The sequence below is a fragment of the Ahaetulla prasina genome, chromosome 14, assembly GCF_028640845.1.
Source record: "Ahaetulla prasina isolate Xishuangbanna chromosome 14, ASM2864084v1, whole genome shotgun sequence".
Taxonomy (NCBI): domain Eukaryota; kingdom Metazoa; phylum Chordata; class Lepidosauria; order Squamata; family Colubridae; genus Ahaetulla; species Ahaetulla prasina.
The window spans coordinates 4,606,331-5,183,046 of record NC_080552.1 but is presented as its reverse complement, the minus strand read 5'-3'; the positions used below and the strand labels follow the sequence as shown (position 1 = coordinate 5,183,046).

Genomic DNA, 576,716 nt, shown 5'->3' with positions numbered 1-576,716 from the left:
ATGTATTTTTAAAAGGTACACAAAGAAATGGAAGGTGCAGCTAGTCCTGGAAGAATTGAGAGTTGTTTTTACACTGAAATTCAAATTTTATTGAAAACAGAGTCCTTGCTCTTCCACTGGAAGGTTTGCAAAACCACTGCAGACTTTTACATTTCAAAAACTACTTAGCAGGCAAAATGGAAGAAGAGAAACTATGCCTCATTTTCAAACCATGTTTGCACTCTCTCAGAAGAAGAGGAGACATGGGAAATAGCTTTTATCAGACAAAAGACCTTGTTAGCTTGTGATAAGAAAAGATATTCCTCTACTGTACATGACAGTGGGAACCCATGAATATGCAGCATTTTCCAATTTTGTCCCTGGTGTATTCCTGTGCTTAGCTTTCCTGAATAAATTCACTTCAATATCGGTTCTGCAAGTTGCAAGCTGCCTCATAAAACTGGGGGGGGGGGGAATGTTGATCTCGTTGGACAAAGTTGTCAATCAGTCAGAATAGAGCTAGTGGACCTTGGAGGTCTTCTAGTCCAACCCCCTGCTCAAGTAGGAGGATTTCAAGATCCCTCTTGCAGCTACTGTTACTAAGCCAAGCTTCACCTATTCTATACCTGTACTGTACATTTGTAGCGGTGGCTTAGTGGGTAAGGTCGGCAATTCAGCGGTTTGAATCCCTAGTGCCACATAACGGGGTGAGCTCCTGTGACTTGTCCCAGCTTCTGCCAACCTAGCAGTTCGAAAATGCAAGTAGAAAAATAGGGGCCACCTTTGGTGGGAAGGGAACAGCATTCTGTGTGCCTTTGGCATTGAGTCATGCCAGCCATATGACCATGGAGACGTCTTCGGACAGCGCTGGCTCTTCGGATTTGAAATGGAGATGAGCACCAGCCCCTAGAGTCAGGAACGACTAGCACGTATGTGCAAGGGGAACCTTTGCCTTTTACTGTACATTTGTTTTTTTCTTGCCTAAGTGTAAAACCTTACTTTTCTCACCATTAAATTTCATTTTGTTAAATAGGGCTCAGTGTTCAAGTCTGTCAAGTACAAAGGTGAGTTTCACATAAATTTTTCCACCGGTTCGCCGCACACCAAAAATGTGAGTGCGCGTGGCTTGCACGCATGCTTAGAAAACTAAATAGGATGGCATAGCGTCAGAGTGGGTGGGTCAGGTCGCCACTACCAGACTCCCAAACCGGTCTGAACTAGCTGAATAGCACCACTGGTTAAGATCCACCTGGATCTTGAGTCTATCATCTGGGGTGGTAGCTATTCCTGCCAGCTTGGTGTCATTTGAAAATCTGATGAGTTCCCCTTCTCTTCTCTCATCTAAATCATTTTAGATTTTCGTTTTGGATTTACAGCAAGCCACTGTAGATTCCGCCCAGTGGCTGAGTACCTGACATGAGGTCATATGATCATGGGGGAGCGGCTGTCAGGGCCTCTGGTGGCTCAGCAGACTAGGTCTGTCTGTTATTAACACAGCTGCTTGCAATTACTGCAAGTTCAAGTCCCACCAGCCCAAGGTTGACTCAGCCTTCCATCCTTTATAAGGTAGGTAAAATGAGGACCCAGATTGTTGGGGGCAATAAAAGTTGACTTTGTATATAATATACAAATGGATGAAGACTATTGCTTAACACAGTGTAAGCCGCCCTGAGTCTTCGGAGAAGGGCGGGATATAAATTCAAATAAAATTAAAAAAACCTTCGAATTGGGGTGATAAGTATCTTTAGGAAAGACTGCCGTAATGTTTCATGGCTGATAAGTGACTATCTGTAATAAATCTAGTTTATTCATTTTTATTTTTAAGATGGAGGAGAGGGCAGGAAGCCTGGTGTAGGACGTTAGCACCCAACCTCTCTCCTAGAAAAATGCAATATTCTAGGAAATATTAAAAAGGCAGGATATTATATTTCCCTGAATAAGAAGTGGAGAAACGTGTTTTTTAAGGCAGGAAGCACACTCACTCTTAATAGCCCCCACCCTCCTCAATAGCCCACAGCAGATGTCCGCACTTAAGAGATAGCTAGGTCTATTCAATTTTTTTAATAAAAGTTTTTTATTTTTTTTAAACATACAAACAAACAATACATCTTTAAATCATTCAGTGTTTCATCTGAGTGCATATTTTGTGTCTTCTACTCCCTCCTCCATCATTTTCATTTTATCATATCTTTCAACTCCTACCCTCAAAACGACGCTATAGAGCACTGCACACCAGAACAACTAGACACAGAACAGGTTTTTCCCGAAGGCCATTACTCTGCTAAACAAATAAGTCCCTCAACACTGTCAAACTATTTATTAAATCTACACTACTATTAATCTTTTCATCGTTTTCATCACCCATCTCCTTCCATTTATGACTGTATGACTATAAGTTTTTGTTGCTATCATTAAGGGTTAAACTGCAACCTATGACCATCATTTTTGTTGTAAATGTTGTACCTTTGATGAAGGTATTTTTTTTCTTTTTCTTTTATGTACACTGAGAGCATATGCACCAAAACAAATTCCTTGTGTGTCCAATCACACTTGGCCAATAAATTCTATTCTATTCTATTCTATTCTATTCTATTCTATTCTATTCTATTCTATTCTATTCTATTCTATTATTTCTGTCTAAGTCTATTCATAAGCAAATGCCCTCCAACAAAAGTAGGATTAGCCCTCTAACCATCTAGCAACAGAACTCACCGCATGGCACCTGGGGAGATTGCATTACCCAGTAAGGCTCAACCAAGCGTGGGACTCAAAGGCAACCTACAAAGTTACCCCTGCATGGCCCCTCGGGAGTAATAATAATAATAATAATAATAATAATAATAATAATAATAATAATAATAATAATAACAACAACAGCAACAACAACAGAGTTGGAAGGGACCTTGGAGGTCTTCTAGTCCAACCCCCTGCCCAGGCAGGAAACCCTACACCATTTCAGACAAATGGTTATCCAACATTTTCTTAAAAATTTCCAGTGTTGGAGCATTCACAACTTCTGCACGAAAGTTGTTCCACTTATTAATTGTTCTAACTGTCAGGAAATTCCTCCTTAGTTCTAAGTTGCTTTTCTCCTTGATTAGTTTCCACCCATTGCTTCTTGTTCTACCCTCAGGTGCTTTGGAGAACAGCCCGACTCCCTCTTCTTTGTGGCAACCCCTGAGATATTGGAACACTGCTATCATGTCTCCCCTAGTCCTTCTTTTCATTAAACTAGACATTCCAAGTTCTTGCAACCGTTCTTCATATGTTTTAGCCTCAAGTCCCCTAATCATCTTTGTTGCTTTTCTCTGAGTCTGACAACCAATCAGAATACAAGCTAAAATTCAAAGCCCAACAGAGGATATAAATATCTCTCTCTCTCTCTCTTTTTCACCCATGTGCCTTTTTTGCCCAGGACCTCAAAAACCATGTGGTCCGACAGAAACAAAAACTAGAGGAAATGACAGGATTTGAGGTGGTAAAAAAGGTTAAATACTTAGGGGTTTATATTAGCTCATCGAACAAGAAACTTTATAAGAATAATTATGACTTGCTATGGCAAAAAGTTCAGAATGATATGAGTGTCTGGAAAAAATTGCAGTTATCGCTATTGGGAAGGATTGCGGCTATTAAAATGAATGTGTTACCTAGATTTTTGTTTCTGTTCCAGATGATACCAATAATTAAAAAGGATAAAAATTTGGAAGATTGGCAGATTGGGATTAATAAATTTATATGGCAGGGTAAAAAGGCGAGGGTTAAAATGAAAATAATACAGGACTCACGGGAAAGAGGTGGCTTAAAAATGCCTAACTTTAAACTATATTATGAAGCAGTAGCCCTTTCAGTAATAAGTGACTGGTTTAATTTAACGGAGGAAAGAATTTTGAATATAGAAGGTTATGACTTGTTATATGGATGGCATGCGTATTTATTTTATGAAAAAAAAGTGGATAGGGCTTTTAAGAATCATGTGTTGAGAAGTGCTCTTTTGCGGGTCTGGAAAAAATATTCTTATAAATTAGATTACAAGATTCCTATATGGGCGAGCCCCAGACATGCAATAGAGAATATAAATATAGAACAGAAACAGGAAACAGGAAAAAGTGGATAGGGCTTTTAAGAATCATGTGTTGAGAAGTGCTCTTTTGCGGGTCTGGAAAAAATATTCTTATAAATTAGATTACAAGATTCCTATATGGGCGAGCCCCAGACATGCAACAGAGAATATAAATATAGAACAGAAACAGGAAATGATTACTTATAAAGAACTTTTGTATGCTGAAGGAGGTAGATTGCAATTAAAATCATTACAGGTATTAAATGAAGAAGGGAGGAATTATACTTGGTTTCAATATGGGCAAATAAGTGCTAGATGGAAAGAAGATCAAAAAATTGCTATAATGCAAAGGGAGGAAAATTTAATAAAGCAAATTAGAAATCAGACCCAGGAGCATATAAAGAGATTGTATAATGTGGAAAAGGATTTGGTAAAGGACTGTATGATAAAATGGGCACAGAATATTCAGGAACCAATAATGTTGGAAACATGGGAGAAAATCTGGGTTAGAAATGTTAAGTTTACACAAGCACAGAATTTAAGGGAAAATTTTTATAAGATGTTTTATAGATGGCACTTAGATCCCAAAAAATTATCACGTATGTATCCTAATATCCAAGCGAAATGTTGGAGGTGTGATTGTGATGACGCTACATATTTTCATATTTGGTGGACTTGCAAGAAAATTAAGGTCTTTTGGATAAGAATTTGGTGGATTATTCAAAATGTACTGAAGAAGAAGATAAAGTTCCTGCCACAATTTTTCCTTTTGGGAATTATAACGGATTGTACAGGGATTGAGACTAAACTGATTCTGAATTTAATAACAGCAGCAAGACTGTTGATTGGACAATACTGGAAGAAAGAAGAGATACCTACAATAGAAGAATGGATACTGAAAGTTATTAATTTGGCTGAGATGGCTAAAATCTCAGCGTTTTTAAAAGACAATACGCAGGAAAGATATTTAATTGAATGGGAAAAATGGATTGATTATCTACAAAACAGATATCAGATTAAGAAATATCAGATTGCCTTTGAATAATTAGAAAGTTATTTTATGTAATGGGGAGGGGGTTGGGAGATGAAAAGCTTTGGATGTGGTTAATTGGATTGGAAGGGAAAATTTTATTCTATGTTTGGTTTATGTATAACAATACCTTGTGATTGACCGGGAAGCCGGGGAAGGAGGGGAAGGGGTTTTGGGAGGAGGGGAAAAGGAAATGTCTTTGTTTTTTTTAAAACTCTTTCAATTAAAAAAAAACAAGATATAAAAAAAAAAACCATGTGGTCCTGTCCACCATTAAATCATCTTTCCACACAGTGTCCATGTTTCCAGTGTCTTTCTCTCCACTTGGAACTGAACCCAGATGGACATTTCTTCCAACACTGGGGAAAGCCTGCAGGTTCTTGGACTCATGGTCTCACAGATCTCAGTTGCAAAATCAATTTATTTGTTGGCAGGAAAAAGAATCATAAAACCTTTTGGTCACCATCCAACGGTCAATTTTGGCAGCCCTGGGAGGTTATATATTGAAGATCAAGCGCACAGCTAAAAGAACTCAAACCCTGCTGCACCCCTAGAAGAATTTGGGCAACTCTCCATGGATAAAACCAATCATTTTGTTTGGGATGGACTAAAAAAATAAGGAGAACGTTCTTTGCAATTAATTTTATCCTGTGTTTCACAAATACTCAAATGCCGCATGATGATAACTGCTACGTTTGCAAGCAAATGAAAGGGAAGCTTACAGCAAATGTTGATTTATTCACACAGTGTTTGGGCATGGCTGACCAGGTTTGGAAAGAAATGGCCCCTCTCCTCTTTTAAGTTGCTCTCCATTCCTCCAGATTAACAAACCAGCAGAATGACAGAGTTGGAAGGAACCTTGGAGGTCTTCTAGTCCAACCCCCTACTCGATCAGGAAACCCTCTACCATTTCAGACAAGTGGTTGTCCACTCTCTTCTTCAAAACCTCCAGTGATGGAGCACCCACAACTTCTCAAGTCAAACTGTACCATTGATTAATTGTTCTCACTGTCAGGGAATTTCTCCTGAGTTCTAGATTGCTCCTCTCCAATGGTGAAATCTGAACCGGCTTGCTACCGGTTCGCTGGCCGCACATGTGCGCTGCGCGTCAAGCATGTGCTTCATGCACATGCACAGTGTGCACCAAAAGGAGGCTTGGGAAGGTAAGCAGGACAGTGAGGGGGGATCAGCTCTGCCGTGCGATTTAGCTTCGTTAGAAAGCAGGATTTCCTGCTTTCTAGCAAAGCACAGCTGATTGCCAGAAATACCGGTTCGTAGGAACCGGTAGCTTCTTTTAACTACCCAATTGACCGAATCAGTAGCTTTTTTTAACTATTGATTCTCCCAACCAGAGCAAATCGGTAGCATTTCACCCCTGCTTCTTTCCTTGATTAGTTTCCATCTCTTGCTTCTTTTCCTGCCTTCAGGTGCTTTGGAGAATAGGTTCCTCCCTCTTCTTTGTGGCAGCCCCCTCAAATATTGGAAGTGTTATCATGTCACTCCTAGTCCTTCTTTTTCACTAACTAGCCATACCCAGTTCCTGCAACTGGTCTTCGTATGTTTTACTGTCCAGTTTCCTTTGTTGCTTTTTTTCTGTACTCTTTCTAGAGTCTAAACATCTTTTTTACATCATGGTGACCAAAAAGTCTCCAGACCTTCAGATCTGAGTGTCCCCTACCTTAAGACAGACATAGAACAACTCGATAAACAGAAAGAAGTTAGCCAAAACAGATATGCACAAACTGTACATACGCTTCTAAATAAGAATCTGGAGTTCTTCCTGCCTATGCCTGTGTCCTTAATAAACCCTGCCTTATTTTTAAATGTGAAAAATTTGATTTTGCTAGAGTGTGGATGTCGGCGCTGTGTGTGCCAAAGCATCTGTCAAAGACATTACTGAGGAACCAAGCAGCCACTAGACTCGTGATGGCGAACCTATGGCACGCGCACGGTGGCCAGCTGCTCTTCTGGGTTTTGTCGCACACCTGCATGCTAGGCAGCTGGTCTGGCACTCATGCGCACTGGCAGGCTGCTCTCTTCCGGGCTCCGACACATGCATGCGCAAGCGCGCACCAGAACCTGAAAGAGAGCAGCTGGCTGGTGCGCATGCACACAACAGAACCCAGAAGGGCAGATGGCTGCCACGCACATGCACGCCGCCCAACTGCTCTCTTCTGGGTTCCATGCGTGCTGTGTGGCATGCATGTACACAACAGAACCCAGAAGAGCAGATGGCTGCCACGCACATGCATGCTGCCCTACTGTCAGCCTCCACTCCAATCCTCACATATTTTTTGTACAATTTATATTCAGTAGTTAGAATGTAAAAGGGTTCTTTCTGTAATGTAAAATAGTTAAGGATGTAAGATGTATCATTGCCCCATACAGGGTAAGGGAAGAGGGCCCTTTAAGAGTGTCGTCTGACATAACAGTGGGGGAGAGGTGATTAACGGCTGAATGTTAAGAGCGCGGGCTTTTTCAACAGACACTGCATTCCTGAGATGATCGACAGCTAGAGACCATCGGAAGAAGATTACCACGGGGCCCGAGAAGGAGCTGGCATTGGACCAGACCAGCCTGACCTCCTGAGGAGAGGAGGGACAAATGGGGGGATATGAATTGTTAGCCATATTTTGTCTCAGATCCAACTTTATACTGCTGCAATCAAGATGTACCTAGTAAATGTACTTTTCTTTATTTTCAAATGAAGTCAAGGTGTATTCTTTCCTAGATATAATCAGAGGCAGCCTGACACCTACTGGGTTCCGGCAGTCCGGCCCGCGTGCATGTATGCAAGATTAACCATCTCTGCACTAGACAATCTCTTCAGGAAACCGATATCTCCTATACCCGCTGATGCAAAAGTTCTATAAAAAATCCCAGACAGACAACAGAAGACCCTCTTTCTTTGTCCAAGGTGCCCCTGGCTTAATCCACCTCAGACTCCGCTCCTTCCTGTATCTTTGACAGGCAGAATCAGGGTCACATGACGCTGTTCCCCAATTTGAGTCTTCCAAAATAAGGCTTAAGGATCTCGACCAGTGGTGGGATTCAAAAAAAATTTTATTGTCAGTTCTGTAGGCATGGCTTGGTGGGCATAACATGGCGTGGCGTGGCTTGGTGGGTGTGGCTTGGTGGGCGTGGCTTGGTGGGCGTGGCAGGGGAAGGTATACTGTAAAATCTCCATACCCTCCCAATCCATTGGCTGTTGTCAGACTCCTGTAGGGGTCAGGTAGGGGTCACAGCTGGCTCTATAGGCAAAAGAGGAAAAGCAAATCCTAGGTCTTTGTCTAAGTTAATTTTGTCAACCTTTTGTTTGTTGCTTATCTGAGTTTCTGTCTTGACCCAGTCTTTCTGAACGGATTACCAAATCTGCATTTCTAAAAGCTGGCCTCCTTGGTTTCTGCTTGGGGCAGGGAAACTGGGGCTGGTTTCTGAATAGGCTGGCCCAATCTTTCTCAGTGGGCACAGAAAATCTTCTGGGAGCTATTAAGAAAGACTGAGTCTGTTTTCTGTCTTTTACGAGCACGTTTCTCCATTTCTCCTTTGGGGAAATATAACATCTTTCCTTTTTAATACCCCTCAAAATATTTCATTCTTCTAGGAGGGGGAGGGGGCTTCCCACATTTCTTTTTGAAAAGTTGCCTTCCTGCTTTGTGGCATTAACCTTTTGCAAAGCCTCTGCACTCTTGTAGCTTGCCAGTTGCCTGGCAGGACTCTAATCTCATCAAGCCCCATTTTTCTAGCAAGCACTACAAGCAAGAGGGGGGGGGAGGGTTAACCCTGCTAGGAACTGAGGTGATTAATAAAATTGATGAGAAGCTGCTGTACAATGTTTGCAGGTAATACTTTCCCTCAAGTGCACCGAGCCCGAGAACGAAAGGCCTGCTGGAAAGTGATCTCTCTGCATTTATTTATGACATGTAGATTAACCCAGTTGCCATGGCCAAACCCAATGAATTAAAGCTGCAAAGGAAAGGTTTTCCAGTATTTAAACAGAGGGGGGGGTGGTATTTTGAGAACCCCGCTGATTGCTTCTTTCTGGCCTGGATTTTTCACCCGCGGCTGGTCGAAAAAGTGAAAACTGGAACCCGACGCATTCAGTCAAAGCTCTTTCCCTCTTACAGATTAACGAAGTTGGAAGGGACCTTGTAGATCATCTAGTCCAACCTGCCGCCCAAACAGGAGACCCTACACCAGTGGTTCCCAACCAGTGTGCCGCGGCACTAAGGGGTGCCGTGAGATCTTTTGAGGGTGCCGGGAACTTTTGAGCTACGGAGATTTTAAATATCTATTTTCTTATAAGGGTGCCGGGAACTTTTGAAAGGCTTTCCAAGGGTGCCTCAAACAAGAAAAGGTTGGGAACCACTGCCCTACACCATTTCTGACAGATGGCAGTCCAGTCTCTTCTTGAAAGCTTCCAGTGATGAAGCTTCAACAATTTCTGAAGGCAACTTCTGTTTCATTGGTTGATTGTTCTCACTGTCAGAAAATTCCTCCTTATTTCCAGGTTGAATCTCTCCTTGTTCAGTTTCCATTTATTATTCCTTGTCTGGCCTTTGGGTGCTTTGGAAAATAGCTTGACCCCCTCCTCTCTGTGGCAGCCCTTCAAATATTGGAAGACTGCTATCCTGTCTCCCCTGGTCCTTCTCTTCACTAGACTAGTCATGGCCAGTTCCTGCAAATGTTCTTCGTATGTCTTAGCCTCCAGTCCCCTAATCCTCTTGGTTGCTCTTCTCTGCACTCTTTCTAGAGTCTCAGCATCTTTTTTACAGTGTGGGGACCAAAACTAGATGCAGTATTCTAGGTGTGGCCTTCCTAAGGCTTTATAGAGTGGTATTAGTACCTCTCTTGATCTTGATTTTATCCCTTTGTTAATGCATTTTAGGATTGCATTGCCATGGCTGCCATCTTGAGTTTTTTGACTTTCCTTGCAGGCAGCCCAATATCCTGTTCTGTCCTGCATATCTTTCTGCAGCATGAGAGACAATGCAGCGGGCCTGTTTAAATCAGCGTTTCCGAACCTTGGCAATTTTAAGGTGTCCCAGAATTCCCCAGCCCAGCCACGAATTCCGAGAGGGAATTCTGAGAGTTGACGTTCACCAGCCTTAAAGTTGCCAAAGTTCAGAAACTCTGATTTAAATATTAGCCAATGGGCAAATGAATTATTATTATTATTATTATTATTATTATTATTATTATTATTATTATTATTATTATTATTATTATTATTATTATTATTATTATTATTATTATTATTATTATTTGCATTTATATCCCGCCCTTCTCCGAAGACTCAGGGTGGCTTACACTATGTCAGGCAATAGTCTTCATCCATTTGTATATTTATATACAAAGTCAACTTATTGCCCCCCAACAATCTGGGTCCTCATTTTACCTACCTTATAAAGGATGGAAGGCTGAGTCAACCTTTTAAATCAAACCCAACCGTTTGCTGGTACACTTCCTCTATCCATTCCAGATCAATTGACATTCCCATTCCAGTGTCTTAGCATGATAGTGGCTTGAGACACTAAACGGATAGTCCTTAACTTACGACCATAATTGAGCTCCAAATTTCTGTTGCTAAGTGAAACATTTATTAAGTGGGTTTTGCCACCCTTCTTGGTGCAGTTGTTAAGTTAGTAACACGGTTGTTAAGTGAATCCGGCTTCCCCATTGCTTATTGGAAAGTCACCAAAAGGGATCACATGACCCCAGGATACTGCAACCGTCGTAAGTATGAGTCAGTTGCCACACGTCTGAATTTTGATCACGTGACCAATGGGGATGCTGCAAATGTGGAAAAATGTCAAAAGTGACTTTTTTTTTAATGCCACTGTAACTCCGAACGGTCACTAAATGAATGGTTGTAAGTGGAGGACTAATGCTTTGGGGAATTCCCTCGCAGTCTGGCCAAAAAAGCTTTCCAAAGCACCAGAAGGCAGGACAAGAAACAATGGAGGGAAACCAACGAAGGAAAGACACAACCTAGAACTAAGGAGAAATTCCCTGACAGTTGGGAACCATTAACCAGTGGAACAACTTGCCACCAGAGATTGCGGGTGCTCCATCACTGCAGGCTTTTATGAAGAGACTGGAAAACCATTTGTCTGAAATGGGACAGGGCAGTGATGGTTAACCTTTTCGGTGCCGAGTGCCCAAAGCGCGTGCCTGGACCCCCAAAATGCAATGCGAGCGCCCCCCACGCATGCGCCCCAGTGGCGAAATCCAAATTTTTTTACTACCAGTTCTGTGGGTGTGGCTTGGTGGGCGTGGCAGGGGAAGGATACTGCAAAATCCCCATTCCCTCCCCACTCCTGGGGGAAGGATATTGCAAAATCTCCATTCCCTCCCCACTCCTGGGGGAACGATCCTGTAAAATCCCCATTCCCTCCCCACTCTGGGACCAGCCAAAGGTGGTATTTGCTGGTTCTCCGAACTGCTCAAAATTTCCGCTGCCGGCTCTCCAGAACCTGTCAAAACCTGCTGGATTTCACCCATGATGCGCCCCACCCCCAAGCATGTGTGCACATCCCCTGCACAGGTGCATGCATGTGAACCCCCAAAATGCAATGTGAGCACCCCGCACATGCACCCCATGCCCCACCCCCATCCCCCACCATGCATGTGTGCACATGTGCCCCACATGTCCCCCACCCCCCTCGCATGCGTGGCAGAGACCCTAAGACCAGTTGGCCAGCAGGAGGTGTTATGTCCTGCACTGGCAGTGGCGGCCCCTAGTGGTGGAGATGGTTTCTTGTTCTGTTCTGATTGGCTCCCGCTTTGACAGCCGAGTATAAAAGGGCTGTCAAAGCAGGTGCGCTGTTCTTGTGTTGTTGCTGGTCTCTGTGAGTTAAAAATAAACACTATGTGTGAACATCTGTGGAGCCTCAATTATTACGGAACCCACAGAATATAATAGGAGGCATATGCGTATGCATGGTGGAGCTAGGCAGGACTCCATGTGCTACTTTGGGCATGAGTGCCATAAATTCCCCATCATGGGTATAAGGTTTCGTACCTGAATAAGGAGTTGTACTAGATGACCTCCAAGGTCCCTTCCAATTCTGTTATTCTACATTCTATGTTCTAAGCTGGGGTGTTGTGTCTGTGCCCCCCCCCCCGAGCTGGGCCCCCTGCCAGAAAGTGACTTGGAAAGTGAGGGTGAAGGGCCATCAGGGCTTACCTCGGGAGCACCGGCTTCCCTGGCTCAGCTCCAGGAGCCAGAGGCAGGCCAGGTGGAAGAGACAATGAGGCCTCCGTCCCCTGATTCTTCCCCCCCCCCCCAGGCTACGCCTTCAGACCCAGCTGATGGCAATCAGACCTGACTGGACCCTAGGTTTCGTAGGCAGGAGAGGCGGGAACAACAGAAGCAGGGGTGGGGCAGGCCTAGGAAGTGCTGAGTCATGGAGCCACACCCCACAGGATATAAAGGCAGCAAGAGCTGCTGTGCCTCTCCGTAGCAGGCAAATCAACTGCTTAACTAAGAGCTGAAGTACAGTTTGTTCCTGGGTGACTCATCGGCGTCGAGGGAGATAACAGAGACACTTGGCAGACGCTCGCTAGTTTGCTGCCAGAGCTGATAGTGCCGGCTAATTAAGCCATCGCTCGGATGGAGACAAGGGGGGACAGAACAAGGGGTCTCCAACCTTGGCAACTTTAAGCCTGGAGGACTTCAACTCCCAGAATTCTGGGAGTTGAAGTCCTCCAGGCTTAAAGTTGCCAAGGTTGGAGACCTCTGTTCTAAGGGAGACCCTAATTTAAGTATCAGCAGTGGGTAATAAGAGCATGTGCTGGCTTGGAAACCAGGCGACGGTGAATTCTAATCCTGCCTTAGGCATGAAAAACATGGCTGGGTGACCTTGGGCCTTGGGCCAGTCACTCTCAGCCTAACCTGCCTACAAGGTGGTTGTTGTGGGGGAAACAAAGGAAAGGAGTATTAGGTATGCTCACTGCCTTGAATTATTCATGGAAAATAATAAAGATGGGACCAAAAAAAAAATCAAATAAATAAAAATGAGCTCAACAAAGCACAGGAACCCTCTGCATTATTTACATGCTTCTCCCACTGTTACATTTGGATGCAAACATGTTTCTATGAACTGTGAATATTTATCTGCTTTTTTATATTCCACAAGCACTTCAGAAGATTCTTTGTTCTTTTGGGAGACCAGAAGGGAGCCTATGGCTATTTTTTTGTTTGTTTGGGTGTTGTTGTTTTTTTGCAAATACACAGCATATTTTAAAAAGAGAAAAAAATTGAAGACGGCACCAATTAATAACGTCTCCAAAAGGCGCTGCTTAAATCAGAAGCAAGCAACCTGATAGGTTCCAGGTGTTTGGGAATTCTGTTCTCACCAGGGACGTCTATAGGGTTATGGTCAAAAGAGCCAAGATGGCGGCCGGGATGTGCGACTGGCACGCCGCCCATTTTTCATGGGCATCCGAAACAGTTTAGACCACACTGGTTGAAACTAACCAAAGAGAGAAGCAACCTGGAATTAAAGAGAAACTTCCTAACAGTGAGGACAATTAAACAGTGGACCAGTTTTGCCTTCAGAAGCTGTGGGAGCTCCATCACTGGAGGATTTTAAGAAGAAATTGGAGAGCCAATTGTCTGAAATAGTACAGGTTCTCCTGCTTGAGCAGGGGGCTGGACTAGAAGACCTCCAAGGTCCCTTCCAGCTCTATTCTATTCTGAATAGAATAGAATAGAATAGAATAGAATAGAATAGAATAGAATAGAATAGAATAGAATAGAATAGAATATTTGGAATGGAGTGGAGTGGAGTGGAATGGAATGGAATAGAATAGAATAGAATAGAATAGAATAGAATAGAATAGAATAGAATAGAATAGAATAGAATATTTGGAATGGAGCGGAGTGGAATAGAATAGAATAGAATAGAATAGAATAGTAGAATAGAATAGAATAGAATAGAATAGAATAGAATAGAATAGAATAGAATAGAATAGAATAGAATAGAATATTTGGAATGGAGTGGAGTGGAGTGGAATGGAATGGAATGGAATAGAATAGAATAGAATAGAATAGAATAGAATAGAATAGAATAGAATAGAATAGAATATTTGGAATGGAGTGGAGTGGAGTGGAATGGAATGGAATGGAATAGAATAGAATAGAATAGAATAGAATAGAATAGAATAGAATAGAATAGAATAGAATAGAATAGAATAGAATAGAATAGAATAGAATTAGAATAAGATGTCTTTGTGGCTGGGTGGGATTTATTCATGTTAACAAAAAGTTTTGTTAAGGAAAGTCACATAGAGATAGCCTGTTGGTCTGACTCATTTGGAGAGAAAGGGGGATTCCTGTCCCTTAATCCAGTGGTGAAATCTAATTTTTTTTACTACTGGTTCCATGGGAGTGGCTTGGTGGGCGTGGCAGGGGAAGAATACTGCAAAATTCCCATTCCCTCCCCACTCTGGGGCCAGCCAGAGGTGGTATTTGCCGGTTCTCCGAACTGCTCAAAATTTCCACTACCAGTTCTCCAGGACCTGTCAGAACCTGCTGGATTTCACCCCTGCCTTAATCCAAGGGTCCCCAACCCCTGAGCAACAGCCAACTACTACTATGTGGCCTATTCAGAATTGGGCTGCCTGAGTGGCTGGCCAGAGCGCACATACACACGTGTGCAACTCAACTTGTGTAAGCGGTGGGCTGTGAGGCACTCTCGCTCGTACGGCAGCCCACCGCTCGTGCAAGTCGAGCTGCGTGTGTGCGCAACGGCCCTCCACTCACACACACAAGGGCTGTGCGTGCGTGCACTAGCGCAGGGGTCTCCAACCTTAGCAACTTTAAGCCTGGTGGACTTCAACTCCTAGAATTCTGGGAGTTGAAGTCCTCCAGGCTTAAAGTTGCCAACATTGGAGACCCCTGCCCTAGAGTGCTTGCCCCAGTTCCCCTCTCCCCCACCCCTCACCCCGAGCGAGGCTGCCAAGCTGCAAAGGTGGGGCAACATTATCCTGAGCACCAAAAAAGGTTGAAATATCATCAACCAAGCTAGAGAAGCCTGTTTTGGAAGAAGATGGAAGAGACTGAAATGAAACCTCCGAGGAGTTAAATTCTTTTCTTTTGGCACCAAGAACACATTGCTTCCACAAGTCTGTATGACAACCTCACACACCTGCAGACATTCTCATTCCAGCTGGTTAGCCGTCAGTTTTTGGGGGGAGGGTCTAATTCTCATGGCACAGACATTCAGTTTTGAGTGGATGTTTATAGGTTGCAGGTTCAGTGAGTCACCACAGGACGATAATTAATTACCTCCTTGATGGATCGCTCCCCTCTTGACTGACAGGCATCATGGGGGGAGCTCCTAACATTCAGCTTACATTCCCCAAATGTGTGTGCATGCACAGTTTGCAAGAAAAACGTGTCCTTTTTCCAGATGCTGTGCACAACTGGGAAAAAAAAGAGTTGGAAGGGAGAAAGACAAAGTTGCGAGGGGGGAGGGAGAGAGAGAGAAACCAGATCAATAGCCAGGAGGTAAGGAACTTCCAAGTTCATGGCCAAGAGCTAGTTAGAACTAAATGTTGCTTTAAGCCCACTCGGACTCCGAGACCCAGAAGGCAGCTGAGATAGGAGAAGAGAAACTGCTATAACCCTCACCTTCATTCATCCTGTCGTTGCATCCCACATATTCTCGCTTCTGAACTGGGTCCCTGGGTGAGTGGGGGATAGTGCATGTGAGCTTCACTTTATTGCTCCTATGTCAGGGTTCCAAGTCACATACCCGCAGCAAACCAAACTCTGAGGCAGGTAGATTCATCAAAGGATAAGGTGGTTTTTTTTGGATATGTCATATTGGCACAGGCTGGTGAAAACCGGCTCTGAGTATTCCTGCGGTTTTCACCTAATTTAAAAGTACAAGTTCTTCGCTTTCTCAAAACAATCAATCGCCTGGTCCAATCAGGATATTATCCCGTTGCTAGGTGATTCCAGTCCCCTCCTTCCGAGCACTTGCAGGAACATCCTTGATTCCCAAGAGAAAGTATTTTGTTTTGGCTACAACACAGGGGTGAAATCCAGCAAGTTCTGACAGGTTCTAGAGAACCAGTAGCGGAAATTTAGAGTAGTTCAGAGAACTGGCAAATACCACCTCTGGCTGACCCCCGATTGGGGTGGGAATGGAGATTTTGCAGTATCCTTCGCCTGCAGTGGGGTGGGAATGGAGATTTTGCAATATCCTTCCTCCAGGAGTTGGGAGGGAATGGGGATTTTGCAGTATCCTTGCCCTGGAGTTGGTTAGAGCAGTGATTCCCAAACTGTGAGCCGCGGCTCCCCAGGGAGCCGCGCTATCGTCATGGGGGCGCCGCGGAATATCTGCGCCCGCTGGGTCCGGCGCTGATGCGCCATTTCTGGGGCGTCTGGTGCGCATGCGCAGTTGCAGGTCGGATTTCCGGGGAGCCGCGGGCGCGTCTGGTGCGCATGCGCAGTTGCAGGTCGGATTTCCGGGGGAGCCGCGGGCGAAAAAGATTGGGAACCTCTGGGTTAGGGGTTAGGGGTTGGGGTTAGGGGTTAGGATTAGGGTTTATTTATTTATTTTATTTTATTCAATTTTTATACCGCCCTTCTCCCGAAGGAGAAGGAGGTTAGGATTAGGGTTAGGGTTAGCCCACCAAGCCACACCCACCAAGCCACACCACGCCCACCAAGTCACGCCCACAGAACTGGTAGTAAAAAAATTGGATTTCATCACCGCTACAACACCCCAACTATCTCTATTCCCGCCCCCCCCCCACCTTTTCCTCTTCATCGGTGTGTCAGCGCTGAAGTCTCAAAATGGCCTCAGTCAGGCCAGCTTCAGGACTGACCTCCTGTTTAGTCGGCTCCACCAGGAGTTTTTTGGCCCATTCTCAGCAAAGTGCATCCTGCAGCAAGAGAAGGGCTTTCTGGTCTTATGGCTGATGTGCAGAACCTCAGAACACCTTTGGTAGAAGCTGCTGCTCACACGCTTGCCCTTTAGCGGAAGACTTCTTGGGTTGTGTTATAATTCAGCAATTAACTTCCCCATAAATTGCTTCATTGAAATTCTTCTCAGATGGACCTGCAATGTTCTTAAATCTAACCAACTGACCAAGGTCACCGGAGGCAGAGACAGGAGAAGAATCTGTTTCCGCGGCCCAGAGGAGTTTTGCAAAATTGCTAAGCAAGCAAGCTTCTTCTACCAGGTAGATCTAGAGAAATAGGGACTACGCCTCCCACCATCCACTCTTCCCCAGGGTGGGAAGCATTGAACTTGCAGTCCTTCACTTCAAAGGAGGACTGACACTTCTCCAAATGGTGAAGTCCAGTGTAACCACGATTTCTACAAATTGCCCACAGGATCATCCATTATTTTCAAGGTCTATAAAAGGGACACGTGGTCGCAGCTGCCATTTTGACTTTTTTAACCTGCCAGCAGATGCTTCCATCCATATAGTATGGCAGGACAGCAGAGGGTCCCATTGAGATGACCACGAAAGGGATATTCAGAAGCCACTGCAGAAACAAGAGGGGCAAAAGCTTATTCAGTCCTGGGAAAGTACAATAGAATGGAATAAGAAAAAGAAAAAGAGAATAAGAATAAGAATAAGAATAAGAATAAGAATAAGAATAAGAATAAGAATGCTGAAAGGGAGGTTGGAGGTCTTCTAGTCCAGAGCTATTGTGTCTCGCTCGCTTTCCCCGCAGCCGGGCCCCTCTTATCTCCTTCCGAACGCTGAGGAATGTCCTGGCATGCCTCCAGGCCCCAGCCCTGGCACCATGCCCAGACAGACCGAGCAAGAAGAGGAGCCTGACGTGCCTCCAGCCCCCAGTCCTGGCTCCATGCCCAGGCAAACGGAGCAACTAGACCCCTCCCCCTCCCCCACAGCATGTGAGCCTGAGGAATGTGAATTGCCAACAGCTGGAGCCTGGAGAGATCCTCGCTTCAGGAGAGTTGAGAGGCGACGTCAGCAAAAGGAAGGGAGGGGCAGGCCTGGATAAGTGCTGAGTCATGGAGCCACACCCCATGGCCTATATAAAGGATCTGCTTTCTGGCATTCTCTAAGTCAGGCAAAGTCTACCTTGGATTGCTGAAGTCACTTCCTGGTCTCCTGCCTGCCTTGAGAACTCTGATAGGACTTTGGCAGAGCTGCAGAGGCACGCCTGATACGGACTTCCCCAACCCGGCCGTCAGCGGAGGAGTGGGACATGACAAGAGCTTATACCAGTGATGGCTAACCTTTTCTGGACCAAGTGCCCAAAGCGTGCACCAAATGTATGCATGTGTGCACCCCCACATTTGCCCCCACCACCACACACACACACACATGCATGCGCGGGGCCCCCCCGCATGTGCTCCAACCCCCATGCATGCGTGCAGAGGCCTGAAGACCAGCTGGCTTGCGGGAGGCGCACACGCATGCACGGCGAAGCCGAGCTGGGGCAACAGCTTGCGTGCCCACAGAGAGGGCACTATATGCCCACCTCTCGCATGCGTACCATAGGTTCGCCATCATGGACCTATACTGTTGTAGAAAACTTACGTCTTAAAGCGAGGAGAGAAGACCACAAAGGATTTGAGAAACAAGAATTGATTTATTATTTGCGCAAATAGGACACAGACCCCCACTCGGGTGGAAAACAAAGGTCTGAGCATCGAGCATGGCTTAAACATAATCTTTTATACTTTTTGGTTACAGACATTGCCATAAGAAAAAAAGAAGAAGTTATCCTAATTGGTTGAAACAAACAAAAGCCCATATATGGACTACTCTTATCATACACCTTCTGGATACACGTGTTACTCCCGATGCCCCCTCCTCTTTGCCACATAGTTACTGGAACAGGTCACAAAGAACAGTTTGTAGAAATATTTCTGCACTTTCCCGAAAGCTTGCAATACCACGTACCTGCCCAATGGTATACTTCTGCTTTGTTAAGTGACACATTGACTTTTATACACGTTGGTAATATCTGATCTTGGGGTTATCTATATTGGGGTTTCTCTTTCAATACCATTTTAGATAAATGACTATCTAGTCTCTTCTTGGAGTGCCCACTATTTCTGGTGGCAAGCTGTTCCATTGGTTGATTGTTGTCCCTGTTAGGAAGTTTCTCCTTAATTCCAGGTTGCTTCTCTCTTTGGTTAGTTTCCATCCATTGTTTCCTGCCTTGCCTTCCTGGTGCTTTGGAGAATAATTTGACCCCCCACTTCTTTGTGGCAGCCCCTCAAATGCTTTCATGTTACCCTTAATTCTTCTTTTCTTTAGACCAGCCAAACCCAAATCCTGCAGCCGTTCTTCGCATGTTTTAGTCTCCAGGCCTTTGTATGAAGTAGTATTCAGAAGAGGCTCAATCTGGCCCTGGCCCTGATTCAAGGAAGTATAAGAGGAAGGGCAAGTAGAAAGCAAGCAGAGTTGCAAAATTCTCCAGCTCAATGTCTCCCAACTTTTAAGATGTGTGGACTTCAGCTCCCAGAATTCTCCAGCAGCATCCTGGCTGGGGAATTGTGGGAGTTGAAGTCTATCCTTAAAAAAAAAAATTCCAGTGTTGGAGCATTTACAACTTCTGCAGGAAAGTTGTTCCACTGATTAATTGTTCTAACTGTCAGGAAATTTCTCCTTAGTTCTAGGTTGCTTCTCTCCTTGATTAGTTTCCACCCATTGCTTCTTGTTTTACCCTCAGGTGCTTTGGAGAACAGCCCGACTCCCTCTTCTTTGTGGCAGCCCCTGAGATATTGGAACACTACTATCATGTCTCCCCTAGTCCTTCTTTTTATTAAACTAGACATACCCAGTTCTTGCAACCATTCTTCATATGTTTTAGCCTCCAGTCTCCTAATCATTCCTGTCTAGGGAATTCTAGAAGTTGAAGTCCGCACATCTTAAAAGTTGCCAAGGTTGGGAGACTCTGCCATAAAGAATTGCTCCAATATTCCTGTGAAGACTTTTTCCTGGTCTGGTCCAACCTTGCAAGAGTTGGGCAGCTGCAAAATGGTCTCCTTGTAGGTAACTCCACCCGTTAGCCAACAGTTTGCTACTTTGACTGTGCTCTTTTTGAAACTCGAAAAGAAGCATTGATGTTCTAGATCAGGGGTGTCAAACTCAAGGCCCGCGAGCTGGATCGGGCCCACAGGGTGCTTAGATCTGACCCATGGGACTGCCTTGGGGAACAGTGAAGGACCAGCCTGCAATGCCTCTGCCAGCAAAAACAGAGTTCAGGAGGGCCGCACGCTGCCCTTCCAAGCTCCATTTTTGCTGGCAGAGCCCTCAGGCCACCACAGACGCCGACACAAGTGATATTGAGCTGGACACACACCCCCCAGCCCCCCCCAAGGTCAAACACAACCCTGATGTGGCCCTCGATGAAATCGAGTTTGACACCCCTGTTCTAGACAGCAGCATTGGCTTTAGTTCAACCTAATTTCTTTGTGCATTGCGTTTACTTTACTGTTGTTTTTCTTTTCTTTTGTGAAGCAAATCAGGAATGTCCAAATTCACAGACCACCTTGCTGGAAATGAATTCAGCCAACAAGCATGGGTCGATGAAAACAAAGAGACTGTCAGTTTTGGAAGGCAATATTCTTTTTGCTTCTTAACTGCCACATATTTTAGCTGGGGAAGTTGGGAGGGGGTTGTTGTTGGAGCGGTAGAAAGTTAGTCATAACAACATTCCGTATTCAAGGACATCCTGCGTCTGACAGAGACTGCCTGAAGATTGTATCCAATTGAGTGTGAAGAGTTGATTGGACAATGTGATGAACTTGCGGGTGTGGGGCAGGGCTGTGAACTGTCAACTGGGTGTGGAAAACTTGGAAGCTTTCAGTTTCGGATTTTCCCAGCTGTGTCAACATGACATCTCTAATAAATTGGAACTTTGAGGAACCTCAAGCCTCAGAGCTTTATTTGGTTGAGGGTGTTCCTTGGAACCCTGACAGAGACTTTATTAAAATCTATTTTGCAAAATAGGGTGGTATCCCAGCAGATCTCAACAAGGAGTTTGAGCCAGGAAGCCACACCTGAAGTTTCAAAAGCATCACATTTTATAGTTCCCTATCCCTATGCCCCCCATGCCCCTCCTACATCGGATCCAGTGACCGATCACAGCTAATCCGGAGCACCTTCAGAGACAACCTCATCTCCTTCTCTAATTTCATGTTCTTCAACACCTCCCTATTACTACCAATACCTCCCTTTTTCTACCAGTAAAATATTTTGCAAGCATGGCTCTTCCTTATCTCTATTGCCATTAAGGAATGTCCCCATAGCTGGGCCACTTTCTAATGGGCCTCAAACAAAGAAGATTTATTCTAACACAACATTGTTACATTATCAGCATGTCTCTTCTCCACTATCTTAAAGCAGAACCATGTCTAACAAATTAACAGAATAGCAGAGCTGGAAGGGACCTTGCAGGTCATCCAGTCCAACCCTCCTACTTAAGCAAAATTGAATCTCCACTTATGTCATTTCTAACCTATATACCTACATAGTATTTTATTTTTGAATTTTCTCATATCCTACAACCTCGACTGTAAATGCATCTGCAGTGGCCCTAGGCTGGGCTGTGTCTTCATGAGAGGGTCTCCTGCAGGTTCCCACCCCTCCTTCACTCCGCTAGTAGATCTTTCTCAGAGATGAATCCAAACCAATGGATCTTTTTCTTCTTCTTTCTGGGAACACAGGCTAATATTAATTTTTTTTTCTCTTCGCATCAAGGATGCTTGAGAATTTCTTTCAAATTCCTCCTAGGAGCAGTTACCAGTAATGGAGATGGCGTAGTGTTCTTTTATCGCAGGTGAAGAGTGTGAGAACCAGGAGACTAAAAAAAAAACGTAATAAAAAGATTGGCCTTGGTGCTCCACTGTGCTCTTCGGTACAAATCACTCATCTGTTGGACTTCATTTAAAACCTTTTGAGAGCTGTTATCTGTAATTATATAATTGCTTCCCTTAATAAAGGTTGATAGGTTTTGATTCCTTTTTAAAAAAGCAGGTCACAGCTACCTCTCCAGCTTTTACCGTCATATGCTGTCCCCCACTACGCTAATGAGATTTGCAATAAAAGCCAGTCCATTTTCTTAGCGTAAGCAGGACAGGGGCTAGGCAGCATCTGATCAAGCAGCCCTTCGTTCGCTTCTCAAGACAACATTTATTTGTTTTATTTATTTATTTTGTCCATCATATACGAGTTAACAGGTAAAAGTATAAATCTAATTTGGATACATGAAAAGAGTAAGTAAAAAAAGGAATATTAGGACAGGGACGGTAGGCATGTAGTCCGCTTATGCACACCTCTTACAGACCTCTTAGGAATGGGGTGAGGTCAACAGTAGACTGTTTAAGCTTAAAGTTTTGAGGGTTTGGGGAAGAAACTACAGCCAGGTAGTGCATTCCAGGCATTGACCATTCTGTAGCTGAAGTCGTATTTTCTGCAATCGAGTTTGGAGTGGCTTACCTTGAGTTTGTAACTATTATTTGCTCGTGTATTGTTGTGGTTGAAGCGGAAGTAGTCATTGACAGGTAGGACATTGTGGTAGATAATGTTATGTACTATGCTTAGGTCAGACTGAAGTTGGCGTAGTTCTAAGTTGTCTAAGACCAAAATTTGCACATGCACTAAAGATGTGGTGACTTTGCTAACCTGGAGAATTAAATAAATAACCTGGAGAGTTAAATAAATTCATATAAATTAAATAAATTCATATAAATTAAATAAATTCATATAAATTAAATAAATTCATGACAACTGGAAGGAAGGAATTCCTTCCTACTCTCAAAGATTGAGGTGGTGCAATATCCTAAGTTGCAACTCATGTTCATCAAACCATGAAGGTGGGATATTTGGGAAGCTGGAACCCATTTAGCATATTGGGAGCATTTTAGGTGTAAGTGAAACCTTTTGACTGGCCTCATCACATCCAAGGGTACCTTACATGGCAGGTTAAAACGTGGCTAGCAAGTGGGAATGGTGTGGCAAACCTCTCTAGTCTGTAAACTAGGAAGATGAGAAAAAAATAAAAAGCAGGAAGGAGGGAGGGAGGGAGGGAAGGAGGGATGGCTATAAGGAGGGATGGATAGATAGATGAGGAAGAGGGAAAGAGGGAAAGGGAGAGATAGGATAGATAACTATAGAGAGAGAGAGATGGATGGATAGATAGATAGATAGATAGATAGATAGATAGATAGATAGATAGATAGATAGATAGATAGATAGATAGATAGATAGATAGAGGCATGCATAGATGATAGAGAGAGATGATGGATAGATAGATAGATAGATATGGATGGATGGATGGATGGATGGATGGATGGATGGATGGATGGAGAGAGAGAGAGAGAGAGATGCATAGATGATAGAGAGAGATGATGGATAGATAGATGGATATAGATGGAGAGAGAGAGAGAGAGAGAGAGAGGCATGCATAGATGATAGAGAGAGATGATGGATAGATAGATGGATATAGATGGAGGGATGGAGGGATGGATGGATGGATAGATGGATGGATAGAGAGATAGAGAGATGCATAGATGATAGAGAGAGATGATGGATAGATGGATATAGATGGATGGAAAGAGAGAGAGAGGCATGCATAGATGATAGAGAGAGATGATGGATAGATATTTATTTATTTTTATTAATTATTAAGTTGATTTTTATACCGCCCTTCTCCCGAAGGACTCAGGGCGGTGTACAGGCAAAATAAAACAGGTAATACAATGTACAATTTAAAATACAATTAAGAAACTTATTTTATAGTTAGCCTAAGAAGTTAAAATATATAATAGATTAAAACCCCATTTAAAATTATTAATAAAAAATTTAAAATTGATAAAATTCAAGCCAGCCCCGCGCGAATGAACAGATGTGTCTTCAGTTCGCGACGAAAGGTCCGAAGGTCAGGAATTTGGCGTAAACCTGGGGGAAGCTTGTTCCAGAGTGTGGGATGGATATAGATGGATGGATGGATGGAAAGAGAGAGAGAGAAAGAGAGAGAGGGGGGCATGCATAGATGATAGAGAGAGATGATGGATAGATAGATGGATGGATGGATAGACACACAGATAGAGAATGATATACTGTATGCTGGGAGTCTGGGTGCCCAAAGTAAATGGCCACTGGCATGCTACAAATCAGGGACGTTGTGTGGTTGATCTTTGTTGTGAACCTGCAATGATCTGATGTTGGCATTTCACAGAGCCCCACAGAAGAACTTCTAAGGAGTTTACAAACTGAAAGAGCCAAGGGTTCGGAAAGAAAAATATGGCAAGTGATGCAGAGCTGGGCAATCTGTTTATGTCCCTTATCTGAGCTGTTATTGCAATAGGCCTTTACGGAGCTCTGCCTCTCAAATGGCTGGCTGAAACCATCGCCCGCTAAACCCACCACCACCACCCCATAAATTCTATGTAGAGAAGTGGACTTCCCCGATTGGCGGATCAACTTTGTTCACTGAGTTAGAACTGATGATGACCCATCATCCCTGCATAATTTCTAAGCAAGCAGGGCAGGCCTTCTAGCAAAACAGAAGAGCACCTGAGGTTTTGCTCCTCTCTGAAGTTGCTGAGAAGTTGCCTCCATAATATGAAATATTATATTTCATATTATAATAACTCCAGAAATACTATAATATTATAACTCCAGAAATATGACTTCAGTAACAGAGTTGTTAATGCCTGGAATGCACTACCAGACTCTGTGGTCTCTTACCAAAATCCCCAAAGCTTTAACCAAAGACTATCTACTATTGACCTCACCCAGTGATGGGAGTCAAGTAATTTAACAACCGGTTCTGTGCCCTAACAATTTCTTCCAACAACCAGTTTACCAAACTGCTCAGAAAGTTAACAACCGGTGGTGCGAACTGGCTGAATCCCACCACTGACCTCACCCCATTCCTAAGAGGTCTGTAAGGGGCGTGCATAAGAGCACCAACGTGCCTACCGTCCCTGTCCTAATGTTCCCCTTGATCGTATCCAACTCGTATAATTATTTCATGCTTATACTTATATATATGCTTATATATCGTATAGTTATTTCATGCTTATGCTTATATATACCGTTATGACAAAATAAATAAATAAATAAATAAAAATCTGTCAAATACTATAGCAGGAGTAGCCTTGGAAAGAACCTGGCCCCTGAATTTGGGCGGGGGGGGGATGTACAACAGCTGCTTGGGAATGGCTCCAGTCCACCCAGAGGTTTGGCTGGTCAAAAATTTTAGCAAAGGGTTTTCTGCCCGGTTGCTGGGTGGGCATGGCCTAGTCAGCCTCCTGCCACGGGGGAGGGGGTGTTTGCCCTCCCCAGGTTCTGGAGGCCCTCTGGAGGCTGGAAACAGGCCTGTATATAGCCTTCCCGAACTTCTGGTGGGCCCATTTTTTGCCCTCCCCAAGCCCCCGTGCGCCCCCTGCACTTACCTGCATCCAAAACAGGCTGCGTGGAGACTCCTGGGAGGGGCAGGGGTTGGGGCCAGCCAGGAGTGGGATTTGGGGAGTTCTACGAACTGCTCAGAATCTTAGCTAGAGGTTCTCCTGAACCCCTGAGAACCCCCAGCAGCCCAGCCCTGAGTCCACCAGAGCCAACCACTGGAGTAGACTTCCCCTGAGATCCAGATCCTGTCCTTGCTATCAGATGCTATCGACATCTGCCTTTTTAAAAAAAAAAAAAAACCAGACCTTAGGGAAATCTTGTGATAAAGTCTTATTCCAAGCTGGACAAAGAAAGCCATAGAAACGGCAGGAGACATCCACAGCTGAGTAATTGAATGGCAATGACTTGTTTTATCCAGACTCTGGTGGATGCTGAACTTGATTGCCTCAATTCAGAGGGATCCCATCCGCGCTCGTTAGTGTGCGAAAATTGCTTTCTTCTTATTGTCTTTCCGCTCGCCTTTCCACAGCAGGGTGCATTCGGGGAGCAGAACGTACCTGCATTTCTCCACTCCGCTCATGAAGGAAGTGCTGCTAGAAGTTAGACCAGGTGAAGAAGAAAGAATGTTACTGCTACAGCTTTCTTTTACCAAGAGATGGTCCTCCCTGAAAAAGGTAAATGTAAAGGTCTCCCTATCCAGTCATGTCTGACTCTAGGGCACGAAGCTCATCTCCATTCCTTGGCCAGAGTTATCTGAAGACGTTTTCTGGGGTCATCTGGCCAGCATTCCTATAACCAAAGGTGCACAGAATGCTGTTACCTTCCCACCGAAGTGGTACCTATTAATCTACTCACGTTTGCATGCTTTTGAACTGCTGGAAAGAGCTGGAGCTAGTAATGGGAGCTCACCCCATTGCACGGTGGCTTGGGTTTCACACCTGGACTTTCAGCTGCCCAGTCATTGCGCCCTCCTCCTCCATCTTTCTCCTTCTGTCCTGGCCACTTTTTACAGAGGCCCAATTGAGAGTGTTTTAACAAACTGCATCACTGTTTGGATTGGTGGTGAGGAGAGCCGAGAAGATTATAGGAAGCTCGCTTCCTGTTATTCCGGATGCTGCTTATAAGCACTATATGGTTAGAGCTCAAAGCATTGTGACAGACCACACACACCCATTTTGTGATCTGTTTCTGTTGCTCCGCTCTGGGAGGAGGTTTCGAAGTATTTCTAGCAGGACTCCCCGATTCGGTAATAGCTTTGTTCCCTATGCGCCATCGGTCTGGTAAACTCGCGAGATTCGTTTTTCTTGCCATGTACATGTATACATCTGAACTAGACTGTGTTGTTTCTCTGTGTCATATATGCGGGTATGTACATAATTTTGTATTCATTTATTTGATCATGTTTATGTAGTGTGGTGTATTGGAGGTGGTATCCCTTTGTGAGCTGTATCAAACGCAATTTCATTTTAATGTATGCTGATTAGTGTACATTTAAACTGACAATAAAGTTGTCTTCCCTGAAGAAAAGCAGTTGAAAATCTGAGCATGGACATGACTTCCTGGGCTGACTTCCCTCCCATGTCATGTTTAGGACACCCTCAGATAGTTGTCCAAGTTAGCAGAGATACCTTTTAAGAAGAGCTAACACTGAAAGCTAACATTTTAAAAATTGCACCGGAAAGTTGGGGATTTTAAAGTGTGAAAATGTGTGTGTTGTAAGGTTATTGTGAAATCCACATTATGAATAACATAAATAAATGCGGGACGGCTAGAAAGCCTGTGTACTATACGGTGCAGAAATATATGAGGATATAAATTTCAAAAGCATGTATAATTTTTTTTAAAAAACCCATGGGCAAAGAAAAGCCATTCCACTAAGGTATTGTCCTTCTAATGCAAACAATAAATTAGTTCACGTGTTAGCAGTCGGCAGATCTCTGGAGAAGTCGAAATCTCCTGGTTCAGAGACCAAAGATTACAGCCAGAAGGGTGTGTGGAATTTTATTGTTGTGCTAATTGTGTTTTCTTTGCAGAAGCTTAATGTCTTCTGAGGTTAGTACCTTGTTTTTTTATTAGCCGATGAATTGAGAAGAGTGGACATTCCAGCTTAGGCTGCAGTTCATTAATTCTGCTTCAACATCTGGCAGGCTTATATTTTATGCATCGTTTTACCAACAGTGCTTTGTTTTGCTGAGTTCATTGGCAGACTGGAAAGTGAGCGGAGTGGAGGTGGGTACGTGTGAGAAGATAGTCATGTCAATTAGCAAAAAAAAAAAGGGCCTCTGGTGGCTCAACAGACTAATGCAGTCTGTTATTAACAGCAGCTGCTTGCAATTACTGCAGGTTCAAGCCCCACCAGGCCCAAGGTTGACTCAGCCTTCCATCCTTTATAAGGTAGGTAAAATGAGGACCCAGATTGTTGGGGGCAATAAGTTGACTTTGTATATAATATACAAATGGATGAAGACTATTGCTTGACACATTGTAAGCCGCCCTGAGTCTTCGGAGAACGGCGGGATATAAATGCAAATTTAAAAAAAAAATGAGAGAGCAGCCTCTCGGACTCTTGAGCTGACCTTTCCCAAAACAAGGAATGTGGGGCTTCCTCGTAAAAGGAAAAAAGTGGAAAAGTGGAAAGTTAAACTTGTCCTTGTCGAGGACAAGACCGGTGTTTAACACACAGAATCATCTATTGCAATGTCCTTCCTGTCAAAGACTACTTCAGCTTCAATCGCAATAAATACAAGAGCAAACAATAAATTCAAACTTAATGTTAACCGCTTCAATCTTGATTGCAGAAAATATGACTTTTGTAACAGTTAACGCTTGGAACTCACTACCTGACTCTGTGGTCTCTTCTCAAACTCCCAAAAGCTTTAACCAAAAACTGTCTACTATTAACCTCACCCCATTCCTGAGAGGACTATAAGGGGCGAGCATAAGAGCACAAAAGTGCCTACCGTTCCTGTCCTATTGTTTCCTTTCACTGTATGTGCTTGTATATAATGTTGTGACAAAATAAAATAAAATAAAATAAAAAGTGATCTGTGGCTAATACTAAACCTCTGTAGGCATGTGAGCCATTGCCCCAGTTCAGCTCTGCCATACATGCACACACCAGAGGTGGATTTCAGCTGGTTCTGACCAGTTCTGGAGAACCGGGAGCGGAAATTTTGAGTAGTTCGGAGAACCGGTAGTAAAAATTCTGACTGGCCCCACACGCATCTATTCTCTGCCTCCCGAGTCCCAGCTGATTGGGAGGGAATGGAGATTTTACAGTATCCTTCCCCTACCACACCCACCAAGTCACACCCACAGAACCGGTAGTAAAAAATTTTGAAACCCACCACTGGCGCACACACCTCCTGCTGGCCAGCTGGTCATCGGGTCTCTGCCATGCATAAGTTCAGGATGGGGGCGTGCCGATGTGCGGGGTGTGGGGTACGTGTGGGGGCCACGTGCGCATGCGTGGAGGGTGGGGGGCATGCGAGGGGGCTGCACACACATGCACAGGAGGTGCATGAGGGGGGCACATGCATGTGGGGGCCACGCACACATGTGCAGGGGCAGGCACATGTGTAGAGAATGCACACATGCAGGGGGCGCACACATGGGGTACATGCGGGGGTGGACACATGCGTGGGCCCTGCACGCCCGTTGCATTTTGGGACCTCGGGGGCCCGCACGCGCTTTGGGCACTCTGTCTGGAAACGGTTCACCCTCACAGCCCTATACCATTTCAGACAAGTAACTGTCCAGTCTCTCCTTAAAAGCCTCCGTTGACGGAGCACTCACAATTTCTGGTGGCAAGCTGTTCCACTGGTTAATTGTCCTCACTGTTAGGAAGTTTCTCCTTAATCCCAGGTTGCTTTTTTTCCTTGATTGGTTTCCATCCATTGTTTCTTGTCTTGCTTTTTGGTGCTTTAGACAATAGGTCGACCCCCTCTTCTTCAGGACAGCCCTTCAAATATTGGAATGTTGACATTTTTATTTTATTTTTTGCATTTATATCCCGCCCTTCTCCGAAGACTCAGGGCAGCTTACACTATGTTAGCAATAGTCTTCATCCTATTTGTATATTTATATACAAAGTCAACTTATTGCCCCCCCCAACAATCTGGGTCTTCATTTTACCTACCTTATAAAGGATGGAAGGCTGAGTCTGGTGGGACTTGAACCTGCAGTAATTGCAGGCAGCTGTGTTAATAACAGACTGTCTTACCAGTCTGAGCCACCAGAGGCCCCTATTGTCTATATTCACGAAGTGCACAAGACATCATTCATGCTAAGCTATAATAAATTCTCCATAACGTAAAATGGCTAAGTTTACACAATGTGCTAAGCCACGGAGGGGCACACTGCTTGGGTTCTCCGATGGGTGAGTTCAGTTTGCCATGACTGATCTATGAATGGGCTGGGAGAAAGACTCTGAGTGAGGAAGAGGAAGCAGGACAAGGAGCATGGCACAAGGTAACTACAGGTGAATCTGTTTTGATTGAAGCCAAAGAAAAATGAAGGCTTCTTTGAGTCAAGCTCAAGTAGCAATTTACGTTTAATTGCATGAAGACTAAGACCTCAAATAAGTCGTGTCCTCCATGATGGAATGGGAATGGGAATGGGAATGGGAACGGAATAGAATAGAATAGAATAGAATAGAATAGAATAGAATAGAATAGAATAGAATTTTATTGGCCAAGTGTGATTGGACACACAAGGAATTTGTCTTGGTGCATATGCTCTCAGTGTACATAAAAGAAAAGATACGTTCATCAAGGTACAACATTTACAACACAATATATATATCAATATATATTGTATATCAATATAAATCAGGTGATATTGGTGATGGGAACTATGAGAAGATTAATAGTAGTGCAGATTCAGTAAATAGTTTAATAATAATAATAATAATATTTTAATTTGTATACCGCCCTTCTCCCGAAGGACTCAGGGCGGTGCACAGCCAGAATAAAATACAAAAACTACACATACAATACTAAGAACAACCCTTAAAAAACTTATTCAATTGGCCACATTTAAATAAAATATCTCCCTATAAAATTTACAGAAATTTAAAACCCATAAAATCAATTTAAAATTTTAAAAATTCAAGCCAGTCCAGCAAGACAGAATAAATAAGTTTTAAGTTCGCGGCGAAAGGTCCTGAGGTCAGGTAATTGTCAAAGTCCAGGGGGAAGTTCGTTCCACAGGGTAGGAGCCCCCACAGAGAAGGCCCTCCCCCTGGGGGCCGCCAGTCGACATTGCTTGGCTGATGGCACCCTAAGGAGTCCCTCTCTGTGAGAACGCACCGGTCACTGGGAGATAGAGGATGGCAGTAGACGGTCCCGTAGGTATCCCGGTCCTAAGCCATGGAGCGCTTTAAAGATAGTAACCAACACCTTGAAGCGCACCCGGAAGACAACAGGCAGCCAGTGCAGTCTGCGCAGGATAGGTGTTACATGGGAGCTCCGAACTGCTCCCTCAATAACCCGCGCAGCTGCATTCTGGACTAACTGGAGTCTCCGGGTGCTCTTCAAGGGGAACCCCATGTAGAGAGCATTGCAATAGTCCAAGCGAGAGGTAACGAGAGCATGAGTGACCGTGCATAGGGCATCCCGGTCCAGGAAGGGACGCAACTGGCGGATCAGGCGAACCTGATAAAAAGCTCTCCTGGAGACGGTCGTCAAATGGTCTTCGAAAGACAACCGCCCATCCAGAAGCACGCCCAAGTTGCACACCCTTTCCATCGGGGCCAATGACTCGCCCCCAACAGACAGCCGCAACTGCAGCTGACTGTACCGGGGTGCCGGCATCCACAGCCACTCCGTCTTGGAGGGATTAAGCTTGAGCCTGTGTCTCCCCATCCAGACCCGTACAGCTTCCAAACACCGGGACAGTACTTCGATAGCTTCGTTGGGGTGGCCTGGGGTGGAAAAGTACAGCTGCGTGTCATCAGCGTACAGTTGGTATCTCACCCCAAAACCACTGATGATCTCACCCAGCGGCTTCATATAGATGTTGAAGCGGAGAGGCGAGAGAATCGATCCCTGCGGTACCCCCTACATGAGGCGCCTCGGAGTCAATCTCTGCCCCCCTGTCAACACCGTCTGCGTCCGGTCAGAGAGGTAGGAGGAGAACCACCAATAAACAGTGCCTCCCACTCCCAAACCCTCCAACCGGCGCAGCAGGATACCATGGTCGATGGTATCGAAAGCCGCTGAGAGGTCTAATAGGACCAGGGCAGAGGAATAACCCTTATCCCTGGCCCTCCAGAGATCATCCACCAATGCGACCAAAGCCGTCTCCGTACTGTATCCGGGCCGAAAGCTGGACTGGAACGGGTCTAGATAGACAGTTTCATCCAGGTACTGGGGTAGCTGACATGCCACCGCACTCTCTACAACCTTCGCCGTAAAGCGAAGGTTGGAGACTGGACGATAATTTCCTAAAACAGCTGGGTCCAGGGAAGGCTTCTTGAGGAGGGGTCTCACCACCACCTTTTTCAAGGCAGCGGGAAAGTCCCCCTCCCACAAAGAAGCATTTGTAATCCCCTGGAGCCAGCCTCGTGTCACCTCCTGCGTGGCCAGCACCAACCAGGAGGGGCACAGGTCCAGTAAACATGTGGTGGCATTCAGCCTTCCCAGCAACCTGTCCATGTCCTCAAGAGTCACAGAGTCAAAACTATCCCAAACGGTCTCAACAAGACGGGTCTCGAAACTCTCACCTGGATCTACCCAATTTTGATCCAATCCGTCCCAAAGCTGAACGATTTTATCGTATAGATAACCATTAAACTCCTCGGCACGCTCTTGTAATGGGTCCTCCCGTCCCTCCTGTTGAAGGAGAGAGCGGGTCACCCGAAACAGGGTAGCCGAGCGGTTATCTGCCGACGCAATGAGGGAGGAAACGTAAAAACGTTTTGCGTCCCTCAAAGCCACTAGGTAGGTCCTACTACATGACCTAACTAGTGTCCGGTCAGACTCAGAACGGCTGGATCTCCAGGCACTCTCTAGGCGTCTTCTCTGGCGTTTCATCTCCCTCAGCTCCTCGGAAAACCAAGGAGCTGGTTGAGACCGACGCCGGGTCAGAGGCCGCAAAGGCACGACACGGTCCAAAGCTCCAGCCGCGGCCTGTTCCCAGGCCGCGACTAGCTCTTCAGTCGTGCCATGGGCCAGATTCTCAGGAAATGGCCCAAGCTCCATCAGGAACCTCTCTGGGTCCATCAGGCGCCTGGGACGGAACCAATGTATTGGTTCCGTCTCCCTGCGGTGGTGGGTAGCGGTCTGAAAGTCCAGACGAAGGAGAAAATGATCTGACCATGACAAAGGTTCGACAACTAAATCATTTAAAATCAGATCATTCAACCACTGGCCAGAGATAAAAATCAAGTCTAGGGTGCCTCCCCCGATGTGGGTAGGGCCATCAACTAATTGAGTCAGGTCCATGGCCGTCATGGAAGCCATGAACTCCCGAGCAGTCGAGGATGCCGCGCCAGTTGATGGCAGATTGAAATCCCCCATGACCAACAGTCTGGGGGTTTCAATTGCCAACCCAGCCAGCAACTCCAACAGCTCGGGCAGGGCTGTTGTCACGCAGCAAGGAACAGCCTGGTGTTAAATTAGCTGTAGGACTTTGGAAGCGCTGAAAACAAATCAGTTGGTTCTGTTTCCCTAAAGTTACTTAGAAAAGAGAATGCAGAGAAGAATTAATTAATGATCAATTTCAGGTTTAATTTCTTCCCCACATTCTTTAGACACTTTAATAAAATAGTTATTGAACCCTAAGGCAAGACGGTAACATTATTTCAGAAAGATGGACGTTCGTGTCAATATTTCTTTCGCATGAATACAAGTCTAGCCACTGAAGTTAGAAACTAGATTATCTTCGCCAGCCTTGCTGAATCGGAAAATCCTCCAAAGACGTTGCATCTCTCTAACGCTTCAGCTGTCTAAGTTGAACAAAAATTGCCTAAATTTTAATGTGGAGAGAATAAAGGACTTTATTTAAAGCAGCATTTCCATCCTGCATTTATGCCCACCAACCTCATGGGCCTCACATATGATCGGCAAACCTGGGTTACACTAAACTACAGATAGTCCTCAATTTACGACAATTGAGCCCAACATTTCTGTTGCTAACCGAGACATCTCTTAAGTGAGTTTTGCCCCATTTTATGACCCTTCCTGCCACAGTTGTTAAGTGAATCCCTACAGTTGTTAAGTTAGTAACACCGTTGCTAAGTGAATCTGGTTTCCCCATTGACTTTGCTTGCCAGAAGATTGCAAAAGGGGAATCACGTGAACCCCCCCCACCCCCAGGGTATCGCGACCGTCATAAATGTGAGTCAGTTGCCAAGCATCTGAATTTTGATCACGTGACCATGCACGATGCAGCAATGGTCGTAAGGGTGAAAAATGGTCATAAGTCAGTGCCGTTTTTACAGTGCCGTTTCAACAGTCACTAAATGAACTGTTTTAAGTCGGAGACTACCTTTAAATCTTTATTTTAAAAAAACTTTAAAAGAAAAATAAAAACGAATACAAACTAACATACCAGATTTATGATCTGAAACACATAACCCCCAAAAGGAAAAAGAGGAAAAAATAATAAATTTCCCAAGGATCTGGGATAAGCAAATGTGGATTGTTTGATGTTGTGACAGATGGATGTCAGTGAAGCTGCCTTTTGCAATTGACCAATGGTAAATTTGTCAATGCCGATGGTGTTCAAGGGATGCTCCAATTGTTTTGGGATTGCACCGAAGTCACCTGTTACTACTGGTAGTGCCTGGCTACCTTACAGCAGGCTACAGTTGTTACTAAAGGCCTGTTGCTTTTGTACAAAGCTTAGAGTTGCCTTTGACTGAAACATTTCATAAATAAACAAAGCATGGCTGCATGCAAACATTAAGAATCATTTTTTAAAAAAACAAAAAAACCAAAACCTGATGGCTCATCGTGTGTGATGCGCATGAGCTCTTGTGGACAGAAAAGCAGGATGGAAATGCTCCTTTAAATAAATTCCCTTATTCTCTCCACATTAAAATTTAGGCAATATTTGTTCAATTTAGACAGCTGAAGGGTTAGAGAGATGCGAAGTCTTTGCAGTATGGGGGATTGATTGTTTCTGTGCGGCTTAGCATGTAAACCTTGCACAGATCATATGTTTGGCGGTAGGGCTGTTGTGGTCCGCCAGCAGCCTGCAGAGCTGGCAACAGAGTCGGACAGCGATAAGGCTGAGGTGGGGCCAGAGCCATCGGGGAGTGATGTGCGGACTCCAGAGCCTCCAGAGATTGACAGTAGTGAGGCAGAGGAACAGAAGGAGCCTGTTCCTAATGCACGCATGAGAAGAGCTGCCAGAAGGCAAGAACAGCTCAAACAAAGACGACGATGACTCAGGAGTAGGGCTAAGAGATGATTGGCCCCTCCCATAAGGCTTAAAAGACCAGCAACGGCGTTTGAGCTTTGCCGGAAAACAACGTTGGCAGCTTCGTCTTCTTGCATTTATTTTGTATCGGTGTCTTCTGAACTTTTGCCAAGAAAGGCGTTTGGCAGTTTGGCTAATTGGACCAAGGTTGGTGATAGGGTTGGGAGGAATTTGCTTTAATTTAGTTGAACTATGCTGAAAATGAAGTAATTTTCAGCTGTTCAAATAAAGTTTGTTTGTTTTTTCATGGACTGAGTTTCCTACTACCTACTGGGGCCTGAGTCACAACAACAGCAGTGAAATCCTCTGAAGTCTGCTACCAGTTCTGTGGGCCTACTACCGAGCGTGCACTAAGAAAGGAACATTTTGAAGCCTTACGAGTCTGCAAAGGTAAGTAGAACAGTGGGGGGGGGAGGAGTATCTGCTGTACCACGCAATTTAGATTAGCTAGTAAGCAGGAAATCCGACGATTCTAGCGAATATAAATGCACATCACAGCTGATCGTCACCTAGCTGATCATTGGAAATACCGATTCAGCCGAACCGGTAGCATTTTTTACTACCGGTTCGCCCAAACCAGTTCAAACCAGTTCAAACCAATAGCATTTCACCCCTGTGGTAGGGGATGGTTTACCCCATTGCCCAAAGAGTCTGAGTCTTCGGTGTACGAGCTGAGCCAGAATCCTGGAGAAACGGACATGAATTTGATCATAAAACACAGTAAGAAGCAGACCACAAGAAAGGGAAAAGCAGAGATGATAGACTCAAGGAGTGTCTCCCAACATCAACAATTAAAACAAAGCAAGCAAACAAAAACAGGTGCAATAGAGGTATAACGATGTTTGAAGAAAGAGCTGCTTGACCTTCCATCCCTTCCCCTGCCCTCCCCTTCCTTCCCTGCCTTCCCCTCCCCTGGTTATCTAAAAGGCAGAGATTGCCACCATTTACTTTTAGTCTCAAGATGAAGTTGATTTGCATTTTTTTAAAAAAAAACACCATGAAATGTGTTTGAATATTAGTTGCGCGGATTGGTGGGTAGGCTGTTGGTTGAGCTCCGAGCTTATCAATTTGGTTGCAAAGGTTTCATCAACATTTGAGGAGACATCGTCTGTATGCTTTGAGTTGTGCTCGTCTGTCAGAATACAGGCCTTTAAATCCCTTTTTATGAGGTGCAAATTGGTCTGAATGTTGTTTCTTTGGATATTTTCCACCAATAAGTCAATAAACAGACACATTGATATCGAGCCAGTCTACCAATCGCTGAGAATGAAAGAACCACATCAACCATGATCCCAAAGGTAGCATTGAAAACGAACAAACAGACACCCCACTATGCAGCAACAAAATTATAACCCATAGTTATAACCAGTGGTGGGATTCAAGTAATTTAACAACCGGTTCTCTACCCTAATGATTTCTTCCAACAACCAGTTTGCCAGACTGCTCAGAAAGTTAACAACCGGTTCTCCCGAAGTGGTGCGAACTGGCTGAATCCCACCACTGGTTATAACCCATTTTAAATCACACAAAACTGGACCATGTCTCAGTAACAACAGCCAGCCACTCAAATTATCAAACAAGTCAAACCAGACCATAACTCAGAAGCACCCAGATAACAACTCTAATCCTAATCTGCATCACACAGATGGTACTTAACTACAGCTCAGGAGCAACAGCCAACCAATCAAACAGTCGGAAATCAGACCATGACTCAGAAATATCCAAAAAAACAACATTCAGACTAACTTGCATCTCATAAACAGATATTAAAAGGCCTGTGTTTCTGACAGACGAGCACAACTCAAAGCAAATTGACGATGTCTCCTCAAATGGTTGACGAAAAGTTTGCAACCAAATTGCCAAGCTCGGCGCTCAAACCAACAGCCTAACAACCCATTTTTGTGTGACTTAGTTGTTACATCTATATCTCACTTTTATTTCCTGCACTGTGTAGGAAACTGGTCTAGATTATCTCCCTCCATGAACAATTCAGCCTTTATCAACCAATCACTAATCAAGATGGATCACTAGGGATCCCCAAATTCACCCAGCTCTGGGCTGATGGACAGGGTTAGAGGTGTTACTTGCTTTGCAAACTCCATAGAAACAGCTACTCAACTATGGAAACCAGAATAATATGGTGACTTAAGACCAGCTGATAATGAATAGGAGATTTTAGCTGCATCTTTACAGTTTACAGGTCTTTTTTTCAGAATTTTAAGAGCATTTCAGGAACTTTAGGAACACTATGAACAAGTCTGGGGCCCTGGGAATGGGATAGAGCCTATATCTTGGCTGGGTGGAAGGTTGGAGGGACAATATCCAGCCGCTATGTCTTTTGTTTTTATTTTAGATTGTGCATTGTATATACTTTATATCAGGGGTCCCCAACCTTGGCAACTTTAAGACTTGTGGACTTCAACTCCCAGAGTTCCTCAGCCAGCCCTGCTCTGGGAGTTGAAGTCCACAAGTCTTAAAGTTGCCAAGGTTGGAGACCCCCGCTTTATATTATTGTTAGCTGTCTAGAATCATGTAAAAGTGAGAGGGGTGGCTATATGAATCAGTTAAATCTATGTAAACCAGTTTCCGAGGCGTGGACCTCAACTCCCAGAATTCCCCAGCCAGCCTTATTGGCTGGGGAATTCTGGGAGTTGAAGTCCACGCCTCAGAAACCGGTCCAGGTTGAGAAACACCGTGTTAAATAAATAAATAAAATTGGCACCAACCAACTATATCTTCCACAACAATTCTATATTTTAATTTATCCCAGAAGGGTTAAACATTTACAAGACTACAGAATGGCACCTTCAAGCCACGAACAACGTTTTTAGGAAAGTAGAGCTTTCGGAGACCAAAACTGGTTCCTCACTTCACTTCCAGTGACAACCCCTTACTGATAGCCTGCCAGTTTCAGGATAGTTGGGTATTTGGTACGATGGGCCATGCATTTCTGCCGGTCGATAAAAAGGCTATTGGTTTTCACGGCGATCTCCTTCTCCAGGTGCATCCGGCTGTCTTCCAGATTCCGGAGGCTTTGCTCGGATTCCAGAAGCTTCTTTTTGAGGGAGTCGATGGATTCAGTCAGTTCTTCCACTTCGCTGACGAGCCTGAATGGAGGACAAAAGATGGGAACATGTTGGTGGTGATGGATTGAGACCTCCCCCCACAGGGAACGAGAAGGTGGGGGTGGAACTGGCCTGGAGATAACATTTTCTAGGAAATGTACATCAATACTGGCCTCTGTGGCTTAGACTGGTATGACAGTCTGTTACTAACAGCAGCTGCTTGCAATTACTGCAGGTTCAAGACCCATTAGGCCCAAGGTTGACTCAGCCTTCCATCCTTTATAAGGTAGGTAAAATGAGGACCCAGATTGTTGGGGGCAATAAGTTGACTTTGTATATAATATACAAATGGATGAAGACTATTGCTTAACACATTGTAAGCCGCTGTGAGTCTTCGGAGAAGAGCGGGATATAAATTCAAATTTTAAAAAAAAATACGTCTAAAACAGGAATGCAGATGGATCTGTCTCACAGCGGTCTCAATAATAATAAGAGAATAAAAGAATTCTTTGTCAGCCAAGTGTGGTTGGACACACAAAGAATTTGACTCCGGTGCATAAACTCTCAGTGTACATACAAGCAGCAAGTGATAAATCATGATCATAATCATAAAATACGATCAGGGCTGGGCTGCTGGGGGTTCGCAGGGGTTCGAGAGAACCTCTAGCTAAGGTCATGTGCAGTTTGCAGAACCCCCAAATCCCACTCCTGGCTGGCCCCGCCCACCCCACCCCTCCCAGGAGTCCCCATCTGGTCTGTTTTGGATGCAGGTAAGTACAGGGCATGTGCGGAGGCTTGTGTGGGGGGGCGAAAAATGGGCCTACTGGAAGTTCAGAGCCTGGAGAGGTTCAAGGAAAGCCTCCAGAGCCCGGGGAGGGCAAAAACATCCCCCCCCCACGTCATGGTGCAGGAGGCCGACCCAGCAACCAGCCAGATAACCCCTTGCTAAAATTTTTGAAGCCCACCCCTGAATACGGTCATCATAAATCATAAGATACAACACTCAGTCATAGTCACAGGATACTAAATAAGCCAGGGGTATCAAAGTCATGTCGGCGGCGTCATGTGACATATTGCAACTTTTCTCCCCTTCGCTAAACTGGGTGTGGGCGTGGCCAGCGGATGACGCATCCGCCCTGCGGGCTGCGAGTTTGACAGCCCTGAAATAAGCAATCAACACAAATCACAATAGGATACTAAATAAAAGCAATCAACATAAAGCACAGGGATACAAATGATATTGTAGTTTAAATCCAGTTTAAACGTTACAGAAATGAGAGTAACATGTCTCTGCCATGTATGCGCAGGGAGTGGGGAGCATGCAGGAGGGCTGCGTGCGCATACATGGGGAGCATGCACAATGGGGCAGGCCATGTGCAGGAGGTATGCACACATGCGTGGGGGGCAGGTCATATGCGCAGGAGCCACACACGCATTGCATTTTGGGCACGCGGTCTGGAAAAGGTTAGCCATCACTGATCTATATTAATAGGTAAAGGTGAAAGTTCCCCTCGCACAGATGTGCTAGAGGTTCCCGACTCTAGGGGGCGGTGCTTATCTCTGTTTCAAAGTGAAGAGCCAGCGCTGTCCGAAGAAGTCTCCGTGGTCATGTGGCCGGCATGACTCAACGCCAAAGGCGCACGGAACGCTGTTCCCTTCCCACCAAAGGTGGTTCTTATTTTTCTACCTGCATTTTTTACATGCTTTCGAACTGCTAGGTTGGCAGAAGCTGGGACAAGTAACGGGAGCTCATCCTGTCACGCGGCACTAGGGACTCGAACTGCAGAACTGCCAACCTTTCGATCAACAAGCTCAGCTCTTAGCCCCTGAACCACTATTCTATACTAATACTCCTTCCCAAAAAAATCAAGTTCTCGAATGTAAAAAAAGAAAGAGGTGAATAAAAAGAAAAAAAGCATTTTCAATTTTCAAAGAGAGAGAAACAGATGTTTTTGTCAGCTTTGGAAGCCATGTTAGGCCGGAAGCTTCCACGCTGCTACCTTCTCCTGTGTGGGAAAGTAGGAGGGTGGGTTTTCGTAGAGGGATTGGTTTTAGACAAAATGTCATTCTTCCTTTCGGTCAAGGTCAGGAAGATCCTGCATCTGGAGGAGGAGTGGTCAGAGTGCTGTCTCGAGATGAGATGGATGGTGAGTGGAGCACAGGGTGAAATGCTCTCAGTTCGGACCGGATCGCCCGATCCAGTAGCAATGGCGGCGGGTGGTTCGGAGAACCGGTAGCAAAAATCCCTGGCCTCGCCTTGCCCCCACATGCCCAGCGGAGCTGCACCATCATCCGAGGCTTTTTTTTTTTACTTTTAAAAGCATTTTTCTTCAGCCAAAAAAATGCTTTTAAAAGTAAAAAAAAAAGCCTCTGATGATCGCGCAGCTCAGCTGGGATTGTCAGAACCCTTTCAAAGCATTTTTTCCACAAGCTCTTTGGCCAAAGAGGCTGTAAAAAAAAACGCTTTTGAAGGGTTCTGACGATCCCAGCTGAGTGCCTAATTGCCAGAACCCTTTAAAAGCTTTTTTTTTTGTTTCAGCCTCTTCGGCTGAAGAGGTTGTAGAAAAAATGCTTTTAAAAGTTTTTTAAAAATCTAGGGAGAAATTGAGGGATGAAGGAAGAAATTATACATGGTTCCAGTATGGACAATTGCAATCTAGATGGAAAATAGATCAGAAAATTGGTATAAGGCAAAGTGATGATAATCTGGTAAAACAAATAAAAGATCAAGGTCAACAGCATATAAAGAGATTATATAATGTATTGGTTGAAATTGATTCAGAAATGGAGTTGGTTAAAGATTGTATGGTAAAATGGGCACAAAATTTTCAACAACCTATAATGTTAGAAACATGGGGAAAAATTTGGGTGAGGAATGTTAAATTCACGCAAGCACAAAATTTAAGAGAAAATTTTTATAAAATGTTTTATAGATGGCATTTAGATCCTAAAAAACTGTCATGTATGTATCCAAATGTGAAAGCAAAATGTTGGAGATGTGATTGTGAGGATGCTACCTATTATCATATATGGTGGACTTGCAAAAAAGTTAAAGCCTTTTGGATTAAAATATGGTGGATTATGCAGAACATTTTGAAAAAGAAGATCAAGTTTGTTCCACAGTTCTTTTATTAGGAATAATCTCAGATTGCACTGTTATAGAGACAAAACTGATTCTGAATTTAATAACTGCTGCAAGATTATTGATTGCACAATATTGGAAGAAAGAAGACTTACCTACAATTGGAGAATGGATTAGTAAAGTATCAAATTTAGCAGAAATGGCAAAAATTTCTGCCTACTTGAAAGACTGTACACAAGAAAAATATATTTTGGAATGGAGGAAGTGGATTGATTATATTCAAAATAAGTATCAGATTAAAAAATATCAATTAGTTTTTGAGTGAAGTTAGGAATTATTATGTATTAGTTTAAGAAAGAAGGGAATTGATAGTGTGATGGTGTGAAATGGAATATGTTTTATGTTATATTTTAGATTATGTTTGTTAGTTACAATACCCTGTATTCTGTTCTGGGAAGTCTCGGGGGGGGGGAAGGAGGCGGGGAAGGGGAAGACTATAAATTGATTGGTTGCCATTGTACAGGAATAATGGTAGAATTAAACAAGTTGGAATGGTGTAATGTCGGGACTGCTCAGCAAACACTCCCGAAGGGAAAGGGTAAGGAAAGAGGAGTAAAGAAGGAAGAAAGTAGGTAGGTAGGTGGGTAGGGAGGAAAGAAGGGAGGGAGAAGAAAGGATAGGAGGAGGAGAAGAAGGAGAAGATAGAGGGTTAGAAAGGATGGTAGTGAGAAGTGGGAAAGAGGAGGGGAAGTAGGAAAGCGAGGAGAAGGTGGTGGGGGAAGTTTAAGAAGGATGAGAAGGGAAGAAAGGATTAAAGGGGGGAGTGGCAGTCGAGCAGCCCTGATTGAGTATAATTTGAGTATAGGACTGATTGTTGGATAAGTGATTGTATTGTACACTGGTCAAATTGTGGGAATTATTATGGAAAAAAAAAAAATTGCAAACAAAAAAAAAAGTTTTTTAAAAAGTGTTGGCCACGCCCACCCAGTCACATTAACCCCCCCAACACCAAGCCACGCCCACAGAACCGGTTGGAACAAATTTTACATTTCACCCCTGGTGGAGCCTGTGATTGACAGAGGAGTCAGGGGATGGTTTTGGGGGTTCTGATTTACTGAGGGAAAACCCGGAACTCTCAGATTCGGGTTTCCCCAGATGTGCCAGTATACCTACTCAATTAAAAAGAACTTTTGAGAAATGCTTGCTTCATAATTTTTAATTGGAGACAAGTTGTTTCTGGAATGCTGACAGTTTTTCTGGCTGATTATAGAAATGGTAAATTGATTTTATCCAGAGGAGAAAAAAAAAGAAATTAGAAAATCGCACCTAATTAAAAAGCGTAATTGGGGAGAATAAGTATTATTACGCCTCTGTATCTATGCCTCTCTGGAATAATCTGTGGCTGGTCTTTCCGATACAGCCTCTTCCCACTTATGGGTACCCACAAAGCTATTTTTCCATCTTTTTTAAAAGACCAAATTGAATCTCAAGTGCTTTTTCTAAAGGCAACTGGACTTTTGTTTTTCTGCGTAAACATTTTGCTTTTCATCATTCTCAGGACTGAGGAAGCTTCTTGGATGAGAAGCGAAACATCTTCAAAAGAAAAAAACAAGAAAGTCCAGTTGCCTTTTAAAAAAGCTCCTTTGGGACAGCCAGGACCTGGATGGCTGAGAATCTCCATAGATAGATTAAACAAACAGATTAATAAATTTGGAAGGGACCTTGGAGGTCATCTAGTCCAACCCCCACCACCCAAGCAGGAGACCCTACACCATGCCTGACAGATGGCAGTCCAGTCTCTTCTTGAAAGCTTCCAGGGATGAAGCTCCCACAACTTCTGAAGGCAACGTCTGTTCCATGGATTGATTGCTCTCACTGTCAGAAAATGTCTCCTTATTTCCAGGTTGAATCTCTCCCTGTCAGTTTCCATCCATTATTCCTTGTCTGGCCTTCGAGTGCTTTGGAAAACAGCTTGACCCCTTCCTCTCTGTAACAGCCCCTCAAATATTGGAAGACTGCTATCCTGTCTCCCCCGGTCCTTCTCTTCACTAGACTAGCCATACCCAGTTCCTGCAACCATTCTTCATATGTTTTAGCCTCCAGTCCCCTAATCATCCTGGTTGCTCTTCTCTGCATTCTTTCCAGAGTCTCAACATCTTTTTTATGGTGCGGTGACCAAAACTGGATGCAGCATTCTAGGTGTGATCTTACTAAGGCTTTATAGAGTGGTATTAGTACCTCGCTTGAACTTGATTGTATCCCTCTGTTAATGCAATTTAGGATTGCATTGGCTTTTTTTGGCTACCGCTGCACACTGTTGGCTGTTAGACACATTGTTAGGCACTCAAGAGTGTTAGGAGGCATTCATCTATTACAGATCCAAGATGTTAAATTATTTCATTCTTTAATGTCCCCCAAGGCTACCTAAAAGGGCCAAATCCTCACTCTGTAAATTTATGATATCATAACATCATCCCGCCCTCCCACTGGTATTTGAAGACTCCAAATTATTATTATTATTATTATTATTATTATTATTATTATTATTATTATTATTATTATTATTATTACTAATTATTATTATTACTAATAATAATCAGAAAGCCCTGCTCCTCACTCACACACACACACAAAAAACCTACAAGGGAATTTTACCCATTTGTGAATTGTACAGACAGAACAACACAAAGTATTTGGGGGCAATTGAGGAAACCAGTAATATTTGATGAGCGAAATGACAAATGTGTCCAATTCACCCGGCAAAAATTCTTCTGTCTTGACATTTAAGAACAGAATTAACCTGAGTTGCCAGAGCACACAACTTAATGGCTGTTTGTTATAGAATAAAAAGGTAAGACTCATAAATTCTGGCATTCAAAAAAAAAAATTCCACTCTCATCTAAAAGACTGGAAGAACGATTATTTCTGCTCCTTGGGATTAATTTCAGTCCTTTGATTTTATGGTATTGTGGAAGAGAAAAATCAGGGGTGAAATCCAGCAGGTTCTGGAGAACCGGTAGCGGAGATTTTGAGTAATTTGGAGAACCAGCAAATACCACCTCTGGCTGGCCTCAAAGTGGGGAGGGAATGAAAATTTTGCAATATCCTTCCCCTAGGAGTGGGGAGGGAATGGGGATTTTGCAGTATCCTTCCCCCGCCATGCCCACCAAGCCATGCCCACAGAACTGGTAGTAAAAAAAATTGGATTTCACCACTAAGAATGATGTGCAAAGGCATTCAACATTCAACAGAGACCAATCCAGGAGAGAAGCAACCTAGAACAAAGGAGAAATTTCCTAACACTGAGAACAATTAATCCACGGAATGGCTCGCCTTCAGACTTTGTGGGTGCTCCCATTGGAGGTTTTTAAAAAGAGACTAGACAGCCACATGAATCAGGGAAATAGCCAGACTGAGCTTCTTCTTAATACTACTTGGCCTGGAGACTAAAACATACGAAGAACAGCTGCAGGATTTGGGTCTGGCTAGTCTAAAGAAAAGAAAAACTACGTGGAGACAGTAGATAACAGTCTTCCAATATTTGAGAGGCTGCCACAAAGAAGAGGACGGTCAACTTATTTTCCAAAGCACCTGAAGGCAGGACAAGAAGCAACGGATGGAAACTAACCAAGGAGAGAAACAACCTGGAATTAAGGAGAAACTTCCTAACAATGAGGACAACTAACCGGTGGAAAGGACGGCCTCCAGAAATCGTGGGCGCTCCATCACTGGAGGTTTTTAAGAAGAGACTAGACAGTCACTTATCTGAAATGGTATAGGTCAGTGATGGCTTTTTGCCATCGCGTGCCTGGAGGGCAACTGAATGGAGCTAGCCGAGCATTTAATGGCCGGTTCCCCTTCCTATCGCCAATGCAGAGTTTTGTTCAGCAGATATATTCTCATTGTGCCCAGAGAGAGAAATATCCACCTCTACCTAGGATCGAACTCACAGCCTCCAGATTGTAAGGCGAGAGCTCCACCTCTAGGCCACCGCACCACTCAGGTTGAGAAACAGTGATGTACTGTACATTATCATCTTCATCATTATCATCATCCTTTAAATTAATATACTGCCCAGTGACTTACCTGAACTGCGCAGTGTCTCTGCAGAGATCCACGTTGGGCCTGAAGGAGCGATCATACAGCCTTGTTTGGGCTACTTTGAGGGGTGTTTCTTTATCCTTAATCGCTTGTTTCAGTGCCTCAATGTTGTGCTCTTGGTGCCCGATCTCCTGCAGGGTCTGATCAAAAGAGGATATGAAAGATAGTGGTATAAATAAACAAACAAACAAACAAACGGTAACTGATCACCGGTGGTGTATGGATCGACCACAATTTGCAAAGAATTGAATCAAGGTAACTGGAGGTTAAGGGACACAGTGGCTCAGGGGCTAGGACGTTGAGCTTGTCGATCGAAAGGTCAGAAGTTCAGCGATTCAAATCCCTGGTGCCCCCGTGACTTGTCCCAGCTTCTGCCAACCTAGAAGTTCGAAAGCAGGTAAAAAATGCAGGTAGAAAAATAGGGACCACCTTTGATGGGAAAGTAACAGCGTTCCATGTGCCTTTGGCGTTGAGTCATGCTGGCCACATGACCATGGAGACGTCTTCGGACAGTGCTGGCTCTTCAACTTTGAAACAAAGATGAGCACCGCCCCCTAGAGTCAGGAACGACTAGCACATATGTGCGAGGGGAACCTTTACCTTTACCTTATGTGGAGGTTAAGATTCAATTATTTCCAAGAAGATATTCCATCGATCAATCAGAATGGAGCTGGAAGGGACCTTGGAGGTCTTCTAGACCAAACCCCTGCTCAAGCAGGAGACCTATACTATTTCAAACAAATGGTCGTCCAATCTCTTGAAAACCTCCAGTGATTGCACATCCACAACTTCTGAAGGCAACTTCTGTTCTACTGGTTAATTGTCCTCACTGTTAGGACGTTTCTCCTTAGTTCTAGCTTGCTTCTCTCCTTGGTTAGTTTCCATCCATTGTTTCTCATCTTTCTTTTTGGTGCTTTGGAACAGGGGTCTCCAATTTTGGCAACTTTAAGACTAGTGGACTTCAACTCCCAGAATACCTCAGCCAGCAAAGCTAGCTGAGGAATTCTGTGAGTTGAAGTCCATAAGTCTTAAAGTTGTCAAGGTTGCAGACCCTCGCTTTGGAAAATAGCTTGACCCCTTCCTCTCTCTGGCAGCCCCTCCAATATTGGAAGACTGCTATCCTGTCTCCCCTGGTCCTTCTCTTCACTAGACTAGCCAGGCCCAGTTCCTGCAACCGTTCTTCCTATGTTTTAGCTTCCAGCCCCCTAATCATCCTGGTTACTCTTCTCTGCACTCTTTCCAAAGTCTCAACATCGTTTTTGTGATGTGGTGACCAAAACTGTATGCAGTATTCCTGTTGTGTTCTTACTAAGGCTTTATAAAGCAGTACTAATACTGTTCACACGATTTTGACTGTATGCCTCTGTTTATACAACCAAGGATTGTATTAGCGCTTTTGACTGCCGCCACACACTACTGACTCATGTTTAAGTAATCGTCCACTAGGACTCCAAGGTCTCTCTCACAGTGACTGTTTTTGAGCTAGGTTTCGCCTAATCTGTACTTGAACCTTTGGGTTTTTTTCTAGGTGTAAAACCATGCTTTTCTCCACATTAAATTTCATGTTGTTGGATAGAGCTCATTGTTCAAGTCTGTCAAGATCTTTTTGGATCTTGGGTATTGGCTTTTCCTCCCAGCTTAGTATCATCTGCAAATTTGCAAAATCATGTTGCAAATATTCTAGAAAGTGAGCTGTGCTGAGATGTTTCAAGGAAAACTTCAGTAGGGTTTTGATGTAGCAAAAGGCTGCTGTTGATTAAATTCTGCACCAGATGAGAAGAATCTAACCCATGAAAAACAACTTGGTGTCATAATAACAAACAAGTACTTTTTTAAAGCTACCAGCAGAAGTTTGAATTTGCTCTTAACAGTAAGCCAAACAGTTCTGGACACTTTTATTATGGTATTATACCAAAATTATATAGTATTATACCATACATATAAAGAACAATTGCTGGACAGTTCCAATATCTCAGGGGTTGCCACAAAGAAGAGAGAGTCAGGCTGTTCTCCAAAGCACCTGAGGGTAGAACAAGAAGCAATGGGTGGAAACTAATCAAGGAGAGAAGCAACTTAGAACTAAGGAGAAATTTCCTCACAGTGAGAACAATTAATCAGTGGAACAACTTGCCTCCAGAGGTTGTGAATGCTCCAACACTGGAAGTTTTTAAGAAGAGGTTGGATAACCATTTGTCTGAAATGCTATAGAGTTTCCTGCCTAAGCAGGGGGTTGGACTAGAAGACCTCCAAGGTCCCTTCCAACTCTGGTATTCTATTCTATTCTATTCTATTCTATTCTATTCTATTCTATTCTATTCTATTCTATTAAATTGCACTAAAAGCAAGATCCTTCTGGTGCTAAATCATCCACCCCCTTTGGACCAACTGTGCTTTTACCAAAAAACATTGGAATGGTCTCATCCCTAACCTGCAGCAGACACGTCTTGTTCTGTAGCTGCAAGAGACCAGGTTCCTTCTAAAGCCCGAAGCTGCAGATCAACTGAATTTGCTGTTCAAAGGAGGATTGAGGTCAACAAAGACCACCCTTCTTGGCTTCATCCTCTGTGGCTACTTCTCACAAACACATGAGCCTTTCCCACCCCCCACCCCCAAAAATGTTTATGGGCTTTAACTCAAACTCTCCTCCCCATCTTTTAACAGCTGCTCCCATGTTTTTCTCAAGAGTTGGACTTCAAGCATAACCATTGCGGTCAGCTACTCCACAACGGGAGGAGAATGGGACAACTCACCACGGACAACTCACTGCGGCCAACTCATCACGGTCAATTTATCGAGGGACAACTGGCTTGCGGGACAATTTAGCAATTCTATTTAATTATTCAAAATAAATAAAAATTATTTTAATTTTTGCCATTCACATTTCATTCTGTCCCCCCTTTTGCATCCTTTCTTTCTTCTTCTTCTTGTACTCTATCTGTCATCGGACGTTGGCGATCATGTGGTGGGATGAAACTGACAAATGGAACATACAGCTAGAGGGATATAAATTATTTAAAAGAAATAGACCAAATAAAAGAGGAGGTGGAGTTGCACTATATATAAGAAATAACTACATCTCTACAGAAATAGAGCACAACAATGATGAAAGTCATCTTGAATGTATTTGGGTCAATATAAAAGGGGTGAAAAACGATATTGCCATAGGTCTATACTATAGGCCACCCAACCAAACAGAGGAAGTAGATGAACTTTTTGCTAGTCAGCTAACTAAGGTATGTAGGAAGCACATCACAGTAGTAATGGGGGATTTTAACTACCCTGACATCAACTGGGAAACAAACTCTGCACCAAGTGGAAGATCCAACAGGTTCCTAACAAACCTAGCAGACAACTTTGTTTCCCAAAAAATAGAGAAGGCGACAAGGGATCAGCCATATTGGACTTAATTCTCACTAACAGAGATGAAATGATAGAAGGTGTTGAAGCTACAGGAACCTTGGGGCAAGTGACCACGCAATATTGGAATTCAACATTAAGCAAATACAAGTAGTAGAACAAAGTCAAACTAGAGTCTTGGACTTTAAGAGAGCTAATTTCAATAAACTTAGAGATCTTGAGAAGGATTCAATGGATGAGAATCCTCAGGGGAAAACAACTCAAGAAGCTTGGGAAATTTTGAAAAGTGAGATTATAAAAGCACAGTCTAACACAATACCAATGAAGAAGAAAATAGTAGATCACAAAAGAAACCAGCATGGATGCATAAAGAACTATCTGACAAATTGAAAGACAAAAGGACAAATATAAAAAGTGGAAAGAGGGCAAATAACTAAGGCAGAATATCAGCAAATAGCCGAGCCTGTAAAGATGAAGTGAGGAAAGCTAAGGCTCACAATGAACAAAGGCTAGCGACAAAAGTAAAAATAATAAAAAGCTTCTTCCAACATGTTAAAAACAAGAAAAAAGTCAAGGAAACAATTGGCCCATTGCTGGGAGAAAGTGGCAAGAAGATGACAAGCAACAGGGAGAAAGCAGATCTACTTAACTCATATTTTGCATCTGTCTTTACACAAAAGGAAAAACAATCCAACCTATCAAAACAGCACTACAAAAACAGATTAGAAACACAAGTTAAAATAGGGAAGAAAATGGTAAGTGAACACCTGTCTACCCTAGACGAGTTCAAATCACCAGGACCGGATGGATTACACCCCAAGGTTCTGAAGGAACTGGCAGACGTGATCTCAGAACCACTGAACTATATCTTTCAAAGATCCTGGAGCACAGGGGAGCTGCCAGAGGACTGGAAAAGAGCTGATGTAGTTCCCATCTTCAAAAAAGGAAAAAAAACAGATCCAGGAAACTACAGACCTATCAGTCTGACCTCAATACCGGGAAAGATTCTGGAAAAGATAATCAAGCAACGAATCACCGAACACCTAGAAGCAAACAAAGTAATAACCAAAAGCCAACATGGGTTTGTCAAAAACAGATCATGCCAGACTAATCTTATCGCATTCTTTGACAAAATGACAAAATTAGTAGACCAGAAGAATGCTGTTGATATAATTTACTTGGACTTCAGTAAAGCATTTGATAAAGTAGACCATAACCTACTACTAGATAAAGTAGAAAAATGTGGGTTAGACAGCACCACCACCAGATGGATTCGTAACTGGCTGACCAACCACACTCAACGTGTAGTCCTCAACGGAACTACATCCACATGGAGGGAAGTATGCAGTGGAGTACCCCAAGGCTCTGTTTTAGGCCCAGTACTCTTCAACATCTTCATCAATGACTTGGACGAGGGATAGATGGGGAACTCATCAAATCTGCAGATGACACCAAGCTGGCAGGAATAGCCAATACTCCAGAAGATAGGCTCAAGTTACAGAAAGATCTTGACAGACTTGAACATTGGGCGCTATCTAACAAAATGAAATTCAACAGTGAAAAAGTAAGGTTCTACATTTAGGCCAAAAACAAAATGCACCAGTACCGTATATGTGGTACCTTGCTCAATAGTAGTACCTGTGAGAGGGCTCTTGGAGTCCTAGTGGATAACCATCTAGCTATGAGCCAGCAGTGTGCAGCAGCTGTTAAAAAAGCCAACACAGTTCTGGGCTGCATAAACAGAGGATAGAATCAAGATCACGTGAAGTGCTAGTACCACTTTATAATGCCTTGGTAAGGCCACACTTGGAATATTGCATCCAGTTTTGGTCGCCACGATGTAAAAAAGATGTTGAGACTCTAGAAAGAGTGCAGAGAAGAGCAACAAAGATGATTAGGGACTGGAGGATAAAACATATGAAGAACGGTTGCAGGAACTGGGTATGTCTAGTTTAACAAAAAGAAGGACTAGGGGAGACATGATAGCAGTGTTCCAATATCTCAGGGGCTGCCACAGAGAAGTGGGAGTTGGGCTGTTCTCCAAAGCACCTGAGGGTAGAACAAGAAGCAATGGGTGGAAACTGATCAAGGAAAGAAGCAACTTAGAACTAAGGAGAAATTTCCTGACAGTTAGAACAATTAATCAGTGGAACGACTTGCCTGCAGAAGTTGTGAATGCTCCAACACTGGAAATTTTTAAGAAAATGTTGGATAACCATCTGACTGAGATGGTGTAGGGTTTCCTGCCTGGGCAGGGGGTTGGACTAGAAGGCCTCCAAGGTCCCTTCCAACTGTGATGTTATGTTATGTTGGCAATCCTGTTTTTATCAACAGCTGCACAAAAAAGGGCTGCTGAGTTTTGTCCAAACTCCAAACCCTTAGATTTTGAAGCCATAGTGTTCTTCTTCTGCCTGGACCTCGTTTGCCTTCCATCTTTCCCTGGAGGATTAAGTGAAATGTGCTGTATTTTTCTGGGTATGAGTGTAGCTCTTGTCCGGCAGCGAGCTGTCCTGACATGATGGCTGTGGCAAGTTGTCCTGCAGCGAGTTGGCCATGGCGAGTTAGTCTTGATGAGTTGGCCATGGCGAGTTAGTCTTGGTGAGTTGGGTATGGTGAGTTAGCCGTGGTGAGTTAGCTATGGTGAGTTAGTCTTGATGAGTTGGCCATGGTGAGTTAGTCTTGGTGAGTTGGGGATGGTGAGTTAGCCGTGGTGAGTTGGCCATGGTGAGTTAGTCTTGGTGAGTTGGCCATGGTGAGTTAACCATGGTGAGTTGGCTGTGGCGAGTTGTCATAGACCCCAGTGGGAGGACTAGAGGAGGTGGGCCCATACTTTTTGTAAACTGTGCTCCATCTTGTGCTTGGCATCTTCCAGCTCCTCACAGCGCTTGGCAAAGGCCTGGTTCACCACGTCAAACTGCATGCGCAGATCCTCGGCTGTGTCGTGGAGGATGTTGTCAACCAGGGCACGGAGGTTGACAGAAGCCAGCCTTTCTCGCTCAGCCCTGTAGATGTTGTCATGGCTGTGCTTGGCCCACGTCTCTGGGGTGGAAGCACTGCAGGGAAGATACAGACGAGGGTGGGGGCGGAGGGGAAAGGATGTAAATCGTATGGTCAGAACCTCAACCTGTGGCCTAAAGTTATAGGACAGTCTTCATTCGTATGGAACCCATCTCCAAAGAAATGTAAGAAATGTTACAGTAGAGTTGTTGTGCCTTGCCCACCCACCTCTCCTCAGCCAGGCCCCTCCCTCCTCCTGCCGGACCTGCTATCAGATTCAGAGTCTGATAATGAAGAGGAACGGCCTGGAATGCCTCCAGCCCCCAGCCCTGGCACCATGCCCGGACAGAATGTCAGGAATGAACAAACAAACCTCACTCCTACAGCGTGTGAGCACGAAGCAGCCACATTTGCTGGCAGCAGATCTGGAGGAAGGGAATTTATAGTGGACGGATCCCCGCTTCCGGAGAATTGAGAGGCGACGTCAGCAGAAGGAAGGGAGGGGCAGGCCTGGATAAGTGCTGAGTCATGGAGCCACACCCCATGGCCTATATAAAGGATCTGCTTTTTGGCATTCCTTGAGTCAGGCAAAGTCTCATCTGGTTTGCTGAAGTCACACCTTAGATTCCTGCCTGCCTGAGAAATCTGAAAGGAATTTGGCAAAGCTGCAGAGGCTTCGTGGCCAGGCTTGATACAGACTTCCCAGACCCGGTCATCGGAGGGGGAGGGGGACATGACAAGAGTGTGGAAAATCTGCGTCAAAGCTACTTGGCCATGAAGCTCATTGGTCAGCCTCCTCCTCTCTCACTCTCTGCCTCTGTCTCTGGATTAAATGATTATGTGCCATCGAGTCATTTTCAACCCCTAGCAACCACATAGATGGATTCTCCCCTCTCTTAGCCGTATTATTAAGGATTGTTCTTCTAATGCCAACAAAAGGAGAGAACTTCTACCAGTAATACCATTCAAAGCTACCTGGGGTGATAATGGGAATGTCAGGATTGAGTTACTGAACAGAACAGAACACAGGTGGAAGGGACCTTGGAGGTTGTCCAGTCCGGCCCCCTGCTCAAGCAGGAGAACCCACACCATCTCAGATAAGTGACTGTCTAGTCTTTTCTTTAAAACCTTCAGTGATGGAGCGCCCACGATTTCTGGAGGCCAGCTGTTCCACTGGTTAATTGTCCTCACTGTTAGGAAGTTTCTCCTTAATTCCAGGTGGCTTCTCTCCTTGGTTAGTTTCCAATCATTATTTCTTGTCCTGCCCTCTGATTCTTTGGAGAATAATTTGACCCCCTCTTCTTTGTGGCAGCCCCTCAAATATTGGAATACTGCTATCATGTCACCCTAATTTATTATGAAACATGGAATAGATGGTATAATTGGCTGGAAAAGAAATCTAGAATTAATGTATAATGTATAGTATAAGAGAAGATATTATAGCAAAATGCAATATTTAAAGTATAGTAGGTATGCATATAATGTAGTGATTATAGGAACGAGTAAGTAACAAACAAAATGTATATGTATATAGATGGTGGAAAGATAAAATGGATATTACTAAAGATGCCAGTATCGGAAAGTCGTAAAAATGTAACGAAGATTTTAAAGAGGTAAATGTTGAATAAAAATAATTAAAAAGAAAAAAGAAACATCTGCAAGAAAACAAGCAAGCTCAGAGAGCACCAAGGACTGAGCTACAAACATTCTCCTTTAAGATAAACATTTGCAGAAGTGCAGAACTGCGGATTGGAAAAGAGAAAAGAGGGAATGAGGACCAGGTCAAATGTGCATTGAAAAGCGAGGGACGAAAATGGAAGAGGGAGACTAAGGAAGATGGATCAACAATGCAATCATTGGTGACCTTGATCCATCCGCAACGAGGACTTTGTCTCACCTGTCCTCAAACTTGGAGGAGCTGGGATGGAACTGAATGTTGGTGCTCTGGTTGCTGTACCGCCCACATTTCTCATCGATGTTGTAGGTTTCCACCTTGTCCGACCAATCCATCTCGCAGATTTGCTTGTGGTCTCGATTCAACCTGGAGAGGCGACGGACCACAAAGTTCAGTGCCCAACCTTCGCTGAAAGTGAGGTGAGGTGACCCCCCCCCCCCGCCCACCCTGCTGGCCTTCCGTGAAGGCGTAAACACGTAATTTGTTTTGTTTTCCTTTTGAGACCTCAGAATTTCATTTTTTTTAATGTGTGCCGGTGTGTTCACTGAAAAAAAGGTGACCATAACGGTTATCGTCTTACCTTATGTCTGTAGAGATTCTCAGCCATTCGGGTCCTGGTTATCCCAAAGGTGTTTTTTTCTTTTCCCAAGAGCAACTGGACTTTCTGGTTTTTCTTTGAAGACGTTTCGCTTCTTATCCAAGAAGCCACAAAATGGTGAATGGGATGAACACCTTTTGAATGGTGTGGGATGGATTTCCAGAGGGGGAAAAAATTGCAGACTACAGGAAACCTGTCAGGGTTCCAAGGAACACTCCCAACGAAATATGTCTTCCACGTCTTCCAAAACTGACAGAACCATTTGCACCACTCAGGTGACCCTGAGGACACAGGTAAACCTCCAAGTGGCTTCAACGACCCTGTAAAACAGGGGTCTCCAACCTTGGCAACTTTAAGCCTGGAGGACTTCAACTCCCAGAACCCCCCAGCCAGCTGGCTGGGGGATTCTGGGAGTTGAAGTCCTCCAGGCTTAAAGTTGCCAAGGTTGGAGACCCCTGCTCTAAAGCAGGGGTCACCAACCTTTCAGACTTCAGGGACCACTAAATTCATAATTTTAAATCCCGTGGACCACTAATATGATCTGCTGGGTAGGCGTGGCAAGGTGGTCATGTGACTGGGTGGGTGTGGCCAACTCAATGTTATTAACGTTGAGGGGTGCCTTGCCAGCCTCTACTCGCTACTCCTCGCCTGCCCGCTGGGGCTCTTTAGGGCCCCATGGGAAGCAGTTGCTGGAGCTAAGCAGCCACCATGAGAAAGAGTGGGCAAAAGAGCTCAGTTCAAATTGGATCTGACTGAGAAGGAGGCTCAGCAGAAGCACCTCACTGAGGACTAGGAGCATAGACTTTCCAACCAAAGGAAAGCTTTGTGGGAATGCAAGGCCAGGTACCGGCATCTGGAGGCTCAGCGAGCTGAGATAGTCAGCCAGTTCCAGGCCATGATGCAATCCCACTGGAACGAGGCCCTCTGGGTCTTCACCACCAGCCGCTCTTCCCTCCAGCCTTCGCCCAAAGCCGCACATCAGGAGGCTGAAGCAGACCCCAAGTTGGAATTTCTGCATCCCTCTGACCCACACAAGAAGACCCCGAAGGGGGAGACTCTCTGCAGCAACACAAACGTTCATTGCACGTATCTGTAGTGCAACGTCCTGAACATAGTTTCAGGGCCCCTGATATAGTGCAATATAAAAAATGCAAGTAATTTTTCTGGGGACCACCAAAAATTTCTCAGGGACCACCAGTGGTCCACGGACCACCAGTTGGTGACCGCTGCTCTAAAGGATGCAAATGACCGGCTGGCTGCAAGGAATATAAATTCTTCCATTCCCCACTATCCTGTCAGAGATGAAGAAGCTTCTTGGATGAGAAGTGAAACGTCTTCAATTTATTTATATATTTAATTTAATTTTATTATTAATTTAATTTATTTATATATTTTCTGGAAATCTTGTACAGTACCGCGCTTACATAGAAGGATATACCAAATAAAAAATATTAAAATACTAACAAATAGTGACACTATTTCTGAACGTTAGTTTTGCTTTCATGGGACACTTATTTGAAAACTGGAAACGTTCACAAACCTAACATTCATTAATTTCAGAATAGCTTTCCATATATATTTTTTTTAAAAAAACATGCTGTATTTCCAGTAAAAGCACCAAGTTTCAAACAGGATACATGACAGAAAAGTTCTTGTTCTACGTGTCACCTGCTAGCAATTTAAACTGAAAAATAAGAAAGCTTGACGGGATGTAATGTCATGCTAAGAACATCTCAAGAGTGCAATTAAAAATAATTGGAATATAATTTGAGGAATCATCTCCCTCAAATCACTCCATGATAATCACCCGTAAGAATTAAACAGGGATGGGTTTTGTAAAGAATTTAAGAGCTGCCAGGCAGTGCAAGCACACACAAGGAAATATTGGCAGGGACTTAGAAGGTTATTTTGGTTGTTGTACTTTTAAAAAAAAAATCTGTAATTTACAAATGAAAAGAGCCATAAAATAATGCATACCATATTATCCATATAAACCTAAATAATTTAACTTGCTTTCAGATCTCCAGACTCTTTTTGGTTTTCCTGTATTTGGCTACAAAAATAAAGCATAGGGGAGATTTTAAACAAAAACAAAACCACAGGCTCTAGTCTTCTCTCTGATTTACCATATTTTGTCTACCAAAAAAATTTTTTTTTAAATCAGCCCATTTAATAACTTCCACAACGTGAGTGTCTGTCTCCTTGTTTCCTATATTATACCGCCATCTGGTGGAGAAACAGGAAATGAACCAAATAATAATAATAATCTTTTTCTTGAGTAAAAAAAACGAAAATTACTGGGTTGTTTCACTAGGCTCAGTTTTCTTCCCTGCAAAAGAGATTTCTTTCTTTTCTTTTTTTTCCTAGCATGTTAGCCTATTGCTGTTGTTGATATTTTGGGGTTGGCTTTCTTGGAGGTACTAATTGAGATAACCACGGGAGTTCTGGCTTTTTTTTTTTTTAATGCTTCACAAGACCTCGACGTAGGACCACAATTGAGTTCAAAATTTCTGTTGCTGAGCGAGACAATTGTCAGGTGAGTTTTGCCCTGTTTTGCAAACTTTTCTTGCCCCGATTGTTAAGCCAATGGTTGGAGTTGCTGAGTTAGTAATCCCACTGAGTTCGCTTGTTAAACCGTCAAACCTTGGGACAAGTTAGTACATAGGTGTGAAGTAAGCCAAGGATTTTGCAGTCTCTGCAGGCCAGTTTGTTTCATTTTGACACTGATATTACATTAACAACCCTGGCAATCTAAAGTATGGATCCTACACAGATAAGACCTTGATTTATGATCATTTAACAACCATTTGATATTACGACCATGCTGAAAAAAAATGGCTTATGTCCAGTGGTGATATCCAATTTTTTTTACTACTGGTTCTGTGGGCGTGGCTTGGTGGGCGTGGTATGGCTTTGTGGGCGTGGCAGGGAAGGATACTGCAAAATCTCCATTCCCACCACACTCCAGGGGAAGGATATTGCAAAATCCCCATTCCCAATCCACTCTGGGGCCAGCCAGAGGTAGCATTTGCCGGTTCTCCCAACTACCCAAAATTTCCGCTACTGGTTCTCCAGGATCTGTCAGAACTTGCTGGATTTCACCCCAGCTTATGTCTCTTCCTCATACTTAAAACAGAAGTGGTGGCACAGTGGTTAGAATGCAGGATTGCAGGTTAACTTTGCCCATAGCCTGGAGTTCAATCCTGACTGGCTCAAGTTGACTACACCTCCCATCCTTCTGAGGTTGGTACAATGAGGACCCAGATTACTGGGGGAAAGAGGCTAACTCTGTAAACAGCTTAGAGAGGGCTGTAAATCCCTATGAAGTGGTATATAAGTGCTAGTGCTATTGTTCCACCTTTTCCCCTCCCTCTCTCTCTCTTTCTCTTCCTTCCTTCCCTCCCTCCCTCCCTCCCTCCCTCCTAAGGGTTAGATTACAGTATTGCAGGCAAATTCTGCCCACAGCCAGCAGTTTGATCCTGATCCTGACCAGTTCAAGCCTTCCATCCTTCCGAGGTCGGTAAAATAAGGACTCAGATTGTTGGGGGCAATGTGCTGACTATGTAAACCGCTTAGAGAGGGCTGTAAAGCCCTGTGAAGTGGTATATAAGTTAAGTGCTAACGACCGTGATCATTTACTTAAAGACTGCTGCAAAAAAAGGTTGCAAAAGTAACGACCGTCTTACTTAGTGATGGAAGTTCCAATCCTAATTGTGATTGTAAGTTGAGATGACCTGCATTTTTAACCACATCTTTTTAAACAAGAACTTGACGATGCGAGGCAGGACCAGAACTTCATCCAGACAAAATCAGACACGCTCTTTGTTTAGTTGTGCAAAGAGGTTGGGAACAGTGGTGGGTTGACCCCGGTTTGGTCCGGTTATTGCGAACTGGTAGTAAAACTGGGGGCAGGCTCCGCCCACCCACCCGGATGTCGTCATAGACGATCTGCGTTGCAAACCAGTAGTAAAGGTAAGTAGAACCCACCCACCCCGGTTGGGAACCAGATAGGTAAAGATGGGGAAGATGAGTTACATGAATTTCATTTGAGAAAGCGGACACTCGGGTCAGTTCAAGGCATGTCGCCACCCCACCCCACCCCGCACCAAAACGTAGAAGTTGGTCATGACCAAATACTGAATAGAGGCCTTACTGCATCTGGTTAACCGCTTGCTTCACTGTTCTTTTCAGGAGCTCTTGGATATTTCGGATGAGCTCGGTCTCCTAAACGAAAACGGTAAAAATATGAGTACATCAGGGAACTGCATGCAAAGGCGACGAAGGGAAACCTTTAAAAGGATGGGTGCACCTTGCATCCCCTTGGGCCTGTCTGCCTCTTGTGGATTTCAAAACAGAAGCAAAATACAGCACAGCATTTTGTTTAAATGGCAAAGTTCCTAGCCCTCGTGGTTTCATACCTCTTGAAGAGCTAGATCTAACATAAAAAACTGTTGGCTTGGGCAGGTTAGGTCATCCTATTTCCACGATTGGAGCTTTTTATAGGATCTGAGACTTCCTGTCATACTGGGTCCCCCGCACCACTCCCTGAACTGCCTTCCTTTAGAAAATAGCCCCTTCCCATCTGGAACAGGGCCTTCATTCAGATTCAGTATAGATGAATAGATGAATAGATGATGGATAGATGGATAAATGGATAGATGGATAGACAGACAGATGGGTGAGTGGGTGGGTGGGTGGGTGGGTGGTGGATAGAGGTAGATAGATAGATAGATAGATAGATAGATAGATAGATAGATAGATAGATAGATAGATAGATAGATAGATAGATAGATAGATAGATGATAGATAGATAGATAGATAGATAGATAGATAGATAGATAGATAGATAGATAGATAGATAGATAGATAAGACAGACAGATAGACAGATAGATAGATGTGATGCGACACCCAGAAAAATACAGCATCCTTCACTTAATCCTCCAGGGAAAGATGGAAGGCAAACGAGGTCCAGGCAGACGAAGAACATCATGGCTTCAAAATCTAAGGGATTAATTCTGACAAAACTCAGCAGCACTTTTTTGTGCAGCTGTTGATAAAAATAGAATCGCTAACATGATGGCCAACGTCCAATGACGGATAGGGCACAAGAAGAAGAGAAGAAGGAGACCTTGTTTTTGACCACAATTTGTCACCCAAGTCCCACCTGCCTTGAGATCACACCCTCTGCCATAATGTGATTAGCTTTTTGTGCAAACCTGACTGTGGGCTGGTTTGGGTTCTCCAGGGTTCCAGGCAAAAGATCTGTTGTAGTATGACGGAGATACCAGAGTAGAAACTGGGAACCTTCTGTGCTATCAAACAGAACCTCCAGTCTTGGGTCAAGTTCTTCCCTGACTCCAAGAGACTCCACGTCTGCCAGTTCCTTCAGAACCTTGGGGTGTAATCCATCCAAGGTTCTGAAGGAACTGGCAGACGTGATCTCAGAACCACTGAACTATATCTTTCAAAGATCCTGGAGCACAGGGGAGCTGCCAGAGGACTGGAAAAGAGCTGATGTAGTTCCCATCTTCAAAAAAGGAAAAAAAACAGATCCAGGAAACTACAGACCTATCAGTCTGACCTCAATACCGGGGAAGATTCTGGAAAAGATAATCAAGCAACGAATCACCGAACACCTAGAAGCAAACAAAGTAATAACCAAAAGCCAACATGGGTTTGTCAAAAACAGATCATGCCAGACTAATCTTATCGCATTCTTTGACAAAATGACAAAATTAGTAGACCAGAGGAATGCTGTCGATATAATTTACTTGGACTTCAGTAAAGCATTTGATAAAGTAGACCATAACCTACTACTAGATAAAGTAGAAAAATGTGGGTTAGACAGCACCACCACCAGATGGATTCGTAACTGGCTGACCAACCGCACTCAACGTGTAGTCCTCAACGGAACTACATCCACATGGAGGAAGTATGCAGTGGAGTACCCCAAGGCTCTGTTTTAGGCCCAGTACTCTTCAACATCTTCATCAATGACTTGGACGAGGGATAGATGGGAACTCATCAAATTTGCAGATGACACCAAGCTGGCAGGAATAGCCAACACTCCAGAAGATAGGCTCAAGTTACAGAAAGATCTTGACAGACTTGAACATTGGGCTATCTAACAAAATGAAATTCAACAGTGAAAAAGTAAGGTTCTACATTTAGGCCAAAAACAAATTGCACCAGTACCGTTTATGTGGTACCTTGCTCAATAGTAGTACCTGTGAGAGGGATCTTGGAGTCCTAGTGGATAACCATCTAGATATGAGCCAGCAGTGTGCAGCAGCTGTTAAAAAAGCCAACACAGTTCTGGGCTGCATAAACAGAGGATAGAATCAAGATCACGTGAAGTGTTAGTACCACTTTATAATGCCTTGGTAAGGCCACACTTGGAATATTGCATCCAGTTTTGGTCGCCACGATGTAAAAAGATGTTGAGACTCTAGAAAGAGTGCAGAGAAGAGCAACAAAGATGATTAGGGACTGGAGGATAAAACATATGAAGAACGGTTGCAGGAACTGGGTATGTCTAGTTTAACAAAAAGAAGGACTAGGGGAGACATGATAGCAGTGTTCCAATATCTCAGGGGCTGCCACAGAGAAGTGGGAGTCGGGCTGTTCTCCAAAGCACCTGAGGGTAGAACAAGAAGCAATGGGTGGAAACTGATCAAGGAAAGAAGCAACTTAGAACTAAGGAGAAATTTCCTGACAGTTAGAACAATTAATCAGTGGAACGACTTGCCTGCAGAAGTTGTGAATGCTCCAACACTGGAAATTTTTAAGAAAATGTTGGATAACCATCTGACTGAGATGGTGTAGGGTTTCCTGCCTGGGCAGGGGGTTGGACTAGAAGGCCTCCAAGGTCCCTTCCAACTCTGATGTTATGTTATATGTTAAGAACATGCAAATAGCCATGCGCCCTACCTTGAGCAGCTCTAGCTCCACCTGGTCCCTCACCAGGTCAGGATGCTGTCGGCGCTCCCGGCACTGCAGGTTGTCGGTGGCGATGCTGTAGGGGACCTCCGTGGCATCGATGGCTCGCTCCAGCCGCAGCTTCTGAGCTGCCAGCTGGTCAGTCTCAGCCACCAGGTCCTCAATCTCCCTCTGGAGCTCCGACTTCCAGAAGTGGATGTCCTGGAGCCTCTGGCCCACTTTAGCCGTGGAGTCCTCCTGGGTGCGCTGGGCCAACTCGGCCGTATAATTGGCCAGGTTCTGGGACTCATGGCGGCAGCGCTCGGAGTGATCGCGGTCAGCGAAGGCCTCGTGGTACCGGGTGTAGTTGTTCTGGTGCCATTCTTCGGGCAGGAACTTGGCGGTGCGGAAGCCAGCCGTGGCCAAGCCGCTGGATGAATCGGGACCGGTATTCAGAGCCGGCTCGTAAACCTTCATGGGTAGCTCAGAAACAGGGATGCTCTGCGGAGCAGGCTCCTGGGTGAGAAGCACGGCAGGCTGAGACATGGTGGCAGCTTTGCCAGGCCAGGAAATTCCCCGGCTCCCTCCAAGGCCTCGAGGAGGATGCTCGCCTGCCACAAAAGCAGCTCCGATCAGCGTCTTCCCGTTGCTATAGGCAACGCTCCTAGCCAATGAGCAAGCTGATCTCTGCTGTAAAGAAACGGACCAGCCTCTTCGGTTTGGTGTTCTCTCGTTGCCCGGGCGATGCCTGAAAGCCAATGAACTGCAGGGGAAAGTCACAACACGAGGTGAAGGAATCCCTCATCACTCAGGGAGATGGAAGGGACAAAGAGCTGGGAACACACACACACACACACACACACACACACAAGGCCCCAGCGGGTGTGGCAAGAAACTGGGGCACTAGGGCAACCGAGCTGTGCTTTGTCATGATAATAAAAAATAATTCCACAGTGATAAAGTAAATGTAGACATTGACCTGGTTGTACTGAAAACTGAAGGATAACAAGCGCCTCCTTCCACCACACTACCATTTAAAGAGAATGTAATGTTATTAAAGTAATAACACGCTCAAGGCCAGAACTGGGGGGGAAAAAATCATCGGATGATTCAAAGTTCGGATTGTGCAAAAAAAAAGCAGAAGAAACAGTCCATCCTGCAAGATGATTGCACAAACTGATGATAAACAAAGACATCATACGGTCATCCATACTGGAACATCTGCAAAAATTATCGTGTGCCCGTAATGAAAACTGGGTGGAGACATAGACTTGGAAGAAGAAAAAAAGGAAAATGAGCAAGTTCAAATACTGTAGGATTTCCAAATTCAGACTGATAAAAAGTCTTGGTTCATAACACACGGGAATTTTACTGTGGTTGGAAAGAAGAAAGTGTGGACAATTGAAGGAGCAGTATCAGGGCGTAGCAGAATAACAGACACAGGACTGGAGAAGATCAGACTGTGTCAAGATCTGAAAATGAAAGTTGAAAAGTTACGGCATAAATCATAATTTATGGTGATCTCGGTGGTTACCGCCACACTGATCGAAACATTAAAAACTCTTGGACATAAAAACATTTCCATCTGTCAACTGCGACCATGTGATACGGTAGGAATAACCCAAAGAATTGCAAAAGGCATGGACCGACACATTTTTGTTGTTAGTTGCGAAGTTATGTCCGACCCATCACGACCCCATGGGCAACATTCCTCCAGACCTTCCTGATCTCTACCATCCTCTGGAGTCCATTTAAGCTCACGCCGACTGCTTCAGTTACTCCATCCAGCCACCTCGTTTTCTGTCGTCCCCTTCTTCTTTTGCCCTCCATCTTTCCCAGCATGAGGCTCTTCTCCAGTGAGTCTTTCTTTCTCATTAGGTGGTCAAAGTATTTCAGTTTCATCATCAGGATCGGATCTCCTGTAGGACTGACCGGTTGGATCGCCTTGCAGTCCAAGGGACTCGCAGGAGTCTTCTCCAGCACCAGAATTCAAACCCCTCAATTTTTTGACGCTCAGCCTTCCTTATGGTCCAAATTTCACAGCCGTACATTGCAACTGGGAAAACCATAGCCTTGACTAGACGCACTTTGGTTGGCAGGGTGATGTCTCTGCCTTTTAGTACGTTGTCTAGCTTTGCCATAGCTTTCCTCCCCAGGAGCAAGCGTCTTTTAATTTCTTGGCTGCAGTCCCCATGTGTGGTGATCTTGGAGCCCAGGAAAATAAAATCTGTCACTACCTCCATTTCTTCCCCATCTATCTGCCAGGAATTGAGAGGGCCGGATGCCATGATCTTAGTTTTCTTAATGTTGCGTTTCAAGCCAACTTTTGCACTCTCCTTCTTCACCCGCATCAAGACCCACACATATACTATGCCAATAATTATGAAATCCTAGCTTCTTAGAAAGAACTCGGTGCTTATGGAGGCCGAGAGCAGTTGAAGAACCGGCAGCTGTGATTTTTACATTGTTCTCAACAGATAATATCTTTACTTTTACGTTTGCCTGTCAAGTTTCTAGACAAGCCAGTGTCGTCCAAACAACACCTTCAAACAGCTTTGTCCAAGATGCTCATTACAAAGCCCTGTGGTAGTTGCAAATATTTAGACATTTCATTTGCTGGCAATTCTATTTATTTATTTTATTTATTTATTTGTCACAACAAATAAGTATATACAACAAGTATATATAGGTATAAGCATGTAATAACTATACAAGTTGGATACAATGAAAGGGAACATTAGGACAGGAACGGTAGGCACGCTGGTGCTCTTATGCACGCCCCTTACAGACCTCTTAGGAATGGGGTGAGGTCAACACTAGATAGCCTTTGGTTGAAGCTTTGGGGATTTTGGGAAGAGACCACAGAGTCTGGTAGTGCATTCCAGGCATTAACAACTGTTACTGAAGTCATATTTTCTTATATATAATTCCCTTAACATCTTCAGTACTGTAAAATCAAAAACAGCTATAGGGAAGCAGATTTCCTTAGGTTCAGCCTAGAAATTTTGAGTACCTGAGAATAATGCCTATTCTTACTAATAAGCAGACGGTAAAATAAGAAACAGCATTAAATATTATTGAAAGTAGGTCCCAAAGCAGCGGTGAACTCCTCCGCCGGTCACCACTGGTTTGCTGCCTGCGCATGCGCAGTGCATGCCAGATGCACACTGCATGTGCACGCGCAGTACGCAACAAACACACGCTGCATGCGTGCGCATGCAGTGTGCACCAACGCGTGCTTCGTGTGGAAAAAGGAGCCGTTTGAAGGGAAGTAGAACAGCGATGTGGGTGGGGGGACAGCTGTGCCGTGCTATTTAGATTTGCTAGAAAACAGGATTTCTAGCGAATATAAATCACGCGGCACAGCTAATCGTCGGAAATACCAGTTTGGACCAACTGGTAGCTTTTTTTTTTACTACCAGTTCACCCGAACCGGAGTGAACCGGTAGCATTTCACACCTGTCCCAAAGGTGTTTTTTTCAAGAAGCAACTGGACTTTTTTATTTGAAGACATTTTGCTTCTCATCCAAAAAGCTTCTTTAGCTCTGACTGGATGGTGGGGAATAAATCTTTCCATCCTCCATCATTCCGTCAGAGCTGAAGAAGCTTCTTGGATGAGAAGCGAAATGTCTTCAAATAAAAACAAGGAAGTCCAGTTGCCTCTTGAAAAAAGCACCTTTGGGACAACCGTGACCTGAATGGCTGACAATCTCTACAGACTATTATTGAAAGTAGGTGTTTATTCATTAAATGTATATAAGTGCTGACTTGTCCCAGCTTCTGCCAACCTAGCAGTTTCGAAAGCACGTAAAAATGCAAGTAGAAAAAATAGGGACCACCTTGGTGGGAAGGAAACAGCGTTCTGTGTGCCTTTGGCATTGAGTCATGCCGGCCACATGACCACGGAGACGTCTTCGGACAGCGCTGGCTCTTCGGCTTTGAAACGGAGATGAGCACCGCCCCCTAGAGTCTGCAACGACTAGCATGTATGTGCGAGGGGAACCTTTACCTTTACCACTGCACTGGCTACCGGTGGTTTTCCGAGTGCACTTCAAGGTGCTGGTTACCACCTTTAAAGCGCTCCATGGCTTAGGACCGGGATATCTTCGGGACCGCCTTCTGTTACCACATGCCTCCCACTGACCAGTACGCTCCCATAGAGAGGGTCTTCTCAGGGTGCCGTCAGCCAAACAGTGTCGGCTGGTGACCTCCAGGGGGAGAGCCTTCTCAGTGGGGGCACCTACCCTCTGGAACGAGCTTCCCCCAGGACTTCGACAGCTTCCTGACCTCCGGACCTTTCGCCGCAAGCTGAAGACATATCTATTCTTCTGAGCAGGACTGGCTTAAATAGGGTTTTTAAACATGGATTTTATTGGGGTTTATTTTATATTTTGTATTGTATTTTAAATTTAGGCCATATTGAATAAGTTTTTTAAATAGTGTTTTTATTGTAATATATTGTATTATTTTATCTGCCTGTTCACCGCCCTGAGTCCTTCGGGAGAAGGGCGGTATAAAAATTTAATAATAATAATAATAATAATAATAATAATAATAATAATAATAATAATAATAATAATAATAATAATAATTATTATTATTATTATTATTATTATTATTATTATGTGTGTGTGTGTGTGTGTGTGTGTGTGTGTGTGTGTGTTACCTTTAAGCCATCTTTAAAAGCTATCTTCCTAAAATAAGTCAGCATAATCAAGCTACATACCCTACGTAGTCCTTGACTCACAGGCTTGTTTAGTGACCGTTCACATGTACAATGGCACCGAAAAAAAGTGACTGATGATTGTTTTTCACACTTATGATCTTTGCAGCATCCCATTGGTCATGTGATCAAAATTGAGACGCTTGGCAACTGACTCATATTTAGGACAGCCGAAGCGTCCCAGGGTCATGTGGATCCCTTTTTGCAACCTTCCAATAAGCAAAGTGGGTAAGCCAAATTAACGACCATGTTCCTAACTTAACCACTGCGGTGGTTCACTTAACAACTGTGGCAAGAAAGGCCGTTAACAGGAGGCAAAAATCACTTAACAAATGTCTCGCTTAGCAATAGAAATTTGGGGGTCCATTGTGGTTGTATGTGGAGGACTTCCTGTATTTCTCTTTGCACAACTAGAGAAAACCCAAAAGCGAGGAAATGTTGAAAAGCCACACATGTAGTAGCATTAGTATTAATATCCACATAATTTGCAACTGCCTGTAAAATCTCTGCAGGGTTCAGTAGGGACTTTTTTTTTAATTTTGCCAAAAAGTTTGAGATTGTTCCAAGAGGTCCCACCCTCATTCAGCCGTCTCCATCCTCATTCAAGCGTCTACTCAATGTCTTGTGTTTTCATCTATCTACTTCAGCTACCAGAGTTTTATGGCTGGTTCTAAAGACTTGTGAATATATAGGCTGTTGGTTTGAGCTCCCAGCGTAGCAATTTGGTTGCCAATGTTTCGTCACCTTTTATGGAGACATTGTCGGTGTGCTCTGAATTGTGCTCATCTGTTTCAGACTAATTTGCATCTTATGAAAAGGTATTTAAAGGCCCATGTTCTTAAAAATATTTTTAAGTTAAAAGGTAAAATCTATAGTTATGAATATTGTTACAATATATAGAATAGATATGTATTTAAATCAGGGGTCTCCAACCTTGGCAACTTTAAGACTTATGGACTTCAACTCCCAGAATTGCTAAGATTGGAGACCCCTGATTTAAAGAGTAAGGAAGAACAACGTAAATAACTGTTAAGTACTTATGAGTGATACTGGTACTGGAGCGCTGTAAAGATTGAAAACTGATATAAAATGAAGAAAACATATAATAAAAACTTGGAAAATAATAATAATAAAGGCCTGTGTTCTGACAGACGAGCACAACTCAAAATGCACGGACGATGTCTCCTCGAATGGTGACAAAACATTTGCAACCAAATGGACAAGCTCGAAGCTCAAACTAATAGCCTACTTAGCTACTACTAACTTGTGAATGTCTGTTGTCTGCATTTGTGTGTGTATAAAATATATACCACATGCAGGTTATATCTCTCCGGAGCAGTGTATGTCAACTGTAGCAACTTTAAGATATGCGGACTTCAAACCCCCTCCCCCAGAGTTCCACAGTCAACATGCCATTCAGGCACCTACAGCTCCCCCTTCGCTTAGCTTCTGGAGGTCTGTTAAGGATGTTGCAATCACAATAGCTGTAGCACTTAGATTTATATACCACTTCAGTGCTTTACAGCCCCCTCTAAGCAGTTTACAGCAGGGGTCTACCAACCTTGGCAACTTGAAGACTTGTGGACTTCAATTCCCAGAGCTTTGCTGGCTGAGGAACTCTGGAGTTGAAGTCCACAAGTCTTCAAGTTGCCAAGGTTGGAGACCCCTGGTTTACAGAGTCAGCCTCTTGCCCCCAACAGTCTGGGGTCCTCATTTTACTCACCTCAGAAGGCTGAACGCTTAAGCCAATCTTGAGCCAGTGGGAATTGAACTGCTGGCAGTCGGCCGAATTAGGCTGCAATACTGCATTCTAACCACTGCGCCACCGTGGCTCTATCCTAGCAATTGTCATAACAAGCCCATTTGATATGGCTCACATTCCCACTTTCAGAAGCAACCGTTACATTGCCCCAAAGTTAAGGTCGCTGTGAAACGTGACTGCTCTTTTAAAAAAAAAAGGCAAGTTCACATCCGTGCAAGTTCTGAGAACTGCCCAAAGGCACTGAAGGTGGACCTTTGAGCTGCCGTTCCAGGTTAGGTTTCTCGTTCTTATTGCCACCTAGCTTATAATGCAATTCACCCGGTTTGTGAAAACCAGATATTCCACCTGTTTTAAAACGTCTTGATCCAGGATGGCTGCTGGGTTTCTGAGCTAGGCCAACGTAATTCCTAGAAACACCAAGGTTGCCTCCCACAGCACCTCCGTTTGCTCCATGAACAGTAAAATATATAGGACCACAAGCCTCCGTTCCTCCATTGGCCCTGCTTGGGTTGGCCAAGGCTACCTTCGTACAGGTAATCCTCGACTTAACAAGTGAGCCAAAAACGTCTGTCGCCGAGACGTTTGTTGAATGAATTTTGCCCCATTTTACGACTTGTGGCTTCTCCATTGACTTTGCTCATCGGGTTGCAAAATGTGATCACATGACATGCTCCGCCCCGGGGGGGGGCACTGCCACCTGTCATGCGTCACATGCCAAGTGTCTGGATTTTGATCACGTGACCATGGGGGTGGTTCAATGGATGTGTAAAAAAACGGTCATAAGTTACTTCTCTCAGTGCCATTTTAACTTTTGAACTGTCGTTAAGTCGAGGACTACCTGTACTCCAGAGAGAGATTTGCAGGCTGTCAAGATTGAAAAAAAAAATTTAAGATCCATTCCAACTGGATTTTTCCCCAGGATCAAGTTGGCACCACTGAGAATGTATCTCCTGAACAAAACTCTGCATTGGCGACAGGAAGGGCATCCGGCCATTAAAATACTCTGCTAGCTCCAATCAGTTGCCCTGACTCCACCTTGCAAGGGATTATGGGGTTGTTAAATGGAAGATGATGATCAAGTTGGCACTTGATTTGCCACCCAAACGAAGTCTATAATCCCACCAACCCAGGAAAAACATGTAAAATGCCAGCATATGATGTGACCCTCACCCACCCATTGCAGCTCCCAGCCCCTCCCCCCAAATATTACCCCAGATCTCAAATGACCGTCCCCTTCTGACTAGCTCAAACAATAAAGAAAGTAAACAAGCAGGCAGTGTCGATTTATTTTATTTTATTTTATTACGGTTTTAAAAAGTTATCTATTTCTCCAGCAGAGCAAGGTCACATTTGAAGATTTGCAGGAATTCCATTTCAAACAAAGGAAGGGAGAGGGGAGAAGAATCAGCTTTGCATTACTTCACTATAGCTCAAGTGTTTTAATATTTAAAATTGAATTTTAGTCATATGCAAGCCAAGCTCAGCTTCAATGCAGGATACACTATATGTAAAATCTGCCCCACATTCATGTTAAGTTTGGTTTACAAGGAAAAACAGAATGAGACGAGTATCACCGGAAGGGCATCCAATCATGTCAGATAATAATAATAATAAAAAAAGCTGAACTGCAATAGACTATTTCTCTACTCCACCTTAAGTACTAGACAGGTCTGTGTTCAAAGAGTTAATAGTCTTCCCAAAGTCACCTACCAAGGAGAGACCTCTGGGGCTATTCCATGGCCGAGGGTTAAAGAAATTTGCTTGTGACACAAGCCACTTCTCTAATGAGGGCCATCATGCAATTGAGATGATGATTATTTTGGCAGGAGGGTGAATGTTTTTGACAGCAAATAGTTTGGTTGGTTGGTTTTTTTTTTTAAAAAAGCAGTAAAGTAAAAAGTTGAAGCTTTACAAGCACACAGACTATAAAGGGCAGCTGGCTTATCCAAGCCTGTTTTTTTTTTCTCTTTTTGCCAAAACAAAAAGATGGCACCAATTTTTTTTTTAAATGCTCAAATAATTTTGTTCAGAGGAGCTAGACTGAAAGCAAAGCTTCGAAGCACAGAAGAGTTACTCTAGTCTAATTGGTATAAGAGGAAGGGAGGAAAGGGAATCAATTCCACACACGGAGAGCTACAGGCTCCGTCCGTTCTTTGGGAAGCCATCTCAATCTCTTCTGCCTAGCATTTTGGGCTGGGCTCCTAACTCCTTTGGAGAAACCCCTCTCCCTGGACCAAAAACCCTCAGCAAAGCTCCATTCTCATTCAGGGCACCGATGTGCATTCATCAGTGGCCCCCAAGTCTTCATTTCCTATTTCTCCACTCCAGGCCAATTCTTTCTTTCTGAGTATTTATTAGATGGCTCTTGCTCACTAGTTGAGTTTTTCAGTTACAATTTCATTCGAAGTACTTACTTTGTGATTTTGGGGTGGGGTTTTGTTTTGTTTTTTGGCAGAATATATATATTTTTTAAAAATCATTTTGCAACCAGTCTTTCTTAATCCTGCACCCACAAACATTTTAAGTGCTTTGAAATCTCCAGAGAGAAGATGCTTGTTTAAACCAGAAAGAACCACGTCACACCGACACCCTGCAGCCTGGATTCGCTCATTAAGTCAAGAAAGCCATCCATGAGCTGCACTTCCAACACTGGCAATCTTTCAAAAGAACATCTAAAACAGGGGTCTCCAACCTTGGCAACTTTAAGACTTGTGGACTTCAACCCCCCAGCTTTGCTGGCTGAGGGATTCTGGGGAGTTGAAGTCCACAAGTCTTAAAAGTTGCCAAGGTTGGAGACCCCTGATCTAAAAGATAACGCAACCTGAGACTGGAAATTAATTTTAAATTCTCATAGTTTCATGACAGGCCATTTTTAAAACTGTTTTAAGATGCAATTAGCAGTGGCTGGTTTTTTTTTTAAGTCCACGAAGTAAACGAGAATACTTCTGCTTCTCCCAGAGAACCTCCGTGGCCTTTTAAGTTGGGGTGCCCTGTGCTTCACACTGCTTTTTTTTTCCCCCAAAGGCAAAAACAAGGGTGTGCAATTCCGCAAGTGCCCTTACTGTTGCCTGAATCCCTCCTGAAATCAGCCCCCCCCCACGCACGCACGCACACACACCTAACTGCAAGGACTTTTGGTGCTTAGACAGGTCTCCATGGATCTGACACCACCGTTCCCAAATTAAGAGAAATAGGAAGCCTCGGGAAGAGAGGAGAGAAAAACATTTGACCGAAGGGGCATGAAGAGGCTTCTAAACTAAGAATCCTACGGTGTATTTAGCTGCCCAGTCAAGCAACCTTCAAGGGGAATCTGGTTCCAAGGCTATTTTGAAACACTGCAAACTGCCCTTCTGCAATCAAGGCAGACTAGAGCGCCCATCATCCTCAGCCAGAAGGCAAGGGACGAAAGGGCTGTAGCCAAAAACACCCAGTGGGCACCAGGACAGAGAAGACTAACTTACCATTTTCAAACTCCCAGTGCTGCCGGGCGAGTTATTACAATCCTTTCCTTTGATAAAAATGCAACAGATCTCTGGAGGACACAGAAAGGAGGGTCTGTGTGCCAAGACTGGAGGAGAGGGGAGGGGAATTTCAACCCAGGTAGAGCAGTTCAGCCCTTATGTCCTGGCCCTCTTCCCTTTTACCTTTCTCAAGGTAGCTCAGTGGGTGGGCTGTACCTGACTCGAAATGGTGGTTCCCTTTTGCTATACCAACATTACCCTCCGCGGGCGTCGGAAGGCTTGGCCAGCTGAACCCCAACTCTGGGGGCCGGCTTAGCTTTGCAGTCCTGGGCACTAAAGCCACCCAAAACGGGAACGAGAGGTTCTCCATCTCGCCCAAATGTCAAAGAAAACGACTGTGCCCGAGACACAGGTGTTCCTGCTTTTTAAAAGCAGCTCAAACCTCACCCCCACAGCATGATGGGAAGACACAAAGGCCAAACCCCCTAAAAAAAAATATACATTTCCTACCCACCCAGTTTTCTCCCCACACACTGAGGAAGGGTATGATACGTATCTGTATTACCCAAAATCACATGTCCTCCCCAGTGACCAAACACATCCATCCCTGACGCTCAAAATACTCCGCTGGCTGACTTAAGCAAATCAATTCAAAACCTTCCAGGTGGACATTTCTGGGGCAGGTGGAAGAGGAGGGCCTGGGGGCAGCTGCTTTAGAGCTCTCTCACTCACACACACACACACAAAACAGCCTTTTCGTAATGACTTAAGTCTCTGCCGCATTACCACCAGGGAACCTGTTTATATCACCTCCCGGCTGTCAACTGCTTTGTAATTTTTTTATAAAAAAAATGGACACAAGCCAATGTTTATAATGTGCGCACTTATTTAAATAGAAAATTATGTGTCTAGTAGGCTTTAAAAGGAAAATATTAATATATTTAAGAATGAATATTCCTATATATATATATAGGAAGCATGTGGGTCTTACTTGCCAAGTCATGGTGTTGACACTGTTGTCTAAAGTGGCAATACTGTTGAAGCAAATATTGAAACACGGCAAGAAATAAAGGACAAAAAGCAATCTATAACCAAATAAAACGTCTTGATATTTCCTTTCTTCCCTTTAAGAGTACACGTAAGGTCACTTTTAGCCTTGGAATGGATGTGTGATCTAACCTGCGATGAGCTTGCTAGCTACTACACAACGTTGGAAATCCTCTTGCTAAAGAATCTACTCTGAGGAAAGCCATAGAGGAGGTTCGAGAGGAATCTACCCTCCGGATGTATTCTTTCGTTTATGGCAATTTTTTTGTGTGGCTCGCGAAGAGAGAGCCTCAAGTTTGTTTTCCCAGTGGGCGGATGAGCACCAGTGGGGGGTTTTTTCGAGCAAAGGGGCGGGGGAGGGGGGAAGGGGGAGGGTGAAAACAATTGTTGCCATTTAGATCATACGGTTGCGTTTATGGGTCGGGGAGTCCGTAATGCCGTCACCGCACTGGGCTGAGGTACGCTTTCTAGTTCCACCATTGTCCAAGTGGAGTGCCATTTCTTCAGATATGAAAGTGTTCAAATCAACATCATGGAGTCCGTTTCTCCTTCGACTCCCGTTGGAGCCACTGCTCACGTGGGTGGGGGAGCCCGGGGTGCTCGAGCGGACGCTGATGCTGGCCATTGCGCCACTGAGACCTGCAAGCGGGGAGGGAAAAGGAAAGAAGGAATTAGATGCTCTGGGAGCCATGGTGTCGTGTCCCACTCCTCCGCTGACGGCTGGGTCCGGGAAACCCGAATCAGGCTTGCCTCTGCAGCTCTGCCCAAAGTCCTAGCAAAGTCCTCAGAGCAGGCAGGAGACCAGTAAGTGACTTCAGCAAGATAAGTTCGACTTTTGCCTGACTCAGAGACTGCCAGAAAGCAGATCCTTTATATAGGCCATGGGGTGTGGCTCCATGACTCAGCACTCATTAAGGCCTGCCCCTCCCTTCCCTCTGTTGCCTCCGCCTCTCCAATCTTCTGATGCGAGGGTCACTCCAATCAGCTGTTCTTGGGAGTAAACCCTCCTCAGGCTCACCTGCTGTGGAGGAGGGGGAGGGGTCTAGCTGCTCCGTTTGCCTGGGCATGGAGTCAGGGCTGGGGCAGGGAGATTCTCCTTCTTCTGCAGTTTGTGGGGGCATGGAGCCAGGACTTGGGCCGGAAGGCATACATTCCTCAGTGTTGGGGAGCAGGTAAGAAGGCCCCGGCTGCTCTGAGGGCGGGCAAGACACAACACATGGTTCTCCATGAAGTTGGACGGACACACTGGGGGGGGGGGAGGCTAAAACAGGGAAGAGGCCCGTTTTCCCTCAACATCCACATTAATGTCAATCCACAAACTGCTTTGGGCAAGGTAAAATAGCGAATCATTTACAGTTTGCCAGCGCACCTAACCGGCCGCAAAACTCAGAAGAGAGAAACCTTCTGAAAAGCCAATAATCAGCAGCCTCCGTGGGATCAAAAAGCCGCCACTTCAATAGCGCCTCTCAGCTGATCGGCGCAATGCCGGGGGGGAGCACCTCGAAGCCGCAGACTCTCAAATGTATATTGAAGAATTTTCTAATAAAAGCCAATTTTCTAGTAAAAGCCAATTAGAAAGTCCAAGCAGTGGAGCTCAAAAGAAATAAATCTCTCTTGGCCGACAGAGTTAACCAACTGGAGCTCCAAAGGAGGATGGAGGCGTGTTTATGCAAATTTAACTCAGTCTCTGGCCAATCAGATGAGATTAAACCCACTGCTTGGACTCTCTAAAGCAGCGCACCAGAGAATGCAGCTCTTCCTATTGGGAGGCCACACAACACAAAAAGCGGGCCTGGATTCCTCACGAGGGGACACCGGACTTCCTCGGAGCTTTTGGGTGCTGAGGAAAAGGTCAATTATAGCAGGGGTCCCTAACCCCTGGTCCGTGGACCGGCACTGGGCCGCAACATGTTAGAAACCGGGTGTTCTGTCCCCCCTCGCCTCTGTCCGAGTGATGGCTTAATTAGCCGGCACTATCAGCTCTGACAGCAAAATAGCGAGCATTGCCAAGTGTCTCTGTTATCTCCCTCGACGCCGATGAGTCACCCAGGAACAAACAGTACTTCAGCTCTCAGTTAAGCAGTTGATTTGCCTGCTACAAAGAGGCACAGAAGCTCTTGCTGCTTTTATATCCTATGGGGTGTGGCTCCATGACTCAGCACTTCCTAGGCCTGCCCCACCCCTGCTTCTGTTGTTCCCGCCTCTCCTGCCTACGAAACCTAGGGTCCAGCCAGGCCTGATTGCTGTCAGCTGGGTCTGGAGGCGTAGCCTGGGGGGGAAAGAGTTAGGGGACGGAGGCCTCGTTATCTCCTCCACCTGGCCTGCCTCTGACTCCTGGAGCTGAGCCAGGGAAGCCAGTGCTCCCGAGGTAAGTCCTGATGGCCCTTCCCCCTCACTTTCCAAGTCACTTTCTGGCAGGAGGCCCAGCTCAGGGGGCGCAGACACAACACCGGGCCGCGCAAGCAAGCGAAACCCCATCTGTGGGATGCAGGCAGCATGAAAAACCATGCCCCTCCCCCCCACCAGTCCGCAGACAAACCTCTCTCCATGGTGCCCAAAAGGTTGGGGGCCCACTGAATTATTAGAATTCAGGCACACAGCTGGAAAGGGTTATGGAAGTGCCCCACAGATTCCCGGGGGATCTGTTCAGAAGGGCCTCCTCCTGTCATCAAGCCAACCTTCTCTATAGCATGAAGATACAGGTGGTCCTCAACGTACGGCCACAATTGAGCACAAACTCTCTGCTGCTAAGCAACAGCTGCTAAGTGAATTTTGCCCCGTTGTATCATCTTTCTTGGCAGAGTTGTTAAGTTAGTGGCCTGATTGTTCGATGAATCTGGCTCCCCCCTTGACTTTGCTAGCCAGGAGGTCGCAAAAGGGGATCACGTGACTTTGAGACACTGCAACAGTCATAAATATGAACCAGTTGCCAAGCGTCTGAATTTTGGGTCACGCGATCGTGGGGATGCTGCAAAGGTTGTTAACTGTGAAAAATGGCCATAAGTCACGTTTTTCAGTGCCATTGTAACTTTGAACGGTCACTAAATTTTGTAAGTCGAGGACTACCTGTACTCTAAACTGATGACCACAAAAAGACAAAATCGGGGAAGTCATCCTTCTAAATGTCTTTCTTTTTTTCCCATTTTTCTGGTTTTCCCATTCAGTAAGCTAGTTCAGGGAAAACTGGAGGGAAAAGCCAGTTTCTCTCTTGGCCAGTGGTGAAATCTGAACCGGTTTGCCACCGGTTCGCTGGCCACGGATGCATGCCACACACCAAAAGCACGCTGCAAGAGCATGCACAGCACACACCAAAAGCACGCTTTGTGTGGAAAAAGACTTCCGTAGGTAAGTAGAACAGCGAGGGGGGGAACAGCTGTGCAGCGCGATTTAGCTTCACTAGAAAGCAGGATCTCCTGCTTTCTAGCGTAGGGGTTTTCAACCTTAGTAACTTTAAGGCTTGTGGCTTTGCTGGCTGAGGAACTCTGGGAGTTGAAGTCCACCAACCTTAAAGTTACTAAGGTTGGAGACACCTGTTCTAGCGAATATAAGCTGCATGGTACAGCTGATCATCGGAAATACCAGTTCAGATGAACTGGTAGTTTTTATCACTACCAGTTCGCATTTCACCCCTGCTTTTGTCTACGTAAGATATTGAGAATAGAAGTGTATTTCACTAGCTCTTCAGCTGGGACATTTGCACAAATATACAGCTCCTAAATGCACATGTGAAAAAGGGGAAGGAGGCAACTTTTGTCACCCTTCTTAGCAAACTTTGTCATCCGGTTAACTGGACATGGTTATACAATCTGCGATACCTTCACAACAGAATTTAACCAGACTTAGGTTCTCTACATGTCGGGGTGTGTTGTGCTCCCCCCAAAAGCGAAAGGGTTGGCTTAGCTGTGGAAATACCCTCCCTCCAGCCTTCCCTCCCTCCCCCCATCCCAAAGGTTAGCAAGCGGTGTGAATAAAACCAGATGCTTCAGAATATCCCTCCACCTCCAACTAAGCTCAACCTCTCCAAGAAATTTGCCAGGTAGCCAGCAGAAGCCCTTCAGTCGTCTGATCACTTGCAAGTCCCAAAGATGCTTTTTTTTCCAAAAAGGCAACAGGACTTTTAAAAAAAAGAAGTTTTGCTTCTCATGCAAGAAGCTTCTTCAGTTCTTGGATGAGAAGCAAAACATTTTCAAAGGAAAAAAACCAAGAAAGTCCAGTTGCCTTTGGGGGGAAAAAATGCACCTTTGGGACAACCATGGCCTGGGTGATTGAAGATCTCCAAGATCACTTGCAACAGCAAACAAAACAAATAGAACTTAATCCTTGCAAAGTCCTTTCCAGAAGTCCCAATTTTGGAATGGGAGGCTCTTGGCAGACTCGGCTTTCCTACACCATTTGGAAACCAACTAATAAGAAAGGCATGTAGAATTCCAGCAAATAGCCCAAATCTGCAATGATGGAATCAGGAAAATGAACGCTCAGAATGAACTAAGACAGTGATGGCGAACCTTTGACTCCCCGCGTGCCGAAGTGGCACGTGAAACCAGGTATGTGCGGTCCTGCTGGCCTTCTCGTGTGTGGGAACCCCGATACCCGGAAAAGCAGCGGTCCATCACGCATGCGTGAGCTGGCACCCCAACACCTGGATATTGGCATGGAAGCACACCCGACGAACAGCTGGCCATTGCACATGTGCGCAACATCAACCCAGAAGGACGGGTGCCGGCTTGCACGTGTGCCGGAACGCCGCTCTTCCAGGTTCTGCCGCTCCCGCACGCACGACGGCTAGCTGACTGGCATGTGTGTGATCACAGGAACACAGAATAGGAGCCCGCGCATTCTTTGCGGGATGATTTCGCATGCCATAGGTTCGCCGACACTGAACTAAGAAATGCAAGAAATACCAAAAATAACCCCCCCAAAAAAGTTTTTTCCCCCAATATGTAGGGAACAAGAAAAAGTCAAAAGATATGAGAGGTCCACTAATGGGAGAAGAGGACAAGGTGGTGACAGGCAGCAGGGAGAAAGAGGAACTGCTTAATTTCTTCTTTGCATTTGTCTTCACAAATGCAAATGGGGGGGAAAAAATAGCCCAACATACTGAAAGCAGCACAGTTAAGAGACAGAGCAGGAATGCAGGTCAAAAAAAACCAAAAAATAGGTAACAAAACACCTCTCCATAACCACAAGGATTACATCCCACAGTTCTGAAGGAGATAGCAGGCTTGATCTCGGAACTAGGGAACAGAATTGTTCAAAGCTCCTGGAACACACAGGAGAACTGCCAAAGGGCTGAAGAAGAACTGATGGGGTTCCAATCTACAAAAGAGGGGGGGGAGTGGATCCAAGAAATACAGACCAATCACCTTCACATCAATACCTGGGAAAACTCTGGAAAAGAGGATCGAGCAATGGATCTCTGAGTGTCTAGAAATGAACAAAGCAATTACAAGAAGCTAGCATGGGTTTGTTAAAAACAGATCACACCAGACATATCTTACTGCCTTCTTTGATAAAAGTGACTAAATTAGCGGATCGGGGAAATGCTGTGGACATATTATACTTGGTCTTCAGTAAGGGATTTGAAAGTAGACCACAGTCTACTTCTTGGTAAGAGAGAACAAGGTGACATAGACAGTCCCACCACCAGATGGATTGGCCATTGGCTGACAAGCCATCTTCAGTGTGTAGTCCTTAACGGAACTGCATCCTACAAGGAGGAAACCATGCAGTGGGGTACCTCAAGGTTCCGTTTTGGGGCAGGGGCTCTTTAATACCTTCCTAAATTCTACCTAGATCTAGATGAGGGGTAGAAGGAGAGCTCATCAATTTTGCAGATGACCTCAATTTAGGGGGGGAACTGCTAACACTTTGGAGAATAGACTCAAGATTCAGAAGGCTCTTCATAGACTTGAGCACTGGGCCCTCTCCAACAAGATGGGAGTTCAATGGTGAGAAAAGTTAAGGTCCTGCACCTAGAAGGGAAGAATCAAGTGCACAGGTATAGAATAGATGGTATCTGGCTCAATAGCAGCTAACTGAGAGGGAGCTCGGTGTCCTACTGCAAAGGTCCACAACCCCCCCGCCCCCCGAGTCACAGGCCGTCGAGAACCAGACCCTACAAGCAGCAGGCAAGCGTGTAAAGCTCCATTTGCACAAGCGGAGGGCACGTTTGAGAAACCATCCCCTCTACTCTCTTCATCCCACCCCACTCCCCAGTGCCAGTTCAGAGCAGGAAAGGCTGGGGACAGCTGCCCTAGTGGACCACCAAATAAGTACCGTATTTTTTGCAGTGTAAGATGCACCTTTTTCCCCCCGAAAAAGAGGGTGAAAATCTGGGTGTGTCTTATACTCCGAATGTAGCCCCGCCCTGCTTCTCAAACTGAGGTTTAAGAGGTTGAAAAAAAGCATCAGAAACGGAGCTTCAGAAAAAAAGCCCCAAATGGAGCTTCAGAAAAGACTTCAGAGACTTTTTTTTTGAAGTTCTTTTTTTTTTTTTTGAAGTTCTGTTTTGGAGGCTTTCAGAGGCAGAAAAAGGTTTTTTCTGAAACAGAGTTTCAGAGGCAGAAAAAAAAGCAAAAAAAAAAAAAAAAAGCAAGGCACAGAGGTCACAACCAAGGAACCTGTTGCTAAAATTCACCTCTGGGAACAGCTGATTGGGGGTATTCTGGGAGGCCGATCCACCTGCCAATCAGCTTTTTTCTTATTTTCCTCCCCAAAAACTAAGGCGCGCCTTATACTCTGAAAAATATGGTATGTGCCAACAGTGTACTTCAGCTCCCTGCCCCCAGAAAAAATCAATACAATCCTAAACTGCATGAACAGAGCGACAGCATCAAGATCATGAGAAGTGATGGAACCACTTTATACTGCACTAGTGAGGTCATATTTGCAACCCTGCATCCAGTTCTCGTCCCCACGGTACAAAAAAAAATGCCGAGACCCTAGAAAGAGTACGAAGAGCAACTAAGATGACAAAAGGGCCATGGTGGCTCAGGCTGTAAGATAGCCTGTTATTAGAACACAGCAGCCTGCAATTACTGCAGGTTCTAGTCCCACCAGGTTGACTCAGCCTTCCATCCTTTATAAGGTAGGTAAAATGAGGACCCAGACTGTTGGGGGGGCAATAAGTTGACTTTGTAAATATACAAATGGATGAGACTATTGCCTTACACACTGTAAGCCGCCCTGAGTCTTCGGAGAAGGGCGGGATATAAATGTAAATAATTTTTTTAAAAAAAGGGGGGGGGGGTTCTGGCAGGATGGAAAATACAAGGCATGGTTAAAGGAACGTAGTATGTCTCTATTGGAGAAGGCAGAAAAGAATCAGGGATAATATGACAGCTGTCTTCCAGCACTTGAGGGGCCGTCAGAGAGAGGAGAGGGTTGACTTGCTCTTCAAAGGACCTAAGGGTAGGACACGAAGCAATGGGGGGACCCAGGGGTGAAATGTAAAAATTTGTAACAAGGGCTTGGCTTGGGGGGGGGGAAGGTAATGTGACTGGGTGGACGTGGCCAACTTTTTTTTTACTTTTAAAAGCATTTTTTCTACAACCTCTTTGGCTGAAAAGGTTGTAAAAAATGCTTTTAAAAGGCTCTGACGATCCCAGCTGAGCCATGCGATCATCAGAGGCTTTATTTAACTTTTAAAAGCATTTTTTTTGCCAAAGAAAAAATGCTTTTAAAAGTAAAAAAAAAAACTTCTGATGATCGCGCGGCTCAGCTGGGCATGGGCGGGGGTGGGGAGGCAGGGATTTCTGCTACCGGTTCTCCGAACTACCCGCCGCCATCGCTACTGGATTGGGCGATCCGTTCTGAACCGGGAGCATGTCACCCCTGGTGGGACCTCTAACCTAGAACTAAGGAGAAATTTCCTGCCAGGGAGAGGAAGCGGCTTATTTCTGGGTGCTTCATCACTGGAGGTTTTTCAGGGAAGATTCCCACACGTCCCTCACAAGCTCCGTTTGTGCTGGGAGGGGGAAGGCTTTTTACAAGGGCTGGCAAAGCCCATTTTGCTGCCCAAAAGCATCCCATCGCCTCCAAACTCTTTGTGGGCGAGTCTGAAAGCCTCCGAGTGTCATGAGGGGACAGCTCGCTAGATTTTTCAGGAGGTAAGTGACAGGATGGAGGGGAAAAGCAATTATGGGGAGCATGAGGTATTTCAGTGGGTCAGGAAGGCCTTGGGTGGTCTTACAACAGGTGGCCTGTTCCATCACTAGCCCCCCCACCCTTCCCTACTCTATACCTGGCATGCAGTTTAACAACCCACTCATTCGATTAGCAAATGCATGGGCAAAAGCAGGGAGTGTTCGTGCTCCAAGTTACGCGATTCACTCCTACGAATCCTCGGGTTACAAATGAAACTGGCAGGCTCCATTGGCACTCAGGGACTACCTGTAAACGTGTCCTAATCCAGTGTTGGGAATTCTGGGAGTTGAAGTCCACAGGTATTACAATTGCCAAGGTTCAAAAACACTGGTCCAGGCAGACCCCACTTGTCTTTTGGACTTGTAAAAAATTAGTGAACCCGGGTGCGGTGACTGAATCAGGATGCTTCAGGATTTGACGTGTGAAGTCTAGCTAGCCGGCCCTGCTATTGGGAGAGCTACAGGGAGTAAACAAGAGTTCGTGGGCTCTTGACTGGTTAATGCATGTAAGAAGCAAGAGCATCCAGTACATTTCTTTGGTCAAAGGTTGCTGGAGACCAAGGCGACCAGCCTTCTGGGTTTCAATCCATGTTTCATGATCGACCAACAGCAGCAGTAGGCCATTCTTGATTCAATATGCTCAGCCATCAAGAATTCAACTTGTGATTATGAAGGTCATCTTCTTCAGCACTGCGTTCTATTATGAAGTAAAGTCCCAATGGCTTCTGCTATTATAAAGGACTCAAAAGTAGTAAAAAAAAAAACTAATTCAGATTCAGCAAATGAGGCTGATTAGAAAGTATTTCATGTGGATGTCAGTGCTTTCTCGTATCTATTTGACTCATTGGAGGATGGAGTTCAAACTGTACTTCTATTACATACTGAGGCTTCTATTTCACAATCTAACTTTTTGCCTGCTTACTATTCCTAACAGAAACGAAGATACGGTATACTCCTTAAGGCTCAAGAACGCATACTCCATTTTGAGCAACTGAATTGTTTTAAATTAAAATCAATAAATGTATAATTTAAGGTCTCCCAAAGGACCTCTTCCCTGTTTCTTCAAAAGATGGAAAACATTGTGCTTTTACACAAATTAAACACCTTTGCTTTTTAAGGCTTACTAAGTAATAAATTGCACTTACAAAACAATAAATCTTATTTGTAAAAAAATTAGGACATACTTATCAGCAAATATGCATAGAAATGCATTGTTAATTTAAAAAACTTATTTTTTTTTTCAATTTCAAGAAACGCAAGGCAGTTCACTTCCCCACAAATTATTCTCACATTCTTGACACAAGTAAGCCTGCCAAAAGCTTTAGCCTCCCTCCAGTGCCTCCCGTAACACCTCTGGCTACAGAAATGATTTCTAAAGAAAAAAGATATTCCACTTGCCAGACACAAATTATGTTCATTTGGAACATCTCACCATCGTTCTATCGTTTAAATTTAGCTATTTAATTAACACTTTTTTTTTCGTCCGATAGCCTGGAAGGTCTTAAGTTTGAAGCAAGCTTGTCAGATGTCTGTGACTTGGAGCAGCCAGTTCTGCTTTTCCAAAATTCTACTTTTTTTTTTAGTTCAGCGAATTTAAGAGAGAGAAATATACCTGAGTGCAATCACAGGTAAGCCACCTAATGCCCCAGGATGTACCGTGTTTCCCCGAAAATAAAATAGGGTCTTATTTTCTTATGAGCCCCAAAATAAGAGCTTGGCCTTATTATCGGGGGGAGGGTCCGGCAGAGAGAGGCTTCCTCCATGCGCCATCAAGCCCCGCCCTCCTACAGGGGGGGGAGAATGCAAGCAGCCCGAAGGCACCAAGCCATGCGAGCACCTGTTCCCTCCCCTGCTTGCACACCTCCCAGGCCTCACCACCTCGATGTGGGAGCACCAGCCGCCTGCTGCCAAGTCTTCCTGGAACCGGGGCAGAGAGGCAGTGAAGGGCAAAGTGAGCTGCAGCCCCGCATGGGGAGACCGCACCGCTGCCATCCGAGCACTGAGGATGGCTTCTTCTGCGGCTTCCAAACCTCGGCTGGAAGCCGCTGGAAGCGGAGGAAGTCAGTTGGGCCAGCCACTCCTGTTGTGTCTTCTGGGAGCTGGGAAAGCCACATGGAGGTGGAACCATAGAGCGGGAAGCGCACTCCCAGAACGGCCACTGCCAACGAGTCTTCCAGCCGCGGCCGCTCTGGGAGTGCGCCTCCCGCTGTATGGTCTCAATTCCATGTGGCTGCCCCGGCTCCCGGAAGACTCAACAGCAGCAGCTGGTCCAACCAGCTTCTTCTCCGCTTCCCGCGGCTTCCAGGTGGGGTTTGGAAACCGCAGAGGAAGCCATCTTCAGTGCTGCGTGGGCACCACGTGGCAAGAAGTGATGGGCGGCTGTTCTCTTGTGAGCGGAGCAGGAGTTTGCAGGTGAGGGGGATGGATGGGTGGATGAATGGATGGGAGGCGGGTGAGCGCCAAGAATGCTGGGGGGAGAGAGAACAAGAGGCAGCTCCCAATCAGCTCAGTTGATCTGCAGGTCACGATTAAGGGGCCCAGCTGCCATTAGCTGACCAGGGAACCGAAGGGCTGCCTCCGGTGCTGGCCACGCCCATCCTTCACTAGGGCTTATTTTCGGGGGAGGGGGGTATATTTACGCCCACCCCAAAAATCAGGCTTGGCCTTATTTTCAGGACATGTCTTATTTTCAGGGAAACACAGTAAGAAGTTCAGAAAACGGTCACTTTGAAGAGAACAACACACAATGAGATCCTAAAATAGACTGAATGGTTTTAAAACAAAATTATACTCCATTCACCATTAGGAAATTATTGCCCGGTCTACTGAGGCTCTTATCCATCCAAAAACATAAAAAGCCCCATTTCTGCCCACCAGAAAGTTGCCAGGCCCTACATTTGCTACCTGAAACCAAATCATGTGCTCCTCTTCCAAGCCAGGAAGTTCAGGCCCACAAAAAAAATTTATTTGCTAAATTTTAATTGCGGCCAAATTGAATAAGTTTTTTAGTGGTATTTTAATAGTATTTATTTTGTAATAGGACTGTTTATTTTATCTGGCTGTAAACCGCCCTGAGTCCTTCGGGAGAAGGGCGGTATAAAAATTTAAATAATAAATAAAATAAATAAATAAAAAACACCATGCTAAATCCAAAGAAGTTGCTTTAAGATGGGCAACCAGTGAGACTTGGCATTTCTCGCTGACTAAAAACTGTAACATGACCCATCGGGTTTTTCTACAAGGTCCTTTGGACAGGTTTCACTACAGCCCTGGACTGCTCTCAAATCTGGTACTGCGAGGCAAACCAACTCTGCATAAGGAGACCCTGTCGAGCAATCGGTAATATTCTGCTTCATGGTTCTGTCTCAATCGTTATGAAAGCAAACTTCTGGGCAGCCAAGAGTTGTTGTTGCAAAGTCCATAATGGTTAAGCACTTTGGGAATTTTTCCTTTTATTGGCTATGAATACTATTCACCTTTAGCAATGAGGCACAAGTAAATATCTTTGAAAAATTCCCCATGTAATGATGTGATGTTATGTGATTTCTACTCTACTCTACTCTACTCTACTCTACTCTACTCTACTCTACTCTACTCTACTCTACTCTATTCTATTCTATTCTATTCTATATATTTTATTTCTATTCTATTTCTATTATATGTTACGCAACTTTACAGTTTAGTATTAAAAAATGTTGGCATTAAGAACTTGCCTTTTTTGTTATGAGACTTCACAAGCCTTCATTGGCTGAACACTTTAATTGTTGCTACGTTCAGGATGGGGGAAAAAAGTCTTGATTTATGAAGATTCTGGTGAATTTCATTACATTCTCATGAACAGGCTGAAATTCGCACAAAGTCATTTGAAAAAACTTCTTGCACTGAATTTATACATCTTTCTAGCTCAGGGGTCTCCAACCTTAGCAACTTTGTGGACTTCAACTCCTAGAGTTCCTCAAGGAATTCTGGGAGTTGAAGTCCACAAGTCTTAAAGTTGCCAAGGTTGGAGACCCTGCTCTAGCTGAAGGTTTCACAGAGGCCAAAGGACACCCTAAACCATTTCAAATTCAGGCTGTGCAGCATTTGCCAGGAAAGCATAAAGAAGGGAACGTTCACATCCAGAAATCAAAGTTTAAGCGGTCAGGACTGGACGGCAAACTCTCTTGGCAGCACTTGAATCGAAGTGAACTAGTTGCTACAACCCATGTTCAGATGTTGGCCATTGCAATGCAATGACCGTCCTGTATTCATTCACTGAAAATCCTGACGCACAAGAGCACCCAAGTCAAATGTGTAAACATATTGTTACTTTAACTCCCTCGCCCCATGACAGGCAAGCAAACTTGTAAAACTTGAAAACTAAGCAATGCCAGCCTGCTGCGGGTCACTCCAGCCAGTCAACTACCTAGCAACGGCACTGCCTATCCTGCCTAGCAAGCCGGTCTGGAGGACCGGAGCCAAGCTTCAGCACTTTGACAACTAGGGTTGTGGAAACTCAAGCATGGATGCCTTGTGCAGCTGAAGCATAAATCACACCTCTCTTCTCTCCTCTGCCAGTTTTCCTGGCAAGGAGGGAGCAGAAACCTCAAGAGAACCAGGATATTGTCAGCCATTTTGATTACTTCCAAAAGCAAAACAATATGAAAGCCATTGGGGGCAAAATGCCACCTTAGCACTCAGAATAGGTTTGCCCACCGAACTAACGAGAGAAAAACAATCAGGGTTTTTTTTTCCCACATGAGATAGTTTTCTAATCCCAATGAGTTACATGCTTACCTACAGATTTAAACCAATTAAAAAGGTGTCCAATTGCGATTTGAATTACCCCTGCTGCAGCAACATCGGCGCACTGAGCAGGATATGAAGCCAGCCACTTATCGAGCTGCAAACAAAATCTCTACTACAGGCTTGCAGGCAGCATGGCACGAGCAGATGTTTTAAAAGCTTCTATTTCATTTCTAGAGATCCGAGACAGAAAATTCTCCCTGACATGCTTCCTCAGCAGTCTTCACCATTGCGATGGCAGAGAATTATGAAATTTACAGTCCCAAGTATTAAGAGTGCCGGAAAAACTACAAAGATTTTTTCCTAAACTTCTGTACTTTTTTCCTAACTTCTATACTTCTATATAGGGGAGGCGGTGGCTCAGTGGCTAAGACAGTGAGCTTGTCGATCGAAAGGTCAGCTGTTCAGCAGTTCGAATCCCTAGTGCTGCCATGTAACGGGATGACTTGTCCCAGCTTCTGCCAATCTAGCAGTTCGAAAGCATGTAAAAAATGAAAGTAGAAAAATAGGGACCACCTTTGGTGAAAAGGGAACAGTGTTCCGTGCGCCTTTGGCGTTGAGTTATGCCAGCCACATGACCACGGAGACATCTTTGGGCAGCGCTGGCTCTTCGGCTTTGAAACAGAGATGAATACCATCCTCTAGAGTTGGGAAACGATGAGCACATATGTGCAAGGGGAACCTTTACCTTATACTTCCATATCCATCAATTCTGCATAATTTTCAAGCAAGATATTTAAATTCTGTATAGAGGTAGCCTTATGACTAGAACTAAGTCCAGAATTCCCACTGCTAAGCAAGGCAATGAGTCATGTCCAATTTTACCTTTTTAACCCCACTCCCCCATTGTTAAGCAGGTCATGTCAGAAGTTAAGCGAATCACTCGGTTCTTAAGCAAATCTGGCTTCCCCCATTGATTAAACAATAAAAGCATCCACAAATGATGCATCCACTCTTCCAACTGTATCAGGCTATATCCTCCATCTGGATATCTCTACCCAACTGGTGTGTTTTGAAAGGCAAATACCCAATTGAAGTATTTTCAAAGGAAGTATCTTGTTTCTTTAGGACAGAGGTGGGGATGCTACAGTCCCTTTATAGGACTTGTGGACTTCAACTCCCAGAATTCCTGAGCCAGCATGGCTGGTTCATAAAGTCATAAAAGGGCCATAGTTCCTCACCCCTGCTTTAGAAGAATGAATCTAAGTGCCCCCCCATCAGAAAACATTTTTCCTTCTGCCCAAAGGGTTTTCTGAAGCAACCAAACAACTAATAACCAACCAGAAGCCGAACCTGCAGTCATGCAAACCATGAACGCTCACAGAGCATATTATAAATATGCCTGCTTTCATGCTTCACACAGCAAGAGCAGCCTCTGAACAAAACCTTATCAAACTAGTTATTTCTCTCCCTCCAACCACAAAAAACAACAACAACCTTCCTCTTTGGCAAAAGCCCAAAGAAAAGAGGATTGAAACTGAACCTAAAACAGGGGTCTCCAACCTTGGCAACTTTTAAGACTTGTGGACTTCAGCTCCCAGAATTCCTCAGCCAGCTTTGAGACCCCTGACCTAAAGAACCCCAGAAACTAAACTGTTCTGCCAAACTTTAATAAGCTTTTCAAGGCACTGAAGGTTCAGCCCTACAAGGTAGACCAGCTCAAGAAAGCCGCTCCCCAAGTAGTCTCTAGCTGTATTTTAGGCTATCTTAACAAAGCACTGTTGTTTGCATTTTACTTTTTCTTCTCTGAATCTGGGAGAAGCCAGACTTAGCTCCCTTAATGCAATGGCCTTTCCCGGGTCCTGAGCCATGTGTTGGCCTTCAGTTTCCATAGCAGCATCTGAAAACTCTCTTCAAGGCCATCTCCTGGGCTTTTCTACACCACCCAAGCTGTCTCCTCCAAAAGACTCAGGATAATAAAAATTGCTTCTCGGTTATGTTCCAGTTCTCCCCCTAACCTATTAGGCTGGTAAGAAACATCTGGGGTTTTTTTCCCAGAGCATTCAAGGTCACAAGGAGGAGGAAAAACCCTGAGTCATCCCTGCAAGAGGCCCACATCTGCAAGGAGTTGCCAGGCCTGGAAAGGAGAACCCATCAGCCCCACCTCGGTTGCTAACATACCGAGAACCAGTTTGACGTTTTACTGATTGTATTACTGGCCATCAAAAAAAAAAAAAACATGAGCTATGAAACGGTCTTTAAGAGAGGCAGGTGTTTCTTTCCAATTTTTTTTTTTTAAAAAGATTGGGAAGGGGGAGGGGGGAGAGGAAGAGGCAGTAACCATTATTACCATGAAGAGCTATGGCTTCCCGGAAGGGCTGCAAGTCCGTCTCGACAGAAGAACTAGTTTCCGTGGATGTCGCTCGGTTAGGGGATACTACAGTCAGTCTTGGGGGAGCTCTAGAGTTTCGTGGAGGAGGAGCTTTTCCACACAGGAAGCTGATTAAGTCTTCTCTGCGAATAGTTCTTCTGCGCTTTTTAACCCAAGCCAAGACATCCTTATTACGACGCTGGTAGCCAATATGGATTCCTACGTCAAAACTCCGCTGATGGGCATCCACACTTTCTGGAAGAAAAGAAATAGGTGTTAGGTGTTTGCCCAACTACGGGCGGGAGCAGTTTCAGATATATCTGGTCTTCTAGAAAAGGGGTCTCCAACCTTGGCAACTTTAAGACTGGTGGACCTCAACTCCCAGAATTCTGGGAGTTGAGGTCCACCAGTCTTAAAGTTGCCAAGGTTGGAGACCCCTGTTCTAGAAGCAAAGCCGAACTGAACTGGAATCCCTGAAATGCATTTTGAGCTTCCCCCTGTGGATAGGATGAATGAATGAAAGATCCAATATTATTTTAATCCAATATTTAAAACTAATTAACAAATTGCAAGTATTTCCACACCGTTTTCCCCGCTGGAGGGAAAAAACTGCACAAATCCAACCCAGCCAGCTCGTTAGTAAGTTCGACAATCATAAATAGAAACGCAGTAAATACATTTGCTTAGCCCTACCTAAACTTTAGACTCGACTTGGAGCCATGTGCTAATATCGGATACCAGCTGATAATGCTTCAGATGGTCCTCGACTTATGGCTGCAATTGAGCCCAACGTTTCTGTTGTTAAACGAGATAGTTGCCAAGTGAGTTTTGCCCCATTTTGCGACCTTTCTTGCGTCAGTTGTTAGGTTAGTAACACGGTTGTTAAGGTGATCACGGGATCCCAGGATGCTGCGACCGTCATAAGTATGAACCAGTTTGCCAAACGTCTGAAATTTGATCACATGTTCATGGGGATACTGCAAAGGTCGTAACTGTGAAAAAATGGTCCCAAGTCAGTCTCTTCAGTGCCGTTGTAACTTTGAACGGTCACTAAACAAACTGTTGTAAGTCAAGGACTACCAGTACTTGCATTTGAACTCGGGGCTCACTTCTTTCAAAATGACTCCTCATCCGGATGAAATGGCTTTACCACCTAATCTTTGAAACAAAGAAATTTGGGGCTAACCTTGATTCCTCCCACTTGGTACAACAGCACTCCCACAAAAGCAGGGAAGAAGACCTATAAAAGCAGCAAACTGTTCATGCAATCAAGCAAAAAGGGCACTTTAAAAAAAAATAGATAGTGCTGCTTAAGAGCCAAGCAAGAGGTTACGTTTTCTAAGCATCTGTTTTTATCCCACATGTTGTAAGTCTTGTTGTAAGGGAAATGACAGGACCTCCAGCACTGATTGAGAGTTTATCATCTCCACCTAGGTCAAATTCTTCCTCTTAGGTTGTAAATCTCAATTTGTCTTGCCTAACAACTAAATTTTGGGCTCAATTTTGGCCGTAGATCAAGGACTACCTAATGCAAGGCTAAAAGGGGTATGTTACCTTCAGTAACCCTTAATGGACTTTTGCTGACAAGGATTCCAATGATAAAATTTCAGGATTTGTTTATAAATAAAGAGATAGGATATAGATATATATATATATAGATATTTTAGGAGGAGGTGATCAGTTACTAAAAATAACTGATGAAAAGTTATTTTTGTGTATTTTTTATGTAAGGTCATAAAATGGGGCAAAATTCAAATGCCTCACTTAACAACAGAAATTTTGGGCTCAATTGTGGTCGTAAGTCAAGGATTACCTGTGCTGGAAGGCTCTGGCACACAGACTATCTAGGTAAACCCTTCCCAATGCCCTGCCACACCACTGTAGATTTTTATTTGGGCAAAAACCCAGAATATCCACTTTCAATCCTGCTAATAGTATTAATGGTACTAATAGTACCACTTTGGGGGGAAGGTAATGGGGCTCCATAACATCATGCTGGGAAATGTTTTCTGACAGCACTGGCTCAATGAGATGAGCACTGCCTGCTAGAGTCAAAAATGACTAGCAAAGTAAAATCCACCGGGTGACTCCTATAAATAAATAACAAAGCAACCGTAAACCTGCCTAGATTTCACTACTTCCATCCACTAACGGGGGCGGCCAAGGACCCAAACCTTCTCTTGAGCATATCTGCTCAAGCTGCCAAACGACAAGGGCAGCATCAGATTTAAAGGTAGTAATCAAGTGATCCTTTGGCTCTTTGATTTGCAAGAGGTTTGGGTGTAGGGAATACTTGAGTCCTGATGTAAAATAAAGAGGGCAATAAAGAGGTAGGTAGGAGTGGTGCGGTGGCCTAGAGGCGGAGGCTGTGAGTTTGATCCTAGGTAGAGGCAGATATTTCTCTCTCTGGGAACAAATCTCCACATTGGCATCAGGAAGGGCCTCCGGCCAGTAATCACCCTGCTAGCTCCATTCCGTTGGCCAGACTCCACCTCGCAAGGGATTATGGGGTCCTTAAACAAAGATGATGAATAAAGAGGTAGGTGGAATAGGAGAGGAAAAAATATTTGCCCAACAAATGCAGCATCACATATTTGCCATATAGTTTCTAAAGGTACTTTCTTTTAAATCCAATGCGTATTTACATCAGGCAGAATGACAACCTCACAAATCTCACTCTAGTGCTATTTTTCTATTAACTCCACATCTACAGATACTGGTAGAACTGGCATCTACTCCAAAAAACTTACGACAGCAGATGTCAAGAATGAAAAGGGGGAAGAGACAAAAGCAGAGCAACGATATGATTTCAGTTGCACACACATAGCTTAGAGCCGTTTCTACCATAAGAACCAAGTGGGTTTTTTAACACGGACGGCATCTTGAGGGAACAGGCAGGCAGGTAGCCTAGAGGCATTTCCACGCAAGCAAAGGAACACATAAGTTGGCAAAGCAACATGAGAAGCCAAGCAAGGAGAGAGCATTGAAAACAAGGCCAAGCTTTCTCAGAGTCCAGATGTGGAGCCCATGCCATGCAGAGGCTGAGGCAGAGGCACCTCAGCTGCAATGTTAGAATAGAATAGAATAGAATAGAATAGAATAGAATAGAATAGAATAGAATAGAATAGAATAGAATAGAATAGAATTTTATTGGCCAAGTGTGATTGGACACACAAGGAATTTGTCTTGGTGCATATGCTCTCAGTGTACATAAAAGAAAAGATACCTTCATCAAGGTACAACATTTACAACACAAATGATGGTCAATATATCAATATCAATATATTTTATATTCTATTCTATAAATCATAAGGATTGCCAGCAACAAGTTATAGTCATACAGTCATAAGTGGAAAGAGAAGGTTCTGGGTGAGCATGAAGAAAATCGCAACAGAGAAAAGTGAGAAGGGAATGGATCTGCTTTATTCTCTTTATTAGGTATTTTTCTTTTGTCCAACCTTATTTTTTTACAAATAACTCAAACATGCCAATAAAGGAGAATGTTTCTAGCCCAGGGTTGAAATGGGCTTGCTTGTGTTTTCTTGCACGTTTCATTACCACCCACATAGATGTTACTTACTTAATTTGGGTAATAGGCAAGCAAGCTCAGAGAGCTCCAAGGACACCCTCTCCCTGCTAACTACTCTTTCCCCTCTTTTCCCCACAACCACCCCCCTGTGAAGTGGGTTGAGGTGACAGAGAGGGACTGACCCAGAATCATCCAGTCATGTTTTTCATGCATAAGGATGGACTCAATCTCCTGGTTGCTAACCACTAGACCAAAATCAGCGTTATATAGAGAAGTCCTAATCTGTTGACCGGAAGAGGAAGGTTGGGAAGGAAAAAGAGTACATAAAAAGCATTTGATTGACAGGCAGATGTTACCAATGGTCAAGAAATGCAAACTAAGAGACTGGACCCTTGGAAAAATATAGGATCAGCTCAACCTCAAGAGATATTAAGCCCGAGATAATACCGAGGCTCCAAAACAGAACTACTAGAAAAATACCATGTTTCCCCAAAAATAAGACCGTCTTATATTTTTTTGAATCCCAAAATAAGCACTTGGCCTTATTTTCGGGGAGGTCTTATTATTTTGGGGCGCCTGGAGCAAGATGGGGCTCCTCTTGCCGTCTTACCTGATTTCCAGTTCTGCGTTCAAGTATTTTCGGGCGGGGAGGGCTTATTTTCAGGGGGAATCTTATTTTTAACGCATGCGCTCAAAAGCCCGATTAGGCTTATTATCAGGGGATGTCTTATTTTCAGGGAAAAGGGGTACTTAGAGGCTGGATGGATAAAACGGACTTAGACAAAATCAAGAGTATATTTAGATGGTAGGCAATACTGATGGGCATAGGAGGAATTGATGAAACTGTTAAATTGGGAAGTCACCCAGAATGGCCAATGGAGCATCAGCTGCAGAGCCCTGCCAAGATGGGGGGGGGGGAAGGGAAGGGAGAGAACAGAGAGACAACAAAATTATGAAAGGGAAAACAAGTCAGCAGGATGAAGAGTTATGGCATTTGGGGATTTAAATAGGAGAGTGCAATCAAATGGATTTAAGATGGTAGAAAGGAAAATTGAATAAAGACTATCTCAAGGGCAGTTTCAGTGAAGTGAAGGTGATCGAAAATAGAATCAGAAATTAGACTGCAATGAATTTAGAAGACAGTAGAATTAATTTGTGCTTCAGAAGGAAAAGTGGGATAAATTAATCCCCCTTTAGGTGAGGGAAGCTGTTTCTCAAGAGTATGGGAACTTTAATTGCCGGGTATTTGGCCACATCAAGCTGGCGATGGTAACAATTTATTTCTATTCCTGAATTTGACTATCACATCCAACCAAGACCCAAATCTCCCTGAAAGTAATATTTCTATCCAGCTTCATTCATTGGAAACAATCTATTCCACTGCCAAGGCACAACTGCTATTAATACTTACACATCACATATTTGTGCTGGGCATCAGTATTTTTTTTTTCAACGAAAGAGATGGCTTCCACAGATTGCATGAAGAAATGTTCTGCAGAACCTTGAAAATGTAATCAGCAGGTTCAAACTGTACTTTCCAAAACTACTCACCAACACTTTGTGCCTAAGAATGCCATCCACACTGCAGCCTCAGCTGATGGGAGAGTAAGCTACCTTCCAAAATAGACTCTTGAGAATATGATACCGCATTCCACAACATTAAGCGCAAGTAAAACTTAACACTATTACGACAGTCAAATTGTCACATGTTGCACTGAACTGAAAACAAGTCTTTGTTTTCAACAGACATTACTGGGACATTTTGTAAATGAAGACATCATCCTTTGACCCACCTATGCACAAACTACGTTGACAACTTCCTTAGCCAATGCTATGCTTATAAATGGAGCATTTCTAATAAATGGTCAACTTGCGTAATTTTGTAACAAACAGAAATTGCTGGGCACAATTAAAAATGTGTTACCGATCACATTACACTGCTTCAGCTTTGGGGTCCTTAGTGTGCCAAGCCCTACATGTATTCCAAGTTCAAAAATTATGATCTAATACATTATTAAGTAATACAGTTGGTCACACATGTTCCTATTGTGATGAGTGATATAGTCATATGTCATTAGTATGGTCCATTGTGGAACTTTTCTCCATGGGTGTTACTCAAATAACTGTGGGTCTCGGTGAATCATTCGGATCCTCACGAGAGCTAAGCCAGGCTAAGAAAGCAATCTGTTTAATTTAAAAAGCTCCAGGCCAAAACTTCAGTTCCTGAATACTTTTATCCAAGGACAGCATTATTAAGAATTCATAAAGGTTGACAATTCTCATATGACTCTCATTACGTTACTATATCATGTGTATTGTATATTCACACTGAGCAGAAACATCTGGCATAAAGCAAAACCCTGCCATAAAAAAAAACCACTGGCAGTTAAATTTGACATTGTTCTTACTCTTAATTCATCTTTACAATGATATTTTTTTCTTTACTCATCAGTTCTGATAGGTTTAAAGCAAGACTTTTTGCCACAAATGCTGTTGAACTTCCACTGAAACATAAACTGTCTAAATGAGTCCACAGTAAACCCAGAGATCTGACAAAACCTGTGACAATACCAGGAAGGCCAGATCCCTTGCAAGCAGATCCACCTCATAGCTCTTCCAACAAAATGTTAAGGTGATTTATAGGTTATAGGAAGGACCCACGGACTGGGGAAACCCAAGTTCTGCTATCCAAGCTTTTGGAGAGAATTTGGACCAGCCATCCTTCCAGCTAAACCAGCCTCAAAAGATTATTAGGGGATAAAACTGGAGGGGGAGCACTGTATGTTTACACCTGTCTTTCAAGTGGGATTAAATTTAAGAAAGAGAGTGCTACGTGTCCCATAGCAATTTCATCACTGCAAACACAATCAATACTTGATCATCCATATCAGTTCACAGAAACATGGGATCTACCAGTATCAGGGAATTCACATGATGGTAGGTTGATTTTCAAAATTAAGTTAAAATTATATATACATATTCAAGTATACAGAAAACAAAAACAGTATAAATGTATAGTAAAACAATGCTTGTTCTTAGAGAGGCAGTCAATCTCATCCTCTTTGGAATATTTATTCTTCCCAAAACATATGTAAAGGTTAACTCTTTTTTAGTTAAAGATGGGAGAGCTTGGAGTGGAAGCTTATAAAACCTTCTACTGAGTAAATTGGTATTACAGAATTCTGAGTTTATTGTCTGTACTTCCATACAAGCTGTTTTTTTACAACTAAAAGTCAAGGTGGCTGAACTTTTTAGCAAAGATGCCTTTTCCTTCTTTACTGAAAATAGCGCTGCCATATAAACACCTGAACAATATGGTCAGGTAAGACCAAAAGCCCATTGCAAGGGCAACATTCTGGTCCTACAAGGGCCAACTGGATGCCAACAGGAAGTCAAAAGGGAACATGTGCAATCTCTCATACCTACCGGTTGCAGCAGCTTGGTTGACATGTCGTATTAAGTCATAGACTTCGTACTACTGTTCTTTAATTGGACAAAAAGGATTCCTTTCATATAATATGTAAATCTTCAAGCAAGCAATTACCACTTAGTTTGACTTATCAATCCGAGAGAGAGAGAGAGAGAGAGAGAGAGAGAGAGAGAGATATGGGGGGAGAGAAAGGAAAAGAGAGAGAATAGGGAGAGAATGAGCCCTCATTTCAGTAGACTAGATCAGGGGTCTCCAACCTTGGCAACTTTCAGACTTGTGGACTTCAACTCCCAAAGTCTGAAAGTTGCCAAGGTTGGAGACCCCTGGACTAGATTTTTAAGACCAAGAGAAGAGAAGGAAAAACTAATATGTACATTTTGGTACCAGGACTGTGTTAGCTATGGAGCAATTTATGCCCCAATGTCTTGCAGAGACTTTCTAATTTTGGACATGTCATTCCTGCAGTTCTAAGATGTATTATAAATATAGGTAAGGTTGGGATACGCAGAAGACTCTGATTCTCCTCTTTACTTTCACAAGATTATAAAAGTGCAGAGTCAGGAGACCCTTGTCCTTCTGCAAGACTAGATTACTAGTACATTCTTTCCCGGCTAATTCCATGCACTGCTTGGATTTCTAGCAAGAGGCACAGGCTGCAGACAAACCCATCTGGCTTTGACCCAGCAACTGCCAAGCGATAAACCAACAAAATGGCAGCTGGTGCCAATTAGGGAAAGAGAGCTGACTAATACTATTGGCTGGGCTGGCAAATACCTCCCTCGATGACTAAATGGTGGCTGTTTTCAGCACTACATTCCATTTGGCCACTTCAGACGGCATCATCTAATTACATCAATTGCTTCTAAAGTAAGTTATTCACATGGTATAGGAATGGCTAAGTCCAACAAAAATATTGTTGCCTTTATTTATTTATTGGGTCACCAAACTTGTTATCAAGGCAACTCAGTTTTAGCTGAACCAGCATTTGCCAGTTAGTGCTCTAGTAATGTATGAGTAACTGGAAGCCCTTTAGGATATTTAAGGTCAAGCCAGTAACATATTCTGGAGTCTTCTTTTTTCCTCCATGAGCTGAAAGAAATCTCTGAGCACTGGTGGAGTTTTTAGAAGTATGAACCACCCAATAGTCCTTTTCCAGATGTTTAGAATATTTATAGAGTTGACAGAATGAGTCTTTTCTTAGGCTATCAAAAACACTAATTGTTAAAGGGTAGAAAAAAATAATTGAAAGTTAACATAACATCTAAATCCAACAAAATTTCTTTCTCTGCCTCTCTACTCCAGTTAGCAATAATTACATTTCTACCATTCTCTCTCTCTCCAAGATGAGAAATGAAGATCTAACCTTATTTAAAAGTCAGTATAAATAGTACAAGGTTATAACCACAAAAGTATCTCTAATATCAAACCATGCTCAACCAAACAATGAAGACAACCATTTTATTCCATGGGAAACTACATCATTTCTCCCATGAGAAGCTGGATTATGTCAAGCTTACCTAGAAATTGAAGATTCCAAAAATTCACTGAGTTAAGGGACTTGATCAACTACTTTGTAGTACATAATGATATAGAAGACGTATGGCAATGAACCACAGATAATGTGTTTAGTACTGTATGCTTTGTACATAGGAGTAGAATCTGTTCAATTTAAATGTCACTTGACTATCAGTATTCGAGACAAATCATTTAAACAAAATCACATTAGAAGTCCCAGCTTGAATCTGGCTTATAAGCATAGTTCGTTCTAAGCTACTTTGTTATTTCTGAAATAAGGATCCTATACTATTCCTATATCCTGTGCAAACCTCTTGCAAATCCAGAGAGCTTAAGGGCAAACAGCAGATAAAGGAACACCCCTTACTCTTTTTTTTTTTTGTCCTCGGGATGCATTCCACAAGCCCCACACACACACACATATATCCAGAAACCACAAAACCCTCCCAAATACATAAGCACTTGCCTCCACATACCCTACAATGAACACTCAGCACAGAATTTTAAAAAAACAACCCAGCACCATGGAATAAATGGAGACAACTATGCATACCAGGGGTCTCCAACCTTGGCTACTTTAAGTCTGGTGGACTTCAACTCCCAGAATTCCTCAGCCAGCAAAGCAAAGCTGGCTGGGGAATTCTGGGAGTTGAAGTCCACCAGACTTAAAGTAGCCAAGGTTGGAGACCCTTGCCCTATACCATTGGATCTACAGGGTCTCCTATGCCATTGGCAACTAGATATGTCCCTTTCAACTCCGTTATCCTATAATACTCTCCCGATGGGATTAGAAGATTGCTCACTCAGAAATTATGCTCTTGTTCCGTCACAAAAGTTCTATAGTTTCTCCTAACTCTCAATTTCTATTAACATATTTCTATTGAGTTATAAAATATTATAAAATACAAAGTAAATAGAAAAGCAGTGGGGAGAGAGAAGTGAGGAAAGAAAAAAAAAAGAAAAAGCATTCACTTCCAACTCTGTTATAGTAAAAGGCATTAACGTCAAATCACAACTTTTTGCTTTTTCATAATAATATGAACAAGACATTTCTATAAAGATCTATCAGTTTAATCGGTAAACCCCAAAATCAGAGTTTCATTCTTTCCACATCAAGCACAAAGTTCAGAAGCGGGTCTCCAACAACACTCAATTTCTAAAGAAGTCTCATAAAAGATCCCCGAGGAAGGTTTACTAAAACCTTTTAGTGCCAGTAGCCCCAGCAGGAGCCTAGCCTTGGGTGAGTGAAGTCACATACAGACCACAGCTTGAAGTTGTCTGGCACCATCAAACAATTCTAACCACTCCTTCCTCTCTCAGGCCCTGGAGAAGAGCTAGCTTTGCCCCTGATATTCACTCCCTAGAGGCTGTCAAGGAGACCCTGAAGGGTCACCTTGCAAGAGACACTTGACCCCTCAAGGCAGAGTCAGAGAGGAGCCAGATTGCAGTTTCGGGGGTTTCCTGAGGCTCCCAGGATCCCCACTGAACACAGAGAGCTGGGTTTCCCTACAGAACCAGTGGAACCGCTTGCCTTCAAGTGGGGGGGGGGGAGGCTTCCTCACTGGAGACTTTCAAGAAGAGACTGGAGACTTGTCTGGAATGGCATAGGGTCTTCTACTTGAGCAGGGGGCTGGACTAGAAAACCTCCAAGATCCCTTCCAACTGTTATTCTGTTATTACTTCACATGATCTTGATACTTGTTACTTATGATCACTTCCCCTGATCTTGATACTGACCCTGTTATTCTGGAATGGTAGCGGGTCCTCTTCTTGAGCATGGGGTTGGACTAGAAGACCTCCAGGGTCCCTTTCAACCCTGTTATTCTGGAATGGCAGAGGGTCCCCTGCTTGAGCATGGGGTTGGACTAGAAGACCTCCAAGGTCCCTTCCAACTGTTATTCTGCTATTACTTCGCATGATCTTGATACTTATTACTTATGATCACTTCCCGGTGATCTTGATACTGACCCTGTTGTTCTGGAATGGCAAAGGGTCCCCTGCTTGAGCAGAGGGGGGTTGGAGTAGAACAGGGGTCTCCAACCTTGGTCCCTTTTAAGACTTGTGGACTTCAACTCCCAGAGTCACTCTCAGAACTTTGCTCTGAGTCAACTCTCAGAGCTTTGCTGCCTGAGGGACTCTGGGCGTTGAAGTCCACAAGTCTTAAAGGGACCAAGGTTGGAGACCCCTGCTCTAGGTGACCTCCAGGGTCCCTTTCAACCCTGTTGTTCTGGGAACGGCAGAAGGGCTGAAGCCCCTTGCAAGGTCCCTTTCCAGCTCTATTCTGACCCACTGAAAAAAAGCCCAAATGCTGCTTCTGTCCAGCTCCCCACCTAGGCAACCCTACTACACCCAGGAACGAGGGTCTCTCCCCCCTCGGACCTACCCCAAAGCCTACGAAGACGAAGCTCGCCCTTCTTGCAGCCCTGCAAAGACCCCAGGGTTGGGTTGCGTTGGGCTGAGACACCCCCGCCCCACCCCGAAGGCAACCCCCGCCCAGGACGTCTCGCCCCCCCCCCACGCTCCTCCTCCTCCCCCACTCCGGATCTCCCCCAAATCCCCGCTCACCTTTGTAGAGGTTGGTGACGGCGGTGGCCGCGTTCTGGAAGGGCACCCAGAGGGAGAGGCCGGGCTGCTGGCACACGCGGTCTGCGCAGGGGGGGGAAGGGGGGAGAGCAAAGGGGAGAAGTGAGCGTCGCCATGACCGCCTAAACGACCCCCCCCACCTCCTCCTCAAGGCCCGGCCATGTTGCGCTTCGCCATTTTGTTCAGGCGCCGCCGCCGCCGGGACGGAAGCGGCAGGAAATGGGAGGAGGGCGGGGGAAGGAAGGTGTGTGGTGGGGGAGAAGAGGCCCAGCAGGACGGAAGCCGCTTGGAAGCGTCCAAGTCCGCCCCGGGGGTGGGGGTGGGGGTTAGGAAAAAGAGAGCGGTGCGGAATCTTCCATTTCCCCCCCCCTCCCATGGGTGGAGAAAAGAGGGGCGCCTCTTCTTGAAAAAGGGAACGGACGTCTGGCTCCATTAGCGGCGGCGGCGCCCCCCCACCCCCTAATTAAGGCCCTTCCCACCCCGCGTATTCGACCCCCCCCTCAACGGCCATTTTGTTGGTGGGAGGGGCCAAGGGCCCGGGCGAGCCCACCCTCCCCCTCAGGGACGGGGGCCCGGGCGAATCCATTGTGCCGCCCCCCCCCCAAGGGGAGCCGCTTTCTTCACCGGCTGAGAGGGAAGAAAGAGAAGCGGCGGCGGCGATGAGGCCTCCCGCCATCTTGAGCGCGCCCGGCGGGGGAACCGGGCCGGGCCTCGGACGACCACTCCCAAAGATTCCCACCCGGGTGAGGGGAGGGTAAGGGGGGGGAAATACAGGCCCTCCCGTGGGGGGGGGGTACCTCCCACCCGGCGTCGACACGTGTCAGGGCGTCCACACGTGCGGTGGGGCCTCCGCTCACCCTTGTAGAGCTGCGCCACGGCGGTGGCCGAGTTCTGGAAGAGGTGCCAGAGCTTCTGCTGCTTGGGCTCCGGCTGCGGGGTGGCGGCGGCGGCCGCCTCGTCGTCGCCCTGCAGCTGGGGCGGCAGAGGGCCGCCCCCGCCTCCGCCTAGGCCGCCGCCGTCGTCCTGCTCGGCCTCGGCCAGGCACTGCCGCTCCCACTGGCTGAACCAGTGCTCGGGTCCGTGCAGCTCCTGGATCTCGGCCTCGCCTTCCTCCTGCGCCGCCTGATCCTCCATCGCTGGCTGGCTCGCTCGCTCCTTCGCCCGCCTGCCTGCCCGGGCCGCCTAGGCGCGGCTCCGGCTACCTCCGTCCGGCCGCGCCCGGCAGCTGCGGCGACGCCATCAAGAAGAGCCGCTGCCGCCGCCTCATCCCCGGCCGCTGCCGCCGCCCACACTGAGCCCGAGACGCCGCCCCGAGCGCCCCAAAAGGCCTCACCCGAACATGCTAGGGGGAGGGGACAGAAAACGACAAGCCCACCCGCGGCAGAGCCCCGCCTCCTTCCCTTCGCCGTCGCCGCTGCCCAGCGACTCTTCGGCGCCTGCCGCGCGCCCATTGGGCGGCTGACGCGCCCATCAATGTCATAAAGGAGGAGGCGGCGAAGACGAGGTCATCAAGGTTGGTTACGCCGGCAAAAATGGAAAGGAGGAAGACGGGGAGGAGAAGCGGTGGAGGCGGGGGGGAGTGAGGCGGAGGAGCCGTTCGCGCAGGCGCGGCCGAGGAAGGGAAGGTATGCGCGCGCAAATCGGGCTCGCTGCGCCTTCGCGCACGCGCGGGTTTTCCTGCGCGTTCTGGCTGCTGAGTTCGCCGCCGGGCGTGGCTCAGCTTCACCCTTGTGGCTTTCAATCAAGCCCCGTTTGCAACAGCAGGAGAGCCCGAATGCAAAGGTTTGGTGCTTTGGAGCATCATGCATGGGCCGCGTAGGTTCCTCTAGGAAACCGTAGTTCAACCATGACGCCTAGATTTAAACCATGCACTGTGCAGGCTGTGCTAAGCTGCAGAAGCTAAAATCTCGATTTCGGTTCAATAGTCTGTAACACACCTGGCATGCTTTCTCAACTCCATCCCCAGCAACAAATGTCATTGCAAAAATTTGGCACAGATTCTCAGTCATCCAGATCCTGGTTGTCCCAAAAGGTGCTTTTTCAAGAGGTAGCTGGACTTTCCTGTTTTTCCTTTTGAAGACGTTTCGCTTCTCATCCAAGAAGCTTCTTCAGCTCTGACTAGATGATTTTATTTATTTATTTATTTATTTTGTCACAACAGTATATATATAAAAGCATAAGCATGAAAGTAACTATATAATATATAAGCATATATATATATAAGCATAAGTATGCAATAACTATATTAATTGGATATATTGAAAGAAAACAATAAGACAGGAACGGTAGGCACGTTTGTGCTCTTAGGAATGGGGTGAGATCAATAGTAGACAGCTTTTGGTTAAAGCTTTGGGGATTTTGAGAAGAGACCACAGAGTCAGGTAGTGTGTTCATTAAAAACTCTGTTAGAGAAGTCATATTTTCTGCAATCAAGATTGAAGCGGTTAACATTAAGTTTGAATTTATTGTTTGCTCTTGTATTATTGCGATTGAAGCTGAAGTAGTCTTTAACAGGAAGGACATTGCAATAGATGATTCTATGAGTTAAACACAGGTCCTGTCGAGAAGGCGGAGTGATGGGGAATGGAAGGATTCCTGTCAAAGATTAGAAAGAAAAAAGATATAGGGCAGCCATAAGTACAATTACATTTTTACCTCTCTTATCTAAAGTTACATCATAATTCTTTTTTCTATCATTATCTAAGGTCTTCAAAAGAAAAAAACAAAGTCTAGTTGTCGCTTGAATAGCTCCTTGGGCTCAACCAAGACCTGGATGACTGAGAATCTCTACTGACTTTTAGCTGTATAATTTGGGATGAACGCCCTTGGAATGGTGTGGGAGGAGGAATGGATTTCCAGAGAGAGAAAAATTGCAGACTAAGGAACCATTTGCATCACTCAGGTGACCCTGAGGACACAGATAAACCTCCAAGTGCTTCAATGACCCTCCAAAAGGATGCAAATGAATACAAATGTCTGCAAGGAATAGAAATCTTTCCGTTCCCCACCATCCTGTCAGAGCTGAAGAAGCTTCTTGGATGAAAAGTGAAATGTCTTCAAAAGAAAAAAAAAACAAAGTCCAGTTGCCTCCTGAAATTAAGCACCTTTGGAAATGTCATTGCAGTCATTCCTGACTGCTGTGATGCACTTTGACAAGAGGGAAGGTAAAGCAAGGATTGCCTGCACAGGTAGTCAGTCCTCAACCACAATTGAGCCCAAAATTTCTGTTGCTAAGTCAAACATTTGTGAAGTGAGTTTGTCCCATTTTGTGACCTTCCTTGCCACAGTTGTTCAGTGAATCACTACAGTTGTTAAATTACTCACACGAACTAATTTGACCATTTTTCCATAGTTACAACCATTGCAACATCCCCATAGAATAGAATAGAATAGAATAGAATAGAATAGAATAGAATAGAATAGAATAGAATAGAATAGAATAGAATAGAATAGAATTTTATTGGCCAAGTGTGATTGGACACACAAGGAATTTGTCTTGGTGCAGATGCTCTCAGTGTACATAAAAGAAAAGATACGTTCATCAAGGTACAACATTTACAACACAATTGATGGTCAATATATCAATATAAATCATAAGGATTGCCAGCAACAAGTTATAGTCATACAGTCATAAGTGGAAAGAGATTGGTGATGGGAACTATGAAACGATTAATAGTAGTGCAGATTCGGTAAATAGTCTGACAGTGTTGAGGGAATTATTTGTTTAGCAGAGTGATGGCCTTCGGGAAAAAACTGTTCTTGTGTCTAGTTGTTCTGGTGTGCAGTGCTCTATAGCGTCGTTTTGAGGGTAGGAGTTGAAACAGTTTATGTCCAGGATGCGAGGGATCTGCAAATATTTTCACGGCCCTCTTCTTGATTCGTGCAGTATACAGGTCCTCAATGGAAGGCAGGTTGGTAGCAATTATTTTTTCTGCAGTTCTAATTATCCTCTGAACCATTGCAACATCCCCATGGTCACATGATTTACATTCAGATGCTTGGCAACTCACATTTGTGACGGTTGCAGTGTCCCAGGGTCACAGGATCCCCTGTTGCGACCTTCGGGCAAGCAAAGTCAATGGAGAAGCCAGATTCACTTAACAATGAGGTTACTAATTTAACAACTGCAGTGATTCAAATGTGGCAAGGAAAGTCACAAAATGGGCCAAAACTCAATATCTCACTTAGCAACAGAAATTTTGGGCTCAATTATGGTCATAAGTCAAGGACTTTATGTATTTTGTTTTATGAGCAAAAATAAAATACAAAACAATAAACAGAAAAATATACATCCAACACTAATGACAAAAAAGAAAAAATGTGTACAAAAAGAAAGGAGGGGAATGACCCAATTAAATTAAATGTCAATTAAAAAAACATACCCACTCTGGATGGATGCTGACAATATAAAAAAAATCTGATAGATTCTGCTCCACTTACTTAGGTCCACAAATCGTTATAAGCTGCCCCATCCTTATTTAATAAAAACTACTATATTAAATAAACAAGTATTGCAGATGGGAAAGTACTAATCAAATCAAATCAAAATGTAATAATATATATGTGAAAAATAATGGGGGAGGAAGCAATTAACAGGTTTACCCAAACATTGCAGTAATCTTCAAATCCCTGTTAACCATCTAATATTGCATTTAACACATAAAAAGTCCATAAATTGTATTTTTACCTTTAAGATTAAAGAATCTGAAAGAATACAATGAATTTTGTTAATATAAATGGTGATAGTTTATCAAGTTAATTAAGTGCAAACAGAAATACATATTTTCACAGAAAGGAAGATAAAGCAGAAATGATTAAATTGATTTATATATTTAATTATGTTTTGGATTTGGATATCACTTCTGGATTTTGTTCTTGTGATGAAAAAAACCTGAAACTTTAACTTTGTTTTTGCCGGTTAGATAGATTTGTTGTTGTAGAAATGACTAGTTATATACTAATGTCTAAAAAAGTAAAAAGTTGAGGTTGTAATGTTATCTTCAGTCAGTGCTGTTTCCCCGCCCCACTCCTTGTACCTGGTATTTTCTTTCCCCCTCTCTTTTCCTTCCCTTAATTTCCTATTTTTATTTTTCTCTGTATTTTATACATTGATAAAACAATAAAAGTCCTGAATCAAAAAAAAAAAAAAAGTCCACAAATAGCTTCCAGTCTTTTATAAAGTTGTCCAGTCCATGCCGGCAGTTATTCCTGAAACAGAGTGAAACTGGGTACAAGTAATCCTCGACTTACGACCTTAATTAAGCCCAACATTACTGTTGTTCAGACATTTGTTAAGCAAGTTGTGTCACATTTTACTGTCTAAGTGAATCACTACTGTTATGTTTGGGTATTGACGAGGCAGGAGACCAGGTTAGTGACAACAGCTCTTTAATATAGTGTGACCCAGCAAAACTCTGGAGAAAACCCTCTCCTTATATACACTTCAGCCTGAGGCTGCATCCAATCAGAGACGAGATATTTCCCGCCTAAAACTCCCGCCAAAACTTACAGTAATACATTACACTCCTTCCCTCCCAGAAGGCACTTTGCCCATATTTGCATACTACTTCTCTACGTAGTCCTGCAGGTACGTGGGGCGTCTCCTGACTCTCCCGGACCTGCGCAGTTCACTTTCTGGAGTTGAGTCGAGCGTGCCGGAGGGACTTTTCGTTCCTCTGAGCTCCTCCTCCCGGCCATCCGGCCCTGGATTATTCGCCGGCTCGGGCCTGCTGTCCTCTAGAGGGACCGGAGGGTGTCGCTGGACCTCGCCTGACTCAGATAAGTCTCTGTTTGGTTCTTTGCTTACGATCTCTGTTTGTTCTCGGCTCCAGTCAGCTGTGGGGTTAATTAAATCAAAGTCAGGGCTGGTCTCGCCTAATTCCGTCTTATCGCTCACTCTATTTCTTAATTGATCTATGTGGCGTCGCCAGATTCGGCCATCGTCTAGCTCCACTAGATAGGATTTAGGGCCCGTTTGGTCTATGTTTCTCCCCTCCTCCAGCTAGGGCCGCGCTGTAATTCGAGCCCATACTGTGTCTCCTATGGCTATTTCTCTGAGTTTCTCCGGTTTAGTTCTGAACCCGCCTTGTATGTAGCTTGGGTGCAGCCGGTCTAGTGGGCATCTTAGCTTCGCCCCATTAGCAGCTCGGCTGGGCTGCGGCCAGTGGCTACACAGGGGGTCCTATGTTGGACAGTTAGGAATGCGTCGATTTGTGACTGCCAATCCCCGGGGCTACTTCGTGACAGCGCCTCTTTCGCACTCCGAACAAATCGTTCAGCAAGGCCGTTCGACGCAGGGTGGAACGGCGCTGAGAGGGCATGTCGGATGCCCTCTTCGGCCAGGTACCCTTCAAATAGCGCTGCGGTGAACTGTGGACCGTTATCGGACACGATGGTGTCCGGTAGCCCATGTGTGGCGAAAAGGTGTTTTAGGGCTGCAGTGACAGCTCCCGCGGTTGTGGATTTCATTAGAATGATCTCCAGCCATTTGGAGAATGCATCTACCACAATTAGAAATGTTTGGCCGTGGAATGGGCCGGCAAAGTCAATATGTATGCGGGACCAAGGGCCCTGGGGTTTCTCCCACTCGAACACTGGGGCCGTGGGAGGTAAGGGTCTGGATTCCTGACAGACTTGGCATCGGCCTACCTTGTCACTGATTTCCCTGTCCATTTGGGGCCACCAGACATAGCTCCTCGCTAACCCCTTCATCCTCACAATTCCTGGGTGACCCTCATGCAGGAGTTCCAGGACTTTTTTCCTTAGTTTTTCGGGGACCACTACCCTATCCCCCCAGAGCAGGCACCCCCCTTGTACAGACAATTCCCCTTTTTTCTTTACAAACTCTTTAAAACGCTCGCCCCGGGCCATCCCCTTTGAACCCATCCAATCACAGTTCTTAATACAACGTCCCGGTATGAGGCCCAAGCCACTTCCTGAGATGTGGCTGGGCCAGAGTCCAAAGAGTCAATTAGTAGAACGGGTGCGCCCGGGGTGGGGTCCTCGATTTTCCCTGGCAATGGGCATCTGCTCAGTGCGTCTGCATGCCCCAACTCCTTTCCAGGCCGATGTTGTAGTTTGTAGGAGTAGGCGGCCAGAAAAATAGTCCATCTGGTCAGTCTAGGTGAGAGTGCTACTGGCGTTGGGCGGTCGCCAGCCAGTAACCCCAATAGCGGTCTGTGATCCGTCACAATTTCAAAGTCTCGCCCAAAAACGTATTCGTGAAATTTCTTCACGCCTGACACTATTAGAGCCTCCCTATCTAGTTGGCTGTAATTTCTTTCAGCCGGGGACATCGTTCGTGAATAGAACGCTATAGGGGCTTCAGTGCCGTTTGGGAGTCTGTGGCTAAGTACAGCTCCTACTCCATAGGGGGATGCATCGCAGACCAGTACTAACGGCAGCCTGCTACTGTACTGGACTAACAGGCTTTCGCTTGATAGCAAGTTTTTGACTGCCTCAAATGCTCTGGTTTCTGTCTTTCCCCAAGACCAAACAGCGTTTTCCTAACAACTTGTGCAACGGTTCCGCACCGGTTGCTTTGTTTCTTAAAAATACAGCATAAAAGTTTACCAGACCCAGGAAAGCCTGAAGCTCTGTCTTGTTTTTGGGTGCTGGGGCTCTCTTTATCGCTTTGACCTTACTCTCGGTGGGGTGAATTCCATTCTTATCTATCCTATATCCCAAAAATACCACTGACTCGACCCCACCTGGCATTTTTTTGCTTTAACTTTCAGGCCGGCTGACCGGAAAATGGCCAAAACTTTCCTCAGCCGCTCCCCCAGTTCTTCCAAATTCTTCCCCGATACCAACACGTCATCGAAATAGGGCACGACTCCTGGTAGCCCCTGTAGGAGTCGTTCCATCAGATTTTGGAATAGCCCAGGGGCTACGCTTACCCCAAACTGTAACCGAGTGCATTTAAAGGCACCTCGGTGCGTTACAATGGTCTGGGCTTCAGCTGTGCTAGCATCTACGGGTAGCTGCTGGTACGCTTGTGCCAAGTCTAATTTGGCGAAAACTTGTCCGTGCCCTAGTGAGTGCAATAAGTGTTGCACTACTGGAACTGGGTAGGCGCTCTTTTGCAATGCTTTGTTCAAGGTAGCCTTGTAATCAGCGCAAATTCTTATGGACCCGTCTGGTTTTACAGGGGTGACGATTGGCGTCTCCCATTTGGCATGGTCAACTGGCACTAGTATCCCCTGGCTGACTAATTTATCTAACTCTTTGTCAATCTTAGGTTTGAGTGCAAAAGGAACCCTCCTTGCCTTTAACCTAATGGGAGCTATTTGGGGTCTAAATTGAAGGAGATAGGGGTCCCTTGTACTTGCCTAAACGGTCCTCGAATCGTCTGCGAATTCCTCCATTAGGGTGTTTTGCAGGTTGCATCCGGTCCGGTGGACGCCAGTCACCCCCATTCCCAACGCCCGGAACCAGTCTAGCCCCAACAAGCTTGGCAAAGTTCCTTCGACTAACGTGATGGGCAGGGTCTTTTCGTATGTCCCGTGCCTTGACCTCGGACGGTCGTTGTCCCTCGAACAGGGATGCGGTTGCCCTGGTAATCCTGCACCGGGCCGTTGTTTCTGTAGCTTGCGCTTTGCGATGTGTGGCAAGGCTTTCACAAAAGTGTCCCAGGACATGATTGAGATAGCTGATCCTGTGTCTACTTCCAGTCGGCACGGTACGCCTTCAATCGTCGGGTTTGTGAAGATCTTTTCTTCGATGCGGGTAGCTGCGTGGTCTATGGTAACAGTCATTCGGTTTGACTTCGCGCTCTTTCTTTCCTGGCCAATCGCGGGTCGCCTCGCCGATCTCGCGCTCTGATTGGCTGGTTTGAAATTTCGGCGGGAATGTGGGGTTTGCATCTCTGACTCAGAGCCGCTCTGATTGGACGATTTGAATTTTCGGCGGGAGGGAAGGGGTGCTCGGCAGACTTGAGCCAGGTGCCCCTTCCTTTCACACCGCCGGCAAATGGCGTCCCTGAACTTACATCTTTGGCGCTGATGTCGCCCCCCGCAACTTCCGCATTCCTCCGGGTCTTCCCTTGTCGATTTTCCGGTGTAGTGGACTTCTTCCTCCTCTTCGCTGGTTGACTCACGATAGGTTTCTTCGTGGTGGACTGTGCTCGGCTTTGCGCCCGCCATCGGCGTGAGTCGCTTTTGTAAGGTGTCTGCTGCATGGTTGGACATCTCATGGGCTCTGGCTTCGTCCAGAGCGTTTGCCAATGTCAGGTTGCTCTTGGCTAGCAACCGTCTCCTCAAACGGATGTCTCTGACCCCCCGTATAAGTTGTTCCAGCAGCTCTTCGTCCAGATCGCGGTACTCGCAATGCTTGGAGGCTTGTCTCAGGGCGGCCACGTAGTCGCTGATAGACTCGCCTTCTTGTTGCCTGCGCTCCCCAAACTCGTACCGTCGAACGTATTTGGACGGGGCTGGTGCGTAGTGATTCTTCAGGAGGGTCTGAAGGGTCTGCCACGATACGGAGTGTAGCGGTGTTGGCTCCGCTAGGGCTTCTGCGACGGCGATGACTGCGGACCCACAGTGGCTTATGAAGTAAGCCCGTTTACGGTTGTCGGAGACTCCCTGTAGCTCGTTGGCCTCCAGGAAACTCTCGAAACGGGTCATATATATTCCCCATGTCTCCTGGGCAGGGTCAAACGGAGTGGGTGGCGTGTAGCCGGTCATCGCTGCATTCGCCGTCACCTTGCTGGGTTTGAGTCTCGTAGTGAGTTCAGCTCTGTTCTGGTGCTCTGCCTCAAGATCCCATCCTCGTCGCCAAATGTTATGTTTGGGTATTGACGAGGCAGGAGACCAGGTTAGTGACAACAGCTCTTTAATATAGTGTGACCCAGCAAAACTCTGGAGAAAACCCTCTCCTTATATACACTTCAGCCTGAGGCTGCATCCAATCAGAGACGAGATATTTCCCGCCTAAAACTCCCGCCAAAACTTACAGTAATACATTACAACTACCGTTAATAAGTTAGTAACACAATTGTTTGTTTATTTATTTATTTATTTATTATTTAACTTTCTAGACCACCTTTCTCCCGAAGGACTCAGGGCGGTTTACAGCCATATAAAAAACATTACATAAACATTAAAATAATTTAAAACGAAATATTTAAATTTAGGCTACTCCTTAAAACCCGTTAAAAATTCCCAATTAAAACTATCAGGCTAGTCCTGCGCGATGAAACAACCATGTTTTCAGCTCGCGTCGGAAAGTCCGGAGATTGGGGAATTGGCGAATACCAGGTGGTAATTCATTCCAGAGGGTTGGAGCCCCCACAGAGAAGGCCCTCCCCCTGGGGGTCGCCAGCCAACATTGTCTAGCTGACGGTACCCCAAGGAGGCCCACCCTGTGGGAGCGCACTGGTCGCTGGGAGGCCGTCGGTCGCAGTAGGCGGTCCCGTAAATAACCAGGTCCCATGCCATGGAGCACTTTAAAGGTGGTAACCAATACCTGAATTGCACCCGGAAGATCACTGGAAGCCAGTGAAGCCAGTGAAGCCTACGCAGGAGTGGTGTTATATGGGAGCCTGGACTTGCTCCCTCTATCATCCGCGCGGCTGCATTCTGGACCAGTTGAAGCCTCCAGGTGCTCTTCAAGGGGAGTAGTCCAGACGGGAGGTAACAAGGGCATGAGTGACCGTGCATAGGGCATCCCGGTCTAAGAAGGGACGCAACTGGCGAATCAGGCGAACCTGATGAAAAGCTCCTCTGGCGACAGCCGTCGTTTGATCTTCCAATGACAGCCATGCATCCAGAAGAACGCTGAGATTGCGAACCTTCACCGTGGGGGCCATTGACTTGCCTCCCACAGTCAGCGATAGAATCAGCTGATTATACCAGGACGCCGGCATCCACAGCCACTCGGTCTTGGAAGGGTTGAGCCGGAGCCTGTTTCTCCCCATCCAGACCCGCACGGCCTCCAGACACTGGGACATCACTTTGACGGCTTCGTTGGGGTGGTTTGGGGTGGAAATGTACAGCTGCGTATCATCAGCGTACAGCTGGTATCTCACCCCAAAACCACGGATGATCTCGCCCAGCGACTTCATATAGATATTGAACAAGACAGGCGAGAGGACCGACCCCTGTGGCACTCCACATAGGAGACGCCTCGCGGTCGACCTCTGCCCCCCTGCCAATACCGTCTGCGAACGACCCGAGAGGAAGGAGGAGAACCACCGAAAAACGGTGCCTCCCACCCCTAACCCCTCTAGCCGCCGCAGCAGGATACCATGGTCAATGGTATCAAAAGCCGCTGAGAGATCCAATAGGACGAGGGCAGAGGAACAACCCCTGTCCCGGGCCCTCCAGAGATCATCCACCAACGCGACCAAAGCCGTCTCTGTGCTGTACCCAGGTTGGAAACCGGACTGGAACGGGTCCAGATAGACAGTTTTATCCAGGTACAGGTACAATTGTTAAGTGAATCTGGCTTCCCTATTGACTTTGTTTGCCAGAAGGTCGCAAAATAGCAAAAGCTTAGCTTAGTCTATGCTTTTAGCACTTAGACTTTAGCACTTAGACTTATATACCGCTTCACAAAGCTTCACAGTCCTCTCTAAGTGGTTTACACAGTCAGCCTCTTGCCCCCAACAATCTGGGTCCTCATTTTACCCACTTCGGAAGGCTGAGTCAACCTTCAGCCTGGTGAGATTCGAACTGCCAAATTGCAGGCAGCCGGAAGTCGGTAGACATAGCCTGCAGTACTGCACTCTAACAACTGCACCACCGTGGCTCATGACCTTAGGACACTGCAATGATGATAAATGTGAACCAGTTGCCAAGCATCCGAATTTTGATCACATGATCCATCCACTGCAAAAGTTGTAACTCTGAAAAACGGTGCTAAGTCCCTTTTCAGTGCCATTTTACCTTTGAACGGTCACTAAATGGACTCTTGTTAAACCGGGGACTACCTGTGATTTGAATAGCAGATGCTGGAGAAACGGGGGAAGCAGTAGAGGGGGAGTTGTGAAGAATATTCAGTCCCCATTCCTGGCGGCATTTTCAAGGCAACATGGCTTGGCTTTTGCCCACCCAGCTTCGCTGACAGTCACCTTCTAACACATCACAGGCAATGCCTGTTGGGAAGGGAACTTGCTACAGTCAACTTGCTGCGGGACAATTTAATAATTCTGTTTAATTGCCATAATTTTCAGACTATGAGACGCTCCAAAGTATAAGATGCACCTAGCTTTTGGGGAGGAAAACAAGGGGGGAAAAATCTGCCTCTGTCTCCCAGCAATTTACCTCCTTGCAGCAAATAGCAAACACCCTGGTCAGCTTCAGCACAGCCTGATTTAGCACAAGCAGCTGATTGACGGTTGGATCGGTCTCCCGGAATACCGCCTATCAGCTGTTCCAGGCTGCAGGGATTGGACCGCTCATTGTCGCCGTCGCCGCCCATCACTGCTGCTGCCTAATCGCTGCCTCTGCACGCCCCGTTTTCAGCTTCTGCGCATCCCATTTTTGGCCCGTTCCAGGCGGCGGAGATCGCTGCCACTGCCACCTATCCCTACCACCTGGAATGGGCCAAAAACAGGGTGTGTGGAAGCCGAAAATGGGGCGTGCAGAGGCAGTGATGGGCAGTGACGGGAGCAACGGGCGGTGGTGAGCCCTGCAGCCTGGAACAGCTTATAGGCGGTATTCTGGGAGGCCGATCCAACTGCCAATCAACTGCTTGTGCTAAATCAGGCTGTGCTGAAGTTGACCAAGCTGTTTGCTGCAAGGAGGTAAATTGCTGGGAGGCAGAGGCCGAAAGATGGGGGCTGGCAGGTTGGCAGGGCTTCACCAACATTTGCTGTATAAGACGCACAGACATTTCCACCCCCTTTGGTCTTATACACCAAAAAATATGGTATTTAAAATAAATAAAAAATATTGTAATTTTTAACATTCACATTTCATTCTGTCCCTCCTTTTGCATGCTTTCTTTAACGATTCTGTTCCACCGTTTCTTTGATATTAGTGTAACTTTTGTCCCACAGTGAGTTGTCCTGTGGCGAGAGGCCATGGTGAGCTGGCCGTGGCCAATTGTCATAGACCCGTTGGGAATGGCCATGGCTAAGTCACTAGGCAGAGGAAAAGGAGAGAGTGAACTTGGTTTGATTTGTACTGTAGTGTGAATTTACTTAGTTCATGTTTTTCAAACCACAGCACAAACTGAAACACATTTAAGGTTGACTCAGCCTTCCATCCTTTATAAGGTAGGTAAAATGAGGACCCAGATTGTTGGGGGCAATATAATATACAAATGGATGAGGACTATTGCTTGACATAGTGTAAGCCGCCCTGAGTCTTCGGAGAAGGGCGGGATATAAATGCAAATATATATAAAATATATTTACCCTTCAAAATCTGGACTTTTCTCTCCATTTTTCAAGGCAGCTCTCCAGTGGAAAACAGTTACATTCCTGAAGCTCCTACAGTTAAAACATACAATGAGAACTAACAAAACTGAATTGGGAAACGTATGCATTTAATAAATTGTTATAATATTAGCGAAAGTGCTTGCAAAAACAAAACAAACTCCCTGCAATTTTTGCAATTAATCAGAAGAAACACATAGGTAAATTTTAGAACTTTTTTTAAAATACGAAGGAGTAGAAAAGTGGGACAAACTACACCCCACGGGAGGCCTGTCCCTGTCCCCAGCACCTAACAACTCATGCAGTTGCTTAACAACTGCAACTAGAATAACCAGGATTGAATCATTAACTGAAGTAGCCATGTGACATCTCGCCTAACTGTCACTTTGCTCAATGACCAAGATTCCCGGCCTAATAGTGGCTGTTAAGTAGAGGACTATTTGCATAGTACAACTTATTGATAAATATTTCTGATATATTTTTGTCTGGATTAAACAAGCACACAGAGTTGTAAAGCAGCTTTGGAAGACCAGAGTTCCCTATATCATATTAACAAACTTGAGAACTGCTTTAGTTTATCTTTATTTTACATTTAATTTAATTTATTTTAAAATATAAAATATTTTAGTTTATTTCATCTATTACAATGTCCTTCCTGTCAAAGACTACTTCAGCTTCAATGGCAACAATACACGAGCACACAATAGATTTAAGCTTAATGTGAACCGCTCCAATCTTGATTGCAGAAAATATGACTTCAGTAACAGAGTTGTTAATGCCTGGAATGCACTACCTGACTCTGTGGTCTCTTCCCAAAATCCCAAAATCCTCAACCAAAAACTGTCTACTATTGACCTCACCCCATTCCTAAGAGGTCTGTAAGAGGCGTGCATAAGAGCACAAAAGTGCCTACCGTTCCTGTCCTATTGTTTCCTTTCATTATATCCAATTAATATAGTTATTACATACTCATACTTATATATATACTTATGTATTGTATAGTTATTTCATGCTTACGCTTATATATACTGTGTGACATAAATAAAAAATAAAATAAAATAAAATAATAAAATAAAATCTTTTTGGAGCCTGAGCTTGTCTTCTGGGGTGTTGGTTGTTCCTGCCAGTTTAGTGTCATTTGCAAATTTGATGAGTTCCCCTTCTATTCCCTCATGTAAGTCATTTATGAAGATATTGAAGAATACTGGGCCTAAGACGGAACCTTGTAGTACCCCACTGCTTCCTTCCCTCCATGTTGAGTATGGTTTGCCAGCCAGCTACAATCCAGCTGGTTTTTCTAGCTTACCAAGAAGTAGGTTGCGGTTTACTTTGTCAAATGCCTTACTGAAATCTAAGTATACTATGTCCACAGCATTTAGAATAGAATAGAATAGAATAGAATAGAATAGAATAGAATAGAATAGAATAGAATAGAATAGAATTTTATTGGCCAAGTGTGATTGGACACACAGGGAATTTGTCTTGGTGCATATGCTCTCAGTGTACATAAAAGAAAAGATACGTTCATCAAGGTACAACATTTACAACACAATTGATGATCAATATATCAATATAAATCATAAGGATTGCCAGCAACAAGTTACAGTCATACAGTCATAAGTGGAAAGAGATTGGTGATGGGAACGATGAAACGATTAATAGTAGTGCAGATTTCGCTGATCTACTAATTTACTCACTTTATCAAAGAATGAAATAAGATCAGTTTAGCGTGATCTGTTTTTAACAAATCCATGCTGGCTACTAGTTATAATTTTAATTGTTTCTAGTTCGCAGATTTTTTTAAAATTTTCTTTTATAGGTTCTTCCCAGGTATTGATGTTAGACTGATTGGTCTGTAGTTTCCTGGGTCTGTTCCCCACCGCACCCCATTTCTTGAAGATGGGAACCACATCAGCCCTTTTCTAATCCTCAGGTACTCCTCCGGTGCTCCAGGATTTTTGAAAGATGTGGTTCAATGGTTCTGAGATAACATCTGCCAGCTCCTTTAGAACTCTGGGATGTAATCTGTCAGGACCCGGGGATTTATATTTGTCAAGGTCAGATAGGTGTTCTCTTACCATTTTCTTTCTAACTTTCAATTTTTAATTCTAGTCTATCTTTTACAGTAGTTATTTTGGTTAAGTTGAACTATAGTTTCTTTTTGCATGAAGACCGATGCAAAGAATGAGTTAAGCAGCTCTGCTTTCTCCAGGCTGCCTGTTACTTCCTTGCCATCTTCTCTCTTTGGTGGACCAACCGTTTCCTTGACTTTTTTCTTGTTATTAATATGTTGAAAGAAACTTCTTTCTTTCTGAGGGAGATGAAACGCCGGAGAAGACGCCTAGAGAGCACCTGGAGGTCTAGCCGTTCTGAGGCTGATCGGACATTAGTGATGTCTTTTACCACGACCTATCTAGTGGCAATGAGGGAGGCGAAACGTTCTTACGTTTCCACCCTCATTGCATCGGCAGATAACCGCCCGGCCGCCCTGTTTCGGGTGGTCCGTTCCCTCCTTCATCAGGAGGGACGGGATGACCCCTTACAAGGACGTGCCGAGGAGTTTAATGGTTATCTATACGATAAAATCGTTCAGCTCCGGGATGGTCTGGACCAAAATTGCGATGATCCAAGCGGGATGACGGAGCCTCGTCTTGTTGAGGTTATTTGGGATGAGTTTGATTCTGTGGCTCTCGAGGACATGGACAGGTTGCTGGGGAGGTTACATGCAACCACATGTTTACTGGACCCGTGTCCCTCCTGGTTAGTACTGGCTACTTGGGAGGTGACACAAGGCTGGCTCCAGGGAATTATAAATGCTTCTTTGGTGGAAGGGATTTTCCCTGCCGCCTTGAAAGAGGCGGTGGTGAGACCCCTCCTCAAGAAGCTTTCCCTGGATCCAGCTATTTTGGGGAATTACCGTCCAGTCTCCAACCTTCGCTTTGTGGCGAAGGTTGTAGAGAGTGTGGTTGCATGGCAGCTTCCCCAGTACCTGATGAAGCTGTCTATCTAGACCTGTTTCAGTCCGGTTTCCGGCCCGGTCATAGTACAGAGACAGCTTTGGTTGCGTTGGTGGATGACCTCTGGAGGGCCAGAGACAGGGGTTGTTCCTCTGCCCTGGTCCTATTAGATCTCTCAGCGGCTTTCGATACCATCGACCATGGTATCTTGCTGCACCGGTTGGAGGGCTTGGGAGTGGGAGGCACCGTTTATCGGTGGTTCTCCTCCTATCTCTCCGACCGGTCGCAGACGATGTTGATAGGGGGGCAGAGATCGACCGCGAGGCGCCTCACTTGTGGGGTGCCGCAGGGGTCGATTCTCTCGCCTCTCCTGTTCAACATCTATATGAAGCCGTTGGGTGAGGTCATTAGTGGTTTCGGGGTGAGTTACCACCTGAACGCTGATGATACGCAGCTGTACTTTTCCACCTCGGACCACCCCAACAAAGCTGTCGAAGTGCTGTCCCGGTGTCTGGAAGCCGTATGGGTCTGGATGGGGAGAAACAGACTCAAGCTCAATCCCTCCAAGACGGAGTGGCTGTGGATGCCGGCACCCCGGTACAGCCAGTCGGGGGCAAGTTATTGGCCCCAATGGAAAGGGTGCGCAACTTGGGCGTCCTCCTGGATGGGCGGCTGTCGTTTGATGATCATTTGGCGGCCGTCTCCAGGAGGGCTTTTTACCAAGTACGCTTGGTCCGCCAGTTGCGCCCCTTCCTTGATCGGGATGCCTTATGCACGGTCACTCATGCTCTTGTCACTTCCCGTTTGGATTATTGCAATGCTCTCTACATGGGGCTGCCCTTGAAGTGCACCCGGAGGCTGCAGCTAGTCCAGAATGCAGCTGCGCGGGTAATAGTGGGAGCAACTCGTTGCTCCCATGTAACACCAATCCTGCGCGGCTTGCACTGGCTTACTGTGGTCTTTCGGGTGCGCTTTAAGATTTTGGTCACCACCTTCAAAGCGCTCCATGGCTTAGGGCCCGGGTACTTACGGGACCGCCTGCTGTTACCTCATGCCTCCCACCGACCCGTACGCTCTCACAGAGAGGGTCTTCTCAGGGTGCCGTCCGCCAAACAATGTCGGCTGGCGGCCCCCAGGGGCAGGGCCTTCTCTGTGGGAGCTCCTACGCTCTGGAACGAACTTCCTCCTGGACTACGTCAAGTGCCTGATCTTCGGACCTTTCGCCGTGAGCTGAAAACGCACTTATTTATTCAAGCGGGACTGGCATAATATTTTTAATATTTTTAATATTTCTAAATTTTTAACTGGGGTTTTATCATTTTAGGGTTTATAATTTTAAATTTTTAAATGTTGGCCATTTTTTCTAATATGCTCGGTTTTAAATTGTTGTTTTAATTGTATATTTTTGTGTTTTTTTTATCTTTTGGCTGTACACCGCCCTGAGTCCTTTGGGAGAAGGGCGGTATAAAAATTTAATAAATAAATAAATAAAAATTCTTTAAAAATTATCTTTGACTTTTGTTGCAAGTCTTTGTTCATTCTCAGCCTTTGCTTTCCTGACGATCTTTGCAGGTTCTGGCTATCTGATGATATTCTGCCTTAGTTATGTGTCCCTCTTTCCATTTTTTTGTACTTGTCCTTTTCGTCTTTCAGTTTATCATAGAAATCTTTGTGCACCCATGCTGGGTTTTTTCTTTAATTTCTTGTTTTTCTTTTTCAGTGGTATTTTGCCGGACTGGGCTTTTATGATTGCATTTTTCAGAGTTTCCCACGCTTCTTCAGTTGTTTTCCCCTTTAAGATTTTCATCCATGGAATCTTTCCTCAGGTCTCTCTGAGTTTGTTTAAATCAGCTTTTTTAAAGTTTAAGACATAGGTTGGATTATTTTCCACTGCTTGTTCACTTTTGACCACTTGTGTCGTGGTCACTTTCGCCCAAGTTTCCAGCAACATCAACTCCCTCTATCACTTTTTCTCTATTAGTACGAATTAGGTCCAGTATAGCTTTACTTCTAGTTCCCTCCTCTACCTTTGGGCTGACAAAGTCATCAGCTAGGTTGGTTAGGAATCTGTTTGATCTCCCACTCGCTGCAGAGTTTGTCTCCCAGTTGATAACTGATTATGTCACCCACTGAAGCATATAGAAACCATAAAGATGAATACAACACCCTGGGCTATAATGTGTTCAGTACATAACACCAACTGGACAATTGACTTAGTTCAGTAAACAGTTGTCCAGGAACAATGAGTTTGCATTTGTTGATACAAACCTGAGAATTTCTTTAAGAGGAGGGAAAGCAGAAAAAAATATATTTTCATATGCTGTGCTTGCCAGAAGAGGTTTTACCTTTACAAGCTAAAACCAGACAAGATTGCCAATTATCTGTTATACAGGTAGTCCTCAACTTATGAGTTACGACCACAACTGAGCCCAAAATGTATGTTGCTATGTGTGAAATTTGTTAAATTTGCTCCATTCTATGACTTTTCTTACCACATTTGTTAAGTGAATTGCTGCAGTTTTTAAGTTAGTCACATGGTTGTTAAGTGAACCTGGCTTTCCCCATTGACTTTGCTTGTCAGAAGGTCGCAAAAGGGATCACTTGACCCAGGGACACTGCAAACCATCAGAAAGGTGAGTCAGTAGCTAAGCATCTGAATTTTGATCCTGTATCCATGGGGGATGCTGCAACGGTCAAAAGTGTGAAAAACGGTCATATGTTTTTCATTGCCGTTGTAACTTTGAATGGACATTAAGCAAACTGTTGTAAGTCTAGGATTACCTTAATTTATGTTCAGAGAGGTTGAAAACGGGTGAAAATCCAGCAGGTTCTGACAGGTTCTGGAGAACCCATAGCGGAAATTTTGAGTAGTTCAGAGAACCGGCAAATACCACCTTTGGCTGGCCCCAGAGTGGGGTGGGAATGGGGATTTTGCAGTATCCTTCCCCTGCCACGCCCACCAAGCCACGCTCACCCAGCCACACCACACCCACCCAGCCACGCCCACAGAACTAGTAGTAAAAAAACTTGGATTTCACCACAGGTTGAAAACAATCCTATCAATTCACATATTTTATCTGGGGGCGGAATCACCTACAGCCTTTTTCATGTTTAATTCAGTGTGTTTAGGGGTGAAATGTAAAATTTTTTACTACCGGTGTAGGCGTGGCTTGGGAGGGTAATGTGACTGGGTGGGCGTGGCCAACTTTTTTCTTTTACTTTTAAAAGCATTTTTTTTACAACCTCTTCGGCCGAAAAAGTTGTAGAAAAAAAGTTTTTAAGGGTTCTGACGATCCCAGCTGAGCCGCGCGATCATCAGAGGGTTTTTTTTTTTTACTTTTAAAAGCATTTTTTGGGCCGAAGAAAAAATGCTTTTAAAAGTAAAAAAAAAAACCTCTGATGATCACGCGGCTCGGTTGGGGTGGGAGAAGGGGGCAGGGATTTTTGCTACCAGTTCTCCGAACCGCCCGCCACTATCTCTACCGGATCAGGTGATCCGGTCCGAACCATTTCACCCCTGAGTGTGTATAAAATTTGTAAGCATAGAACACTGCACTGTCATTCTGAAACCTCCCAAAATTTTAATCCACTACAGTATTTTTGAATCTTAGCAAGTTTAAGATGTGTGGATTTCAACACCCAGAATTTCATAGCAGGCATGCTTGATAACTATAATATTTATTTTAAACAGTTTCTTATTTGAGGTCTTTCCTTTTATTTATTCCTATGTTCTAAATTTAAAGTCTCAATTGTATTTTTAGTGTTGCCGTGGATGATGATCATATATGATGGTCAAAGACTAATAATGTGATTCTTATTAAAGTGTTGCTTATTATTTCCTGCAAAATTGAAAGAAAGGAATTAAAGTTACGAAGATTTTCAGCACCGCACCTGTTAGATCAGGTCAGGAATCCTGTTAGAACTGGAGACATTTGTATTTGAATCTTCATTTAACACTTGTTAGAATTCTACACAATATGGAAGAAGTGGTACGACTAGATTGAGAATAGAAAAATGAAAAAGAAATAGACAAAATAGAAATAGAATTAAATGTACAGTAAAAATGTATAGAGTGTATTTGAATTGGAATGTTATGGTATGTAAATGGTTGCAGTTATGCCTACGATGTAAGATTTGTTTAATTATAAAAATACCTGTTAGAATTTGGAATTTGGAAACAGTAAATTTCTCAGCCTATTTTCCCTTGGTGAGATATTAGTATAAAGTAACATAGAAGAAAGAACATTTATATCTTGGAATAGGCATCTTCTCTTCTTTTCTAAAAACAAAAAAGAGAGAGAGAGAGACAATTCCACAATTTATTTATTTAGAATATTTGTACTTCATGGATTCTATATGGAGTCTCAGCAGTTTTCAAGGACATACAAAAAAACCCTCCTATGACTCCTCCAAGCCTCCAAAATATCATATTTAAATTTTCTTCCACTTCAGAAGGGCTACTTTGAAGTGGAAAAGGTCCAGGGAAAGATTGTTAAGGGCAGTTCCCCACCATTATCCTTCCCACTCTGACAAATTAGCCTTCAATAGACCCCCCCAGACATAAGCAATACCTGCAGACTATGCAAAAGAGACAATCAACAAGACCAAAAGGGAAGACCAAAACACCTCCCCACCAGCAATCAGCACCCAGAGGAGCAGAGATTAATTCCAAGATTAACATCAGACCAACAATCAAGTCAACATCCCCCAAAACAAGGAACTGCCAGACAAGCCATCAGTAAACAGCCCAACCAAAGAACCTCCTTTGGCACAGTGGTGAGAGTGCAATATCGCAGGCTAATTCAGCTGACTGCCAGCAGTTCGATCCTGACTGGTTCAAAGGTGGACTCAGCCTTCCATCCTTCCAAAGCCAATAAAATGAGGACCCAGACTGTTGGGGGCAGGAGGTTGACTCTGCAAACCGCTTAGAGGGGGCTGTAAAGCTCTATGAAGCGGTATATAAGTCTAGTGCTATTGCCCTTCCTTCCTTCCTTCCTTCCTTCCTTCCATCCTTCCATCCTTCCATCCATCCTTCCCTTCCTTTCCCTTCCCTTCCCTCCCTCCCTCCCAGTGATTAGAATGCAGTATTGCAGGCTAATTCTCCCCACTGCCAGCAGTTAGATCCTGACCGGTTCAAGGTGGACTAAGCCAATAAAATGAGGACCCAGATTGTTGGGGGCAAGAGGATGACTCTGCAAACTATCTAGAGAGATCTGTGAAGCGCTTTATAAGTCTTATTGCTATTGCTATTCCATGGAATGAGTGGCCACTGCAGAAAAGGCTCTCCTGCACCCTGCCCAGCATGGCAACCGGGTTGCCAAAACTCTGACCAACGGGGTCCACTGCTTGCCCCTTTTGCCAGATCGAGCGGGAGAGGCCAGGGAGATGCAGAAGAATTACAAAGGGACGACTGGTTTTAGCAGGCAGCATAAAGTTATGTGAATGCAGTATTTATTTTACAATAAGGGCCTCCTCCCTCTCAAATATCAAACATGAAAGGAAGGAAAATTCAGCACTGGCGAATGATAAAACATTCAATATATCGAAGTAACATCTGAAAGGCCCAATCCATGTTCCAGACTAAGCAATGATTTGTGAATAAATCACAGTTGGCAGGGCTTAAAACCATGATTTACACACCTGAGTGAATTCACGCATAGAGGCAAGTGTAGGAAGGACATAAAAAGTCACAATGACAGCCAGAAGCATGCAGCTCAAGCCCGGCCCTTTCGGTACAATAAGGCGCAGAAAAATAAGTGGAATTTTTATTGCTGAATTGCCTCTTCCCTCTTGCCTTTTTCTCCTTTTGGACACCTCCCACAGGTATAGAGATGGGAAGGCCTGGAAAAAAAACAGGAAAAATTGGGGACAAAACAATTTTTTCCTTTTTTCCCAAAGCCGTTTTTTTCTCCCTCCAGAAAAATTGGGGAAAATAGGAATGTGAAATACGTTCTTTTCCCATGATAAATAATATATATGTGACATGGCGTTGAAACTATACAACGTGAAGACCTTAATGAAAGATTTGCAGATCCCTCGCATCCTGGACATAAACTGTTTCAACTCCTACCCTCAAAACGACGCTATAGAGCACTGCACACCAGAACAACTAGACACAAGAACAGTTTTTTCCCGAAGGCCATCACTCTGCTAAACAAATAATTCCCTCAACACTGTCAGACTATTTACTGAATCTGCACTACTATTAATCGTTTCATAGTTCCCATCACCAATCTCTTTCCACTTATGACTGTATGACTATAACTTGTTGCTGGCAATCCTTATGATTTATATTGATATATTGATCATCAATTGTGTTGTAAATGTTGTACCTTGATGAACGTATCTTTTCTTTTATGTGCACTGAGAGCATATGCACCAAGACAAATTCCTTGTGTGTCCAATCACACTTGGCCAATAAAAAATTCTATTCTATTCTAAGACTTTTTTTAAAGTCTTAAATTATTACTTCTTCTCTCAGCTGAATCCTGAAATATAATTCAAGTTAACACTGTACTTCTCAAGGCAGTTCTTAAACAAGAGAAATATGCATTTGTGCCACTAGGGGGCACTGCAGGGAAAAGGCTCCAATTTAGTTTGCTTGTGTAGGGTACCTCGGTATAGGAGGAAGAAATGGAAAATGATAGAAGCAGTTCAGAAAACCAGATAGAATAAAGTGCATGCATATGTTGTGTCTTCTGTTTCTTTTTTTTTTAAAGCACCACTCAAAAGGTAAACCTTCTATGGCGCTTACATATTGAGGTGGACCTTAATTTTATTTGCTATTGGTGCTACGGGGAAAATAAATCTGATTATTATTTTTTTATGTTGATGGTTTCTTGATTTGGTTTGTTGCTTTTGAGGGAAAGGGGGATGGTTACCTGTTGTATTGCAAGCAGAATACTTTTATATGCACTGCATTTCGCACAATTTGTAAAATTACTGCACACTGAACTTTTATTTTTTTCCAATTTTTCCAAAATTTCTATTTTTTCTGGAAAAAACAGGGAGAAAGATTTTTTTTTCTCCTTATGGCTTCAAAATTTCTGGACATTTTACATCTCTACACAGCTGTCCCTCTTCACACAGCACACTAGGCCAAAACCATCCAAATCCTAACGTCGGACCAACATCTAAGTTCTTTGGGACAGGGGTCTCCAACCGCGGCAACGTTAAGACTTGGGGACTTCAACTCCCAGAATTCCCCAGACAGCAGAATTCTGGGAGTTGAAGTCCACCAGCCTTAACGTTGCCAGGGCTGGAGATCCCTGCTTTGGGGTATTCCGTAGAAGTCTCTTTCTTCCAGCTCTGCACTCGTGCCCTTGCCAACAGCCCAGCTCCCTCCGTGTGCCAACCAGGTTGCCACGCTGGGCATTCTGTTGACGGAACTTTCTCTTCCTTAGCTGAAACCTCGGCCAATGGGGAGCCAGGCTCAGATCTGCACATTCCATCCCATTTGTGCAGGTTCTCCTTTTGGAACATTGGTACCTCACACCCCCGGGCACCCATGCCAATGTGCTTGGCCTGGCTCGGAGAGACCAACAGCGAGGAACGGAGGAGTTCATTTCCTGAGAGCCTTGTGCCAGATATATCCCAGGTATGCCGCCATCACCAAGCCCCAACCCCAGAGGGGCATCAGAGTTTTTGCTAGGCAGGGAAAAATGTTGAATGAAAGGGGTGTTTTCTTTAGAAATTTCTTCTTAAAGAGAGGTTCAGGGACTTCTGCTGGGTGCAGTAGGGTGTTCTCCCACTAATTTAGATTTAGATATGAGCCAGCAGTGTGTGCAGCAGCTGCTAAAAAAGCCAACACAGTTCTGGGCTGCATAAACAGAGGGACAGAATCAAGATCATGTGAAGTGTTAGTGCCACTTTATAATGCCTTGGTAAGGCCACACTTGGAATCTGGCATCCAGGTTTGGTCGCCACGATGTAAAAAAGATGCTGAGACTCTAGAAAGAGTGCAGAGAAGAGCAACAAAGATGATTAGGGGACTGGAGGCTAAAACTTATGAAGAACGGTTGCAGGAACTGGGTATGTCTAGTTTAATAAAAAGAAGGATTAGGGGAAACATGATAGCTGTGTTCCAATATCTCAGGGGCTGCCACAAAGAAGAGGGAGTCGGGCTGTTCTCCAAAGCACCTGAGGGTAGAACAAGAAGCAATGGATGGAAATTAATCAAGGAAAGAAGCAACTTAGAACTAAGGAGAAATTTCCTGACAGTTAGAACAATTAATAAGTGGAACAATTTGCCTGCAGAAGTTGTGAATGCTCCAACACTGGAAGTTTTTAAGAAAATGTTGGATAACCATCTGTCTGAGATGGTGTAGGGTTTCCTGCCTGGGCAGGGGGTTGGACTAGAAGGCCTTCAAGGTCCCTTCCAACTCTGTTGTTGTTGTTGTTGTTGTTGTTGTTGTTGTTGTTGTTATCATCAAAGGATGGTGGCCAAGACGACATTTTGAGTGGCCTTTCCTTTATTGCATAATGTTCGCTGCAGCCTCAGTGGCTTCCCACCTTTCCATGCTGGTCCCATGTGACTCCTTCCAAAGAGTTTCTTCAGGTGTGCCATTCCTGGATTGTGTACACCAGGGGTCTCCAACCTTGGTCCCTTTAAGACTTGTGGACTTCAACTCCCAGCAAAGCTGGCTGAGGAACTCTGGGAGTTGAAGTCCACAAGTCTTAAAGGGACCAAGGTTGGAGACCCCCGGTCTACACTCAACACCAACCGAGTCAAATGGTCGTCCAGTCTATTTTTTTGAAAACCTTCAGCGATGGGAGCACCCAAAACTCCAGGAGGCAAGCCTGTCCATTGATCAATTGTTCTCACTGTAAGTAAAGTTCTCCCTACTTCTAGTTGGATATCTCTTTGGTAATCTTCCACCTATTACTTCTCATCCTGCCCTCGGGGGCTTTGGGGAATAAGTCAATTCTCTTCTCTCCACGACAGCCCTTCAGACTACTTGGAAGACTGTCATTGTGAACCCCTTGATCTTTCTCCTTGATAGGGTAGATATACCTACCCCGTTTCCCTGAAAATAAGACCTCCCCTGATAATAAGCCCAGTTGGGCTTTACGCTAAAATAAGCCCCCCTGAAAATAAGCCCTCCCCAAAAATCTTTAACCGCATGTGCAGCCGGTGATCCCTGCCATTTCCTCTGGTTAGGGTTAGGGAGACAGAACTGGAAATCAGGTAAGATAGCAAGAGGAGCCCCGCCTTGCTCAATGTGCCCCAAAATAGTAAGACCTCCCCCAAAATAAGGCCAAGCGCTTATTTCGGGTTCAAAAAATATAAGGCCGGGTCTTTATTAGGGAAACACTCCCTCAACCATTCATCATACAATTTAACCAGACCTCTTATCATCTTTATTGCTGTCTTTGCACACTTTCTAGGGAGTCAAGTTTTTTTTGTGATGACCAGAACTGGACACAGTATTCCAAGTGTGGGCCTCTGGGCCTCACTAGTACTTATAAAGTGGTATTATCACGTCTTATGATCTTGATACTATCTGTTGATGCAGCCCAAGTCCACACTGGTTGTTTTGGTAGCTGCAGCCCGCTGCTGGTTCATATTTAAGTATTTGTCCGCTAGGACTGCTAGATCCCTTTCACAGGTCCTGCTTTTGAGCCAGGTATCACCTATTCCACACCTGTGCATTTGGTTTTTCCTGCTTAAATATAGGGCAAAGCTGGCTGAGGAACTCTGGGAGTTGAAGTCCACAAGTTTTAAAAGAGCCAAGTTTGCAGACCCCTGGTATAGGGCCTTACTTTTTCAACACTGGAATTGGAGAATCCAATTTCATTTTAAATCATATTTTATTCCTGTTTCATTTTAAATCGTGTTTTATCCAATTCCATTTTAAACTGTTTTTATCAGATTTTAGTAATAATTTGTATCTGGAACGCTGCACTTTGATATGGCTCAACGGCTAATCAGTAAAGTAAGGTAAAGTTAGTAAAGGAAAGGAAAGAAGGAAAGGAAAGGAAAGGAAAGGAAAGGAAAGGAAAGGAAAGGAAAGGAAAGGAAAGGAAAGGAAAGGAAAGGAAAGGAAAGGTCCACTGAATTGCATATTGTTGGATATGGCTCAATGCTCAAGTCTGTCAAGATGTCAAAATAGTATAGGATCTCCTACTTGAGCAAGGGATAGGATAGAAGACTTCCAAGGTCCCTTCCAGCTCTAATCTGATTGATTGATTGATTGAAGATTGTTCTGGATCTTAAGCCTATTTGCTGAAACTATTCCCCCAGTTTAGTGTCATCTGCAAATTTGACCAGTTCTTCTTCTATCCCCTCATCTAAATTATTTAGGATGATGTTGAAAGTACTGGGCCAAAGACCAAACCTTGTGGCATCCCACTGCACGCTTCCTTCCATGGAAGTATACTGTAGGTCCATTGAGGACTTACCCATTGAGTGCAGTTGGTCAGCCACCTGCAAATCCATCTAAGGGTGCCTGCCTACTCCATATTGTTCTACCTTACCAAGTAATAGGTTGTGGTCTACTATGTCAAATCACTCATCCATATTCTCCCCTTGAGTATGTGGTGGAAATTTGAGTCCAGTTCTGTTCCAAAAAATTCTGCATAATCAAGAATTTCTTTGCTAGCTTCTTGGAACTTCCTGAGTGATAGCCGGAAAACTATTTGGTGTTTTCTTACCAGGATTACTTTCCTGGTCAACCCTACTTGTTGTTGTTTTTTTGTTGTTTTTTATATTTGAATTTATATCCCGCCCTTCTCCGAAGACTCAGGGCAGCTTACATTGTGTAAGGCAATAGTCTCATCCATTTGTATATTATATACAAAGCCAACTTGTATTGCCCCCCGCAACAATCTGGGTCCTCATTTTACCTACCTTATAAAGGATGGAAGGCTGAGTCAACCTTGGGCCTGGTGGGACTCGAGCCTGCAGTAATTGTAATTGCAGGCAGCTGTGTGTTAATAACAGACTGCATTAGCCTGTTGAGCCACTTCCCAGCCCTTGTTACTTACTGTGTTGTTGTTGTTGTTATTATTATTATTATTATTATTATTATTATTATTATTATTATTATTATTATTTAATTTTTATACCGCCCTTCTCCCGAAGGACTCAGGGCGGTGAACAGCCAGATAAAACAATACAATATATTACAATAAAAACTATTTAAAAAACTTATTCAATATGGCCTAAATTTAGATATAAAATGTATAATATAAAATAAACCCCATTTAAAATCGAATTAAAAAAACCCTATTAAGCCAGTCCTGCTCGAAAGAATAGATACGTCTTCAGCTCGCGGCGAAAGGTCCGGAGGTCAGGAAGCTGTCGAAGTCCTTGGGGAAGCTCGTTCCAGAGGGTAGGAGCCCCCACCGAGAAGGCTCTCCCCCGGGGGTCGCCAGCCGACACTGTTTGGCTGACGGCACCCTGAGAAGACCCTCTCTATGGGAGCGCACCGGTCGGTGGGAGGCATGTGGTAACAGAAAGCGGTCCCGAAGATATCCCGGTCCTATGCCATGGAGCGCTTTAAAGGTGGTAACCAGCACCTTGAAGTGCACCCGGAAGACCACAGGTAGCCAGTGCAGCCTGCGCAGGATTGGTGTTATATGGGAGCCACGAGTGGCTCCCTCTATCACCCGCGCAGCTGCATTCTGGACCAACTGAAGCCTCCGGGTGCTCCTCAAGGGGAGCCCCATGTAGAGAGCATTGCAGTAGTCCAGGCGAGAAGTAGTTCCGGAGTTCCACATATCAAATGCATCCATCGTAGGCTGTGGCAGGCAACAGCATCAGCCAATTCATTTTAAGGCTATGAAAAATCAAAATATTTGCTGCTCCGTTTTAAACTTTATTCAGTTGGGGGGGTTTTGCAGCATATCTGCTTCACAACATCATTTGGCAAAACAAAACAAAACTAGCTTTATTACAAAACCACAAAACACTTACAACTTATACAAATTTCTTTTTGAAAAGAATGGAATGGCCTCTGCTTCTGTAGGGATGGAGCCTCCGTGACCTCAGATAAGAGGCTGCTGGCCTTCAGGGATGGTTCAAACATTATGCTAAAGCCACAGCTGGGCCTTGCACTTAAAACATTGTGGTTTGTGTTTTCATGTGGGAATGAGGGCACACATTAAGTACTGTGTTCTGATTCACACATTAAAACATGAATCAGCACACACACAAAATGCTGATGATAGGGATCACATGTGTGTGCTTCATCATATAGCGGCGTTCCCCAAGGCAGTGTTCTTGGACCAACACTCTACATATTATATACATTAATATGTATATAATATGTAGGGGCCTCTGGTGGCGCAACAGGCTAATGCAGCCTATTATTAACAGCAACTGCTTGCAATATTGCAGGTTCAAGTCTCACCAGGCCCAAGGTTGACTCATCCTTTATAAGGTAGGATGAGGACCCAGATTGTTGGGGGCAATAAAAGTTGACTTTGTATATAATATACAAATGGATGAAGACTATTAGTGTAAGCCGCCCTGAGTCTTCGGAGAAGGGCGGGATATAAATTCAAAAAAAAAAAATTAACGATCTCTGTGACCATATTACAAGCAATTGTGTTCTCTTCGCTGATGATGTTAAACTATTCAACACTACCAACAATACAGCTACCCTTCAAAAAGACCTTGACTTTGTGTCGGAATGGTCAGAAACTTGGCAACTCCAAATCTCAACCAGCAAATGCTCAATCTTACACATTGGAAAAAATAATCTGAATACTAACTACAAGCTTAATGGTCATTACCTTGTAGATGACCCCCACCCCGTTAAAGACCTTGGAGTTTTCATATCAAATGATCTAATTGCCAAAGCCCACTACAACTACATCGCAAAAAAGTCTTTAAGAGTTGTAAACTTAATATTACGTAGTTTCTTCTCCAGAAACATTACACTACTAACCAGAGCATATAAAACATTTGCTAGACCAATTCATGAATACAGCTCGCCTGTCTGGAACCCATACCTCATTTCGGACATTAACGCAATTGAGCGTGTCCAGAAATATTTTACAAGAAGAGTTCTCCACTCCTCTGATTACAACAAAATACCTTATACCATCAGACTTGAAATCCTGGGTTTAGAAAATTTAGAACTCCACCGCCTTCGACATACCCTGAGTTTAACTCAGAATCATCTGTTACAACGTCCTTCCAGTTGAAGACTACTTCAGCTTCAATCACAACAATACACGAGCACACAATAGATTTAAGCTTAATGTGAACCGCTCCAATCTTGATTGCAGAAAATATGACTTCAGTAACAGAGTTTTTAATGCCTGGAATGCACTACCAGCCTCTGTGGTCTCTTCCCAAAATCCCCAAAGCTTTAACCAAAAACTATCTACTATTGACCTCACCCCATTCCTAAGAAGTCTGTAAGGGGCGTGCATAAGAGCACCAGCATGCCTACCGTTCCTGTCCTAATGTTCCCTTTGATAGTATCCAATTTCATATAGTTATTACATACTTATGATTATATATATGCTTTATATAGTATAGTTATTTCATGCTTATACTTATATATACTGTTGTGACAAATAAATAAAATAAAAATATAAAAATATAAACAAAAAAAAATAGTAACAATGCTGCAAAGAAAATCTAAATTTTACCTTTTGCATGTAAATATTGGAATCACAGAGCTGGCAGGGACCTTCTGGTTCAACCTCCCACCCATGGCAAGAGAGCTAATGTCATCCCAGGTTAATGGTTGTCCAATCGTTTCTTAAAGACCTCCAGGGATAGAGAGCATCAGTGGTGAAATCCAATTTTTTTTACTACCGATTCTGTGGGTGTGGCTTGTTGGGCATGGAGTGGCCTGGTGGGCGTGGCCTGGTGGGCATGGCAGGGAAAGGATACTGCAAAATCTCCATTCCCACCCCACTCCCAGAGAAGGATACTGCAAAATCTTCACTCCCTCCCCACGCCAGGGGAAGGATACTGCAAAATCTCCATTCCCACCCCACTCCAGGAGAAGGATACTGCAAAACCTCCACTCCCTCCCCACTCTGGGGCCAGCCAGAGGTGTTATTTGCCGCTTCTCCGAACTACTCAAGATTTCCGATGCTGGTTCTCCAAACTGCTCAAAATTTCCACTTTCGATTCTCCAGAACCTCTCAGAACCTGCTGGATTTCACCCCTAGAGAGCACCCACAACTTTGAGAGGCAAGCTGTCCCATGGATTGTTCTCACTGTCAGAAAAGTAAATTAGGCAGGAAAACCCAATGCACACGTACAAAATAGGTGGTACCTGACTCAACAGTAGTGCCTGTGAAATGGATTCTAGGTGTCCTAGTGCAAGGGTCTCCACGGGTGTCAACTCCCAGAATTGAGGTCCATACGTCTTAAAGTTGCCAAGGTTGGAGACCCCCGTCCTAGTTGAGCAGCATTTAAGTATGAGCCAGCACGGTTGCTAATGCAGTCCTGGGCTTCATCAACAGAGGTTAGCATCAAGATCACGTGAAGTGATAATAACAGCATAACAGAGTTGGGAGGGACTTTGGAGGTCTTCTAGTCCAACCCCCTGCTCAGGCAGGAAAGCCTATTGCATTCCAGACAAATGCTTGTCCAAGTCTCTTCTTGAAAACCTCCAGTGTTGGAACCCCTACAATTTCTGGAGACAAGTTGTTCCACTGATCAATTGTTCTCACTGTCAGGAAATTCCTCCTTAGTTCCAGGTTGCTTCTCTCCTTGATTAGTTTCCATCCATTGCTTCTTGTCCTGCCCTCAGGTGCTTCGGAAAACAGGTTGACCCCCCCCCCTCTTCTTTGTGGCAACCCTTCAAATATTGGAACATTGCTATCATGTCACCCCTAGTCCCTCATTTCATGCTCTATACTGCACTAGTGAGGTTACACTAGGAATACTGTATTTCCAATTTTTGTGCTAGAGAAATGCTCAACTCCAGATAATGCTCAGAACAGATAAGCCAAGGTAATGATCTGTATTACCCCAGCCCATTGGAGCACCTACCCAATTTCTTCTTCCGGTCTAAATACAGGTAGTCCTTGACTTATGGCAGTTCATTTAGTGACCATTCAAAGTTACCACGGGACTGAAAAAAATATGACTTAAGACTGTTTCTCAAATGATTGTTGCCGCATCTCCCTGGTCACGTGATCAAAATTTGGATGCTTGGCAACTGACTCATATTTATGACGGTTGCAGTGTCTTGGGGTTATGTGATCCCCTTTTCCGACCTTCTGACAAGCAAAGTTCACTTAATAACCGTGTTACTACCATAACAACAGCAGTGATTCACTTAACAACGGTGGGAAGAAAGGTCATAAAACGGGGGCAAAACTCACTTACCAGATGTCTCATTTAGCAACGGAAATGTTGGATTTCAGTTATGGTTGTAAGTTGAGGACTACCTGTATGGGTAAAAAAGTACCTACATCTGTACATCAACTGCTTTTTATTTCCTTTGTTTCATGTAGACTTGGATTTTAATAATAAATAATAATAATAATGTTTTAATTTGTATACCGCCCTTCTCCCGAAGGACTCAGGGTGGTGAACAGGCAAATAAAATACAAACAGAAACATACACAATAATTAAAACAACCCTTAAAAAACTGATTCGAATTTGCCAAAAAATTTAAAATAACATTACACCCCATAATAATTACAAAAATTTAAAACCTATCGAAATTCAATTAAAAATTTAAGATTTAAAATTTAAAATCAGGCCAGGCCAGCCATACGAAATAGATAAGTTTTAAGTTCACGGCGAAAGATCCTAAGGTCAGGTAGTTGTCGAAGCCCCAGGGGAAGCTCGTTCACAGGGTAGGAGCCCCCACAGAGAAGGCCCTCCCCCTGGGGGCCGCCAGTCGACATTGTTTGGCTGATGGCACCCTGAGGAGTCCCTCTCTGTGGGAACGCACCGGGCGCTGGGAGATAGAGGCCGGCAGTAGGCGGTCCCGTAAGTAGCCCGGTCCTAAGCCATGGAGCGCTTTAAAGGTGGTAACCAATACCTTGAAGCGCACCCGGAAAACAACAGGTAGCCAGTGCAGTCTGCGCAGGATAGGTGTTACGTGTGAGCTCCGAGACGCTCCCTCAATAACCCGCGCAGCCGCATTCTGGACTAGCTGAAGTCTCCGGGTGCTCTTCAAGGGGAGCCCCATGTAGAGAGCATTGCAGTAGTCCAGACGAGAGGTAACGAGAGCATGAGTGACCGTGCATAGACATTTTGCAGATGACATGCTTTTCAAACAGCCAGCAATAATATAAATAATAGGAAAGAGGGGGAAAAAATCATCGAAATTGTTAAAATTAGTTTTCGTATTATTCTAAGTCAATAAACTGTTTTCAGTTTATTGAAAGCATTTGGCATGGAGGTCAGTTCCCCCATAAGTGAAGGGGAAGTATTTAAGTATTTTGCGGGGGTCAGAAAGTCTGTAGTGTCAGTAGCTACAAAAGTGGTCAAAAGGAAATAAAGTATTTGACTGCCAGCTATCATGTCACCACTAGTTCTTCTGTTCTTCGTTAGACTAGACATACCTAGATAACGCAATCATTCATTGTATGTTTTAGTATGCCATCCAGTGGTGGGATTCAAGTAACTTAACAACCGGTTCTCTGCCCTAATGATTTCTTCCAACAACCAGTTTGCCAAACTGCTCAGAAAGTTAACAACCGGTTCTCCTGAAGTGGTGCGAACTGGCCAAATCCCACCACTGATGCCATCTCCTAGTCATCTTTGTTGCTCTTCTCTACAGTTTTTCTACTATGGTGGGAAAAGTGGTTTATTGTATCGGGGTTGACCAAAAGTGGACACAGTATTTGAAGTGTGGTCTCATCAGTGCAGTATAAATTGGCACGAACGCTTCATTTGATCTTAAAGTTATCCCTCTGTCAATGCAGCCTAGGCCAGGGGTCTCCAACCTTGGCAACTTTAAGCCTGGAGAACTTCAACTCTCAAAATTCCCCAGCCAGCAAAGCTCCAGGCTAAATTCTGGGAGTTGAAGTCCTCCAGGCTTAAAGTTGCCAAGGTTGGAGACACCTGGCCTAGGATCATATTAACTCTTTTGGCAGCTGCAACACACTGCTGGCTCATATTTAAGTGGTTTTCCACTAGGACTTCTAGGTCCCTTTCACAGTTGCTGCTCTTGAGCCAGGTGCTACCTATTGTACACCTGTGCGTTGCTTTTTTTTCTTGCCTAAGTATAAAACCTTACTCTTCTCACCACTAAATTGCATCTTGTAGGATAGGGCCCAGTGCTCAAGTTTATCAAAATCCTTTCAAATCTTGCATCTGTATAAGTCTACCTAGTCTTACGACTGTACTTTGGGGCTCAATTATACCAGACATGAGTTTCAGCAGGTTCTGACCACTTCTGGAGAACCGGTAGCAGAAATTTTGAGTAGTTCGGAGAACCAATAGAAAAAATTCTGACTGACCCCGCCCCCATCTATTCTCTGCCTCCCGAGTCCCAGCTGATTGGGAGGGAATGGAGATTTTGCAGTATCTTTCCCCCAGAACCCGTAGTAAAATATTTTTAAACCCCCCACAGGCTCGGGGGCTGGTGTCACAACACCACCACTGAATTATATGGTAGTTGTACTTCAAGGACTGCTTGTACTGTATTCATCATGATAAAGCCAGAACAAAGAGGCTCAAGTTTATAGCATTCACTACTGAAGTAGCAGTCTTCCCTTGCTCTAAATTTAAACCAAGAGATAAATCTAAATGAGTGAAATTGAAGTTAAGGCAGCAAAAACCACTAGGAAAGTTTTCTTCCCTAAGTCCAACCCTAACTACAGGAATATCCCTGGGGTGAAGTTCCTAGAACGGTGGTCCCCAAACTCTTCAGTTCATCAACCCCTTCATGAGGTTTCAGATTGTTCACAGACTCCAAATATATGTTCTATGAAAATAAGGTAATAAACTTTTTAAGTAATAGTACCGTATTTCCCCCAAAATAAGACCCAGTCTGATTTTCTTTTCAGACCCAAAATAAGCGCCAGGTCTTATTTTGGGGGGACATTTTATCCGCTTACCTTAGGACCGATGCAGCCAGGCTTCCCACGCCCTGATACCTTTCACACCACTGCCCGACTTCTTCTGCAGCCGCTGGTGGCCGCTTGCAGCCAGACACCGCATGGCTCGTTGGGCTGGTGCCGCCGCTCGTGGCAGGAGGCTGTGTAGGGCATTGTGCCGTACCGTGTGCGAGCAGCGGCACCGGCATGATGCACCACATGACGTCTGGCTGCAAGTAGCCACCAGCGGCCACAGAAGAAGTCGGGCAATGGCGCGACAGCTATCGGGGTATTGGAGGCCTGGCTGTGGCGGTCCTAAGGTAAGCGGGTGTGGGGCGCATGGGGCACTACCCACCCCCGCCCTAGCTTGATTTTTATGCATGCGTCTTGCCGCACCTCGTACAACCAGACGGTGGGTGGGACTTAACTAGGGCTTATTCTGAGGGTAGGGCTTATACTGGCTCAGGCATGAAAATCAGGCTAGGCTAAGATGTTTTACAGCATCTACCCCCGATGAGAATTGCCAGAATGTTTAAGAACAAATCTGAAAAATGTTGGAAATGTCATCAGATACCCAGCCCATATTACCATATGTGGTGGACGTGTGTAGAAGCTAAAAGATACTGGACTAAAATCCACACATGGTTAGAAAAAATGATAAAAAAACATATAGACTTTAAACCAGAGGTTTTTTTTATTGGGGATCATACCTGAAATTTATAATAGAGAAATGAGGTATTTGATTGTGAATGTATTAACAGTGGCTAGAATTGTGTTTGCTAGAAATTGGAAAAATGAGGTAATACCAAAGCAAGATGAAATTATCAAGAAAATAATGGAATGTGCAGAAATGAGTAAATTGACATTTGAAATTAGAGAACAGGAAGATAAACAATACTATAAGATATGGGATTTATTTTATCAATGGCTAGATAAAAAAATAGGTTGAAGTTTATAATGTAAGAATTGTTGAAATAAATAAAGCATAACGTAATGTCATTGGTTTGAATTAAGAAAAGGAAATGAATGATACAAATATAATTAATGTAAAATCTAGTACATTTTATATGAGGCAAGGGAAGAAACATTTAGAGCCAAACAAAAGATTAATTAATTAAAATATTTGGATGCATATTAGACTGGAAAAATGTAAAATAAGATAAATTACATTTTATGAAGATGGTGAACTTACACTAAAGCTTTGTAACCAACCAACCGACACATTGTTTGTATTTTGATTGAAGATGTTTTTATGTATGTCTGTTTAGAAAAAAAAATTCAAAAAAAAAAGAAAAGAAAATCAGGCTAGGGCTTGTTTTGGGGGTAAGTCATATTTTCGGGGAAACACAATATTATAAATAATAGTTATTAGTAGTAATATAGTTGATAATTTATTAAAATCTGCACATAGACAAAATTTCCATCAACAATTATAAAAGGATCCTCACATATGCTAGGGCGATATATTACGACAGCCTATGTTCTTGAAAAGCACATAATGCGCCTGAAGGTCAATACCAGCTAAAAAAACTGGCAGCCTTGAGGTCACATTTTAGCACATGTAATAAAAAAACTATCATAGGCCAGCAAAGAAAAGTTGGTGGGAATATAGAGTTGAAAAAAAAAACAGTCGAAAATCAGCGTATTAAAATATTGTGGGAGTTTCAAACGCAGCAGACTGATAATCTTGGCTCATAATAGACCAGATACAACATTGGTGGGAAAGAAGAATTTGTGGATAATTGATGCCAGGAGAATACAAGACAAAGAATTGAAGGTCACAAAATCTTAAGATCTGAAAATTTAAATTGACATATGATTATGGCATAAACCAACTGTGGTGGTTCCAGTGGTGGGACACATTGATTGGGTGCTATATCATAACACTTTACAATAGAATAGAACAGAATAGCATAGCATAGCATAGCATAGCATAGCATAGCATAGCATAGAACAGAACAGAACAGAACAGAACAGAACAGAACAGAACAGAACAGAATAGAATAGAATAGAATAGAATAGAATAGAATAGAATTTTTAATTGGCCAAGTATGATTGGACACACAAGGAATTTGTTTTGGTGCAGATGCTCTCAGGGTACATAAAAGACAAGATACATTCGTTAAGAATCATGAATAGAATAGAATATTATAGAATAGAATAGAATAGAATAGAATTTTTTATTGGCCAAGTATGATTGGACACACAAGGAATTTGTCTTAGTGCATGTGCTCTGAGTGTATATAAAAGAAAAGATACGTTCATTAAGAATCATAAGGTATAACACTTAACGATGGTCATAGGGTACAAATAAGCAATCAGGAAACAATATCAATATAGATCGTAAGGATACAAGCAACAAAATTACAGTCATACAGTCATAGGTGGAAGGAGATGGGTGATGAGAAGATGAGAAGATGTGTCGAGTCCCACTCCTCCTCTGACGGCCGGGTCGGGGAAGTCCGTATCAAGCGTGGCTGCAAAGCCTCTGCAGCTTTGCCAAAGTTCTGTCAGAGTTCTCAGGGCAGGCAGGAGACCAGGATGTGACTTCAGCAATCCAAGTTAGACTTTGCCTGACTCAAAGAATGCCAGAAAGCAGATCCTTTATATAGGCCATGGGGTGTGGCTCCATGACTCAGCACTTATCCAGGCCTGCCCCTCTCTTCCTTTTGCTGACGTCGCCTCTCCATTCTCCGGAAGCGTGGATCTCTCCAGCCTCCAGCTGTTGGTAATATTAGCTCATGACTGGCTTCACATTCTTCAGGCTCACATGCTGTGGGGGAGGGGTTTAGTTGCTTCGTTTGTCTGGGCATGGTGCCAGGACTGGGGGCTGGAGGCACGTCAGGCCATTCATCTTGCTCGGCCTGTCCGGGCATGGTGCCAGGGCTGGGGGCTGGAGGCATGCCAGGACATTCTTCCGCACTATCAGCGTCTGGCAGGAGATAAGAGGGGCCCGGCTGCGGCGGGGGGAGCGAGCGAGGCACAACAAGATGAATAGTAGTGCAGACTTAGTACATAGTTTGACAGTGCTGAGGGAATTATTTGTTTAGCAGAGTGATGGCATTCGGGAAAAAACTATTCTTGAGTCTAGCTGTGCCTTGACAAAATTTCCATCAGACAATTACAAAAGGTCACACACTGCTTGGATTCACCTCTTTACTATGCTGATAGATTATGACATTCTAGGTTCTTGAGAAGAACTGGATAGATATGAAGGCCAACAGAAGAACTGGCAGCTGTTCTGTATATAGAAATTCCAAACGCAGTCAAAACATCTGGATATGACAAGAAACCATAATTACAATAATCCCCCAGTGAGGCCCTACCTTGATGTGATTGTGGGGTTTGTTGCTCCCCTAAACAATATGGTGAGAAGTAATTTACCTATCAGATTGGTCATCCAGTTTCTGGACATCTTGGGGCAAATGGGATGCAGAATTCAGGACTGTTATTACAAATTAAATCCAACGAGAAGAAGATAACTGAAAAGAATGCTTTTTATTTCTGGAAAGAACAACATTCAGAACCAGAAATAACAGAACAGAGGCTAGCAGATAAATGTCAATTTATAACATGAAATAAAAGTATCCCCAGAAGCAGAATTGGGAGACTTGCAAAGGTCTACCCAGGACGAAGAGATCAAAGTCTCGCCAGAAGTCTCTCAGAAGGGAGAGGCAAACCGGGAAGAATCAGAAACTGAAGAAGTCAGCATAGCAATTGACCCATTTTTCCTCCCAAAACAGGGACCCTCCACCCTGCCTTTTCGTCAGAAACAACAAACTAATTAGAAGCATTTAGATCCTAAGAAACTATCGTGTACGTATCCAGATATGCAAGCAAAATGTTGGAGAAGTAATTGTGATGATGCTACATATTTTCATATTTGGTGGACTTGCAAGAATATTAAGGCTTTTTGGATAAGAATTTAGTGGATTCTACAAAATGTTTTGAAAAAGAAGATAAAGTTCCTGCCGCAATTTTTTTTACTGGGAATTATCACGGATTGTAAAGTAAATGAGACTAAATTGATTTTAAATCTAATAACAGCGGCAAGATTACTGATAGGACAGTATTGGAAGAAAAAAGAAGTACCCACAATAGAAGAATGGATATTGAAGATTGCTAATTTGGCTGAGATGGCAAAAATCTCAGCCTTTTTGAAAGACAATATGCAAGAAAGATACTTAAATGTTGTACCTTGATGAACGTATCTTTTATGTACACTGAGAGCATATGCACCAAGACAAATTCCTTGTGTGTCCAATCACACTTGGCCAATAAAATTCTATTCTATTCTATTCTATTCTATTCTATTCTATTCTATTCTATTCTATTCTATTCTAAATGAACGGAAAAAATGGATTGACTATATCCAAAACAGATATCAGACTAAGAGATATCAGACTGCCTTTGAACAATTAGGATGTATTATTTCTGATTGCTATGGGGGAGGTTAGGATTTGATGAGAATTGCAGGAGTATAACTGAGTTAGGAGGGAAAATTTTTAGCATATGTTTGTTTTATTTTTAAACTATACCTTGTGTTTGTTCCGGGAAGTCGGGGGAGGGGAGGGGGTTTTTGAAGGAGGGGAAGGAGGTAGAGATGGGAAAGGGAAGCTTTTTTGTAAAAACTTTTTCAATTAAACAAAAAACAAAAAAATCAAACTAATTAGAAAAGAAGAATTGAAACAAAGACTAATTGAGCATCTAAAGCAGGAGTGTCAAACTCAAAGCCTGGGGCCCTGATGTGGCCCACGGGGTGCTTAGATCTGACCCGTGGGGCTACCCTGGAAACAGCGAAGGATCGGCCCACAGCGCCTCTGCCAGCAATAACAGAGTTCAGGAGGGCTGCCCGAGCTCAGTTTTCACAGGCAGAAGGTTGCAGGAGGCCATTGCAGCCGAAAACGGAGCTTGGGAGCCCATTTTTGCTGGCGGAGCGCTCGGGTCACCACAGGCACCTTTGATACGAGTGACATTGAGCTGGCCACACCCACCCTGACCACGCCCACTCCAGGGCCCCGAAGTCAAACACAAGCGTGATGAGGCCCTCAATGAAATCAAGTTTGACACCCATGATCTAAAACAACCGCGCAAGAGCAACAGAATGCGGCTGCCTGACGTGAAGCTTGTTCCAAAGTAACAGCTAGCAGAACTATTAAAAGTATGCCAATATTTTACTATCAAATATAAGCACCAGCTCACTGTAAGAAACAAGTCAACTAACGTACAGCACCGCTGCAGAAATATCTGAATACCTGGGACGCAAAATCAACAAAGAAGGAAAAAAGGCATACACTGCACCCCCAAGATAGAAGATAAGATCAGCATGCTAAGGACAGACGCAAGCAAGCTAGAACGGATGAAACAGAAGAAGCTGAAGAACAAAAAGACCAAAGAACACCTGGTCAAGAAATGTCAAGTGGAAGCAAGGAAGATCAAGGAAGCACCAGAAATAATAAAGCGGCAAATGACAGGTATAGCCAAGAAGATCAGCAGATGCCAAGCTCACATTGAACACAATGGACAGAAATGTCCAATTTCAATCCAATCATAAATATTTCTACAAATCTATTAATGGAGAAACTGCAGAGAACCAGTTAATGCTTGACCAGGAAGACACCAGGTGAAGATGAAGGCCACAGTTTTGGTTGAAACATCTGACTGGTTTACACCCACTCATGGCCTTCCTGTTGAAGACTACTTCAGCTTCAATCACAACAATACACGAGCACACAATAGATTTAAGCTTAATGTGAACTGCTCCAATCTTGATTGCAGAAAATATGACTTCAGTAACAGAGTTGTTAATGCCTGGAATGCACTCCAGACTCCGTGGTCTCTTCCCAAAATCCCCAAAGCTTTAACCAAAAACTATCTACTATTGACCTCACCCCATTCCTAAGAGGTCTGTAAGGGGCGTGCATAAGAGCACCAACGTGCCTACCATTCCTGTCCTAATGTTCCCTTTGATTGTATCCAATTTCATATAGTTATTACATAAAGGTAAAGGTAAAGGTTCCCCTTGCACATACGTACTAGTCATTACCGACTCTAGGGGGCGGTGCTCATCTCCGTTTCAAAGCCGAAGAGCCAGCGCTGTCCAAAGACTTCTCCATGGTCATGTGGCCAGCATGATTCAACGCCAAAGGCGCACAGAACACTGTTACCTTCCCACCAAAGGTGGTCCCTATTTTTTCTACTTACATTTTTACGTGCTTTCGAAACTGCTAGGTTGGCAGAAGCTGGGACAAGTAATGGGAGCTCACTCCATTACAGTTATTACATACTTATGGTTATATATATGTTTATATATCGTATAGTTATTTCATGCTTATGCTTATATATAATGTTGTGACAAATAAATAAAATAAAATAAATAAATAAATAGATGTTCATTTCAAGCTGATAACATCAAGCACTGAAGTCAAGAAGAAGGTTAGAAGTATATCATGGGAGTGAAGAAGATACTCGAAATTTAGAAGATGTGGAGAAATTCCTAGTGGTGAGAGCCATCAACCAATGGAACAGTTTGCCTTCCGAAGTTGTGCGTGTTCCATCACTGGAAGCTTTCAAGAAGAGACTGGATTGTGTCGGCTCTCCTGCTCAGGCAGGGGGTTGGACTAGAAGTCCCTTCCAACTCTTATTATTCTATGTTCTCTGTTGTATATTAAAGTCCAAACTCTGGAGAAAATACCATCCAGACAATGAATGCCTGGGTAATTCCAGATGTTTGATACACAGCTGCAATATTGGACTGGACTCAAGTAGAATTAAATGTCCTGAATAGGTAAACCAAAAAAATTAGGATAGTGAATCATCCCAAAGATGCTTGTTTTTTCAAAGGCAACTGGACATATTTGATTTTTTTTCCTTTGAAAATGTTTTGCTTGTCATCCAAGAAGCTTCTTCGGTTCTAACTAAAGATTTAGATTCTTTGCAATCATCCTGTTCAATGACTCTGAAAGTCACTGAGTTTACTTGGTGGGGAGTTATCTGTGTCCTCAGGGTCACCTGAGTGGTGCAAATGGGTGTGGAGCCTTCTTGGAACTGCTGAAAGGACTGTATTGTAGACTGGAGATAGATGATGTTGTATCCCTCCTCCTCTGCTGAGGTGGGGGGGGGGCTGTTCAATTTCAATATAGACGGCAATAGTGGGTTTCAAAACCCATCACTACCGGTTTGCTCGTGGGCGCATGTGCACTGGCACATGCATGCACAGAAGTGTCTGGGCAGGTGGGCGGAGCCTCCTGCCACCCTTGCTACAGGTTTGCCCGATCCACCCACCACTGACAGACGGCCTCTTTGACTCCTCTTTCAAACCAGTGGTCCTCTCTATCTAGAACAGGGGCCCCCAACCAGGGGTGAAATGCTACCGGTTCAGACCGGTTCACCCGAACCGGTAACAATGGTGGCGGGTGGTTCGGAGAACCTGTAGCGATGGCAGCGCGAGCCTCCGCCCGGTCGTCATTACTTCCTGGTTTTAACACAGCTGGTTAGGAAGAGCTGAATACAAAATCCAGTTTAAGCAACTGCAGGAAAGGCAGAAAAATCCTCTTTTCTGGAAGTCTGTGGAGATATTTTATTGATCAAGACCTGTGTTCGGTCCCAAACCAGCTATTGTACCTCCAAGGCTGTGGAGTGGGTTAAATCTATAAATATATATCTTGGTTAACAGCAACATCTTGTGCAAGTAGACAAGATTGGAGTTCAGAGGGAGCCCGAATTCCGAGTTTGCAAAATACAGCTGTCGATGCTTTAGATGTGCATTTGATGTGCAGCTTAATCCTTGGTGGTACAAAAACATGGGCTGATTTCAGTGGTGGGATTCAGTCACTTTGCACCTATTCGGGAAAACCGGTTGTTAACTTTCTAAGCAGTTCGGAGAAATGGTTGTTGGAAGAAATCTTATTTTGGTTTTTTTCCCACTTTACAGGGCTAATCCTGTAAGGAAGGCAGGAAGGAAACATTCTGGTGTTGTTTCTAGCCTCATCTTTATTGCCCCGCTTACAGAAACTGCCTCTCTGGTTAACCCTTATTACATTGTAGCAGCTAAGGCGAAGCGCCCATCGACATGAGTGATGTTGAGTTGGCCACGCCCACACAGTCACATGACTACCGAGCCATGCCTAACCAGCTAGTCACTAGGGCAGAAAACCGGTTGCTAAATTATTTGAATCCCACACTGGCTGATTTTAGGGGTGCGATGACAGGGTTGTTAAACCTGAAGGATTCCATTAGAACATTGACTGCTAGAATGAATTCAGTGCCGGGGACTTTTTGAAGAACACAATGCTGAGGGACCCATGGCATGGTCATGGCCAAATCCCAGGTTTTCTGGGTTCGGTGGGAGGGAAGAGGTGAGTTTCGGAATGGGACAACTGACCGCTGCCAACTCATTGCAGACAACTCACCATGGTCAACCTGCCATGGGGCATCTTGACGCAGGACAATTCAATAATTCAATTTAATTATTTAAAACAATTTTAAAAAATAACTTAATTTTTGTCATTTCATTTTGTCCCTCCTTTGGCGTCTTTTTTTAAATTATTCTATTCTACCATTTCTTCGATGTTAGTGTAATACTTGTCCCACGGCGAATTGTCCCGTGGCGAGTTGGTGGTTGCAAGTTGGCCATGGAGAGTTGTCCTACCTAGACCCCGTGAGTTTAGATTTGTCTTTCTTTATTTTAAAACAATCAGAAGTATTAGCAAGGCTCAACTTGCATTCAGAATAGAGGCAAGGAAGGGGCAAGAGAGTTTTCAGCAATTAGGGAGGCAGAAGCTTGGAAATGAAGGGGGGCAAACCACAATCAAATCATGATCCCTCAGTTAGATTACAGCTATTCCTACTGGAACCACGGTGGCACAGTGGTTAGAATGCAGTATTGCAGGCTGACTCTGCCCACTGCCAGGAGTTCGATCCTGACCGGCTTAAGGTTGACTCAGCCTTCCATCCTTTATAAGGTAGGTAAAATGAGGACCCAGATTGTTGGGGGGGGGCAATAAGTTGACTTTGTAAATATACAAATAGAATGAGACTATTGCCTTATACACTGTAAGCCGCCCTGAGTCTTCGGAGAAGGGCGGGATATAAATGTAAAAAAAAACAAAAAAAAACAAAAAACAAAACAAAACAAAAACACATTCACATAAAACCATTACATTGCGCTGACGGGGTGCTTACATATCTTCTTGTGCAAATTCAAAATACATATCTCTTTCATACATGTGTCTTCAATATCTTATTCTAACGAATTTTCCTTTCTAACCAATTGTAGAATAAGTCCCATGTTTTATAATATTGCTTATCTTCTTGATCTCTAATTTCAAATGTCAATTTACTCATCTCTGCACATTCCATCATCTTCCTAATTATTAGAATAGAATAGAATAGAATAGAATAGAATAGAATAGAATAGAATAGAATAGAATAGAATTTATTGGCCTTGTGGACACACAAGGAATTTGTTTTGGTGCATATGCTCTCAGTGTACATAAAAGAAAAGAAAAAGAAAAAGAAAGGAAAAAAAACCCTTCATCAAAGGTACATTTACAACACAAATGACGGTCATAGGTTGCAATTTAACCCTTAGTGATAGCAACAAAAAGTTACAGTCATACAGTCTTAAGTGGAAAGAGATGGGTAATGAAAACGATGAGAAGATTAATAGTAGCATAGATTTAGTAAATAGCTTGACATTGTTGAGGGAATTATTTGTTTAGCAGAGTGATGGCCTTCGGGAAAAAAACTGTTCTTGTGTCTAGTTGTGCAATGCTCTATAGCGTCATTTTGATGGTAGGAGTTGAAACAGTTTATGTCCAGGATGTGAGGGATCTGTAAATATTTTCACAGCCCTCTTCTTGATTTGTGCAGTATACAGGTCTTCAATGGAAGGCAAGAAATAATTCCTAATTATTTCACCTTGCAAAGGTAATTTCTCATTTTTCCAATTTTTAGCAAACACAATCCTAGCTGCTGTAATAATATTCACAATCAAATATTTTACATCTCTAGTATAAATCTCTGGAATAATTCCTAACAAGAAGACTTCTGGCTTAAAGTCTATGTGTTTTTTAATCATTTTCTCCAATCACGTGTGTATCTTAGTCCAATATCTTTTCGCTTCAACACATGTCCATCACATATGGTAATATGATCCAGGTGTCTGATGACAAAATGAGGACCCAGATTGTTTGGAAGGTGACATGCTGACATTGTAAACTGCTTAGAGAATGCTGTAGAAGTACAGTGAAGCGGTATATAAGTCTAAGTGCTATTGGTATTGCTATTGGAAGGAATGTGAAATGGAAGAGAACAGCTTGGTTTTAGCTCAAAGCGTGACCTGGTTTATATTTCTAACCTTTTGCAGGTGAATCCATTCCTGGAGAATAAAGTGATACTTTACTCATGTTTGGGAAGCTAATCCACACGGCGCTCTCTGCAGATGACTGGGACTTTACAAGGATACTCTCAAGTAATTCTTTCTTTTAAAAAAAATAGCCTGGAAAAAAGTAACATTTAAATTGTATTAGAAAAGACACTTATTATCTTTTAAATTTCAAGGATACTTCATCAGAATCCTGAGAACTGTGGCTTTGTATGTAACAACTAGACCAGGGGTGTCCAAAGTTTTTTGAGTGAGGGCCAAATACAGAAGAATAAGCAAAGGCCCCGGGCCACCCGGGGGGGGGGGCGCTAAAAAATTTTGTACCAGTTCTATGGGCGTGGCTTATTTTGGGGTGTGGCTTGGTGGTCATGTGACTGGTGGGCGTGGCTAACTCCTCATGTGACTGAGTGGATGTGGCTATGGGCATAGAAACCTAAATACATAGAGACCTAAATACTGACAGCGGCTACCAGTAATCCTCGGCTTGCAACCACTCATTTAGCGACCAATACAACAGCACTGAAAAAAGTGACTTACCACCAGTCTTTGCATTTATGACCTTCGCAGCATCCCCAGTTACATCAAAAGTCAAGCTTTTGGCAACCAGCATGTATTTACTGGGGATTTTCCGCCGTCCGTCGCGAACTCTCTTCCCACTGAGGGAGACACAGCAGCCAATGGAGGGACTCCGGGGAGGCCCAGGCGAGGCCCGCACCGCTTCCTCGCAGCCACTCAGGTGTGCCACGCGGCTCCCACCCAGGCCAGAAAGGGACGGGGCTAACTAGGGGGCGAGAGTGGGCGGGCACCGGCCCCTCCTCCGAACGCCGAGTGGCGGCGCGGAGCGGCAGGCGCGGCGGCCAATGGGAGCGGGCGAGCTCGGCCGCGTCACGGGCCGGCACACGGGCCCGCGGCTGAGGTAAGCGGGCGTGTGGCGGGCGCCGCGGGCGGCTGCTTCGGGCGGCGCATGGAGGCGATGCCTTGCCGCGACCGCGCGTGGTGGCCCGGCGGGGCAGAGGCCGGGATGCCGGCGGCGGCGGCGGCGGGCCTCGGCAGCTGCGCCGCCGACCCCGCCCGGCAGCGGTGACAGCCTGAGCCCGACAGCAGCAGCAGCAGCGCCGACGGCAGCCGATGCTGCTGCGCTGGCGGGAACGGCTGCTGTGCGGGCGACGGGGGCGCCGAGGAGGCCACGGCCACGTCGGCGACGCGTCACGACTGGCCGGGATCGGCGGCGGCCCAGCTCAAACTCCTGCCCATGAACGGCCAGATCCCGGAGCTGCAGACCATCCTCCACCACAAGGAAGCGCCCCTGAGCGTGCAGAGCGCCGCGCCCGGAGAGGATCCCGCGCGGGGCTGGGAAGCAGAGCGCCTCGCCCGCCTGGCTTCCGGGGCTGCAGCCCCGCGTGGGGACGATGGGCGTCGCCGCCCGCCTCTTCCTCTGTCTGGTGGGCCGGGCTGGAGCCATGGGCGTCCTGGGCGCCCCCTACAGCCCAGTGGCGGAATGGCCGCCCGCAGCCCCGGTGGGCGGGATCGCCTCAGCGGAGCCACTCCGCATCTGCAACCGGGCGAGCGGCGGCTTCCTTGGGGGCCAGGACGGGGGCCGCACCCCACTGTCCACCGAGAATTTGCTGCGGGCCAATAAAAACTGACCCGCGGGCCGCAGTTGGCCCGCGGGCCGTAGTTTGGACACCTCTGAACTAGACCAAGCCCCAACCAATCGAAGTTCATAATGTGGTTTTTGCTTCATGTTTTGTGTGCCTGCTCACACCCTGGTTTAGCAATCAGGGTTTATGATGAGACCCAGAACATCAGAGCAATCCAAGAAGTTAGAGAGAGAAAAACTGATTCCAGAAAATCTACTGGCTTGTGAAATATCAGATTTTTCAGGTTTTGGGGGTGGGGAGGGAAATTAACTTTATCTCTGGTTCCACCTACACTTATAACAAGCGTTGCAGAATTGACAACTATCTCAGTTCAAATAATTGTTCCAGGAACAGGTGTTTAAGCGACAAAAATGCTCAGCTTTCAAGATGTGTGGGCTTCAACTCCCAGAATCCCCTAGCCAGCATGGCCTAAACATGGCTGGCTGGGGAATTCTGGGAGTTGAAGTTCACACATCTTAAAGTTGCCCAGGTTGAGAAACACTGCTCTAGGCAATATAATGGAGAGATGAAGATTTTGGATTGTGACTAGGAAGACGATATTTATAGTATGTATTTTTATTTAGTAGATTTATATCCCACCTTTATTCTGTACAACTCAAGGTTGAGTCCTTCGGGAGATAGGGCGGTATATAAATATGATTAATAAATAAATAAATAAATAAGGTGGCACGGATCATGTTCTCAACTCTTTTATTTTCCTCATGATAACTATCTTGTGAGATAGATTGGGCTGAGAGACAAAGCTGCCTTTGGTCTCTGAGGGAAACTTTGATTGCATAACCTTCGATGATGAGACTTTTGGGGGGATTTTGGGCTCAATCATCAGCCCAATCAATTTCACAAGATGATTATTTTGGGATCCTATTGAATTGAATTGAACTCTATCGACAGCCGTTGCCGTCAGAGAAAAGAAATAAAAACAAGCACTTTAATCTGCAGATTCTCTCTTATATGTCAAATTAAGGTTTACTGACTAACAATACCACCTCTTGCAGAAACAGAAAACCTCCTCTCAAATATTTGGAAGCTCATCGAGGGAGGCAAATCCATTTGGAGGTTCATTAGAACAGGGGTCTCCAATCTTGGCAACTTTAAGACTTGTGGACTTCAACTCCCAGAATTCTCAGCCAGCAAAGCTGGCTGAGGAATTCTGGGAGTTGAAGTCCATAAGTCTTAAAGTTGCCAAGGTTGAGAAACACTGCTCTAGGCAATATAATGGAGAGATGAAGATTTTGGATTGTGACTAGGAAGACGATATTTATAGTATGTATTTTTATTTAGTAGATTTATATCCCACCTTTATTCTGTACAACTCAAGGTGGCACGGATCATGTTCTCAACTCTTTTATTTTCCTCATGATAACTATCTTGTGAGATAGATTGGGCTGAGAGACAAAGCTGCCTTTGGTCTCTGAGGGAAACTTTGATTGCATAACCTTCGATGATGAGACTTTTGGGGGGATTTTGGGCTCAATCATCAGCCCAATCAATTTCACAAGATGATTATTTTGGGATCCTATTGAATTGAATTGAACTCTATCGACAGCCGTTGCCGTCAGAGAAAAGAAATAAAAACAAGCACTTTAATCTGCAGATTCTCTCTTATATGTCAAATTAAGGTTTACTGACTAACAATACCACCTCTTGCAGAAACAGAAAACCTCCTCTCAAATATTGGAAGCTCATCGAGGAGGCAAATCCATTTGGAGGTTCATTAGAACAGGGTCTCAATCTTGGCAACTTAAAGGCATCTGGACTTCAAGTCCCAGAATTCTCCAGCCAGGCACATTGGCAGAGGAATTCTGGGAGTTAAAGTCCTCAGGTCTTAAAGTTGCCAAGGTTGAGAAACACTGCTCTAGGCAATATAATGGAGAGATGAAGATTTTGGATTGTGACTAGGAAGACGATATTTATAGTATGTATTTTTATTTAGTAGATTTATATCCCACCTTTATTCTGTACAACTCAAGGTGGCACGGATCATGTTCTCAACTCTTTTATTTTCCTCATGATAACTATCTTGTGAGATAGATTGGGCTGAGAGACAAAGCTGCCTTTGGTCTCTGAGGGAAACTTTGATTGCATAACCTTCGATGATGAGACTTTTGGGGGGATTTTGGGCTCAATCATCAGCCCAATCAATTTCACAGGATGATTATTTTGGGATCCTATTGAATTGAATTGAACTCTATCGACAGCTGTTGCCGTCAGAGAAAAGAAATAAAAACAAGCACTTTAATCTGCAGATTCTCTGTTATATGTCAAATTAAGGTTTACTGACTAACATTACCACCTCTTGCAGAAACAGAAAACCTCCTCTCAAATATTTGGAAGCTCATCGAGGGAGGCAAATCCATTTGGAGGTTCATTAGAACAGGGGTCTCCAATCTTGGCAACTTTAAGACTTGTGGACTTCAACTCCCAGAATTCTCAGCCAGCAAAGCTGGCTGAGGAATTCTGGGAGTTGAAGTCCACAAGTCTTAAAAGTTGCCAAGGTTGGTGACCCCTGCATTAGAATACAGAATAACAAGAGTTGGAAAAGACATTGGAGGTCATCTAGTCTGATCTCCTTCTTAAGTAGGAGAGTCTAGAGACCATTTCTGACAGATAGCTGGTCAGTCTCTTCTTGAAAGCCTCCAGTGATGAAACCCCCACAACTTCCGAAGGAAACTTCTGTTCCACTGGTTTATTCCTCTCACTGTCAGGAAATATCTCCTTAATTCTAGCTTGCTTCTCTCCTGGATTAGCTTCCATCCATTGTTTCTCATCTTTCTTTTTGGTGCTTTGGATAATAATTTGTCCCCCTCTTCTTTGTGGCATCCCCTCAAATATTGGAAGACTGCTGTCATGTCTCCCCTAGTCCTTCTTTTCATTAGACTAGACATACCCAATTCCTGCAACTGTTCACGTTTTAGCCTCCAGCCCTCTAATCATCTTTGATGCTCTTCTCTGCACTTTTTTTTTTCAGATTCTCAACATCTAATTTATATTGTGGTGACCAAAACTGGATAGTGTATTCCAAATGTGGTCCTACTAAGGTTTTATAAAGTGACCTTGATTCTATCCCTCTGTTAATGCAGCCTAGGATTATATTAGCTCTGCTTTCTGATGAATGAATTTAATACCTGCTTTTTAATGGATTCATTTTAACTGGATTTACCTTTGGCCAAAATTTCAGTAGAACCACCTCATTACTGTGAGATGATCAAGTGAATCAGTCAGAGCTAATGCACTATACAGATATCTGTGCATGTAAACCGTGCTATTTTTAAACTGTGTTATAATACAGGTAGTTCTCAACTTACAATCATTCATTTAGTGACTTTTCAAAGTTGCAACGGCACGGAAAAAGTGACTTACGACCATTTTACAGACTTAACAACCGTTGCAGCATCCCTGTGGCCACATGACCAAAATTCAGAGACTTGGCAATTGACATATATTTATGATGGTTTGCAGTGTCCCTGGGTCACGTGATCCCCTTTTGTGACTTTCTGACAAGCAAAGTATCAACGCGGAAGCCAGATTTGTTAAGTGAATCTGGCTTCCGCGTTGACTTTGCTTGTCAGAAGGTCAAGAAAGGTCGCAGAATGGGTGAAAACTCACTTAAGAACAGAAACTTTGGGCTCAGTTGTGGTCATAAGTTGAGGACTCCCTGTAAGGTACCAGTCTGATTTATTGAAATGATCAACCAGGCTGGGTTCATACACCATGCTATCCAGTAAACAAATTATCTTGACTACTTGGCCTCGCTCAGGCATGAAAGCTAGCTTGGTGGCTAGGAGACAAGGAGTTCTAGTTCTGCTTTAGGCATGAATGACAGCTGGGGGATTTGGGACCAGTCCCTCTCTCTCAGCCTAACCCACTTCACAGGGTTGTTGTTGTTGGGAAAATATGAGGAAGGAAGAGTATTAGATATCTTCACTGCCAGAGTTGATTGTCTTTCTGCAAATAAAAGGTGCAATAAAAATCTAATAATTTTAAATAGCACCCTTGTATAATTTGTTCCCTCCCACACAATTCTTATCAGCACCCTCAAATTGCTTATCTTCTTGCATTTCTCCAATTATAAATGTTCTTGATTTTTTTTCGCCACAACTCCTCTCCTGGATCTTTGCCTCATTCCCATGGAAAAGCCCAGCAAAGTGCTGCTCTAATGCATCTCCACAATGTTAAGTTGTGCCAAACACAGCATCTAAGAAAAAGCATGAAGAAATTCTTGATGATCGCTGCTTTAAAAAAATGATACAAACTCTCTATCTTTATAAGCAGGTAATTGTTTTCTGCTGAGTAATTATTATACAGGCAAATGAAAAATGTGCCATACAGTATTCTCAGAATAGGTAACTCTGTAGCAGTGAACAATAAATCCAAATTCCCATCTCCACATTCCCAATATTTACATAAGAGGTGCAAAAAATCCTTAACTGCTATAGATGCTAAAGAGGTGGATAAGTCAATGCTTAAATCTACATGGCTGCAGAGGCTGGAAAGGTTTGTTCTCTTATATTTGGGTTACTCAATTGTTTGCAGAGTTCAGCAATGTACCGATGAATCGTTTATCAATGTAGATTAGCGAGGGCTGATTATAGTGAAATATGGTTATTATTCACCGAAACCCTTATCTAGAATGTTTACATATGTACTGTATCCATATGTCCTGTTTTTTAAAAAAATGTAATAGTTTTTCTTTCTTTGCAACTCTGTGCGCTAGTTTTCTTTCTCGTTTCTTGTATTCAAATAACGAGTAGCCATCTTCCACTAGAAAAAGGGGTACCAGATTTGAGCTACAAAAATTCCAGATGATTATTAAACGGTAGTGATTTAAGTTTTGGAATGTCTAATGGTAGTGCATATTTTTGCAGCCCAATTCTGAGAGCCAATTCTTGCTTTTTGAAAAATATCACCTAATTTTTTTAAAATTTTTTTGCTCCTTTGGCCTAAACATAGCTGGCTGGGGAATTATGGGAGTTGAAGTCCAACATCTTATATAGTAGTTGCCAAGGTTGAGAAACAATGCTCAAGAAATCTGTTTCACAGACAATCTCACTGGTTAAATTCTCAGAACCAGCCACTCCAGAATATATGGTGCACATCTCCAGGTTAAGCCACCTTTATGGGTGTGTTGCGAACAGTCTATTTGTACTGTATTTGCGTAGACACACATGCAAGGCGGTAACAGATTTTGAACTGGATTTGGGTGGGAAAGCAATTGAAGAGTAATTGGTGGGGTGCAAAGGACAGTTTAAACCTGATCCAGGATGACTCAACAGGGAAATTAATTTGCTTTCTCTTTGTAACCCAGCAATTTATTTTATGTTGGCACCGTGTTTTGCATTACATAAATTAACGGAGGAGTTATCACACCAATGCCCGCCCCCCCAAAAAAAAATGCAAGAGGGAACTGAAAGAGGCCCAGAGTGAACCAGTGATAGTGGTACAGGTAGCGCGTGATTTACAATTCATTTAGTGACGATTTGAAGTTACAGCGGCACTGAAAAAGTGACTTATGACCATGTTTCACACTTTTACAACCACGATCCTCACGATCCCGTGATCAAAATTCAGTTACTTGGCAACTGGCACGTACTTATGACGGTTGCAGTGTCCCGGGGTCACATCATCCCCTGTTGCGAACTTTCCGAAAAGCAAAAGTCAAATGAGGAAGCCGGATTGACTTAACGATTGCGTTACTCACTTAAGAAGTGCGGTGGATTCACTTAAGAACTGTGTCAGGAAACGTTGTAAAATGAAGCAAACTCACTTAAGAAATTGCCTCCCTTAGAAATTTGGGGCTCCAAATGTCGGCAATCATTAAGTTGAGGGCTTCCTAAAATAGTTCTATCCCCAAAGACCAATAACCTAGGAAGGGGGCAAGGGTGGGTGGGTGGGTGGCGTGGATGAAACGAGAGGAATGGGGTCCCCCACTCACCCTCCCTCCCTCCCTCCCTCCCTTCTCCCCCTGGGTTCCTCTTCCCCCCCACCCACCCCCACCCCAATCATGCCTGCCATCCTTCCCTCCCCATCTGCGGGGGTCCCACTGATTGGGGAGGGGGGAGAGAAAAGGGGAGGGGGCCATCCTCCCCCATCGCTCGGCCCGTTCCCACCCAGCCCAGTCTTTTTTCCCTTCGTCGCAAACTGGGGGAGGGGGGATGCCAGGGTACTGGGGGGGGGGGGTAAGGACCCTTCCTCTGGCCATTGCACAGGCCCCCTGAGGGGGGGGAGGGCGCAAATCCCCCTCCCCCGACTGACTGACACACACACACCCCAGAGGCTGTGGGGGGTGGGGGAGAGACCCTCGCGCAGGTCGGGGGGCGAAGTCCAGCCGCGGGGGCGCGCGCATGTGAGGGGGGGGTGTTGCCAGCCCGCCTCGCCCCTGCCTCCCCTCACGGGGGCGCGCACGGCCCTCCCCCTCGGCTCCTCCTCCTCCTCCTCCTCCACGGCGGCGGCAGCGGCGGCGGTTGCTGTTCCCGGGGCGGCCGCGGCGCTGCTGCTGGTGCTCCTTCCTGGCTGCTCCCTCCGCGCCTTCACCGCTCCCGCTGCCCGGCCGAGCGAGAGGCAGGCAGGCAGGCAGGCAAGCAGGCCAAGGCAGGCAGGCAGGCGAGTCCGCGGCGCGCGCGGCGTGAGGCCCGGGCCCTGAGGGCCGGCGGGCCTCCTTGGAGTGTCGTGGCGGCGTTGGCGAGGGCCCGGCCCGGCCCGGCTCGGCCGGGGCGCCCATGCGGATGTGACACTCGGCGTCGGCCATTTTGAGAGCGCGAGGAGGAGGAGGAGGAGGCGGAGGAGCCGCGGCCGAGCCAGGCGGGCGCGCAGAGGGCCGCTCCCCCGCCGGAGCCGGCAGCCCTCGCCGGGTGGGCCTCGGCCTCCCTCGGCCTCGCCCGCCGCCATTGGGCGCATCGCCAGCAAATACGTGCGCGTCTCCCTGCCGCCGCCGCCGCCGCCGCCGCCCCTGCCCGCCGCGGGAGGCCGCGCGGGAGCCCCCCCCCCGCCGCTCCCCCCGCCGCCCGAGGGGCCCCGGGCGCCCGCCATGAACCACCACCACCACCCGCCGCCGCCCCGCAGCAGCAGCCGCCGCCGCCGCCGCCGCAGAAGCCGGGCGAGCAGCAGCTCAGCGAGCCGGAGGACATGGAGATGGAAGGTAGGCACGCCAAGCCCCCTCGCCTCTCGCCCACCCCCAAAAATACACCCCCAATCGGCCTCCCGCGCTCGCCTCCACCTGCGCAGGTGAAGCGGGCGCATCCCCTTTTTCCCTCCTCGCTTTGGCACCGCGCATCCCGGGCGCTGCTCCGACCCCCTCCTCCCTCCCTCCCGCTAAGCGGCTGATCGCCCTAATCTGGAGCCTCCAGCATCGCCTGCTGCAGCGCTGGGGCTGCATCCCCTGGTTAGGAAAAGTGGGAGGCTGATCGCCTGGCAGGAGGAGGAGGTCCCTCCCTCCTGGACCCCTTCCTGCTGTGCGGGGTGGGGTCCGCCATTCCCCCCTCCCTCCCTCCCTCCCTTTGCCCGGTGGCCCCCTCCCCCCGCCTGGGGAGGGGGGGAGAGCAGCCCCTCTGCAACGAGGGCCCGGGGCTTCTTCCCGCTGCGCCCCCCTCCCTCCTGGGCCACGTGCGGCTCGCTTGGCGGAGGTGGGGGAAGGGTCTCCGGGCAAAGCAACCCCCCCTTTCCTCCCCCCCTCCCGTGTGTGTGTGTGTGTGTGTGCGGCATCTGGGAAGCCCTTCCCGAGCGCCCCCCTTCCGGGGGGAGGCGCCTGCCGTCTCGCGCGAGGCCGAAGTTTAAAAGTTTGGCAGCGCTGGGGGGCGGAGGCTTCCCCGCTTGGCGGGCGGAGGGCCCGCAGGCTTCTTCCTTGCAGGGGTTGGGGGGGGTCCTGGGGACGGGGGGATCGCCGCCTGCAAAGGGGGAATTGCAGGGTTGTGGGGGTTGGGGAGAGAGGAGGCTGCTGCCCCTGCAGGAATGCACGGCGCTCGGGCACCGCGGAGGCGCCGGCCAGCCAGCCAACCAACCCACCCAGCCGCTCGGCGTTTGCTGGGGGGGTTTTGTTTTAAAAAGCCTCCTCCGGCCCCCTTCCCATTGTAGCCTGCTTTGCACGCAGCCAGCCACGCGAGATGCTCGCCATTTTTAATTGGGGCACGGCGGCGGCTGCTGCTGCTGATGCACGGAGGGGTTATTTACAGAGAGCGCCCCGGCTTTCGGGGCGGGGAAGCAAGCAAGCAAGCGGGCGGAAGGAAGCGAGCAAGCAAAGCTGGCGCTGCGCTGCTCGCCCGGAGCCAGCAGGCCCCTGTCCCTGCCCAGTCATGCTGGCTGGCTGGAGGAGGGGAGGAGAGAGGAGGAGGAGGAGGAAGAGGAAGCCTTCCCCCCCCCCACCCCGTCCCCCTAGAAGATGCTGCTCCTGACCTCCCAGACCAGACCTTCCCCCTTCCCCGAAGTCCTTCTGATTTCCTTTGCTGCCGCTTTCCTCTTTCAAATAAGATCAGAATAAAACCTGGAAGGGACCTCGGAGGTCTTCTAGCCCAGGGGTCTCCAACCTTGGTCCCTTTCAGACTTGTGGACTTCAACTCCCAGAGTTCCTCAGCCAGCTTTGCTGGCTGAGGGACTCTGGGAGTTGAAGTCCACAAGTCTTGAAAGGGACCAAGGTTGGAGACCCCTGTTCTAGCCAGCCCCACTGCTCAAGCAGGAGACCCTGTGTTGCCAATCTCTTCTCGAAAGCCTCCAGTGATGGGACTTCTGAAGGCAACCCCTTCTCACTGTTAGGAGGTTTCCTCCTAACAGCGGGGATCTTAAAAAGTTGCGTGTTTTAGGGATCAGAAATCAGAAGCATCTTTTTATAAAAAAAAAGAAAAGAAAAAAAAGTAGGTGGTTTTTCCTGCCTTAAAATAATAAAAGAGTGTTTGGGCTGTTTTGGATGCTGTGTGTAAAAACACACTTAAATCTTCTACGCGTAGGAATTAGCCCCACGCCAGAAGAAGTAGGATGGATGCGGAAGTGGTCAGTCATGCAGTCCAAAATCATACAGTTCAGACATGCGGGGGTTCAGACTTGCGCAAAGGCTAGAATGTTACTTTGTGACAGCTGAGAAAGAGGCACAAGTTGTGGAATAAAAGGTGTCCTGACCCACATGTCACGGGGCACGAACTTTATTGGTTAATCTTGTTTCCTCATTTTAAGACTTGCTTGAACCCCAGTGGGTCATTCTTATTTCCTTCCCATTTATGTAGAACTTAAGGATCGCTCTCCTTTGACGTCCTAGTTATTATTTCAATATTTAAAGAACTGAGTACTTCTTGTAAAATGAAATGAATTTAGGTATAATTCTCTCAGCTTGTTTTCCCCCAGCTTAGCTTATAGGTCTTCTGTCCAAATTGTTCTCACTTTATTATCTTGTCCAGTTAAACAACAGTAACAAAAATATTATGAGGTACATTCGGGTCTTCTCGGTGTGTATATGTTTTGCTTCGGATGAATTAAAAGCTGTATTTTAAACTCTCTCAGCTGTTAATTCACTTTTTTTTTGTAATCACCATAAACCATTTGCTGAATGCAAGGTAACACTTTCTTAGAAGTAAATTTATTTTGAGGAGATAACAAATACTTAGAAAGCCAGTTATTTCACCGTCCCTGAACTGAAATAATAATAGAAAAGTACAGTATTTTGAGATTTTGTCCAGGTTTTTCTGATTCTTTATCCCATCGACAACAAAATCCATCTGTGCCTAGCAGATGATGCTTCTAGGCCTAGGGCATGTAATGAAAGTGGCAAGGACTCCTTACTCTTTGTTTGCATAATCCAGTATTCAGTGGTATACTGCCACTGTCCATGGAGGTTTCTGTATTGAGCTTTAATGACTCTAATAGCCATAGATAAACCTATTTGCCAGGAATTTACCTAATCCTTTTTCAAAGCTGCCTGAGCTAGTGGATTTCATGCATGATGATGAATTATTGCTTGTTAATGTGTCCCATGTCTCTCTTGAGCCAGGCAACAATAAGTTGTATATTTTGAGAAAACTTTTGGCTTACCCACTGTTTTCATGCTGTTTATTCCTTTCCTTATTTATCATCCTATTAGTTGCCTTATAAACCAAGAACAGGTTAGAGTTCTCGGATTTATTTATGGGATGATTACACAAATATAAATAGGATGCTTGAGCCCTAGTTAATGAAACTGTGGTATATGAAAGTTGTGTTCGTGTTTTGGAGTTATTTTTTTAAAAAAAAGAACAACTGTGTTTGGGCAGCAAATCTTTCCTACAAGAAAAGGAATGAACAAAATTCTTATAGTCCATATAGTAAATAAAAATGATTGTTTAAACTTATTTAGTAAATATTTTGTCGGCTCTCATTCTGCATAATTAGAACTTCAGTGGCATGTAGATGATGATAGCAATAACAATAGCACTTAGATTTATATACTGCCCCCATAGTACTGTACAGTCCTCTCTAAGCAGTTTACAGAGTCAGCATATTTGGCTCTTCATTTTACCAACCTGAGTCAAGGATGATGAAGGGGGATGATATCCATTCAGTCGTGCCTGGCTCTTGATGATTCTTTGGGCCAGGTCTCTCCACATCTTCCAAGCTTTCTGTATGGTCAGCTTTGATAGTGTCCAGCCACCGTGTTCTTTGATTACCTGGTTTCCTTTTGCCGCTCATACATGCATAATTGTTTTCGCCAGTGAATTCCCCTGCATGACACGGCCAAAATAAGTAATATGTATGATATTGGACCATTTTCATATCTTGTTCTTTGAAGGAACCCTAATCTGGAATCCTAGTTTTTTTGTTGCTGGCAATCCTTATGATTTATATTGATATATTGATCATCAATTGTGTTGTAAATGTTGTACCTTGATGAATGTATCTTTTCTTTTATGTACACTGAGAGCATATGCACCAAGAAAAATTCCTTGTGTGTCCAATCACACTTGGCCAATAAAAATTCTATTTCTATTTCTATTTCTAGTGTGAAAGTAACATTTCATTTATCCCACATACCATTTGGATGCTGTTGTACTCAGCTTGCTGTCAATTAAAGCCAACCATATACCCCACATTTTTACAAAGAATGATATTGATAGTCCTCGATTTACAACCACAATTGCGCTCAAAAGTCGTTAAGTGGATCATTGCAGTTGTTAAGTGAATAACATGGTTGTTAAGTGAATCTGGCTTCCCACTGATTTTTCTTGTCAGAAGGTTGCAAAAAGTTATCATGTGATTCCGGGGTACTGCAACCGTCCTAAATGTGAGTCAGTTGCTGAGCGTCTGAATCTTGACCACGTGGCCATGGGGAATGCTGCAATAGTTGTCGGTGTGAAAAACGATCACAAGTCATTTTTTTCAGTGCTGTTGTAACTGGGGTCACTAAATGAACTGTTGTTACCTATATATGCTTATTGTCCAAAAGGATTCAGAGTTCAGTGGAAGGAACAGATTTGAGCACAGGCAGAATGAGAAAAGTATGGAGTTACTTCAGTTGTATAAACTTTAGGGTAATTACAGTAAGAGATCAAGGGTTGTGGGGTAATTTTGTTTTGCTTTTGCCAAAGGCTCCACATTAAATTTAGATTTGAGGAGGCATTTTAAAGGTAAGAAACCTTTATGAGGCAATTCCAGCAATATAGGACAGCAGGAGAAAGAGGGAGAATTGAGGAAGTAGAAAAAGTTTGCATAATTGCAAGTGGAGAAACTGGATAGGCGAAGGATAAGGCCACAGGATTGTGAAAGGAAAGAAGGATAAACAGGAAGGGAGTTTAAACAGATGCCTTGTAGTCTGACTGAAGGCAGGTGATGAATACATTTGGTAGAGAATTTTGGATTGAGCGTTTGAGGTTTTTTCTTTTTAACAGTAGATAAGTTGAAAGATGACCAGGATGTAGAGCTCTTTTTTTTAGACTAAAGGAAAGAGAGATTTTGCAATGTTGTCAAAGGAGAAATGATGTGATTTGAAATAGTAAATTCCATCAGATTTGGGATTATTGGGGAGATAGGTGGGACATTGGAAGCTGTGAGCTGAGCCAGGAAGAAGACTGTGTGGAAAAAGGAATGATAGCTGTTCAACAAAGTCTGGAAGACACACCCACACCCACACACAAAAAAATACAACTTTACTCACAACCATAATTGAGGTCAGAATATCCATTTTTAGTCATGAGGGTCATGAGATACCCACATGACGACCAGATTTTATGATGATGATTATTTTTTGCAATGGTCATTAAGCGATGGACGGTAACTGTAAAGTGAACACTACACTCACAAAGCAAGTCAGTGGATTGCTATGGGCGGTTTTTTGTTTGTTTGTTTGTTTTTGTTGTGAGGAAGACTGGAAATCAGCAAAAAGCACCATAAATCAGGAACTGGTGATTTATTTATTTTTTATTTTATTATTTGCATTTATATCCCGCCCTTCTCCGAAGACTCAGGGCGGCTTACACTATGTCAAGCAATAGTCTTCATCCATCTGTATATTATATACAAAGTCAACTTTATTGCCCCCAAAAATCTGGGTCCTCATTTTACCTACCTTATAAAGGATGGAAGGCTGAGTCAACCTTGGGCCTGGTGGGACTTGAACCTGCAGTAATTGCAAGCAGCTGTGTTAATAGCAGACTGTCTTACCAATTGGCTGTAAAATTGTACAATCCCCAGTCTCCAAAATGCAATCATGTGATTGTGAGGGGTATTTTCATCAGTATTCTGGAACGGGATGGTAAGCACCTTTTAGGGAAGGGTCTCTCTCAACCTCAATTAGCTGCTTAAGCAAGGGCTACTAGTCATAGATTTTTTTTGCTTCAAATTTTGGGAACAATGAGTAGAGAGGCAGGAAGAGAGCAAACCTGAGAGTAAACTACAAGCCTTCCATTGAGGACCTGTATACTGCACAAATCAAGAAAAGGGCTGTGAAAATATCTACAGATCCCTCACATCCTGGACATAAACTGTTTCAACTCCTACCCTCAAAACGACGCTATAGAGCACTGCACACCAGAACAACTAGACACAAGAACAGTTTTTTCCCGAAGGCCATCACTCTGCTAAACAAATAATTCCATCAACACTGTCAAACTATTTACTGAATCTGCACTACTATTAATTGTCTCATAGTTCCCATCACCAATCTCCTTCCACTTATGACTGTATGACTATAACTTGTTGCTGGCAATCCTTATGATTTATATTGATATATTGACCATCAATTGTGTTGTAAATGTTGTACCTTGATGAACGTATCTTTTCTTTTATGTACACTGAGAGAGTATGCACCAAGACAAATTCCTTGTGTGTCCAATCATACTTGGCCAATAAAAAATTCTATTCTATTCTATTCAAAATGCAAGTAACAAAACAGGAAAGCAATCATCATATAGAGATTAAAGAGAAAAACTGCAGTAGACTGTCAAAAGCACCAGTATTCTGAACTTGGACTTCATTACAGGGGTACCAGTTGTGATTGTATTAGATATAAATAGACATTCTTGTACTGGCATTCTAACCAGCATAATAAATGAAAATGCTGACATAATTTCCCAGCAGATACTGCTTGAAGGCTTAAGTGATATTTTCTTTTTCTTGAATTCTGAGAATGTGACCAGTACATTTTTTAAAAACATTGGTCAGATGTCCATTTGAACATTTCTGGAAGGGTGTTTTTCATTTTGTTGTTGACGCTCATGTTAACTTGTACTTTGATTAACTCATGTTAATCAAGGTACAAGTCAAATCCCTGATTGCTTCAATGTTGTCCTTAATTCCTGCTCTTTGAAGTAAACTTCAGTTTAGAAAACAAATCCACTTAAGTGCAGTGTAGCTATTTGGTTTTACTTTGCCATTTCTTATACTTTGATTCTTGAAGGATAAATAACTTTGAACGTGTAGCAATGGACCGACTATTAATAAAACTTCAGATATTTTTTGTTTTGTTGAGTTGGTCAGAGGCAGGATTTGTGTTCATAGAAACGACACCATTTAAATAAAAGGGTAAATTTGTTGCTGATGTGAGACGAGCAAAGCAACCTAAATTGCATAAGGTGAAAAAAGGTAGCATTTTTGCATAGCTTGAACAGATCAAAGAGATGTCAGCGAGAAATAGTCTCAATTTTTTCTAGGGACTAAAATGTATGGTAATTTCTCTGAGATGAAACTATTCACAAGACTAATTTAACTGAAATTCAACCTTTTTGCCATCTTGTAAGAATATCAGAGATATCCCTCTATCATGTAGATCACGGGTGTCCAACGTTGGCAAGTTTAAGACTTGTGGACTTCCAAAATTGCTGGCCGGGGAATTCTAGGCGCTGAAGTCCACAAGTCTTAAACTTGCCAAGGTTGGACAGCCTGACACAGATGCTGATTATAGCCTTTTACCCCGACTATCTGCACCTTGAAAATGGACCAGACAGAATGCAGGACACCGCAAGCATTCTGTTTGGTTTTTGACAAGCTACATTATCTACCCAAGACTGAGTTGATTATTGATGTGAAAATATTTGAAAAGGGCTGGCGTTTTGTTCCTATTTCTGTTTCTATTAATTAGTGAATGAGGTACAATACTTGATGCAGAAGGGGAGGCTTGCTTTATTAATTTTTCAGGTGTCTAAATCTGACATGGGTCAATAAATTATCCCGTAGCATTATTTTTGCAGGTTCTGAACACGAAGTAAAACCTCAATAGGTTTTAGTTTGTCTCATAGCTCAGCAGATTTAATTGAGATTGTTGAAAGTGTCAGTGTAAGGCACGGGTGTCTAACTCAATGCCCAGGGGCCAGATCCGGCCCGCAGGGTGCTTCGATTTGGCCCTTGGGGCTGCCCTGGAAACGGAAAAGGACTGGCCCATAGTGTCTCTGCCAGTGAAAACGGAGCTCAGCAGAGCTGTGGGTGGCCCTCCCGAGCTCCGTTTTTGCTGGAAGCCATTGCAGCCAAAAACGGAGGTCAGGAGCCCCTTTTCGCTGGCAGAGTAATCTGGCCCCCACAGGCGCCCTCCACATGAGTTATGTCGAGTTGGCCATGCCCCCCCAGGTCAAACACAAACCTGATGCGGCCCTCAATGAAATAGAGTTTGACACCCCCGATGTAAGGGTTCCCCCCCTTTTCATATTTCTACTAAACCTCATTTCCCCTTCATGTTATTGTCCCCCAAATAATAATAATGGACGGAATCACCATTAGTCAATTACAAAAGGCAGTTTTACTTGGAACGGCTTAAATCCTGTGGCAATTTCTTTAATGCCACCAAACAACAACATCTGCCTGTCCCAGCTCCTTGGGGAAGACTGTAGGTGGGTGAAAATGCCAAATCCAATCAAAACATCTGACTGACCAACTGTAACTGTTAATCAGAAAGATAAAAAAATATGGATAGTGGATGTGACTGGAGACATCAGAAGAAAAAAGGAACTGGGGAAAACACAAAGAGCAGCATATACAAATAGAATGATTGTGCCGAAAGAAAGCAAAGATAGCCCGAATAGTAATAGGTGAAATTCCAAAACATCTGGAAAAGCACTTGAACACCATCAAAACAGACAAAATCTCTAACAGTCAATTGCAAAAGACAGTTTGACTTGGAACCACTCACATCCTACAAGGGTATCTTTTTAACATCATCAAACAATAACATTTGCCTATCCCAAGTTTTGGGAAGGTTTCAATTAGTGGATAAAAATGCCAAATCCTGTCTTAAACATCTGTGTGACAAACCATGATAAATTCTTTGAAAGTTAAGAGCCCATCACTTGGATTTGACGTGTCTTTTTTATTTTCGGCCATTGGCTGCTATTTCTGAACTTTAACAAATCGGTTGATTTAAGAATAACTTATAGCATCATTTCGCAAAACAAAGTCTGTTTGGTTCAGGCATGAATAGGTTTTTTAATAAAAACATTTTTTAATGTTTTGTGTGTTTGATCTGTGGTGGTATATTTTTTGATAAATGAACCGACTTCTTTCCTACGTTTAAAGGTTGGTTTATTATATCATAGGTAACTAGCCATAGTTTGTGCACATATGAGTAGACTAAAATTCATTGAAATGGGAGCCGTTGACTCCTAAAATTGCTTCAGAAGAGCCTCTCTTGAGCCTGAGGCTCAGGAGATTTGATAACCCTTCAAGGATATGAACCCAACCATATTGTAGCTGCAAGTAAGTTTTGTTGGGTGTCGTCATAATGTGTCATTGCTAAACCTTAGGAGAAACCACTAGGAGGAGAGGGAGGATGGGTGGCTCTGAATCTCCCACTTAGATAAACAGAAAATGGTGAGGCATTTTCATTGATAAGATGCTCTTAACATAACAACAGAGTTGGAAGGGACCTTGGAGGCCTTCTAGTCCAACCCCCTGCCCAGGCAGGAAACCCTACACCATCTCAGTCAGATGGTTATCCAACATTTTCTTAAAAATTTCCAGTGTTGGAGCATTCACAACTTCTGAAGGCAAGTCGTTCCACTTATTAATTGTTCTAACTGTCAGGAAATTTCTCCTTAGTTCTAAGTTGCTTCTTTCTTTGATCAGTTTCCACCCATTGCTTCTTGTTCTACCCTCAGGTGCTTTGGAGAACAGCCCGACTCCCTCTTCTTTGTGGCAGCCCCTGAGATATTGGAACACAGCTATCATGTCTCCCCTAGTCCTTCTTTTTGTTAAATTAGACATACCCAGTTCCTGCAACCTCTTGCTTGGGCACACGCAACGTTTATTTAGATTTTGTTCATTTTGTGTTAACCTTTGTGCTGGTTTATATTTTGATTATGACCATTGTTTGGTACAACGCTGGAAAACCTTATCATTATTGTGTCCTTTTTCTGGCTTTATCTTCTCTACATTAACTCAGTGCAAAGGAAACAGAATAGCTATTTGTTTTTCATAACATGCTGTGGATTTGATTAGCCCAATTACGTACTTTTATCTACGTAACCTGTGGAAGATCCAAAGCCAAGAGGGTTATCAGAGTTGTGTATGGCAACGGGCATCTCCTAGGACCAACTGCCGGCTGGTTATAAGGACATGAGCATGTTGTGTTAAATTCCTTTCTCTTGGGGAACTATTGGTGTGTGTGTGGTGGTGGGGAAAGGTACTGACCAGAAGAAACCGGGATGGGGGAGAGGAGGAAAGTTCTCTGTGTGTGTGTGTCTGAGGAAATACTTCATATGAAAGAGCTCATCCAGGGAAGAAGTGGGGCATTCCTTCAGGAGATGGAAACCGGGGTAATGGGTTATTTAATCGTTAGAAATTGTTACTTGCAAACAGGTGGAGTCTGCCCGGAAATGGCCTGCATAGTGAATGCTGGAGGTGGAGACTAGTTGTGACTCTTGTGGCCACCAAGTGACATGAGGAAATGTGAGGTCCTGCAGTCCAGTTTGTGGCTTGGAGGTTGTTGAGATCTAGGATCTTCCGGTCTGGAATTCTTTCTTCCACATGAAAACATCAGGTAGACGAAACTAAGGCTCTTAATGGCAGCATAAAGGGAAAGGGTTTAAATTATTTGGGGGTGGGGGGATTGGATTCATTGAGGGCCACACGGGACCTGCGTAAAAAGGCATATAAGGATGAAGCAGGAACCTAATGGGATGGGTTCATGTTGATATTGGAGGGAGTTTGTCTCGACAGAAGAGGCAAAATGGTAAGCTTAAAAGCCCGAGAATGTCAATTTTCAGCACCATCACTTTATGCTAGCATAAATGCGAAGTCTAAAAGTTAGTTTTGGTACTTAGACACGTTATATTGACCCACCAAAATATTCAGTGAAATATTTAGAAGGTGAATGAAGTCAGAAGATTCCCATAACGGAAGGGCAATAATAATGGTGGTTTTCATTTATTGTTCCATATACTGTACTGGATAAATGTGTGTTACAAATAGATAACATGTTTAGATAACTTGAACGAGAATAGCCCATGAAACTGAACAGGGGAGCATGAAATCTAGCACTGATGGCTTTCAAAAGTAGGTGTTATCAAATATTAAGTGAAAAATTGCCATGCGAAGCCCAAAACAAAAACGTTAGAATCTTCAAATGAAGGCATTGGGAACATCTAGAAATGATTGAAGAACATATTTTTGGAGGGTGTCTGAGTTGGATTATCTGCAGACATCTAAAACAAAGTTCTGAATTTTTTAAAAAATTAGGTGGAATGATTCAATGTGGCTTTTTAATTATCTGAACCAGAAGCAAAAGATACATGTTAGGTGGGAGGGAGCCAGTAAGTGTGGAAAAATAGGAATGATCTTTGCCTGGGTGAGTCCTCTCCTTAGACTATATGATTATCCTTTTCAAATGACCTCATGTAAGTAGTACTTTATTTGATATTAAAACAGTACTGCAGTGTTGTGATATTTTCAGGATATTGCACAAAGATGTAACAATTATTTTGAAGAGTTCTTGAGGTGGCTTAGTTGAAATAACTTTCAGGTTATTATCCCAGGAAAATGATGCTGTGTATATAAAGTGCAGAAGAGAAACCAGTTTGACCTGTACTACTTTGAATGTCAAAACAATGTTTGGAAGTGGCTGTCAAGGTGTGGAGGCAGGAGTCACTTGGTTGATGAGCTCCAACTTGCCCCAAATCCTTGGATTGTTATAGATTCATATAGATAATAGTTAGGAAGATGGGGACAAGGACAACAAGGTTGGGAAGCCTCATAGCTTGTCTGCCACTTGCCCGAAACTTGTAAAATGGAATAAAAGGAATTAAAAGCATTGAAAGAATTTCCTAAGGCACATCTCTTTCCTCACTGAAATTTTACTGATAGTTACATTGAGCATGCCCTCCACTGCGTTTATATTTTGACAAGAACAACAGTGGCAAGTTGTGCATAATGTTAATTTATTAGTTTTATTCTCATTATCAAGTTAGAAATCAGCTAGGTTGCCAGTTCATTGGTTTATTTATTCATGGCCCTTTTGGTATTTATTTGTTTAGAGACCCATGAACTCTGCGTGGCTTACATGGTAAAAGACCAAAAGAAAGGGGCGGGGGAAATCCTGAACATTTGGAAGCGATAAATAAAACAACCTAAAGAAAATTGACAGCAGTACTTAACTGCTGACGTTCCCCAAACCTGGAGCAAAGCCAAACTTTCAGTGACTTGTGGAAAACCCTCAGATTGGGAACCATTTGGATATCTGAGGACAGGGAAGATATGTTTCCTGTGTGACGCTGTGCATTTGAAGGGTCCTGGAACGCACTCAGTGTCCCATCTTACTAGGTGGGCAGGCAGTATTGGAGATCAGTAGCCCTCAAGTAGCTAGGACATGGGTGTCAAACTCGCCACGTCATGTTGCCATCATGTGACGTTTCATGACATTTTCCCCCACTCACGGAGCTGGGTGGGCGTGGCCTGTGCATGACGCATTCAGCCTAGAGACCGCCAGTTTGACACCCCTGAGCTAGGCCATTTCCCATGAAGGGCTTTATAGGTGATAACCTGCACCTTGAAATACAACCAGAAGGCAACTAATAACCAGCATAAATCATAAAACAACAATGAAACATGGGCGTACTATGGTATATGTAACTGTAAGCCACCCAGAGTTATCCAGTGGTAAGATGGGCAGCCAATAAATTTAAATAATTAAAAATTAATAAATACATAAATAAATAAAACACATACATTTTGTTGTTGTTAGTTGCGAAGTTGTGTCCGACCCATCGCAACTCCATGGACAAGATTCCTCCAGGCCTTCCTATCTTCTACCATCCTCTGGAGTCCATTTAAGCTCAAGCTGTCTGCTTCAGTGACTCCATCCAGCCACCTCATTCTCCGCCATCCCCTTCTTCTTTTGCCCTCAGTCTTTCCCAGCATGAGGCTCTTCTCCAGGGAGTCCTTCCTTCTCATTAGGTGGCCAAAATATTTGCATTTCCTCTTCAGGATCTGGCCTTCTAAAGAGCAGTCAGGGTTGATCTCCTCTAGGACTGACTGGTTGGATCGCCTTGCAGTCCAAGGGACTCACAGGAGTCTTCTCCAGCACCAGAATTCAAAGGCCTCAATTCTTTGGTGCTCAGCCTTTCTTATGGTCCAACTTTCACAGCCAGACATTGCAACTGGGAAAACCATAGCACTTTTGTTGGCAGGGTGATGTCTCTGCTTTTTTGTATGCTGTCTAAATTTGCCATAGCTTTCCTCCCCAGGAGCAAGCATCTTTTAATTTCTTGGCTGCAATCCCCATCTGCTGTGATCTTGGAGCCCAGGAAACTAAAATCTGTCACTACCTCCATTTCTTCCCCTGATCTTAGTTTTCTTAATGTTGAGTTTCAAACCAACTTTTGCACTCTCCTTCTTCACCTGCATCAAGAGGCTCTTTAGTTCCTCTTCACTTTCTGCCATTAGAGTGGTATCATCTGCATATCTGAGGTTGTTGATATTTGTCCCAGCAATCTTAATTCCAACTTTTGATTCATCTAGCCCCGCTTTTCTCGTGATGTGCTCTGCCTAGAAGTTAAATAGTATACAGTCTTGCCAGACTCCTTTCCCAATTTTGAACCAATCAGTGGTTCCGTGTACAGTTCTCACTGTCATACTTACATACACGCTCACTGCCAGATTCTGGACTGGTTGTCACTTCTAACTGATCTTCAAGAACAACCTTATGTGTAGCATGTTGCAGTAGTCCACTCTTCAGGTGAACAAATAATGCCACCTTTTTATAGTCTGAGGGCAACATTTGTGTGGGACAAAAACTACATTTAATTTGGACTTTATTTATACAGTTAAATTAGGAGGGTTTTTTCCCCCTATCGTGTCTGATTCCTGAAGACTACCAGGGCAAGATGTTGCAGTTTTCTTTGGCAAAATTTTCCAGGAGTGCTTTGTCATTGCCTCCTTCCCAGGGCTGAGAGAGAGTAGCCAAGACAACCCAGCTGGCTTTGTGCCCAAGGCAAGATCAGAACTCATGATCTCCCTGTTTCTAGCGGGATGCCTTCGCCCGTTGAAGCTTGTGTTTAGACCTATTTGATTTGGATGCACAATCAAACCAGAATTAGCCATAACAAAATTTTCATTTGGTATAATGTGTGAACTATGCGTATTTTCTCAAATATGCATTTTACTGTGTTTGGATTGTGCAATTAATATGCATTGAAATCCACAAATTCTAACTCGATATGCTTGCGTTTATACAAAGAGGGCACAATCTCTCTTTTTCTTCTACTTTGATTAAAATGGTCTGTGGGATATATTCTCAAAAGTTTTTAGATTATGCTGGAAGTGGTATGAAAAGGCTCACTTATAAACGTTTATTTGCATTAATAGTCATTTACTATGTTCAGAAAATGTATACATTTCAGAAACGAAACGAAATGTTTTGTTACTAGGTAGCAGGCCACGGAAGCAGGAAAGCTCTGAGTTCAAGTCCTGCCTTAGCCATGAAATCCAGCTGCCCTACTTTGGGCAAGCCATTCTCCCTCAAAGGGTTGTTTTTGTGGGGAAAATAGGAAGAGAAAGGTGTTGGATATGTTCGCTGCCTTGAGTTATTTGTAAAATCAATAAAGGCAGGAAATAAACAAATAAATACATTTAAATGGGTAGGTTCAGAATCAATTCCCCCTGTATCCAATCATATCTGTATGTCTAAAAGAGCTTTTTAGATACTGGGATAGATAATGGGATAATTTTGAAGGTTAGATGTGGAGGGTTGAAAGTTAACTTTAAAGAATAGTTTTTACTATATTACAGAGTAGTAATATGGCATTATTTAATCTATTTAAAACCCCAGAGGTCATAGGCAAGCTTTTAGCTATAGCTACGGAAATGTTTTAGATTTCCATAAGCACCTGTTGGGCTGCTATTGATATTGTCTACAAGGAAGCAGATAATTGTATGGCTAATAAAAATAAAATACTTTTATAAATCGAAGTGAGGAAGTAGTAGGCCACAGGATTGCATTTTTGGCTAGATGACTGGAATTGTAATTGAGCAACACATTCTTGCTCACATCTACTATCTAGCCTGCTCATTAGGTAAATTATTCTTATTCTTAAGACAATTTCATTGATGAAAAATAAAATAAAAAAAATAAAATAAAAGAAGGAACTGAAACTGAAGGCCTGACCTATTTAACTTTCTTATCAAAAGATCACAACATTGATAAAGACTGAGGTTTGAGATAAGACCTCTTCACCAACCATCAAGAAACTCAAACAACCGGAGGCATTGTGTAGGGCTTGGTTAACTTTGTGCTTTGGGCATAATATATCCAATTCAGTTTGGCCCTGGATGGTGCCCTGATTTAAATAGGTTTTTTTTAAAAATAATAAATGGAGTAAAGGGATCTTCCATTCTTGTTTACCTGGAATACTGCATGGGTTTCTTCCTGGAGTAATTAATACCAGCCAGTGTAGCAGGAACAAGCAAGCCCAAAACATTGGAGGTAGTTTTGGTTTGCTCTTCCTGCTACGCTGGCTGATACTACTTATAAGGTGAAAAACCCCACATAGCTCTAAAGCAGGGGTCTCCAACCTTGGTCCCTTTAAGACAATGGTTCTCAACCTGTGGGTTGCGACCCCGTTGGGGGTCGAATGACGATTTGCCAGGGGTCGCCTAAGACCATCGGAAATATGGGAAGTATACTTGCGAGTTGAAGAATCGCGAATTCGGCTTCAGGCGCGATGAATTAAAAAAGAGAGAAATCTTTGCTCTGATGTCTCCCTCTCAAGCCAGCTGCAATCACTCCCAATCGCTAGCCTAATCTGGCTTCAGGTGCGATAAACTTAATAGGGGAGGAGTCTCTGCTTTAATGCCTCCGTCCTCAAGGCAATCGCAAGCAGTTCAGATCGCTAGCCAATACGGCTTCAGGCATGATAAATTCAAAAAAACAGTTTGCCGCTTTTTTCCCCCTTCTGCGGCTGCTGAGGCGTGCTGAGATCGCTGCCTAAAAAAAATAATTTTACGGTTGGGGGTCGCCACATCGTGGGGAATTGTATTAAAGGGGTCGCAGCACTATAGATGGTTGAGAACCACTGCTTTAAGACTTGTGGACTTCAACTCCCAGACTCTGGGAGTTGAAGTCCACAAGTCTTAAAGGGACCAGTTGGAGACTCCTGCTCTAAAGGGAGTTCAGTATTCCAGGTAAACAAGAATGGAAGATCTAGTCATCTGAATGGCATGTCGTTTGGTCTTCTGTTCTCCTCAGTCTATGAAACGTTCAGAAGGGGAGGGAGACGAAGGAGTGTTGGCTTTTTAACCTGACTGAAAAACAAGAGATTGGAATAACGTTTTCTGGAATGTGATTTTATGGCGATAGCTTGAGACCATAGTAGAAGCCATCTCTTCATTTATGGTACATCATTATCATTGTACTTTTGTTTCTTAAACTGTCAAAGGGTGCTAATCGGTTGTGAAAGGTGCGTGACTTATAAACCGGCCACTCAACTGTTCAAAATTATGATGGACTCAAAAAAAGATGGTGTAGTTTTATTTCAGAATAAATGGCATCTTATCTGAAGTTGGAGGACATTGTACACAGTTTTGCCCTAAGTAGATTGTTTCTTGATCAGCACAGCTCCACTACTGAATTCCAGAAGAAGGTAGAACCAAATCAGACATTCCATCTCAGTTGCTACAACCATCGATCTATAACAATATCACTTAAACTTATATATTGCTTCGTAGTGCTTTCCTGCCCTCTCAGCAGTTTACAGAGTCAACCTCTTGCCCCCGAAAATCTGGGTCCTCATTTTACCGACCTCGGAAAGAGGGAAGGCTGAGTCAACCTTGAGCCGGTCAGGAATGCAGACCAAGTTAGGGTGTTCAAGTAAGATTCTCCCTAAAATAGCGTCTCACTGTTTAGAAGCCCCAAGGATCTCTATGGTTTACTAGAAACTCCAAGAAAGGAAGCATTGATGCATGGAACGATCGTGGCAGAAGGCAAGGAATAAGCCACAAGGGCATGAAGATGTGCACTTACAGATTAACAGAGTTGGAAGAGACCCTGTAGGTCATCTAGTCCAATCCCCCGCTCAAGCAGGAGACCCTACTACAACATTTCTGACAAATGGCAGTCCAGTCCCTTCTTGAAAGTCTCAAGTGATGAAGCTCCCACAACTTCCGAAGGCAACTTCTGTTCCATTGGTTAATTGTTCTCACTGGCAGAAAATTCCTCCTTATTTCCAGGTTGAATCTCTTCTTGTTCAGTTTCCATCCATGTTTCCTTGTCTGGCCTTCAGGTGCTTTGGAAAATAGTGTGACCCTCTCCCCTCTTTGGCAGCCCCTCAAATATTGGAAAACTGCTATCCTGTCTCCCCTGGTCCTTCTCTTCACTAGACTAGCCAGGCCCGGTTCCTGCAACCGTTCATCATATGTTTTAGCTTCCAGCCCCCTCATCATCCTGGTTGTTCTCCTCTGCACTTTTTCTAGAGTCTCAACATCTTTTTTATAGTGTGGGGACCAAAACTGGATGCAGTACTCTAGTTGTGGTCTTACCAAGGCTTTATAGAGTGGTATTAGTACCTCACTTGGAAGAGCTTACACCAGGGGTATCAAACTTAATGCCCTGGGGCCGGATCTGGCCCGTGGAGTACTTAGATCTGGCCAGCAGAGCCGCCCTGGAAACAGCAAAGAACAGGCCCACGGTGCCTCTGCCAGCAAAAGTGGAGCTCACGATGGCTGTGGGCGGCCCTCCCGAGCTCCGTTTTTGCTGGCAGAGGATTGCAGGAGGCCGTCGCAGTTGAAAACGGAGCTCGGGAGCCTGTTTCCGCTGGCAGAATGCTTGGGCGACCACAGGCACTGACATGAGCCTCGCCCCCTGGCCCCACCTCCTCCCCCCAAGGTCAAACACAACCCTGATGCGGCCCTCAATGAAATTGAGTTTGACACCCCTAGTCTAGACTTTTCTGCTCATATTGACTCAACCAGATGTTATCAAGCAACTGTATTCAGGGTCATTTGTACCTTTCTGCGGAAGGAGAAGCTGAAAGACCTCGAGGAGCCCGTTCAGCTCTTTACGCTGCTGTGACTAGTTAGCTGTCTTATTTCACGGGCTGCATTGCAAAGGAAGCTTTGGGATTACCGTCCTGCACGGTGTCCCTCGATGGCTTTTGAGTTTGTGGATGGTGATGAAGCGGAGAGGTTCCTCTGCAGCATCCGCTCAACTGCTTCCCAACCAGGTCTTGGCTCCACTTGGCTCCTTTGAGCAGCCAGACAATGCGGGTGAGGCGCTGGGCTTCGAAAGGAAATCAATGCGTCATTGAGGGAGGAGGGAGCGGTGCCTGCCTCCTTGAAAAAGGAAGCACTGATATGCAGCTGCTTGAAGGGGCTCTTTCTGGATCCAGCTGTGTTAAACGGCTGTCACCCCGTGCCCATCCTTCCTTTTTAGGGAACATTTTATAGGAGAGAGTTGCCCGGCTGTTTCATAGAAAGCTGATCGTTTGTGCTGAGGGGGTCCAGATATGACATTGGTTTCCCTTAGTCCTAATCAGAACAGAACTAGAAGGGACCTTGGAGGTCTTCTAGTCCAACCCCCTGCTCAAGCAGGAGGTCTCTTTTTAAGAACCTCCAGTGATGAAGGTCCCATGGTTTCTGAAGGCAACTTCTGTTCCTCTGGTTAATTATTTTCATTGTCAGGAAGTTTCTCCTTAGTTCTAGGTTGCTTCTCTCCTTGCTTAATTTCCATCCATTGTTTCTTGTCTTGACTTCAGGTGCTTTGGAAGATAGGTTGACCCCCCTCTTCTTTGGGGCAGCCCCTCAAATACTGGAATACAGCTATCTGACCTCTCCTAGTCCTTCTTTTCATTAGATTAGACATCTTCAGTTCCTGCAACTGTTCTTCATATTTTTGTCTCCAGACCTTCAATCATCCTAGTTGCTCTTCTCTGCACTTTTCTCCCCTCTGAAATCATCTTGTGGGTTATTTCTGAGGGGAGCAGGATGGAGAGGAAGAGGAGTCGTTCTGGTCCTTTTAGAGGTCTCAGCACATTTGATGGTATCAGCTGTTGGGGTTGACCATAGTTTGGGTCAGAACCACCTCTTCAGTGTTTCTGCTGCTTTTTAAGAGGGCATTTCCGGTCATTATTAGTGGGGAACGGCTATTGAAGCCCCCGGCCATTCCAGTATCGGGTACCACAGGGGTTATCAGTCTTATGTTTTATACCATCTGATGAAACCACTAAGAAGGGTCATCCATCAGAAACCAAACAAGCCAGGTGCTCCAATCATCTGCTTCTCTAATGGTCCCTACACTTTCTTTGGATGGGATAACTCTTATGAGTCAAGGGGTAGGCCCATCACTGCTTCTTCAGTCATTAATTTTGTCTGCACAGATTCTTGACTTTGAATTAATACAGGCTTGGCAGGTTTCAATTTTAGACATTAAAAACATGAGGACTGCAATGTCATGATGGAGAAGGGAGGGATCCACAATTTGCAATTTTCACACGGGGATAAACAAAGCGCAGAAGAAACAGTGAAACTTGTAGCTTCTCCAGGGATTGGAAGAACCAAATGTATTTAGTAACATCTAACAAATATGTTGCTTATATACATATATTTATATATTTACCCAGAATTCTCTGAAATTCTGGCTTACTGCAGCAAAAGAACATAATGTATTCATTTCAGAGTGTCTGGGTTTAACTTTGCACAGAAAGATGTAAAAGATAGGTACGGGTATTTTTTTTTTAAAATAAGTAGAATAAATTCTTCTAAGCTCTTTCTTCTGACACAATACTTTTGAAGAACGTTGTCCTTTAATTCCCATTAGGAATATTTTAATAGTAAATAACAAATTTATAATTGATTGATTTGCACTCGTTGCGTTGTTCTTAACATCTTTAAAATGGATAGAACGATGCTTAATGCTTGTAACTGGATAGAGATTGAATCTTGTGCTGTGGTTTGTTAGACTTGTATTCTAGTTTTTTAATATTTACATCATGGAGCTGCAAAGCTCTGATGCAGTGACACTTTCTTGACTAAACTGGAAGCAAAGGCAATGGCTGGGACTGATCGCTCCCCAGCAGCTGTTTATTCCTAGGCTTACTGTGAAGGTTTTAGGGTTAAATGGTAGCACAGAATAAGAAACTGTATATAGAAAGATGGAACGGAACAAATATAATGCTTTATCAAGAGCCTAGAATAGATTGCCTTACTTATTTAGCTTCTGGATGTCTGGACAAACTTGCAAAGATGGGCCAGCGATCAGAACAAACCAACTTAATGGTAATAAACTAATCACTGAGTGAAGCCACTATGAAGATCTGGGCATCTGCTAATACAGTCATCCCAATGTCACATTTTTTTTAAAAAAAAGTTTTATTTAAAGAATTTATAATAGAAAAACTCAAGGCAGCGAACAATGCAGAGATGAAAAACGATGTGAAATAAGAACAGTGTGATGCAGCTGAGGTGCGTAGGAAAATTCTTCCATCATGCATCATCGTGCATCTAGACATGGCTCCAGTAACATCCTGGCCCTAAAGCCTGAGGGGAAAAAACAGACCTTCGGTGCCTTGCAAAAGCTGACAGGGTGGGTGCCATTGAGATCTCAGGCTGTTCCAAAAGACGGTTGCCATAACAACGAAGGCCCACCTCCGGGGTCCCGTGAGATCATCCTGTTTCACAGGAGGAAGACGGGACAAAATGCCTGCTCCGCCAGATCTGGTAGGATGAGCGGAAACAACCAGAGACAGGTGGTCTCGCTGGAAGCATGGATGTTACTATGCAGGGTCTTATAGACGTCACCCAAAACCTGGTATGGCATCCAAAGGTTACTGGAAGTTAATACAATGATATTAATGCTTCCATATTCTTTTCAAGACAACTCTTACCTTGAGCACATTGCCTAGTCCAACTGGGAGATAATGCATGAGTAAATGCAAATATAGATGGTCCTTGGTTGAGGACCACTCGTTCTATGACCAGAATCGGTTTTTGAAGTTCTTGTGGGGGCAGCACCTGCACGGCCCTGTGATTGCAGCCTGATTGCTTGGCAACTGGCCCAGATTTCCATCTGCGGCAGTGTCCCCCATGGTCATGTGTTCATCATTTGTCACCTTCTCCATTGTGGCGGGGAAGATCATCCAGGAATGGTAATACTCTGCTTCTCTGCTTGGAGACCGAGTTAATTTTTTTTCTTGGCCACGCCCCCCTTGCCTGGGTGCTCCAGTTTGACTCGGCCTTCCACGAGTAGAGACTGAGAATAAGAGGCTCACCCATTCCTGGATTTCTTCGACAGGTAGTCAGAAGTTGTGGTCACATGAGGTCCTTGCTTAACGACCTGCAGTGATTTGTTTTAACAGTGGTAACCAGGATCTGCCAGAACTGCTGTCAGTACTTGTAACGCTTTCCACCCCATTGCTCAGCAATAGAAATTCCGGTCCCAGTTATCATTTTTAAGCAAGAGTCATCCAGTCCAGGAACGTAGCACCTCCTCCAGAATCAGTAATGGGAAATATCCAGATCCTACACTACAGGGAATCCTCGACTTACAACAGTTCATTTAGTGACTGTTCAAAGTTAGGGCAGCACTGAAAAAAAGCGACTCATGACCGTTTTTCACACTTAACCACCATTGCAGCGTTCCCGTCGTCACGTGATCACAATTCAGACCCTTGGCAACTGACAAAATAGTGACAATTTGCAGTGTCCCAAGGTCACTTAACCCACTTTTGCGACCTCCCGATAAGCAAAATCAGTGGGGAAACCAGATTCGCTTAACAACCCAGTTACTAACTTATCCGTGGCGGCGATTCACTTATGGCAAATGTGGCAAGAAATGTCATTAAAAACGGGGCAGACCCCCACTTAACAAACGTTTCCCTTAGCGAAATAAATTTTGGACTGCAGCAGCGGTCGCGAGGGCCCACCTGTACTTGGTCTTTCTAGGGTTGAGTCATTTCTTCTTCGTTCATCCGAGGACCTCGACAGCGTTGCTTGGACAAGGCAGGGGCAGATACGTCCAGCCATTACTCAGCGCGCCGCTGATTTTTTCTTCCTGTGCCAATGAATGACCTCACCCAGCGGCTCCGTGTAGATACTAAATAGGAGCCGGGAGAAAGTGAAGTCCAGAGGCAGACTGCAGTGCAGGAGACAGGAGCCCTCTCCTCTACCAACACTAATTGGAACCAGCCTTAGCGGAGAAAGAGCCACAGCGAAACCCTGCCCTCACCCCCAGACACACACACACACACACACACTCCTCACCCCCCCTAAGCTGATCCAGGAACTAATCCATTGCGGTCATTTGTTAGGTTTTAATTTTTTAAAAGCAACACAACGGTACGAGCCTGATCAGCACCATTGAACTCTCCTTCACCCTAATCCTTCGATCCCTAAGGATTTCCCACTCCAGGTGGAACTCTTCTTGGAGTTGTCATTCGACCGGCTGCTAAAGCAATGCGCAGCTGTGCAGGACGTGCCCAGATGTCTTTTTGACACCCCCAACTTCCCCCTCCCCTCCTTTGGCCAAGGCAGTTTCTGTGCTTCACAACAAACCTCTTGGTAGCAGACACAGGCAGGGTAAATCTCACTTCACTTCTTAGGACAGGGGTCTCCAACCTTGGCCGCTTTAAGACTGGTGGACTTCAACTCCCACAGTTCCTCAGCCAGCAAAGCAAAGCTAGCTGGGGAACTCTGGGGGTTGAAGTCGCCCAGTGTTATAAAGCGGCCAAGGTTGAGACCCTCCTTGAACAGGGTCTCAACCTTGGTCCCTTTAAGACTTGTGGACTTCAACTCCCAGAGTTCCTCAGCCAGCTTTGGTGGCTGAGGGACTCTGGGAGTTGAAGTCCACAAGTCTTAAAGGGACCAAGGTTGGAGACCCCTGCCTTAGAAGGTTCTCAGGGAACCTGTAGGAACAGCTGGTCTCCAGGGATGGCTCTGGAGATATGTCCTGGCTGAAGCGTGGGTGATAAGCAAACCCTCCTCACATTTGTCAGGCCTTGCGCTGAAGGAGTAACGAATGCATTGTATGCACCACAGTAACATTCTTTTCCAGCAGAAGGTTCTGGTTGCTGAAGTGGGTGGCTCAGGTTCAGGAAAGGCGATTAGGAGCAGCTGGCTGAGCTGTACAGCAAATACTGCATCTCAGGTAATCCCAGGGAACTGCAAAGCCAGCAGATAAATGCAGTTAGAATATATTTGCACACTCATGCTTGCACTAACGTGCTTCATATACAAATGCTGCTAACTTGGCTGAACTTAACAGAAGTTGTAAATGCAAAGAGCCATTACGGGGCTAATGTTTTAATTGGGTTTCTAAACTTCACGCACTTCTATTTGTAGTCTTACATTTGGTAGATACCTGGGTGACATGCTACTGGATCGGACCGGATCGAGCGAGTAGGTAGCGGAGATTGGGGCTGGTTCGCCGAACTGGGAGCAATGGCTGGCTGGCCACGCCCCCGAACCAGTCCATGGCCCGCCATCCTGCCATGCTTGCCTGCCTTCTACACTGCCTTCCCGGCGTCCCAGTGGCTAGCTTGCAAAGGCAGGCAAGCAGAAGCCCATGTGGAAGGTAGATAAGCATGGCAGGGCTTTGGGGGAGGAGCTAGCAGCTTACTCCCTTTCCTGAAGCTCTGCCATGCTTGCCTGCCTTTCACGTGGGCTTCCGGTTGCCTGCCTTTGCAAGCTGGACACCGGGAAGGCAGCTCGCCACCCATTCGCCCTTCGCCTTAGATCGGGGGCCAGGACCCAGAGACGCGCCATTCCCCAAAGCTCCGGAGCTGCCGCACACTCTCCCTTCGCCATGCGGCATGTACTTACCTTCCTCTAGCAGCTGGCTGCCAGGAAAGGCAAGCATCTGAAAGTTACCGGAGCCGCTCTCCTCCTTGAATGTGCCACCGCCATCGCCGCCTTGTTCCATGCAGCGGCTGCGCAAGCGCACACCGTTTATTTCATTCATCAGCGGCAGGTTGGGTGTGCACTTGCACAGCCGGCGCATGGAGCAGGGCGGCGATGATGGCGGCACATTCAAGAAGGAGAGCAGCAGTTGTGCACCCCCCACCCCACATATGCTCACATCCCCCCTGCAGCCCCATTTTGGGCCTAGCAAGCCTCCCCGAAGCCTATGGAGGCTGGAAACAGCCCATTTCCGGACTTCCAGTAGGCCCACTGTTTTGCCCTCCCCAGGCTCCGGAGACTTTCCTGGAGCTTGGGGAAGGTGAAAACAGCCTCCCCCCTCCCGGAGGCCGGAAATGGCCCATTTCCAGACTTCTGGGAGGCCCATTTTTCACCCTTCCAGAGCCTCCACGTGAGCCCCGTACTTACCTGGCATCCAAAACGGGCTACATGGAGACTCCTGGGAGGGGCGGTGTGGGCAGGTCATCCGAAAATCAGCTGGCCAGCTTGCTGGAGCTAACTTAGGATAACGGTTCATGTGCCATACGTTTACCATCATGGGTATATAGGTTACAATGTCCTTCCTGTTGAAGAGTACTTCAGCTTCAGTCGCAACAATACACGAGCATACAGTAGATTTAAGCTTAATGTTAACCACTCCAATCTTGATTGCAGAAAATATGACTTCAGAAACAGAGTTGTTAATGCCTGGAATGCACTATCTGACTCTGTGGTCTGTTCCCAAAATCCCCAAAGTTTTAACCAAAAACTATCTACTGTTGACCTCACCCCATTCCTAAGAGGTCTGTAAGGGGCGTGCATAAGAGCACCAGCGTGCCTACCGTTCCTGTCCTAATGTTCCCTTTGATTGTATCCAATTCGTATAGTTATTATATACTTATGCTTATATATATGCTTATATATCATATAGTTATTTCATGCTTATATATACTGTTGTGACAAATAAATAAAATAAAAAATAAATAAATGTGTATGAAATAATCTTGCCTTGTGATACTGAGAAATGGAGAGAGAGAGGACTCAAACTACAGATAGGTTAAACGCCTGTATTGCACAAGAGATTAGAATAAGTGCATGTCTGTGAGAATTTTGAAAGCAATCCTGTTGTTCAGGAGTAAGTGTGACTTTGATAAGAACAAATCTTGTCAGACTCACCTTATCTCCTTTATTACAGAATGATTTCTTTGATACACCAAGGGAATGCTAAGAATGTGTGGTATATCTTGAATATAGCATTTGAAAAGGTCTCTCCTAATCGCCCTAAAGTCAGACAAATGTTAATGGGTTCGTTCTGTGATATAGTTGAACCGCGTTGAAGGTTGTTCGCAAATGGTTTTGCGTCATCCAGTAAGGCTGTTTTGAATGGAGACCAGTGCTGTTGAGCATGAAGTACGGAATATATTGGTTTAACTGCAAGGCCAAATCACGCTGCAAATGAAGCTCGAACATTGAGCCAGATCCAAAGACAATTCAGCAGTGAAAACATTTTGTTCACTTTACCTGTGAAGAAAGTATCAAGTAGAGGTTTCAGATTGTAGAATCTAAGATAGGTAATAGTGCACGAGATCAGGATCTAGGAGTCCTGGTGGCCCCCAGTCTGAACTTAAGCAAACAGCTGAAAATTTCCGTGCAGTCAAACTGCTTTAACAGAAGAACGCAGGGAGATCATAGGTCCAATTGTCCTCTGCCCTGACTAGCTTGTACTGAGAATACTGAGCTTAGTTATGGACAATGCCATTCAGAGGGAACATGGCAAAACTGGAGTGGGTTCACAGGAGAAAGGCATAATAACAAGTGTTAACTGGGAGACAAGCCCTCTGTGTGTGTAATCGTTAAAAGAGGAGCAAAAGATTGGTGGGACAAATATTTTAAAAGATTGCCGTGTGAAAAAGAAGGCATAAACTGTCATGTGTTGAAAGCGATAAGAGGGATAAAAGATGAAAACTGATGCAGCCTCCAGCCTTTTCCACATGCCACGAACCGGTGCCAGTCCAGGAGTTGGGAACCCCTATTTTAGAGCTTAGAAAAGCAGAATATAAAATACTTTTAAATAAATCCTGGCAAAAATTAAGAGGGTGAAATATACCTAAATTTTATTTTTATCTAAGATTAAAGAATTTCCCCCCCCCCAAGGTTGCTTATGAAGTTAAAATCACATGGAATAAAACGTGGTAATGAAATGCGATAATCACTCTTCAATACATGCAGCAAACCAGCAGTTAAAACTTTTTTTCACAATAGTTAAGACCAGAGCATTAAAACTCCAGGGAAGTTGTGATCAAATTAATAGGTTTATAAAAAGGCAAACATTTATACTTGACACTTTTAAAAACTCTGCTATACATTTTTACATCTATGATTTGCTGACTAAATGAGCCACGGTGGCACAGTAGTAAAAATGCAGTACTGCAGGCTACTTCTGCTGACTGCCAGCTGACTGCAGTTTGGCAGTTCAAGCCTCACCAGGTTCAAGGTTGACTCAGCCTTCCATCCTTCCGAGGTGGGTAAAATGAGGACCCAGATTGGTGGGTGCAAGAGGCTGACTCTGTAAACCACTTAGAGAGGGCTGTAAAGTGATATGTAAGTCTAAGGGCTATTGCTATCTATGCCATGGTGGCACAATGGTTAGAATGCAGTATAGAAGGCTGACTCTGCCCACAGCCAGGAGTTCGATCCTCACTGGCTCCCAAGGTTGACTCAGGTTTCCATCCTTCCAAGGTGGGTAAAATGAGGATCCAGATTGTTGGGGGCAAGAGGCTGACTTGGTAAACCACTTAGAGAGGGCTGTAAAGCACTGTGAAGCGGTATATAAGTCTAAGTGCTATTGCTAACTCAAATTTGATATGTTCAAATCAAGGATCTCTCTATTTGCTTTCCCTCTTTCAGGGTGAGAAGAAAAACCTTGGCTTGTAAAATCCCACCTGGTTGTAATCAGCTTTTTAAAATAGCATCACATTGAACACCCCCCCCCCCCGCTTTTAGTTCAGTTTCCGTTTAATTTCAACTCGCTAAGGAGGAGACCAATTAACGTTTTAATAGGACTGTTTATTACCTGCCGTTGCCTTGTTTTGTTCACAGAAGTTATTTTGGGGGTTTGTTTTTCTCCTTTCTTTCCTATCCTGTCCTGTCCATGTGGACGAAGCTAAGAACCCTTCAGAATTTGTCTGCGATCATGAGTAATAATTGTGAAGGTGTTGGCTTCTGAATCAGCAGCAATGGAATGTAAAGATTATGGTTTGCATCTGGTAATGGCATTTTGTAGGCTGCTGAATAGAATATGGGGTTTGGTTGCCTAGGAAGGGCATTGAGGAAAGCTGCTTCCTTTGCCTTAGCCATGCTGGAGCAACGCCTTTGCCCGACTTTGACCTGTATCCAAAGAATCTGCATTGACAGGTTATAGGGCTGGTCGGGGCAGCTCTCCTCCTGCCTCTGGATGAATGCAAAATAAGGCATGCTTGTGTAATGATGATACAGCTTGAAGCCCTTTCTGCGCATAATATTCAAACAATGCTAATTCATGTTTGCTGCTTGCCTAGCGAGGGAAGTATTTAGAGTTGACTTCAAACCTCTTAATCATATACAACATAGATGAAGATTTGGTAACCCAGGGAGCATGGCTGCGGGTGCTTCTTCTGGGGAATATTTTAAACATGGATCATTGCTACTGTTTGTCTCGAGCTCCGGACACCTTCTTCACAATCAGTGGCTTTTCTTAAAACACTATTATGCCTAATGGAATGAAAAGTATTCACCTCCTTTTTTTAAAAATAAAATTGCACCAATAGAGTAATTACTACCAGACATACAACTTTTAATGTATTTTGTGCCGTTCATTGAAATTACGATCTCGGGGAATTTAGCTTTTGTAGTCAGTATTTGGCTGACTTCTGCTTGTTTCTGGATAGAAATATCTTTTTAATTTTTATTGCATGGTTTTATATATTGCCCATTTTCATTGAAACTCGATGTGGTTTTCAAAATAAAACAAAGCTATCTACAATTAACAAAGCAAAAACTGTGATTAAAATCTGCAAAACGATTGCACAACTAAAAGGCAACCATGCACCATTAGGTCCACGTATTTGGTACAACCACTAGGTTTTCAGTGGCAGGAAGGCAGGAAGACTGACACGCCCTGTCTCTCTCAAGAGGTTACGTGTTCCATTGCACGGGGGCAGTTCCAGAGAAGGGCCCCCCTCCCCAGACATCCTGGGGTCCTCATGTATGTCTCCAGGTCAAGTAAGACAGCTCTTAAAGAGAGGAAGGTCCTGTACACACGAGAAGTCAAAGTCCCAGGGCTTTCAATTGGAGCCAAAATAATTCAGCAGCCCTATATGATGAACAGTGTTCTGCCCCTCCAAATATTCTAGACGTGTTCTGGTAGATCAATGATGGCGAACCTATGGCACGTGTGCCAGAAGTGGCATGTAGAGCCATCTCTCCAGGCATGCCAGCCATTGCCTGTTGCTCTTCTTGGTTCTAGCATGCACATGCGCGCCAGCCAGCTGGTCTTCATGTGTGCAAGATTTCCGGAAACTAGGAGAGCAGCTTCCTGGCACAGGTGCATGTGCCGGGAAGCTGAGCTTCCGGTTTCCAGCACACGCATGGGCATGCATGCCAGCCAGCTGATCTTCACGTGTACATGCGTGCCAGAAACCGGAAGACCAGGTGACCAGTGGTGTGTGCATGCCGGAAACCGGAAGCTCAGCTCCCTCGCACGTGCGCAAGCTCCCGTTTCGGCACTCGGTGCCGAAAAGGTTCGCCAACACTGGTAGGTTCACTTTCTCTAAGAGGCCAGCTCTAGTTCCTGAATCAACCCATATCTCCTAGGGAGTGGGGCGGGGAGAGAACAAACCTGCAAAAAGAAAAAAAAATATGGAACAGAATTTCCAATAATGTAGTTCTGTGACCCAAACTTTTATGTTAGCAGTTGTTATCTCGCTCTTCTTTGTAGCACAGGATGCTTCTGTAGGAAATCTCTCTTGTTATGGGATTAATCCAGGATGTGTGTGTGTGTGATCATGGAACAAGTCTCATTTAATTCAGTGGACCTTCTCACTAAACAGACACGTGTGAGAGGGCTACGAATATACTGTATCCTCCCGTCTCTGCTCTTTTGATGTGGCCAGGATACTAAATTACATTATGTTTTCTCCTTAGAGAATGAATATATTGCATAATATATCAAAGCTGGAAAAGCGCTGTTTTCCGATGAGCATTTGGATGTTTTGATTATTCTTTTTCTGGTGTTTTTTTTTTTATTTACTGCAGATAAGAGCTTTTTTTCTTTTTTTTCTTTCTTTCTTTCTTTCTTTTTTTTTTGGAAACCTGGTCTCCAGCCATTGGCTGATGCAAAGATTCAGCCACAGCAACTGCCATGGAATTCTCAGTCTCAGCATTCTGCTTTTCCCCCCACAAAAGGATTTTGCATAGCAGCTACCCTGCCTTTCTTTCCTCTCAGTATTTAAAAAAAAAGAAAAAAAGTTACTTTCAGCAGGCTAAGGGAACCGGAAGGTTACCATTTATAAAAATCAAACTTAATTTGTAAGATCCGTAGCATGTCGCAGAATGAGAAAGTGTGAGCCTTTTTTTCCCCGTGTTCCTCCATAGCTACCAGCAGCTCAGCTAACTCCGGTTTCATGTTGTCTTGGATTCGAGTTTGGTCGGGTATAATCATTGAAATCCTAGATTTAAGTCAATCAACACAGAGAAAGTTATGTTGTTATTTTTTTTTTAAAGCAGGTCTAAGCATGAGTTCAATCTGTAGTTTTGAGTTCTTTGAGGGATTCTTGTATTTTATTTTCAGTTGCAGTTGCTTGCAAACAAGTTTGGAATGATAGTTTTGAAAAATGGCAAAATAAACAGGAACAGTATTACTAATAGATATTTTCCCCTCTCATATTGCTCTCTTTTAGATTAGTTATTTGGCTTTTTCAGAATTGTACAAAAGCTTCCTTTTTTAATAGGAATTATTTCTAGATTTGATAATTAGACTGCTACATTTTTCCAATAATTACATTCTTTACTTGTAACAATCATGTAAATGTATTCAGCCTAATCTCTATATTACATGACAAAGGTGTATTATTTTAGGGAGGGGAGAAATACTTATCAATTGACTTGGGTGATGCAAAATTCTCTCCCCCACCTTCTTTCCTTTTAATTAACAGTCATTTTCCCTTAGGCCAGCAAACTCCACACACACACAAAAAAAACAACCCTCAGCATCTCATAGAAGGGTCTTATAGAACAGTTGTATTACTAAAGTTACTAAGAGCCATTTTCAGGATCATACCAGCTGTTAGGCAGCAATGCCGCCTAGGATACTGTTGACATAAAATTGCTTGTTGGAGTTCTTTCCCCCCCCCCCATTGTCTTAACTTTTGCAGCTGCTGGCTGTTAAAGAGAAAATGGGTCAGTCACAAATATATCCCCACAGCACTGTTCACTTTGCTTGTCAAACTTAGCGGAACCGTGTCTTGGAAGGTCTGTTTGCTCCTTCTAGCAAAGCAGCCAGTAAAGACTAAAAGAAATGAATGGTTGAAGCGCTTCTGCCTTGCATTCACCAGCCGGCCAGAACTTACACTCCCCCATTGACAAAGATGTTTATGCTTTTTATATCTCCTCTGAAACAGTTCTTGCGTAGGAAGAACCTTATCTGGTGTCTGAGAACTACTGGACAATGCCCGGGTGGGTTAATCCCTTCTCTTGCAACTCTCTAGGTGATGTAACTGATCTTCAAGCTGGTTGGACACAATAGATAGATGTTAGGCCACCTTTTACGTTTCTGCGCTGGTAGGAAGGACTTCTACCTGCCGCCACTTTTAAACCAACATGAGCCTGCTTGAACTCTATGTCTTCAACCCAGGTGAGATCTTAATATCGAGGCTAAGTTTCACTCATGAGTCAGATATTTCTCAGGGTTCACAGAAACGTTCGTCAGGTACAGTTGCCTGCGGATGCTGTTTCCGTCAGAATCCTTAGCTCTGGAATAGGGTTAACCACAAATGCACCCCAAATGTGATGGTGGCTGTTTCCTCTTGTGAGCAGCTGGAGATGTGGTGCTGGCAACTGTATTTTTCAACGTTCAGACTGGTTTGACTGTGAATACCATAAGCCAGTGAGGGCTAACCTTTTTCTTGTTACGTGCTGTCGTGTGCCGGCACCCATAATGCAATGCAGGCCCCACTGCACCTCCCTCACGCCCCATTTTGGGCCTAGCAGGCCTCTGTACAGCCTCCTGGGCCCAAAAATGGGCCATGGGGAGGGCTGCGCCGCACCTCACCATGTCCCGTTTTGAACCTAGCAGGCCTCCCTGCAGCCTCCTGGGCCCAAAAATGAGCCGCAGGTGGTGCGTGCCCCTGCCCCTCATACATGTGTGCGCAACCCCCCTGCGCAGGCATGTGCATCTCCCGCACGCGCCTCATCCCCCGCGCATCCCAAAAATTAGCTGGCTGTCAGGAGGCGCGCGCATGCGCAGTGCAGCTGAGCTGGGTGATGGGTCGCGTGCCTGCAGAGAGCGTTCTGCGTGCCAGCTGTGGTACATGTGCCATAGGTTCACCATCACAGCTATAGGCTGTTACTTCCAGCAAATTGATTTAATCTTCTGTTTGCACCACGCCCGCACAGTGCTCAGAGTAGTCGGTTGTCACAGAGATTGACTTTGTGTTTATCAAATCCGTTTTTCGGTAAATAAGATTTGTTTTTATTAAAACATCAGTCATTCTCACTAGAAAACGTAATTTTCATTCTTCGACAGCAGCGGCTTTTTATACGCTGAGATTGATCAGGGATGAGTTTTGTTTTTAGCCATATTAGAGACTTGCTTCGGGAGATGAGAGTGTGTGTGTGTGTGTGGATTTTTTTTTTCTGCCAGAAAAATCTGAAATCTTTTTTTTTTTTCTACTGTTACTCCTCTCATAACTACTTTTGTACTTAAGACAGCTATTTTGAGATATTGCAAATTTATCCGGAGGTGTTAACAAACATGTTTGTGGAAGTTTGGCCTTGATGCAGCTATATTTACTACTTATATTAAGCAAGCTTATGCAAATTTAATGGGCTTTAGGTTTTTTTTTAGTGAAATAAGAAAAGCGTGCCTTTTGCACAGGTGCAGATTGCAACAATTAGGTTGTCAGTGTGTGAATGGTCTGGAGATTTTAACTTCTTTGTATATTGCTCTTCTAAGGTTTTCTGAGCCATGATGTTAGTTCATCTTTCCCATCATGGCCAACTTAGATCTCCAAGGGAGGGGTCCTACTATCAAGATTTCAACGTCTCAAATCACTGATATTGCATTTTAGGTATCTCAGTGATTTCTGTAAATCAATTCTACATAAAAGGACTTTCCTTGTGCCAGATCAAATGTGAAATAAGCACTCTTCTGAAGTCATCTTTAGATCCTATTCCCCTTGGTTTTTATATCCTTTAACCTTAGTTCTTGAAATGGCTTTCTGATTGTGTAGGTTGTGGAGTCCTGTAATCATTTTGTTGCTTTCACTTGATGTATTGTTTTATTTTCATTTATTTACTAGTACTGTAGATTAAATGCAGAAAGCATTGCTTTTTTGGACAGTCAGTTTTGGAGTTGTAGTCCAACAAATGTTTATTTAGTTGACTTAACATAAAACTGTAAGGGATAGTTAATGTCTTAAGATTTTTTTAAAAACAAAGGTAATAAACTTGGGAAGTAGGCTAAAATAACAGAATGAATTTAATGGAGGCAGTGAAGACTTCTCACTTAGGTTAAGGATATAACATTTTGGTGGCTGTCTTTCACCTACATTTTTGAGAAGTTGGGCTACAGTAACTAGGGTTGTGATGTATAGTTGTTCTTTTCCCCTTTGGTGTTTAGGGGGGAGGTTACTATTAACACTTTATTAGGCCTAGTGTGGCATTTCACTTACATCTTGGGGCTTTTAAATCTCAGAATTAGGAGATTTTATTCCAGCACTTTTTAGGGCCAGAATAGAGACTACATGCTACCTTTAGGAAAAAGAAATAACAGTTTTAATTACACAGCATGAAGTATCTGGCTTGCTAATAATGTGGGCAAAAAGAATGTTGAAAAAGCAACTGATGGTAAAAGGTGCATTAGAACCTGGAGGACTTCAACTCCCAGAATACTCCAGCCAACCAAAGCTGGCTGGGGAATTCTGGGAGTTGCAGTCTTCCAGGCTTAAAGTTGCCAAGGTTGGAGACCCCTGCATTAGAATGGTTAGAATGCATTTGAAAGGGAGGGATTCTCCAAAATGAAAAAACAAAGCAAAAACCACAATGCAAGAGAAAAAGAAAAAACAAGATAAAGTTATGATTATGTGACGTGGTACTTAGACAAGAAAGAGAGAAAAAAGAGAAAGAGAAGAAGAAAATTATCAGTGTAGGCATTTTTAAGAGACTATATTCACTCTGGCAAACTGCCCTGGCAAAAGCAACAGGTTAATTTTTCAGGCCAGCCGTGTTTTCAGACACTGGCAGCTCTCTGCTCATTTGTCTTCTCTTCTCATCAGTGTAAGGTGACTTCTCCCCCAATTATTTGGGAGGGGGAAAAACATCACGTCTTCCCATGTGAGATGCTCTTTTGACCACATTTTGCATGGAGTTGGGTTCCAATTACCGCATTTGACAAAGGATTGTGACAAACTGGAATGGATTGTAAAGATGACTGACAAGGATGGGCAAAAGACTGGCTCTAAGGATGGGCAAATTCCACTTGATTTGGGAGTGGGCTATTTTCCATCCCCAAGACGGTTTGGCACATTTCAGAGCTGGGACTCTGGAATACTCCATCACCAAATCAGTAAGTTTAGCATATCCTTATAAGAAGCCCTATAAGAAGGCTAAGATGCTGAGCTTGTCGATCGAAAGTTCGGCAGTTCAGCGATTCGAATCCCTAGTGCTGCCGTGTAATGGGGTGAGCTCCCGTTACTTGTCCCAGCTTCTGCCAACCTAGCAGTTCGAAAGCAGGTAAAAAATGCAAGTAGAAAAAATATGGACCAACGTTGGTGGGAAGGGAACAGTGTTCCGTGCGCCTTTGGCATTGAGTCATGCCGGCCACATGACCACGGAGACGTCTTTGGACAGCACTGGCTCTTGGCTTTGAAACAGAGATGAGCACCACCTCCTAGAGTTGGGAACAACTAGCACGTATGTGCGAGGGGAACCTTTACCTTTTTATCAGAGGCCAAGAGTTGCAAAGGGACAGCAAAGTTGCTGGGTGTGTCTACCCTTGAGAAGACTGAGAAAGGATACCATAATACCCGTAAGCTACCAGAAGTGATCAGAGCTAGTTTCCCTTACAGCTAATCCTCAATTTACAGCCATTTCTTTAGTGCAGAGGTCAGCAACCTGCTGTTCTGGAGCCGCATGTGGCTCTTTCACCCCTCTGCTGCATCTCCCTGTCACTCAAAATATGCGTCGCAACCGCCAATGTGCAACACCCGCCCGGCACATGATTTATTGAGTTTTTCAACTCCTGGTAGGCCAACCGTGGATAAATCCAAGAAAAGAAAAGTTTCAGAAGAAAACAGAATATTTAATTCAACTACATATGCTAGTTTTGTGGCCGCTCAAGAAATAGTCAGGCACAGGAAGGGTTTTGTGGCTCCCGGTGTTTCCTTTTCTGTGGGAAACGGGTCCAAATGGCTCTTTAAGTGTTTAAGGTTGCAGACCCCTGCTTTAGTGACTGCTTGAAGTTACAGCTTTATGACTATTTTTCACAATTACGATTATTGCAGCTTCCCCATGATTATGTGATCAAAATTCAGATGCCTGGCTCGTAGTTTTGAGGGCTACACTGTCCCCGGGTCATATTGGTGACCTTCTGACAAGCAAAGTCGATGGGGAAGCCAGATTCACTTAACAACCATGTTACTGATTTAACATCTGTAGTGATTCATTTAACAACTCTGGCAAGAAGGGCCATAAAATGGGACAAAAACTCAAGTCAACCACTGTCTCGCTTAGCAGTAAAGAATTTGGGGCTCAATTGTGGTTGTAAGACAAGGACTGGCTGTCGTGATAAAGTGGCCCTGAGCCCATGGAGGAGCTTAAGAAAGTGACCCCCTCATCTGGCTGCTTCAAAGAAAGTATGCCCAATCATCATCATACTTCCCCAACTATTTAATTATTTCAAGATAATTCTGGCACAAATTTGTGTAAAATCTGTGAGTTTAATTTTGTTAAAGGAAATGCCTGTGCAACTGATCATATTCCCAATGTATCTCCCCCCACACAAAAAAAAAATAATAATGGAAAAGTCTACTGATTTGTGATTTTAGTACTAAAAGGGTTGTTAAATTTCCCTCTTTTCCTGTCTTCTGCTCATGGTGGATTTGATTTAAATCAAGTTGATTTAAATCACAATGCTAAATCATGATTTAAATCACCGGTAAAAAGACTTGATTAAAATCAATTTAAATCAATTTTTAATAAAGAGCAGCTGTCATCTCAGTACCTCAGTACCTGGATGAAACTGTCTATCTGGACCCGTCCCAGTCCAGTTTCCGGCCTGAGTACAGCACGGAGACGGCACTGGTCGCATTGGTGGATGATCTTTGGAGGGCCCGGGACAGGGGTTGTTCCTCTGCCCTGGTCCTATTAGATCTCTCAGCGGCTTTTGATACCATCAGCCATGGTATCTTGCTGCGACGGCTGGAGGGGTTAGGAGTGGGGGGCACCGTTTTTCGGTGGTTCTCCTCCTTCCTTTCTGACCGGTCGCAGATGGTGCTGGCGGGGGGGGCAGAGATCGGCCGCGAGGCGCCTCTTATGTGGGGTGCCACAGGGGTCGGTTCTCTCGCCTCTCCTGTTCAACATCTATATGAAGCCGCTGGGGGAGATCATCCGTGGTTTTGGGGTGCGGTGTCACCTGTACGCTGATGATATACAGCTGTACATTTCCACCCCTAACCAACCCAACGAAGCCGTTGAAGTGATGTCCTGGTGCCTGGAGGCCGTGCGGGTCTGGATGGGGAAAAACAGGCTCCGACTCAACCCTTCCAAGACCAAGTGGCTGTGGATGCTGGCATCCCGGTACAATCAGTTGATTCCATCGCTGACTGTAGGGGGCGAGTCATTGGCCCCCACGGAGAGGGCTCGCAATCTAGGTGTCCTTCTGGATGCACGGCTGTTGTTAGAAGAGCATATGACGGCTGTCGCCAGAGGAGCTTTTTATCAGGTTCACCTGATACGCCAGTTGTGTCCCTTCTTGGACCGGGATTCCCTATGCACAGTCACTCACACCCTCGTCACTTCCCGCTTGGACTACTGCAACGCTCTCTACATGGGGCTCCCCTTGAAGAGCACCCGGAGGCTCCAACTGATCCAGAATGCGGCCGCGCGGGTGATAGAGGGAGCAACTCGAGGCTCCCATATAATACCTCTCTTGCGCAAGCTGCACTGGCTTCCGGTGGTCTTCCGGGTGCAATTCAAGGTGTTAGTTACCACCTTTAAAGCGCTCCATGGCATAGGACCGGGTTATTTATGGAACCGCCTGCTGCTACTGGTGGCCTCCCATCGACCAGTGCGCTCCCATAGGGAGGGCCTCCTCAGGGTGCCGTCGGCCAGACAATGTCGACTGGCGACCCCCAGGGGGAGGGCCTTCTCTGTGGGGGCTCCAGCCCTCTGGAACGAGCTACCTCCAGGGATACGGCAGCTCCCTGACCTCCGGACCTTCCGACGCGAGCTGAATACGTTTTTATTCCATCGCGCAGGACTGGCCTAATAGTTTTTAATGGTTTTTTTAAATTAGTTTTTTAGTATTTTCAGCCAATTTTGAATCAGTCTTTTAAATTTGTTTTTAATTTTTGTACCTGCTGTTTTATCTGGCTAAACCGCCCTGAGTCCTTTGGGAGAAGGGCGGTATAGAAATTGAAATAATCAATCAATCAATCAATCTCTGTCCCACAGCGGCTCCTCCTCTGACCCGCTGTTGACTCACCGACAGTCCCAATACTGCAGAATAAATGTATATTCTGCAATATTGGGACTGTTGGTGAGTACAGCCTCATGCTACATAACTAAGCTCCATTTCATGATGAATAAACTCAATTATTAATGTATCTTAAATAGAAAACTATCTTCAAATTTTACTCCAAAAGCATTTTATTAAAATAAATTTGATAAAAATAAAAAAAATCTGATTTAAATAAAAAAAACTGATTTAAATTTTAAAAATCCCATTTTTTAATTTATTTTTTTTAAATCATCAATTTTTATCCACCCTGTTTCTGTTGTTTCAGAGAGCAGGTATGAAAAGGTGTTTCTATTTTACAAGATGTTTTAACATTTTAAGCCACCCAGAGCCAACTTGTGGTGAGATGGGCAGCAAACAAAAAGAAAGAAAGAAAAGAAAGAGAAGGAAGGAAGGAAAGAAGGATTGGTCCAAAGTTAGGAAAATATTCCTTATAAAAAGTATCTTGACAGTTTGAGCAAAGCTAGATAATCATCTGGCATGGATGCTTTAATTCATTGTCATCGTTGATGATGATGTTACCTAGCTGCAAGAAATCTGAGCTCAGAGAGTCCCATGGACCCCATGGTTCAACCCTGAGCTATAAATATTCTCTTCTATTGAATGCTGTAATTTGGAGTCTTAATTGGACTTGATAGACTGAGTGCCCCCTTCCTACAGTGTGATTATTTGAAATCTGCAGGGCGCCAGGTTGGGAAAGAATTTCTCTGCGTAACCGTATCATATGAACAAGTCTTATAATTTCATAAAAGTAAACGGAACCTCTTGTTGGTAAGTTCAGGCATATATCCTCGAGGGAACGAGGCATGCTATTGAGCAGGAAAAGGTTTTAATCAGATTTGAACAGACGCTGTCCAACTAAGTCTCTTAGGTAGGCTTCTGTGATAATTGTGATGTTTCAATTTATGGTGCCAATTTGGATATTTAATAGAAATCTGGAAGTAAAAGCTCCTTAAACCACGAGTCTCCAACCTTATAACTTTAAGCCTCGAGGACTTCAATTCCCAGAATCCCCCAGTCAGCAAAGCAAAGCTGGCTGGGGAATTCTGGGAGTTGAAGTCCTCCAGGCTTAAAGTTGCCAAGGTTGGAGACCCCTGCCTTAAACTCTATTTTATTGCGAATTAAAAATTGTACCCGGTCACGTCTAAAAAAACAAAGACACCCGTCCCATAGATTTTAGACCGTTTTAACCAATTTGTTTGTCCGACAGTTAATCGAGAAGGTATAGATACAGGTCACCCAAGTATCCAGTTCATAAGCTGTGTGTTGGCAATTTAGATAGTCATCGACCTGCAAAGTTCATTTGATCACGCGATCAGATTCAGATGCTTGGCAAGTGACTCATCTTTATGACGGTTGCATTGTCTCTGGGTCTCGTAATCACATTTTGTGACCTTTTGACTTCTGCAAAGTCAATGTGGTAGCCAGATTCTCTTTTTTTTTTATAAAAAAGTTTTATTTTAACATTCATATCCAATAACATATTTAGTGTACCATCATATACAATTAATCGGACCTGCCCGGTCACCACCCCCTTCCTTTAACTCTCTTCCCTTCTCTACCTTCTTCTACTTTCCACGACCATCCTCCCCTTCTCTTATCTACATCCTCTCCTCCTTCCTCCCTACTCCTTTCTTCTCCCTCTTCTATCCCTCTTCCTTCCTTTCCTCTTCCTCCTCTTCTCTTTCCTACCTCCTTCTCTCTTCTACTTCCTTCTTTCCCATCATTCTGAAATGGTAGCCAGGCAGCTCCGATCTTACATTAATTATACATCTTCAATCATCTTTGTACATTAACTATCAATCCATTTTCTACCCTCATCCCCCCTCCCCCTCCCTTCCCCTTCCTCCCCCCACCCCCCCGGGACTTCCCAGAACCGAATACAGGGTATAAAACTAACAGCAAAAATTAAAATATAACACAAATCATAATCCATAGTTAAAACCCATAGTTAAAACCTTAAAACCTCAACTCCCCTTCCAGAAACAAAGAAAATACATTTCGTCCAATCCATTATATATCAGACCATTCCACTCCTAGAGTTCTCAGAAATTTCCGATTGAGTTGGTGTTTGTTCTTCAATGAAGTACATAGTTTTTAATATCCAACCTTCATCAATCAATACCAAAACAACGTTCCATCTTCCAATATTCACCAAGGGTTCTTCTAAAATGTCTTTCTTCCTTGAGCAGTTTCTCAAGAATAGTTCATATTTCCAACTTAATTTCTTAAATTTTTCTGTCCAACCTTCAAGAATAAACAATAATCCATCTTTTCATATCTTTGATATCATTTATATACATCAAATGATATTACAAATATTATTATTAATCTTATATTATCTCCCCAATATATCAATTGTAATAATTAAAATCTTCACTTTACCTTGCTTATATCAAATAACATTATTAAAATTACACCTATAACTTATCCAAAATATATCTGTTATAACAATTAAATTCTAGTTAGCCATATAACAACATTACATCCATCTCTTAAATATAATATTTAATCCAAATTCCTAAATTTTACTATCTATCCTCTAAAGTTAAACAATATTCCATCTCCTATTCCTTTATACCTCAAATATATCTTTAATACATTAGTGTAGAAATCTCATGCTTTAAAAACTGTATTGAGAAAATACTTTCTTCCTTTATAATTCACTGTTAAACCAGCTGGAACCTCCCATCTAAAATATATCTGATGTTTCTTAAGCTCATCCACTAAAAAGGCAAATTCTTTTCTCTTTCTTAACATTTTAGGAGGAATTTCCTTCATCATTATTATATCTTGTCCTAATATTTGAAATTTATTTTTATAAAATGCTTGCAAAATTCCATACCTAATCTTCTTATTTGTAAAATAAATAACATGGTAGCCAGATTATCTTAACAACTATATTACTAACTGAACAACTGCAGCGATTCACTTAGCAACTGTGGCAAAAAAGATCGCAAAATGAGGCAAAAATTCACTTAACAAATGTCTCTCAGGAATAGAAATTTGGGGGTCAATTGCAATATATACGTAGTCAAAAGACTACATGTAATAATAAGCTAGCTTTAAATTGAAGAGCCTTTCCTATTAACCTTCAGGTATGGTGGGCAGTTTCTATGGCAGCTAGGAATGATAAGAGTTGTAGTGAAAGCCACAGGGTTGGAATTCTTATCCTAAACAAACACTGCCAAGGGTATTCCTTCGTAAGGATAATGAAAAATTAGCTACTGCCTAACAATGTTATGAATTAAAAATGAAACCCATTGCTTCCATTACTGCAAGCAAAATAAGGCTTTGCATTTTGGAAATACTACATCCAAGAATAAAATTTTATAGCATTACCAAGTAACTTGGAAAACTTTTTGAAGCAGAAAAAAAACAGTAGGTCAGTGGTGGAAAACAGAATATTAATGATACAGCCAGAGTACTAAAGGGCCAAACTATAATTTAGGTACAGCTGGCTCTTCTATTTTTCTGGCGGAGGGCGGGAATAACTGTTAATCTGGCAATGCTAAAATATGAACGGTTTAATTCTTTATGCCGTCTTCCTGCTAAATATGACTCTTGTGCTAGTTAGCATGTTTGGCTGGAGGGATAATGAAGGGTTCCACATCATTACAACGCAGAGGCCTCAACTGTGCCTTGCATTTTCCAACTCATTTTAAACGCGTAAAATATGTGCTGAGCAAGTTTTACAGTTTTCCCATAAGACATTAGCATGCTTTCGGAAGCCAACTTTTGCTTTTTGGAATTTTTTTACACTCGGCGCCGTGTTTTTCCCTAAGATCACTGAGGACAGCACCTGCAGTGATAAAACTAGTGGTAAATACTGTGTAATGAAGGCTACCGAAGTTCTGTCCTGGGTGCTGAATACTTTTTGAAGGCCAGATGCTTGACATGTAATTGGGGATGGGAGGGGGGAAGAGCATACTAGTTTTAACATTGATTTCCAGATCATGCTGTGAGTGAAAAGCAATGAAAACCTATGATTTGACAACTTTTAACACTAATAATAATTCTGTGTTGTTTTTGCAAGAATAAGCTGGGGCTGTTGTAGAATAAAATGAGAAGCAGCAGGCTGTCATCAGACAGTTGTGACAATTTTTCTTCTTCGGGATTACTTTCCAGAAAAATGAGCTGAAGTATTTTATTAATACAAACAGAAATGTTATTGGTGGAGGGGAATGAGAGAGATGATAAAGGTAGAAGTGTAATTTGCAGAGCTAGAAGGGCAATATTTTTCAAACATTATTTATCTGCTGATAAATTGTTCTGTCCGCCATCTTTTATGTACACAGAGGCAGTTCAAGATGAATACTGATTGTGTGTTACCATTGTGGAGCTGTTTAATGCTATTTTTATCTTTTGAATTTACATATAAAGTTTCCCTAACTATTGCCCCCTGCCCTGCCCCCTCATGCCACTGCCAACATGGTAACATTAGGACTGCCAACCCAACATATCGGGACCTTGCCATATTGAGAGAAACTGTTTTATCCATTCCTTGGCTATATTGGTCCGCACTGCTGGCACAGTCCACGTTTATCGATGTGTTTCTGTTTTCTTTGTCCTCAAAAGCTGGAGATGCCGATGATCCACCAAGAATTACCCCAAATCCAGTCATCAATGGGAATGTAGCCATGGCTGATGGTCACAATAACACAGAAGAAGACATGGAAGATGGTGAGTTAACTTGCTCTCAGGTTGGTGGTGATGTGGAAAGTTGGCTTTGTTTTCTTCAGCAAGTAGTCCCCGAGGGTTTGATATGCTAGTTACGGAGACCTATCTAGGGAAGAAAACTTCTGAAACATTTGAGACGAAGCTTCTAGTGGATAAAACAGATAAAGAACGTTTTCTTCCTTTTTTGTAATCTAGAATTCTTAAATTAAATTAAATTAATGGTAGATACAGGACAGAGAAAGCAAAATACTTCCCTGCAATGCTAATTGTCATGGGCTGTGTGGAGAATTGCTTCATTTTAATCTGCTCTGAATCTCTCCCTATTTATCTTCAATGGATGAACCCAGATTCTAGGATTATATGGGAAGGAAAAAACTGTCTTTCTAACACCCCCACTCTATAGAGAGTATTGTTTTAGATAGTTCTGTCAATGTTTTTTTTTTAATTTAACAAGTCCCAAATATTGTGAACTTTTGTTACATTTGTGTTCATATAGCCCTTGATTTTTACTATTTTCTACTTCTTTTCCACTTAGTGAAAAAACATTACACAGGTTTTTTAATAGACTGAATTTTATAGACTGAATCCATCAAGTGGTTGTGCAGATAGATGAGCCCAAACAGAGAATAGGTATTCTACACAGGGAACAGATTTCAAGTTTTCCAAACCAAAAATGTTTGCTAATAATTTCCTAGGAATCATTGATCAAATAGAATATAATCAGATGTACTGAATGAACTCTTGAATGGCTTGCAATTAACTAATAATTGATAGGATTGGCCAAAAACAATATTTTATACAATGTTTCATATGCCTAGAAGTAGAATTATGAAGTAGAGGTAAGAGCTGTGGTGGCTCAGTGGTTGGAATGCAGTATTGCAGGCTGACTCTGCCCATAGCCAGGAGTTCAATTGTGACCAGCTCAAGGTTGACTCAACACTCCATCCTTCCAAGGTCAGTAAAATGAGGCCCTAGATTGTTGGGGGCAATATGCTAAATCTGTAAACTGCTTATAGAGGGCAGTAAAGCACTATGAGTGTGTGTGTGTGTGTGTGTGTGTGTGTGTGTGTGTGTGTGTGTGAGAGAGAGAGAGGGAGGTGTCTATTGCTAAGTGCTACATTTTATTTTATTGACAAAATTTTCATGTTTTTTCAAGAAGTCGAGTCTCTTTAGTTGTTTGCAGCTTTGATTTGATAAACTAAAGAAATATACAACTTAAAAATAAAATATTTATTTAAAAAGAACCAAATTATGCTATTTTTAAAGGAAAATATAGCAGTAGTAGCACACGGTATCTGTATTTGTACAAGTAGTTTATTTTAGTAAGTATATTTTGTGCCATAGAATGAAAAAAGAATACAGTTTATTTGTTAAACTGTTTGTTACCTTATCATTAGTAAGATATGTATAACAGTTCAAAATAAATGATATAAACCCAACAAACTAAAGTACATTAAGCAACACAAATTAAGATTGAAATATTTGTATAAATAACTAAATATTACTGTTTATTGTTGTTATAAGTACCTGCAAGAAGGAGTCCTTTTTGTTTATTAAATAATATAAGAATGACAAGATAACTTTAGATTAAATCCCAGGAGTTTTCAAACACTGTAATACAACTTTTTTTTTTAAAAAAAAGAATATAATCCCTCATAAAATCTAGTATCTCATTAGTATTTGGATTTGGCAGGAAATAAATATTGCCACTAATAAATAAATAATTTTCATCAGATTTACTGGACCATTTTGGCTTTTCTCTTGTCACCCAGCAACCCACCCCCCCTTTTCATTTCAAAAGGGTCTGCTGTGTGCTTTGCCCCTCTGACGTGTACCATGAACATGCTCAGGCAAAGCAGGAGTGAGTTTTGACAACATTCATGTTCCTTATGCCATCCATCTGGTAAACTCTCAAGATTAGATTTTCTCACCATGTACATGTATACATCTGAACTTGATTGACTGACTGTCTTTATCTATCTTTCTATCATCTTTCTATCTATCTGTCTGTCTGTCTGTCTACCTACCAACCAACCAACCTATCTATCTATCTATCTATCTATCTATCTATCTATCTATCTATCTATCTATCTATCTATCTATCTATCTACCTACCTACCTACCTACCTACCTACCTACCTACCTACCTACCTACCTACCTACCTACCCACCCACCCTATCTATCCATCCTATCTATCTATCTATCTATCTATCTATCTATCTATCTATCTATCTATCTATCTATCTACCTACCTACCTATGTATCTATCTATATCTATCTATCTACCTACCTACCTACCTACCTACCTACCTACCTACCTACCTACCTACCTATCTATCCATCCATCCATCCATCCATCCATCCATCCATCCATCCATCCATCCATCCATCCAATCTACCTATTTATCTCTCTCTCTCTCTCTCTCTCTCTCTCTCTCATCTATCTATCCACAGTATCTATCTATCTATCTATCTATCTATCTATCTATCTATCTATCTATCTATCTACCTGCCTGCCTGCCTGCCTGCCTGCCTGCCTATCTATCTATCTATCTATCTATCTATCTATCTATCTATCTATCTATCTATCTATCTATCTATCTACCTACCTACCTACCTACCTACCTACCTACCCACCCACCCACCCTATCTATCCATCCTATCTATCTATCTATCTATCTATCTATCTATCTATCTATCTATCTATCTATCTATCTATCTATCTATCTATCTATCTTAGATACTGCCCATCTGGCTCTTAGAGTGACTCTCAGCTAAAGACATAAAAAACCCATATAAAAGTGCAACAAAAGAGCCAATTTTAAAATAATCAAGATGTGGTTTTTTTATCAAAAGCAGAGGAATATTAAGTAATTTATTTAATTCCGTGAAGGATCCTTGAAGTGGGAGCTGGCTCGAATTGCCTTGGCCTGAATTTATCTGCACTGCCCTGCATCCTCTGGGAACGATCAGGCTGAGGAATGTGAAACTTAAATCACCAGAGGTGAACAGTTCCCAGTCATCTTTCTGCTCATTTCTTCTGCATGTTATTTGATAATGTTTATAACTTGATCTGTTATTTGGACAGGAGGTGATGGGGCTGGGACCTCAGGCACTTGAAACAGCTTTCTACTAAAATGAAAGTCTGTGGGAAATCACCTTTGGGCCTTTGTCACAGGTTTTCTAAAAACATAAATTACCCTCCGGAGCAACAGTTGACTGCAAACGATGCACTGAGCAGATTTTAGTCAGAATAGCACCTTTGACTCCCGAAAGGAGAAACCTGAGCAAAAGAAGCAGCCGCATCCTTTCTTGTTAAAATTCACTTCAACTTGGGCTCACATGTCGTACTAAGCCAAATCGTGTTTTGTTGGATCTGGGTTAGAGCAACGTGTGGATTCTCTTGTGCTTTGTAGATTGTAGTTTATGGTTTAATGTTATGTGTGAGCCTGGCTTGTCCAACAAAACAGTTACTGTAAATCAAAATTGGCTTAGCATGGTGAATCCTTAGCGTGTGAATTCAAGCTGAGAAATGGAGATGTGCTGCAAACCCTTTTTGTGTGCATTATGTGCCTTCAAGTCAGTCAGTTTTAATTCCTACCAACTGCCCGGACAGATGCCAAGTAGTTTTCTTGGCAGCATTTTGAAAGAGGCTCTTCCTAGGATGGAGACCATGACTGTCAAGTCATCCATCTGGCTTTGTGTCTAAGTCAGGACTAGAACTCACAGCCTTCCAGTTTCTAGCCTGGTCTCTTATACTACAGGTAGTCTCATACCTGGAAGCCTCAACTTACGACCACAGTTCAGCCCAACGTTTCTGTTGCTAAGTGAGACATGTAAGGGAATTTTGCCCCACACGTTACCACCTTTCTTGCCACCGTTGTTAAAGGAATCACTGCGGTTATTAAGTTAGGTTGCTAAGTGAATCTGGCTTCCCCATTGTCAGAAGGTCTCAAAAGGGGATCGCGTCACCCCAGGAGCGCTACAACCGTCGTGAATATGATGAACCAGTTGCCAAGCATCTCAGTTTTGATCACATGACTATGGGGATGCTGCAGGGGTCTCCAACCTTGGCAACTTTAAGCTTGGAGGACTTCAACTCCCAGAATGCCCCAGCCAGCTTTGCTGGCTGAATCTGAGTTGAAATCCTCAACAAAGTTGCCAGGTTGAGACAGTCATAAGTGTGAAAAACTGTTATGGTTTTTCAGTTGTAACTAAACGGAACATTGTTAAGTCGATTACCTTTTAAGCAAAGTGGCTTAACATCTTTTTGGCAGAATATCTCAATAATAAACTGAATTAGCTATTAATACATTTATTCAGGTTTGCTTCATGGTCAGCTACTGTATTTCCGAAGGAAGTGGCGCTGAGTTCAAGTGAAAATGACTCAGGATTTACCTTAAAAAAATATGGATGATGTTTTGGACGTGAAGCTGACTCATGTCCTCCCACTTTTTGGTAGCCTTCCATGAGTGCACATAAATCCTGGCAGGAAAGAAGACTGAACTAGCAGCTGTATTACTGTACAAGTGTATGTTATTTTTAAAAAAATCATATTTAGCCTAGAAAGCTTATAATGTCCGTAATGACGCAGCAGGATAAAAATCTACAATTGTGGTTGCAAACCTATGGCATGTGTGCCAGAGGTGGCACGCAGAGCCCTCTCTGTGGGCACATGTGCTCTGGCATCGCCAGCTCTTCTGGTCTCCGGCGCAGGCTGGTCTTCGCAAGTACCTGAAAATGGCTAAAAACCAGGCTGTTTTCTGGCCCGTTTTTTAATGCCTTCTGAATTCTGCAGCCAACTTCTAAAGTTCACTTTCATATTTGGATAGTAATGGAAATGCAGCAGAAAATTGGTCGCCACAGGCTAATTGAAAACTTCACCATAGGGCGGGGGTGTCAAACTCAAGGCCCGTGGGCTGGAGCCAGCCCACGGGGCTGCCCTGGAAACCGTGAAGGACTGGCCCACAGTGCCTCTGCCAGCAAAAACGGAGCTTGCGTGGGCTGCCTTCCCAAGCTTCATTTTTGCTGGCAGAGGATCGCATGAGTCCGTCGCAACCCAAAATGGAGCATGATAGCCCATTTCTCTGGGAAAGCGCTTTGGCCACCACTGGTGCCCCCGACACAAGTGATGTTGAGCTGGTCCACCCACCTGGCCCCTAAGGTCAAACACAGCCCTGATGCGCCTCTCAATGAAATTGAGTTTGACACGCCTGTTATTGATTAATTGATTGATGAAATGTATAGGCCACCCATCTTACCTCAGGTAAGCTTACAATCATGCTTGAGAAGCTTTGTGAAACAATTCATTTTACAATTGTTTTGTGATAGGAGGGATCCTTATATGAATAAGTATTCATCAGTGGAGTCAAGCTAAAGAGAAGGCAATTTTTTGCCTCCCCTACTATATAACAGTAGTGATCAAAATTGTGGAAACCTTTTAGGAAAAGTGTATTTTCTAAAGCTAGCTAATTTATTTATTTATTATTATTTATTTATTTTGTCATAACAGTATATATAAGCATTAACATGAAATAACTATATAATATATAAGCATATATATGAGCATAAGTATGTAATAACTATATTAATTGGATATAATGAAGAGGAACAATAGGACAGAGAACAGTAGGCACGTTTGTGCTCTTATGCACGCCCCTTATAGACCCCTTAGGAATTAATAACACCACCTTTTTTTAGTAGTATCGTAAAATTATATATCAACAGAAAGATAATTTAATCAAGAATGTAATGCAATAACTTTTATGAAGGAGTTGCTATTAGAATAGCAGTTAACAGTATAAAGAAGAAAAGTGAAACACGTAGAAAAAACGAGATATGCAAAAATTATCACCATGTCAGTTAATCCTTAGTTGGGTAACCTTTAGCATGAATTACGGCCTTACAACGTCTTCCCGTGGAGTGAACCAAATGTTCTAGCTCTGCAGCTGTTATAATGTGAAACCTAGATTGAAGGATGGCTTCTGTTAACTGGGTTTTATTGCTGGGTCGCTTCTGACAAGTTTCTTTAGTTGGCTCCATAGATTTTCAATTGGGTGAAGGTCTGGGCTATTCCCAGGCCATTCCAGCAGTGGAAGACTCTTATCTTGAAACTCCAAAAACAAGTGGTGTTATTAGCCATCAAACCTCAAAAATATACTTCCCAAAAGGTTTCCACAATTTTGGCCACTACTGTATTGTGGGTCTCTTTTTCTGTACAGATAGTCCTTGACTTACATTGGGCATCCCATGGGTGACTTCATCTTATGACATTTTTTGCAATGGTAGTTAAGTGAATTACTATGGTAAATTCTCAGTCATTAAGCCGACCCATTGTCTGCAGTAGACATTTTGTGCCGGGAAACAGAAGCTGATGTTTTTCTGACCAAAAAAATATTGTTTGTCATTGTAAGTCACATGACCATGGGATGTGACAAATGGCTGCTGTGAAAATAGGCCAGTTGCTGAGCGCCCAAAATAAGATCACGTGATTGCAGGGGTCCCCAGCCAATCAGAACTTTGAATCCCGGTTATAGCAATAGCACTTAGAGTTATATACCACTTCACAGTGCTTACAGTCCTCTAAGTGGTTTACAGAGTCAGTATGTTTCCCCCAACAATTTGGGTCCTCATTTTACCGACTTCGGAAGGATGGAAGGCTGAGTCCAACTTGAGCTGGTCAGGATTGAACTCCTGGTAGTCATCAGAGTCAGCCCGCAATACTGCAATCTAACCACTGAACCACCATGGCCAAAGACAGAGAGAGAAGTACATAGATAGAGGGATGCTAGATAGAGAGCTGATAGACAGATAAATAGAATAGAATAGAATAGAATAGAATAGAATAGAATAGAATAGAATAGAATAGAATTTTTTATTGGCCAAGTGTGATTGGACACACAAGGAATTTGTCTTTGGTGCATATGCTCTCAGTGTACATAAAAGAAAAGATACCTTCATCAAGGTACAACACTTATAACACAAATGATGGTCAATATATCAATATAAATCATAAGGATTGCCAGCAACAAGTTATAGTCATACAGTCATAAGTGGAAAGAGATTGGTGATGGGAACTATGAGAAGATTAGTAGTAGTGCAGATTTAGTAAATAGTCTGACAGTGTTGAGGGAATTATTTGTTCAGCAGAATGATGGCCTTCGGGAAAAACTGTCCTTGTGTCTAGTTGTTCTGGTGTGCAGTGCTCTATAGCGTCGTTTTGAGGGTAGGAGTTGAAACAGTTTATGTCCTAGATATGAGGGATCTGTAAATATTTTCACGGCCCTCTTCTTGATTCGTGCAGTATACAGGCCCTCAATGGAAGGCAGGTTGGTAGCAATTATTTTTTCTGCAGTTCTAATTATCCTCTGAAGTCTGTGTCTTTCTTGTTGGGTTGCAGAACCGAACCAGACAATTATAGAGGTGCAAATGACAGACTCAATAATTCCTCTGTAGAACTGAATCAGCAGCTCCTTGGGCAATTTGAGCTTACTGAGTTGGCGCAGAAAGAACATTCTTTGTTGTCCTTTTTTGATGATGTTTTTCATGTTAGCTGTCCATTCTATATCGTGCGATATGATAGAACCTGGAAATTTAAAGGTTTAATTTAAATTATTTTATTTTATTTAATTTAATTTAAAGCAATAGCACTTAGACTTATATACCACTCTATAGTGTTTTACAGCCCTCTCTAAGCGTTTTACAGAGTCAGCCTATTGCCCCCAACAATCTGGGTCCTCAATTTACCGACTTCGGAAGGATGGAAGGCTGAGTGAGTCAACCTTGAGCTGGTCAGGATCAAAATGCCGGCAGTCGGCAGAATTAGCCTGCAGTACTGCCTTCTAGCCACTGCGCCACTACAGCTCGTTATACATACCTTTTAAACGTAACTTTTGGATGGTCACAAGCGACAAGTCATAATTCATGGGCTACTGTACCAGTCTTCTCTCATCGGAGACCCGCAGACCAGACTGCAGACTCCCTGAATTGTTGTTTCCTTATTTTGCAGACACAAGCTGGCGGTCAGAAGCGACCTTTCAGTTCACAGTTGAGCGTTTCAACCGGCTGAGTGAATCGGTCCTAAGCCCCCCTTGTTTTGTGCGGAACCTGCCCTGGAAGATTATGGTGATGCCGCGGCTTTATCCAGACAGACCTCACCAAAAAAGCGTAGGGTTCTTCCTTCAGTGCAACGCTGAGTCCGATTCCACGTAAGTCCCGCTACGAATTGATACACAGCACCTCTCTTGAATGCAGCGCCTTGAAATTTTCCACGTGGGGGTATGTTGTCCGGTAGGAGATAATGCATCCACCCTGCGGCATCAGCAAGCAGAGGCCGTATCGGAACAGTACTGTAGATATGCATATATTCAGAAGACGCATGTCGATGATGAAGATTCACAGCCATACAGGTAGAGTTTGTCTAGAAGTTGAGTCACGGCAATCGGTGTTCTTTTCTATTTGGCTTGAAATGTTTCCCTGCTTTATCCAATTGGATCCAAGAAGAAGCTACTTTGATAAGCCGTGAAACGTTTCCAACTAAAAAGACATCGGGTTGCCATGATTCAACTTCCAGGCACACAAAGGCCTTGTTTCAGTGGTGAAATCCAAAAATTTTCCCTACCGGTTCTGTGGGTGTAGCTTAGTGGGCGTGGCTTGGTGGAGGGGGTCATGTGACTGGGTTGGCATGACCAACTTTTTTTTTTTGCCTTTTTAAGCATTTTTTTTACTACCTATTTGCCTGAATCGGTAGTAAAAAATGCTTTAAAAAAGTTTTTTAAAAGGTTCCAACGATCAGACAATCAGCTGTGCCGTGCGATCCTCGGAACCTTTTTTAAAACTTTTTTTAAAGCATTTTTTTTACTACCAGTTTGGGCGAATAGATAGTTAAAAATGCTTTAAAAGAGTTTTTAAAAAAGGTTCTGACAATCACGCAGCATAGCTGATTGTCACACCTAATCGTCAGAACCTTTTAAAAATCTTTTTAAAAGCATTTATTTACTACCGGTCCGGGCAAACCGGCCCAAACCGGTAGCATTTGACCCCTGACTTGTTTGTCACTTCTGAAAGTCGGATGTTGGCTACAGTGCTGGTAGCCTCAGACAACATAATGAGAACAGTGACTTGTTTCAGTCCAGGCCATGGGTCTCCAACCGTGGCAACTTTACGACTTGTGGACTTTAATTCCCAGAATTCCAGCATATGCTGGCTGAGGAATTCTGGGAGTTGAAGTCCACAAGTCGTAAAGTTGCCAAGGTTGGAGACCCCTGGTCCAGACCGTGGTTTCTCAACCTTGGTAACTTGAAGATGTGTGGACTTCCAACCTCCCAGAATTCCCCAGCCGGATTTCGAGGAGTTTTGGAAAGTTTTCGAAAAGTTATGTTACTGTTTGAAAGGAGTAACATTTTCAACCAACTCTAGAAGAAAATAAAAGAAATGGAAAATTTATGTGGGAAACAACATTTTAAAAAATGAAATAATCAGATTTGTTAAAAGGAGAAGCTTTTCATAAATTGCTTCCAGGATATTAATAATGGCTACCACTCCTTGGAGGCTACCTAAGGAAAGTTTTAAATCCAGGAGTGACAAAAAATGAAGAAGCTTGCTCAGTAAAATGTAATTTCTGAGTAGAGGTTTTTCTGCAACAGTGTGTCAAAGTGTTATCTCTCTAATTGTTGCAGGTCATGGTCTTGTCATGCACAGGCAGTGCTCAAGATAATAAATTACAAGGATGATGAGAAATCTTTCAGTCGCCGCATCAGCCACTTATTCTTTCATAAGGAAAACGATTGGGGCTTTTCCAATTTTATGTCCTGGAGTGTAAGTAGCTGTTTGCCACTAGGGAGGAGGGAGAGGGGGCGTGGCATGTTGGATGGGGTCTAGGACAATTCGCCATAGCCAACTTGCCATGGGACAAGAGTTCTAATATCAAAGAAATGGTGGGATAGAATCATTTAAAAAAAGGGTGCCAAAGAAGGGACAAAATGAAATGTGAACGACAAAAATTAAAGAAATATTTTAATTAAATTTAATTAAAACAATTACATTATTTTAAATAATGTCTGTGGTGAGTTGTCCCATTCCTTGTTGGATGGACTAGAACACATCACAACCCAGGTTGAAGTGGAGTTGTGGATAGTTTGGCCACCTTATCTTCTCTCCCTCCCCTCTTTGCCTAAAGTAATTTTTTCAGAACTTTTTTGTGAGTGTGAAACCTTCATAATCCGAAATCCTTTGAGTCAAATTGCAGGACAACCGAGCGGATCTTTTGAGTCTCATTAAGGCAGGGGTCTCCAATCTTGGTGACTTTAAGCCTGGAGGACTTCAACTCCCATAATGCCCCAGCCAGCAAAGCTGCTTTAAGGCATCCCGAGATGCAGAGCTCAAAAGCTAATTTTGTGTTCACCAATAACCTTCTCAGCTCTCTAGATCAGGAAGGGGCAAGAAGCAGCTTACAGGTGGTGTAATAGAAGACGTGGCTCTGTACCCCACCTCTATCAGTCCCCTTCGCCTCCCAGTTAATCGAGTTTGTCGTTGTCAAAGCTGTCAGTGGCTTCTATTGATTTCTAGAAACGGCCATCTGTTGACAGCTTGAGACATCCCCGTATCATTTGAGCTCAGTGGTAAAAATTGATGTCTGTTTATATTGACTTGAGCTTCAGATTGAAACCTGACCTTTCAAGAATGGTAGAGCCCAAAAGGTTATTGCTTCTGGTTTTGATGTTCTTGGTTCAATCCTTTCCTCCTCTCCTCTTCTTTTTGGTAGGAAGTTACTGATCCAGATAAAGGCTACATAGAAGATGACAAAGTCACTTTTGAAGTTTATGTTCAAGCTGATGCTCCTCACGGTGTGGCGTAAGTAGCCTTTGCTCTTTCTGCTTTCTTGGAGGGGGGGAAATAGCTCGCTCCCCTTTTTCCATTGCAGTTTTTTTTTCCTTTTCAGGCTTATGAGCTATTTCTAAGAAACGTTACAATTTCTTTAATTGTGGAATTAAGAGAGGAAAAACTCATATTTTTCTACCTTAAATCGCTTTCACCAAGTCAAGGACCTACTCCTTCTCACATGTAATCCTTGCTTAATACATTAGTTAGCAAGTTTAACGAACAATCCCTACTATGTTTACAGTTTTCTTCTAAGGAAGTGATATAAAATGGAAGAAGGAGGGATTATAATGACAGGATCTTTCTTCAAGTGGAGTCGTTTTCTTGGAAAGACCTCCAAGTTCTTCTAGGACACACGGGGACACACACACACCAGTGCAGAAATCCGCATACCATCTAGACCTGTGATGGGGAACCTATGGCACGCAGGCCGGAAGTGGCACACAGAGCTATCTCCCCAGGCACGCTAGTTGATGCGCATTCCTCTTTCAGATTCCGGCATGCGTATGCGCGCCAGCCAGCTAGTCTTCACATGCACGGGAGCACCGGAAACCGGAAGAGCAGCTCCCTGGCCTGCATGCGCACGTCGGCAAGCTGAGCTTCTGGTTTCCGGCAAGCCACTTGGTCTTTGTGGGCACGTGCGTGCCAGAAACCGGAACACCAGATGACCGGTGCACATGCACATGCCGAGGAATTTCTCTTCCGGTTTCTGGCGCTCCCGCACTTGCGCGCCAGGGAGCTACTCTTCCGAAAAGGTTCGCCAACACTGATCTAGACAAATGGCCGTCAAAACCTCCAGTGATGAAACTCCCCCAACTTTAGAAAGCAGGTTTTCTTGAGGAAAAAGGTTCTCGACTTGGTCCCTCCCTGACAGGGTTCTTTGTTCATCTTGAAGGAAAGGACCATCTTCAGAAAGTAGAGAATCCTTTCCTTAATTGCTTTTAACATCACAAAATGAGCCCTTTTGATCTTCCCAGGGTTCTAGTGAACAGGGTCTTGGGTGGAGAAAGTGATTCCTCTATGCAGGTAGTCCTCGACATACGACACCAAACTGAGCCCAAAGTTTCTGTTGCTAAGCGAGACTTTTGTTTAAATGAATTTTGCTCCATTTTGCGACCTTTCTTGTCACTGTTAATTGAATCGCTGCAGTTGTTAAGTCAGGAAGATGGTTGTTAAGTGAATGGCTTCCCCATTGACTTTGTTCATCGGAAGGTTGCAAAAGGAGATCAAATGACTCCGGAACACCGCAACGGTCGCAAAAATCTGACAAGCAGCTGGATGTTGCTCATGTGACCATGGGGATGCTGCGATGGTCATAAGTGTGAAAAACGGCCGTCACTCCCTCTTTTCAGTGCCATTGTAACTTTGAACAGTCACTAAACTTGCAAGTCAAGCACTGTCTGTATAACATTTGTACCAATAGTGCAGACCTGGAAGGTGATAAAAGTTTTGTAAATCTGGTACCTTTAGTACCTTCTATTTTTTTCCTATTCATGTTGAAAAATTTGCATTGTACTCCAAGACAGTTAGAAGTTCTAAACTGAGAGCTTTAAAACACTGCAGTGTCTGCTCCCCTCCCCTCAAATCTTTGCCAAGTTATTTTTAAGAAAGCCAGTAGAAGTTGCACTGAACTGAACAATGAAATTCTTGAGCATGGTTCTTATGCTAATCAGAATGGAATCGAATCAAATCAAATCAAATCAAAAATGGGATGGGATAGGATAGGATAGGATAGGATAGGAAGAGACCTTGGAGGTCTTCTAGTCCAACCCCCTGCTCAAGCAGGAGAATCTATACCAAGTGACTGACTGCAGACTCTTCTTAAAATCCTCCAGTGATGGAGCATCCACGATTTCTGAAGGCCAGCTGTTCCACTGCTTAATTGTCCTCACTGTTAGGAAGTTTCTCCTTAATGCCAGGTTGCTTCTCTCCTTGATTAGTTTCCATCCATAGTTTCTTGTCCTGCCTTCCGGTGCTTTGGAGAATAATTCAACCCCCTCTTCTTTGTGGCAGCCCCTCAAATATTAGAATACTGCTATCATGTCGCCCCGATTCCTCTTTTCTCTAGACTAGCCAAGCCCAAATCCTGCAGCCCTTTTTCGTTTTCTCCCCAATTTCCCTTGCAACTGAGATGTGCATGTCCTTTCACCTGTCATCCTTGCTGATCTCGAGAGATGTCAGTATCCCACACTGTGCCATTTTTCTCTGCTTGTTTGGAGAGGCTGATATAACCGAGTTCAAAGTACCCTGTGAAAACGGACTTATGTCCATTTTTCATAGCAATAGCACTTAGACTTATCCACCGCTTCACAGTGCTTTACAGCCCTCTCTGAGCAGTTTACAAGGTCAGCCTCTTTCCCCCAACAATCTGGGTCCTCATTTTACCCACCTCAGGAGGATAGAAGGCTGAGTCAACCTTGAGGGTCAGGATCGAACTGCCGAACTGCTGGCAGTCGGCAGTCAGCAGAAGTAGCCTGCAGTACTGCATTCTTAACTACTGCGCCACCACGGCACTTACGACCATTGCAGCATCCCCATGGTCACGTGGTCAACATTCAGATGCTTGGCAGCTGGTTCATACTTACGACGGTTGCAGTGTCCCAGGGTCATGCAATCCCTTTTTGTGACCTGACACGCAAAGTCAGTGGGGAGACCAGATTCATTTTACAACCATGTGACTAACTTAACAACTGCAGTGATTCACTTAACAAATGTCTCACTTAGCAACAGACATTGTGGTCGTAAGTCGAGGACTAACTGTATTGTGGAATTGGTATAGACTTGTTTGCTTATCATAAATTTGAGCAGTATGGTCAATAATTCATTTTCGGACAAATCATTTCACAGGGGCCTAGCTTCTAAGCAGCTTTCATTTTTCAGACACACGATTTTTTCTTTGGAAATTGCTACATCTTTGTTTTTAATTTCTCTCTCTGTTATTGTTGCTTTGTTCCAAGTCTTGAACAGATTTCAGAATTCTGAACATGTGTACTGTTATCCTAATTGCTTCATAACAGATGCGCGATTTGCTGACAGTTAAAATTTGAACCAGCTGGATTTCAGTGATGGAAACCAAGCTTCTAGCTTGATTTCAGTGTGTGTGTGTGTGTGTGTGTGTGTGTGTGTGTGTGTGTGTGTGTAAAAGATGTGTAAAATGTGTGTATGCCCAGTTCTTGTATCCCAATTCTAACATGCCAATTCTTTGAATATTGCAGATGGGACTCCAAGAAGCACACAGGATATGTGGGGCTGAAGAACCAGGGTGCAACCTGCTACATGAACAGTTTGTTACAGACATTATTTTTCACAAACCAACTACGAAAGGTAAATAAATATGTATGCAAAATGGACTGTGGTTAAGAGATAGATAGATAGATAGATAGATAGATAGATAGATAGATAGATAGATAGATAGATAGATAGATAGATAGATAGATAGATACACCCTGTTTCCCCCAAAATAAGACAACCCCTGATAATAAGCCCAATCATGCTTTTGAGCGTATGGCAATAAGGCCAAGTGCTTATTTCAGGGTTCAAAAATAATATAAGACAGGGTCTTATTTTCGGGGAAACATCGTAGGTATGCATGTGTGTATGTATAGCATATGTATATGTGGATATAGATATGGGTATGGGTACATGTGTGTATCAAGGTTATCTTAAAGACTTTTGCTGCCGGCCAATATTGGTATATTTTGCATCGGAGAAGAAAACTTTAGGACCACTCCCCTGGGTTTATTTCTGTGTTTGAATTTCAGACACATCGTGATACTTACAAGATGCCATATTTGTGGTTACCTCCCATCGGAATCTTAATTTGCAGCTCCTGTTTGTTTTGTGCCGGAGTATCCCGACCGATAGCGTTCTCTTTATGTAATGGAGACAGCCCTGCTATTAAGAGGAGTGTGATTGTGCACAGTCATCATAGATTTTAGTCTTGTGACTCGTGCACACAAGCAAGGCTTTCCAAGCACCATGAAGCAGCGTTTGTTCGCAGCAGTAGCAGCAAAGATAGTGGAGATTCAAATAAGTTGAAAGAAAGGAAAGGGCCAGGGCCATTTTATCCCTGATTGCCGGTTGTAAAACGGAGCTGCCCAGTGCCATTGTCTTCACAAGCTCCCGCGTTCCCTATTCAGAAAAACGGGGTTAACTGGGCCTTGCTGTTTGTATTTTGTTCCATTTTGAATTTTGTTGTTAGATATCTTCCTTGAGCCAAAAGTCTCTTCCAGAGTTTTTCCCTGCTCAGTGTTTTAAGTTTTCATCGGGCTTGAGAGAAAGGATAAATGCGGATGGCTGGGAACAGCCATCTTTGATCGTAAAAACTTGTCTGAGGTGTTCTTTTTTTTTTTCTGTGAGGAACTCCTGAAAGGAATGTCCATCCACCCCTTATAGGGGGGTCCTTGACTTACAATTGAGCCCAAAATTTCCATTGCTAAATGAGACATATGTTAAGTGAGTTTTGCCCCATTTTTATGAGCTTTCTTTGCCACAGTTGTTAAGTGAATCATAAGTTAGTAACCCGATTGTTATTTTATTATTTATTTATTTATTTATTTTATTTTGTCCATATTAGATAATATATATATAAGTATAAGCTTGAATTGAATACATAAAATACATAAAATGAATACAATTAAAGGGATCATTGGGACAGGGACGGTAGGCATGCTGGTGTGCTTATGCACGCCCCTTACAGACCTCTTAGGAATGGGGTGAGGTCAACAGTAGACAGTCTAAGGTTAAAGTTTTGGGATGAGACCACATAGTCTGGAAGAGCATTCCAGGCATTAACAACTCTGTTACTGAAGTCATGTTTTCTGCCATCAAATTTGGAGCTGTTCACTTTAAGTTTGTATCATGTACTGTTGTGTACTCATGTACTGTTGTGGTTGAAGCTGAAGTAGTCATTGACAGGTGAAGTGAATCCGGCTTCCCCATTGACTTTGCGTGTCAGAAGGTTGCAAAAGGGGAGAACACATGACCCCAGGACACTGCAACCATCATAAATGTGAGACAGTTGCCTGAATGTGTGAATCCTGATCACATGACCGTGGGGTTGCTGTGGCAGTCGTAAGTGTGAAAAAGGTTACAAGTCAACTTTTTTCAGTGCCGTCGTAACTTTGAACGGTCACTAGATGAATGGTTGTAAGCTGAGGGATACCTGTGTTTGGAGATGAGAAGGAATTTTCCATGTTATTGATTTTTTTTTCCTATGCCCCTACCCCATCCATGCTCCCATGATTGAGTTTACAAAGTTACTGTGGCAAATGCAGCCAGATCTCCACATTTGAAAGAAAAGAGGTAATGAAGCACCCAAAAAGTGGAGATGAGAGAGGCAGAATTATCAGGGAGCTCACGGACCTCTCTGTGAGGCGAGGCAAGAAAATTTGAAGGTCTTTATAGGCAGTCCTCAACCTACGACCACGATTGAGGCCAAAATTTATCTTGCTAAGTGAACCTTGTCCCCATTTTACAACTTGTCTCACCACGTTCGTTAAAACAGACCCCTGCAGTTCTTCAATTAGTGACACGGTTGTTAAGTGAACCTGTTTTCCCCATTGGCTTGGCTTGTCAGAAGGTCGTAAAAGGGGATGAGGTGAAGCCATGAGGCTGCAACTGAGGCGATTGAGGCATTTTAAAATCACTGTAATGTAAAGAAAGTGGGACAGATAGAATAGAATAGAATAGAATTTTTTATTGGCCAAGTGTGATTGGACACACAAGGAATTTGTCTTGGTGCAGATGCTCTCAGTGTACATAAAAGAAAAGATACCTTCATCAAGGTACAACATTTACAACACAAATGATGGTCAATATATCAATACAAATCATAAGGATTGCCAGCAACAAAGTTACAGTCATACAGTCATAAGTGGAAAGAGATTGGTGATGGGAACTATGAAACGATTAATAGTAGTGAAGATTTAGTAAATAGTTTGACAGTGTTGAGGGAATTAATTGTTTAGCAGAGTGATGGCCTTCGGGAAAAAACTGTTCTTGTGTCTAGTTGTTCTGGTGTGCAGTGCTCTATAGCGTCGTTTTGAGGGTAGGAGTTGAAACAGTTTATGTCCAGGATGCGAGGGATCTGCAAATATAGAAGTCCTTTTGGACCTTTCCAGACATTAGACCCAAAACCTGACTACAGTAGAAGAATTGGCGTAGATAAAAAGCAAGCATAACTTCACACAAGCTCTTTTATCCTGTGAGACTCTTCACCACAAATCGTGGCCATTAGCTTGAGTGGCTTTTAAAACCTTGTTGGAATAAATTTTACGGAGGATGAGTCTTTGAGCGCTTTTGATCTCGAAGACCCCCCTGTGAATGTCTGAGGTAGCAGGAAATGCTGTCATAAACCAATTTCAGGAACTTGGAAGGATTCTTTCAGTCCAAGAGGCTTTGATCCTTCAGAAGCACAATAAGGAAAAAAGTGCTTGGATTTTCATGGTTGCTCCACTCACACGCTTGAGGAAAGCAAGCAAGCTAAATTATTTTCTCCCACTCAGCTGTCCTATTTCCTTATGTCTAGTTACTTTGGTTGAGCAAATAATATGTTTTTCTTGGGTTTTTATGGCCCTAAAAAATGCCAAATTACCTTACCCCTTTTTTTTTCAACTTGTCCACATTTTTTTGTAACCAGAAAGCTTCATATTTTGGTTTGTTATCATCTTTCTGGTTAATAACGAGGGTCCTTTGTTGTTTAGGCTTTGTGCCAAAAGAGAGCCACCTGCCCCGATATTTTTGCTTCTCATTTTTAGAGCACTTTATTTTCCATCTCTAGTACTTTGATCTTTGATAGGAAACCACAAAGTCAACCTCTTGGATAGCTCTGCAAAAACTAATTACCCCAGATAGTTCCTTTGGCCTTTTTGGCTGTGGGTGGTTGGAACTAGAGTCCAATGCTTTGAAAGTGTTAGATGGCAGACAGCAGTTCCTGAGAATTGAGAAGGAAATCAACCTGGAATTCCTGGGACCTTGGGAGAAAAAAAGGAGAGTTTTTGGCAATCTTAACTGGGGCTTATTTTGGGGGTAGGGCTCATATTACGAACATCCTGAAAAATCATGCTAGGATTTATTTTCTGGTTGGGTCTTATTTTCAGGAAAACGGGGTATATTATCTATCTCTGTCTATCTATCCGTCCATCTAGCCATTTATTTATCCATCCATCCATCCTCATAAACAGTTTTTAAATACCAACCCAGAATTTTTTTTAAAAAAGGGCTGCCTTTTTTTTTTTTTCTGGAAGAAATATTTTGTTCAACAGCCAAACCTGAGCCTGGCTGATCTTCTTTTGACCCGTTTAGATTTACTTAGTAGCCTAGCAGCGGTTCTCTATGATGCTATGGTCAGAATTATTGGGTTCTGTTCTCCCGTTCATCAATTAAGTCAATCAAAATTTTGCTTTTTGTAGTCTCACTTATTAATCTCCTTAGGGCCCTTGGCTCGGTCCATGGTTGTTCTCATCGCTTCCCAGAAGTGTTGATGCCTTCTGTCGGTAGACTTTCTCAACCTCTTTCATCGGAGGTGTCATCTTACATCGCAGGTGTCACAAAAGGAATCAGGGCTGTTCAGTACACTGTTCAGAGCGAGTGGTCAGTCAGTGAGTGCCATTCATTCTCCAAAGTTGACTCACAGTGTTTGTTGAAACCAGGCCAATAAGATACAATTCTGGCTAATATAAATATCTCCTACCTCGGCAGCAGCTCTAGAAACCCGTTGACTATCGAATTCTTGCAGACAGAAATTTTCCATTTTATTTTGTGGAGCAGAGTTAGGAGATTGCAAAGCATACTTATCCTACTCATAATACCTTGTATTGCCTTATGTAAGAGGGAAGAAGGACAGCATAATCTATTGCAAATATTATCCTAAATTTTGACCCAATTCAACCTGCTATATAAAGCAAAATGCGAGTGTGATAGGATAAAAGAGCACATCGGCCAGTGTGAGAGCAAGCGCTGCCCTGGATTTTAATTTTACCTCACAGACTTGAAAGGGCATCCCATAGAAATCCCCTCTTCAGCATACTGCTACAAGCATTTGACCAAGAGTTTGTTGGGGGTATTGGTGGCGTGTCTGTGAGTTTGATATTCAGAACTCTTCTGGAGATTTAGGTAGGTTAGAAGTTGGACAGCTCCCATTTGAGGCTCCCAGGATTGAAATTTGCTTGATAAGGGAGTTAGTGCCAAAACAAGCACCTCTGCGGAATAGATAGACGAGGTCTACCAGGTGCCTTGAGCTGCAGGAACCCTGCCTGAGACACTGCCTCAGCTGGAATTTGGCACAGCTGTATTTCTTAGTGTCCTTCAGATGCATTTGGACTCCTCCATTAGAACTGTGCAGGGCAGGAAAGCTGGCAGCCCCGGTTTGAGACCCAAACGCCACATGAAGGGGTGAGCTCCTGTCCTTGCCCCAGCTCCTGGCAGTTCGCAAGCATGCAAATGTGAGTAGATAAATAGGTACCACTTGGGTGGGAAAGTACCAGCATTCCATGATGTCATGCTGGCCACATGACCGCTGAAATGTCTTCAGACAGAGTTGGCTTAATGGCCTTGAAGCGGAGATGGGCATTGCCCTCTAGAGTCGGCAGCAGCTAGCCGAGTAAAATCCTTCTACCTTTTATTACAACTGTGCAATTGAGAGTGTTGTGGCCTTAGCGGAAGTGAGTGTTCTCATTCTAGCTAGAAATTGCATTTCTCTCTGGGTTTTTTTGGGGGGGGGCATCAGATGGCTGGTTTTGTTTAACAGTGGACCTTGGTCCTGTTTGAAATGTGTGAACCCATGTGAGTTTGGATGATCCATCTTTACAACAACATTCTAGAATCGTATATATGTGAGGGTAAAGACGGGATATAAGTAAAGCAATATGAAAAGACTGTCTTGTTTAGAAACTGCTTCTCTCCACTCCCCCATCCCTAATCCCATGTCATATATCATAAGAGCTCAGTGAAATCTAGATGCCATTTTCCCAGACTGGTTTGGTGGCAGTTTGGGTCTCAAAGACCAACCTGTTGTCTGATGTAAACAACCTTTCACTGTCAGCAGCCTGGGTTGTGGTTGGATATCGCAAAGCAGGTTGTTCAGGAGTATTTAATTGAATTGGCCAGCAAATCACCAATTCAGACGTTAGATGAAAAAAACATAGATGAAAAAACAAAAAAGTGTCTATGGAGATTCTCAGTCATCCAGGTCATGGCTGCCCCAAAGGTGCTTTCCCCCCCAATAACTGGACTTTCTGTAACTGGCTATCAGCAGCTAGACTATTGGTAGCGTAATATTGGAAGAAGGAATATCTGCCTACCATGGAAGAGTGGATATTAAAAGTAGCGAATTTAGCGGAGATGGCAAAAATCTCAGCGTATCTGAAAGACTATTCGCAAGAAAGACATATACTGGAATGAAGAAGATGGATTGATTATATTCAAAACAAATATCGGACCAAGAAGTACCAAATAGCTTATGAATGAATAGAAAGTAAAAACTGTATTTGTATATTTTTCTTTATGTAAAAGGGGAGTTAAGGCTCTAGGGGAGGGATGGGAGTTTATGGATAGTTAGCGTATTCTAGCTTATGATTGTTAGATGTTATACCCTGTATTTTGCTCTGGGAAGTCCGGGGGGGGGGATTGGGGGGGTGGAGGGAGTGGGGGAGAGGGGAGGCATTTTTAGAAATTTTCTGTAAAACTTTTTAATAAAAAAAAAAGCAAAAGGATTGGGACAGTGGTGAAATCCAAATTTTTTTACTACCGGTTCTGTAGGCGTGGCTTGGTGGGCGTGGCAGGAGAAGGATACTGCAAAATCCTCATTCCCTCCCCACTCTTGGGGGACGGATATTGCAAAATTTCCATTCCCACCCCACTCTGGGGCCAGTCAGAGGTGGTATTTGTCAGTTCTCTAAACTACTCAAAATTTCTACTACTGGTTCTCTAGAACCTGCTGGATTTCACCCCTGGATTGGGACCTCTTTTCAGGGTTTAAATTCAATTTACATGTGCTTTTTAGGCTGTATATATGATGCCTACCGAAGGAGACGACTCTTCCAAAAGTGTTCCTTTAGCGTTGCAGAGAGTCTTCTATGAACTTCAACATAGTGACAAACCAGTAGGAACTAAGAAGCTAACGAAATCTTTTGGGTAAGTGCTGGAAAGGTTTCCAAGAGCTCTTCAACAGCTAAGTGATGAACAGAAGTTTCTGGGACTCTTCCTAAGTGGTTTTTCTGGTCTCTTAAATTGTGTACCTTTTGTGAGTGCAAATGGTACCTTATTAGGGCTGCAACAAAATTAAAGCATGTTTAACCGATTAACCCCACAAATCTTAATCTGTGTATTGATTGAACTTGACATACCGGCAGAAACAATGGTGGTTGTTTTTTTTTTAAAAAAAAGCTTGCTGGTATAATTAAGAGGCATGTGCTTAATCACAACAATTAAACCTCTTTTAATCAATTAAATATCGCAGCGCTACTTAGGTGCAGCACCTAGCGTACTCTGGCACTGAATACATGTGGCTGTGCCCTGGGGCCTGATGGAAGTGAGTAACTTAGGTTAGTTTCGCTGCATCTTAAAACAAGGCCTACTACAGCAACGAAAACCCCTCATTCGAAGTCCTGAATAGCCTGCTACGAATACCCTGTCATTTGTGAGCATCACGTGAAGGCAGAAATGAGCAGGTCTGGTTCACAGGGGAAAGAAGTTGGCATTCATTACTTTAAAGCAGGAGTAGGGAATATGCAGTGATGGGATCCTCCCAGTTTCCCGGTTTAACAACCGTTTCGGGGGTCACGCACAACCGCAGTTTGAAGAAATCTTCACTTTTGTGTTTCTTCGGAGGAGAAGCACAGCTGAGGGGTGGCAATCTGCCACATAAATCAGCTGAGAAGATAAAAGTAGGAAAATAGCGCGGGCAAACAGGTGGGCCCATCTGATCATCGGGATGAACCGGTTTGCTCCCAACTGATAGTCGGAGCTACCGGTTCATCCAAACCGGTAGAATCCTATCCCTGGAATATGGCTATTTTATGACTTGTGGACTTCAACTCCCAGAATTCCTGAGCCAGCCATGCTGGCTCAGGAATTCTGGGATTTGAAGTCCAGAAGTCATGGCCCTTTTATGACCTCAGGAATTCTGGGAATTGAAGTCCACAAGTCAAAAAAGGCCATGATTCCCCACCCCCTGCTTTAAAGTAACAATGAACTTGAGGCTTAGGACATTCTTATAGCCAAGGGAGGGTAGCCATCGGTAGCCTTTTTCCCTTGGCTGTGCATGACCTTGCTTGATGGAAGGGATCCCAACACCGTACATGCGACCTCATGTTGAAGACAGCATGTTTCCCAGGACTTCCTGGAGAAAATTCCTTAACTAGAATTGTTGTCCGATTCTTAAACCAAGCCAGTCTTGTAATGCATGCAGTCAGAGGAGATTCTGCCAAGTATTTTCACACAAGAACATTCGCAAGATTAATACAGACTCTTGTTTGTGGTCCACTCTTTATGTTCCTTGGATTTTATTTAGCATCATAGATCAACATTTGCCTTTTATTTTTGTGTTTATTGCAGCACGCTGTTTTGCTAGATAGCTTTCTTCTTCTTTCATTTAAAACCACATTTTTTAAAAAAATTTACATTTATATCCCGCCCTTCTCCGAAGACTCAGGGCGGCTTACAGTGTGTAAGGCAATAGTCTCATTCTATTTGTATATTTACAAAGTCAACTTATTGCCCCCCCAACAGTCTGGGTCCTCATTTTACCTACCTTATAAAGGATGGAAGGCTGAGTCAACCTTGGGCCTGGTGGGATTTGAACCTGCAGTAATTGCAGGCTGCTGTGTTTTAATAACAGGCTATCTTACAGCCTGAGCCACCACGGCCCTGCCACCACATTGAGGCAGCTGCCCGGCTTCCTCGGTGTAAGGTTAAGCTACCGTTGTGATTTTCTTTCCAACAGAAAGAACAATGTGCATACATGTGGCCAGCAGCCATTCAGAAGAGAGCAAAATGCAGCCTTTGATGATTCATTAAGAGATTAACTAAATTCCCAAATGCTTCAAAGCTAATTTCATTTTAATATGTCATTTTTTGCTTGTGGATCGAATCAGATATATTTGATGCTTTCGGGTTGCTTTCAAATGTTACCGTTTTATAAGTGGCACTTTTTGTTTTTGTTTTTTGTTTTAATAAAGATGGGAGACTTTAGACAGCTTCATGCAACATGACGTTCAGGAATTATGTCGAGTGGTATGTATCGTTTCTCTCTTATTTTCACTCCGCAGTATTCAGGCTGAGATTCCTGTCCTTTTATGCAGCCTCTCCATGAGGAATAATCACATTAAGGGCCTGCTTTTATTAATTTGCACTTCATTCCACTTCCGTTGGATGGATGGATTTTAAATTTTGTCCTGGCCCCGTCCATTTTCTTAACCTGGCTTCACCTTCTTTTTAAGGTGCAAACTCTGGCATGTCACTCAAAACCAAAAGTGGTCCAATGCCTGAAAAACAGGCCTTTGTCTAGTTTGTAAAGTTTGATGGGCCTTAGGCAGTCACCTTCAGCAGGGCTGAACTCAGATTTTTACAATCATAGCAGATGATAGCATTTCCGCTGATCCCAAGAAGCTTAAGTTAATATTTCAGTGAGAGACCCCTGAAAAATACAAGTTAGACCGGGAAGAGAATGACACCCCTCCCACCTCTGCCCTAGAAAGAAAAAAAAAAGCAGCGGCAAACATTTCCATATTGTTACCCAGGGAACTATATGGAAATGGTTATGAGGTCACTTGGAGTGCAGGTTGGCTCAAAGGAAGCTTTGCTTTGACAAAGTGAGGAACCTATTTGATGAGTGAAAGATCTGAAGGACCATGTAAATTTGTTTTCCTGCTGGTAATGGCCATCTATGCCTTTCTTAAATTGAGAAGTTGCCATTTTGAAGTCTTTAGAACCTGCAATCGGACTTGAGATGAAAACCAAATAATTACCTGGCTGGGCCTGCATGAGAGATAGCTGAGCACACACACACACACACACACATACATACCTCCCTTCTTCTTCTTCTTCTCTCTCTCCCTCTCTTCCCCCCTCTCCTTCTCCTTCTCCCTCTCCTGAGTTGTCCGAGACCATAAAATTCTAATGGCTGCTCATTATTAATTCAGGCGTTCTGGTTTTTTTTTTTTCTTCAGTTGCTTGATAATGTCGAAAACAAAATGAAAGGCACCTGCGTGGAAGGCACTATCCCTAAATTGTTCAGAGGGAAGATGGTGGTATGTATTGGACTTGGGGGGGGTGGGGGTGGGAGGACAAATGATCACATTGTTCACCTGTCTCGATGTCCTACTGCCTGATTTTTATTTGCAGTCCTATATCCAGTGCAAACACGTAGACTATCGGTCTGAACGAATAGAGGATTATTACGATATTCAACTTAGTATAAAAGGAAAGAAAAATAGTAAGTATGTGTGTGTTCTCTTAAGTAAGAATTCATGTGCCTCAAATAAGTCCTTCTTTATGAAGAGAATATATAGGGTTGTACTGTGGAGTCTGTGATGTTCTCTGAGCTTGGTTGTTCGCTTGGAGACATTTCATTACCCTATTAAGTAACAGCATCAGTGATGATGATGATGGGGTCAGGATTAAGCTCAGGGCAGAAGTGTGGCGCCCTTAATGCTCTCTGAGCTTGGTTGTTTCCTTGCAGATGTTTCATTGCCCAGCTAGGTGACATCATCCGTGTAGAAGGGAGTGGGGTTTGCTCCCTGTGTGTAAGCAAACAACCAAACTGAAGAGGGCACCAAGAACTCCTAAATCATTCTTCTAAGAAATTCAGTGTCTGATTTGTGTTATTGGAAACTAGCGCCCTAACTTTATATTTAGTTTCAAAATACTATGGTTCAGTTGGGAGGGAGGGAAAAGAGTTGTGCCCACTGAAATATTTCATCCATTTTTAATATGGAGTTTCTACATAACGCCCTTCTTCCTTGTCTCTTGTCTCTTTCAGTCTTTGAGTCTTTCATAGATTATGTTGCAGTGGAACAGCTGGATGGAGACAATAAATATGATGCAGGGGAACATGGTTTGCAGGTACGCTTAGCCTTCAGCTGGCTCTGTGGAATTGCAAAAGTGCCAGAGAAACCATAGCTTGCCAAAGAGCATGTTTGTTTGTTCGTTGAAGGGTGTTTGTTTATTAACAGTCCTACCCCAGAAGGACTCTGGGTGACACACAGCAGCATAGCCAACCACCCCAAGAACAAGCACGAGAGTGGAATCCCAAATCTAGAAGCCAAGATAGCCAAGAAATTTAACTAACTTGCAGAATGTCAGTCAGGTCATGCTTCAAGGGGGAGCCATCACAGACAAAGCTACATGCCTTTTGCCTCACCCTGAGCTTTGCTGGCTGAGGAACTCTGAGAGTTGAAGTCCACAAGTCTTCAAGTTGCCAGGGTTGGAGACATCTGATCTAGTTCAGCCCCCTGCTCAAGCAGGAGAACCTATATAGCATTTCAGATATGTGGCTGTCTAGTCTCTTCTTAAAAACATCCATGACGCGCCCACAATTTCTGGTGGCAAGCTGTTCCACTGGTTAATTTTCCTCACTGTTAAGGAAGTTTCTCCTCAATTCCAGGTTGCTTCTCTCTGGTTAGTTTCCATCCATTGTTTCTTGTCCTGCCCTCCTGCACTTTGGAGACTAGGTTCCTCATCGGGCTTTAAGGAGAAGGCCATCATTTTGGTCCGGGAGCCCATCGGCAGCCAGTGCTGCAGCTTGAACCCGGGCGCTATTCTACCACAGCTGGTTTGCCCTACCAGCAGTTTGACTACTGTACAGGTAGTCCTCAACTTATGACCACAACCGGGTCCCAAATTTCTGTTGCTAAGTGAGACAGCCATTAAGCGAATTTTACCCCATCTTAAAACGACTTTTCTTGCCACACTTGTTAAGGGAATCGCTGTAGCCATTAAGTTAATAGCCCGGTTGTTAAGCAATCTTTTTTTTTTTTTTTTGCATTTATATCCCGTCCTTCTCCGAAGACTCAGGGCGGCTTACACTATGTCAAGCAATAGTCTTCATCCATATACAAAGTCAACTTTTATTGCCCCCAACAATCTGGGTCCTCATTTTACCTACCTTATAAAGGATGGAAGGCGGAGTCAACCTTGGGCCTGGCGGGACTTGAACCTGCAGTAATTGCAAGCAGCTGTGTTAATAACAGAAGACTGTCTTACCAGTCTGAGCCACAGGGGCCCTGGAATCTGGCTTCCCTACTGACTTTGCTGGTCAGAAGGTAGCAAAAGGGGATCACGCGACTCCAGGTCATAGCAACGGTCGTAAATATGAATCGGTGACCGTGGGGATGCTGCAGTGGTCATAAGCGTGATGAACAGTTGTAAATTGAGGATTACCCGTATTGTGCCAAGCTGGGCCCCACTTCACCGTTCTGGTTGAAAACCGGTTTTTTAGCGGACATTGTGTAACTCAATTGTTCATTTGTGTGTCGTATCTTTGTTCAACACACAGGAGGCAGAAAAAGGGGTCAAGTTTCTAACGTTGCCACCCGTGCTGCACCTACAGCTCATGCGTTTCATGTACGATCCCCAGACGGACCAGAACATCAAAATAAACGACAAGTAATGTATTTCTGAGTGATGCTCGGGATTCTAACGGGGTTGTGTGCATTTCAGTTGCTACTGAGTAGATGAGGATAACAAGGACTCAGGGGCTAAGACGCTGAGCTTGTCGATCGAAAGGTCGGCAGTTCAGCGGTTCGAATCCCTAGTGGGGTGAGCTCCCGTTACTTGTCCCAGCTTCTGCCAACCTAGCAGTTCGAAAGCATGTAAAAAATGCAAGTAGAAAAATAGGGATCACCTTTGGTGGGAAGGGAACAGCGTTCCTTGCACCTTTGGCATTGAGTCACTCTGGCCACATCACCACAGAGACGTCTTCGGGCAGGGCTGGCTCTTCAGCTTTGAAACGGAGATGAGCACCACCACCTAGAGTCAAGAACAACTAGCACATATGTGCAAGGGGAATTTTGATCTTTACCTTAAATGAGGATAACTGCACTATGGCTACTCGCTGCATGTCAGAGGCATGGCCCCTGGATCAGGGGTGAAATGCTTCCAGTTCAGACTGGATCGCCCGATCCGGTAGCAATGGCGGCGGGTGGTTCGGAGAACCGGTAGCAAAAATCCCTGCCTCCCATCCCTGCCCCAGCTGATCCGCGCGATCATCAGGTTTTTTTTTTTACTTTTAAAAGCATTTTTTTCTTCAGCCGAAACTTCAGGGAGGGGAACTGCTTTCTCTCTTTCCCCCTACTCCCCCCTCCCCAGTTTTTAAGAAGAGCCCCCTCACATTTTCCAGAAATGCTTTCGGCAATAGATGGTCTCTGTCTCCGCCAAGTAGAGTTGGGAAAATCATGAGCAATTGGTTTTTTTTTAAAAAAAACAGAGGTTAGCAGGTGATGTGACTTGGCAGAAGCCCATTCCTCTTCCTGTTGTCCTTTTGGTAAATGATGTAGAAATACTCAGCTTCATTTGTAGTCTCTTTAGCTTTTGCAACAGGGCTAAAATTGATGAGATAGCTGCAAATACATTCTAACCTCAGTCTTCATAGAATTAGGAAGATGGGGAAAAGATAAAACTGAAATTTGTCTGCATTTGGCGGGCTGATTTCAAAACCTGCAACAGGAAAACTTCTAGCAAATATCCCTCTCTCCCCCCCTTTCTTCTTCCTCCCTCCCTCCCTTTCTTCCTCCCTCCCTCTCCCAGAACCTGCAGCAGGAAAACTTCTAGTAATTATCCCTCTCTCCCCCCCCCCTTTCTCCTTCCTCCCTCCCTTCCTTCCTTCCTCCCTCCCTCTCCCAGAACCTGCAGCAAAAAAACTTATAGCAGTTCTCCCTCTCTCCCCTCCTTTGTCCTGCCTTCTTCCCTCCCTCCTCTTTTCAACTCTAGGCACTTAACAATCATAGACAGCACAAAAATTCTGTAGTAGAGATAAAAATTTTATGGTGCCTATACTTAATAAGAAACCTAGCAATGCAACTGATCTCTCAAAGATGATGCTCTTAAGTGTTGCACAGAACTTGATTACTGCATGCATTTCCAAACCCCGTGTAACTCATCCTCTTCTTCTTTTTTTCTATTCTTGTAAAAGGTTTGAGTTTCCAGATCAGTTGCCTCTGGATGAATTCTTGCAAAAAACTGATCCTAAAGATGCTGCAAATTATATCCTTCACGCAGTGCTCGTACACAGTGGTGACAACCATGGGGGGCATTATGTTGTTTACTTGAACCCAAAAGGGGATGGAAAAGTAAGTCATAGAAAAACCATCAGGTATTTAACTGGAAATCCTTTAAATGAAGCACCTGTTAGCCATTTTAGCATCATGAGTGAGATAGATAGATAGATAGATAGATAGATAGATAGATAGATAGATAGATAGATAGATAGATAGATAGATAGATAGATAGATATCTCCCCACATATAATAACTTGGAAATTGTGGACGGTTAACTGAGATTTTAGAAAAGTTATCAGTCTGTTTTATCAGATGTCTGTTTGCATAACTTGAATAATGTATAATAGTTTCTATTTAAGTGCTGCACCACCAAATACTTTTAATCTGCTAGATGTTAAGTTGTATTTTTAAGAAATAGCCATGCAGTCTTCTTTCTGTATGCTATATTTAACACTCGAGGGATTTGAAATAATTTCAGTACAAAGGAACAAGCAAGGAGAAACTGGATCAGTTCTGGCTTGCACAGTCTAAAACAGTGATGGTTAAACTTTTCGGCACCAAGCAACTGCGCCACACCTGCCAGCTACTCTTCCGGGTTCCATAGTGTGCATGCATGCACGCACGCCAGCTGATCTTCACACGAAGACCAGCTGGCCAGAGCACATGCACATGAAGGGCCTCTGGTGGCTCAGCAGACTAAGTCAGTCTGTTATTAACACAGCTGCTTGCAATTACTGCAAGTTCTAGTCCCAGCAAGCCCAAGGTTGACTCAGCCTTCCATCCTTTATAAGGTAGGTAAAATGAGGACCCAGATTGTTGGCGGGGGCAATAAGTTGACTTTGTATATAATATACAAATGGATGAAGACTATTGCTTGACATAGTGTAAGCTGCCCTGAGTCTTCGGAGAAGGGCGGGATATAAATGCAAATTAAAAAAAAAAGGAACCCGGAAGAACAGCTGACAACCGTGTGCGTGCCCACAGAGTGGGCTCTGCGTGCCACCTCTAGCACACGTGCCATAGGTTCACCATCACGGGTCTACAATCAGTCTTAGCAACTCAGGAAAGCTCTGGTGTCAAACGTAAAGCTTGTCAGTTCTGAGCTACATAGTTTGGTCTGCTTGCTACAGGGCAGTTTGCAGTGCTTAGATAAAATTAGAGTAATTTTAAGTTTTAAGTTTCTAAAATTTAGAACATGAACGTTTTATTGAATACTTTCTGCCTGCTGCAGTTTTTAAATTCATTGTTTTATTTTCACAGTGGTGTAAATTTGATGATGACGTTGTATCTAGATGTACAAAAGAAGAAGCAATTGAGCATAACTATGGAGGCCATGATGATGACCTATCTGTGCGACACTGTACCAATGCATACATGTTGGTTTATATCAGGGAGTCAAAACTAAGTAGGTGTACCAGTTCTACACGCTGTTAAAATGTAAATGTTGTCTTTCTCCATGCTGTATTTAAGAACCGTCTCACATTTCTAGACCCGTTCCAGTCCGGCTTCCGACCCGGGTACAGCACGGAGACAGCTTTGGTCGCGTTGGTGGATGATCTCTGGAGGGCCAGAGACAGGGGTCATTCCTCTGCCCTGGTCCTATTAGATCTCTCAGCGGCTTTCGATACCATCGACCATGGTATCCTGCTGCGCCGGTTGGGGGGGTTGGGAGTGGGAGGCACCGTTTACCGGTGGTTCTCCTCCTATCTCTCCGACCGGTCGCAGACGGTGTTGACAGGGGGGCAGAGGTCGACCGCGAGGCACCTCACCTGTGGGGTGCCGCAGGGGTCGATTCTCTCGCCCCTCCTGTTCAACATCTATATGAAGCCGTTGGGTGAGATCATCAGTGGCTTCGGGGTGAGATATCAGCTGTACGCTGATGATACTCAGCTGTACTTTTCCACCCCGGGCCACCCCAACGAAGCTGTCGAAGTGCTGTCCCGGTGTTTGGAAGCCGTACGGGTCTGGATGGGGAGGAACAGGCTCAAGCTCAATCCCTCCAAGACGGAGTGGCTGTGGATGCCGGCACCCTGATACAGTCAGCTGCAGCCGCAGCTGACTGTTGGGGGCGAGTTATTGGCCCCAAAGGAGGGAGTGCGCAACTTGGGTGTTCTCCTGGATGCACGGCTGTCGTTTGAAGATCATTTGGCGGCCGTCTCCAGGAGAGCCTTTCACCAGGTTCGCCTGGTTCGCCAGTTGCGCCCCTTCCTTGATCGGGATGCCCTATGCACAGTCACTCATGCTCTTGTTACCTCCCGCCTGGATTATTGCAATGCTCTCTACATGGGGCTCTCCTTGAGATGCACTCGGAGGCTTCAGTTGGTCCAGAATGCAGCTGCGCGGGGGGTAGAGGGGGTCTCACGTAGGTCCCAAATGACACCTCTCCTGCGCAGACTGCACTGGCTTCCTGTTGCCTTTCGGGTGCATTTCAAGGTTTTGGTTACCACCTTTAAAGCGCTCCATGGCTTGGGGCCTGGGTACTTACGGGACCGCCTGCTGTTACCTCATGCCTCCCACCGACCCGTACGCTCGCACAGAGAGGGCCTTCTCAGGGTGCCGTCCGCCAGACAATGTCGGCTGGCGGCCCCCAGGGGAAGATCCTTCTCTGTGGGGGCTCCTACTCTTTGGAATGAACTTCCCCCTGGTTTACGTCAAATACCTGACCTTCGGACCTTTCGCCGCGAACTGAAAACATATCTGTTTGTTCGCGCGGGGCTTTCTTAAATTGTCTAGATTTTAAATTTTAAATTTCATTTAGTTTTAATTTGGGGTCTTTTAGATTTTTAACTATTTTAATTTCGGCCACACTGTATAATAAGTTTTTTAATTTACTTTTAACTGTACATTGTTTCTTTTTTACCTTGGCTGTACACCGCCCTGAGTCCTTCGGGAGAAGGGCGGTTTATAAATCTAATAAAATAAATAAATAAAATAAAATTTTGCACTTCTGAGACCACACTTGCAAAACTGTGATGTTACAATGAAGAGAAAGCAAATGAGGTTTACAGTTATAAGGAGAGCTTTAATTGTTTCTCTAATTACTTAAAATATATATTTTAATGTGGTATCTGCCAGGTTTCTTGTTATGAAAAAGGAAGAAACTTGAGTATTTAAGAAGCCTGATTTCCTGGACACTCACTTTCAAAAAGGGATTGAAAAAAACTGCTAGATACCACATGGTCTCCATCTGGAGGATCATATTGGACATCTTTTCTATAGCAAATCCTACAGTTTGGAATATTTCATAATGCAAGGGTTTGACATTTAAAATTTGGCCATTGCACTCCATTTTAGAGCACTTTAAAAAGCTGAAAATCCAAGTAAACTGCTTCTAAACAAACAATAAATAAATAAATACAAGGCTTAAGCTATTGGCAGCTCAAGGATCCAGAATGAACTTATCTGAAGCACTGCTTGTTGTTTTAAATTTATCTCTTTCTTCAGATGAAGACATGCACAAATAATGTACGTGGCATACTGAGTACAGAAACATTTCTAAAATCCCACTGAAGAAAATGCTGACCTTCAGAGATGCAGTCATTTGTATTACTCTGTTTTTAAAAGGATGACGTCTGCTTAGCAGTCTTCCTGATGTCAGTTTGGGCAGCACTTGGTGGAATTTGCAATCCAGACAGCTGTTAAGAAACTGTGTTGTTAAAAAGCTTAATGTTACAAAGGAATATTGTGTCCCGTAGTATTTAAAAAATTGCTAGCTGTATAAATAAATAGTCTAAGTGGAAGAGTGACATTTCAGATCCTAAAGTTCTTCCTAGCAGTTCACCAATGCAAATGGAGGTCCATTGTTTCTGATAGAAAACTGACTCTGAAGGATTGCCGACAATCCCTCTGTTGCCATACAGTTTGTATTATGAGAGAGAGAGACTAATAAATTATGCTGTCTTGTAGAACATACAAAGGTAGCTTAGGCAGGAATCAGGTCCATTGTTCACCTAATTAATTAATCTCTGTGCACCCAACTCACTAATATGGCAAGGCCAGGCAACTTATAATGTTATACAAAGTGTCAAAAGCTCTAAAAACAATTTAAAAGATTAAAAATTAAGAACCAAGGTGATGGACAGCTTGGGGTAGAGAATCTTCTCTACCCATCATCCACCCCCAATGTAGCAGGCCCCTGTCAGGGCCCAGGCCAAGCAACAGAGCCAAGATTTTAGGCTCTTCCAAAAGACCAAGAATGCAGGGAGATAGGACTCAGTTCTGCTGAGAGACTATTTCAGAGGATGGGTGCTGGAACAGAAGAGGTCTCCTCCTGTGTCCCATCAGATGACATGCCTTCTTGGACAGTGCCCACCACATTCAGAATAACAGAATAAATGAGTTGGAAGGGACCTTGGAGATCTTCCAGTCCAACCCCCTGCCCAAGCAGAAGACTTTTGGACAAATGTCCAATCTCTTGAAAACCACCAGTGTTGGGGAGCACCCACAACTTCTTGAGGGAAGCCTTTCCACTGGTTGATCGTTCTCATTGTCAGGAAATTTCTCCTTAGTTCTTGGTTGCTTCTCTCCTTGATTAGTTTCCATCCATTGCTTCCTGTCTTGCCTTCTGGTGCTTTGGAAAACAGGTTGACCCCCTCTTCCCGTCTTGCTGGACCAGATGGGATGGGTAGATATGTTTGATGAGAGGCAGTCCCTCAAATACCATGGATGGATGGATGGACCAATGGACCAAATGATCGTCTTCAAGTCATTGGCTGCTTTGTTCTGCCTTTAAAACTCCCTTAATGCCAATGTTATATTTCTTGCAGGTGAGGTTTTGCAAGCAGTCACAGATCATGATATTCCTCAGCAGCTGGTGGAACGATTGCAGGAAGAAAAAAGAATAGAGGCCCAAAAGAGAAAGGAGAGGCAAGAAGCCCATCTCTATATGCAAGTACAGGTGAGCTTGGAGAAGGAGCTGCCTTGGGTTCCCTGCGTCGTTTCTGCTCATTTTCTTTGGACCTCTTTCTCACCCTTTCCATCTGGATGCAGGTCATTCTAACTTGTCCTAATAACAGAACTGTGAACCAGCCAAGGATAAAAGATCATCGCTAACTCTAGTTGAGTTTGTGGCTCAAGGGACTCTTGACATTCCCAGCCCAAATCTTTGTGATGTCGGGCAAGGTCTCCCTGTAAGACTTTAGTATAAGCCATGGAAGTTGATTTGATATACAGTGGTAATTCGGTGCTCATCGTTAATTGGTTCTGGGAGGTGCGATGAGTACCAAACAGTTTTTCCCCACAGGGAATAATGTAGTGAGTCATAAGGCAGCCGATACTGACAAGTTCTAGCTCGTGCGTTGAGTACCAAACAAATGATGGACAAAATTTTCGTGTCAAAAGATGTTGAGCATCAAATTCAATGAGTTTCAAAGCAGTTGAGTATCAAGGTACAGGTAGTTCTCCGCTTAACAAGAGTTCATTTAGGGACAGTTCAAAGTTACAACAGCACTGAAAAAAGTGACTTACGGTTTTTCACACAACCATTGCAACATCCCTGTAGTCCTACATGATCCAAATTCAGATACTCGGCAACCGGTTCATACTTACGACGGTTGCAGTGTCCCGGGATCACGTGATCCCCTTTTGCGACCTTCTGACAAGCAAAGTCAATGGGGAATCCGGCAACCATGTCGCTAACTTTTACCAGTGCAATGATTCACTTAACAATTATGTCAAGAAAGGTCATAAAATGGGGCTAAGTTCACTTAACAAATGAAGAAATGTTAGCCATAGAAATGTTGGGCTCAATTGTGGTCATAACTCGAGGACTACCAACTCTACCTTTATCCACGTTGGTGTTTTACAGCTTTTCTTCTCTCCAGCAAATTTGGAGACCAGCAAATCTCAAGGCAGACTTTATGCGGTTTGATCGTTGTCTTCTCTTCCGTGGTAGCTAGTCAGTTGAAAATTTTTCAGCAGTGCTTCCTGTGGTAGAAGCTTAAGCATCTTGGCTTTATTGTTTTATATTTACAGTATTTCAGAATTTATTTATTGATTATAGTCATAGACCAGGGACCAGAACGAATAAAAACAATAAATATACAATTAAAAATTCTAGAATAAAAGAATCAATAACAGATAAAACTTACGATAAAATCCAGCCTGTCAGTTGTACATGGTCTAACTATACTAAAATCACAATCTATAAACTTGTGTGGCCCATAGTCAGTTTAGTGCCAGAAGGGAAAGGAAAAACCAGTGCAAAAAATTTGTCACATTTATTGTATACAATAGTGAGAGTGAGTTTGACACCTGTTTCCGACGAATCCCCAGTGCTGCTGTGCAGAATCTAAGCCGTCTGCGCTATAATTTTGGACTGTTCGTCCTTAAGCACCCACTGGAGATAAGCAGTGTCAGAATGGCCAGGATACCTAGCAGTTATTGGAAAAGTATATTTTTTCCGAATCTCTCTGTAAAAGGAACATCTAAGGAGTATGTGACCCACAGTCCCCACCTCTCCTGATCCACAGGAACAGAAAAGTTTATTTACAGACGTAATTACCCTTAATATTTTTTTCCAACTTCTCAAAGTAGCTCCCCTCCACTTGCATTTGATGCTAAAAGGAACATAGTTAATATAGAACTAAGACCGGGTCAACCAGGAGAGTTAAAGCTACTGGATGGGTTTCAGTCAAAACTTGACAGGTAATAGTAAAGTTCCTCTCATTGTAGCTACTGTAGGAGGAGAACTAAGTTCGCCAACGATGGCCTAATATCAAGAGGAGACGGGAAGGCTCTCATATCCGTTACTCTGAAACGGGTTTTAGTTTTAGTAAATTTTAGTAAAGTCGATGTATTCTGCACGAAATGTTTTTGCTGTGCATTAGTTTGTCCAGAGCTATGGACATGGCTCTGGTAAACTTGATGCAGAATCCCTTTCCTTTGCATTTATGGAGGATGACCTTATGACTCTTGACGAAGGTTATCTTTTCTTTTATGTAGTCCGAGAGCATATGCGCCAAGACAAATTCCTTGTGTGTCCAATCACACTTGGCCAATAAAGAATTCTATTCTATTCTGTTCTATGGTGGCAGTTAGACCTCTTTCTCCCTGCCTCAGTGAGCCCTCTTGTGTCCAGGTGTTGCAAGTGTCTGCAAAGGGCAGCCCCAATTCATTTGCATCTGCCTTACCCTGTAACAGCCAGGCAGTTATCAGAAATTACAGGTAGTCCTCGATGTATGACCCACAATTGAGGCCAAAATTAGTATTTTTATTTTATTTACATTTATATCCCCCCCTTCTCCGAAGACTCAGGGCGGCTTACAGTGTATAAGGCAATAGTCTCATTCTATTTGTATATTTACAAAGTCAACTTATTGACCCCCCAACAATCTGGGTCCTCATTTTACCTACCTTATAAAGGATAGAAGGCTGAGTCAACCTGGTGGGACTAGAACCTGCAGTAATTGCAGGCTGCTGTGTTTTAATAACAGGCTATCTTACAGCCTGAGCCACACCGCAGCCCATAGTATTGCTATGCGAGGCATTTCTTAAGTGAGTTTTCGCTCCCATTTTTACGACCTTTCTTGCCACATTTGTTAAGGGAATCACTGCAGTTGTAAAGCTAGTAAGACAATTGTTACGTGAATCTGGCTTCTCCATGAACTTTGCTTGTCAGAAGGTTCACAAGATCCCGGGACACTGCAACGGTCATCAATAGGAACCAGTTGCCGAGCATCTGAATTTTGGTCATGTGACGATGGGGATGCTGCAACAGTCATAAGTATGACAAACGGTTGTAAGTCATAACCTGCTTTCAGTCAATTCTGCTGAATGTAACTGAGTTACATGCCTGTTTAACTAAGCCATCATAAACAACCTTTTAAGGACATAGTTTTCAAATACAATTGTTCACCACGCTATCAGCACACTTCTTGCCCTTAGATATCAACTGTTTTCTTAAAAACTGATAACGTGTAATAATATATAGTGTGCTGATCAATTGTGTTTGAAAAATATGTTTTTAAAGGTTGTTTATGATGGCTTAATTAAACAGGCATGTAACTCAGTTCCATTCAGCAGAATTGATGGTCAGAAGTCACTTGTGCCCTTGTAATTATGATCTCTAAACAAACTGTTGTAACGCGAGGAATATCTGTATGCCTTGCTAGGCAGAAGTTAATAAAAGGTGTTAGCTCTGTAATGGGTCTGAATCTGGGTTAGATTTTAGAATTCCCCCCCCCCCTCCAAAAAAAAGTAGTTGAGAGGAACTAAAAGCCAAAACATGAATGCTCGATTTGTAAGGTCCCCATCCTTAGGCAAATAGAGAAGACTCCCATTGTGATCCACGTGGTTTCAATAACCAAACGCTTGTGTAATTTCAGATAGTAACAGAGGACCAGTTCTGTGGCCATCAAGGCAACGACATGTACGATGAAGAAAAAGTGAAGTACACAGTGTTCAAAGTCTTGAAGAATTCCACACTGACAGAATTTGTTCAAAACCTTTCCCAAACAATGGTGAGCCTCTGCGGGAGGAGGTAGCGGTTGATAATTTCGTCATTTGGACATTAAAAACCTGACACTGATCTGATAAGGATGTATCTTTTTTCCAGTAAGCATGTTTGTTTGCTTTTTTAAAAAATTTCATAGGGCTTCCCGCAAGATCAGATAAGGTTGTGGCCGATGCAAGCACGAAGCAATGGGACAAAAAGACCAGCCATGTTAGACAATGAAGCTGATGGCAATAAAACTGTGAGTGCACATCAGGGGGGAAATGTCACTTCTGAAGTCTTGCCCAATTCCAAATGAGTTAATTTCACCTATTCTACGGGAGGCATGATAGCAGTCTTCCAATATCTCAGGGGCTGCCCCAAAGAAGAGGGAGTCAAGCTATTCTCTAAAGCACCTGAGGGCAGGACAAGAAGCAATGGGTGGAAACTAATCAAGGAAAGAAGCAACTTAGAACTAAGGAGAAATTTCCTGACAGTGAGAACAATTCATCAGTGGAACAACTTGCCTCCAGAAGTTGTGAATGCTCCAACACTGGAAGTTTTTAAGAAGATGTTGGATAACCATTTGTTTGAAATGGTATAGTGTTTCCTGTTTGAGCAGGGGGTTGGACTAGGTGACCTACAAGGTCCCTTCCAACTTTGCTATTCTCTTCTCTTCTCTTCTCTTCTCTTCTGTTGTATTCTCTTCTCTTCTATTCTATTCTATTCTATTCTCCACAGTCGTCTAAGATAGATGCATAACATTTTGCACATGTAAAATTCTGTTGCATTGAAAAGTGCATGACAAAACTTTGCACGATTCCCCCCCCCAAGGAATCTAAATAATATTTTAAATTTGCATATGCCCTAGATTGAGAGCCACTATAGCTAAGACATGAGTCTAGAAATAAAGAGATTGTGAGCTCTAGTCCTGTCTTAAGTGTAAAATTATCTGGGCCTAGGAAGAAGGCCAGGATTTAAATACTTGAACGTATTTAAAAACAAAAATTCAAAACCCAGAGTCCTAGATTAGACTAGCTGATCAAGGTTATCCTCCCTCCAAGTTATAGCAAAACGTTGAGTCCAGGTTTCTACTAATCCAGTGCAACATTGAATTATTAAAAATGCTTCAAAGCTGCTTTTTCTTCACTGATGCAGACGTAATATTTACCTGTTCCTTCCTCTGACTGTGTTGTGCTTACTGCTTTTTTCCCTCTCCTGTATTAACTGCTCACAGATGATTGAGCTCAGTGACAATGAAAACCCATGGACAATATTCCTTGAAACAGTAGATCCAGAAATGGCTGCTACGGGAGCAACATTACCCAAGTTCGACAAAGACCGTAAGTCCCATGACCGGCAAGTTTCATGCCGAAGTGAGTAAAATCTTCCATTCCATAGAAAAGTCAACATTTTGGATTGTTGGATTGCATTGATGAAATGATGATTTCCTTGTAGTATTGTATGAATTGTTTCTTCTCCAACTAGGGCGAACCAGGTTATCTAGAAGTCTTCTCATCTAATTAAAAAAAAAAAGGTTGGCCAATCCATTGAAGTCCTGGGAAATCTAAAGCAGCATTTCTTAACCTTAAAATGCTTGGACTTCAACTCCCAGAATTCCCCAGTCAGCCATGTTGGAAGTCCATACATCCTTAATTTGGCTGGGGAATTCTGGGAATTGAAGTCTGTACATTTTAAAGCTGCCATGGTTGAGAAATACTGGTCGAAAGGAGCAGTCTTGTGGTTAGCCCCCTTTTGACCCCCAGTTCTAGGTTGGCAGCCTCTGAAGACTTCTCCTCCCCCCACCCAAAATGTATGCTGAACATTAGTGGAACAGTTTCATGCCCCTTTAAAACAAGAATTAGAATAGGGGTCCTCAAGCTGCAGCTCATTGACCACCTTCATGAAGTTTGAAATTATTCATCCCCCAAACCATTTAAGCAGTGGTGAGTTTCACATTATGTTACTACCGGTTTGTCCCATGCTCTCATGCTTGCTTCGTGCGTGCCCGGTTCGCATGCACCCGGTCTCAAAAACATGCCTAAATAGGATAGCATAGAGCTGGAGCCCACCCACAATTTCCGCTACCAGTTCAGGCGAACCAATCCAAATGCAGAGGTGGCTGAATTCCACCTCTGCATTCAAGGCTGCTCTTGCTGGTAACTGGGCAATGCAACCCTGGCTGGGGAATTCTGGGAGTTGTAGTTGCCATTAGGCACGTCACCTTCAGGACTAAGAGATGGTGCAGAGCTATACAGAGACACTCTTAATTCAGGGGTCTCCAACCTTGGCAACTTTAAGACTTGTGGACTTCAGCTCCCAGAATTCTTCAGCCAGCTATCCAACCTTGGTAACTTTAAGACTTGTGGACTTCAGCTTCGAGAATTCTGGGAGTTGAAGTCCACAAGTCTTAAAGTTGCCAAGGTTGGAGACCCCTGCTCTAAATGACCCTAAATGGCTTTTCATCGTTTTGATCATCGGCCATCTATCAACCTCTTGGATTGTCCCGCTGATCCCTTGGGGAGCCCTGACCTAGATTAATAGTGTGATGTAATCCCCAAAAAACCCAGCTTAAACCAGTTTTATTTTCTTTTTAAGATGAGAGGTTGAAGAGAAAAAAGAAAGGAAATTCTTAAATCGATTATTTAATTGAATTATAGTACCTATGAACCGGAAACAGTTCAGAAAAAAGAAAAGATATTAAAAGTTGGATTTTGGTCAGTCAACCAACTAGTCCTGGCTTTTGTCTCCGTCTGTCGCAGCATGATTTGTTTTTTTAAAATTGTTTTAAGATTGAGTAAATTCACTGTATTCGATTGAAAGTACAATTAAGATTGGCTGTATAGTTGATGTATCAATCACTTGAGAAGGATAAAACCACGATCCGAATGATTAAATACCAAACATTTCTCTTATTATATTTTTACTCTACACAAATTATAACTGGTTGAGATATATACAAAAAAAAGCTTGGGCACAAATGGAGATTTTGTTCTTCTCTGAAAATTGTCTTTGCTTTTCTTGTAGACGATGTGATGCTGTTCCTGAAAATGTATGATCCAAAGACACGAAGTTTGAATTATTGTGGACATATCTACACACCTATATCCTGCAAAATACGTACGTTTTTGGTGTTTTTGTCACTCATAAAAAGTCTCCTAAGAATTGTGTTAAGCGAAAAGAAAATATTCCACCCCCCATATTATGCCTTGCATAATAAAATTCTGAAGTTTCAGATCATATATTTGTCTGAACTCGTTAAATGTAGGATAGCAAACATTACCTCTAACTGCTGAATCTGAGAGAGAAGCTAATTTTGAGCTATATTTTTAATTTCTGAGCTAAACCATAACATTAGGTAATTAAAGTGATTTCTAGACGCAGTATTTTTCCATAGAAGCAGAAGTTGCAATATGTAAATATTTTTTTCTGTTCTGTTGTTCTTCCAAAGGTGACTTGCTGCCAGTTATGTGTGAAAGAGCAGGATTTCCCCAAGAATCTAATCTTATCCTCTATGAGGTTTGGGCCATTTATTTATTTTTTCCTTAAAAGTAGAATTATTCTTTGAGACATTTATCGGGGGGGGAATAAATGTTATGGCTGAATGTTATGAAATATTGTCAGAGTGAATGAATGTCTTTACAGCAAAATAAACTTTTAAACAATCCAAATATGAACACATTTCTTTAAAATGTGTCTTCATTTTTCTAAATAGTTGGATCGAATTGCAACTTTTCCAAATTATATTCCAATCAACGATTTAAAATTTTTACAAGGAGAGGGTTGTTTTTTTTAAAAAAAATAACAACATAATGAAATGCATCTTGTAACAATTCATTTGAAAAATTGGTCATTCTACCTAGTGAAACTTGGCATTGAGATTAGTGCATTTGAACTTTTAGGGCTGTTAGAAAAATCGGGCATAGCAAATCATTTGAGTTTGAAATGGGTTGCTGTGGCCTCGGGAAAGCATTTCAGTACTTCCAGATCCCTGTGGACAAGAGACCATTGAAACGACAACTGATGTCCTGCTATACTGCATCTCCTATAACAGGGCTCTCCAACCTTGGCCACTTTAAGACTTGTGGACTTCAACTCCCAGAATTCCCCAGCCAGTCATGCTTGAAGTCCACAAGTCTTAAAGTGGCCAAGGTTGGAGAGCCCTGTTCTATAAGGACTCACAGACTCAATTTATAGCACCTCACCTAATTAAATACCCAGGAAATACTGATCTCTTTTATCTAAAATTGCTGTTATCAGATCAGAACGAAGTAGTTTCTCTGAATGTGGCCAACTTTTGTTACACTGCGTGCAGAATTAGGTTGACTCTTAACTGCCCACTAATCCACCACTAATAGTAATAAATTATTTTGTCTGTTTTTTTTTATTGTTATTATTTTTTTTAATGCTTTCATTTGTAATGCTGGTCTATGACCGTAATAAAAATTCCATTGATAGTTCCACATCCTGGAAGTATTCATGACCCTCTCCACAGACCAGTAAGGTTAGGAAACTGCTGTACTACTCCCTGTGAAATTGAAATAGCCACTTTGAACTCTGAACAACTATTTTGCATCCAAAAGATTTTACGCGCCCCTAGAAAAGTTGTCATTTGTGTCTGTTGTGCTAGAACTAGTGTGCTAACACATAACAAGAGCTCTATCACTACACATGCACTGCTTTCCTGTTGTTATGAATGCTGCCTGTGGACAGTAGATTCTCTTCATGATTGCATGTGAAATTTTATCTCCAAATTGGCATACGGGACTGGCCTTAGTAACTTACACACTGTTCATTTCAAGACCTGCATTGTTAGGCTGTCTTTGGAATGGGCTACAGCTGGTGTAAAACACATGGCTGGTTGCTGTAGTGTGGCTTTAAGGCAGAGGTGGGGAACAGTGGCCCTTTTATGACTTGTGGACTTCAATTCCCGTGCTGGCTCAGGAATTCTGGGAGTTAAAGTCCAAAAGTCATAAAGGGGCCACCGTTTCCCCACCTTTGCTTTAAGGAAACCGCAATGCCAAGCTAAATTTAAGTTCCTTATATTCGTCCTCCAAGGAATTAAGACCTCCTTGAAGGTGCCATAAGTGCTGTGCCCAAATTTTATAAGCATCTGGTGCAAACTCAGCTACAGCTGTTCACCCGGCCATCAGTTAAATTAGGGCTGCTAATAACTGATGATCTGGGTTAAGTGTCACTTTTCTTCAGAGGTTGGAAAAATTATAAATAGTCCTATTGCAAATAGTTGCAGCGTGCTGTTACAAACATAGTACATATACATCTAAATATAAAGAAAAGAAAAAAAAGGGGGAAACAAATATTACAGTGCACCCTTCCCCTCCCCCCCCCCCATACCATTTTTTCCCCTTATATTTCTTCATCTATAAGAGCAGTCAGCAACCTGTGGCTTTGGAGCCGCATGTGGCTCTTCCATCCCTCTGCTGCGGCTCCCTGCCACTCAAAATATGCGTCACAACTGCCAATGTGCGACACCCACCGGCACGTGATTGATTGAGCTTTTCGACCCTTTTTTTTTTTTTTTTTTGAGTTCAAAATGTGTTTGTTGCATTCAGAAATAAAAAAAATGTTTTCCCTGTATCAAGTCATTGATTTCATAAATGCAACACACTATAGTTTTTTTATACATAGCATAAAGCTAAAAAACAATATATGCAGTGTTATCTTCATTTTAGATGTCAAAAGGGTTTTGTGGCTCCCGGTGTTTTCTTTTCTGTGGGAAACGGGTCCAAATGGCTCTTTGAGTGTTTAAGGTTGCCGACCCCTGGTCTATAACAACTAAAAGATTTACAATATATTCCAATTGTGCCCTTATCCCCTCCAAAACAACATATATTCTTGAGTAGGTTTATTCCCTTTACCTTCCACCAACACTGATTTTATAAAGTCTTAGTTGGTTCTAATGAAGCAGAATAACAGGTAAACCTCTAAAAATGAATCACACCCCCAGTAGCTACTTAGAACTCAAAATAAAAATGTTCAGTCTTCCTTTATCAGATTTATTGAAAGGGAGAGAGGAATTCGGTTACAGAAATTCTTGCTGACTATCTTTGCTTTGTAAATGCTGCACAAATGCCCATTTCTTTTTCTAGGCTGTGAGAAGCCTATCATAAAATATTATTAAAAGAGAATTCCGGAACCGCAGAAGCTAATCATTTTTCTTTTGATCTTTCCAAAATAGAAATCAGATAGATCTCTAAGAGCTAATGCCAGGATACATTTTTAGTGTTCATAACTCAGAAGTTATCTTCAGGGCATGGCTTAAAGTACATTTTTATCCTTAAGGAATAGTACTGTAGGATATAGAATAGTGATGTATGTGTACTATGGTTACCTATGCAAAAGCATATACAATTTTTATGTAGGATTGAAAATGAACTATTTTAACTTATCCCTTAATTTCTTGGGTTTTTTTCCCCCCTAGGAAGTTAAACCGAATTTAACAGAGAGAATTCAAGACTATGATGTTTCCCTCGACAAAGCTCTTGATGAACTCATGGACGGTGACATCATTGTATTTCAAAAGTAGGTTTGCCACTGTTTTTGTGCAAGGGGCTCTGAAAATTTCAATCCCAGGTTCTCGCAATAGAATGCCCTTTGGCTGTGTATGACTTCAGCTTCCATAACCTTCCAGCAGTCCAAATCAATCTGGGTTCCAATACATCTGAATCCACCACTAGCTTAAGAGAAAACTGGGTTAAATCTGTGATGGGATATGCAAAACATTTTACAATAGAAACCTTCCAAATTCAAAACAACCATTTTCCAGGCTGGAATGCGGGGGGGTGGGGAAGGACATGGCACCTCATATCCCATGTGATTTAGAACAGGGGTCTCCAACCTTGGCAACTTTAAGACTTGTGGACTTCAACTCCCAGAATTCCTCAGCCAACTTTGCTGGCTGAGGATCTCTGGGAGTTGAAGTCCACAAGTCTTAAGTTGCCAAGGTTGGAGACCCCTGATTTAGAATGTTCCATTGGAGGGGGAAAAAGGGGTACCAGAAAGAAGCCTTTATACCCTTAGTTTTTGTCATTCAACAAATGTAGGATAAGTGTGAGTGCTGTCTACCATCCAATGTAATTCCTTATAGCAAACAGTGGAAACAACAGCTATAACATCAGAGGGCTGGAAGGACCTTGGAGGTCTTATAGTCCAACCCCCCTACTCAAGACAGGAGACTTGAGTCAAATGATTGTCCAATCTTTTCTTGTAAACCTCCACCAATGGAGCACCCACAACTCAGGGAGGAAAGCCGTTCCATTGGTTAATTGTTCTCTCTGTCAGGAAATTTCTTAGACCCAGATTGGATCTCTCTTTTTAACAATCTAGGCATGTGTTTGTTTGTTTTTTGCCCCCTGCTTATTCAAAGTTTAATAACATTTTAAAAAGATCTCCGTTGTCAGTCTTTTAACACTTAAGTAATGGAGGCAGCAAAGGTAAACTAGTACTGCTTTTAATATTGTGACTTTAGTTGCAATACTACTGAAGGAATAATGGATTTGTTTCAAATTCTTACCTATTATGTAGTGAAACACTCAACATTTTTCAAATTTCATTCTAGTGGGATGCAGTTCACAGGAAATACTCTGGTAGAGCATTCTAAGTGAGGTCTTTACTTAAAATGTTCAACCCTTTTTGCTTATAATCTGCTGGAGTTTTAGTTGAGTAATCTGCTTCATTGGCTGGCTATAGTTTTTAATTGCAATTATTTTTTGTGAAATTATTTCAAAAACAGTTCACTCTCGTTTTTGTTCTTTTTAGCATGTGTGCATTATTTTAGTAGTTCATTGTTAGAAATTAGGGTTAGCTCTTGTTCACTTAGACGGAATAATTTCTAAAGGTTGACCAACAGATTTTGATCGTCCTTTCAGTGTTTCAGCAATTTTTGTGTAATTAGGTTTTTTTTTTCTTGCTTACAAGGGATGACCCTGAAAACGACAACAGTGAATTAGCGACAGCAAAAGAATACTTTCGAGATCTCTACTACCGAGTTGACGTCATCTTCTGTGATAAAACTATCCCTAACGATCCTGGTTTTGTTGTCACATTATCCAACAGAATGAATTATTTTCAGGTATTTACTCCTTTCTCATAATGTGTATGGAGTAAAATCATAATTTTTAAACCCACAACTCTGGGTGGGGAAGCTGTTCCATTGTTTACCAAAATTCAGCTCACTTTCTCTTCTTCTTCTTTTTTTAATCTTCTCAGGTTGCAAAGACAGTGGCTCAAAGGCTTAATACGGATCCTATGCTGTTGCAGTTTTTCAAGTCCCAAGGGTAAGAGATGTTGATCAAATATATCCTCTGGTTCGCGTTGTAATGTAGATGCTGAACACGGCAAATGCGAGAGAATGACACCTCTCCTATATGCCTGATGCCAGAAATCTCCAGGGTAGAATCCTGGATTTGGGAAGGGAAAGACAATTGTGCACAGAAGATAACTTGCAGCATTTTGCATAGCTGGAAATTTCCCATCAGATTCATTGGATTTTGGTTCATGCTGCACATAAGTCAGTGTTTTAGATCCTGGTCCAATTGACATTCTGGTTAAACATTCCGTCCAAGTTGGTCATCTTCATCATGGACCAACGTGCATGCTTTTTAAGTAGCAGGTTTTTTAAAATATGTTTTCCACAAGGTGGTAAACCTCTGTAGATCTGTGAAACTATATAGCAATAGCACTGAGACTTATATACCGCTTCACAGTGCTTTACAGCCCTCTCTAAGCAGTTTACAAAGCCAGCATCTTGCTTCCTCAACTATTTGAGTCCTCATTTTGCTGGCTTCAGAAGGATGGAAAGCTGAGTCAACTTTGAGCCGGTCAGGATCGAACTCCTGGCAGTCGGCAGAGGTTGCCTGCAATCCTGCATTCTAACCACTGCGCAACCACAGCTCCCCCTCTTTATTCTAAGGGCAGGGAAAAATCATAGTGGATATCAAACAGTATATAAAATATTAAACACTGATTACAGGGAACAAAATCCAATTAAAATGGAAAAAAAATCCAATTAAAATGCTATATTTTAAAGTGAGATTTCTTTCCTCCCTCCCCCTTGTCTCTCTGTCTGTCTGTCTCTGTCTGTCTGTCTGCCTGTGTCTCGTTTTTAGTTACAGGGATGGTCCTGGTAACCCTCTTAGGCATAATTATGATGGAACTTTAAGAGATCTCCTGCAATTCTTTAAACCCAGACAACCTAAGAAACTTTATTATCAGCAGGTAGGGGCTTCTGTTACTTCTGCAAGAAGGAACAATTGACTTGTCTTTTCAGTATGATTAAACGGCTGCCTTTTCCCCCCCAAACTCTCCGTAGCTGAAAATGAAAATCACAGACTTTGAAAACAGGAGAAGTTTTAAGTGCATATGGCTAAACAGCCAATTTAGAGAAGAGGTAAGCCCTTTCATCTGTTGTAATGTTCAGAATGATCAAATAGCAAGTTTTATTCGGTTTTTAAATTCATGTTACTCACCTATTTGTCTTACAAATTACAAAAGGTTTACTCATTCCAGAATTTCAGTAATAGTAAAGTATTTGAGGAACAAATCAGAATTTTTATCTACGGGCAGGGATTTGTTGTTGTTACTTAGCTTTTCAGCTCCATACATGAACTAACTGAATAATTGCTCAGTAGCATTCTAATTTCACAAGGCTTTTTATTCGCACAAAGGTGCAATCAATTAATGAGCTGTTTGTTTGTTTGTTTGTTAAATGTATTATTATCCAAAGCTTTTCTTTTTTGATATAGCACTTTTTCTTCTCCAAACCCTATTGAAGACATAGAACAGCATTTGTATGCAATGTAGCCTACTTTCATATTAGTGACTCTTTTGTAGTATCGAAAAACCTGATCGGTTTTAGCATTTGTAGATAATTCAAGAGCTTGTTCCTTCTAACTTAATTTCCTTTTGCATCTTATAGCAGTTAATTATTGGCTTCTGCTTTTCTCTCCCTCTCTCTTCCCCCCTCCCCTTTAACTTTTTTAGGAAATAACACTATATCCAGATAAACATGGATGTGTGCGAGACTTGCTAGATGAATGTAAAAAAGCTGTAGAACTTGCTGAAAGAGGTTCAGGGAAATTAAGGCAAGTGTTTTCTTTATTTAATTAAAAGTTTTTTTCCCCCCTGCCCCCAGGGATCTACAGAAAGTGGAAAGTATACTTAAACAAATTAGGAAAGCCAAACCTTAATTTGATTACCAATTTGAAATGTTTTTTACTGGGCTCCGTTTATCAGTTGTAAAAATGTATGTTAAGCCAGATTTGAATGCACCTTCTTAAGTCATCTAGACTCCTGCGCCAAGTAGTTCTGTCAAAAGAAACAGGAGTTCAGTGGTGAGTTTTCGAATGTTCTTACACCGTCTTTCTCTTGTTAAGGCTGCTAGAAATTGTAAGCTACAAAATCATTGGTGTCCATCAGGAGGATGAATTATTAGAGTGCTTATCGCCAGCAACCAGTCGGACATTTCGAATAGAGGTCAGTGTTGCGACAATGTTCAAACATGAGTCTCTTGACATGAGTCAAGTCTCCAGACCTTTGATGGGGCCACGGGCCCAAGCGGCTTTCATGACTGGGTCCCTCCTTTGAATTAAACCACAGTGTGCTTTGTTTGATGTTTGGTTTAATGCACAATCCAGGCTGTTACGGCTTGTTCAATAAACCATAGTTAGGTGAATCACCCATTTCCTCATGCTGCAGTTGAGAAAATCCATTAATTCCCAATGGGTCCTACCACATTTACGGGGTCCTGAGGCCCATGTACGCAAAGAGGCAAGATGGGAAATTACTTTTATTAGGAAACATTGGGATTGGGTGAGGTCTAGGATAAGCCTCACAACAATCTTCTTCTGCAGGCCTCACTGAAATGATCAACTGCAATAAAGTTGCTTCAGGAGCATTATTGTCAGACCCGTGTTGCTCGACCTCAACTTCAAGATGTATGGACTTCATCATCCAGAATTCCCCAGCCAGCCCAGCATGGTGGCTGGGGAATTCTGGGAGTTGTACTCCATACACCGGTGTGTTTTGTATTAATTTGGTTTCAGGAGCAGGGCCATTGGTTTGATTTATCTGCCTCAAGGACCAAAATCCTTTGACCAGATCTGAACTGATCCAATAGATCTGACATTGCAACACAGGAGCCCTTTAAACACAAAAGGAGGAGTTTCCCCTCTTAAAGTGGGGAAGGGGTGAGGAGGAAATGCTGGCAAGGTTTTTTTCCAGGAGTCAGCAGCCCCCAAACTCTAGTATAATCACTCTCTCCAGTCCATTTGATTGATTGGATGAAGCAAGTAAGCTTTTGATACCATCATCTTCATCAGGCTAGAGATTACCAGAATTCATAAATATTGTAAAGGGTGTGGTTAAAAGGGAGCTTTTAAGCCTATCAGAAACCCCTAATCAGTTGTTCAAAATGGACAAATTATGCCACAAAGATATATTTTGCAGACTTGACAAAGCTAGGCCACACAGGGGAGAGCCTTACAGTTTGATTTTTATCCCCATCACAACTTCCCAACTTCTATTTCACATTTAAAGGTTGATAAAAGTTCTGATAAAAGAGAATATTTGTAGCTCAGGGTTGAAACGATGGGTCCTTGGCGCTCTCTGAGCTTGGTGGGTTTTTTTACAGATGTTTCATTTTCAGCTCTGATGATGTTACTTAGTTTGGGTAATGAAAAGTCTGCAAGAAAACCACCAAGCTCAGAGAGTGCCAAGGGCTGATGAAGTGCCTGAAGGGGCTTTAGCTCTGCTCACCTTGAGATCCCGTAGCTGCTTCCTAATCAAATGTCGGTGTCTTGGTTACTTCCTTTTTTCAGAAGTTTGATTTCAGAAGTCCTGATTCTATGACTGCCATGCTTTTCAACTAAATAACTAATGCTAATGCTGGGCAGTCTTCCTAATCAGCATATCGCATTGCTCTTTCTTGCCGTAGGAAATTCCTTTGGACCAGGTAGAGCTCGATAAGGAGAATGAGATGCTAATTACAGTGGCTCATTTCCAGAAAGAGGTTTTTGGAACATTTGGCACCCCTTTCTTGCTAAGGATACACCAGGTGGGTTCCGTATAGACTGTTGTTGCGTTAAGTCCATGTGTCAGGCTGCCTCTGATTATATCTAGGAAAGAATACACCTTGACTTCATTTGAAAATAAAGAAAAGTACTTTTACTAGGTACATCTTGATTGCAGCAGTATAAAGTTGAATCTGAGACAAAATATGGCTAACAATCTATATCCCCCCTATTCCTCCCTCCTCTTCCCCAAGAGGTCATCAGGTCTGGTCCAATGCCAGCTCCTTCCCGGGGTCCCATGGTAATCTTCTTCCGCAGGTCTCTGGCTGTCAATCATATCAGGAATGCAATGTCCGTTAGAGTTCGCTCTCAAACATTCCTGTTGAATTCAAAACATTAATCTCCCCTCCCCCCTTAATTATGTCAGACCGACACTCTTAAAGGGCCCTCTCTACTTAACTTGAATCCAAGAGCTATTTACATTAGAAATAAAATCCCATGCTATCTAACAACTGAATATAAGGAGTACAAAAAGATATGAAGATTGGGGTGGAGGCTGACACCATGTTACCAAAAGAGGAATTTTGCTGCACTGGAGACCAAAACTGATGGATGGTCTTCCCAATCAAGTCTCATAAATTTAACATTATTGTTCACTCCAAGGCACCCATCACAATTTTTGGTCAACATGCTTGGGTGGTAAACTTAATCGGTGTGCAAGCATGGGTGTACGTGAATGTTTATAAATGTGTACATACAGCTGTTCAACTTCTATACAGTACATGCACACAAAACAGACGTTTAGCATCATCAAGCATCATCTCAGGTGTATGAAATAGACCTAAAATTACATGTTACTAGCAGAATATATGCCTGATAGACTTTTAACGTGCTAGAATTAATGTCATGTATTTCTGGAATTCTGATGCTTTTAGGGAGAGCATTTTCGAGAAGTGATGAAGAGGATTCAGACAGTCCTGGACATCCAAGAGAAGGAATTTGAAAAGGTATTAATGTGAAGTAGAATATCTGTTACTCTACAAAGGGTGGTGGGTGTTAGAATTGGCATGACAATGAGGTAGAAAAAAAGGGTGTTCTTTCTTTCAATTGACTTCATTAAATCTGTAACGACCTCACCTTCCTCCTCCACAAAGTTCTCGCTTACATTCTTCTGAATAAAACTGCCTAGAATTGCTTTGTACATGTAAATACTTAAATATTCTATGTTTAAAATGTTGGATTTTATATTGGAGATGTAAAATACAATCAGGTTTAATACAAAGGAAAACATGGATAGAGGCCAGAATTATAACCATAAGTCATTGTCGGCTGGAAAGCCGGCAGCCCAGGTTCGAGACCCCAACGGCACGTGATGGGGTGAGCTCCCATCCTCGCCTCAGCTCCTGCCCATCTAGCAGTTCGAAAGCATGCAGATGCAAGAAGATCAATAGGTACCACATTAGTGGGAAGGTAACAGCGCTCCGTGACATAATGCTGCCACATGACCACGGAAATGTCTTTGGACAGCGCTGGCTCAATCGCCTTGAAATGGAAATGAGCACCGCCCCCTAAAGTTGGCAACAGCTAGTGCAATAAAATCTGCAGGGACTCTTCCTAATGACACCACGGTCATTAAGCAAATCATTTTTCCCCAAATGGGCATTTTTTGCTGGAAACCACAGAAAAAAACCATTGCAAATCGCAGTCATATAACTCTGGGATGCGGCAAATGGGCATAAGGGTGAGCCGGTTGCCAAACACTCACAATGCGGCCACAGAAGGGGTCTCCAGCTGTCAATAATTTTAAAAATGGGTAATAAGTAGCTTGGGGGTGGGGCGGGCAGGGGCAGAGGAATCTGTAATGACTTTGAATGTTAATTAAGGTCTACCTGTATTTCTATTTCTTCTGATCCCCCCCATTCAGAAGAAAAGAAAGATGAAAGCAGATACTTCTTGGGGGCTTCCAAATGCTTTGCCTCCAACTTTTGGGGGTTGGGAGGGCAAAGGTCACAACCGGACTGTCAGCTGTAGGATGCTTGAGAGTCTCCACTGCCAGACCAACCTGGGACACTGCGACCATCATAAATATGATTCAGGTGCCAAACATCTGAATTTTGATCACATAACCACGGGCACGCTGCAGCAGTCATGTCGGTCACTTTTTTCAGTGCCGTTGTAACCTCAAACGGTCACTAAATGAACTGTGGTAAGTCAGGGACCACCTGTACTTGCTTAAAGTCACAACCTTGCAGACGCAGGGCGGTAGTTTTTTCCCCTGCTTTTTCTTCCCTTTGCCGACTTCTCTCCGGCCCTACTTCCCACAGAGCCGGTGATTGTGGGAAATATCTTTCTCAAGGTCTAAGGAGATTCTCAATCATCCAGGTCACGGTTTTCCCAATGGTGCTTTTAAAAAAAAAAAATTCCCAAGAGCCAACTGGACTTTCTGGTTTTTCTTTGAAGACGTTTCCCTTCTCATCCAAGGAGCTTCTTCAGCTCTGGATGAGAAGGACATTTGGCTTCTCATGGATGAAAAGCAAAACGTCTTCAAAGAAAAAACAGAAAGTCCAGTTGCCTCTTGGAAGGGGTGGGGGTGGGGGAAGCATCTTTGGGACATCTTTCTAAAGGTTTTCTCTCATCTTGTACTCATGCCCAGTTTTTGTTGCAGTCTAGTCACTGAAGTGTGCTAAAGAAATCATCTGTTGTTTTTGTTTTTCTCTTTGAAGTTTAAGTTTGCTATTGTAATGATGGGCCGGCACCAGTATCTTAATGAAGACGAATATGAAGTGAACTTGAAAGATTTTGAGCCCCAACCCGGTGAGGGTCCATTTATCTTCCATTTGGTGGCGGGCTGGGGCTGGGGCTGGGGTGTGTGTGTTTTGTATATGAGTGTGTGTGTGTGTTGTGTTGTGTTGTGTGTGTTCTTCAAAGTAAGTGGGAGTTTCTTCAGGTTGAAGGTGGGGCGGGTTCTGTGTCACAATCCTTCGGGACTTGTTGGGTGTCACAGCAAATTCTCTAGAACAGGGTGTCAATTTCAATTTCATTGAGGACTGCATCAGGGTTCTGTTTGACCCAGTGGTGAAATCCAAAAATTTTTTTACTACCAGTTCAGTGGGCGTGGCTTGGTGGGTGTGGCAGGGGAAGGATACTGCAAGATCCTCCCCACTCCTGGGGGAAGGATATTGCAAAATCTCCATTCCCACCCCACTCTGGGGCCAGCCAGAGGTGGTGTTTGCCGGTTCTCTGAACTACTCAAAATTTCTCCTGCCGGTTCTCCATAACCTGTTAGAACCTGCTGGATTTCACCCCTGGTTCTGCAGGGGGCTGGGGTGGGGGCTGGGGTGGGCATGGCCTGTGGTGGTCCGAGCGCTCTGCCAGCAAAAAAGGGCTCCTGAGCTCCGTTTCGGCTGCAACGGGCTCCTGCAACCCTCTGCCAGCAAAAACAGAGCTCGGGTGGGCACTGAGGCACTGAGGGCCAGTCCTTTGCTGTTTCCGGGGCAGCCCTGCGGGCCAGATCTAAGCACCCTGTAGGCCAAATTCTCTCCCCCGGCCCTTGAGTTTGGCACCCCTGCTCTAGAAACTCACTCACCTTTTCTCTTTCTTCCTCCAGGCAACATGTCTCATCCCAGGCCATGGCTCGGGCTCGATCATTTCAACAAAGCCCCAAAGAGAAGCCGCTACACGTACCTTGAAAAAGCTATTAAAATCCATAACTGACTTACCCTCTCCAGTTTGTTCGAGGCAAAAGGGGCAACGATAAGTGTGTGTGTGTGTGTGCGTGTGTGTGTGTGTGTGTGCGTGCGCGCACCTTTTTAACAACTGTAGGACTTTTGGTACACGTGCACTTGAGATCGGAAGTCTCCAGCAAGACAATTTGCTGCAGATTTATTAATTTTATTTTGAGGCTGTTCAGTTTGGCTTCTCTGTATATCTATTATTGACCGCCCTCTATTTTTTTTTTTTTTATTTGAGCAAAAAAAAAAAAAAATGAAGGTGTTTTATAAAAAAATAAAATAAAGCTCGGGTGCCAATGAGAGTTTTTATGGGGAACGTAAACCAGGCAAGACGGTCAGTGTAAAAGAAGGGAAGGGTTGAATAGGACAGGTGACATTGGCAAACTCTTTGTCTGTAGTACCTTTAAGGGCGTAGTCTGTGCGGGCTGCCCTCCCCCTCCCTCCTTTCTCCCTTCCCTCCCCGCCCAATCCTCTCCCCCCCCCTCTCCCCCCTCCCCCCAATGCGTGGTACCTGCCATCACTGCAGCTAGCTGGCACTATGGTTAGGCTCACGTTTGAATTTCTTTCCTTCAGTTATATATTTTAAATGAAATTTTTGTGCATTTGTAAATGCGAAGAGAAACTCACATCATCAATAAATAGCAATCTCTACTTCATTGTGTACACTGTTGGCACTTATTCGGGGGAGAAACGTCTTTTCAATCAGCCTAGGAATTCTCTTTTTATTATTATTATTATTATCATCATCATCCTATTATTATTATTATTATTATTGTTTTAAATAAAAGACTTTTGTGTCAGAGTCCCTCCCCTCCACTACTCCCCCTCGTTGCTTTTTGCCAAGGAAGACTCAAAATCTTCGAAAGAGCCGCGGCATCTTTAGATTTCCTTTCAGAGACTGCTCAGAAGGAGGAAAGCCTTTGATTATGAATTAATATCCAAGAATGGCAGCGGGCATCTCAATGGGATTGCAGAAAAGGGGAGAGGGAAAGAAAAAAATCACCTGATTTATACTGAATTTTAGCTAATCCGGGAAGTCGAGCAAAGTCGCTTTTTCGCACTGAGGGCACGTTCACTAGCATTTAGTAAGCTGTTGACTTTGTAAAAAGGGGCAGGGGAGCTTGGGAGGGGGCAAAAAAATATGGAATTGTATATTTAACAAAGGAACATGTACAATTTAACACTTGGGAGATTTCTCTTTTTGGTGGGGGGTGGGGAGCAGGGGGCGTCTGCCAGTGAATTCCTCAGATGTCAATATTCATTGTGTGTAGTTTTATTTCGGTCCCAGCCTCCTTTTCCTGTTTTAGTTTGGAGCTAATGGCAACCTTTGTGGAATATCTACTTTTTATCTTCTTTTTGAGTGAATAAAACTAGAATCTGCCATTTACACTCCCTTCACTTTTTTTTCTCCTTTAATTTCGTATTCTTTATCTTCACCCCTTCCTCCGTTCTTATCTCCTCTCCCTTCTCTTTTCCCCCCTCCCCTCCCCTCCCTTCCCCTCCCCTCCCCTCCCCTCCCCTTCCCTGTTTTTGTTTTTGTTTTATTTTGTTTCTGTAGCTACAGTGTGCAATGATTCTTCCTGTATATTGCCTTTTTTGGCTGGAAAAAAAAATGTTGTATGTTGAATAAAAATTTTCTATAAAATTTTACTTCAGTGAGTCGAAGAGGACTTCTCCTTACAAGTATAGTTTTGGGAGATGTTATTTAAGACGGAATTTTTGTTTTATCGAAGAGCCAAAAGTTTTTGAAATTGGCTTGAATTTTAAAAAGTGAGATGTTGGTATCAATATGTAGAGTTGCAATTGCAGCATGAAAGTACATAAATACAGCAAAGTGCAGCGAAGACCTAAATTGGAATAGGAGTTTATGAGAGATCGATATGTTACAATTTTTCCTACAGCAACCAAAAAAATAATACTTAATTTCTGTGGGTATGTTCTGCTTCACTTCGGCCCAGAACAACCAATATTTTTTCCATAAAGGTGTACCTTCTTCAAGTGTGTATTGATTCCCAGTTAAAAATTGATCCTAAAAGCTTGACTAGTTAGATTTTTCAGGGACATCACATCCTTTATAGAAAGTTTGAAGGAAAACGTAACTAGTTTACCAAATAAACTGGATTTGCACAACTTAAACCATGATGCTGTGGTAGGTTGGTTTTTTTGCTTCTTGCATTAGTGAACTGTAAATCGTGGTTTATAATTTCTCATGGTTCAATGTGGGCCAATTACTACTTTTTCAGCAAACTCTGATTAATCCTGGCTTAGTGCAAGACGGGTAGTGGGAGACTACCTGAATCTTTCCTGCACATCCCTGAAGAGACAGGTGCATCCTGAACACACTTCTAGGTTCAAGCTTTGTCTGCGGAGCAAATAGTCCCTTCCAGTTCAGTAGAAAAGATGTTAATTAAGTTTGTGGCCTGGGAAATTTTAAGGGAAATGAATCCTTGAAAAATTAAAAAGTATGTTAAAATTAGGCCTGCAACATTCCTGGTAAGGGATCGGCCTTCTCCTGAAACTGCTGGACTACAGTTCCCATTGCTCTGGACTACAGTTCCCAGTTCACTGAAGTGAAGGGAAGGGAATTATCAAAGCTCAGATTGTAATATGGCCTTTGAAAGACTGTTGCTTTATCATTAAAAGAAAAAATCAGGAGGAGGCTTAGCATCATTTTAGAGTTGTGATTCTCAGCCTTGCCAATGTTAAGTGTGGACTTCAACTCCCAGAATTCCTCAAATAGCAATGCTGGCTGGGGAATTCTGGGAGTTGAAGTCCACACCTCAAAGTTGCCCAGACCAAATAAACTCTTGTTTTAGAGTGACAATTTTTTATTGAAAGGCATAAGCTACAGCTCACAAAAGCTTACAGTTCCTAATAAAGTTTACTAGTGTTAAAAAGATATTACCAGGCGCTCTGATTTTTGGCTACTGTGGACTAAAATGACTCTTCCCCTGCAATTATTTGATCATTTCAATTACCAGAAGAATTTGCTGATCACCCCGAGATTTCTCTGCTTCCAATGCCTTGAAATGCTGCAATGTGAATTTTGCTGTCTGAAACAAAAGGATTGGTCCTGCTTTGTAGTGATAAGAATTTAGGCAATTTGCAACCCTTTCAATATCTTGTAATATTTTTTCCTGATTTTGCCATGCCAAACATTTGTAATGGAACACCGAAGTGATGTAAAAAGTCTGCTGTTTTCATTTTGAACAATTTTCTTTTACTGGGATGCTTTAATTTTTTCAAAAGCAAATTTGAAGGAAAGACTTTACTTTGGCAAGCCGTACTTTTTAAGAGTTGGTGTGTGTTTTCAACAGTGAATTAAGATATTCTGTAATCAGGTCAGCTTTGGAGGCTACAAAGCTTGCTTGGTAATCACTAGTCTAAAACTAAAAATGTGTCTGCCAAATTAGGCTGTCTGGTTTATAAAGCTACTATTTTTACTTTATTTTTTGTTTTGCACTGAAAAAGAAACAAAAGGAAACTAAGTACAGAGAAACTCCAGTTTTTAAGCACCATTACATATTATTGCTCAAGATTTCTGTTTTATTAATAAAGAATCGGTTTAAAATAAAGTGAAGATACTTCTACAGGATTTCAAATATGGTTTGCGCTGTGGTTCTAAGTTTGAAAAATTGAAACATCTGTGCCTTGTACTATGTAAAGCCCTACTGACAAATTCCAGATTTCTGGATTCAAATGTAAAGCTACAGTTACATGTTTAAATCAGATTAATCTTCACAACATAAGGAAGTTAAAACCAGATGGGCCAATCTTATTTGCTGTGTCCTCTTCTATTTCACCCATTCAGGACAATGTGGTTGACAACCTACTATAAACCTACTATAAATTCAGAGGAACTATATAATTCCCTAATTATTCGTTTGCAGTTACTTAGCCTGAGACTACTTTTCCTTTTTAGATTTCTTTATTATATTGCCCTCCCACTCCATCTCATGGAAGGCAGCCTTTTTAATATTTGTGACATTGGTTTAGCAATAGCACTTAGACTTATATGCCGCTTACAGCCCTCTAAACCAGGGGTCTCCAACCTTGGCAACTTTAAGCCTGGAGGACTTCAACTCCCAGATTTCCCCAGCCAGCATTCTGGGAGTTAAGAGTCTTCCAGGCTTAAAGTTGTCAAGGTTGAAGACCCCTGCTCTAAACAGTTTAGAGTCAGCCTATTGCCCCCAATAATCTGGGTCCTCATTTTACTGACCTGGGAAGACTGAGTCAACCTTGAGCTGGTGAGGTGAGGATTGAACCCCTGGCAGTCAGCAGAATTAAATTGGAGATCTATGGCCTTCAGCATATCTAAAAGTGCATAGAAGCTTTGCTATGTGGTGGCCCAATCGTCATGCCACTTTCCAGTATAGAACATAGAAGGTAGAATAACAGTTGGAAAAGATTTTGGAGGTCTTCTAGTCCAGCCCCTTGCTCCAGCAGGAGACCTATATTATTCTGGACAAACGGTTGTCTAACCTATTCTGGAAAACCTGTGAAGGAGCATCGAAACAATTTCTGGAGTCAAGTTGTTCCACTTATTAATAAGCAATAGCACCTAGACTTATATACCACTTCACAGTGCTTTACAGCCCTTTAAGCAGTTTACCAAGTCAGCCTCTTGCCCCCGACAATCTGGGTCCTCATTTTTACCAACCTTGGAAGGATGAGTCAACCTTGATTATTTCCTGATAATTCTTACTATCAAGGAATTTCTCCTTAATTCTAGGTTGGATCTTTAATGATTTTGCCACCCACTACTTCTTGTTCTGGCTTCGTGTGTTTTGGAGAAAGGCTTGACCTAGCCTTCTCTGTGGCAGCCCCTCTATTTAAAGACTGCTATCATGTCATTGTCGTCCCCAAATCCTCTTTATAGAGTCCCACAACATTCATTGTACAGTTTAGTTTCCAGATCACTCGTTGTCATCGCTCTCCTCTGCACTCTATCTAAAGTCTCAGCATTTCATTTGTATTGTGAGTAGAACTGGACGCCGTATTCCAAGTGTGGCCTTTCTGTGCAATTAAAAGCAGCACCATCGTGTTGTCGTAATATTGAAGCTGTCCCTCTGCTGATGAACATCAGGACTGGATTGGCTTTTTGTCTACACCAGGGGTCTCCAATCTTGGCAACTTTGAGACTTGTGGACTTCAACTTCCAGAATTGAAGTCCACAAGTTTCAAAGTTGCCAAAGTTGGAGACCCCTGCTCTACACCTCCCTTCTTGCCAGTCTGTGTTCAGGGCAGAAGTTTCTCTACTATGGCAGTTTTAAGGTGGGTGGACCTCAACTCCCAGAGAGTTTTTGGTTTTTTAACGTGTCAATTTGGTGGGAGGAAGTTGCACTCCACAATTTTTGAATGGAGGTGGTAGTGATAGGGAGGTAGTCCTTGATTTACAACAGTAATTGGGACCGTGATGCCATCACTAAGCAGCACAATCACAAAAGTGTGACATCACATGACCATGCTGACTTACAATGGCAGTGGAGATGGTTCCAGTTGCCATTATTAGGTGACTCCCATGAGGTTGCAGTTCCTCACAGTCAGTAAGAGCCATCTACAATCTCTTGCTGGCTTGCCCATTGAAATGACATCTGAGAATGGCCTGGGCGGGGGGGGGGGGACATTTATAGATTAACAGAGTTGGGAGGGACCTTGTAGGTCATCTAGTCCAACACCACCACCCCCCGCCCAAGCAGGAGACCCTGTCATTTCTGACAGATGGCAGTCCAGTCTTTTCTTGAAAGCTTCCAGTGATGAAGCTCCCACAACTTGTGAATGCAGCTTCTGTTCCATTGGTTGATTGTTCTCACTGTCAAAAAATTTCTCCTTTTTTCTAGGTTGAATCTCTCCTTGTTCCTTATTCCTTGTCTGGCCTTTGGGTGCTTTGGAAAATAGCTTGACCCCCTCCTCTCTGTAGCAGCCCCTCAAATATTGGAAGACTGCTATCCTGTCTCCCCTGGTCCTTCTCTTCACTAGACTAGCCAGGCCCAGTTCCTGCAACCGTTCATCGTATGTTTTAATCTCCAGTCCCTTAATCATCTTGGTTGTTCGTCTCTGCACTTTTTCTAGAGTCTCAACATCTTTTTTATAGTTTGGTGACCAAAACTGGAGGCAGTATTCTAGGTGTGGTCCTACTAAGGCTTTATAGAGTGGTATTAGTACCTCCCTTGATCTTGATTGAATCTCTCTATTAATGCAATTTAGAATTGCATTGGCTTTTTTGGCAGCTGCTGCACAGTGCTGACTCATATTTAATTGGTTGTCCACTAAGACTCTTAAGATCCCTCTCACAATTATTGCTATTAAGCCTGGTTTCACCCAATTTATATGTGTATTTTTGGTTCTTGTTGCCTAAGAAAATGAGCTGTGGTGGCACAGTGGTTACGGTGCAGTACTGCAAGCTACTCCTGCTGACTGCCGGCTGACTGCAATTTGGCAGTTCAAATCTCACCAGGCTCAGCCTTCCATCCTTCCGAGGTGGGTAAAATGAGGACCCAGATTGGTGGGGGCAAGAGGCTGACTCTCAACCGCTTAGAGGGGGCTGTAAAGCACTTTAAAGTGGTATATAAGTCTAAGCGCTATTGCTAAGAAGAGATTCTGCCTAAGAGAATGGGTAAAAGACAACATAGCTCACAGCTCCACAATGGGGGGAAAAAGTGGCTCAGAAAGGATCCTCCTTAACTTCTCCAGCTATAAATGAGAGGGTAGGAAATGTTTACTTTTAGACTTGCAAGATTCTGTTAATGCAATTTTACAGTAAAGCAGAATTAATCTATGTGGCCGTGTTTCCTGTCTGGTCTACCTGGGAAGTATTGTCCCCTGTGGACTGCTGGTAGGAAATCAGAGGGAACCCCGCAAACCACAATTTTTGATTGCAGGGCACTCTGCCATTGCAATTGCAAACCGGTTGGCAAGCACCCAATCTGCAATCACAGGACTGTGGGGGCGCTGCGGTGGCGACAACTACCAGGACCCATCATAAGCTCCCCTCGTTCATCACCACTGTGACTTTGAAGCATCACTGAATGAATGGACATAAAGTGAGGAGTAGCTGTATTATATTTTGAACCCCAGGCTGTAGAAGAGCAGACTGAGGCAGAGGGCGGAGTTGAACATGTCATTAGTTTGGAATCATTGTGTGCTCCCACAAGAGACCTCTTAAGTCCAGCCCCCCCATGAATTCCATTGACCCTTATCTAGAGCCATGGTAACTTTGACTGTTCAGATTCTTGTGTAATAAACTCTTCTGTGCTTTGAACTCAGTGAATGCTCCTGGTTATTGGAATCTGACACAGTAGCAAAAGCAATAGCATTTAGACTTATATACCACCCCATAGTTCTTTACATGGTTCTCTGTGTGGTTTACAATGTTGAGGCATTATTTGCCTATTGCCCCTAACAATCTGGATCCTCATTTTACCAACGTCAGAAGGATGAAAGGCTGAGTCAACCTTGAGCTCCGTCAGCATCAAACTCCAGGCTGTGGGCAGAGTTTGCCTGCAATACTGCACTTTAACCACTGCGCCACCAGGGCTCCCATAAATTTAACCGCTGTGCCAAGCGGTCCAATTAATTATGGATGTTCTAGATGAATGTTCCACTTTTATTAAATTGTAGCCTTCTGAACTGGTCCCTCCGACCTACCTTTCGGAGGCATGGCTGATCTACTTTTTATTTTAGAAGCTACTGAGAAACTCCTTTCTTACCTGATCATCAAATTTCCTCTGCTTTCTTTCTCAACCTCCTCCCAATCCCTCACAGGGATCAAGTGAGAACCAGGATTAGTTCTCATGAGGTTCCCACCAAACAATTCTATTAAAGTCTAGATCGGCATTTCCCAATATTGACAACTTTAAGATGTATAGATGTCAACTTCCAGAATTTTCCAGTCAGCAGGCCAAGAACAGGGACTAAGATCCATAGAAACACAGGACCAGTCTATCATACAAGACGGGACTTGGAGGGCAGATTGCAGGAGGTCCCAGAGAGAGTCCAACACATAGTGGTAGAGTGTAGGATGCAGGAAAAATCAATATACTCTTGAGCGGCACAACCAAGAACATAGTTGGAACTGTGTACAGGAACATCTGCGCAATGTATGGACTAGACCAGTGGTGGGTTTCTAATGGTTCGCCCCAGTTCGGGCGAACTGATAGCAGCGGGAGGCTCCACCCATCCATTCAGATGTCACCATAGACACGAAGGTAAGTGAAACCCACTACTAGACCCTCCCAAAGTCAGATGGGAGATTGCACAGAAGATCATGACAAATATAGGCCTAAGATCTTACGGGACTTCTAGATCCAGACATACAGGAAATCAACCACACATTGTGGTAGTAGACAAGGGCCAGAAGACAAATGTTGGTGATAAGCCGTAGCACTGCCAAGTGACAGCAACCTCAAAAAAGAGTAGGAGAAGCGGGAGAAGGACCAGGACCTGAAGAAGGAACTAGAGAGGATGTGGGAAGTATGGGCCAAAGCATTCCCAGGGATGGTAGGAGCCCTCAAGAGTTGTGATTCCTAAACTAGGAAAGTGACTCCAACAGATCCCAGGAAGAACATTGGAGCTCTCTGTCCAAACGAGTACAGTTCTAGGAACAGCTAAGATGTTCTGCAGAACCTCAAATTCTCATGCTTCTGGTAGAGCAAGGGTCTCCAATCTTGGCAACTTTAAGACTTGTGGACTTCAACTCCCAGAATTCTCTGGGAGTTGAAGTCCACAAGTCTTAAAGTTGCCAAGACCCCAGTGATAAAGAACTCAAGATTGAGGAAGGACAGGTCCCCATAGGGTGAGATGAGATTTTATACCTCATACTTTTAAAATTACTTATTCAATTTGTATGGCCATCTCTATACACGTGGTTGAAATTTGGTAGGGGCAGGAAAACCTTTTCTTCAGATGCTCCTTGCTAAAGTACTAAGAAATCAATTTACAGCAAGCCTTAGTCTATCTTTAGCTCCAGCTCACTGGTCAATTGCAAAACTCAGAACTTTAAAACCGGCTAGAGGACTTTGAAATATAAACTCTGAATTACGTGGCCGTTGACTCAGCATTTCCATCTCTCTTGCCTAACCTTTCCCTACAATAACATTTGTAATCGTTCTTTCAATCTGGACTTTGAGCTTTGACTCACTTGTTTTGATTAGTGGGACTGCACAGCCTTTCAAGTTTAGCTCTGAAAATGATGCGTCAAACCAGATTGGCTTGTAAGTGGCTGATAGCTCACTGTGTACTGCATAGCCAATCATTTGCGATGGAATCAGTAAATTGTGGTTCAACTCAACTAAACAAAATTAACCAAATGAAAATCATTAAAAATGTCCTTCAAGCAGTATTTAAAAACAATTTTTGGGGAAATCAAAACAACAAATGGTTATTCCACATATACCAGTTCAAGCGGTGCTGCATTTAAGTCCCTGATTTTACTTAGGTGGAGAAAAGGTCCGGGCCAGGACTCTCTTGGAGGCCATGATAGCATAATGGGCCATTCAACCAATGAGGGTGATGCCAGAGACTCTGGGTTGCTATCCTTCTAAATGCAAGGATTTCAAATTTGATGGTGCGTTTGAAGACAGAGATCCTTAAATACATATGAGATCTCACCTGAGTTGAGAAACAAGTCCGGCATGGTCATGTCTTCTTCAAAATCTGGTTCAGATGACTGTTTTTATTTATTTATTTGGTCACTAGAGTAGTGTTTCTTGGTCTTGGCAACTTTAAGATGTATGAACTTCAATTTCCAGAATTTCCCAGCCAACTTTGAGTTCTGTAGACCTCGGCTTCCAGAATTCCTTGGCCAATTTTAGGATGTGTGGACTTTGACTCCCAGAATTCCCCAACCAATTTTAAGTTATATGGACTTCGACTCTCAGAATTCCCCAACCAACTTTCAGTTGTGTGGACTTCGACTTCCAGAATATCCCTAAGATATATGGACTTTGACTCCCAGAATTCCCCAGCCAGCATACTGAATTCTGAAGTCCACATGTCTTTAAGCTGCTGAAGTGGAAGAATAGGGACCAAGGACCACCAGCTGCTGACAGCATACTCCGGGGTGTCAAACTTGATTTCATTGAGGGCCGCATCAGGGTTGTGTTTGACCTGGGGAGGGGGGGACGAGGTGAGCATGGCGAGCGGGGGTCTGGCCAGCTCGACATCACTTGTGTCAAAGGTGCCTGTGGTGACCCAAATGCTCTGCCAGTGAAAAGGGGGCTCCCAAGCCCCATTTTTGGCTGCAACCTCCTGCAACCCTTTGCCAGGGAAACGGAGCTTGTGAGGGCCATGTTTTCACTGGCAGAGGCACCATGGACCAGTCCTTCGCTGTTTCCAAGTCGACCCCATGGGTGAGATATAAGCCTCCCACAGGCTGTATTCGGCCCACAGGCCTTGAGTTTGATACTCCTGGTATTCCGCCTCCTCCTTTGCTCTTTTTCTCCCTCCCACCTTCAGCTGCCAGTGTCCTCCATCTTCCTTACCAAAGAAAATACAACACTGGGACACGACACGGGAACCATTTCTTTAACCAGTGCAACAAAATAAGAGCATCATCCAAGGAACGTGTCCCGCTCTCCCATTCTAACGAGAAAGCTTCATCATTACCCTGTCCACATAAAGAATCAACATCTTAACACTTAAATCCCCTAAAACAAGAGCTGGATCAACTAGCTGTTCAACATTCTGCATCAAATATAGGGGCAGGCAGGATAGTCTACGTCAGGGGTGTCAAACTCGATTTCATTTCATTCATTCTGTCATCAAGGTTTGTTTGACCTCGCGGGGGGCAGGGGTGTGTGGCTAGGGTGGGCATGGGCAGCTTGATGTCATTCGTGTCAGGGGCGCCGATGGTGGTCCGAATGTTCTGCCAGCAAAAACAGGCTCCCAATCTCTATTTTCGGTTAAGAAGGCCAGTGTTGTGGCTCCAGCCCCCGAACCTGGCCCCATGCCCAAAAGTGACTCTGAGAGTGAGGGGGAAGGGCCGGTAAGGCTTACCTCCGGAGCACCGATTCCTTTGGCCCAGCTCCAGGAGCCAGAACCAGGACAGTCGGAGGACATAATGAGGCCGACATCCCCTGATTCCTCCCTTCCTCAAGCTACGCCTACAGACGCAGCTGATAACCATACTAATCAAACCTGGACCGACCTGCGCTTCAGAAGATTAGAGAGGCGGCATCATCAAAGGGAAGGGTGAGACAGGAGCCCCACCCCACAGGATATATAAGGAGCTTTAGGACTGCTCTCAGTTCCATGGGAAGCAAATTAACTGAACCGTGTTGAAGTGAGCTGAAGTCTTAATCTGTTTGAACTTTTTGGCAGGCAGCTGCGTTTTCTCAGCCAGGACTGATAGGAGCCATGTAACCACTGGCTGTAGGCCAGCTCGTTACTCCAAAGTGAGGACGGAGACAGAACAGCCTCGTGCAACCCTCGGCCAGCGAAAATGGAGCTCGGGAGGGCTGCACACGTCCCTCCTGAGCTCCGTTTTCACTGGCCGAGGGTTGCAGGAGGCTGTCCCAGCCGAAAATAGAGATTGGGAGCCCATTTTCGCTGGCAGAGGCACCAGCAGCTGGTCCTTCACTGTTTCCAGGGAGGCTCTGCTGACCAGATCTAAGCAGCCCGCGGGCCAGATCCAGCCTGCGGGCTTTGAGTTTGAAACCCCTGTTCTACGTAGAGAAGTCAAGATGGCAACCACCACCATGCAACCAAAGCCCCGCCCTCTTTTTAAATGCATATTAAAATGGGCATGTGTTGTGGTCCCTCAGCAGCCTACGGAGTTGGCAACGGAGTTGGACAGTGATGAGGCTGAGGTGGGGCCAGGGCCATCAGGAAGTGAGGTGCGAACTCCAGAGCCTCCAGAGACTGATAGTAGTGAGGCAGAGGAACATGAGGAGCCTGTTCCTAATGCACGCATGAGAAGAGCTGCCAGAAGGCAAGAGCAGCTCAAGCAGAGAGGATAACTCGGGAGTAGGGCCAAGAGATGATTGGCCCCTCCCACAAGGCTTAAAGCAGACCAGCAACAGCATTTGGGCTTTGCCGGAAAACAACGTTGTAGCTGCGTCTTCTGCTTCATCTTCTATTTCATATACGTCTTTGTTTTTGTGGCTTCTGGACGTTTGCCAGGAAGGGCCTTTGGCAGTTTGCCTAATTAGACTAAGGTTTGTTAGATAACTGAGGAATTTGTGTTGGGAGGCATTTGTTTTACTTTGAGTTGAACAACGCTGGGAATGAAGTAATTCCCAGCTGTTCGAATAAAGTTTATTTTTCCACGGACTGAGTTTATTACTACCTACTTGGGCCTGGGTCACAACAGCATGGCTCTGATGACCTGGCCTTGGACTTCACTGTTTGGGGACCCCCTTCAGGCCAAGCAATGGAGAGATTTCTCAGAAGTTTCCTTTTATCCAACTGAGTGAAAATTGGGCCAGGAGGAAAATGAAGGATTTCTCAGTCCAGCGTGAAGTAAGAAGCATGTAAAAGTGGCCTCTGGCAAGCCAGCAGGCCAGGAGATGCTTGGTAGGACATAAATGGTGCATTGTTGACAGTGGTGGGTTTAAAAATTTTTTTACTACTGGTTCTGTGGGCGTGGCTTGGTGGGTGTGGCATGGCTTGGTGGGCATGGCTTGTTTGGCATGGCAAGGGAAGGATACTGTAAAAGTATCCTGAAGGATACTCCATTCCCGCCCCCCACTCCAGGGGAAAGTTACTGCAAAATCCCCATTCTCTCCCGATCAGCTGGGACTCGGGAGGCAGAGAATAGATGGGGGTGGGGCCAGTCAGAATTTTATTTTTACCACCGGTTCTCCGAGCTACTCAAAATTTCCGCTACTGGTTCTCCAGAACTGGTCAGAACCTGCTGAAACCCACTTCTGTTCATTGATATGGTCCTCAGAGGAGATACGTGGGGACTGAAGCACAGATGGATTTGAGCAGCCTTGAGAAGGAAGCGTACCAAAAGATTCACAAAAGAAAAACCAAAAACAAGAGTTAATTCACAGACCTCCAAATACCAGGAAAGTAATACAGAAAATCCTAGAGCAGATCTTTGACCGGCTGCAAGCCACTTCCCTGCTGAGGAGGCTGAAGGAGGCCAATGTTGACCGGAGCTCAGCCAGCTTCACCGCAGATTAGGGAGCCCATCCTGCATAAATGCAATCCAGTTCCAAACATAAGAACACTCCAGGATGGAGAGTGTGAATCCATCCAAGTTGGAAACACCTTTGCTCCCATTTGATTTCCAAGGAGACAGCTGGGTGGGCTGTTCATCTAAGCAGCTAGATCCTTTTATACCGGTAGATGTGATATCTGCAACAGGGACAATAATGATCGACGTCCTTACAGCATTTGGACATGAAGGGGATGAGACAGCAGCCCAGGCAGCACCTGAAAGCCACGTAAGAAAATAAAAAGATGAGAGAGATTTTACTTTTTTTTCCGATAGGCACCAATCTTTCTCACGTATTGATTTTATTTTAAACTGATTCTGAATTTAATAACAGCAGCAAGACTGTTGATTGGACAATACTGGAAGAAAGAAGAGGTACCTACAATAGAAGAATGGATACTGAAAGTCATTAATTTGGCTGAGATGGCTAAAATCTCAGCTTTTTAAAAAGACAATACGCAGGAAAGATATTTAATTGAATGGAAAAAATGGATTGATTATCTACAAAACAGATATCAGATTAAGAAATATCAGATTGCCTTTGAATAATTAGGAAGTTATTTTATGTAATGGGGAGGGGGTTGGGAGATGAAAAGCTTTGGATGAGGTTAATTGGATTGGAAGGGAAAATTTTATTCTATGTTTGGTTTATGTATAACAATACCTTGTGATTGACCCGGGAAACCGGGGAGAGGGGGGGAAGGGAGGGGGGAAGGGGGTTTTCTGGGAGGGAGGGGGGGGAAAAGGGGGGGAAATGTCTTTGTTTTTTTTTTAAACTTTTTCAATTAAAAAATAAATAAATAAATAAAAAGACAGACCATGACTTGAAAAGGGTTTTCTTGTGGCTTGATGTTATGCCAAGAAATTACACCAAGACATCAAATTTCAAAATTGCATAGACCAACCATTAACCATTCAGGCTCAGGCCATTCCTGATGATGCAGCAGTATGAGAGTGGAAAATACCCCCAAAAATGTCAAACTAGAAATACAGAATTATTGGCCGTCAACCAACCCCAACCACTCTAGACCAGGGGTCTCCAAACTTGGCAATTTCCTTGCGAACTTCGGCTCCCAGAATTCCTCAAACGGCCATGCTGACTATGGAATTCTGGGAGTTGAAGTCCACAAATCTTAAAGTAGCCAAGTTTGGAAGCCCCTGCTCTAGACCTTAGGCAGCCTACTGTAGGTCAATGGATCCTCGGATTCCAAGTTTCCAGTCTTTGATTGCAGTCCAAGTCCTGGTTGAAGAAGGCAGTCTGAGATTTTATTGTAAAAATATGTCAAAATATGTCCCTCTTGAAGAACTACCCATTTTGTCAGCTTTATCCCTTATAGGTCAGTCAACGTTAAGATAGGAACATTTGAAATGAAAATGTTAAAAGACAGATGGACTTCTACTCCCAGGATTCCCCAGCCAGCATGGCAGGCTGGGGAATTCTGGGAGTTGGAGTCCCCCTATAATAATGTTGCCAAGCTTGAGAAACACTGCTAAGGATAGTAAGCTTCTTACACCAGGAGTCTTCGTAAGGTTACACAAGAGCAAAAAGTGTTTCTCAACCTCAATCAACTCCCAGAGTTCCCCAGCCAACTTTAAGACATGTGGCTGAGGCGGAAAAACACTGAGCCAGGAGGACTAAAGTCGGGCCAAAGACATCTCCAGGATCCAGTAGTTCCTGCAATGGGACCAAAATAGCTCCGCCCCCTTAGTACCTGTATGCAAATGTCACTGTGCAGGTTCCAAAGGGGCGGAGCTTGCCTCAAAATGGCGCACTGTTGCTTTTATTTGCACTATCTCTCGGTTACCTGCAATGAGCCCCCCACACAAACCCTGAAAAGCCAAAAGAAAGCCCCAAGTCTATCCCACTGTGCCAGCCCCCTACCCGTGGCATCCCTAGCCTCCCCCTAAGGGAACTTCAGGATAACACTCAGCTCCCCAAATGTTCCCATCTCTGGCCCGAGGTCTCCATTTTACCCAGTGGTGAGTTTCAATTTTTTTTACTACCGATTCTGGGTGTGGCTTGGTGGGCGTGGCTTGGTGGGCGTGGCAGGGGAAAGATATTGTAAAATCTCCATTCCCTCCCCAATCCAGGGGAAGGCTACTGCAAAATCCCTATTTCCTCCCGATCAGCTGGGACTCGGGAGGCAGAAGCAGCTTACTATCTACTGGTTCTGTGGGTGTGGCTTGGTGGGTGTGGCATGGGCTGGTGGGCGTGGCTTGGTGGGCATGGCAGGGGAAGGATACCGCAAAATTTCCATGCCCCCCCCTCCAGTCCCTCCCCCAGCTGGGACATGGGAGGCAGAGAATAGATGGGGGTGGGGCCAGTCAGAATTTTTACTACCGGTTCCCTGAACTACTCAAAATTTCCGCTACCGATTCTCCAGAACTGGTCAGAACCTGCTGAAACCCACCTCTGGTTTTATCCCTGAAGCCGTTTCTGAAGGCTGGAGGGGATTTAAAAGAAAAAAAATCAAGGGGGCAGCCAGCATGATAGATGTGAGAAAGAATGGGTCTAAGAGTGCATGGGTGTGGATGTCATATTGAATTTTTTGACCCTCCAGCCTGCCAACTCAACAGGGGAGAAAATGTTGGGTCTGAGTTTGTCTACTCTGATCTACTAATGCAGGGGTCTCCAACCTTGGTTACTTTAAGACTTGTGGACTTCCACTCCCAGAATTCCTCAGCCAGCTATCCAACCTTGGCCACTTTAAGACTTGTGGACTTCAACTCCCAGAGTTCCTCAGCCAGCTTTCCAACCTTGGCCACTTTAAGACTTGTGGACTTCAACTCCCAGAGTTCCTCAGCCAGCTATCCAACCTTGGCCACTTTAAGACTTGTGGACTTCAACTCCCAGAGTTCCTCAGCCAGCTATCCAACCTTGGCCACTTTAAGACTTGTGGACTTCAACTCCCAGAGTTCCTCAGCCAGCTATCCAACCTTGGCCACTTTAAGACTTGTGGACTTCAACTCCCAGAGTTCCTCAGCCAGCTTTCCAACCTTGGCCACTTTAAGACTTGTGGACTTCAACTCCCAGAGTTCCTCAGCCAGCTATCCAACCTTGGCCACTTTAAGACTTGTGGACTTCAACTCCCAGAGTTCCTCAGCCAGCTTTCCAACCTTGGCCACTTTAAGACTTGTGGACTTCAACTCCCAGAATTCTGGGAGTTGAAGTCCACAAGTCTTAAAGTGGTCAAGGTTGGACAACCCTGTACTAATGAATTCCATGAATGTGTAGGAGGACAAATTGGGCAGTGGGACTGGACTAGATGACTTACGAGATCCCTTCCAACTCTTGTTAATCTATTAAAAATATAAAGTCACAAAGCATGCGACACTCACCCCACCAAGCACAGGCAGGTCGAGACGGCATAGGTTAGGCACCCCACTCGGAAGACCACTTCGGTGGTGATGATCTGTCGGCAACAGGGGCAGATGGTGGACGCAGGTTTACTGGAGAAGATCCCGGCCACCACAACAGGTGGGGATGAGTCCATGCAAACTGTGGGGCAGAGAGAGAGGAGAGACATCAATGCTCATTTCATCTCTTACATCCAGAGCTTTTATGTGTGGGCAGAAATCTCTTCTGGACAGCCATTTGCCTGCAATTTGGCAGTTTGAATCTCACCAGGCTCAAGGTTGACTCAGCTTTCCATCCTTTCCAAGGTGGATAAAATGAGGACCCAGATTGTTGGGGGCAAGAGGCTGACTCTGTCAACCTCTTAGAGAGGGCTGTGAAGCACTGTAAAGCGGTATATAAGTCTAAGCTATTGGAATCGTTAGGCAGTTGGTCAGGCAGCCTTGACTATTCAGCCGGTTCACAGAACTCCACAAAGTTTAACAAACAGTTCTCCTGAACCGGTGCGAACCGGTTGAATCCCACCACTGCACCAGCCCATATGTCGAGACAGCTCAGCAAACTCCAGGAAGAATCAAAAACAAGCAAAAAGCTTTGAAAGATTCTCCCGGGGATGAGGTTGAAAGCTTCTTCTTTTTTTCCCTGGGAAAGATGGCTTTGTGAAAAGATCTCCTGGGAAGAAGCTTTTTCTCCGTCCCTTTCCCCATCTTTTATCTTAGTCGGCCAATTTAAAGTAGGGGTCTCCAACCTTGGCAACCTTACGACTCGTGGACTTCAACTCCTAGAATTCCTCAGCCAGCGCATGCTGGCTGAGGAATTCTGGAAGTTGAAGTCCTCAAGTCAGTAAAGTTGCCAAGGTGGGGGAGACCCCAACCATCTCTGTCCTTGGGACCTGACTTTGATGTCCTTGGGTCCTTGTTCCAGGTAGACGCTGTGCTGTATCTGCCCTTAAATACTTTCATGAAAGGCTTTTGATTAAAAAGAGCAAGTGTAATGCATCACTTTTGTTTAGGCAAATGCTTCTGGGCCTCCCCAGAGACTCTACCAGCACTCTTAAAACAGAAATACCTTGAAGGAGTTCAGTCCAGGAGTTTCTTGGAACACCAATAAAGAGAACAACTTTGTCTCAGACATGTCCTTGTAATTAAATGGGCACCCTGTCATTTGCTACACTCCTATCATTAATATTTGCTGAGACTCTTCCTGGTCTATGGTCAGCATTCCAGTCCTCACCCTTGGGTCCTCTGGCTTTCAGCTTTAGATCCTTGAGGAGAATCTTCTTAAGAACCTTAAGCAGGAAATTCAGGGAAACATGGATATTTTTTTCTCCCCAGGCATTGGTCTAGTGTCCAGAATAAGCCATGATTGCATCATAAACATAGATGTAAATACTGGCAACCCACTTTGTCTATCTACAAATGGCCATAAATGAGACCTCTTATATTTCTAGCATTCTGGACTATCCGTCTGTCAATCTGAGTCTGTCTGTCTGTCTGTCTGTCTATCCATCTTCTCTCTCACATACATATCCATCCGTCCATCAGTCCATCCGTCCGTCTATCCATCCATCCATCCATCATCCATCTATCTATCGTCTCTTTCTCTCATCTACCTGTCTCTCTATATATCTATTATCCATCCATCCATCCATCCATCCATTCATCCATCTTTTCTCTCTATCTCACCTACCTGTCTCTCTATGTATCTTATCCAGCCAGCCAGCCAGCCAGCTTCTCTCTCTCTCACCTACCTGTCTCTCTCTATATCTATTATCCATCCATCCACCCATCCACCCATCCACCCATCCATCTAGCTATCTAGCTAGCTAACTAGCTATCTAGCTATCCGAAAGCCACTCAGTGTTATCATGGTTCAGTTCAAACCTGTTGTTCCTTATTGCACCCCCACATAAACAGCGTCACTTAACTCACCAAGAGTTGAGATCTACAACTATCAGCATTCTGTTCACTATTTTGTGCAAAGCCTAGCAGAAACCTTATCGCTTGGTTTCTCCGGACCACCGATTGGTGACCACTGCTGTAGGTCGAGGACTGTCTGTATATGACTCAGTCTTCAGCCTATAAGTTTCTGGTGCATACCTGGTCCTAGAGTGTCACAAGGCACTTCTTCACAGCTATATGGAGGTGGAGTAGAAATCTCATAGCAGCAAGCACCTGCATTGAGGAGGAAAGAAGGAAGGAAGAGAAGCCTTGCAGAGGGTTTGAATCAAGCCCCAAACCAAACCCTCTTTCTCCTTTGATCCAAACCTCACCCTTGGAAATGCACCCGGCACATACCTGTGACGCGATAATGCTCAGTTTCCGAAACATTAACTGCATATGGATCTGATGCGTATTGTGTATAGCTCTGTGATTCTGAGCCGTAGGTTTGTGGGGCATACATCTGTGGATTGTAGGGCTGTGATGTGTAGGCCTCCGGGGTGTAGGAAGCAGAGTATCCTGGAGCATAAGGTTCCTGGGGTACAGACAACGTCACCATAGGTACGGAGCTCTTCTCCTTCTCCTGGGACATCTTTATTCCAGACATCTGAAGGAGATGGGGGGTGGGGTTTCAAAAATATGATGGACAGGGGGACAGAAAAACAAACAAACCCATAAATCTCTTCCTACAAAGGAGAAAGAGCAAGTCAGAGGGCAAATATCTTGTTTTTCACCGGTTAGCCATCTCTGGCAGTGGTGGGTTGCCCCCTGTTCTGTCTCCTTCCCCACTTCGGATCAACGAGCTGGCCTTCAGCCAGTGGATTCACGGCTCTGATCAATCCTGGCAGAGAAATCGCAGATGCTTGCCAAAGTTCAAACAAATGACTCACGTAGCAAGACTTTCAGCTCTTTTTGAAACGGATCAGCTAAACCTTGCTTCCCGTGGAGTGAGAGCAATCTCAAAGCTCCTTATATAGCCTGTGGGGTAGGGCTCCTGCCCCATCCTTCCCTTTGATGACGCCGCCTCTCTAATCTTTCTGAAGCGCGGGTCGATCCAAGCTTGATTATTATTATTATCAGCTGGGTCTGAAGGCGTAGCCTGGGGAAGGGAGGAATCAGGGGATGACGGCCTCATTATGTCCTCCGACTGGTCTGGTTCTGGCTCCTGGAGCCGGGCCAAAGGAATCGGTGCTCCCGAGGTAAGACTTACCAGCCCTTCCCCCTCACTCTCGGAGTCACTTTTGGGCATGGGGCCAGGTTAGGGGGCTGGAGTCACAACATCCCCGGTTCGGACCGGTTCTATAGAACTGGTAGTAAAACCGGTGGGAGGCTCCGCCCACTGACCCAAATGTCATCAAAACATTTCTGCGCATGCGCAGAAGAGAGAGAGTGTACGCGAGTGGAACAAGCACGCATGGGCGGGCACGATGCGAATCGGTAGTAAAGGTAAATAGAACCCACCCCTGATCTCTGGTGTTGGAAGCAATAAGGCTTAAAGTTGCATTTTAACTCTCTTGTTCTCACACAGTTTCATCGGAGGTATCACTAGCAAATTACTAAAAAAATTAATGCACTTAAATCTTGGCCTGAATGTAGCTGATTCCACACAAAGCTACGAAGATCAACCCAGTTGGATGTTGTAGGATCCTTGTTTGCCAGGACAGGCCTCGTAAAGTCTTTTGCCTTGTTAAACAGAGTTCATACCACTTGATAAATCTTTGGTAGGGCCACACACTTGGAATACTGCATCCAGTTTTGGTCACCACATTACAAAAAGATGTTGAGACTTTGGAAAAAGTTCAGAGAAGAGCAACAAAGATGATTAGAGGGCTGGAGGCTAAAACATAGGAAGGTCGGTTTCAGGAATTGGATATGTCTAGTTTAATGAAAAGGAGGACTAGGGGAGACATGATAGCAGTGTTCCAATACTTAGGGGGCTGCCACAAAGAAGGGGGGGTGTCAACCTATTCTCCAAAGCACCAGAAGGCAGGACAAGAAACAATGGATGGAAACTCACCAAGAAGAGAAGCAAACTGGAATTGGGGAGAAACTTCCTAACAGCGAGAACAATTAACCAGTGGAAGGGCTTGCCTTCAGATGTTGTGGGTGCTCCATCATTAGAGGTTTTTAAGAAGAGACTGGACAACCAATTATCTCAAATTGTATAGGGTCTCCTTCTTGAACAGGGGGCTGGACTAGAAGACCTCCAAAGTCCCTTCCAGCTCTATTCTGATTGATTGAGACCCAGCTCTTCCCTGATGCTGCCACAGACTGTGCCAAATATGATCAGCTATGTTTTCCCCAAGCGTCTTTGCACCAGGGGTGAAATGTTCCCTGTTCGGCCCGGATCACGCGATCCGGTAGTGATGGCAGTTGGTGGTTCGGAGAACCGGTAGCAAAAATCCCTGCCCCGCCCCATGCCCAGCTGAGCCGTGTGATCATCAGAGGGTTTTTTTAAAAAACTTTTCAAAGCATTTTTTCTACAACCTCTTTGGCCGAAGAGGTTGTAGAAAAAAATGCTTTTAAAAGGCTCCTCTGACGATCCCAGCTGAGTTGCCTGATCGTCAGGGGTTTTTTTTTTCTTTTAAAGGCAAAAAAAATGTTTTTTTAAAAAAAGAAAAGCCTCTGACGATCAGGCAACTCAGCTGGGATCGTCAGAGGAGCCTTTTAAAAGCATTTTTTTCTACAACCTCTTCAGCCGAAGAGGTTGTAGAAAAAAAATGCTTTGAAAAGAGAGGAAAAAAAAGTTGGCTACGTCCACCCGGTCACATTACACCCCCCCTCCCACTAAGCCATGCCCACAGAACCGGTAGTAACAAATTTTACATTTCACCACTGCTTTGCACCCAAATCTTTGATAGATTTGTCAAAATCTATCTCAGATAAAATTTATTTATTTATTTATTTATTGAATTTCTAGACCACCCTTCTCCCGAAGGACTCAGGGCGGTGTACAGCCAGGCTAAAAAACATACACAATATACAATATTAAAAAACTAAATTAAGACACTTATTACACAATTGGCCGAAAAAATTAAAATAATTAAAATCTAAAAAACCCCAATTTAAAATATAAATAGAATTTAAAATTTAAAAGCTAAACAGTTTAAAACGTTTGTTAGCCCCGCGCGAATAAACAAATATGTTTTCAATTCGCGGCGAAAGGTCCGAAGGTCAGGTATTTGGCGTAATCCAGGGGGAAGTTCATTCCAAAGAGTAGGAGCCCCCACAGAGAAGGATCTTCCTCTGGGGGCCGCCAGCCGACATTGTTTGGCTGACGGCACCCTGAGAAGTCCCTCTCTGTGAGAGCGTACGGGACGGTGGGAGGCATGAGGTAACAGCAGGCGGTCCCGTAAGTACCCAGGTCCCAAGCCAATGAGTAATATGTTCTCATTTTCACTACCAGCACTTTAAAAGCCCCAAGTAGAGTTGAATGAAGGGAGGAAATTTTGCTTCAGTGTTAGATCAGGCACTACACTCCAGACTAGTACTTGGTCCAGCAGCCATGGAGGCCTTGGCAGATATTCAGGTGTGGTGGTATACGAGGGCTAGAATACCACAATGCAAGCCATGCGGTGTTTTTTTTTCTGATGACACTCTATGAAAGAGAAATTTGGACCTTGAAGATGTAGGATAGGAAGACCCAAAGGTCCTTTTTCAAGAGGCAACTGGACTTCCTTGTTTTTTCTTTGGAAGACGTTTCGTTTCTCATCCAAGAAGCTTCTTCATCTCTGAAAGGATAGTGGGGAATGGAAGGATTTATATTCCTTGCAGGCAGGTGGTCAAACAAGAAGCAATGGTTGGAAACTAATCAAGGAGAGAAGCAACTTAGAACTAAGGAGAAATTTCCTGATAGTTAGAACAATCAATAAATGGAACAACTTGCCTGCAGAAATTGTGAATGCTCCAACACTGGAAATTTTAAAGAAAATGTTGGATAGCCATTTGTCTGAAATGGTGTAGGGTTTCCTGCCTGGGCAGGGGGTTGGACTAGAAGACCTCCAAGGTCCCTTCCAACTCTGTTATTATGTTATGTTATTTGCATCCTTTTAGAGGATCGTTGAAGCACTTGGGAGCACGTGGAAGAAGCCTCTTGGATGACAAGCAAAAGGTCTTCAAAGAAAAAACAAGAAAGTCCAGTTGCCTCCTAAAAAAGCACCTTTGGGACAACCATGACCTGGATGACAGAGGATCTCTACAGAGTTTTAGGATAGGAAGAGTATTGACCCTTTTGGTGTTGGAGAAGACTCCTGAAACCACCATGAAACAAAACATAGAAGCGAAGCATTTATGTTATGCAAAGACACAGCTCTCTGGAAAGGTAGCTGGAGTGTGGTGGCTCATGAGGTTAGAATTCTGGGCTGAGATCAGCAGGCTTGCGTTCGAGACCTGTTGCCACAGAGGTGAGTTCCCATCACATGCTCCAGCTCCAGCTCCAATTAACCCAGGAGTTTGAAAGTGGGCAACTCTGAGCAGATTAATGGATACCATTAATCTTTGCAGGGAGAGTAACGGAGCCCCCAGCTGGTGTCCCCTGAGCAATGGTGATGTCACTGACAAATCCTTTCATCATGGAAACACACAAAAAAACAAAACCAGGAAAGAAAAGAGAAGCGGATAACCAGCAGCCGGATGGATAGTTAACAATGGCGATGAATACACCACGAGAAAACCTGAAAGACAAGGTTGTGGACAGATTGTCTTGGAGAAAAACTATTTATGCATCTCTAGGAGTCAAAAATGACTTCATTCCACATAATCAAATCACCTTCAGGCCACACGTCAGTGACCAAAACGCATTTGCTACTATTTCCCTTTGTTAGAAATGGATTTTTGAAGACTTGCACAGCCCTGGTAATTAGATTATAAAACGAAGTTCTTTGTATTCTGCGACACGTAAACTTGTGAATAATAACATAAGTGCAGAGTCATATGTAAATATAATGACGCCCATAATATGTAGATCTGGAGCTTTGTTTCTCTGGCTTATTGACAAAATATTTTAGTAGCGTCTCCAGATACTGGATTAAAATAGAACAATCTTGTTTAACTTATTTGATAATGATTTGTTTGCTCTTTTACATTGATGCTTTTTCTCATTGTCGATAGAATTTTATCGTTCAGATTCCAGTGCCAAATGCCCTTGTTCCTGACCTTCCTACTGAATATCGTGATTAAAGGAGAGGTAAGGTTTTTCTTTAAATCTTTAAGTTTCTTTAAGTTGACTTTGTATATAATATACAAATGGATGAAGACTATTGCTTAACATAGTGTAAGCCGGCCTGAGTCTTCGGAGAAGGGCGGGATATAAATGCAAATAAAAATTAAAAATTTTAAAAAAAATCAAACCATAACTCGGCATCACTTTTTAAAAATTCCCCTTTTAAGCTCAGCTACTTTCTTTCTTTCTTTCTTTCTTTCTTTCTTTCTTTCTTTCTTTCTTTCTTTCTTTCTTTTTTACCTTTCAACATGGATTCTTATTCATAGCCAGCTTGACAGTTCCCCTTTGAGTTCTCTGTCTCACGCTCTTCCCCAGCTAGTCACCTATTTTACACCTTTGTGGTTTTAAGCTCCTTGGTTGCCCTCCTTGAGTGTCGTTGAGGTCACTTTCTGAATTGCTCAACATACAGACAGTAACTGGCCTGGGTGCCCAGGAGGGAAGGGCGCCAAAGCGACAACAGTTCAGAGAGCTTGTGTGAGAGAAAGAGGGTGAAGACAGCCCCTCCCTAACAGTTCCCAGAGTGTATGCTTCGGGTAAGGCAGGGCAGTGGTGGGATTCAAATAATTTAACAACCGGTTCTCTCCCCTAATGATTTCTTCCAACAACCAGTTCACCAAACTGCTCAGAAAGTTAACAACCGGTTCTCCCGAAGTGGTGCGAACTGGCTGAATCCCACCACTGAGGCAGGGGCTCCCAACCTTTTCTCTACCCTGCACCCCCTAGAACGCTTCTGATATATTCTCGCACCACTTTAAAAAAAATAAACAATTCTATCCATATAATCATACGTACACACAATGATTTTGAAACTTCTAAACCCAAGTTTTTGCACCCCCTGGAATATTGTCTCTCACTCCCAGGGGGTTCGACTGCAATCACCCCCTGCTGGGAACAGTGGGGGGTTTCAAATTTTTTTACTACCGGTTCTGTGGGTGAGGCTTGGTGGGCATGGCAGGGGAAGGATACCGTAAAATCTCCATTCCACACACCCCCCCACTCCAGGGGAAGTTTACTGCAAAATCCCCATTTTCTCCCGATCAGCTGGGACTCGGGGTGGGGCCAGTCAGAATCTTTACTACCAGTTCTCCGAACTACTCAAAATTTCCGCTACCGGTTCTCCAGAACTGGTCAGAACCTGCTGAAACCCACCTCTGGTTGGGAACCCCCCACCCCAGACCGCAAACTACAAGTCCTATGTTGCAATCTTGTTGTTCAGTTATAATTCTAGAAAAAGCATTTAGAATAAACATCCTGTGATGTTTCGTGCATAATGTATTTTATAGATAAGAATTTATCTATTGATTTGCAGAATCTGAATTAATCGAATGGAACTATTTTTTCCCGTTCTAGTGAAAAGGTACCAGTTTAATCCTATTGTTATATTTCTCAGTTTTTTTGTTTCTTCCCACATTCTCAGTTACTAAGCCAGTGACTTCAATGCATTGAACAATTGGCGGAATAAATTACATGACCCTAATTCACAGCAAGAAGCGAGTACTTAAAAAGTTCTAACATTTGTCAATTATTCAACTTTCTAACCAGAGCTGAGAACCTTTCTGAGAAATTCAAAACATTTGGCTGAATGTTAGATTTCTGCTTTTCCTTATTTTTACTTTTTTTCCAAGTGTTATTTTTAAAACTGGATGTTTTTATGTTCTGGGAAGGAAGGAAGGAAGGAAGGCAGGTAGGAAGGAAGGAAGAGAAAGGAAGAAAGGAAGAACGGACGGATGGAAGGAAGGAAGGAAGGAAGGAAGGAAGAAAAAGACAGAAAGAAAGAAAGAAAAAAAGAAAGAAAGAAAGAAAGAAAGAAAGAAAGAAAGAAAGAAAGAAAGAAAGAACTGAAGCAGCTAAAAATAAGCCCCACCAAACAATTACGGGACTTATTTCTGAACATACTGTGCTAAAAATCTTATTATTACGATATGATTTAAAACCAGGGTGGGGGGCAATTCATTGGTGGCACAGCTAGTCCGTACTGCCAGGATATCAAAAAGCCATTTGAGGGGTTTTTCCAAGAATTCCTGGCTTACAGAATGTAAGTGTATGAATTAAACCGAGGAGCAATTAAACTTGAATAAGAAGTTTGGCTGCCAGGCATTCCATCACCTCCATCCTATTCCTATTTCAGGATGTCAAAGAAATCTCTTACCTTTGTGGATGGGAATTGCGGGAATTGAGACGAGCCCTGTGTTCTTCTCACAACTTGTTGATGGCTTCACCCCCGGGTTGAATACTTAAAGTGGACAGGATCATGCTCCGGTCCTCCAGCCGACATAGAACCAAAGAGTGGCAGAGTTCGGTTGTAGTGACAGGAAGGAAATACTGGGGTGGCAGGCAGGAACGTTTAATTACCCCGCCAAGAGCTCCAGCCTCTTCCAAAGATTTGTGGCAAACATCCTTGGAAGGAATGCGGGACAACGTGTTTGTGTTTGCTGGGACTTGGCTAATTTCTTTGAAGCCGAGTGTTTTGTTTTGTGCTTGACATGGAAATCAAGTGAAGATAATCCCTGTTCATCACCTGAGGCTCCATGGGGACGACTCACCATTTTAGAAGGAAGATGGTTCTTTCTTGGCCCTCTTAATTCAGGGCGGGCACACGTCCAAGACTTAATAACATCAAGCCTTTGGGAAGAATTCAGTTTCAGTACTGAGTTTCTCCTTTAGATCTGAAGACATCAAAGCATTTGGGAGCTCTTGAAGTGAGAAAAAGATGGCTGGGAGTCTTTTTATCTTGCTGGATGGAAAGACCCACTTTCATGTCTCATTATACTTTCACTGATTTTTATGACTTTGAGAAGGAAGTGACTGATTTTTCAAAATCAGTTTCAAATATATTGTATTATCAGTTTCAATATACTATCTGTGTGTACGTACTTGAGTGTGAGTGTATATTCAGTAGCAAAGTTAATAAGCAGAAGTCAATTTTGGAGGTCTATTTTGTAACCTAAAATTCTTGGCTTCTCTATGAATATATGCAGTAATTCTCAGTGTAACTTTAGTAAAATATAGCAGGAAGAGTTTATTTTTTAACACTGTATGATGGCCAGAAACTCACTTTCTGAGTGGAATAAGCATATACGTTCTTTTAGTAAATCAGATTTATTCATTTGATTTAGATATCTACAGTGATCACACATCCCTTATTTTAAAGGTCAGCCCTTTATTTCAGAAAGCTGCCTTTAGATTTATTTATTCTGCAAAAAAATACTTTTGTCCTTTATTTTGGTCATTTGACTATTTGATAATTTAACTTTTACCATGCAAATAGTACCACTTAATGCACTGAATTCTTTTTCAAAATAAATTGACATATACCGTTTGATTTTAGATATTTTTTATTAAACTATATGTTTTTGTAAAGTATTTTTTTTTGCTCTTGAATTTTCCTTTATAAAGCAGATATCGACATAAACAATGATTATTATTTATCTTCTTGAACCACTTTCAGGTTTGACCTTTTTCCAAGAAAGTATGGTGAATGTATTTATATTTTTAATTCTGATATATTTATATTTTGATTGGGAGCTGCCCAGAGTTGTTGGTTAAAAGATGGGCAACTATATAAGTATAGGTTGCATATTGTAAAGATTTGGTGTTCTCGTCTGAAGTCTCATAAGATTTAAGCAATCTCGGTAATAATAATGATTAAAGGTAAAGGTTCCCCTCGCACATATGTGCTAGTCATTGCCAACTCTAGGGGGTGGTGCTCATCTCCGTTTCAAAGCCGAAGAGCCAGCGCTGTCCAAAGATGTCTCCGTGGTCATGTGGCCGGCATGACTCAATGGCAAAGGTGCACGGAACGCTGTTCCCTTCCCACCAAAAGTGGTCCCTATTTTTTCTACTTGCATTTTTACATGCTTTCGAAACTGCTAGGTTGGCAGAAGCTGGGACAAGTAACGGGAGCTCACCCTGTTACACGGCAGCACTAGGGATTCGAACCGCTGAGCTGCCGACCTTTCGATCGACAAGCTCGACGTCCTAACCCCTGAGCCACTGCGTCCCTTCCATAATAATGATTACAATAACACAATGACCTTGAAATAGAAAGACTGTGGCAAAAGAAAGCAAAGGTAATACCAATAGTGATAGGCGCCTTGGGTGCAATCCAAAAACACCCCTTGAACACGGTCAACCAGCATTGACAAATGCAATCAGTCAATTGCAAAAGGCAGCCTGACTTGGAACAGCTTAAATCCTGTGATGACACCTTTATCACACAATCAAGCAACAGCATCTGCCTATCTCAGGTCCTTAGGAAGGACTTGATAGGTAGATAAAAATGCCAAATTCAGTCTAAACATCTGGCTGTGTGACAAACTGTAATAAGGCATATTGGACATCTTTTGCAAGACCTTGGCCATTAATTATAAAGATACATCTTTTGTGCCCCTGCACAAAATCATTAAAACATCATGGTTCGCTTTTTTCAAACAAAGAAATAATTTTCATTATTTGAATGAACAGCTAAGAATAGTAGGTATGTCTAGCCTAGTGAAGAGAAGTATTAGGAGGACACACAAAAGCTGAGTTCCAGTACTTGAGGGGCTGTCATAAAGAGGAGATTAACTTATTTTCTAAGGCACCTGGGGGCAGGATCCATCTCCTTCCACTTATGACTGTAACTTTGTTGCTTGTATCCTTACGATTTATACTGATATTGTTTCCTGATTGCTTATTTGTACCCTATGACTATCATTAAGTGTTGTATCATTAAGTGTTAAATTTGTACCCTATGACTATCATTAAGTGTGGTAAGTGTTGTACCTTAATGAAGGTATCTTGTCTTTTATGTACACTGAGAGCGTATGCACCAAAGACAAATTCCTTGTGTGTCCAATCACACTTGGCCAATAAAAAAATTCTATTCTTCTATTCTAAAGGGTGGAAGCTTGTTAAAGAGAGATTCCATCTAGTATGAAGTAATTTTTGAGGAATCATTGAGTCTGTCATTTGCACCTCCATAACTGTCTGGTTCGGTTCTGCAACCCAACAAGAAAAACACAGACTTCAGAGGATAATTAGAACTGCAGAAAAAATAATTGCTACCAACCTGCCTTCCATTGGGGACCTGTATACTGCACGAATCAAGAAGAGGGCCGTGAAAATATTTACAGATCCTTCACATCCCTGACATAAACTGTTTCAACTCCTATCCTCAAAACGACGCTATAGAGCACTGCACACCAGAACAACTAGACACAAGGACAGTTTTTTCCCGAAGGCCATCACTCTGCTAAACAAACAATTCCATCAACACTGTCAGACTATTTACTAAATCTGCATTACTATTAATCTTCTCATAGTTCCCATCACCAATCTCTTTCCACTTATGACTGTATGACTGTAACTTTGTTGCTGGCAATCCTTATGATTTATATTGATATACTGACCATCATTTGTGTTGTAAATGTTGTACCTTGATGAACGTATCTTTTCTTTTATGTACACTGAGAGCATCTGCACCAAGACAAATTCCTTGTGTGTCCAATCACACTTGGCCAATAAAAATTCTATTCTATTCTATTTCCTGACAGTGAAATCAATTAATCAACGAAACAGCTTGGGGTTGTGAGCGCTCCATCACTGAAGGTTTTCACAAATAGACTGGACAACCATTTGAGTGGGATGGTGTAAGGCTCCTGCCTTGAGAAGGAGACTGGACTAGAAGACCTTCAATTCCCTTTTGGCTCTATGATTCTATGTTCAACTCCCAGAGTTTCTAGCCAGCATGGCTTGTTGGGGAATTCTGGGAGCTGAAATCCAGTTGTAACTTCTCATGTTATAGAGCAGGGGTGTCAACCCCCCCCCCCACCTGCGTCATCATGTGACGTATTGCAACTTTTTCCCCCCCTTTCAGGCGTGGGCAGCGCGCGACGCATCCGGTCCATGAGCCGCGAGTTTGACAGCCCTGTTGTAGAGGTTGCGTAACACTGGATTAGACAGTTGATTGACTGACATAAGTAGACCACGTATCTGAGCAGCCTCTCTTTGGTCTGACTCCTGATCACAAGAAAAACATGTGGATGCATCATTCTGCCATCAATCAGGCCTAACACCTAACCCTTTTCTTTTTGTCTGTGTTTAAAAAAGCAAATGTCTGAATGGCCCAGGAGTAGAAGAAAGTCCTTGTTCTAAAGCAGGGGTCTCCAGCCTTGGCAACTTTAAGACTTGTGGACAACTTTAAGACTTGTGAACTTCAACTTCCAGAGTTCCAGAGGAACTCTGGGAGTTGAAGTCCACAAGTCTTAAAGTCTTAAAGTTGCCAAGGTTGGAGACCCCTGTTCTAAAGGATTTTCCTCTCTAAATTCAGCTTTAGAAGTCTGGCAATCTGAAGCACCTTGTCCCTGCTCCTCAGGATCTAGTGGAATGACACCTGGCTACACAGGGTGCTCTCAATATTATCATTAAATCAGCTTTGCTTGATAGAAATGAGCAAGTTTGGTTCGAATACTATTTCTTCTTCGGTTCTCCATTTTTGATATCTTTTGGTGAAGTATATAAGGAGTAGGAAGAGACTGAACTATAATTCCAATGCAGCAAAATCATAATACGGGCGGAATGATGAGCTGGCATAAATCCCAGGAAAGGAAATGAGGCTTTTTTTCAATCAATCAGGACAGAGGTGGAAGGACCTTAGAGGTCTTGTAGTCCAACCCAGGGGTGAAATCCAGCAAGTTCTGACCAGTTCTGGAGAACCAGTAGCAGAAATTTTGAGTAGTTCGGAGAACTGACAAATACCACCTCTGGCTGGCCCCAGAGTGGGTGGGAATGGAGAGTTTGCAATATCCTTCCCCCAGGAATGGGGGTGGGAATGGGGATTTTACAGTATCCTTCCCCCCAAGAGTGGGGGTGGAAATGGAGAGTTTGCAATATCCTTCCCCCAGGAGTGGGGTGGGAATGGGGATTTCGCAGTATCTTTCCCCCCAGGAGTGGGGTGGGAATGGAGAGTTTACAATATCCTTCCCCCCAGGAGTGGGGTGGGAATGGGGATTTTGCAATATCCTTCCCCCAGGAGTGGGGAGGGAATGGGGATTTTGCAGTATCCTTCCCCCCAGATGTGGGGTGGGAATGGAGAGTTTACAATATCCTTCCCCCAGGAGTGGGGAGGGAATGGGGATTTTACAGTATCCTTCCCCCCAAGAGTGGGGGTGGAAATGGAGAGTTTGCAATATCCTTCCCCCAGGAGTGGGTGGGAATGGGGATTTTGCAGTATCCTTCCCCCCAGATGTGGGGTGGGAATGGAGAGTTTACAATATCCTTCCCCCAGGAGTGGGGAGGGAATGGGGATTTTGCAGTATCCTTCCCCCCAGGAGTGGGGGTGGGAATGGAGAGTTTGCAGTATCCTTCCCCCCAGGAGTGGGGTGGGAATGGAGAGTTTACAATATCCTTCCCCCAGGAGTGGGGAGGGAATGGGGATTTTGCAGTATCCTTCCCCCCAGGAGTGGGGTGGGAATGGAGAGTTTACAATATCCTTCCCCCAGGAGTGGGGAGGGAATGGGGATTTTGCAGTATCCTTCCCCCCAGGAGTGGGGGTGGGAATGGAGAGTTTGCAATATCCTTCCCCCCAGGAGTGGGGTGGGAATGGGGATTTTGCAGTATCCTTCCCCCAGGAGTGGGTGGGAATGGGGATTTTGCAGTATCCTTCCCCCCAGGAGTGGGGTGGGAATGGAGAGTTTGCAGTATCCTTCCACTGCCACACCCACCAAGCCACACCCACAGAACCAGTAGTAAAAAAATTGAATTTCACCACTGGTCCAACCCCTTGCTCAAGCAGGAGACCCTCTACCATTTCAGACAAATGGCTATCCAGTCTCTTCTCAAAAGCCTCCCGTGATGGAGCATCCACAACTTCTGAAGGCAAAGCCGTTCCCACCGATGAATTGTCCTCACTGTTAGGAAGTTTCTCTTTAATTCCAGGTTGCTTCTCTCCTCTATTAGTTTCCAACCATTGTTTCTTGTCCTGCCCTCTGGTGCTTTGGAAAATAATTTGACCCCCGCTTCAGTGGTGAAATGCACTTACCTTCGCTACCGGATGGGAAATGTGAGTGTGTGCGCCTCTTCTGCGCATGTGCAGAGGGTCAAAAATGGGACATACTGACGTCCCGGCGGGTGGGCAGAGCCTCCTGCTACTGGCCCTATCGGTTTGTGCAAGCCGGATAGATCGGCCAGATTTCACCGCTGCCCCTCTTCTTTGTGGCAGCCCCTCAAATATTGGAAGACTGCTATCGTATCATCTTTAGTCCTTTTTTTCTAGACTAGCCAGTTCTATCTAGTTCCTACAAACGTTCATCTGTTTCAGCCTCCAGGTGCTTGATGATCTTAGTTGTTTTCCTCTGTACTTTTTTCAAAGTCTCAACATCCTTTTTTGTAAGGTGGTGACCAAAACTGGATGCAATATTCCAGGTGTGGTCTTACTAAGGCTTTACAAAGCGGTACTAATACTTCGCGTGATTTTGATTCTCCGTTTATTCAACCCAGGACTGCATTAGCTTTTTGCAGCCAAGCCTGCTTCTATACTTGGCTTTCAAGGCAGTCAAGCCCTGCTAGCCATTTCCTTTAAGGCAGTGCTCTAGGTTTCATCCCCTTCTCTCATGATCTGAAATAGGGGATTCAGGAGTCCAAGTGCTTGGATCTTGGGTGGGAACCTCCCCATCATGTGCGCTCCAGCCGGGATCTCTTCCAGAGGTTCCTAAGAGTGCCTGAATTCCTCAGGGATTCACCTGATCTAAATTTTTTTATGCAATGAAGGATACATTAACAAATACATGATAAGATAGGAGGCGATGAAGGTTTTACAGATTAATAGAGTTAGAAGGGACCTTGTAGGTCATCTAATCCCACCCCCGGTCCCCCTACACCAGTGATGGCTAATCTTTTTGCCAGCATGTGCCAAAAGGAAGGAAGTGCAGGGGGGAGTCACACTTGTGTGTGCCAACGCTCATAATTCAATGCCCCCAGTGCCCTACCCCCCGTGCTTCCCCCGCTTTTGGCACGCGACGGCAAAAAGGTTACCGGTGGGCCCGGTAGGCCTGTTTTTCACTCTTCACTGGCTCCAGAGGCTTTCTTGGAGCCTGGGGAGGGCGAAAACGGCCTTTCCCACCCCCCTCAGAAGCCCTCCGGAGGCCGGAAATGGCCCATTTCCCGACTTCCAATGGGTGCAGAAGGCCCGAAAATCAGCTGGCTGGCATGCACATGCGCACTGGAGCTGAGCTAGGGCAACGCTCGTGTGCCCACAGATATGGCTCCGTGTGCCGCCATAGGTTCGCCATTACGGCCCTACACCATTTCTGACAGATGGCAGTCCAGTCTCTTCTTGAAAGCTTCCAGGGATTTAGGTCTTCTTAAGGTGGCGGTTTGGAAATGGAGATTGCAAGAAAGAGTGATCAGGTCTGGACCCCTTACACACACACACACACACACACACACACACACACACACACACACCGGAAGAGGTTACTACCTACTTGCAGGACTGACTCGGCCTTCTTAGGATCTGCCGTGTTTACATGGGAGATACACTTTCTACAGATAGGTCAATATGAGCTCAACCTGACGCCCACATCGTGGCAGGATATGTTTTAAATGCCACGGGTGGGGTTACCGAAGTGCCATGAGTCTTTAATGAGCATGAAGTTTTGGAAAGGGATATTTCAAACTCCACCCTCCGTTGTGTGCTCCTTTGTTTTTCCAGTAAACATGACTCCATCCTGACCTCAACAAAGCATTTTGAACCTGAGTGGAGAAGTCACCCTCACATGTCACCTGGCTGATTTCTTCACTGCTTCTTCTGGGATGATAAAAAAAATATATAATTAAAATCTTGATCGTGCGTTGCCTTGATCTCATTGTTCCTTATTAGTCAGCTCATCACTGAAACCCTGCAATTATGTTCTTAGCTACCTGTCATCGGTACAAATCTTTTAACAAAGCCATTAACCGAGGGTGGATTGAAGAGGAAAAATCGATTTTATGGAAGCCACCTTAAGATGAAAAGACCCTTTTATCCAGTGGTGGGATTCAAATAATTCAACAACCGGTTCTCTGCCTTAATGATTTCTTCCGACAACCAGCTCAGAAAGTTAACTGATTCTCCCGAAGTGGTACAAACTGGCTGAATCCCACCATTGCCTTTATCATGGGAGCTCTGGTGAATTTATCAGCATTTGGATGAAATGCATTTTGATCTTGGAACTCTAGAATCAGAAATCCTACAATATATATTCTTTTTTTTTTTTCATTTATATCCCGCCCTTCTCCGAAGACTCAGGGCGGCTTACACTATATCAAGCAATAGTCTTCATCCATTTGTATATTATATACAAAGTCGGAGAAGGTACGCAACTTGGACGTGCTCCTGGATGATCCGCCAGTTGCGTCCCTTCCTGGACCGGGATGCCTTATGCATGGTCACTCATGCTCTCGTAACTTCTCGCCTGGACTACTGCAATGCTCTCTACATGGGGCTCCCCTTGAAGAGCACCCGGAGACTTCAGCTAGTCCAGAATGCGGCTGCGCGGGGTATTGAGGGAGCGGTTCGGAGCTCCCACGTAACACCTATCCTGCGCAGACTGCACTGGCTACCTGTTGTTTTCTGGGTGCGCTTCAAGGTATTGGTTACCACCTTTAAAGCGCTCCATGGCTTAGGACCGGGCTACTTACGGGACTGTCTACTGCCGGCCTCTATCTCCCATCGTCCGGTGCGTTCCCACAGAGAGGGACTCCTCAGGGTGCCGTCAGCCAAACAGTGTCGACTGGCGGCCCCCAGGGGGAGGGCCTTCTCTGTGGGGGCTCCGACCCTGTGGAACGAACTTCCCTTCGGGCTTCGACAACTACCTGACCTTAGGACCTTTCGCCGCGAACTTAAAACCTATTTATTTCGTATGGCTGGACTAGCTTGATTTTACTTTTAAATTTTAATTGAATTTGATGGGTTTTTAAATTTTTGTAATTTTATGAGGTGTATTGTTATTTTAAATTTTTGGGCAAATTTAAACCAGTTTTTTAAGGGTTGTTTTAATTATTGTGTATGTTTGTATTTTATCTGCCTGTTCACCGCCCTGAGTCCTTCGGGAGAAGGGCGGTATACAAATTAAAACATTATTATTATTATTATTATTATTATTATTATTATTATTATTATTATTATTATTATTATTATTATTATTATTATTATTATTATTAACTTATTGCCCCCAACAATCTGGGTCCTCATTTTACCTACCTTATAAAGGATGGAAGGCTGAGTCAACCTTGGGCCTGGTGGGACTAGAACCTGCAGTAATTGCAAGCAGCTGCTGTTAATAATAGACTGCATTAGTCTGTTGAGCCACCAGAATATGTATGTATGTATGTATGTATGTATGTATGTGTGTGTGTGTGTGTGTGTGTGTGTGTATATATATATATATATATATAGGTCTTTGGTTGTTCGGGTTTTCTCCCGTGTAAAATTGGAAGTGTCTTGGCGACGTTTCGACGAAGTCTCATTCGTCATTTTCAGGCTTCAGCTTCGGGCTTCTGGGAGCAATGTGTGATCGCAGCTGTTTCTTCCTTTTAACTGCTAGTGGGGGTTTGAACTGATTGGGTGGGAGCTTGGCTGTGCTCTGATTGGATGGGGGGTTTTCTGTGCTCTGATTGGCTGGGGGTGTGTCCTGTGTTGGTGGGGGCTTGGTTGTGCTCAGTCTAGTCTGTGCTGCAGGGGGATTTGAGTTGGTGAGCTGCATAGCTGTTGTTTGGCTTTGTGGTCGTGCTACATCTTCATAGTGGGTGTCAGTCTGCTGCATGAATGGATTGGAGGGGTTTGAAATGGCTAATGTTGCAGCTGCGGTCTGGCTTCTGGTTCTTGGTCGTGCTTCCTTATCAATGTGGGTTTGGGTCTGCTTTCTGGGTGGATGTGTGGTGGTGACATCCTGTGTGGACCTCGTGAGTGTGGGTCCGGTGTCATTCCTCGTGTTAGGGACTCGTTTGTCAATAAGGGCGGGTTTCCAAATGGCTGGTTGGCGAGAGGTATCATCTCGTTTGTTCATGCTGTGTGGGCGTTTTTCTATCTCGATGGCTTCTCTGATTATTCTGTTGTTAAAGTGTTCAGTTTTGGCGATAGTTCTGGTCTTTTTAAAGTCAATATCGTGTCCTGTGGCTTTAAGGTGTTGGACCAGGGAAGAAGTTGGTTCCTCTTTTTTGACTGAGTTCTTGTGTTCTTCAATGCGTGCACTTATTCTTCTGTTGGTTTGTCCGATGTATGTGGTGGGGCAGGCGGTGCATGGGATTTCATATACTCCTTGATTTTCTAACTCAATTTTGTCTTTGGGGTTTCTTAGGATGGTGGATATTTTTTGGTTTGTGCAGAATGCTGTCTTGATGTTATGTTTGTGGAGGATCTTGCTGATTCTGTCTGTGGTGCCTTTTATATATGGGAGGAGGGCTGTGCTGTTTTCTTGTTCTCTGTCTTGGATTTTAGTGGGGGGTTCTTTTTGGATTAGTTTGGTAATCTTATTTCTCTGGAATCCAATTTTACGTGGGAGAAAGCCCGAATAACCAAAGACCTACATACAAACACCCGCGAAAACCTCAGAAAACAAATATATATATATATATTCTGAAATCTTGACTGTCATCCATCCTTCCGAGGTCGGTAAAATGAGGACCCAGATCGTTGGGGGCAACAGGCTGACTCTGTAACCCATTTGGAGAGGGCTGTAAAGCACTTTGAAGCAGTATATACGTCTAAGGGCTATTGCTATGGTCCTTCCTTCCTTCCTTCCTTCCTTCCTTCCTTCCTTCCTTCCTTCCTTCCTTCCTTCCTTCCTTCCCTTCCATGTTGACACAGTGGCTAAAATGCAGACTAATTCTGCCAACTGCCAGCAGTTCGATCCTAACCAACTCAAAGTTGACTCAGCCTTCCATCTTCCGAGGTTGGTAAAATTTGGATTGTTGGGGGCAAGAGGCTGACTCTGTAAACTTCTTAGAGAGGGCTGTAAAAGCACAGTTAAGCGGTATATATTAGTCTAAAGACTATTGCTATTGTAGGATTTCCTGTTCCAACTGGTGTGAGGAAGTGTAAAATCTGGAAGGCTACTAATCCTTCACCTGATAATTAAGCAGCCAATTAATAAAACCCAGGCAAGTAATAATGGCCCATAGGACAAGCCACACTGCTTTGCTGGTTAAGGTTAAGGTTAAGGTTAAGGTCATTTTGAATAGGGATTGTGTTTGTAACAACTTCCTTGATTTACGACCACGATTGAGCTCAAAGTTTCTGTGGCTAAGCCAGACAATTGTTAAGTGACTTTTCCTCCATTTTACAACCTTTCTTGCCTCAGAACTCTTTTTCCTTAGCAACTGTAATTGATTCATGTTAAGAACAGTAGAAAAACAGAAAAACTCATGAAAACCTTCAAAAGGCTGGTGCTGTCCCACTTGAAAACCATCACGGATCCGCTGTTAGACCCCTTGTAATTTGCATACCGAGCAAATAGATTAACAGATGATGCTGTTAATATGGCTCTGCACTACATCCTACAATGTGTTGAATCTCCAAAGACCTACGCAAGAGTCCTCTTTATAGACTTTAGTTAAGCATTCAATACCATCATTCCAGACACTCTTCTAACTAAGCTAAACCAGCTACAAGTACCTGAACAGACTTGTAAGTGGATCACAAGCTTCCTAAGAAACAGGAAGCAGCAGGTGAAGCTAAGCAGAATCCCATCAGATACCTGTGCAATTAGCACGGGGGGCCCCAAGGCTGTGTGCTCTCCGCACTTCTCTCTCGTTGGTATTGCCAACGATTCATCTGTCAAACTACCAAAGTTCTCAGATGACGTAACAGTGATCGGTCTCATTCGAGACAATGATGAATCCACATACAGACAGGAGGTTGAATGACTAGCCTCCTGGTGCGACAGAACAATCTGGAACTGAACACACTCAAAACCGTAGAAATGGTGGTAGACCATTTAGGAGAAACCCTTCCATACTTCTACCTCTTACTAGACAACACAGTATCAACAATAGAAACCTTCAAATTTCTAGGTTCTACCATATCGCAAGATCTAAAATGGACAGCTAACATCAAAAACGTCATCAAAAAAGCACAACAAAGAATATTCTTTCTGTGCCAACTCAGAAAGCTCAAACTGCCCAAGGACCTGCTGATCCATTTCTACAGAGGAATTATTGAGTCTGTCATCTGCACCTCTGTAATTGTCTGGTTCGGTTCTGCAACCCAACAAGACAGACACAGACTTCAGAGGATCATTAGAACGGCAGAAAAAACAATGGCTACCAACCTGACTTCCATTGAGGACCTGTATACTGCACAAATCAAGAAGAGGGCCGTGAAAATATTTACAGATCCCTCACATCCTGGACATAAACTGTTTCAACTCCTACCCTCAAAACGACGCTATAGAGCACTGCACACTAGAACAACTAGACACAAGAACAGTTTTTTCCCCGAAGGCCATCACTCTGCTAAACAAATAATTCCCTCAACACTGTCAAACTATTTACTAAATCTGCACTACTATTAATCTTCTCATCGTTCCCATCACCCATCTCCTTCCACTTATGACTGTATGACCGTAACTTTGTTGCTTGTATCCTTACGATTTATATTGATTTTTTTTTATTCAAAAAGTTTTACAAAAGAAATTCCCCCCCCTTTCCCCCCAACCCCCTCCCCCCTGACTTCCCGGAACAAACACAAGGTATAGTTAAAAATAAAACAAACATATGCTAAGAAAATTTTTCCCCAAAACTATTATACCAATTTTCCCTCTCTAGCTCTGGCTTCCTCCTAACATAACCAAAATCCTTCAAAAAATAATAATAATTAAAAAAATTAACAATTAACAGTAATAAAATATATAAATCAATAGAACAAATTAATCCTAAAGTATTTAAAACCAGCTAAAGCATAAAAATCCAATCCAATTAAAAAAAATATCTCCCTTATAGCTTCTATAACCATATAATTTTCCCCCCAGGTCTTTCTTACATAAGATCTTTTGAGAATATTCTATTTAAAATTCAGTGCAACACATTATAAAATTTCAATACAGAAAATTACAATATCTATTCAACTTTAGTCCTTCCTCATCAAAATCCAGTATAGATCCAAATATCTAGTCTTTTATGATAGATATAAAACATATAATCAACCCATTTCTTCCAGATCTTCCTCACGAATTGTCTTTCCGGGACACTAATATTTTTTTCTGTTAATATTTCAAAAAAACCTTGTTTCAAGGATAATACTTTTGTCTCTTGCCATTTTTTTGATGCATTAATCTCTGTCTTTCCTTCATTACTCCTTTTGAAAAGTCAGTCACAATATTTCCTAGTAATTCCTTATGTCCAAGAATCCACAAATTACTGCCGTATATTCCATCAGCCTAAAAAGAGGACTCTTGGAAAGCATTAACCCTGTGAGTTTTTTCGGTTCGGGAGACAGCCTCCTGTAGCACAAATTCAGACATTTCATCCAAACTATTTAAAGAAAACTTCTTTACATCAACTTGTTTATTCACGATCATATCTTCATATTTATCCACTTTTGTTTGTATCTCCTCCATTCCATTTTCCAAGTGATTGCACTGGTTAATTTCCTCCAGGCTCTCATCCAAAACGTCCCCATTTTTTATCAATTCGTATTTTTGAATAATTAAATACATACTTTCTGTGTAATTCTGTATAAAGTCATGAATCCATTCTTCTGAAAGAACCTTCATGACAAAGTTCCTGCTGAGAATCCCCTTGTGAAATACTTAAACAATGTAATATAATCCAACAATCCACAGTCCAACACAATAAGATAAAATCTCCATTCAGTTTCGATTCCGCATCAAGGCTCCCTTTGATGTATCGCTCTGCTTTCAGTTGCTCTCAAATTTCTCTTTTTAGGTGGAAGTCAGGAAATCAAAAATACTTGCAAACCAATAATTGTTCACTCATGCTTCTTCCATCTGCTTTTAGAAATCCACAAAAAGAAATCAGTTGTTAGCAGAAGTGGACACCTTCCTCTTTTCCTGCTTTTGCAGAAGCGCAGTGAATACTGGAGATTAAGAGAGGATTCAAAGGGATTTGACCTTTCGGGACTTTGCATAACAAAAACAAAGCCCCTAGGGGAATCTACCACTATCCCCGCTCTTGCTCTTTCTCTCTCTTTCAACCAGAGAGGGAAATTGAAGCCGGGAACAGCTGTTCGTTGCTGTTTTCACCGGCTTTTACCATATTCAGTGCGGAGTGCCATAAATTAGCACCCAGCGAGAAAGGTGGCGCCACCCGGAAGTCCAATTTATATTGATATTGATTTATTTATTTATTTATTTATTTATTTGATTTCTATACCGCCCTTCTCCCGAAGGACTCAGGGCGGTGTACAGGCAAGAATAAAACAAACGGTACAATATACAAATTTAAAATGCAGTTAAAAAACTTATTTTAAAAATTGGCCTGAGAAGTAAAATATATAATAAGCTAAAAAACCCCATTTAAAATTAATTTCTAAGAATTTAAAAATTTGTTAAAATCAATTTAAGCCAGCCCCGCGCGAATAAAAAGATGTGTCTTCAGTTCGCGACGGAATGTCCGAAGGTCAGGTATTTGGCGTAAACCCGGGAAGTTCGCTCCAGAGAGTGGGAGCCCCACAGAGAAGGACCTTCCTGGGGCCGCCAGCCGACATTGCTTGCGGACGGCACCCTGAGAAGTCCCTCTCTGTGAGAGCGCACGGGTCGGTGGGAGGCATGTGGTAACAGCAGGCGGTCCCGTAAGTACCCAGGCCCTAAGCCATGGAGCGCTTTAAAGGTAGTAACCAACACCTTAAAGTGCACTCGAAAGGCCACAGGTAGCTAGTGCAGTCTGCGCAGGAGCGGTGTTATATGGGAGCTACGCGGAGCTCCTTCTATCACCCGCGCAGCTGCATTCTGGACCAACTGAAGCCTCCGAGTGCACTTCAAGGGGAGCCCCATGTAGAGAGCATTACAATAATCCAAGCGAGAGGTAACGAGCGCATGAGTGACCGTGCACAAGGCATCCCGATCAAGGAAGGGGCGCAACTGCCGAACCAGGCGAACCTGGTGGAAGGCCCCCCTGGAGACGGCCGTCAAATGATCTTCAAACGACAGCCGTTCATCCAGGAGGACACCCAAGTTGCGCACCCTATCCTTTGGGGCCAATAACTCGCCTCCAACAGTCAGCCGCGGCTGCAGCTGACTGAACGGGGTGCCGGCATCCACAGCCACTCCGTCTTGGAGGGATTAAGCTTGAGCCTGTTTCTCCCCATCCAGACCCGTACGGCTTCCACACACATTGTTTCCTGATTGCTTATTTGTAGCCTATGACTATCATTAAGTGTGGTACCTTATGATTCTTGATGAATGTTATCTATTCTATTCTATTCTATTCTATTCTATTCTATTCTATTCTATTCTATTCTATTCTATTCTTTAAAAAGATTGTAAAATGGGGTGAAACCTGAAGCCTGTGTTGCTTAGCAACAGAAAATAGGGGCTCAGTTGTGGTCCTAAAGTCAAGGGCTACCTGTACATATCAACACTAGCCTTAAAGAGTCGGCCCAGACACAATTTTCAAAAGATACAGGTGAGTCAAGTTGGCACAGCAGCGACATCGGTGGGCACAGCCAACAGGGCTGCATTATTCCACAAATGATGGAATTTGTCATCTCTCCAAACAAGGATGAAGAAGACTGGTTAAACAAAAACCCTGAAAGTTTTCTCTAGAATGAACTGGACCCACCCATTGGGCTGGGTCTATAAACTTGACCTGGGTCCTTCAGGTGGGCAGCAGGGCCTGTTCAGGCAGACTCAGGAGAAGATAAATGCCTCCGGACAGATGCTGAGTTGCCACCATCGTGGCTCTTCTGCCAAAGAGGCATTGAGGGACAGTCTAGAACAGGGGTTAGCAACCTGCAGCTCTGGAGCCGCATGTGGCTCTTTCATTCCCCTGCTGCAGCTCCCTGTTGGTCGACTCCACAATTGATAGGGCTTTCGGTTAGGACAGGTAGGGGAAAAAGGGCTGTGCTAGGAGGAGGCTCTATGGTGGGGGAATTGGACTTCCGGTCAGCAGAGGAAAAAGGAGGCCACACTAGGAGGAGACTATGATGGGGGAACTGGACTTCCGGTCAGCTCCAGAATTGAACGGGGACTTCCGGTTAGGACCTTTGTGGCTCTTTGAATGTTTAAGATTGCCGACCCCTGGTCTAGAACTTCTCCCTTCAATGGATCAACATCTCAGTTCAGGGGCATCCAGCCTTGGCAACTTTTAAGACCTCTGGACTTCAACTCCCAGAATCCCCTAGCTGATGAAGCTGGCTTGGGAATTCTGGGAGTTGAAATCCGCAGGTTTTAAAGGTACCAAGGTTGGATACCCGTGCTTTCATTCATTACAGGTGGACCTCGATTTACGACCACAAATGAGCCCAACATTTATGTTGCTCAGTGAGACATTCATCAAGTAAGCTTTTCCCCATTTTGCAACCTTTCCTGCCACCGTTGCTAAGCAAATCGTTGCAGTTGATAAGTTAGTAACAAGGTTCTCAAGGGACAACCTTGTTACTAAAGTCTTCCCCATTGATTTTGCTTGTCAAAAGGTTGCGAAAGTTGATCATGTGACCATGGATCACCGAAACCGTCATAAATATGAGCCGGTTGCCAAGCATCCAAATTCTGATCACAAGATCATGGGGCTGCTACAAAGGTCGGAAGTGGGAAATTTGGTCCAAAGCAGAGCTGGTATTCAGACGGTTCGGACCGATTCGGCCAAACCGGTAGTAGCAAACTGCCTCCCCTCCTGCCCTGGTGCTATGCCGTCCTATTTAGGCACATTTTCAAGCCACACTCATGCATGCAAGTGGCACGTGTGAGCAAAGTAAATGCACGGAAGGCCGTGCACATGTGTGGACACACACATTTGTGAACCGATAGGGAAAGTAAGTGAATACCACCTCTAGTCAGAATTCACTGTTTCCAGTCCTTTTGTAACTTTGAATGGTCACTAAATGAACTGTTGTAAGTGGAGGATTACCTGTAGAGGGGATGACAATCTGCAAGCTCCAAGGTGTGATTTCTTCTCACGCTGAAGTCAATTTAAAGGTGTGGCTTTTTCTTCCTGCCTTTCACCCTTTTCAATTGACTTGTTGCCCTGCGTATCCTGGTCTCGATGTTGAACATTTGTGAAATGCTCCCGGTTCGGACCGGATTGCCCGATCCGGTAGCGATGGTGGTAGGTAGTTCGGAGAACCGGTAGCAAAAATCCCTGCCCCCCATCCCAATGCCCAGCTGAGCCGTGCGATCATCCGAGGTTTTTTTTTTTTTTACTTTTAAAAGCATTTTTTCTTTGGCCGAAAGAATGCTTTTAAAAGTTAAAAAAAAAAGCCTCTGATGATCACGCGGCTCAGCTGGGATTGTCAGAGGCTCTTAAAAGCATTTTTTTCTACAACCTCTTCGGCCGAAGAGGTTGTAGAAAAAATGCTTTTAAAAGCATTTTCCTGAGCCAGTCAGAGATTCATTATGGGTAATCCTCGATTTACGACCACAAATGAGCCCAACATTTATGTTGCTCAGTGAGACATTCATCAAGTAAGCTTTTCCCCATTTTGCAACCTTTCCTGCCACCGTTGCTAAGCAAATCGTTGCAGTTGATCTCAAGGGACAACCTTGTTACTAAAGTCTTCCCCATTGATTTTGCTCGTCAAAAGGTTGCCAAAGTTGATCATGTGACCGTGGATCACCGAAACTGTCATAAATATGAGCCAGTTGCCAAGCATCCAAATTTTGATCACAAGATCATGGGGCTGCTACAAAGGTCGGAAGTGGGAAATTTGGTCCAAAGCAGAGCTGGTATTCAGACGGTTCGGACCGATTCGGCCAAACCGGTAGTAGCAAACTGCCTCCCCTCCTGCCCTGGTGCTATGCCGTCCTATTTAGGCACATTTTCAAGCCACACTCATGCATGCAAGTCGCACGTGTGAGCAAAGTAAATGCACGGAAGGCCGTGCACATGTGTGGACACACACGTTTGTGAACCGATAGGGAAAGTAAGTGAATACCACCTCTAGTCAGAAATCACTGTTTCCAGTCCTTTTGTAACTTTGAATGGTCACTAAATGAACTGTTGTAAGTGGAGGATTACCTGTAGAGGGGATGACAATCTGCAAGCTCCAAGGTGTGATTTCTTCTCACGCTGAAGTCAATTTAAAGGTGTGGCTTTTTCTTCCTGCCTTTCACCCTTTTCAATTGACTTGTTGCCCTGCGTATCCTGGTCTCGGTGTTGAATATTTGTGAAATGCTCCCGGTTCGGACCGGATTGCCCGATCCGGTAGCGATGGTGGTAGGTAGTTTGGAGAACCGGTAGCAAAAATCCCTGCCCCCCATCCCAATGCCCAGCTGAGCCGCGCGATCATCAGAGGTTTTTTGTTTTTTTTTACTTTTAAAAGCATTTTTTCTTTGGCCGAAAGAATGCTTTTAAAAGTTAAAAAAAAAGCCTCTGATGATCACGCGGCTCAGCTGGGATTGTCAGAGGCTTTTAAAAGCATTTTTTTCTACAACCTCTTCGGCCGAAGAGGTTGTAGAAAAAATGCTTTTAAAAGTAAAAAAAAAAAAAAGTTGGCCATGCCCACCCAGTCACATTACCCCTCCCCCTCACCAAGCCACGCCCACAGAACCGGTAGTAACAAATTTTACATTTCACCACTGTGTTAAAGTTACTGCAATATCTGGCCTAAAAATTGATTACGTTAATTAAGATGATTAAGGGTCTGGATACTAAAACATATGAAGAACAGTTGCAGTAATTGGGTATGGATAGTCTAGTTAAAAGAAGAATTAGGGGTGACATGATAGCAGCGTTCTAATATTTGAGGGGCTGCCACAAAGAAGAGGAGGTCAACTTATTCTCCAAAACACTAGAAGGGCAGGACAAGAAACAATGGTTGGAAACTCATCAAAGAGAGAAGCAACCTGGAATTAAGGAGAAACTTCCTAACAGTGAGGACAATTAACCAGGGGAACAGCTGGCCATCAGAAATCGTGCGTGCTCCATTACTGAAGGCTTTTAAGAAGAGACTGGACAGTCGCTTATCTGAAATAGTATAGGATCCCCTGCTTGAGCAGGGGGCTGGACTAGAAGACCTTCAAGGTCCCTTCCAGCTCTATTCTGATTGAAATGGTACCTGAATACTGCATCCAGTTTTGGTCACCGCATTACAAAAAGATGTTGAGACTTTGGAAAAAGTTCAGAGAAGAGCAACAAAGATGATTAGAGGGCTGGAGGCTAAAACATAGGAAGGTCAGTTTCAGGAATTGGATATGTCTAGTTTAATGAAAAGGAGGACTAGGGGAGACATGATAGCAGTGTTCCAATATCTCAGGGGGCTGCCACAAAGAAGGGGGGGTGTCAACCTATTCTCCAAAGCACCAGAAGGCAGGACAAGAAACAATGGATGGAAACTCACCAAGAAGAGAAGCAAACTGGAATTGGGGAGAAACTTCCTAACAGCGAGAACAATTAACCAGTGGAAGGGCTTGCCTTCAGATGTTGTGGGTGCTCCATCATTAGAGGTTTTTAAGAAGAGACTGGACAACCAATTATCTCAAATTGTATAGGGTCTCCTTCTTGAACAGGGGGCTGGACTAGAAGACCTCCAAGGTCCCTTCCAGCTCTATTCTGATTGAAATGGTACCTTTCAAGGTAGCTCTCACAAGGGCATCCATGCTGTTTGTGCAACTGCAGCAAAAGGACGTGGTTAGAGGGGCTCTGCAGCCTCCCGGTGCAAGTGTGTTTATTGGGCGATAGCAGGGGTGAAATAGCAGGGGGTTTGGACCGGATCAGCCGATACAGTAGCGATGGCGGGTGGTGGTTCGGAGAACCAGTAACAAAAATCCCTGCCCCCCCCCCGCCCATGCCCACCCAATCACCTGCTCACCCGCTTGTCCGCTTGCCGCTGCTTTCCGGCTCGCTCAGTTTTCCTGCCCAAATGGTAGGAATAGGTTGTAAAAAATGCTTTTAAAAGTTTAAAAAAAAAAACGGCTCTGACAATCGCAGCTGAGCCACGTGATCATCAGAGCCTTTTTTTTTTACTTTTAAAAGCATTTTTTACAACCTATTCAGCTGAATAGGTTATAAAAAAATGCTTTTAAAATAAAAAAAAGATTGCGCACCGCAGCTGATCACAACCCACCCACCGCCGCACTGTTCTACTTATTCCATGCCTCTTTTTTGCATGCACTGCGCACATGTGTGCACCTCGCAGTAGATGCGTGGTGCGCACTGCGCATGCAGAGGATGCTTGGTGCGCAGCATGCATGCGCAGCCATCAAACCGGTAGTAAACCGGTTCAGATTTAACCACTGGGCGATAGATATCTTTCGGGGCTGCCAAAAAGCAAATGTGAACACAGCAAAGCATTTTCCTGAGCCAGTCAGAGATTCATTATGGGTAATCCTCGATTTACAACAGTTTATTTAGCGACCGTTCAAAGTTATGACGGCACTGGAAAAAGGGACTTATGACCATTTTTCACACTTATGACCTTTGCAGCATCAAAGGTCACGTGATCAAAATTCAGAGGCTTGGCCACTGACTCACATTTATGACGGTCGCAGCGTCCTGGGGTCATGCGATCCCCGTTTTGCGACCTTCTGACAAGCAAATAAGGACTGGCTTAATAGGGGTTTTTAATTCGTTTTAGATGGGGTTTATTTTTATATTATGTATTTTACATTTAAATTTAGGCCATATTAAATTTAGAATAGAATAGAATAGAATTTTTTATTGGCCAAGTGTGATTGGACACACAAGGAATTTGTCTTGGTGCATATGCTCTCAGTGTACATAAAAGAAAAGATACGTTCATCAAGGTACAACATTTACAACACAATTGATGATCAATATATCAATATAAATCATAAGGATTGCCAGCAACAAGTTATAGTCATACAGTCATAAGTGGAAAGAGATTGGTGATGGGAACGATGAAACGATTAATAGTAGTGCAGATTCAGTAAATAGTCTGACAGTGTTGAGGAATTATATTATTATTATTATTATTATTATTATTATTATTATTATTATTATTATTATTATTATTATTATTATTATTATTATTATTAAATTCATTGGGGAAGCCAGATTCACTTTGCACCCATGTGACGAACTTAAGACCTGCGGTGATTCACTTAGCAACTGTAGCCGTCGTAACATGGGGTAAAATTCACTTAACTGTCTCACTTAGCAACAGAAATTTTAGGCTCCATTGTGGTCGTAAGTCAAGGATTCCCAGGCAGAGAAGTCAAGGTATGCATTTTATTTCTTCTGTCTGCCTAATATGACATCTCTCTAGCCAAATGTTGCTTAGCAGCTAGGAGAATACTCGCTGAAGTTTAATTTGCAACAATCATAATCCTAATGAACACCCGAGGCACTTGAAAAAGGCAGCTTTTCTTGGAACAGCTGACATCCTGCAATGATACCTTTCAAGCAACATCAGCCTATCCCAGGTCCTTGGGGAGGACTTGAGAGGTGGATGGAAGGGACAAATCCAGTTTAAACATCTGGCTGACTGTAGGGTGAACATCACCTGAACATCTTCTATTATCAGTCAATTCATCATCAGTCAATTGCAAAAGGCAGCTTTTCCTGGAACAGCTTACATCCTGTAAACCAGCGGTCACCACTGGTGGTCCACAAGAAAATGTTGGTGGTCCGCAGAAAAATTATTTGCATTTTTCATGTTGCACTAAATCAGGGGTCCTCAAACTACAGCCCCTAGGCTGGATATGTGCAATGAACAATTGTGTTGCTGCAGAGAATCTCCCCCTTCGGGATCTTCTTGTGTGGGTCAGAGGGATGCAGAAATTCTGACTTGGGGTCTACTTCAGCCTCCTAGTGTGGGGCTTTGGGTGAAGGCTGGAGGGAAGTGCCGCTGGTGGCGAAGAGCCAGAGGACCTTGTTCCAGTGGGACTGCCTCATGGCCTGGAACTGGCTGACCATCTCAGCCTGCTGAGCCTCCAGGCGCCAGTACCTGGCTTTGCATTCCCACAAAGCTTTCCTCTGCTTGGAAAGCCTATGCTCCTAGTCCTCAGTGAGGTGCTTGTGCTGAGCCTCCTTCTCGGTCAGATCCAATTTGAACTGAGCTGTTTTGCCAACTCTTTCTCGGGGTGGCTGTTTAGCTCCAACAACTGCTTCTTGTTGGGGCCCTAAGGAGCCCGGGCGGGGAGGCGAGGAGGGGCTGGGAGGGGAGGGGCAAGTAGGGGCTGGGAAGGCACCCCTCGACATGAGTGACATCGAGTTGGCCACACCCACCTAGTCACATGACCACCTAGCCACGCCCACCCAGCCGGTCATTGGGCAGATCATATTATTGGTCCGCAAGATTTAAAATTATGAATTTAGTGGTCCCTGAGCTCTGAAAGGTTGTGGACCCCTGCTTTAAACAATATCTTTAACACCATCAAACAGCCACCTCCGCCTATGTCAGGGCCTTGGGAAGGACTCAGTAGGTAAACAAAAATGCAAAATCCATCTGGCTAATTGTGTGATGAATCAATTCCGATCACCACCCACACCACTAAATTTGAAGCTTGGGCTTCAGAGGGCTAAAAATGTGTTTGGGCCAAATTAATTAATATTTAATGCACTGATGTTACCCTATTTGGTACTGAAATGCCTGCAGGAAAATCACCGCTCAGAGACCACTAAGGAGCCCACTATTCAAGCCTGAGCTACAAATTTTCTTCTATTTTTTAACAGATTTTAACAGATTAACAAAGTTGGAAGGGACCTTGGAGATCATCTAGTCCAACCTGGCGCCCAAGCAGGAGACCTTCCACCATTTCTGACCGATGGCAGTCCAGTCTCTCCTTGAAAGCCTCCAGTGATGAAGCTCCCACAACTTCTGAAGGCAGCTTCTGTTCCATCGGTTGATTGTTCTCACTGTCAGAAAATTTCTCCTTTTTTTTATTGAAAAAGTTTTATAACAACAATTAAATTTTTTCCCTCCCCTCCCCTCCTTCCCCTCCCCTCCTTCCCCCTCCTCCAAAACCCCTCCCCTGACTTCCCCGAGCAAACACAAGGTATAGTTCAATAAACAAACAGTCATACATTAAATTTTTAAAATCTAACACAATTATAATCCTTCTCTCTCACATAACCTGACTTCTTCCATTAAAATCAAAAACAACGTCCTTCATTCAAAGGCAATCTGAAATTTCTTAATCTGATATCTATTTTGAATATAATCAATCCAGTTCTTCCATTCATTTAAATATTTTTTTTGAGTACTGTCTTTCAAGAAGGCTGAGATTTTAGCCATCTCAGCCAAATTGGAAACTTTCAATATCCATTCTTGTATTGTGGGTAATTCTTTTTTCTTCCAATTAAAAAAAAAAATCTCCTTATTTGGGTAGACCAAATAAAGATATGGATAGGAACTTATTTAGTTAATGAAAATTTCTTCCTCCCTTTAGTGATTCTGTAACTTTGCTTTTTTTTTTTTACTTCACTGTTATTTTTTTTATTATCTACAATGTGTTTTCGGAGGCAGTTAGGTGAAGTGGTTAAAAGCAATGAACAGTAGAACACAGAAGATAGAACAGTAGGATTACAAAGGACCTTGGAGGTCTTCTAGTCCAGGGGTCTCCAACCTTGGCAACTTTAAGACTTGTGGACTTCAACTCCCAGCTTTGCTGGCTGAGGAATTCTGGGAGTTGAAGTCCACAAGTCTTAAAGTTGCCAAGGTTGGAGACCCCTGTTCTAGCCCAACACCCTGCTATCAATCTGGCCAAATGGCTGTCCAGTGTTTTCTTGAAAACCTCTAGTGATGGAGCACCCACAACTTCTGAAGTTAAGCAGCCAAGAGACTTTGGGTTGTAGCAGTGGTGAAATCCATTTTTTAAAACTACCGGTTCTGTGGGTGTGGCTTGGTGGGCGTGGCTTGGAGGGCATGGCAGGGGAAGGATACTGCAAAATCCCCATTCTCACCCCACTCTGGGGCCAGTCAGAGATGGTGTTTGCCGGTTCTCCTAACTGCTCAAAATTTCCGCTACCGGTTCTTCAGAACCTGTTAGAATCTGTTGGATTTCACCCCTGGGTTGTAAGCATGAGGCCAGCTGGGTGACTTGAGGCCAGCCATTCTCTCTCTGCCCCAGGAAGGAGGCAATGGAAAACCACTTCCAAATAAACGTTGCAAAAAAAAGAAAGAAAGAAAGAAAGAAAGAAAAGAAAACCAACTTCAGGTTACTTTTTTCCTGTGGTCACCAGTAGTCAGGATTAAATTAACGAGCCATAATAACAACAGGATGTTTTTGCTGTATTTTTCTATGTGGTATCTGATTGTCAAAGATTATAAATAAAAACATTGCTCTTATTGGGTTGTGACACAGAAATTGAGAGTGCAAATTGGCCATTTGCGCACTAAACCTGTTTGCTACCTCAAGCGGACTAGGCTTATTTGCAGAGCTTACGCCCGTCTTTAGCTGCCACTTAATGAGTTTTTAAAAATAAAAATTACTGGGCTGCGTAGATTGGCGCTAATCTGCTCTGAAGCCTCAATTCATTTCAATCCGATGCAAAGACTGTAATTGAATCAGGGTTGATCCGTTCCAACCTTTCAAGGCAAAAACGTCAAATGCGGTGGAGTGGATTCTCTTCTCCAAATGGGTTCGAAGCTGTGCGAGGTTTTTCAGAAAGGGTGGATATAAATTAAGCTGATAAACATTCAGTTCCGACACAGTTCAGTTTCTTGCAGTTCAAAGCTAATTTCAGTCGAATAGACTGTTCGGGAAATCATACCAACTACAGATGGATATTTGGTGGGTTCTATCTGGTGTTACCACTGGTTTGCTTCGCACACGCGCTTTACACGCAATGGGCGGGCGGGTGCTTGCTTTGCTCACACACACACAAGCGCACTGAATTGCTGAACAGCTGAGGCATGGCAATCCGCTCTGTCGCGCCTTTCAGCTGGGCTAAAAACAAAGGAATAAAGGTAGCTATAGCACAGGAGTGGGTGGGAGGGCGCAGCTGGCAATCGGAGCAAACCGGTTCACTCTCACATCAACATTTCCACTACCGGCTCTCCCGAACAGGGGAGAACCGGTAGCAACCCACCACTGGTTCAGTTCCAAGCCAGGAGAAAGACACTGGAAAGATGGCTTAATGATGAACAGAACCACCAACATTCATGGTTCTAGTGATCACATGGAGTTGAAGGTGAGGGGTATTTATACCTTCTCTTGGGCTTTGAACTTGAGCTTCCTGTTCCTGTGCAAAAACATGTATTCTATTTGGCCGTTGTCAGACTCCCATGGGGCCATGTAGGGGTCATGTTTGTCTGAGCTAAGTTTGGTTGAGGTTTGGAGAGTGATGCAATGCCCTTAAGAGATTCTGCAATGTAGTGAGCTCTGCTGCTAGGTGGTAGTGGGTTAATCTTATTGTGTCCTGAAGGGCTACGTCTTAATCCCATCATCCTGGAGCTGAAGGTCTTTTGTTTTGTAGCTAGGATGGCCCCGTCTTTCTTAATGGGCACCAAATGTCTACTGGGAGCTATTAAGAAAGGTGGGAGCTGATTTCTGCTTCTAAAAAAAAACATGTTTCTCCATTTCTCATTAAAGGAAATATAATATTCTGCCTTTTTAAATATTTCTCAAATATTGCATTCTTCTAGGAGAGTGGTGGGTGATACCTTTCTACACAACCATTCATTTAGTGGCCAAAATTACAAAAGCCCTGAGGAAAGTTACTGTTATGTCCCCCTCCCCAGTTCACAGAGAAGACGCAGAGACACGCGTCCACAGTCCTTTATATTTGCAACAGACCTGATTTTCTGTAGTGAATGTAAGACAGTGCCAAGTTCCAAGTTCTTTATCTCTTAGGGAGACAGAAGCCCACGTGTCCAAGATCCTTTGCCAAGAGCTCACAGAAAAAAGCCTTTGCAGAGTCCAGGCCTTTAACTCCCAAACAACTGATCTGCAGTTCGCACTTGGTAGCTTTTATCCGTCACAAGGGCCCGATGGCAACTCCACCCATTTTTATCCCCTGTGGGGTGTGGCTCAGTGACTCAGCACTCTCTGGGCCTGCCACATCTCTTCCTCTGCTGTGCACTTCTCTCTTTCTGACGCTGCCTAGGATCAATCCAGGATTGATCCTCCTCGTCCTCTATCTGTGGGGGCTCTGACACACCTTCTTCCTGGCCTTCCGCTGGCACCTGAGGCATTGCCAGGAAGGAGGGACCTGGAGAGGGAGGCCTTGTCGGCTCCTTTCCCTCACTCTCCGAGTCATCCTCCTCCATGGGGACAGGCTCGGGGGCCAGAGTCACAACAGTGACCTAGAACCAGTCGTACCAATGACTATCTGCACATCCCTGTAGTGACAGGATCAAAATTCAGACACTTAGCAACCGGCATGTCTTTGTGATAGTTGTAGCATCTTGGGCTCACATGAATCGTGCCCAGAGAAAGAAATATCTGCCTCTACCTAGGATCAAACTCTCAGCCTCCTGATCATATTGGATTTGATGCTGAGCCATAAACCAGTTCAGAAAGCCTTTCAGTTTGAGAGAGTTGATTGACCTGGCTTTGAACAGTTTCACCTGAATGAAACCATCATCAATTCTGGGCAAGTTCAGAGCTGACAGTGGGGAGCCCTAAAGGGCTGATCACTCACCTCTCTATGTTCTAAACCAGGGGTCTCCAACCTTGGTCCCTTTAAGACGTGTGGACTTCAACTCCCAGAGTCCCTCAGCCAGCAAAGCTGAGGTCTAGACCAGGGATCTCCAACCTTGGTCCCTTTAAGACTTGTGGACTTCAACTCCCAGAGTCCCTCAGCCAGCAAAGCTGGTCCCTTTTAAGACTTGTGGACTTCAACTCCCAGAGTCCCTCAGCCAGCAAAGCAAAGTTGAAGTCCACAAGTCTTAAAGGGACCAAGGTTGGAGACCCTTGTTCTAAACAGCCTGAATCATCTCGGTCTGCTCTGGTCGTTCCTTTCTGAGCAGTGATGAATCTCAGCTTCTAATATATCAGCCTCCTCTGGGTGATGAATTGACCCTTAGAACAGGGGTCTTCAAGCTTTTGCTGGCTGGGGGATTCTGGGAGTTGAAGTCCACCAGGCTTAAAGTTGCCAAGGTTGGAGACCCCTGTCATACCTGTGACTTGGGTCTTTGCCGTTCCTTTTTGGGGCCAGACGTAACGGAAATCTCCGGTGGGGCTGCCCACCCATCCCTGCTCTATGCCATATTACTTAGGCATGTTTTTGAGGCCAGCTGGTTGCACGGAAGGCACATGCGCCAGCAAAGCGCATGCGTGGAACAAAGCATGCGTGCTCACATTCGCAAACCAGTAGGGAAAGTAAGTGAATGACACCCCTCTTCAGTGTCAATGTTCCCGAAAAACCCTCGCCAAGTAAAAACTCTGAAGCAGGCATCTTTCAAAGTTCTTTTACTAGGATAGGTAAACTGGCACATCTGGGAAAACCCAAATCTGAAAGATCCAGGTTTTCCCTCAGTAAATCAAAAACCCCCAAACCATGCCCTGACTCCTCAGTCGATCACATGCTCCAATCGCCAACCGTCCCATCTCGAGACAGCACTCCGACCACTCCTCCTCCAGATGCAGGACCGGCCTGACCTTGACCAGCAAGAAGAATGTTATTATGTCTAATGGCAACCCCTCTACTAAACCTCCCCCCTCTCCTACTCAGTACAGAGCCAGCCCTTCTTGGTCACTATCTTTGCAGAGAAGCGAGGGAAAAGGGCCTCTGGTGGCTCAGACTGGTAAGACAGTCTGTTATTAACACAGCTGCTTGCAATTACTGCAGGTTCAAGCCCCACCAGGCCCAAGGTTGACTCAGCCTTCCATCCTTTATAAGGTAGGTAAAATGAGGACCCAGATTGTTGGGGGCAATAAGTTGACTTTGTATATAATATACAAATGGATGAAGACTATTGCTTGACATAGTATAAGCTGCCCTGAGTCTTCGGAGAAGGGCGGGATATAAATGCAAAAAAAAAAAAAAAAAAAAGAACGAGGTCTTTTGGAAGGGACAGTAAAAAGGGAGAAGAAATTCACCGAACCTCAGTCTGAAAATCTAGCCTTCTCCAGTGTGAGATTCCATCCCACGTGGCCTCTGAAAACAAGTCTGAAAACAAATATATTACAAAATACAAGGCACAGAGGAAAAATGGCTCCCCCGGGTAAAACAGGGGTTAGAAGTCCATTACGTTGGGTCACAAACCAGGAGGTATCAAGGGTTCCGATTTTTTAAAATATATAAATAGGGCTCATTCTTGGAACACAGTAGTTTGTTAGGTGGGGTGTTTGTTAGGTTTGTTAGGACTGAGGTGGGGATAGAACAAACTCTTTCCTTATGGCTTCCTTGCTTTTCTTCAACTGTTGTTGTTAGTTGCGAAGTCATGTCCGACCCATCGCAACCCCATGGACAACATTCCTCCAGGCCTTCCCATCCTCCACCATCCTCCGGAGTCCATTTAATCTCACACCCACTGCTTCAGTGACTCCATCCAGCCATCTCCTTCTCTGCTGTCCCCTTCTTCTTTTGCCCTCCATCGTTCCCAGCATGAGGCTCTTCTCCAGGGAGTCCTTCCTTCTCATTAGGTAGCCAAAGTATTTCAGTTTCCTCTTCAGGATCTGGCCTTCTAAAGAGCAGTCAAGGTTGATCTCCTCTAGGACTGACTAGTTAGATCACCTTGCAGTCCAAGGGACTCGCAGGAGTCTTCTCCAGCACCGGAGTTCAAAGACCTCAATTCTTTGGCGCTCAGCCTTTCTTATGGTCCCAATTTCACAGCTGTACATCGCAACTGGGAAAACCATCACCTCAACTATACACACAATAAAGATTACTTATCAGGCGTCCTTCTCTTGGATTTATCAAGTGGCTCCGGACCCGCCTGTTGTGTCGTGTGCATCTTGACACCCAAACTAGTTATTGCCAAATGTCCGTATTCATTAACTAATCGGAGCTGAAATCCAACATATTTTGGAAGATCAGGTTGGGGAAGGCTGGTTTTGTTTCTTTTAAACCAGTACAAGGAAGCATTCAGCGTTTGAGAGAAGCAAACAATAATAGATGGTATTCCTCTAATTCCTCTATATGTAGGTTGCCCAAACCTACGTGCATGCCTTTGTATTTATTAGTAAACCGATTGGCATTTTACTGATAATTTATGAAATCATCTAGACTGCCTGTTGTTAAAAAATGTTTCTAACATTTTTCTTACGCCTTTGTTCTCACACCTCGAAGATAAATGTATTTATCACATTTTTCAATCACCCATCTCTTTCATCGAGGGACTAGATTGTATTTACTTAGAGTAAAACAAGTCCTAGCTAGTTAAAGAACTCTCTGAACTTTGATTCACAGCATCCAGAAGACACCACGTTGCCTTCTCCTGCAATATAGTCCTCGACTTACAACAGTTCAGTTCAAAGCTACAACGGCGCTGGAAAAAGCGACTTATGGCCATTTTTCACACTTACAACCATTATGTAATCTCCACAGTCATGTGATTGAAATCCAGACCCTTGGCGATTGACTCATATTTATGACGATTGTAGCGTACATATGATCGCATTGTAAATTGGGGCAAAACTCACTTAACAAGTGTCTCACTTAGCGAAATAAATTTTGGGCTCAATTGTGGTCGTACGTTGAGGACTATGCATATTGCAGAAATCGTTCAGTTCAAGTCCTACGTGTCGTGGTACGTCAGCAGCCTACGGAGCTGGCAACAGAGTCGGACAGCGATGAGGCTGAGTTGAGGCCAGGGCCATCGGGGAGTGAGGTGCGGAGTCCAGAGCCTCCAGAGACTGATAGTAGTGAGGCAGAGGAATAGGATGAGCCTGTTCCTAATGCACATGTGAGAAGAGCTGCCAGAAGCCAAGAGCAGCTCAAGCAGAGAGGACAACTCGGGAGTAAGGCCAAGAGATGTTTGGCCCCTCCCATAAGGCTTAAAAGTCCAGCAACGGCATTTGAGCTTTGTCGGAAAACAACATTGGTATCTGCGTCTTCTGCTCAGTCTTCTGCTCCATGTACGTCTTTGTTTTTGTGGCTTCTGGACGTTTGCCAGGAAGGGCCTTTGGCAGTTTGCCTAATTGGACTCAGGTTTGCGAGATAAACTGTGGAATTTGTGTCGGGAGGCATTTGTTTTACTTTGAATTGAATGACGCTGGGAATGAAGTAATTCCCAGCTGTTCGAATAAAGTTTGTCTGTTTTTCACGGACTGAGTTTATTACTTACCTACTGGGGCCTGGGTCACAACACTACCTAAGAAGATTGCAGGTGCAGAATCTCTCCCCTCCCTTGCCTTTACAGGTAGTCCTCGACTTACAACCACAACTGAGCCCAACATTTCTGTTGTTAAGTGAATTCTCCCTCATTTTATGACCTTTCTTGTTGCCACAATTGTTAAGTGAATCACTGCAGTTGATGAGTTAGTAACCTGGTTGTTAAGTGGATCTGGCTTCCCCCTTGACTTTGCTGGTCAAGAAGTCGCAAAAGGGGATCACATGACCCTGGGATATACCGTAGCAACGGTCATAAATATGAATCAGTTGCCAAGCATCTGAATTTTGATGGTGTGACTACGGGGAAGCTGCAAAAGTCGTAGCTGTGGAAAAGTCACATTTTTCAGTGCTGTTGTAACTTTGAACTGCTGTTGTCACTAAATGAACTGTTGCAAATTGGGGACTACCTGTACTTCTCAGGGAACGAGGGAAGGTCCCTTCTCAGACGCTTTCTCCACCCCTTTGGGATTTTGGGGCTGAGATCTCTCTTCTCTGACCAGTGTCTAGGCTAAGGGTGTCAAACTCAAGGCCCGTAGGCTAGATCCGGCCCACAGGGTGCTTAGATCTGGCCTATGGGGCCACCTTGGGAACAGTGAAGGATCGGCCTGCAGTGCCTCTGCCATCGAAAAATGGAGCTTGAAAGGGCCTCGTAGAGCAGGGGTCTCCAACCTTGGTCCCTTTAAGACTTGTGGACTTCAACTCCCAGAGTCCCTCAGCCAGCAAAGCTGAGGTCTAGAGCAGGGGTCTCCAACCTTGGTCCCTTTAAGCTTTAAGCTTTGCTGGCTGAGGGACTCTGGGAGTTGAAGTCCACAAGTCTTAAAGGGACCAAGGTTGGAGATCCCTGCTCTAGACCTCAGCTTTGCTGGCTGAGGAACTCTGGGAGTTGAAGTCCACAAGTCTTAAAGGGACCAAGGTTGGAGACCCCTGTTGTAGAGCTCTCTAAAAGCTCCGTTTTTGCTGGCAGATGCTGTTGCAGCCGAAAACACCGTAATAGGGCCGTAATAGCTCAGGTTGTTAGTAGCCTGTTATTAGAACACAGTAGCCTGCAATTACTGCAGGTTCAAGCCCGGCCCGAGGTTGACTCAGCCTTCCATCCTTTATAAGGTAGGTAAAATGAGGACCCAGATTGTTGGGGGGGCAATAAGTTGACTTTGTAAATATACAAATAGAATGAGACTATTGCCTTACACACTGTAAGCCGCCCTGAGTCTTCGGAGAAGGGCGGGATATAAATGTAAACAAACAAACAAACCAAAAAAAACACACGAGCTCACGAGGGCCATGCATGGGTCCCCCCCTGAGCTCCGTTTTTGCTGGCAGACAGTTGCAGCTGAAAACGGACGTCCCTGACATGAGTGACATCAAGCTGCCCACGCCCACCCCGGGCCCCTGAGGTCAAACACAACCCTGATGCGGCCCTCAATGAAATGGAGTTTGACTCCTCTAATCTAGGCTGCAGCTCTCCCTCCTGCTCTCAAGGTTCCTCTCACAGCCCATCAGAGCAACAGAGGCAAAGCCATCAGGGCTGTTCCTGGAATGTGGAGAATTGCTTGAGAGAAATGAGGATGGCAGACATCTCTTCCCGAAGTCATTTGGACACTTAGATTTCTTTTGACTGAATTAGTGAGGCTAATGACAGAGCACACAAAGCAAGTAGACATCAAAGGGTAGATGAAATCATCGCTCGGGGCTTTTGCTGTTTGGTTGGGCATGCCAAGCAACAAAGGGTAACTCCTAGAAAAGCGCCCACAGAAAAGATGCAAAGAGACAGGCAGTTGTTTGGGGATTAAAGGAACCCTTTAGCACAGGGCAAGTTAAATCATTACAGATTACCAGAGTTGGAAAGGAGCTTGTAGGTCATCTAGTCCAACCCTCCTTCCAAGCAGGAGACCCTACACCATGTCTGACAGAGGACACTCCAATCTCTTCCTGAAAGCTTCCAGTGATGAAGCTCCCACAGCTTCTGAATGCAACTTCTGTTCCATTGGTTGATTGTTCTCACTGTCAGAAAATTTCTCCTTATTTCCAGGTTGAATCACTCCTTGATCAGTTTCCATCCATTATTCCTTGTCTGGCCTTCAGATGTTTTGGAAAATTACTTGACCCCCTTCCTCCTCTCTGGGGCAGACCCTCCAATATTGGAAGACTGCTATCCTGTCTCTCCTGGTCCTTCTCTTCACTAGAGTAGCCAGGCCCAGTTCCTGCAATCATTCTTCATGTTTTAGTCTCCAGGCAGGCCTTTGATCATTTTACATAGATTCAGATTAACAGAGTTGGAAGGGACCTTGTAGGTCATCTAGTCCAACCCCCCCACCCAAGCAGTAGGCCCTACACCATTTTTGACAGATAGCAGTCCAGTCTCTTCCTGAAAGCTTCCAGTGATGAAGCTCCCACAACTTTTGAAGGCAACTTCTGTTCCGTTGGTTGATTGTTCTCACTGTCAGAAAATTTCTCCTTATTTCCAGGTTGAATCTCTCCTTGGTCAGTTTCCACCCGTGATTCCTTATCTGGCCTTCAGGTGCCTTGGAAAACAGCTTTATTTATTTATTTATTTATTTATTATTTAAACTTTTATACCACCCTTCTCCCGAAGGACTCAGGGCGGTGTACAGCCTACATTAAAACAGTTAAATATACAAACTTAAAATAACAATTAAAAAACTTATTCAAACAGGCCGAAATTAAAACCGTCAAATTGACCATATTAAAATACCCAATAAAATTATTAAAATTGAATTTTTTTTAAAAAAAAATTAAAAATTTAAAATTCAGGCCAGTCCCGCTTGGATAAATAGATAGGTTTTCAATTCCCGGCGAAAGGTCCAAAGGTCGGGTAATTGGTGTAAACCGGGGGGAAGTTCGTTCCAGAGAGTAGGTGCTCCCACAGAGAAGGCCCTTCCCCTGGGGGCCGCCAGCCGACATTGCTTGGCGGATGGCACCCTGAGAAGACCCTCTCTGTGAGAGCGCACGGGTCGGTGGGAGGCATGAGGTAACAGCAGGCGGTCCCGTAAGTACCCAGGCCCTAAGCCATGGAGCTTGACCCCTTCCTCTCTGTGGCAGCCCCTCAAATATTGGAAGACGGCTATCCTGTCTTCCCTGGTCCTTCTCTTCACTAGACTAGCTATGCCCAGTTCCTGCCATCGTTCTTCATATGTTTTAGCCTCCGGTCCCCTCATCATCCTGGTTGCTCTTCTCTGCACTCTTTCTAGAGTCTCAACATCACAATCTGGCTGGCTTCGTTGTGGCTTAGTATGTTGTGTGAACTCAGTCATCACGATTTGCCAGCGTTGTTTTGGGAATCCAGATATCATTCAACCAAAGGAACACAGTGAAGGAAGCCATGGTTTCAAGTGTTGAATGAATGAAGCTGGCCAACCCTAGAGGGAACAGAGAACTTTGTAGCTTCTTCGGAGCAAGGATATTGATTTATGGCGAAATTCTGCTTTTTAATCAGTTAGCAAAAGGGAGATGGGGAAATGAATTCCTTCTCTCCCAACAGTCATAGGAGGAGGGGATGGACAAGTATTTGAGGGAGAAACATTAGGCCAGGGGTGAAATGCTACCGGTTCACTCCGGTTCGGGTGAACCGGTAGTGATAAAAGCTACCGGTTCAGGCGAACTGGTCGTAAAAAAAAGCTACCGGTTTGGCGAACCAGTAGTTAGCAACTAGTTCAGTTGAACCGGTAGTTTAAAAAGCTACCGGTTCGGTCAAACCGGTAGTTAAAAAAAGCTACCAGTTCCTCCGAACTGGTATTTCTGATGATCAGCTGTGCCGCACGGTTTAGTTTTGCTAGAAAGCAGGAAATCCTACTTTCTAGTGAAGCTAAATCATGCGGCACAGCTGATTCCCCCCCTTTGATGTTCTACTTACCTTCCCAAGCTTCCTTTGGGCATGCACTGCGCATGCACATGCACATGCAGGGCGCGTTTGGTGAGTATTGTGCATGTGCACGCTTAGTGCATGCTTGGCACACAGTGCACATGCACAGCCAGCAAACCGGTTCAGATTTCACCACTGCGTTAAGCTGTTTTTAAAACTGAATAAATGTTTAATTGGGTCTAATGCTTCCTTTGCATGCTTTGGTCCTCACAAGTCATCCTTTCACATTTTGATTATGGAGGCATCTCCAAGGCTTGGGAAGGATCATCGAGAAGGCCATCTTCCCTCTTCCTGTGAGTGGGAGAATCAGCCTGTGGACCAAAAACCGGCCCCGTTGGGAAAGAGGCAGATGCACTCGGCCAGATGGCTCCACAGCTTGCCTGATGATGGCTCCAGATGACTCCAACTTGCCATGACTCAGCTGGGAGCTGCTAAGGATCCTGTCCTGATCAGGAATCCTCCGCAGTGAGTTCAGACACCTGGTGTGACTCAGTCTTTGTGCCAGTGGGATGAATCAACCTGGCCCTCTATGACAAGGCAGGATCTATTTCACAAACAGATCCAGATAAGCCACCAGCAGCCAGGTAGACTTCCTTCTAGCTGGGGAGAGGACCAAACATCAAGATGGAGGATCAGCAGAAGTCAGGCAAGGAGGTTGGTGTGTTGTCCTCAAATGTTGAAATGGTAGCACTGGTTCATAGAAACAGGCACCCTATGTTTTAGCTGCACCCCCAAAGCCTCTGGTCTTCCCACTTTAAATGTCCGTCTAATTTTCTGGGTTTCAGATGGTTTCCAAAATAAACCACGCTTGAATTTTAATGAATGTTCCAATCTTTTTGAGTGTGCACCCCAATTTATGTGTTCGTCTGTTAATAAAGATTAGGTATTTACAACTGTATTAATAGAATCGTAGAGCCTCGAGGGATCTTGGAGATCTTCTAGTCCAGCCCTTTGCCCAAGGATACATGACATGACATGACATCATAATTTGAACATATTAGATTATGTGCGTCATTAAACATGAGGAAAAGATGAGATAAGGAATGAGGTAAATATGAAGACACATTTTAATGTTTTCTTCCTGCTCCCTAATGCGTGCTCCTTGCACACTCCTCTCATTTTGGAGACCATTGAGGTAAGCCATAAACCCTGTGTTACAAGCCATAAGAGCTGAGGCTGCCCTGAGCAAAACCAACAATCTGCCACATGGCTTAATAGGCTGTAACATCACAACCAACTAAAATGGGGGGCCATGGCTATGGCAAATCTAAGGTGGAGGGAGGGGGATCGGGTGAGGAAGCCTGTCATAGCAGGGGTTTATGTTTATAATGTCCCTGCACCTCTTCGGTCACACCCAACATGCAACTAATTCCTCTAAGACTTCTATTGTGTCCCAATCAAAAAGGAAGGAATTATTTTAATGGGGAAGATTGAGATCAGGTGACTCACAATCCGGTGATTCCTTCCGGTCTGATACACAACAGGGCTAGTGTCACCAACCCATATGTGTGTGTGTGTGTGTGTGTGTGTGTGTGTGTGTGTGTGCAAGTGCGCACCTATGTATGTAGACTTTGGGCTTCGAACCTCTTTCTGCCTCCGACTCTCACTGCTCTTCTTGTTCAACAATTGTCTCTTCATGGTTTCTGATTTATAAGAAGCCAAAGACTCCAGAAATCACCTTTAACAGATTAAGAGCGTTGGAAGGGACCTTGGAGGGCATCTAGTCCAACCTCCCACCCAAGCAGACCCTACACTGTTTCTGACAGATGGCAGCCCAGCCTCTTTTTGAAAGCCTCCAGTGATAAAGCTCCCACAACTTCTAAAGGCAACTTCTGTTCCATTGGTTGATTGTTCTCACTGTCAGGAAATTCCTCCTTATTTCTACGTTGAATCTCTCCTTGATCAGTTTCCATCCATTATTTCTTGTCTGGCTTTCGGGTGCTTTGGAAAATAGCTTGACCCCCTCCTCTATGGGGCAGCCCCTCAAATATTGGAAGACTGCTACTATTTCTCTCCTGGTCCTTCTCTCCACTTGCCCAGTTCCTGCAACCATTCTTCATATGTTTTAGCCTCCAGTCCCCTAATCATCCGGGTTGCTCTTCTCTGCACTCTTTCCAGAGTCTCAAAATCTTTTTTAATAGTGTGTTAATGTTAGTGCCGGGAAAGTTTTGGACACTATAATTTTGTGATTTCTGTTCTGGAGTTGTCCAGGAAAGAGTCTGATCATATCCCAGCCAGTGGACATATCGAAGTCCCTACAAAGTCCTTGTAGGCTGGATAGGGAAGAATTGTAATGCTTGGAATACACTACCTGACTCTGTGGTCTCTTCCCAAAATCCCCAAAGCTTCAACCAAAAACTACTTACCATTGCCCTCACCCCATTCCTAAGAGGTCTGTAAGGGGCGTGCATAAGAGCACCAGCGTGCCTACTGTTCCTATCCTATTGTTTCCTTTCATTATATCCAATTAATATAGTTATTACATACTCATATATATATATGCTTATATATTATATAGTTATTTCATGCTTATGCTTATATATACTGTGTATTTCATGCTTACGCTTATATATACTATGTGACAAAATAAATAAATAAATAAATAAAATTCCCAGGGCAGGTCACTTCTATGCTGTATAGGAGGACAACTGCAGGCCTCTGGAACTGAGCACTGCTCCAGGGAGACCTTAGCTACTCTGCAAATATGCAAGAATGGGAGCCTTCTCTGGAGTTCTTGGGGTTCTCCTAATTTGCAAGCAAACCATCATGCTCAGAAGATACCAAGAACTCCACAGTTCAACCCGGAGCTGCAGATATTCTCTTCTATTGGGACCGTCTTTATTATTCTCTGTTGAACCTTAGCACTGAAGGCCATTTATCTTTCCACCAAAAAGCGAACGGGCTGGGCTGCATTTTGCTGCCATCTACAGATCTTGGGAAATGTCTTCATCTGATTTAAGGAGCGAACACAAGAGAGCCCAGAAGAGGGCAGAGCTCAGGAGAGGGTGGGGGGCTGGGAGGGCTTATTCTGCCCCACCTGACTGACACTCGACCATTTGTAATTTCTCAGGATTTAATATATGGGTGGGATACACAGATGTTACGCAAAGTCTAAAATTAAATGCTGAATATATTTGTCAGTCTCTCTCTCATCCCTCCATCCCTCTATCTATCTATCTATCTATCTATCTATCTATCTATCTATCTATCTATCTATCTACTGTATATCTGTCTATCATCTATCTATGCTATCTATCTATCTATCTATCTATCTATCTATCTATCTATCTATCTATCTATCTATCTTCTATCATACTATCTATCTTATCATCTGTCTGTCTGTCTATCTATCTATCTATCTATCTATCTATCTATCTATCTATCTATCTATCTATCTATCTATCTACTGTCTGTCTGTCTGTCTGTCTGTCTGTCTGTCTGTCTATCTATCTATCATCTATCTATCTATCTATCTATCTATCTATCTATCTATCTATCTATCTATCTATCTATCTATCTACCTACCTACCTACCTACCTACCTACCTACCATATCTTCTTTTTAGTGTTCTGGAGCCTACTACAGATGAAGCTTTTCTAGAGAGCTTCTGGCTTTCTAGAATTTTACTTCGAATTGCTTACTTTGATTTAATTGTTGATATTGTTTTATCTGGTTCTGATTTTTTTTTTCTATTATTGCTTTTAGTGCAAATTCACCTTGTTGCAAGATTGATTAGTTAAAATTTTCTATTTGCTATGGATGTTGTAACTGCTAGGGATGTTTTGGGAAGGAAGGAGGGAGGGAAGGGAAGATGGGAGGAAAACAAAATAAAAAGGAAACACAACATTTTGGGAGACTTTTGCAGTGTAATAAAACAAAGACTAAAATGTAACAATGGAAACAGAGTACTTTAACTGTATGACTGTGACAGGAGAGATTTGGGTCCGTCCTCAGCCTGGAAACTGATGCTCTCAGCCCAGCCTACCTTGCAAGATGCTTGTTGTGTAGGAAGTTGGACAAGGAGCTGGAGTAGAAGCTGGTGGGAGACCAACCATCAGTTCTAGGGCCGCCTTGGCTAAGAAGCCAAAGGATCTTCTTGGCCCTTGGGAAGAAAGTATTGGCAAGCATTTCCAGACACTTTGCCAAGAAAACTGTATCCCTGTAGTCGCCAGGAATCAGGAGTGACCCGATGGACTTTTACCAACAACAATGCAAGGAAATACCATTGGCAACCTGAAGTAGCCAAGAATGCTGGGCGAGTCAAATCCTTTTGCTGTTGGACGTTGGGTGCAACCTCGCTCCGTTCTTAATCTTCCGTTTGCAGACCCATCAGCGCAACGGGAACAATTCGAGGATATTGACAAAGAAAGCAGGAACCACACAGATGTCACCCGGAGCAATGGAAAAAAGGCAACCTCCCATTTGTACTGACTCCCGGGCCAGTGGTGGGCTTCAAAGTTTTTAATTCCAGTTCTGTGGGAGTGGCTTGGTGGGGCGTGGTGTGGCTTGGTGGGCGTGGCTTAGTGGGCAGGACAGGGGAAGGATACTGCAAACTCCCCATTCCCACCCCACCCTGGGGCCAGCCAGAGGTGGTAATTTGCCTGTTCTCTGAATTACTCAAAATTTCTGCCACCGGTTCTCCAGAACCTGTCAGAACCTGCTGGATTTCACCCCTGATCCGGAGGGTCTTCGGGATCAGTACGTGGAGGGCTGGTCCATGAAATGTGATCAGGAGGGAGAAGGGGAGAGAAAGCCCCACATTTAACAGAATAACAGATTGGAAGGGACCTTGGAGGTCTTCTAGTCCAACCCCCTGCTCGAGCAGGAAACCTTGGCCTAGACCAGGGGTCTCCAACCTTGTCAACTTTAAGACTTGTGGACTTCAACTCCCAGAGTTCCTCAGCCAGAGTCAGGAACGACTAGCACGTATGTGCGAGGTGTGAGAGGAACCTTTACCTTAGTCCTCAACGTATGACCACAATCGAACCCAACATTTACGTTGCTAAGCAACACAGTTTTTAAGTGAGTTTTGCCCCGTTTTACAACCATTTTGCCATTATGAAGCAAATCATTGCAATTGTTAAGAGACTCATTAAGTTGTTACGCAAATTTGACTTCTCCCATTGACTTTCCTTGTCAGAAGCTGTCTGGGGAGTCTCTACAGAGACCACATGACCCAAGAAAAGCACAACTGCCAAGCCAAGTTTGATCACGTGACCATGGGAATGCTGCAACCGTCGTGTCATAAGCAGTCATAAGCAGTGGTGGGATTCATCCAGTTCGCACCACTTCGGGAGAACCGGTTGTTAACTTTCTGAGCAGTTTGGCAAACTGGTTGTTGGAAGAAATCATTAGGGCAGAGAACCGGTTGTTAAATTACTTGAATCCCATCACTGGTCATAAGCCACCTTTTTCAGTGCCGTTGCAACTTCAGATGGTCACTAAATGAATCAGGGGTGAAATCTTCCTTACTGGTTCGGAAGTACATGCTCCCCGCGTGCAGACCTGCGCATGTGCAAAACCATGAGCAAAAGGTAAAAAAACACATTACTTCCTGGTTAAAACCAGGAAGTAATGACACCCAGGCGGGTGGATGGAGCTTTAGAATAGAATAGAATAGAATTTTTTTTTTATTGGCCAAGTGTGATTGGACACACAAGGAATTTGTCTTGGTGCATAGGCTCTCAGTGTACAAAATAGAGTAGAATAGAATAGAATGGAATTGAATCGAATAGAATCGAATAGAATCGAATAATTAATATAGAATGGAATGGAATGGAATAGAATAGAATAGAATTTTATTGGCCAAGTGTGATTGGACACACAAGGAATTTGTCTTGGTGCATATGCTCTCAGTGTACATAAAAGAAAAGATACGTTCATTACTCCACCATCACTACCGGATCGCTGAACTACTGCTCACGATCGCTACCGGATTGTGCAATCCGGTCCTATCCAGGAGCATTTCAACCCCTGAAATGAATGGTTATTAGTCAAGGACTAATAAATAAATAAATAAACCCTGTCCCTTTCTAATACTTCTAAAAGAACATTCAGCTGATTTTATCTCCCGTTTCTGCTTTTATGCAGGTATTTCATTTCCTACCCTTTCCCTTCCAGTTTCCAATTTAATAGAAGCCACATTCATTTAACCTGGCATTCTTTTACCCTTTTGCATGGCGTCTGACCCAAGAAATAACTATACGACGTATAAGCATATATATAAGCCTAAGCATGAAATAACTATATGAATTGGATACAATCCACAGGGCCTCTGTGGCTCAGACTGGTAAGACAGTCTGTTATTAACACAGCTGCCTGCAATTACTGCAGGTTCTAGTCCCACCAGGCCCAAGGTTGACTCAGCCTTCCATCCTTTATAAGGTAGGTAAAATGAGGATCCAGATTGTTGGGGGCAATAAGTTGACTTTGTATATAAATATACAAATAGGATGAAGACTATTGCTAACATAGTGTAAGCCGCCCTGAGTCTTTGGAGAAGGGCGGGATATAAATGCAAATAAAAAAAAACTATCAAAGGGAACATTAGGACAGGAACGGTAGGCACGCTGGTGCTCTTATGCATGCCCCTTAGCACAGACTACTATTAAAACTACTACTTTTCTGTTCATGAATGTCCAGTTTCCCCTTTGATGTCTCTCTCAGTGGTTGCCACCCCATCTTTCAGTGGGTATGAATTATGAACAGCGAAACAAACCCTAGAGTTTCAACTGACTTTTTGTCAAGTCAGTTTTACAGCAGGGAGGAGAGTACAGAGAAAGAAAGAAAAAACATTTCTCTCTGTTTTTCCAATACAATGTGTAGTACACTGTTTTTAAACAAAATTCCTGAAATGCCATTCTTTGTATAGAAAATACAAGGAGAAAAGGAGCTGATCTAAACGAAAAGGACTGCAATCCATCAAGGCTGGAGTGAGGATGATAATCGGTTAGTTTTTAGCACCAGAAAACACAACTAGTTTTAGCTTTCCTCCCTGAGCCTTTGTGCTTTCTCCAGCAAATTCGATGGTGTTTTAGTATCTCAACAACTCTGTGGAGCAGGTGGGGATAAACCAGGGGTGAAATCCAGAAGGTTCTGACAGGTTCTGGAGAACCGGTAGCGGAAATTTTGAGGAGTTCGGAGAACCGGCAAATACCACCTCTGACTGGCGCCAGAGTGGGGTGGGAATGGGGATTTTGCAGTATCCTTCCCCCAGGAGTGGGAAGGGAATGGGGATTTTGCAGTATCCTTCCCCTGCCACACCCACCAAGCAACACCACGCCCATCAAGCCACGCCCACAGAACCGGTAGTAAAAAAAATTGGATTTCACCACTGGGATAAATCTCTGAGAGATTCCTGCCATAATCCAGGACCAATTAGGGTTATGATTTGGGATTGAAGACGTGGCAAATTTTCTACAAGTTGATTACAATAATAGTTTATTAACAGAATGTTTTGGAATTTCAGTCTTGTCTTTCTCTGATTATTGTTCACCATTTCATTTATTTTATTTTTTTTTATTTTTTTTTATTTATTTTTCGTATTTTTATACCGCCCTTCTCCGAAGACTCAGGGCGGTGTACAGCATACATAAAACCTAAATATCAAAAAGATTTAAAATACAATATTCATTAAAAATCTGATTCAATAAGCTGAAAATTTAAAATTAATAAGTAAAAATTATAAAATAATTAAACCCCTTAAGAACCCCACTAATAAACTTTCGATTAAAATTTATCATTAGGCCAGCCCTGCTTGGTGAAAGAAGAAAGTTTGAGCTCGCGCTTAAAGGTCCGAAGATCAGGGAGAAGATGTAGCCCCACAGGTAGTTCATTCCACAGGGCCGGAGCCCCCACAGAGAACGCTCTTCCCCTGGGGGTCGCCAGCCGACATTGTCTGGCTGACAGCACCCTGAGGAGGCCCTCTCTGTGGGAGCGCACAGGTTGATGGGAGGTTACTGGCGGCAGCAGGCAGTCCCGTAAATATCCCGGTCCCATGCCATGGAGCGCTTTAAAGGTGATAACCAAAACCTTGAATTGCACCCGGAAGACCACCAGCAACCAATGCAGCCTGTGCAGGAATGGTGTTACATGGGAGCTACGAGACGCTCCCTCAATCCCCCGCGCGGCCGCATTCTGTACCAGTTGGAGCCTCCTGGTGCTCTTCAAGGGGAGCCCCATGTAGAGAGCATTGCAGTAATCCAGACGGGAAGTTACGAAAGCATGAGTGAATGTGTATAATGAGTCCCGATCCAGGAAAGGGCGCAATTGGCGAATCAGGCGAACCTGATAAAAAGCTCCCCTGGCGACGGCCGTCAAATGATCTTCTAAGGACAGCCGTGCATCCAGGAGAATGCCTAAATTGCACACCGATTCCCTGGGGGCCAATGATTCGCCCCCCACAGTCAGCGATAGAATTAGCTGACTGTGCCGGGACGCTGGTATCCACAGCCACTCCATCTTGGATGGGTTGAGTCGGAGTCTGTTCGTCCCCATCCAGACCCAAACGGCCTCAAGGCACCGGGTCATCATATCAACGGCTTCGTTGGGGTGGTTCGGGGAAGAAATGTACAGCTGAGTGTCATGGGCGTACAGTTGACAACTCACCCCAAAACCACGGATGATCTCCTCCAGCGGCTTCATATAGATGTTGAACAGGAGAGGCGAGATGATCGACCCCTGCAGCACCCCACAAGTGAGTTGCCTAGCGGTCGACCTCTGCCCCCCCCGTCAACACCGTCTGCGAACGGTCAGAGAGGTAGGAGGAGAACCACCGAAAAACGGTGCCCCCCACTCCCAAACCCTCCAACCGTCGCAGCAAGATACCATGGTCGATGGTATCAAAAGCCGCTGACAGATCCAACAGGACAAGAATAGAGGAACAACCCCTGTCCCGTGCCCTCCAGAGATCATCAACCAAGCCGTCTCTGTGCTGTACCCAGGCCTGAAGCCGGACTGGCACGGGTCTAGATAGATGGTTTCCTCCAGGTACCGGGGAAGCTGCCATGCCACCACACTCTCAACAACCTTCGCCACAAAGCGAAGGTTGGAGACAGGACGGTAATTAGCCAAAATAGCCGGGTCCAGGGAAGGTTTCTTAAGGAGGGGCCTCACCACCGCCTCTTTCAAGGCGGCTGGGAAGACTCCCTCCATCAAAGAAGCACTAATAATTCCCTGGAGCCAGCCTCATGTAGCCTCCTGAGTGGCCAGCACCAGCGAGGAGGGACACGGGTCCAATAAACATGTGGTAGCATTCAACCTCCCCAGCATCCTGTCCATGTCTTCGGGAGTCACAGAGTCGAACTCCGCCCACACAATATTCTCAAGACCTGCCTCTGTTGTCTCGCCTGAATCTACCCAATCGGCGTCCAGCCCGTCCCAGATCTGAGCGATTTTATCATGCAGATACCTTCCAAATTCCTCAGCACATCCCTGCAAGCGGTCCTCCCGAGCCCCCTGAAAAAGAAGGGAGCGGGTCACCCTAAACAAGGTGGCTGGGCGGTTATCTGCCGATGCGATAAGAGCGGAAAAGTATTCCTGCTTTGCCGTCCCTATTGCCACTAGATAGGCCTGAATATGTGACCGTACTAGTGTTCGGTCAGATTCGGAGCGGCTGGCTCTCCAGGTGCTCTCTAGGCATCTTTTCCGGCGCTTCATCTCTTTCAGCTCCTCGGAAAACCAATGAGCCGGTCGGGACCAGCGCCAGGTCAGAGGCCGCAAAGGCATGATGCGGTCCAAAGCCCCCGCCCCCACCCTTTCCTAGGCGGCAACAAGTTCTTTGGCCGAGCCGTGGGCTAGATCCTCAGGAAATGGCCCAAGCTCCGTCAGGAACCTAATGGGGTCCATCATTACTTTTATGCTGTTATATAATCTTCATAACTGCTATTGCTGTTAACTATTTATTTATTAATATATTTTATAGACGACTGGCTAACAATTTGTAAATAGATATAGTAGCTTAACAGTTTAAAAATTTTTTGACCTATTTCACACGGGGTGGGAAACTAACATTGTTGTGTTATATTAAACAGCATTCAACTGGCTAGGATGTTAGTGTGTGTTTGTTCTTTTTCTTCTTCTTTTTTTAAGACACCTTCTCTTTTTGATGTTTTTTGGTTGGGTCTTTTTGAATATAGAATAGAATAGAATTTTTTATTGGCCAACTGTGACTGGACACACAAGGAATTTGTCTTGGTGCATATGCTCTCAGTGTACATAAAAGAAAAGATACCTTCATCAAGGTACAACATTTACAACACAAATGATGGTCAATATATCAATATAAATCGTAAGGATACCAGCAACAAAGTTACAGTCATACAGTCATAAGTGGAAAGAGATTGGTGATGGGAACGATAAGAAGATTAATAGTATGCAGATTTAGTAAATAGTTTGACAGTGTTCAGGGAATTATTTGTTTAGCAGAGTGATGGCCTTCAGGAAAAAACTGTTCTTGTGTCTAGTTGTTCTGGTGTGCACTGCTCTGTAGCGTCGTTTTGAGGGTAGGAGTTGAAACAGTTTATGTCCAGGATGTGAGGGATCTGTAAATATTTTCACGGCCCTCTTCTTGATTCGTGCAGTATACAGGTCCTCAATGGAAGGCAGGTTGGTAGCAATTATTTTTTCTGCAGTTCTAATTATCCTCTGAAGTCTGTGTCTTTCTTGTTGGGTTGCAGAACCGAACCAGACAGTTATAGAGGTGCAGATGACAGACTCAATAATTCCTCTGTAGAACTGAATCAATTTTGGCATTTTGTGCTTTAACGTTCTTCGAAATAAACTAAAAATCTAAGTTAGAGAGAGAGAGAGAGAGAGAGAGAGAGAGAGAGAGAGAGAGATCCACTCCGTGGAAAAGGTTATTCAAAAGGACTGGTGAAAATTTAAGTTCTGGCTGCATCATGAGTTCTGCACAGCGACTGCAAAAGGAATCTGGAAACATTTCTCTCTCTCTTTGTTTGCAAGGCTGACCCTGCTAATCGGGTGACGGCCAAATGTTTTCACCCCTTTTGACTAACAAAGACCACAACGCTTTGCAGACTAAGGTTTATGCAACATGCTGACTTATCAATCATGCTTTAGAAATCAGGATAGCGGGGTTCACACACCATGTTGCATAAACACGAGGCATAGAATCAAGATCACGTGAAATATTAGTGCCCCTTTACAAAACCTTAGTAAGACCACACCTGGAACAGCACAACCAATTTTGGCCACCATGCTACACTTTGGAAAAAGTTCAGAGAAGAGCAACTAAGAATATCAAAGGCCTGGAGACTAAACGATATGAAGAACAGCTTCAAGATTTGGGTCTGACTAGTCTAGAGAGAAGAAGCCATCTGGGAAAGCAAAGGGAAACCATCAAAACCATAAAAAAGCGAAAGTTAGAATATTTTGGACATGTGATCCGACATCCAGACAAATACAGCATCCTTCACTTAATGCCTCCAAGGAAAGATTGAAGGCAAACGAGGTCCAGGCAGAAGAAGAACATCATGGCTTCAAAATCTAAGGGGCCAGTTTGGACAAAAACTTAGCAGCATTTTTTCATGCGGCTGTTGATAAAAATAGGATTGCCAACATGATGGCCAACATCCGATGACGGATATGGCATGAGAAGAAGAGAAAAGAAGAATTAGGGGTGACATGATTACAGTTTTCCAGTATTTGAGAGGCTGCTGCAAAGAACAGGGGGTCAAATTATTCTCCAAAGCCCTAGAGGGCAGGACAAGAAACAACGGATTTTTTTTTTTATTTGCATTTATATCCCGCCCTTCTCCGAAGACTCAGGGCGGCTTATGGAAACTTATGGATGGAAACTAATCAAGGACAGATGCAACCTGGAATTGAGGAGAAACTTCCTAACAGTGAGGAGGACAATTAACCGGCGGAACAGAAGTTGCCTCCAGAAATCATGGGTGCTCCATCACTGGAGGTTTTTAAGAAGAGACTGGACTTATAGAATTTATTGGCCAAGTGTGATTGGACACACAAGGAATTTGTCTTGGTGCATATGCTCTCAGTGTACATAAAAGAAAAGATACGTTCATCAAGGTACAACATTTACAACACAATTGATGATCAATATATCAATATAAATCATAAGGATTGCCAGCAACAAGTTATAGTCATACAGTCATAAGTGGAAAGAGATTGGTGATGGGAACTATGAAACGATTAATTATCTGAGATGGTGTAGGTTCTGTTTGAGCAGGGGGCTGGACTAGAAGACCTCCAAGGTCCCTTTCAGCTCTATTCTATTCTTTTGTTAATGTTACATGAAAACCACACCCTCCGATGGCTGTGGGCAGTGCAAGGCCTGCAGCTCTCCCAGCATGCAGCCCACTGAGAACCTGTTCCTCTACATATAACATGCCAGATGTAACACGTACAAAGCAGACTTTCGCTTTGTCTCCCTTCTTTCTGTCCTCTGGCCACAGAGACCAATATGAGAGCAAGAACCTGTGAAAAAGAATGATGTTTTAACTCCTGAGCAGGGACTGAATGTGTTTCAATTTTAAATACACAAGCAGTTTCCCCAGGATCAATCTATTCTCCAAAGCACCAGAAGGCAAGACCAGAAACAACGGATGGAGACTAATCAAGGAGAGAAGCAACACAGAACTAAGGAGAAATTTCCTAATGGTTAAAACAATTAACCAGTGGAACAGCTGGCCTCCAGAAGTTGTTGGGTTCTTCATCATTGGAGGCTTTTAAGAAGAGGCTGGACAGCCACTTGCCTGAAATGGTATTGGGTTTCCTGATGGAGTAGGGGGTTGGACTAGAAGACCTCCAAGGTGCCCTCCAACTCAAGTTATTGCTATTCTGATGTAATTAAGAAAATGTCTATGCCAGATTACAACCCTCAAGGTTTCCAAGGAAGCAAAATCTATCTATTCTGGGGTGAATTCTAGAAGCTGGAGTCCCAAACACATTTGAAGGGAGGTAAGAGAGTCCACCTGCTACAAAGGACTGGGGGGGAATGGCCAGATCTATTTGCAAAAGGACAGAGGGCCACTTGGCGATTCCAGAGAGACAGAGGATACGTTTGCTTACTGCCATCCAGAGGTCGAAAAAAAGGTTCAGAGAAGAGCAATTAAAATGATCAAAGGCCTGGAGACTAAACCATATGAAGGATAGCTGCAGGAATTGGGTATGTCTGGTTTGATGAAAAGAAGGTCTAAGGGAGACATGATAGCCGTCTTCCAGTATTTGGGCTGCCATAAAGAAGAGGGCGTCAAGCTCTTCTCCAAAGCACCTGAAGGCAAAACAAGAAACAACGGATGGAAACTAATCAAGGAGAGAAGCAACCTGGAAATTAAGAAGAAACTTCCTAACAGTGAGGATAATTTATCAGTGGAACAGCTGGCCATCAGAAGTTGTGGATGCTTTATCACTGAAGGTTTTTAAGAAGAGACTGGACAGTAACTTGTCTGGAATGATATAGGGCAGGGGGTCTCCAACCTTGGTCCCTTTAAGACTTGTGGACTTCAACTCACAGAGTCCTTCAGCCAGCAAGCAGGGGTCTCTAACCTTGGCAAAGCTGGCTGAGGAACTCTGGGAGTTGAAGTCCACAAGTCTTAAAGGGACCAAGGTTGGAGACCCCTGGACTAGAAGTCCAAGCTCCCTTCCAGCTCTATTCTATTCTATTCTATTCCAAGAAGCACGCTCTGTCCATGTTCAGAGACACTTTGAACCTCACCGTTTCCCAGCCTGGGCGTTGTTGCTTTGCTCCCCAACCTTTCCCCTGCAAAACCCACCTCAATATAACTAACTGAACCCGCAGCCGCTTCGCTTTGCGACCCCGGATCTTTCCCAAGTCCTGCAACGTCCTCGGGGCTGAGCCTTCCCCCAACAACCCCAATCGCCTCGGGGCGCCCTCTGCCGGCCAAGCCCGGAATCGCAAAGTGGGCTGGGCTTTTCCCTGCAAGTTCCACCCCCTGGCGGGGAGGGAGGTGGGGGGGAGGACCTTGGACGGGGAGGGCGAGGGGCTGAGAAGCAGCAGCAGCAGCAGCAGGAGGAGAAAGCTGAGCGAAGGGAGTCGCCCTTGACCCGGGAGCCCCTTGGACGAGGACTTGGTGAGCGGTCCGGGCTTCCTTCCTCGCTCCGGGGAACGAGCTGCCGGGGTGCAGCCGTCGAGGAAAGGCGGCGGGGAGGGCAGAGGAAAGGGAAGTGGAGGGGCGCTCCTTTGCTGGGAAGCTGGGCTCAGGGACCTGGGGCGGGGAGGGGCTAAAGAATAAGTGGGAGGGGCTAAAGAGTAAGGGAGGGGGCTAAGGAGTAAGGGAAGGAGGGGCTAAAGAGTAAGGGAGGGGCTAAGGAGTAAGGGAGAGGGGACTAAGGAGTAAGGGAAGGAGGGCTAAAGAGTAAGGGAGGGGCTAAGGAGTAAGGGAGGGGGACTAAGGAGTAAGGAGAGGGGCTAAGGAGTAAGTGGGAGGGGCTAAAGAGTAAGGGAGGGGGCTAAGGAGTAAGGGAAGGAGGGCTAAAGAGTAAGGGAGGGGCTAAGGAGTAAGGGAGAGGGGACTAAGGAGTAAGGGAAGGAGGCTAAAGAGTAAGGGAGGGGCTAAGGAGTAAGGGAAGGAGGGGCTAAAGAGTAAGGGAGGGGCTAAGGAGTAAGGGAGAGGGGCTAAGGAGTAAGGGAGGGGCTAAGGAGTAAGTGGGAGGGGCTAAAGAGTAAGGGAGGGGCTAAGGAGTAAGGAAGGAGGGCTAAAGAGTAAGGAGGGGCTAAGGAGTAAGGGAGAGGGGACTAAGGAGTAAGGGAGGGGGCTAAGGAGTAAGTGGGAGGGGCTAAAGAATAAGGGAGGGGGACTAAGGAGTAAGGGAAGGAGGCTAAAGAGTAGGGGCTAAAGAGTAAGGGTAGGGGCTAAAGAGCAAGAGGAGGGGACCAACCAGAGTAAGGGGAGCGGGGTGGGGAGGAGAGAAACGGGGTGGGGAGTTTGCAAAAGGAGGAAGGGGAAAGGGAGGAGGTGAGAAGACAGACACCAGGAATTGAGGGGCATGGAGATCGGGGTGGGGTGGGGATTTGAAATTCCTCGGGGGGGGGGTTTTGGGAGACACACCATCCCCTCCCCCATTTGACACCTGGCTTTGCTCCCCCCACCCCATCCCTTGAGTTCCCTTTCTTGGGGGGTGGGGACTAGGATGGCCCGGCTTCCTCTCTGATCCTCCAACAAACCCACCCCAGAAGGAGGGGGGGACTTGGGGCAGAGACCCCAGCTGGAGGGGTCTCTGGCCTTGTGGGGGGGGGTTCCGGATGCTTTGGAAGATGGAGCACCACCTAGAAAATGGAGGGAGGGTCCTTTCTTCCTGTCAAGTCTCCTGGGCAGCCCTGAGGTCCGGCCACAACAACAGCCCTGCAAGGTAGGCTGGCAATGAGAGAGGAGTCACCTGTTAAGGTGGACTTGAAGCTGCTCTCCCCAAGGCAGCAGGCGCCTTCTCTGCTATGCCAGGTAGGCTAATAAACGTTACTCATCATTACAGGCAGTCCTTGACTTACATTTGTTTAGTGACCGTTCAAAGTTACAGCAGGGCTGAAAAAAGAGACTCAACGACTGTTCCGGCATTCCCCCTCTCCCCCCCCCCCCGGGCACATGGTCAAGTCAAGCCAAGGTTTATTACAAGGAACGGAGTTCCTTAGTTAAAAACGTTAACTAAACGTTAACTAACGTTATTAGTTAAAGTTAAAAAGTTAAAAACACTCAAGGAATATCTAGTTGAAATTTTGGACTCAATTGTGGTCGTAACTCGAGGACTGCCTGCAGAACTTTAGAAGGAGGGACTGGACTGCCACCTGTCAGAAATGGTGTAGGCAGGGTCTCCTGCCTGCCTGGGGGTGGGGTTTATTTATTTATTTATTTACATTTATATCCCGCCCTTCTCCGAAGACTCAGGGCAGCTTACACTATGTCAAGCAATAGTCTTCATCCTATTTGTATATTTATATACAAAGTCAACTTATTGCCCCCCCCAACAATCTGGGTCCTCATTTTACCTACCTTATAAAGGATGGAAGGCTGAGTCAACCTTGGGCCTGGTGGGACTAGAACCCGCAGTAATTGCAAGCAGCTGTGTTTTAATAACAGGCTATCTTACAGCCTGAGCCACCACGGCCCTTGTCTGGCTGTCTGGTCTGGCTCCATGCATTGGGGAGGGGGAGTGTCTTCTGGATTGCAGCTGGCAGACGGAGGGTGGGGGTTGCGGGTGGCTGTTTGGAGGAATAATGCAGGATCTTGGCTTGGCTTCTCCGTGGGAGGAAAAGGACAAAGCCCGCCTTTCCTTCCCTCCCCAACTTTCTTCATCCCCAGAGATTTTATTATTTGGGGCTTGGGTGATATTTTGGTGCGTTGGGATTTTAACTTTTCCCTGCCTGGAATGGTAGCGCTTGGGGGATTCCGTCTGCTGCCTTTCCGCCTTGCAGGGGTGTGTGTGTTTGTGTGTGTGTGTTTGTGTGTGTGTGTGTGTCTTAGAGCAGGGGTCTCCAATCTTGGCAACTTTAGGAGTTGTGGACTTTAACTCCCAGAATTCCTCAGCCAGCAAAGCTGGCTGAGGAATTCTGGGAGTTGAAGTCCACAAGTCCTAAAGTTGCCAAGATTGGAGATCCCTGTCTTAGAGGTTGATCTACAGGTAGTCCTCGACTTAATGACCGCATTTGAGCCCAACATTACTGTTGCTAAGCAAAACATTTGCTAAGTGAGTTTTGCCCCCATTTTACAGCTTTTCTGACCATCGTCGTTAAGTGGATTGGGGCAGTTGTTATCTTAGCAACACGGTTGTTCAGTGAATCTGGCTTCCTTGTTGACTTTGCTCGCCAGAAGGCTGCGAAGTGTGGATCACGTGACCCCCCTCCCCATCCCCCACTGCAACCGTCATAAATATGAACCGGTTGACTTGCCAAGCGTCCAAATTTTCATCCCATGACCGCAGGGATTCTGCAATGGTCGTAAGTGCAAAAAACGGTCATAAGTCACTTTCTTCAGTCCTGTTGAAACTTTGAACGGTCATTAAATGAACTGTCGTAAGTTGGGGACTGTCATTGTGGTGTTTTCTGAGCAAGCTCAGCTGCTGCTCCGCCCCCTGGGCTTTCTGATACTTTTGACAAACAACAGTTCACTTAGTGACCGTTCAAAGTTACAATATTACTGAAAAAGTGACTTATGACTGTTCTTCACACAACTCTTAATAGCATCTCCATGCTCATGAGATCAAAACTCAAAATGCTTGGCAACTGACTCACATATGTGACCATTGCTGTGTCCCGGGGTCGCGCGATCGCCTTTTGCAACCTTCTCACAAGCAAAATCAATAGGGACTCCAGATTCACTTAACAACCATGTTACTAGTTTAACAACTGCAGTGATTCACTTTACAAAGGTGGCAAGAAAAGTCACAAAATGGGATAAAACTCACTTAACAAAAGTCTCACCCAGCAACAGAAATTTTGGGCTCAATTGTCATATAAGTTTTTTATTGTTTATTTATTTTATTTATTTTGTCACAACATCATACAAAAAGATTATATAGTATATGCACATATAAACATATATAGGAAGAAGAAAAGAAAAACAATAGGACAGGAACGGTAGGCACGTTTGTGCGCTTATGCATGCCCCTTATGGTCCTCTTAGGAATGGGGTGAGGTCAATAGTAGAAAGTTTTAGGATAAAGTTTTTAGGATTATGGGAAGAGACCACAGAGTCAGGTAAAGTATTCCAAGCACTGATAATTCTGTTACAGAAGTCATATTTTCTGCAATCTAGATTAAAGCGGTTAACATTAAGTTTAAATCTATTAGTTGCTCTAGTATTATTGCAATTAAAGCTGAAGTAGTCTTTGACAGGAAGGACATTACAATAGATGATTCTGTGAGTTAAACTTAGGTCTTGTCGAAGGCGACGGAGTTCCAAGTTTTCTAAGCCTAGGATTTCAAGTCTGGTGGGATAAGGTATTTTGTTGTTTTCAGAGGAATGGAGAACTCTTCTTGTAAAATATTTCTGGACACGTTCAATTGTATTGATGTCAGAGATGTGGTGTATTATTGTCATTATTATTAATAGTTATTGTCATTATTATTAATAGTTTATTGTCATTGTACGTACAGTTGTGGACTACCTTTAATAAAAAGAAAGAAAAACGAAAGGCGTAGGAACAGAAGTAAAATAATAGAACAATAAAATGAACGATGACAAAGAAACACAAAAGTGTTCATCATTCAGGTTTATTTTCCCCCTCGTGCCATCACTACTGAAAGCCGAATTCCCTTAGTCTTATGTCTGAGTATATTTACCTATGTAGTATAGCTGTATTACTATTATCTTTCTCCTCTGTTCCACTACCTTCTCTTATTTGTATCCTTATTGTGATCATTATTACTTTGTTATGATTATTATTACTTTGCTGTTTTGCATGTACATTGAGAGCTTCTGTTCGGTTCTGTTCTGTTCTGTTTTGTTCTACTCTACTCTACTCTACTCTACTCTACTCTACTCTACTCTACTCTACTCTTCACTATCCCTATCCCTATCTACATCGATATGATAATCAAAAACATGCTGGCTAGAGAGCAGAGCAGGTTGGGGGAAGGCGATGTCTGCCATCAGTCTAACGCCCACCTCCAATGGGGCTTTGTAGACATGAAAGCAGATACGGAGGTCCTGCTTGCTACTCTTTAAAGCAGCCATGTCTTATCCAGCAGGAAAAGAAGTAGCTGCTTTAAGCTGCTGCAGATGGACTAAGCTCTTTGCCTGGATGATTTTGCCGTAAGCTTGGGGCCTCCGTGGCTTCCCCAATTCCTGCAACAACTTTGGGTCCAGGACTAACTTAGTCAAGTTTGCAAGAAGCTTGCAGTGTCGGCCAATGTGATTACTTGCAGACTGGAGGGAGGTGTGAGAACTTGCCAGAAATTTAATGTAGAATAGGTTTTTTTAAAAATAAAATAAAATTGCACTTAAGATATAACGGTAATTCTTGGTTTCCTTGCAAGGATATAAGGACAGTTAGCAAAGACTTCTTTTTTTCCTTACTCCTTTTGAATTTATTATCACTTCCGTTATCACATTATCAGTGCCGTTGTAACTTTGAATGGTCACTAAATGAATGATTGTGAGTCAAGGATTACCTATATCAGTGGTAATCAACCTGGTCCCTACCGCTCACTAGTGGGCCTTCCAGCTTTCATGGTGGGCAGTAGGGGTTTTGTCTGATACTGAAGCACTTTCCTTTTTTTAAAATTTAATTGGCTTTTTAAAAATTTTTCATAGCATTATTTAAAAACATTTTCATTAGGTTTTCATAAAATTCCCCGTGACAATTTAAATTTCTGAAAATATACTATTTGTATCGCCCGCGCATAAGTTTAGTTCACGTTACGTAAGTGAAACTAAATGGTGCTTTAGTGCGACCACAAAAAAAAAGAGCTGGGTCCCAGAATAGCTTGCGCATCTCCCCCCATCCAGCTGTAACAAACAAGCAGAGCTGGTAGCCAGCGCCACCCCCAAACCCAATCCACGATTCGCGAGAGGCATGCGCAGACGATACACGGCGCATTACTGTGGAACCGGTGGGCGGTTAGAAAATTTTATTACTAACGGAGATACAAAAATGGGCGGTAGGTATAAAAAGGTTGACTACCCCTGACGTCAAGATGTATAGTTGATCTTATACCGGGGGTGCTAAACTTGATTTCATTGATGGCCACATCAGGGTTGTGTTTGACCTCATGGGGGGAGGGGCAGAGTGGGTGTGGCTTGCTCAATGTCACTCATGTTGGGGGTGCCTGTGGCAGCCCGAATGCTCTGCTCAGCTCCCGAGCTCCGTTTCCAGCGGCACCGGCCTCCTGCAACCCACTATCCACCTGAGCTCCGTTTTCACTGGCAGAGAGTTGCAGGAGGCCGTCGCAGCCGGAAACGGAGCTCGGAAGCCGGTTTTCACTGGCAGAGGCACCGTGGGTCGATCCCTTACTGATTCCAGGAGGCCCTGTGGGCCAGATCTAAGCATCCCACAGGCCAGATCCGGTGACCCAGGTCTTGAGTTTGACATCCCTGTCTTATACTATACTGCAGTATACTGTCTGGGGAATTCTGGGCGTTGAAGTCCACACATCTTAAAGTTGTCAAGTTTGAGAAACAGCGGTATACGGTCTATTTGCATTTTACAAGGTATGTAATATTGTGCAGGATATTGCACATCACGCATCGAGCTCTAGCTTTTTGAATGAAGCAAGAAAATCTGGTTGCAGTGAGATCTCTTTCTCGTAGCAGTTTTTACAAACTGTAAAAAAGGAAGAGAGGAAGAGTAAATCTTTGGTCCCGATGACCCAGATTGGATCTGGGAGACTTATATTTGCCTTCATTTGTGAGTTTTTGTATTCTGATTACTGTCATTAGTAAACAGTTTGCCCCAGCTTTCAGCACATACCTAACTTTTAAAAGTAAGATTTATCTTTTTTTAAAAAAAAAACCATAATCAAATTTCAGATCAAATTCTTTATGCGAGTCAGCAAAGCAGACCAAATAAAATGGACTAAATAAAACCTTCAAAGTGGAGCTACAAAATAGAACATAGGAATTAAAATAAGGCATACAAGATTAATGTATATGCGTACACCCACACAAACACACACCATATCATACTTGCACAACTTTGCAATCATTAATATAGGAGCTTTGCAAGCTGCAAAAAAAACCATTTTCAGCCAAGCAATGACAGGTAGTGAAAACCAGATTGACAGCAACTGAGAACTTGCTCAAAAAAAGCTGTTTTAAGAAAATTTCCTTAAGAGAGTGAATCTTTTGAGAATGCAGTTGGCGGCTGGTATGGAGAAGTCCCAGTTGGAAATAGCAGCATTCGGTGTTCTGACTACTCCTGGCTGATCTTAGAATTACAAAATATGTGAGCTGGAAGGGATCTTCAAGGTCATATAATATAACCCCCTGCTCTGTGCTGGAAGCCTTTCTTGGGAGGGGGCCAACCAGCCCCTATTTGATAATTCTTCAGAAAACAGAGTCATCACTGGTACTCCTGACTCATTGTTCAGCTCTTTAAAGCTCTTTTCCACGTCTTTTTTGTTTGATTGTTAAACTTTGCTTCTAACAAGAGGCTTGAGATGTATTTGACGTGAGCTGAGTATCATTAAATATGTCTTAATTGTCAGGGGGAAAATACCAGGATAGCTTCTTTGATTTGTTGCTGATGAATCCCAAAAGGCAGGGAGCAGTGCCAGGGTTGTTTTGATGGAAAGAGGACCAAAACTAAGATTTCGGGAGGCGGGTTCTGGATTCTGGGAATTGCCTTTTTTTGCAAGTAGAAAGCAAGCCTCTCAGGATGGCTTTCTGGGAAACGATGGAAGAAACTGTGAATGGGAACCAAGAGAATCGGTCGCGCTTTTCCCTCTCTGGAGTTCTCTACACTTGCCTGGTCTTGCCTGAGATCACATTGTCTAGCCCCGGCCTTCCAGTTGGGAAATGATTGGGAAATCGAAACAAGGGGTTGTGAACAGTGGTGAAATCTGAACTGCTTTACTACTGGTTCGCTGGCTGCACATGCGCACCATGCATCAAATGTGAGCTGCGCGCATGCACAGTGCACACCAAAAGGAGGCACGGGATAAGTAGAACAGCACGCGGAGTGTGTGATCAGCTGTGGCGCGTGATCTTTTTTTGACTTAAAAGCATTTTTTTAAAATTTAATTTATATCCCGCCCTTCTCCAAAGACTCAGGGCGGCTTACAGTGTATAAGGGAATAGTCTCATTCTATTTGTATATTTACAAAGTCAACTTATTGCCCCCCCAACAATCTGGGTCCTCATTTTACCTACCTTATAAAGGATGGAAGGCTGAGTCAACCTTGGGCCGGGCTTGAACCTGCAGTAATTGCAGGCTGCTGTGTTCTAATAACAGGCTTCTTACCAGCCTGAGCTACCACGGCTCCTTACAACCTATTCAACTGAAGAGGTTGTTAAAAAAATGCTTTTAAAAGTAAAAAAAAAGCCTCTGATGATCAGGCAGCTCAGCTGGGATTGCCAGAGCCTTTTTTTTACCTTTTAAAATGCTATTAATGCTATTTGGCGGAAGAGGTTGTAAAAAATGCTTTTAAAAGTAAAAAAAAAGGCTCTGACAATCATGCAGCTCAGCTGGGCATGGGCCGGGGGGAGGGTAGGATTTTTGCTACCGGTTCTCCGAACCACCCACCGCCATCCCTACCGGATCGCCTGATCCAGTCCAAACCGGGAGCATTTCACCTCTGGTTGTGAGTTTAAGAAACACAAAACTCGAGCTTTCTCACGCCTGGTGTAACCTGCATGGTGTCGTTTCCTTCTTTCTTGAACAGCCTTCCCAAAAATTGAAATTGAAGGGTGGAGCTGGGAGATGAGACGATCGGAGTATTAAATTAGGACCAGAGAGGTGTTCATAACAGCCCTGTAAGGCAGGCCAGGTTGAGGGAGAATGGATGCGCTCTCGTTATGTCAGTCCAGCCTTAAAGTGGTTTTGAGCATCACCTGGGAAAGAGAACAGATACTCAGCGCTCTGCCCGAGACCATGTTCCTGGTTCTCTTCTGCTGTTTCCAGGTGGCATTCGGCGATACAAAGAACTTAATTACCTCATCCCAAAATGGAAGAAGGATCTGGGCTTGCTTATTTTATACTATTTTTCTTCCCCCAAAACTGAGGCAACTTACAAAGCTACCCCTCGGTTTATTTCTCACAACACAGAACATAGAATCCTAGGGCTGGAAGATGCTCGGAGGTCTTCTAGTCCAGGGGTCTCCAACCTTGGTCCCTTTAAGACTTGTGGACTTTAACTCCCAGAGTTCCTCAGCCAGCTTTGCTGGCTGAGGGACTCTGGGAGTTGAAGTCCACAAGTCTTAAAGGGACCAAGGTTGGAGACCCTTGTTCTAGTCCAACCTCCAGCTTAAGGCAGGAGTCATTAAACCAGGAATGTCCAAACTTGGCCCCTTGAAGAGTGGTGGACTTCAACGCCCAGAATTCCCCAGCCAGCAACTTTGCTCATATTTATAGCTCATGCTGGCTGGGGAATTCTGGGAGTTGAAGTCTACCACTCTTCAAAGGGCCAAGTTTGGACACCCCTGCATTAAACCATCCCGGTTGTCCATCAACCGGTTGTCCAGTCTATTTTCGAAAACTTCCTTGCTTGATGAACTTCCCAGTTGAAGGAGATGTGAACTGGGCCACCATATTTCTAATTCAGTACTTCAATTACTCTAGCCATACATATTTAATCTGTATTTATCAACTATATTATCTGGCTGGGGAATTCTGGGAGTTGAAGTCCACAAATCTTCAAGTAGCCAAGGTTGGAAAAACATAGCTTTATATAGTGGTTTCCCAACGTTGGCAACTTTTAAGATGTGTGGATTCAACTGGTATAAATTATATCTCATCTATATCATTTTTATCTGTCTATATCTAATCTACACCTATCATCTCTATAGCTCTATATAATTTATATACCATCTGTATCCATTTCTATATTTCTCTCTCTCTTCTCTGTGTTGTAGATATTAAAGGGCTGGACTTGCTCAAAAAGCAAAACCACGGTTTGCTGAGCAAGCTATTGATTGCACATCACACTGAGCCATAAACCAGGATTTATAAACCACACATCACCCTTCATACCAAACACTACAAAACACTCGGATCACGAGTGTAAACTTTGCAATTCAGATCTCTCTCCGACATGTTTGGTTGTTGTTTTTTTTGCTCCTGAAAAAAAGAGGAAAAAAATGGAAAGCAAGCAAATGAGAAGATTTCAGACTATGATTTAATAAGCCATCATTATGCCATGACTTTAACTGATGGCTGAAGCTGTTGTAATAGCCTTGTTTTCTCCTCTTTTCCGGAGAGTGGTGGATACCTGCATTTATAGGCTGCTATTTCAGTTCATCAGATAAATAAAGTGGGTAGTGGAAGCATTTAACAACGGAATTGTATCCCTTCCATGTAATCGATCTCTCCTGCAGCTCTGCCGCCGCCAGATTCTTATTTATTTAAATAAAACTCTTGAACTTTATGGAAAGATCAACATTTTTGTTCAGAGGTGCCCATGTTTGTCCTGATTCAGACTCTGGATTTTTTGTTTTTAATAGAGACAATGAGCAGCGTCAGCAAGCAGACTAACCTGCTTAAAATAATTTTATGGTTCTGTTTAGTTGGCTGTCATTATTTCTCATAGTGTAACTAAAACACTTAGGGATTTAAAGGTTCACCCAATTTAAATAACTGGTTTATTTAAATACCAATAGGTATTTAAATAAACAAGTTATTTAAATAAACAAGTTATTTAAATAACTTGTTTATTTAAATACCTATTGTTTTTCTTCCTGGCTTTTCCCAACAATTATAAACCAGCACAACTAAGCAGGTAGAATCAAATTGTTCTCCTTTTAGTTTTTAAACATGCAATTAAGCTTCTAGCTCTTATGATTAGGCAATATGCTGGAAAAATCTCTGGGAAAGGCAAGAAAATCTTGGGTGAAAAGTCTTCAAAGTAAGGAAAAAATAATGTATTTCTTTCATATATTTTTCTGTACTCATTTGTGTTGGGAAAAACTCTATTTCTCCCAACTTTATCCAGGGTAAAATCTGTAGTTTTGTTCTCATCTTTGAGACGCTGCCTGTTTGCTTTGGGGGTTTAAGAAACTAAGTACCGGTGTCATTTCTCTGCAGTTTCCTTTTCCATTGCCGAGGGATCGATTGCAACATAAATTTGAGCCTGGAAGGAGCGGAAGACTGCGATGCCTGTCAGTATTTCCATGACAAAACTCTGCTCTGGGTTGCGTAGAGACCGTTGGTTTGGCAGAAACCCCAAGGAGATTTGCAAGGCGCACCTGCCTTCCTTGGCCTGGCCGTTGGGTCTTCTGGCTAGATGAAGACCTTGGAGCAGATGACACCCTTGAAGTTGGTAGGGCAACTGAACCAGTGGAATAGCTTGTCCCCCAGAACATTGGACATAGAATAATAGAGTTGGAAGGGACCTTGGAGGTCTTCTAGACCAGCCCTCTGCTCGAGCAGGAGACCGTATACCATTTTAGACAAATGACTTGTCCAATCTCTTTTTGAAAACCTCCAGTGATGGGGCACTCACAACTTCTGAAGGCAAAGCTGTTCCACTGCTTGATTGTTCTCACCATTAGGAAATTTCTCCTTAGTTGTAGGTTGCTTCTTTCCTTGGTTAGTTTCCATCCATTGTTTCTCATCTTTCTTTTTGGTGATTTGGAAAATAGTTTGACTCCCGCCTCGTCTTTGTAGGAGCCCCTCAAATATTGGAAGACTGCTATCATGTCTCCCCTGGTCCTTCTCTTCACTAGACTAGCCATGCCCAGTTCCTGCAACTGTTCTTTATATGTTTTAGTCTCCAGTCCCCTAATCATCCTGGTTGCTCTTCTCTGCACTCTTTCCAGAGTCTCAGCAAGCAATGGGTGCTCCACCACTTGAGGTTTTCAAGAAGAGACCGGACAACCATTTTTCTGGGATTATATAAGAACTTCTGCCTTTGAGCAGGGGGTAGCAGTAGAAGACCTCCAAGGACTTTCCAGAGTGTGGTACTCATCCTGGCTTAAAAGGTGTCCATAAAATCTAGAATCGGAGAGAAGCTCTCTGCTTAAAATGGACGCATATATCGTTTTAGACCTATGCCCATCTCGTCAACAAATTCTGCTTGGTTTTTCTTTTTTTAAAAAATAAACACGTGAAAGGTTTCCTGTTTTAATAGGCTGCTATTTTTTCCAGGCATGGCCTCTGCTACAGACCCAGTATTATTGTATGTTTGTTTCCTGGCACGCCTTTTCCTCCTGTGGTGTAATATTTTCTCGTTTTCTCACCACAAGGTTTATAAGAGCGGCGGCTGCAGATTCGCCTACCGGTCAGGCGGCTTCCTGAATTAGGTGACCGGAATCTAATCAGGTTGGCTTTTCTGTTCAAAGATCTCCTCTTTATAATGCTGCTAGCAGTAATAGCAGACTGAGATTTATCTCCCTGCAAGTAGAAAGCTAGCGCAACAGGGAGAAGAAACGGAGTTAGGGGTGTGTGTCCCCCCCCACTAAATGTTTTACTTGCAAGCGTAAATGTGTGCAATCTGTTTGCAATGTGTGATTTAGGCAAACAAAATAAGACAGCATCCACCTTCAGTTTGAAAATGATCCCTGTCTGTTATGATGGTTCGTTTGGCTGTTTCAAGAGATCCGGCAGCGGAAATTTTATTTGAAGGAGACGGAGTGGAAACTTGGCAAGCGACGCAAATGATATAGGGTTAATTTTATCGTGCAGGCCGATGCACTCCAGGGAGAGCAGGCCTCGCTTATTGTGCCTTTGCTACCTCTGCAAAGTTCGACTTACAACAGTTTATTTAGTGACCCAGTGGCTAAGATGCTGAGCTTGTCGATCGAAAGGTCGGCAGTTCAGCGGTTCGAATCCTTAGTGCTACGTAACGGGGTGAGCTGCCGTGACTTGTCCCAGCTTCTTCCGACCTAGCAGTTCGAAAGCAGGTAAAAAATGCAAGTGGAAAAATAAGGACCACCTTTGGTGGGAAGGTGACAGCGTTCTGTGTGCCTTTAGTGTTGAGTCATGCCGGCCACATGACCACCGAGACGTCTTCGGACAGCACTGGTTCTTCGGCTTTGAAATGAGATGAGCACCGCCCCCTAGAGTCAGGAACGACTAGCACGTATGTGCAAGGGGAATCTTTACTTTTACCTAAAATTACAACAGGACCGAAAAAAGTGACTTATGACCGTTTCTCACAATTACGACCATTACAGCATCCCCACGGTCAAAATTCAGACACTGGACAACTGACTCAGACTTATGACGGCCACGGTGTCCCAGGGTCATGTGATCTGTTTTGCTACCTTTGGAGAAGCAGAGTCAATTGGGAAGCCAGATTCATTTAACAACCGTATTTATTTTTATTTATTTATTTATTTATCAAATTTTTATACCGCCCTTCTCCCGAAGGACTCAGGGCAGTGTACCGCCTAAATAAAACACAATATATATACAATTAAAATCAAAATTTAAAATAAAACATATTACAAAAAGGCCAATGTTTAAAAATTTAAATTTTATATTTTAAAAATTTAAAACCCCACAACAATAAAACCCAATTAAAATGTTAAAAAACCATTATGCCAGTCCAGCTTGAATAAATAAGTATGTTTTTAGCTCACGGCGAAAGGTCCGAAGATCAGGCACTTGGCGTAGGCCAGGGGGAAGTTCATTCCAGAGCGTCGCTGCTCCCACAGAGAAGGCCCTACTCCTGGGGGCCGCCAGCCGACATTGTGCGGCACCCTGAGGAGACCTTCTCTGTGAGAGCATACCGGTCGGTGGGAGGCATAAATAACAGCAGGCGGTCTCGTAAGTACCCGGGTCCTAAGCCATGGAGCGCTTTAAAGGTGGTAACCAAAATCTTGAAGCGCACCCGAAAGACCACAGGAAGCCAGTGCAGACTGCGGAGCAGTGATGTTACATGGGAGCCACGAGCGGCTCCCGTTACTACTCACGCAGCCGCATTCTGGACTAACTGTAGCCTCCGGGTGCACCTCAAGGGCAGCCCCATGTAGAGAGCATTGCAATAATCCAACCGAGACGTGACCAGAGCGTGAGTAACTGTGCATAAGGCACCCCGGTCAAGGAAGGGACGCAACTGGCGGACCAAGCGAACTTGGTAAAAAGCCCTCCTGGAGACGGCCGCCAGATGTTCATCAAAGGACAGCCGTCCATCCAAGAGGACGCCCAAGTTGCGAACCACCTCCTTTGGGGCCACTAACTGCTTCTCAACAGTCAGCTGCGGGTGCAGCTGACTGTACCGGGGTGCCGGCATCCACAGCCACTCCATCTTGGAGGGATTGAGCTTGAGTCTGTTTCTCCCCATCCAGACCCGTACGGCTTCCAGGCACCGGGACAGCACTTCGATAGCTTCATTGGGGTGGTCCGGTGTGGAAAAGTACAGCTGAGTATCATCAGCGTACAGATGATAACTCACCCCGAAACCACTGATGACCTCACCCAGCGGCTTCATATAGATGTTGAACAGGGTAGGTGAGAGAATCGACCCCTGAGGCACCCCACAAGTGAGGCGCCTCGCGGACGACCTCTGCCCCCCTGTCAACACTGTCTGCGACCGGTCAGAGAGATAGGAGGAGAACCACCGATAAACGGTGCCTCCCACTCCCAATCCCTCCAACCGGCGCAGCAGGATACCATGGTCGATGGTATCAAAAGCCGCTGAGAGATCTAATAGGACCAAGGCAGAGGAGCAACCCCTATCCCTGGCCCTCCAGAGGTCATCCACCAACGCAACCAAAGCCGTCTCCGTGCTATAACCGGGTCGGAAGCCGGACTGGAACGGGTCTAGATAGACAGCTTCATCCAGGTGCCGAGGGAGCTGCCATGCAATTACTAAGTTAACTGCAGTGATTCACTTAACGGTGGCAAGAAAGGTTGCAAAATGGAGCAGAACTCTCTTAACAAATCTCTCACTTAGCAGCATAAGTTTTTGGCTCTATTGTAATTGTAAGTCGAAAACTAGAGACTGGACTGGAAGCGAAAACATACAATGAACAGTTGCAGGAACTGGGCCTGGCTAGTCTACTGAAGAGAAGGACCAGGGGAGACAGGATAGCATCCTTCCAATATTTGAGAGGCTGCCACAGAGACGAAGGGGGTCAAGCTATTCTCTAAAGCACCTGAAGGCCAGACAAGGAATAATGGATGGAAACTGACCAAGTAGATATTCAACCTAGAAATAAGGAGGAATTTTCTGACAGTGAGAAAAATTAACAGAAATTGCCTTCAGAAGTTGTGGGAGCTTCATCACTGGAAGCTTTCAGGAAGAGACTGGACTGCCATCTGTCAAAAATGGTGTAGGGCCTACTGCTTGGGTGGGGGGGTTGGACTAGATGACCTACAAGGTCTCTTCCAACTCTCTTAATCTGTTAAATCTCTTCAACTACCTGTATTTTCACTCTTAAAAATAGAATGGAAAATTCCCGCATTGCCACACATTTCTCCTTCCTTTCTTCTTTTTTTTTTAAAGTTTTTTTTATTAATAATACAAATTAAACATTGGACATGGTGTGACCTCTCCGGTTAAAACATTTCCGTCAAATTTTACCTTGCCATCGATAACAATTTCTTATCTCTATAGTAGTTTTACACTATTTATCACATTTCAAACATGTAGATTCTTTCATCTTTGAAGGTGACATCAATATCAAGTTCCTTCTTTTCTATCACAGAAAACTAAAATGAAAACTTCTAACCATTCAACAATTGCCAATACTTATTTACCCCAGCATTCCTCCTCCTGTGCAGCTGATAATAAAATTTGTTCCAGATTTCGTAATACTCTGTTTCGTTCTTCCTTTCTTTTTTTGACTTACTGAGATGCCTTGGAAAACATGACGTCAATAATGGGAAGAATGAAGAGGGTGGATCACTTTTCTTTTGTGTGGATTTGACATTTTCTGATCGTCTTGACTCATGTTCAGTTTTAAACAGGTTTCTCTCCCCACCCCCAAATTAATTCTCCTGGTAAGAGTCTTACCTCTGTATGTCAGATTTTTGGAGGAATGGCTTGCATAACTACAGGTGAAACTCAAAAAATTAGAATATCGTGCAAAAGTTCATTTATTTCAGTAAAGCAACTTAAAAGGTGAAACTAATATACGAGATAGACTCATTACATGCAAAGCGAGATAGTTCCCGTCTTGATTTGTCATAATTTTGATGATTATGGCTGACAGCTCATGAAAACCCCTTGAAGAGCACCAGGAGGCTCAAGCTAGTCCAGAATGCAGCTGCGCGGGTGATAGAGGGAGTACCACGTTGCTCCCATATAATACCTCCTGCGCAGCCTACACTGGCTGCCAGTAGTCTTCCGGGTGCAATTCAATATCACCTTTAAAGCGCTCCATGGCTTAGGACCGGGCTTTTTACGAGACCGCCTGCTGCCACCGATAGCCTCCCATCGACCTGTGCGCTCCCACAGGGTGGGCCTTCTCAGGGTGCCGTCGACCAAACAATGCCGGTTGGCGGCCCCCAGGGGGAGAGCCTTCTCTGTGGTGGCACCTACCCTTTGGAATGAGCTGCCTCCGGGGTTGCGCCAACTCCCCGACCTCCGGACCTTCAAACGCGAACTTAAGACCTTATTATTTCACCGTGCGGGACTGGCCTAAGCGAAATTTTTAAATGTAAATTTTAATGGGGTTTATGTCGGTCTATGACCGTTTTAGTTTAATTCGGCCTATTGTAATTTAGTTTTTTAATTTATTTTTTAAATTTGTGTTTGTATTTTGTGTTGGTTTTAATATGGCTGTAAACCGCCCTGAGTCCTCCGGGAGAAGGGCGGTATAAAAATTAAATTATAAATAAATAAATAAATAAATAAATAAATAAATTAACAATCTCAGGACACTACGACCGTCATAAATATGAGTCAGTTGCCAAGTATCTGATTTTTGATCATGTGACCCTGGGGATGGTGCAGTGATCGTAAGTGTAAAAAGTGGTCATAAGTCACTTTTTTTCAGCGCTGTTGTAACTTTGAGCGGTTGGAGACCCCTGTTCCAGATGATGTTCACGTCACTGCTTTGGCTCAGGTGTGATCAAGAAAGGCATTTTCTGTGACTAGGAAAGTGAGCTAAAATGCACGAGTGAGATCTTACTAATAGTTTTAGATACCGTTTCTTTGTTGTAATTTTGGATGTTGTCCTATCTAATATAGTTTTATAGGATACCGTAACTTAATAATAGCCTGCATCTTGGACCCCACTTATAGATGTTAGTTAGATTGTTTTACAAATGAATTCTGTCCTAAACTTTATTTTGTTTATTATCTGAACTGGTCTACGACCATAAATTGAATCAAATTGATTTAACATGGGTGCCAATTGTACCTCTTAGCCGAAAGCTTCTTTTGTTTTCATTATACTTTTGGATGGTAAAGCCCTCATTTCATCATCTTTTTTTTTTTATAAAATATTTTTATAAAACTTTTAATCTTTAAAAACAAAATAAAGAAAAATACAACAAAAAGCAAAAACACATTAAAAACACACAACAGACACAACGTTACATATTTTACAGCTTGCCGTATCGGCGATGATATATATTCTCTGTTCTTATTTACTCGTTCCTCTACATGCTTATATTTACATTGGTTTCTATTTACCAATCTGTCCTTATCCGGTTAACACAATTCAGTGGTTTACACTTCCTAATTTTAATTTAATTAGGTTAAAATTCCAATTTATAATTTTGATTTCTTTTTTCTAACCAATCATAATTTATTTCACACTTTGTAGTATTCCGACTCTTCTCTTTCCTTAATTTCTAGCGTCATCTTGTCCATTTCTGCACACTGTAAGATTTTTTGGATTATTATTTCCTCTCCTGGAACATCGTTTTGTTTCCATCCATATGCGATAGCGATCCTTGCTGTTGTTAATATATGAAGTATTAAGTATTGCAAAGATTTGTCTATTTTTGGGTTAATTATTCCTAATAAATAGAATTCTGGTTTAAATTCCATTTTTGTTGGGTAATTTCCTCTAACCAATTTTTGATTTTTTGCCAAATTTTTTTTATCTTGGGGCACATCCACCACATATGGTAGTATGTTCCTAGCTTATACCCACATCTCCAACAATTTGGGGGTAAATTTGGGGACATTTTGGCCAATCTCACTGGTGCCAAATGCCATCTATGGAACATTTTATACAGATTTTCTTTATAGGCTACTGCCATTGTTAATTTTAATTTCTATCCCATAATTTGTCCCACTTTTCTAATTCTATATTATGCCCAAAGTTTTTTGTCCAACAGATCATCGTTTCTTTTACTGATTCATCTTCCATTTTGTATTTTAAGAGGAAATTGTAAACTTTTGAGATAATTTCTCCCCCCCCAATCCTAATAGAATTTTGTCTATATCCAATTGTTCTCTATGTATACCATATTGCTCCTGATCTTTCTTGAATCTGGTTTTTATTTGTAGATATGGCCACCATTCCATGTTTAATCCTTGTTGTTTCAAATCTTGAATTGAAATAAATTCATCATCTTCTTTTAACGACCCCATAATCCCGTGCGGGATGGAGTCTGGGCAACTGAGTGGAGTTGATTGTTTACTGGCCGGATGCCCTTCCTGTCGCCAATGCGGAGTTTTGTTCAGCAGATATATATTCTCATTGTGCCCAGAGAGAGAAGTATCTGCCTCTACCTAGGATCGAACTCACAGCCTCCTGATTGTTAGGCGAGAGCGCCATGGTGACGCCTTCATTTAATCGACAAAAATTGGATTTCCTCCTTCAGAGAAAGGCAGGTTCCTCCAGGAGCAGCGGGTTGTGTGTGGGTCCCCAGAAGTGGAGTTGCCAAGGGCTGCCCATGAATTTGGCAGAGGAATTTTACTAGGGAGCCTAAGAAAAAGCATGATTTTCTTTAGAGAAACTCTGGTTTCTTCCCTGGTTCAGCAGCTGAAGGGTATCTTGCCATTGTGTGACCAAAAATTCCATATTTGGCTTGTCGCCTTCTGCAACGGCCGAGGAAATGGATGTGTAGCTCCTTCTGGTGTTCGCATCTCGTGCAGAATCCTGCTTGGGACCAAGCAAACTCAACAAGAGACCCATGTTTCACAGAATGGATCCAATCCAGGTGGCCTAAAGTGTTTTCTTCTTTCTTTTTTAGCTTCCCACTGGCTGTGTCCAAAATGTCTTCGGAGCCAACTTCAGCCCACCAACGGTCTCCACCTCCCAGGGGTCTCCATCTGCCAGAAGGTCGCCGGGCCAGAGACCGTTCTCCTTCCCCCATGAGGGGTTATCTGATCCCAAGCCCACTTCCGACTCGGAGGAACCGCACATTTTCAGCGTGAGTATGGAGGCGAGGAGGTGAGACCGTGGGTGGGGAGGATGAGAAGGTGTCTAGAGGAGTCCTTCCCCATTGAGAAATAATATAGTCAGCGGAACTGGTGGCAGACTCAGACAGTGAGGAGGTTGGGGAGGAGCATGAGCCAGTCCTGGAATCTGGGGAAGGCTTTGACGAGTGCTCTGCGTTGGAGGCAGAGATGGGGCCAAGGCCGTCTGACAGTTGTCAGCTGCCTTCGGAGTTGGAAATGAGTGGGGCAGAAGAACATCTGGAGCCTGTTCCCATGTGCGCATGCGCAGAGCTGCCAGGAGAAGGGAACATCTAAGGAACAAGGGCCGACTCAGGAATAAAGCCACAGGTGGATGGTGAATGGCCCCTCCCATAGGGAATAAAGAGGAGCGAAAGGGGAGTGGAGTTTGCAGGAGATAATTAGTTCACTTAATTAAAAGTTGTTTTTCAGTATCAATTGATTTAGAACATTCATCTAGAACAGGGGTCTCCAACCTTGGCAATTTTTAAGACTTGTGGACTTCAACTCCCAGAATTCTCCCAGCTTTGCTGGCTGAAGAATTCTGGGAGTTGAAGTCCACAAGTCTTAAAGTTGCCAAGGTTGGAGACCCCTGATCTAGAATGTTTCACAAAGGATGGCGTTGCAAGAAATCGGAGAGGTTTTTAACTCAACTGTGGTGGTCCTGTTCTTTCTTAGACCCCTTTTGGAGTACAGGTAGTCCTCGACTTACAAACAGTTCATTTAGTTATAACGGCACTGAAAAAAGTGACTTACAACCATTTTTCATTCTTATGACCATTGGTGCATCCCCATGGTTACATGATCAAAATTTGGCAACTGATTCCTATTTATGACGGTTGCAGTGGCCAGGGATCACGTGATCCCCTTTTGCGACCTGACAAGCAAAGTTAGGGAAGCCAGATTCACTTAACAACTGTTACTAACTGAACAACAGCTAAGAGTCACTTAACTAGGACAAGAAAAGTCGTAAAGTTTGCAACAGTCACTGAACAACTGTCTCACTTAACAACAGAAATTCTGGGATCAATTGTCATAAGTCAAGGACTACCTGTATTATTTATTCAATAGCTTGCCAAAAATATTGAAAAAAAACAACCTGGTTTTTAAAGAGAGACATATTGTCCTGCTTGAATTTAACATTTTCATAATAAAGATGAATATTTCATGATCTAACAATAGCAAAAAGAATAATCTTTAAGAGCTAGAAAAATACTGTAATTCCAAATATAAAGGATTGGTCTTCAGAGATGGGGGATTTTGCCGTTTTTGAGAAATTTATGTTTGGTTAATCAAAAAAAAAATCACATTATCTCTCAGTTTGCAAAAGATCCATGGACAAGCCTGCTTAATGTTGAAAGGTTAATTTTGCTTTTTAAAGACTTACAAAATTGGGTGAGCCTGGGAAGTAATGACAGCTCTTGGAGTACGTTTTATGCATTTTCTTGTGTAATGATAAGCTGTCCACTTTTATATTATTTTAGGTGTTTGAAAAATGAATTCACAAAACCTACTTAGTTTTGGGTGGGAGGGGCATGCTTTTTCAGCCGGGTGTGTTTTCATCTTATGTATGGCTGATGTCCTTCAGGGTGGGGCATTTGGGATATGACATTGCGGATCCCATATTTAACCAAATACGGGTTTGGTTAAAGTTGGCAGAGAATTTCAGGGCTCGGTGGAAAATAGGTAGGATGGACTGTCAATCACAGCTGACTTTCCTCAAATGTCCCCAACGTAGACCACACATTCTGGCCCACCTAACTCAATGCACTTGAAGCGAAGGAATCAGAAGGCAACTGGGGAATTCTGGGAATCAAAGTCCACGCATTTTACAGTGGCCCAGGTGGAGAAACAAGATTGTAATCCCTTTTGCACCATTTTGATTGGTCCAAACGAAGGCATCGTCTTATGACCAACCTCCCGTAGTTAGGAGTCATTTGCTGGTGCTCCGAAAGGGATTTGCACCCACCAGTAACTGTGACATCAGACCAAGTGAGAAGCACACATGACTCAGCCACAGGTAGTGGTGTCACAATTGCAATCCAGGTCAGAAGCTCAAAAGTTGTGCAAGGGAGAGAGGTGGTGAGCAGGAGGGAAGGAGAGGAGATGGGATTCAAGCTATTCCCAGCTTCTCCCATTCCCGGTTGGTAGGAAAGGGTGTGCAACCACCCTGGCATCTCCATGGCATCAGAACCACTTCGGTCCAGTAAGTCAAGGTGAGAGAGAACTCTCAGAACTCTCAGCCAGGTGTAGCCACAAATATGAGCAAAGAGTTCATAACTCAAAAGTTCTCCCTGGTTTCTCCCTTAATCAGTGGAACGACTTGTCTCCAGAAGTTGTGGGTGCTCCATCACTGAAGGTTTTTAAGAAGACTTTGGACAGCCAGTGGTCTGAAATGGTATATATAGTCTCCTGCTTGAGCAGGGGGTTGGACTAGAAGACCTCCAAGGTCCCTTCTAGCTCTGTAATTCTGTTAATTCTGAATGATGAGTCAACAGTTGCCTTCCAGGTTCTGATTTTTTTTTCTTTTCAAGCTGCATTGAGTTAGGTGGACCAGAATTTCTGGTCCACGTTTGAGACATTTCAGAAAGAACATGGAATTCAGTGGGCATCAAAGCCAGATGTTAGTGAACAAGGATGGAATTGATTCTGGGTTTTATTCTCCCCCTTTCTCGTTTTCTGATCTTAATGCTTGGTCTAGCATTAAAGGCTTGGTACATTTAATTAGATATTTTTTTAAAAGATTGAAATAACATTTGCAGGCCTTTCTTCACATTGCTGTACTGTGTTTATGCTCAAGTTTTATTTATTTATTCACTTATTTATTAAAGCTGTCCAACTCATGGGCAGTAACTCCGGATGGTGTACAGCATTAAAACCCACTGTTAAAAATCCACAATTTAAAACTCGCCATACCTCTTTATCTCTGGTTTCCATTAAAAACCAGCACATAGCAGACGCTCGGTTCACTTAACAAACATGGTGTTCAGTTAATGGCCACCACAAAAAAGGTCACAAAATGACCAACTGGACTGACGACTGTAATTGCCAGGCCCAGTTACAGTCAAAGGTTAAGGTCTACATCTATCTGCTGTATCATGAGAGTTTATGAATTGGTTTTGTGATTGAGCACATCCTTGCTCTTCTATAATTGCCATCCAGGCAAACCCCCTTATAAAAGTACACGTTTCTGCCTTTAATACCCAAAACCCCAAATCTTTTTTCAGTCTAAACTTACCTGGAACATGTTTCTGTATCGTTCAGTATACAAAATCTGACTTCTGCAACACATTTTTAGAATTCTTTCTCCTTTGGTAGAATTCCGCCCTTGGCTAAATCCTGCAGAACTCCATATCTGTCTCTCTGCATGTCTGTCTGTCTGTCTGTCTACCTATCTATCTATCATCTAAAAAGGTAAAGGTTCCCCTCGCACATACGTGGTAGTCGTTGCCGACTCTAGGGGGTGGTGCTCATCTCTGTTTCAAAGCCGAAGAGCCAGTGCTATCCAAAGACGTCTCCGTAGCCAGCATGACTCAACGCCAAAGGCGCACAGAACGCTGTTACCTTCCCACCAAAGGTGGTCCCTATTTTTCTACTTGCATTTTTACATGCTTTCGAACTGCTAGGTTGGCAGAAGCTGAGACAAGGAATGGGAGCTCACCCCGTTACACGGCAGCACTAGGGATTCGAACCTCTGAGCTGCTGACCTTTCAATCGACAAGCTCAATGTCCTAGCCCCTAGCCGCGTCACCATCTACCATCTATATATCATCTATTTATCAATCATTTATCATCTATCTATCTATCTTCTATCTATCGTCTATATCATTATCTTTTATATATCTATATCGTCTATTTTTTAAAATTTGAATTTATATCCCGCCCTTCTCCGAAGACTCAGGGCGGCTTACATTGTGTAAGGCAATAGTCTCATCCATTTGTATATTATATACAAAGTCAACTTGTATTGCCCCCCCAACAATCTGGGTCCTCATTTTACCTACCTTATAAAGGATGGAAGGCTGAGTCAACCTTGGGCCTGGTGGGACTCGAGCCTGCAGTAATTGTAATTGTAGGCAGCTGTGTGTTAATAACAGGCTGCATTAACCTGTTGAGCCACTTCCCAGCCCAATCTATCGTCTATCTATCATCTATCTATATCTATCATCTATCTATATCTATATCATCTATCTATCTATCTATCTATCTATCTATCTATCTATCTATCTATCTATCTATCTATCTATCTATCTATCTATCTATCATCCATCTATCTGCCTGTAAGCCATATCAACATGCAAGTTCAAACACATAATCTTCTAATCATTGACTCCATTCCTGTCTCTCTTTTGATCTTCAGGGTTTCTGAGATCCAGCAGGCCTTACTTACCCCTTTCCAAGCCCATGGATGGGATCCTTGGCTTTTAAAAACAGTTCTTGAGATATTTAGGAAGCCGGCTCCTGACCCTGTAAAACCCACCGAATGGGAATGGCTTTTATGTAAAACTAAAGCTAAATTTTGAAGAGCAGAAGTCTCAAAAACGGTAGGAAGTCTTACCAGCTTAGGACAAAACAAGGGTGTTAAAACTTCCTTTAAACAAAATGTAGTTTCCCAAACACAAGTTGATTGCTCTTTTCCGATTCCCTGAACGAGTCTTGTCTTTTTCCATAGGACGACACGAGCCGCCGAAGGACCCACCTATAGTGGGGTGTGTAAATGCTTCTGCCGATCCAAGGGCCACGGCTTCATCACACCTAGTGATGGAGGCCCGGAGATCTTCGTCCATATTTCTGAGTAAGCAAACCTCCTTTTGGAATCAGGGTGCTAGTCCTCTTGCTTTCTAGCTGTTGAAGAATTCAAAATCCAAGTGGCCTTCCGCTTTGGGACAGGTAAAGGGAGTCCCTGCGGATTTTATTCTGCTAGTCGTTGCCGATGATGGAGGGCCAATACTAGTTTCCATTTCAAAGCCATTGAGCGAGCGTTGTCCGGAGACACGTCTGCAGTCAGACATTCCCGCAGCTTGATGTCACAGAGCTCCGTTACCTTCCCACCGAAATGGTACCCACAGGTAGAACTCGACTTACAACTGTTCATTTAGTGACCATTCGAAGTTACGACATCACTGAAAAAAAGTGACTTAAGACCATTTTTCACACTTGCAACCGGGGTAGCATCCCCACGGTCGTGGGATCAAAATCCGGGTGCTCGATGATGGTTTGCAGTGTCCGGGGGATGGGGGGGGGAGGACATGTGATCCCCTTATGCAACCTCCTGACCAGCCAAGTCCATGGGGAAGCCAGGTTCACTTAACAAACGGGTAACTAAATTGACAGCGGCGGTGGTTCGCTTAACAAATGTGGCAGGAAAGATCGTAAAATGGCGGCAAAATTCGCTTAAATGTCTCACTTTAGCGACATTAATTTTGGGCTCCGTTGTGGTCGTAAGTCGAGGACTACCTGTATTTGTCTGCTCGCATTTGCATTCTTTTGAACTGCCAAGTGAAGCAGGAGCGAGGATGGGAACTCAGCCCATTTCGTGGCGCTTGGGGTTTTGAACCCGAGTTCTCTAACCCTAACTTTCCAACTTAGAACCATTTCTTTTTTAAAAAAAAAAAAGCTTGTAAAATTGGGTATGACTTACTTAATGACCACATCACTTAATGATGGATGTTTGGGTCCCAATTGTGGTCATAGGTCGAGGACTATCTGTAGGGAAATGTCACTGGAAATGGTGTCAGGGTTCCAAGGTTCCAAGGAACACCCCCAACAAAAGAAAGCTCTGAGGTTTGAGGTTCCTCAAAGTTCCAATTTATTAGAGATGTCATGTTGGCACAGCTGGGAAAACCCGAAACTGAAAGCTTCCAGGTTTTCCACACTCAGTTGACAATTCACAGCCCTGCCCCACACCCACAAGTTCATCACATTGTCCAGTCAACTCTTCACACTCAACTGGATACAATCTTCAGGCAGACGCAGGCAAAGTCCTTGAATACGGAATGTTGTTATGACTAACTTTCTACCACTCCAACAACAACCCCCTCCCAACTTCCCCAGCTAAAATATGTGGCAGTTAAGAAGCAAAAAGAAAATTGCCTTCCAAAACTGACAAACGGTACCCGAGGGGTGGGTTGGTGGGCTTCAAATTCAGTTATAGTTTCGTTTCATTGCCGGTATCTGAGCTGGTTGGGAACAATCTGGATTCGCTCTTGAAATCCCATTGCAGGAGTCAGTGCAAAGGTCAGCCAAGGGAAAGCTAGCAAGGAAAATAAACTGCCCTTCTCAGAAACCTACCATTTGTCCTACAAAAGGAATACAACAGGTAGTTTGGGTTCCTCCATCCTGCAAAACAAGGAGAAAAGAGGGAAGGGAAGAAACCGAAGCATTCAAAATAATAAGCAGGTTGAGAGCAGAGTCTCTGTAGTTAAAAAAAAAAAAAAAGGCCGGGTGCTTTGTAATTTAGATCAAAAGCAGGAAACAGTCAAAGATAAATAAATTCACGCGCACAGGGTAGGACACGTGGATAGAAATGTATTCCCTCTTCTAGTGTTAGTACAATGGGCTCAGCCACTGGAAATAATGCTGGAGGCCCATAAAAGGAGGCGGTTGTTTTTTTTACAAGAGTCTGAGCCAAGAGCGGAATGTGTTGTCAGCAAGTGATGGACACGGCGTTCAATGGTTTTACAAGAGGTCAAGAAAATGGCTAGGAAGAAGGCTTGGTGGCTGTTCCTTATTAGCATGCAGGAGGCTTTTAAGTGCCAGTCTTGGAGTGTATGTTTTGCCAAGGGCAGCGTACCCAGGCCATTACTTCTTTTGGCTCCAGAGACAATAAACACGCCAGTAAATAAAAGGGATTTTGAACTTTATCGTTAGCCGAAGCAAACCATTGAAAAGCGTAACGTAACAAGTCTGCGTGCCAAGCAAGAGGATACCCAAAGCTCTTACAAGCTGCCAGGAACTCCTTAATAATGAAGGAGAAACGCCCCATGGGCGATCCGTTTCCACAACACCCAATGCTAGGTTTCTTGGAGAAGCTCCCGCTAATAACAACAACCACCCCACAATTTTTAAAACTCAAAACCTAGCACCTTGGACCATGGTCCGATCAGCAGACTGCAAGATTTGATCTTTGACTAGCTCAGGGGTCTCCAACCTTGGCAACTTTAAGCCTGGAGGACTTCAACTCCCAGAACACCCCAGCCAGCAAAGCTGGCTGGGGAATTCTGGGAGTTGAAGTCCTCCAGGCTTAAAGTTGCCAAGGTTGGAGACCCCTGGACTAGCTGGCGCATCTCTGGAGTGGGAATCACATGTCAGAGACTTTCTCAGTGAGAAAAGCTGTGAAGCTACATGAAGATGCCCCCCTCCCCTTCTCTAAAGGAAGGCGGGTGGTCTTTTCTCTTTTTATTCAGCAAGCAAAAGTGAAAAGCCAGCAGAGTAGCTCACACTAAGCTCTAAACTTCTATACATGCTTCCCCGAAAATAAGACCCTGTCTTATATTTTTTGAACCCCAAAATAAGAACTTGGCCTTATTTTCGGGGAGATCTTATTATTTTGGGGGCATGGAGCAAGACGGGACTCCTCTTGCCGTCTTACCTGATTTCCAGCTCCGTCTCCCTAACCCTAACCAGAGAAAATGGCGGGGACCGGCTGCGCATGCATTTAAATATTTTCAGGGAGGGCTTATTTTTTGTGGGGAGGCTTATTTGGGGGGGGGGCTTATTTTACCGCATGCGCTCAAAAGCCCGATTGGGTTTATTATCAGGGGATGCCTTATTTTCAGGGAAACAAGGTAAATTTCAATGTATGAAGGGGAAATCAAATTATGCCACTATGCTCCTTGAAATATCAGTAGTCTTCTGCATTGCTAATACAGGGCAACAGTGAGGAAAAAAATAACCGTATTTCTATCAGTGTTCGTGAGGTTTCTGAATAACCCATTTCAAGGCCAAGAATTGGGATGGACGAGGCATAGGCTATTTTGAATCCTCCAGAAGTTTGAATCTTCCACACTTTTTTGTCATTGGCTATGCTGGCTGGGCTTGCTGAGAAAATCCAAAACTTCTGTGGTCACCAAGTTATCTATCCTTGGAGAAGTTGGGCTCACAGCCTTAATCCAGCTGCAACGCTATTTTCATATACTGATGTTTCGTATTGGACCAGAAGATTGATCTTAGTTTTCTGGTACATTGTGTGGGTTGGATGGTGGATGAGAAGAAGCTAAGCCTGGTGGTCCCAAAGGTGCTTTTTCAAGAGGCAACCGGACTTTCTTTGTTTTTTCCTTGAAGACATTTTGCTTCTCATCTAAGAAGCTTCTTCATTCAGAAGCTGAAGAAGCTTCTTGGATGAGAAGCAAAACGTCTTCAAGGAAAAACAAAATTAAGACCAGTTGCCTCTTGAAAAAGCACTTTTGGGACAACCAGGACCTGGATGACTGAGAATCTCCATAGATTAATAGTGGCTTGTTCAATAAAACAAACCATAGCTTAGTTCTTGAGTTTTTCAGTTCTGGTGGAATTATCCACCATTCATTCAGAAGCTGAAGAAGTTTCTTAGATGAGAAGGGAAACGTTTTCGAGCAAAAACAAAGGAAGTCCATTTGCCTCTTGAAAAAGCACCTTTGGGACAACCATGACTCCATAGACCTGATGGAGGTGGTGGATTGGGACAGCCGATTCCCTTCCATTAAAGTAGTTATGATCTTCTTTATTTATCTTACAGTATTGAAGGAGAATATGTTCCGGTAGCTGGTGATGAGGTCACCTACAAGGTGTGCACCATTCCACCAAAGAACGAGAAACTTCAAGCTGTAGAGGTCAACATCACTCACCTAGCTCCGGGCACGAAACATGAGACGTGGTCGGGACACGTGGTCAACTCCTAGAGGGAGTTCTGAAGCCATGTTGACTGAAGAGGACTATTGGATCGTGTTCAGCAACTTAGAGTAGCCAAGCCCGATGAGTTTTCTGCAGATTGTGTAATTGAAAACAGGGTTCCAAAAGTGGCCAGATTAAACCCTTTTTTTAATAAAATAAAAAAAAAATAGCACCATGATTTTCAAAGCATACAAATTAATAAGTGGAAAAATCGTAGTGTTCGGGCTGGCAGGGAAGCAAATGTTTAGCTTTTGCTTTACAATTTGAATGCTTTTTTTCCCCCTTCATTGAATCGGATATTCCAAAGATCTTTACAAAGTTCTCATCGGAAGAGGAGAAATTGGAACCGAACCATCTGCTCAAAAGACAGGATCCTCTAGGTGGTCTCCTTCCTCAATCTGATAACTTTCAGAACTCCAAGTCGCCACTTAGAAGGCTAGGCTGGCTGTGTAGCATAGTGGTTGAAGTCCCAACACATCTGAATAGATCAGATTGAAGAAGGCAGCAGCTGCTGAGTTAAAGAGGTTTTCCCGCTTTGGGTGGTAGGATTTAGGGGCAAACAATTTAGGAGAATGGTTCTTTGCTTTATAGCAGAAAATTATTGATTTTGCTGGTTGTTTGGTTTTTGGATTAGGGAAGCCAAGGGTAATAGCTTGAGAAAATACCTACAGAGGGTTTGTGTTCCTATAATTTGATGTTCTTGAATGGTTTAGAGCAGCTAAAATAAGCAACAAAGAGCTGCCTTTTCACATAGAAACTTTTTTCCCCCACATAGTGTTTTGGTTGAATATTAGTGTGTTAGTTGCTTGTATTTTTATTTTTCTCAAAAATATACACATCAGCTTTTCTGGCAGTGACTTGCTGCATGTACCCTAACCTCACACATACACACATACAACACACACCTCTGATTCAAACTTTGAAAATCATTGTTGGCTTCTTCAGCTGACAGCCTCTTGCTATTACAACTGTTGTGTGCATGCACATAATTTAAAGGTTTGAGGTTTGTAGTTTGCAGTTCATGGTTGTTTCAAAACGCGTTTGCTTTTTCTCCAGCAAAAAAAAATAAAAAAAATGTCCTGAACAGTGTTTAACTTTTAGGAGGGAGTGGAGGGAAATGAGATGTTTGGAATGAGTTCTCTTTGGGGGGAATTGTGTGGAAGTATTAACAGTCTCTGACCAAATGACAGATAAAATATTACAAATAAAATATTTGCAGTTTGAGGAAACCTTCCATGCTGTTTCTTAAACAAAACACGTTCCATTCTGTGCTGTGCTGCAAAATTATCTCTTGATTTTTTTTCTATCTGTTCTCAGTTTGATGGGGAGAAAAATTCCTGTCAGATTTTCTTTCTTTAAGTTTAAAGAACATTTGCTGGCTTCGGACAAGCAGAATTAGTGAGAGAAATAGATTCGCTTAATGATCATATGATTCACTTACTGAGTACAGTGATGCATTTCAGAACCATGGCAAAAAAAACCCCTTAAAATTAGGTGCAATTCATTTAAGCTGCAGTGTAACTCACTTAACTCCCTCATTGCCTTGTTTAGTGATGGAAATTCTGGTTTCAGTTGTGGTTCTGTTGCATCCAGTTTTGGTGGCCACGATATAAAAAAGATGTTGAGACTCTGGAAAGAGTGCAGAGAAGAGCAACAACGATGATTAGAGGGCTGGAGGCTGAAACATATGAAGAATGGTTGCAGGAACTGGGTATGTCTAGTCAAATGAAAATAAGGACTGGGGGAAGAGATAGCAGTATTCGAGGGGCTGCCACAAAGAGGAGAGGGTCAACTTATTTTCCAAAGCACCTGAAGGCAGGACAAGAAACTGGTTGGAAACTAATCAAAGAGAGAAGCAACCTAAAACTAAGGAGAAACTTCCTAACAGTGAGGACAATTAACCAGTGGAACAACTTGCCTTCAGAAGTTGTAGATGCTTCATCACTGGACGTTTTTTAAGAAGACACTGGACTTGCCTGGAATGGTATGGGGTCTCCTGCTTGGGCAGGGGGCTGGACTAGAAGACCTCCAAGGTCCCTTCCAAATCTTATTCTGTCATCAGTCAAGGATTACCTTTGTCTGTTTTCTGATGGCCCCGTTCTCTTTCCAGCCTCCCTTGAACTGAACCTCAAGGAAAGATATTAAAAGACATTTTTTTTTCCCTCCCCCCCAGATTAGGAAATGTGGTACCCAGATGGAATGCGAAGTTGCGTCATAGGAAACACAACAACAGAATCTCCCAACGAAGTCTGGTAATAAAAATGCTGCCAAGAGAAATTCTCAAAACACCCTCGAGAAACTTCTTTCGCAAAGCACCTCAGGGTTGATAAATTGGCCCAGTGGATTTGGGCATGGCTTTTCATTGCAGCTGATCATTGCAAGTTCAATCAGCAGTCAAAAACCTCTGGATGCCAAGCACGCTGCTCCTTGGCAGGGTGGGCAGAATGGTCTTTGCACGGATGAGGCACACGTTTACACACTGGAGGTGCTCTCAGGTTTGCAATTTGGTGACAGAAGGAACCCACACCTGAATGGGTGGCTTTGTTCTTCATCTTGTTATTCCTGAATTTTTGCTGGGTGATTCAGGTTCTGTTCAGTAATTTTCCAGAGTAGCTTGCGTTAAAAACACTGCTTAAAATGGCACCACCCAAAGCCAGATTAATTTTTATTTGTATGTAAGAGAGAAGGAGAGACAGAGAGGGAGATCTTTAAATTGAATCAATTAATTAATGAAAGTCTAAAAGCCCTGAGCGGCTATGAAAATCAAAGTAAAAAACACTTTTATGAATTCAGTATCCTGGCTACCTCCTCCTGCTCATCCAGATCCGGAAGTCTGAATCTTGCAAAGTCAAACCACGAGCTCCAAAGCTGGTTGTTTTCTTTCCCATGGAGATTGTATCCAGTTGTTTTTAATAATTTACTAATCTTATCATTCTCGCCTGCCGTTGCATCCCTCTGGTAGCTGTGCTCTTGTTTACTTTCATGCATAGATGTACTGTGTATTGCTACTGCAAATTAGCAAGCTGCCCAGAATCAGTGAGTTAGGCAGCAGAGAAATTGCACCGTAGAAATTGAATACCTTATTGCTAAGGGTGGTCACACAGTCAGCCAGATGTTGAGACTGGATTTGGCATCTTCACCTATCGGGTCTTTCCCAAAATCTGGGATAGGCCGATCTTGTTGTTTGACGGTGTTACAGATATTGTCACAAGATATAAGCTGTTCCAAGCGAAATGTACTTTTTCAATTGACTGATGTGGATTTTGTCAATGCTAATGGTGTTGAAGTGATACTCCAAATGTTTTTGGGATTGTAGTCAAGGCACCTGTGACTTTTTTTTTTGTTTTGTTGTTGTTTACATTTATACCCCGCCCTTCTCCGAAGACTCAGGGCGGCTTACAGTGTATAAGCCAATAGTCTCATTCTATTTGTATATTTTTTACAAAGTCAACTTATTGCCCCCCCAACAATCTGGGTCCTCATTTTACCTACCTTATAAAGGATGGAAGGCTGAGTCAACCTTGGGCCGGGCTTGAACCTGCAGTAATTGCAGGCTACTGTGTTCTAATAACAGGCTTCTTAACAGCCTGAGCTATTCCGGCCCACCTGTGATTTCTTTTGCCACAGTCGTTCTATTTCTGTTTGCAGGACTTTGTATGTTGTCATTTTCTCTAGTTTGTTCACTTCCTTTTGTCTACTACATCCACCATCCAGACCAGGGGTCTCCAACGTTGGCAACTTTAAGACTTGTGGACTTCAACTCCCAGAGTTCCTCAGCCAGAAAAGCTGGCTGAGGAACTCTGGAAGTTGAAGTCCACACGTCTTAAAGTTGCCAACGTTGGAGACCCCTGATCCAGACGGTTTATCTTTCTTACTGATAATTGTTGAGTCCGGCATGTTTATTATTATTATTAGGATCTTAGGTATTCCAAGAAATAAAACTCTTCAGGTGTCAATAAGAAGTTGGAACTTCCTATTCTGTAACTGCAAAAAGTTGCATTTTCATCACAAGTCCTTTCAGAATGCAGCTCCCAAATTCCTTCTTGGGGCACCAAACTGCTAGGGGTAAAAGAATAGCAGAGTTGGAAGAGACCTTGGAGATCTTCTAGTCCAACCCCCGTTCAAGCAGGAGATGCTATATCATTCCAGACAAGTGGCCATCCAGTGTCTTCTTAAAAACCTCCAGTGACGGAGCACCTATACAACTTCAGAAGGCAACTATCCACTATCAGGAAATTTCTCCTTTGTTATTGTTCTCCTTGATTAGTTTCCATCCTTTGGTTCTTGTCCTGCCTTCTGGTGCTTTGGAGAATAGGTTGATCCCCCTCTTCTTTGTGGCAGCCCCCTAAGTATTGGAACATTGCTATCATGTCACCCCTAGTTCTTCTTTCCTCTGTGTCAATGGGGAAGCCATATCCACTTAAAAATCGTGCTGCAACTTCTCTGCAACTTCAGAGATTCATTAGTGGAAGAACAGTTCCTTATTTCTGGTAGCTTTGTGCTATTTATTCCTCTTTTGCCTTTCCCCTCCTTTAATTGACAGGAAACACATTCCATGGAGTTGCTGGCTGCTTTTAAGAAAACAACTGTGGAAGTTGACGTTTCTTCTCTTTATGCAAAGCTGAAATATATTAGTTATGGTATTTCTGGACTTCTACTGAAGCCCGGTCCAAGTCCACTTCCTTTTTCCTGGAGTGGGGACATTCTTGCTACATTCCTCTGCTTTGTCTAATTGAGATTAATTACACTCTCCTAGATGTGGGAAGGATACAGAAGTCCACCCCACCCAACTTCTCAATCTCTATTCCCTGAGATTTCAAGAAGGAATTTTCTGCAAGGAGTCACAAAGATGGGAAATATGCCATTTTGACATCTATGTACTTTTTTTAAAAAAATGCTGAAGTTCTGGCTGAGGAACTCTGGGAGTTGAAGTCCACAAGTCTTAAAAGAACCAAGTTTGCAGACCCCTGGTCTAAAGCCGTGTTTCTCGACCTTGATGTCTTTAAGACGGCGAACTTCCAATTCTGCTAAAATTCTGGGAGCTGAAGTCTACCCATTTTAAAAGTGCCAATTTGAGAAAAAGTTGATAAGAGTGATAAGGTGATAAGCCAGGTGATAAGAGACTCCTGGCTTTTGCTACTAATGTGGCTTTCCTCCTACAACGGTTAAATATTTCAAGTGAAAATTGAAAAGTTAAGCTATAGGTAGCTTACCAGGTATTCCTGTATCTTAATTACAGAGCTATGACTACAGTAAATCATGCTTACAGTATGTGCTTCCTGAGGCATTAACGTGCCCCAGGATGCGAAAATCCTAAAACTACAACTTTAAATTGATAAAATCTAGATATGTGTTGTAAATCAGCGCTTCCTAACCTTTTCGGCACCAGGGACCTGTTCTGTGGAAGACAGACTTTTCCGCAGGCCAGTGTGTGTGTGTGTGTGAAATGGTTTCATGGGCAATTTAGATCTCGCACATGTGCAGATGAAGTTTGTGTGACCCAGTTCCTATGAAGCCATGGACCGGTACCAATCTACAGCTCGGGGATTGGAGACCCATTGTAAATAACTCCTATTAAGATCATGCTTATATTTCTGTAGAAAGGTACAGAGACCACCTAAAATATGAAAATGATGACAGCACAATGAAGCAAAATTAATGATTTTTCCTGGCACACGTGACTCAAAAGTGGTGGTCCAACATACTTTTTTTAAAAAAATGGTTTTTGCTTCATGCAAAAAGCAAATATTTTGTGGCTTGGAAGGAAGGAGCACCAATTTAGTTTCCCTTGAGATCCTGAACTAAACCGATATTACAGAAGTTTGAAGAAACCAAAACGTGGTTTGCTGCTAATGGACAAGGGAACAAATCCATCTTCCCCTGGTTTATTCAGGAACCATCAATGTTTTGTATGTGATAAATTTGACTCTCCTCCTTTCAAAGGGTCAGTTAGGTTAATTAAGTAGGATCTTAATTTTAAAGCCAGATATACATAAAAGTTTCTCTCCTCCCAGCTTTATTAAAAGGCAGACTTCAAACCTCTTAAAAGGCAGAATAATGTTGCTCTTAATTTTTAAAGTCGGCTTCTAGCCTGATGGTTTCAGCCATCTCAAAACCTCAGGAACATCCACATCTGTTTCTGGATTCAGGGGTGGAAAGAAATCAAGCGCTGGACAGAAAATGCAAATGATTCAATTCAAAATTGGCAACTCCAAATCTCTGCTAACAAATGTTCAATCCTGCACATTGGCAGTAGAAATAAGAACTTCAAATATTTGCTGGCTGGAAACGATCTAAAAGTTGACCAACACTCTGTCAAGGACCTAGGAGTACTTATTTCTAAAGATCTAAGTCCCAGAGCTCACTGTAACACCATTGCAAAAAAGGCTGTAAGAGTTGTAAATCTTATTTTATGAAGTTTTCTCTCTGGTAACGCTATACTCCAAAATAGGTCAACCGGCAGGTAAATCCGGCTGATTTTTTAGACTTGAAAACCCTCCGATCTTTCTCCAGTGCATTAAATTCCAAACATAAAAGGGAACCTTTGCCAGACCCATACTTGAATACTGCTCACCTGCCTGGAACCCTCACTGTATTTCAGACATCAATACATTAGAGAAGGTCCAGAGATATTTTACTAGGAGAGTTCTCAAATCCTCAGCTCGAAATAAAATTATACCACCAGGCTTGAAATTTTAGGTCTAGAAAGCCTTGAACTACGTCATCTACGATCCGACCTATGCTTAATTCATAAGATTATTTACCAAAACGTTCTACCTGTAAATGAGTACTTTAATTTCAGCCATAATAACACAAGGGCCATCAATAGATTCAAACTCAATGTAATTCGCTCTAATCTTGATTGTAGGAAATATGACTTTTTCAATAGAGTAGTAAATGTCTGGGACAATCTACCTGATCCTGTTGTTAGTCTCTCTAATCCCCATACCTTTTACCTTAAACTGTCTACTGTGGACCTTTTATGTTTCTTAAGAGGTCCCTAAGGGGACGTGCATAAGCACACCAGCATGCCTACCGTCCCTGTCCTACTGTCCCCATTTATATGTAATCATTCTATGTGTTCACGGCTATGTTTTGCCAATTTATATCCTTTTTTATTTGTGCCAAAAAAATTTCATGTGTCCATGTCTGTGTGTACTCTGTTATTTGTTTTCTTGTATTTGTTGATAAATAAATAAAAAGGAAGGAAGGAAGGAAGGAAGGAAGGAAGGAAGGAAGGAAGGAAGGAAGGAAGAAAGAAAGAAAGAAAGAAAGAAAGAAAGAAAGAAAGAAAGAAAGAAAGAAAGAAAGAAAGAAAAAGAAAGAAAGAAAGAAAGAAAGAAAGATAGATTGATTGATTCACGGAGTTCTTAATGAGAGAGGATCCAGATTCATCCAGAAATACAGTACAGTAGTTTTCAGAAATCTCATTGCAGATCAACCCGGTTGATTTTTTTAGACTTGCAAATCCTCCAGTCTTTCTCCAGTGCATTAAATTCCAAACATAAAAGGAAAGCATCAAACTTGAGAATGGTTCAGAACAAAGGTGGACTCAGGGAAAAGTCAGGAGATCTCTCTCAACCCGGCTTCCCAAGTTCTCCAGGTGTTTTTGCGCTATCTTTCCCCCCAAAAAAGGCTCTACAAATAGTGGGAAGGACCAGACTGCAGGCATGGCATGAGAATGGAAGGAGAATGTGGGGTCAACCAGCTTCCTTCAGGAGATCTCCAAACCTCATTGGAACAAGAACATCCTTGTTCTGTAGCAGAAAACCTGAATCACGACCCAACAGTTGAGTTTAAGAATTACTCGGCACTAAAAAGACAGAACAGCCTGGATTGCTGTGGTGAATTTGGCCAGTGGGGAATTTCTTACCCCATAGGTGATTTGTGGAATACCTTGGTACATGCGAAGCTGTGCAAGTCTTATGTGTTGTGGCCCACCAGCGGAGCTGGCAGCAGATTCGGACAGTGAGGAGGTTGGAGAGGAACATGGGCCAGTCCTCTGATGAGGGCTCTGCATCGGAGGCAGAGAAGGGGTCAGAGCCATATGCCTGTTATCGGCTGCCTTTGGAGTCAGACATCAGTGAGGCAGACGAACAGCTGAAGCCTGTTCCCAGTGTGCGCATGCGCTGAGTTGCCAGACAAAGGGAACAGCTAAAGAACAAGGGTCGACTTGGGAGTAAGGCCACAAGTGGACAATGAATGGCCCCTCCCGGAGGGAATAAAAGAGGAGCAAAAGGGGAGTGGAGTTTGCAGGAGACAATTCGTTCACCTAATTGGTTCATGACTCTACGAGACTCTTTCCAAGCCAGATAAGGTCTGCGACTGTAAATTCTCCCTTGAAAGACTTTGCTGAAGGAGAATGAGAGGAATTCACTATTTGTTTAATAAAAGGGGTTTTGTTGGGACCAGGATTCTGCTTCGTGCTTTTTGGGGAAGCTAAAGTCAGAACATTATGAGCTGTTCCCACAAATTGTTGGGGGGGGGGATGAGGGGCATCGGAGAGGGGCCTTGGGAGACAAAGCAAATCCCGCAGGTGTTTCCATACTAAGAAAGGGTCCTCCATGGTTAGGACTGATCCCCCAAAGTTAGGAGGCTACCAAGCAAGATTCACTCTTAAGACCTCCCCTCCTCCACTTTCTTTTTGGAAAAAACTGTTTACTTTATTCTATTGTTGTACTACCTTCCTTCTTTCCTTTCCTCCTCCCTCCCTCCCTCCTTCCCTCCCTGCTTTCTCTCCTTCCTTCCCTCTGTCCCTCCCTTTTCCCTTTCTCTCCTTCCTTCCCTCCCTCCCTCCTCTTTCTCTCCTTCCTTCCTTCTTTCCTTTCCTCCTCCCTCCCTCCCTCCCTCCTTCCCTCCCTCCTCTTTCTCTCCTTCCTTCCCTCTCTCCCTCCCTTTTCCCTTTCTCTCCTTCCTTCCCTCCTCCCTCCTCTTTCTCTCCTTCCTTCCTTCTTTCCTTTCCTCCTCCCTCCCTCCCTCCTTCCCTCCCTGCTTTCTCTCCTTCCTTCCCTCTGTCCCTCCCTTTTCCCTTTCTCTCCTTCCTTCCCTCCCTCCCTCCTCTTTCTCTCCTTCCTTCCTTCTTTCCTTTCCTCCTCCCTCCCTCCTCCTCCTTCCCTCCCTGCTTTCTCTCCTTCCTCTGTCCTCCCTTTTCCCTTTCTCCTTCCTTCCTCCTCCCTCCTCTTTCTCCTTCCTTCCTTCTTTCCTTTCCTCCTCCCTCCTCCTTCCCTCCTGCTTTCTCTCCTTCCTTCCTCTGTCCCTCCCTTTTCCCTTTCTCTCCTTCCTTCCCTCCCTCCCTCCTCTTTCTCTCCTTCCTTCCTTCTTTCCTTTCCTCCTCCCTCCCTCCCTCCCTCCTTCCCTCCCTGCTCTTTCTCTCCTTCCTTCCCTCTGTCCCTCCCTTTTCCCTTTCTCTCCTTCCTTCCCTCTGTCCCTCCTCCCTCCCTCCTCTCTTTCTCTCCTTCCTTCCTTCTTTCCTTCTCAAGACGGAACTGGCCCACAAAGCGCACTAAGCCATCAAACTGGCCGCTGTTTTATTCTTGGGAACCAAGTCTGTGCAAAGATGGTTTGTGAACCATGGATTAGGGCTTGTTGCCTGGTGTGAACAGAAGGGAAGAAAGCCTAGCGTAGTGCAATATGTGAGCTCAGAACAGCCGAGCGGACGGATGGGATACTGGGCGCTCCCCCTCCTCCCTCCAGGGGTGGGCTACTGGGGGTTTGCAGGGGTTTGGGAGAATCTTTAGCTAAGATTCTGTGCAGTTCGAAGAACCCCCAAATCCCACTCTTGGATGGCCCTGCCCACCCCTCTCCTCCCCTCCCCTCCCAGGGGTCCCCACGTGGTCCGTTTTGGATGCAGGTAAGGGCAGGACACGCACGGAGGCTTGGGAAGGGTGAAAAACGGGCCTGCCTTGGGAGTCCAGGGAGGGCAAAAAAACCCCGCCCCTATGGGGCAGGAGCCCAACTTGGCCACACCCACCCAGTGACCGGGCAGAGAACCCCTTCTAAAATTTTTGAAGCCCACCCCTGCCCCCTGCCCCCCACAGTTCAGATGTTACCCTAACCCTTTTCCCCGATTTCCAGGATTTGGATTCCATTCGTGGTCCTGAACCCAGCTTCAGGACAAAGGCAGCCCCGTGAGCTATTTGAAAAACAAGCCTTCGCATATCTCTCTCGTCTGCTCGGGCGAAGAGACGCTGTGGCCGAGGGTCCTGGGGTCCGTGTAAATTTCGTAGTCGTTTCCACCCTGCAAAGGAAACCAACAGAAAAGAAGAAATCGACCCCAAGGAAGAAAAGAAGAGGAAAAAGACTCTCGGCCCACTTTGGTCAGCAAATGCACCTCTTTGCTGCCCTTGAACAAGTACCTCAAAAATTATTCCTGCTAAAAATTCTCTTCTCTAAAAAGACTAGAAAAAGTGCAGAGAAAAGCAACCAGGATGATTAGGGGACTAGAGGCTAAAACATATGAAGAATTGATGCAGGAACTGGGCCTGGCTATTCTAGTGAAGAGAAGGACCAGGGGAGACATGATCGCAGTCTTCCAATATTTGAGAGGCTGCCAGAGAGAGGAGGGGGTCAAGCTATTTTCCAAGCCACCTGAAGGCCATACAAGGAATAATGGATGGAAACTGACCAAGGAGAGATTCAACCTAGAAATAAGGAGGAATTTTCTGACAGTGAGAACAATCAACCCATGGAACGGAAGTTGCCTTCGGAAGTTGTGGGAGCTTCTATTCACAGGATAGTGGGGAATGGAAGGATTTTTATTCCTTGCAGATTTCTTCCCCACTATCCTGTCAGAGCTGAAGAAGCTTCTTGGATGAGAGGCAAAATGTCTTCAAAAGAAAAAAAAAACAAGGATGTCCAGTTGCCTCCCGAAAAAAGCACCTTTGGGACAACCAAAGGTGCTGTGGTTAGCTCAGGCTGGTAAGAAGCCTGTTATTAGAACACAGCAGCCTGCAATTACTGCAAGTTCAAGTCCGGCCCAAGGTTGACTCAGCCTTCCATCCTTTATAAGGTAGGTAAAATGAGGACCCAGATTGTTGGGGGGGCAATAAGTTGACTTTGTAAATATATACAAATAGAATGAGACTATTGCCTTATACACTGTAAGCCGCCCTGAATCTTCGGAGAAGGGCGGGATATAAATGTAAATAAATTTAAAAAAAAAAAAACGTGACCTGGATGACTGAGAATCTCTACAGACTGGTCTCAAAGCAGCAGCTGGATCTGACCAGCTTCTTCTGGCCACCTACTCACCGGCATGGTCTTATCCCCAAAGAAATAGATCTTTTCGAAGTTGTCCTGGGCAACAATTCCCAAGCAGTACCGTTTGTCCCAACCGTTGGGGAAGACGTCAAAGCTGATCTGCCCTCCTGCAGAGATCAAAGAGAGAAGAGGAGGAGTGGGCTGAGCAGCAGAAGTGACTGGAGCTGATTTGAGCAAAGGGGAGCTTCAAATGGAACAAACGTCCGAAGACGCAGAACGCAGGAACCATGAATGAATCCAAGGAAACGTTCAGTCCTGGCCAGAGATGGTGACTGACATTCCTGGTTCAAATGTCTCTCCAATAGGGCAATGCTAGCAGTAATGGGGAAAATTTAAGGATTTCCAAAACTGCAAGAAGAAACCCTCAGTTGGGACAACGCCTGTTATGCCTCGTCCTCCCTCCTCTCCTCAGCCGGGCCCCTCCCATCGCCACCCGGGCCTGTTATCAGACTCCGAGTCTGATAATGAAGATGAACGGCCTGTCATGACTCCAGCCCCCGGCCCTGGCCCCATGCCCAGAGACAATTCCAGGAGTGAACGGACAAGCCCGATAAACTTCACTCCTACAGCGTGTGAGCAGGAAGCCAGCCACATGCAGGAATTACTGACAGCAGATCCAGCTGAAGAGAATTCAAAGTGGGAGGATCCTCGCTTCCGGAGATCTGAGAGGCGACGCCAGCAGAAGGAAGGGAGGGGCAGGCCTGGATAAATGCTGAGTCATGGAGCCACATCCCACAGCCTATATAAAGGACCTGCTTTTGGCATTCCAACCTAGAGTCAAGCAAAGTCTCATCTAGTTTGCTGCTATCGGACTCTGTAGCTGAAGTCACAACTTGGACTCCTGCCTGCCCTGAGAAACCTCGAAGAAATTTGGCAAGCTGCAGAGGCTTCGTTGCCACGTTTGATACGGACTTCCTTGACCCGGTCGTCGGAGGGGGAGGGGGACACGATATCACTGGTCAGTTATGAAGCTGCTGTAGATTACAGGTAATCCTCGACTTATAATAATTTGTTTAGAGACCATTCGAAGTTACAACAGCACTGAAAAAAGTGAGTTGTGACTGGTCCTTGCACTTATGACCACTGCACAGCCCCACGGTCAGGTGACCAAAATCAGGACACTTGGCAACTGGCATGTATTTATATGATGGTGTTCTGATCCAGCTCTCTGAGCACAACAGACCCTCTGTATTTAAATCAATGATTCCTTTATTGGGAACGCCAGCAGCCCTGGGAAAAAAATTCTCTCTCATCCCAGGCTAACAAGTCCGGCCAACCGGAAGATGAATAGTTGTCTGCCACACCTATTCATCTCCACCCCCTGCCTTTTATCCCCAGAGCTAGGGTGAGGCTTGGCTAGCAGCGGTGGCTCTTCCGTCCCAAGGACCAGCCCATAGATTTCCACTGCTCTCCTCTCCTCTGCCTTCTGTGCATTTACGCATCAGGCACTGGACCCAGCTGTTCCTCCTCTTCCTCATCAGCCACCTCCAGACCTGGGGGCTGTTGACTCTCCATCTGAGGGGTGATGGATGGCTCAGGCTCCGCCTCTGTCTCTCACTCTGCCAGCTCCATTCCCTCTTCCCCCCTTGGAACTCCCTCAGCCTTGATGCTGACTCTGACTCCCACATCTCCTCCTTCTCCTCCGATTCGGCTGCTGGAGGGACCGGTGGCTGACAGGCCACAACAAATGGTTACAGTGTTCTGGGCTCATGTGATCATCACTTGTGACTTTCCTAGCCGGCTTCTCAGAGCAAAGTTAATGTCCTTGAGCATCAGGACGGGGTGGTCCCTGGTCCCTGTCTCTCATGAGTGATCACTGCTTAGCTTCTCTTGGTCATCCTGCCCCTTCCTCCCTGCCTACAAGCTGTCCCAATCCTGAAAGGCCCTCCCTGGCTTGACTGGACCTGCTCTTCCCCATTTTCCTCTGAAGCCAACGAAACCGCCCCCTCGACCTCTGTTGGCTCCAGTTCCAACTCGTCTTCTCCATAAATTCAGGCTCCCAACGGGGGGCGTAACAGGCCTGCTTGCAAGCTGCCTGGCAACTTGGAGCTGGATCCCTCACTGACCTTGCTGGTTCAAACCAACAGGAAGCTGTGAGAGGTCCTCACTTTACGGTCGACAATGCTTGCTTAATACTGCTGGATTTACCATTGCTAAGCAGTGTGGTCATGTGACATCATCCTTTCCAACCACAATGTTTTACTCATGGAGATTCTGGCCCCAATTGCCGTTGTAAGTTGAGGACTGCCTGCACTGCAAGTCAACCTAGTTTTATGCAACTTGGCGATCTCCATCTGAAACGGGTTTTAAACCCCGGCAGGATTCTGAGTGCCCCTGGAAAACAGCAAATTGGAGAAAACCAGCAACAGCTTTTGCAGAGGGGCTGTTGTTCTCTTCACTGACTGGGCTTTTTCCTCTGGAAACGGACCGTCAACTAGGCTAGCATAGAACAGAAGAAAAAGTCCTCCCTTAATGTGATTTTCTGGATATGCAAGCAATTAGGATATTTTCTGTATGCAGCTATTTCCGTTCTTTAAAAAGTGGTACCTATGGAAAATGTAAGGCCTTTTCCAGCAAAGTCACGTCGTAAATCAGCGACAAATCTGTCCCGGATCTGTTCCCTCTGTTCAAGAAATAATAATAATTAAAAAAACCATCAGTTTAGGAAAAAAGAAAGATTTTTTTCAATAGCTTGGTGCCACAATCACAAAATAATTGACACCAAGCCAACTTTCTATATCACTGTAGAGCAGGGGTCTCCAACCTTGGTCCCTTTAAGACTTGTGGACTTCAGCTTTGCTGGCTGAGGGACTCTGGGAGTTGAAGTCCACAAGTCTTAAAGGGACCAAGGTTGGAGACCCTTGCTCCAAACCACCCGCTACCAGATCGGGCGATCCAGTCCGAACCAGGAGCATTTCACCCCTGAGGTGACCTTGATGGAAATATGCAAGAACTCTTACTTAGGCAAAGGGGTAAAAACACTTTTTAAACAATGAGATCAGGGGTGAAATCTAAAAATTTTCCCTACCGGTTCTGTGGGCGTGGCTTAATTGGTGGGTGTGGCTTGGTGGTCAGGTGACTGAATGGGCATGGTCAATAATAATAAATAATAAAAATAATAAAGTATACAAAACTTGGGAGGCATCGGTCTACCTTCTTTAAAAATAGAGGCTTCAGTCTACCAATTTTCTTTTACTGACAGGCCCCGGTCTACCTTCTTTAAAAATAGAGGCACCGGTGTACTAATTGCCTTTTTTTGAGAGGCCCCGGTCTACCTTCTTTAAAAATAGAGGCACCGGTGTACTAGCTGCCTATAGCGCTGATCAGCTGTAATGTGGCCCTTTGAAGTGCCACGGCAGTCATTTAAGGCCGTTTGCAGCTATATAACCACCGAGAGCTTCAGGGACAGAGAAGAAGAACAGTGAGGCGTGGGCAGTGGTCGGTGGGCAGGGATTTTTGCTACCGGTTCTCCGAACTACCCGCCTCCATTGCTACCGGATCACGCGATCCGGTCCAAACCGGGAGCATTTCACCCCTGAATGAGCTAACAATTGGGGTTCGGACGGATGCCTTCCTGGTTCATGGTGTTTCTAATCCTCAGCCACTTAAAAGATGGATGGACTTCAACTCCCAGAATGGCTGGCTAAGGAGTTTTGGGAAGTGAAATCCAGCCATCTTCAAGGGGCTAAGTCTGAAACACGCAGGACTGAATTATAAAAGGCGGCAGCAAGGCATAATATAATGGTGGCTCAGACTGCTAAGACAGTCTGTTATTAACACAGCTGCTTGCAATTACTGCAGGTTCAAGTCCCACCAGGCCCAAGGTTGACTCCGCCTTCCATCCTTTATAAGGTAGGTAAAATGAGGACCCAGATTGTTGGGGGCAATAAAAGTTGACTTTGTATATAATATACAAATGGATGAAGACTATTGCTTAACACAGTGTAAGCCGCCCTGAGTCTTCGGAGAAGGGCGGGATATAAATGCAAATTAAAAAAAAAATGTTATTTCAAGCCAACCTCAATAAATATAATTTTAGCCTACTTGTGGAATTGATTTCCTAGTTTGGTCTGGTGGGACCAGTTTGTAGGAGTGACAATTGTGCCCTGAATCATCAATGCAGTTAATAAATAGCTAGTACATATGTAGTTATTTAGGTGTAATAATTCAACCAAATTCAAAGGAATCTACTTCTGATCCCACCATTTCATGTATCTGCCCCACAGACGGGCTTCACAAATGGTACTATGAGCCCCTCAATCTATAGGGAGTCCTTGACTTACGACCACAATTGAGCGTAAGATTTCTGTCACTAAGTGAAACATTTGTTAAGTGAGTTTTTACAACCTTTCTTGCCACTGTTGTTAAGTGAAATCACTGCGGTTATGAAGTAACACGGTCGCAAAGCAAATCGGGCTTCCCCATGGACTTTACTTGTCAGAAGGTCGCAAAAGGGGATCCCGTGATCCCGGGACACGTAACGTGACTCAGAATTTTGATCATGTGACGTGACCACAATGGTCGTAAGCGTGAAAAACGGTCATGGGTCACTTTTTTCAGTGTGGTTGTAACTTTGAGCGGTCACTAAACAAACTGTTGTAAATCAAGGACTACCTGTATTTGCAGTTCCCAGAAAAAGTCTGGTCAATTTCTGGGAGTTTGGGCAGGTGCTTGAGTGGTGAAATAATTGATTTTCATTCCACCCATCACACCTCTTAAAATACCCAGGCAGTCCTCAACTTATGACCGTTCACTTAGTGACTGTTTGAAAGTCTGATCGACCTACCTGGCGGGTACTTATGACCCAGATTTGAAGTTCCCGGGTTGCGCTCCCTGCGGTCACATGACAGAACTTCAGGTGTTTGGCAATCAGGCAACTATGTGGCCTCATTTTACACAAGATTTTTTTTCCCCCAACTTCTATTTTTTGATAAAAAGGCACCCATAATAAACCACTGGTTCACTTAAGAACTGTAGCGTTTGCTTAACAACTGTGGATTCACTTAATGACTGCCACAAAAATGTCGTAAAATGGGCCGCTCACCGACCTGCTTTATAATCACGAGTTCCGAACCGTGATGGGCAGGTCCCCTTACGGTTGTAATTCAAGGACTATCTGGATCCAAAAATTGCTCACCTATGGTGTAAAGGTAAAGGTAAAGGTTCCCTTCGCACATATGTGCTAGTCGTTCCCGACTCTAGGGGGCGGTGCTCATCTCCGTTTCAAAGCCGAAGAGCCAGCGCTGTCCGAAGACGTCTCCGTGGTCATGACTCAACGCCAAAGGCGCACGGAACGCTGTTCCTTCCCACCAAAGGTGGTCCCTATTTTTTTCTACTTGCATTTTTTACATGCTTTCAAACTGCTAGGTTGGCAGAAGCTGGGACAAGTAACGGGAGCTCACCCCGTTACACGGCAGCACTAGGGATTCGAACCGCCGAGCTGCCAACCTTTCAATCGACAAGCTCAACGTCCTAGCCCCCTGAGCCACCGCGTCCCTCACCTATGGTGTATTGAAGTCTAAAACTAGCTGACTTCCTGCCTCCCCTCCAGAGGTGGGCTTCAGATCCTTCAGCAATGGGTTCACTGCCCCATTGCTGGGTGGGCGTGACCATGGCCTAGTCAGCCATCTGCACCATGGCGGTGTGTGTGTGTGTGTTTTTCGCCCTCCCCAGGCTCCGGAGGCTTTCCTCGAGCCTCCGGGAGGACGAAAACAGCTTCCCCTGGGGTCCAGAGGCCCTCCAAAGGCTGGAAACAGGCCCATTTCCAGACTTCTGGTAGGCCCGTTTTTTGCCCTCCCAGGACCTCCGTGCGGCCCTCCTGCACTTACCTGGAATGATGAACGGGCCGCGTGGAGACTCCTGGAAGGGGCGGGGTGGGCATGGCCAGCCAGGGGTGGAATTTGGGGGTTCACCGAACCCTAGCGATCCTTGGTTAGAGGATTGCACGAACCCTGCCGAACCCTCAGAAGCCCACCCCTGCTCCCCTCCCCTGAGGCACCCCAGGTCACTAAGGAGTCACCAACCGGAAGGATAAAAGCCACCTCATCACCTGCCTTGTCGAGCTCAAAAAACTCCATCCGTTCCCCTTGGCTACAGCTTCTGCCAACGGGGGACACGTTCAGCATCCCATTTCGGAATTCGATGAAAGTGCCCCTAGAAAAAGAAATAAAAACGTATTTATATATAGTCGGAGAGCAGAATAAACCAAGCCCACTGGGCGAGGGGGCAGCAGAGATAAATGACTTTTTCCTGCCTTTATTATTTTTAACAAATAACTGAAGGCATCGACCACATTCTTTTTTCCCTTCTCCTTCTTCCTATTTCCACCCTGCCCGCCCCCCCGACAACAACCCTGTGAGGTGGGTTAGGCTGAGAGAGGGACTGTCCACAATCTTCTACGGCTGTTGGAAATACATGCTTAGGACTTTGAGCTAGGATAATTTGATTTGAGCAACTAAGATGTTCAAAGGCCTGGAGACTAAAACGTATGAAGAACGGTTGCTAGAATTGGATCTGGCTAGTCTAAGAGACAAGAAGGACAGTCTTCCAGTATTTGAGGGGCTGCCCCAAAGAAGAGGGGGGGTGAACCTATTTTCCAAAGCACCAGAACACAAGACAAGAAACAACGGATGGGAAGTAATCGAGGAGAGAAGCAACCCAGAATTAAGGAGAAACTTCCTAACGGTGAGGACAATTAACCAGTGGAACAGCTTGCCACCAGAAGTTGTGGGTACTCCACGGGGGGCAGGTGAGTATTCACTTACCTTCCCTACCGGTTTGCAAATCTTCTGCGCGTGCGCAGAGCCTCGAAAACATGGAAAAATTGGATGTCATGATGTCCGTGTGAGTGGGAGGGGCATCCCGTAGTGACCCCTATCAGTTCACCCGAACCAGATAGAACCAGCTGAAGTCCATCACTGGTGCTCCATCATTGGAAGTTTTTAAGAAGAGACGAGACCAGGTGTCTCCAACCTTAGCAACTTTAAGCCTGGCGGACTTCAACTCCCAGAATTCCAGCTTTGCTGGCTGGGGAATTCTGGGAGTTGAAGTCCGCCAGGCTTAAAGTTGCTAAGGTTGGAGACACCTGGACTAGGCAGTCACTTGTTTGAAATGGTATAGGTTCTCCTGCTTGAGCAGGGGGCTGGACTAGAGAAGGGGGTCTCCAACCTTGTCAACTTTAAGACTTGTGGACTTCAACTCCCAGAATTCCAGCTTTGCTGGCTGAGGAATTCTGGGAGTTGAAGTCGACAAGTCTTAAAGTTGCCAAGATTGGAGACCCCAGGACTAGAGGACCTCCAGGATCCCTCCTAACCGTAATAACCAAAGGGAATGTATACATTTGAGGGGTGTTTCTAACCTAAACTATAATGTTCCAGAGCCAAACTGAACAAAATGGTAATAGGGAAGGCAGTGTTCTCCGTTTTTTATTGTAGCTGCAGGATTGTATTTTCTCCATATAAGTGCCCTGCAAGTAGAAAGCTAGCATTCAAGAGGTAGTTCTCAAGAGTTTCCTCCCCTGATTTGCTAGTTTATTCTACACTGGGATGTTCTTTTTTTTTTTTACACATAAATCCAGATTGACATGTTTATTCTGCATGGAGAAACAGACGCTATCTTGGTTAATTATTTCGCCAAGCAGCAGAAGGTGACAAATTCTTTGCCAGACTCGACATAATAAAAGGAAGCGGAGGGTCTAACTTTCAGGCTGTGGCTTTCCCAGGGTGCTGGGTTCAAAACACTTTGGTTTAATCTTGCACAGTTCTCAGGCAGGGGTGGGCTTCAAAAATTTTAGCAAGGGGGTCTCGGCACGGTTGCTGGGTGGGCGTGCCCATGGTGGGCGTGGCCTAGTCAGCCTCCTGCAGCATGGTAGTGGGGGCATATTTGCCCTCCCCGGGCTCTGGAGGCTTTTCTCGAGCCTTCAAAAGGACAAAAATGGCCTCCCCAGGCTCCGGAGGCCCTCTAGAAGGCCTTCCTGAACTTCCAGTAGGCCTGCTTTTTGCCCTCCCCGAGCCTCCATGCACACCCTTCATCCAAAATGGGCCGCATGGGGACTCCTGGGGGGGGTTGGGGGGGGGTTGGAGGGGAGGGACCAGCCAGGAGTGAGATTTGGGGATTCTCCAAACTGCACAGAATCTTAGGTCGAGGTTTTCCTGAACCCTTGCGAACCCCCAGCAGACCACCCCTGTTCTCAGGGAATGCTAAACAAAACCAGACTCCTTCTCCCAGGATGGGTTGCATACAGGCAATCAACATACGGTTGTAATGGAGCCTGCCCAGTGACTGGGATAAAGCAGAGACCCGATTTTATGATCTTTTCTGCAGTGGCCGTTAAGCGACCACCAGACTTGTAAAGCAAATGCTGTGGCTGTTAAGCAAATCCACTGTTTATTATGGGCTGGTTTTGCTGAAAACTGGAACTAAATGTTGATGTCGTCATATGGCCATGGGATGCTGCAAATGGCTGTAAATAGTAACATTTTACCTGCAAATGACTTTTTTAAAAGTTTTAATCATAATGTAACGCGTGCAAATAGCCGCTTCCAACTTAATGAAAACCGCTTTAAACCTGACTGCAAAAAATTAAGAGTTTATTTTATTTATTTATTTATTTATTTTATTTATTTGATTTTTATACCGCCCTTCTCCCGAAGGACTCAGAGCGGTGTACAGGCAGAAGTAAAAAAGACAATAACAATGTACAATTTAAAATGCAAATTTAAAAAACTTATTATAATTAGCCTGAAAACTTTAAAATATATAAAAACTAAAATCCCATTTAAAATTAATAATAAGAATTTAAGAAATTTAAAAAACCGATAAAATTTTAAGCCAGCCCCGCGCAAATGAAAAGAGTTTTGTGGCAGAGTGGTCAAAATCTGGAATATCTCACCCAACGTAGTTGTTTCAGCTACTAACTTTCACCGTTTTAATTCTACTTAACTTCAGTGGACCTCACCCCGTAATTAAGAAGTTTATTTATTTATTTATTATTTATTTTATTAAATTTTTATACCGCCCTTCTCCCGAAGGACTCAGGGCGGTGTACAGCCAAGATAAAACATGAAATATATACAAATTAAAACATTTAAAACCTAGCAAATTACAAAAAGGCTGATAATTAAAATTTAGTTTTAAATTTTTAGAAATATTAATAAAACCCCGAATTAAAATTTAACACTATTATGCCAGTCCCGCTTGAATAAATAGGTGTGTTTTTAGCTCACGACGGAAGGTCCGAAGATCAGGCACTTGACGTAAGCCAGGGGGAAGTTCGTTCCAGAGCGTCGGTGCCCCCACAGAGAAGGCCCTACTCCTGGGGGCCGCCAGCCGACACTGTTTGGCGGACGGCACCCTGAGGAGACCCTCTCTGTGAGAGCGTACGGGTCAGTGGGAGGCATAAGGTAACAGCAGGCGGTCTCGTAAGTACCCGGGTCCTAAGCCATAGAGCGCTTTAAAGGTGGTAACCAAAATCTTGAAGCGTACCCGAAAAACCACAGGAAGCCAGTGCAGGCTACGGAGTAATGCTGTTACGTGGGAGCCACGAGCGGCTCCCGTTACCACTCGCGCAGCCGCATTCTGAACTAACTGTAGCCTCCGGGTGCACCTCAAGGGCAGCCCCATGTAGAGAGCATTGCAGTAATCCAACCTGGATGTAACCAGAGCGTGAGTGACCGTGCATAAGGCATCCCGGTCAAGGAAGGGACGCAACTGGTGGACCAAGCGAACTTGGTAAAAGCCCCTCCTGGAGACGGCTGCCAGATGTTCATCAAAGGACAGCCGTCCATCCAGGAGGACGCCCAAGTTGCGAACCACCTCCTTTGGGGCCACTAACCCGCCCCCAACAGTCAGCCACGGATGCAGCTGACTGTACCGGGGTGCCGGCATCCAGAGCCACTCCGTCTTGGAGGGATTGAGCTTGAGTCTGTTTCTCCCCATCCAGACCCGTACAGCTTCCAGGCACCGGGACAGCACTTCGACCGCTTCGTTGGGGTGGTCCGGGGTGGAAAGGTACAGCTGAGTATCATCAGCGTACAGGTGATAACTCACCCCAAAACCACTGATGACCTCACCCAGCGGCTTCATATAGATGTTCCTGTACATAAAGAAGTACAGTGACATGCCTATCGTCCTGTCACATTTTTAATGTTTTTCCATTTTGCTCGTTCGAATTTGTAATTTTCATTTGAAGGATTTGGAATGTTCATTTGATGAATTTGTAATTTTCATTTGATAAATTAGTAATTTTCATTTGACGAATTAAAACTTTACATTTAGATCTTAATTTTTAAAATGCAGGCTGCTTGCCCAGTGCCCAAAATGCGGTTATATGACCATGGGAGGGAATATGTGGCTGTTTTAACTTTGGAATTGGTCCCTAAGTACCCCTGAGGAGGTCAGTCGTAACTCTGAACTGTCACTAAGTGACCAGTCATAAGATGAGAACTACCTGAAAACACTCATACACTTACCTTTTCCTGGGGAGCTTAATTTTTGCAATGTAGCTCAGGCAGTAGTTGATCAAATCCTGAAGCAGGTCTTCCCCCAGATGGTCTTGGATGCTCTGCTCAGGAGATGCAAAGAAGAATTGTAACAGAGCCCCAAACCTCCAGAAGCAACTCTCAAGAAATCGGACCAGAGCAAAATACTTTCTGGGTTCTAATTCTCAAAGTTTGGAGGATGGTTTCTTCCTGAATCTGGGGGAAACTTACTGACCAGGTTGGGATCAGGGTTTCCACAGGGTGATTTTTACACGGGTTCAGCAGCCATGATTTGGCCAAAGGTCCACCTTGCTCTCTCATCAAGAGCCGTGGTGGCGCAGTGGTTAGAATGCGGTACTGCTGGCTACTTCTGCTGTCTGCCGGCTGCCTGCAATTTGCCAGTTCGAATCTCACCAGGCTCAAGGTTGACTCAGCCTTCTGCCCTTCCGAGGTGGGTAAAATGAGGACCCAGATTGTTGGGGGGGCAATAGGCTGACTCTGTAAACCGCTTAGAGAAGGCTGTAAAAGCACCATGAAGCGGTATATAAGTCTAAGGCAGGGGTAGTCAACCTTTTTATATCTACTGTCCACTTTTGTATCTCTGTTAGTAGTAAAATTTTCTAACCGCCCACTGGTTCCACAGTAATGCGCCATGTATCGTTGTCTGTGCATGCCTCTCGCGCATCGTGGATTGGGGTTGGGGGGGGGCGCCAGCTACCAGCTCTGCTTGTCTGTTACAACTGGGTGGTGTGGGGGGAGGTGCGTGAGCTATTCTGGGACGAGGCTCTTTTGTTTGCGGTCGCACTACAGCGCCATTTAGTTTCACTTACGTAACGTGAACTAAACTTATGCGCGGGCGAAACAAATAGTATATTTTCAGAAATTTAAATTGTCACAGGGAATTTTATGAAAACCTAATGAAAATGTTTTTAAATAATGCTATGAAAATTTTTTTAAAAGTCAATTACCGTATATACTCGAGTATAAGCCGAGTTTTTCAGCACGTTTTTTGTGCTGAAAAACATCCCCTCGGCTTATACTCGGGTCTATACGGCTTATACTCGAGTTTTGTTTTTTTTTTAAGCCCCTCGGCTTATACTCGAGTATATACGGCTTATACTCGAGTTTTTTTTTTTCTTTTTTTCACATTTTACCGGACGGCGCGGGGAAGCCCTGCCGGTGCAGTGAGAGGGCGGGGCGGGGGAGCCGCCAGCCTTCTCAGCTGAGGAGGAGGGTTTCAACCGTAGGTACCTCATTTCCCACCCTCGGCTTATACTCGAGTCCCCAGTTTACCCCAGTTTTTGGGGTAAAATTGGGGACCTCGGCTTATACTCGGATCGGCTTATATTCGAGTATATACGGTAAATTAAAAAAAAGGAAAGTGCTTCAGTATCAGACAAAACCCCTACCGCCCGCCATGAAAGCTGGAATGCCCACTAGTGGGCAGTAGGGACCAGGTTGACTATCACTGGTCTAAGGGCTATTGCTATCACAGCTAAACATCATCTTTTCTTTTTTGCAAAAGAATAGTATATCTTTACCCTTCACCATTGTTGCCAAATTAAGTGACAAATGGGGGTGTCCAATACACCAAAACAGGCACCCAGAGTGTCAAATAAAGGCAAAAGGTCTTGACCTAATTATCATAAATTAGATTATGTTAAAACCAACCTAAGCCGCAGCCCAAAGAACCCCTGTGAAGCCCAGAAAAGACCAAAGATGAGCCTTCTGGAGAGGAAGAACTGAGGGAGGAACAAATAAAATGCATATTTGAACTCTTTTTTCTTTTTAATTGCACCCCACATCACAGTTCTTATAATACAGGTAGTCCTCGAGCTGTGCCCATTCATTCAGCGACTGAAGCTAAGGGAGGTTTTTACGACTAGTCTTCAAAGTTCTACAAGTTCCTCTAAGTGGTTTTGGGCAAGGAAGAAAAAAGTTTGGGAAGCTCAATAGGAAATATAGTAAAGAAATAAGGTATCTAATTTTACACATAATAATAGCCGCAAGAATATCTCATGCACAGAACTGGAAAAATGAGAACATACCATGGGAGGAGGAAGTGATAAGGAAAATTCTGGACTGTGCTGAGATGGATAAATTAACAAAGGAGATAAAAGAAAAGGAAGATATGGAATATTATATAGTATGGAATAAATTGTATAATTGGATAGAAATTAGAAATGGTAAATGATGAAAAAGGGGAAAAGGCCACCCCCCCAAAAAAGGTAGCGCATGAAAGAAAATGTATTGTTATAATTATAGGTATGATGGAATATATACAGAAATAACGGATAAGGGGACAAAAAAATAAGTATAATTAAAGAAAATGAGACGGGGAAAATGTAAATAATAGTGGATTACCGACACGAAGCTGATGTAAAGGAGTATATGTTTTATGTTAGAAAAGTAGTAAAGTATTTGGTAAAAAAAAAAATCTAATCCTGCATTAATATCAATATATCAGACATTAAGTCAGTTGATCCTAACTTACAAGCTTACCTGTTTCTCAAGAAATTTTCCATCTTTGTATGATACCAGACCATTTTCTGGGAAAACATAGTCATATTTTCCAATCACTACCCTCCAAAAAAAGGAAGAAAAAAACAAAAGGAGCTTTAATTTGTATTATTTAGTTCAAAGAACATTTCCATGAAATTAACAGAAAAAAAATCTGTCCTATTCCCTCTGAATTCATAAAGCACCTGATTATTTTATTTTTTAAAAAAAGTCTGTACAGCCACCTCAAAGCAATTGGGTAAATTAATGACATTCAATTGCATATGATGTTGTGAGGCAAATATATCCAAGAATAACTGACAATCTCTGTGTCTCTAGATGCTAAAAAATTACATAGAGAGCTGGTGTGTTAACAAAGCGAAGTGACAGTTTCTAACATCATGTTTATTTACTGTACAAAAATGCCTCCGGGCCCCAAATAAAACCAAATAGCATCTCTGAAAATGAAGCTGGCAGGGTGGGTACCACCCACTCTTTTGGAAGATCTTTATTGAATTGCATGTTATTTTTAGCTCTTCTTTTTGTAACGCTGAAAACCGCTTTTGAAAAACAATTTTTTGGCATGGAAAATTCAAACCACTCCTTATTCTTCCAATACCAATTTCAAGATTCCGTATTGTGCCGATAGTGCTAATTTCTTCTCCTGGCTGGTTGCAAACCATTATAATAAAGTTACCATTATAAATAATGACGCCCCCAAACTGTGACTTTGGGTGAAACACAAAAGCTTGTTTATCTAATCAGCAGCTCTGTTGTTTTTGTCCAAGGTTTATTTCTCAGAAAGATATTCTCTCTACATTCATAGCCGCCAGTTAGTCACAGAACTAAAGAGTTGTGGAGAAGTTTCCTTCCTGGATTTCAAGTCACATGATTTTTTTCCAATCTGAAAACAGGAATGGACTTTTAATTCAATTTACAGCAGCTCCGTCATGCCCGTGGCCACATGGCACGTTCTCTTATCTGCTCGGCTGGAAGCATAAATGATATTTGTGCAAGCCGACCTTGGAAGTGAACGCGATAGAGAAGGTGAGATAGCCACCCAACCCCTAATGGCGATTCAAGTCAACTTTGCTACTCCTGGCTCGGCTTCCCACGCCTTCGCTTTCTTCTTACCGTCTTCCCCCAGTTGTTCCTGGATCTTTTCGAAGTCTGAGCCTCCTACCACACCGACTTTCACCTTCTGCCGCAAAATCTGTAAGAAATCTGCCATCTCGGGAGTGATTTTCTGGATCGGATGAGAAAAGAGAAATCAGTGTTAAAGACCTTGGAGTTTTCATATCCAATGATCATATGCCAAAGCCCACTGCAACTACATCGCAAAAAAGGCTTTAAGAGTTGTAAATCTAATCTTGCATAACTTCTTCTCCAAAAACAATACACTACTAACCGGAGCATATAAAACATTTGCTAGACCAATTCTTGAATACAGCTCAACTGTCTGGAACCCATACCACATTTCTGACATCAATACAATTGAACGTGTCCAGAAATATTTTACAAGAAGAGTTCTCCACTCCTCTGAATACAACAAAATACCTTATGCCACTAGACTTGAAATCCTGGGTTTAGAAAACTTAGAATTCCGCCGCCTTCGACATGACCTGAGTTTAACTCACAGAATCATCTATTGCAATGTCCTTCCTGCTGAAGACTACTTCAGCTTCAATCGCAACAATACACGAACACACAATAGATTTAAGCTTAATGTTAACCGCTCCAATCTTGATTGCAGAAAATATGACTTCAGTAACAGAGTTGTTAATACTTGGAATAAGCTACCTGACTCTGTGGTTTCTTCCCAAAATCCCCAAAGCTTCAACCAAAAACTGTCTACTATTGTTTGTTTACATTTATACCCCGCCCTTCTCCGAAGACTCAGGGCGGCTTACAGTGTATAAGGCAATAGTCTCATTCTATTTGTATATTTTTACAAAGTCAACTTATTGCCCCCCCAACAATCTGGGTCCTCATTTTACCTACCTTATAAAGGATGGAAGGCTGAGTCAACCTTGGGCCGGGCTCGAACCTGCAGTAATTGCAGGCTACTGTGTTCTTAATAACAGGCTTTACCAGCGTGAGCTAAACCGGCCCTATTGACCTCACCCCATTCCTAAGAAGTCTGTAAGGGGCGTGCATAAGAGCACCAACGTGCCTACCGTTCCTGTCCTAATGTTCCCTTTGGTTGTATCCAATTAATATAGTTATTACATACTCATACTTATATATATGCTTATATATTGTATAGTTATTTCATGCTTATGCTTATATATACTGTGTGACAAAAATAAATAAATAATAAATAAATAAAAGTGTGTCAATCAGATCTAACAGGGATTCCAGCAACACTCGCAAGCTCTCTTGATGGTCCCTGTTATTATTTCCACATTACTCATTCATAATGTTGGTTTCTTTCCGTCTTTGTTCTGAAAATGGTCCTGTGAGTTAGGAGGGGAGGCCACGAAGTGATCCAATGGGGTTGAATGAGCGCCTTAAGCCCAATGTTCAAACTCTTAACAGAATAATAGAGTTGGAAGGGACCTTGGAGGTCTTCTAGTCCAATCCTGTTAAGCAGGAAACCTTATACTATATCAGACAAGTGGCTGTCCAGTTAAAAGCCTCCAGAGCTAAGGAACCCACAACTTCTGAAGTCAGAAGTTTTTCTAGATAGCGTTCGTTCTTAACCAAGTTTAAAGAAACAGACGTCTTTGAAACATTACAATAGACTTGATCTTAGTGAGGCATGTTAGAATGCCAGAATAAAACAATGACTTTAGAAATGAATGAAAAGTTAACTGTTTCAATACAAGTAGTAGCATAACAATACATAACATAACATAACATCAGAGTTGGAAGGGACCTTGGAGGTCTTCTACTCCAATCCTGTTAAGCAGGAAACCTTATACTATATCAGACAAGTGGCTGTCCAGTTAAAAGCCTCCAGAGCTAAGGAACCCACAACTTCTGAAGTCAGAAGTTTTTCTAGATAGCGTTCGTTCTTAACCAAGTTTAAAGAAACAGACGTCTTTGAAACATTACAATAGACTTGATCTTAGTGAGGCATGTTAGAATGCCAGAATAAAACAATGACTTTAGAAATGAATGAAAAGTTAACTGTTTCAATACAAGTAGTAGCATAACAATACATAACATAACATAACATCAGAGTTGGAAGGGACCTTGGAGGCCTTCTAGTCCAACCCCCTGCCCAGGCAGGAAACCCTACACCATCTCAGTCAGATGGTTATCCAACATTTTCTTAAAAATTTCCAGTGTTGGAGCATTCACAACTTCTGAAGGCAAGTCGTTCCACTTATTAATTGTTCTAACTGTCAGGAAATTTCTCCTTAGTTCTAGTTCTAGTTCTTAGTTCTACATTTCTTATTCTTTCCCCCCTTTGTAGTAAAAATTACAATTTTTGAAGTTGTGTTCTTTTCATTCAGTGAGTATCAAATTATTATTATTATTAATAGAAGACACTTAGTGTGCAAGGCATTATTATTATTATTATTGTAAAGCCCTCACTGTGCAAAGCATTTTACCAAGTATAGTAAAAACAGTTCTTCATCCGAAGAAACTGATTTCACACACCTTATTTCACTAATCTTTACAACCGTTTGCAAGGTAGGGCGGTGTATTTATACAAAGTGAATCAATTAACCAAATCCTTGCAGACTATATAGCGGCATAACTGCAGGTGAAGAAATAAAATGGAAAAATGTCCTTTTCTGTCATTTCTACAAGGAAATAAAATGTCTAGTTCATCAAATCAGGAAGCGGTCTTGAATTAGAGACAGTTTTGTTATCACTACTACATTTTTTATTATGCTCTAATTATGGTCCTTATTGTTAATTTCTTTTGAAAACCAACTTGATCTGTGATGAAAGTAAGATAAGGAGTAAGAAATCAGAACTGCCCACAAAAACTAAGGCGCTAGTGATCAAATGGCCCCAAATTATGAAGTTCAACAAACTCACACTTAAGTTTGGATAAACTCCAAGTAAGAAATCATCAAGAGTTAAAACAAGAAATGATGCTGCTCCTTCTAATGCTGCCACGACTGATGATGCTGTTTATTGATTCCCAACCAGGTTTACTCGCTTCTCATTATAACCAGAGTATCAAATTAATTGCAAAAATGCATTAAAACTGTATTAAAGATTAAAACCTGAAAGAAGAAGAGCAACTCAAGATATGACAGAATACTGCGTGATGCATTGAAAGCCTGGCCAGCAGAGAGCGTTCAACTATTAATCAGAGAACAATTAACAATTAATACTGGCAGTCCTCAACTTAAACAGTTCGTTTAGTGACCATTCAAAGTTACAACATCGCTGAAAAAAGTGACCTTTGGCCATTTCTCACACTTACGACTGCTGCAGCATCCCCAGGGTCAGGTGATCAAAATTCGGACTCACATTTACGACGGTGGCAGTGTCCCTGGGCTCACGCCATTTCCCTTTCGGCCGCTTCTGATAAGCAAAGTCAATGGATAAACCAGACTCACTTACCAACCGTGTTAGCCACGGCAGTGATCCACTTAAGGACGGTGGCAAGAAAAAACGGGGCAAGGCTCACTTAACAACCGTCTCACTTAGCAACATAAATTTCGGGCTCAATTGCGGTCCTAAGTCGAGGACCACTACGTGTCACTTTTTCGCAGTTTTGCAAACGGCAGTTGCATTGCATGCCTTGCAAGGAACTTGCCTGCACCGCCCTCTTCCCTAGCAGGCTGCTCCCGGGCTCAAAGCACTCTGCCCATGCTCAGAGGCACCCTCCTGCTCGACCTCCCCCTAGTCCCACCTGCCGAGGGGCGGTCAGGGTGCCGTCCACGTCGAAGAGGCAGAGAACCGACGCAACTCCCTCGCCCTCCATGGCTCTGCTCGCCGGCTCCTTCGGACTGGATGAGCGGAGTGAAAACTACAGACCCCAGCATGCCTCCGGGCCGAGGCGACGTCTACGCATGCGCGCTCTTCCCCCGTAGCCTATCGGAAAGCCTAGGGAAAGTACATAGGGGTGGGCAGAGCGGGCGGCGTTCACCGCTTCCGGTTTTCATTCGGCTGCCGCCCCAATGCGGGGCGGAAGAGTCCTGGGGGAAAAGACACGTGTCTCGCGGGGATTTGTTAGGCGCGGTTAAGGCCGAGTTTTCTCCACCTCTGCAGCTTCACGGTGGGTGGACTTCAATTGCTAGAATCCCCCGTTGAAACTTTCCCCATCTTAGCGATTGCGAAGCGCGGATTTCATTTAAAAAAAAAAGGCATTTGCGGCTGCAAACTCAGCCCTTTGAAGTCGAAAGGGCTTTTTGCCCATTCCGAACCGTAACAAAGACCCCGAATTCTTCCTCCAGATAGTCTTCCCTGCATTAAAAGTGGAACAGCTCCCACTTCTGCATTTTTCCCCATTACCGCCCCCCAAAAAAGAGGAAAAACCTGGTGCTACCCAGCCACACGCCTGCACCGTTTGGAGTTTTGCTCCCCCACTGGCCTTTCCCCCTCCTGGATCAGACGCTGCACAACCTGCTTGGGCTGGGGGGTTGGACTAGATTAGGGGTCTCCAACCTTGGCAACTTTAAGCCTGGTGGACTGCAACTCCCAGAATTCCCCAGCCAGCAAAGCTGGGAGTTGAAGTCCTCCAGGCTTAAAGTTGCCAAGGTTGGAGACCCCTGGACTAGATGACCTACAAGATCCCTTCCCAACTCTGTTAATCAGAAAAGAAAAGGAAAAAACTCCCGGCCACCCAAAGAGGCGACAAACTCCGGGAGTTTTTCCCTTTCTGCAGTATCTTTGCTGCCATCTGGTGGCTGCGCGAGGACTGGCAGCCCCCCCTCCCCCGGGGATCCCAGGTGACGTCAGCTCCCCCTCCACGCGCGGTGCACCACAACTCCCAGCAGCCACCGCGCCGCCTCGCCTCCCGGGGTGTCTTGCACGAGCTGCCGGCGCGGTAAATCCCATCGCCTCCTTGCACTGCAGGGCCCATCTTCCCCAGCGAGAGTGAGTGGGTGGGTAGGGCGCTTGCATTTCACGGGAGGGTTGGGGAAGGGGTCGCAAAGCGAGGCTTCTTGCGCGGTGCATCGGAACGCCTGCAAGCGGCCGTGGGGTGACTTCCTTGCGGAGTGGAGACCACCCAGCGATGCCATCCGGGTGCGGGGAGGGCGGTCCGGGCTGATCTCTAAACAGGCTGAGCCAGGTTGGGGTCCGGGGGCCGGTGTGGAAAGGAGACCACCAAGAATAGCGGGCACCTTTATCACGGCATGGCTTTTGCTATTAAAAGACAGGCGACCACAGTGGAGCCCAACATTTCTGTTGCTGGGTGAGACGTTGGTTAAGGGAGCCTTGTCCTGTTTTACGACCTTTCTTGTCTAGGTTGTTAAGTGAATCATTGCAAGTGGAGAAGTTAATAACCCGGTTGTTAAGTGAATCATTGGGGTTGTTAAGTTAATAACGAAAAGGGACGCAGTGGCTAAGATGCTGAGCTTGTCGATTGGAAAGGTCGGCAGTTCAGCGGTTCAAATCCTGAGTGCCGCGTAACGGGATGAGCTCCTGTGACTTGTCCCAGCTTCTTCCAACCTAGCAGCTCGAAAGCAGGTAAAAAATGCAAGTAGAAAAATAGGGATCACATTTGGTGGGAAGGGAACAGCGTTCTGTGCGCCTTTGGCGTTGAGTCATGCCGGCCACATGACCACGGAGACGTCTTCGGACAGCGCTGGCTCCTCGGCTTTGAAACGGAGATAAGCACCGGCCCCTAGAGTCGGGAACGACTAGCACGTATGTGTGAGGGGAACCTTTACGTTTACCTAAATAACACAGTTGTTAAGAGAATCTGATTCCTCCATTGACTTCGCTGGTCAGAAGGTCGCAAAAGGGGATCACGTGACCCCTGGCCACTGCAACCGTCGTAAGTGTGAGTCAGTTGCCGAGCGTACGAATTTTGATCACATGATTATGGAGATGCCGCCACGTTCATCGCTGTGAAAAACGGTGATAAGTCACTTTTTTTCAGTGCTGTTGTGACTTTGGTCACTAAATGAACTGTTGTGAATCGAGGACTACCTGTAGCAGGGTTGTTAAGTGAATCTGGCTTCCCCAGGGACTTTTGCTTGTCAGAAGGTCGCAAAAATTGATCACATGACCCCTGGACAGTGCAACCGTCACAAATGGGAGTCAGTTGCCAAGCATCTGAATATAAATTGGGTTACCATGAGGTTGCTGCAACGGTTGTAAGTGTTGGTCATAAGTCACTTTTTTTCTGTGCTGTTGTAACTTTGAACAGTCACTAAACCAGGGGTCTCCAAGCTTGGCAACTTTAAGACTGGTGGACTTCAACTTTGCTGGCTGAGGAATTCTGGGAGTTGAAGTCCACCAGTCTTAAAGTTGCCAAGGTTGGAGACCCCTGCACTAAACTGACCTGAACTGTTATAAGTCAAGGATGACCCGAATGCTTCATCGGGCACTGAATTGTACATTGTGAGTGATTTTGTTGCTGCAGCTTCTAGGGCAGTTTTTTTTTTTTATTTGCATTTATATCCCGCCCTTCTCCGAAGACTCAGGGCGGCTTACACTATGTCAAGCAATAGTCTTCATCCATTTGTATATTATATACAAAGTCAACTTTTATTGCCCCCAACAATCTGGGTCCTCATTTTACCTACCTTATAAAGGATGGAAGGCTGAGTCAACCTTGGGCCTGGTGGGGCTTGAACCTGCAGTAATTGCAAGCAGCTGCTGTTAATAACAGACTGCATTAGTCTGTTATTAACAGACTAATAATTATATGTTATAATTACTAATAATTATATGTTATAATTAGTGATGGTTAACCTTTTTGGTGCCAAATGCCCAAAGTGCACCCAAAATGCAATGTGAGCTGCCCCCATGCATGCGCCCCCCCCCGCACCCCTTTTTGGCTTCCAGGTTGGTGTGGATGGCAGAAATGGAGGAGAAAGGTAGGGCGTGCTGGTGGTGGTGGGGGAGAACCTGCGGAGATCGGGGAAGGCCCCGCCCCCCGCATGCGCGGCAGAGACCCAAAGACCAGCTGGCCGGCGGGAGGTGCACGCACATGCGTGATGGAGCCCAGCTGGGGTGACAGCTGGCTTTCCTGCAGAGAGGGCTCTGTGTTCCATCACGGTTCTAGGGTGTGCATGGGGGTGTCCTAGTGTAGCCCGCACCCCTGGCATTTCTTGGTGGTCTCCTGTCCACAGGCTCGATTGGTCTGAGCTTCAGCAGAACAAATGAACTCACTTTTGGCATAGAAGCAATTTTCTTGTCCGTATCATAGTTAGAATTTGCCTTGGTTCCCTTCCAAAAAGTTGTAGATTTTACAGTCTCTCCTAAGCGCCGAGAGTTGCTAACGGTCCCTCATCCAAGTCCTAACTGGGTTAGAGTTTGCCCACTTTTCAAATCCAAGCTTGTGGCTGAGAGGCGGTTAGCGTGGCACTTTCCCTTGTCCCTTGGGGATGATGGTGGCTGTAGTCCCCGCACATTAGAGAAGATCAGCCTCAAGACCTACGGAAGAGCCTGTTAGGAGACCTTGGAGGTTAAATGAAAATTTGTGTAGATATGAAGATGTAAAGGAATGTAAAAGATAAATGAAAGAATTTTTTGTTTTGAATATAATAAAAAAGAAAGAGTAATTACTCATATTTAGTTCAGGAGAGAAAAAAGTAAAAGAAATAATAAATATATACGAGGGTAGTTTAATATGTTGATAGTAGACTAGGTGGTAACTAATTTACAACATGTTAAGCATATTACATTTTGTAAAGTTAACAAACTAGGTGATTAGCATATGCAATAAGAAAAATGAAAAAAAATACTATTGGAAAGATAGAATATAAAGGTAAAGAGGTATATTAACAGAATATACAAAGTTATATGCTAGCGACCCAATTCAAGGTACAGATATAGATAGATATCTAATTGACTTCAAATCTAGTATCAGCAGCTAGACTATTGGTAGCGCAATATTGGAAGAAGGAACATTTGCCTACTATTGAATATGTATGAATAGAATGTAAGAATTGTATCTGTATTTAGAATAGAATAGAATAGAATAGAATAGAATAGAATTTTTATTGGCCAAGTGTGATTGGACACACAAGGAATTTGTCTTGGTGCGTATGCTCTCAGTGTACATAAAAGAAAAGATACCTTCATCAAGGTACAACATTTACAACACAATTGGTGGTCAATATATCAATATAAATCATAAGGATTGCCAGCAACAAGTTATAGTCATACAGTCATAAATGGAAAGAGTTGGTGATGGGAACTATGAGACGATTAATAGTAGTGCAGATTCAGTAAATAGTCTGACAGTGTTGAGGGAATTATTTGTTTAGCAGAGTGATGGCCTTCGGGAAAAAACTGTTCTTGTGTCTAGTTGTTCTGGTGTGCAGTGCTCTATAGCGTCGTTTTGAGGGTAGGAGTTGAAACAGTTTATGTCCAGGATGCGAGGGATCTGTAAATATTTTCACGGCCCTCTTCTTGATTCGTGCAGTATACAGGTCCTCAATGGAAGGCAGGTTGGTAGCAATTATTTTTTCTGCAGTTCTAATTATCCTCTGAAGTCTGTGTTTTTCTTGTTGGGTTGCAGAACCGAACCAGACAGTTATAGAGGTGCAAATGACAGACTCAATAATTCCTCTGTAGAACTGAATCAGCAGCTCCTTGGGCAGTTTGAGCTTTCTGAGTTGGCGCAGAAAGAACATTCTTTGTTGTCCTTTTTTAATGATGTTTTTGATTTTAGCTGTCCATATTAGATCTTGCAATATGATAGAACCTAGAAATTTGAAAAAATTTCTAGGTTCTATCAAAAAAACAAAAAAGAAAATATTTCTTTTTTGTAAAAGGGGAGTTAGGGTTCCAGGGGAGGATGGGAGTTTATGGATAGTTAGCGTATTTTAGCTTACGAAATATACCCTGTATTTTGCTCTGGGAAGTCGGGGGGGGGGATTGGGAGAGGGGAGGAGGGGGGAGAGGTTGGGGGGGTGGAGGGAGAAGGAGGGGAAATATTTGTAAAAACTTTATAAAACTTCTTAATAATAAAAAAAAAGACCTACGGAAGAGCTGCAGAGTAGGGTCAGAGGCCCTGCTTTGGATCTAGCAGGCTGGCAAAAAAACCCACGTCATATTGCTGAGGCATTTTTTGGCTAGGAATCCATTTCGTATCTTGGGTAGATCAGCAGCAATGGGGGGCGTGGAACCTGAGAATCTGTCCCCGTGGTCACTTTGGTCCACCTCACATGGTTGTTGTGAAAACAAAAGCTAGTGGGGTCTAATGGAAAAAAGACTTTGGAGAAAAGATTTGGAACTTTGACCCTCTATATCAGAGGCCTTCAAACTTGGCAGCTTTAAGACTTGTGGACTTCAACTCCCAGAATTCTTTGCTGACTGGAGCATTCTGGGAGTTGAAGTCCACAAGTCTTAAAGCTGCCAAGTTTGGGGACACCCCCCCCCCTGCTATATATGTTGACAGCAGCAAGACTACCGTACGCCCAACAATGAGACGACACTTCGATTCCCACCATGGACGAATGGTTGCAGAAGCTGATGGAATGGGCAGAAATAGCAATATTTTTATTTTTATTTTTGTTTACATTTATATCCCGCCCTTCTCCGAAGACTCAGGGCGGCTTACAGTGTGTAAGGCAATAGTCTCATTCTATTTGTATATTTACAAAGTCAACTTATTGCCCCCCCAACAATCTGGGTCCTCATTTTACCTTCCTTATAAAGGATGGAAGGCTGAGTCAACCTTGGGCCTGGTGGGACTAGAACCCGCAGTAATTGCAGGCAGCTGTGTTTTAATAACAGGCTTCTTACAGCCTGAGCCACACCGCGGCCCTAATCAACAAATTGACAAATTTGATTAAAGAAAAGAATATCAGTGCTTTTGTTTCCAGGTGGAGACAAAGCTTCTGAACTTTCTGCTTCAGATGGAAAAGAATAAAACGTTGATTTTGGGTTTTACCGATTAGTTTGATAGATCCTTTTTTTTTTCTAATTTACATTTATATCCCGCCCTTCTCCGAAGACTCAGGGTGGCTTATAGAAATGGCTAAGTTTGTATTACGATGAAAAAACAAAAAGGCGTTTGATGTTAATGCTTGATTTCCTTCCCCCTTCCCCCCCCCACTGCTTCCCTATTTACTTTTGTGTTTTGTATCTTAAAACTCAATAAAACGTTAAAACAGGGCCTCTGGTGGCTCAGACTGCTAAGACAGTCTGTTATTAACACAGCTGCTTGCAATTATTGCAGGTTCAAGTCCCACCAGGCCCAAGGTTGACTCAGCCTTCCATCCTTTATAAGGTAGGTAAAATGAGGACCCAGATTGTTGGGGGCAATAAGTTGACTTTGTATATAAATATACAAATGGATGAAGACTATTGCTTAACACATTGTAAGCCGCCCTGAGTCTTCGGAGAAGGGCAGGATATAAATGCAAATAAAAAAAAAAACATGAAAGGCAAAACCTAGGAATGGGGAATATAAAGAATCCCTATAGTTACGTGGAGGTAAAGCAGAATAAAGTAGAATAATCTCAAACACGATATCCTATCCTTTAATTAAGTGAAAGCATCTGTTTTGTTTTTAAAATATACGTGTCTGCTCACAAATGTACTGCTTTCTGAAAAGACACCTAGTTGCTATGAAAGTTGCTCCCGGCTTTGCAACCTGATGAAAACCTTTCTATTTTGTTACAGATGAAGATGCTCGTCGGCTGCGCCTGTCGGCATTTGGTCCTTCTCAGGGCCCGTTGTCTTCAGAACAGCCTTGCTCCGCAGTTGTGGAAAAGAGGCCACCAGGTGCTCCGTTCTTTTCAAAGTCCTACCATTCTGCAACAGGGAGGTAGCCCGTGGGCGCCCAGCCTTCGCAGGGTGCAGCCCCGATGGCTGAGCGGCGTCGACTTGTCTCAACGCGATCCAAAGCCGCCATCTAGCTCTGAAAACTCGGAGAAATTTGCCGTGATTTACCGATTCCCGGCCATCAGGTTGTTGAAACTCTTCTCGAGGCTGAAGCTGCTGCAGACGGGCTTCGGTCTGCTGATCCTCCCTCCGGTCTGGTATTTCTACGGGCTAAACCCTTTGGTCACAGGCCTCTTCTCCTTCACCCTCGTCTTCCTGTACGCTCTCAGCTTCTTCCTGCAACGGGTCATCGGCATCATGTATCTGAACGAAAGCCGGACTGTCTTGAAAATCTCACACTTGACATTTTGGGGGAAGAGGAGGAATTTCTGCTGTCCAGTCGAGTCTCTCGTGACCTTAGGAGACGAGGGCAAAGACCGCAAAAGATTCCTCCTGAAGTTCAGACGGGGTGACCAGAAAAAAGTGCTGTATTTTTCACTTGTCTTGGGTCAAGTTGTGGACCACGAAGCCTTTGGCAAAGTGTTTGGGTGTTATACCTAAGTGTGTCTGAGTGTCAGGGGGCGGTGGGTGGAGAGAAAATTTAACACCCACACAGAATGTTTTGCACTGAGGATTCATACCCTTGTTAGCTAAAATAAACTGTATAGATAGTCCTGAAGTTACGATCGCGATGGAGCCCCAAATTTATGTTGCTAAGAGACACGTTTGTTAAGTGAGTTTTGCCTCGTTTTATGACCTCTCTTACCACAGTCGCTAAGCCTGTAACTGTTGTGGTCCGCTAGCAGCCTGCGGAGCTATCAGTGGAGTCGGACAGTGAGGAGTCTGGGGAGGACAATGGGCCAGTCCTGGAGTCTGGGGAAGGCCCGGCTCTGCATCGGAGGCAGAGAAAGGGCCATCTGGGAGGTACATGCTGCCCCCGGAGCCTCCAGAGTCGGACCTCAGCAAGGCAGAGGAACGGGGAGCCTGTTCCCAGTGCACGCATGCACAGAGCTGCCAGAAGGCAAGAACAGTTAAAACAAAAAGGACTCCTCAGGAGTAAGGCCTGGAGACGATTGGCCCCTCCCATAAGGCTTAAAAGAGGAGCAAAGGCACTTGGGCCTTTGCAGGAAGCAATGTTGTTAATTCTGTGCAGTTTGATTCTGGACTCTGGCTTTACCAATTAGATCTTTGACAGCTATCAAGGGAGATAAAGGTGGGTGATTATCAGTCTTATCGCGAAGGATTCTTTACAACTATTTGGAACTCATCTGTGAATTAACAAAATTCACAGCTGTTGCAATAAAATTTATTTATTTTATTTTATTTTATTATTTAAATTTCCTTCTCCCAAAGGACTCAAGGCGGTTTACAGCCACAATAAAAAACAATTGATACAAAAATTAAAACCAATTTAAAAAGCAAAAATTCAAAGTTGGCTGGACACTATAAAACCAATAAAAACCCCATTTAAAAGAGGTTTTTTGTGTGTTTTACTGACTCAGGAAGCCTAGGTCAGAACAGCAGCTAGTATTAATGCCCCTCCAATTGTTTTCAGTTGTGAGAAATGAACAATTGCCACCATATTCTGCCTTCTATTCTTTTGTTGAAATAACTTCTGGAGAATTTCACAGCGCTTCTACGCTGGAATAAATTCTCTACTGCTACGATCAGTGGCGTTTTTCATCCTTAGAAGTTATGAACGTTGTGTTTAAAGTGTAAATTTACTAGGATTAGACAAAGATTTGAAAGAGTGCTTCCGTTTGATGAAGCTTTGATGATCTCGTGATAGTCATGAATTAAACTATGTGAACATTAAGAGCCAACAGTGGCTTGATAATTCATCCAGTGGCTGGATAATTCATCCAGATAATAAACAGCAAATTATTACAAAATACTTTTCAGAAGTCATCCTGGAGAGGGTATCTAAAATGTTTGTGGGGTATGTATAATATGAGTACATTTAGGATATTTGTGTCCTATATTTCAATATATAATTATTTAACAATATAATAATATAATTGATGATATGGAGTATCCAATGATATTCAGGTATACAAATAACAGTGTACACACATAGTATTAACATGAAAGGATTTTCTTTTTAATTTAACCAATTTCAGTATGAATTAATTTGAGAAATTAAAGATTTCCCTTGAAACCCCTGGGAGATTAAAAACATTCAGTTTATCTTGCATATAATCTAGTTATCAGGATATAATGACTGACACCTGAAATCTTTCCAATAAGAAAGTGCACCTTATAAAGGCATTTTCAACTATGCAAGATTTATATAAATTTCTGGTCCATGGTTTTCTGCAGCTCTTCTCCCAACCATTTTTTAATCTCATTTTAAAAATAATAATAATAATCACACCACTGAGCTGTATGTATTTATTGTTATGAAGCTCCTCCAAAAGAAAAAAGAATGGCATGGTGTGGTCTCCATCTGGTAAACATAGACTTGAAGTAGGCTCATGGGTGCCTCGAGAAGAAAACAGCAGAGCCCAGGGGTAGAGCTGCATGTCTGCAGAGGCCCCTCACTCTCTTCAGAATAATAAATAGCAACACATACGTTGATCTTTTTTTAAACACCACGAAAAACATGTCGTTACTCCCGAAGTATTCTGTAAACCAGGGGTCCCCAACCTTTCGGAGCTCAGGGACCACTAAATTCCTAATTTAAAATCCCGCGGACCACTAATATGATCTGCCTAATGACCGGCTGGGTGGGCGTGGCTAGGTGGTCATGTGACTGGCTGGGCGTGGCCAACTCGATGTCACTCACATCGAGGGGTGCCTCGCCAACCTCTACTCACCCCTCCCCTCCCAACCACTTCTCCTCCTTGCCCGGGCTCTTTAGGGCCCCAACGGGAAGCAGTTGGAGCTAAGCAGCCGCCATGAGAAAGAGTTGGCAAAACAGCTCAGTTCAAATTGGATCTGACCGAGAAGGAGGCTCAGCAGAAGCACCTCACTGAGGACTAGGAGCATAGGCTTTCCAAGCAGAGGGAAGACCTGCGGGAGTGCAAGGCCAGGTACCGGCACCTGGAGGCTCAGCAGGCTGAGATGGTCAGCCAGTTCCAGGCCATGATGCAGTCCCATTGGAACAAGGTCCTCTGGCTCTTCGCCACCAGCGGCACTTCCCTCCAGCCTTCACCCAAAGCCCCACACCAGGAGGCTGAAGCAGACCCCAAGTCAGAATTTCTGCCCCTCTCTGACCCACACAAAAAGACCCTGAAGGGGAAGACTCTGCAGCAACACAAACATTCATTGCATGCATCCGTCCCAGGGGCCGTAGTTTGAGGACCCCTGATTTAGTGCAATATAAAAAATGCAACTAATTTTTCTGCGGACCACCAAAATTTTCTCGTGGACCACCAGTTGTTCACGGACCACCAGTTGGTGACCGTTGCTGTAAACAATACAGTCTGCATGTTTGCACCCAGGAAGAGGGCGCTGCCCACAGGTCCTCTGCTGAACATGAGGGAACCACAGTCCGTTCTGGCGCTGCCCGCAGGAATGTGATGGGGAAGCCGTTGGGTTTCTCATCCTGCCTCCATAGCTTCATTTCCGGTTAAAGATCCAGCTTCACCCGCACTTTCCTATGGAACATTTTTATCAGGGCCCCATGCTGTTTGTCATCGGCATTACTTCCTTCCCCTGGGAAAAAATGTTTTGTGCGCCAAACACACCTGAACGGTAAGCAAATGGAAGTGGCGTTTGGCCCTCCTTGTGGCCGAGACCAGGGGTGAAATTAAAAAAATTCCGCTACCGGTTCTGTGGGCGTGGCTTGGTGGTGGGGTCATGTGACTTGGGTGGGCGTGGCCAATTCAACATCACTCACATCGAGGCGCTCCTCAACGGCCCCTCCCCTCCCAGCCACTCCTTGTCGCGAATGGCATGAAAATGGGGAGGGGGAATATTCCTGTTTACCGTCCTTCCCTCAGTCTGTGCTGAGGTTGAGGAATGGATGATAGGCAGGAAAATTCCCTTCCCCATTTTCCTGCCTTTCACAAAAACGGCTCCATTCCCGCTGCTCCCCCCCCATCCCCCTCCCTCCTGGGGACTACCTTAAAAGGGACAAGCTGCAACAGCTCCGCTGTGAATGGAGGGAGAAAAGTTAGCATTCTCTCTGCTGCATTTAAGATTGAATTCTGTGGCATATCGAGTGGCCGGAAGAGGTGAGCGGCGACCGGGCGGGTGTGGATGGGGCCAAGGAGGGGTAATTACTACCGGTTTGGCGGACTGATGCCCATAATCCCTAGCGGTTCGCCCGAACCAGTCCGAACCGGTAGGATTTCACCCCTGGCTGAGACCCTTGAGGTCTGGTGCGCTGCTAAGGAAAGCTGCTATTCTCAACAATACTCTGCTCTTAGCCACACACCATGGTTTACATGACTGGATTTGGAAAAACCAACTCTTAATCACACACTACCGTGTTTCCCTGAAAATAAGACCCTGTCTTACATATTTTTTGCCACAAAAAAAGGCAATGGATGTCATCCACTGACTCGCCTCACTTGCGCGCGTCTGTTGTTGTTGTTTTTTTGCTATCAAACTGAGTAGGTGGTATTTTTGGGGAAACATGGTATTAGGTTTGACCCCATATATCATTGCAACCATGCTGCAGCAGTCTAGACCAGCAGCTGAAAGGAACGAGGGCCATAAGGTTGGAATGGACTTCCTGCCCAGATGGGACCCTGAGATTGCTGGCTCTGGGAGATGCTCTTAGGTCAGGGGTCTGCAAACTTGGCTCTTTTAAGACTTGTGGACTTCAACTCCCAAAGTTCCTCAGCCAGCTGAGGAACTCTGGGAGTTGAAGTCCACAAGTCTTAAAAGAGCCAAGTTTGCAGACCCCTGTCTTAGGTCATTGAACTCTAGGGGCTCCTGCAGGACAGTGTGCTGGCAGCCGAGTCCAGGGGACACTCCGCCTAACGGAGCAAGGGGTCTTCATGTCAATTGCATCAGCCCACCAAAAGTGCCCTTGGGATATAGTTGTACCTACAAATCCTTTTTTTGGTGGTTTTTTGAGATTCCTCAAAGTATCCTCAGAGAAGATGTCCATGAAAAGAACTGGCCTAAGGAATGGATCCCATCCTGACAATGCAGCAACATTGTCCCCCACATTAGGTGAGGGGCAGAGGTGGGCGGCACATGAATTAACAACCGATTCGCCCCAGCACCAAAAATGTGAGTGTGCACGTTTGCGCATGGCCATTGCTCGTGCGTGCACTTGCACGCATGCACACAGTTTAAAAAACGCAGCGAAATAGGACGGCATAGCGCCGAGGCAGGTGGGCAGGGGGCCCACCCCACCCGCAGGTCACAACTACCAGTTCACCCGAACCAGTTTGAACCGGGAACAGCAGCTTATCACTAGTGAGGGGTGGCTTGATGCTTTTCCTTGCTCCTTACACCATAGGCAGCCCCAGAAGTCCACAACGTGGCCAAACAGAAGACACACAGCTTCAGAAACAGAATTAGGGCGAAATCCATCATTAGGCCCCTGTGACTTTAAGGAAAAACTTAGCCACAAGACTGTTGTTCTTCAAATAACGTTTCTGCCGTCAAGCCAACTTGCAGGAGAATTTTGCATTGCAATTCCATCCAGATCTGATTTTATCAAATATTTTTCCGTATTCCAAGTAGACATGGCGAGTTGATGAAAAATACATTTTTGTCATCACTGGCTTTTTTCTTTTTTTTTTAGCTCCATGTATCCCGGGAATGCTGCTTGTTTATGATTCTGGTCCAGAGCATCCATGGGGAATAAAACATCAAAAGTGCAGTCCTTCTGGTTGTTGTTTTTTTGTTTTTACACACACTGAATGTGCAACGTTTATAACAAAGGATTCCCTTCGCTACCCTGACCCAGCCAAAGCAGAATTCTTCACATAATTCAACCATTTTTCCTATGGGATACAAACAATGTACAATGTGCAAGATCGTCGCTTTGTCTTTGCTTTGATGCTTCTCGTTCTTGAACTCCAGGCGTGCAAGCACAAAAGGACTAAGAGTGTCTCTGCAATGGCTGGCAGGGTCCGAGGCTAAGCAAAGTAGGCCCAGAGGAAGACCCCGGCGCTGATGCACAAGATCAGGTTGATGTTGAGGATGTGCTTCACCAGAGGTGGTTCATCAAGGGAAGCCTTGGACGTGACTCCAGATTTGGGTTCAGCAGGCATCCTGGATGAGTCCTTATCTCTGCTTTCCATCCCACAAACCCACAAAAAGAGGCTCATCAATTTAGACGTCTTCTTTGTGTCCAAAGGACCTGCAGGCAAGACAATCGGTGGTAAGTTGATTAGGACACTGGAAGCTAAAACATACTATGAATGGTTGCAGCAACTGGGCATGGCTAGTCTAGTGAAGGACCAGGGGAGACATGAGAGCAGTCTTCCAGTATTTGAGGGGCTGCCCCAGAAAGGAAAGTGTCAAGCTATTTTCCAAACCATCTGAAGGCCAGACAAGAAATAATGGATGGAAACTGATCAAGGAGAGATTCAACCTGGAAATAAGGAGGAATTTCCTGACAGTGAGAGCAATCAATCCATGGAAGAGAAGTTGCCTTCAGAAGTTGTGGGAGCTTCACTGGAAGCTTTCAAGAAGAGACTGGACTGTCATCTGTCAGAAATGGTGTAGGGTCTCCTGCTTGGGCGGGGGGTTGGACTAGATGACCTACAAGGTCCCTTCCAACTCTGTTAATCTGTTAATCTGAAAAAAGAACTCCATAGTTCACTCAAAATTTCCCAGTTTGGACCTTTGGAATTTGCTGGCAAGTTCTGGGACCAATCCAGATGGTCGCTGGGAGTCAACTCAAAGACACCAGAAACAAAAAGCAGATCAGCTGCTGATCCCAGAATGTTATCATTATACATTTTAAAGCTCAGATTAGTAGATTTAAAGTCCTAATTTGACTCTTACAAATTTGCAAGGTGGGTTTTTTTTTTTTGGCAAGGGCCTTCAGCGTTTGCAAGCGATCTGCTGGGCTTTGCAAGGATCTCCTCTAGGGGTCCCTGCAAGACTGTGATATTCCCAAAGGCAGCCCTGGGATTCTCCTCTGGGAATCCCCAGATATTGGGGCTTCTAATATCAGTACAATTTTCCAACCTCTTTGCTACTTGGGGTGGGTGGGGGAAGGAAGTAGGACACCCATGATTTTGTAGCCAGGATGTGGGATGCCCAGAATTGCTTTGGAGCCAAGAAACTGCTTCGTGCCCAGAAAAGTGCATTTCAACCTCCCTTAAAACAATGGGAATGCCTCTCCCCGCCCCCCTGCTCACCCCATCCTGTCTGAGGGTTTGGAAACCTGTTGCACAACTTGAGTAAACTGAGGAAGCTTCCTGGATGAGAAGCGAAATGTTTTCAAGGAAAAACCCAAGAAAGTCCAATTGCCTTTTGAATCTGCACAGAATAACTGAGCCATCCAGCTCCGGATGCTATGAGGGATTCTGCTCCTACCCAGCCTTCGTTCACAAGTCCTCCTGGATTCCTGATTCCCCTGCACTTAGCAACCCACCTGTCAGAGTTTGGGAGACAGAAACTCACTTGATCAAGGCTACCTGGGGTGGGGAAGGAGGAGATAGGATTGAATCCTCTCCTTTTTACTGTAGGTCAGGATCAAGGTGTTTTGTTTTCGCTTCCCTTTCATTTTGGAAAATGCCGGGGGTGGGGGGGAACAGTGCTAAACTCCCCCTTGGAGATTAGAATGGTCCCAATCCTGATGACTTTTGTAAGGCTTTAAAGACTTGGATTTACTTTTAACTGGTTAATTAGCTGCTGCGTATATATTTATTTTGGATATTTTTGGTGTTTTAAATGTTTTTTATAGTTTTAGAATTGCCACCTACAGTCATTGGTTGAGATGGACAGCTATAGAAATTGAATGAATGAATGAATGAATGAATGAGAGATAGAGAGAGGGAGGGAAATAATGATATAGAGATAAATAGAGATGATAGATAGATAGATAGATAGATAGATAGATAGATAGATAGATAGATAGATAGATAGATAGATAGATAGATAGATAGATACAGTGGTGGGATTCAGCCAGTTCGCACCACTTTGGGAGAACCGGTTGTTAACTTTCTGAGCAGTTTGGTGAATTGGTTTTTGGAAGAAATCATTAGGGCAGAGAACCGGTTGTTAAATTATTTGAATCCCATCACTGGATAGATAGATAGATAGATAGATAGATAGATAGATAGATAGATAGATAGATAGACAGACAGACAGACAGACAGACAGACAGACAGACAGACAGACAGACAGACAGACAGACATAGTGGGAAAAGAGAGAGAGAGGAGAGTAACTTGATATTTCAAATCAATCAGTTTTTCTGCCCTGAATCAAAACAGTGGCTCCACCTGATCAGTTCAAAGATGAACCTATTTTAGACTGGGTGGGGTGGGGGCACGTCCAGCATGGGACTCCGGCCAATTTGCCCTCTGCTCTGTCCCTTTGGAGAAAGGGGTCAAGGAGGCACAGCCCCTCTGCAGTCCCGACTCAGGGTCTACATCAGAGGACAGATTCTGTTCCTCTCCCAGACGGGCCTCTTACCTGAACCGTTTTTGCAAGCGTTTTCTGGGCCATCCGTGATTTCCAGCTGCCCCGCAGGAGAAGGACCAGCCTCATGGATTCCTTTCACTGGAATGGATAACGATGCAACTGGAACATCATTTTTTTTGGGAACATCCTTGCGGGTGAACCAGGTGAGGCGGCTGATCTGTTTGGACAAAAACCAGGGTTCAACGGAACGGCTTTCTTTCTTTCGGAGTTCCAAAGGCATTCCACATGCAAAGGGCACCACCATCGGAGTTCGGTGGCATCCTTAGGTAAGCCGGTTAACTCAACAAGTTCATCAAGAAAAGACTGGGCTGCCATCTGTCAGAAATGGGGGAGGGGTTGGACTAGATGACCTACAACAGGGGTGTCAAACTCGATTTCATTGAGGCAGGGGTGAAATGCTCCTGGTTCGGACCGGATTGCCTGATCCAGTAGCGATGGCAGCGGGTGGTTCAGAGAATCAGTAGCAAAAATCCCTGCCCCCTCCCCCATGCCCACCTGAGCCATGCAAGGTGTTTTTTTTTTAACTTTTAAAAGCATTTTTGCTTCGGCTGAAAAAATGCTTTTAAAAGTAAAAAAAAAGAGCCTCTGATGATTGTGCAGCTCAGCTGGGATCGCCAGAACATTTTAAAAGGATTTTTTTCTACCACCTCTTTGGCCAAAGAGGTTGCAGAAAAAATGCTTTTAAAAGGCTCTGACGATCTCAGCTGAGTTGCCTTATCACCAGAGGCTTTTTTTTCTTTTAAAGGCAAAATGCTTTTAAAAGTAAAAAAAAGCCTCTGATGATCAGGCAACTCAGCTGGGATCGTCAGAGCCTTTTAAAAGCATTTTTTCTACAACCTCTTTGGCTGAGGAAGTTGTAGAAAAAATGCTTTTAAAAGTAAAAAAAAATAATAAAGTTGGCCACGCTCACCCAGTCACATTACCCCCCCCCCACCAAGCCACACCCACAGAACCCGTAGTAACAAATTGTACATTTCACCACTGCATTGAGGGCCACATCAGGGTTATGTTTGACCTCGGGGAGCCGAGAGGGAGGGGGCGTGTCGACGTGAGCATGGCCAGCTCAGTGTCACTCGTGTCTGGGGCAACTGTGGTTGCTCAGGCAGCCCCCTCCCTCAGGCTCCGTTTTTGGCTGGGATGGCCTGCAGTGCTCTGCCAGTGAAAACTGGTGTGCCCCCCCACCCTGAGCTCAGTTTTCACTGGCAGAGGGCTCAGTTTTCACTGCAGGAGGCTGTTGCAGCCAAAAACGGACCTAGGGGGAACCACGTGCAGCCCCCCTGAGCTCCATTTTCTCTGCCAGTGTTCTGTCCCCCCTCGCCTCCGTCTGAGCGATGGCTTAATTAGCCGGCACTATCAGCTCTGGCATGTTATCTCCCTCGACGCCGATGAGTCACCCAGGAACAAACTTCAGTTCTTAGCTAATCAGTTGCTTTGCCTGCTACGGAGAGGCACAGCAACTCTTGCTCCCTTTGTATCCTGTGGGGTGTGGCTCCATGACTCAGCAGTTCCTAGACCTGCCCCACCCTTGCTTCTGTTGTTCCCTCCTCTCCTGCCTACGAAACCTAGGGTCCAGGCAGGCCTGATTGCCATCAGCCGGGTCTGGAGGCATGGCCTGGGGGGGAGAAAGAGTCAGGGGATGGAGGCCTTGTTATCTCTTCCACCTGGCCTGCCTCTGGCTCCTGGAACTGAGCCAGGGAAGCCAGTGCTCCCGAGGTAAGTCCTGATAGCCCTTCCCCCTCACTTTCCAAGTCACTTTCTGGCAGGGGCCCTGGCTCGGGGGGCACAGACACAACAGCCAGAGGCACCACAGGCTCATCCTTCACTGTTTCCAGGGTGGCCCTGCAGGCCAGATCTAAGCACCCCGTGGGCCGCATCTGCTGCCCCTGACCTACAAGGTCCCTTCCAACTGTTAAATCTTATTGAGAGCGGATTTGTTGTTGTTTTTTAATTGAAAAAGTTTTAAAAAACAAAAACATTTTCTCCCCTTTTTTTCCCCCTCCCTCCCAGAAAACCCCCTTCCCCTCCTTCCCCGGCTTCCCGGTCAATCACAAGGTATTGTTATACATAAACCAAACATAGAATAAAATTTTCCTTCCAATCCAAATAACCACATCCAAAGCTTTTCATCTCCCAACCCCTCCCATTACATAAAATAACTTTCTAATTATACAAAGGCAATCTGATATTTCTTAATCTGATATCTGTTTTGTAGATAATCAATCCATTTTTTCCATTCAATTAAATATCTTTCCTGCATATTGTCTTTTTAAAAAGCTGAGATTTTAGCCATCTCAGCCAAATTAATGACTTTCAATATTCATTCTTCTATTGTAGGTACCTCTTCTTTCTTCCAGTATTGTCCAATCAACAGTCTTGCTGCTGTTATTAAATTCAGAATCAATTTAGTCTCAATCCCTGTACAATCCGTTATAATTCCCAAAAGGAAAAATTGTGGCAGGAACTTTATCTTCTTCTTCAGTACATTTTGAATAATCCACCAAATTCTTATCCAAAAGACCTTAATTTTCTTGCAAGTCCACCAAATATGAAAATATGTAGCGTCATCACAATCACACCTCCAACATTTCGCTTGGATATTAGGATACATACATGATAATTTTTTGGGATCTAAGTGCCATCTATAAAACATCTTATAAAAATTTTCCCTTAAATTCTGTGCTTGTGTAAACTTAACATTCCTAACCCAGATTTTCTCCCATGTTTCCAACATTATTGGTTCCTGAATATTCTGTGCCCATTTTATCATACAATCCTTTACCAAATCCTTTTCCAAATCTATTTCAAGCAACACATTATACAATCTCTTTATATGCTCCTGGATCTGATTTCTAATTTGCTTTATTAAATTTTCCTCCCTTTGCATTATACCAATTTTTTGATCTTCTTTCCATCTAGCACTTATTTGTCAGAGCGGATTTGTTGTTTTGCAGCTGCACAGACAATGAAACTAGCCAGGATGAACGAAATCATCAGCACAACCCCTGCTCCAAAAGACATGCTCTGCCAAGAGGCTTACAGGAGCAACCAGGGAAGGTGAGTTCCCGTTGCCAGCGACTGGGGCTGGTGCTCCACCACCATCGCCATTCCAAGCACGGGGCCTTCCTGGACCCTCACCTGGCAGGGCAGTTGGCTGGTGTGGCTTGGATGGTGAGGTAAGCCTGTGGACGGATGACGAGAAGAGTCCCAAGCGTCTTTACAGCTCAGCTAAAGCAGAGAAAATGTAAACCATTCTGCGTACTTTCTGGCTTCTGCTAACGTAGGTATCGGTAGAACTAGTAAGTTTGCAAATTTCTCCTGGCTGCCCCATAGTTTCTGTCTCTCTATAGAAACCCCCGTCTCTAAACCTCGAGGTGTCTGATAGCAGTCTTCCAACACTTGAAGGAAGCGGGGGTGATAACTTATTTTCTAAAGCAGGGGTCTCCAACCTTGGTCCCTTTAAGACTTGTGGACTTCAACTCCCAGAGTCCCTCAGCCAGCAAAGCTAGCTGAGGAACTCTGGGAGTTGAAGTCCACAAGTCTTAAAGGGACCAAGGTTGGAGACCCCTGTTCTAAAGCACCAGAAGGTCAGGACAAGGAGCAATGGATGAAAACTAACCAGGGGTGAAATGCTACCAGTTCGGACCAGTTCTGCCATCCGGGTAGGCAAAATTTTGACTGGTTCGGGGAACTGGTAAGGAAAATTTTGATTGGCCCCACCCACTTGCCTTCCCCCTCCTCTCATCTCTCCTATATTCTGTTGTTTATTGGCTCAGCTGATTCGCCCAAAAGAACGATTGCCGCCTTAGCTGAGCTAAGAAACAGCAAATGAGTCTTAGTCTCATTTGCCCTCAGCTAGCATAAGAAAGGGAAACTTTCTGCAGCTCCCCTCCCCCCCCAAGCAGGGAAACAAATACTAGTTTTAATGAGATGTCTTGGCATTCAACCAAGAGCAATTATCACCTCTTTACAATGTTGTGAAACTTGTAAACCACCTTGCCTGAATTGAGAAACTGCCCCCTTGATGTGAGTGACATTGAGTTGGCCACGCCCATCCAATCACATGACCACAAGCCACGCCCACAAAGCCACACCCACAGAACCGGTAGGGAAAATTTTTAGATTTCACCACTGAAACTAGCAAGAAGCAACCTAGAACTAAGGAGAAGTTTCCCAACAGTGAGGACAATCAACCAGTGGAAGAGCTTGTCTTTAGAAGTTGTGGGTCTCCATCACTGGAGGCTTTTAAGAGGACACTGGACAGCCACTTGTCTGGAATGACATAGGGTCTCCTGCTTGAGTAGGGGGTTGGGCTAGAAGACCCCTGAGGTCCTTTCCAACTCTTCTACTGTTACTGTCTATGGAACAAAACCTCACTGGAAAACCAGCAGTTGCAACCAACCTACTTCTGGTATTTAATGAAACTTGAGCCTGCACAGCTTAATTCAGAAAAAAAAAATAGAAGACAGGCATTTCTATTGAGACAGACATTTGCTCTACCCAACTGAATGACTGTTTTTCTCTACTCAACTCTTAGATCAATTCCTTCTCACTGATTTTATTCTAGGTAGCCAGGTCAGTCCAAGCAGGGCACTAAACCATGAGAGTGAAAACAGCCAGGGTCCCTCTCAATGCACATACCATTTCCTCCGGAGGGGGCTCCGTCAAGAGGCTGACAGCCACCACCACGATGAGCGTGACCACCCCCAGGATCATGGAGAAGTAGAGATAATGCACGTATTTCACCACAGCTGGCCGGTCATCTGACTCCCCACAGCCTGGCTGCAGGTAGACGAAATCCAAAACCATCCGGATCAGGCCTATCACCATGCCAACCAAAAGACCACAAAATGCCCCCTTGAAGGAAAATCAAGCAAAGAAACCAGGTTAGTTCTGTGACCCTCAACAACTGTCCTCTTGTTAGAACCACAAGAGTTTACAGACCACCTGTCAGCTGCCATGTTACGCTTGCTTGTATGCTTCGTTACCATGCGGTGACAGTCTGCCCTGAACTCTGGGGAGGATGGATGGGAGGGCAAATGCTTTGGGGGAAAGCGAAAGTAACTACTGTGTCTCCCTGAGATGCTGCTTCAAGGTCACCCATCTGGGAGAAGCTGCCTACCAACTACACTTCCTGAAAACATCTTACTTGAACCTGATTGGTCATGGGAGGGGGGTCAGTGATGGGAGGCAATTAAGGGAAGGAAAAAATGAACTTTGGGGATTTTGGCTATGCATTGCTGCAATACAATGGACTTCAAATAAAATTATACCTGTCTCAACAAATGGAGCCAAGGGTCGTTAGGGGTTTAAGTGGTGGCAGGCCTGACACCACCCAAAAGTGCCCAGAATTACCTTCTCGTTTGTCCGCTTCCAAAAGCATCCCAGGATAAACACAATGGCCACCGGGGGCTGCAGGTAAGAGCTGATGGTCTGGATGTAGATGAAGAGCTGTCCACCCTGGCTGGCTTGCACTAGCGGGATCCACAAAATGGAAATGACGACAAGGAGCAGAACAAACACCCTGTGTTGAAGAAGGAAGGCCTGGTCAGGTTGGATTTCATGCTCTTCAAACAGGGGATGAGCAGACCATGGCAGCGAGTGAAGGCCTTCCCCTCAGGAGCTTTGGAACGGTGGATTTGGACTGAGCACGGCTGGGGAAAGCCCTTTGGCCTTCCCAGAGCACAGCCCTTCTCTGCCGCTCATTAAAGGTTCCTCAGCTTTTTCAGGCTTCTGGGTGAGGAAAAGTTGCGTCAGGCCTGCCACCTTCAGCGTACCTTGCTTCGCAGGCATCCTGCCATAAAACGCAGGGGAAAGGAGGATGGGGAAATAGGGAATGGGCACAAGGAGGGGATGATAGGGTGACAGGAACCAGAAGTGTCAATCTGGAAGGAATCAGCCGATCAAGGATGGACCGCGAGAGTGAAACGCGAAACTACTTCGGAAAGGTGCCAAACCTCAATGCCGTCCCCCAAACACCTAAAACAAATACAACTGGACACTTATTGGACTGGTGAAGGGGGAGGGAATGAGAGAGAGGGAAAAACGCGGGCTTTGCACAGGAATATTCAGATCCAGCTTTGCTTATCCTGTAACCCCTTGAACTTAGTAAAAGTAAACCTTTCCCTTCACATCACGGAGTCGAGGGTCTTTCTTTCTTAAGGACTAAGTCGGGGCAGTCCTGACACTTCGCTTCACAGAACCTACTCATGAACGTTGAGATGCAAATTGAGTCCCTGAAAAAGGTCAGGCTCCTCGAATGACCATCAGAGAGGGGTTGTGCACCCACACAAAGTCCAAAGCATTTCTTTCAAATGGTTTTCGGGATAAGCTCAGGCCATATAGGTCTTTGTTCATTGGTTTGGCTACAGTCTGCCTCCTAGAATTAGAATATAATAGAGCTGGAGGTCTTCTAGGCCAGCCCTCTGCTCAAGCAGGAAAACCTATACCATCTCAGACAAGTGACTGTCAAGTCTCTTCTTAAAAATCTCCAGTGATGGAGCACCAACAACTTCTAATGGTAAGCTGTTCCATGGGTGAATTGTCCTCACTGTTAGGAAATTTCTCCATAATTCTAGGTGGCTTCTCTCCTTGATTATTTTCTTATCCTGTCCTCTGGTACTCCTAAGAGTAGAGTACGCCTGGGACTCTTGCTAGATATGTCCCATGGGCTGGGAGGTCTTACCTGCCAACAATCATGAGCTCCCATTCAGAAGACAGAGGTCGAAGATGTCGCCAAAGGTCCATGGTGAAAATGGTGCTTGCGCTGTTGAAGATGGAAGTCAAAGAGGACATCAGTGCTGCGATCATGACCGACATCATAAGCCCTCTTAGTCCTAGAAGCAAAAAGTGAGACTGGATGAGACTTTCCTTACTAGCGTCCTCCTCAGGACATCAAAGGAAGTTTGTAGTCCATCAGAAAGTTCTTGCTATTTGGTAAGTCATAACTTGTTTCCAACTCCAAAAACAAGATAAAAGAATAAAATCAGGAATTGATTCAACTGACAAAGGGAAAAAATTCTAGTTTATTTTTCACAGACCTATAGAATCACAGAATAGAAGAATTAGAATTAGAATCTTTATATCTTTCAGTCCCCTAATCATCTTGGTTGCTCTTCTCTGCACTCTTTCTAGAGTCCTAACATCTTTTTTACATCGTGGCGACCAAAACTGAATGTAGTATTCCAAGTGTAGCCTTATAATGCCTTGGTAAGGCCACACTTGGAATACTGCATTTGTTTTTGGTCATCACGATGTAAAAAAGACATGGAGACTCTAGAAAGAGTGCAGAGAAGAGCAACAAAGAGGATTAGGGGACTGGAGCGTAAACATATGAAGAACACTCAACACATATGTTGAGCCTCTGGTGGCTCAACAGACTAATGCAGTCTGTTATTAACGCAGCTGCTTGCAATTACTGCAGGTTCTAGTCCCACCAGGCCCAAGGTTGACTCAGCCTTCCATCCTTTATAAGGTAGGTAAAATGAAGACCCAGATTGTTGGGGGCAATAAGTTGACTTTGTATATAAATATACAAATAGGATGAAGACTATTGCTAACATAGTGTAAGCCGCCCTGAGTCTTCGGAGAAGGGCGGGATATAAATGCAAAAAAAAACCCAAAAAACCAAAGTGATAGGTCATAGGTCATAAAGCATGATACAAACAACAATTGATAAATCATAATGTATCAGTAGGAGAAGATAGTGGGAAAGATGAGAGATGAGGAAGATGAGAAAATGAGAAGATATTATTCCATCCAGTTTTATGTTATCTGCAAATGTTGCAATTATTTTCTCCACTGTTAATCTAAGTAATTAATGAAAAATATAGCACACCAGACCCTTCTTTAGCAACTCATTCACTCTAGCAAGATAAGGGACTTTTGGACTGCTGAGTCTTAGTACCCATTACAAACCAGCTATGGATCCATCTAATAGACAGGCAATCCACATTTCAGCTTGCGAATAAGATTTTCATGTGGTACTTTATTAAACACATTGCTAAAATCAAGATGCATTAAGACCACAGCATTCCCACTAAAGAAGTTTCCACATCAGAAAAATGAAATAAGATTTCCTTTCATAAGACAGAAAAATGTGGGATAGACAGCATCAACCCCAGATGGATCTCTGGCTGACAGCCTGCATTCAATATATAGTCCTCAATGGAGCTACGTCTACATGGAGGGAAGTGTGCAGTGGGGTACCCCGAGTTTCTGCCTTAGGCCCAGTTCTCTTCAACGTCTTCATAAGCAATTTAGATAAGGAAATAGAAGGAGAACTCATCAAATTTGCAGATGGCACCAAGCTGGGGGAATAGCCAACACTGTAGAACAGGGGTCTCCAACCTTGGTCCCTTTAAGACTTGTGGACTTCAACTCCCAGAGTCCCTCAGCCAGCAAAGCTGGCTGAGGAACTCTGGGAGTTGAAGTCCACAAGTCTTAAAGGGACCAAGGTTGGAGACCCCTGACCTAGACCACAGGGATGGGCTTCAAGACCATGGGTTGGAGACCCCTGCTGTAGAAGATAGGCTCAAGATCCAGAAGGTAGACTTGAACCCTGGGCCCAATACCACAAAATGAAATTCAGTTGTGAGAAAAGTAAGGTAAATAGTCTGTGCATAAAGACAGAAATGCCTCGGGCCCCCAAAAGTCCTATTGTAGGCCTGCCTGTTAACAGTGCCCCTCTATGCAGTAATGAGAAGCCCCCTTACCCAGTGGCAGAAGCTCGATGACAAGTTTGGGGTACGCAATATCTGAACATCCAGATGGATTGCCACAGATGTCTTTACAGGAGTCGGGATCAGCACAGGCCACTAGATCTGCAACAAAATAGAACCAAAAAAACAAACAAAACCACAACTTAACGAAGGGTGAGAGAAAATTGGACGATTTGAAAAAGTTTTTTTTTAAAAAAAGGATTAGAAAGTAGAGTCAGGCAGGGGTGGGATTCAGCCAGGTTGGACCGGTTCGAGCGAACCGGATGCTAATTTTAATTTGGTTCATCGAACCGGTTGTTGCAAAGACTGGCTGGCCCCGCCCCGTCTGCCCTGCCCCTCTCAGGAGTCTCCACGTGGCCCATTTTGAATGCAAGGTAAATGCAGGGTCCACATGGAGGCTCTGGGAGGGCAAAAAACAGGTCTCCTGGAAGTTCCGGAAGTCCAGAAATGGGCCCATTTCTGGCCTCCGAAGAGCCTCCAGAGCTCGGGGGAGGCTGTTTTCGCCCTCCCAGAGGCTTGAGGAAAGCCTCCAGAGCCTGGGGAGGGCAAAAATGCCCCCCCCCACCATGATGCAGGAGGCCGAGTGCCCCCATGGCCATGCCCAGCCATCAACCGGACAGAGAACTGGTTGCTAAAATTTTTCAATCCTACACCTGGATTCAGGGCTGCCGTTTTATGATCAGAATGGACCCTGCAGGATGGAAGTCTGAGGGTCTCAACCTCTACTTCTGGAAGCCCTCTTGGTTTTCCCAGCTCAGCTCATCCTGCGATAGAGACTGGTAGCTCCTGCACCTATCTTCCCAAAAGAATCTCACCGGAATTCCAATCTCTTACCTCAGGTGTGAATGAAAATCCTGAACTGCCTCAAAAGATCAAAATGCAAATGCTGAAATAATTTCTATATAGCTAAATCCCTGGCTACCTGGGATATCTACAAGCTAGAGCAATTTCAAAGGAGATAAATCAAACTTTATTTCTAAAAATGTAAAAAAAAACCCCACCTTTATCTGTAAATATTAAAACATTCAATCAAACTTCCCGGGTCATGGGATGCAGTAGGTTTGTACTCTACCTGAGAGAACATGGCTTGAAGGATGACTGCTAAAGTTTAAAGACCCATTATGTAATTTAAACAGAGAATCAAAAACATGAAATAAATGAGATTTTAAACACTACAGGAAAACAAGAACCATAAATTAAACCAATTACTGGCTACTTGCTTTATTTATTTCTACAGAAAGAACAGTTGTCTGAAGTTTTTCTACTCCAGTTACCTGGGCTTATCTTTGATCTGAGATTCTAAACTTTAATCAGAATCTGAGAAGAAACTGTACTTTTCCCAGTCTCACTCCACAGATTCTGAGGGACTTCTTCTGCCTTCTACTTTTTGTTTTAAATCAGCCAGCCATTTCTAAACCAGCAGAGGGTGGGATGGTAGTATTTCACTCAATATGGTCAAGGGCATCTGTAGGTGTATTCATAGTTTACCTGGGCACCTGGCAGGCAAATTGCCTTCATCCATCATTCAAGCTCTCCTCAGGAGCACCTATATCTGGCTCACCACAGTGGCCAGTTTACCATGCCAGAATGTGAAAGACACACACAAGAGTATCGACTATTTATTTTTGAGGTAGATTTTTCTATCAGCCCAGCCAAATATATTTTTTCCCAGGGAATTAAGATTGAGCAAAGTATAGCTGAATGTCCGAACCCAACCAAGTAACTAAGTTTACACATCATGCTTGGTCAAATTGGTTTAACCATAGTCTTATTTTTTAAAATATAATTGTCTGAGTTTATTCAACACAATAATCATGACAAAAAACTGACACTGAGTTCACATGGTCCCTTAGACACGAATAAGCAATCCATCCCTCAGACATGAATAAGCAATCCACATCTTAGTTTTGTATGTTGTGCGAACCTAGAGAGGCAGCATTATCGCCAATAGATAAATAAGCAAAGAATGTAAAAAGGCCAATTAAAAACAAAACAAAACAGGGTAACTATCACAACTGTGCACAGAGGAATAGAAAGAAGTTCACTTTCCAGAACAAATAATTCTATTTTTTTTAAAAAAAATCATATAGAAAAAGAAGCATTTGAATTTTTTTGGGAATTACACTTCCTTTTGTATCCTCATTTGGTTTGCTTTTAAGTTTTAACCCAGTCTTGGAGAACTGAGGAAGAAACAGTCTGAGAAGACAGCCTTATTATGTATTAAATAAAATGTTAAATATTTAAATGAATATTTTAATATTTTATTAAATAAAAAATAATAGTGCATTAATAATTAAACAACAAAAATATACTGATAATTTATTAAATAATAAATAATATATATTAATTTATTAAGTAATAAATTAATAAATTAATAATTTATTAAGTAGCATGTAATATACTAATAATTATTAAATAATATATTAATAATTAAATAATAATAATACATTGATAATTATTAGATAATAAATAATATTCTAATAATTATTAAATAATAGATAATATTTTAATAATTCCTAGAGTCCTTCTAGAATTTGCCAGAACCAAACCATGTCAGGATATGAAGGGAAGCGTAATTCTTACAAAAAATAATAATCAAATGCTACTTCTTTTCTCTATCATTTTCCTTCCTTGATGGGCCTCCGCCCTCACTCTGACCTGGAAAGAGGATGCGACTGATCATGCCAGGCAAGACCATCATGAAGAGGGGCAGGATCTTCAAGTAGGAGGCGAGCAGGGCACCACCCTTGGCATGAGAGAGAGACTTCGCCGCCAGGGATCTTTGGACAATGACCTTCAAGGAAAAGGAGATATAAAGTGTTAGCTTTTCCCTTCTTCGCTTAGAACAGCAGCTTCCCACATCACACCAAGGGAGTCTTCAAGGTATAGTCAAAACATTCAAGATGACTTCATGAAGTTATTAAGAAAATAATGGAATGTGCTGAAATGAGCAAATTGACATTTGAAATTAGAGAACAAGAAGATAAACAATATTATAAGATATGGGACTTATTTTATCAATGGTTAGATAAAAAAAAATGGTGATGAAGTTTGGTAGAGACTCTTATAATACAAGAACTGTAGAATTATACAAAATATAACATAAAGATGTATTATTATTATTGGATTGATTCAGGATGATGAAATGATTGGAACAATATAAATTAACCTAAGTTTTAGAATATTTCATACGAAGAAGAAACAGCCATAGTCAAATAAATGTTTAACGAGGACAATAATATTTGGATATCTATTAGATCGATAAAATGACAAATTAGGTAAACTACAAATTATGAATATGGTGAAAATGCACAAAAGACTTGTAACCAGCAGAGCATTTTTATATATGTTTGTTTAAAAAATAATTAAAAAAAAAACATTCAAGATGGCGGTCACAATGGTTCAAAGTTTCAGCCAATTTTTAAAAGAGTTTTGGCTTCCTTGGTCCTGGACTCACAAATTTCTCTGAGTTCAGAACCTAGAAGGTAAATGAAGATGTACCCAAATGTCACCCCACCAAAGTAGATCTGACTAAAAAAACAAAAAACAAAGGCCAAGTAGCAATAGCATTTATATGCCGCTTCGCAGTGCTTTACAGCCCTCTCTAAGCGGTTTACAGTCAGCCTCTGGCCCCTAACAATCCTATGGCCCCCATCCTCAGAAGGATGGAAGGCTGAGTCAACCTTGAGCCTGGTGAGATTCGAACTGCCGAACTGCTGGCAGCCAGCAGGCAGCAGAAGTAGCCTACAGTACTGCATTCTAACAGGAAGGAAGGAAGGAGGGAGGGAGGGAGGGAGGGAGGGAAGGAAGGAAGGAAGGAAGGAAGGAAGGAAGGAGGGAAGGGCACTTAGACTTATATGCCACTTCACAGTGCTTTACAGACCCCTCTAAGTGGTTTACAGAGTCAGCCTATCACCCCCAATAATCTGCCGAAAACAGTGCTCAGGATGGAAGGCTGAACCAAACTTCAACCGGTGAGAATCCAACTGCCGAACTATTTGCAGTCAGCAGTCAGGAGAAGTAACTACATTCTAACCACTGTGCCACCATGGCTCTTTTAGGATACATTTAGTGTAAAGCTCTAAGGCTAGGAACAGAATCTTGCAAGTCTGAATATTCTTGCCCCTCCCTCCCTCCCTTTATCTCTGTGTGAATTGGAGAGGAAGGGTTTGTCTGAAAACTTTTCTCAAAATGTTTTCTCTGCTGGGGACTTAATGGCCAGCTAATCTCACTGTTGCCTTGGAAGCAGCTCTTCCTCCTATCCGTCAAGGCCATTTCCTCTGCCCTCTACTCCACATAGATAGTGGTTATTGAGATGCTTGAGTGTGCTGCATTCTGAAGGCAGACGATGATGGCCTTGAATGCGGGAAGCCTGGATTGAAGGCACGTAGTCAGGAGAAGGGAGGGGGTGCCCTCTCCATCAGAATGCCGGATCATTCAGAACATCCACTAGGTTGGATCATGGTGCCAACCCTATCAGTATTTATTTATTTACCAAACTTATTTTCCAAAACACCAGAAGTCAAGACAAGAAACAATGGATGGAAAGTCTATAGAGATTCTCAGTCATCCAGGGCATGGTTGTTCCAAAGGTGCTTTTTTCAGGAGGCAACTGGACTTCATTCCCCACTAGCCTGTCAGAGCTGAAGAAGCTTCTTGGACGAAAAGCAAAAGTCTTCAAGAAGAAAAAACAAGACAGTCCAGTTGCCTCCTGAAAAGAGCATGTTTGGGACAATGGATGGAAACTAACCAAGGAGAGAATTAACCAAGAACTAAGGAGAAATTTCCAGACAGTGAGAACAATCAGTGGAAGGGCTTTGCCTTCAGAAGTTGTGACTCCTTCATCACTGGAGGCTTTTGAAAAGAGACTGGACAGCCATTTGTCTGAAATAGTATAGGGCAGTGATGGCTAATCTTTTTGCCATCACGTGCCAGAAAGGGGGGGACGGGGAGGGGGTGTCGCACGTGCATGTGCCCACACCCATAATTCTATGCGCCCTGCCCCCATGCATACATGCACGACACTCCCCCACCACCCCACTCCTGGCACGTGATGGCCTGTTTTTCTCTCACACCAGGCTCCAGAGCCTCTCTCTGAGTCTCGGGAGGGCGAAAATGGCCTTCCTCACACACACACCTGGAGGCCCCCCGGAGGCCAGAAACGGCCCATTAAGCAACTTCCAGTTGGACAGGAAGTGATGTTTTTTGCTGTTCCCAGCCTCCAGAGACTGCTCGAGACTCATATGACTTCCCAGACTCTTAGAGAGCCTCTGGAGCCAGGTGAGAGAGAAAAATGGGTGTTCCCTGCCACCACCCAGGCCCTCCGGAGGCAGGAAACAGCCTGTTTCCCTATTTCTGGTGGGCCCAGAAGGCCTGAAAATCAGCGGGCCGGAGCTGAGCTCACATGCCCACTGACATGGCTATGCGTGCCACAGGTTCGCCATCATGGGTATGAGCAGAGGGTTGGACTAGAAGACCTCCAAGGTCCCTTCCAACTCTATTATTCTATGTTCTATACAGCCACCCATCTCACAAAATGTGACTCTGCAGGTCTCACAAATATGTGTCGGGAATACAGGTAATTCCCAGTTTAAGGATGAGTTCTATTTCCAAGGTCTGTCCTTAAGTCAAATTTGTATGTAAGCCGGAACAATGTTATATAATACTGTATAAATAGCATTGTGTAATGAACTTGAACCACTGTGTATTTAACTTGAATCATTGTGTATTTGAATCAAATTTTGCAACAATGGGCTCTATTCTTAACCACGGGTCATCCTGAAATCGGGGCATTCTTAACCCAGGGACTTGCTGCATTACCATGACAGCACATGATGATGTGGGCGGATTGCAGTGTTGTTCTCATAATGTCAGACATTTCAGCTGCCACCCTTGAGAAGTGATTCAGAGGAAGTTGTGTAAACTTTCTCAAGCAGGCACCCCTGACTCTAATTAAAGCAGCTGCATCTTTTTCCATTCCTCTATGTGAGCCATGTTGCAAGTTCTCCCTTAAAGCTATGCTACCACTTCCTGGTACATGGTTGCAATTTCTCTTCTTCTAAAACTCTCCTTCTTTAGGGCCCGTGATGATTCATTGGTTAAAGACACTGAGCTTGTTAGCTGACACCCCAGGTTCGAGACCCAAGCACCGTGCAATGGGATGAGCTCCCATTACTTGCCTCAGCTCCTATCGACCTAGCACTTTCAAAAGCATGCAAATCAGTAAAAGGCTTCACTTACTTTCGCTACCGGTTCAGAACTGCGAGCGTGAGTGTGTGCATGCTTGCTTCACTTGTGCGTGGAGCTTCTGCACATGTGCAGAACATTCTGCGCGTGCACAGAGCATCCGTGATGATGTCTGGGTGGGTGGGCGGAGCTTCCCGCCGCTGCCGCTACCGGTTCTCCCAAACTGAGGTGAACTGGTAGAAACCCACCACTGATGTAAATGCAAGTAGATCAATAGGTACCACTTCAGTGGGAAAGTAATCAGTTTTTGTGTGCCTTTGGCGTATAGCTATTCTAGCTACATGACCCCAGAAAATGTCTTCGGAGAGCACTGGCTGCCCCAGCTAAGAAATGGAGATGAGCACCAAACCCTAGAGTCGGATACGATTGGACAAAGGAAATCTTTGTCGGCCAGAAGACAAACATAGCTGATGAGATGAATTTACCTGGTCGGTGCACCAGTACCACAGAGATGGGATGGTCATTCCCACTAGGATACCTGGCCAGGGAAAGTCGGATGTGACAGGGTCCCGAAATATGTGGAAGGCATCCTCCCTTGGCAAGCCGCAGCTGGTGTTTCCATAGTGGTTGCTTGCGATGGCTTTGAAGTATCTGTTCTTCAGATCCTCAAGGCCTCCGACTTTGGCAAAGCCTGGAGTGGTTGAAACGGACCAGTTCAGCTGCCTCCCACAGACAGCAAGCTAAGGAACACCAATTCTGAGGCCACACACAGACACACAGACACACAGACACACAAACACAGAGTACTCACTGAAGCCCATCAGAGTGAGTGCGCCGGCCAACATGATAACCGTCTGCAGGGTGTCCGTGTAGATTACTGCTGCCAGGCCACCTGTAGAAGGCAAGAGCCAGATTAGGGCCCAGTTTCTGCCCAAAAAGTCTGGACTAGCCTCAAAAAAGCCCTTCCCTTATTTTGAAAGGTTTATTGTTATTTTATTTGTTAAATTTGCATGTCACCCATCTCGCTATCAAGAGACTCTCGGTAGCTAAAGTTAATTTTATACCTTTCAGAAAATTGATGTGTTTTTTTTATTTGTCACAACAGTATCTATAAGCATAAGCATGAAATAACTATACAATATAAACCATATATATAATCATAAGTATGTAATAACTATACGAAATTGGATACTATCAAAGGGAACATTAGACAGGAATGGTAGGCACGTTGGTGCTCTTATGCACGCCCCTTTTAATGTTTTAATTCAGGTGTGATTTAAATGTGATACTGGAATAGTCTGCAACTAATTTTGGTCACCGTATAACAAAAAAGATGTTGAGACTTTGAAAAAAGTTCAGAGAAGAGCAACTAAGGTGATCAAAAGGCCTGGAGACTAAAACATATGAAGAACAGTTGCAGGATTTGGGCTTGGCCAGTCTAAAGAAAAGAAGAGTTAGGGGCGACATGATAGCAGTATTCCAGTATTTGAGGGGCTGCCCCAGAGAAAAGGTGGTCAAATTAATCTCCAAAGCACCAGAGGGCAAGACAAGAAACAATGGTTGGAAACTAGCCAAGGAGAGAAGCAAACTGCAATTAAGGGGAAACTTCTTAACAGTGAGGACAATTAACCAGCGGAACGGCTGGCCTTCAGAAATCGTGGGTGCTCCATCACTGGATATTTTTAAGAAGAGTCTAGACAGTCACATATGAAATATTATAGGTTCTCCTGCTTGAGCAGGGGGCTGGACTAGAAGACCTCTAAGGTCCCCTCCAGCCCATTCTATTCTAATTCTAAATATCGGGAGATTTCTTGGAAGGCTTGCTGTTTGCGTTTCTAACTAGAAATCCAAATCAGAAATACCATCCACCTTACATAGGAAAGATATTTAATTGAATGGAAAAAATGCATTGATTATTTGCAAAATAGATATCAGATTAAGAGATATCAGATTGCCTTTGAATAATAAGGATGTATTATCTTAGAATGTTATGGGGGAGGTTAGGAAATGAAACGAGTCGGATGAGGCTAATTGGGTTAGAAGGGAAAATTTTAGTTTATGTTTGGCTTATGTGTAATAATACCTTGTGATTGACCAGGGAAGCCGGGGCGGGGAGGGAAGGGAGGGGAGGGGAGGGAACGGAGGGGGAGGGGGTTTTGAGGGGGGTGGGGGGGGAAAGGGGGAAAAATGTTTGTTTTCTAAAACTTTTTCAATAAAAAAACAACAACCATCCACCTGATTATTTGCATCCCAACTACCCAGCCTACATTTGGTTTTGCTATTTTTAATACAACAAGACTTTGTCAACAGGGAAGATGGGCTAGCTGGAAAGCAGCCCTTTTGGAAAGAGAAGAAACAATGTTATGGCGCTGGCAGGGATGGCAAAATTGACATTTTGATTAGAGAAAAGATACTGATTCATATGAATGCTGATCTGAAAACCCTTCTCTGTGAAACAGGGGGAAAAAATTGTGGCACCTCCGTTTGATGATTAGAAAAATCAGGAGATTATAGGAAAAATGAAATTGATGTTGTAACTTTAGAGCAACCGGGTCAATTTAACTTTATACTTCTGTCACACAAAAAAAATAAAAATCAGAAGTTATTTCTCTGTCTTTCTTTTTCTCTTCTTTCTGCGCTTTTGTTTATTCTATGTCCTATCTCTGTGATGGCGAACCTATGGCACTCATGCCACAGGTGGCACGCGGAGCCATATTGGTGGGCACACGAGTTCCAAAGCAGGCCTTCCTGTCCCAATGGAAGTCAGCAAACAGGCAGTTTCCAGCTTCTGGAGGGAGGTGGGGAAGGCTGTTTTCACCCTCCCCAGGCTCCTAGAAAGGCTCTGGAGCCCGGGGAGAGCGAAAAACAGGCTTACTGGGACCACCGTGCTATTGCGTGCCAAAAGCAGGGGGAATGTGGGTGGGCGCGCGAGGCGCATAGAATTATAGGTGTGGGCACGCACATGCACGACTCCCGCCACTTTTGGCGCGCGATGGCAATAAGGTTAGCCATCACTGTCCTATCTCAATTATTAGTTTTTGTTTGTTTTTATATTTCTAGTTTAAACTATCTAGTAAAGTTATCAAACAATTTTATTGCCTTTTGCATAGAGTGGAGGGGTTTTATGTGTGTGTGTGTATTTTGTGGGACCCACATCAGCTTTCACAGGACCTGATTTAATTCTTGCTGTCCTCTTGAAATGACTTTTGGGGGTTTGGGGAGCAGATGAGGTTGGTAGCCTGGCAAGGAAGGAGCCTCTGCCCTTCCCATCAAGCCATTCAGTGATCTAGCTAAGATCATGACTGCCTTCCCTTCTCCCATGTGGTTTAATTTCCCCTGTTTTTCTCTTCCTTGTTAACAAGTAGTTCTTTGGGCAGTACAAAAAAGTACTCAGTTGAATACCACGTCTTTTTAATAAAAAAAAAAAGAAGTATTTTCAAGTAGTTAAAAAAAAGGAAACTTTGAGGACATCACTTAACCGAAGTTCAAAGCAAAGGAAGATGAAAAGGGGCGATATTTTCTAAAGAAAGCCAGAACATGATTCTCTTTGCTTTGGGAATTTCAAGCTGTTCCTTCTCTGTAGGACAACATATCTAAGATGTTGATATTTTCTTTCTTGCAACGCACGTCTTGTGTATTCAAGTTTTTTTTTTACAAAGGGTGCAATGTGAGTAATAGTTTACTTATTTGCAAATGCTACCCCCTCTGTACATTTTTTTCATTGGCAGTGAGGTAAAATGAGGTTTCTGAAAAAGCAACCAAAGTCAAGTAGCACCTGAAGCCTCAAGAAGAACTGATGGTCACAAAACAGAATTCAATCAATATTTCAGGTATATTAGGGTGAGTCACCTAACCACATGTTACATCCTGTTTGATTGCTGCCTGTATAAGAGGATGAGAGACAGGTACCTTGGTCTAAAAACTAAATGAACGGCCCATTCGGACCCCCATATCAAAACAACTTATGTGTGGCCAGAATCTGAAAATAACATTTAACACAGCAGAGTAATTGAGTAAAATGGTTCAATTGAGATCTGCATGTGTGGGACTGATTGGGGTGGATTGTAGGGGTGATAACTAAATATAATTTTATCATATTTTATTTATATATTAAATTATTGTATTTTATTCCAATTTTATTTTAAATCGTATTTTATTTCAATTTCATTTCAAATTGTATTTTATTCCAATTCCATATTAAATTGTTTTTATCAGATTTTAGAAATAATAATTTATGTCTGGAACTCTGCCCTTTCATATGGCCCAAGGGCTAATCAATAAAGTTAAACTAACTAACATGCTACATATTCGCCAGGTAAACTTTCACAGATGGCTAAATCTTCTAAGGCAGGGGTGTCAAACTAGATTTCATTGAGGGCCGCATCAGCGATGTGTTTGACCTCGGGGGAGGGGGGGCTGGGGGAGGAGGGGGCAGGGATGTGTGGCCAGGTGGGCATGGCTACCTCAACGTCACTCCTGTCAGGGGCGCCGGTGGCGGCCTGAGTGCTCTGCCAACGAAAATGGGCTCCCAAGCTCTGCCTAGAGGGTTGTAGGATGCTGTGGCAGCCGAAAACGGTGCTCAGGAGCCTATTTTTGCTGCCAGAAGTACCGTGGGTCGGCCCTTCGCTGTTCCCAGGGTGGCCCTGTGGGCCAGATCTAAGTACCCTGCAGGCCATATCCGGCCCCCAGGGCTTGAGTTTGACACCCCTGTTCTAAGGTCAAAACCCTCGACTGTCTGAAGCTGGATGATAGAACACCAAACAATCCCAGCCATTCTCCTAAACTCCTTCCCCGGAGCTCATGGTCCAGAAATAACTGCCAAAGACCTATTCGTACGGTGTGTTGACATCTACCTGCCACAGTGTAAATTGCAGTGATGACCAGCAAACCAATGACTGCTATGTAGAGGTCCCAGTGCAAGGCCTGTTGGATGAAGAGAGCTCCAGCATACATATCAACCTGCAGGAGAAAGAAGAAACAGCTAACATTGAAATCTCAGCCACCATCTTGCCTTGGGCTGACTCCAATTAGAAGACAGCTGGCCAAATGTTGTATTCCCTACGCTAATGGTTGCACTTGGGTATATAGATTGATAGTAGCCTCTCTTAGAATCCAAGGGCTGGAAGGGACCTTTGAGGTCTTCTAGTCAAACCCCCTACTCAAGGCAGGAGATCTTATTCCATCCCAAAGAAGTGAATGTCTGATCTTTCCTTGAAGGCCTCCGGTTGTGGAACACCCACAACTCCACGAGGCAAGTTGTTCCATTAATTAATTGCTCTCTCTGTCAGGAAATTCCTCCTTATTTCCAGATTGGAGCTCCCTCTCATGAGCGTCCACCTGCCGCTTCTTGTCCAGTCTTTGTCCTGCCATGAGCACAATGTTGTTGAAACGAGATGTCCTTGTTTGCTGTATGCACTTTAATGACAATTTTCTCCAAAGGAAAATTGCTGCCTTTGGTCCTGTCCTAAGAGCTAGATTAGGAAGAATTATCTGGCTCAAGTCAAGGGCTTAAAGCCTAAATAATTACTCTTCTCAATTATTGTCTAAAAGGGTATTATGTCTGACCTTTGTTTCAAGCACAGTAATTATTAATTGGCTGGCCAATATTTGAACTATTGACTGACACGTCCTCCTTCTCTTTTTCTGCTTCAATCTGGCTGTTGCAAATTATAAAGCTAAATTTCTAAACGTACCTTATATTTGAAAAGAGTATACACTTCCTATCAGAGGTAGAAGGTAAAGAAGTCTCTGCGGATTTTATTCCGCTAGCTGTTGCTGACTCTATGGGATGGTACTCATCTTCGTTTGAAGACCATTGAGCCAGCGCTGTCCAAAGACATTTCCGTGGTCATGTGGCCAGCATGATGTCATGGAGAGTTGTTTCTTCCTCACCAAAGTGAGGAATCTATTAATCTACTAATCTAATAATAATCTATTAATCTATTAATCTATTAATCTACTCGCATTTGAATGCTTTCAAACTGCTGAGGCAAGGACGGGAACTCACCCTGTCAGATGGCACCCAGGTCTCGAACCTGGGCTGCCGGCTGACAAGCCCAACATCTTAAGCACTGAGACACTGTACCGCCCACACTTCCTATTAAGCTTTTTAATACTTCTGAATTGATTGCCATCACTACCAAATCTAAACAATATTTTTATACTGATGCGTTTAGAAGTGCTTAAGCATTTGAGCCTGTTTTTTTTTCCTTTTACATCACAACTGACATAGATTTATACAGATTTTTTTAAAAAAAAATGGTTGAGATTCCTTGGTACATGAGTTACCAACAATAAATCACAAGAAAAAATGTCCACTTATTCAGTATCCCATTATTTCCAAGCTGAAACTAAGAATGTGTGTGGGTGCGATTCAGTGGTACAAAACTGGCACAAAATGTTGCCATTGTTTGAATGAACAAGATAATTTTAGCTGTTTCCTTTGAAGATGATTGGAAATGTCTTAACTCTATGACTATAACATATACTCAAAGCGGAGCAAAGCCACTGAAGAAAACTATTTAAGGACATGGCAGCAGCCCACTGAACAATGTACAAACTTGGTCAAACAGAACTAATAAAAAGCAGTTCAGAATTCTGGCACAGATTTGGGGTGAAAGTAACAAACCTGATTTTGGGGATAAAAATCTTTTTGCCGCCCTAGAGTAACACAGCTCTCCCCCTTCAGCGGGTTTGTAGTTATTTTCTCTTTTCTGTAATGTGCTGACCAGTTTTGGTCAGCACATTACAAAAAAAAAATGTTGAGGCTTTGGAAAAAGTGCAGAGAAGAGCAACTAAGATGATTAGGGGGACAGGAGGCTAAAACATATGAAGAACGGTTGCAGGAACTGGGTCTGTCTAGTGTAGTGAAAAGAAGAACTAGGGGTGACATGATAGTCTTCCAATATCCGAGGGGTCAAATTTGGGGTCAAATCTATTCTCTAAAGCACCAGAAGGCAGAACAATGGATGGAAACTAATCAAGGAGAGAAGCAACCTAGAACTGAGGAGAAACTTCCTAACAGTGAGAGCAATCAACCAGTAGAACCTCTTGCCTTCAGAAGTCGTGGGTGATGCATCACTGGAAGTTTTTAAGAAGAGACTGGACAGCCACTTTTCTGAAATGGTATAGGGTCTCCTGCCTGAGCAGGGGGTTGACTAGTAGACCTCCAAGGTCCCTTCCAGCTCTATTCTGAATTGAGTTGAAAGCCCAGTTTGAAATGACTGCATCCTCTTAAGATCCTGGACAAAAGTTGTAACCTTTTGGATAGAAACCAAATGTTGAGACTCCTACCTAACCCAGCTGAAGGGGCATCTTTCTCTTGGTGGGATTGAGTGTCCTTTATGGTTAATAAATGACTGTAGCAAAAGGTTAGCCAGTTACTCATTAAATGTGAGCCGTCCAACGGAAGAGTAAATGACTAAACGAGAGCACTAGGCCATCTTGGGTGCCCACCTGTCCACGCACACAACACGCTCACATCTCTATCGGGAGAATAAATGTTCAAATAAGGACGAAACAAACAGATGGAAACCAGCACTAGAAAACCAGCAAATCAGATAAGGAGGCCTACAAACTTTGGACATCGACTAAATATTAAAAGCTCGAATTCCAATGCTTTGTGATTCCATTTTAAAGCAACATTTTTAATTCATTTTTTTTTTCCTTGAAGGGTTGTATGATGCTACGCAAGCTAACCCAAGGAATGGTTGGGAAGATGAAATATTAAGAATTCTTAGGGCTTCTCCCAGGGTTGTCGAGTTTTAGAACTCTTTCGGAAAACAGTTCTTGGTGGAAATGTTGTGAGAGAGTCTGCCCTCCCTGAGAACTTTCAGGAATGGATCCTTGACCCAAATCCTAGATTCCTTTTGTATCCTGATCAAGGACAGGATTCTAGCACAGGGGTCTCCAACCTTGTCAACTTTAAAACTTGGGGACTTCAACTCCCAGAATTCCGCAGCCAGCTTTTCTGGCTGAGAATTCTGGGACTTGAAATCCCCAAGTCTTAAAGTTGCCAAGGTTGGAGACCTCTGGTGTATATGGTTCCTGAGGTTGCCATGGTTGAGAAATATTGTGCTGGAGGAATGGAGGAAAGGTTATACTGCTCTACCAGGGGTCTCCAACCTTGGCAGCTTTAAGCCTGGAAGACTTCAACTCCCAGAATTCCCCAGCCAGCTTTGCTGTCTGAGGAATTCTGGGAGTTGAAGTCCACAAGTCTTAAAGTTTCACAATTGGAGACCCCTGCTCTAGCAGACTTGTAGTAATACAGGCCATCCTTGAATTACAGTAGTTCATTTAATCACTGTTCAGAGCTATAACGGCACTGAAAAAAGTGACTTACGACCGTCTTTCACACCTATGACTGCTGTAGCATCCCGATGGTCACGTGATCAAAATCCAGATGCTTAGCAACTGACTCGTACTTACGACAGTTGCAGTGTCCCGGGGTCACACAATCCCCTTTTGCAACTTTCTGACAAGCAAAGTGAACGGGGAAGCCAGATTCACTTAACAGCCGGGTTACTAACTTATCAGCTGCACCGATTCACTTCAAAACGGAATCACTGGTTGCTGAGTGAATCAGCCGGTCATTATACGAATCCCGTTTCCACCGTTCACTTTGCTTGTCGGAAGCCGGCTGAGACGTGACCCAGGGATCTCATAAATATACGCTGGTTGCCAATTTGCCCAAATTTTGATCACGTGACCCTGGGGAATGCTACAACAGTCGTATGTAGGGGCCGTGGTAGCTCAGGCTGTAAGAAGCCTGTTATTAGAACACAGCAGCCTGCAATTACTGCAGGTTCGAGCCCGGCCCAAGGTTGACTCAGCCTTCCATCCTTTATAAGGTAGGTAAAATGAGGACCTAGATTGTTGGGGGGGGCAATAAGTTGACTTTGTAAATATACAAATAGAATGAGACTATTGCCTTACACAGTGTAAGCCGCCCTGAGTCTTCGGAGAAGGGCGGGACATAAATGTAAATTAAAAAAAAAATGTGTGAGGACTTTTTGTCATGAGTCATTTTTTTCCAGTTCTGTAGTAACTTTGAACAGTTGCTAAAGGAATGACTGTCAGTCAAAGATTACCTGTGCTGCTACAGTTAATCCTGTGCTGGTCATTCAAAAAGTGAGGAAGCACTGAAGTAGCTGCAGTCAAGGGCCACAAGGGAGGCAGCCAAAAATATCCTCCCAGGAGCTGCCCTTGCACTGGGGGAGGGGGGCACACCAGCAGCTCCAAGAGTTGTAGACAAGCTGAGTGCCACGTTCAAAATCACTCCTTCTAGAGATGCGCTGCATTTTGCATCTAAGGCCAAAATGGGACTTCTGAGCAGGGCTGGGCATGTGCTCCCCAAACACGACAAACCCTCTGTATTTAAATCCATGATTCCTTTATTAGGAGCACCGGCAGCACCGGCAAAAAAGTTTCTCTCTCAACGCAGGCCAACAAATGCGCCCGGCCAGGAGTTGAATAGTGGTCTGCCATATCTATTCATCTCCGCCCCCTGCCTTTTATCTCCAGAGCTAGGGTGGGGCTTCGCTAGCAGCGGTGGCTCTTCCGTCCCGAGGACCGGCCCATAGATTTCCACTGCTCTCCTCTCCTCTGCCTTCTGTGCATCTGTGCGTCAGGCACTGGACCCAGCTGTTCCTCCTCTTCCTCATCAGCCACCTCCAGACCTGGGGGCTGTTGACTCTCCATCTGAGGGCTGACAGATGGCCCAGGCTCCCCTTGTCTCTCCCGCTCTGCCAGCTCCATTCCCTCTTCCCCCTTGTAGCTCTGAGGTTGCCTTGATGCTGACCTTGACTCCCACATCTCCTCCTCATCCGATTTGGCTGTTGGAGGGGCCATCGGCCGACAGGCCACAACAACATATGTCCCAGGGAGAGTCATGTTACGGTTAAGACATCAGGGCACCACCACCCCAATCACTCTGAAACCCCTAGTTCATCCATGGATGTTTCCTTAAAGCTCACTTGCATATTTCCTAGGACCAAGAAGCCAAGGAAGATATGCGCCCTTTGGAAAGCAGCTACCGACAGATGCGGCTTCCATGCCCACCTTGGTCCTGCTCATCTTTTAGCCTTTGGATCCCAAACACAGCACCTCCCTGCTTCCCTCCTGTATCCCGTCGGTTTGCCACAATTGCCCAAGACACATCAAAAGTCACTTAGGAAGCCTATGTTGACCTACTCTTTCCAAGCCAGTTCTGTTCTGTCTCCTCTCGTCTCCTTACTTACTGAAATTTTGGTGAATATATAGATAAACAAGTAGAGAATTGCAAGGAAGATCTGAATCCTTTTGCCACCAAACCGTCTCTGCAAATATTCTGGCATGGTTGTAACCTGGGAAGAAGGAAAAGGAGGAAATATTTACCAAGCAGTAGCTTTGATTTGTTGGGGATTTCTTTGCAAAGTAGTCTGTGGGGTGAATTACTTCACAGCCCTCACCCTTCACCCAGGGGTGAAATGCTCCTGGTTCGTACCGAATCACTCGATCCGGTAGCGATGGCGGTGGGTGGTTTGGAGAACCGGTAGCAAAAAACCCTACACCCCCCCATGCTCAGCTGAGCCACACGATCATCAGAGGGTTTTTTTTACTTTTAAAAGCATTTTTTCTTCAGCCAAAAAATGCTTTTAAAAGTAAAAAAAAAAAAGCCTCTGATGATCGCGCGGCTGAGCTGGGATCGTCAGAACCCTTTGAAAGCATTTTTTCTACAACCTCTTCAGCCAAAGAGGTTGTTTAAAAAAAGCTTTTAAAAGGCTCCTCTGGTAATCCCAGCTGCCTGATTGCCAGAACCTTTTAAAAGCATTTTTTACAACCCCTTTGGCCGGAAAGGTTGAAAATGCTTAAAATGCTTTAAAATGCTTTTAAAAGGATCTGGCGATCAGGCAACTCAGCTGGGATTGTCAGAACCCTTTAAAAGATTTTTTTCCTCTGGTGATCCCAGCTGAGTTGCCTGATCATCACAGGCTTTTAAAAGCATTTTTTTTACAACCTCTTCAGCCGAATGGTCAAATGGGGGAATTCTAGGAGTGGAACTCCATACTGCTTAAAGTGGCCAACGTTAAGAGATGCTGCTCTGGGCCACCATGAAACAATTCTAACCCACACAAAGTCTACATCCACACGGCTCCTTTGCCAGGTTCTCCTCCCCTCCCCAAGCCAGCAGAAAATTGTTAGATGCCCATCCACCCACCCATATGCCACTACTTGGAAGGGGTCTGAGCAGCACCACCATCTATAGCAGGGGTCTCCAACCTTGGTCACTTTAAGACTTGTGGACAGCAAAGCTGGCTGAGGAACTCTGGGATTTGAAGTCCACAAGTCTTAAAGGGACCAAGGTTGGAGACCCCTGATCTATGGGGCTTTAAGGCATGACTTTCCACTAGCTGAGTTTGGGGATTCCCTCGACTGAAATGCCAGCTGTCTCCAAGTGCCCCGCTTTGGGTGACTCCATGCCTGCAGTTTCTTTCTTTTCCTTTCCTTTCCTTTTTTTTTTAAAAAAAATCAAAACTATGAGTCAACCACTTGACCATTTGACCTAATGACCGGTTAAAAAAAACAACAGTCAGGAATTGAATATTTCTTGGCTGTCATCTAGCAACGGTCTTGGCACTATCTCTGCAGCCAAGATGCAGCCAGGATATCAGTGCCCTGATCCAGCCAGTTGGCCGGCAAGGTTTAGCTGTGGCTTAGTTGGAACCTGCAGGAGGAGAGGAAGCCAGGCAGGTAGCAGCCACTGGGAAGGAGGGTCCCTGCCCCGCAGGCCACAGAATTTCAGGCACTGAGGATTGGGAAGTGGGAGAAGAGGGGAATGATGGACACTAACAGATCCAGACCCTTCTGGCATGGACCAACTCCACATGCCCTCCGTTGCCTGCGTGAGCATCTTAACTATCGGTTCACCCAAACCAGCCCGAACCGGCTGCATCCCATCACTGGACCCAGAGAGGCATGGAGATGTGCATTCAGGAACTAATAGTGACCGTCTTGGCAGCAGGGCAAAGAGGCTGAGAGATGGGCTCGCTTAAAGCGCTTTTAAGAAAGGAAGGAAGGCGTTTCTAACCCCCTTGGACAGGCAGCCAAATCCCAGAGGCTCTGCCGTACTGCCTGGTGGCACATTTATTTATTTATTTATTTATTTATTGTTCACATTTATATACCGCCCTATCTCCCTAGGGACTCAGGGCGGTTCACAGGCACTTAAAATACATATAAATACAAACTAAAATAACAAGTAAAAAACTTATTCCATTATTCCTTATTACATGGCCCTTCTCAGGTGAAAGTAAAGGCAGAGGAAAAGAGCAGGTGTGATCGAGAATGGCTCGACTCTCCAGGAGGGCAGAGGTAGCTTTTTGAGCGCCGACTTACTTACCCCACTTGCAAGGTAAATGGGAACAAACAGCCACGCCAGCACCAGGACACAAAACATTCCCTAAAGAGAGACCACAGAGCCATTAGGAAGGCGGACGACAGTAGTGGGATTCAGCCAGTTTGCACCTATTTGGGAGAACCGGTTGTTAACTTTCTAAGCCGTTCGGAGAACCAGTTGTTGGAAGAAATCTTATTTTGTTTTGTTTTTTCTCCACTTTACGGGGCTAATCCTGTAAGGCAGGCAGGAAGGAAACATTCTGGTGTTGTTTCTAGCTTAGTCTTTATTACTCTGCTTGCAGAAACTGCCTCTCTGATTAACCCTTAGTACATTGTAACAGCTAAGGCGAAGCGCCCATCGACGTGAGTGACGTTGAGTTGGCCACGGCCACACGGCCACATGACCACCGAGCCATGCCTATCCAGCTGGTCACTAGGGCAGAGAACCGGTTGTTAAATTATTTGAATCCCATCACTGGCAGAAGACCCCCTCCCTTTGAAAACCTACAGATCCACAGTGGGCACCTCCTCCTCCAACATCCTTTTGGCAGAGGCTAGCCATAAGAAATGTTGGCCAAGGATTTCCACAAGCAAATTCAGCTTCATGTTAACGTCTCCAGCTGTAGACCTCTGGCAGCCCACGCAAATCGATTTGGCTTGTTTTAGGAGGATTTGAAAAAAGGGGAACCAAAACTCATGTGACACGGTCCCAAAAAGTTCAACAGGATACAACTGACCTACACAAACCAAGCCCTGCTGGCATAGGCCTGCAAGCTCGCTAAGTGAGAGTAACAGAATAAGAGAATTGGAAGGGGCCTTGGAGGTCTTCTAGTCCAGGGGTCTCCAACCTTGGCAACTTTAAGCCTGGAGGACTTCAACTCCCAGAATTCCCCAGCCAGCTGGCTGGGGAATTCTGGGAGTTGAAGTCCTCCAGGCTTAAAGTTGCCAAGGTTGGAGACCCCTGTTCTAGTCCAACCCCCTATTCGAGCAGGAGCCCCTGTACCATTTCAGATAAGTGGTTGTTCGGTTTCTTCTTGAAAACTTCCAGTGATGGAGCACGAGTCCCTGATGAAGATACAACATGATTCAAACCAGTGATGAAATACAAAATTTTTTAACTACCGGTTCTGTGGGCGTGGCTTGGTAGGCATGGTGTGGCTTTGTGGGCATGGCTTTGTGGGCATGGCAGGGGAAGGATACTGCAAAATCTCCATTCCCTCCCCGCTCTGGGGCATTGGCCGGTTCTCCGCTTCTGGTTCTCCGAACTGCTCAAAATGTCTGCTACCGGTTCTCCAGAACCTGTCAGAACCTCTTGGATTTCACCCCGGATTCACACCATCTGTCCCTTCAACCCCAAGGAGCAGTACAGTTCTGACCCCGCACTGGGACCCCAAAATAAAACTGGAGAGTAATCATACCACTGGAGTGGGGCAATGCAAAGCGACTGGTCACCGGAAGAGGCTTTCCCGTTTCCTTGTGCTGCTGCTACTTAACACTCATTGCTGGCAAGCAAAGCAGATGCCAGGAGGACGATGGGCAGCCTGGCATTAGCGAAGTCCCGGCAGAGGAGAGCTGACCAGACCACCCAAAAAGTCCCTGCCATTTTCAGAAAGGGATGTGCCCATTCCGACTCTGTATCGGCTTCAAGGACTTGCACCCAGAGCCAGAGTGGATTAGCAAATACGGATTGCTGCGCTAGCAACATCCTGCTGCTCGCCTCTTTCTCGGAGTGAGCAAAGTAAAGTACGGTTTTAAAATCTTTCAAGAGAAAGAGATTCTCAAGGTGCTGTTTCTGCAGAAACCTTGACACTTAGGGAGGCTGCTCCTTGCCTCTCCAATCCTCCATGGGCAAAGCTGGCTGAGGAACTCTAGTAGTTGAAGTCCACAAGTCTTAAAGGGACCAAGGTTGGAGACCCCTATTGTAGATCACTCTCCCAAGGTGTGGGAAGGTGGAGGGGAGGGAAAACCAGGTGGGAGGGCAGCCTTGCTCTGAATTCGTACTAAAGAAACTTTGCTATCCAACTTCCTTCCCCGCACCTTAAATTGTGTTCTCCTGAAGCTGCTAGGTTCAAAAAAACTAGTTGTCCCATTTTATTGTGGTCTTGATTTAGCTGTCTGGAAATACAGATGTCACAAGGTGTGCGTGTGGATAGATAGATAGATAGATAGATAGATAGATAGATAGATAGATAGATAGATAGATAGATGTAGAGAAGGGTCAGGGCAGGAGTGAAATGCTTCCAGTTTGGACTGGATCACCCGATCCGGTAGCGATGGCAGCGGGTGGTTCGGAGAACCGGGAGCAAAAATCCCTGCCCCCGCCCCCATGCCCAGCTGAACCGTGTGATCATCAGAGGTTTTTTTTTTTACTTTTAAAATCATTTTTTCTTTGGCCGAAAAAATGCTTTTAAAAGTAAAAAAAAAAAAGCCTCTGATGATCGCGTGGCTCAGCTGGGATTGTCAGAACCTTTTCAAAGCATTTTTTCTGCAACCTCTTCGGCCAAAGAGGTTGCAAAAGAAATGCTTTTAAAAGGCTCCTCTGGTGATCCCAGCAGAGTTGCCTAATCATCAGAGGCTTTTAAAGCATTTTTAAACAACCTCTTCAGCTGACGAGGTTGTAGAAAAAATGCTTTTAAAAGTAAAAAAAAAAATTGGCCACGCCCACCCAGTCACATTACCCACCTCCCACCAAGCCACACCCACAGAACCGGTAGTAATAAATTTTACATTTCACCACTAGGTCAAAGTCTGGCTATGTCTAGTTTAATGAAAAGAGGGACTGGAGCAGTGGTGGGTTGCCCCCGGTTCGGACAGGTTCGCAAGAAGCTCCACCCGCTGACCCGGACGTAATCAGGAAGCTTCTGTGCATGCGCAGAAGCGCGAGCGAGCAAAAGGAGCGTGCATGCTGTTGCGAACCAATAGTAAAGATAAATAGAACCCACCCCTGGACTGGGGTGACACGAGAGCAGTCTTCCAATATCTAAGGGGTTGCCACAAAGAAGAGAGGGTCAAATCTATTCTCTAAAGCAGAAGGCAGGACAAGAAACAATGGATGAAAACTAATCAAGAAGAGAAGCAACCTGGAGTTAAGGAGAAACTTCCTAACTGTGAGCACAATTAACCAGTGGAACAGAAGTTGCCTTCAGAAGTTGTGGGCGCTCCATCACTGGAGGTTTTTAAAGAAGAGACTGGACAGCCACTTGTTTGAAATGTTATAAGGTCTCCTGCTTGAGCAGGGGGCTGGACTAGAAGACCTCCAAGGTTCCTTCCAACACTGTTATTCTGTTTCAGTGTTTCCTTTTCTTGTCTTTATACTCTGGCTGTGCAAAAGCTGAGTCAACCCAAGATGCATCCAGCTGGGCACCAGGGCTGGGAAGAAGAAGGAGGATCAGCTCTTCGCACAAAAGACACAACTCTTTTGCTGAGCTCTTTAAACAGCTGCTGGGAAAATCTGCTATTCTTTAATTAGCCGAATCAGGCCCGGGAGATAAGAGAGATGAACCTTCAGATTAGACTTTGGCCCCTGCCCTTTGCCAGCCAGCATAAAAGGGATCATAAAAGCGGTACTCACGTTCCACTCGTAGGCCGTGGCAGCAATTCCAGAGGCCGCACCAGAGCCAGCCAAGCCGATGAAATGCCCACTGCCCACGTTGCTGGCAAACAGAGAGGCCCCCACCTATGAAAAGGAAGCCGGGGGGGGGTCAGCGTGGTGGGAATCTCGAGGGCCTTCTAAACCTGCCTAGGTTGCAAAACCTGTCGTTGCATGGGAGGTGGTTGAAGGGTTTCTGGATCACCTCTCCTGACCCAATTTCTCCTTTGGGATGCTTCTCTTGACGTTTTTGGTTAGAGCAGCGGTCTCCAACCTTGGTAACTTTAAGCCTGGTGGACCAACTCCCAGAATGCCCCAACCCGGGAATTCTGGGAGTTGAAGTCCACCAGGCTTAAAGTTGCCAAGGTTGGAGACCCTTGGGTTAGAGGTCTCCAAACCTGGCAATTTTATGACTTGTGGACGTCAAATTTGAAGTCCACAAGTTTTAAAGTTGCCAAGTTTGGAGACCTGCTATAGGAGAAGCTGACTGCTCACTGCTGGTTTGTACAAGTTCAGACAACCTAGCCTTTGGCAACATCTTGTCTATCAACAAGAGAGGCTTCTCCGGCTCCTTCAGACTTAGGTCTAAGTCAGGGCTCTCCAGCCTTGGCAACTTTAAGACTTGTGGACTTCAACTCCCGGAGTTCCTCAGCCAGCAAAGTCCACAAATCTTAAAGTTGCCAAGGTTGGAGACCCAGGAATGGGCTGCTGGGGGTTCGCAGGGGTTCGGCAGAACCTCTAGCTAAGATTCTGTGCAGTTCAGAGAACCCCCAAATCCCACTCCTGACTGGCCCCGCCCTGCCCACCCCTCTCCTCCCAGGAGGCCCCATGTGGCCCATTTTGGATGCAGGTAAGTGCAGGGCACACACGGAGGCTATGGGAGGGTGAAAAATGGGCCTACTGGAAGTTCGGGAGGGCTAAAAACGGGCCCATTTCCAGCCTCCAGAGGGCCTTCAGAGTCTGGGGAGGCTGTTTTCACCCTCCAGGAGGCTTGAGGAAAGCCTCTGGAGCCCGGGGAGGGCAAAAACAACCCCCCACACCATGTGCAGGAAGCCAACTAGGCCACGCCCACCATGGCCATGCCCACCCAGTAACTGGGCAGAGAATTCCTTGCTAAAATTTTTGAAGCCCATCCCTGTGGTCTAGGTCAGGGGTCTCCAACCTTGGTCCCTTTAAGACTTGTGGACTTCAACTCCCAGAATCTCTCAGTTGGAGTTGTAGTCCACAAGTCTTAAAGGGATCAAGGTTGGAGACCCCTGGTCTAGGTGACTTAGGGCTGGGTGTGGAAGAAGGTTCTCAGCGGCTGGAAACCCAAACCAGTTGGCCCTTTCAAAGTAGAGAAAACAGAGAACGAAAGTTCACAGCTATCTTTTATATCCGGAGTTACTTGGTTGTAGTGGTGAAGGCACCAGGCTAGAAACTGGGAGATGGTGAGTTCTAGTCCTGTGTCAGCTAGGTGACCTTGGGCCATGACAGGCAACCATGTCTGAAAATGTTGCCACGAAAACCTCAGCGACTAGTCCAGCCAGGGGCTTCCACAAAAGACTGATCGGAAGGCACAAAATGTTTTGTGTGATTTCCCCTACCCAAATTTCTCAGGAGACAACACACGTTAGAAGAACCTGAAATTGAAGACAACCTACCGGCCACCAGACCATCTCGCCTCCAGCTAGGAAGTAACCCTTGACGGTGCTTCGTTTTGTCTTCCACATTGACTGAAATATTAAAAGACGAGTTTATTTGCTGAGAATACGAAGGATTCCGTGGACCAGAGGTGAGTTTCAGCAGGTTCTGACCAGTTCTGGAGAACCGGTCGTGGAAATATTGAGTAGTGTGAAGAACTGGTAAACTAATAGTAAAATTTCTGACTGGCCCCAGCCCCATCTATTCTCTGCCTCCCAAGTCCCAGCTGATCGGGAGGAAATGGGGATTTTGCAGTAACTTTCCCCAGCAACGCCCACCAAGCCATGCCACGCCCACCAAGCCACACCCACCAAGCCAAACCATACCCACCAAGCCATGCCACACCTACCAAGCCACACCCACAGAACCGGTAGTAACAAATTTTGAAACCCACCACTGCCGTGAACAATTCCCTCCCTGCCCCATAATAAACAGGCAAGTAGGAGCGAATGTGAGAAGGTTCCATTTCACTCTGGGACAATTCCTGGGGCATCCTGTTTTGGGGGATGTTGAAAGAGAGACAGGAGGAGGAAGAAGGCCTTCCCTGAATCAAGGGAGGAACCAGTTTTACACCTTTAGTTTGCTGGTTGAGCATTTACTACTGTCAAGTACAGTATCCAGTGTTGCAACAGGTGATTGTTAGTTCATGGAAAAGTGCCCATCAAAGAACCAGTTTGCCTTAGATGTTGGGCCAAGATGGGGGGCAGAGCCACAGCTAAGAAGATGCTTCGGTTAATTAGAGGGAGGGGCACCTGGCATTTTGCTGGTTTCCTTGAATAGAATAGAATAGAATTTTTATTGGCCAAGTGTGATTGGACACACAAGGAATTTGTCTTGGTGCATATGCTCTCAGTGTACATGAGAGATGGGGCAGAGGGATGGGGCAGAGATGGAGAGATGGGGCAGAGATGGAGGCTAAAACATACAATGAATGGTTGCAGGAACTGGGCCTGGCTAGTCCAGTGAAGAGAAGGACCAGGGGAGACAGGATAACAGTCCTCCAATATTTGAGGGGCTGCCACAGAGAGGAGGGGGTCAATCTATTTTCCAAAGCACCCGAAGGCCAGACAAGGAATAATGGATGGAAACTGACCAAGGAGAGATTCAACCTGGAAATAAGGAGAAATTTCCTGACAGTGAGAACAATCAACCCCTGGACAAGAAGTTGCCTTCGGAAGTTGTGGGAGCTTCATCACTGGAAGCTTTCAAGAAGAGACTGGACTGTCATCTGTCAGAAACGATGTAGGGTCTCCTGCTTGGGCAGAGGGGTTGGACTAGATGACCTACAAAGTCCCTTTCATTAATCTGTAATCTAACCTTTGGAAGGGGAATCCCTCAGAACATATTTGAAGCAGGATCCACCCCTCTTGGTAGGCTGGTTGTGTACCAAAGTGCTCTGAAGTTGGCAGCCTTGCCGAGCCTGAAGAGCGTAGCCTTGATCTAGCCTGTTGTGCAAACAAGTGAGCCGGGAGCCATGAAACTATGTGATAATTTGATTGTTTGGCTTTGCACAGGCTCCAGGCCAAGGGGGTGGCACTCTGACCTGGCAGAGAATGCCAGTAGAAAAGAGACACTTCCTAGATTCCACTGATCAAGGGCAAGGATCCTATCTCATATTACTCTGCAATATCTAAAGTTGAACTACAAGGCTGGACAGACATTCAACAATGCCACAAAAATGACAAATGACTTTCATGGCAGGAATTGTGAGTTGCTTAGCCTCTGCAAGCGGTGTGGCATGGAAAAAGACTTTGCTTGACCCAGGATCTGTCCACATAATTGTGAAGTGGGACACTAATGCATTTACAGAAGATATTTTGCAGAGTAGAGTAGAGTAAAGTAGAGTAGAGTAGAACAGAACAAAACAGAACAGAACAGAACAGAACGAACAGAACAGAACAGAATCTGGAAGGGATTTTGGAGGTCTTCTAGTCCAGCCTATACCATTTCAGATAAGTGACTTCTTAAAAACTTCTTAAAAACAGATAAGTCTCTTCTTAAAATCCTCCAGTGATGGAGCACCCACGATTTCTGGTGGCAAGCTGTTTCACTGCTTAATAGTCCTCACTGTTAGGAAGTTTCTCCTTAATTCCAGGTTGCTTCTCTCCTTGATTAGTTTCCATCCATTGTTTCTTGTCTTGTCTTCAGGGGCTTTGGAGAATAGATTGATCCCCTCTTCTTTGAGACAGCCCTTCAAGTACTGGAATATTGCTATCATGTCACCCCTGATTCTTCTTTTCTTTAGATTAGGCAGGATAGATGTTGTGGAATTTGGGTAATTTTAGTCCCAGGTTAAGCTGCTCTTTATTCTTGGCCTGATCCAATAGAACAGCAGCAGCTTTGATATGCCCTCCAAAATAGAAACCAACCACGGGTCTAATCCCTGAGCTGCTGTCCAGTTTCTATGGGAAGTTTGTCCACTATCATTCACTCACATAAAAGAGCAATTTCAGGTGGGCCTCTAGGAGAGGGAGGGACACCCCAGGACACGCTGCTCTCCTGCAGACCTAGATGGCCCTAGAGGACTTTGGCCCCAGAGCTGGCACAGAAAGGAACAGAAGAGGAAGAGCAAAGCTAAGCACACTGAGCGCAATCCGATGAATTGCACTCAAGCTTCGTTGACTGAGAATTCAGATCAATTAAATTGCCCTTCGATGTTTGTCCTGTCATCTCTGCTTCTGAAACGTTGCCTCTGCTCTAGGTCAAGAAAGCTCTAGAGCAAAACTAGATGCGTTCCCCCCAATTGAGGACCAGGAGCTGACCTCTGGGGAGGTCAAAAAAGACACAGTGGCAGCCACAGATGTGCAGTTGCAGCCACCATCCTCAAATGCCCTGAACTGGGAGGGAGGGAGGGAGGAAGGAAGGAAGGAAGGAAGGAAGGAAGGAAGGAAGGAAGGAAGGAAGAGGGTGGGAGGGAGAGAGAGAGAAAGAAAGAAAGAAAGAAAGAAAGAAAGAAAGAAAGAAAGAAAGAAAGAAAGAGAGGGAGGGAGGGAGAGAGAGAGAGAGGAAGAAAGAGAGAGAGAGAGAGAGAAAGAAAGAAAGAAAGAAAGAAAGAAAGAAAGAAAGAAAGAAAGAAAGAAAGAAAGAAATCCCTCCAGAATTGGCCTTTAGAAAAAGGATGGATTTGTAGCTCTATTCAAGTCCAGGTGGTCACCAGGGATTAACACTGACTCTAAACCACACACACACACACACACACACACACACACACACACACACACACACACACCCCTCTTAAGGATGAGTGGTTTCTAACTGCTGGACCCTCCTTCGTGTCCCGGGGGATTTGCTAGCAAAGATTTAGCAGCAAAAAGCAATTGAACGCAATGCACCTTGGATGAGTTCAGCCTACGGCCCCTTTAACACAACCGCCTCCACAAACACAAATCATCCACTGGAAAATCCCCGGCTTCATTTGAGGTTAGGATGCCACAGCCTCCCACCCACCGCAGGGCTGCACAGCGGAGGAAGGGCCGGGAGAGTGGCAGCCCTCCCCTGACCGTCAAGGGAAGACACAGCTGGGTCTTACACGGCAGGGTTTGTTTTCGGATATCAGCTGAATTTATGAAGCTAATAAAAATAGATCAGAATATGTAGAGAAGGAGGAGGGGAATAAGAAGGTTAGATAGGGTAAGAAGGGAGGAGTGGAGAAGGAGGAGAGGAAGTAGTAAAGCGAAGGAGATGAAGGATGTGAAAGTAGTAGAGGGTAGAGAGGGAGGTTGTGAAGAAAAGAAGTGGCAATCGGGCAGGCCTGAATCAGTAATAAATGAAAATTAATGATTAATGATGGATAATAGTTTGCACATAAATATGATGTTGGAAAATGGAAATAAAAATTATTTATAAAAAAAATAATAGACCAGAATATGGGATGCTGTGTCCCCAGAGAGATCCTCACCCCACCCCACTTCCTGCGCTGTGGCTCCTGAGGAGAACTAACAATTGCTTTTTGGGGGGGGGCTTTCCCTAAAATGACCTAGAGAGCTCAGTGGAGCCTTCCGCTTGGTGTGCCCAGCCGATACACGAGAGGCAGCCCTCCTTACCCACAGGCCCACAGCCAACACAAAGACGAAGTACAAAACCAGGACAACAATATCAACAGTCTCCAAGGTCCGCTGAGGGAAGGCAGTCCGGCTGGTGGGGGATGGAGGCTGGGGGCTGGTACCGCTCGGCTCCATCGGTGCTGTTCGCCCAGGCTGCCAGCTGCCTCGTCTGCCCAGTGCGTGGATCTGCGGGATGAAAAAGACAACGAGCGAGTCAGATCCCCCTTCTTCGGGGACAGCCAGCTCTGCCCAGAGCTCTTGCTCTGGGTTTGAGTCTAGCAGGAGTTCTGTTTATTCGCTATGGCAAAAAAAGAAAAAAAAAATGCGATTGTGACAGATTCTAAATTAGACTGACTGGCTAAAGTGATGCAAAGGTCACTTTATTTGCTTTTGGCCAGCTTTATTTGTTTTCTATTCCCGCAAGAGAGAAAAAATTAATAATAACAGCGCCGGGAGAATGGGCCCATTGTTGGCATGTTGAGACAGAATGCCTCGGTTCTACCCTTCACACCCCTGGAGCTCAGTTGCACTAAATCACACGCAATCTGTAGATCCAGCTATGCAGCAACCAGATCTGTCGGAAACCACAGAATTCTGTCGGTCGGCTCTATCCCGACAGTTCCTCTTCTGAGTTAGTCGAGTCTTCGGGGTTGGCTTTTTAGATGCAGTGACCAGCTGGAACCTAGAACCCTCGTGGTGGATGGGGATCTAGAGGTGATCAGGTATGACCGCTTCTCAGGGCAGGAATTTAAAAAACAACAACAACAACTGCCAGCTGAATACCTCTAATGCAAAGGGCTTCATCCACCATCCGTCCCCCCACTCGTGAACTAATACAATGGTTCACACTGTAACTAATAAGAAAGTGGACAATACTGGATTAACAAACCCAGGTTTGTTTCTCAGGGTTGACCTCATGCAGGGGAGCTCCAGGGCTACGGTGGACAGCCAGCCGCCAAACATTTGAAGCGATAACAAAAGCTTCATCCAAACTTTTAGTAAACTTCTTCCTTCACTGACTTACCTTCAGTTAGATAGAGGAAAAGAGGGAGCCTTTCTCTAAAGTCAATATTTTGCAAAGATTTGGGGATCCAGTGAGAAGCTTTCGTTGTTGAGATATCGTTCTTTCTTTGTGCCGGAATCAGGCTGGCAAAATTGCAGGAAGAACGGTCCCACCACAAGCAGTTGTCTTATCTGCTGAGTCCAAGGCTGGGAACAGATGTTCCAGAAAATACGTAAGCTTTGGGAGGGTACTCCTTTTTCCCGTCACCTTGTGTTTTGTGTTGTGTTGTGTTGTGTGGGAGTTTTTTGAGAGCAGACAAACAAGTTTCTCTGTGTGGCTGGAGGAGGTACTTGGAGGGTGAGGCTGGAAGCCAACTCATCACCTTGCACCACTGACACACTTTTTCTTTATCTCTGTGGCCTGCCTGGAACTGGAAGAAGGGCCGGCTCCGTTAACTCTGGAAGATTCTGGAATCTTTGCACCGCAGGGCTGATCTGGAAACGTTCAGGAAGGGGGCCAGGGAACATCAGAGCTTCAGGCACGTTGCTGGCTGCTTTGACAGAGGACAGAAAAATAGGTCTCTTTGACTTGGGTCTCACTCAGGAAAATTACTGGCACAACCCTGCAGGAGGGAGCTGTCCTGGGGCCAGAGCATTGGGACCGTCAAGGGGTGCCCCAGCTGTTGGGGGGAAAGGACGGACTTTGGGGCTGATCCTTCAAGAGGTTTCGGTTGAGTAATGCAAACTCTTCTCCTCTGTAGGATCATCTGGTATCCCCAAAAGTTTATGCCATGTAACTTCAAGAATAATAGAAAGCATTCTTCCATTTGAAGCTACTTTGGAGAATGAAGTTCCTTTCTACCAAATACTATTTCACTCGTTTTTTACCTCCATCCACCTGAGATGGTTTTTTAAAAAAATAAATAAATCTCTTGCCTGCGGCCATTTTAACAGTTATTATTTATTTATTTATTTATTTATTTATTTATTTGTCATAACAATATCTATAGGCATCACACAAAAAGATTATACAGTATATAAACATATATATGAAGAAATATAAGGAAGTATAAGCATATATATATAAGAAGAAAAAGAAAAACAATAGGACAGGAACAGGGCCGTGGTGGCTCAGGCTGTAAGATAGCCTGTTATTAAAACACAGCTGCCTGCAATTACTGCAGGCTTGAATCCCACCAGGCCCATGGGTTGACTCAGCCTTCCATCCTTTATAAGGTAGGTAAAATGAGACCCAGATTGTTGGGGGGGGGCAATAAGTTGACTTTGTAAATATACAAATAGAATGAGACTATTGCCTTACACACTGTAAGCCGCCCTGAGTCTTCCGAGAAGGGCGGGATATAAATGTAAATAATAATAAAAAAAACAGTAGGTACGTTTGTGCTTTTATGCATGCCCCTTTTGGTCCTCTTAGAAATGAGGTGAGGTCAATAGTAGAAAGTTTTTGATTAAAGCTTTTGGGATTATGGGAAGAGACCACAGAGTCAGGTAATGTGTTCCAAGCACTGATGATTCTGTTACAGAAGTCATATTTTCTGCAATCTAGATTAAAGCGGTTAACATTAAGTTTAAATCTATTGGTTGCTCTTGTATTATTGCAATTAAAGCTGAAGTAGTCTTTAACAGGAAGGATATTAAAAGTAGATGATTCTATGAGTTAAACTTAGGTCTTTATATTTGCCAATGACGAAGAGGAGGGGAATGGGGCAGAGTGGAGCCACTCCTGCCTGGGATTATGCTAGGAGGAAAAACAGATTTAACTCAGCCTTACAATTTGCAAAGAGCAGCCCTGCTTGCCAGCACCAGAGGTGGTCAGTTGCAAGGAGCGCCCGAGGGCGGGGGTGGGGGTGGCGGCTTTCTGCAGCTGGATGGGAATGTTCATGTTGCACTCCAAGCCCCAGAGCCCAGATGAAATGCCTAGGTGAGTCGAAGGGTGGATGGCAATAACCTGCCCTCTTGGAGAGCAACTGGGCATCCTCCTTATCCTTTGGCAAAGAGGAAGTTGAGGAGCTGCTGCCCAGAATGAGTTGCAGGAGGCCACACTGTGCTAGAGGCAACCATGCATGGAAAGGTATCCCCTGGCTGGATGGAAAGAACCAGCAATCCATGGGGCTGGCCGGCTGGTGCTGCAGTTCTTGCCACTCTGTTTATACTTTCCTACCAACCCCAGATCTGGCAATGACGCCCCCCCCCAACAGGCCTTTTGAGATGCCCCCCCCGAGGGTTCAAGCGCTCCCACAAATCCAAACCAGGAGCAGAGACTTACCATACTCCCTGGGGCTCGTTCTTGCCTCATGTTCGGGGCGACCAGCCTTCTGCCAGTGTGCAGGGTGGCTTCCAGATGCTAGCGGAGAGGATTCAATGAGGCTCTTTCACAAGTTCACAGGCGTGAAAGGGGGAATTTATACGCAGGGCACTTCGATTCATTGGTGCCCTGCCTTTGATGCTGCTCATGAGTTGGGCTGAGCTGCTTCCTTATCAGCCTTCGGGGGTCAAACTCCAAAGTATCTTATGCCCCCCCTACAAATAATCATGACGAGAGAGAGAGAGAGGGGGGGGGAGAGGGGAAGCGAATGGACAAGGGGCCTGCATAAGTGCACCTGTGTGCCTACAGTCCCTGTCCCAATATTCCTTTTTTACTTACTCTTTTCATGTATCCAAATTATCCAAATTATGTTTATACTTTTACCTGTTATCTTATATATGGTTGACAAAAATAAATAAAAATAATAAATAAATAAATAAATAAATCAAAATGTTGTAGAAACTCCAAAGACTAGGGAGACCTTTCTTCCTTCCGACATTTATTTATTTATTGATTGATTGATTGATTGGATTTTTATACTGCCCTTCTCCCGAAGGATTCAGGGCGGTTTACAGCCAAGATAAAACGACAATAGTGTACAAATAAAACAAATAAAATAGTGTACAAATAAAACAATGAATTAAAAAACTTATTAAAAATATGGCCGAATTAAAACATTTAAAATCATAAAAACCCCATAAAATTTAAAAATTTATATCAAATATTAAAACTACTATTGACCTCACCCTATTCCTAAGAGGTCTGTAAGGGGCGTGCATAAGAGCACCAGTGTGCTTACCGTTCCTGTCCTATTGTTTCCTTTCGTTATATCCAATTAATATAGTTATTACATACTCATACATATATATATGCTTATATATTGTATAGTTATTTCAGGCTTATGCTTATATACACTGTGTGACAAAATAAATAAATAAAATAAATAAAAAACATCTACATGACCTCAAGGAGGAGCTCCTACCGTTCTAGAAGATCGCTTTTTCCATATCTTGGTGCTTAAAGCGACAGACGGTAACTTTGATTTCTATTTGCAAGTCACTCAGCCTCAAACTTCACTGTGTCATGCAAAAAAAAAGGGTGGGGGGAGGAAGTTGTTCCAGATCTCCATTCCGTCATTGGTAGCAAACTAGCAAGGATATAACAGCAGCTTTATCTTGGGTTGTTTAAACATGGTTTATACCAGGGGTCTCCAACCTTGGCAACTTTAAGCCTGGAGGACTTCAACTCCCAGAATTCCCCAGCCAGCTTTGCTTTGCTGGCTGGGGAATTCTGGGAGTTGAAGTCCTCCAGGCTTAAAGTTGCCAAGGTTGGAGATCCCTGGCTTATACAATGATTGTTGTAGTAACAGGAGGAGAGGCTTGGAACCGTAGCTGTGTATTACCTAAGCTGTTCTTGCACTGAATGGCAGTGAGTTCCACCTTTTTCTAGACATCCATTTATTTATTTATTTATTTATTTAGTCGAGTACATATTAGATAATATATATAAGTGTAAGCATGAATTGAATACACAAAGTGACTATAATTAAAGGGAACATTAGGACAGGGACGGTAGGCACGCTGGTGCACATTCACATTCACATGACTCAGCCCTCGACCCCACACTCAAATGGCTTGCACACCTGACCACCGTGTTGGTGTTGCTGGAAGAAAAAAATCCATCTGGTTCAGTTCCAAGCTGGGAGAAAAACAAGCTGGAAACAACACTGGAAGCCGATTGGAAAAGGAAGTTTATTGATGAACGCAGAACCACACACACACAAAGACAGCGTGCAGTTCTGGGTCAGCTGAACCAAAGGGTTGAAATGAGTGAGTGGATCTTTATAGTTTCTGTAAGGTTGACGTGTTGGATTTGTGCAAATACGGGATTCGTCTTTCTAAAAGGGTGTTGGGCAATTCCTAGTGTGGCTGATGGCTTTCGTCCATCTCCATTTAGAATAGAATAGAATAGAATAGAATTTATTGGCCAAGTGTGATTGGACACACAAGGAATTTGTCTTCTTTTCCATTACGCAACTGCTTCCATCTAGAGGTAGTTGGGATTACTGCAGGTTGGAACTTGATAAAAAATAACATTAGTGGCTAAATAAATAATAAATAAGCCTTGATGCAGGGGTGAAATCCAGTAGGTTCTGACAGGTTCTGGAGAACCGGTAGCGGAAACTTTGAGTAGTTCGGAAAACTGGCAAATACCACCTCTGACTGGCTCCATTCCTGGTGGGAATGGAGATTTTGCAATATCCTTCCCCAGGAGTGGGGAGGGAATGGGGAGTTTGCAGTATCCTTCCCCTGGAGTGGAGTGGGAATGGAGATTTTGCAGTATCCTTCCCCTGGAGTGGAGTGGGAATGGAGATTTTGCAGTATCCTTCCCCTGGAGTGGGGAGGGAATGGGGAGTTTGCAGTATCCTTCCCCTGGAGTGGGGTGGGAATGGAGATTTTGCAATATCCTTCCCCAGGAGTGGGGAGGGAATGGGGATTTTGCAGTATCCTTCCTGAGAGTGGAGTGGGAATGGAGATTTTGCAGTATCCTTCCCCTGGAGTGGAGTGGGAATGGAGATTTTGCAGTATCCTTCCCCTGGAGTGGGGAGGGAATGGGGAGTTTGCAGTATCCTTCCCCTGGAGTGGGGTGGGAATGGAGATTTTGCAGTATCCTTCCCCGGAATGGAGTGGGAATGGAGATTTTGCAGTATCCTTCCCCTAGAGTGGAGTGGGAATGGAGATTTTGTAGTATCTTTCCCCCAGGAGTGGGAAGGGAATGAGGATTTTGGAGTATCCTTCCCCTGGAGTGGGGTGGGAATGGAGATTTTGCAGTATCCTTCCCCTGGAGTGGGGTGGGAATGGAGATTTTGTAGTATCTTTCCCCCAGGAGCGGGAAGGGAATGGAGATTTTGCAATATCCTTCTCCTGCCATGCCCACCAAGCCACCCCCACAGAACCCGTAGTAAAAAAAATTTGGATTTCACCACTGCCTTGATGTAACCCTCAGCGCATTTTTGGGAAACTGATCAGTGGTTGGTTTTCCCACCAGTAGCTGCTACTGGGTGGACTGGGAAAGATGGATGGGAATCCACCAGCCTGCAGTGCTGTATTTTGTCTGTCCGGTGATGCTAGACAAAGCACACCAACAGCGACTGCAGGGCAGCACAATTTATGCCACAAGAATGGGAGAAAAACACAACGGTATCTAGGAGCAAAGAGCCCTTAAACCAGGGGTCTCCAACCTTGGCAACTTTAAGCCTGGCGGACTTCAACTCCCAGAATTCTGGGAGTTGAAGTCCTCCAGGCTTAAAGTTGCCAAGGTTGGAGACCCCTGCCTTAAACCCTCATCTCATTCATACAGCCAGCTGGCTTGGATCAGGTGTAAAAGGACTCGATTGCCATTTTCCTCTTACAGGTTTTGCTACAGAGAGAAGAGTTCTTTATTACAGGATAGCATAATAAAGATTCATACAGAGACACAGTGCTCACGTCTATACACAATTCTTGGGGGTGGGGGGGCACAATCTTCAACCTTGGAAAAAACATCACGAGAAAATAGTGCCCCTGGAAATGAAGAGCTTCGCCCCTCCACACGGCCTTGCCAAGTCACAAGGGGAGCCGAACCGAGATCATCATTGCAATCGTCTTTTATCGTAAAGTAACCTTGAAATGCTTCATTGCAGCTCTTGGAAAAGAGGAATTGAGCTCTCTGCGAATTCCCCCACAAGATAAGGAGGTATTCTGTCCCCCGTCGCTTCTGTCCAAGCGATGGCTTAATTAGCCGGCACTATCAGCTCTGGCAGCAAACTAGCGAGCATCTGCCAAGTGACTCTGTTATCTTCCTTGATGCGGATGGGTCACCCAGGAACAAACAGTACTTCAGCTCTTAGTTAAGCAGTTGATTTGCCTGCTATGCATAGCAGCCCTCGCTGGTTTTATATCCTGTGGGGTGTGGCTCTATGATTCAGCACTTCCTAGGCACTTCCTAGGCCTGCCCCACCCCTGCTTCTGTTGTTCCCACCTCTTCTGCCTACGAAACCTAGGGTCCAACCAAGCCTGATTGCCATCAGCTGGGTCTGAAGGCGTGGCCTGGGGGGGGAAGAGTCAGGGGACGGAGGCCTCGTTATCTCTTCCACCTGGCCTGCCTCTGGCTCCTGGAGCTGAGCCAGGGAAGCCGGTGCTCCCGAGGTAAGTCCTGACGGCCCTTCCCCCTCACTTTCCAAGTCACTTTCTGGCAGGGGGCCCGGCTCAGGGGGCGCAGACACAACAGGAGGGCCAAGGTGAAAGAGGCATCAAAATAAACAGCAGAAGAGGAGCCCTTATACGCACCTGTTCAATATGCAAGGAAGGTGTTACCTGAAGAACCCTCGGCAAGAAATGGCGGGGTTGGGATTTTTATTTCAACAAGGAAAGTGGTGGGTCTGAGCCCACTAAGGCCCCCATTATGGATGGTCTCGGTTTCGCCCATGCCAGGCTGAAGTTGCTGCTACTGATCGCAAAGGCAGGCAAGGAAGCATGGGACATGGGGCTTCTGCTATGGTGGACAGGCCGGGAGAGGCTGGACTGATATCTGAGGAGGCCTTTTGTTCATTTCCATCTCCAAGCGTCTCCAAGAAGGGGCCAGGGGAAAGGATTGGCTGGACACCCACTGGGGAGAACCAGATGGATTGAGGCATCTCACAGGCTTGATGGCTTCCTGGAGCAATGACCTTGCTCTTCTGCTAAATGTCTATAGAGATTTTCAGCCCTCCAGGTCCTGGTTGTCCCAAAGGTGTTCTATTTTTTTCAAGCGGCAATTGGACTTGAACCGCCGAACTGCCGACCTTTCTGATCGACAGGCTCAGCGTCTTGGCCACTGAGCCACCTAGCCAGGTGTTTTGCCAACTGCAACAGCAAACAAACCACATTATATTTTATTTTTTCTTTGAAGAGGTTTCGCTTCTCAACCCAGAAGCATCATCAGCTCGTCATCCAAGAAGCTTCTTCTCCTTCAGCTTCTCAGAGAGCTGAAGAAGCTTCTTGGGATGAGAAGCGAAACGTCTTCAAAGAAAAACCAGAAAGTCCAGTGGCCGCTTGACAAAGCACCTTGGGGACGTTGCTCTCCACTAGGGAAGCTTGTCACCCTGCAGATCTGAGTGGGCTCCGCTAGGGCTGGGGAGATGCCAGGTCAAATCCACTCTTTATCCATGAAAACTCACAGGGGTTCTTGGAAACTGTCATTCTTCTTCTCCGCATCCTTCTCAGGGGCTGTCATGGCCCCATTGGAGCCCAGTGAGGAGGAGGAGGAGGAGGAGGAGTTAGGACTGAGGAGGAGGAGGTGGAGGAGGAGAGACTGAGGAGGAAGAGAAGAAGGAGGAGAAGGAGGAGTTGGGACTGAGGAGGAGGAGTTGGGACTGAGGAGGAAGAGAAGGAGGAAGAGGAGGAGGAGGAGTTGGAACTGAGGAGGAGGAGGAGAGTTGAGACTGAGGAGGAGGAGGAGGAGGAGGGACTGAGGAGAAGGAGGAGGAGGAGGAGTTGGGACCGTCCGACAGGGATGGCACATCTCCTTGGCACACTCGGAGAGGCCAGGACCTGAGGATGATGCTATCCCAGGCCCCTCAGGCATTGGGGGAGGTGGTCGACCAGACAGAGAGCTGCCTGCCTTCAGACACAGGGGAGGATGGGCTGCAGACAGGCAGTGGTGCTGAGAGGCAGCAGATACCCTCTGATGAGGAGCAGCTGCCTCCATCATTTGATCCAAGAGCCCGGAGAGGGGAGCGTAGGCAAGCCCAGAGAAGAGCTGCCAGGCTACTCGGGAGAAGGTTGTCCCTCCCTCCTCACAAGGAACACCTGGAGTGAAGTGACTTAAGGTTGGGGACCCCTGACTTAAGGAGAAGCCATGGGGAGTTAGTCTTTGCCAGGAACCATTGTTTTCGATGACGCTCCCCCACCCCCTGGCTTTGAGTCATGCTCTTGCCTTGTGGACTTGTCTTTGGCCTTTGCGCCTGGAGTCCGGACCTTGCCCTGTGAGCTCCCACCCTCTCTTGGGACTTCGTTTGTTGTTTACTGGCTTTTGGGGGCTGAGGGTGGCTGAGGGTGCCATTAGGGGAGTGTGGGGTGGGGCCTTACCAGGCCATTGTAGGGCCGTCTGATGTGGCCTTTAATCGGACCAATGAAGGTCTCTAGTGATGCCTGCTTCTGCCTAGGCACCCTGCGGCCACAACAGGGTCCCTGCTCGGGCTTCAAAGGAGTGGCGTTCCTCACATGAGCTGCCTTGAACCCAAGGAATTCTGAGTCGACAACCCAACAAATCAAGTAACCAAAACATAAATATAAGCTATTCTGCCCTCAGACATTTGACCAAGAGACAGCAGAGCAGAACCTGGTATAGAACATGCACCAGATGCTGGGTAGGGTGAGGGCACTTCAGAGGTGGGTTTCAGCAGGTTCTGGAGAACCGGTAGTGGAAATTTTGATCAGTTCGGAGAACAGGTAATAAAAATTCTGGCTGGCCTCACCCCCATCTATTCTCTGCCTCCCGAATCCCAGCTGATCGGGAGGAAATGTGGATTTTGCAGTAACCTTCCCCTGGAGTGGGGAGGGAATGAGGAGTTTGCAGTATCCTTCCCCTGTCACGCCCATCAAGCCACGCCCACCAAGCCATGCCACGCCCACCAAGTCACACCCACATAACTGGTAGTAAAAAAATTAGGGCAGGCGTGAATGTAAATTTTTTTACTACCGGTTCAATGGGCGTGGCTTGGTGGGGGACTAATGTGACTGGGTGGGCGTGGACAACTTTTTTTTTTTTTACTTTTAAAAGTAAAAAGTAAAAAGCCGAAGAGCTTGTAGAAAAAATGCTTTGAAAGGATTCTGACTGAGTGAGGTTTTTTTTTTTTTAAATTTACATTTATATCCCGCCCTTCTCCGAAGACTCAGGGCGGCTTACAGTGTATAAGGCAATAGTCTCATTCTATTTGTATATTTACAAAGTCAACTTATTGCCCACCCAACAATCTGGGTCCTCAGAGTTGCCTGATCGCCGGAACCCTTTCAAAGCATTTTTTTACAGCCTCTTCGACTGAAGAGCTTGTAGAAAAATGCTTTGAAAGGGTTCTCACAATCCCAGCTGAGCCGCGCGATCATCAGAGCCTTTCGGCCAAAGAAAAAATGCTTTTAAAAGTGAAAAAAAACCCTCTGATGATCATGCAGCTCAGCTGGGCATGCGGGGAGGGGGGAAGGGGGGGCAGGGATTTTTGCTACCAGTTCTCCGAACTACCCGCTGCCATCGCTACCGGATTGGGTGATCCGGTCCAAACCAGGAGCATTTCACCCCTGCTTTAGGGATCTATTTTCCCAAGAGAACTGACTGGAATGAAAGACTCACTGGCTACGTTTGCAACCACCGGCATGGGCGCCTGAAGACCAGGAGGCAGGAGAAGGGAGCAAATCGGTGCCTTTTGGAGCGAAGGGATCTTGTCATGCCATTTTTCCTTTGGGGCGCTAGGCAGCCCCAGAACAAGTTGACCGTTCCCAAAGACCATCTGCAGGCTTGGTGACAGCTCCCTGAATTAAAGGAGTTCCTAGAAAGGCCATGAAAAGTAAGAGGGAAGCCGGGGCAGCTTGGTCCATGCCTCCTTACACCTTGGATTCTAGCACTCAAGTTTAGCAACCACAGAATATCTCTGTGGGGGGGAAAATATGTCTCTGGTGCGGAGAAGTGTGTGGAAATCTGCAGCTAGCCCCCCTCTTTTTTTCATTTTGAAGGCAGTTTCCATCGGAATGGGCAGAGACACGTCCCCTGCTGGTCTCCAGCCACGCTGCTTCCACGCTGAGAAGAAACTTGCTTTGCATTGACCACCAGACTGGTCTCGAAGCAGCCAAACTGTGGGCAAGAAAGCACCATGCTGCAGTCTTTCTTCAACCCTCCGGTCACCAGGCAAGAGGGGGGATCATCTTCGGGCTGCACAAGGGCTCGTTGGCCTGCACATCGTTGAAGGCCCGCTGCAGAGGGAAGAGAATCATAGAATCATAGGGCTGGAAGGGACCTCGGAGGTCTTCTAACCCAACCCCTGCCCAAGATAGACAGCCATGAAACACAAGGGCATTCTAGGCCAGGGATCTCCAACCTTGGCAACTTTTAAGGCTTGTGAATTTTGGGAGTTGAAGTCCACAAGTCTTAAAGTTGCCACGGTTGGAGATAGGCCATTAAGGCGATTTAAAATCCCAACGCTGCATTTTCACATCTGTAAGGACTGAAATGTTGTGACCCAGGCCCAAGTAGGTAGTAGGAAACTCAGTCCGTGAAAAAACAAACTTTATTCGAACAGCTGAGAATTACTTCATTCCCAGAATCGTTCAACTCAAATTAAAACAAATGCCTCCCAACACAAGTTCCTCAGTTCTATCGCAAACCTTGGTCCAATTAGGCAAACTGCCAAAGGCCTTCCTTGGCAAATGTTCAGAAGTCACAAAAATAAATGCAAGACATAGACGAAGAAGAAGACGAAGACGAAGCTACCAACGTTGTTTTCTGGCAAAGCCCAAACGCCATTGCTGGTCTGTTTTAAGGCTTATGGGAGGGGCCAATCATCTCTTGGCCCTACTCCTGAGTCGTCCTCTTTGCTTGAGCTGCTCTTGCCTTCTGGCAGCTCTTCTCATGCATGCATTAGAAACAGGCTCCTCCTGTTCCTCTGCCTCACTACTCCTCAGCCTCTGGAGGCTCTGGAGTCTGCACCTCACACCCCAATGGCCCTGGCCCCACCTCAGCCTCATCGCTGTCCGACTCCATTGCCAGCTCCATAGGCTGCTGGCGGACCACAACATGAAAGGCCCAGAAGGAGACAACTCAACACAGCCCACTTCACTGCACTGTAGGCGTGCATGGAGAAGACAAAGGCAAGTTTGATGAACAGTTTGAGAGCCCTCCGCTTCTCGGTTCTCCAGCCTGAGGTTTGCGGAGGTGGCCATGCCAGATTCTTGTTGCCGGCCACAATTTGCACAAAAAATAGTGTGCAAACTGTAGTTGCGACAGTCTGGAGGACATGAGGAGAAGGAGCTGATGCAAAAGCAGACCGGAATGGCTTCATACCAGGTCAAGTCTCCTTGCTCACTTGACTAGGTCAACCAGCCCACTTGCTCTTTTTCATACAACAGGCTCCCTCCCCATGGTGATGTCCACACACAAGGACACTGCAAGCATTAGGGGACTTGGTGATTTTACGGTCAAAGAAGTTTGATGTGTTTCTGGCTTAGAGATTTGATGCTCTGGGCTGTTAGGCATCTTCTCTGCGGTGGGGGGGCATTTCCCCCCAATCCTCTAGTACAGGAGTCTCCTAACATGGCCACTTTAAGACTTGCAGACTTTTTTTTTTTTTGCAGATATTTTACGAGAAGAGTCCTCCACTCCTCTGCCCGCAATAAAACACCTTATGCCACCAGACTCCAAATTTTGGTCTTAGACAACTTAGAACTACGACAACTTCAGTCTGACCTAAGCATAGTACATAAAATTATCTACCACAATGTCCTACCTGTCAATGACTACTTCAGCTTCAACCACAACAATACACGAGCAAATAATAGATACAAACTCAAGGTAAACCGCTCCAAACTCGATTGCAGAAAATAGGACTTCAGTAACAGAGTGCTCAACATCTGGAATGCACTACCAGACTCTGTGGTTTCTTCCCCAAGCCCCCAAAACTTTAAGCTTAAACTGTCTACTGTTGACCTCACCCCATTCCTAAGAGGTCTGTAAGGGGCGTGCATAAGAGCACAAACATGCCTACCGTTCCCTGTCCTAATATTCCTTTTTTTACTTACTCTTTTCATGTATCCAAATTATGTTTATACTTTTATCTGTTATCTTATATATGATTGACAAAATAAATAAATAAAATAAATAAATAAATAAAGTCTGTCTGTCTGGCTGAGGAATTCTGGGAGTTGAAGTCTTCAACTTGCTAAGTTCGGAGACCTCTGCTCTAGTATAATCTGCTGTATCCAATGGTCATCAACTCAACGATGGCTCAAGCTGGTGACGAATGAGTCAGAGGAGACCAATCTGCACCAAACTGGAGGAAACCCACCCTCAATTCCAGAAGACCTACTCTTGTCATTCAATTCCGCTGCCACCCGCACCCCCCCCCCATGGTCTTCGGAGTACTTATTCCCTGCAAAAGGGGCGTGTGGCTTCTCCCTGTTTCTTTCACGAGGAGCAAAAGAATTTTGCAAACAAACTCGAACTGGGGAGTGGCGGAAAGAAGAATGCATCTAACCTGCAGGGGCAGCTCAATGATCTAGGATCCAAGCCAAGGGGGGGTCAAATTACAAACACTGAAGGCAAAGTAAGGTTCTACATTTAGGTAAAAAAAAAAAAAACACCCCAAAATGCACAGGTACCATATATGTGGTACCTTGCTCAATTGTAGTAACTGTGAGAGGGATCTTGGAGTCCTAGTGGATAACCATTTAGATATGAGCCAGCCGTGTGCAGCAGCTGCCAAAAAAATCCAACACAGTTCTGGGCTGCATAAACAGAGGGATAGAATCGAGATCACGTGAAGTGTTAATGCCACTTTATAATGCCTTGGTAAGGCCACACTTGGAATATTGCATCCAGTTTTGGTTGCCACAATGTAAAAAAGATGTTGAGACTCTAGAAAGAGTGCAGAGAAGAGCAACAAAGATGATTAGGGAACTGGAGGCTAAAACATATGAAGAATGGTTGCAGGAATTGGGTATGTCTAGTTTAATGAAAAGAAGGACTAGGGGAGACATGATAGCAGCGTTCCAATATCTCAGGGGTTGCCACAAAGAAGAGGGAGTCAAGCTATTCTCCAAAGCACCTGAGGGTAGAACAAGAAGCAATGGGTGGAAACTGATCAAGGAAAGAAGCAACTTAGAACTAAGGATAAATTTCCTGACAGTGAGGACAATTGACCAGTGGAACAACTTGCCTCCAGAAATTGCAAATGCACCAACACTGGAAGTTTTTAAGAAGATGTTGGACAACCATTTGTCTGAACTGGTGTAGGGTTTCCTGCCTGGGCAGTGGGTTGGACTAGAAGACCTCCAAGGTCCCTTCCAACTCTGTTGTTGTTGTTGTGGTCCCTTCCAACTCTGTTGTTGTTGTTGTTATTATTGTTGTTGTTGTTGTTGTTGTTATTATTATTATTATTATTATTATTATTATTATTATTATTATTATTATTATTATTATATCTTCCTGAAGGTAAGAATGACTTCGGGAACTGGGGGGCTCCTTTTGAAAGCTGCTGAGGTACCAATGGTCTCTTTCTTAGGCTATGCATGCTCAACTCCATCAATCCCACTCCCGATCTATGATTGCGAGATTCAGTGGTATTAATGTGGGGCATTCCTTTCTCCAGCCCTTTCTCTCAAAGACTGGCCACGTGATGCACAAAACGTTCTTTGCTAAAGAACACCGGGGGGGGGGGAATGCCAGGACAAGCATGTGCAAAGCAGAGGTGGCCTTCACATATTGTTACCACCCGTTTGCCCAGCACCCGGAAATGTGAGTGTGTGCACGCCATCCGCACATGCGTGCAACATCACAAAACACGGCAATTTGCTCAAACACGCTGTCCACACATGCGTGCAGCATCAAAAACACAGCAATATAGGATGCGATTGTGCCTGGAAGGGGCCCACCTGCAGGTCGCTACTACCAGTTCAGTTGAACCGGTCTCAACCGTCTGAATACTACCTCTCTTGCAAAGTCCTCCTCAAAAGCTTAGGCTCTTCTCCCTCAGCTTGTTGTGGTCCATCAGCAGCCTGAGAAGCTGGCAACGGAGTCGGACAGCGATGAGGCTGAGGTGGGGCCAGGGCCATTGGGAAGTGAGGTGCGGACTCCAGAGCCTCCAGAGACTGACAGTAGTGAGGCAGAGGAAAAGGAGGAGCCTGTTTCTAATGCACGCATGAGAAGAGCTGACAGAAGGCAAGAACAGCTCGAGCAAAGAGGACGACTCAGGAGTAGGGCCAAGAGATGATTGGCCCCTCCCATAAGCCTTAAAAAAGACCAGCAATGGCGTTTGGGCTTTGCTGGAAAACAACATTGGTAGCTTTGTCTTCTGCTTTGTCTATGTCTTGCATTTATTTTTGTGACTTCTGAACGTTTGCCAAGAAAGGCCTTTGGCGGTTTGCCTAATTGGACCAAGGTTTGCAATAGGACTGAGGAATTTGTGTTGGGAGGAATTTGGTTTAATTTAGTTGAACTACGCTGGGAATGAAGTAGTTCTCAGCTGTTCGAATAAAGTTTGTTTGTTTTTTCATGAACTGAGTTTCCTACTACCTACTTGGGCCTGGGTCACAACACAATCTTCCCCCAGTTTTCCCTGCTGGATCCTTTTTGGGGAGCTATGAAACAAGCCTGAATGTGTAACTGCTCAGCACCAGAGATGGAAAAACACAACACAGCTTCTCCTCCCTCTGGCCGGCATCTATGTGACACTCACCGATCAAGGAGTTTCAAGTGGACTCAAGTGGTGTCTTTAAAAAAGTCACAAGCTCAAATGGGCTGAGTCAGATCTGTTTGGGTTTTCTCAAAGAAAAGTAACAAAGGCGTGTTTTAGGCGAACAACCTCCAACCATTTGGGCACCAGGGACCGGTTCCGTGGAGAGAAGTTTTTCCGTGGACCGGAGGAGGCGTGGTTTTGTGTACTGCCAGCATCCCACAGATGGGGCTCTGCTTGTTTGTGGGGCCCTTTTTCTGGCATGCTGTGGTCCGGTGCCAGTCCATGGACTGGGGGTTGGGGGTCCCTGTACTAGGCCACATGGGGATTGATCCAGGGGTGAAATGTAAAATTTGTTACTATCAGTTCTGTGGGCGTGGCTTGGTGGTGGTGGGGTAATGTGACTGGGTGGGCATAGCCAACTTTTTTTTTCTTTTAAAAGCATTTTTTCGGCCAAAGAAAAAATGCTTTTAAAAGTAAAAAAAAAAACCTCTGATGATTGCGCGGCTCAGCTGGGCATGGGGGGGAGGGCAGGGATTTTTGCTACCAGTTCTCCAAACCATCCGCCGCCATTGCTACTGGATCTGGTGATCCGCTCCGAACCGGGAGTATTTCACCCCTAGATTGATCTAACCCAGGGATCTGCAAACTTGGCTCTTTTAAGACTTGTGGACTTCAACTCCCAGAGTTCTGGGAGTTGAAGTCCACAAGTCTTAAAAGAGCCAGGTTTGCAGCTCCCTGGTCTAACCTGTATCCCAGGGGTGTTAAACTCAAGGCCTGCGGCAGTGGTGGGATTCAACCAGTTCACACCACTTCGGGAGAACTGGTTTTTAACTTTTGGCAAACTGGTTGTTGGAAGACATTATTAGGGCAGAGAACCGGTTGTTAAATTAGTTGAATCCCACCACTGGCCTGTGGGCCACATGCGGTTCATAGGGTGCTAAGATGGGGCCACCCTGGAAACAGCAAAGGACCGGCCCATGGTGCGTCTGCCAGCAAAAGTGGAGCTCCTCACCAGCTCCATTTTCGCTGTCAGAGGGCTAGCAAAAGAAACTAAAAACAAAACAAAAGGAGAAATGTTTCCCCTTTTGCATTTGAGTATGGAAGAAGGGACAGGAAAGGAGAAAGGGAAAGAGGGCAGACAAAGAAAAAGAAGGGAAGATGGGAAGAGAGCAAGGAAGGAAAAATAAGGAAAGAGGGGAAGGAAGAAAAAAGGAGAATGAAAAGGGAAGGAAAAAGAAGAGAAGGAAGGAAGGAGGAAGGAAGGGAGGAGAAAGGAGAATGAAGAGGGTAGGACAAAGAAGAAAAGGAAGGAAGGAAGGAGATTATAATGAGGGGGAGGGAGGGTCTTAGGGAAGTCATGCCTTAGCACTTGGCTACCACAGGTGCTCCTGACATAAGTGATGTCGACTTGGCCCCATCCACCGAGCCTTGCCTCCCGCCCCCCCCGCCCCCGAGGCCATGCCCCCCCTCAATGAAATCGAGTTTGACACCCCTGCCCTATCCTCATCCTCCAGGAGCAATGCAAACAATAAAACTAAAGCCCCAACCACAGTGTAACCAAAGTAGAATAAAAGCCCGATAACTCACCTCAAATTTGCTCATGAACTCGGCAAAAATGCCAAAAAAATCCTCAGAGGTGGTGACTTTGGAGTCTTCCCCAAAGAAGGATAAAACTTTTCTGAATTCTTCCATGGCTTTATGCTGGAGAACATCCAGGGACTGGATGGCGGGATCGGCACTCTCCAGGAAGGCCTGCAGTGGATGGCTAAGGATGGCTAAGTGCTCGCTTTTTCCATCAAGAAGATATATATTTTGGAATGGAGAAAGTGGATTGATTATATTCAAAATAGGTATCAGATTAAAAAATATCAATTAGTTTTTGAGTGAAGTTAGGAATTGACATGTATTAGAGTTTAAGAAAGAAGGGAATTGATAGTGTGATGGTTTGATGGTGTGAAATGGAATATGTTTTATGTTATATTTTAGATTATGTTTGTTAGTTACAATACCCTGTATTCTGTTCTGGGAAGTCTTGGGGGGGGAGGGGGAAGGGGAAGATAATAAATTGATTGATTGCCACTGTACAGAAATAATGGTAGAATTAAACAAGTTGGAATGGTGTAAAGTCAGGGCTGCTTGGTAACCACTCCCGAAGGGAAAGGGTAAGGAAAGAGGAGTAAAGAAGGAAGAAAGTAGGTAGGTAGGTAGGTAGGTAGGAAAGAAGGGAGGGAGAAGAAAGGATAGGAGGAGAAGAAGGAGGAGAAGATAGAGGGTTAGAAAGGATGGTAGTGAGAAGTGGGAAGGAGGAGGGGAAGTAGGAAAGCGAGGAGAAGGATGGTGGGGAAAGTCGAAGAAGGATGAGAAGGGTAGAAAGGATTAAGGGAGGGAGTGGCGGTCGAGTAGCCCGGATTGAGCATAATTTGAGTATAGAATCAATTGTTGGATAAGTGATTGTATTGTACACTGGTCAAATTGTGGGAATTATTATGGGGAAAAAAAATTTGCCCTCCCCCCCCCCCAAAAAAAAAGAAGATAAAGTGACTCTAACTGCCTAGCAGCTCACACCTTCTGACATTCTCAATTATTTAGGTAAGAAAAAGAGAGCCAGTTTGGTACAGTGGTTGTAAGCAGGAGTTGGCTGCTGCGGATTCACAAAGAACCTCTAGCTAATAGGTTCGGAAGAATCTGTAGCTAAGATTCTGTGCAGTTTGGAGAACCCCCAAACCCCACTCCTGGCTGGTCCCACCCACCCCTCCCCTCCCAGGAGTCCCCACACGGCTCGTTTTGGATGCAGGTAAGTGCAGGATGTGCGCAGAGGCTGAGGGAGGGCGAAAAACAGGCCTGAACCTCCCAGATATTCCCTTCCCTCCCCCCCGCTCCCCCCTATCTCTCAATCTAACTTGCTTTTTTTCTTTTTCTGGGGCTGGTGGTGGTGTGGTGGTGGCTTCATTTGTGGAACCAATCCTGGGAACGCTCCTCTTTTCAGCAAAAGGATACATCCATCACAGGCACAAATCTGTCCTCAGGTGATGAAGGCACCATATTCTGGCAGGCGATTTCAATCTCGTGGACAGTGCGATGAAGGTCGCTGAGGTCAGATGTTAATGTTCTCTGATTCACTACGGAGAGGAAGAAAAAGAGGTCTGAAACGTCAACAGCTTCACCCGCATCACCTTCTTTGCGAAGAAAAATGAAGTCCTACACTTAGGCAAGAAAAACCAAAAGTACACATATAGGCTGGCTTAAAAGCAGAAGAAAAGAAGACAATTTTGTTTCTACTTGGAAACCATTTCTGGACTTTCTGCTTAAGCTGAAACTTTGATTTGGGGTTTGGCTGAATCGATAGGTTTCTTGTTGTAGAAATAGTACATATGGGTGAAACCAGGCTTAATAGCAGTAACTGTGAGAGGGATCTTGAAATCTTAGTGGACAACCAGTTAAATATGAGCCGGCAGTGTGCGGCGACTGCCAAAAAAGCCAATGCAATCCTAAACAGCATTAACAGAGGGATACAATCAAGATCAAGGGAGGTACTAATACCACTCTATAAAGCCTTAGTAAGGCCACACCTAGAGTACTGCATCCAGTTTTGGTCCCCACACTATAAAAAAGATGTTGAGGCTCTAGAAAGAGTGCAGAGAAGAGCAACCGGGATGATGAGGGGACTGGAGGCTAAAACATACAATGAATGGTAGCAGGAACTGGGCCTGGCTAGTCTAGTGAAGAGAAGGACCAGGGGAGACAGGTAGCAGTCTTCCAATATTTGAGGGGCTGCTACAAAGAGGAGGGGGGAAAGCTGTTTTCGGAAGCACCTGAAGGCCAGACAAGGAATAATGGATGGAAACTGATTCAACCTAGAAATGAGGAGGAACTTTCTGATAGTGAGAACAATCAACCAATTGAATAGAAGTTGCCTTCGGAAGTTGGGGGAGCTTCATCACTTGAGACTTTCAAGAAGAGACTGGACTGCCAATTGTCAGAAATGGTGTAGGGTCTCCTGCTTGAGTGGGGCATTGGACTAGATGACCTATAAAGTCCCTTCCAACTATGTTAATCTGTTTCTCTGCACTGACACCCATCTTTCATCATGCAAAAAGGGAACAAACTCAGGCTGCTTACTTCTCAGGAGGCTGCCCAGCAGTGGTGAAATCTGAACTGGTTTATTACCAGTTCACTGGCCATGCAGGCGTGCCATGCACCAAATGCGCCCTGCACACGTGCATGTGCAGTACACACTAAGCATGAGCTGCGTGCGCGCACACGCAGTGCGCACCAAAAGAAGACTTGGGAAGGTAAGTAGAAGAGCCGGGGGGGGGGTGATCAGCTGTGGCATACATGGGAACTTTTTTAAAAACTTTTTAAAAGCATTTTTTACTACCGGCTCGGGAGAATAGGTAGTAAAAAATGTTTTAAAAAAGTAAAAAAAAAAGGTTCTGATGATCGCACGGCACAGCTGTGATCATCAGAGCCTCTTTTTTTTACTTTTTAAAGCATTTTTTTACTACCTATTTGCCTGAACCGGTAGTAAAAAATGCTTAAAAAGTAAAAAAGAAAAAAAAGTTCCAACGATCACAGCTGTGCTGTGTGATTGTCGGAACCTTTTTTTTTTTACCTTTTTAAAGCATTTTTAGCTACCAGTTCCAAAGAACAGGTCTCAGTGTCCCAAGGTCACGTGATCCTCTTTTGCGACCTTCTGTCAAGCAAAGTCAATAGGGAAGCCAGATTCACTTAACAACCATCTTCCTAACTTCTGGGACTTTTTTTTTTTTATTTCTTTTTGTCACAACAGTATACACAAACAATTGTCATAGATAAAACAACATATTTCGAAGAAAAATATATACATATATGTAAAAAAAAATGCATCAACTATATCAATTTGATATGATGAAGGGAACAGCAGCCTGGGGAATTTACAACAGCATATATGGTTCCTGAGGTTGCAATGGTTGAGAAATATTGCGCTGGAGGAATGGTGGCATGTCTAAGATGAGACGGGGTGGAAGACTCATAGATGGACAGTGGGCTGAGTTACTCACCGTGGAAAGGTCCTATTTTGCTTATGCAAATTGGATGGTGTAATGGTTGCCCTACGGCACTGTTTTCTCAACCTTGGCCACTTTATGATACGTGGACTTCAACTTCCAGAATTCCCCAGCCAGCTATGAGTTGAAGTCCATGTGTCTTCAAGTGGCCAAGGTTGAGAAACAGGGCCTCTATTGCATGATCTGTCTATGCAATGGGTAACATTCCCAAACTGTTTTTGGTGAAACTATGAATGGATTGTTGGTTTTTCCTTTCTCACAAGACACTTTGGGCAGCCCCTGTCTATCCATAAAATAGCTTTTATGATTAATTTATGATTTCGGGCAACTTCTCTTTAGCTGATTTTTATCCTTTTTCTCCATCTGGGTTAGAAGGCTGAAAATGAACTAGACCAGGGATCTCCAACCTTGGCTTAAAGCTTTGCTGGCTGGGGAATTCTGGGAGTTGAAGTCCACCAGGCTTAAAGTTGCCAAGGTTGGAGACCCTTGAACTAGACCACATGTGACCTGTTGAGTCATCCATCTGGAGATATTTCTAAATTGCCTTCAACCATGACGGGACTTCTTTAATGAAGTTCAACTGATTAGATAGAAAATTTTTAATATATGTTACTGATTTAGAGGCAGAGAAAGATGATGGGGGGGAGTGGTCTTTGTGAGTTCAGGACTACTCCTATATAAGAAAGAAACTGTCTATGTGATCACTGGGCAGTTTTAAGAAAGAGTTTTTGGACGATCTGATCTTTGATTAGTAATGAAGATACAAAGTTTTGATTGGTGAAATTTAAAAAAAAAACTTAATAGATTTATTAACGATGTTTTAGGGAATTAAATCTGGGGACTAGACTTCTTTTAAATATCTTTCAGAATAGGCTGAATTTGATTTTTTTATTAGATTTGTGCAATAAATAATTAAATTTAAGAAGAAGAAAATACATTGTATTAGATTACAATTTGGGTAATTTAATATGTTTTAAGATGTACCTGACCAATAATTTGTTCACAATGATCTTTTTTAATATGTTTTTAAAAAATAAAAATATTTTGCAAAAAAAAACAACCAACAATGACGGGGCTTCTAACGTCCTGTCTTGACTGGAAAAGTTGGGATACACTCAGAGATGGAACTGCCTTGAAATTAACCCGTATTGAACTGTTTAGCACGGTCAAACAACAGCACAGGAAATGTTTTATGACATTCTGTATTATGCCATAAAGTGTTTACAATAATGTTTATGTCATAAAATATTGTATGGCGTTTGCCAAATTCCAATTCCAACAGGGGTCATGAGTCCCAGATTTTGGGTGCATTCTGCAACTTAGCCCATCGGATTTAGCCTTCCAACCTTCCAAGGTCGATAAAATGAGGACCCAGGTTGTTTGGGGGGAATATGCTGGCTGGAGAAGGAAGTCCCTAAGAGTTAAAGTTGCCAAAGTTAGAGGCCTCTTGGACAATGATGAACTGGTCAAGGGGAGAGGGCCACAGAGAGGGGGAAATTATAACCTTTGCATGGAAATATTCAGATCTAACCTTTCTTTCGCTGCAACCACTTAACCTTAGTAAAAGTTCAGCCAAAGGGAGTCGAGGTTCTTTCTTTCCTAAGGATCTAAGCAGGGGCAGGCCTGACACCAGACCTGCTTGCTAGGGAATTCTGGAAGTCCACAAGTCTTCAAGTTGCCAAGGTTGGAGACTCCTGATGAAAAGCACTTGTTGTTGTTGTTGTTAGTTGCAAAGTCGTGTCGGACCCATCGCAACCCTATGGACAACTTTCTTCCAGGCCTTCCTGTCTACCATCCCCTGGAGACCATTTAAACTCATGCCTATTGCTTCCATCCAGCCACCTTGTTCTCTGCTGTCCCCTTCTTTTGCCCTCAATCTTTCCCAGCATTAGGTTCCTCTCTAGTGAGTCCTTCCTTCTCATTAGGTGGCCAAAGTATTTCAGTTTCATCTCCAGGACCTGGCCTTCTAAAGAGCAGTCAGGTTTGATCTCCTCTAGGACTGACCGGTTGGATTGCCTTGCAATCCAAGGGACTCGCAGGAGTCTTCTACAGCACCATAGTTCAAAGGCCTCAATTCTTTGGCGCTCAGCCTTTCTTATGGTCTAACTTTCACAGCAATACACTGCAACTGGGAAAACCATCGCCTTGACTATATGCACTTTTGTTGGCAGGGTGATGTCTGCTATGAAAAGCACTATGGGGCAGTAAATAAAGTTGAAGAGCTATTGCTATTGTTATTCAGAGGTGGATTCTCCTTGAAGCAAGTCCATCTTGAAGTACATACCACAGTCAAACATCAGCACTGGAAAAGTTTTATAACATTTTGTACTTTTTTATAAACCGCTTTAGGATAACTTTTGTCATAAAATGTTGCATCAAATTTGCCAAATTCCAATTCCAGAAGGGTTATGGGTCTCAGATTTTGGACGCATTCTGCAAGTTAGTCTATTTGAGGTACCTTGGTTCAAAAGTCATTACTCTATGATGCATCGTTTCGCCCAGTTAAGGGTTATGGGAACAATATTTAATAGTAAAAATTTAATAGTATGTCAATGGGCAGACTTGGGAGACTCGCCGATTCGTTCCATCCCTATTTCCCTATAAACCAAAAAGCTCCATCCTCTGTGGTTTACCTTTGGCAGCATGTGGCACTGTGGGCAAATCCCTGGCAAAGCCCAGGAGCTCTGGGAAATGTTGGCTAAGCGATTTGGCAAGAATATGCAGAAACGTGGATTTCCCATCGACGGTTTTCGTTGTGTTCAGCTAGAATAATGCCAAAAAAGGAAAACAACACTGATCAATGACAGGGTAATTCCAGTCTATAAAGTGCTTGTTGTTGGTTGGCTCAAAAACACGGTCCATCATTGCAGCAAAAGAAAAAAGTTCTCCAGAAAATGAACACGCTTGTTCGTAATTGTTGGGTTCTCACAACAAGACTAACCCAGCCACATTATTTTCATGGCACACCTAACTCAGTTGTTATCCTGGTCAGTTTTCACTGCTCCCAGTTGGGGCTCGTAAAGAGGCTTCTGTAATAGCAATCCTCAAAAGCTCTTGGCAAGGTTTGGGTGGGTGAGTCGCATGACACAGCTGTCCCAAGAGAGCTGGTGGAGCCTCCATATCATTGATGTGGTTTAAGCTCCTTAGATGAGGGGTCTCCAACCTTGGCAACTTTAAGCGTGGCGGACTTCAACTCCTAGAATTCCCCAGCCAACAAAGCTGGCTGGGGAATTCTGGGAGTTGAAGTCCTCCAGGCTTAAAGTTGCCAAGGTTGGAGACCCCTGACTTAGAGTCATTAGATTTACATATGGCTGCCCATCTCACCTACAGTAATTCTGAATACAGAGTAACAGAGTTGGAAGAGACCTTGGGAGTCTTCCAGTCCACCCCACTGCTCAAGCAGGAGACCCTATACAATTTGAGACAAGTGGCTGTCCAGTCTCTTCTTAAAAACCTCCAGTGATGGAGCACAAACAACTTCTGGAGGGAAACCATTCCACTGGTTAATTGTTCCCATGTCAGGAAATTTCTCTTTGGTTCTAGACTGCTTCTCTCCTTGATTAGTTTCCACCCATTGCTTCTTGTCCTGCATAAAGTGTTGTACCATTAAGTGTTAAATTTGTACCCTATGACTATCATTAAGTGTTGTAAGTGTTGTACCTTGATAAAGGTATCTTTTCTTTTATGTACACTGAGAGCATATGCACCAAGACAAATTCCTTGTGAGTCCAATCACACTTGGCCAATAAAAAATTCTGTTCTGTTCTATTCTATTCTATTCTATTCTGTTCTGTTCTGTTCTGTTCTGTTCTGTTCTATTCTTCTTGATTCCAATATTCTATTCCATTCCATATTTTCTTTATTCTGTTCTGTTCTGTTCTGTTCTGTTCTGTTCTGTTCTGTTCTGTTCTGTTCTATTCTATTCTATTCTATTCTATTCTGGTGCTTTGGAGAATAGCTTGACTCCCTCTTCTAGGTTGCTCCTCTCCTTCTCTCCTTCATTCTAGGTTCTCGGGTTTTAAAGCTGGCTGGATCCAGAGGCCAAACCGCAGTTTAGCAGACAGAAGAGATTGCCACTGTGCCGTTTTGGCATTAGGGACAACTTTTTAAATAACAAAAATTTATCTCTACTCCTAGACTCAACAATACATTGCTTTGATACTGGGAAGAACAGATTTCTCCATCAGGCTGAGTGAGAAGGCGTGCAGGGATCCAAGCCCCGATTGCCCCCCTCCCCGATTTTCCTGCCATAATGGCTACTACAGGAAGCAGCGAATGTGGTGCTTTCCAAGACAGCTGGACCCAATTTTCAAAAAGGGTCAGACACATGTCCAAGAGCAGGGGTCTCCAACCTTGGCAACTTTAAGCCTGGAGGACTTTGACTCCCAGGGGATTCTGGGAGTCGAAGTCCTCCAAGCTTAAAGTTGCCAAGGTTAGAGACCCCTGTCCAAGAGGACCCTTTGAGTGCAAATCTTCCTATAAGTCAGCGGTTCTCAACCTGTGGGTTGCAACCCCATTGGGGGTCAAATGACGATTTGCCAAGGATCGCCTAAGACCATCGGAAATATGGGAAGTATACTTGCGAGTTGAAGAATCGCGCTCCAATGGTTGACTCCAGAAGCCAGCTGCAGGCTCTTCAAATCGCTAGCCGAATTCGGCTTCAGGCGCGATGAATTAAAAAAGAGAGAAATCTTTGCTCTGATGTCTCCCTCTCAAGCCAGCTGCAATCACTCCCAATCGCTAGCCTAATCTGGCTTCAGTCGCTATAAACTTAATAGGGGAGGAGCCTCCGCTTTAATGCCTCCGTCCTCAAGGCAATCGCAAGCAGTTCAGATCGCTAGCCAATACGGCTTCAGGCGCGATAAATTCAAAACGAAAATAATTTTATGGTTGGGGTCGCCACATCGTGGGGAATTGTATTAAAGGGGTCACAGCACTATAAATGTTGAGAACCACTGCTATAAGTAGTTTGCCACTAATTGCCCCAAGAAGGAAGAAGCCTTTCTGAGGCAGAAACCTGGAAAATTAAAGCCTTCCTCACTCATTGACAAATCCCCTTTCCCCAAGTTGAAAAAAAAACCAAGGTTTTCTTCAAGCTGCTAAGAACATGTGTTCGGTTTCCGCAAACTATTTTGCAAACCCGTAGAGGAGGAACATTTTCTAGCTTTAATGTAAACCACACAGGCAGTAATTCAGCAATTCGGAAACAATTTGGAAAACGTGCTTTGGGCCTGTTGAGAGCCCAGCGCCTGCCTGGATCATTCATTAAAGTCACCTGGTTGTGTTTAGGCGGAAGGTGGCTGAAAAGAAGATGCAGGGGCTTGAAGAGCTGCATTCACATTTTGCGGTATTTTGAAGCTTCGAGATTAACTCAAGAAAGTCAAGGGAGCAGCCGTGACTCCCTCATCAAAGGTAGCATCTTGATGTTTTTCACAGGCACCCTCTGCTGGAGTCACCTCTGAATATTACGGGATGGTTGAATTTGTGCTAGTTTCCCAAGTTGGTTAGCAAGATGCCCAGATAGCAATTAAAGCTCTACAACAGGGGTATCAAACTCAAGGCCTGTGGGCTGGATCCATGTCGTGGGGTGCTTAGATCTGGCCCCCGGGACCGGCCTGGAAATAACAAAGGACCAGCCTGCAGTGCCTCTGCCAGCCAAAGTAGAGTGCGGGGGGGGGGCCTCATGCATCCCCCACAGACCCCATTTTCTGCCTCTACGGCCCCCTATAGCACTCTGCCAGCCAAAACAGGATGCAGGGGGGGCTCGTGTGTCCCCGCCCCATTTTCAGCCTGGACAATCTTCTATAGCACTCTGCCAGCCAAAACGGGGCATCGGCGGGGGGCTCGTGTGGCCCCCCACCCCATTTTCAGCCTGGACAGTCTCCTATAACACTCTGCCAGCCAAAACGGTTCATGGGGGTCGCGTGAGCCCCCCTTATGCCCCATTTTGGCTGGCAGAGGCATCGCTGGCCGGTCCTTTGTTATTTCCAGGCTGGCCCCAGGGGGCCAGGTCGAAGCACCCTGCGAGCCGGAGTTTGACACCCCTACAATAGGCCAATAAGGAGCGCCATGTATCTTGCACAGATATCTGTGTCTGGTCTAGGCATCAGAGGAATATAAATATTAATTAAAGGGGAGGAGGACTTGAGAGAAATTTAACCTGTTCGGTTCACCTCTTATGCAAAGACTTTGTTCCCTGGAGAAAGCCCTAAAAGGGGGGTGGGGGGAAAGGTGGAAGGAAAGAGAAAAAGAAAGAGGACAACCAGCAGCAGAAGAAATGGTCTGGGTCTGGGGTCTCCAACCTTGGCCACTTTAAGACTTGTGGACTTCAACTCCCAGAGTTCCTCAGCCAGCTTTGCTGGCTGAGGAATTCTGGGAGTTGAAGTCCACAAGTCTTAAAGTGGCCAAGGTTGGAGACCCCTGGTGTGGGTGACAACAGCGATGGGTTCAACCATTGAAGGACCTGAAGGAGAAGGTCTCACTCCTCATCTGGAGAAAAGGATGTGGTTGCTAAAGGCTTGTTGACACATGAATCAAACTTCCCTCTTTAACCCAAGCAGAGCATCCACCTAGCCAGGTTTGGAAGCCACTTACCTCTGTGAGGAAGTTGATTTTAAAGCTGGTTGTTTTGTTGGCTTGGGGTTGCCCATGGTTTAGGTAGTTGCCCATGGCCAGCACAAACTGCAAAGAGAGTATTTGGTGAATCACAGATGAGTGAAAACCATCCATTCATTACCTCTCTTCCCAATTCTGCCCTATCTCTTGATGCTGAATTAACAGGATTCAGACCTGGTTCACACAACAGGCAGAGATGTGGCAGGTAGAGACTTGCCCTACACAAGGCACACAAAGGATTTATGCCTGTCACAGAGCCTACCCAAAGCCTCAGTCGGAAGAGGCGATGTCTAGGCGGAACTTTACAAACTTAGAAACTAAGTAGCTGGAAACCCTGAGACAGCGGTGAAATCCAATTTTTTTTTTTACTACCGGTTCTGTGGGCGTGGCTCGGTGGGTGTGGTGTGGCTTTTTGGGCGTGGCAGGGAAGGATACTGCAAAATCTTCATTCCCACCCCACTCCAGGAGAAGGATATTGCAAAATCCCCATTCCCACCCCACTCCAGGGGGAAGGATATTGCAAAATCCCCATTCCCTCTGCACTCTAGGGGAAAGATATTGCAAAATCCCCATTCCTTCCCCAATCTGGGGCCACCCAGAGGAGGTGTTTGCCGGTTCTCTGAACTACTCAAAATTTCCACTACCGGTTCCCTGAACGGCTCAAAATTTCTGCTACCATTTCTCCAGAACCTGTTGAATTTCACCCCTGCCCTGAGATCATGTGTCCCAGAAAAACCGGAACTGTAAAGAGACTCCGTGGCCATCTAGTCTATCCTCTGCCTCTGTTGCTCACTCCAGACCATGCTGTGCCTTTCCTTTTTGCCCGGAGGTGCTGCACATTATGCAAAGAACAGAGGGAAATACTGTGAAGTTTCATAAAATCAGTCAATCATGACTTTCACAATCAAACTGTCAGAGTTTGCCAAGCCATAAACAACTCACCATACAAGCTACGTTTGCACAACATGCTGAAAAACAGGTGGCTAATATGAGGCTGAGCACATCCACACATCCCAGGTTGTGTTTTGTGAGGACAAGACTGCACAGCATTACCCTCCCTCAGCCTCAACCGTAGAAGGAGGCAGGGATAGTGAAGATACCATTAACGGATAAAAGAGATAATATAGGTAGTTTAGTCCTTGCCTTATAATCATTCATTTAGCAACGGTTGAAAATGACAACAGTGCTGAAAAAAACGGTCTTAAGATGGGCCCAGGGGTAAAATTCAGCAGGTTCTGACAGGTTCTGGAGAACCGGTAGCAGAAATTTTGAGCAGTTCGGAGAACCGGCAAATACCATCTCTGGCTGACCCCACAGTGGGGTGGGAATGGGGATTTTGCAATATCCTTCCCCTAGAGTGGGGTGGGAATGGGGATTTTGCAATATCCTTCCCCTGGAGTGGGGTGGGAATGGGGATTTTGCAATATCCTTCCCCTGGAGTGGGGTGGGGTGGGAATGGGGATTTTACAGTATCCTTCCCCTGGAGTGGGGTGAGAATGGAGATTTTGCAGTATCCTTCCCCTGGAGTGGGGTGGGAATGGAGATTTTGCAGTATATTTCCCCTGCCACGCCCACCAAGCCCACCAGGCCACGCCCACTGAACCGGTAGTAAAAAAAATTGAATTCCACCACTGGATTGGCCCTTACACATAAGACCATCACAACATCCCTGAAATCATGTGAGTAAGATTTGGGCACTTGGCATGTATTTCAACAGTTGCATCACCCCAGGGTCATGTGACCGTGCCACCTTCCCAGCCCACCTTCCAGCAAACACAGGCAATGGGAAGCTGGATTCACTTAACAACGGTGGCCAAAAAAAAGTGTATAAAACTCACACAAACTGCATCGCTACGGGAAAGCTGGCACAGCTTCCCCGGATATCTGCAGCTCTTACCCCTGGACACTGCCATCTTCACTGGGGATGCACTGAGTGACACTTAGGGAAGCAAACTGGTTTTTCTACGGTGGGGTGAAGGGTCCCAAGCCTTCCCCTCCCACTCTGTCCTTGACCACTGGGAGTGAAGCAGAGAGCATGGTCTCTGGAGACCAGCCCTCTGAGTCACTTCCTTGGATCGAGGCTGGCAGTGGGGGAGCCCCAGCACTGGCACAGCCCCCAGAGCCGAGGCGGCTTCTCTCCTCTCCCCACTCCCACCACTTCTGGTGAGGGCAGAGTCCTCGTTTGCTTTGTTCCCAAGGCAGAAGAGGGGTCAGCAGTGCAGGCAGCCCTTCTTAGTTTTGCCAAGGCAGCGTATTTTGAGGCTGTGATGTAGAACAACCATCGAGATGTTGTTGGGTGAACTCAGGCAGTTGCTCAAGTGAAGCGCTCTCAGCTCTCCAGATCAGAAGATGCTTGGAAGGCCTGGTGGATCATTCATAGAGGAGGTTCTGGGAGGAGGGGGCAGGGCCAGGGGTGAAATGCTCCCAGTTCGGACCGGATTGCGCGATCCGGTAGCAATGAGGGCAGGTAGTTCGGAGAACCGGTAGCAAAAATCCCTGGCCACCCCACCACCCACACCTCGCTGTTCCTCTTCTCTGTCCCTGAAGCTCTCGGTGGTGATATAGCTGCAAATGGCCTTAAATGACTGCTGCGGAGCTTCAAAGGGCCGCACTACAGCTGATCAGTGCTTAGGAGGCTAGTAGACCAGTGCCTCTATTTTTAAAGAAGATAGACCAGTGTGCTCCCAAAAAAAGGCAATTAGTAGACCAGTGGCTCTATTTTTAAAGAAGGTAGACCAGTGTGCTCCCAAAAAATGGCAATTAGTAGACCGGTGCCTCTATTTTTAAAGAAGATAGACCAGTGTGCTCCCAAAAAATGGCAATTAGTAGACCGGTGCCTCTATTTTTAAAGAAGATAGACCAGTGTGCTCCCAAAAAATGGCAATTAGTAGACCGATGCCTCTATTTTTAAAGACGGTAGACCGGTGCACTCCTAAGTTTTGTATACATTATTATTTCTTATTATATATTATTATTGGCCATGCCCATTTAGTCACCTGACCACCAAGCCACGCCCACCAATTAAGCCACGCCCACAGAACCGGTAGGGAAAATTTTTAGATTTCACCCCTGGGCAGGGCACAATGTCCCTCTGCATCCAGGAGGCCCCAGGGTAGGTTCTCCCCCTGCTCATTCCATAGCAAGCCTCCAGACAACGCCATCACTCTCTGGGAATCCTCAGAATCCGGTCCAACTTCAGGAGGCACTGGAGAAAGACCACATCAGGAGCCCCTGCGCTCAGTCCACCACTAGAGAGCCCGGGCGGCTTCCAGGCCATGCACGTGAACTGAGTCAGAGGAGCTCATGCCTGCTGAACTGATGAGGACAGAGAGCTCCAGGGCTGGCCAAGCAGCACGTCTCCCACCCTAACCCGGAGTTAATTGATAGCCAGCAAAGGAGGTTAACCAGGTGTCCTTTATGGCATTTTGAGTGGGTGCAAGGTGCCATTTAGAGCGGGTGCCGCTGCTTGTTTTGCTCCTCGGGTCCAACTCCTGTTGCTGTTTAGTGCATGTCCTGAAGCTCCAAGGTGGCTTCTCTTCAAAGGAAGACAGCTTTGGGGGGAGGGGGGGTTGCAGTCAATCAAAATAGAGCTGGAAGGGACCTTGGAGGTCTTCTAGTCAAACCCCCCTGCTCAAGCAGGAATACCTCATTTCAGATAAATGTCTAGACCAGGGGTCCCCAATCTTGGCAACTTTAAGCATGGTGGACTTCAACTTTAATTAATCTTTATTAATTTTAAAGGGTTGATCGTATTTTAATATTCGGCCAAATTGAATAAGTTTTTTAATGTTTGTTTTTAATATTGTATGTGTTGTTGTTGTATTTTATTCTGGCTGTAAACCGCCCTGAGTCCTTCGGGAGAAGGGCGGTATACAAATTAAAATATTATTATTATTATTATTATTATTATTATTATTATTATTATTATTATTATTATTATTATTATTATTATTATTATTATTACTTATTATTAACTCCCAGAACTCCCAGGCCAGCTTTGCTGGCTGGGGTATTCTGGGAGTTGAAGTCCTCCAGGCTTAAAGTTGCCAAGGTTGGAGACCCTGGTCTAGACTCTTCTTAAAAACCTCCAGTGATGGAAGCACCCACAACTTCTGAAGGCCAGCTGTTCCCCTGGTTAATTGTCCTCACCGTTAGGAAGTTTCTCCTTAATTCCAGGTTGGTTCTCTCCTTGATTAGTTTCCATCCATTGTTTCTTGCCTTGCCTTCAGGTGCTTTGAAAAATATATCGGTACCACCACCCCTCTTCTTTGTGGTAGCCTCTCAAATACTGGAAGGCTGCTATCATGTCACCCCTAGTCCTTCTTTTCTCTAGACTAGCTGTATCCAAATCCTGCAACCGTTCTTCGTATGTTCTAGTCCCCAGGCCTTTAATCATCCTGGTTGCTCTTCTCTGCATTTCTTCCAAAGTCTCAACATCTTTTTTGGAATGTGGTGATCAAAACTGCAGGCAGTATTCTAGGTGCGACCTTACTTTATAAAGGGGTACTAACACTTTACGTGATTTTGATTCTATACGGGATGGGCTGCTGGGGGTTCGGGAGAATCTGTAGCTAAGATTCTGTGCAGTTCGGAGAACCCCCAAATCCCACCCCTGGCTGGCCCTGCCCCACCCACCTCATCCCTCCCAGGAGTCTCCACACAGCCAGTTTTGGATGCAGGTAAGCTCAGGGTGTGCACAGAAGGTCGGGGAGGGCAAAAAACAGGTCTACTGGAGAGCCTCCAGAGCCTGGGGAGGCCATTTTCGCCCTCCCGGAGGCTCGACAAAAGCTTCCAAAACCTGTGGAGGGCAAAAATGCATCCGTCACCCCCCACCGTGGTGCAAAACGCTGACTAGGCCAAGTCCACCATGGCCATGTCCACCCAGGAACCAGGCAGAGAACTGCTTGCTAAAACTTTTGAAGCCCACCCCTGATTCCATGCCTCTGTTTATACAACCAGGGATTGTATAAAGCAAGGGTCTCCAACTTTGGTCCCTTTAAGACTTGTGGACTTCAACTCCCAGAGTCCCTCAGGCAGCTGGCTGAGGGACTCTGGGAGTTGAAGTCCACAAGTCTTAAAGGGACCAAGGTTGGATACCCCGGTATAAAGGAAGGCAATAGTTCAGGAGAGGAGAAGCGGAAGCCCCATTCTGCTTTTGACTCCGAATGGCCTTTGCAAGCCATTTGGCTCTCTGGGGTTGCTTGGTTTATCCTGCATGTTAGAGTGGGGAGACGGGCAGAGCTCAATCCCCACAAATCAGGGTAGCAGCAGAGCCAATCTACTCTTTTACTTTGTAAGAAGCATCTCTGGATGCTGCAGGGATTGCCCTATACGCAGGACTAAAATACAGGACCCATAACCGTAGTGAGTGCGGGCAGGGTTAAACCAAGACCATTGGAAACCCCCAGCCACCTTCCAGAATTCTAGCCTTCCACGCTCCCCTCCTTGTGGGGAAGAGCCAAGCTCTCCAACTAAGCAATCCTTCAGTATCCCCTCCATTGCCATGCAAAGCACCTTTGCAGGAGACAACAGGGCTGAGCTGGAGGGTGCCTGGCCCCCAGCTGACACCTTTCCAAACAGCATGGCCTTTGCTGGTAGAAGACCAAAAGTATAGAGGGGCCTTCCTGAAGAGGACTCTGTTAGAACAAACCTCTCTTCACTTCCTTCTAGGAAAACCAGAAGTTTTAGATATCAAAAAAAAAGTGAAAGGAACACTAAGAAAACACAAAGACCCACAGAGAATAGCAGCATCTTGAAGAGAGAGAGGGAGGGAAGGGGAGAGAGAGAGGGAGGGAGGAAGAGAGAGAGAGATGGAGAGAGAGAGGAAGTGGGAGAGAGGAAGGGAGGGACAGAGAAAGGGGGGAAGAGGGAGAGGGAGAGAGGGAGTGAGGGAGAGAAGGTGGGAGGGAGAGAGAGAGGGAGGGAGGGAGGGAGGGACAGAGGGAGAGAAGGTGGGAGGGAGAGAGGGAGGAGAGGGAGAAGGTTAAATAAGTTTTTTAAATTGTATTTTAATTGTATTTTGTATTGTTTGTTTTATTTTGCCTGAGTCCTTCTCCCTGAGTCCTTCGGGAGAAGGGCGGTATAAAAATCAAATAAATAAAATAAATAAATAAATAAGGAGAGAAAAATGGAGGGAGGGAGAGAGGGAGGAGGGACAGAGAGAGAGGGAGGAGAGAAGGAGAGAGGGAGAGAGAGGGAGAGAGAAGGAGGGAGGGGGGCAGAGAAAGAGGGAGGGAGGGAGGGAGAGAGAGAGTGAAATTGAAGAAGAGGCAGCCAATGAGATTCTTTGCACTCTGAAAATCTGGGAAGTAGAAGGAAACGGTGGCCCTCTGGTGGCCGCTACTAGCAACAGGAATGTTATTTGACCGACCTCCAAGATTTTGGCCAGTTTCTTGCTATTCTTCAGTTCCAGGGAAGCACTGTAGATGCACTCATAGCTGGCCGTAATCTCCTCCACCTTCTCCTGCAGGGTTGCCTTGAAGTGAAGGCTGCACAGGCGGGTTTTATATTCAGGCACCAAAAGCATCTGGAAGAGAAGGAAAAAGAAGGTCGATGGGAGATTCTCCGTCCTCCAGGTCCTGGTTGTCCCAAAGGTGCTTTTTTCAGGAGGCAACTGGCCTTTCTTGGTTTTTGTCTTTTGAAGACGTTTCACTTCTCATCCAAGAAGCTTCTTCAGCTCTGACTGTATGGTGAGGAACGGAAGGGTTTATATCCCTTGCAGCCAGCTGGTCACTTGCATCCTTTTAGAGCAGGGGTCTGCAACCTCGGCAACTTTAAGCCTGGAGGACTTCAACTCCCAGAATCCCCCAGCCAGCAAAGCTGGGAGTTGAAGTCCTCCAGGCTTAAAGTTGCCAAGGTTGGAGACCCGTTTTAGAAGGTCGTTGAGGCCACTTGGAGGTTTATCTGTGTCCTCAGAATCACCTGAGTTAGTGCTCCTGGTTCCTGTAGTCTGTAGTTTTTCCATGTCAACCATTTCCATGGGGCCTCTGGTGGCTCAGACTGCTAAGACAGCAGCTGCTTGCAATTACTGCAGGTTCAAGTCCCACCAGGCCCAAGGTTGACTCAGCCTTCCATCCTTTATAAGGTAGGTAAAATGAGGACCCAGATTGTTGGGGGCAATTAAGTTGACTTTGTATATAATATACAAATAGATGAAGACTATTGCTTGACATAGGATAAGCCGCCCTGAGTCTTTGGAGAAGGGCAGGATATAAATGCAAATCAAAATTAAAAAAAAATAACCTGGATGACTGAGAATCCCTACAGACTTTTAGCAATACAATTGGGATGAAGACCCTTGGAATGGTGTCGGAGTAGGAATGGATTTGCAAAGGAAAAATTGCAGACTACAAGAACCAGGAGCACTAACTCAGGTGACCCTGAGGACACAGATAAACCTCCAAGAACCCTGACACGTGCATCTTGTCCAAAACTGCCTGGGCCACAATTGCCAGAGCCCCACATTTGTCTAGGTTTATCCTTGGGACGTGGTGGCTCAGGGGCTAGGACGCTGAGCTTGTCGAGCGAAAGGTCAGCAGTTCAGCAGTTCGAATCCCTAGTGCTGCCGTGTAACGGGGTGAGCTCCCGTGACTTGTCCCAGCTTCTGCCAACCTAGCAGTTCGAAAGCACGTAAAAAACCGCAAGCAGAAAAAATAGGGATCATCTTCGGTGGGAAGGTAACAGCGTTCCGTGTGCCTTTGGCGTTGAGTCATGCCGGCCACATGACCATGGAGACGTCTTCGGACAGCGCTGGCTCTTCGGCTTTGAAACGGAGATGAGCATCGCCCCCTAGAGTCGGGAACGACTAGCACGTATGTGCGAGGGGAACCTTTACCTTCACCTTTATCCTTGGGTTGGGGAGGGGTTACTCCAACACCAATCACCTTAAAGAGGCACTGATAATGCACCCATCCTCAGATTTTTCAGGGGCTGCTAAACACTTTCATGTCACCCCCCCCGACCCCCAACTTGACCGGTCTCGCCTTCCCCCCCACAAACAGACTTTGCCGGCACCTCACTCAGACTCACCTGCAGGACAAACTGGTCCGGCTCGCTCAGCTTGCTGGGGTCTCCCTGGTAGCTGTGGAAATGCTGCACCTCCTTGGCGTCAGGCGCGAAGAGCAGCAGCTGCTTGATGTGGGAGGCCTCCAGGCGGTCGCTCTCCATGCTCAGGAGGATCCGGCGCAGCTCGATGTGCGAGAGCTTGAGGTGCGCAATCAAGATGGCTGGCCGGAGGTGGAGAAAGCATCAGCCAGGACACCAGGTGGACTTTGCTGAAGCGGCTTTGGTTTCTTGGCCAGGACTGGCCAAGACCACAAGGATACAAACCGCCCCACCCCCAATCCAGCAGGGCAGCACAAGGTCTTGACTGTCCTGTCATCCCCACCCCCACCCCAGTGACATTCCAGCGAGGGTGGTGGCACTTTCTGTCACAGACCTGTTTATTCTTTAATTTTATCATCAAAATACAGAAGAAAATAATTCCTTCTACAGAAGAATTATTGAGTCTGTCATTTGCACCTCTATAATTGTCTGGTTCGGTTCTGCAACCCAACAAGAAAGACACAGACTTCAGAGGATAATTAGAACTGCAGAAAAAATAATTGCTACCAACTTGCCTTCCATTGAGGACCTGTATACTGCACGAATCAAGAAGAGGGTCGTGAAAATATTTACTGATCCCTCACATCCTGGACATAAACTGTTTCAACTCCTACCCTCAAAACGATGCTACAGAGCACTGCACAACAGAACAACTAGACACAAGGACAGTTTTTTCCCGAATGCCATCATTCTGCTGAACAAATAATTCCCTCAACACTGTCAAATAATTTACTAAATCTGCACTACTATTAATCTTCTCATCATTCGCATCACTCATCTCCTTCCACTTATGACTGTATGACTAACTTTGTTGCTTGTATCCTTATGATTTATATTCATATTGATGGTTTCCTGATTGCTTATTTGTACCCTATGACTATCATTAAGTGTTGTACCTTATGATTCTTGTATCTTATGATTCTTGATGAACGTATCTTTTCTTTTATGTACACCGAGAGCATCTGCACCAAGACAAATTCCTTGTGTGTCCAATCACACTTGGCCAATAAAAAATTCTATTCTCTATTCTAGTCTCTAAAAGTTTTCCAGAAACGACTGGAGGGCCATTGGTCCAGAGTGGCATGCAGATTCCTGTACTGGGCAGAAGGTAGGTCTAGAAGACCTCCAAGGGCCCTTCCAACCCTCTGGCTGATATCTCACCTTTCCTCCAGGAGTATGGGCTGGTGTGGGTAACTGCAGGATGTAGTTAGAAAGATCGAGACGGTGGCAGCAATGGGGCAATCCAAGCACCCCATTTTTTTTTTTTATGTGCAGCTCATCTCCGTGATCTGTTGGACCACACCTGGGAATGCCCCCAGCTTGGGCAAAATTTCCATCTACCTGTCCATTGCCCTGAGGTTTTCTCCGCACCCTCCTGGCCCGCCAGCTGTTACTCACCTGTGTTGTAGGCCTTTTTGTGGGACAGAATCTCAACCAGGTGCTTTTTTTTAAGTGGCTCCGGCAAGGGGCTCGGCTCTGGAAGAGAAACTGAAAGATTTAATGTGAGATAAGGAGAGGGTTCAAGAGGCCTTGGGAAGGAGAAAAATGAAGGTGAAGGACTGACATGACATGCGTTGGGTATCCTGGAAGTTCCTGGCGGGCACCCACAGCATCCCAGGACAAGATGGAATCTCCAAGTCAAAGGCATGAGATGCTCACAACATCTCAGACCCAGCCAGCATCAGCAACCCCTAATTCCCCATTGCGTCTTGGAGGGAAGACTCCTCATCTTCATTCCTCACAGCCTGACCCTCTTCACTTGGCTTCCCCAACTGACCCACCAAGAATGTCACCTCTGCCTTCTGCCCAACGTCCCTCTGGCTTGACCAACCCCAGTCCGAGGCTCAAAAGGAAGCTCAACAGGCACAATTATCTGCCTCCAAGCTTAGAGGTAGTCTACTTTTGAAAACCAGTCCTGGACGGCAATGGGAGGATGGTTGTAGGCTTTGTGGGCTTCCAAGACCTTTAAGGGGGAGCTCGAGCACCGCTGGCTGAGGGGTATCCTTAAATTTGTGAGTCATGAACTTCCCAACAGCCATAGGGAAGTCCCTTTTGGCTTCAGGTTGCCTCTTCATATGGGAATAATGATTACAGCCAAATATATTTTATTCATTGATTAATTAGAGAACCAGTTTAGTGGAGTGGTTACAAGGCACTCAGTCCCAAACCACTCCTGAAAAAACTTTGACAAAGAAACTGAAGGGGCCAGTCCAGGCAGACACCAGGAGTCAAAAATTGATTTGAAGGTCCAAATAAGAAGTCAGTGAATTCCTGGAGCTCAAGGCATTCTATATTCTACCAGGAGTGAAATGCTCCCGGTTCGGACTGAATCACCCGATCCGATAGCAATGGCAGCAGGTGGTTCAGAGAACCAGTAGCAAAAATCCCTGCCCTCCCCATGCCCAGCTGAACCGCACGATCATCAGAGGTGTTTTTTTTTACTTTTAAAAGCATTTTTTCTTCAGCCGAAAAGATGCTTTTAAAAGTAAAAAAAAAAGTCTCTGATGATCGCACGGCTCAGCTGGGATCATCAGAGGCTTTTAAAACCTCTTCGTCTGAAGAGGTTGTAGAAAAAATTCTTTTAAAAGGCTTCTCTGATGATCCCAGTAGAGTTGCCTGATTGTCAGAGGCTTTTTTTTCTTTTAAAGGCAAAAAATAATGATTTTAAAAGAAAAGCCTCTGACGATCAGGCAACTCAGCTGGGATCGTCAGAGGAGCCTTTTAAAAGCATTTTTTTAAAATGCTTTTAAAAGTTAAAAAAAAAAAAAGGTGGCCATGCCCACCCAGTCACATTACCCCCCACCAAGCCACTCCCACAGAACCGGTAGTAACAAATTTTATATTTCACCCCTGCATTCTACCCACATTTTTCTTCAAACAGCCATCCTGTCAGGTAGGTTTCAGGTGGGGGGGGGGGAAAGCACGACTGGCCAACATGACTCCATCAGCTTCTCTGGCCACAGGTGAGTTTGAACCTGGGCCGCCTACATCTTCAACTAACCCCGTAACTTGCAAGACGTTGTAAGGGTCACTGCCATGAAGGACATCCCATTCGCTGAACGACAAAAAGGGGCTCTCCAAAACCTCCCCTCATCAGCCTCTGAGTTATCACTCCAGCGACATCCAGGATGGCCAGAGCAAAGACTGGGCATTATGGGGGCTGAAGTTTTTAATCGTATCTGGAGAGCCCGGATGGCCTCACAGAAGAACGGAGGGAGAGAAGGAGGACTTCAGAATCCACCTGCTTTGCGTGCTTTGCAAATGTGTGGATGGCTCCCCCCTCCTCCCTCCTCCCTCCCCCCTGGGAGCATTGGAGTAAAAGGCTTGGCAATTTGCCTGCCCGCCCACTCTCTGCCCAGCTGTGACCCACATACCAGCGTTGGCCTAGTTTTGAAGAGCAGTGGGGTAGAAGCAAGCAAGCATGAGATAGAAAAGCTCCAACAGAAAGCCAAGAGCACCCCAGGAGCAGCTGGGAAGCAGAGCGATGCTTCCCCATGTCAGCAAGCAAAGAGACTTGTGGGGAAGTGTCTGGGGCAGCACAGAAGCCCCACAGAGAGAAACAAGCCCACCATGTGCGCAGACCCTACCCCAAGCCACGTAAGATGGGTCTGTGGCACCACCAAATGCCCCAGGTGAGCTGCTTCTCTTGCCAATCACTAAAGCAAGCCCCCTTTCCAAAATCCCCTGCTGGGCAGAGACCCCACACACTCACTCGCTGGTTTCTGGGTTCCAAAATGCAGCTCGAGGTCCAGGTACTTGACCATGTCGCTTAGCTTGTCATAGTCCGAATCCTCCCCGAGCTAGGCCAGGAAGGAAGAAAGAGGCGGTCACACTAAGAGCCAAATTGACCCTTGGCTCATCTAAGGGCCCTGGGACCAGGGGTGAAATGCTCCTGGTTCGGACCGGATCGCCCAATCCAGTAGAGATGGAGGCGGTGGTTCAGAGAACCGGTAGCAAAAATTCCTGCCCCCCACCATGCCCAGCTGAGCCACACTCGTCAGAGCCTTTTTTTTTTTACTTTTAAAAGCATTTTTTCTTTGGCCAAAAAAATGCTTTTAAAAGTAAAAAAAAAAGCCTCTGATAATCGCATGGCTCAGCTGGGATCGTCAGAACCCTTTAAAAGCATTTTTTCTACAACCTCTTCAGCCAAAGAGGTTGTAGAAAAAAATGCTTTTAAAAGGCTCCTCTGGCGATCCCAGCTGAGTTGCCTGATCATCAGAGGCTTTGAAAAGTATTTTTTTTGCAACCTCTTTGGCCAAAAAAAATGCTTTTAAAAGTTAAAGTTTTAAAAGTTTTTTTAAAAAGGTTGGCCACGCCCAAGCCACACCCACAGAACTGGTAGTAACAAATTTTACATTTCACCCCTGGCTGATGCCCACTCAGCCCAACTGCCGACTGCCCAGCACTTTGCACTAAATCCCCTGCCTGGCCCCCACCAAGCGAAGGTTGGCACCAAGGCCACAAAGGAACCTGGAGGAGGAGTTACTGACAAGCCCACCTGCCTCTCCCCGAACAGCCAGGCATGCAGCCGAACTGACCAGTTCTGTTTGGGGCCCAAATATTGCTTATTTATCTCTCACTCTCCCCTCCCTCCGCCCCAAGCAACAAGAAGACAATCTGCAGAAAGGGTGGGGCATCTCTTTGCCCAAACGGCTTTATAATCAAGACCTCTGGGCTTCACACTGCCCCAAATATACTTTGTGTGCCTTTTCTGTCACCACAGAAATATATACGGAAAGAAGAAGGAAAGCTTAGCACAGTGTTCGAAATCATGTCGTTAACCCGCATAGGTTGTGGCAAGATGTAAACACGCTTCAGGCTTTTTCATCAGTCTGAATGGAGAGCTCAGAGGATTTCTAGAACAGTAACAGAGTTGGAAGGGACCTTGAAGGTCATCTAGTCCAGGGGTCTCCAACCTTGGCAGCTTTAAGACTTGTGGACTTCAACTCCCAGAATTGTGGGCAAGACAAGAGGCAAGAGAAGCTCCTTAGAGCAGGGGTCTCCAACCTTGGCAACTTTAAGATGTGTGGACTCCAACTCCCAGAGTTCCTCAACCAGCTTTGCTGGCTGAGGAATTCTGGGAGTTGAAGTCCACATGTCTTAAAGTTGCCACGGTTGGAGACCCCTGATCTAGTCCAACCCCCTGCTCATGCAGGAGATCTGCGCTAGGGATTCAAACCATCGAACTGCCGATCTTTTCTGATCGACAAGTTCAGTGTCTTGGCCACTGAGCCACCTAGTCTGGATTTCAACAAAGCAGGGCCCAGGGTGGGAGGAGACGGGGTCACCATGAGGTCAGGCAGGAAAGACCAAGTCCACACATGAAGGTTCAATTAAGCTGATTTATTGCCTATGCACAGGAATCTTCTCAGCTAATGGTTAGCGCTCGGTTGGAGTTAGAGAATGGTTAGCGCTCGGTTGGAGTCAACAGCACTCGAGGGGGATTGACTTAGTTTGCTTTTGGCTATGTAGAGATTCTAGGCTGATTGCTCTTTTCACTCCGCCTCCCATCCGGTCCTGCCATTCCTTCTCCTAGACATGTACCTGCATTGGGGCTCTGATCCTACCTGACCCCAGATGGTGCCTTCCGAGTTCTCCACCTGCTCCCAGCGCAGCCGCTTAACACTCATGTGGTTGGAGCTGGACTCACTCCTGCGGTGAACACTTCCTTGTAGCATTGGAGGGGGCACACAGGGCATTGGGGGAGGGAGGGGAGGGGGAGGAGGGGGAGGCGGTAGGGTGAGCTGAGCTGTGGGATGGGGGCCGGAGGGACCGCTCTGGGATGCCTCCATGGCCCTGGGCTCTTCCTGGGGGTCACGGAACTGCGGAGGTCTTGGGGGTGGGCTGATTGGAGGTGGGGGGAGATGGTCTGACAAGATGGAGTAGGTCAGGGAGCTCCCTTCGCTGCTGCTCAAGCCGTCGCTGGCACTGCTGCGGTCATTGGCCATGTAGCTGCCCTGGTCATCGTGGAAACTCATCTGGGGAGAGAAGGGCAGGAATGGGCAGGTAAGGCACAGAGCAACCCAACTTCACAAGCACATTGCATCATTTGGACAGGTGTGGAGGGAGCACCTGCCTCCAGGAAAAGGAGACAAAGATATACAATAAACAAATGCCAACCCCCCATCTTCACCCTCAGAAAGGATGGTGATTTTCAGAGTGGTTGGTCTGTGGTGTTCCTTGCCCACACATGGGCTGGTTTGCACCCCACATCACAAATAGGTTGGCTGTTGTGTCTGCGCCCCCCGAGCTGGGCCCCCTGCCAGAAAGTGACTTGGAAAGTGAGGGGGAAGGGCCATCAGGACTTACCTCGGGAGCACCGGCTTCCCTGGCTCAGCTCCAGGAGCCAGAGGCAGGCCAGGTGGAGGAGATAATGAGGCCTCCGTCCCCTGACTCTTCCCCCCTCCAGGCTATGCCTCCAGACCCAGCTGATGGCAATCAGGCCTGGCTGGACCCTAGGTTTCATAGGCAGGAGAGGCGGAAACAACAGCAGGGGTGGGGCAGGCCTAGGAAGTGCTGAGTCATGGAGCCACACCCCACAGGATATAAAGGCAGCAAGAGCTGCTGTTCCTCTTCGTAGCAGGCAAATCAACTACTTAACTAGAGCTGAAGTACTGTTTGTTGACTCATCGGCATCAAGGGAGATAACAGAGACACATGGCAGATGCTCGCTAGTTTGCTACCAGAGCTGATAGTGCCGGCTAATTAAGTCATCGCTTGGACTGAGGCGAGGGGGATTGAACATTGGCTGCTTCGTGGTTGGGGTTGCAACGGGAAGCCAGTCACGATCAGCATATGGTTAGACCTTAGCATGCGGTTCATTTTAAGCCACCAAAGGTTTTATTGGTCAAACGGAGTCCACTGGGGAGGAGGAAGGTGATTCTTAGGCTACCCCTGGCAAATTGGCATCCAGTGGGCACATTAAGATGGCTAGGACAGGGGCCTGCAAACTTGGCTCTTTTAAGACTTGTGGACATCAACTCCCAGAGTTCCTCAGCTTTGCTGGCTGAGGAACTCTGGGAGTTGAAGTCCACAAGTCTTAAAAGAGCCAAGTTTGCAGATTCTGGGCTAGGAGAAGGCATCTTCCTCCCTGGCTCTCCATGCGTCTGCCCCAGGAGGTGGAATGGGAAAACTTATCACGGCCAACTCGCCATGGCCAATTTTCCATGGCTAACTCCATGGCTAACTCACCACAGCCATGGCTAATTTGCCAAAGGACAACTCAACAAGGCCAACTCGCTGCGGAACAATTCAACAATTTAATTATTTAAAATTATTCTAGTTTCCGTCATTCACATTTCATTTGGTTCTTCCTTTGGCATCTTTCTTTAATGATGATATGCAACCATTTCTTCAGTATTAGTGTAACTCTTGTTCCATGGGCAAATTGTCCCGGGCGAGTTGGCCATGGTGAGTTGGCCATTGTTGTGTCTTGCCCGCCCTCAGAGCAGCCGGGGCCTTCTTATCTGCTCCCGAACACTGAGGAATGTATGCCTCCCGGCCCAAGTCCTGGCTCCATGCCCACACAAACTGCAGAAGAAGGAGCATCTCCCGGCCCCAGCCCTGACTCCATGCCCAGGCAAACGGAGCAGCTAGACCCCTCCCCCTCCTCCACAGCATGTGAGCCTGAGGAGGGTTTATTCCCAACAGCTGCTGATTGGTGTGACCCTCGCATCAGAAGGCTGGATAGGCGGAGGCAACAGAAGGAAGGGAGAGGCAGGCCTTAATGAGTGCTGAGTCATGGAGCCACACCCCATGGCCTATATAAAGGATCTGCTTTCTGGCAGTCTCTGAGTCAGGCAAAAGTCGAACTTATCTTGCTGAAGTCACTTACTGGTCTCCTGCCTGCTCTGAGGACTTTGCTAGGACTTTGGGCAGAGCTGCAGAGGCACGCCTGATTCGGATTTCCCTGACCCGGCCGTCAGCGGAGGAGTGGGACACGATAGCCATGATGAGTTGGCTATGGTGAGTTGGCTGTGGCGAGTTGACCGTGGCAATTTGTCCTAGACCCCAGAGATGTCTACCTGGCAGAGGTTTTCCTGTCTTCTGAAGTCCTTTGAGATACCTGCTTAATTCCTCCTGGGGTTTCCACAGCCTGAGGTCAGAAAGTCGAAATGGTGACTACAATGGTATCTTTAAAGCTCTGCTTGCTTTTTATGTGTACTTGAGGCTTCAGTCATAGTTGTGGCCGCCATCTTGACTTTTTGACCTCATCTTGTTCACACCTCTGATTTACCCTGGAGAGGAGCTGCTGTTTTCCCAGGTAGAACACCCAGCATCTTCTTCTGGCCTCCAGAACGGAAGGACCAAAATCAAGGTGGGGTTGGTTTATTTTTTTGTATTATTGGAAGCTGAAGGGGTCCAAAAAAGTCTGTAGATGCTTAAGACCCCCCACTTCAGGTTTGCAAAATTCCTTTTTGAATTAGGTCCAAGTCCCTTCCACATTCAAAGTGTGACAACCCAACACCTAAGATGCTAAATTTATACTCTGCTTCTTTAGAGCAGGGGCCTCCAACCTTGGCAACCTCAAGACTTGTGGACTTCAACTCCCAGAAGTCCCCAAGTCTTAAAATTGTCTTAAAATTGCCAAGGTTGGCGATCCCTGTTTTAGAGGAGGATCATTTTGGCCTGCAGAAGCCTCTTGTATTTTAATTTTCTTTCCATCTGTTAATCACAGAGTCTTTCGAGTGCGCTTTATGTTTCAGTAAACAAAATAAAGACCCATTTGGCTTTCCCACCAAGCCTGTTGTTTTTCTCTTCCTTTTGATGTTTACTAGCACACAGATGGCTCCAAACAGTCAAACTGAAAAGTTGTTACAACCGGTCCCATAAATATGTTGCCGTAAGAAGGATCCTGACAAAAAGCGTCTGCATAAAAACTGATTTGCTTCTCATATACATATACAGAATAACAAGAGTTGGAAGAGACCTTAGAGGTCTTCTAGTCCCTTCGTCTACCCAAGCAGGAGACTCTACTACACCATGCCGGACAAATAGCTGTCCAGACATAGAACACAGAACATAGAATAATAGAGTTTACAACCTTGTAATTCTTCTACTCCACCCCCCCCTGCTCATGCAGAAGACCCACTACCATTTCAGACAAATGGCTGTTCAGTCTCTTCTTCAAAGCCTCCAGTGATGGAGCACCCACGACTTCAGAAGGCAAGCTATTCCACTGGTTAATTGTTCTCACTGTAAAGGAAATTTCTCCTTAATTCCAGGCTGCTTCTCTCCTTGGTTAGTTTCCAACCATTGTTTTTCATCTCGCCTTTTCTTGCTTTGCAAAATAGTTTCTCACACACACACACACACACACACACACACACACACACACACACACACACACACACACACACACACACACACCATCTTTTGTCATTTGTCAAACGACGGAGGGATTCCAGCCAAGTTCTCTTGCCTGGCTTGGCATTAGCCAGAGTTGACAAATTCTGTTGCATCAACTAGGGCCCTTTGGAATGCAAAGATCTTAAAACAGCTCCAAAGATAAGTCCCTTCCAAGATGAGTGGGTGACTCCAGGGCCACAACTCTGCAGATCTTGGGGTTGCCTGTGAAAGATTTTCATGGTGGCGCAGTGGTTAGAGTGCAGTACTGCAGGCTACTTCTGCTGCCTGCCAGCTGCCTACAATTTACCAGGTCGAATTTCACCAGACTCAAGGTTGCCTCAGCCTTCCATCCTTCCGAGGTGGGTAAAATGAGGACCCAGATTGGTGGGGTCAAGAGGCTGACTCTGTAAACCGCTTAGGGAGGATTGTAAAGCACTGTAAAGCAGTATATAAGTCTAAGGACTATTGCTATGGTCCTTCCTTCCTTCCTTCCTTCCTTCCTTCCTTCCTTCCTTCCTTCCTTCCTTCCTTCCTTCCTTCCTTCCTTCCTTCCTTCCTTCCTTCCTTCCCTTCCTTCCTTCCTCCCTCCCTTCCTCCCTCCCTCCCTCCCTCCCTCCCTCCCTCGCTCCCTTTCCTTGCCAGTGATTAGAATGCAGTATAGGCTATAAGGCTGCTATAATTCTATAAGGCTGACTCTGCCCACTGCCAGCAGTTCGATCTTCACTGGCTCAAGGTTGACTCAGCCTTCCATCCTTCCGAGGTGGGTAAAACGAGGACCCAGATTGTTGGGGGCAAGAGGCTGACTCTGTAAATCGCTTAGGGAGGATTGTAAAGCACTGTGAAGCAGTATATAAGTCTAAGTACTATTGCTATGGTCCTTCCTTCCTTCCTTCCTTCCTTCCTTCCTTCCTTCCTTCCTTCCTTCCTTCCTCCCTCCCTCCCTCCCTCCCTCTCTCTCCCTCCCTCCCTCCCTTTCCTTGCCAGTGATTAGAATGCAGTATAGGCTATAAGGCTGCTATAATTCTATAAGGCTGACTCTGCCCACTGCCAGCAGTTCGATCTTCACTGGCTCAAGGTTGACTCAGCCTTCCATCCTTCCGAGGTGGGTAAAATGAGGACCCAGATTGGTGGGGTCAAGAGGCTGACTCTGTAAACCACTTAGGGAGGATTGTAAAGCACTGTAAAGCAGTATACGGACTACTGGACGCCTGGACTACTGTAACGCTCTCTACATGGGGCTCCCCTTGAGGTGCACCCGGAGACTTCAGTTAGTTCAGAATGCAGCCGCGCGGGTGATAGAGGGAGCCACTCGTGGCTCCCATATAACACCGATCCTGCGCAGGCTGCACTGGCTACCTGTGGTTTTCCGAGTGCACTTCAAGGTGTTGGTTACCACCTTTAAAGCGCTCCATGGCATAGGACCGGGATATCTTCGGGACCGCCTTCTGTTACCACATGCCTCCCACCGACCAGTACGCTCTCATAGAGAGGGCCTCCTCAGGGTGCCGTCAGCCAGACAATGCAGGCTGGCGACCCCCAGGGGGAGAGCCTTCTCTGTGGGGGCACCTACCCTCTGGAATGAGCTTCCCCCAGGACTTCGACAACTTCCAGACCTCCGGACTTTTCACGAGCTTAAAACATATCTATTCTTTCGAGCAGGACTGGCTTAATAGGGTTTTAAATATGGATTTTATTGGGGTTTATTTTATATTTTGTATTGTATTTTAAATTTAGGCTATTGGAATAAGTTTTTTATAATATTGTTTTTATTGAATGTATTGTCTTTATTTTATCTGCCTGTTCACCGCCCTGAGTCCTCCGGGAGAAGGGTGGTATACAAATTAAATTATTATTATTATTATTATTATTATTATATAAGTCTAAGGACTATTGCTATGGTCCTTCCTTCCTTCCTTCCTTCCTTCCTTCCTTCCTTCCTCCCTCCCTCCCTCCCTCCCTCCCTCGCTCCCTTTCCTTGCCAGTGATTAGAATGCAGTATAGGCTATAAGGCTGCTATAATTCTATAAGGCTGACTCTGCCCACTGCCAGCAGTTCGATCTTCACTGGCTCAAGGTTGACTTAGCCTTCCATCCTTCCGAGGTGGGTAAAACGAGGACCCAGATTGTTGGGGGCAAGAGGCTGACTCTGTAAATCGCTTAGGGAGGATTGTAAAGCACTGTAAAGCAGTATATAAGTCTAAGGACTATTGCTATGGTCCTTCCTTCCTTCCTTCCTTCCTTCCTTCCTTCCTTCCTTCCTTCCTTCCTTCCCTTCCTTCCTTCCTCCCTCCCTTCCTCCCTCCCTCCCTCCCTCCCTCCCTTTCCTTGCCAGTGATTAGAATGCAGTATAGGCTATAAGGCTGCTATAATTCTATAAGGCTGACTCTGCCCACTGCCAGCAGTTCGATCTTCACTGGCTCAAGGTTGACTCAGCCTTCCATCCTTCCGAGGTGGGTAAAACGAGGACCCAGATTGTTGGGGGCAAGAGGCTGACTCTGTAAATCGCTTAGGGAGGATTGTAAAGCACTGTGAAGCAGTATATAAGTCTAAGTACTATTGCTATGGTCCTTCCTTCCTTCCTTCCTTCCTTCCTCCCTCCCTCCCTTCCTTCCTCCCTCCCTCCCTCCCTCCCTCTCTCTCCCTCCCTCCCTCCCTTTCCTTGCCAGTGATTAGAATGCAGTATAGGCTATAAGGCTGCTATAATTCTATAAGGATGAACTGCCAGCAGTTCAATCCTCACCAGCTCAAGGTAGACTCAGCCTTCCAACCTTCTGAGATGGGTAAAATGAGGACCCAAATTGTTGGGGGCAAGAGGCTGACTCTGTAAACCGCTTAGAGAGGGCTGTAAAGCACTGTAAAGCGGTATTAAGTGCTATTGCTATTTTTCTTCTTCCCAGATTTGCTTCCAGCACTAGGATTACTCAGTGGCCTCCCATCCCATTCCAGCACTAACTAGCTCAGCCTAGGTTTGCAAGGTGCTGTCCTCTTGGCCACGCACAGGAATTTGCATTCAGGAGGGAACCAAGATCACACAGATCTTTCCGGAAAGGTCTTTTGGAGCTTTAGCAAACAATCTCGTTTCTGCAGGAGTGTTTGGAGGGCAGCGCATGGGTGTGGAACTTGTGGGTGGTTCACAGGTGCTGTGAAATCAGGAAGCCAGACACAAAGGCACAGTCTGCCAATTCCCGGTGCAATAATGCTGAAGGTACAAGAAACAAGAATGATAAAAGAGATAAGCCGGACCAAGCCTCACTTTCTAGCCCGTGGGGGCATCGGGCTGTATTTGTCCAGAATGACATTAAGGGTTTCTGTAATGGACTAGAACAGGGGTCTCCAACCTTGGGAACTTTAAGCCCAGCAGATGTCAACTCCCAGAATTCCACAGCCAGCTTTGCTTTGCTGGCTGGGGGATTCTGGGAGTTGAAGTCCCCCAGGCTTAAAATTGCCAAGGTTGGAGACGCTTGGACTAGAAGACCTCCAAGGTCCCTTCCTTCCAACCCTAGGATTCTAGGCCAGGGGTCTGCAAACTTGGCTCTTTTAAGACTTGTGGACTTCAACTCCCAGAGTTCCTCAGCCAGCAAAGCTGGGAGTTGAAGTCCACAAGTCTTAAAAGAGCCAAGTTTGCAGACCCCTGTTCTAGGCTATTCGGTAGCCGGTTTCAATTACTTTTTAGCAATATCAAGGCTCACATTACAGGTAGCCCTTGACCTACGATCCCAATTAAGCTCAAACAGTTTTGTTGCTAAGCAAGATCATTACCAAGCGAATTTTGTCCTATTTTACGACCTCTCTTGACACCGTTATGAAGTGAATCGTTGACTTTGCTTGTCGGAGCTCAGCAAAGGGGATCGCGTGACCTCGGGACACTGCAGCAACCGTCATAAATACCACTCGGTTGCTAAGCCCCTGAATTTGGATCACACTGCAATGGTCGTAAGGGTGAAAAAGGGTCGTAAGTCCCTTTTCTCAGTGCCGTCGTAACTTTGAACAATCACTAAACGAACTGTTGTAAGTCAACGATCACCTGATCTTGTTCAGACATACAAAACAAGTGGAGAGAACCACTTTGGAACTTTTGCCTTGGGCAACTTTTCAGACCCTTCCATGGTGGCCCCTTTGGCTTAGAGAAGAACCTCTTGCCTTCGGAAGTTGTAGGAGCTTCATCACTGAAGGCTTTCAAGAAGAGATTGGAATGCCATTTGTCAGAAATGGTGTAGGGTCTCCTGCTTGGGTGGGGGCAGGGGTAAAATGCTTCTGGTTCGGACCAGATCCCCCGATCCAGTAGCAATGGCAGCGGGTGGTTCCGAGAACCGGTAGCAAAAATCCTTGCCCCACCCCCGTGCGATCATCAGAAGTTTTTTTTTTTTTACTTTTAAAAGCATTTTTTCTTCAGTCGAAAAATTGCTTTTAAAAGTAAAAAAAAAAGCCTCCGATGATCGCACAGATCAGCTGGGATCATCAGAGGCTTTTAAAAGCATTTTTTCTACAACTTCTTCGGCTAAAGAGGTTGTAGAAAAAATGCTTTTAAAAGGGCCCTCTGATGATCCCAGCCGAGTTGCCTGATCGCCAGAGGCTTTTTTTTTCTTTTAAAGGCAAACAAAAATGCTTTTAAAAGAAAAGCTTCTGACAATCAGGCAACTCAGCTGGGATAATCAGAGGAGCCTTTTAAAAGCATTTTTAACAACCTCTTCGGCCAAAGAGATTCTAGAAAAAATGCTTTTAAAAGTAAAAAAAAAAAAGTTGGCCACACATTACTCAGTCACATTACTCCCCACACACACCAAGCCATGCCCACAGAACTGGTGGTAACAAATTTTACATTTTACCACTGGGGAGGATTGGACTAGATGACCTATAAGGTCCCTTCCATCTCTATTAAACTAATCTAATCTCGGCTTGCCTCCCACCTCCTCGTAATCGTTCTCAGGCACCAGGAAGTCATCCACCAGGGTGATGCGATGGCCCAGCTGCTCGCTCAGAGCATCCAGGAAGCGGTCCGTATCCCGGCTGCGTGGCGGCCGTGAGAAGGTGAAGAGCTTCCTCCGGCGAGACAGGGGGCTCAGCTTCGGCGACAAGGCCGGGCTGCTGTCCAGGCTAACGTAGGGGTTCGAGTCTGTGCTGCAGGGGGAAGGGAGGCCACCAGGCGAGCGGTAATAGCAAGGCTGCAGGGCGGGATCATTCTGCCAGGAAATAGTCAATCCTGATTTTCGGGTACCTGCAGAAAATACAGAAAGAGACACGCAGCCACCTGCAGCATATATGCCAACTTTTGGGTATTTTGGTCTCTATCAGCCACGGATGTCACTCAGTCAGAAAGATTCTGGTTGCACCTTTTCGGAATAACACATTTTATTAAAATTTACTGCAGATCAGGGGTAAAATGCTCCCGGTTCGGATCGGTTCAGCCGATCCGGTAGCAATGGTTCGGAGAACTGGTAGCAAAAATCCCTCCCCACCCCCATGCCCAGCTGAGCCACGCGATCGTCAGAGCCTTTTTTTTTTAACTTTTAAAAGCATTTTTTAAAAGGTAAAAAAACTGAAGCCTGCTAGACAAAAAATGGGGAGTGTAGGCAAAAAATGAGGGGGTGGGAGGTTCGTTTGAGAAAGAGAAAGAGAGAGAGAGAGAGAGAGAAAGAAAAAGAGAGAGAGAGAGAGAGAGAGAAAGAGAAAGAAAGAAAGAAAGAAAGAAAGAAAGAAAGAAAGAAAGAGGGAGGGAGGGAGGAAAAAGGAGAGGAAGGAAGGACTACAAACCTGGCACTAGACGCAGCTTCAGAGGATAATCCAGGGCTGGAAGGGACCTGGAGGTCATCTAGTCCAACCCTGCTCCAGCAGGACATTGTTAGTGAGTTTCTGTCTTTTGATCCCCCAGTCATATAGCCACGCCCACCCAGTCACATGACCCCCCACCAAGCCACACCCATAAGCCACGCCCACAGAACCAGTAGGAAAGAAATTTAGATTTTACCATTGCTGCAGGGTGTCTATTGGACAAAGGTGCTACCAGATTCCTTCTGATTTGTTTTTGTTTTTAACCACCATAAACTGACACAAGTCTTCCCTCACACCACCAGACTCCACTGAGGCACCTTGAGGAATCTAAAATTCTTCCACACTGAACACAAAAGTGAATTTCATTTTTTTTTTTATTATTATTATTATTATTATTATTATTATTATTATTATTATTATTATTATTATTATTATTATTATTTTTATTGGATTTTTATACCACCCTTCTCCCGAAGGACTCAGGGCAGTATACAGCCAAGTAAAAACAACGTACACATAGACAAAATTAAAAAGCATATTAAAAAACTAATTATAAAATGGCCAATTTAAATTAAAACTAAAATAAAACAATCCTAAAACCCCATTTAAAATTTCATCAAGCTAGCCCCACACGGTGGAATAAGAAAGTCTTGAGCTCGCGTTTAAAGGACCGGAGGTCGGGGAGTTGACGCAACCCCGGAGGCAACTCATTCCATAGGGCTGGAGCCCCCACAGAGAAGGCCCTCCCCCTGGGGGCCGCCAGTCGGCATTGTTTGACTGACGGCACCCTGAGGAGGCCCTCCCTATGGGAGCGCACAGGTCGATGGGAGGCTATAGACGGCAGTAGGCGGTCCCGAAGGTAACCCGGTCCTGTGCCATAGAGCACTTTAAAGATGATAACCAGCACCTTGAATTGCACCCGGAAGACCACCAGCAACCAGGCTGCGCAGGAGTGGTGTTATATGGGAGCATCGCGGTGCCCCTTCTATTACCCGCGCAGCCGCATTCTGGACCAGTTGGAGCCTCCTGGTGCTCTTCAAGGGGAGCCCCATGTAGAGAGCATTTGCTTGGAACAAAAGACCGAGGGCTGAAAATGAGGCATATTCATCTTTCACTTAAGAGAGGAAAAGAAGAAATATCAGAATATTGGCTGCTATTGAATTGACATTAGCCAGTTTGGAGAATTTAATCCCACAGATAGTGTGAGGTGCCCGATATATTTCTAGGGAAATTGGGGAGGGGGGGGGAGAGAAAAACCCTTTGAAATGATTTCCCAATGATCAGCTTTGTTTTCAACTACTATTTGATATTCAGTTGGAGAAGGGATAACAGAAAGAGATGTCATTTCTTTCCAACTTTCGGTGTTACCTTTTGGGGAGGGAAAGGATAGTTCTTATTGTCTGCCAGGTGAGCCTCAACACCACATTTATGATGAACATGCTTGCATTTAACTGAATTTTAAAGACAGTCATTCTATAAAATAGCATGTCAACTCGCAAGGCATCCCTGGCCTGCTCTCGAGTTGCCATAGGCAAGGGGGATGGGAAACCGATGAAGCAGCAAGGCAGCCAAAAAACAAAAGAACATTCTAGACATCTCTTTCAAGGCTATCTCTCAGGGTTACCCACAGCGGCTGGAGGGGAGTGGTCTCTATAACCCGCAAAAGTGCTCCGTTGGCGAATGTGATTGATGACACATCCTGGGGGAGGGGGAGGGGGGGAACAGGGTCATGATTGGAGCGTAAATTACGTGCAGTCAGAGTTGGCTTCACTTGGATATATGCTGACATGAAGCTCCTAATAAATAACTGGATTTCTTTGGCTCGAGGCTCATAGCGTTTATTTGGACTTTACAGCATTATGAAGTCAATTTGCAAGTTCCCTTACTTCTTTTTTATTTTTTATTATTTTTTATTGTTTCCTGGTATGATTTGATTGCTTATTAGTATCCTATGACTATCACTAAGTGTTGTATCTTATGATTCTTGACGAATATGTTTTATTTTTTCTTTATGTATACTGACAGCATATGCACCGAAGACAAATTCCTTGTGTGTCCAATCACACTTGGCCAATAAACAATTCTATTCTATTCTGAACTTGAACCTCAACCAACCAAAGAGAAAAGTTTTCCCTAACAAATTCCAAGTCCAATTCCATCCCAAATAAATCCCCAAAAGTTGTCTCCTGTACCCCACAAGACTGGAGGAGTTACCTGCAGGCTCTGAAGCCAGGGATGATGTCCGGCACACAGGCAGGCGGCCCAACTTCCCTCCAAAACCAGCAGTCAGGCGGGTTTCCAGCTCGGCATAGACTGCCGACATCTACGAATGGAAGGAAGGAAGTGAACCATGCGTCAGACCCATTTCACTGTTGACCCTTCTCCCCCCACCCCAAACCCCATCGCAGGCACAGCCCACTTCTTAGGCTGGGCCCTCAAGAGCGTGGCTCTCACCATTTGGGGGTTGGGGGTCTCTGGAAGAGACGTCCCATCACCTGCTTGGCGTTCTCCGGGAGCTAAACGGCTGGGCATCTCAGCGGCTTCAGCAGAACCTGTGGAAAAGATGGGGGATTCTTGCATATATGGGGACAACTGGTCCCTGGAGCTCCATCTGGAGCAGGCTGGGGAATTCTGGGAGTTGAAGTCTGCCAGGCTTAAAGTTGCCAAGGTTGGAGACCCCTTGTCTGGAGGGCCTTCAAGATGGTTTGCACTTCTGGTTTGGCGTCACAGCAGGACGGTTGATGAATCCTGGCCAATTCTTCATCAATGGGAACCCTAAGGGGCTAAAGTCACCCTGGAGGGGTGACGAAGAAAGGAAGCATCCCTTGCTGATCGTGGGAGAGCAGCAGCCCTTCCACTCGATCTGAGGCACCCGACTGACTGACGGAGAAGAGAGATGGCCATTATGGCTGAACTGAAGCTGGGACAACTGAAGAAAGAAATGAACTGGAGCAGTTTGTGAACAGTAGTGGTGAGGTGATTTTCAATTATACTAAAGTCCTAACCCCAAATGGAAGAAGTTTTGAAAGAAGATTGATGATTTGCCATGAGTACAGGTAATCCTCGACTAACAACAGTTTGTTTAGTGACCGTTCAAAGTTACAAGGGCATTTAAAAAGGTGACTTATGACCGTTTTTCAGTTATGGTCTTTGCAGCATCTCCATGATCAGGTGATCAAAATTCAGACACTTGGCAACTGGTTCATATTTATGACTGTTGCTGTGTCCCAAGGTCACATGATCCCCTTTTGCAACCTTCTCATAAGCAAAATCAATGGGGGAGCCAGATACACTGAACTAACTTATCAACTGTAGTGATTCACTTCAACAACTGTGGCAAGAAAGGTCGTAAAATGGGGCAAATCTCACTTAACAAATGTCTCATTTAACAACAGACATTTTGGCAACAGAAATTGTAAGTTGAGGGCTACTTGTACCTCATCTGAATTTATTGAAGTTTTTTATTGGCAACATTTGTGATTGGGAGCGGAGAGCTAATTCTTGACAAAGGATATTTGGGAGTAGCTGATATTGTTGAGGACTTCCATGGGTCTAGGAAGCCATCTCTAGATTTAGTAAAAAATGAAGAAAAGTAATACATGTAGTCCTTGACTTATGACCATAACTGAGCCCATAATTTAAGTTGCTAAGTGAGACATTTGTTAAGTGAGTTTTCCTCTATTTTACAACCTTTCCTAAAATAGTTGTTAAATACATCATTGCAGTTGTTAAGTTAATAACATGGTCATTAAGTGGCTTCCCCATTGACTTTGCTGGTCAAAAGATTGCAAAAGGGGATCACATGACCCCAGGACGCTGCAGCGGTCATAAACATAAACCGGTTGCCAAGTATCCGAGTTTTGATCACATGATCATGCTGATCCAATAGTGGTAAATTTGGATATTGGTCATAAACCACTTTTTTCAATAGCGCCATAACTTTGAATAGTCACTGAATGAACTGTTGTAAGTTGAGGGCTACCTGTAATAAGCAGTCAGGGAGGTTGAGCAGAGCAAAGGCCCATTCTGGATGGGAACAAAGCTGTGATCCAGAGGAGGAAACAAAGGGATCAGTATGGCACGATAGGATTCTTTGCAATTGGTCATTTGGCTCAGAGACTCAGTCTGAAGCCGGTGTCTTCTCGGCATGAGCCAGAGCTGGAGAGAGCCAAGGCTGAACACAGGAACCATCAAATAGGAATCCAGACTTGGAACAAATCTGTTCTGGCCAGCCAGTAGCCAGTGGAGCTGGTGGCAGACTCAGACAGTAGGGAGGTTGGGGAGGAACATGGGCCAGTCCTGGAGTCTGAGGGCTCCGCTGAGGCTCTGCGTCAGAGGCAGAGATGGGACCAGGGCTGTCTGACAGTTGTCAGCTGCCTTTGGAGTCGGAAATCAATGGGGCAGAAGAACAGCTGGAGCCTGTTCCCAATGTGCGCATGCACAGAGCTGCCAGAAGGGAACAGCTAAGGAATAAGGGCCAACTCAAGAGTAAAGCCACAGGTGGACGGTGAATTGCCCCTCCCAGAGGGAATAAAGAGGAGTGAAGGGGAGGGGAGTTTGCAGGAGACAATTAGTTCAATTCATTAGTGTGAAGATCTGTTCCTGACTTCTTGCCAAGTACTTGCTGCTCCAACATGACATTTGGAAGATATTGGCCTGGCAGCTCTCCAAGCCTGATAAAGGTCTGTAGTTGTGAAATCTCATGAAAGACTGTTTGCAGGGACTTTGCTGGAGAGTAATTTGCCTTTAACCTAAATAAAAGGGGTTTTATCGGGATGAGGAGTCTGCTTCATGCTCTTGGGAGGCCTCGGTCAGAACAAAATCTCTGTGATTTTTCTTTTCTAACCCCCTACTCATTGAGTCAAATCTGGAGCCCCTCCTGAGTAATCCGTTGATTGCTCGGATTAAGGAAGAGGAGGGAAAGGGGGGACCAGTGCGTGAGAAAGTCCAGGTGGCCCAGTGAAAGTTCCAGATGTTCTCCACAAAGACGGGTGGCACGCAGCTGTTAAGCCACTCGAGATATTGTAGGTACAATCTGTGCAATCACCAAATTCGTAGAGGAGGGGGACACAGTCAGTTCTTGGGTCATTGCAAAGGCATTTGAACGCCATTGTTGTGCTGGCATTGCCTTTGATCAAACCTCTATCTACAGAGAGGGCATATGGTCCCCCTCCCCTACCTCTGGAAGGGGGGGGCAAAGCAAACAGAGGTGAGAGGGAGTTGCTGGACAAAGGAGGGGAAATAAGCCAAAGGCCACCCCTGGCCCAGTCCCACAACCTACCCCGGGCTTCAATGTCCTTGGGGCTATGGCTACGCAGATACTTCCGACTCCCTGGGCCAGTCCGTAGGGAACTCCGTGGCTGCTCGTCTACTTCGGGTTCAGCTACAGCTGGGAAGAATAAGCCAGGAACTTTCCTTTAGACACCCATCAGATTTACAGACTTAGAGACTTGGAAGGGACTTTGCAGGTCATTTAGTCCAACCCCCTGTCCAAGCAGGAGACCCCAGACTATTTCTGACAGATGGCAGTCCAGTCTCTTCTTGAAAGCTTCTAGTGATGAAGCTCCCACAATTTCTGAAGGCAACTTCTGTTCCATCGGTAGATTGTTCTCACTGTCAAAAAATTTCTCCTTATTTCCAGGTTGAATCTCTCCTGGTTCAGTTTCCATCCATTATTCCTTGTCTGGCCTTCAGATGTTTTGGAAAATTACTTGACCCCCCCCCCTCCTCTCTGGGGCAGCCCCTCCAATATTGGAAGACTGCTAATATCTTTCCCCGGTCCTTCTCTTCACTAGACTAGCCAGGCCCAGTTCCTGGAACCATTCATCGTATGTTTTAGCCTCCAGTCCCCTAATCATCTTGGTTGCTCTTCTCTGCACTCTTTCTAGAGTCTAAACATATTTTTATAGGACTTCCTGTTTGGCACCGTAGGTGATGGCGGTGATCTTTACGATCACCAACCTCTGGATTATGTGGAATCACTAGGACAGCTTAAATCTGCCGTCCAGCAGTTCGAAAAAACCCCTCTTCGGGAGAAGAAGACGAGGTGAGCTGCATGGTAGAGGTAGAACTTCCCTAAAATCCCTGTGAAAAAAGGGGTTTGAAGGGTTAAGTTCCCTCCAGCAACCCGAAGTGCTCCAGATCCGAGGATTTTTCTGCTTTGGCGGAACCAATCACCATGACCAAACGCCGAGATTTATTTTGGACAATAAAGGATTATACCGGACAGAACGAAAGTGGGAGAACTTTATGCAAGTAGCCAAGCCAATTCCCCGTTACTTTGTAACAAGCTTGAAAATAGCAAGAAAATGGAGGCGAATTGTTAACAAGCTAACAAGTGGAAAGCGAAAGTGATACTTTTATCGCTTGTTGTCTGCCGCTGGTAAATTGCATGTTATTTGCTACTTTAACTCCTTGCTGCCTGCTGATAGAATCTAGGGGAGATTTTTAAATATTGCTTTAAAAGACTGTTTTTCAGAGGTTAAGAAGATTTAAAGTGAATATTAAGTTGGAAATAAATAAATAAATAAATAATTTTATAGAAGATGGCAGCCAAACAATTAAAATCTACTGTAACAAAGGGCTCTGGAATCTCATCAGCTGGTGCCTCTCCAGCTCATACAGCAGAGACTAGAACATTGAATTTAGAGGCGTTACAAGAGAACTTGAAGGATTTTATACAAGAAAAATTTAAAGTAATAACTGATGAGATGTCTGAAATGAAAGAGCAGATATTAGAAATTCAAGTGGGAAATAAAGAAGTTAAAGGATTTGTAATTGCAATACAAAGTTTGGCAACAAATGTGATTTTATTAGAAGAGGAAGTTGAGGAAATCAAGCAATTTAACTCAAAATTAGAAAATAAAATGGATGAATTTCAAAGTAAAATGGAAAAAACAGATGATGAAATAGTTTTGATACAATATAGAAATATAGAATTTGCATTAAGAATCCGTGGCTTGAAAGAGAATAAAGAAGAGAATTTAAGGGAAATTTTTCTGAAGTATTTGCTGAGATATTAGCAGTCCGTCCAGCAGATGTGGCTTATCAAATTAATTTAAAAATGACATTACCTGTTTACAAGAAACACATATTAGATCTTTAGACCAGAAATATTTGATAAACTCAAAACTGGGAGTACATTTTGTTGCCTCCTCTTTGGGGAAAAAAACCAGTTTAGTTATATATATAAAGAAGGATATATCAGCAAAATTAATTGAGGTGGATAAGCAAGGAAGATATATTGCTATTGAACTTTTGTTGGAGGGAAAGAAGACATTATTAATAGGAGTTTATGCTCCGAATCAACAAGAAAATTTTTTCAAGTTTTTACATAAAAGAATAGTATTTTGGGATTATAAATCATATATATTAATGGGTGATTGGAATGGTGTGTTGGATACTCAAAAAGACAAAAAAAGTTTAAGGAAGATTTCAAGCCGGGCGAAATTACCAAAGGCTTTTTTTGAAATGATGGAGGACTTGGAATTAAGAGATATTTGGAGAGAACATAATACAGAAGAGAGGGATTTTACCTTCTTTTCTGACAGGCATCAATCATTTTCGAGGATTGATTTTATTTTGATTTCTAATGATTTGTACTCTAGAGTGAAGAAGACGAAGATTTGTTCAAGAACTCTATCTGATCATAGTCCGGTTTGGATTGAATTTGATTGGGAAAAGGAGGCTAGGAGATCATGGAGGTTGAATGAGAATTTGTTTAAATATGAGCAAAATGTAAATGAATGTAAAAAGCAAATGAAAGAATTTTTTATTATGAATATGAAAGAAGAGACATCTATAGAGATGATTTGGGGCGCTAGCAAGGCTTATATGAGAGGAAATCTTATACAAATGAATATTAAATACAAAAATAAATTGCAGAAAAAGAAAAAGGAATTGGAAGAGGAAATTAAAAAGAAAGAACAGTTATTGATAAATAGGCCAAGAAATAGTAAAATAAAAGAATCAATAAATATATTAAGAGGTCAGTTTAACATGTTGATGGCAGATCAAGTAGCAATTAATTTACAATATGTAAAACATAATACGTTTAATAATGCCAATAAGCCAGGAAGATGGCTTGCCTATTTAATAAGGAAAAAACAGAAATCACGAATGATTGATAAAATAGAATATAGGGGTAAGGAAGTTTATCAAAAGAACTTGATTAAAAAAGCGTTTTTAGAGTATTATAGTAAGTTATCTACTAGGGTTATGATTGATGATACAAGGATAGAAAAATATTTACAACAACAAAATATTTGTGAGCTTACAGAAAATCAAAGAGAAGAACTGAATCAATTAATTACTTCAGAGGAAATTTTGTTAGCAATTAAGCAACTTAAAATCGGTAAAGCACCAGGTACAGATGGTTTAACAGCTGTTTATTATAAAAATTTACAAAATGAGATGGTTGAACCACTTAAAGAGTTATTTAATAAAATTCAAATGGGAGGGGATGTTCCCCCTTCATGGAGGACAGCCTTTATTTCGTTAATACCGAAGGAAGATCGAGATGGTATTAAGGCAGAGAATTATAGACCCATATCGCTTTTAAATACTGATTACAAGATATTTGCCAAGATACTTGCTAATAGATTAATGCCAGTGATGAATCAAATAATTCATAATGATCAGTCAGGATTTATTAAGGGTAGGCAGATGAGATATAATGTGAGGCAAATTGTAAATTTCCTTGAATATTTGGAACGAAACAACCAAGTCTCAGCGGCACTCTTTTTTTTGGATGCTGAAAAAGCCTTTGACAGATTGGATTGGCAGTTTTTGTTTAAAGTAATAGAAAAAATGCAATTTGGGGATTATTTTATCCATGCAATTAAAGCAATATATCAGAAGCAAACAGCACAAATAATAGTAAATGGTGGGTTAACAGAAACTTTTAAAATTGGGAAAGGGACGAGACAGGGATGTCCCCTGTCCCCATTACTTTTTATTGTAACTTTAGAAATTCTTCTGAATAAAATACGTGGTTCCAATTGAATAAAGGGAATTAGAGTTAAACATCAAGATTATAGATTAAGAGCTTTTGCAGATGACTTGGTTGTTACTGTATCCCAACCAATATACTCAGCTACTGGTTTAAAAGATATAATTGGTCAGTATGGTAAAGTATCTGGATTTAAGGTGAATCAGCAAAAGACAAAGATGATAACTAAAAATATGAATATACAACAAAAAGAAGAGTTAGAAAAAACTACAGGTTTTGAAATCGTTAAAAAAGTTAACTATTTAGGAATATATATTACAGCTTCAAATGTCAAATTATACAAAAATAATTATGAGATATTGTGGCAGAAGGTATGGAAAGAAATGGAGAATTGGAAGAAGTTATAACTATCTTTGTTGGGAAGAATAGCGGCTATAAAAATGAATGTTTTGCCCAGGTTTCTATTTTTGTTTCAAATGATACCGGTGTTTAAGAATGATATCAAATTACAGGAATGGCAAAAGGGGGTTAATAAATTTGTATGGATGGGCAAAAAACCAAGAATAAAATTAAAAATAATGCAGGATACAAGGGAAAGGGGGGGGGGGTCTTAAAATGCCTAATTTAAAATTGTATTATGAAGCAGTTGTCTTATCATTAATTACTGATTGGATTAATTTAACTGAGGAAAGAGTTTTGAATATAGAAGGTTATGGTTTGTTATATGGGTGGCATGCCTATTTATTATATGATAAGAAAGTAGATAAAATATTTAAAAATAATATAATTAGAAATGCATTATTGAGGGTCTGGAGGAAATATCAATATAAATTAGATGGAAAGATTCCAATATGGGCAATCCTGAGACACATGATAGAAAATATAAATATATATCAAAAGATGGAGGTAGTTACCTATAAAGAACTCCTTTATATGGAAAAGGGGGAATTACAATTAAAATCCAGAGAAAAGATGGGGGAAGAAGGGAAAAATTATACATGGTTTCAATATGGACAATTACAAGCTAGATGGAAATTAGATAAAAAAATAGGTGTTAAGCAAACTGAGGATAATTTGTTAAAACAAATGAGAGATCAAGGCCAACAGCATATTATATGTATAATGTATTAGTAGAAATAGACTCAGAGACTGAATTGGTTAAGGATTGTATGATTAAGTGGACACAAAACCATATATGGTGGACTTGTAAAAAAGTTAAAGCATTTTGGATTAAAGTATGGTGGATTATGCAGAATATTTTGAAAAAGAAGATTAAGTTTACTCCACAGTTCTTTCTACTAGGAATAATTATGGATTGTACAGCTATAGAGACTAAATTGATTTTGAACTTAATAACAGCTGCGAGACTTTTGATTGCTCAATATTGGAAGAAAGAAGAATTACCTACAATTGAAGAATGGACACTCAAAGTATCAAATCTGGCAGAAATGGCAAAAATTTCTGCTTACTTGAAAGACTATACACAAGAAAAATATATTTTAGAATGGAAAATGTGGATTGATTATATTCAAAATAAGTATCAGATAAAAAAATATCGAATAGCATATGAGTAAATTTAGGAAATATTTTGTATTAGATATATTTCTGAAGGAGAGGGGAATTGAGAGTGTGATTATGTGTGGAGTGACTAGAGATTATAATTTAGGAATTATTTTGGATTATGATTGTTAGTTTTGATACCCTGCATTTTGTTCTGGGAAGTCGGGGTGGGGGGTGGGGGGTAAGGGGGAGGGGAATTGGGGGGTTGAGAGTAGGGGATGGAGTGATGGTTAATGTACAGGGATTATTGAAGATGTATAAATATAATTAATGTAGGGTCGGGTCTGCCCAGTTACCATTTTAAAACGGGGGGAGGGAGAAAAGACGAGAGAGTAGGAGGAAGGAAGAGGGGTAGAAGAGGGAGAAGGAAGGTATAGGGTGGAGGGAGGAGAGGATGTAGATAAGAGAAGGAGAGGAAGGTTTGGAAAGTAGAAGAAGGTAGAAGAGGGAAGAGTGTTAAAAAGGGGGGTGGTGACTGGGCAAGCCCGACTAATTGTATATAACTGTACATTGGATGAGCTGTTTGATATGATTGTAAAAATAAAACTTTTTTATGAAAAAAATTAAAAAAAATAAACATATTTTTATAGTGTGGTGACCAAAACTGGATGCAGTATTCTAGGTGTGGTCTTACTAAGACTTTATAGAGTGGTATTAGTACCTCATTTGATCAGTTTCCATCCATTATTTCTGATCTGGCCCTCAGGTGCTTTGGAAAATAGCTAGACTCCCCCTCCTCTCTGTGGCAGCCCCTCAAGTAGTGGAAGACTGCTATCCTGTCTCCCCTGGTCCTTCTCTTCTCTTCACTAGACTAGCTATGCCCAATTCCTGCAACCATTCATTGTATGTTTTAGCCTCCAGTCCCCTAATCATCCTGGTTGCTCTTCTCTGCACTTTTTTCTAGAGTCTCAACATCTTTTTTATAGTGTGGTGACCAAAACTGGATGCAGTATTTTAGGTGCGTTCTTACTAAGGCTTTACAGAGTGATATTAGTACCTCCCTTGATCTTGATTGTATCCCTCTGTTAATGCAGTTTAGGGTTGCATTGGCTTTTTTGGCTGCCGCTGCACACTGCTGGCTCATATTTAGCTGGTTGGCCACTAAGACAAGGAAACCCAGTTTGGGAGTTTGCTGGTCACTTCGACACTTCAGCAATAATTCAACCAGTTGATCTGACTTTCAGAAGAGAGACAGGCACATCTCATTTAGACTAGAATACAGGTAGTCCTCCACTTACACCTGTTCATTTAGTGACTGTTCGAACTTACAACGGCATATTCACACCTTATGACCAGTGCAGCATCCCCATGGTCACGTGATTAAATTCCAGATGCTTGCAATTGTTTGATATTTATGACGGTTCCAGGGTCCTGGGGTTACGTGATCAATTTTGGCGACCTTCTGACAAGCCAGATACTTAACAACAACTGCAGCGATTCCCTGGACAAGCACAAAAGGCTGTGAAACAACCATCTCATTTAGTGACTGAAATGTTGGGCTCCATTATGGTTGTAAGTCAAGGACTACTATTAATTACTGTGTCAGCTTTGGAAGCCATATGAGCACCAGAAGCTTCCATGCTGCCATACTGCAGACAACTATAAAGCCTTGCACAGAAGAATTTATTATATCCTTAGGAACTTCCATACTTCCTTCAGAATTCACACACTAGGTGTTGTGACTCCGGCTCCTGAACCTGTCCTCACGGAGGAAGATGACTGAAAGTGATGGGGAGGAGCTGACAAGGCCTCCCTCTCCAGGACCCTCCTTTCTGGCAATGCCTCAGGTGCCAGCTGAAGGCCAGGAGGGAGGCATGTTGGAGCACCCACTAATAAGGAGTGATGAAGATCAATCTTGGATTGATCCCAGGCAGTGCCGGAGGGAGAGGCGTGCGCAGCAAAGGAAGAGGTGTGGAAGGGCCAGAGATTTCTGAGTCACTGAGCCACGCCTCACAGGGGATAAAAGTGGGTGGGGTTGCTCTGCAGGCTCTGTGACGGACAAAAACTGCATATCGTGAGCTTCGGATGGGATATTTCTCGGACTTCAGGCTTGGATTTTGTGGATAATTCCTAACTACTCTTTGAACTCTTGGTTGTCCCAACAACAGACTAGAGATACACTGACTCCTGTTTGTAGAGGTGATAAGAAATTTGGCAAGCATTTGGACAGTGGCTGCCAGAACTTTTATCTGCTAAAGGGACTCCGGTCGGCTTGTAAAGATAAATTACTGGTGGAAGTTGTTTGCTTGTGTATTGTCCTAGGTGAGGTGGGGGGACAGAACACTAGGCTTCCATCCTACCAAATTAATAGTACTTGGGGAGTTGGTGAGCAGCCTGCAGAGGTTGCTGAGATGTTTATACCGTATCGGCAGAGGTGGGTTGCTGCCGGTTCAGACCGGTTCGAGCGAATGCCAATTGTGCCCCGGTGCTAGGCTGTCCTATTTAGCCACGTTTTTTAAGGGGTGCGCATGTGTGCAAGCAAGCGCATGAGCAATGCAAGCATGTGCAGAAGGCCACGTGCATGCACAGAAGCAAGCAAGCGTGTGCGCTCACATTTTTGGCGCTGGGCGAACCGGTTGTTAATTCATGTGCTGCCCACCTCTGCATATCGACCAACTGCAGCCTGTGAAATGCAGGTTCCTGCCTCACCAGGCTCAACACTTACGCTGTCTGGAGCTACTCCAAAGGTATAAGAGCAGGGTAAAGGGAGCCTCACCCTACAGAAGCATCCTCTCCTTGGAATGGAACAACTTGCCACGGCCAACTTGCTACGGGGCAACTCACTGTGGGACAATTCAACAATTCAGTTTAATTCTTTAAAATTATTTTTATAATATTTTTAATTTTTGTCATTCATTTTGCCCCTCCTTTGAAATCCTTTCTTTAATGGTTTTATGCAACGGCGAAATGTAAAATTTGTTACTACGGGTTCTGTGGGCGTGGCTTGGTGGGGAAAGTAATGTGACTGGGTGGGCGTGGCCAACTTTTTTTTTACTTTTAAAAGCATTTTTTCTACAACCTCCTCGGCCGAAGAGGTTGTAAAAAATGCTTTTAAAAGCTTTTGATGATCCCAGCTGAGCCGCGCGATCATCAGAGGCTTTTTTTTTTTACTTTTAAAAGCATTTTTTCGGCTGAAGAAAAAATGCTTTTAAAAGTAAAAGAAAAAACCTCTGATGATCGCGCGGCTCAGCTGGGCATGGGGGGGCAGGGATTTTTGCTACCGGTTCTCCAAACCACCTGCCACCATCGCTACTGGATCAGGCGATCCGGTCCGAACTGGGAGCATTTCATCCTTGGTTTTATTCCACTATTTCTTCGATGTTAGTGTAACTCTTGTCTTGTGGCGAGTTGGCTGTGGTGAGTTGACATAGCAAGTCGGCTGCTCCTCTCCTCCCTCTATAGATACATGCCTCTTACATACATACTGTATATACGTACATGCATACATCCATACGTACCTCTTCCCACCCATTCCCCACATACCCTCCCCTCCTCCCGGGCATCTGGGCTGCTCTCTGGCTTAATAATAATCTCCTTGGAAGCAACACAGGCGTTCGCCTGTAAATAACAACTCCCGAGCTGAAGATTAAAACCTTTCATTCTAATTTTACTCTGATGAGATGAATGCCCCACAATCCCTGAAAACATGCAGCTGGCCCCGAGGTTGCCACGGCAACTCAAGGAAGTACCCTGCGCGAAAAAGTAGGTGCGAGTCGTTCACGGCAGAGCCCGGGTGATGCGCTAATAGCCTCCTGCCAGGCCGCCCGGTTGCCTTGGCAGCCGCTCTCTTCGGGGCCTGCACGGATCCTGCAGAGACCCAGGAGAGCAGAAGCACCCGACGAAGCCCTCAGGCATCTCCCACCGACTCCCAGGATGGAGCCCTCGGCCTGTGAGGAGGATCTGAAACTCCTGAATGGGCAAAGGCGCCTGGTTCCCTCCATTCCTTCCTCCGGCTCTTTCCCAGGGCCTGTCCTTCTGAGGGCTTCTTGGGACCTTATACCTGCACCTGGGAAACGCAACCAAACATGTTTTGAGGAGAACAGGAGGCTGGCTTTTGGCAACAGCCTTTGGTTCTTCCCTGGCCATATCTGGGTCTCAGTGGGCAAATAAAAGCCATGTGAGCCAGGCTGGTTCCCCCAGCAAAGAATTCGTTATGACTTTTTTCATAGAGGGAGGCAGGAACAACTCAACATCAAAGGTCAACAATGGGATTAAACACCTTGAGCAGAGGTACATTTCCTGGGGGGTGACTTTGCTCCCCTCTCCAAGAATTTTCCTTCTGTTCCTCTTTCTCCCCTTTTATTCCCAGGCTGTTCCCTAAAACCTTTTCTCTGGAGCTCCTCATTGCTTCTTCTAAGCCTAAAACACCCCCTCAGCCTACATACATACATATATCCTACATACTACATGCATGCAATAGGGCTGTATTGTTCCAATCACCTAATTCCTTTAGCATCTTGTCACTTTCACTTTGTTGTATCTTGTGATTTAGGTTGATTGCTTTTATCCTGTGACTGCCACTAAGCATTGTATCCTATGATTTATGACTGTATTATGATTATGATCATGATTTATCACGTTGCTTGTATGTACACTGAGAGCTTCTGCACTGGAGACAAACTCCTTGCGGGTGTCCAATCACACTTGGCCAATAAAGATAGAGTAGAGTAGAGTAGAGTAGAGTAGAGTAGAGTAGAGTAGAGTAGAGTAGAGTAGGGTAGAGTAGAGTAGAATAATAGTATAGGTTCTCCTGCTTGAGCATAATCAACCAATGGAACAGAAGTTGCCTTCAGAAGTTGTGGGAGCTTCATCACTTGAGACTTTCAAGAAAAGATTGGACTGCCATTCGTCAGAAATGGTGGAGGGTCTCCTGCTCGGGTGGGGGGTTGGAATAGATGACCTTCAAGGTCCCTTCCAACTCTGTTAATCTGTTACATAGCAAGGGGCTGGACTAGAACAGGGGTCTCCAACCTTGGTCCCTTTAAGACTTGTGGACTTCAACTCCCAGCGTTCCTCAGCCAGCTTTGCTGGCTGAGGGACTCTGTGAGTTGAAGTCCACAAGTCTTAAAGGGACCAAGGTTGGAGACCCCTGGACTAGAAGACCTCCAGCTCATTCTATTGTATTCTGTCTTACAATTTATGTTCTGTGACTGATCATTTTCTTGTTTGTATGTACACAGAGAGCTTCAGCACCAGAGACAAATTCCTGGTGTGTCCAATCACACTTGCCCAATAAAGAATATTTCTATTTCTATTAGGAAGTATTTCTGTCTCTTACTTTTGGAAATGAAGGCACCTGGTTTTTCTGGAAATACCTCCAGGTTATCCTTCCTGCCACACTTCTACTGTCCAGAATGTTTGTAGCAGCTTCCTCTTTTTAGCAAACAGCTAATGGTTCCTGAGCCATTCCTTGGAGAGTTTTCCCTTACCTCTTTTCCAAAAACCATCTGTGCCCACCTACCTTTTTTAACTGTGTGCAATATTTTGTTGTTAGTTTGTAGAATATGGACAGACATATAAATTGTTTTCACAAATGAAAAATCTGCACACACAAACACACATTGCAGTCAGGGATGGTATTCATTTACCTTTGCTACCGGTTTGCAAAGGAGAGCGCACACGCCACCTCCATTCATGCGCAGGGCCTTTTGCGCATGCGCAGAGCATCAAAAATGGGACATGATGACGTCCGGGCGGGTGGGCAGAGCTTCCCACACCCGAACTGGCTAGAACTGACTGAATACCACCAATGATTGCAATCCACATTTCATGCACTATGAGGACACAACAGCTGCTGGGCAGTCCAGAAGTGGCACCTGTGGGTGTAACTTACCAGCATCGGATGGCCCACTTGCCAAGGACTTGTAGCCAAGGAACCTGGCGATCTTCTGCTGGCAGTGGGCCTGCTCTTCGTAGGTTAGCAGCTGGTAGATGAACTGCCAGATCACCTGCCTTGAGGGGGTGTCCAGGACAGGGTAGACATCCACAATCAAAGTATCAATGTTCCTGAGAGGAGAAGGAAGGGAGCAAAGACTTATTTAGGGCAGAGGGGGCTGAGAAGAAAATCCAAATCCCAGAGAAGATCAGATAACCGTTAGAGAAGAGCTGGAAGGGGCCTGAGGACATGAATACAAATGGAAGCCCCCAGATATCCACTGCTTGGCCGGGACATGTTGGACGGAGGGGAGGTACCCCTTCTCTGGTAACTGGACCCACTCTTGAATTGTGCTTCATGTTAGGAATTGTGCTTCACATTTTTCTACTGTTCCACAGGAATCTAACCCTAATCCTAACCCTCACATCCTGGACATAAACTGTTTCATTTCATTTCCTACCCTCAAAACGACGCTACAGAGCACTGCACACCAGAACAACTAAACACAAGAACAGTTTTTCCCCGAATGCCATCACTCTGCTAAACAAATAATTCCCTCAACACTTATCAAACTATTTACTAAATCTGCACTACTATTAATCTTCTCATTGTTCCCATCACCAATCTCTTTCCACTTATGACTGTATGACTGTAACTTTGTTGCTGGTAATCCTCATGATTTATATTGATACTGATTGTTCCTGATTGCTTATTTGTACCCTATGCTTATCATTAAGTTTGTATCATTAAGCGTTAAATTGTACCCTATGACCATCATTTGTGTTGTAAATGTTGTACCTTGATGAATGTATCTTTTCTTTTATGTACACTGAGAGCATCTGCACCAAGATAAATTCCTTGTGTGTCCAATCACACTTGGCTAATAAAAATTCTATTCTATTCTATTCTATTCTATTCTATTCCATTGCATTCTATTCTATTCTATCTGCCTTCTTGTCAGTTACAATCATCAGGGACAATTTAAAGAATTTGGAGGGAGAGATACTGAAGGGAAATGGTAATAAGGGACTACTGAATAATACCGGAATATAATATACTGGAATACTAGACTAGATGATGCCCTGGTAGCCTTAATATGCTGTAAATATTTGTTTCCTGTAACTTTGTAATTGTAATACAAATATGCCACATTAGACCCTTATATCTGTATTTCCTGCAACTAATTTCCTGCCACAAAAATTTGCTGTTATTAGGGTCTGTAAAGTATCTGGCATTTGTCAAAACAAATGTTCCTTCCTTTTGATCAATTGTCTTATTTCTTCCGCTCCTGCACAGCACATACCTCAGAGTGGAGATGTTGTTTTGAGTTCCCTTCCCTTCACACCAGGGTGCCAAATGGCCAATCAATACAATGCAGTTTTGGAATCCACCCACCCCTCTCTCCCTGGACTAATGATGGATCCCTGAAAACTAAGATGTCTTCAAAATGAAATACTGGCAAAACTGAGCAAACAAGTCACCTTACGGGGTAAATGGGCAGTATGAAAATGTAATAAAATGAATAAAAAATACATAAATAAACAAAATAGCTGGAAGAACATTGGGTATCGGAGATACCCTGCAATAAGGGTTGGAGGCTCCCCATCTTTGTTTTCCTCCCCTCCAACCAATTGTTATCTGCTGGTCACCATCCACCAATCATGCATTTCAAACGGGATGCAGGGCGCCAATAACAGATGGCTGGGGCAGGGATTTCACGCAAGTGTTTTATTGTTTGCTTACTTGTTTATTGTTTAGTTAACTCGGAATACTATAAAACTTGGCAGTGATTTATAGTAAAACAATTTACAAGGCAAACATGGCTCGTTAAAAGCATAACATAGTGGTTTAAATAGCAGATAGTAATATTTATTTATTTATTTATTTACATTTATTTATTTGTCAAACACAACAGTATATATAAGTATAAGCATGAAATAACCATACGAATTGAAAATATTTGCAGATCCCTCGCATCCTGGACATAAACTGTTTCAACTCCTACCCTCAAAACGACGCTATAGAGCACTGCACAACAGAATAACTAGACACAAGAACAGTTTTTCCCTGAAGGCCATCACTCTGCTAAACAAATAATTCCCTCAACACTGTCAGACTATTTACTGAATCTGCACTACTATTAATCGTTTCATAGTTCCCATCACCAATCTCTTTCCACTTATGACTGTATGACTGTAACTTGTTGCTGGCAATCCTTATGATTTATATTGATATATTGATCATCAATTGTGTTGTAAATGTTGTACCTTGATGAACGTATCTTTTCTTTTATGTACACTGAGAGCATATGAACCAAGACAAATTCCTTGTGTGTCCAATCACACTTGGCCAATAAAAAAATCTATTCTATTCTATTCTACAACCAAAGGGAACATTAGGACAGGAACAGTAGGCACGCTGGTGCTCTTATGCCCCTTACAGACCTCTTAGGAATGGGGTGAGGTCAACAGTAGATAGTCTTTGGTTAAAGCTTTGGGGATTTTGGGAAGAAACCACTGAGTCAGGTAGTGCATTCCACGCATTAACAACTCTGTTACTGAAGTCATATTTTCTACAAGCAAGATTGGAGCAGTTCACATTAAGTTTAAATCTATTGTGTGCTCGTGTATTGTTGCGATTGAAGCTGAAGTAGTCTTCGACAGGAGGGACATTGTAGCAGATGATTTTATGAGTTATACTCAGGTCATGCCGTAGTTCTAAATTTTCTAAACCCAGAATTTCACATCTGGTGGCATAAGGTATTTTGTTGTGATCAGAGGAGTGGAGAACTCTTCTTGTAAAATATTTCTGGACACGCTCAATTGTATTAATGTCCGAAATGAGGTGTGAGTTCCAGACTGGTGAGCTGTATTCGAGAATTGGTCTAGCAAATGTTTTGTATGCTCTGGTTAGTAGTGTAATCTTTATGGAGAAGAAGCTACGCAAGATTAAGTTTACAACTCTCAAAGCCTTTTTGGCGATGTAATTGCAATATAACAAATTGAAGTCCACAAGTCTTAAAGGGACCAAGATTGGAGACCCCTGGTATAGATTCCCCTGCTCGTGCAGGAATTAAGACTAGATCAGGGGTCTCCAACCTTGGTCCCTTTAAGACATGTGGACTTCAATTCCCAGAGTTCCTCAGCCAGCTTTGCTGGTTGAGGGACTCTGGGAGTTGAAGTCCACAAGTCTTAAAGGGATCAAGGTTGGAGACCCCTGGACTAGATGACCTCCAGGGTCCCTTCCAACTCTGTCATTCTATGTTCTATGTTCAATCTCTGGAAGAACAGATGTTCATAACGAAAGAGAAGTTCTCTCTCCTGAGTCTAAACTGCATGGGGTTTTAAAGGTAAAAGTTCCATATTTTGCCCAGAAGTGAATTGGCATCCAGCATATTGCCTTACAACACAGGGGTAATATGTAGAACTCTCTTTAGACGTATCAGGTGAAGATGATAAAAATACGTCTGTGTAATAGCATGTGGAAATAACCTTGGGACAGCGAGGAAGAGCTGCGGGTTAAACAACCATCATGCAAAACGTAGCTCAGCCCACTGAAGGAAAAGAGGTATACAAGGAAGAATAAGCTAGAATAGAGCTGGAAGGGACCTTGGAGGTCTTCTAGATCAGCCCCTGCTCAAACAGGAGAACCTATAGCAGTGTAGGGTGTAGGAAGTATTTCAGAAGGGATCCTCCTTAGTTCTCCAGAGGGAAAAGGAAGAGAGATGAGCAGGAAGCTGGACTAGAAGACCTCCAAGGTCCCTTCCAGCTCTATTCTATTCTATTCTGTTCTGTTCTGTTCTGTTCTGTTCTGTTCTGTTCTGTTCTGTTCTGTTCTGTTCTATTCCACTCCATTCCATTCCATTCCACTCCATTCCATTCTACTCCACGCCACGCCACGCCACTCCATTCCATTCCACTCCATTCCACTATTCCATTCCACTCCACTCCACCCCACCCCACCCCACCCCACCCCATTCCATTCCATTCCATTGTAGGAATTTAGCACCCACCCCCCTCCTACAAGAATGAAATATTTTAGAAAATATTTAAAAAGGCAAAATATATTTCCCTGGATGAGAAATGGAGAAACATGTTTTAAAGACAGCAGCTTCCTGACTCCCCCCCACCTTTGTCAATGGGCCATTAAAAAGCCTCAGCTAAGCTCACTCATTCTCCCCACCTTTGTCAATGGGCCATTAAGACTTGAGCCAGTCCATTGTCTACATGACAAAGATAGGATTAGCCCCTACCCATCTAGCAACAGAATCTTACCACATGGCAAGGCTCAAGCAAGCTTGAGAGACAACCTACAACATTAGCTAAGACTCCCACCCCCTGGGAATCTTGACAGCCAATCAGGATACTCTTCCTGTGCCCCAGAAAGTTCAAAGCTCAGAAAAAGCATAAAACCAGGGAGCACACGGGATCTCAGCCCTTTTCTGTTCAGGATCTCAAGCCATGTGATCCTGGCCACCATTAAACCATCTTTCCAAGCAGTCTCCATGTTTCCAGTGTCTTTGTCCCCACTTGGAACTGAACAGAAAAGGGCTGAGATGTAGACAATGGACTGGCTCAATGGACTGGCTCAAGTCTTAATGGCCCATTGACAAAGGTGGGGAGAATGAGTGAGCTTAGCTGAGGCTTTTTAATGGCCCATTGACAAAGGTGGGGGGGAGTCAGGAAGCTGCTGTCTTTAAAACATGTTTCTCCATTTCTCATCCAGGGAAATATATTTTGCCTTTTTAAATATTTTCTAAAATATTTCATTCTTGTAGGAGGGGGGTGGGTGCTAAATTCCTACACCATTCCATTCCATTCTATCCCAATAAAAATAGGTCTAGTCCTTGTCTGGACTGCCTCAAAGGCCTGGCAAGATGTGTAAAGGCAGCTCTCTGAACTCCTCCACTGTTCTGCATGGCAGTTCTCAACCGTGGCTCTTCTTCCTGTCTCCCAAGGCCATTCCCACACAACGCTTCACCCTGGCTGTTGCCTCAATCTTTGAAACCAAAGGATTAGGCAAGCTTTTCACTTTATCTCCATGGCAGAGGAAAGCTTTGCTGAAGCCAATTCAGACATTCTTATGTGACCCATCACCAGCTCTGGATTATTGCCCTGAGCTCCTCAAGCCCCACAATTCCTCCCCAAAGCTATGTGGGGCTCAGTCCAAACGCAGAGCCCAAGTAAGAAGGAGCACAAGGGAGCAGAACAGAGATGAAATGCTACCGGTTTGGACCGGTTTGGCTGAAACCGGTAGCGATGGCGGCGGGTGGTTCGGAGAACCAGTAGCGACGGTTCTTCGCCCACCTGCCCGGTTGTCATTACTTCCTGGTTTTAACCAGGAAGTAGCCTGTTTTTTACCCATGCACTTCCGTAGATTTCACCCCTGGAGCAGAACCTGGTGAATCTTTTACTGGGACAGACGGATGGGGTCTCCATCACCTTACCTGTGCTGGAAGAAGCTCTCCAGTGCTTTGCAGACTGTGTAGCGTTCTGCTGGTGTGAGCAGATGTTCCAGCTGCTGGTGGAAGGTCCTTCCCTGGACCTTTATGCTGGAGGGCAGGATCTCAGCGACCCACTGCAAAGAGGTGAGGGCTGAGGAGGAGCTGGGTGCTTCAGAGGATTCGCCATCTAGGCACAGGAAGCAAATCTCTCTTAAAACAGAAGACAAAGCTGATTCCGACACTTAAATCTCTGGAGGTTATTGGTATGATCTGATTTTAAATGAGAATAAATATTTAATTATTTAATTATTTAAAATAATTATTTAAAATAATTATTTCTTTTAATTGAGGAATTATTTATTTAATTGATTTATTAATTATTATTTAATATTTAATTTAATTTAATATTAATTAATATTAATAATATTAATAATTAATAGTAATATAATTATAAAATTATAATATAATTATAAAATAATTATAATATTTAATTATATTATATATTATATTATATATAATTATAAATTTATAAATAATTTTATAATATATTATATAAAAATATATAATATATTTATATTATAATTTTATAATATAATTATAAAATTATAATATAATTATATAATAATTATAATAATTATAATAATTAATTAATTATTATTTATTATTTAATTTAATTGATTTATTTAACTATTTATTTAATTGAGGAATTCTGGGAGTTGAAGTCCACAAGTCTTAAAGTTACCAAGGTTGGAGACCCCTGATTTATACACCAGTAACAGTAATTGGCATGTTTGCAAACAGAACCTGTACAGACATCCCCATTTTGTAACTTTGAAGCGGGAACAGAAATTCAGTAGGAATCTCTTGCTGTGTGGCCTCATCTACCGACTGAAGATGGTCGAACTATCCCGGTTCCCTGAAAGTTCCTGGAGTTTTCAAAAGTCCCAAATACCCTGTGCATGGGCTTTAGACTCTCCCAGGAACTTGTTTCCAGAGCTATTAGCTTTAAAGCTTAAGGAAAGAGGAAAGAACCATTTGTGGAAACAGGGCCAGGGGAAATAGCAATAGCACTTAGACTTATATACCGCTTCATAGAGCTTTCCAGCCCTCCCTAAGTGGTTTACAGAGTCAACCTCTTGCCCCCAACAATCTGGATCTTTATTCTACCCACCTCAGAAGGATGGAAGGCTGAGTCAATCTTGAGCCAGTTGGTCAGGATTGAACTGCTGGCAGTGGGGGAGGGAGGGAGGGAGGGAGGGAAGGAAGGAAGGAAGGAAGGAAGGAAGGAAGGAAGGAAGGAAGGAAGGAAGGAAGGAAGGAAGGAAGGAAGAGCATATACCGCTTCATAGTGCTTCACAGCCCTCTCTAAGTGGTTTACAGAGTCAGACTATTGCCCCCAATAATCTGGGTCCTCATTTTACCGACCTCAGAAGGATGGAAGGCTGAGTCAACCTCGAATCGATGAGGATTGAACTGCTGGCAGTGGGCAGAGTCCGCCTTCTATACTACATTCTAAGCACTGGCAAGGAAGGAAGGAAGGAAGGAAGGAAGGAAGGAAGGAAGGAAGGAAGGAAGGAAGGAAGGAAGGAAGGAATGGCCATAGCAATAGCACTTAGACTTATATACCGCTTCACAGTGCTTTACAATCCTCCCTAAGCGGTTGACAGAGTCAGCATATTGCCCCAAACCATCTAGCTCCTCATTTGACCCACCTCGGAAGGATGGAAGGCTGAGTCAACCTTGACCCTGGTGAGATTTGACCTGCCAAATTGCAAGCAGCCAGCAGGCAGCAGAAGTAGCCTGCAGTACTGCACTCTAACCACTGAGCCATCGCAGCTCTTACAAAGACGAAGACAACCTTCCAAGTTTATGACCAAGCTTTTGCTTACCACTGGAAAAGCTAACGATGCCTTCTTCAACCACAAGGGTGGGCATTGCCCCACTGCCTTGGAGCATGGACACCACCTTCTCATGGGAACAGTTCCTGCGGAACAGAACACAGGATCAATCGGGGACAGAAGAAGCACCAAGAGGGCCTGTAAGAACAACCGGTGGGCTCTGCGCAGACAGGGGAGCCATTGCCGAGCGTTGAAAAGATGTGTCCAAGCCAGCTCAGGGCCAGAAGGACATCAAGCCCCAGAGATAGTGGCGGGGAAAAGCAAAGAAGCTGCTAATTCACCTCATATCCAAGCCATTCAGGAACAAGATTCTGTCTCCGGCCTTCAGGGAAGCTTTCTCAGCTGGACTCCCTGCAGAGAGAAAACCAACAATCAAACAAACACACCACTCTTGGAGGACTCCAACGCTGCTCTATTTGCAGAATCTGCCGGGGTCACGAAAGCACATCTTTCCTTTTGGCTGATCCCTCCACTCCCAAAGTTTTAGGCAATTCCAGTTCCATCTCTTTTTTTTTGCATAGAATCGCAAGATCCCAGACGGGGCACCCTCACGAGCTATCAAACCAGACTTTGGATTCAGCTCCACCTGGTGACCAAACAAAAGGACATCTCTACTTCCAATTATCCCTCATTCTGCAAAAAAAAAGTGCATCCTGAGAAGCCAGACTCCATTTTGTAGCGTTCTGAGGTAACAGAAGCATCTAGAAGAATCCGGCTTAGTCTGTGACACCTGATCTTCTGAAGACAAAATCTGTATCCCATACATAGTGTTGGAAGAAATATCCAGGTCCAGGTCCAAGCTGGGAGAAAGACACTGGAAACATGGAGGCTGATTGGAAAGATGGTTTAATGATGAACAGAGCCACCAAGCACATGTGATTCTGGGTAGCTGACCACATGGAGCTGAGAGATGGTGGCTTTTATACCTTCTCTTGGGCTTTGCACTTGAGCTTCCTGTTCCTGTGCAAGAACATGTAGTCTATTAGCTTGTATCAGACTGCCATGGGGCCATGTACAAATCCTAGGGATTTGTCTGAGCTAAGCTTGATTGAAGTTTGGGCTGATGCAATGAAGGGGCTTGTTGGGCAATTCCTATTGTGGCTGAGGGCTAACCCTACCTTTGTTCAGACCTCACCACAGGGAATTTGCTTATGCATAGAGCTAGCTATCCCTTTATCTTTTAAGTGCTGACATCTGCTGTGGGTTATTAAGGAAGATGGAGGTTGCTTTCCAACAGCTTATTCCTCCATTTCTCATCCAGGGAAATATAATATTCTGCCTTTTTTTAAATATTTCTCAAAATATTTCATTCTTCTAGGAGAGAGGTGGGTGCTAACTTTCTGCAATAGCATCGATGTTTCACCTCATCCTGTTTTAAATAAGACATCAGGGTCTACGTACATGGTCTGGTTTATTAAAGAGCAGGAGGGTTTAGCTGCATGTCGAACTACACACAACGTAACGTGTAGTGAGAACAGAACATTCATAGTTGCAGAAAAGGAGACTTCTCCAATATTCATGCCCTTCCCAGATTGGAAAACAGCCCCAAAGTGGAGATACCCTCTCACACCTAGGATGTTGGGACATCTGGATGAGCCCATCAATTTTGCTCCTAAATTTCATGGCCCTTGACCTCATTCACAGGCATGTGGTGGCCTAAATCCAGAAGGAAGCAATGGTCTCGCCAGGGAGGAATTCTTACTCCGTGTTCCCACCTAGTGCAAATACACACAACCTGAAGCCACCTACAGCTACAAAGGTGGTCGCGGTAGGTAGTGTAGTTTTCCCTCAACACTTATCAAACTATTTACTAAAACTGCACTACTATTAATCTTCTCATCGTTCCCATCACCAATCTCTTTCCACTTATGACTGTATGACTATAACTTGTTGCTGGCAATCTTTATGATTTATATTGATATTGATTGTTCCTGATTGCTTATTTGTACCCTATGCTTATCATTAAGTGTTGTATCATTAAGTATTAAATTGTACCCTATGACCATCACTTGTGTTGTAAATGTTGTACCTTGATGAACGTATCTTTTCTTTTATGTACACTGAGAGCATCTGCACCAAGACAAATTCCTTGTGTGTGCAATCACATTTGGCCAATAAAAAATTCTATTCTATTCTATTCTATTCTATTCTATTCTATTCTATTCTATTCTATTCTATTCATGATTCTTAACGAATGTATCTTTTCTTTTATGTACACTGAGAGCCTATGCACCAAGACAAATTCCTTGTGTGTGCAATCACACTTGGCCAAATAAAGAATTCTATTCTATTCTATTTGTATATAGAGCAGGAAAAGGATGAAATTCGTAGGCGATCATGATCGAATTACTTAAACTTAATTAAAACGAACAAGTTTTCACTTGGATAACATTGACATTGAATGAAAACACATTTTATTTTTCTTCTGGTGGCACCCATTCCTCTGCCCTGGCTGCATTTCCATTGCAGAGGCTGGTAGATTAGGAGTACGTGGAGGAGAAGCCAGAAAAGTCAAAATAGTGGCATGTAAATTAATCTGTTCTTCCACTTGCTGGACTGACCCCTGGATTTCATTCGAAGGACGAGCGCACCCCTAAAACATAGTTGCGTGCTTCTGAACTTGGTCAAGTAGTCCATTTGGCGAAGAATTCACAATCGGGGAAGAACCCAAAGGCATTTCTAAAATATCTGGGCTCCAAGCGAGGTTTGCGCAACCTTGCCAGGTTTGCCTAAGAAATGGAAGTCTTTGGCAACAAATAAGAGCTCCTCTTACCAGGCAAGATGGACTCGATCCACACAGGGGCATGGCCACGTAACGTGAACCCGAAACTTCTACTGCCCTTGTAGACGCGGACGGTTCTGTGGAAGGAGAGTACATTGTAGTCCTTACATCAGACAGGGAATCCAAAAGGAGCAGAGCAGGACTTTCTCTCCCCGTTCAACTGTCTGCAGAGATCTCTGAACCCCTTCCCTGCCTCTCTTGACACCAGGGTTTCTCAACCTTGGCCACTTTAAGATGGGTGGACATCAACTCCCAGAATTCCCCAGCCAAGGTTGAGAACAGCAATAGCACGTAGACTTATATGCCACTTCACAGTGCTTTTACAGCCCTCTCTAAGCCGTTTACAGAGTCAGCCTCTTGCCCCTAACAATCCGGGTCCTCATTTTACCCACCTCGGAAGGATGGAAGACTGAGTCAACCTTGAGTCAATCAGGATCGAACTGCTGGCAATCAGCAGAGTTAGCCTGTAATACTGTATTCTAACCACTTTGCACCATGGAAGGAAGGAAGGAAGGAAGGAAGGAAGGAAGGAAGGAAGGAAGGAAGGAAGGAAGGAAGGAAGGAAGGAAGGAAGGAAGCAGAAAGGAAAAAGGGAGAGCAATAGCAATAGCCCTTAGACTTATATACTTCTTCTTCAACTTTCTAACGTATGCATGGGCACTGGGCGGCTAATCTTCTGGTTTCAGGCATGTGCAGGCACACTGGCCACCTAGTCTTCACATGCGCATGCACGCCAGAAACCGAAAGACCAGGTGGCCAGTGCGCTTGTGCAAGCCCTTGCTGCTGCTCTTCCGGTTTCTGGTACACGCATAGGCACACACGCCCTGGTTTCAGCACTCGGTGCCAAAAATAAACTTTCTTCTCCCCTCCTTTCCAAAATGGTCTAAAAACAAGCTGTGGTCTTTCTGGTGACGGACAAGTTCCGTTCTAGAACCTGCATCTTTGGGAAGGAATCTTTGCAGGTCCTTACCTGCAAGCTGCCCCTGCCCCCACATTGCTGCCAATTAGGGTGGTGGATTTCCTCAAGCTCAGGCAATTCTCCTCCTGGCTCCGGGGCACCGAGCTGGCCCGGGTGGAGACCAGCAGGCGCTCATGGTGGTCTTCACTGCGGCTCCGTCTCAGGCGGTTGGCCGGCTGTTCCCTCTTGGCTCGGCACAGCTTGCTGATGAGACTCTGGGACACCACCTCGTCAAAGCGCTGCCGGTGTTTCCTGGGGATGAAGATCCTGGGAACATGAGAGCAGACCCGGGTTAGGAAAGGAGCAGGGGGTTAACAGATTAACAGAGTGGGAAGGGACCTTGTAGGTCATCTAGTCCAACCCCCCACCCAAGCAGGGGACAGATGAAAGTCCAGTCTCTTCTTGGAAGCCTCCAGCGATGAAGCTCCCACAACTTCTGAAGGCAACTTCTGTTCCATGGGTTGATTGTTCCCACTGTAAGAAAATTTCTCCTTCTTTCCAAGTTGAATCTCTCCTTGGTCGGTTTCCATCCGTTATTCCTTGTCTGGCCTTCAGGTGCTTTGGAAAATAGCTTGTCCCCCTCCTCTCTGTGGCAGCCCCTCAAATACTGGAAGACTGCTATCCTGTCTCCCCTGGTCCTTCTCGTCACTAGAGTAGCCCTGCCCAGTTTCTGCAACCATTCATTGTATACTTTAGCCTCCAGTCCAGGGGTAAAATCTACCTACCTTGCCTACTGGTTCAGAAGTGCATGCACCATCGTCCCCTCAATTTTTGACCATCTGCGCATGCATGGGTAAAAAATGGGTTACTTCCAGGTTAAAACCAGGAAGTAACAATGTCCAGGCGGGTGGGCGGAGCCTCGTGCTGCCACCACTACCGGTTCGTGCAAACCGGACAGAACTGGCAGGATTTCACCACTGCTCCAGTCCCTTCATCATCCTGGTTGCTCTTCTCTGCATTCTTTCTAGAGTCTCAACATCTTGGCTACTGCTCTCACAATGGCACCTAACCAGGGGTGGACTTCAAAATTTTTAGCAAAGGGTTCTCTGCCCGGTTGCTGGGTGGGCGTGGCCATGGTGGGCGTGGCCTCCTGCACCATGGCGGGTGTGGGGGTTGCCCTCCCCAGGCTCCGGAGACTCCCTGGAGGCTGGAAACGGATCCATTTCCAAACTTCCGATTGGCCCATTTTTCACCCTTCCCAGACCAGATTTAAGTATGCCTAGTCTAACGAAGAGAAGGATTAGGGGTGACATGATAGCAGCCTTCCAATATGTGAAGGGTTGTCACAGAGAAGAGGGGTCAACCTATTCTCCAAAGCACCTGAGGGGAGGACAAGAAGCAATGGGTAGAAGCTCATTAAAGAAAGATCCAAGCTTGAATTAAGGAGACATTTCCTGAAAGTGAGAACAATTCAGCAGTGGAACAGTTTGCCTCCAGTTTGCCTCCATCATCGGAGGCCTTCAACAAGAGACTGGACTGATACAAGATCTTCTGCTCCAGCAGGGGGTTGGACTAGAAGACCTCTGAGGTCATTTCCAACTCTATTGTTCTATGTTCTACTGCATGTCCTTTCTTTTCCCGGACTCCAGCAATGTCCAGCCTCCAGCAGCACTGCCTGCATACTGATCTGGCCACCAGATGGATGGGTCCTTCAAGACTCGCAAAGGGAGATAAGAGGAGCTAGCTGCTGGCACAGAGATGGGGCGACAATCTTGAGCCTTGGGTTGTTTTCACCAACAGGAGAGTTGGTGTGTCGGCCCACGTGGGTGACATTGTAGTTTGCCAGAGGGCTGCAGAATGTGGCTGAACTCCCAGATGGTGGTGCTGGGGGGAGGGGGCGGTTGGTTTCATTACAGCCTGACAGCAAAGTCAGCTCCAGGGCCCCTCATCCATCCCAGCCCTGAAGGCATTCTTGTTGGTTTATGCTGCATGGGGTGTCAATGCCAAGCCTAGCCCTTCCATCTATTTTATTTATTTATTTATTTATTTTGTCACAACAATATATGTAGGTATCATACAAAACGATTATATAGTATATAAACACATATGAGTAAATATAAGGAGGTATAAGCATATATATATATAGGAAGAAGAAAAGAAAAACAATAGGACAGGAACGGTAGGCACATTTGTGTGCTTATGCACGCCCCTTATCTATTTTATTTATTTATTTATTATTTTATTTATTTGTCACAACAGTATATATCAGCATAAGCATAAAATAACTATACTATATAAAGCATATATATAATCATAAGTATGTAATAACTATATGAAATTGTATACAATCAAAGGGAACATTAGGACAGGAGCGGTAGGCACGCTGGTGCTCTTATGCACGCCCCTTACAGACCTCTTAGGAATGGGGTGAGGTCAGTGATAGGATTCAAGTAATTTAATAACCGGTTCTCTGCCCTAATGATTTCTTCCAACAAGCAGTTTGCCAAACTGCTCAGAAAGTTAACAACCGGTTCTCCTGAAGTGGTGCGAACTGGCTGAATCCCATCACTCTGTCTGTCTGTCTGTCTGTCTATCTATCTGTCTATCTATCTATCTATCTATCTATCTATCTATCTATCTATCTATCTGCCTGCCTGCCTGCCTGCCTGCCTGCCTGCCTGCCTGCCTGCCTGCCTGCCTGCCTGCCTGCCTGCCTGCCTGCCTACCTACCTACCTACCTACCTACCTACCTATCCATCCTATCTACTTACCTATCTATCCAGTGGTGGGATTTAACTAATTTAACAACTGGTTCTCTGCCCTAATGATTTCTCCCAACAACCAGTTCACCAAACTGCTCAGAAAGTTAACAACCGGTTCTCCCGAAGTGGTGCGAACTGGCTGAATCCCACCACTGGGTGAGGTCAATAGTAGATAGTTTTTGGTTAAAGCTTTGGGGATTTTGGGAAGAGACCACAGAGTCAGGTAGTGCATCTATTCCATCTATGCAGAACAGCTTCCTACTTCTTCAGGGCTTGGGTGGGGATGTTCAGGGCATCCGTCACTCACAGCCCTGGCAGGTGAGCGAAGCCTTTAATGCAGTGGTGGAATCCAAATTTTGTTACTACCGGTTCTGTGGGCGTGGCTTGGTGGGCATGGTGTGGCTTGGTGGGTGTGGCAGGGGAAGGATACTGCAAAATCCCCATTCCCTCCCCACTCCTGGGGGAAAGATATTGCAAAATCTCCATTCCCACCCCACTCTGGGGCCAGCCAGAGGTGACATTGGCCGGTTCTCTGAACTACTCAAAATGTCTGCTGCCGATTCTCCAGAACCTGTCAGAACCTTCTGGATTTCACCCCTGCTTTAATGTTTGGTCTCCAAAAGACGTTCTCAAGAGAAACAGAGTGCAAATCATCTCTACAGACAGAGCGGGACAACTCACCACAGTCAACTCGCCGGGGCCAATTCGCCATGGCCAACTCACCGCGGGAGAACTCACCATGGCCAATTCAACACGGGCCATTTCGACTATTCAATTTCATTATTTTAAATTATTTTTAATAATTTTTATTAAAATATTTTTAATATTTTATTATTAAATATAATAAATAAATATTTCATTTTTTGTCATTTACATTTCATTTTGTTCCTCTTTCTTTAATGATTCTACGCCATGATTTCTTCGATACTGGTGCAATTCTTGTTCCATGGTGAGTTGGCTCTGACACCCCATTGTCCCCCCCACACACACACACACCCCAGATACGCCTTTGCAAGCTTTAAAGAGCCAAGCGGCTTCACCAGCACCTCTGGCTACTGACAAAGACCTGCTCAGTAAAACCCAGCCAAGGGCTTAGCTTAGCTTGATGTGAAAATCACCATCATAATACTGGTTTCTCTGGCTAGGTAGACATAACAATTATGTTAGATTAAGCTGGGTTTAGTGCAGAGGTGGGTTTCAGCAGGTCCTGACCAGTTCTGGAGAACCGGTAGAGGAAATTTTGAGTAGTTCAGAGAACCGGGAGTAAAAATTCTGACTGGCCCCACCCCCACCTATTCTCTGCCTCCCGAGTCCCAGCTGATTGGGAGAAAATGGAGATTTTACAGTATCCTTCCCCTGCCACGCCCACCAAGCCACACCCACCAAACCACATCCAGAGAACCAGTAGTAAAAATTTTTGAAACCCACCACTGGTTTAGTGCAGTGGTGAAATGTAAAATTTGTTACTACCGGTTCTGTGGGCGTGGCTTGGTGGTGGTGGTGGGTAATGTGACTGGGTGGGCGTGGCCAACCTTTTTTTTTTTACTTTTAAAAGCTTTTTTTCAACAACCTCTTCAGCCGAAAAGGTTGTAAAAAAATGCTTTTAAAAGCCTCTGACGATCAGGCAATTCAGCTGGGATCATCAGAGGAGCCTTTTAAAAACATTTTTTTACAACCTCTTCAGCCAAAGAGGTTGTAGAAAAAATGCTTTTAAAAGATTCTGACGATCCCAGCTGAGCCATGCGATCATCAGAAGCTTTTTTTTTTACTTTTAAAAACATTTTTTCAGCCGAAGAAAAAATGCTTTTAAAAGTAAAAAACAACAACAACAACTCTGATGATCGCGTGGCTCAGCTGGGCATGGGGGTGGCGCAGGGATTTTTGCTACCGGTTCTCCGAACCACCTGCCACCATCGCTACCAGATCAGGCGATCCGGTCTGAACCAGGAGCATTTCACTCCTGGTTTAGTGCTATGCATGTTGCTACTAGGTCAGTGATGGAGAACCTTTTCAGCACCGTGCGCCACAAAGGTCGCACAGAAATGTCGCATGTGCGCTCATCGGGGCCACGCTCCAGAAAAGCCAAACTTCCGGGTTCTAGCATGCATGCGTGTGCTCGATTATCAGCCAGCTGGCGCGCATGTGTGCGCGCACCAGTTTTCGTCACTGCTACGCGCACAAAGGACAGCTGATCATCTTTTTTTTCATTTTTTTTATTTGCATTTATATCCCGCCCTTCTCCGAAGACTCAGGGCGGCTTATACTATGTCAAGCAATAGTCTTCATCCATTTGTATATTATATACAAAGTCAACTTTTATTGCCCCCAACAATCTGGGTCCTCATTTTACCTACCTTATAAAGGATGGAAGGCTGAGTCAGCCTTGGGCCTGGTGGGACTAGAACCTGCAGTAATTGCAAGCAGCTGCTGTTAATAACAGACTGCATTAGCCTGTTGAGCCATCAGAGGCCCTTGCGTGCATGCACACCAAAAACCCAGAGGATAAACAGACAAGGCTGTGCGTGCCGGGTGACATGGCTTCACGTGCCACTTTGGGCACGCGTGCCCTAGGTTCGCCCTCACAGTACTAGATCATGGGATAATGCACACAACTGAGAGGAGTAAAGCCACAATCTTTTATATTTCAATACCTCAATAGGCTTGCTGTTAAAACCTCAGGGACTCCTTCTCTGGAATTTAAGACTTGCCCCTTTCTTTGCCACCATTCCGCCCCCTTGCCAACCTCTAACATTCAGAGGGCTTCTGGGCATACTTGCTGGCAGGGCTAATTACCTTAAAAGACACAGAGCTGAACTGCCTCCTTTACAACTTTTCCGTGCACCCACCGCCTCTTTGCAGGCTGAATTCTCCCACGCCCACCCACATGCTTGTCAGCGACTGTATCCCCCATAAAGATTCCCTCATAATCTTCAGCTTCAGCGGCTTCAGAACCAGTGTTGCCACACAAAAAAAAAACAACCTTTGATGATCGCATGGCTCAGCTGGGCATGAGGCTGGGGCAGGGATTTTTGCTACCGGTTCTCCGAACCACTTGCCACCATCGCTACCAGTTCAGGCGATCCAGTGTGAACCAGGAGCATTTCACTTTAGTGTTATGCATGTTGCTACTAGGTCAGTGATGGCAAACCTTTTCAGCACCGTGCGCCACAAAGGTCGCACGGAAATGTCGCATGTGCGCTCATCGGGGCCACGCTCCAGAAAAGCCAAACTTCCGGGTTCTAGCATGCATGCGTATGCTCGATTATCAGCCAGCTGGCGTGCATGTGTGCGCACACCGGTTTTCGTCACTGCTACGCGCACAAAGGACAGCTGATCATCTTTTTTTTCATTTTTTTTATTTGCATTTATATCCCGCCCTTCTCCGAAGACTCAGGGCGGCTTATACTATGTCAAGCAATAGTCTTCATCCATTTGTATATTATATACAAAGTCAACTTTTATTGCCCCCAACAATCTGGGTCCTCATTTTACCTACCTTATAAAGGATGGAAGGCTGAGTCAACCTTGGGCCTGGTGGGACTAGAACCTGCAGTAATTGCAAGCAGCTGCTGTTAATAACAGACTGCATTAGCCTGTTGAGCCATCAGAGGCCTTTGCGTGCATGCACACCAAAAACCCAGAGGATAAACAGACAAGGCTGTGCGTGCCGGGTGACATGGCTTCACGTGCCACTTTGGGCACGCGTGCCCTAGGTTCGCCCTCACAGTACTAGATCATGGGATAATGCACACAACTGAGAGGAGTAAAGCCACAATCTTTTATATTTCAATACCTCAATAGGCTTGCTGTTAAAACCTCGGGGACTCCTTCTCTGGAATTTAAGACTTGCCCCTTTCTTTGCCACCATTCCGCCCCCTTGCCAACCTCTAACATTCAGAGGGCTTCTGGGCATACTTGCTGGCAGGGCTAATTACCTTAAAAGACATAGAGCTGAACTGCCTCCTTTACAACTTTTCCGTGCACCCACCGCCTCCTTGCAGGCTGAATTCTCCCACGCCCACCCACATGCTTGTCAGCGACTGTATCCCCCATAAAGATTCCCTCATAAGAAAATTCCCCCTGCGGCTTCAGAACCAGTGTTGCCACACACACAAAAAAACATGCTGCAAAACCAGAGGAATGATGAGGCCCAGATCATCACAGGGGTAGCCCGGGCATTATGTGGAGATAATGTATCAGCATTATCCTTCTTTTGCCACTTTCTGAAAATAGAACATGGAATAACAGAGTTGGAAGAAACCCTGGAGGTCTTCTACTCCAGGGGTCTCCAACCTTGGCAACTTTAAGACTTGTGGACTTGGGGGTGGGGTTGAGGGCAGAGGATGGAGTGATGGTGAATGTATGTACAGGGATTATTGAAGAATAGAATAGAATAGAATAGAATAGAATAGAATAGAATAGAATAGAATAGAATAGAATAGAATTTTTATTGGCCAAGTGTGATTGGACACACAAGGAATTTGTCTTGGTGCATATGCTCTCAGTGTACATCAAAGAAAAGATACGTTCATCAAGGTACAACATTTACAGCACAATTGATGGTCAATATATCAATATAAATCATAAGGATTGCCAGCAACAAGTTATAGTCATACAGTCATAAGTGGAAAGAGATTGGTGATGGGAACTATGAGAAGATTAATAGTAGTGCAGATTTAATAAATAGTTTGACAGTGTTGATGGAATTATTTGTTTAGCAGAGTGATGGCCTTCGGGAAAAAACTGTTCTTGTGTCTAGTTGTTCTGGTGTGCAGTGCTCTATAGATGTATATAAGATGTATAAATACATCTTATTCAGGTCAGGTCTGCCCAGCTACCATTTTAGAATGGGAGGGAGAAAAGAGGAGAGAGTAGGAGGTAGGAAAGAGGAGAAGTGGGGTAGAAGAGGGAGAAGAGGAAAGAAGAGGGGTAGAAGAGGGAGAAGGAAGGTATAGGGTGGAGGGAGGAGAGGATATAGATAAGAGAAGGGGAGGAAGGTCTGGAAAGTAGAGGAAGGTAGAAGAGGGAAGAGAGTTAAAAGGAGGCGGTGGTGACTGGGCAAGCCCAACTAATTGTATATGACTGTACATTGGATGAGTTGTTGGATATGAATATAAAAATAAAACTTTTTAAGATTTAAAAAAAAAAAGACTTGTGGACTTCAACTCCCAGAATTGTGGGCAAGACAAGAGGCAAGAGAAGCTCCTTAGAGCAGGAGTCTCCAACCTTGGCAACTTTAAGACGTGTGGACTCCAACTCCCAGAGTTCCTCAGCCAGCTTTGCTCTCGGAGTTGAAGTCCACACGTCTTAAAGTTGCCAAGGTTGGAGACCCCTGTTCTAGTCCAACTCCCTGCTTGAACAGGAAAGTTTACACAATTCCAGAGAAGTGGTTGTCCAATTTCTTCTTGAAAACCTCCCGTGACGGAGCGCCCCCGATTTCTGGAGGCAAGCCATTCCGCTGGTTAATTGTCCTCACTGTTAGGAAATTTCTCCTTAGTTCCAGGTTGCTTCTCTCCTTGATTGGCTTCCACCCATCGTTTCTTGTCCTGCCTTCAGGTGCTTTGGAGAATAATTTGTCCCCCTCATCTTTGTGGCAGCACCTCAAAAATTGGAACACTGCTATCATGTCAGCCCTGGTCCTTCTTTTCTCTAGACTGGATATACTGAATCCTGCAACTGTTCTTCATATGTCTTGGTCTCCAGCCTGCTACTAAACAAAGAGAGATTCAGCCTGGAAATAAGGAGAAATTTTCTGACAGTGGGAGCAATCAACCCATGGAAGAGAAGCTGCCTTCGGAAGTTGTGGGAGCTTCATCACTGGAGGCTTCCAAGAAGAGACTGGACTGCCATCTGTCAGAAATGGTGTAGGGTCTCCTGCTTGGACGGTGTTGGATGAGATGACCTACAAGGTCCCTTCCAACTCTTGTTAAATCTGTTAAATCGTTCTTGTTGCTCTTTTCTGCCACAAACCTTGCCTTTCACTCTGCATTGCCACCCATTCCACATTTCCAAAGTCCAGTTGAATATTTATTACCCTGCACAAGATTAAAATATCTGCCAGCCTGGAAGCTCCCTGATCAAGCACTCAGCCTAGCCTACTTTATGAGTCGAGTCGGCTGTAAAGACACCAGGATCCAATAATCCCCGTAAGGATCCCTTTGAACACTCTTGAGATGTGACAGGGGTTGGGGAAAATGCTTGGCCTACACAATACATCCGTTTCCCTCGGCAAAGAGGGCAGCGCAATTTCACCTGCTGCTGCACTGATCAAAAATTGAGGGAAGGAAGAAAGAAGTCCTTGGCAGACGAGAAAAGGTCTTTTGTATTTTTAGCATGATCTCTTTGCTTCTCTGAAGAAGAACGACTCCAGAGGGAGGACCGTGCAAAACTGCTTTTCTTCGGTGCAAGAGTGGGGTATACATCCATACATAGTAAGTAAGGGTATGGCTAGCTGATGAGAACTAAATAGCTTGAAATAGAGTTATACTAGTCTTCCTTTATTTATTTATCAGCAAAACACAAATTTGGTACAAAATATCGTACATATTTCATACCAGATTTGTGTTTTGCGGATAAAGAAATAAAGGGAGACCAGTATAAATCTATTTCAAGCTATTTAGGTCTCATCAGCTAGCCATACCCTTACTCGGATTCAAACTTGGGCTGCCTGCATATTAGACAGTTGCATTAACCTCTGAGCCACAATTAAATTCTATTTATTAAGAAATAAATTATTTCTTTATCAGCAAAACAGAAATTTGGAACAAAATAGTCTGTCGTGAAAGCGACTGCCTGAGGGTTAGAGTTGAAAAGCGAAAGGGAAGCAATATGCTCTCTCCCATATTGGGGCAGGCCAGCCTGAATACCACCTCTGATATTCGGTATACGTATTGAGTATACCATATATATATTGAATGTATACGGTATCTTTAGAAGCAAGATGTCGTGTCCCACTCCTCCTCTGACGGCCAGGTCTGGAAAGTCTGTATCAAGTGTGGCCACGAAGCCTCTGCAGCTTTGCCAAATTCCTGTCAGAGTCCTCAGGGCAGGCAGGAATCCAAGGTGTGACTTCAGCAACCAGATTAGACTTTGCCTGACTCAAGGAATGCCAGAAAGCAGATCCTTTATATAGGCCGTGGGGTGTGGCTCCATGACTCAGCACTTATCCAGGCCTGCCCTTCCCTTCCTTTTGCTGACGTCGCCTCTCCGTTCTCCGGAAGCGGGGATCTCTCCACCCTTCGTCTGCCTGCCCAGCTGCCGGCAATTCTAGCTCGTGACTGGCTTCATGCTCATCATGATCACACGCTGTGGGGGGGAGGTTTATTTGCTCAGTCTGTCCGGGCATGGTGCCAGGACTGGGGGCTGGAGGCATGCCAGGCCATTCGTCTTTCTCAGTCTGTCCGGGCATGGTGCCAGGACTGGGGGCTGGAGGCATGCCAGGCCATTCGTCTTCATTATCAGTCTCTGGCTGAGATAGCAGGAGATGGGAGGGGCCCAGCTGTGGAGAGGGGGGCGGGCGAGGCACAACACAAGTGGATTTCTGAAAATGACCTTGCACCAGGCCCTCTTGAAGCAGTGTTGGTGGCCTCTCAAACCCCTCCCACCCTCTCCATCCCTCAGCTCACTGCAGTAGGAAGGAAGCCCCACTCTCCCCATATCCCTCTGGGTCACATTCAAGTTCCTGCAAACTTTCTCTGCCATTTGGAAGGAGAATATACCTTCTTCCAACCGAGGATGGGAGCGGGCCACACAAGACATTTCTGTTCCATAGGCATTATTTGCTTTTAGTGACACGATGACAAACTTTCCCGAATTAGAATACACAATACTAGAATAACAGAGCTGGAAGGACCTTGGAGGTCTTCTAATCCAACTTCCCTGCTCAAGCAGGAAACCCTAGACCAGCAGTTGTCAATCAGTGGTCCACGGACCCTGATGGTCCACAAGAAAATTTTGGTGGTCCACCGAAAAATTATTTGCATTTTTTATATTGCACTATTTATTTATTTTTTAAAATTCATATTAGTGGTCCATGGGATTTAAAATTATGAACGTAGTGGTCCCTGAGGTCCAAAAGGTTGGCAACCCCTGCCCTTGATGATTTCAGACAAATGTTGTCCATTCTCTTCTTTAAAAAGTTGCGGAACAGCCACAACTTCTGGAGGCAAGTCATTCCACCGATTAATTGTTCTACCTGTCAGGAAACGTCTCCCTGGTTCTAGGTTGGTTCTCCATCTTCCTGCAGCTCTCCCCCTTCCTTGCAAAGCATGTTCTTGGGACAATCTTTGGACAACTCCCAATTCTTGGATTCAAATTCCATCCTCTCATAATGGGAAGAAATGTGATTTCTGTTCCAGAATAGCGAGTTGTGCTCAGGTAGCTTTAAGTACTGTATCCATCGATCGGCAGGGTTTTACTCTTGAGCTGAGCCAGTAAAAGAGCTGCCCCATTATTTTTGTTTTGGCTGCGTTTCCTTTTCCCTGTCCTGCTGTGCTGTACTTCAGATACCGTACAATTAGCACAGCCCCCACCCCCGCCAAGGCTGTGTGCTCTCCCCACTTCTCTCTGTATATCAATGACTGCATCTCTAACGATCCATCTGTTAAACTACTGAAGTTCACAGATGACACAACAGTGATCGGTCTCATTCGAGACAATGATGAATCTGCATACAAACGGGAGGTTGAATGACTAGCCTTGTGGTACGACCGGAACAATCTGGAACTGAAAACACTCAAAACCATAGAAATGGTGGTAGACTTTAGAAGAAACCCTTCCATACTTCCATCTCTTACTAGACAACACAGTATCAACAGTAGAAACCTTCAAATTTCTAGATTCTACCATATCGCAAGATCTAAAATGGACAGTTAACATCAAAAACATCATCCAAAAGAATGTTCTTTCTGTGCCAACTCAGAAAGCTCAAACTGCCCAAGGAGCTGCTGATTCAGTTCTACAGAGGAATTATTGAGTCTGTCATTTGCACCTCTATAACTGTCTGGTTTGGTTCTGCAACCCAACAAGAAAGACACAGACTTCAGAGGATCATTAGAACGGCAGAAAAAACAAAGGCTACCAACCTGCCTTCCATTGAGGACCTGTATACTGCACGAATCAAGAAGAGGGCCGTGAAAATATTTACAGACCCCTCGCATCCTGGACATAACTGTTTCAACTCCTACCCTCAAAACGACACTATAACACACTGCACACCAGAACAACTAGACACAAGACCAGTTTTTCCCCGAAAGCCAACTCTCTGCTAAACAAATAATTCCCTCAACACTGTCAAACTATTTACTAAATCTGCACTACTATTAATCTTCTCATCATTCCCATCACCCACCTCCTTTCACTTATGACTGTATGAACAAAACTTTGTTGCTTGTATCCTTACGATTTATATTGATATTGATTGTTTCCTGATTGCTTATTTGTACCCTATGACTATCATTAAGTGTTGTACCTTAGAATTCTTGAAGGTATCTTTTCTTCTATGTACACTGAGAGCATATGCACCAAGACAAATTCCTGGTGTGTCCAATCACACTTGGCCAAAAAACAAAACAAATCTATTCTAAAAGAACGGAGACCTCCATCCTTTTTGCTCACTTAAATGCCTTCCCTACTTTTCACCCAAAGGACGAAGGTCCTGTTTTGGAAGAGTGCTGAATGAACCTCCAACACTGCAGCAGAATCCCAGAATTGGGAAGGGACCATTCAATTCAAGTCCTGTTCAGCGCAGGAATCCAAATTAAAATCTCCTGGACTGGGTGCTATCTAGTTTCTGCTTCAACACCTCCAGGGAAAAGGCGATACCCACCACTGGCTCCAATGTCACATTCTCCTATTATTAGGATTTCCCCCCCAAAAAAAGTTCAAATAGAGTCCTCTTTTCTGTAATTGATATTCATTCCATTTCTGGCACTCTGGAATGAAAAAAAAATAACCAGTTTACGACTTTCTAGGTGACCTCCTTTTAGCATTTCAGATTCCTCCTCAGTCTTCTCCTCTAATGAAGAGAAGGACCAGGGGAGACATGATAGCAATATTCCAATATTTGGGGGGCTGCTACAAAGAAGGGGGAGTCAAGCTATTCTCTAAAGCACCAAAAGACAGGACGAGAAACAACAGATAGAAACTAACCAAGGAGAGGAGCAACTTAGAATTAAGGAGAAAATTCCTAACGGTTAGGGCAATCAACCAATGGAACAGAAGTTGCCTTCGGAAGTTGGGGGAGCTTCATCACTGGAGGCTTTCAAAAAGAGACTGGACTGTCATCTGTCAGAAACGGTGTAGGGTCTCCTGCTTGGATGGGGGGTTGGATTAGATCAGGAGTCTCCAACCTTGGCAACTTTAAGACTTGTGGACTTCAACTCCCAGAATTCCTCAACTATCTTTGCTGGCTGAGGAATTCTGGGAGTTAAAGTCCACAAGTCTTTTTTTTTTTTAAATTGAAAAAGTTTTAACAAACAAAAACATTTTTCCCCCTTTCCCCCCCTCCCCCCTGCAAAACCCCCTTCCCCCCTCCCTTCACCACCACCCCCCGGGCTTCCCGGGTCAATCACAAGGTATTGTTATACATAAACCAAACATAGAATAAAATTTTCCCTTCTAATCCAATTAACCTCATCCAAGTCTTTTCATTTCCTAAACCCCCCCCCATTATATAAAATAATACATCCTAATTATTCAAAGGCAATCTGATAAAGTCCACAAGCCTTAAAGTGGCCAAGGTTGGAGACCCCTGGACTAGATGACCTGCAAGGTCTCTTCCAACTCTGCTAATCTGTTAGAATCTGTTGGCCGCTTCCTGCTAAGGAAGCAAAGGGAAGGGGACAACCTATTTTCCAAAGCACCTGAAGGTCAGACAGGGAGCAATGAATGGAAACTGATCAAGGAGAGATTCTTTTCTGACAGTGAGAACAATTAACCAGAGGAACAGCTTGCCTCCAGAAGTTGTGGTTGCTCCATCACTGGAGGCTTTCAAGAAGAGACTGAACAGCCACTTGTCTGAAATGGTCGAGGGCAGTGATGGCTCACCTGTTTTCCCTCGGGTGCCAAAAGCATGTGCATGCATACGACAGCACACACGCATAATGCAATGCCCCCCACATGCTTCTCCCCCCTGTGCATGTGCATGCAACCGCCCCGTGCTTCCCCACCCCCCACCCCTGCAAATGTGCGCGCAAACCCACCACACCCCATTTTTGGCCTAGCAGGCCTCCCTGAATCCTCCAGAGTCTGGAAACAGCCCGTTTCTGGAATTCTGGTGCTTCCGAGAGGTCCGGTTTTTGCCCTCCACAGGCTCCGGAGGCTTTCCTGGAGCCTCCGGGCAGGTGAAAATAGCCTCCCCTGGCCCGGAGGCCCTCCGGAGGCCGGAAACAGCCTGTTTCCAGACTTCCAGTAGGCCCATTTGTCGCTCTCTCAGAGCCTCCACGCGAGCTCTGTACTTACCTGGCATCCAAAATGGGCCACGTGGAGACTCCTGGGAGGGGAGGGGCTGCATGGGTATGTGCGCACGTTTCCTGCATGTGCAGCACGGACCTGAAAATCAGCTGGCTGGTGGGAGGTGCGCGCACATGCACAGTGTAGCTAACCTAGGGCGACGGCTTCTGTGCCCGCAGAAATGGCTCCACATGCCACCTGTGGCATGCGTGCCATAGGTTCGCCACCATGGGTATAGGGTCTCCTGCTCGAGCAGGGGGTTAGACTAGAAGACCTCTGAGGTCCCTTCCAACTCTATTGTTCTATATTCTATGTTCAGACCAAGCTCCTTCAACCTCTCTTCAATATTTCCCTCCATTTTTATGTGATAATAATAATGATTCTCTGATTTTTGAACCAGCTGTTGTCATGCCACCAGCCTACATTCAGGTAAAGGTAAAGGTTCCCCTTGCACATACGTGCTAGTCGTTGCCGACTCTAGGGGGCGGTGCTCATCTCCGTATCAAAGCCGAAGAGCCAGCACTGTCCGAAGACGTCTTCGTGGTCATGTGGCCGGCATGACTCAACGCCAAAGGCGCACGGAACGCTGTTCCTTTCCCACCAAAGGTGGTCCCTATTTTTTCTACTTGCATTTTTACGTGCTTTCGAAACTGCTAGGTTGGCAGAAGCTGGGACAAGTAACAGGAGCTCACCCCATTACACGGCAGCACTAGGGATTCGAACCGCCGAGCTGCCGACCTTTCGATCGACAAGCTCGACGTCCTAACCCCTGAGCCACCGCGTCCCTTTACATTCAACTCGCTTGCTAATCAGAACATGCTCTCTCAAATGTTTTGATGAAGGCATATTATGTCTATCAGCATTCCCATAATCTATTCAATAAGTTAGCCAAGCAGAAAATGAAGTAAAGTTAGTCTATTCTCATCAAATCTATGCTAAGATGGTAATTTTCACATTGTTTTCAAGGTGATTATATACTGATCTTTTCATGACCTGTTCTAGAATTTTCCTGGTAGATATGTCAGATTCCCTGGACTGTAACTCCTCGGATCTTCCTCCCCACTCCCTCCCCACTTTTAGAGATAAAGATCTCATTTGATACTTCACAATTCTCCAGAATTGTGAAAGATAATTCGTTAAAATTCATGGCAGACTATCAGCAAAGTACTTTAGAATGCAATTTATCTGGTTCTGGACATTCAAGCCATCTTTAATGATCATGTTTTTACAGTCTGAGGTTTCAGCTCTGCCTCTACTTTCTCCTCTTCATAATTTCTTGGGTTTTTTTCCTTTTTTTTTTTTTTGGGTGAAGCAACTAACTGAATCGAAATAGGAGGCGAGTTACCTCTTGGCGTTTTGCCATCTCCGCTAAACAGCTTATTTTTTTCCCTTTTAGTTTAAGATATCTAAAGAAGTCCTTTTTATTCCTTCCAACTTAACAGTTTGTTGGAAAGAAATTAGGGAAAAGTACCTAAACTGTCTTTCAGGAAGGCTGATAACTCTCAGAAAACTGCATCAGACCAAATTTAAGTATGCCTAGTCTAACGAAGAGAAGGATTAGGGGTGACATGATAGCAGCCTTCCAGTATTTGAAGGGTTGTCAGAGAGAAGAGGGGGTCAGCCTATTCTCCAAAGCCCCTGAGGGGAGGACAAGAAGAAATGGGTAGAAGCTCATTAAAGAGAGATCCAAGCTGGAATTAAGGAGACATTTCCTGAAAGTGAGAACAATTCAGCAGTGGAACAGCTTGCCTCCAGGGGTTGTAGGTGTTCCATCATCGGAGGCCTTCAACAAGAGACTGGACTGATACAAGATCTTCTGCTCCAGCAGGGGGTTGGACTAGAAGACCTCTGAGGTCATTTCCAACTCTATTATTCTATGTTCTACTGCATGTCCTTTCTTTTCCCGGACTCCAGCAATGTCCAGCCTCCAGCAGCACTGCCTGCATACTGATCTGGCCACCAGATGGATGGGTCCTTCAAGACTCGCAAAGGGAGATAAGAGGAGCTAGCTGCTGGCACAGAGATGGGGCGACAATCTTGAGCCTTGGGTTGTTTTCAATATCAAACAGGAAGCAAAGAGAGTTTGTGTGTCGGCCCACGTGGGTGACATTCATGTTTGCCAGACAGCTGCAGAATGAGATTGGATAACTATTTGTCTAAAATGGTATAGGATCTCCTGCTGGAGCAGGGGGGTTGGATTAGAAGACCTCCCAGATACCTTCCAGCCCTATTATAGCAATAGCACTTAGAGTTATATATTACTTTACATTGCTTTACAGCCCTCTCTAAGCAGTTTACAGAGTCAGCTTCTTGCCCCCAGGCAGTCAGCAGAATTAGCCTGCAATACTGCATTCTAACCACTGTGCACCATGGATGGATGGATGGAAGAAAGGAAGGAAGGAAGGAAGGAAGGAAGGAAGGAAGGAAGGAAAATACAATAGCAATAGCAATAGCACTGAGACTTATATATTACTTTACAATGCTTTACAGCCCTCTCTAAGCAGTTTACAGAGTCAGCCTCTTGCCCCCAACAAACTGGGTCCTCATTTTACCGACCTTGGAAGGATGGAAGGCTGAGTCAACCTTGAGCCAGTCAGGATCGAACTGCTGGCAGGCAGCAGAATTAGCCTGCAATACTGCATTCTAATCACTGCACACCATGGATGGATGGATGGATGGATGGATGGATGGATGGATGGATGGATGGAAGGAAGGAAGGAAGGAAGGAAGGAAGGAAGGAAGGAAGGAAGGAAGGAAGGAAGGGCAATAGCAATAGCAGACTTATATACTGCTTTACAGAGCTTTACAGTCCTCTCTAAGTGGTTTACAGTCAGCCTCTTGCCCCCAACAATCTGGGTCCTCATTTTACCCACCTCAGAAGGCTGGAAGGCTGAGTCAACTTTGAGCCTGGTAAGATTCGAACTGCCAAACTGCAGGCAGCCAGCAGTTAGCAGAAGTAGCCTGCAGTTCTGCACTCTGCGCCGTCGTGGCGTGGCTCATTATTCTGTTTATTTGGTTGGGTGGCGGAGCCAGTAAAACAAATGTAAGTTTGAAATGGGTGGGATGCAACCAGAAGATGCCCCTCTTACAGAGACCACCCCTCCTGTAAAATTCCCCCAGTGAAGGGGTCTGCAAACTTGGCTCTTTTAAGACTTGTGGATTTCAACTCCCAGAGTTCCTCAGCCAGCAAAGCTAGCTGAGGAACTCTGGGAGTTGAAGTCCACAAATCTTAAAAGTGGACTTCAAGTCTTCAGCTCCCAGAAAAGAGCCAAGTTTGCAGACCTCTGCTCCAGTGGATTCAATTAGAGAGGGTGTACTTGGGCAGTGACTCTGGATGTTGGTGACTATCCATTCTAAGCCCCCTGTTCTTCCCAATCACACATACATGTTTCATGCACATACAACATAGATATGTGGACACGATGACGGGGGTAGAAAAGAATTCCAGAAGCCATCTCTGTGTGCTTCTTCTGCCTTGTTAGTTTTCAGATCTTCTTGAAGGTTGTTGTGTTTTTTTTTGGTAGCCGTACAAGTTTCTTTCGACCGACCTCATTTCAATCATTGGAATGATTGAAACTGGACTTTTCAATACAGGTAGTCCTTGACATATGACTTTAATGGAGCCCAAGATTTCTGTTGCTCAGTGAAGCGTTTGTTAAGTGAGTTTTGCTCCAGTTTATGACCTTTCTTGCCACAGTTGTTAAGTGAATCACGTCAGTTCTTCACTTAACCCAGTGGTTAAGTGAATCTGGTTTCCCCACTGACTTTGCTCGTCAAAAGGTCACAAAAGGGGATAACGTGACCCCGGGATACTGCAACCATCATAAATACGATAATTTTGAACACATGACCACGGGGTTGCAATGATGGTGGTAAGTGTGAAAAACAGTCATAAGTCACTTTTTTCAATGCCGTTGTAACTTTGAATGGTCACTAAACAGTTACTGTTGTAAGTCGAGAACTACCTGTATCTCCTTGTTTAGGAATTCCCAACCATCCGGAGTTCCTTTTCTTGTTAGCTTCTGCTGCCAGAAGGGAGCGTACCTACCACTGTTCCTGAATTTACAAAAATCTGTGTTATGTATTCTTGTATATACCTTTAAATATTTGGGCGGGAAATCAGCACGTTGCTGATTGGACGAAGCCGCCAGTAGAACTGTATAAAAGGAGAGGGTTTCCCCCAGCCTGTTGCTGGGTTCACCATCTATTAAAGAGCTGTTGTCACTACCCTGGTCTCCAGCCTCGTTACTTCCAGAACTTAACACTGGCGACGAGGGTGGGATCTCGAGGCTGAGGAGAACCAGAACCGAGCTGAAGCACGATAGAACCGAACCCAGCAAACACAGGGCAGAAAAAGCGGAGATGGCCAGTTACACTCCGCCCGCACCGTTTGACCCGGCTAAAGAGAAATGGGGAACGTATATGACCCGTTTCGAAAGCTTTCTAGAAGCCAACGAACTGCAAGGAGTTCCAGATAACCGCAAAAGGGCTTATTTCTTAAGCCACTGTGGTCCGGAGGTCATTGATATCGCGGAAGCCCTGGCAGAGCCAACGCCGTTACAATCGGTGTCGTGGCCAACTCTACAGACTTTACTAAAAAACCACTTCGCGCCAACGCCGTCCAAATACGTGCGGCGGTTTGAATTCGGAGAGCGAAGGCAGATGGAGGGCGAATCCATCGGTGACTACATGGCCGCCCTAAGGAAAGCGCCCAAGGACTGCGGATACCGCGACCTAGACGAGGTGCTCCTCGAGCAACTCATCCGAGGTCAGAGACATCCGTTTGCGGCGCGGCTGCTAGCAAGAGCAACCTAACGCTGGCCAACGCCTGGACGAAGCCAGAGCACATGAAATGTCCACCCAAGCGGCGGAGACACTGCAAAAGCCTGTCCCACCAAAGGCGAGCGAAGCCAACCCCAGTGCACCAGGAGGAGGTTCAGACCGAATCCGACGGTGAAGATGAGGAAGGGTCTGCCGAACCGAGAAACGCGACAAAGGGACAGCGACGAATGCGGAAGCTGCGGTGGTCAACACCAGCGCCAACGCTGCAAGTTTAAAGACGCGACATGTCGGCGGTGCGGGAAGAAAGGGCACCTAGCTCAAGTTTGTCGAGCGCCCAACCTTCCCGCCGAAAATTCAAATCGCCAATCAGAGCGCGGAATCGGCAAGGCGACCCGCGATTGGCTCAAACAAGAAAGGCGCGGATTCAAACCAAACAACGGTGGTCATAGGCCGCGCCTCGACCCGAGTGGAGAAAAAGATCTTCACCAAACCAAAAATAGAGGGAGTACGGTGCCGGCTCGAAGTAGACACGGGATCAGCGATCACCATCATGTCCTGGGACACTTTGGCAAAGTCACTGCCGTCAGTTGTGAAGCGCCACCTGCAAGCACAACGGCTACGAGTGCACGACTACCAAGGGAATCGCATCCCTGTTCGAGGGACCACCTCCGTCCGAGTCGAGTACGGACCACACAAGAAGACCCTGCCCATCACGATCGTCGAAGGGACCCTGCCCAGTCTGTTGGGGCTAGACTGGTTTCGTGCCCTGGGCATGGGAGTGACCGGCATCTACAGAAGTGACTGTAACCTGAAAGACATTCTCTTTAACGAGTTCGAAGATGTCTTCAAGGACTGCCTGGGCAAGTACAAGGGGACCCCTATTTCCTTCAACTTAGACCCCCAGGTAGCTCCCATTAGGCTTAAGGCGAGGAGAGTCCCTTTTGCCCTAAAACCAAAAATTGATAAGGAGCTAGATAAGCTCATAAATCAGGGGATTTTGGTGCCAGTCGATCACGCAAAGTGGGAGACGCCAATCGTCACCCCAATAAAACCAGACGGGTCAATTAGAATTTGCGCTGACTACAAGGCGACGCTTAACAAAGCCTTACAGAAAAGCGCCTACCCGGTTCCCGTGGTGCAACACTTGCTGCACTCTTTGGGGCGAGGGCAAGTCTTTGCAAAGTTAGACTTGGCCCAAGCCTACCAACAACTGCCCGTAGACGCCCGCACAGCAGAAGCCCAAACGATTGTGACACACAGGGGGGCCTTCAAGTGCACCCGATTGCAATTTGGGGTGAGTGTGGCACCAGGGCTGTTCCAAAACCTAATGGAACGACTTCTGCAAGGGCTCCCAGGGGTAGTTCCCTACTTTGATGATGTCCTGATTTCAGGGGAAAACGTAGAGGAATTGGGGGAGCGTTTGAGAAAGGTTCTGGGCATTTTCCGGACAGCCGGATTAAAAGTCAAGGTAAACAAATGCCAGATAGGGGTCGAATCCGTCGAATTCTTGGGCTACCGGATAGACAAGAAGGGAATTCACCCCACTGAGAGCAAGGTCAAGGCAATTAGAAAGGCTCCAGCGCCCAAAAACAAAGCAGAGCTTCAGGCATTCCTGGGGCTAGTGAATTTTTACGCGGTTTTTTTAAAAAACAAAGCGACCGTTGCTGAACCGCTGCATAGGCTCTTAGGAAAAAATACTGTTTGGTCTTGGGGAAAGTCAGAAAATAGGGCTTTCGAAGCAGTAAAAAACCTGCTCTCGAGTGACAGCCTGCTCATCCAATATCATAACTCATTGCCCCTAGTGCTGGTTTGCGATGCCTCCCCTTACGGGTGGGGCTGTACTCAGCCATAGACTTCAAACGGCACAGAAGCCCCTATAGCTTTTTATTCTAGAACGATGTCCTCCCCAGAGAGAACTACAGCCAATTAGATAAAGAAGCACTAGCCATTGTGTCAGGGGTGAAAAATTTCACGAGTATGTTTTGGGCGGATTTTGAAATCGTGACTGACCACAGACCGCTACTAGGGATACTGGCTGGCGATCACCAACGCCTGTGGCACTTTCGCCACGCTTGACCCGATGGACTATTTTCTTAGCCGCTTATTCGCAAGCTGCAGCATCGACCAGGAAAAGAAGTGGGCATGCAGACGCGTTAAGCAGATGCCCACTACCAGGGGCCATCAAGACCCTACGCCGGGACGCCCATCCTGCTTATTGACTTTGACTCTGGCCCAGTCACATCTAAGGAAGTGGCTCGGCATCATACCGACATTATGTTAAGGACTGTACCGGTTGGGTACAAGAGGGTGGCCGCTGCGCCGGTAACGCTTTAAGGAGTTTGTTAAAAAACGGGATGAGCTCTCGGCTCAAGGGGGGTGCCTGTTATGGGGTGATCGTGTGGTAATTCCCGATAAATTAAGGGGAAAGGTACTGGACCTCTTCCACGAGGGCCACCCAGGGATCGTCAGGATGAAGGGGCTGGCAAGAAGCTATGTGTGGTGGCCACTCATGGACTCAGAGATTGCTGAGAGGGTGGGGAAATGCCAGGCTTGCCAAGAGTCCAGACCCCTACCCCCAACGGCCCCAGTCAGGGAATGGGAAAAACCCCAAGGGCCCTGGTCACGAATCCACATTGATTTTGCTGGCCCCTTCCATGGCCAAACTTTCCTAGTGGTTGTCGACGCATTCTCTAAATGGTTGGAGATCATACTCATGAAATCCACTACGGCCGAGGCAGTAATCGCAGCCCTGCGCCACTTGTTCGCAACCCATGGGTTGCCTGACACTCTGGTGTCCGACAACGGGCCGCAATTCACGGCAGCCCAGTTCGAAGAATACTTGGCAGAGGAGGGCATCCGACATGCCCTCTCTGCGCCTTTCCACCCTGCGTCGAATGGCCTTGCAGAGCGTTCCGTCCGGAGCGCTAAGGAGGCATTGTCCAGGCTCAAGCCAGGTGACTGGCAAACAAAGATAGACTTCTTTCTGGCCGTTCAGCACAGAACCCCAAGCACTGCTACAGGCAGAAGCCCAGCCGAATTATTGATGGGACGGAAACTCCGGTGCCCACTTGACCGTTTGAGTCCCCATTACACACCAGAGGGTTACAAGGGGGAAATAGACAAAACAAGGGAATTGGGCATAGGCGACCGAGTGTGGGCCCGCAACTACGGAGACGGCCCAAGTTGGCTCGCAGGGCAAATAATAAAAACAACCGGCCCAAAGTCATACTTGGTCGAATTGCAAGACAACCGAGTATGGAGGCGCCACATAGATCAGATAAGGAGACGAATAACTGAACAAACTAAGCCACAGGAAACAAATTATGACCCCTCCTTATTTGAACCCACAGCTGACCATGACCCGGGGGAGGCGCAAGACTTAGCTGAGGTCCCGGAGGTCCAGCGACGCCATCAGGTTCCCGAGGGAAACGACAGGGAAAATTACAAAAGTAATCCAGGGCCCGATGGCCTAGAGAAAGAGCTGGGAGGAGAAAACAGACCCTCCGAACAGCTCAAAACACCACCCAGGACTGAACCGCGCAGGTCTGAGAGAACTAGGAGACGCCCAGGTTATTTGCGTGACTACGTCGAAAAATAACATGTAAATAAAATGTAAATAGAGGCAAAGTGTTTTCTGGGAGGGGAGGAGTGTTATGTATTCTTGTATGTACCTTTAAATATTTGGGCGGGAAATCAGCACGTTGCTGATTGGACGAAGCCGCCAGTAGAACTGTATAAAAGGAGAGGTTTTCCCCCAGCCTGTTGCTGGGTTCACCATCTATTAAAGAGCTGTTGTCACTACCCTGGTCTCCAGCCTCGTTACTTCCAGAACTTAACAATCTGCTTTTTTTGAAGTCCAAGGTATAGGCAGTAGGTGCTAGTGTTATCTTCCTGCGGTGGGGGGCAAGTAGCACCTCCCAATCATTTTCAGATTCAGGTCCCCTCCCTTAAAGCAGGGGTCTCCAACCTTGGCAACTTTAAGCCTGGAGGACTTCAGCTCCCAGAATTCCCCAGCCAGCTTTGCTGGCTGGGGATCTGGGAGCTGAAGTCCCAGGCTTAAAGTTGCCAAGGTTGGAGACCCACTAAAGGTTGCTTAGGTTTTTTCCCCAAGCAGGATAAGGTGGGTGGGTGGTGAGCTGGGAGCTGTTTGGCCTGGCACTGGTGGGGGTGGGGTGTGGGGGGGTGGGGGGGTGGGGGAGGGTACTTGTGTTCTTGTCTTGGTCTTTATGGGTTGTTATGGGCCGCCTAGAATCATTATTTGAGACGGGGCAGGGGGGGGCTAAATCAATCTGTAAATAAATAAATCTCCAATCCCAGTTGCAATCTCCTGCCTGGCTTAATCCCATCTGTGCGCACCGCCAGCTGCCAGCTGCTCCCACTGCCATCCTTCCTTGGGCTTGGGGTGAAGGCCAAGCATAGCTGGAGCCGGGAAGATTGTGGGGGTGGGGGTGGGGGCTCAATTCTATGCCAGTCAGGGTAACCTCCAGAGGTATACTTTTTATAGGTTGCCTGCATGGGTGCCCCTAAAAAGAATACTCCCCTTTCCACTCTCTATAAGTTGGTCAATTGGTGTTTGTCTTTCCAAAGGCTGATTGTGCATGGGAAGCATGAGAGAGAGAGAGGGAGGGAGGGGGAGAGAGAAGGGGAGGGAGTGAAAGAAAGAGAGAGAGGGAGGGAAAAAGAGAGAGGGAGAAGGTGGAGGGACAGAGAGGAGGGAAAGAGAGATAGAGGAGGAAAGAAAGAGACAGAAAGAGAGGAAAAGAAAAAGAGAGAGGGGGAAGAGAGAGAGAGAGGGAGAGGGGAAGAAAGAGACAGAAGGAGGGAAGAAAGAGAGAGGAAGGAAAGAGAGAGAGAGGGAAAGAAAGAGACAGAAAGGGAGGAAAAGAAAAAGAGAGAGAGCGGGAAAGAGAGAGAGAGGGAGAGGGGAAGAAAGAGACAGAAGGGGAGGGAAAGAGAGAGAGAGAGAGGGAAGGAAAGAGAGAGAGAGAGAGAGAGAGAGAGAGAGAGAGGGAAGGAAAGAGAGAGAGAGGGAGGGAAAGAGAGAGAGGGGGAAGAAAAGAGAGAGGGAGGGAAAGAGAGAGAGGGGGGGAGAGAGAGAGAGGGAAAGAGAGAGAGAAGAGGGACAGAAAGAAAGAGAGGGAGGGAGGGAAAGAGAGAGAAAGAGAGAGAGAGAGACTTCTAGTATTCCTCTCAATTTCCCCCCCTGACCCCTTAACAGGGCTCCCTACTGGGGAAATCAAGCTGTCCCAGGGACGTGGGGGCTCTGCCTACACTGGGTCTGTCAAGATGACCTGGGCCCCGATCAGCCAGCCAGATATTAACCCTCTGGCAGAAGCTGCCCCACCAGTCCGACTTCCCCTTCTGCCCCACTGGTTCTTAGATGTCGTAAGACTTCTCCGCTCTCGCAGCATCCAGACTAGAGAGAAACGCATTTCAAATCCAGATGTAGGGGATGGCCAGACTAAGCCTGAGGGTGGGGTCAAATGCATCATCAGTTGTGAGTCCCTTTGCACCTAAAAGAAATTTAAGTCCACCCCATCTTGAATTCCCTTGACTCTTATCTATCGCCAATTTGCTAGTAATTCAAATTCCCGCAGAGAGAGCTTAAGCTTGCAATAAATCTTTATACTAATTTGAACCGCCCGGATTTTCTGATTTCCCTGGGGCTTGACACCAGAGGGAGGGGAGGGGCACAAGGGCCAGCTGTTTCAGAAGGTATAAATCGCCCCAGTTAATGCTTAACATGCTGTCAGCTGTTGTCAGGCCCTAAGAACTGAAAAAGACAAGTGTAGTTACTTCTGAGCAGTTTATCTCTTGCTCCTCACTTACAGACAGAATCTTGCTGGATTAAAGCAACTATCTGCATCACTATAGCTATACTCTCGTTTGAACCCGCTTCCTCCTGATCATGCCCTCTGGAAAGCAGCCCCTCCTTCCTGAGAATCCAGATTACATTCCATCGTAACTAAGGTGTTGTGAGAATCTGTTGTGACCCAGGCCCAAGTAGGTAGTAGTAGACGCAATCAGTTCAAAAACAGACTTTATTAGAACAGCTGAGAATTAACTCAGTCCAAATTAAATCAAAGCAAATTCTTCCTTCAAATTCTTCAGTCTTATCACCAACCTTGGTCTAATTAGGCAAACCGCCAAAGGCTTTTCTTGGCAAAAGTTCAAAAGCAGAAGATGCTGACAAGAAATAAATGCAGCAAGACAAGGAGCAAGGCTATCAACGTTGTTTTCCAACAAAGAGCCCAAACTCTGTTGCTGCTCTTTTAAGCTTTATGGGAGGGGCCAATCATCTTTTGGCCCTACTCCCAAGTCGTCCTCTTTGCTTAAGCTGCTCTTAAGCTGCTCTTGCCTTCTGGCAGCTCTTCTCATGTATGCATTAGGAACAGGCTCCTCCTATTCCTCTGCCTCACTACTGTCAGCCTCTGGAGGCTCTGGAGTCTGCACATCACTTCCCGATGGCCCTGGCCCCACCTCTTCTTCCAATGCAGAGCCCTCATCCAGGCCTTCCCCAGCCTCCAGGACTGGCCCATGTTCTTCCTCAGCCTCATCACTGTCCGACTCTGTTGCCAGCTCCGCAGGCTGCTGGCAGACCACAACAGAATCCACTCATCATGCTGTGACTGCCAAGGGTCAGCTTGGACCCCAAATGGCACCAGGGACATTTTGAATCAAGCTACCTTACCCAGTTGGTAAAAGGAAAGAGCAAATCTCCATGAACCCCCATCCAGGCCCTTCTCAGGCTGATCGTCAACCAAGGAAAGACTTCTTTCCCAGGGGTAAAATGCACTTACCTTTGTTACCGGCTCAGAGATGTGAGTGCGCGCGCTACACTTACATACGCCTCTTCTGCACATACACAGAGGGTCAGCGCATGGGACGTGATGACACCTGCGCGGGGAGCCGAGCGGGACGGTAACAGTGACGGGGAAGTGTCAGCGCATCCTCTCTCTCTCTTGAAGCGGGTCGAGAAGCTTTTGCTGCGGCACAGTTGCTCCAGAGGCTTTGGCTCTTTCTGTGGGCGTCAAGAGGGTGAGCGCAGCCGGTCGCCTCCTTCGCTGCCAAAGCCCCTCAAGCCAACATGCTGGTGAAACCCAGCTGGCAACATCCAAAGGCTTGCAGCTTGCAGGGATGGAGATCTGAATCGGTTCCATTCGGCGAACTGATTTAAATCGTCCCTACGGCCTCGGCCAAGTAGGGCCGAGGTGGTCGGATTTTACCCCTGTTCTTTCTCTGTCCCATGAAGGGGCACACAGGCATCCCAGCCACATCTGCTCTGACTGAAGGCCGAACCCCCTCCAGCCTCAGTAAGAGGTCCTGGCCGGTTTAATGCTATGGCTGTGGTGCGGTGGCCTACAGCAGGGGTCTCCAACCTTGGCAACTTTAAGACTTGTGGACTTCAGCTCCCAGAGTTCTTCAGCCAGCTTTGCTTTGCTGGCTGAGGAATTCTGAAAATTGAAGTCCACAAATCTTAAAGTTGCCAAGGTTGGAGACCCCTGGCCTAGAGGTGGAGCTCTCGCCTCACAATCAGGAGGCTGTGAGTTTGATTCTAGCTAGAGGCAGATATTTCTCTCTCCGGGCACGATGAGAATATATCTGCTGAATATAACTCCGCATTGGCAACAGGAAGGGCACCCGGCCAGCTCCATTCAGTTGCCCAGACTCCACCCTGCAAGGGATTATGGAGTCATTAAAAGATGATGATGATTGGTGGATTTGTGGGTGGCAGAGAAAACGCTTGCCAATGGCTTTCCTTGGTTGAGTTGGGACTGAGATTGAGGAAGGAGAAGGAGGTGAGTTCTGACAGACAGCTTGATCTGGGTTTGGGCATCTGTCACCACCGGATCTGCAGGGTGGAGGGGCTTCCTGCTTCTCTCGCTTTATCAGAAAGACCCCCGACCCCCCTCAAAGCGGATCACAGATTATATCTTTTTCTCTCTGTCTCTCACTTGACCTTCCTATCGCTTTCTCTCCCGCCTGATGGCTTCCACACATCCTTCACTCATTCTCACTCACTCACTCTTTCGTTCTTACTCTCTCTCGTTGTCTGTCTCAAAGCAGCACCCCACTTCTCCTAAACCCACCCCCCCACACACACTCTCTGGCTCTGAAGCCTGTCCTTCCTATTGCGCCTGTTTCTAGAACAGCAATCAAAAGCTACAGCACGGGTCATTTTGCACGGGGGAGAAACACGGGGGAATTCTCATTCCTGCGGTGGCCTATAAATAGCACACTTTTGATTTCTGTTATTGAAGAGATGAGAAAGGGGGGACATTGGTCCAGGAGCCTCCCTTTGGGAAGGTTAAACCCACCGCACTTGCCAGGCCTGGAAAGGGTAGGGGTGCCTGGTGCAGGACCCATAAGCCTGGGCACAGCTTTGATCACACTGTCATAACTACCATCTTGACACCCAATGTATGGACACACCTCTAGGACAGGGGTCCCCAACCTTGGCAACTTTAAGCCTGGTGGACTTCAACACCCAGAAATCCCCAGCCAGCAAAGCTGGCTGGGGTATTCTGGGAGTTGAAGTCCTCCATGCTTAAAGTTGCCAAGGTTGGAGACCCCTGCTCTAGGATGTCAAACAAGGCTGAAAGAAACAGAGGAAGTCTTCACATTCTTAACACATTCAGATACGTTAATCTGTTCTGTTAGTCTGTTATTCATACACCTAGAGTACTGCATCCAGTTTTGGTCACCACACTATAAAAAAGATGTGGAGACTCTGGAAAGAATGCAGAGAGCAACCAGGATGATTAGGGGACCGGAGGCTAAAACATATGATGAATGGTTGCAAGAACTGGGCCTGGTTAGTCTAGTGCCGGGTCGTGCCGAGGAGTTTAGTGGTTATCTATACGATAAAATCGTTCAGCTTCGGGATGGACTGGATCAAAATTGGGTTGATCCAGGTGAGAGGTCGGAGACTCGTCTTGTTGAGATTGTTTGGGATGAATTTGACCCTGTGACTCCCGAGGACATGGACAGGTTGTTGGGGAGGTTGCATGCCACCACATGTTTACTGGACCCGTGCCCCTCCTGGCTGGTGCTGGCCACGCAGGAGGTGACATGAGACTGGCTCCGGGGGATTATCAATGCTTCTTTGTTGGAAGGGGTTTTCCCTGCCACCTTGAAAGAGGCGGTGGTGAGACCCCTCCTCAAGAAGCCTTCCCTGGACCCAGCTGTTTTGGGAAATTATCATCCGGTCTCCAACCTTTGCTTTGTGGCGAAGGTTGTAGAGAGTGTGGTGGCACGTCAATTACCCCAATACCTGGATGAAACTGTCTATCGTCAACTGCCTGACCTTCGGACCTTCCGCCGCGAGCTGAAGACGTATCTATTTATTCGCGCAAGACTGGCATAGGAATTTTAAATAGTTTTTAATATTTGATACAAATTTTATGGGGTTTTTATGCTTTTAAATGTTTTAATCTGGCCATACATCTAATAAGTTTTTTAATTATTGTTTTATCTGTATATTATTGCTGTTTTATCTTGGCTGTGAACCGCCCTGAGTCCTTCGGGAGAAGAGCGGTATAAAAATTCAATAAATCTAATACTAATACTAGTGAAGAGAAGGACCAGGGGAGACAGGATAGCAGTCTTCCAATATTTGAGGGGCTGCTACACAGAGGAGGGGGTCAAGCTATTTTCCAAAGCACCCAAAGGCCAGACAAGGAATAATGAACAAGGAGAGATTCAACCTGGAAATAAGCAGGAATTTTCTGACAGTGAGAACAATCAACCAACAGAACAGAAGCTGCCTTCAAAAGGGAGCTTCATCACTGGAGGCTTTCAAGAAGAGACTGGGCTGTCATTTGTCAGAAATGGTGTAAGATCTCCTGCTTGGGCGAGGGGTTGGACTAGATGACCTATAACATCCCTTCCAACTCTGTTGACCTGTAATCTGTAATATTCCTCAAAAGAGCAAGTCCAGTGATGGCTAGTGATGGCTAATATAATCTAGGGCTGTCAGGGTTGAAAGGGCAGATGGGTTAGGCCATTGACTTTATAAAACAGATTACACACAAACCAAGCCCTAGATTCTCATCTACTCACACAAACACACACACACACCAGAAAAAGCAGTGCCACACTCTGAAGGTCTCCATCTCTCTACAAGCCTCTCTCTCTTTCCCACCCATGGCTACCTTCTTCCATGTAAAAACATTTCAGAACGGGAAAGCCCAGGGTTAACGCAACACACTGCACGTACACATTTAATATATTAGCTTGTGGGGAAGGACTGTTATTAAACAAATTCCTTGTGTGTCCAATCACACTTGGCCAATAAAAATTCTATTCTATTCTATTCTATTCTATTCTATTCTAAATGAATCCCTGATTTTGGAAGCCTTCATGGAGTATCTACCTCCTGCCTAACTAGACCAGGGCTGTGAGCATAAATGTGGCTATTCAGAACCCTGGAAATGCTCTGTGGGGTTTGTGCGCACACCCGGCTATGCTCAGGTACACATCTTCATTAGCAAGACAATCCCAGGGTTTTCAGAAGTTGGTTCGGTTTAAGGCCATCTTAAGTTCAATGAAATGAAGGACATGATATGTACTTCTTTTGACTATCATTAAGTGTTGTACCTTATGATTCTTGATGAAGGTATCTTTTCTTCTATGTACACTGAGAGCGTATGCACCAAGACAAATTTCTTGGCCAATAAAAAATTCTATTCTGTCCTGTCCTGTCCTGTCCTGTCCTGTCCTGTCCTGTCCTGTCCTATCCTATCCTATCCTATCCTATCCTATCCTATCCTATCCTATCCTCTATTCTATTCTATTCTATTCTATTCTATTCTATTCTATTCTATTCTATTCTATTCTATTCTTCTTCTCCTTCTTTTCCTCCTCCTCCTCCTCCTTCTACCTGATTGCTTATTTGTACCCTATGACTATCATTAAGTGTTGTACCTTATGATTCTTGATGAAGGTATCTTTTCTTCTATGTACACTGAGAGCATATGCACCAAGACAAATTCCTTGTGTGTCCAATCACATTTTGCCAATAAAAAATTCTCTTCTCTTCTCTTCTCTTCTCTTCTCTTCTCTTCTCTTCTCTTCTCTTCTATAGCAGCCTTCCAGTATTTGAGGGGCTGCCACAGAGAAGAGGGGGTCAACCTGTTTTCCAAAGCACCCAAAGGCAAGACAAGAAGTAACGGATGGAAACTAATCAAAGAGAAAAGCAACCTGGAATTGAGGAGAAATTTCCTAACGGTGAGAACAATCAACCAGTGGAACGGATGGCCTCCAGAAATTGTGGATGCTCCATCACTGGAGATTTTAAGAGGAAATTGGACAGCCATTTCTCTGAAATGGTATAGGGTCTTCTGCTTGAGCAGGGGGCTGGACTAGAACAGGAGTTTTCAACCCCCAAGCCACCAACCGATACTGGTCCATAGCCTGTTAGGAACAGACCGCACAAGTCGTGGGCAAACTAGCAAAGTTTCATCTGCACACACAAGGGTTCTAGGTTGCATGAAAACCATTCCCCTCCCCTAATCCATGGGAAAATTGTGTTCCATGAAACCGATCCCTGGTTCCAGAAAGGTTGGGGACTGCTGGACTAGAAGACTTCCAAGGTCCCTTCCAATTCTGTTACTCTGTTAAGCTACAGCAGAGGTTATCAAACTTGACAGCTTTGTGGACTTCAACTCCCAGAATTCTCCAGCCAGCTGTAGCTGAAGTCCACGAGTCTTAAAGCTGCCAAGTTTGAAGACCTTTTTGAGCTACATGTTGTGCCTCGACACTACAGTCCGAGGTGAGGGTCAAGGCAGAGGGGGTGAGAATAGGGAAGGCTGAATACTCATCCTGCGTTAGGCACAAGGCCAGTCACTCACCCCACAGGGTAAGGCAATGGCAAACCACTCCTGAAGGATGGTGCCAAGGAACTTTTCCACGTTGTTGCCAAGAACCAAGACTGACTTAAAGGAACACAGACCAAGTTTGGAGAAGGTCTTTTCCATCCCAAAAAAACTAACTAAATCACCTTTTTCCCTTAAAGCTGTTTCTGTCAGCCGGTACTTTTCCTTGACTTCCCTGCCCTGCCAGATAGACCCCAAAAATACCAACCATTTAGGAAAGGGAACTGTAACAGTGTTGGAAGGGACCTTGCAGGTCATCTAGCCCAACCCCCCGCTCATGCAGGAGACCTGCACCAGGAATTCGAACCACCCAACGGCCAACCTTTCTGGTCGACAAGCTCAGGGTCTTAGCCACTGAGTCACCTAGTCTTCTCTCAAAAGGAAATGCTTCAAATGATCCCTTTGTTTACTTAACTGGGGCTCATGCCCTATGCACGGTCACCCATGCCCTTGTTACCTCCCGTCTGGACTACTGTAACGCTCTCTACATGGGGCTCCCCTTGAAGAGCACCAGGAGGCTTCAGCTGGTCCAGAATGCAGCCGCGCGGGTGATAGAGGGAGCAAATCGAGGCTCCCATATAACACCACACCTGCATAGGCTGCACTGGCTTCCGGTGATCTTCCGGGTGCAATTCAAGGTACTGGTTACCACCTTTAAAGCGCTTCATGGCATGGGAACTGGCTATTTACGCGACCGCCTACTGCGACCGACGGCCTCCCAGCAACCAGTGTGCTCCCACAGAGTGGGCCTCCTCGGGGTGCCGTCGGCTAGACAATGTTGGCTGGTGACCCCCAGGGGGAGGGCCTTCTCTGTGGGGGCCCCAACCCTCTGGAACGAATTACCACCTGGTATTCGCCAACCCCCTGATCTCCGGACTTTCCGACGTGAGCTGAAAACATGGTTGTTTCATCATGCAGGACTGGCCTGATAGTTTTAATTGGGAATTTTAAATGGGTTTTAAGGAATCAGCCTAAACTTAAATATTTCATTTTAAATCATTTTAGTGTTTGTGAAATTGTTTTAATATGGCTGTAAACCGCCCTGAGTCCTTCGGGAGAAGGGCGGTATAGAAATATAAACAAATAAAATAAATAAATAAATAATGCATCACTCTGATCAAAATCATTTCAGAGCAGATTGCACTCCTCAGTCAGATAATAAAGATAAAAGACACTTTAATCAATACTACCGAACCACACAGCAATTAGACACCCTCCTTGCGAGCACCGCTTGCTTCTGCCCAAATTCACTTGCTCCCCGTTCATTCGCTGTTCCTCTTAACCAATTTCTGGAAAAGCAACCAGCATGGGTTCCCCTCCAAAGCCAGAGAGAGGAGGGGGGCTTTGGGGGCTCCAGCCCCCAGGGAGTCTTGGGCATGCAGGAAGGGATATGGAGGGGTGGGGATTAGATGCTAAATTCTTGCCTGATCCTGGTTTAAAAGCGGTTCATCAACTCCCACACAGATGGATCATGGACCCTTTTATTAGTGGTAGAGTCACAGTAAGAATTTCTGTTGACATCAAGCATCCGAGCTCAATTAGAGACCGAGGACAGAGAGAGAGAGAGAGAGAGAAAGAGAGAGAGAGAGAGAGAGAGAGAGAGCCGGCTGCTTGCATTTCTCACAAGGTAAAAATAAACACCAGGCTGTGTTTTTTTTTTTTCTAGGGCAGGGAGCGCCCCCCTCCACCCCTCAGAAGCAATTCACTATTTCAGACCAGCTGAATTGCAATCTGGCTGAAAGGTTATGCCACCCCTTCCCTCCCCTCTCAAAAGGAGAAGGCTGAGCTGGCATCAGGACAGGTGTCTAACCAAACAGCCTCTAACACACGGCGGGAGAAAATGTTGGCCCACCAATTGGAAGGAAGTCAGCATGGGGAGGAAAATATCACTCCAGGAAAAGTTTCAAAATATAACCCACTAGGAAAGAATGTAAGAAAAGATGAATTGTGGCTAGCGTATTCGGGTCTTTTCCTGTGTAAGGTTGAAAGTATCTAGGCGACGTTTCGACGAGGTCCCACTCGTCATCTTCAGGCTGGTGCTTTTGGCCGAAAGCATCGGCCTGAAGATGACGAGTGGAAAGTATGATACCAAGCATCTTCTGAGCCGGATTTAAAAGCAGGTTGATCGACTCCACCGGCGCTTTCTTGCCAGATATTTTTTATATTTTATATTTATATATTTATTTATTTGGTCAATCATATATAAGATACCAGGTAAAAGTACAAACATAATTTGGATACATGAAAAGAGTAAGTAAAAAGGAATATTAGGACAGGGACGGTAGGCACGCAGGTGCATTTATGCAAGCCCCTTACAGATCTCTTAGGAATGGGATGAGGTCAACACTGGACAGTTTAAGCTTAAAGTTTTGGGGGTTTGGGGAAGAGACCACAGAGTCAGGTAGTGCATTCCAGGCACTGACCACTCTGTAGCTGAAGTCATATTTTCTGCAATTGAGTTTGGAGTGATTTACCTTGAGTTTGTATCTATTATTTGCTCATGTATTGTTGTGGTTGAAGCTGAAGTAGTCATTGACAGGTAGGACATTGCGGTAGATAATTTTATGTACTATGCTTAGGTCAGACTGAAGATGCTGTGAGGGATGACCGGTATGAGTGCCAGATCAAAGGGAACCGAGGCCATCGCTGTGACACTGTTCTTTTCTAACCAAATTGCACTGAGAAAATGTTTTAAAGGGCTATAATCACCATCCCAGTCTTGATGGCTGTGAATGAGGGAAGCTGCAGTCCAACGTCTGGACATCACCTGGAGCAATGAGATTTTTCTAAGAGCCAGAGATCTGGAAATCTGAAGACCTTCTGATCCATGGGCAAAAGATGGACAAGGAAATATACCCCACCTGCCAAATTCACATTAATAGCGAATGGAACAGAGTTTAAGGCCAGAACTGGTTGGCCTGCTCCTCACAGCGCACCAGCATTTTCTCCTTGAAAGACCAGGCAGCGACCCATGAGGATGGGGCACCTGCACAACCATCTCTCCCATGTCACTCTACACTGGTGCACGATCACTTTATCCACAACCATGTATTCACAGCATCCTGGACTCTCAGGGCTGCCCTTCCCCAGACTGATGTTGTAGATCTCCTCCTAAACTGGAGAGTCAACGACTGAACCTACATTTCTTCTGAGCACAGAAGGAGGCCATGGCTCCCCTCTGTGAAATTTCCTCACCCCCCCCCACCCTTCACAGCTAGTCAAGAAAGCATTTGGGGACAAGGGAGGTCTTTGAGGCTCTTTCAGCTTGGTTGCTTTCTTGAAGATGTTTTATTACCCAAACTAGGTAACATCTAGTGCACCGACGATGTTATCTAGTTTGGCTAATGAAAGGTTTGCAAGAAAAACAGCCAAACTCAGAGACCACCAAGGATCCCTCAGTTCAACCCTGAGTTGGAAATATTCTCCTCAGGGCCTGTTATTAAATTGTTAGGATTCTGGTTTTAATGTGGTTGCTTGAGGTAAAAACCCTCTGAGAACTGTTGAGAATTTCGCTGCACAACAAACCAATGAATTAATCAAAGAAACAAATACTGTAACTGCTTCCCCAAAACCGTAATTCATAAATCATACAAGGCAACTGTAAAGGACTAAAGAGACGGCCACGAAAAGATCTCGGTAACACTATGTGTAAGCGATACAATTTGGCTTTAAAACAAGGGACACCGTAAAGCTATCGTCAGTCAGTTCAATGAGAGGAGAGTGACTAATAAAATATTACTATTATGGTTTTTCCACACAGCTAGCCAGGTGTTTTAGACTGGCATTTTTCTCCACCTATGGAGTCCTTTAAAACTTGCATGCTGCCTGACTCTCAATGATTCTGGGTGGCTAAAATAAATAAAAACCCGGTAAGATTAATATTTTGATATCGGAGTAGTTAAATCGGTGGATGATTAGGCAGGGTTTGGCACTTCGCAGAAACCTACCATGAAATGAAATGTGGCTTGTTTCACCAACATGGACAAGACATTGTGACAAAAGACTGGAAAAGATTTGCATTGTTGACGTACACAACCACAGAGTGGGGCCCTGTCATTTAACAGGGGTCTCCAACCTTGGCAACTTTAAGCCTGGAGGACTTCAACTCCCAGTTGAAGTCCTCCAGGCTTAAAGTTGCCAAGGTTGGAGACCCCTAATTTAAGATACACTCTTTGCAAAGGGTAGCCCAAAAGCGTAAAAGTTTTCCACCTGTTTGTATGCAGCAGAGTGTGCGTAGCACCCTCTTTTTCGTTCCGTAAGCGGAGGAAAAATTAAAAACCTACATTTTCAATGCATTTGAGTTCAACGTCTTTCTTTTTTCCCACACTTTCTCAAAAAAAGAAAAAGTTCGTGGTGGTGAAGGGAAAGGAATGTAAGTGCTAATACACTCTGAAAATCCCAAATCAGTGCAAATACTATTAACCTTCTTTTTCCAAACTGCAAGAAAAAAGGCGGAGAAAGAAAGGGGAGCCCTAACCTTTTCCATTTCCCTCCCAAAGACCCCAAATTCCAAAAGGTCGACCTCAGGCTTCTCTATTACCCCAGGACTTGATGGTCCAAGCTGACCCAACACCTTCTGCCATCTCCTGCTTGACCTTGGAACCCCTTCTAAGGGTTGAGCCCACTTCCAGAGAGGCAGCTTTCTGAGCCAAGGACTCTCCCCTCCTGGATCAAACTGCAGCAGAAATAAAAGTCTAAATCCCCCGTTTCTTGCCGCTGTTTAACCTCCTCACTCTCACCAGTGCTGGGTTCCCATCTACAAAAGCTGCTTCGGGCTCCGGAAAATGCTCAGAAGCAGCAGAATTTCAGTTGTCCGGGCAGGAACCCAAACCCCATTTCCCAGGGACCTTTCGCTCAAAAAAGGATGGCTTTGTCACTTACCCAAGGCAGCTCATTTTCCTCTCTCGTTGCTCAGTCCCCACATCCTTGAAGGGAAGAGTCAAATTGGGCACCTTCCCAAGGTCTGCAGAGCGTATGGCACAGATTGGGGAAGGGGGGAAGGCGGAGGGGGGTGGGTGGGCTGGGGAGGGGGATGGAAGCGACCAGCCAAAGGGCCAAAGACACGTGCTCGCTCCCCCACCACCACCGCCGAAGGGACGAAGAAAATGTCAGCAAATTAAAACCCAGAAATTCTTAATTCTTGGCTAAGTGGGTCGAAATCCACCGGAGCTCCTCCAAGGCAAAAGGAAGGGAGAAACCGGGGAATCAAGGAAACAAGGATAAACGATTAGAGAGTCAACTAATTTAGCTCTGGGAACAGGAGGGGAGAAGAAGGAGGATGTGTTTCTCCAGCAAAGGGGACTTTCATAAGTGCCACATCCAGGGGCAGTCCCAAGCACGGCAGCCAAGAAAAGTGTTGCAAGACAAAAAAAAAAAAAATCTCCTCCTCTTGTGCCCGAGGAGAAGTTGGCTCAGAGGCCACCGTGCAACAGAAGGGCAGCCGAAGGGGTCCTACCCCCACCCCCACCCCAAAAACAGCAAGGAGTAACCATCCAGTCAGGCATCTGCAGATGCTCCTCGGCTTTCCGAGGGATTTCTGTGCTGCATTGCTGGGTACCGAAAATGCACCAGCCGCCAAGGCTGTGCGCTAAGGGAGGCAGAACCTGATTAACGCTCAGCCTTCTATGCATGTACACTCTGAGACTGATACAGACGCCCCCCCCTCCCCCTCCCCCTCCCCCTCCCTCCCATCACAGAAGCAGCAGGGAAGTGTCCCAGTTCTTCCGCACAGAAAGCAGGCATGAAAGCAAGGTTGCAAAGCAGCCCCAGAGTCGATCAAAGGGGAAGACCGATGCAAATATTCAGAAAGACAGTCTGGCAGACAGAGAGACAAGACAGACAGATGCCAGACTCCCAGCTGCAAAGGGGCAATGCTGCAAACCAGGCCCCCATTTCACAGAAGGAAGGAAAGACGTGGTCTGATGCCAAGGTTGGTTAAAAGCTGGAAACTGAGAAAACGTTGCTTGTTTTTTGTTTGTTTTTTTAAAAAACTTACGAGGATATTTCACTTGCTGGCACAGGTCGAAGGGAGGAAGTTAAAGTCAATCAGTCAATCAGAATAGAGACCTTGGAGGTCTTCTAGTCCAACCCCCTGCTCAAGGGCCGGGATAGCTCAGGCAGTAGAGAAGCCTGTTATTAGAACACGGAGCCTGCAAGTTCGAGCCCGGCCCAAGGTTGACTCAGCCTTCCACCCTTTATAAGGTAGGTAAAATGAGGACCCAGATTGTTGGGGGGGCAATAAGTTGACTTTGTAAAAAATATACAGATAGAATGAGACTATTGCCTTATACATTGTAAGCCGCCCTGAGTCTTCAGAGAAGGGCGGGGTATAAATGTAAACAAAAAAAAAAAGTAGGAGACCCTATACAATTTGAGACAAGCGACTGTCCAGTCTCTTTCTTAAAAACCTCCAGTGATGGAGCTCTCACATCTTCTGGTGGCAAGCTGTTCCACTGGTTAATTGTCCTCACTGTTAGGAAGTTTCTCCTTTAATTCCAGGTTGCTTCTTTCCTTGATTAGTTTCCATCCATTGTGTCTTGTCCTGGTACTTTTGGAAAATAGGTTGAACCCCCCCCCACCTTCTTTGTGGCTGCCCCTCAAATATTGTGATGCTGCTATCATGTCACCCCTAGTCCTTCTTTTCTCCAGATTAGCCATATCCCAGTTCCTGCAGCCCTTCTTCCTATGTTTTAGTCTCCAGGCCTTTAATCATCTTAGTTGCTCTTCTCTGAACTTTTCCCAAAGTCTCTCAACATCTTTTTTGTAATGTGACCAAAACTGGATGCAGTATTCCTGGGGTGGTCTTACTAAGATTTTATAGAGTTTAGTTCCTGCATCTTCTGAAACACTTTGCATACAGAAAGCTGGATATCCTCCTGGAGTCCATTTGGCCCCAGAAGCCCTAGAAGGCAACTAACACAGGTTCCTGATCACCCATGTTAATAATAGGCCATCTTCTTCTATAGTGGTTCTTGCCAGTACTAAAGTTCCTTATCTTGTAGGGGTTAACATCTCTTTCGAGGATCTGGCTTTTGAGGCCACCAGAAGAGCCAACAGACTGATGTCAAATTATCCAGCCCCTAACACAACACCTAGGTCAGTGGTCACCAACTGGTGGTCCGTGGACCACTGGTGGTCCACAGAAAAATTATTTGCATTTTTTATATTGCATTAAAACTCAAACTATGGCCCCTGGGACAGATATGTGTAATGAACGTTTGTGTTGCTGCAGAAAGTCTCCCCCTTCGGGGTCTTTTTGTGCAGGTCGGAGTGGAGCAGAAATTCCGACTTGGGGTCTGCTTCAGCCTCCTGGTGTGGGGCTTTGGGAGAAGGCTGGAGGGAAGTGCCGCTGGTGGCGAAGAGCCGGAGGACCTTGTTCCAGTGGGACTGCCTCATGGCCTGGAACTGGCTGAGCATCTCAGCCTGGTGAGCATCTCAGCCTGCTGAGCCTCCAGGCGCCGGTTTCTGGCCTTGCCCTCCCGCCCCCCCTACCTGAGGAAGCCCCCCCAGGTCTTCCCTCTGCTTGGAAAGTCTATACTCCTAGTCCTCAGTGAGGTGCTTCTGCTGAGCCTCCTTCTCGGCCAAATCCAATTTGAACTGATCCAGCTGTTTTGCCAACTCTTTCTCATGGTGGCGGCTTAACTCCAACAACTGCTTCCAGTTGGGGCCCTAAGGAGCCCGGGCGGGGTGGGGGGCAAGGAGTGGCTGGGAGGGGAGGGGTGAGTAGAATCTGGAGATGCGCCCCTCGACGTGAGTGACATTGAATTGATCACGCCCACCCAGTCACATGACCACCTAGCCACACACACCCAGCCGGTCATTAGGCAGATCATATTAGTGGTCTGCGGGATTATGAATTTAGTGGTTCCTGAAGTCTGAAAAGTTGGTGACCTCTGACCTAGATGGATGTGCTTGGTTCTTGGGCAGGGCAAGTATTTTTGGGATCCTGCTACCATTGGCAGAACATTACGGAGCCCACTGAGTTAAAGGACCTTATTTTCAATGGCTGTGCATAAAGGTACATTGATCCGAAGAGAACTTTGAGACGTTTTGTGCAGTCTTGCCTGGTGATATCACATATAATAGTAATTTTAGCCGTCGAGTCGTGTCCGATTCATGGCCACTTTGCTCTCCATGCTACCTAGTCAAGCACAGCTTCTTCCAGTCACATATCACATGTTCCAGGGGTGTCAAACTCATGCTGTCACAGCAGCGTCACATGACATATCAGGATTTTTCCCCCTTCGCTAAAACGGGCACGGGCGTGGCCAGCATGTGACACATCCAGCCCATGGGCAGGGAGTTTGACAGCCCTGACATATACCTTGGTAAATTTATAGAAAGCACATCTGACTCAGGCTTCTTAATATCTTCTCCCTTCTCAAAATGAGGATAATTCTCAGGTGCTGGGAATAATTAAAATAGAAGGAAGACAATTAGGATGCATGAAGGAACAATGAATCAGAAAGAATCTGACTCATCACTGGCTAACTACTAATCATCTTATAGCCTGCTACTATGATGGTAACAGCTAAGTAAGCCAACTTCAAGTCTATTCAGCTTGGCCAGCAAAGGTTTTCAAAAGCTCTTTTAATATCTGGTCAACAAACTGAAAGCTTCAGTTTTTAGCATGACCACTTAATGGAGTGTTTGGACCAAATATGGAGGCTGCGTAACTGCGGTTAATGAAAAGCAGTGTGTTCCCATGACATACTACTGCCAAACAGATAAGCCACAGAAGCTTACTAAACACAGTGAGTTGATGGCTGGATTCCCACAACATACTGAATTCAGCTTCATCAAGCAGGTGTTTTAGCCCTCTGTATCACAGTCAATTGCAAATAGAATAGAATAGAATAGAATAGAATAGAATAGAATAGAATAGAATAGAATAGAATAGAATAGAATAGAATAGAATAGAATAGGGTAGAACAGAACAGGATAAGATACGATAGAATTTTTTATTGGCCAAGTGTGACTGGACACACAAGGAATTTGTCTTGTTGCATATGCTCTCAGTGTACATAAAAGAAAAGATGCGTTCATCAAGAATCATAAGGTACAACACTTAATGATAGTCATAGGGTACAAATAAGCAATCAGGAAACAATCAATATCAATATAAATCATAAGGATACAAGCAACAAAGTTACAGTCATACAGTCATAAGTGGAAGGAGATGAGTGATGGGAACGATGAGAAGATTAATAGTAGTGCAGATTGAGTAAATAGTTTGACAGTGTTGAGGGAATTATTTGTTTAGCAGAGTGATGGCATTCGAGAAAAAATTGTTCTTGTGTCTAGTTGTGCAGTGCTCTATAGCGCTGTTTTGAGGGTAGGAGTTGAAACAGTTTATGTCCAGGATGTGAGGGGTCTGTAGACATTTTCACAGCCCTCTTTTTAACTCATTGAGGTCCTCACTGGAAAGCAGGTTGGTAGCAATTATTTTTTCTGCAGTTCTAATTATCCTCTGAAGTCTGTGTCTGTCTTGTTGGGTTGCAGAACCAAACCAGACAGTTATAGAGGTGCAAATGACAGACTCAGTAATTCCTCTGTAGAACTGGATCAGCAGCTCCTTGGGCAGTTTGAGCTTTCTGAGTTGGCGCAGAAAGAACATACTTTGTTGTGCTTTTTGGATGACGTTTTTGATGCTGGGTGTCCATTTTAGGTCGTGAGATATGGTAGAACCTAGAAATTTGAAGATGGGCCTCTGAGATGCTTTCTGTGATCTGCTGGTCTTCCAAACAGTCCAGAAACTTCATTTGGTCCACAGTGCCACAGCTGGATTTGAGGTAGGTCCAAATTCATGACAAGTGGATTGATTCGGTCTTTGTTGATGGACTGGTTTGTGGTGAATCCATGCCCTGACAAGAACTGGAGGTCGTCCATAACTTTGTGTACCTCTGCTCAACTATCTCTGACACTCTCTCTTTAGATTCTGAGCTGAATAAACGTATTGGTAAAGCAGCCACCACATTTTCCAGACTTACAAAGAGAGTCTGGCTTAATAAGAAGCTGATGGAACATACAAAGATCCAGGTCTATAGAGCCTGCGTCCTGAGCACACTCTTGTACTGCAATGAGTCTTGGTCCCTTTACGCACGGCAGGAGAGAAAGTTGAACACCTTTCTATTTTTGGCATCACCTGGCAGAACAAAGTTCCAAATAGCGCAGGCTTGGAACATGCTGGAATTTCTAGCATGTATACACTACTGAAACAGTGACGTCTACGTTGGCTTGGGCATGTCAGGAGAATGGTTGATGGTCAGATTCCGAAAGATCTCCTGTATGGAGAATTAGTGCAGGGAAAACCCCTCAAAGGGAGACCACAGCTCTGATATTCCAGACAGCTCGCCTGTCTGGAACCCACACCACATTTCTGACATCAATACAATTGAACGTGTCCAGAAATAATTTTACAAGAAGAGTTCTCCACTCCTCTGAAAACAACAAAATACCTTATGCCACCAGACTTGAAATCCTAGGTTGAGAAAACTTAGAACTCCGCCGCCTTCGACAAGACCGGAGGCCCTATGCACGGTCCGGGAGGCCCTATGCACGGTCACTCACGCTCTTGTGACGTCTCGCCTGGATTACTGCAACGCTCTCTACATGGGGCTTCCCTTGAAGGGCATCCGGAGGCTGCAGTTAGTCCAGAATGCGGCTGCGCGGGTGATAGAGGGAGCCCCTCGTGGCTCCCGTGATAACACCATCCTGCGCAGGCTGCACTGGCTACCTGTGGCCTTCCGGGTGCGCTTCAAGGTTTTGGTGACCACCTTTAAAGCGCTCCATGGCATAGGGCGGGTTATCTACGGGACCGCCTGCGACCAGATACCTCTCACCGACCCGTGCGCTCTCACAGAGAGGGACTCCTCAGGGTGCCGTCAGCTAGGCAGTGTCGTTTGGCGGCCCAGGGAAGGGCCTTCTCTGTGGGGCTCCCACCTCTGGAACGAACTCCCCCAGGACTCCGTCAACTTCCTGACCTTCGAACCTTCCGTCGCGAGCTCAAGACACATTTATTCATCTGTGCAGGACTGGCTTAGATTTTAAATTTAGAGGGGTTTTAAATTGATTTTAATATTTATATTTTATATTTATATTTCTATTTTTAATAATTCGGGCGCTAGAATAAGTTTTTTAAGGATTATTTTAATTTGTATATTGATGTTTTATATGCCTGTGAACCGCCCTGAGTCCTTTGGGAGATAGGGCGGTATATAAATTCGAATAATAAATAAATAAATAAAATAAATAAAGACCTAAGTTTAACGCATAGAATCATCTATTGTAATGTCCTTCCTGTTAAAGACTACTTCAGCTTCAATTGCAATAATATAAGAGCAACCAATAGATTTAAACTTAATGTTAACTGCTTCAATCTAGATTGCAGAAAATACGACTTCTGTAACAGAATTATCAGTGCTTGGAACACACTACCTGACTCTGTGGTCTCTTCTCATAATCCCAAAAGCTTTAACCAAAAACTTTCTACTATTGACCTCACCCCGTTCCTAAGAGGACTATAAGGGGCTTGCATAAGAGCACAAACGTGCCTACCGTTCCTGTCCATATATATTTGTTTTCTGAGGTTTTCACGGGTGTTAGTATGTAGGTCTTTGGTTGTTCGGGTTTTCTCCTGTGTAAAATTGGAAATGTCTTGGCAACGTTTCGACGAAGTCTCATTCGTCATCTTCAGGCTTCGTGCTTCTGGGAGCAATGTGTGATCGCAGCTGTTTCTTCCTTTTAAGTTTCAAACCCCCACTAGCAGTTAAAAGGAAGAAACAGCTGCGATCACACATTGCTCCCAGAAGCACGAAGCCTGAAGATGACAAATGAGACTTCGTCGAAACGTTGCCAAGACATTTCCAATTTTACACGGGAGAAAACCCGAACAACCAAAGACCTACATATATATATATGCTTATACTTCCTTATATTTCCTCATATATATATGTTTATATACTATATAATCATTTTGTGTGATGCTTGTGTATATTGTTGTGACAAAAATAAATAAATAAAAATAAAATAAAATATAAGGATATCTGCAAGAGGGACCTAAAGGCCCTGGGAATGGACATTAACAGCTGGAAAACCTTGACCTCCGATCGTTCAGCTTGGAGGCTACAGACGCAGCAGGGCCTTCTCCAATTCGAAGAGACACTTGTTTGGCAGGCTGGGGCAAGGAGGCAGTCCCGAAACCAGCAAAATCTGGGGGCTGGGCAGGGGACAGAATGTATCTGCCCTCAGTGTGGAAGGGATTGCCACTCTCGAATTGGCCTTTTTAGCCACACTAGATGCTGTTTTAGGACCTCTTTCCAGAGAACGATACCATAGTCTTTTGAGACTGAAGGATGCCAATGAAGGTTCATGGTGCTTGTGTTGACTTTTAAAATCCTAACCGGTAGGTATCTGCTTGGGTTTTGAAACTAGCTAGAAAAATGAAATTCAAAGTAGATAAAAGTAAGATTTTACACTTAGCCAAGAAAAACCAACAAACTAGGTGAGGCTTGACTCAATCTCACTAACTGTGAGACAGAACTTGGAGTCCTAGTGGACAATCACTTACAGACCCCTCACATCCTGGACATAAACTGTTTCAACTCCTACCCTCAAAACGACGCTATAGAGCACTGCACACCAGAACAACTAGACACAAGAACAGTTTTTTCCCCGAAGGCCATCACTCTGCTAAACAAATAATTCCCTCAACACTGTCAAACTATTTACTCAATCTGCACTACTATTAATCTTCTCATCGTTCCCCTCATCCATCTCCTTCCACTTATGACTGTATGACTGTAATTTTATTGCTGGCAATCCTTATGATTTATATTGATATTGTTTGCTGATTGCTTATTTGTAGTGTATGACTATCATTAAGTGTTGTACCTTATGATTCTTGATGAACGTATCTTTTCTTTTATGTACACTGAGAGCATATGCACCAAGACATATTCCTTGTGTGTCCAATCACACTTGGCCAATAAAAAATTCTATTCTATTCTATTCCATTCCATTCCATTCCATTCCATTCCATTCCATTCCATTCTATATTAATTATTCGATTCAATTCGATTCAATTCGATTCAATTCGATTCGATTCGATTCGATTCCATTCTATTCTATTCTATTTTGTACACCAAGAACCTATGCACCAAGACAAATTCCTTGTGTGTCCAATCACACTTGGCCAATAAAAAATTCTATTCTATTCTATTCTATTCTATTCTATTCTATTCTATTCTATTCTATTCTATTCTATGACTATCATTAAGTGTTGTTCCTTAGAATTCTTGATGAAAATATCTTTTCTTTTATGTACACTGAGAGCGTATGCACCAAGACAAATTCCTTGTGCGTCCAATCACACTTGGCCAATAAAAAATTCTATTCTATTCTATTCTATTCTATTCTATTCTATTCTATTCTATTCTATTCTATTCTATTCTATTCTATGACTATCATTAAGTGTTGTTCCTTAGAATTCTTGATGAAAATATCTTTTCTTTTATGTACACGAAGAACCTATGCACCAAGACAAATTCCTTGTGCGTCCAATCACACTTGGCCAATAAAAAATTCTATTCTATTCTATTCTATTCTATTCTATTCTATTCTATTCTATTCTATGACTATCATTAAGTGTTGTTCCTTAGAATTCTTGATGAAAATATCTTTTCTTTTATGTACACCGAGAGCCTATGCACCAAGACAAATTCCTTGTGCGTCCAATCACACTTGGCCAATAAAAAATTCTATTCTATTCTATTCTATTCTATTCTATTCTATTCTTAAATATGAGCCAACAGTGTGTGGCGGCAGCCAAAAAAGCCAATGCAATCCTAGGCTGCATTAACAGAGGGATAAATCATGTGAAGTTCTAGTACTGCTTTACAAAACTTAGTAAAACCACACTTGGAATCCTGTATCCAGTTCTGGTCACCACAATATAAAAAAAAGAGGTTGAGACTCTGGAAAGAGTATAGAGCAGTGATGGTTAACCTTTTGGCAGCGTGCCTACCATTCCTGTCCTAATGTTCTCTTTGATTGTATCCAATTCGTATGATTATTTCATGCTCATACTTATATATACTGTTGTGTTTGACAAATAAATAAAATAAATAAAACATGCATTAATGCGTGCGTGCCACAATCCCCAAAATGCAATGTGAACACACACACCCTGTGCATGAGCCCCACACATGCACACACATTCCCTGTGCATGCACCCCAGGGCCCCATTTTGGCTTCCAGGTTGGTGCAGGAGGCTTTTCAGGCCCAAAACGGGGCGCATGGAGGGGGGGGCTTGTGATCTCCACGGTTTCTACCCCCATCACGTCCTAGCTTTCTCCTCCATTCCTGCCACAGAGAGGCACCTGCGGAGTGTGGAACCTGCGGAAATCAGGGAAGGCCCCACGCCTGTGCATGCGCAGCAGAGACCTGAAGACCAGCTGGCTGACGGGAGGTGCGCGCATGTGCGCTGGAGCTGGGCCGGGGCGACAGCTGGTGTGCCCGCAGAAAAGGCTTTGCTTGCCACCTGTGCCACGCGTGCCATATGTTTGCCATCATGGGAATAGAGTATAGAGAAGAGCAACAAGAAAGGTTAGGGGGCTGGAGGCTAAAACATACAAAGAACAGTTACAGGAATTGGGGATGTCTAGTCTAATCTTTAATAATTGTGTTGTAAATGTTGTACCTTGATGAACGTATCTTTTCTTTTATGTACACTGAGAGCATATGCACCAAGACAAATTCCTTGTATGTCCAATCACACTTGGCCAATAAAATTCTATTCTATTCTATTCTATCAGATATGACGGAAGGGGGGGGCCACATCAGGTTTTGGGGGCTCGCCCTCGCTGTTTACGAGCGATTGCGTGCTCCGGCCCCCCAGAAATTTCCCGTGACCCGAGTGGCCAGGATAATCGGGACCTGGGCCTCCGGCTGATGTTATGTAATGCCAGGTCCGCGGTTAATAAAGCCCCCCTGATTTCAGATCTTATTCAGGAAGGGACCGCGGACGTTATGGGCATTACGGAGACCTGGCTGGGCACCGAAGGGGGGGTCCCCCTAGTGGAGATGTGCCCACCAGGCTTCCGAGCATTCCATCAGCCGAGGGCCCAGGGTAGGGGTGGAGGGGTGGCGGTTATCATTAAGGAGAGTCTTGAGCCGAGGGAAACCACTGTGCCTCAGATAGCTGGGTGTGAATTCCTCTTCGTGAAGTGGGGTCGTAGAACTCAGGTGGGCTTGTTGATCACGTACCTGGCTCCTCGCTGCGTGACTACAGCCCTGCCTGAGCTGTTGGAGTTGCTGGCCGGGTTGGCAGTTGAAACCCCCAGACTGTTGGTCATGGGGGATTTCAATTTGCCATCAGCCGGCGTAGCATGCTCGACAGCTCAGGAGTTCATGGCTTCCATGACGGCCATGGACCTGATTCAGTTAATTGACGGCCCTACCCACGTCGGGGGAGGTACCCTAGACCTGATTTTTATCTCTGGCCAGTGGTCTAATGATCTGGTTTTAAATGATTTAGTTGTGGAACCTTTGTCATGGTCAGGTCATTTTCTCCTTCGTCTAGACTTTCTGACCGCTACCCACCATCGCGGGAGGCGGAACCAATGCGTTGGTTCCGTCCCAGGCGCCTGATGGACCCGGAGAGGTTCCTGACGGAGCTTGGGCGTTTCCGAACACCTGGCCCACGACTCGACTGAAGAGCTAGTTGCGGCCTGGGAGCGGGCGCGGCTGGAGCTTTGGACCGTGTCGTGCCTTTGCGACCTCTGACCCGGCGTCGGTCTCAACCAGCTCCTTGGTTCTCCGAGGAGCTGAGGAGATGAGCGCGGAGAAGGCGCCTAGAGAGTGCCTGGAGATCCAGCCGCTCTGAGGCTGACGGACACTAGTTAGGTCCTATAGTAGGACCTACCTAGTGGCAATGAGGGTTCTGGCGTTCCTCGTTCCTCCCTCATTGCGTCGGCAGATAACCGCCCGGCCGCCCTGTTTCGGGTGACCCGCTCGCTCCTTCAACAGGAGGGGTGGGAGGACCCCCTACAAGGGTGTGCCGAGGAGTTTAACGGTTATCTATACGACAAAATCGTTCAGCTTCGGGACGGATTGGATCAAAATTGGGTAGATCCAGGCAAGGGTTCCGAGGCCCGTCTTGTTGAGGTGGTTTGGGATGATTTTGATCCTGTGACTCCCGAGGACATGGACAGGTTGGCGACCGTCTCCAGGAGAGCATTCTATCAGGTTTGCCTGATCCGCCAGTTGCGTCCCTTCCTGGACCGGGATGCCTTATGCACAGTCACTCATGCTCTCGTTACCTCTCGCCTGGACTACTGCAATGCTCTCTACATGGGGCTCCCCTTGAAGAGCACCCGGAGACTTCAGCTAGTTCAGAACGCGGCTGCGCGGGTTATTGAGGGCGTCTCGGGCTCCCATAACACCTATCCTCGCAGACTGCACTGGCTACCTGTTGTTTTCGGGTGCGCTTCAGGGTTTTGGTTACCACATTTATGGCGCTCCATGGCTTAGGACCGGGCTACCTACGGGACCGCCTACTGCCGGCTTCTATCTCCCATCGTCCGGTACGTTCCCACAGAGAGGGACTCCTCAGGGTGCCGTCAGCCAAACAGTGACGACTGGCGGCCCCAGGGGAGGGCCTTCTCTGTGGGAGCTCCGACCCTGTGGAACGAACTTCCCCTCGGACTTGACAATTACCTGACCTTAGGACCTTTAGCATGAACTTAAAACTTATTTATTTCGTATGGCTCGACTAGCCTGATTTTTATTTTTATTGGATGGGTTTTTAAAACTGTGTTATTTTAAGGGGGAGTACGTTTTTTAACATTTTGGGCATTTAAATTAGTTTTTTAAGGGATGTTTTTAATTATTGTGTGTATTTATATTTTATCTGCCTGTTCACCGCCCTGAGTCCTTCGGGAGAAGGGCGGTATACAAATTAAAATATTATTATTATTATTATTATTATTATTATTATTATTCTATTCTAATAAAACAGGGATGTGGTGGCTCAGGGGCTACGATGTTGAGCTTGTTGATCGAAAGGTCGGCAGCTCAGCGGTTCGAATCCCTAGTGCTGCCGTGTAACGGGGTGAGCTCCCGTTACGTCTCCCAGCTTCTGCCAACCTAGCAGTTTTGAAAGCAGATAAAAAATGCAAGTAGAAAAAATAGGGACCACCTTTGGTGGGAAGGTAACAGCGTTCCATGTGCCTTTAGCGTTGAGTCATGCCGGCCACATGACCACGGAGATGTCTTCGGTCAGCGCTGGCTCTTCAGCTTAGAAACGGAGATGAGCACAGCCCCCCTAGAGTCAGGAACGAGTAGCATGTATGTGCGAGGGGAACCTTTACCTTTACCTAGACTAATAAAAATAAAGACTGGGTGGGGGGGGGGGGGAGACATGATAACAAGTGTTCCAATATTTGAGGAGCTCCTACAAAGAAGAGGGTGTCGGGGGGGGTCAACCTATTTTCCAAAGCATCAAAAGTCAAGGCAGGAAACAATGGATGGAAACTAACCAAGGACAGAAGCAACCTACAACAGGGGGGGTCAAATTTGATTTCATTGAGAGCCGCATCAGGGTTGTGTTTGACCTTAGGAGGCCGGGTGGGTGTGGCTGGGGTGGGTGTGACCATCTCCACATCATTTGTGTTAGGGACGCCAATGGTGGACCAAATGCTTTGCCAGCGAAAATGGGCTTCTGAGCTCTGTTTTCAGCTGCGATGGCCTCCTGCAGATCCCTGCCAGCGAAAATGGAATAGAATAGAATAGAATTTTATTGGCCAAGTGTGATTGGGCACACAAGGAATTTGTCTTGGTGCATACGCTCTCAGTGTACATAAAAGAAAAGATACCTTCATCAAGGTACAACATTTACAACACAATTGATGGTCAATATATCAATATAAATCATAAGGATTGCCAGCAACAAGTTATAGTCATACAGTCATAAGTGGAAAGAGATGGGTGATGGGAACTATGAGACGGTTAATAGTAGTGCAGATTCAGTAAATAGTCTGACAGTGTTGAGGTAATTATTTGTTTAGCAGAGTGATGGCCTTCGGGGAAAAACTGTTCTTGTGTCTAGTTGTTCTGGTGTGCAGTGCTCTGTAGCGTCGTTTTGAGGGTAGGAGTTGAAACAGTTTATGTCCAGGATGCGAGGGATCTGCAAATATTTTCACGGCCCTCTTCTTGATTCGTGCAGTATACAGGTCCTCAATGGAAGGCAGGTTGGTAGCAATTATTTTTTCTGCAGTTCTAATTATCCTCTGAAGTCTGTGTTTTTCTTGTTGGGTTGCAGAACCGAACCAGACAGTTATAGAGGTGCAAATGACAGACTCAATAATTCCTCTGTAGAATTGGATCAGCAGCTCCTTGGGAACTAGGGGGGGCTACCCGTTTTCATTGGAAGAGGCACTACAGGCCGGTCCTTCGCGGTTTCTAGGGTGGCCCTGCACCCCACAAGCCGGATCCGACATCCCTGACTTACAACTATGGAGACACTTCCTAACAACGAGAGCAATCAATCAATGGAACGGCTTGCCTTCAGAAGTCGTGGGTGCTCCATCACTGGAGGCTTTCAAGAAGAGACTGGACAATAATTTGTCTGAAATGATATAGGGTCTCCTGCTCAAGCAGGGGGTTGGACTAGAAGACCTTTGAGGTCCCTTCCAGCCAGGGGTGAAATGTAAAATGTGTTACTACCTGTTCTGTGGGCGTGGCTTGGTGGGGGAGGTAATGTGACTGGGTGGGCATGGCCAATTTTTTTTTTTTACTTTTAAAAGCATTTTTTCTACAACCTCTTTGGCCAAAGAGGTTGTAGAAAAAATGCTTTTAAAAGGCTCCTTTGATGATCCCAGCCGAGTTGCCTGATCGTCAGAGGCTTTTCTTTTCTTTTAAAAGCATTTTTTTTTGTCTTTAAAAGAAAAAAAAGCCTCAGGCAACTCAGCTGGGATCGTCAGAGGCTTTTAAAAGCATTTTTTCTATAACCTCTTCTACTTTTCTTCAGTAGAAAAAAATGCTTTTAAAAGCCTCTGACGATCCCAGCTAAGCCACGCAATCATCAGAGGCTTTTTTTTTTTACTTTTAAAAACATTTTTTTGGCCACAGAAAAAATGCTTTTAAAAGTAAAAAAAAAAAACCTCTGATGATCACACGGCTCAGCTGGGCATGGGGGGGGGGGCCAGGGACTTTTGCTACCGGTTCTCCGAACCACCCACTGCCATCGCTACCAGATCAGGTGATCTGGTCCGAACCGGGAGCATTTCACCTCTGGTTCCAACCTGTTCTGTTCTCTTCTGTTCTGTTCCGTTCCGTTCCATTCCATTCCAGTTTAGGGAGGCATTGTTCTTCAGGGACTTTTGGACCACCGAAACATACCTTTCCGCCAGGACTCCTCTTACCAGGACTCCTCTCAAACCTCCTGAGTCTGAGAATGACTTGGTTTGGCAGGCTTCTAATTTAAAGCCAGCTTTGCTGCAGCAAGTTTGTTCTGGTTCTTTGCAATTGGCTCTTGCCAGCTGCAGTGCAAACTGTGCCGTAGAGCAGAGGGGAAGGTGGCTGTACATAAAACCTATACCGTAAATCTTTAATAGGGTTTGTCTTTCAAAATTCTACTTGATGTATGATCTAAGCCACTGTGAATACAGTTCTAAGGGAGCTGGGTTTTCCAGAAGGCTGGCTGAGATCAGGACCACCTCAGGACGGAGATGTCCATACGAGGGGGTCAAAAAAGTCAAGATGGTGGCCAACCATTCAGTCGAAGTCCTGTCTTCCTTTTTTTAGATGCGCTGAGCGCTGAGCACATCTAACTGCATGATTGTGGATGCCGTCTGTCCTCCCCCCTGCCTCAATGCTACCTGGACACACTCAGAACGGGAAGCTTCAACCTGCTGGAGATCTCACTGACCTGCATCTGTTCCTAGACCAAAGGCTCTTCTTTTTCAACCTTCTGCCTACAAGCCCCGTGTCCATTTTGGGAAGTCTTGGGTCCCAAAGTCTTGGGAACCCAAAGTCCCAAGCCTTGGGAACTCCTGGTCTTGGTTTCATTCATCTTGTACCTTCTTCGGCTGAAAGTCCACTCATCCCCTTGTGATCCTGAAGAGCTACTGGCAAGCTCTGCGCAACTCTTTGGGCAACCGTTGATAGCCGCCCATCAGCCAGATCAGTGGTGAAAAATAAAATTTGTTAGTACCAGTTCGGTGGGCGTGGCTTGGAGGGGGGTAAATGTGACTGCGTGGCCAACTTTTTTTTAAAAAAACTTTTAAAAGCATTTTTTCTACAATTTCTTTGGCTGAAGAAAAAATGCTTTTAAAAGTAAAAAAAAAAAACCTCTGACGATCACACAGCTCAGCTGGGCATGTGGGAGGGGGCAGGGATTTTTGCTACCGGTTCTCCGAATCACCCGCCACCATCGCTACCGGATCGGGTGATCTGGTCCAAACTGGGAGCATTTCACCCCTGAGCCAGGCTGGGGAAGGCCCGGATGAGGGCTCTGTGTCGGAGGCAGAGGTGGGGCCAGGGCCATCGGGGTGTGATGTGCAGACTCCAGAGCCTCCAGGGGCTGACAGTAGAGAGGCAGAGGAACAGGAGGAGCCTGTTCCTAATGCATGCATGAGAAGAGCTGCCAGAAGGCAAGAGCAGCTCAAGCAGAGAGGACAACTCGGGAATAGGCCAAGAGATAATTGCTCCTCCCATAAGGCTTAAAACAGACCAGCAATGGCATTTGGGCTCTTCATCAGAAAACAATGTTGACAGACTTGCTCCTTGTCTTGCTGCATTTATTTCTTGTCGGCATCTTCTACTTTTGAACTTTCGCCAAGAAAAGCCTTTGGCAGTTTGCCTAATTAGACCAAGGCTGGTGATAAGACTGAAGAATTGTGTTATAAAGAATTTGTTTTGACTTAGTTTGGACGACGCTGAGAATGAGTTTAATTCTCAACTGTTAAAGTCTGTTTGTTTTTGAACTGATTGCGTCCAATACTACCTACTTGGGCCTGGGTCACAACAGCAGGTTAAGCACATGGGGGCACTTGAGGTTGAAGACCTACTTGTGGTCTTTGGCTCTGTGGTTTGCCTGTCGTGAGAATGGTGCTGAAAGCATTCTCTGCCCAAGCCCCTGACAGACAGGCTCTCCTGAGTAGTTCCCAGACCCATTCTTATTCTGGGACTGAAGTGAACTGTACGTATCTCTCCCCCTCCCTCACAGCCGTCTATCTTGAGAATGGATGGGCGAGAGAGTCCACCTTCCTGTCTGGAGCTCTCCCACCCGAATATCCAGTCAGCTGCAGGAAAGGGGAGGGGTGTTGTTAGGGGAGACTGCAGCTGGCAAGGAGGATATGAAGCCTGGGAGCTGAGATCGCTGGTTAATCTTTGCTCCGTCCTGTCCCACCCCATCCTCTCCCACTCCTATTCTCTGGACAGGCTCTTTCCCAGTTCTGTTCCAGGCACCCACCAGCTTTCTCCCAACACACTCAGGGGTGGCCCTAGCTGGGGCCAGCTCTGCCCTGCCTTTGCCAGGTTTGGACAGCATGCCTGGCCCGTCTTCCTGGCTGTGGGGCAGAGAGGCTGCATCCCAGAGTCCATTTCAGAGGTGGGTTTCAGCAAGTTCTGACCAGTTCTGGGGAACCGGTAGCGGAAATTTTGAGTAGTTCGGAGAACCGGTAGTAAAAATTCTGACTGGCCCCCGCCCTCATCTATTCTCTGCTTCCCGAGTCCCAGCTGATGGAGACGAAATGGGGATTTTGCAGTAACCTTCCCCTGGAGTGGGGTGGGAATGGAGATTTTACAGTATTCTTCCTCTGCCACGCCCACCAAGCCACGCCCACAGAACTGGTAGTAAAAAAAAATTTGAAACCCACCACTGGTCCATTTCCAGCAATGCCAACGTATCAGCCAAAGGAAATCCGTTCAGCCAGTCATCCCAAACTTCTTTCTGAATATTAGGGTTCTCAGGAATGGTTCTCCTTCTACCTATTTACCTAGCTAGCTACCCACCTACCTACCTCTATCCCTTCGAATGCATACTTTATTATCTAATTGACCAGTGAATTGAAGACTTCATAAAAAGAATAAAATTGCTAAGTGCCATAGGAAAGAAAGCAAAGAACCATAAAAATGCTGTCAAGTCTAAGACAAGATCTTCAGTCATAGGAGCTCCTTGGAAGACCCTGGGCCAGCCCCTCTTCCCATTCAGCCCCAGGAGCATAATAGTCTAGTGCAGGGGTCTCCAACCATTTTTTTTTTGTTTGTTTACATTTATACCCCGCCCTTCTCCGAAGACTCAGGGCGGCTTACAGTGTATAAGGCAATAGTCTCATTCTATTTGTATATTTTTACAAAGTCAACTTATTGCCCCCCCAACAATCTGGGTCCTCATTTTACCTACCTTATAAAGGATGGAAGGCTGAGTCAACCTTGGGCCGGGCTTGAACCTGCAGTAATTGCAGGCTCTGTGTTCTTAATAACAGGCTTTACCAGCCTGAGCTAAACCGGCCCTGAGCTGGCTGGGGAATTCTGGGAGTTGAAGTCCACCAGGCTTAAAGTGGCCAAGGTTGGAGACCCCTGGTCTAGTGGAGCTGGACCACAATGTCTCTGTAGGAGGGAGGGTTTGAAAGCACCTGTGGAGACAGGCCCCCAACTGAGGCAAGAGGGCAGAGCAAGCCAAGGAAAGGGGCACTCATGAGGCATGGTGAAGAGCTTTGATCAACCATGTTGACCATTTTGCCACAGGACTCCCTCACCAAGGAGAGAGAAGAGCCCTCGGGCAACATTGTGAAGCTGGAGTCTGCCTGCGGGCTGCCCCCAGGATGCCCACGAAAAAGCAGCCATACCTGATGTGGTCCAGGAGCAGCCGGTGGGAATCCTCAATCAGGATGAAGGAGAGGGCATGAGCCAAGTAGTCCACCTTCCGCTCAGCAGCAAACTGCTTGAGGGAGGTGAACATCTTCTCTCTCACTTCGGGTTGGTCACCCAGGATCTCCTGCACCTGCGTAGAAAGCAATGAGTGAGAAATGGTGGCCTTCCCAGGCTATCTCACACCCCTCTGTGCCTGGTCATTGGCCTTCCACCTCACTGCAGTGAGCCCTGAACTGGGGTGGTGTCCAGGGGACATTTAAGAAGACCAGGAACAATGGATGGAAACAGTTAAGGAGAGAAGCAACCGGGAATTAAGGAGAAACTCCCTAACAGTGAGAATAATCAATCAGTGGAACAGCTTCATCACTGGAGGTTTTTAAGAAGAGTCTAGACCAGGGGTCTCCAACCTGGGCAACTTTAACCCTGGAGGACTTCAACATCCAGAATACTGGGAGTTGAAGTCCACCAGGCTTAAAGTTACCCAGGTTGGAGACCCCTGGTCTAGACAGTCATTTATCTGAAATGGTAGAAGTACTCCTGTTTGAGCAGAGGGTTGGACTAGAAGACCTCCAAGGTCCCTTCCAGCTCTACTTTGATTGACCGCAACCCCCCCTCCCCCCAAAGCTGTCTTCCTTTGAAGAGAAGCCACCTTGGAGCTTCAGGACATGCACTAAATGGCAACAGGAGTTGGACCCCAGGAGCCAAACAAGCAGTGGCACATGCTCCTGGACAGCCATCTGCCTGACATGGTATAGGGCAGTGGTGGGTTTCAATTTCTTTTTACTACCGGTTCTGTGGGCGTGGCTTGGTAAGCGTGGCATGGCTTGGTGGGCGTGGCTTGGTGGGTGTGGCAGGGGAAGGATACTGTAAAATCTCCATTCCCTCCCCACCCCAGGGGTAGGTTACTGCCAAATCCCCATTTCCTCCCAATCAGCTGGGAGGCAGAGAGTAGATGGGGGTTGGGCCAGTCAGAATTTTTACTACCAGTTCAGCAACTTCCTAACAGTGAGGACAATTAACCAGTGGAACAGCTTGCCTCCAGAAATCGTGGGCGCTCCATCCATCACTGGAGATTTTGAAGAAGAGATTGGACAGCCACTTATCTGAAATGGTATAGTCCTCCTGCTTGAGCAGGGGGCTGGACTAGAAGACCTCCAAGGTCCCTCCCTTCCAGCTGTATTCTGTTTTGTGCTGTTCTGTTCTATTCTGTTTTTAAAACCATTACAGTTTTAAGTCATTACTGGTCATGTGGTTGAGTGTTATGACCAACCCAATTTTATAGGTTTTCTCATTTTAAATCTATGTCAGTGGAAAGGGAGTTTGCAAATCACGGGAAATTCATTAGCTGCTGCAGCCTTGTCGCCAATTGTGCCCACTTCTGAGTTGCAATACAGGTAGTCCTCAACCTACGACTAATCAATAAGCGACCTTTCAAAGTTATGACCGACCTGAAAAAAAGTGGGACTTAGGATCTGGATCCAAAGCTCCAATGGTCGGCCTCTGCCAACACCACCCCCGGTCACATCAGAGGTGGGTTTCAGCAAGTTCTGACCAGTTCTGGAGAACCGGTAGTAAAAATTCTGACTGGCCCCGCCCCCATCTATTCTCTGCCTCCCAAGTCCCAGCTGATAGGGAGGGAATGGGGATTTTGCAGTATCCTTTCCCTGGAGTGGGGAGGAAATGGGGATTTTGCAGTATCCTTCCCCTGTCACGCCCTCCAAGCCACGCCACGCTCTCCAAGCCGCGCCCACAGAACCGGTAGTAAAAAATTTGAAACCCACCACTGGGTCACATGACTTTGGGCACTCGGCAACACAATTGCACCGATGGCCATTTAGGATGTCAGGTGACCGCCCTATATGGCGGATTTGCCAAAAATTGGCAGTTCTTTTTGGTTTTCAGCAAAACCGTGTCCATAGCCAATCACTGGTATACAGCAGCTTAATGACCGCTGCAGAAAACCCATAAAATTGGGTTGGTCATAACACTCAACGACATGACCAGTTATAACTTAAAACAGTAATGGGCAGCCTCCATTACCGTCATAACTTGAGGACCACCTGTGCTTTCCTCTGCTTTCTGGTTTCTCCGAATCTCTTGAACCGAGAACTTGAACTGCGGTTGGATCAGTGCAAACAAATTTCCGGTGATTTGCCAACTACCCTTCCATTGACACAGATTTAAAATGAGTTTCCCTTCTTAGCAGCTATGTCACTCTGATGAATCACACCTGGGCTGCATTTGTTTCTTTTGGATTTCATTGTTTTGTTTTCAGCTGCGTCCCCCACCCCTCTGTTAAACCTCTCGCGTTTGCCTGGAATTTTGCTTCTGTTATCTATCACCCCAGGTCCTGTGTCATCCGCACATTTGATAAGTAACCCTTTGCCTCTGCATTTGAGCCTATGAAGTTAACATAGAACAGAATATTGAATAACAGAGTTGGAAGAGACCTTGGAGGTCTTCTAGTCCAACCCCCTGCTCAAGCAGGAGAGAGACTAGACAAACTTGTTCACATCCCACACACACACACACACAGACAGACAGAGAGAGAGACAGAGAGAGAGAGACAGAGAGGGAGAGAGAGGGAGACAGAGAGAGAGAGAGAAAGACACAGAGAGAGAGACAGACACAGAGAGAGACAGAGACAGAGTCACACACACACACACACACACACACACACACACATCCCAGTTTAAATCCAGCACTGAGACAGTGTATTTCTCTGTCTGTCTGTCTGTCTGTCTGTCTGTCTGTCTGTCTGTCTGTCTCTCTCTCTCTCTCTCTCTCTCTCTCTGTCTCTGTCTCTGTGGCTCTCTGTTTTTGTGTGTGTGTGTCTCGGACTTTATCTCTCTCTCTGTCTCTCTCTCTCTCTCTGTGTCTCTGTCTGTCTGTCTATGTGTCTCTGACTCTCTCTATCTCTGACTCTCTCTGTGTGTCTCTCTCTCTTTCTCTCTCTCTGTGTATGTGTCTCTCGGTCTGTCTCTCTCTGTGTCTCTCTCTGTCTGTTTCTGTCTCTCTCTGTTTGTCTGTCTGTCTGTCTGTCTCTTTCTCTGTTTGTCTGTGTGTGTGTGTGTGTGTGTGTGTGACTCTGTCTCTGTCTCTCTCTGTGTCTGTCTCTCTCTCTGTGTCTTTCTCTCTCTCTCTCTGTCTCTCTCTCTCTGTCTCTCTCTCTGTCTCTCTCTCTGTCTGTTTCTGTCTCTGTCTCTCTCTGTGTCTGTCTGTCTCTCTCTGTCTGTGTCTGTCTGTCTCTCTCTGACTCTGTCTCTCTCTTTCTCTCTGTGTCTCTTTCTGTCTTTCTGTCTCCTCTCTCTCTCTCTCTCTCTCTTGCACAGAGAGAGAGAGAGGGAGGGATGGGGAGGGAGAGGGGGGAGGGAGGCTTGCCCCACTTTGATGCTCCCCAAAGGCCCTTCTAGCCTAGATCTTGAAACCAGAGGACCCCTGCCCTCCCTTTAAAGCATGGGAACATGATTGGGACTGAAGCCCAGAGGAGAGCCAGAGTTTTCAAGGTTGCTGCATCTGGAGCAAGGACTGCCTGGCACTCTTCCCACCTGCAGAGATGGGAGAAACTTTTCTTTGAAAGGGGAAATGACATCGACAACAAGATAAAGAGGCTTCTGCCACATGCTGGTTCTTTGTTCAGCTCGAGAGCCCCGGCCAAGCTCTGCTCCCAAGGAAAGCATGATCCACCCGGGCTTGGCCTGGTTTGGCTCTGATTGCTAAATACAACGGAGAAGAAATCTTTCGGTGGGAGGGTCTTCTGCTGCTGCATGAGCAGAGGGTTGGACTAGATGACCTCCAAGGTCCCTTCTAACTCTGTTACTGTTTATTGTTTAATGCAGGTCAGCAGCCCTCTGCCCGGGTGGAAAGCAAGCAGGGAAATGCCCTCAGTGCGATGAGAGGAAGCGTCTGTGCAGATTCTCAGCCATCCAGTCTCAAAGGTGCTTTTTCAAAAGGCATCTGGATCGTACTTTTTTCCCTTGAGGAAGAAGATGTTTCGCTTCTCTTCCAAGAAGCTTCATCAGTTCTGGCAGGACGGTTGGGCTGATGGAAGGCTTAGTTTTTTACAGGGTGGGGTTGGAAGCAAGGGGTGAAATCCAGCAGATTCTGGCCTCTGACCTAATTTGAGAGTAGGAAAAGGGGAGCCATCAGGGTGCCCCAAAAGCTCCCAGACTTTTATGCATACAACAAGTAGGGCTTCCATTGGACCGCTGTGGCTGCCATGTTCACTTTTGAGGGTCCTGTGGATACCCTCCTGGGGAGAGCAGCCGTCCGAGAACGGGCTGCACGCGGCCGGTTTTTGGTTGGCAGAATGCTGCAGGAAGGCTGGGGGCTGAGGGGGGCTGATAAAGGGCCGGTCCTTTGATATTTCCAGGCCAGCCCACAGCACAGGCCTTGAGTTTGACACCCCTAGGAGAGAATAACAGAGTTGGAAGGGATCTTGGAGGTCATCTAGTCCAAGCCCCTGCTTAGGCAGGAAACCCTATACCATTTCAGACAAATGGTTAGCCAATCTCTTCTTAAAAACTTCCAGTGTTGGAGCATTCACAACTTCTGCAGGCAAGTGGTTCCGCTGATTAATTGTTCTAAGTGTCAGGAAATTCCTCCTTAGTTCTAAGTTGCTTCTCTCCTTGATCAGTTTCCACCCATTGCTTCTTGTCCTGCCTTCAGGTGCTTTGGAGAATAGCTTGACTCCCTCTTCTTTGGGGCAACCCCTGAGATATTGGAACACTGCTATCATGTCCCCCCCAGAATCCTTCTTTTCATTAAACTAGACATGCCCAGTTCCAGCAACTGTTGTTCATATGTTTTAGCCTCCAGTCCCCTAATCATCTTTGTTGCTCTTCTCTGCACTCTTTCCTAGAGTCTCAACATCTTTTTTACATTGTGGCGACCAAAACTGGATGCAATATTCCAAGTGTGACCTTACCAAGGCCTCATAAAGTGGTATTAACAATTCACACGATCTTGATTCTATCCCTCTGCTAATGAAGCCTAGAACTGTGTTGGCTTTTTTGGCAGCTGCAGCACACGGCTGGCTCATATTTAAATGATTGTCCACTAGGACTCCAAGATCCCCCTCACAGTTACTACTATTGAGCGAGGTACCACCTATACTGTACCTGTCCAGTTGGCTGCGGCTAGTTGTTGCAGATTCCTCTGCTGATGCCTCTCATTTTCTCCTCCCCAGCTGGAGGACTTTTCTCATTAAATCTCACCCTGATCTGTCTCTGCTCACTATTTAAGCCCCCTCCCATGTTTTTCTTTGCAGTTTTGATTATTTTTCTACCTCCCTTCTTATTTTGTGTCCTTTGCAAGAAAATCAGGCCCCGAAAACCAATTTTATTTGCCTCCTTATCTTCATTGACCTATGGCATGTTTTATCACCAAAGCTCTTCAGTCCCCTAGGTAGGATAAACTCTCAGTCTCTGTGCAAAAAGTTCAACAGAGTCGCGTTTTACATTAAAAAGGAGAGGTTTTCGCTGATGAAATGGGGCTTCAATTCCCCCAAGTGCTACTGATCTAAAAAGAGAAATTAATCTCTTAACACAGTAATATTAAAAGTAGATTCCAGTGGGGAATTGCACAATTAGAAATGATCCAGGTTCTTGATTCCATTACTTTGGGGACTGAACAAACACGATCGTTTCTCCATCCCACTATAAGGCTGTGCTGACCGCCATGCAACAAAGTGCTAATTGCATTGTCACAATCTGGGATGCCTGAGTTTCATTTATCTCCAACTTTAATAATTCTGCAACCTGCTAAAATTAAGTCCATATGTTGTATATCTGCCACGTGAACTCCAATCTGCAAAGGAGATCCAATAACCTCGCTTCAGCTGTCAGGACCATCAACCACGGTGTCCTTCTGGACCGCCTGTGTGGGTTCGGGTTTGGGGACATTGCGTTGCAGTCAGGGGTGGGATTGAAAAACTTTAGCAACCGGTTCTCTGCCCAGTTGCTGGGTGGGTGTGGCCATGGGGGCATGGTCTACTTGGCCTCCTGCACCACAGCAGGGGGGGGGATTTTTGCCCTCCCCAGGATCCAGAGACTTGCCCCGAGTCTCTGGGAGGACGAAAACAGCCTCTCCTGAGATCTGGAGGGCCTCCGGTAGGTCGGGTTTTTTCCCTCCCCAGGCTCCAGAGACTTTCCTCCAGCCTCCAGGAGGGCCAAAACGGCCTCCCCAGGCTCTGGAGGCCCTCCAGAGGCTGGAAACAGGCCCATTTCCGGACTTCTGGAATTTCAGGGAGGCCCATTTTTTGCCCTCCCAGAGCCTCCGTATGGGCCCTGCACTTACCTGGTATCAAAAAGAGGCCACATGGAGACTCTGGGGAGGGGAAGGGAGGGGTGGGAGGGGTCAGCCAGTCCTTGCCACTACCGGTTCAGCGAACCAGATGAAAAATTAACATCTGGTTCACGTGAACTGGTCCGAACCGGCTGAATCCCACCCCTGGTTGCAGTGCTTCTGATCCTTTCTCAGCGGTCAGTTCTAATGGGGAGGAGGAGAGGTCGGCGCAGTGGCTACTCCTTTGTGAGCTGCCACAGAGGCAAACACTGTGCCCACTTCTATTTAGCACAGACATGAACACTGCCAACTCTGAAGCGAACCTGGCTGAAGCCAACTTGTGCTGCCCTCACAGTTGCCACGAAGCCTGAGAAAGAAGGGGAGGCGGGAAGTAGATAGCCCAGCTTACAGTCGGAAGTTTTCCTGTGGGAACCAAGGTCATCGTAACAGGAGGCTGATGAAGGAGGAGAGAAGCCTGCCAGGCATATTCATTGGACAATGTAACTGATGACACTGGGGAGGGGAAGAGAAGTATAAATCTTTTAATTAGGTGAAAACCGCGGGAAGTTTCAGAGTTGGCTATCACCCGCTGTGCCGATATGATGTAGCCAATTAAACCTGTTCTTAGAGGAATCTACCTGCTTCAGAGTTCTGCTTTCAATGGGTGCCTTACTCGGAACACTGACAATGACTCTGGGAGAGGCCATCCAAGAATTTGAGGTCTGGAATCATCAATATGCTTATAACCAAATAAGAGAGTTGGAAAAGACCTTGGAGCACTGGTGAAATCCAATTTTTTTAACTGCGGGTCCTCTGGGTGTTGCTTGGTGGGCATGGCAGGGGAAGGTTACTGTAAAATCCCCATTTCCTCCCCACTCCTGGGGAAGGTTACTGCAAAATCCCCATTTCCTCCCCACTCCAGGGGAAGGTTACCGCAAAATCCCCATTTCCTCCCAACTCCTGGGGAAGGTTACTGCAAAATCCCCATTCCCTCCTCACTCCAGGGGAAGGTTACCGCAAAATCCCCATTCCCTCCCCACTCCAGGGGAAGGTTACTGCAAAATCCCCATTCCCTCCCAACTCCTGGGGAAGGTTACTGCAAAATCCCCATTCCCTCCCCACTCCAGGGGAAGGTTACCGCAAAATCCCCATTTCCTCCCCACTCCTGGGGAAGGTTACTGCAAAATCCCCATTTCCTCCCCACTCCAGGGGAAGGTTACTGCAAAATCCCCATTTCCTCCCCACTCCTGGGGAAGGATATTGCAAAATCCCCATTCCCTCCCCACTCCAGAGGAAGGTTACTGCAAAATCCCCATTCCCTCCCCACTCCTGGGGGAAGGATATTGCAAAATCCCCATTCCCACCCCACTCCTGCAGGAAGGATATTGCAAAATCTCCATTCCCACCCCGCTCTGGGGCCAGCCGGAGGTGGCATTTGCTGGTTCTCCGAACTATTCAAAATTTCCGCTACCGGTTCTCCAGAACCTGTCAGAACCTGCTGGATTTCTCCCGTCTTGGATGTCTTCTAGTCCAACCCAGGCAGGAAACCCTATCCCATTTCAGACAAACAGTTGTCCAATCTCTTCTTAAAATCCTCCAGAGCAGGGGTCTCCAACCTTGGCAACTTTCAGACTTGTGGACTTCAACTCCCAGAATTCTGGGAGTTGAAGTCCACAAGTCTGAAAGTTGCCAAGGTTGGAGACCCCTGCTCCAGAGCATCCCCAGCTTCTGGTGGCAAGTTTTTCCACTGATTTAATTGTTCTCACTGTAGGAAATTCCTCCGTAATTCCAGGTTGCTTCTCTCCTTGATTAGTTTCCACCCATTGTTTCTTGTCCTGCCTTCTGGTGCTTTGGAGAATAGCTTGACTGACTCCCTCTTCTTTGTGGCAGCCCCTGAGATATTGGAACATTGCTATCATGTCAAGCAATGTTGACATGATAGCAATGTTCCGTGTCCTTCTTTTCTTTTTATCCCTTCCAAGCCCAGACTGGCAAGGCAGCTGACGTTCTTCCACTGCATGGAAACCATGATGTTTTCTTCCTCTCCCTTCTCACACCTTCACACAAGTGGCATTTTAGGGCCTCTGGATACCCGGATGGTAGCTTGGAATCTGCTCAACTAATCTGCATGCAATCTGACCCAAAGGCAAAGCGCTTCCTAAGAGAACAAACTAGTTACTAATACTGTTAAGCTGGAAAGAGAAGGGGGGGGAAATGGCAACCAATACGTCCCTGGGGATTCGTGCAGGATATCCCAGGGGGAGAGCCTTCTCTGTGGGGGCTCCTGCCCTCTGGAATGAGCTGCCTCCGGGGCTTTGTCAACTCCCCGACCTCCGGACGTTCCGCCCCGAGCTGAAGACGTTGTTGTTTCGACGTGCAGGACTAGCTTAAACGTAGTTTTAAATTGGGATTTTACATCGGGGTTTTTAAATGGGTTTTTTAATTGTATTTAAAATTTTTAGGCCATATATTGAATTAGTTTTTTATACTGTTTTTAACCTGTATTTTATTTATTTATTTATTATTTATTTATTTAATCAAAATTTATACCGCCCTATATCCCAAAGGACTCAGGGCGGTTTACAGCCCGATAAAAATACAAATATAATACAAGATAAAACACTAAATTAAAAAACTTATTTAAATAGGCCAAAATTTAAAATTACAATTAAAATGATAAAAACCCCATTAAAATTAAATTTAAAACTAAAATTCTAGTCCAGTCCTGCACAGATAAATAGATGTGTTTTAAGCTCGCGGCGGAAGGTTCGAAGGTCAGGAAGTTGGCGGAGTCCTGGGGGAAGTTCATTCCAGAGGGTGGGAGCCCCCACAGAGAAGGCCCTTCCCCTGGGTGTCGCCAGTCGGCACTGCCTGACGGACGGCACCCTAAGGAGTCCCTCCCTGTGAGAGCGCACGGGTCGGTGGGAGGTAATCGGTGGCAGTAGACAGTCCCGTAAGTAGCCCGGCCCTGAGCCATTATATGTATTATATGTGGTTTTTACTGGCTGTGAACCGCCCTGAGTCCTTCGGGAGAAGGGCGGTATACAAATGTAATAAATAAATAAATAAATTAATTAATTAATGAGTGAATGGCCCTTTTGATCACAGAACCCAGGCTAAAAGGCAGAAGGTTTAACGTTGCGTTCTTCCTCCTTCTGAGCACCAACAATAGACAGCTTCACCAGACATTTACTTATTATTAAAAACAGTTACACACATACATAAATCCTACTCAGCATGCAAGAAGTTACAGATTGACAAGAGTTGGGAGGGATCTTGTAGGTCATCTAGTCCAACCCCTGCCCCCGCACCTCCACCCCCACCCAAGCAGCATTTCTGACAGATGGCAGCCCAGTCTCTTCTTGAAAGCTTCCAGGGATGAAGCTCCCACAACCCCTAAAGCAGGGGTGAAATGCTCCCGGTTCGGACCAGACTGGCCGATCTGGGACCAATGGCGGGGGATGGTTTGAAGGACCAGTAGCAAAAATCCCTGCTCCCCCCCCCCGCCCCGCAAGCCCAGCTGAGCCACGTGACCGTCAGAGCCTTTTTTTTTTACTTTTAAAAGCATTTTTAACAACCTCTTCGGCCGAAGAAGAGGTCAAAAATGCTTTTAAAGGGTTAAAAATGCTTTAAAATGTTTAAATGTTTTAAAATGCTTTTAAAGGGTTAAAACAAGGCTCTGAGGATCCCAGCTGAGGTGCCTGGTCCTCAGAGGCTTTTTTAAAAAAAACTTTTAAAAGCATTTTTTAAAAGGTAAAAAAGCTGAAGCCTGCTAGGCAAAACAATGGGGGGGGTTTCGTTTGAGAGAGAGAGAGAGAGAGGAAGAAAGGAAGGAAGGAAGGAGGAAAAAGGAGAGGAAGGAAGGATACAAACCTGGCACTAGACGCAGCTTCAGAGGATAATTCAGGGCTGGAAGGGACCTGGAGGTCATCTAATCCATCTAATCATGAGTCCCTTCACGCCCACAAGAGATCTAAGTCCAGCCCACTGTGAATTCCGTATTTACTGCCAAATTGCTTTAACCGTTAGTAGTTCAGATTCTTTTAGAGAGCTTAAGTGTTGTGGTCTGCCAGCAGCCTGCAGAGCTGGCAACGGAGTCGGACAGCGATGAGGCTGAGGAAGAACATGGGCCAGTCCTGGAGGCTTGGGAAGGCCCAGATGAGGGCTCTGCATTGGAGGCAGAGGTGGGACTAGGGCCATCGAGGAGTGATGTGCAGACTCCAGAGCCTCCAGAGGCTGATAGTAGTGAGGCAGAGGAACAGGAGGAGCCTGTTCCTAATGCACGCATGAGAAGAGCTGCCAGAAGGCAAGAGCAGCTAAAGTAAAGAGGACGACTCAGGAGTAGGGCCAAGAGAAGATTGGCCCCTCCCATAAGGCTTAAAAGACCAGCAACAGCTCTTGGGCTCTTTGTCGGAAAACAACGTTGATAGGTTCGTCTTGTTGCATTTATTTTGTATCGGTGTCTTCTGAACTTTTGCCAAGAAAGGCCTTTGGCAGTTTGCCTATTAGGACCAAGGTTGGTGATAGGACTGAAGAATTGTGTTGGGAGGAATTTGGTTTAGGTTAGTTGAACTATGTTGAGAGTGAGTTAATTCTCAGATGTTATAATAAAGTTTGTTTGTTCTTACACTGACTGAGTTTCCTACTACCTACTTGGGCCTGGGTCACAACATTAAGCTTGTAATGTACTCATTTGAACTGCCTGGATCTCTTGATTTTCCTGGCGCTTCACAACAATAATCTATTAATAGAACTTCGTAAGAAAATACTGTCGGGTATGTAATTTACTCAGCATATTTAACATATGCAGCTTCCTTTACTTTATGGCAGCGTTACGTTCTCTGAAAAAATAAAGTGTGACACTGAATCAGTGTGAAAAATGAGTTTTGGGGCAGTGGGGAGCTGGCTTGTGTCCATTTAAGTGAGTTGATTGTAACATTTTGGGGAATTTTGCAAGACGCTTAAGAGCAGAGTGGAGCCCCAGTGCCTCATCCAATCATCCACTGTTCTGTGTGGCGGCAGCCACATCGCTGGAAAAGCCAGTTCTAAACTTTTAGCAGCACACCATTAGTTGCAGGGAGCTGATAGATTAGAAACTTTTTTTTATTGGCCAAGTGTGACTGGACACATAAGGAATTTGTCTTGGTGCATATGCTCTCAGTGTACATAAAAGAAAAGATATGTTCATCAAGAATCATAAGGTACAACACTTAATGATAGTCATAGGGTACAAATAAGCAATCAGGAAGGAGGAGGAGGAGGAGGAGAATAGAATAGAATAGAATAGAATAGAATAGAATAGAATAGAATAGAATAGAATAGAATAGAATAGAATAGAATAGAATTTTTTATTGGCAAAGTGTTTGGACACACAAGAGAATGGGGATTTTGCAATACCCTTCCCCCAGGAGTGGGGAGGGAATGGGGAGTTTCCAGTATCCTTCCCCTGCCATGCCCACCAAGCCACACCCACAGAAGAGATAGTAAAAAATTTTGAAACCCACTACTGCTGCAGCCCACTACCAGGCCGCGGCCTATTTGCAACCAGGTCAGGTGAGTGGCAGGCTGGCGGGCATGCGCACAACTTGACTCAGGGTGCATGGCAGACTGGTACCAAAGGGCAGGCATGAGGTGGCAGTTCTGACACAGACTAAGAGAGAGAGAATGCATAAAATGGCCCGACACATTTTACAATAAAAAATTTTCCCACTACCCCCACCCGGCTGCTCACCTTTCCCTCTTCTCCCGAGGGAAGGGTTTTCAAGCCATCAGACAGCTGATTTACGCTGTCTGAGCGGCTTTAACAGAATCATGGGGGCGGCGGGCCGAAAGGACCGTCTCCAACGTGCGCGGAGCCACCGGAAGTCCAATGGCCTGACACATTTTATCTGTTCTGTTACTTTCAGTAGATTCACCCAGGTTAAAAGCTCATCCCGGGACTCAGAATGTTTCGTCTGCTTTGGCACAATGTTACTGTCAACCCTGAAGTGAACCTGGCTGAGGCAATCTTGGTGGCTTCAGGGCAGGAGTGCTATTCACTTACCTACAATACCGATTTAAAATGTGAACATGCACGCCACCTCTGCGCATGCGCAGAGCGTCCGTGATGACATCTGGGCAGGTGGGCGGAGCCTCCTGCCGCCGCCACTACTAGTTCACCCAAACAGGGTAGAACCAGTGTAATCCCACCACTGTTTCAAGGTTGCCACACAATAGAATAGAATAGAATAGAATTTTATTGGCCAAATGTGATTGGACACACAAGGAATTTGTCTTGGTGCAGATGCTCTCAGTGTACATAAAAGAAAAGATACGTTCATCAAGGTACAACATTTACAACACAATTGATGGTCAGTATATCAATATAAATCATAAGGATTGCCAGCAACAAGTTACAGTCATACAGTCATAAGTGGAAAGAGATTGGTGATGGGAACTATGAGAAGATTAATAGTAGTGCAGATTCAGTAAATAGTCTGACAGTGTTGATGGAATTATTTGTTTAGCAGAGTGATGGCCTTCGGGAAAAAACTGTTCTTGTGTCTAGTTGTTCTGGTGTGCAGTGCTCTATAGCATCGTTTTGAGGGTAGGAGTTGAAACAGTTTATGTCCAGGATGCGAGGGGTCTGTAAATATTTTCATGGCTCTCTTCTTGATTCGTGCAGTATACAGGTCCTCAATGGAAGGCAGGTTGGTAGCAATTATTTTTTCTGCAGTTCTAATTATCCTCTGAAGTCTGTGTTTTTCTTGTTGGGTTGCAAAACCGAACCAGACAGTTATAGAGGTGCAAATGACAGACTCAATAATTCCTCTGTAGAACTGAATCAGCAGCTCCTTGGGCAGTTTGAGCTTTCTGAGTTGGCGCAGAAAGAACATTCTTTGTTGTCCTTTTTTAATGATGTTTTTGATGTTAGCTGTCTATTTTAGATCTTGCGATATGATAGAACCTAGAAATTTGAAGGTTTCTACTGTTGATACTGTGTTGTCTAGTATTGTGAGAGGTGGAAGTATGGAAGGGATTCTCCTAAAGTCTACCACCATTTCTACTGTTTTGAGTGTGTTCAGTTCCAGATTGTTTTGGTTGCACCACAAGGCTAGTCGTTCGACCTCTCGTCTATATGCGGATTCGTCATTGTCTCGAATGAGACCAATCACTGCTGTGTCATCTGCGAACTTCAGTAGCTTAACAGATGGATCATTGGAGATGCAGTCATTGGTATACAGAGAGAAGAGAAGTGGGGAGAGCACACAGCCTTGGGGGGCCCCTGTGCTAATTGTACAGGTATTTGATGTGATCTTGCTTAGCTTTACCTGCTGCTTCCTGTTTGTTAGGAAGCTTGTGATCCACTTACAAGTCTGTTCCGGTACCTGTAGCTGGTTTAGCTTAGTTAGAAGAATGTCTGGAATGATGGTATTGAATGCTGAACTAAAGTCTACAAAAAGGACCCTTGCATAGGTCTTTGGAGACTCAAGATGTTGTAGGATGTAGTGCAGAGCCATATTAACAGCATCATCTGTTGATCTATTTGCTCGGTATGCAAATTGCAAGGGGTCTAACAGCTGATTCCTGATGGTTTTCAAGTAGGAAAGCACTAGCCTTTCAAAGGTTTTCATGACTACAGATGTTAAAGCAACTGGTCTGTAGTCATTCAGTTCCTTGATGGTGGGCTTCTTCGGCATTGGGATGATGGTAGAGCATTTGAAGGAAGAAGGAACATAACACATCTCTAGTGATTTATTGAAAATATGGGTGAAGATGGGGGCCAATTGGTCAGCACAGACTTTTAAGCAAGAAGGAGTTATCTTGTCTGGGCCTGGAGCTTTTGCTGGCTTTTGTCTGTGAAATAGGTCCTGCACTTCCTTTTCTGTGATCACAAGGGGTTGTGAACCCAATGAAATGGGGTCAGTTGTAGGAAGCTTGGCTGTTGTTGGTGTGTCTGAGATGGGGGTTGTGGAGATAGGTGGCTGTAGTTTCCTTTCAAACCTGCAGTGAAAATCATTCAGGTCATCTGCCAGTTGTTGATTACCTTCAGCCTGGGAAGGAGGTTTGCCATAGCCGGTGATATTTTTAAGAGTTTTCCACATGTTTGCTGGTTCATTTGCTGAAAACTGATTCTTTAGCTTTTCAGAGTAGCTTCTTTTTGCTGCTCTGATCTCCCTTGTTAGTGCATTTCTGGCCTGATTGTACAGCATTTTATCACCTTTTCTGTAGGCTTCCTCTTTGGAATGTCGTAGCTGCTTAAGTTTAGGTGTAAATCAAGGTTTGTTGTTACTGTAAATTCGCAAGTTCCTTGTAGGTACACATAGGTCTTCACAGAAGCTGACATATGATGTTACAGTATCTGGGAATTCATCCAGAACCAACGGAGGGAGCGAGGAAATAGATGGGGTTTTGTAGCCAAAACAATAAAGTTTTCCTGTGGGAACCAAGAACATTCTCACAGATGGCTGGCCAGAGGAGGAGTGAAGTAACCAAGCAACCGGCCAGCACCTGGATTGGACAGCATGACCAGTGATGTGGGGAGAAAAGGAAAACTTACTTTTAATTAGGTGAAAGCTGCGGGAACTTTCAGAGTCGGCTTTCACCACATGTGACAATATGATGTATCCAATAAACTGTTTTTTGCGGAATATGCTTGCCTCAGAATTCTGCTTTCTATGGGTACATTACTTGGAATGCTGACATCTACATTATATTACATTATATTACATTATACAGCTCATCTTTCTGGAACCCACACTGCATATCGGACATTAATACAATTGAGCGCGTCCAGAAATATTTCACGAGAAGAGTCCTCCACTCCTCTGATTACAACAAAATATTTTATACCACCAGACTTGAAATTCTGGATTTAGAAAATTTAGAACTACGCCGCCTTCGGCATGACTTGAGCACAGCTCATAAAATCATCTGCTACAATGTCCTTCCTGTCAATGACTACTTAGCTTCAACTACAACAATACACAAGCACACAATAGATACAAACTTAAAGTGAACCGCTCCAATCTTGATTGCAGCAAATATGACAACTAGAACAACCATACCACACAATGGGCAGAACAGGGTTTTGGCAGGGAGAAGCCTTGAACTATATCCAGATGTTTGGTGCAAATTGGCTTTGCCAGCTCAAATCTGCAAAATAGCCATCCTTTCTCACCTAAAGCCCATTCTTGGATGAAATGGTTTGCATACTAGGAAATCAAATAAAATATATTTGCATAAAGCAAGGGAAATCTGCAGGGATTTCCTGTGTCAGCCATTTCTAGACTTAGCGTTATAATAATCATGCACAAAAATAGCCTTAAGTCTGAAATTAAGAGCTTAACTTCCACGGGCAAATTGTCTCATTGATTTCAATGGTGTTCTCATCATGGTTATCTCAAAAAGAATGTGGTCCCTCAGTAAATCCATTCACACTAAATTAAAGGTGGTGGGTTTTTTTTTCTGCTTCTGGTGCATTTCCTCTACGAGGCCATAAAAATAAATTGCTCCTAAATAAAACTGCATTTATTTATTTATTTTCCCCTCAGTCGGGAACAGTTTTATAAATTGTGACATAACCTAGTTGTCTTTACTTCACCTTCCGGGGGCAAGCAAAGAAGAAGGGAAAAAAAATAAAGAAAATAAAGTAGACTAGAATAGAGTTGGGTAGAATAGAATAGAATAGAATAGAATAGAATAGAATAGAATAGAATAGAATAGAATAGAATAGAATGGAATAGAATGGGTGGGGTGGCATGGCATGGCATAGGATAGGATAGGATAGGATAGGATAGGACAGGATAGGATAGGATAAGATAGGATGAATGAGCTGTAAGGGACATTGGAGGTTTTCTAGTCCAGCTCTGGTCCTGATCCCCACTGCACCACATCCTGTCCCGGATGTCACTTTTGACTTACCTTCTTGCTGAACTCCCGAGCTTTCTGCCTCCTTTCCTGATGCACGGCGTCTGCGCTCCGGATAAATTCTTCCACGCTGCTGCTAGCCCACCGCCGCAGCCGCCCCAGCCTCAGCAGTCCCAGCCTGAGACCTTTATCCTGGCAGGATCTCATCGCGGCAGCTGCGTCTTCGTATCGCTGGACATAAATGCCATCAACTTCCAGGATGTAGTCGCCCACTTTGATGCCTGCTTTGGCAGCCGGCGAGTCCTGAGCCACGCTTTCCACCTGCACGGGGTCGCCTTTGTGGCAGGTCAAGGTGAAGCCAAAGTGTCCCTGCGGCCCCGGGGGGAGGTCCACCTGCTGGAGGCGGGAGACCACGCCAATGCTTGGGGGCACGTTCTCACACTGCCTGGCCAGGATCGCCAGGGCTTCAGCATTCATGGAGGAAACAGGCTGCCCCTCGACCTCCAAAATCTGATCTCCGGGTTGGAGGCCAGCCACCTGGGCACTGCTGCCTTCCTCCACAGCCATGATGTAGCAGGGACCATTTCCATGGATCTTAAAGCCAAACTCCTCCGGCCATCCAGCATTGGTGGCAGGCATGGCTGCAACGGAAAGAGGGGACTATCAGGTTTCCAAGTAACACCCCCAACGAAAGAAAACTCCAAGGCTTGAATTTCCTCAAAGTTCCATTTTATTAGAGATGTCATATTGGCACATCTGGGAAAACCTGAATCTGAAAGTGTTATGTATTCATGTATGTACCTTTAAATATTTGGGCGGGAAATCAGCACGTTGCTGATTGGACGAAGCCGCCAGTAG

The 576,716-nt window shown here is 44.7% G+C and overlaps 9 protein-coding genes across 21 annotated transcripts; 3 read left to right on the top strand and 6 right to left on the bottom strand.

Moving 5' to 3' along the window:
- Positions 1-37,602: 37,602 nt before the first annotated feature.
- Positions 37,603-62,046, bottom strand: TEKT4 (tektin 4). The gene is made up of 6 exons (XM_058157892.1): positions 60,669-62,046; positions 57,891-57,961; positions 53,362-53,505; positions 51,298-51,520; positions 45,096-45,250; positions 37,603-37,969 (listed from the first exon to the last, which is right to left on the bottom strand). The coding sequence occupies exons 1-6, from the start codon at positions 61,200-61,202 to the stop codon at positions 37,753-37,755; spliced, it is 1,344 nt and encodes a 447-aa protein (XP_058013875.1). The 5' UTR covers positions 61,203-62,046; the 3' UTR covers positions 37,603-37,752.
- A 6,369-nt stretch (positions 62,047-68,415) lies between these two features.
- HAPSTR1 (HUWE1 associated protein modifying stress responses) lies at positions 68,416-99,241 on the bottom strand. Its single transcript, XM_058157221.1, has 4 exons — positions 98,804-99,241; positions 97,929-98,009; positions 86,869-87,144; positions 68,416-72,288 (listed from the first exon to the last, which is right to left on the bottom strand). Exons 1-4 carry the CDS (start codon positions 99,078-99,080, stop codon positions 72,044-72,046), a joined length of 879 nt encoding a protein of 292 aa, XP_058013204.1. The 5' UTR covers positions 99,081-99,241; the 3' UTR covers positions 68,416-72,043.
- A 51,828-nt stretch (positions 99,242-151,069) lies between these two features.
- Positions 151,070-245,666, top strand: USP7 (ubiquitin specific peptidase 7). 3 transcript variants are annotated; one of them, XM_058157125.1, is made up of 31 exons: positions 151,070-151,441; positions 192,623-192,727; positions 200,734-200,932; positions 202,403-202,541; positions 203,488-203,576; positions 206,819-206,927; positions 213,607-213,737; positions 215,783-215,837; positions 216,773-216,853; positions 216,948-217,038; positions 217,585-217,667; positions 219,100-219,209; positions 220,735-220,891; positions 222,080-222,224; positions 225,586-225,716; positions 229,144-229,278; positions 229,411-229,512; positions 230,488-230,593; positions 232,278-232,370; positions 232,702-232,769; positions 235,693-235,793; positions 237,189-237,342; positions 237,480-237,547; positions 238,379-238,487; positions 238,582-238,659; positions 239,253-239,353; positions 239,645-239,744; positions 241,204-241,323; positions 242,215-242,286; positions 244,003-244,093; positions 244,887-245,666. In XM_058157125.1, exons 1-31 carry the CDS (start codon positions 151,429-151,431, stop codon positions 244,991-244,993), a joined length of 3,243 nt encoding a protein of 1,080 aa, XP_058013108.1. In that variant the 5' UTR covers positions 151,070-151,428; the 3' UTR covers positions 244,994-245,666. The 3 variants fall into 3 exon arrangements, with proteins under 3 accessions (XP_058013108.1, XP_058013107.1, XP_058013106.1); XM_058157124.1 differs by having other exon boundaries at positions 230,488-230,626; XM_058157123.1 differs by having other exon boundaries at positions 151,293-151,441; positions 230,488-230,626; positions 238,385-238,487.
- Positions 245,667-257,979: 12,313 nt separating this feature from the next.
- LOC131185361 (lipopolysaccharide-induced tumor necrosis factor-alpha factor homolog) lies at positions 257,980-271,158 on the bottom strand. The gene is made up of 5 exons (XM_058157826.1): positions 270,838-271,158; positions 263,825-264,074; positions 263,627-263,701; positions 261,512-261,671; positions 257,980-258,390 (listed from the first exon to the last, which is right to left on the bottom strand). The coding sequence occupies exons 2-5, from the start codon at positions 264,072-264,074 to the stop codon at positions 258,282-258,284; spliced, it is 594 nt and encodes a 197-aa protein (XP_058013809.1). The 5' UTR covers positions 270,838-271,158; the 3' UTR covers positions 257,980-258,281.
- A 47,685-nt stretch (positions 271,159-318,843) lies between these two features.
- Positions 318,844-347,885, top strand: CARHSP1 (calcium regulated heat stable protein 1). 5 transcript variants are annotated; one of them, XM_058157539.1, is made up of 5 exons: positions 318,889-318,959; positions 329,560-329,633; positions 337,576-337,755; positions 342,453-342,575; positions 346,497-347,885. In XM_058157539.1, exons 3-5 carry the CDS (start codon positions 337,598-337,600, stop codon positions 346,657-346,659), a joined length of 444 nt encoding a protein of 147 aa, XP_058013522.1. In that variant the 5' UTR covers positions 318,889-318,959; positions 329,560-329,633; positions 337,576-337,597; the 3' UTR covers positions 346,660-347,885. The 5 variants fall into 5 exon arrangements, with proteins under 5 accessions (XP_058013521.1, XP_058013522.1, XP_058013520.1 ...); XM_058157538.1 differs by lacking the exon at positions 329,560-329,633 and having other exon boundaries at positions 318,844-318,959; XM_058157537.1 differs by lacking the exons at positions 318,889-318,959; positions 329,560-329,633 and adding an exon at positions 329,647-329,794.
- An 8,198-nt stretch (positions 347,886-356,083) lies between these two features.
- On the bottom strand, positions 356,084-376,101 carry PMM2 (phosphomannomutase 2). 2 transcript variants are annotated; one of them, XM_058157830.1, is made up of 8 exons: positions 375,278-375,637; positions 372,022-372,133; positions 370,891-370,967; positions 368,380-368,471; positions 363,964-364,063; positions 360,458-360,533; positions 357,902-358,017; positions 356,084-356,888 (listed from the first exon to the last, which is right to left on the bottom strand). In XM_058157830.1, exons 2-8 carry the CDS (start codon positions 372,116-372,118, stop codon positions 356,784-356,786), a joined length of 663 nt encoding a protein of 220 aa, XP_058013813.1. In that variant the 5' UTR covers positions 372,119-372,133; positions 375,278-375,637; the 3' UTR covers positions 356,084-356,783. The 2 variants fall into 2 exon arrangements, with proteins under 2 accessions (XP_058013813.1, XP_058013812.1); XM_058157829.1 differs by lacking the exon at positions 375,278-375,637 and adding an exon at positions 375,710-376,101 and having other exon boundaries at positions 356,085-356,888.
- Positions 376,102-376,789: 688 nt separating this feature from the next.
- On the top strand, positions 376,790-384,854 carry TMEM186 (transmembrane protein 186). 6 transcript variants are annotated; one of them, XM_058157230.1, is made up of 2 exons: positions 376,790-376,846; positions 382,609-384,842. In XM_058157230.1, exon 2 carries the CDS (start codon positions 382,609-382,611, stop codon positions 383,308-383,310), a length of 702 nt encoding a protein of 233 aa, XP_058013213.1. In that variant the 5' UTR covers positions 376,790-376,846; the 3' UTR covers positions 383,311-384,842. The 6 variants fall into 6 exon arrangements, with proteins under 6 accessions (XP_058013213.1, XP_058013211.1, XP_058013209.1 ...); XM_058157228.1 differs by having other exon boundaries at positions 376,796-376,904; XM_058157226.1 differs by having other exon boundaries at positions 376,804-376,896; positions 382,609-384,840.
- Positions 384,855-384,953: 99 nt separating this feature from the next.
- SLC5A11 (solute carrier family 5 member 11) lies at positions 384,954-429,073 on the bottom strand. The gene is made up of 16 exons (XM_058157224.1): positions 428,933-429,073; positions 427,909-428,094; positions 423,826-423,897; positions 422,165-422,269; positions 418,598-418,657; positions 416,457-416,561; positions 411,072-411,177; positions 407,030-407,110; positions 406,704-406,909; positions 402,691-402,826; positions 400,027-400,134; positions 397,998-398,148; positions 396,668-396,836; positions 395,954-396,169; positions 391,307-391,472; positions 384,954-389,017 (listed from the first exon to the last, which is right to left on the bottom strand). Exons 2-16 carry the CDS (start codon positions 428,041-428,043, stop codon positions 388,794-388,796), a joined length of 2,040 nt encoding a protein of 679 aa, XP_058013207.1. The 5' UTR covers positions 428,044-428,094; positions 428,933-429,073; the 3' UTR covers positions 384,954-388,793.
- A 7,647-nt stretch (positions 429,074-436,720) lies between these two features.
- GRID2IP (Grid2 interacting protein) lies at positions 436,721-576,497 on the bottom strand. Its single transcript, XM_058157223.1, has 22 exons — positions 575,913-576,497; positions 559,700-559,854; positions 506,051-506,305; positions 505,072-505,157; positions 502,580-502,649; positions 502,293-502,384; positions 500,404-500,587; positions 494,916-495,088; positions 483,854-483,961; positions 481,027-481,124; positions 480,787-480,895; positions 477,711-478,018; positions 469,024-469,434; positions 467,169-467,256; positions 464,855-464,932; positions 463,382-463,578; positions 461,724-461,879; positions 455,333-455,419; positions 451,372-451,501; positions 446,691-446,812; positions 445,281-445,445; positions 436,721-439,218 (listed from the first exon to the last, which is right to left on the bottom strand). The coding sequence occupies exons 1-22, from the start codon at positions 576,495-576,497 to the stop codon at positions 439,147-439,149; spliced, it is 3,729 nt and encodes a 1,242-aa protein (XP_058013206.1). The 3' UTR covers positions 436,721-439,146.
- Positions 576,498-576,716: the final 219 nt, after the last annotated feature.

What these genes read in the sequence shown, in the direction of transcription:
- PMM2 (XM_058157829.1), bottom strand. Translation starts at nt 375,781, where the DNA reads ATGGAGGGCGAGGGAGTTGCGTCGGTTCTCTGCCTCTTCGACGTGGAC. An exon ending in GGAACAACTGGGGGAAGACG is followed by an intron (nt 370,968 to 372,021) that starts GTAAGAAGAAAG and finishes TTTGGAGGGTAG; the next exon opens with TGATTGGAAAATATGACTAT. An exon ending in AGTTTTTTGAGCTCGACAAG is followed by an intron (nt 360,534 to 363,963) that starts GCAGGTGATGAG and finishes TTTCTTGAACAG; the next exon opens with AGGGAACAGATCCGGGACAG.
- HAPSTR1 (XM_058157221.1), bottom strand. Translation starts at nt 99,080, where the DNA reads ATGGAGGATCAGGCGGCGCAGGAGGAAGGCGAGGCCGAGATCCAGGAG. An exon ending in CGTCACCAACCTCTACAAAG is followed by an intron (nt 87,145 to 97,928) that starts GTGAGCGGGGAT and finishes CTTTTCTTCCAG; the next exon opens with AAAGTGTGGATGCCCATCAG. An exon ending in GGAAGCCATAGCTCTTCATG is followed by an intron (nt 72,289 to 86,868) that starts GTAATAATGGTT and finishes CCCCGCTTGCAG; the next exon opens with GTCTCAGTGGCGCAATGGCC.
- USP7 (XM_058157124.1), top strand. An exon ending in ATCTCTATATGCAAGTACAG is followed by an intron (nt 225,717 to 229,143) that starts GTGAGCTTGGAG and finishes GTGTAATTTCAG; the next exon opens with ATAGTAACAGAGGACCAGTT. An exon ending in ACAGCCAATTTAGAGAAGAG is followed by an intron (nt 238,660 to 239,252) that starts GTAAGCCCTTTC and finishes TAACTTTTTTAG; the next exon opens with GAAATAACACTATATCCAGA.
- TMEM186 (XM_058157225.1), top strand. Translation starts at nt 381,430, where the DNA reads ATGGACGAATGGTTGCAGAAGCTGATGGAATGGGCAGAAATAGCAATA. An exon ending in CTCAGGGCGGCTTACAGTGT is followed by an intron (nt 381,547 to 382,608) that starts GTAAGGCAATAG and finishes ATTTTGTTACAG; the next exon opens with ATGAAGATGCTCGTCGGCTG.
- CARHSP1 (XM_058157538.1), top strand. Translation starts at nt 337,598, where the DNA reads ATGTCTTCGGAGCCAACTTCAGCCCACCAACGGTCTCCACCTCCCAGG. An exon ending in AGGAACCGCACATTTTCAGC is followed by an intron (nt 337,756 to 342,452) that starts GTGAGTATGGAG and finishes CTTTTTCCATAG; the next exon opens with GACGACACGAGCCGCCGAAG. An exon ending in ATCTTCGTCCATATTTCTGA is followed by an intron (nt 342,576 to 346,496) that starts GTAAGCAAACCT and finishes TTTATCTTACAG; the next exon opens with TATTGAAGGAGAATATGTTC.
- TEKT4 (XM_058157892.1), bottom strand. Translation starts at nt 61,202, where the DNA reads ATGTCTCAGCCTGCCGTGCTTCTCACCCAGGAGCCTGCTCCGCAGAGC. An exon ending in TGGAGCACAGTTTACAAAAA is followed by an intron (nt 45,251 to 51,297) that starts GTATGGGCCCAC and finishes TCTTTTGATCAG; the next exon opens with ACCCTGCAGGAGATCGGGCA. An exon ending in AGAGACACTGCGCAGTTCAG is followed by an intron (nt 37,970 to 45,095) that starts GTAAGTCACTGG and finishes TCCTCCATTCAG; the next exon opens with GCTCGTCAGCGAAGTGGAAG.
- LOC131185361 (XM_058157826.1), bottom strand. Translation starts at nt 264,074, where the DNA reads ATGTCTGGAATAAAGATGTCCCAGGAGAAGGAGAAGAGCTCCGTACCT. An exon ending in TGAGCATTATCGCGTCACAG is followed by an intron (nt 263,702 to 263,824) that starts GTATGTGCCGGG and finishes TCCTCAATGCAG; the next exon opens with GTGCTTGCTGCTATGAGATT. An exon ending in TTGTGACACTCTAGGACCAG is followed by an intron (nt 261,672 to 263,626) that starts GTATGCACCAGA and finishes TCTGCCCCACAG; the next exon opens with TTTGCATGGACTCATCCCCA.
- GRID2IP (XM_058157223.1), bottom strand. Translation starts at nt 576,497, where the DNA reads ATGCCTGCCACCAATGCTGGATGGCCGGAGGAGTTTGGCTTTAAGATC. An exon ending in GAGAGCTTCTTCCAGCACAG is followed by an intron (nt 495,089 to 500,403) that starts GTAAGGTGATGG and finishes TTCTCCTCTCAG; the next exon opens with GAACATTGATACTTTGATTG. An exon ending in AAATCAACTTCCTCACAGAG is followed by an intron (nt 451,502 to 455,332) that starts GTAAGTGGCTTC and finishes GCATTATTCTAG; the next exon opens with CTGAACACAACGAAAACCGT.
- SLC5A11 (XM_058157224.1), bottom strand. Translation starts at nt 428,043, where the DNA reads ATGGAGCCGAGCGGTACCAGCCCCCAGCCTCCATCCCCCACCAGCCGG. An exon ending in GCGAGATGGTCTGGTGGCCG is followed by an intron (nt 422,270 to 423,825) that starts GTAGGTTGTCTT and finishes TCCTTTTCATAG; the next exon opens with GTGGGGGCCTCTCTGTTTGC. An exon ending in GGAAGCGGACAAACGAGAAG is followed by an intron (nt 396,170 to 396,667) that starts GTAATTCTGGGC and finishes TTTTCCTTCAAG; the next exon opens with GGGGCATTTTGTGGTCTTTT.